Source organism: Myotis myotis, unplaced genomic scaffold, assembly GCF_014108235.1.
Source record: "Myotis myotis isolate mMyoMyo1 unplaced genomic scaffold, mMyoMyo1.p scaffold_m19_p_13, whole genome shotgun sequence".
Classification (NCBI taxonomy): Eukaryota; Metazoa; Chordata; class Mammalia; order Chiroptera; family Vespertilionidae; genus Myotis; species Myotis myotis.
Window position 1 is genome coordinate 52,264,844 of NW_023416317.1, and position 552,832 is coordinate 52,817,675.

Sequence of the window (552,832 nt, forward strand, 5' to 3'; positions counted from 1 at the left end):
TGCAAATGCAGTGTCCCTTCTGGGTAGAGCTGCAACAGTGTTCTGTTTGAATAATTTTATACCTTCTCCTAGAACTAAAATTTTTGCAAAGTTAAATCAAAATCCCTGCATTGCACAAGAAACATCCAATTTACTGTAAGATTTAGAATGAAAACTTAAGATCACACATACAATCAATTTTAATAACGAATAACCTTGAAAATGATGCAATTTCTATTTCCTAGCTGTTTAACAAACAACCGATTAAGGCTGCAATGAACACAAAACTGTCATATCCTTCAGTGGCATTCCTGGGAGAAAAAAATCAGAAATGATGATGTCCTTACTCTAAGAGAATTTTGAGTCAAGTAGTTTTTTAAAAAAAATTCAATCTGTAAGTTCCTCCACTTTTCTGGACCCAAAGTTACTTTTTGCTGAGTGGAGCAAAACAGAAAATGGACATTTGCTTCTGGCACTGTGACCTTCTCCAGGCCCTTGTCCGAGCTGCCCTGGTGCACACCCCTGGTGATACAGCCAGTAACATTCTCCATCAACACTCAGCGCAACAGCACGAGAGAGTGAAAATCTCTCTCTTTCGCACCAATGAAGACTGCCACACTACAGACACATCTCCCTCTTCTGTGAGATGGACGATTTAAAAAAATAATATATATATTAATTCAGATGGGCAACTGCTCAACACTTATTTTTCTTCCAGCGATACACATAAATACATCTAATTTTTGTTTTAAAACCAACAGAGCTTGCAAATATGATAAACCACCTCTCTATTTTCTAAAAGAAATCTATAGCGGGTCCATCTGTTTTCCAAGACTTAGCACGAAACCTCCATTTGTTTCAAAATGTCACACCCGCCACCTCTGTGCATACACACCCATACACATACGCACCCGCTCCAAGTCCACACGCATCCACTGGTGTCTACGCCATTTGAGATGCGTTGGTGGGGATTGGGGCGAAGGGGCTGGGAGGATTTATTTTGTTTCAATAGGCATGCATACTATTTACTGAACAAGACATTTTGCTCTGGATTTTGCTTTTGTATGTGGGGGGGGGGGGGTCCTAATTGTATTTATACTTTCATGGCATGGGTGACTCAGTTCACAGCAGAGGCACCTGCAGCAAATTAATCTGTTGTAGCACATTAATTATCTCATAGCCTCTATTTAGGCTGCAGCTGTTGCTATTATGTTAATGATATTTTTTATCACCACTGTATACAACAGGTTATGGCAATAATAGAAATATCTCCCTTTTTGGCTGCTCCCCTCCCCAACCCCCCACGTTCCCATTTGTCTATGTGAGAAGGGAAGACGGAAAGAAATTTAGGCAAATGAAGCACCAAAGCGCACTGTAATTTTCTATCTCTGAACCGATTTGTAAGAGAATGGGTGAGTGAAATTAGCAAAGAATCGCCCCACACAAAGATGGCGCGTGCAGAATTTGTGAAAGCGGAAAAAAGGCGACCAAGGAGAAGCATGAGGGACGAGACACCGCATTGCTGGGGTGGTGAGTGTTCGGATGGGGGCGGGGGGGATGCTGCAGTTGCCATGAAATAATAAGGTGGGGGAAAAAGGCATACAAAGAGTAGGTTTTTCATTGTTTGTAAAATATAAACACAGATGAATTCTGTCTTTGGTTTGTTCATGCTTTTCACTCTGCACAGCAGGGATGTTCTTAAGAAGTTGCCCTCTGCGAAATTTCACTAAATGGGAACCGTGGACCCTGCATGATGGGATTATAATCACACCAGCCACTCCTTTTACATAATTTTTTGTTTAAGATCCAGTAAGGCTCCCTGTTTTTAATATATAGAGAGCAATAGACATGCCTATGTTGATAAACTGAGGGTGTGCGTCCCTAGAGCCTAGTGCCAGCAAAGACAAAAAACAAAAAAAACAAAAAACAACAAAACAAAACCACCACCGGTGATATCACATCTACAAATCTCAATGGATTCAAAAACAATATGAAAATTTTGAGCTGACAAGAACATGTCTGCTGCCCGCGGTCCCTGCACTGGCTCACCATGTTGCCTATTAACCGAAAGATCAAAAATTATCGATTTCATGGCGCTTCGTGCTCTGGAAAGAAAGGCTACTTTAAAATTTGCATTGTGTAAGAAATGAGTTAAAAGAAAAGAACCTTTTTTTTTTCTTTCCTGAACACTTTGGAATGTGAAAATGGCTTGTTTTAATCTTATTCACGATTTACTATAATTCCATTATTTTTAGCAGCTGGAGTCCAGAAATGATTTTTTTTTTCGATGAATTTTAGGATTTTGCCGCAGTATACATCTGCAGTCCCAGAATCCTCGGGTAAGTTAATCCTTCTTGTGATGGGAAACGCCTTTAACCTTCTGGTGAATGAAATATCTGCAACCATTTTGAAATTTTTAATAGAGAGGGTGTGTGTGTGTGTGTGTGTGTGTGTGTGTGTGTGTGTGTGTTGGAGGGGTATGTCTCCATGGCATCATTTCTTAGCAATGCAGCGGTATCTGTTTCAGTTCTTAGAGACACTGAGAAACATACACCTTTGTGCTCTTTGAATATCACGGATGATGTCCCCATTCTTCTCCTTCACACTTTCTGTGGTAGCCATTAACGTGTACTGTAGTATGGCAAACTGTTGTGGCAAATCAGTGAAGGCCTGGAGAACACGCAACCCCGATGAGGAAGACTGACGCTGCTGCAACTGAAGCGGCCATGAGTGTCCCTACCACGGCTGCTGCCACGGCCACCACCATGGCCATCGCCTCCCACCACCTTCGCCGCCCCTCCCTCGCCCTGCAGCCCACACCAGATGCGAGCCCACCGCGGTGGCTCTCCGCCGCCGAATTTGCCCAGTGGGTTCCTAGATTGCTTGTGTGTGCGAGAATAGCCAACCATGTAGACGGGCGAGAGGTATTTACAACTCCTTAGCCTGTTCGGCTGGAGAGAAATCAAAAGATAACACCGAAGCCTGAAATGATGTATTGCAGATCAAAAGTTCCAACCCATAAATAGCCCACTTGGTGAACTGCTAAATGCAAAGCGGATCCTGATTATTGTCCAGTGTTTGCAGGCTGTCAAAAGAAGTATATTTAACTGGCGTTCTGAGAGAGTCGGGGTTTATTGTTTATAAATGCATGGAGTAATTACTTCGTCTTACCTTTCTGCTGGAGGAGGAGTCTTCCCAAGGAGATTCCACTATAGCGTCCAGAGGAGACCACACCCTCCTTGCCCTGTCCTCTATTTGTTTACTTTCAAGTAGGGCTGAATAACAGTTACAATTATACAGTAATTTAAGGGACCTAATTAAAAGGGGCCAGTCAGCCCTGGCCTGGGGGCTCAGTTGGTTGGAGCGTCATCCAGCACACCACAAAGGTTGTGGGTTCGACTCCTGGTCAGGGCTCATGCCTAGGTTTTGGGTTTGATCCCTGGTCCCGGTGCAACCGATCAGATGTTTCTCTCCGTCTCTCTCTCACTCTTCCTCACATCTCTCTCTCTCTCCCTTTCCCTCCCTCTCTCTAAACCTATCCTCCAGGGAGGATTAAAGAAAAACAAAAAAGGAGCCAGTCATCCATTTTCTTCTCTCTATAGGAAGCTCACTGTCTTAGTGTTCAATAAATGTTTCATGAATAGATTTAAGAGTTAACTATGCAAAAAAAAAAGTGAATGGGCCTTCTTTAAAGTGCTGCTGGCTGGATTAGCGTTTCTGTCTAAAATGCAAAAACCATCTGGGCATTTCTTTGCCTAAAGGTCATTTGAACACGTGTGTTTTGGAGAAGGGACACTTTTCCCTCAGTTCTGTGTAGACGCTGCTTGATGTGCCAGTGGTCTGATAGCACGATAGTAATACTTCCCCTGCTCAACTAGCTGGAGACACTTTTGGTTTCTAGGAATAAAGCCTGAAATTAAGAACCATTTGTCCTTTGCATTTTCACAAAATGGATTAACTTATATCAAACCTAAGTTTGATATAAGGAAAAGGCGTAGAAGGATAACCAAATATTTTTTATGAAATGTATTGCCCAAGGCCAATTTTTAAGAATAATTTTTACAAAATCTCTTATTTCACAAACTCATCAGGTATTTTGATGTTCGTATTTTTCATTAGTTTAATGACAGTAATTGCCTTCATTTCACAGAAGTTATTCATCTCATATTTTTGGTAAGACAATTAGAACAATTTCTCTTTTTTGAGAGAAAGAAATAAAAATTCTGAACAATTTAATTCAACTAATTTATTTTAATGCTAGTCACTCAGTAATTCTTCAGTACAGTTAAGTTTGATGGGAAATCAGCTTGCTGCATTGTTGCAAATTTTACATTTCCCTTAGTGTGTGTTTGCTTAAAGCATTACTAAGGATTTAAAATTCTTCATTCTAAATCTAGATTAAGATATCTAAATCACAGAGAAATGTTTCAATTATTTTGGCACCTAATGAGAAATACAAATATGGAAATTTTCATTCTGTAGATGTTCTAACAATGTAAATATTTCTTAACCAGCCTTAACAGTGTTTCTTATTTAGCCAAGAGAAAAAACAAAAAGCAAAAAACAAAAACAAAAAAAAATCCCCCAAACCAAGAAAACCCTAACAGACACAAAAACTGAACACAGAAAAAGGGAACCTCCGTACCAAACAATCTTCGAATATTGATTAATCAAACATCTGATTTTAAACATATGACTTTAATAAAATCAGCGGTATATTCCTTAATTCTGTGTACAAGAATTAAAATGAAGGGTCTGGACCTGGGAATATTACTTACACTTTTGAAAACATTTATATTAGAAATACTCCTTTGATGAAATGGCTTTTCTGCTCGATCTGTCTGAATTATGACTAGCTGAGTTAACCACAACCATCGGCCACACTTCCAAAGAATCACTAGCGAAGATACAAAAGCGAAAGCCACTCTAGACAATGGACCTCATGGAACATCATCTTAGTATGTGGACTTCCTTCCACCGCAGAGACTCACGTGTGCTGTGGTGATAGGCAGCAGTAGACATTGCCATTGTATATAATAAAATATCTTTAAGATGAGAAAAAAAGAACTATTTAAATTATTTAATAATTTTAAAATAATTAAACAATTATTTAATTATTTAAAGAGCATTAGCTAAGCCTAAACCTAGGTATCTACTCCATGAATGAATGAGTAGGTTTCCTGCCTGTCCCTATGTATAAAGACCTATTGTTTGCATGCATTAATGACAGGGGTAAAAGCCTCAAGGCAACTTTCACCCTTGCTTTTTGTACTCTCTCCCTTGTTTTGGAGGAAAAAAAAAAAAAAAAACCAAGCAAAAAAACAACAGACTAGAGAAAGTGAATCAATAATAGTTTCAGCTTTGACAAATGCCAATCTTGCTGGATTACAATGAAGACATTTCCAAGGGACATGAAGACCCAACCTCGGCCTATTAAAACGAATTAGAAAATGTTTTTGAAGAATAGAAAATTAGTTTTTTAAAAAATTAGAAGCTGCCTAATCGCTAGCTCCTTCCACAAACAACATACTTGGATTTCTCAAAAAAATGCACCTCCTCCAAAGAAAAATCCCCCTCCCCCCCACCAAAAAAATCTGTTGATTCTTAGCACAGTGGCACCTGATAAAAATGGAATCTACAAGAATTAACCCAACTGGCAGGGCTCTAGAGCTCATCGGCTTCCACCACTCATTCAGTCGCAGGAGGTCTGTCCTGCTAAGGACTTGTTGAATTGCGGGCTGAGCGCCCATTCTGAGCAGAGTTCACAGCCGTGGGGAGTGGGGACCGCGGGCGGTGCGACCGCGGGTGCACTTCCAGGTGCAGGCTGAGCACCCAGCTGGGATGCGGGACCCACGATCCGGACCGTGGGGGGTGGGGTTGGGGGGTGAGGGGTGGGTGCAGCTCGGCAGAGCCACGTCCTGCAGCGAGTGTGTGGCCCAGACCGCAGCGGCCACGGAAGCCCTAACCCGCCCGAGTCCCCGCGACCCGCAGCGCTAGGAGCCGGGCGGGCCGCGCATTTCCGCGTCCTCCCAGGACTTGGGGCGCCCCCCCGCGCGGGCCCCCCGACGATCCGGGCCGAGATGTGGCCTCCCGCGGGCTGCGGCCAGCGCGCAGCGAGCCCCGCGTCCGCTCTCACGGTCGGGGCACGCGCAGGGCCGGGGCGTCGGGGTCGGGGCAGTGGCGGATCTCGGAGGCCCCCTCCCCGCCCACCGCCGGGCCCCACCAGCTGCCCCGGGGTCCCAGGGCCGGGCAGCCGCGGGGCTCCGTGCGGAGGCGCGCCCCGGGAGTGCGCTGGCGCCCCGCCCGGGCCCGGAGCGCTGGGACGGCGGCGGCGGCTCGGCGGCGCGGGGACTACTTTCCGGTGCCCGCGCCCCGCCCCTGTCCTCGCGCGGCGGATCGCTCCGCGCGGCCGGCGGCGGCAGGATACAGCGGCGCCTGCGCGACTTATAAGAGGTCCTTGTGCGGCGCCATTTTAAGCCTCTCGGTCCGTGGCAGTCGCGCTAGACCGGCTCCGGCAGCGGAGAGCGAGGGGAGGCGGAGACGGAGGAGCGTCCGAGGAGCAGCGCCAGTCCCCGCCGAGCCGCCACCGCAGGCCGAGGACGGCCGGACGCCCGCGGCGGGAGGAGCCTGTTCCCCTGAGGTGCTCGGCGCTCCCTTCCTTACCCGCCGGGGCTGCTCCCGCTCCCTCTTCGGAGCCAAACTTCGTCGCGGGCGCGCGGTCCCGGCGGCGGCTGGGGAGCCGGGCCCGGCGCAGTTCGGAGGCCCGGAGCGGGGAGCGGGCTGGGGGCGCCGGGAGGGGCCGCGCCCGGGGGCGGAGGGCGGAGGGCGGCGACCGGGCCCGGGTTCCGGTCGCGCGGCTCCTCGGGGGCCCTGGGGGGCGCCGCTGGCGGGGAGGGGGCGCCGCGCGCGCGCGAGGGCGCGTCCGGGAGCTGGGCTGGCCGGCGCGGGGGGCTGGGGCGGGGGCCGGTGGTTTCCGTCCGGGGCTCCGGCCGCGGCCGAGTTTGGGGGAGGGACCCTGCGCCTCGGGATGCGCCGGGGCCGGGGTGGGGGGCGGGGTGGGGCCGGGGGGCTCCGCCTTCCCAGCGGGGAGTTGGGGTGCGGGCGCGGGGCCTGGGACGCCACCCCAGGTCCCCGCTGCCGTGGGGATGGGGCCGGCCGGTGGACTTTTCTCCGGATTCGGTGTTTCGGGCTTCGGGACGAATGGTCAGGAGTGTTAGAATTTCGTGTTTTCGTTCGTGCCCTGCCTGTGTGAGTTTATTGAAGCCGCAGCAACTTTAAACCTTGGGCTCCGAGGGGGAGCCACACTGAGTGCAGCGGGGCGATGCGCCGGGAGGGTGTGCACCCCGGGGTCCGGGCCGTGCAGGTGGCGACCGCGGCGAGCCCTGCACCGGGGGTCCTCGGGGCCGGGGGGCCTGGGGGCCGGGGGTGGGGGTGAGACCCGCTGCCAAGCAGGACGGGGGCGACTGGCGTGCTGTTCCCCGCCCGGTGCCCCACGGGGTTCGGCCTCGCGCGGCTCCGAGCATTTGTTCGTGGAGATGACTTACTCGCGGGGTCTGGGAGCCGCGCAGCCGGGCGTTGAGAGCCCGTTTGCTTGGCGGCGGAGTGAATTTTCTTCCCCCTCGCGCCGCAGTTGGCGAAGTGAAATCCCGGCGCCGCAACTTCTTCTTCCCGTGTGTTGTCTGGTGGCGGCGAGGACGTGGGACGGACACTTTCCAGGTCCCGTCCTCGCCGCCCGCGGCTGAATGCGCTCGGCCTGAACGCGTCGGCGGTGGCGTGTCCGATGGCGTGTCGCCGTCCCTCGGTTCTCCGCTCCCCGTCGCAGGGAGCATTGTCTCCGACTTTGTGTCTCCCCGACGCCCGCGGCCGCCCCTCCCCCCGCCGGGCGCTGAATGGAGGGGCCCGGCCGCTGGTATGCAGAGGTCGGCGGGAGGAAATCGAGGAGTGGCTGCAGGGAAACGCGAGCTTGGCGTCGCCCGTAGCAGGGGCTGAGGCTAGACTTCAACTTGGAGACGGCTCTCCTTGGAGAAAGTCGAGGCCGGGTGTCGGGTCGCTCAGTTACGGAGTGTTTGGTCTGGAGTTTAGAAAGCGCTGCGTTATTGGCACTTGCGCGCACGCAGCACCTTCCCGTGTCGGCGTGTTGACCAGCCTTCGTTCGAGGAAATGTTCAGCGTGGCTGCAAGTGTTCCTCGCGCGATGCTGCTGTTCAGTATCTGCTTCCCTTAGGGACACACTTACGCTTTGGAGGCTGCTACTACATTGATTTTACTTTTACACTAAAGTCCATAAAATCTGGACTTGGAAAAGTACCATCGAGGTTTATTTGATCATATTCTTTCGAACAATGTGATTAACTTGCACCCCGTATTCATTATTTTGACCGAGGCTTTGTTTTGAAGGCCTCATGCAAGGACAAGGCCCTGAAGTGATTGCAAAAGTAACTTGAAAAACTTGCAGATCATTCTGTAGGATTAAACTTAGGAATGCTGAGACTGTTTGAGTCTGAAGTCCTTGAGGGGAGAATAAAAAACTGCATTAGAAAGTTTAGTGTAGCATGTAATTTAAAGTCCTTGTCGAGTCCCAGGCCTGAGATTTTCCCAGAGGTCAGAACAGCATGTTAAATAGCTTTCAGGAAAAACCAAGTTTGTAAAAATAAGGTGGCTAATTTAAAAAATGAAGCTTTAAACAACAGTGTTGATGTGTCAAGAAGCATTCAACAAGCTTTCTTTTGAACTCATTATCTGACTACTTCCTTTACCAAGATTATAATGTAGAAAAATGTATATTCCAATATTAAACTGTGAATAGAGCTTCCTATTGTTAATAGTGGTCATTGGAATAAAAATTGTCCATGTAAACGAAGTTCTGTTTTCATAGGTAGTTCCTCTCCCTCAGCACATTTCTCAAAGGTATTTTGAGGTGTGGTTTGTAGGAGGGACTCTCTGCAGATACTCTTGTTGTTGGGGGAGGTGGGAAGAGGAGTGTAAGTATGTTTAGACTGTGGACATGGAAAATCCAAAAGTTTGAATCTCTCTCTTTTATAAGTAGCTGTGAAAATAAACCCCCAGAAATGGACCGTATAAGTATAATCAGCCAATTGAAACTTTAGTTATTGGAGAAACAAAACATCCGTTCGGTCATAACATGAATTTGTTTCTCTTTCGTGGTTTACTAATTACTGATAATCAATAATTGTAGATGATTAGGAAGGTAAATGTTATTAAGCTTGTACTTCGAGCTTGGTTGGAAGCATGTGTGATTGCTCACCCAGGGCAGAAAGGATGAGTGCGCAGGGCGAGCTTCTAATAAAAGTATCGGCAACTCTTTTGTCATGCTACATGTTGATTTGTAATAATTGTTTTTGAAAAAATTAGTTGTATTAATCTGGGGGGGATTGGTATCCTTTTTGTTGGGAATACAATATTTTTGTTGAAACAGCTTTACTAAGAACATTTTTATACCATTGAAGTACTAGTATGTAGTAAGCACACACTAGGAGCTGCTTCTTAGCCAGAGCATGTAGCTATTGCCTCCTGTTACCCTCATTGAAGGGATCCTAATTTGCAGAATCCGGGCTCATTCTTTAACAGACTATTGTTTACATAATACTGTTTTAATTATGAGTGTGATAGATTAATTAGGATATTGGGCTAAAATAAATATATACTTAATTTCCACAAAAGGAAAATAGGTGATTTGTGTTAATTGAAAATTAGTAGGACTAAACGCATATAGTTTTTCATCATGTAAACTCAGGAGAAAGTTCTTTATTTCCTTTGTTAACTTAAGAATGCTGCTTTTGTGTTTCATGCAAGACTGAGCTTGACTTAGTTTGAAACTTAGATCCGGCTGTTGAGACCTGAACCCTGCTATCCTTGAAGTATGTTTATAATCTGCTTTCTCCTGAAGGAAAAAGCCGCTTTTAAAAGAGAAAATCAATCACATTAGGAATCCTTTTTTTTTTAGAATCCAACTACCTTTCTTTGAATTTTTAAATTGTGGGCATCTGTTCTCTTAAGCGACATTTCCCAACTCCCAAAGTCTCTCTCCAACCTGATGGCAGCAGAGTGAGCAGTGTTAGGGCATGTTTTTATTGCATGCTTTGGTCATGTTGAGTGCCCTCCAGTGGATACAATGTAATGCTTGTGATTTTTTCCCCCTAGTAAGTTTGTGTGGAATATATTTATGAGTAGTTATGAAGAGAAAGCATCAGTAAGGAACCTTTTGAATTCTAGAATAGTAATTTATTCATGTCAATGCTCATTAAAAGGTTGGCTTGAGAAAATGTCATCTAAACCAATATTTGCAGCAGAAAGGTCAAAGCAAAATTAGGGATTTAAAATTTTATTTGTCACTTTAAATAGGCAGTTCAGCCTAAATATATAACAAACAAAAAAACTCAATAATTTGGGAGTAAAACTTAATGTTTAACCATGTTAATGAATTATAGAAACAAATTATCAGAAAAAGTTAATGAAGTGAATTACTACTAATTTGTGTAAAATGAGTTACACAGTAAAACATGAGTCAGTGCTCAGCTCATTTGTATTATTGATGAATATATGTCTGTATTAGACTCTACGAGAGCAGCGGTTCTCAACCTGTGGGTCGCGACCCCTTTGGGGGTCAAACGACCCTTTCACAGGAGTCGCCTAAATACATCCTGCATATCAGATATTTACGTTATGATTCATAACAGTAGCAAAATTACAGTTATGAAGTAGCAACGAAAATAATTTTATGGTTGGGGGGTCACCACAACATGAGGAACTGTATTAAAGGGTTGCGGCATTAGGAAGGTGGAGAACCACTGGTCTAGATAGAAACAGCTAGTTGAATCAGCTAGAAGAAAATGCCCTAGTGCAGGGGTGGGCAACCCCTGGCACGCATGCCAAACATGGCATGCCAATAACTTTTGCTGGCACGCGAAACCCTCTCATAATCTTCCATTTACAGTTGTGAATCTTTGTTGTCAGTGATGAATTTTGTTAAGTCTCGTAATAGGAGTACCCTGACGGATGAAAGTAGTAGCTCGTGCATATCTCTGAAGGTCACGAAATAGAAACCTGATGTAGAATCTCTGTCATCAGTGATGCAGCAGCAAAAGTCCCACTGATAATATCAGACGGAGTCATAAAGTTTTCTGTCGGACTATCAGTGTACATGTATACATTAAAAAATAAATGTATTTTTCATTATATACTGTGTTTTTGTTGCTCGAATGAATTTTATAATTTCTTCAAGGTTCTTTACATACGTACACCGTAAGAGATCTCAAGTAGGTGTAACATGTTCCTAAAAAATTAGGGTTGGCACGCAGAAGAATTTTGAGTCAGATTTTGCTGGTTTTGGCATGCACTCACAAAAAGGTTGCCCACCCCTGACTATATGGTCTCTCTTGTATGTAATTGTGGGCTATGGTGCACCAATTGTTTTGTTTTAAATAATAGTTTATTCATTTTTAGAGAGAGGAAGGGGGAGGGGGAGAGAGAGAGAGAGAGAGAAACATCAGTGTGAGAGCACAACATTGATAGGCTGTTTCTGCATACCCCCTACTGGGGATGGAACCTGAAACCTAGGCTTGTGCCCTTGACCCGGAATAGAATGGGCAACCTCCTTGTGCATGGGACAGTGCCCAACCCACTGAGCCACCAGCCTGCCCTTTCAAGTTTTCAATAAAAACCTCTCCCTATGGTTCTGTGTGAAAGCTCTTGCTAGTTCTGTTGGTAACATTATTTTTTTGAAAATAGTTATCTCTAATTGGGTTCTGATTAGTAATAAGCATTAAACCTATTCTAAATTAAGCCTTTGGAAGTCAAATGGTCATTTTATGAAAAATTCTCAGTTTAGATTTATTTTTCTTTGTTATATGGGCAGTTCAAATGAAATTTAAAAGTTGAGAGAGTAGGGAAGGAAAATGAAGTCTTACTGCTCCATTTTGCTCTTGGAATTGAATATAATTTTGTGGGAACATTGATAATGATCTTTGACTAAGAAACGTATCATATATATTTTTTAACAAGAAGGCAAGAATGTCTCAATTGTGTTATGTAAGTGGTTATCTCAGAGTGGATTGTGGTCCTTCATAAAGGATCATATTTGAGTAATGTCCAAGATGATGCAGCATTTATTGTCTCTGAGTCGAATAGCTTCTGTTTTAGTTTTCCAAGATTTTATGAGATAGGAAAATGGATTTGAAAGTTCTTTAAAAATTATGTACATAAAGCTTACTTATAAGGCATGTGTTTTATTTATTTTGAAGTTGACTTCATTAATATAGCATACAACAATTTGACATTTATAAGTGACTAAAGTAAGATTCACAAACTATAGGTTTGACCTTATATTACAGTGGAATGGCTACTCAGTGTCTCCTGGGCCAGGCAGGAAGGGGTAACTAGGACTCTGTTGATTACAACAAATTGGAGAGCACATGTTCCATCTAAGCAGCCAATCTTTGGCAGCTCCCAGCCATTGTGTGGAAATATAGATGGAAATATAGTTCATGTTGCTACATCATCTGGTTTTTTTCCCCTAAGAGAAGCAGGAAATCCAGATTAATGTGCATTGCTTGATTTGCACATGTTGGTGAATGAAATTCATGTTTTAGGATGTTATTCAGCATAAATTAAATACACTATTGGCAGGAAGATACTGCCAGTTTGTAACATTTGGAGTTCATTTTTTAATAATGTTTCTAATAAACGACAGGATAATATGATTCTGTGGATTTATATAACTTAGGAAATAACATTTTTAATAATTCATGTTTAGGCATTTGGAAAATGCCTTGTATCAATCAATTATAGATTGGGAACTTAAAAGTAGGTTCATATTAACTTGTTTGTGAAATCTGGAAAACCTGCACTTTCAAGTTTAGGAATTAAGGTGATTTGGGTTATGAAAAAGGAGAAAGGAATAACAATTTGCTCATTACTTGATCATCTTAAGGATCGTTTTTATAGTCTTTTTTTAAAAAGTGGTCTCAAACTTAATCTGTGAAGACGCTTAAAATGCTAAACAGATATTTGCTGTGTATATACTATCATGTCAGCCTGAAATTTTATTGACATCTTTAAATCATATTCTGGTTTTCAGCCAAAGTCTGTATTTCTAAGACAAACTATTATCAGACTAGACCCAAAATTTAAAAACCAAGTTTAGATAATGAAAAACTAATTGAATATAAATTTTACTTAAATTAATGACATATTGCTATTTGGTCAGAATAAATTTATGCAGTCAATTAAATAGATTTTGGTTAAGTCTTTAGCTGCTAGAGCAAAGTTTTTCATTTCCAGAGTTAGAAGAGTTGGGTGTTTAAGTGGACTGGAAATGCAAACTGTAGGCCAACACTGGTTTTATTAAGAAGCATCATCTGGAACTAGTGTTACAGGCTGCAGTTTTTATATGATACTAGAGGCCCGATGCACAAAATTTGTGCAAGGGGCTCAGCCCTCACAGCCCTGCCTGCCTTGGCGGGCCCTGTCAGCCCCAGCTTCATCCTGAAGGTCGTCTGGAAGGTCATCTGGATGGTCATTCTGCTGTTCTGTCTAATTAGCATATTAGTTCTTTATTATTTAGGATGGTGTAGAATGCAAGCAAAACCAATCAGTGGACTCTCCACAAAACATTTATCCCAGAGGCGCTCACCCCGTCGTCTGTCACACAATTCTCGTGTAACTTGATGGAGGTACTGAAAAGTTTCTTGTAATATTACAGAAATTTCCTGCCTCTGGTTTCTTTTGAACTTGTTGAAAAGTCCTCCTCCCTGTCCCCCATAACAGTTTGAAAAGTGTGAACAGATGGATGATGCTGGGGTGAAACTGCTTCATAGCTCATCCCCTTTGCTCCCCTCTTTATTTCCAATTTATCAGTTCTCATGTAGACAAACCGTATCTATAATTTATAAATCTTAACTAATATTCTCATGGTTTTAGTTGTAATTTCGTAATTTACATGTTGCTGGACTGATATTTTCCTTTTAACTGATTCGTGACAGGTGTGTTAAAGCAAGTACAGTAAAACCTCAATAAAACAATGCACATGGCTGGGGCGTGGCTTAGCACACGGGACATGGGCCAGCAGGTGTTAACAGCTGCTGCAGAAAGCCACTCCCTGAGACAATAGAGCCAGTTACTGCTCTTAATGCATTGTGACCCCGTGCTACCTAATCAGAGAACATTATTTATGAGCGGTGACTGGGATTTAAATATGTAGACTGTAGTTGTAGATACATAATATTTGTTTATGTAGGCAAAATTACTATAGTGTTTTTTCCAACATATGGCCTATTTGCTAAAATTTGTTAAAAATAACAGTGAATTAATAAAAACCTGCTAATTTAGTTATAAGCAAATCTTGTTTACAAACATTTTAAAATTAACAGGGTGTTAATTTTCACATATAACATACCAACCTGAAATTTTGTTCATTAGATCTGAGGTCTGTTAAACGAGGTCCGAAAAATCAAGGGTTTACTGTAGTTTAAAAAATTTGGAGTGGGAAAGATGATATTTTTAACCTCTTTGAGTTCTTTCATATCTATCAGCCCTCATGGTAGACAAGTCTCATCTATAATTAATCTTATCTTAAATGCTGGTAGTTGATCTGGCTAGGAAGTCAAAGATATGCAAAAGCTGAAGGGTTAGTTTAAGAAACTTCTTTTAACAGGGTTTTATGGTAGCTGAAATAATTGTGACATGTACAATGTATACACACGTAATTGTATGTTATCCATATAAAAATGTGAGAAGTTAGATTTACTGCAAAAATTTCTTGGGAATTTAATTTGAAGATGATCTTAAATAATTGTAGTAATTAACTGCTTAGAGGGGTGTGGTTATAAACTGCCTCCCCTTCCAATTTAACTATAATTAAGTGGTTTGGGGGTAAGGTTGTAGGGAGTGAGTCTGTCTTTGAAGTTTTGCGTATACTCAATGAATGCCACATGTATAAGGGAGGAACAAGGGTTTCTTGAAAATATTTTTTAATCCAACTAACTATAGAGGTTTCTAAGTAGAGTTCCACTCCCGTGTAGAAAGTGCTAACATGGAAACCTGAATTCTTTTCTGAGTTACTGCAAGAATGTAGCGATGTCAAAAATTATATCTAGTAGTTCATTTAGATGCAAAAGCAGACAGTGTTATGTAGGAAACATAGTATGTGGACATAACACTCTACAGATAGATACGTGAATTTAGTTTTCTGGCATTTGGCTTAATTTTAAGGTTCATTTCATGTGTGTTTTTTAATATATTTTTATTGATTTCAGAGAGGAAGAGAGAGATAGAAACATCAATGATGAGAGAGAATCATTGATTGGCTGCCTCCCGCACACCCCCTCCTGGAGATCGTGCCCACAACCCAGGGAATGGAACCTGGGACTCTTCAGTCCACAGGCCAACGCTCTATCGCTGAACCAAACCAGCTGGGCCATTTCGTCTTTTTAAGTCCAAAGATTTTTATCTGCTAGTTGTCCTCTGTTGGTCACTATTTCTTGCCTTAATTCTGCTGTTATTTTTCCTGGATCCTGTGTCAGCCATTCTTTTCCCACAGAAATAGAAATAACAGGCTAGAAGTTCAAAGGGTTAGAAGTCCGAAATACCAAAAGCCCATGGGTCACTCATGACATAGCATAATGATAGTTAAAATAGTATTGCTGATAAGTTGGAGCTGGGAACTAGTAAAGTTGGATTTTTTTGGTAAGAATACTTACTAATAATGCTTAAAAAAATGCTCTGACTATATAGTAAAGGGCCTCCAGTTTCTCCTACTGGTGTAATGCACTTCAGATCATATTAGATTTCTCTAGAAAGGTCTAAGAAAGACTTTCTCTCTGCTCCTCAAGCTAGTTCCCTTTCCCCAATCAGACGCTAGGCAGTAACTCCTTTACTTTCTTATTCTCAATCTGCACTGAAAGGCCATCTTTATAAATGGAGGAAGTATATTCTGGTCAGAGGCCAGTCCTGATGTATGTGTTTTAGGGACTTTGTTCCTTTAGTTGTACCTTGCTCTTCTGTATTCTCCTCACCTCTAGATTCTATTCTCCATTTGCTATTTTGGTCTCCATCTCCCACCTTTTATCATCTCCTGAAATCCATTTGTGTGTTTTTTCTAGAACTCATAGTTGTCAGCAAATCCCTTTTATTTTCAATCTACTTCCCTTGCAGTTCTCAAGTGGTAAATGTGTTCTCTTCATGCATACCTTTTTCTGCAGAATCAAGAGGTAAAGTGTCTTCTTTGTTCCTCATTGTCACTTCTTGACCATACTTTTCCAGATATTCAAGCTCTGACTCTTACACCTTCAAATTATATCACCCGCTCCCCTGGATATTCCCTTCCTTCCTTGAATACTTACTAGCTCCTAGCTTCATTGTCACCTTTATTTCTGTCATAATTCTTGGTTCTTGGTGATTTCAGGGTCCATGCAGAGTACCACTACTCAAAATGTCATCTGGCCTGTGAACTGTTTGTTACCAGTCTGAATTGCTATAAGGGATCTGTGCCAGAATTTAAAATACCAGTGTCACTAAGTTCATTGTTTAGTTCATTAGTTCACCTGATTCTTCCTTTTCCTTCCCTCCCTCCCTCCCCTCCTCTCCCTCCCTTCTCTCCCTCTCCCTCCCTTCTCTCCTCCCCCTCCCTTCTCTCCTCCCCCTCCCCATCCCCCTCCCCCTCCCCCTTTCTCTGTTGCAAGACTTTTTTTGATGAAGGAGGCAGTCAGTGTATCAATTTATAATATGGTGCAAGCTCATTAGGTTGTTATGGTCTGGCACTTTGAGTAACAGTGATACAGAAGGTGCTTCCAATATTGTGGCCTCTTTTCCTTGATTTCTTTCCACCACTGGTCTTACTCTTCACTCTGATTCAACCACACATTCCCATTGTCATATCCTAAAATACTTTGACTTTTACCAATAATTCCTCCCCTCTCCAATCCCATTTCAAGTGCCCCACTCTTTTATTTTTCCAGTAAATACTTCAATTCCAGCAGTCCATCAACCCCGCTGGAACCTATAGTCTGTCTGTCTATCCACCTTTCTAATCTTTTCAGTATCCCTCACTTCAACCCAGCTGAAATTTCACCTTGAGTTATAATCACTTTCTTATACACACTCTCAACAACCTGTCTCTCCCTGGCTTCATGCCCAGAGGTACCTGGGCTATATTAGTTTACCCTCCTTTATGACTATACTTTTTTCTCTCTTCTCAAACCTTCCAACACCTCCTCCATCATTCTCACTCTCATCTTACACCACTGCTTTCTACTTCACTAAACATATTGAATAGGAAGAATTCCTGCACGCTTCCCTATCTGTGACTGTGTTCTTAACCTTCTCCTCTGTCACTGTGGATGAAATGCAGTGTTCCAAGATAAGAAGAACCAGAATGTAAGCTCAAAAAAGACAGGGATTTTTTGTCTGTTTCCTTCACTGTTTTATTGGTAATACTGAGAATCATGGCACATAGTAGTCGGTAAAGTAAATGTGTTGAGTAAATGACTTTTAAGTCTTATCACCTCAATGTGGATCATTCCCAATAGCAACAAGTATATTCTATGACTTCCACACTGAGGTCCTCCTGTTCACCCATTTTACTCTATCAGATTACTCTCGTATTTGGTTTGTGGCACTTAGTCATAGTTGCAAGTAGTAATGTTTGTTTACTTGTTTTTCCTACCCTCCTCTCAGAGACTTCTCCTGATTTTGTATTCCTGGTACCCAAAACAGTGTCTAGAAGTGATAGGTGCTCAATAAAAGTTTGTTGAACAGGAAAATATTCTAGAACTGGGTAGTCTTTGTTTCCCTCTATCTAATGCCCATTTTTTTCTCTGTGCCCTTTACAGCTTGAAAAGGATATCCTATGGATGGTCTCTCTGCTTTCTGCTTTTGTCCCCTTTCAGTTTTTTCCATTATAGCAAAAAAACCCAGCTATTTAAAAACTCAAATGGGATCTTGTGATTCACCTGTTAGAGCCTTTCCTGGACTTTCAGTGGCACTGAGAATAAATAAATGCATTTCTTGCCAAAGGCTAAAGAGCCTGTGTGACCTGCCTGTTTTCAGCCTTACCTCGTTGCACTCACCCTTCCCACTATCGTTGAATCCCTTTGTCTCAAGGTTTAGTTGTTAAAAGATGATCAGGTCTTTCATGACGCTGAGCTTTTTGCACATGCTATTTCTTGTTTCTGAAATATTCCTGCTCATTACATACTGTCTCTTTTGCATCCTTCTTCAGGTCTCAGTTTGAAGGTTACCAACCTCAAGAAACCTGTGGGGGCTCAAAGTTAAGACCTTTCACTTGTTCTTATGTCATTCCATTCCCTTCTTCCACTTGTTATGCACTTACCGCTTTTTTGTAATTGTTTATTCAGTTGTCTGTCTCCTTATCAAGAACACAAGTACCATCTCTGTTTTAATCACCACTGTATACCCAGAATCTATTATACCTCCTCCTGGCATGTGGCAGTTGCATAAACATTTGTTGAATAAATTAATGAAATCTGTACATACATTACATTTATGCTATTGGAATTGCTGTGTCCTGGAACTATGGAGTAAATAAAGGAATTGTGGGAAAGCTTTTTGTGGAACAGAAAAATCTCTCTTGATTAATATCAGAATTTGGTAAATTGAGAAAACAATATCACCACAAGGGTCATGCATATATAGCGCCAGGTTATGACTCATTTATTGGTGTGTTTTTGGAATCACAGTAGAAGAGAGATTTAGAGTTGCCTCTTGAAGTTCTTTGTATTGAGATAATGAAAGCAGGCACATTTGAAAATAAAAGCTTCCTAGCCAGCTAGGTCTACTTTTTGAAATACTCTATTACTCTTCCTAAATAAAAGAAAGCCTCATAATTGTGAGGTCTGTTACTATGGTAAGGCTGTCAAAGACAGTAAAATGTCTGTCTCTTTGTGAGAGTAACATAAACTTGATATGCCTAGCCCAGTGATGGCGAACCTTTTGAGCTCGGCGTGTCAGCATTTTGAAAAACCCTAACAACTCTGGTGCCGTGTCACATATAGAAATGTTTTGATATTTGCAACCATAGTAAAAGATTTATATTTTTGATATTTATTTTATATATTTAAATGCCATTTAACAAAGAAAAATCAACCAAAAAAATGAGTTCACGTGTCACCTCTGACACGCGTGTCATAGGTTTGCCATCACTGGCCTAGCCCATGGGGACAGAGGTTGTTGAAGATTAAGTAAGGCTCTGTGCTGTCTTAATGAATAGCTGCTTCTAAAGGAGCTGGTGCTCGGGTTACTCTGTGGTACCAGGTTTTTGGTTGTTTTTTGTTTTGTTTTGTTTAAACTTGGGTTACTGTTGTTGTATATAGAGTGGATCATATAATTTGTCTAGAGCTTTGCCGGGGTAGCCATGTCAGCAACATGTATGACGCTTAAAAAAAAACAACAATGCCAGCCCTCACCAGTTTGGCTAAGTGGATAGAGTGTCAGCCCTTGGACTGAAGGGTCCCCAGGTTTGATTCCGGTATTAAGCATGTATCTCATTTGCATGCTGGATTCCCCGACCCTGGTTGGGGCACATGCGGGAGGTGACCAGTCGATGTCTCTCTCACACCAATGTTTCTCTCTCTTTCTCCCTCCCTTCCACTCTCTAAAAATCAATGGAAAAATATCGTAGGGTGAGGATTATCAAACAAACAAAATAAAATACAATGCCAGGGGTCCTATCCCAGCTTTACTGGTATAATTACCATGAGGATGGAGCCTAGTCATGGCTATTTTTAAAAGTTACATTAGATATATTGGAAGGATCTGATTGCCAGTTTAAAGGGTTCTTCAAGCAAGCTTGGAAATCTTTACAGTAAAGAGTAGTCCTCCTTACATGCAGTTTTGCTTTCTGTGGTCTTGGTTACATGGTCCAAAAATATTAAACGGGGAAATTCCAGAAGTAAGAAATTTGTGAGTTTTAAGTTATGCACCCTTCTGAAGTAGTGATGCAACCTTGCATTGTCCTGCTCCATCCTGTCTGAGACATGAGCCACCCTTTGTCCAGCGTATCCGTTCTGTATACTCTATCCGCTTATTAGTAACTTAGTGGCCATCTCAGTTATCAGATTGATTGTCACAGTATGGAGTGCTTGTGCTCAAGTCACCCTAATTTTATTTAATAGCTAGAAGCCCGATGCATGAAATTCATGCAAGAGTAGGCCTTCTCAGACCCTGCTTCGTCTGGAAGGTCATTTGGATGGTCGTCCAGTCGATTTACATTTTACGCTTTTATTATTATAGATGGCCCTAAAGCTCAAGATTAATGATATTGATAATTTGTACATGACAAAGAGAAGCCATAAAGCGTTTCCTTTAAGTGTAAAAATGTGAAAGTTCTCAGCTTAATTAGGAAAGAAAAAAATTGTATTCTGAGGTTGCCAAGATATATGGTAAGAACAAATCTTATATGTGTGAAGTGAAGGAACAAGAAATTCGTGTTGGTTTTGCTGCATCTCAAATTGAAAAAGTTGCAGCCACTGTGAGTGATAAGTGCCTAGCTAAGGTGGAAAAGGCATTAAATTTGCAGGTGGAAGACATGGAAAATGTGTTCCGATTGATGGCTACTCCTTGGGCCAGAAAGCATTGAGCCTATACGAAAACTTCAGCAAGGGATCCCCTGAAACAAATGACACCAAGTGATGAATAGGTTTGGACTGAGAAATATAAAAATTACTGGAAAGACCGCCTGCTGATGAAGAAGCTGCTGCTACATTTCTGGCAGAGTTGAAGTTTAGTAACTCTATGGTTTCAGGCATCTACTGGGGGTCTTGGAACTTAGCCCCTGCTGATAAGGAGGGATTAAATACTGTATTGAGGCCATATTCTGGTTTAGTATTTTCCTGGTTTTAATGGCCTGGTATTTTTCTGCAAATACATGATCTTGATGTGGCTTTGGTATGCCATTTGTTCTCATTTATCTTTTACACAAACCAGTTTTTAAAAATACTGTAGAAAAAAGGTGTTTGACCTCTCTTGGTAATATATCAACCCACTTAAAAACCCTTTTGCTTACTGTTGGTCACATTTAGGTTTAATGTACTTAATTAAAATATAAATTAACTTGCCTTTAGTTTGTTTTCAATAAAAGTATGTGTTAAATAGATGAGGGGGTTGGCCAACTATTGGCCATCAACTGTTTTTGTATGGTCTGCGAACTAAGAATGGTTTTTATGGGGGGTTTTTTAATGGCTGATAAAATATCAAAGGAAGGATAATATCTCATGACACATGAAATTTCAAGGAATTATATTTGCAATTTCAATGAATAAAATTTTATTGGTGTGCATAATTGTGGCTGCTTTGTACTACAATAGCAGAGTTGAGTAGTTGCAACAGAGCTTATGCTCTACAAAGCTTAAAATATTTACCCTCTGGCTCTATACAGAAGGTTTGCGCTGACCTCTCTTCTAGATGAGATACTTTCTTCCTCCACGAGTCTTTCATTGTTCCTAAAGGCACTTACGAAGTATCTTAGGTTGTATGTAATTGTTGGCTCTCTAACTCATATTACATTTTATTTGCTCTACTTTTTGAACATTTTTCTTACTGGTACATTCAGTCCCTCAAATATTTAAAAGCTTTATATGTGCTCAGTACTTTGGAAACAATGAGGAACTAAAGGTATAGTCCCAGTCATCCCAGAGTTCATTCATTGAGCTTAAATTTTTTTTTTTTTAAATGTCAGCGTTCTTGGTAACAAGTGGAGAAGAGGAATGTCATTGTTATGGTATATAAAGCAATGCATTACTGCTAGGAGTCATTTGAGTCCCTGCCATTAATTATGCCTATATCCTAAACGTAGAGATTGACAGCTAGAAACTTTCTTGAAATAAAATCTTAACATTTTCTTGGCATAATATACTCATGTTGGAAAATTCTACATTTCTTGTCAGCAGTAGTACTATAACTAGGCACAAAGTAAAAGTATGGAGTTGGTAGTCATTCAGATCCTAGCAATATACATATATGTTTATTTTTGTGTGTGTTTTTGCTGTGGTCACTGTTCAGAGAAAGTAGTTCTTTAGTAGTACATATGATACTTTTATCTAAAAATTGCTAACCCTTCTCTTGGATTTATCTGCAATATTGACTGTTAAATACTATTTGCCTATAACTTTTGGGGGCATGACTGAACTACACAGACCTGGGTTTGAATTTCAACTGAGCAGTTTATTAGCCATACTCGTATATTATATACTCTTACATTAACTGCTGCTAGTCAGTTTTTTCATCTGATAATTTGGGAAATTATCAGCAGGGGAAGATTCAATAAGACAACATTAGGCTTAGAACTGAAGTTGCTAGGCATTTAATTGTGCCACCTTGTTAGATATGTCAAGGGTGAAATTAGATGGTTACCTGATATTACAAGGCAACGTCCTAAAATTATGCTGTAAAAGGTACTATTTAAAACAATATAAGTAATTTGATGAGAAGGCTGGCATTACTTTGTAATGCAGTTGATTCTTAGAATACTGCCACTTTAATAGACTAAGAACTGAATGAAAATCTATGTAAATAACTAAAAAGTAGGGAATCTATCAAAGCATAATATGCAAATCGACCAAACAGCGGAACAACTTTACTGACTAAGACAGGGCTGCGAGGGCCGAGCCCTTTGCACGAACTTCGTGCATCAGGCCTCTAGTTCATTGATATAATTAAATACAGTGGCATTTGCCTAAATATCAAAAAAATTGCAATAAGTTTTATTTCCTTATTTTTAGAAAACATTGGTTATTTTTTAAAGAATAGGTCCTTTTTTCTTTTAGCAATTTGTTTTTGCCTTGAGGTACTAATCATTGCCTGAGTAGTTTTGCAGAAAGTCCATTTTATGCGTAGGAACGTTTTCTTAATGCTGTCTCTCAGAGTTTGGCTAACATAATGGGACTAAATGATATAAAATATTTTCTTAGGTATTTCTAATATCTAATATTCTTTCCATTAGGTTCTGCAAATATATGCAAAAAACTTTTAAAGTACGCAAATCCTTTAACACATATATGTTGAATATTTTTTCAGTGTGCCCTTTTTCATTCTTTCTAATGACTACAATAGTGATCCACTATGCCCCCTCACCTGGATGATTTACAGTAGCCTCCTAACTGGTCTCCCTGTTTTGCTTTTGTTCCTCATGGTCCTTTTTCCCCCATACAGATGCTAGAGTAAACTTGAAAAAGCCCAAATCACAGGTCATGTTACTCCAGTGGCTTTCCAGCACACTTCAGATTTTATTTTACATCTTTATTGATGTGGTTCCCACCTCTCTTCATGGTTCCTTAACTTACTGCACTGGTAACCTCTTAGTACCTTTCTGAAACAGCTCATTCCTTCCTTTGTACTTGTTCTCTGCATGGAATGTTCTGCCCGGTCTTTACCTGGCTAGTTCCTCCTTCTCTGCTCAAATGTCCCTCCCTCCCTCATTACCCAGTCTACCTAGCCTAGCCCTCCTCCTCCACCAGTCACTTTATTCTCACCTTGTTTATTTTCTTCACAGTTCTCACTCTTTAAATTGTCTTGTTTTTATTGCCTAACTCTCCAACAGTAGAATGCAGACTTTACTAGATGTATGACCTTGATTCTTTCTCTCATTCACGGGTTATTGCAATGCCAGTAACAAAAGATGCTTAAATATTTTTTCAGTGGATGAATATATATTCCACTTAATGGACAAATTATTTCTTATTCATTCCCCTGTTGGTAAGTACTGTGGTAATTTCCAGCCTTTTCTCTGTAAATGCTTTACTTTGCAGATGTCTTTGCATGATTCTGTAAATATTTCTGCAGAATACATTTCTATTATAAAAATGGATTTTTTTTAAAGCCAAAGGGTATTTACACCTACATTCAATGGATAGTGCCAGCCCACCCTCCTGCCAGTTTCATATATCCTTATCAGCTATGGGCATCATTAATCTTTTCCATCTTTATCAGTCTGATAAGCAAAAACTACATGAGTTTAAACTCTTGTGTGTATATTTATTGTTTTTTTTTTATATTTGTCCTCAGATCTGTGTATACATATGAATATTAGCCTTTAATCTTATTTTATGTGTCTTATGTCCAGTGTGGCATTTAAAAAAATTTTACTGGATTTGTGACCCCCCCCCAGGACTTAAAATTTTTACATACACACACACACACCTGCCTTTTCTTTTTTGGTTTCAGAGTTTCAAGTCATGCTTATATTGGGCTTTTGACCATGGTTTTATTTATGTATATACCACCCTTGTATATATCATATTTTATCTCATTTATTTTTTATATGTAAATATTTGACTAGTAATAGGTTTAATTTTAATATAAAGTAGGATGAAAAAGTAATCCAACTTTCACTTATTGAAATATCACCTTTTGCATTTATTAAATTGTGACATTATATCTGGGTGTTTTTTGATTACTATAGTTTTTTATCCGTTCCTACCCCAATACTGCTATTCTTTAATTGCCGATGCTATTGATTTATATTGTGTCAGTATTTGATACAGAATTGGTTCCATCTTATACATGTTTGAGGCTTTTTTTTTTACTGTCATACCTCCATTCCAAATGTATTTCAAAATCATTACACCTAAGAAATCTGAGAGTATTGTTGGGAGTACATTGAATTTATAAACTAAGAGAAAACTGACATCTTTATATAGGACAAAATTTTCTACTCAAAAAGACCTTTTTATTATTGCTATTTTGAATGAAATCTTTTTGTAATTATATTTTTCTGACTATCCTGTTTGTATTTAGGAAAGTAGTTTACATATAATTTAACTGTTGTTTTTATTAAAAATATAATTAAATTAAGAACTTTTCTGTGCAGCCTTTATCACACTGTAAAATCTACATAAAATGAGGTATAATAGTGTCTTTAAAATGTTAACAAAAAGTGTTCTCAGCTTGAAAGTATTTAGCCAAGCATCATTTTGTGAACTCATTTTGAGAAACAGGATTCTCAATTCCAAGATGTGATAGCAACAAACCCTTCCACATAGCTATATTGCTTTATAAAATATATTTGTAGCCTGTTAAGCCTTCTATGACTATTCCCTTTTTAGGGAAATCAAAATATTTTATCCTCATATTTGAGACTCAAGTTTGTAAGGTTTAGATGATTTGAGAAAATGCACATAAAGTACTCATGTCTTTTTTTTTTTTTTTTTGTAACTCCATTTTGTTTTAAAAGATTGAAGTACAAAGGTTATGTTAAAATCATATTTGGAGTTTATTTTTATCTGAAATGTTCATATACAGCTATTTTCTTATTTTCATTGTTATTTTTGCTATGCAAAGTATAGAGAATAATGTCACAAACACCTGTGTACTCACCACCCATATTAACAGATGTAATTTTGCTGTATTTGTTTCATGGTTTTTTTTTTAAAAAAGCAAAAACTGAAAAGTTGAAGCCATCTCTAATACCCTTTTCAGCCTATTCCCTTTGCCCCCAATTATTAGGAAGTTAGTATGTATTTGTACTTTCATTACATATGAATTGTTTTGTTTTTTTAATCTAAATGGCATACAATTATATTTGGAAATTATAAAAATGTTCCTGTATAGAGAAAGGCTATTTGGTATGTACCTTGTAGTAGCATGTGTTTTAAAATTATACGCTGGAGAAAATCTGTCTGCTTTTTGTATAAAGTGAAAGTTTGTGTGTTTTTTTCTGAAGGATCGGGACTATTTTAGGATTGTGTCACTGATCATAAATTTATTGGTGAGACTAACAGTATATCATAAATGTAAAGGATATTACCATAATCTAATTATTTTAAAGAGTAAAATCATATTCTCAGACATACACAGTTGGCCTGAATGTGTTATATTAGTGATCATTGAAGAGAATTCTTGAGTATGCCCTAACTGGTTTAACTCAGTGGATAGAGCATCGGCCTGCGGACTGAAGGGTCCAGGTTCAATTCCAGTTAAGGGCATATACCTTGGTTGTGGGCTCGATCCCCAGTAGGGGGTGTGTAGGAGGCAGCTGATTGATATTTCTAATTATCTACCTTACCCCTCTTCCTTCCTCTCTGTAAAAAATCAATACAAATAAGTATTTTAAAAAACAATTCTTGAGTATAACATATACATACTCCATAAAATATAAAAGAAGATTCCATCAAAAATAGGGGAAGCCAAAAAGCTACATATGTGTAGCAAAAAATTTTTAAGCATTCCATTTTCTCAGAATTCAGAAAAACTTGCAGTAGGGTGGTGACATATACATTAGATGGCTGGACAGAGCTATTAAAAAGTGTCTGAAATAACAGTTGATGCTGATAAGCCCTTGGTAAGCTGGCCATGGGTACAATAATGCCTTCTGTGAAAATTGTATCAATTTATGCTCCATCAGTATTTTGGAGCTATGTATCAAAGGCCTTAAAAGTTCTTACCCTTTAATCCAGTAGTTGAAGCAATCCCTGGGTGAGAGAAATTAAGAGAATTATTTGTATTGTTCAGCATTGTTGGAATAGCAAATGAAATGGGGAAGGACAAACTAAATATTCAAGAAGGACACATCATATGCTTTACTACAGATGATAAGGATTTTATAAGGGTCTACAACACATGGACTTGATTTTTATATTAAAAGGATGCCTAACAGTAAGTTTAAATACCAAATATATCAAAATGTCATTGACTGCATATCATTATGGTAATGGCAAAGGAACATTTAATACTAAAAATATATATTACTTTATGGATAAGATAGAGAAGAGAATAAAATGAAGAAAGATCATTTGGGGAGCATTCTGATCCTTTCTAGCTATAGACAGTTCATGATTCTAATAGTCATTTTGCACCTACATAGTGAAAGATAATGCCAAAGGCATTAATGTTAGGTGTTTTGGAGGAACAAAAGTATGATTAGATACTAGAAGCCCGGTGCACAAATTCGTGCATGGGTGAGGTCTGGCTGGCCCACCCCGAATGGGCAATCGAGGCTGGGCGGGCGGGCAGGGGGAGGAGGGGGACTGCCGGAGGTTGGTCGCCGCCCCCGCCCCCGATCTGGCCAGTTGGCTGGCCACAGTGCGTGTCATAGTGAATGGTCGTTCTGGTCACTTAGGCTTTTATATATATATAGATGTATTTTTTATTGGCCAATCTAGGAAGACTCCTCTCAGAACACATGCAGAGCTGAGGAGAAAAAGTAAAAGCAGAAAGGAAACTAGAGTGAGTTATGACTTAAAAATTAAGAACTTTATTTAATCCCTGAGGATATATCAAAAATTTTATGCTCCTGAGCTAGAGTTGCATATTCTTCCTTTAAAGCAGAATAAACAATTGGTTTTGGGTCTTCTAGTGCAGATTATTGGAAAAGTGAATTTTTGGCATGAACTGCCAGTATAAAACTGGTTTTTATAATAGAGCTGCTTTGTTTTTATATAGCAAAGTTATTCCCAGTGAGTAATCCTCAAACTTCTTGAAATCTTAGTTAATTCAGGTAATTTTGTCATGATGGGAACTGCAGAAGTAACTTTAGTTTGAAATCTGTATCATGTCAAGAATTATCATGTGGACTTTGACAGAAGCCCACTTAAAGCCGATGGTGAAGTAGAAGCTCCAGCCCTCATCGTAAAATTGAGGATCAGTTAGTCATGCTAATCTTGTATAATAATGTGGAATGAAAGAAAATGTCCCTAATTTTTATAGCTGCATGAGGTACTACTGTATGTAATTTACTTTAAAGTCATTCTATAGGAAGGCACAAATATGGCATGATATTAATAGTTAAGTATAGGTGATGTGGGTGTTCATTAGACAGTTGTAGCTACTCTTCTGCATATTTGAAAATTTCCATAATAACAAAAGAAAAACCTGGCTTGCTTAAGTGTTCCTATTAGAAAAGCTGAAGGAAAAATTACTCATGGTAGTACTTTGAGTAAGGTATGGTTCAGGATGAACTTACTATGTAGATAGAAATTATTACATATAAATGATATATATTTTTAAACCTTTATAGAGTTTAAATTAGAAATAGCAAGCTGAGTTTTGAGGTTTTCTTTACAAAAATATATAATTGAAAGCATATGTTTAAGTAGCAAGAATTAAAAATAAAAGGAAGAATGCCTGTGTCCATTACCTCAGACTGGATAAGTTGGCCATCCTGGCACCCTCTTCCTTTTTCTAAGCACCACTTGGTGGTGACAAAGCTGGCAGAACACAAAGTATTCTTCAGTGGTCTGTAGTTAGTGGTCACTTACATCAGGGAACATTTAATAAGTCATAATTTTTAAGCATTTCCCCCCTTTATCGTGATTGGTACTTAATAGACATTTCTCATTTTGTTTCATAATTCTTTCTGGAATACCTATTAGATGAAGCTTTGATTCCCTGGATCAATCTCCTTATTTCTTTTTCATATTTTGTGTCTCTTTCTCCTGTATACTCTAGGAGTTTGTTTGTTTGTTCAGCTTCAGTTATCTATTTAACTTTTTGAATTTTGAATTTGTTCTCTTCAAACTTTGTGAGAGTAGTAAATTGAAACATTCTGGTTTTTTCTCTATTTTTCAGTTGTCAAAAAAAAAAGAAAAAAAAAAGCTTTTCTTTGTTGAAGGTTTTCCTAAGTGTTTGGCAAGCCTTGCTTAAGTAGGAGCTTGTTAGGCCCTTAATGATTGGCAGGGTGTAGTGGAAGGTAGCTTGGCTGAAAGCTCTGGAGGGGGAACCATGAGGAAGGCTTTCTGTTGGGGCAAGATTCTGCCTTGGTTCTCTCTGGACAGTATATTTAATTTCCTTAGTAGATAATTCTCAGGTTTTTTGTAAATTTGAATTTATCTGTGGGGCAGTGTAGGGAATGACGTGGTATATACTGTTGCTTCGGTAGAGCTTCATTTTCACGCCTACTGTGTACTTCCCCTCTGATTGACACCCTCCCTCACTTCCTAAAGTTGCAGTGAAGAGCAAAAGTAATTTTCATGTATTTTGCATAAATTTTGAAATGCTATAAAAATAATAGTATTGAGAAGACCCTACCATACAAATGGATATTGTAAGTTTTGAACAAGAACTTGCTTTTTTCCATAAAATCATTGTAAATCATGGTCAGGTTACTAGATCAGCTCACATAAATATGGCTAAAATATGCTGCCTTTGCAACACTAACAAGGAAACAATACTATGAATATTTTTTCCTTGAAGCCAGATATACCAGAGGGCTTCTTAAATAGCTGCACAGCCTATACATGTGACTAGTTGGTTTCTGAGCCCTGTGGCATTGGCTAAGGAGCAGCTCAGTATAGAACATGTTTTAAATCCCCTTTCCCAGAAATATACTGGGAGCTGCAGGAGGGACCCATTTTCCTGAGAGTTGGAAAAATGATTAAATAGCCAGTCACAAAGATACCAGTGAAATACAGCATCAGTGGACAGAGAACCTGGGTTCTTTCCAGCATAGTATATCTCAAAGTGTAGTCCGAGGATCACTTGCTGCATCCTAGAGTGTTAATTTCAAATGCTGGTTTCTGTGTCGCACTCCAGCCCTAATGACCTACAACATTCAACACATAATCCTGCTGAGTAAGTTACAGTTGACCTGAGGACAACATGATCTTGAACCACATACACACTTACACACTGACTTTTCAGTTGACCTGCACAGCTCAAACCTGCATTGTCCAAGATCAGATGACAAATAGGAATCTACCTATAGATGCCGACTTAAGTTATATTCAGATTTTCAACTCTGCAGGTGGTCAGTGCTTCAACCCCCTCATTGTTCAAGGATCAACCGTATTTTATAATACAAGATTCTTACTGACTGGAATCACTGAACTTTACTCTTTTCTGTCCTTCATTTTGCCTTGTATATAAATTGTCAATTGTTTCTTCTGTGGACATTGAAACAATTGTGTCCACAATTCTTGTCAACTTTAAGTGTCAAGTGATCTCTGTGGTGGTAAAAATCTAGTTCTGGAAGAGCAATTTTAGGGATAATCAATACATGCTCCTTTACCTAAGAAAATAGGACTTTAGAGGGCAGTTTTAAATGTCCTTAAACATATTAAACTCCTTTATACATTGATACAAACCAGTTCACACTTAAATATCTTAGTCCACATCTTTACATGTTGGTAACTCCAATAATTAATATATAGTGAAGATGAACTTGTTTAGGGACAGACTTTGTAATAAAGGAAGTTTTATTGGGATTATCTGGCTATGAGCCCTTACATTGTTCTTATCTGCAAATAGTTCCCTGTGTGATTCATTGTTTTCCTAAATATTATGCAATAAAGCTAAAATACAGACATAAATCAGATGCTAAGATTGTTATACATATATATGAATGATTACATTTTTATATTGATCAAATAGCATTACAGTCAGTAGTACTTGTATTTATAATCATTGCTACAAATTTAAACTTAAAAAAACTTTACTAAAAATCATGCTTTTGGTTTGAGTTGCAAACTTTTCATTTGAAAAGTAACTTATTAAAAAATCCACTGCTCTGATTCAGTCACCAAAATTACTTTCTTGAAGGTATTTTAGATTGCATCATATTATAAAAGAAAACAATTGATCCTTCAAATGAAAATTTGATGTTTTTTAAGAATCCCATTGGACTCCTGTCCAAAGAGGGTCTATGAATTTTTCAGTGAGAGTTAAAATGGAAGAGGCCTTTTGGAACCTAAGGAGGAGTTGATTTTGAACAGTCGCCTCCTACCCTTGGCTTTCATTATTAGAGCTCTTATGCTTTCTTCGTGATCTTCAATAATTATGCTTTCTGACATCTGAATATCTGTAGTTCGTATTTCTATAAAAGGAAGTGCTTGTTAAAGAGGAGTTTTCACTGATAGGTTCAGCAGTGATGGAGCTGTGGTTGAGGTGTCTGAGGAGACCATAAGGTCTTTGTTTCACTGTGTCATGTGGCAAAAGATGATCCTAGTGACTTATAATTATTAAAATCAAATTAATTTTAAATCCTAATGACTTCCGCTTATCTCTTTTAGGGCATCTGAAGTACACCATACAACGTTTTTGAAAATTGTGCGTGGACAATGGCTACCCAAGGTTTGTATAATGAGCCTTTAGTTACTGAATTGGGGCTCTACTTCATTGCCATTAGCCCAGTCTGGCTCAGATCCCCCTTGCTTTCCTCTCTCCCTGCTTACTTATCAGGCTACCCTTTGCTTCATTTTCTGCTCACTCCTAATGGCTTAGTGAACTAGCAAACAAGCCACCAGCAGGAATCTAGTCTGGATGACTGCTCTGGAGCCTGGATGCAGTACCACTCTTCCACTGATTCAGTGAGTAACTGTTAGGTGGTCCCCTCAGAGTGTAGATATTTCGTCACCAAGTGAATCCTGGCTATCATTTTTTTATTCTTGGCTGTCTTTCAAATTTAACTTTATTTCTAAAAATATTTCAATGGATCATATCACAGATTTTTTTAAAACTAAAATTAACATTCCTGTGGTAGTAATGCTGATACTATTTGGTTTTTATAGCTGATCTGATGGAGTTGGACATGGCCATGGAGCCAGACAGAAAAGCGGCTGTTAGTCACTGGCAGCAGCAGTCTTACCTGGACTCTGGAATCCATTCTGGTGCCACTACCACAGCCCCTTCTCTGAGTGGTAAAGGCAATCCCGAGGAAGAAGATGTGGATACCACCCAACAAGTCCTGTATGAGTGGGAACAGGGATTTTCTCAGTCCTTCACTCAAGAACAGGTAGCAGGTAAGAGTATTACTGCCTTACTGGGAGTGACCGTGCAGCTTTGAGAATTAGTTACTCTACAAGCTAAGGTGTAATACTAACTTACATAAAATGGTGTGGTAAAGAAAAGGGAGTGATTGCAATGTCACCTTCACTGTTTGGAACAGCAGATACTCAGGGGATGCTGAACTGTGGGTAGTAAGTATTGAATTTACCCTTTCCAGATATTGATGGACAGTATGCGATGACGCGAGCTCAGCGGGTACGAGCTGCTATGTTCCCTGAGACATTAGATGAGGGCATGCAGATCCCATCTACACAGTTCGATGCCGCTCATCCCACCAACGTCCAGCGTTTGGCTGAACCGTCACAGATGCTGAAACACGCTGTTGTAAATTTGATTAACTACCAAGATGATGCAGAACTTGCCACACGTGCGATCCCAGAACTGACAAAACTGCTGAATGATGAGGACCAGGTTAGCCATGACACGGCGAGCTTTTTAATCTGCTTTGAAGGAAGGAGTCGCAGAATGTCTACCTAATGTTCGTGTTTGAAGATTAATGCTGTCTCTTAATTCCTGTACATTATAGGTGGTGGTTAATAAGGCTGCAGTTATGGTTCATCAGCTTTCTAAAAAGGAAGCTTCCAGACACGCCATCATGCGTTCTCCTCAGATGGTGTCTGCTATTGTACGTACCATGCAGAATACAAATGATGTGGAAACAGCTCGTTGTACTGCTGGGACCTTGCACAATCTTTCCCATCATCGGGAGGGCTTGCTGGCCATCTTTAAGTCTGGGGGCATTCCTGCCCTGGTGAAGATGCTTGGGTAAGAAAACATGGTCAGAATGTTCAAAGCTTCAAGGAGAAGAATGCAATCACACCATTTCTGATGAGGCTTTTTTCTTCTCCCCAGCTCACCAGTGGATTCTGTTTTGTTTTATGCCATTACAACTCTCCACAACCTTTTATTGCATCAAGAAGGAGCTAAAATGGCAGTGCGTTTAGCCGGTGGGCTGCAGAAAATGGTTGCCTTGCTCAACAAAACAAACGTTAAATTCTTGGCTATTACAACAGACTGCCTTCAGATTTTAGCTTACGGCAATCAAGAAAGCAAGGTAAAAGAATGTTCTAAATGTCGTTGTCATGGAGCATTGGAGACCCCCAATGTCATGTTCTCTGTGGACTCTCGGGAATTCATTGTATGCCTCATCCTTAGTATAGATCCTAGAAGTTAAACATCTCGGTTTCTTGTTTTTGTTTTTGTTTTTAAATATATTTTATTGATTTTTTTACAGAGAAGAAGGGAGAGGGATAGAGAGTTAGAAACATCAATGAGAGAAATCGATCAGCTGCCTCCTGCACGCCCCTTACGAGGGATGTGCCCGCAACCAAGGTACATGCCCTTGACCGGAATCGAACCTGGGACCCTTCAGTCCGCAGGCTGACGCTCTATCCATTGAGCCAAACCGGTTCGGCATCGGTTTCTTTAAATATTTGAGTGTCTGTGTGTAAAGGACTGAGTGAGGCAGTAGGGATATAGCAGGCAGGCTTCCCTTATGCAGTGGTTCTCAACCTTCCTAATGCCGCGGCCCTTTAATACAGTTCCTCATGTTGTGGTGATCCCCAACCATAAAATTATTTTCGTTGCTATTTCATAACTATAATTTTGCTACTGTTACGAATCATAATGTAAATATCTGATATGCTATATGTGTTTTCCGATGGTCGCAACCCACAGGTTGAGAACCGCTGCTAGAGCTTTCATTCTTGGGTGGGAGATAGACACTGAAATAATAGCCGAGTTACTATTTAATTCATGTGTTAGGAGAAAGTAAAGGCTTTGAGAAAATATAAATGAACCACACCCAGTTCTGAGGATTCAGGGAGACCTCTTGGAGGAATAATAGTTGAGTTCGGCTCTCAAGGATGAGAGAGATTGACTAAGTGAAGGCCATGGACAGGAAATGGCATCTTTGAAAGTCCTACTGAAGGAGGAACATGGCTAATTTTTGGAAATTCAAGAAAAGCAAAAAGTGACTAAAAGCAAAAAGGTCTGAGGTAGGACTACTGAGATAGAGTAGGTCCCACAGGGCCTGGTAGACATGCTAAAAGAGCAGTGTGAGGCAGTCAAGTAAGTTTCAGCAGAGGCATGAAGTGATAAGATTTGTTTTTAGGAAATTGGGGTAGCGTTGGGAGGTGGGAATATGTAGAGAAGTAAAGGGCAATAATGGATGCTTATGGTATATCATCTCTTTGTAAGGTAGATATGATTAGGAAAAGCAATGAACCAAATCATTAGGAGTTTAAGTGCCTACTCTGGTATAAATTTTCAACAAATGAGCTTTGATATAATTTTCAGAACTGGGCATTACTGTTGCATACCAACATTGTTTCTTTTTTTCTCTTTTCTTTTTCCTTTTGCTATGATTTGTGGGAAGAAGAAAATCAGGCCAGAGTTGCTATATTCTTGGGAGGACTAGGATGCCTGAATTTGAGTGGAATGCTATAAAAGGAGGGGTAAATAGGACCTCAGTATGAGAGTATGGGTTATGTGGTCCAGGAATACATATGAGTCAATGGCAAGCTAGCTGAAATTTTTGTATAGTAAGATATGTTGGTAATATAATATGGCAGATTCCACAACTAACAATATATATATATGTCCTTCTAGCTGATCATCCTGGCTAGTGGTGGACCTCAAGCTTTAGTAAATATAATGAGGACCTACACTTACGAGAAACTACTGTGGACCACAAGCAGAGTACTGAAGGTGCTGTCTGTCTGCTCTAGTAATAAACCGGCTATTGTAGAAGCTGGTAAGTATTCATGTCTATTCTAAGTTCTCATGTGCACAGCATCTGCAGTTCTAATTAGATTACTTTTCTTAGGAAAAGGTAATAGAACTTGACCTTAATGGGCTGCAAGTAGTAGATGGTCCTTACTCAGTTTGCAGCCAAGATCACATTCAGACAAAGTATGTGTTCTGCTACACACCTGCATTGGTGCTCTTTAAGCCTAGTTTAGGCAGAGTTCTTACTAATCATAGAAAATGACAGTGAATACTTGGCTTGATAAAAGTTGTTTTCAATTTTGGTTGTGGGCAAATCTGCTTTGCTTTGCTAGTAGACCTGTGAATATATAGGAGAAATTATGTTACAACACGTTCTTTCGATTACAGTTGTATGCAGCAAAGTGGTTTTCTCGATTTGCTAGTGGATGCTCATGAGCAGTGTGTGCACTGGTATTCTGTAGACAGTGAGCAAATGTTCTCATATGAAAAAGTTTTTTTCTTTTCCCTTTAAGTATTTTTAATGGAGCAGCTTGTATGTGTGCATGTTGGTGGCAGAGGAAGGGAGTAGGTGGTCTACACTAGGGCCTCTTGCTTTTCTCTATAAAGAAACAGATACTCTTCACCTACCTAGCATCCTTTTTCCTTCCCATAACCCAACTAACTACATGTATCTGGACTCAAACCAAGCTTCAAATTAAAACTGTAGGAGGAAAGATGTAAGGGCATTTAATAGAAAAAATTGGAAGCGCAGGGTTGGCAACACCCATTTTCTCACTTGCTGAGATTTTACTTGAGAATGTATGGGAGAGAAAGGTTTTGATTGTTGAGGATAGCTGCTGGCAGTGCAGCCATTGGCCTGGGGATGGACAAGTGTGGCTGGGTTCATAGAACAAGGATGTAAATTCTGCCGGCTATTCCAGAAATGCTTGGAGTGCTTGGAAAAAATACAGAGTTTTAGACTTAATTTAACCAGAATTCCTATGGTATTGAATCTAGAAATGTATGTGACTGGAGGCCTAGGAATATTCATTTTAAGAAGTTCCCCCAGTTATTCTGATGTTCTAGTTTATTCTGAAAATATTCAGTAGTACCTGTGCTTCAAGCACTATAATAAACACATGGTTTCCATTGGTTAACAAAACATACATGTCTCTGTTTATTCTTACTGTCTAGTGAGGTTGATAGAAATATGCAAAGATTACAAATTGGAATGTGTGTTATGAGAAACAAACAGCAAATAGGAATACAGAATTAATGGGGTGGGGATTAAGAGAAAAGATTGCTGCATCCAGCTACTGAAGAGTCTGTATAATGAAAACTTAGTAACTGGGATGAATTGCTAGGTTACTGAGGTTGATGATCGAGGCTGGGTCATACCGGGAAGAACTTTCTTAGCCCTTATGTTTATTCATGCTTTATTTCAGCTTTGAAACTATAGGTGTAGAATGTTGAGGCCAGTTTGGAATGCTAGGTGGGATTCAGATTCCAAAGGGTTCCTTAACATTGTGCTGAAGAATTTGGCTATTAACTTACAGATAAGCTATTGATGGTTGTTGAGCAGTGGCATAGCATCACAATGGGTTGTTTGGAATATTAATACTACATTGTATGACAGTTTGGATGACCGTAGGCAAGCAGACCAGGTCTCTGAGATGTATTATAGGCTTCTAGGAATGAAGTAGTTTGGTATAAAGGACAACAAAGGATGAATGTTGGAAACTTATGAAAGAATACATGGAATGTGACAATGTAGGGGCTAAAAGTGCAACCAGAAGTGGTATGAGGTGGGGAGATCATGAATACCAGGACGATAAATGGAACTACCAGGATGGATTGTTTAATTCGAGGAACAAAACCATTAAAGAAGGTGACATACTCAGTGACTCAAATGCCAGTAGATAGCTGGAAATATGTGGTACTAGAATATGGGGAGGCTGGGCTACAGATTGGGGAGTTGCCTTATTAGTTACGGGGGCGGGTGGGGGGGGAGGCCTCAGTGAGGAGGGAGCTACCTCAAAGTCATCTGCATGGGACTTTAACCCTAGACCTGCTGAATCAGAATGTGTGTGTAAAGTCTGGTGGGCATCTGGAGTTAAGATCCACTCTCAGAGTTAAGCGTCATAATAGAAGGAGGGAATGAAGTCTCGGAGGGAGAGAAGGTAGAAGGGAATCCAGTCACGTAACAAATACTGAGGGTCAGCCTTGCTCGGGTCACTACTTAGTAGCGGGAGCTACGAGGAAGGAGCCAGGTAGGGTGACCTCTGTCTTGTCGGGGAGGTAAGCTCAGAGTTGGGGTAAATACTATGAAGGAAAAGTGCAAGGTGCCATGAGAATTATGGCAAGTAGGTCTCACCTAATTTGAGGCAATAAAACATACCTGAAAAATTAACAAGGAAACAAGAGAAAGTATCTCATCACATTCAGAAGTGATTTTAGGAGGGAGCTGAAGTGAAGCCAGCATGTGGGGAACTGAGCTTCCATTCAGACACCTGCCAGTGTAAATGTCCGTCATTGGGGTCCTGGGTGAGGGAAGGTGTGAACCTTGGGAGTCAGTGCTTTATGCCGCCCCCGGTGGAAGTGTTCAGTGCGTTCTTTCTGATTCTTCTTACCTGGGCGTTTACACGCGCAGATGTCACCTTCCTCTCGAGGTGACCTCATTATCCTACATGAAATTGTAATCCCTTATCTTGTTTTTTCCTATAGCACTTAATATCATCTGTCCACACATATACATAGTTTAGTTTATTAATTGTATATTTGTTTATTGTTTGCCTCCAACTAGACCACAAGCTCTATGAGACGAACTGGCGACTGGACAGTATCCTAGAAAATAAAAGGAAATAAAGGATTTAGATGGAAGGGGGAATACACTTTGGCAATAAAGAGGAACACCCTCCAAGACTAGAGAAGACACGCAGTGCTGATAGAATTGTTAGCGAATGGCATTGCCTTAGATCTTTTTTTCATCTTCCAGGTGGAATGCAAGCTTTAGGACTTCACCTGACAGATCCAAGTCAGCGTCTTGTTCAGAACTGTCTTTGGACTCTTAGGAATCTTTCAGATGCTGCAACTAAACAGGTAAATTCTGGGTGAGCCGGTGCCTTAGTGACAGAGTCAGGATGAGTGTGTACTGAGCATCTGTTTCTGTTTCCATAGGAAGGGATGGAAGGTCTTCTTGGGACTCTTGTTCAGCTGCTGGGCTCAGATGATATAAATGTGGTCACCTGTGCAGCAGGAATCCTTTCTAATCTCACTTGCAATAATTACAAGAACAAGATGATGGTGTGCCAAGTGGGTGGTATTGAGGCTCTTGTGCGTACTGTCCTTCGTGCTGGTGACAGGGAAGACATCACTGAGCCTGCCATCTGTGCTCTTCGTCATCTGACCAGCCGACACCAGGAAGCAGAGATGGCCCAGAATGCTGTTCGCCTTCACTATGGACTACCAGTTGTGGTGAAACTCCTACACCCACCATCCCATTGGCCTCTGATAAAGGTAATTTGCCAAAGTAGGTCACAGAATTAAAAATGAGCCACCTCTAGCTATGGGATGGCTGCTCAACATGAGGGGTTGATGCATAGGAAGTATGGCTGGGATGGGGTTCTGAAGTGTTTGTGTAATCAGTGCCTCTTTTAAGTGATATCAGTAATTTTAGTGTGGTGGGAATATTAGGCTAGAAAATGGTTTTGTTGAGTTGTATGCCAGTTCTTTGTTGTTCTTTCTTATCTACAGGCTACTGTTGGATTGATTCGAAATCTTGCCCTTTGTCCAGCAAATCATGCACCTCTGCGTGAGCAGGGCGCCATTCCACGGCTAGTTCAGCTGCTGGTGCGTGCACATCAGGATACCCAGCGTCGTACATCTATGGGCGGAACACAGCAGCAGTTTGTGGTGGGTAAATCTTAATAGTGACACCGGACATAAATCCATCATTTGCTTCCTCCATTCTTTCCTGCCTGAAGGGCTGTTTACTAATGGCTAAAAAAAACTGACATGTTTCTGTGGCTGCTGAGAGGATAAGTGGCCCCTAGTGATGTTTCCTATGACATCTCCTTTGCATCTTTGCATTATTAGGCTTACAGAGGGAGAGTGAGTTTAGGTACTTCATGCAGTGTTTTCTCATTTCATCCATACAAAGGCTTACTTCTTAGGAAGTAACAGCCATAATTTGAATTTAAGTCTGTTTAATTTCAGAGTCTCCTCTTCTCCATTACAGCAAGAGTGTTACCTTACAAATATTTAACACACCATTTACTGTCTCTTCCAAGGGTGGTTTAAACTATTTCCACAGACGTAAGATTGCCAACAAGTTTTAAGAATAATAGCATTTCTGGAATCTTTACCCTTAAAGCAGCAGTTCTCAACCTGTGGGTCGCGACCCCTTTGGCAGTTGAACGACCCTTTCACAGGGGTTGCCTAAGACCATCCTGCATATCAGATATTTACGTTATGATTCATAGCAACATTACAGTTACGAAGTAGCAACGAAAATAACTTTATGGTTGGGTCACAACATGAGCAATTGTATTTAAAGGGCCAGAAGGTTGAAACCACTGCCTTAAAACTTTTGATGCTAAGTTTGCAGTCTTAAAACTAACTTCATTACAAGTGAAGACATTTCTGGACCCTCTGAATTTAAGACTCAGACCTTCAGAGAGTTCTCTTCTTTAATTCAGTTACTTTAGGAAGTAAGGATGGACCTTCCCATAACAGATTTTGAGAACCCCTTCTTGCTAGTGGCTTTGTGTGCGCACTCACCCAGGGGCTTTGGCTTTCTCCATTCTTTGGTATTGGCCTGTGGCTTATTAAAGTGCAAAGGTACCTTTTATTTTCAGTCTCTTTAGGAAAAAAGGTTTTGTTCTAAAAAATCAATTGTGCCCGGCTAGTGTGGCTCAGTGGTTGAGACTGCCCCCTGAACCAGGAGGTCATGGTAAAAATATATTATTTTAAAATACAGTTTCTAAAAGTAGAATTATAACCTTTTTTATTTTTTGTTATTTTTTTAATATATAGTTTTATTGATTTCAGAGAGGAGGGGAGGGAGAGAAACATCAGTGATGAGAGAGAATCATTGATTGGCTGCCTTCTGCATGCCTCCTATTGAGGATCGAGCCCCAACCTGGATGTGCCCTTGGCCCAAATTGAACCAGGGATCCTTTGGTCCGCAGGCCGATGCTCTATCCACTGAGCAAGACTGGCTAGGGCATTATAACCTTTTTTAAAATTCAGATGCAGGGAAAGCACATAGCACTTACTTTGCAAAAGCTAACGTTTTTCTCTCATACAGGCCTTCAACTGAATAGTCTGGGGAGGCGAGGCGTGGATTTTCTGCTGGCAGCTCAGTAGAATTTTAGTAGTTGGTGATAAAACTTTGCTAAGTTTTCACCAAATAAACATAGGTGTATAAAAATGGAGCATGTGAAAGAAAACATTGACAATAGTCTGAGCATTGCTTTCTCGTCTTTCAATTTCCCTTTTACTTAGAGTGGTGGGTGCCCTCACTGGAAGAAAGTTCTCTGTGGGATTCAGAGGCGTATGGAAGCACTGTGTGGGGAAGGGCTGCTGCGTGGACTTAATGCTACCATGAGGCCCCGTTCAGTGACATTCAACTTAATGGAATCCTCCTTTATTCCTGAACTAACTGCAAATTCTTGAAAGCTTTGGGTGTATGGTGTGACTAGTGATTGCTACCCAGAACAGAAAATCCTAGTTTAAAACTTTAGGAAGGAGAATGCCCTATTTATTAACCGTTTCTTTTGGTAGGAGGGCGTCCGCATGGAAGAAATAGTTGAAGGTTGTACCGGAGCCCTTCACATCCTAGCTCGGGATGTTCACAACCGAATCGTAATCAGAGGACTGAATACCATTCCACTGTTTGTGCAGGTATGTTGGTTTTAAGTGAGGTGTTCTAGATTTTGGTTGTCATAATATTTCAGGATTTTAACAATTAGCAAATTTTCAGGAAATTAGAGACCAAAGTAAGAGTACAGACATTTCATTTTTGTCTATCACCATTTATAAAACAACAATACTCTGCCCATGTCCCCCTGCCAAAGCATGAAAAGTAGAACCTCAACGTGTGAGGTCCTTTATGTGGAATACATTTAATTTTATGAAAATTACCTTCATTAAACACTTTGGAAAATAATTTAGAGAATACGGTCAAGTGCTACATAATGATATTTCTGTCATCAGTGGTGGTACCATAAGATTATAATGAACTGAAAAATTCCTGTCACCCCATGATATCGTACTGTTACAGCACAACATGTTACTCACGTGTTTGTGGTGATGCTGGTGTAAGCAAATCTATATATACCATTGTGTTACAAGTCCCCATAGTATTCAGTAGAGGAACGTGCTGTATAGGCATGTGGCCTAGGGGTGCAGTGGGCTGACCATCCAGGTTAGGGATGTGCTCTGGTGTTCACATGCACTGCTCAGACTTACCCCTTCGCCAAGCAGGGCATGATTATGCTTTAATACAAGTAGTGCGAACGCCATTTATACTCAGTTGGGAACGTTTGTACCATAATGGGGTGCTTGCTGTGCTTTAATTTAATTAGGCTTTCATGTGTGTTTTCTCCTTAGCTGCTTTATTCTCCCATTGAAAATATCCAGAGAGTAGCGGCAGGGGTCCTCTGTGAACTCGCTCAGGACAAGGAGGCTGCAGAAGCTATTGAAGCTGAGGGAGCCACGGCTCCCCTGACGGAACTGCTGCACTCGAGGAATGAAGGTGTGGGTAAGTAGAAGAGGAACCAGGACCTCCAGCTGGTGCATACAGTGATGCCTCCATTTTTCCTAAGAGCCTTTGTTTCTGTCCTCTCCTAGCAACGTATGCAGCTGCTGTTTTGTTCCGAATGTCTGAGGACAAGCCACAGGACTATAAGAAGCGGCTTTCAGTGGAGCTGACCAGTTCTCTCTTCAGAACAGAGCCAATGGCTTGGAATGAGGTAGGCAGTGTGAGTGCGTGTATTTGGTAGTTGGCCAGAGCAGTTCATGTTTCCCCTCAGAACACTAGGTATATGTGCATTGTTGCCGACTGTCCTGAGCTTGAATAGTCGTTCATCATGCTATGTGGGCAACGACTGAAGGAGAACTACAGCTTTCAAAAGCCTGCTCAGAACGAACTAACTGCTTATTAACCTTAGAATTCACAGGGAGGGAGATGACAGTTATCAGAGTAAAGAGGCAATCATTAAACACTGAATTGGGGGGTCATTTTGCCACTACATTTCTGGCTGAATTTCTATGAATTTTAGTGTATGTCCTCCATAGTTATTCATTGAAAATTAGGACTGTCAATTACGGTACATACAGTTGAAGGGAAAGAGATACTACATATTATTCGTTAAAAAGAAATGCCAAACAGTGAGTGATGTGTTACTAGGTTTTTAACAGGCAGCCTTGACATGTTCCAACTTGAGCTCTGAACTTCTCCACCCACCGCCTCCCCAAACCTGTTCTGTCCTCATTTTCTCCGTCTCAGTTCATTGCAGCTTCCGCACAGGCCCAAGTCCTCTTTCATGTCCTGTTGCGGGGAGACACTTTGCCTGTTTTGTTTTCTGTTGTATCTCTAGCACCTAGAACAGTGCCTGGCACATAGTAAGCACTTAATGTATATTTGCTAAAAGGATAACTTTGTGAATTTTTAAAATACTGTGTGCAATGGGAAAACATGCTTCTCTTGAGTATCAGTGGTTGGTCTTTGGGGAGTGGAGTTTGACGTATCCATTACACACTTCTGTATTTTGAAGTATTTCTGTAATGTTTAAGAGCGTACTTTAAGTTGAGAATCTTCATTTTGCTCCCTTGTCTTGTACCTGTTTCTCTAGACGGCCGATCTTGGACTTGACATTGGTGCCCAGGGAGAGCCCCTTGGATATCGCCAGGATGGTATGTGTCTCGTGTTTCTCGATTAACTCTAGCTCAGGCTTTATCAAAAGAGCTAGTTCGCTGACCTGGGAAGCCAGTGTTGACAGGAAAGCAAGCAGTGGCAGCAAAGTCAGTTCTTCAACAGTATCACACCACCAACACTTGTCCCTCCTGCCGGGTTTCTGCTTATTCTTTTGTGTGTGTGTCGTCAGAGAAGCTCTGTTACTGGGGTCTACAACCCACCCAGGAAATGAGAGAGCATGGGAAACTTGTGTCCCCAAGCTCAGGTCTGGGTGGGTATTTATCTAGTTGTATGATCGAGTTTTTCTGAAAAGCTAATTCAACTCTTGGTAATGGAGATGGAGCAAGGGGTAGACTACCAACAGCTGTAACTATTCATCTTAAATTTGTTTTTCATAAACAACTAAAGCCCATAGCTTCTTTCCTTGACAGACATATAACCTTTAAGATAACACATGTAGAAGTTCCATGGGAAATGATGTCTTGCATTTTCTCAGTACCTTTGTGGGCATCCCCTGGACTTCTCAACAGCTAGGTCTGCCAGGCTTCCTTGTTGCCTCCCCTCCTGCCCATGGCTTCCTGGTGCCTGGGTGGTTGTGTGCAGCGGGAGCTGCGCTTCCTCCTGAGGAACCTGTCTCTGGCTGGGGAAATGCAAAACGTTGAGGGTGAACTGAAGGCGGGACTAGCGCTGCGTGGGTGGCCTGGCCGTGGGTGGTTACTTGGCTGAAGAGGCTAGAGGAGGAAGAGGCTCGAGGAGCGCTTTCCAACAAGTGCGTAGTCCTCCGGCGTCCCCAACCTCAGTGGTAACCTCTTTCTCCTCTCACTCCCTCGCCCGTTTTGTTGCCACCCCGACTCCTGTAGATCCCAGCTATCGTTCTTTTCACTCTGGTGGATACGGCCAGGATGCCTTGGGAATGGACCCAATGATGGAGCATGAGATGGGTGGCCACCACCCTGGTGCTGACTATCCAGTTGATGGGCTGCCAGATCTGGGGCACGCCCAGGACCTCATGGATGGGCTGCCTCCAGGTGACAGCAATCAGCTGGCCTGGTTTGATACTGACCTGTAAATCATCCTTTAGGTAAGAAGTTAAAAAAGCCAGTTTGGGTAAAATACTTTTACTCTGCCTACAGAACTTCAGAAAGACTTGGTTGGTAGGGTGGGAGTGGTCTAGACCGATTTGTAAATCTGCCACAAAAAAAAACACAAAACAGCTACATACATACTTTGAAAGGAGATGTCTTAGAGCATTTGAATGTTCTCAGATTTCTGGTTGTTACGTGGTCATGTGTGGAAGTCATTAACTTTAATGTTTTTTGCCACAGCTTTTGCAATCTAATACTCAAACGAGTAATATTTGCTGTTTTAAACATTAATAGCAGCCTTTCTCTCTTTATACAGCGGTATTGTCTGAACTTGCATTGTGATTGGCCTGTAGAGTTGCTGAGAGGGCTCGAGGGGTGGGCTGGTATCTCAGAAAGTGCCTGACACACTAACCAAGCTGAGTTTCCTATGGGAACAATTGAAGTAAACTTTTTGTTCTGGTCCTTTTTGGTCGAGGAGTAACAATACAAATGGATTTTGGGAGTGACTCAAGAAGTGAAGAATGCACAAGAATGGATCACAGGATGGAATTTATCAAACTCTAGCCTTGCTTGTTAAAATTTTTTTTAATATCTGTAATGGTACTGACTTTGCTTGCTTTGAAGTAGCTCTTTAATTTTTTTTGCAGTAACTGTTAGTTTTTTAAGTCTTGTAGTCTTAAGTTATAGTGAATACTGCTACAGCAATTTCTAATTTTTAAGAATTGAGTAATGGTGTAGAACACTAATTCATAATCACTCTAATTGTAATCTGAATAAAGTGTAACATTGTGTAGCCTTTTTGTATAAAATAGACAAATAGAAATGGTCCAATTAGTTTCCTTTTTAATATGCTTAAAATAAGCAGGTGGATCTATTTCATGTTTTTGATCGAAAACTTTATTTGGGATATGTATGGGTAGGGTAAATCAGTAAGAGGTGTTATTTGGAACCTTGTTTTGGACAGTTTACCAGTTGCCTTTTATCCCAAAGTTGTTGTAACCTGCTGTGACTCAATGCTTCAAGAGAAAATGCAGTTATAAAAATGGTTCAGAATTAAACTTTTAATTCATTCGATTGTGTCACCTTTTTTCCTTGTTAGCACATGGTGTTGTGAGGGTAACCAGTATATTCGCGTACACAGTGAACTCAGTGGGCAAAGGTGGAGCCTTTACCTTGGATGGGCAGGTTGGCCAAGTTTCTCCAGCAGTGGCACCAGCAATGGTTTCAGCCGTGAACACGGATTCTGACCTTGTGTGAGAGGCGAGATTCCACCTTCTCCAACTGAAGGAATCTGGGCTTAGCCAGGGGTGGGCAAACTTTTTGACTCGAGGGCCACAATGGGTTCTTAAACTGGACCGGAGGGCCGGAACAAAAGCATGGATGGAGTGTTGTGTGAACTAATATAAATTCAAAGTAAACATCATTACATAAAAGGGTACGGTCTTTTTTTTTTTTTTTTTTAGTTTTACTCATTTCAAGCGGGCCGTAGTTTGCCCACGGCTGGCTTAGACCCTGTGGCCAAGACTTCACCTGGCTTCTGTGTAATCTTGCCCAAGTGACCAAAAGGCATCTATCTAGTCTTTGGGCTACATAGAGCAAAACTGAAGCCAATAGGAATTCCCCACCCCACACTTACTGTCTTAAGAATGAAAAATTAACTACCTGGGCTTTAGACCCCAAGCACCTTCACATAAGTTAAGTCTGACTCATTTGGAGAGGGGAATTCCTTCAGCTCCACTTTGAACTGATAATTAAGTTGGTTTAAGTGTAGATGTTTATCTGAACATAGACCCAGAATGGGCCTTTCCAGCTACCTGCCAGGTGAGCCCGTCATCCTGGCGGTAGGTCTCCCAGCTTTCCTCCCTTAGGGCAGAGTCAGTAGACCTGTTAAGACTTGTGATTTGGTCTTTTAAAGGAGTGGTTTGTGCTTAGGGAGGGCTGTTTCTGATTTTCTGTGGGTGGCCGTTTGGATAAAATTGAAGTTAATGCAGAAAAACCACGACCAACAAACTATCAATTTTAAATAAAAACAGTATCGGTATTTTTCTTTTGCCTCACGGTCCAATATGACTGTAGGGGACTGTGTGATCACGTGCCCAATAATCGCTTCCTTCACACACGGGAGTGGCCATCCTGCAGTTAAAAACGATACCTTTACACAACAGTTTGACTGTATCTCATAATATTAAACAAAAGAAAGTCATAAATGCATACTGATCCAAAAAGGGGCAGTCTATTTTAAGGAACTCATCCATGGATGGGAAAACTGAAGCAAGGAGTTCTTAGAGCAGGGGTGGGCAAACTTTTTGACTCGAGGGCCACAATGGGTTCTTAAACTGGACCGGAGCGCCGGAACAAAAGCATGGATGGAGTGTTTGTGTGAACTAATATAAATTCAAAGTAAACATCATTACATAAAAGGGTACGGTCTTTTTTTTTTTTTTAGTTTTATTCATTTCAAACGGGCTGGATCTGGCCCGGGGGCCGTAGTTTGCCCACGGCTGTCTTAGGTTCTTACACAAATCAGGCTAGTGGTTACCTGGGGATGGAGGTCACAGGACATTTGATCCCACTGCACTGAGCGGAAGAGTGACGCCTCATGTTGGAGTAGATGCTTTAGACATGAGACCTTGATCTGGTTATTTGAATCCTTGACAGTGAAAGATCTTGAGGTGAATAAGCTTTTTAATTCTTGTTTTGGTTACTGTAATAAAAACAAGATCTGACTTGGCTGTTTGGTTTAATTAGCAAAGCTGAGTAGATGGCTGTGGTGGTTTTGTTCCAGCAGGTGAGAATCGCACTGCTTTCCTTGACTTGAGTGGATCAGCCCCCCAGGGCAGTTACAGAATGGAGGGGGGAGGGTGGGGCAGAAAAGGTCGAGTCTCCTTTTCTCCTCACTCCTATGTGGTGCCCACTCAGCAGGCGAGGGCGGGGGGGGGGGGGGGGGGTGACGGGCCTCCCTGACGCCTCCGAGAGGCAGAAGTGGGCTGTGAGCCAGTCTCCCTCCAGGCCCTCAGCACTCCACCCCCTTGTTCTAGGCCAGGCCTCTCGCTTTTGTTCCCACACTCCTCTCCTCAGCTCCACCGAAGCTGGAGCCTAATGGGGCCTCCTAACCTTTGTCCAGTCTGTTTCCATCCCACTCCAGACAACCCTCCCTGGCCAAGCCCCTTCCTTTGGGCATTGGTAGCTCCTCCCCCCCTCCTTCCCTAGGCTCCTACCTCAGTTACTGCAGAGATTTATTTCTGTGTCCTGTGTGTGTGGCCAGGGGTGGGAGGGAGACGGGCAACGTGCTTCAAGCGGAGGCAGGGAGACCTCTCCTCTCCTTGGACAAGAGCCTGAGCTACGCTACAGTCACAGCGCTGACCTGGAACCTCGTCAGTAACAGAAAACCTCATGTAGTAAGGAATGCCAGGAGCTGGACGCGTCCAAAGAACCACCAGGCAGTCAATTCTGTCGCGGCACCCAGCAGACCTACCTCAGCTGCCCCCATGACTCTCGCTTCCCCTCTGACCCCCTGGAGCCAGTCACCCAGTGCTTCTTCACAGGCACCGTCCCCGGGCATCCTCTCAGGCAGGAGTTAAGGTGCAGTCGGTCGAGGGGAAGGCGGAGGTCCTGTGCAGCCACTCCCCGCCCGAGTGCTCTCGGCTGCCGACTTCAGTGACACCAGTCGTCCCAGTGGGTGCCAGTTGGCGAGCAAATAGCTGAGGCTTGGAGGCGGTGGGAAGGGGAAGCCAGCAGGCACCTGGGTCTGGGCCCCTTACCACTGTCAGAGCCTGTGCGCTCCAGTTGGGCTAGGGGCCAGCTCCTTCCTCAGCACCGCAGCCATCCTGGGGAGCCAAGACGAGGGCATGGGCCTCTCGCCTGGAGAAGGAAGGGGAGGGTTCGGCCGCCGCCCAGCCAGCCTGCTCTTGCCCTACCTCTATTCCATTATACTGCGGCTGCTGCTTCTCATTTGACACTTTGTGAGAAGAACAAAAAGGATCCCCTAGGTCAGAAGGACATGGCCTCACAGGGGACAAGGCTTGGCATGGGCAGCTTCAGTGCCGGCACCCTGGGCTGAGCGCCTTGGAGGGCAGTAGCCCTGCTGGGACCTTCATCTCGTTGCCTCCTGCCAACTGAGATGCCCTTTTCTCAAACACGTGCTGTGGGCTCAAGGCCAGGCATGGTCAACTCAAGGTTTGGGAACGCTAAATCCTACCTGTTTTACTTTAAACAGCAAAGACTCCTCCCTGCTTGATGGAAAGGGGGAAGTCGCTTTTCCATTCTCTGAAATTCCTTCTCTGAGGACTCTCGACCCAGAACTCGGTGGTTCCCCAGGAACTGAATCAAGGGAGGGAACAGGTTGTCTGGGAAAACAGGAGACTTGTGCCTGCTCCCTGGGCCCGGAGGCAAAGCAGCTGGAGCCAAGGGCCAGGCCTCTGGCTGCTCCCTGTGTTAACTCCCCTCCCCACCCCTACCCCACCCAGGAACACAGGCCATTCCAGCCAGGCCAGACCCCTGGGGACGCAGCCTCCTCACCACGGGCAGTAAGTAGGCTATGAGCAATCAAACGAAACTGCCTGCTGCTGGGGGGGTGGGGTGGGGGTGAACGGGACGGGGCAGCCTCTTACACCCCAGCTGTTTACAGCTCAAGCTCTGGACACCCACAGGGGACACAGGGCTATGGAGTCAGTCCTGAGGTCAGCCAAGCAAGTAGATGGCCTGAAAGGAAGCGGAGAAGGCTTGCTTCGCAGGTTGTGGTGGGGACTGACAGACATGCCTTTGAGAGTTGGCACAAGCTGCTTTCTTTAAAGCCCAATGAACTTGGCAAACTACCCTGATCACTGTGGCACAGTGGGCCTACGACCTCTGCCTGCCCCACCCCCTCTGCAGGGGACAGCCCCACCTAGGCAGGGGCAGTGTTTATTAGGGGCGCATCCTCTCTGAGCAGTGCAGACCCACAGCAGAGAGAAGGGTAGCAGCTGTTGGCCTGGTCTAGCCCTTTCCTTTTGCAGATTAGACACTGAGGCCCCAGAGACCAGGGGATGCATCCACTTGCTCACCTGGTCTGAGCTGTCCAGGACCCGTCCCACCTTCCAGGCCAGATGCCTTGGCCCAACACCTCTGCACTGTCCACCAAATGTTTTCATGGGCATGACGCTCACAGGAGGTTCTTGGCATGTGTGTGAGGGAACATAGGGAGAGCCTGAAGAGGTTCAATGATTTAGGAGTAACTGGTAGAAGTTGGGGGGACAATTCTACTTGGATGCCATCCACCCACCCTGATGGGCAGACCTTCCCGGAAGCCAGCATTCCTGGAGCACTGGCATTTCTGCAGGCAAACTCCTAACTGCCTGTGCCTGCAGGGGGTTCTGGGACTCAGTGTGTCCCTGAGAGGAAGGACAGCCAGGCAGGTCAAAGTGGGGGGAGACAGGCTAACCCTTCCCAAGGCTGGCTGGGCGCTGCCTTCAGTCTCCGCAGGTGGGGTGGCCCGCGCCACACCGGAAAGGACGTTCTGAGCCCAGGGGCAAACCTGGCTTCCCGGGTGCCCCCAGGACGAGGCTCTATTGGGAGGCGGTTTCCAGGGCCCACAGTGAGGGAGAGCGCCGCAGGCTCAGGCTCAGGCGTCAGCTGGCTTTATTGGGTGCGGGGACGGCTGGGGTGCCGAGCGTGTCGGGGGCTGGCCTTGCCTGTGCAGCCGAGGTTGGGCCTGTGTTCGGTGCCTTCTCGCCTAGTGTCCAACAGTTTGGAGGATTTCCAGGGCCAAGGAGGCCACCGCACTGTCGGCAGACGAACTGTGAGGAAAACAAAGTCAGGCTGAAGAGCCGCCTCATTCAAAGGGGCTGGTGTCCGATGCACCAGCTGCTTCTCCTAGGGCGGCCCCTCCGCAGTATCTAGAGGCACAAAAACCGTGTTCCCAGGCTGAGGTGCGAACCCATCAGCCACACCCCCAGTGGGGCTCAGAACTGGCCCCACCAGCACCCCTAATCGAGGCCTGAGCTCTTGGCCCACCAGCTCTCAGCATCTGAACGCCCTGGGCCAGGTGCACTGATGCTGAGCTGTCAGGCAAGTCAGACAGCAGCCAGACCCTGCTCAGCCTGGCCCGGGTCCCACGGGGTCCCGCGGGGGGGCCTGCCCAGCGCCTGCCTCCAGCTGACTTGTACCAAAGACCGAAGATCCCAGACCCGCCCAAAGGCTGACGCTCCTGCTCCGTGTTGCCACTGGCTGGCCCGTCAGCCATGAGTCTTGGGGGTCTTATTCCCATAGGTGTGGATGTGCAGTTAAGAGCTTAACGTGGAGACTGTTACCGGAGCAAACTGAGACACATTTAAGCCTGTGCGCTAACAGCTGTTAGCAAAGAAAGCGGGACACACAGCAATGTTCACCTTGAAGTATGCAGTTAGCTGCGGCACCTCCCACTGCACACAAATAGAGCTGTTCTCAATCAGGTGGGGGCTGCATAGAAGGGGGCCCCCGGGGGACAGGGCAGGAGACGGGCTGCGCAGCCAAGGTCCCGAGGGTCTGCCCTGCCCACTGAGCCGCCCCGGAAGGCTCAGTGACTGGCAAAGGGCACGTCAACCTGTGGCAGAGCCAATCAGAGCCAAGAGCACTGCCATTCCCTCCTTGGTCACCATTAGAAAAGCCTTTCTTCAGCAAAGCCCAACCTCCCACCTGCCTGGAGTGCTGGGGGCGGGGGCGGGGGAGGCCACCAGCCCCACGCAGCCCTGAGCCTCACTTGACATTTGGTCGAGATTTAGGTGCATCCTGAGGCCGCACTGGCCTGGACCCGCAGGCAGACTGAGGGCCTGCTAGGAGGGTCCCACAGGCAGCTGGGGAGGGCTCTCAGGAGCGGCCACTAAACTGTTTGCTCAAGGCTGGGGTCCCTGGGGGTGGCTGTGTGCGCAGCCCGAGTCCTTGTCTGCACCTCACACCAGGGCTGCCATGGTGAGGCGGGGAACTCCCATCACGTCGGCCTGCCCTTCCCTCACCCACAGGAACCATGGGGGGGCGGGTAGCCCAGGAGGTGGTGTCCCCCTCCCCCACCCAACCAGGATTAAGTACAAAAGGATGGAGGGAGCCCTGCCTCCACCACAGACTCGCCGCGGCAATCACATGTATTTCTTCAAATGAATACCATCCCAAAGCACCGAGAACAGGCTTCACAGAACCCTGTGGTGCTGACAGCTACCAGGAAATGCGCAGTCAAGGCCTTCGAGGTGCGGCCTTCTGCCCAGGGTGGGGACGGACAGCAGCTGGGGCTCAGTACTGTGGCCCCACACCTCTGGCTCCTCCCTCAGCACGGGGATGTGGCCTGAGGGAGGAGGGGTCACTGCATTCACTGACCACTCCTCAAACCCCCCAAGCCCCACCACTTGCCAGGCTCGGTGCCGCCACATCTGTGAGCGGTGAGCCGTGAGACAGGGCCAGCCAGTGGGAAGCATGGAGGCCTGGGGACAACTCTTTATCCCTGTGTTTCCCTTTGTCACTTGGCACTAACATTCACATAAACAGTATAAGCTCTACCCCCATCAGCTGCCACCACCTCTCAAGTTCAGGGGAGCAGGGGGTGCGTGTGATTGCAGAATGAACCCTCCCTGCAGCACTCACCCCACTGGGCATCCACATGACGGTGGGGCTGGCGCTCCTGGGTGACAGCGCTGCCTGGTCTGCCCCTCAGTTCTAGACACTGCACAGCTGGGGAGTGGAGGCAGAGCTAACCTCACACTCCGATTCTGGGAGTCACAGGCTCTGCTCTCTAGGTTCCAGGTTTTCCTTCTGGCCAAGCGGGGCAGCCTAGTGCTACTGGGCAGGCTGAGCTGTCGGTTCTGACCCCAGCCCTTCCCTGACCTCCAGTCCCTCTGCCAGGTGGCGGTAATGTCGCCTGTGGCCCGGGCTGGCATGGGGGTGCGTGTACACAGGCTGGTTACTGACCACCTTATGGGGTTCATCACATCTCCCACCTGTTGTCCCCTCCCAGCTAGTCATAGTCCACTCCCCTCCTCACCTCTATCCCCTATAGATGGGGTATTGGGGGGCTAAGATATCCTGATTTTTATCCCTCTTCCTGTTGACACCCCTCATTTGGACAGTGTGGGGGGGGGGTCCCCAGGGGATAGAGACACAGCGACCATGCTTCCCACGCTGGGTGGGACCTCAGTGGCAATGACCGAGTGGAAGATGGTGGTCCCTGGTGTGTAGAGGGAGTGGGGGGACAGGCGGAGAGAAAAGAGTGGGTCAGTGTTTGCTGAGCCCAATAGATTGCACTGGCCCTTCCTGGGCCTACTCACCCGCCAGCCGGGGCCAGCCGCTCCAGCGCCCGCAGGAGGCTGCCCGCACCCTTCAGGCTCTCCAGGTGCTTCTCGTTGGAGGTGACCTGCAAAGGCGGGAGAAGACAGTGGTTGGTGGGCCCAGCCCCGACTCAGCCCACTGGGTGGGCACCCCGAGTGTCGGGCTACCTGTGGCCTTGGGGAGCAAGCCTCAGCCCCACCCCACAGGACGCTGCTGACCATGGGGACAGAGGCAGACGGTGGGGACCCTTGGGGAGTCACGGGCGGGGGATGTGCCCGGTCACGGTGGGGTGCCTCCGGTGGCACCGGACTTTCGAAAGGCTCTGCCGTCTCCTGCGCGTCTGTCACCTCTTTCCCACAGCCTCGCCTTGCACGGTAAGCTGCGGTGTGTTTTACAGGTGAGGTCACCGGGGCTCAGGGAGACCCAGGCGTCACCACGGCAGGACCTAGGGAGCCGGAGCCTATCGTCCCCTTGGAGGCTGGCCCCAGGCTGGCCTCAGGTGACCCCCTGCTCAAGTGTCCTTTCCCCTTGACCGTAGCAGCCCAGCCTGGACTGCCATCGCCCAGTTCTAAGAAGAGGCTGAAATTTCTTAGCCACAGGGCCAGGAAGGTCACGGGGGTCATTAAACTTGCAGGTGGACTCTGCACCTGCGCCACCCCACTCCCAGCCTCGTCCAGCTGCCAGCTCAGCTGCATGGGGTGCGCTTGCTGCAAAGACCTGCATCTTCAAAGAGCTGCATGTAAATGCCCTGAAATCACACCCGACTGGGTGCGCTCCAGAGGCTGCTGTTGGGGAAAGCTGGCTGTGGTTCAGTTCTGCCTGAGGTGAGCACAGGCTGACACTGACGGCCGGGCCCTTCGGGGAGGTTCCCCAGAATGTGCCTCATGCAGGTCCGCTGAGCTGCATCCACACCCACTGCCCTGCCCAGCCCTCCCATGGGACTGTGCGCTCCAAAACAATCGCCCAACAGGTTCCAAAGAAACGGTAAGACTGCATTTACTCGCAAGGCTAGTCAGAAGGTGCAAATGGAAAATATAGTGAGAATCACACAATCAAAGGAAGGGACCAAAATAGCATCATGTGAAACGGACATAAATGTAGGCATCAACAAAGCCAAAAGAATTAATGGAAAATTATGTGATTTGGCCACTTAATGGGACTCTTATGAACACCACCAACTGTTGTCCTGCATATAAAGACGAGTTAATTAGAAAATAAAAATTGTAAATATCAGGGACTCCAGTTCTGGCTGAGAGAGAAGAGACATGCTTCCCTGCTCTCCCTCCGAATGCAACTATGAAACCTGGACAGAGTGCACAGCACAGCTACTGGAGGACAGTGAGAAGCAAACAGCGACAGGCAGGCGGGGAAGGACACTGGATCCACCTCTCCTTCCAGGAAGGCCAGCAGGACTCAACCAATCCAACCCCCGGAGTGAGCACTGTGGGCGAGGAGAGCGCTCCGGAGAAGCCAGGCTTGGGGAAGGGAGAGGAAACCCCAAAGCTCAGAGAGAAGAGATGAAACGGGTATTTTCCTTCCTTCTGCTCAGCTCTCTGTGGCCCCAGCAGTTCTGGTGGCAATAACGACGGTGGGGACGGCAACAGCGGCAGCCAAAACTCTCTTCTCTGTCATCCCAATGCTTGGCCCAGATACGACAATTGTGGAAGTCAGTGTTGTATGGCCAGACAGAGAATGGGAGACCCAGGGAACCGGGAAGAGCTCGAGAAAGCAACCCCATTAGTTTATGAATTCCTAGGCTCACCCTTAACTTGTGCTTGCGTGGAACTGGTCCAAACAGCACACTCAAACCCCAGCCTGACCCTTGGAGGAAACACGAGAGAGATCCGAACAGCATTGCAAGTGCTTTGAATCTGATATTGAACTTTTAATTCCAAGCTGCAGCCTGAACCTAACCAACATAACTGCTTACTAAAATAAAAGTATCAATAGTCTCTGTAGGGTTTCAACAAGACACAGTGCCTTATAATGTAATATTTAAAACAGGATAAAATCCAAAAGGTGGGCATCCAAACAACCACAGAAGTCTCAACTCACATGAGACAAGACAATACATAAGAAAATGACACAGATGTTGGAAGTATCTGACAAAGACTTTAAAGCATTATAAAAATGCTAAAACAATAACACTTGAAATAAGTATTAAAATAGACTATAACACCCTTGGAACAAATATTAAAATGGAACAGAACAGTATGAAAACAGAATAAAGTATTAAAATAAAATAGACTATAAAAATTAGAAAATATAAAGGAGAACCAAAAAAATATATATTAACAAAAAATAAATAAAAAGCCAGACTCATCAGCAGAATGGAAAGAGGCAGCGAACTTGAAGACAGATCAATGGAAACGATTCAATCTGAGCAACAGGGGAAAAAATGTTGAAAACGCCAAGGACAGAGCCTCAGGGACCTGTAGGACAATAACAAAAGGCTTGTGTCACTGGAGCTCTAGAATAAGAGGACAGCATAAATGGATGCCAAGGTATTTGAGGAAATCATAGCTAACACTAGTCCAAGTGTGATGAAAGACATGAACCTATAGATTCAAGGAGCTGAGAAAATGTCCAACAAGATATCCAACGAATCCACACCCAAGCAGTTCATAATCAAACTTGAAGCCAAGGAATGTTGAAAGCATGCAGGAAAAAAAATGATGCATTACTTAGAGGGGAACAATGATTTGAATTACTGTGGATTTCTCTTCACACTGAGATCAGAAGAAAGTGACAAAACATTTTTAAAGTGCTAAAAGAATTACCAAACTAGAATTCTATATCTAGCAAAATATTATGGAATTAAAGTGAAATAAAGGCATTCTCATATGAAGGAAAATGAATGGAGGCAGAACTGTTTTAAAAGAATTGCTAAAAGTTGTTTTGCAGAGAGAAAGGAAATAATACCAGGAGGAAACCTGGAACATCAGAAATGAAGGAAGAGCAACAGAAAGGGTAAATATCTGAAGAAACGTAACAGAATATTCTCTTTCTTTAAAATAATGCTTGACGATAGAAAAGCAAAACATATAAATTGTCTGATGGGGTGCTGCTGTATATAGATATTTTTAAAACCCTGAAGCATAAAGGGGGAAGGAGCCTGTAAAGTGTTATGGTTTCGATATTACAATTAATGATTATAAGAAGACTGAAAAGTAAAGCATTTTATAATCCCAATAGCAACCACTAAAAAAAAACCTTACACAGGGATAGTAAAAAAAATACATTAGGTAGTAAAAATGTAATAGATTATAAAATGTAATGCTAATAAAAATAGTTAAAGAGCTTTATAAAAAGGCAAGAAAGAAAAAGAAAAATGGGGGAAAAACAGACATCAAATAAAAAGGTAGATTATATCCTAACATATCAAGAATAGCACTAAGTGAAACAATCTAAATGCAGCAAATAAGAGTTTTTGAGTGATTAAAATATTACCCAAGTATATACTATCTATAAACAACTTAATTTGTATACAGTATGATAGATAAAAGGATGAAACAGATATACTATGCAAATATGAATCAAAAGAAAACTAGGTTACAATCAGGCAAGGTAGACTTCAGAACAAAGAAAATTAGGGATATATAACATTTTGATAAAAGGATTCTGTTAACAAGAAGTTATAATAATAAGTGTGTATGTTTCTAACAATGGAAATTAAAAATACACAGAGCAAAACCAGGAAAACAGACAAGTCCACAATTGCAGCTAGAAACTTAAAAATTACTCTCCTAGTAATAGACAGCATGAGTAGACAAGAAATCAGCAGGATGTAGAAGGGCTGAACAACACTATCAATGAGCTGGATCTCACTGACATTGTAGAGCACTAAACCCATCAATGGCAGAACATACATTTCCTCCCAAGAATCCAGGAACATATTGTACATTCACCCACATGTACAATATTCTGGGCCATAAAACAAATGTTAATTTAAGAGAACTGAAACCGTATGAATTATTTTTCTGATCATAATCAATTAAATAGCAATAACAAAGATAACAGAAATATCTCCGATCACTTGGAAATTAAACAACACACTCCTTATAATCCTAGGATCAAAGAGGACATCCCAAGGAAAATGAGAAAATATTCTTAACTGATATTAAATGACTATGTAATATACCAAAATACGTGGGATAAAGCTAAAGCAGTGCTTAAGGGAAATTCATAGTACTAAGTACTTATACTAAAAAAGAAAGGTATCAAATCAAGAATCCAAGCTTTTGTGCTAATAAACTAGAAAAAGAGCAAGACAAACGCAAAGCCAAAGAGGAAAGGAGATCAAGGGCAGAAATCAGGAGTCACATGGTAAATGCGAACCCAAGCGTGCGAATGTCTACATTCATGTACATTTGACAAATACTACAAGAAAAGACGAAGATTGTCAAACCAGATATAGAGAAAGTAAGACAGGAGATGCTGCTCACAAGAAAAACACCTTAAATAGGAGGGCACAGATAGCTTAATGTAAAAGATACGCTACACAAGCAATAGCCAAAGACATCTGGTGTAGCTACTGTCAAAGCAGACTTTAAGGCAATAATCATAATGACAGAGACATTTCATGCTTATTCAAAGATCGATCAACCAGGAAAATATACCAAGTCTAAATTCTATACCTAATACCAGCCTTAAAATCCACAAAACAAAAAAAGGACAGAACCAAAGTGAGAATTAGGCAAATCCATAATTATGGTGGGATACCTTTCAATTTCTCCAGTAGCTTGCCAACAAAAATCAACAGGGGCATAAAAGTTTTATGCAAAATACGAACAAATTTGACCTAATTTACATATATGTAGAGAAAAACACCCACCTAGTAACTGCAAAATATATATTCTTTTCAAGTGTATATGGAGCTTTTTCAAAATATACCGTATGCTGGGTCACAAAGCAAGTTCTGACAAAGTTCAAAGGTATAAACCTAAACAAGTGTACATTACTATATTCATGGATTGGAAGACCCAGTATAGTAAAGATATTTTCTCCAAATCTAGGTTTACAGGAATTCCTATCAAAATTCAAGCAGAATTTTTTTTTTGTAGCTATAGACTAGCTGATTCTAAAATTTAAATCTATAAGTCTTACGAACTAGAATAGCTAAAACAATTTTGAGAATAAAGTTGGAGGAACCAACTGATTCACTATATAGCTATGGTAACCGTCATGCTGTGGGGCTGGTAGAGAGACAGCTACAGAGATCAGTGGAATAGAGTCGAGAGCCCAGACATAGTTTTCACAAATGAGCAACGATAATCGAGTGAAGGACAGACAGGCTTTTGAACAAATGATGCTAGAACACAGAGGCACATGTGTAAAAACATGAACCTGCACACATTTCTTACAATTACATAAAACACAATCCAAAATGCATCACAGATCTGAATGTAAAACACAAAACTTCTAGAATAAAATATGGGAGAAAATCTATGTGAAATTGGGTGTGTTGATGAGTTTTTAGATACAACACAAAAAGCATGATCCCTGAAAGGAAAAAAAAAATGACAAACTGGACTTGATCAATATTAGAAACTTTGTTCTTTGTAAAATACTTACTGATAAGAGAATAAAATAAGCCACAGATTGGGAGAGAAAATATTTGAAAACCATATCCTATCTAATAAAAGAGAAACATGGTAATTAGTGTACGACCGCTACCCTTCCCATTGGCTAATCAGGGAGATATGCAATTTAACTGCCAGCCAAGATGGCGGCCGGCAGCCAGGCAGCTGGAAGCTAACATGAGGCTTGCTTGCTTCAGTGACGGAGGCCTCCAACGTTCCCCGCCTGCCTTGCCGGCCTCTGAGCTTGCAGTTTCAAACATTGTAACAAATATAGAAGCTAAACAAAACCACAGAAACCTGCTTTCAGCCTGCCAGGATCTCAGAGCTGGAGTTATACATTGTTTCGATTATAGAACCCAAACAAACCAGATACCTGCTTTCAGCAGCAGAGGCCTCAGAGCTGGAGCCAGAGCTAAAGCTGGCCCAGAATAAAAAAGAAAAAAAGAAAAAAAGGAGCAGTTGAGAGCTTCAGTCACCCGTCAGCCTGAAAACAGCCCTCAGCCCCTCACCCAGACTGGCCAGTCACCCCAGTGGGGACCCCCACCCTGAAGGGTGTGTGACCAGCTGCAAACAGCCATCATCCCCTCACCCAGGCTGGCCAGGCACCCCAGTGGGGACCCCCACCCTGATCCAGGACACCCTTCAGGGCAAACCAGCCAGCCCCCACCCATGCACCAGGCCTCTAGCCTATATAGTAAAAGGGTAATATGCCTCCCAGCACCGGGATCAGCGGAGCCGAGAGGCCTCCCGGCACTGGGATCAGCGTGATAGGGGGCAGCGCCCAAACCCCCTGATCACCCTGCGGCTCTGTGTGTGACAGGGGGCGGGGCCACAACCTCCCTATCCACCCTGCTCTGTTCGTGACAGGGGAAGGCGCCCCAACCTCCTGATCAGCCCTGCTCTGTGCCTGATACAGGGGAGCTCCCCAACCCCCTGATCGCCCTGCGGCTCTGTGTGTGACAGGGTGCGGCGCCCCAACCCCCGCCCCGCCACAGGCCCTGCTCTGTGTGTGACAGGGTAGAGCCATAACCTCCCCATCAGCCCTACCCTGAGTGTGAGAGTGGCGGCGCCCCAACCCCCTGATCGGCCCTGCTCTGTGTGTGACAGGGGGCGGTGTCCCAACTCCCCTATTGGCCCTACTCTGTGCGTGACAGGGGGGAGCTTCCCAACCCCCTGATGGGCCCTGCTCTGTGCATGACAGGGAGGAGCTCCCCAACCCCCTGATCAAGGCTGCTCTGTGCGTGACAGGGTACGGAGCCCCAACCCCCCTGATGGGCCCTGCTCTGTGCGTGACAGGGGGCAGTGCCCCAACCCCCTGATCGGCCCTGCTCTGTGCATGACAAGGGGTGGCGCCGCAACCTCCCTATCGACCCTGCCTTGAGTGTGACAGGGGGTGGTGCCCCAACCCCCCAATCGGCCCTACCCTGAGCGTGACTGAGGGTGGCATCGCAACCTCCCGATCCACCCTGCTCTGTGCATGACAGGGGGCGGTGCCCCAACTCCCCAATCGGCCCTGCTCTGAGCCCGACCAGGGGCTGCACCTAGGGATTGGGCCTGCCCTCTGCCACCTGGGAGCAGGCCTAAGCCAGCAGGGCGTAATATCCTGAGGGGTCCCAGACTGCAAGAGGGCACAGGCTGGGCTGAGGGACCCCCCTTTCCCCCCGAGTGCTCAAATTTTTGTGCACCGGGCCTCTAGTCCTATATAATAAAAGGCTAATGTGCAAATTGACCGAACGGCAGAATGGCTGGTCTCTATTATGTGCACTGACCACCAGGGGGCACATGCTCAACGTAGGAGCTGCCCCCTGGTGGTCAGTGCATTCCCACAGGGAGAGCACTGCTCAGCCAGAAGCCGGGCTCACGGCTGGCTGGCGAGCACAGCGGTGGTGGCAGGAGCCTCTCCCATCTCCACGGCAGTTGGACATCCTCCGAGGGCTCCTGGACTTCAAGAGGACGCAGGCTGGGCTGAGAGACTTACCGCTCACGCACCCCCACCCCCTAGTGCATAAATTTCGTGCACCAGGCCTCTAGTATCTGATAAAGGACTTTTATCCAGAACTTATAAAGAACTCTTAAAATTCAACAATAACCAAGAAAATTTTTAAAATAGGCAGAAAATCTGAATAGACACTTCACTAAAGAAGATATGTAGGTGGCAAATGAGCTCTTGAATAGATACTCAATATCACTGGCCATCAGGGAAACACGTTAAAACTGCAGTGCAATTCAGCCACATACCTATTCGAAAGGCTAACATTTCATAAACTGACGGTAACAGACGGTAACAGATGCCAGCAGGACCACAGCGAGTCCCCCTTCCTGCTGGTGGGAGTGCAGAACAGCACGGCGCTTTGGAGGACGGTTTGGCAAGTCCTCATGAAATTAAGCACAACCTCATCCTACAACCCAGCAATTATACTCTTGGGTACCCGCCCACGTGAACTGAGAACTGATGTCCACGTAAAAAGCTGTGTGCGGAAGTCCACCGCAGCGTACCCCCTAGTCACTAGAGAACGAAAGGACCCGCGATGTCCTTGGACAGGGAAATGGAAAGACAACGAGGAACGCACGTGCGCTACCTGGTTTATACGTCTGATTGGATCTGCAGAATGAGATGTGAATAAAGATAAATCTGGGTAATTCTGAGAAGACAAGAGTTTCCATTCGCCTTGCTAAATTGTTTTGTCCTCCGGGACCAGCTTTCTGCAATCAGTCAAGTTTGCAATATTCAGATTCCAAGTGGCTTTGAACTGAATGATCCTTAGGCGTGAATTTCTCCTTTCTCCCCGAGTTTGGGCACTGAAGCGTATACACTGAGATGGACCCCAACCTTCCTTCAGAAGCCCCCACTGTATCCACCACGCAGTGTGGCCTGCAACCTTCCATTTAAACCTTCCCGAAAGCCAAATGGCGGCTCACCTACTTCTCCTTCGAGCTACGTGAGCAGAGAGCGCTGGCCGCACACTGAGACCCACAGAGGAATCTCCTTGCCATCGGCAGGAGGCATGCTCCCCACGGGCCTGCGTTCATGGCCAAGCGACTCCTGGACAACCTCTCTCGGCTGAGGCGACTCTCAGAAGTACAGGACGCAGGGGGCTGGCGGAGGTGCCAACACAGTGCCGCCTCCTGTGGGTACTACTTTTGTTGCTAGCGGCCTGGTCGTTCCCACAAGCCACGGCAAGCAAACTCGATTTTATTTTGCAGGGAGGTGCGACTGTAGCAGAGGTTCCTGGGACGCTGAAGAGTCCACAGGGGGGTGGTTTCATTATTTTCAAACCTTCAGGTGGCAGGTGGCTGTTTCCTGCAAACAGCCCTGCCGGCCTCGCGTTTCTCTGCTTTATGCCGACACCTGTCGGCGGATGTGGAGCCCCAGCGCTGCCTGGTGCCGCTGCCGAGACGCTTGCCTGGGAGCCGCCCGGTGAAACCCATCCGAAGGGAGACATGGGTCCTACCAAAGGCGTGCGGCTCAGCTGCTGCCAGGACCGTCCACAGCCTGGTCTTCTCGGGGGAAAAGACTGGAACGTTGAAGCTGGAGCCAGCTGGAAAGCTGGGCCTCCCCTTCTGTGCACCTGACGGACGACACACAAAAAAGCTGCTCGTGTATTTGGGGTAAATATGTCGCTTCATTCGGCCTTCCACATGGTGACCTGTCAGTCGGCATTCAGGCATCACATGTGTAACCAGAACTCTGAAAGTGTCTAGAATTATCCCTCGTTTCCCACTGGCTCACGACCTACAGGTGGTGGCTTTGCGCCCGCCTGCGGGGACTTTGGCTCCCCAGGTGCACACTAACCACAGGCGTGTCCCATGTCCCGATGGTGCAGGACCCTGACGCCGCAGCCTCTTCCATGTGTAGCTGAGGCTGCAAGGACAGCGGGGACAGTGGCTTGTCCGGGACAGAACGGCCACTGAGGGACAGAGCCAGGCCTGGTGCCCTACCACCTCATCGAAGGCCTGGAAAACGTGTACGTCAGATGCGCTGCACCGTCCATCATCGCGGCCCGTGATGGATCCGCTCGCGGTGGGAGCCACAGCATCAGCTCCATCCGTGCTCTGGGCGAGCTGCTCCGTGGAGGAATGGTCTGGGGGATGCGAGCGGTGGCTGCACGCGAGTCAGGTGTGGGCAGGCCGTGGGGCCTCGTTCGTGGGCGTCGTGATGGAGGTCTAGATCGCAGTGGTCCTGAGTGCGTGTGGCTAAGGAAGCTATGTTAACCCCGGTTTTCTAATCACGAGCTCCCCCGGACAGGCCCAGGCAGCACCGAGAGACGCAGAAAGAAATCGGGGGCCCACGGGGACCACAGGAGGGCAGCCCAGAGGCCTGTTGGCACCGACACAAACTTCACGGGGGAGAATTACTTTAATTCCATGGGCTTCAGATCTCAGGAATACAAGTAAAAACAAGCAGGTAACTATGACAACTCTACTTCAGAGAGTTTAAATCCCCAAAACAAACCTCCGCACCCAGCCCCTTTATTTTGTTCTCTTAACATATACTTTGCCTTCTCTCCAGCTGAGGTTCCTCTGTTACTTCAAAGCCATTTCTACCCACTGTGAATCGAGACATGCTACCCCCTGCCACGGACGCTGGGGATGGGATCTGGCAGCCCCTCCCCTCCTCTACCTGCTGCTGCTCCTTCTGGCCCCTCCAGAAACTTCCCCAGCTGCTGCCAGGGCCCACCTTTCCCATCAGATTAGAGCGAGACTGGAAGAGCACAGCCCAGGTGCTCAGCGCGTCTTCCTGGGACGCTGAGCGACCCTCCCGCACAGCCCTCAGCTGCCTCGCGGGCCTGTGCCTTCCCTGGCGCCCTTCAGAGACGTCACGTTCCTCCACAAAACCAAGTGAGGCCTGTCCGGCCAGGGCGAGCCGCGGAGGCTGATGTGAAAGACATCGAGAGGTGTCCCCAGGGATTCCCGTCTCGGGCCTGATCCCCAGGGAGTGACGGGGCTCCCGGGGGAACTCACTCGGGGGCATATCAAGGGAAGAGGTGGGGTCTTGCCAAGACAGGCCCCGTCACAAAGCCTGGCTCCCCCAGATCTGGCCCCGATCCCCGTGAACAAGGTCATCTGGACGGGACTGAATGGTACCGGGCTAAGGAGGCGCCTTCTGCCTGTTCTGCGTGAAGCCCAGCTCGGCTGTAAGTCGCAGTGAGACCTGGCAGCACGGGGCCCTGGGAAGTCGTGGCATCGGAACATGGCGACTCCTCGGGGTGAAGAGGGCTGCGCAGGACAGGGAGACAAGGACGCGCAGAGGGAGAGCCGGGCCGTGTCTGGCTGGGGAAGGTGAGATGGCGCCTCCTGCAGGTGAGGAGGAGGCTGCCGTTCTGCCCGGAGCCCAGGCCCCCAGGGAGCGGCTCCTGGACGTGGAACGGCGAGAGCAGGGTGGGGTGACGTGAGCACCCTGAATGCCCGGAGGCAGAGGCGAGCTGCCTTCAGGGAGGACACCCGTGGGAAGGACTTTTCCTCCTTCGCGTGACCTTTCTCTCCTCCTGGGGTCTGCATGCTCCCCAACATGGCCGGATGGACACCTCCCTCCTCTGCCTGCACCTGTGGCACCTGCTGTCCCGAGGCCCTGGCGGGAGCCCCTGAGCAGCAGCATGCGTTTCTTTCCCGCGCCATGTGAGACATGGCTATTTTCTAGAAGAAAATTATCTGGACACATATGTAATACCCTTTGTAATAATTTTAGCTATTAAAATTTAAAAAAAATAAAAATAAAAAAAAAAAAAAAATACTTCTCCAAATATAAAAAAAAAAAAAAAAAGAAAATTACCCATACCTCCCTCCTTCCTTCAGGCCAGCCAACTCCCTCGCTCTCTGCGGGGCAGTAAAAATCCTCTCTTGCTTAGAAATTGTTCATAATTACACTGGTTTCTGGCCATTAAGTCCAGTAAGTTTCAAATGCTGAAGACAATACTGCTGGTTTGGGAAACCTTAGGCCTGACCCGGCCAACGACCCAGCCAGAGAGCAGCTGTAACTGGCAGAGTCAGGGTGGCAGGCCGGCGGCGATGGGACCAACCGGAGGCGTTTCCCCAGAGGACCCGCCCAGGCGCTGAGACCGCGGCCACGACACGCTTCCCGAGGCGGCGGCCCTGGGATGCCAACCCCGGACGCGGACGCGCCGAGATCACCTCCGCAAAAGGGAAACCGTTCGCGTGGCCACTAACCGCGTGCGACGGCGAGTGTGAGACGGCGGGTCCCGGGCGGGAGGGCCCGTGTGCAAACCTGAGCCACAGGCCCCTTGGCCGAGCTTGGGAACAGTCTGCGTTCACACTGAGGCGTCTGTGCCCAGGGATCACTCAATTTGGTGTGCGCACACACGCCTGTCCATGTGGACACACGAGTGTCCATGTGTGTGTGTGTGATGGCGGGGCTTTGAGATGAGTGGCTTAACGGTGCCCGTTTCCAGCCCTTTCCCTGGATTACGTATTGCGGGGGGGGGGGGGGGGGGAGGAGGAATAGAGCGATTTCAGTCAAGGAGGCTAGACAAGTCCTCATGCCACTGAATGCAGACACGCCACCCACTGGGCCACTCTGCCGGGGCCCAGTCACTATGCATAAGGACGACAGGGAACGCTCACAACACAGTCAAGTAACAAACACAAACTATAAAGACACGTGGACGTGAGGGCAGGTCCGGCCGCCTCTGGTGGGAGAAGAAAACTCACACCCGACCTGCTCCCGAGGCCCTCGGTCTAGCGAGAGGCGGGCGGAAAAGGGGTCCCACTCATTCCGGGGTGAGCGCCCCGAGCAGCCCTGTCCGCTCCGTCCAGGGGCCCACGGACACCAGCTGGTGTGACCCTGAATGTGCCAGGCCCTTAGATTCAGGGGTCAAGTCAGAGCCTCCTCAGGGACACCAGCCTCCTGGGGCTCAGGGGCAGGCACCTCGGGGCCCCCCACCAGCTCAGCAGCCCCCGCGCCTGTGACAGGACCAGCGACAGCGGAGAGCTGGGTCTGAGCTAAGAGTCTGTCACCGCCTCTGCCTGGCACGTCCTCCACGTCACCCGGCACTGCCGGGACCCAATGGAGCGCGCGGGGCGGCCACACCGGGAGGAAGTGACACGGGAAGGAAAGGAAAGCACATTTGTTCACACGACTAGAGCCGTCAGGCACCACTGAGTGGGACCCAGGCCAATGGACAGAACCCAGGCCGATGGACAGAGCCCAGGCCGATGGACGGAGCCCAGGCCGATGGACGGAACCCAGGCCGATGGACAGAGCCCAGGCCGATGGACGGAGCCCAGGCCGATGGACGGAGCCCAGGCCGATGGACGGGGCCCAGGCCGATGGACGGGGCCCAGGCCGATGGACGGAGCCCAGGCCGATGGACGGGGCCCAGGCCGATGGACGGAGCCCAGGCCGATGGACGGAGCCCAGGCCGATGGACGGGACCCAGGCCGATGGATGGAACCCAGGCCCATGCCGGACCGCTGGCTGCACTGTGGCAGTGACTTCTGTTGAGGGACTTGATCAGACACTGAGAGATGCCACGGGAACCTGTTAACAACGATCGCTGTGAGGAAGTGAGCAGCTCCTCGGAGACGCCGCCTGCGCTCCTGGGGCTGGACCACGGAGGAGGGAGGGGATCCTGAAGTCCCTGGACTTCCACCTCAGACAGACCGGTCAGTGGTCCGCTGACCCAGAGCACCCATCATGCACAGCGGGTCCTGACAGGCGCTGAGTATGTGTGTGTGTGTGTGGGGGGGGGGGGGGGGCGGGGATGGGGTTGGGAGACTCCCAGGGGAAGTCAGCGGACCCAACATCCCGCTCTGGGCCGAGTCCGATGGACCACAGCGCTGAGCAGAACTGGCTGCACGGGAAACAGCGTCCTGGCAGCGTGTCCGATTGGCCAGGGATGACACTGACGGAGGCAGGTCAGAGGCTCCCAGCACCATCAGGTTCTGGCAGGCTCAGCGGGCCAACCTCCATGGCCCTACCCGCGTCCTCGTGGGGAACCAGGGGGAGTGGGACAAGAAGGGGAAGAGCGGTCGGTGCTGGTGACAGGCTTGGGGCCCGGCCTCAAGGGAGCTGTGGCCATCACGCCAGCGGCCTCCGGGCACCCCAACAGGGATGCAGGGCTTTGGTCCCAGGGTCTCCCTCGTGGGTGAGTCTGGAGCACGGCTCAGTCCACGGTCCACGTTCACTACCCCCGAGGCAAGACCTTGCCGTGCATGACACACCCGCCTCGTGAACCAGCAGTTTCCAGCCTGGCTGGGGGGACAGGCCTCATGCTGCCCTGGGCGGGCACTGGGGGCCTCCCACGCGCACTGGTCAGGGCTCTGCCGCCCACCGTGGGGACCTCTCCACGCAGCTCAGGCCTCCCCACGCAGGGTTCTTGGGCAGCGTCTGCCTCCTGGACTCTCGGCTCGGCCTCCTCAACTCCAGGAACCTCCTGGCTCCATCGCAGCTCGCCCACCACCTGCCGTGGCCTGCAAACTCTCAAGGCCGTCAGCGCGGCCAACCGCAGCTTCAGCTCCCTCTGCGCTGCCCCGCGGGACCCCTGCCTTCCGCAGCCTGCAGGCCAGTGCCCGGGAACCACTGCCACACGCAGTATTTCTGTGTGTTCCGTGGGGAGGGCACATCGGCGCCCAGTGCTCCATCTTGCCTGCAGTGGGTCCCTGTGTGGTCACCTGTAGTGCTCACGAGTCCAAAGCTAATCTGGCCGTCCCTGGGTGGTTGGAAACCGGCGTGCTCGACGTTTCCATCTCTGTTGCCATCCTGAGGTGGCACAGCAGGCGGACGGCCAGCACCACCCCGCAGCTCAGTCACAGGGGTCACAGTTTTCTTCAAAAAGCACAGGTAATTATCTAAAAAGTAAAAATTAAAAAAGCCGGGGGACTGACTCATGGACTTAAAGATGGGTGGCAACCACGGGTCTTAAATCTTACTCACGTTTTGGCACAGATGTAGCCGAGTTAATTATAGGCCTGGGCCTAGAACACAGGACTGTGACTAGAGTGAACCAGAACGGAGTTCTGGTGGACTTGGCTCACGGCAGCCACGCAGAGTTCTGAACCTGCGACAGGCAGTGGGCACCGTCCCAGGGGGCTGGGCTCCCATTTGTTGGGAATCCTGTCTGTAGCTCTCGGCCTCCTGTGGCCAGGGCTCCTCTGTGTGGCAGCAGCGGAGGTGAGGGGGTGGGGGGAGGCCTCCACCAGAGCCTCCCAGCTCCGAGACCGGGACGCATGCTCCGTCCACGGGTGACGCGGAGACGCCGTGCTCGGCACTGCCCGCCACTCTGGCTCCGAGGCCCACGTGTCGCTGGGGCGGAGAAGAGCTAACGGGGTCGTACACACCTCGCTGGAACGTCACAGGGAAACCGCACAGCCCGGAGCTGGGAAGGAGCAGCTTCCCTACCCCTTCCTACAGGGCTCGGGGGGGGGGGGGGGGGGCAGCAGAGCTGCTGACGGGTCCTTGGCTGCGTGGGCTTCGGGTCATCAGGCCCGGGCGCCGCTGGGAAGCTCTCCGCTCACCCCCTGCCGGGTCCTGGCCAAGTTGTCGGTGGCGAAGAACAAGGCAACAGCACTTTGCTAGGGGCTGCAATTAAGCGTGGGTCTGGGCTTTGCTTTTGAAAGTATTTGTCTGATTTGACCTTATGTTTAGGTGATTTGGAAGCAAACCATTAAGTACACAGAAACAACATCAGATCAAAAGATCAAACTTAAAAAGATGCCTCCGAGATCAAAGCCTCCTGCTCATCTTGGCTCCGGGGGTGTCTCTCAGAGGGAGAAAACATCTCTTTTAAGAAATATTCTTTTCAAGGAGAGCTTAGAATCGGCTTTGAGGGAATGGCCACGGGGCGGGGAGACACAGGGCGGGGAAGAAGCGGCAGCGGCAGCGGCAGGCAGAGCAAACCTTGCGGCTACGCGTCCGGACAGGTTGGTGCCTCCATCAGATGTTTGGCGGCTCATGAGAGAACAGCCCAGCTGCTGGCAAACTTGCTCAGACTCTCTCCTACCACCTGCAGGGTCCAGGCCCAGGTGGCTCCATCCCAGGAAGGCGCCTTCCCACCAAGACAGACCCCGCGGCCGCCACCGTCGGCCCCAGGAAGAGCAGGTGGTAGTGAGCTGTCCTCACTGGACGTGGGCTTGGCCGCAGCTGCATTAGGGAAGGGATATTGATGCAGAAAACATCAGCCGGTTTCCCAGCCCCGTTTCAGGACCCCAGGACCACGGACAGAGGGGGTACACCCTCCCCCTGGCCGCGGGGAGAAGCTTCAGAGGCTCCGTCTCCGTACGGCCGCTTCCAAGGACAAAGCCCGCACCAGTCACCACCACTCCAGCCGCCTCTGCCCGGGACTCAGACCAGCTACTGCTGCCTCTGCTCGGTAGAGCCAGGAAGCCAATCTGGGATCCCGTGCTCCCTGTGGCACCAGCTCCCGTGTCAAAGTGTCCAGAGAGGAACTGAGACAGGTGGAGCTGAGGGCTCCGGTCGGTGTCGGGCAAGGGAGGCGAGAACAGAGCACAGAGTATGATACGAAGTGAAGAAAGACGCACAAGGCCACAGATTGGGTGACGCCAATTATATGAAATATCCAGGAAAGAGAAACCTACAGGAACAGGAAAATCTGTGGTTGCCAGGTGCCAGAGAGAGAGAGAGAGAGAGAGAGAGAGAGAGAGAGAGAGAGAGAGAGAGAGAGAGAGAGAGAGAGAGGAGGCGACTGCTAATGGGTATGAGGTCACTTCCTGGGGTGGTAAAAATGTTGCAAAACTGACCGTGGTGATGGCCGCACAGCTCCCTGAATATGTATTTTAAAAAACTCCACCGAGACCGGCCAGAGTGGCTCAGGGGCTGGTCGTCACCAGAAGGTCACTGGTTCAAGTCCCAGTCAGCGCACGTGCCTGGGTTTTGGGCTCGATCCCGAGTAGGAGCGTGCAGGGGGCAGCCCATCAGGGTCTCTCTCTCTCACTGGTGTTTCTATCACTCTCTCCCCGCTCCCCTCCTCTCTCTGAAATCAGTAAGAACATAAAACAACCCACTGAACTGTACATTTTAAGTGGGTGAGTGGTATGATATGTGAATTATATTTCCACAAAGGTGCTATTTACCAAACACACACGCTGGTTTGCTGCTCCCCTCCCTCCAGCTGCCGTGAAGCCCCATGAAGGCAGGAACCGCCCTGCTTGGTTCACTGCTGGGTCAGCGCCCACCAGTGTCGCGCCTGCGCCACTCGCATCTTTACGTGAATGAGTTACCATATTGGAATACCTCCCTTTAGTCTTCCGCTCTTTTCTCGTGTATTTTTCTATGCAATTTAAAAATATTGATATTATATCAGACATTTTCTAAAAACAATAAAATTCTCTTTAAACATTTTAAGGTCTGAATGATTGTGTATTTTAACATAAAATTGGCAATTACATCTATTTTTTCCAGTAATTCTAATTCATCCCTCTGATTTTGAAATACTGATATTTCACTTCTAAAGTGTTTAGGCCAGTGATGGCGAACTCATTTTTTTGGTTGATTTTTCTTTGTTAAATGGCATTTAAATATATAAAATAAATATCAAAAATATAAATCTTTGTTTTACTATGGTTTCAAAGATCAAAAAATTGACACGGCACCAGAGTGAAGTTAGGGTTTTTCAAAATGCTGGCACGCCGAGCTCAAAAGGTTCGCCATCACTGGTCTAGGCCCTGAACACTGATTCCTTATGAAGTCAATGACCCGACACGAGGATTTGTTGAACTTCTATGACGAAGGAGGAGGTGACACGATCTATTTCCAGCCTCGCGCCCCATCGTCACGCACAATTTTAACGACATACAACCACTTTTTTTCTTGGTTAAATACGCATCCCCTGAAGCACAGACCACTGGTTGTATTACAGTGGGAGTCTGGGGATGGGATAAACAGTGGGCCCTGAATGGAACTGTAATTCCGACGGCTACATGGACCACAATCCAGAAGGTGTTCCGAGTGTCCCGCAGCCAAAGGCTGTCCAGACCGCAGACTGGGGCCCGGTCACCACTAGAATGGCTTCCAGTGATTACAGACGGGAGGGTTACTCTCCGGTCCTGGGAGGAGAAGAGGGGGATGGGGGAAGATGACCTTGGCCACCAGCTCCTCTCCTGTGATATCTGCTTACTGTTAACTCATAGGCGCTGCAGGGAATTCCCACTTGACCCCATCTTCCTGCTGATGACCCTTTAACTAATGGGCATATCTGTTTCCCAGGGGCGATGGTAAATTATTAATGAGTTTAAAAGAAAAAATTGCTCTCAGCTGTTTCTTATCTCTTGAGGAAATCCTAATGGAAAAAACATAGGTGGAAAAATAAGACAAATTTTAGGTCCTAGTAAATAAGAGGTCTTTGCGTGCATTTTTTTACTAAACACATCTTGGTCGGTGGTCCAAGCAAGTGCGTATCCAGTCTGCCAAGGCAAATCCCATCAGACAGACCACCACGTTCATTTTTAACATATCTAATATTTATTAGGTTTTTTACCACGTGCCTGATACTTTTCTAAATACTTTATATGTATCTTGTCCGTGATCATCGTAGGAACCAGAGAAAAGAGGCATTGCTACTGTGCCCAATGAACAGATCTGGAAACTGAGGTCAGAGAAGTTAAACAGCTCCCCCTCAAATCACGGAACTAATAGTGGTGGAGCTGGAGTTACAATTACTGCCTGAAGAACCCAAGCTTTATCCACTGATTCTACAGTGGTTTCTTCAAGTATATAGATACAAAACTATCTCATAACCTAATAGAACTTTGTGGTAATGTAAATATGCTCTATTTTAACTGTCTAAGGCAGTGGTCGGCAAACCGCGGCTTGCGAGCCACATGCGGCTCTTTGGCCCCTTGAGTGTGGCTCTTCCACAAAATATCACGTGCAGGTGCATGCCGGAAGCCGGTCCATCCTTGCTGCTTGACACAGTCGCTGCAGGAAAGAAACATCTGCACAGCATATGTTTCAAGGGACCTGGCGTATATAGCATACTGTTCTTAATATGTTTGCTCCCCTTAGTGCTATGTGTTTTAACGAAGGTCACCTCTCCGAGAAAGGTTGTTTCCCCAGGTAGGGATTTTTCCCTGAAGTTAGGGAGGGGATAAAACTCCTTAACTAAGTGCTAGGCGGGTAGTTAATCACTTTAACTACAAACAATCACGCTTAAGCTACATAATCTTTACTCCCTGGAATGGAGATAAGAAACGCCCTAACCTTTGCAATAGAAATTGACAGGATTAAAATCAACTAGTATAAATACAGATGTAACAAGACAATAAAAACCAGAACTTCGCTGGAGATCCTGAACAGAACTTGGCTGGAGATCCTGGCTAGAGATCCTGGCTAGGCTGCTGATCAACTGAACGCTGCCTCTGTGTCGTTCCTTCTTCTCCGACTCCGTCCACACCTTTGGGGACCCCTGGACCTGCTGGGGTTGGACCCCAGCAGGCGCGCATGTACAGTGTGATTGAAACTTCGTGGCCCATGCACAGAAGTCGGTATTTTGTGGAAGAGCCACACTCAAGGGGCCAACGAGCCGCATGTGGCTCGCGAGCCGCAGTTTGCCGACCACTGGTCTAAGGAATTAAACAAAAATAAATGTGTAGTTTCTTTAAATGACCAGATAGTCTGCACAGGATTGGGGAATCTGCAAACTGATCTCCGATTCCAGCTCTGTCACTTACTGGTTATGCAACTCACGGAAATCCTCCCGGTGCTGCTGAACCTGTTTTTCCCACTATAAAGGCACAGGTTTCTCGGGAGGATTAAGGGTAACGTGCGTACAGCAACCATTTCATTGTGGGCATTCGGCTCAGGGCCATCAGTCTTCTGAAGAGATCACAATCCAGGGGAAGTCCTGTGTGAGCCCTGCGATGTGAACCCGAGGGGGGCGCGTTCATTACCCTGATGACGGTGGTGAATGTGACACCACCAGTCAATTGTCCAGGTCACAACACCTACTCTGATCACAAGAAGAGCAGCAGAGTAGTAGTAGTTAGGTCCCCGTTTCCGTGGGACCCCAGGAAGCATCCGGCCACCTTGTCCAATCCCACAACCCAAGGCTGGGCACCAAGATCCCACCACCGTGCTGGGCAGGACTCCTCTGTTGTGAATATGCCCCTGAACTCACTCCGAGAGCCCCAACCTTTACATAAGCCACGGAGGCTGCTCTGGATCTGGTTGTAAGGTTCGGTGATTTAATGCAAATATATCTTACTGTCTTTTTTTTTTTTTTTTTTTAAGGCTAGAAACTGTCCAAGGTCTTTCTGGTTCTAACTTTTACTCTTCATCATTTCCTCCCAAGATCTCGTGTTTCCATTCCTACTCCAGGGGGTCCTTTAAGAGGAGAGGTGTTGGTTAGGGTGGTAATGGGCTCTGCACAGCCTTTCCCAGGCTCCAGTGCCCTTCAGAAGCTCAGCATTCCTGTGAGAAGAGCTCAGGGCATAAAATATTCAACACGCTGGCAGGCAGCTGGCAGGCAGCCGCCTGCTCCCTCACCCCAGTGACCCCCACTCCAGCGAGGGGGCCCCAGAGGCTGGACTGGGGCTGCAGGGTCACTTCCGTTGCAGTCCCTGTCTGGATTGATGCAAACGGTGCTTCGTAAAGTGATGCACCACCGCGACTGGACCCCCTCTAGGATCGTCTCTCTCAAAGCACCAGCTACAGGCCACCTGCGTCAGAATCACCTGGACCTGCATGCAAAGCAGGTGTCAGCGCCCCGCCCCCGACTCCATGGACCAGAACCCTCGGCAGGGACCAAGAACCTGCCCGTCCACAAAGCTCCCATGAACAGGAAAGCTTGAGAACCGACAGTTAAAAAAAAACAAAACACGGATGCTTACTTCTAGCCAGATTATCCAATGTTCAGCACCACCGCTTGCTAGACAGACTACATCGCAAACACATCAGAACTACATTCAAGAGTTCTGCTTCCCTCAAGTGAGAAAGACACAGAAATAACTGTGCACCCAAGACCTACAGGATGACACTGCCAACGTGAAGGTGAGGAGGACACACCGTAGGCAGAAGTCTTTATGACTGTGCACTCGGGAGACTTCCCCAGCAAGGCTCCCAAGGTGCTAACCAAAGGCAAACAGTTGCTGGTTTCATGGTCAATAAAGGACATCATAGGCAAAGTTAACAAACATGACAGGCACGGAGGTAACATCTGCCATCGTTAGATCTACATATAAATATCTGGATATAAATCTATGCTGTTCCTGCACATCAGCCAGAAGCAGCCACGGATGGAGGAATGGGAAGAGGATATGAACAGAAAATTCACGGAAGCACTTGTGGGCAGGGAAAGGCAAACTGAACTTGCAGTGACATACTACTTTCCATGGAGCAGAATGGATATAAAGGGTGTGCTGAAGGGCTGATGCGTCAATTCCTGATCAGGGCACATGCCCAAGTTGCCGGCTCAATCCTGCTGGGGGGCATCCAGGAGGAACCTTATCAATGTCTTTCACATGTCGATGTTTCTCTCTCTCACCCCCCTCCCCCATGACTCCCTCTCCTACAGTCTCTCTAAAAAAAAAATTAGTGGAAAAAACATCCTTGAGGATTAAAAAAAAAAAGAAGTATAGTGTTAGGTGGAAAAAAAGTTTAAAAAAAGAACAAGATCAATAGCACACAATCATTGGTGTAAATTAAAACCAGACACCTACATATATAAAAGAGCTCGGTGCATGAGAAGATATTGAAGGGGAGAAGAAAAATAAATAAATCTTGACCCTCGCTGAAAAACAGCCCAAAAATCAGAGGGCCTGGGCACCTGACTAAAGAGAGAAACTTTACATTCGGCTCTAAGACAAAGAAAGGAAGACGCGGCTAATTAGCGCCCGCAGTGTGCTTTGATCAAATCCCTCGTGGCCTCGGCGCTCCTGTGCTACAGAAAGCCAGTGCTGCCCCAGCCGGCCAGGAGCGGACCCGGGAGCCTGCAGCCAGGCGCTCAGCCGTGCCCACTGCCCCTCGGGCAGGGCTGGCTGCACAGGCACCCGCACATCTGCTGAGGATGCACCCCCACCCTCGCCCTCGCTCCCAAGAGCACTAGCAGGTGGAGTAAAAGGCAGGCCCAGGGTAGGGGGTGGCAACAAGGGCTTTGTTTACCGAGTCAACACAAAGGAGCAAGCAAACTAAGCTGCCATCAAGAGCACCGAGGAATAGGGAGACTTCAAGATAAAAACAATAGAAAAACGGGAGGAAAGTGGTGTGAAATGCTCCCTCTCCTGTGGCTGTGCAGGCCAGCGACCTCCCTGGGTGCATGGAAGGGGAAGGCGGCAAAGCCTGCGCCCGGCCATCTCGCGCTGTTTCGTGATCCGCCGCATCTGGGTTTTGGTGCTGTGAGGGGTTAAGACCGCGTGTCCCTGCGGATGAGCCAGCAGAAGCCGCGCAGCCTGAGCTCCGGGTTCTGAGGCTGCGGTTACTCCCAGGGCGGCCTCCCTGTCCACTCAGCCAGAAGACTCTGAGAATCTCTGGGACGCAAGGGGGACACAAAGAAGACGCAGGCGTGGCCACCCCTGGGGAGGAGACATCCCGCCTCCTGCCCAGCAGTCAGCAATCCATGCTCTGCAATCAGAAAGCCAGACTGAGGGAGGGGGCTGAGCCATCTGCTGCATTCATGGGATCCTCGAACAAATCCAGCGCACGCCCCGAGTGCCCGCTGTGTGCACCGGGGTAGACAAAGGCATGCAACATAAGACCCTGCCTTCATCTGGCAGGGGACATTTACCAAAAACTCGAGAATCAGAGAAACAAGGCAGTCCCATGAGGGACAGAGCACCCAGGCCAGTTAGGGGAGCAACCACTCAGCGTGCGACGGCAGGGGCTGACCGCTGTGGAGAGAGCAGGCGGGCAGCGGGTCTGGAAGGAAGGCTTGGACCAGCGGGGAGAACCATGGGGAGACTGTATAAGCAAAAGCAAGGGTTTGAGGCGAAGGGCACCCTCTCTGCCTGGGCCTCCACGTGCCCGAGTTTCCTCTCCATTTCACCACCTGCCACCGGAGGGCACGGCCTCCTTCCCCTGCAGCCCTCGCCTGGGGACAGCCTCCTTTGGTTTCTTGTTTTCCAACCTGCATCTCAGGGCAACCCGTACGTTTCCCTCCTGAGCGGAGGAAGCCTTGTGCTGAAACAGGAGGTGAGAAAACCGTGAGCGCCGCGAGAGTTAAAACAGGGTCGTCCTCGCCAAGGAGTCAGTGCCAGCCCAGTGAGCTCGCCCCCACCCCCCACCCCCCCCTCCCACCCCGCCCCCCCGCCAGGGAGAAGGGGAAGGACCAGTCTGGCTGGTCATGGTGGTGAGAATGCCCCTCATCTCCTCACAGCGTAGCCTGCACGTTTCTGATGGTGCACATGCTAGGCTTGTTAGAAAAGTACAGCTTGGCACCGCATGCTTGGCCCCTATGACTACAAGCTGAGAATCATGGCAACCGTCTCCCCAAAATCCACAAGGGAAAGCTCTTTTCAAAAAGTGACAGGATCAGTCTGGTCGCTCAGAACAGTGAGCGTGTCTGAAAGCCAGGAGGGGCGGGGACCTGGGAGCCGGAAGAGTTCAGATGAGCTGCAGGTGGACTCGAGACAGAAAACACTTCCCCCCCAAAATATTTATATTTGAATTATTCATTGCTTTCTTAGAAGACTTAAACTCTAATTAAATATTAAAAAAATCAGATTTTATGTTATAAGGTAAAGCAGATACTTTCAATGCAAATACCATTCAGTAAATTCTAGATCTAGAATTTTTACTGTCTTGGTTGAAAAAAAATTTTTTTAATTAAAAAATATATTTTAATTGATTTTTATTGAGAGAGGGAGAGAGAGAGAGAGAGAGAGAAACATCAATGTGAGAGCAAAACATAGGTCAGCTGCCTCCTGCACACCCCTTGCCAGGGACTGACACCACAACCCGGGCATTAACCCGGGCCCTGACTGGGAATCAAACCAGAAACCTTTCGGTGCACGGAACGATGCCCAACCAGCTGGGCCACCCCGGCCAGGGCGGAAAATGGTTCTGAGACACTGAAATGGCATGTGAGAAGTTCCTGCCACTAAAGCAGGTATAATATTTAGTGAAAGAATGGATTTTATTTTATATATAAAATATAAATAGATATAAATATACATACACACACACACATACATATATAAAAATATATTTGAGCATATATACAGGGTGGGCAAAGTAGGTTTCCAGTTCTGAGCATGCAAAACACAGAGCTTATTCTTGTGTTATTTACTAGTTATTGCATTATTTTCCATATGAGCAACTGTAAACCTACTTTTGCCCACCTCTGCACATACATGTGTGTCTGTATATATCTATACAGATATACACAATAATGCATGTATATATGTAGTAAAATAAAACCAGGCCTTTGTCATGCCCAAGTAAAAATCCCTGTGCACAGTGGCCCCCCACCTGGCCCCACGCCTGCCCGCCCAGGCTGGGACTCCGCTCAGCACACCGGGCTCCCCCAGAGCTGACCGCTCTGCCCTCCTCCGCAGCAGCCAATCCAGCATTCTGCTCACAGAAGCACCCTCACCTCACAAATCAATACGGACAACGCTTCAAATTCGATTCTTAAATACAAGTTTGCAGCTAATTCTGGCAGGAATTTCATTATGAACGGAGGGACCATTTAGAATCTGTGATGGAAACGCCTGCCTCCTACAATTCCCAATTCTCTTCAACTAAATTATGCTACATTTGTTGGAAATGTAATCATCTTAAGTTTAAGAAAGTTACATTTACATGCTTGGACATACCCTAGGAGAACTCGAGTAGTAGGATAACAGTGTGTGCTGCCTCCTCTGTCCACAGAGTAAAAAGCACGTATGTATTAGGTCAATGGCAGACTTAAGGCAAAGGAAGCCAATAGAGGACAAGGGCGGGGCTGTGGAGCAGAAGAAAGCTCACAGGACACCTGTATTGGTGGTCAGGAGTAACGGCCGCTTCATCCAAGGGGCGAGGGTGTCCTGTCTCGGTACTTGAGGTGGCAGTCGGTATGTTTTTGTGAGCTGTTTTTAGTAAGTTTCTTCTCTCTCCGTAAGTCGCTTCACCCCGATTGGTGTGGACGGACCCGTTTTACTCTGTCAAGGTCATTTAGGAACAGTTCTCTGACAGTGTCTGATGCTCTGGGAGAACAGAGGACAGAAGCACTTGGCCAGACCAGCTGTCGGAGGGGCCACCATCCGGAAGCAGACGCCCCACGCCGCCCAGAGCAGGGCCATTAGCACACGGGCACGTGCCTGATGTGGGTTCCGGGCTGCATGCCATCCCCTCACCAGCTAGCTGAGGAATAACCACAAAGGACAGGTCAGTGCCGGACTACACGGCATCTGTAAGCCCACCCTTGGGTAAGACTTTTAGTGAGGCCCAGAACTTTTGCGTTAGGGTGATTTTATTTTTTCCTTTTTTTTTTTTTTTTGGTGAAATAAGAGAGAGAATAAAAGAAGCTTGGAAATAAAGCCCTGGCTCTGGGGAGGGGAAGGGAAAGGACAGGCTGTCCCTCCTCCGTTTACCCTCACACCCTGGGCACTCGGTGGGAGACGTGCTGGACAAAGTCCATGGGACACGCTGTTCAGGATCAAATGACACCAACTCCCTGGCCTGTTCAAGGTACTGCATTGTAATAGTGCACGTAAAAATATTTTTCATTGATTTCAGACAGGAAGGGAGAGGGAGAACAGATAGAGAGAGAGAGAATCATTGATCGGCTGCCTCCTGCACGCTCCACGCTGGGGATGGAGCCATAACCTGGGCATGAGCTCTGACCGGGAATCGAACCGTAACCTCCTGCTTCATAGGCTGACGCTCAACCACTGAGCCACGCCAGTCGGGCCAATAGTACACGTTTTAATCACACCAATGGCCACTTTTCGTTTTTTCCTTTGCGTATTTTTCCGCAGTCTCCATTCCTCTTACATCCATTTGTCCTTTCCTGCACCAGGTCCCTGGCCACCTGCCTTCCCTGTCATTCCTGGAACCCACCCAGGGGGGCTGCTTCGGGATCCCCAGCCATTAGCATAATTAACACCTTCTCACTCTCCAGCAGACCGTGGTCACCTTTCCGGTGCGGCGATTATGGAAATAAGACATCCATGTGTGTAGATGTGTGCAGTCATTTCTTAACAACCACACACCTGAGAGGTGCCAGAGGAGGCCCGGCTTTCAAACCCACTCAAGGACGCGGCGATGCTAATTAGGATGATAACTGGCACTTAAGTGGCGCCATCCTGCCCCGGCAACCTACCCTGGCACCCAGGCGTACAATTAGCAGTCACGTATAAAGAGTGACGACATCTGGAACGCGAGAGGGATCGCTTCCGAAAGGGACGCGGGCGGAGGAGGAGGAAGGCGTGTTGGCACTTCTCCTGCGGAACAGCCTAGCCCAGTGAGTCAGAGGGGACAGCGGATGGAGCCCAGCCGGCTCCCTGCCTCCGGTCCTTATACCACTGACGGGATGAAGACCGGGCACGTCTGAGCCCAAGGCTGGGGGGAATGGGGATGAGCCAGATGTCAGAACCCCGCGGGCTGCACAGGGATCGGGAAAGTTAGGGGTGGCCACCCTAGAAAGACATAATGAAGAGGATGAGTGGGGAATGAAAGACAGAGAACCCACCCCTACTGAACACACTGACGCTTCGCAGCCACGCAGGCGAAAGAAGTGTTTGCACACTCCGGTCCACAGAGCAACGAGGCTTCCAGACATGGCGATGTGGCCATCAGCGCCACTAACCAAAACCCATGTTCGGGTCAGCGAGAGGGCAGACCGGCTGCGTGCTCTGCTGTCAGACCACAGCCAGAGAAGCACGGGGACTTCTGGCGACGCATGTGCAGAGGGGCACTGACAACGAGACAGCAGGCAGAAGGCCAGGGAGGGTCTGGGAACCAGGCGGAGCTAAGCCGGGTCAGCCAAGGAGCTGTTTCAAGAGGGGGGAGCCGACAGCGCAGAGGTGAGTCTGCACACACGGATGTCCCTGGAGCTGCACTACAGACGAGGCTGGGCCTGAAGTGACACGGTGCCGGCGAGCAGCATCAGGTTCTGCTGGGAGAGTACAGCGAGGAGGTTACATGGAAGCCATACATGTGCTAGTAAACCCAATACAAGTCCTGGAAGGTGCTGAGCTTCCTGATACGGGATTTGCTCAAATAGGAACTGGACAATCCCTCGTAGTTGCTGGGTGGAGGCCCTGATGCCCGGGCAGAGGGGAGGCTGAGGCAGCTGCTGGGACTCAGCCAAGGAGAGCAAGCCGGGCACAGAGGGTGGGTCCGGGGTGCGGAGCCACAGCCATGCTCCTACGTGTGTGAGACACAATCTTCCTTGGCTCCCTATTTCTTTATTTTCTTGCTTTAAAATTTTTTAAATATTTAAATTAGTTTATAGTAAAACGAGAGGCCTGGTGCATAAAAATTCATGCACTGGAGGAGGGTCCCTCAGCCCGGCATGCCCCCTCTCACAGTCCGGGAGCCCTCAGGGACGGAAGGCGACCTGGCGATCAGGGGAAGGCGATGCCCCTATCACACCTCTGCTGCTGCCACTGCCGGCAGCGCAAGCCTCAGCCGGCCCTGGTTACCTGAGCCTTGGGTGGCCCTGGGTGGCTGGGAGGCTGAGGGGACTGGGGGACTCCAGAGGCAGGCGCGTGGCAAGGCCAGGCCCGCCTGCCACTGGCAGGGCTGAGGGGACTGGGCGCCACCATCTTGTGGCTGTGGGCACTGCCATCTTTGAGGGCGGGGCAGTCAATTAGCATATTCCCTCCTTATTGGCTGTGGGCACCGCTGTCATTTTGCGATGGTGTGAGGGTCAATTAGCATATTCCCTCTTTATTAGATAGGACTTTTCTATGTGTCATTCTATGAAATTTAGCATGTTAATAGCATGTTCACCACTACCCCAGTCAGGATACAGGCTGATTCCATCACACACACACACACACACACACACAGCCCTTCCACTTCCCCGCTTCCCCAAACCCTGGTAAGCAGTGACCTCCCCATCGCTGACATTGGTAGTTTTGACAATGTTGGATAAGTGGAATCCCACTGTAGGTAACCTTTCGACACAATGCCTTTGGGTTCCTTCCGAGCTGCTGCACGTACCAACAATTCAAGTTCTTAGAGAATTATAAGGAATTTCAATTGGCTACTTTGGCTACTTAGAAATCTCAGGTTTTTCAGGTTTTTCCAAACATCTTGGCTCAAGCTGGAGAGCAGGGAATTCAGTGTAAGGAATTTATAGAACCTCGTGCCTCTGGTGATTTTTTCTCTCTTTATGACTGTTTAACCTCAACGGACTGTGAATTCTAAAAAAATAAAATAAAATAAACACACGCTTACTATAAAACCCCAAATACTACAGCTCAATACATAAATACATAGATAAGAAAATACAATCTTCTCTCGATAACTTTCACCATTGGAGGGATACGCGGTGAATGGTTTGACGCCTTTTTGGTACACTCTTTTCTAAACTTACATCGTCATATGTATTTAATGCTTCTAAAAATGTGAACTCACTATAAATACAGTTACACAACCTGATACCATAACATCTTTTCCTATCAATAGATTTAGTTCCACCTCATTATTTCAAAGAACTAAATTGTATGCCATTATACAGATGGACCAACACTGACAAAATAGGTCACCTCCGGACGAACATTTAGACTGTTTCCAAGTTTTCGCTAACACAATGCGGCAAGAAACAAGTTTGCTTATACAGCTTAGAACAGTGATGGCGAACCTTTTGAGGTCGGCGTGTCAGCATTTTGAAAAACCCTAACTTAACTCTGGTGCCGTGTCACATACAGAAATTTTTTGATATTTGCAACCACAGTAAAACAAAGGTTTATATTTTTGATATTTATTTTATGTGTTTAAATGCCATTTAACAAAGAAAAATCAACCAAAAAAAAGAGTTCACGTGTCACCTCTGACACGCGTGTCATAGGTTCGCCATCACTGGCTTAGGATTTTAAACCGTTTGAATGAAAAAATAAAACTCTTTGGAAGAAAGAGTGTCTATTGGAAGAGCAAATTAGATTTGACAAAGAGAACTGCACTTGGGAATAAAAAAAACACAGGAACACGTGGGATTATTAAGACACAAGAACCAAAATTAAAGTTCCCTGACCTGTATGAGCACGGAGGAGTTCCAGATGGGTATCACACAAACTGGCCTCCTCGCCACAGGCCAGGGCTCCTCTCACAGTTAAATGGTTTCTCCCTGAAGCTAAGAGCTGCTTCCTGTCACGGATTTTGCAATCCTGCCGTCCAGCTTTCGGGACTCGGTGTGCTGGTCGATGCCACAGTGACCGGGACAGGCCAGCTCAAGGGCGCTCTGCCGTCTCGCATCCCCACGCGCCCACCTCCCCCTTGTTCCCTTCCATCAGCGACTCCCAGCTTCCCTCCTCCCCACGTGTCGGGAGAGGGATTTCACTTTCTCCAGGAAACTGACCCCGGCTGACTGCTTTTTATGGGTTTGACAAGTGATCTGACATCTGAGCGCCTTTGGACCTTCCCCAAGGCTGGCCACTGCTCCCACTTCCACTTCGTCGTGCGATGCTCACCTGGGCGGTTCGTACAGGCAGGACCTCCATTCGGTTAGGTCTCTCTCCCTGTCCTACCAGCTCATCCAGGAACCAGGTCAGGGCCACCTGAGCACGGACAAGGCACGATGCGGCGAGAACGTGTCCATCATCAAGGTGAGGGGTGACGGGAGTCCTGGGCTCAGTGCCGAGTCACAGACGGAGTGATGGTTCGCCCCGAAGTCATCTAAAAACTCCAAAGCCCCTTCGCCTCCAGCACTCTGTGGCTTCAGAGGCCTTCTGTGCCCCAATTTCACTTGGGCCTTCACAGTCCCGGGCAGCAGAGTGGGAGCCCACACACAGGCCGGCACACACACAGGCCGGCACACACACAGGCCGGCACACACACAGGCCGGCACAGACACAGGCCGGCCACACACAGGCCGGCCACACACAGGCCGGCACACACCCAGGCCGGCACACACCCAGGCCGGCACACACACAGCCGGGCGTCCCGGGCTTTTACTGAGCATCGCTGTGAGCACGTGGCTAGAGGTTGGTGAGAAAAGGGGTGAGGCGGCCACAGGAGGCCAGGAGGAGGCCCTCGCTGCCAGAATCCGTAGGGACTCGCAGGAGATGGGCAGGTTAGCCTGTGACATTGAGCTTCCCAAAGACTACAGGGACTGCTCACCACACCACCCCTCACAGAAACAGCCAAGAAGCCTGGGGGCCCCACTCTGGGGCTGTTATTAGACTCTTCCAGCCACCACGGGGGTACAAGTCGGGCACTGCCCCCTAGACAGAGTTAGGGACCTGTTAGCTCTGCGGGTCTGACCATCCGTTAGGGTAGGAGTTAGCCTGGACTGTGTCAGGCAGGACCGTCCACCGGGGGACGGGCAGCTCTTTGGGGCCACACTGAGGAGATGCACCACGGCGATGCGTGTTGGGGCCCATCAAGAGGAGAATCATTTGGGAGCATCGATTCCACCCGGGCCAGTACTCCCGAGTTCTTGACAGCTAATCTGCTCCAATCACCTGAAGAAAATGGAGTGTTCTTGGGATGCTAATGTGCGCAATGAGAATAAAACCAGGCTGTTTAACATTAATTCCATGCCTGCCTTCAGAGCCTTGGGGGGAAAAGTGAAAACATGGAAAAACGTTGCTCCTCTGCTCTGTCTCTGGTCCACGTCCCACCCCCAGGTACCAAAAGTGTCAAGTAGGATTCCTCAGTTCCTCCTTGTTTTATATTTACTCACACACTTTACGAAGTATTTTACAGATTCTAGGTAAAAATGAACTTTTTCTCTGCAATCCACTCTCCTCATCTCTCCCAACACCTGTGCCAAACTCGGAGAGTCTCCAAAGTTGTTTGAGACAAATTTCTTAGCACTCTGTTTTACCCATTTGGACTTGACAAAATTTCCCTAATAGCTCAATTAATCTCTGCTTGACCGACAGTAACTTCAACTCTTCCTTAGTAAACAGCAAGTGATCAATGAATATTTGTTACTAGGGAGTGAGTGGATACATGATTAGGAGGAAACATACAAAAACTATAACCAATAATTTCTCTGGGACTATGGTATAATTTTTCTTTCCCCTTAAATGTCTTTCTAAATTTTCTATAAGCTGAAATAAACAGCTTTTCTTAAAATATATTTTTATTAATTACAGAGAGGAAAGGAGGGGGGGAGAGAGAGAGAGAAAGAGAGAGAAAGAAATATCAATGATGAGAGAGAATCACAGATCGACTGCCTCCTGCACGCCCCCTATTGGGGATTGAGCCTGCAACCCGGGCATGTGTCCTGCCCAGGAATCGAACCATGACCTCCTGGTTCGTAAGGCGACGCTCAACCACTGAGCCACGCCAGTTGGGCTGAAATAGCTTTTAAAATAGAATGTGAGAATGTGTATGTTGCTGCAGTACAAGGTCATGGAAGCTCATGAGCCTGCCTTTAGGACCCACTAGACATCTGACCATGGCCACTGTTTGGCCTGAAGACAGGGCTGATTCCTCCAGGAAGAGGAATTCTCCAGCCAGTGTGTGTGTGTGGGGGGGGGGGGGGGGGGGGTGTGGAATCAAACACAGACCAACAAGCCTGCATGTCCATTTCAAAGCTGGTCCACTCCAAAAGCACCAATTAATTACAGAGCAGACCTGGGGCCACATCAACATTGGGAATTCCAAACAAACACTCAATGATTTTAGAAAAATTCTACACAACAGTCAGGTCCAAGCAAGAATCAACCGCACTTCGTCATGATTAATGGCACTTCGAGGTACAGAAGGACAGTGTTTGGGGCGTCCTGTCACCCCCAGGACAGTCTGGGTCAGAGGCCAGACATCCCGGCTGCTCAGTGGACCAACCTGCACTGCGCGGCCCTGAGTGAGTGGCCAGGTGGCACCAGGCAAGATCAGAGCAGTTTAAGATCCTTTCTCGACGAAGGTTGGTACCAATCTTTAAACCAACTTTAATCAGTCTTTAAAAACATTTTATCGTCATCTCATCTGGAATTTCTGAAACAAATCTCTTTTTCTTCTTTCTCCAAGCAAAGCACTGGGCACTGGGGCCTGAGGGCAGGGTGCTGGCACCCTCTGGGCGACTCACGCGTGGCCTTGACAGATCCAGACAACATGAGAGAGAGTCTCTCCTGAAGGTTCCATTCCAGACTGTATCGGCATCAGAATGAACTGTGAGGACACCGGGAGACGCTTCGGCTCATGTCGCCGAATCGAACCATGCAGACCAGTGGGACCTGGGCCATTTCAAACTGCACACTGATGGCCAGTGAGGTCTATGGATGCTAACATCATAACGGCAGAACCCGACCGTGCACACAACCTCAGCCGACCCGCATTCGCAGAGGGAACCTGAGTTCGTGGCTCCCCTCGTTTCTGTGACACCTGTCACATCCCTTTCGATGGAGATGCACCGGAAATCCCCAAAAACACACAACCAGAACTGGGGAGAAAGCCAAAATCACAGGTATTTCACACCCGCCTTCTCTGCATTACCCTTTCTCTGCCGTGGAGGCTGATATTTTTCCATTCCCCAATCTTTCCTAGCTTACCTATGGGTAGCTGCGAGGAGTGCCGTCCTGTGATCATCTTCATTCCTCTTTGTCTAACACAGCGGCTGTAGTTTCCTTCCGCGACCCAGGCAAGGCCTGAACTGTGCAGGACCTGTAGACGGGCACATCGGGCCCCTGGCAGCATCGGCGGGGAGCATTTAAATTCCGATTCCTGGGCACCGGGATTAGAGATTGTGATCCCGCCGGTCTGGACCGGGCCTAATCGACTCGCAGCAGCTGGGCCGTGGACTGGCTCTCGGGAACCACTGGACCGGGTGACATGCTTAGCGCCAAAGGAGTAAAGCTTCCAGGCCTGGCTTTCCTATTTTAATGCCAGGTCCTATTTATTATAAGATGCTTATTTCTTGAGAGGAGACTAAAAGTTCACAGGATAGGACAACTAAGGAAAAACCCCGCACACATGGGCATAACTGCGGGTAGGAGAAGGTCACATTTGCAGAATTGCTTCTTCCCCTCTAATCGTTTATTAGGAGAAGTGTGTTGCCATGGTGATGGGAAGAGGCCTGAACATGGAGGTTTGTGGAAGGGGCTGCAAATTGGAGAGGGCTTGACCTACGGAAATCTTGGTTAAAATTATTTCTGACTTGGGTTGAGAGGCTGCCTCGTCTACTGTCAGATGGAGGCCTGTCAAGTCTCTTACGGTTCGACTGGCCCCTCGGTTCTGTTTCTCCCTGTCATGTTGGGGGCGCCCCGAGCCGTGGCGGCAGAGAGGGGGAGTCCCACCGGAGAGCCCAGGTTCCTTCCAGCTCTAAATGTCTGGGCCTCCTTGATGACTTTGGAGGGTTTTTTTTTATGAACTAGTTTCCTGTCTGGGCCATGAAAATAGATCAATATAAATATAGAGAGACATAAATATACGTGAAGAAACAGTACGCCTGCTTTAAGCATCTTTGGAGGCTTCATGCTTGTCCATAAAGTCATGTGACAGTGACCCATGGGGGTGGGGGGACACCACGGAGGGCTCGGCACCCCCAGCTCCCCTACTTCCACATGCCCAAATGGCATGTGGCCACAGACCTTGTGCGGCCACAGACCATGCGAGTCATGAGAGAGTTCTGGGTCTTTGGAGTTTACTGCCTACAGAAAGGCATCTGAATGTGTATATTAATATGTGAGAATGGACTGAATGCTCAAGGAAAATAATTAAATACAAACAGTAAAAAAAGAAAGTTTCATATGTGACTTATGTTTTAATTTGTCCTTTGAAGGAGGAGAGATAAGGAAGATTCAAGGGGGACAGAAAACCGAACAGGACTCTGAATGTCAAGACCAGAGGGGAAAGGACAGTCAAAATGATGGCCCGTTTCCCGGGGACGGAGAATGAAGGCAGGATGGAGATGTGCGGAGGGGAGGGTGAGAGAGAGAGAGGTCCACAAGCTAAATTAATATCTATACAAACGAGAAACAAAAGTTTGATGATTCTAAATTGACATTTAAAAGGTGTGCGTAGCAGTGGTACAGGATCCCTTCTTTATAATAGTGCTCTTTGCAAGACAAGTAGAATGGGTAATTAAGTCAGGAATTGACAGTATTAAGTACTCTGAGCTAGGAACTAAGCAAGGCCATTTACCGCTGGTTAACTTCTTAGCAAAAGGGTCTGAGTGGGAGGAACCCCACCTCAGGACCTGGGACTCACAGACTGAGGACAGAGTTCATCAGTGACTCCGAGCACTCATCAATGTCTATTTCCATGCATTCAGTAAGTTCCTTGTTAGGCAAGAATAGCTTCACGTGATCAAGTTTCATGGGACTGGAAATGATTAAAATATACTTTGGTGGTTTGCTGATGTCTTGGGAACAGACTAAAAATACAGGAAATAGAGAAAATGAAAGACTTTCTCCTGTTTTTAAAACTGTCCCAACCACTAAAGACACAGATGTAAGGAAATGATGGCCAGTGACGTGCTGGTGAGCAAAGAGCGGTTTTGCGCAAGAATCCTGCACCTGGTGCGCACCTGGGCTGCGGAAACCGGTGGCTACCAAACCGCGAGTCCCGGAGGCAGGAGGAAAACGGGAAACCCGGGTGTCAGGAGCGTGGGGACAGCGAGGAAGGTGGATCTGTCTCTGAACGTCACCCACGTTCTCCTCTCAAACGACCTCTTATTTTAGGTTCTTAAAAAGTGTCCATCCCTAGGTCCTAAGCGAATATATTAAAAAAAAAAATAGAAAGAAGAAAGGAAAGGAACACCTTGACATGAGGTAACCCAGATAAAAAATGCTCTATGTTCTTGTAAAGAAATACTCCACCTGCAACAGGAAAAACGGTGACCTGTTCTAGAACAAACAAGGCTTTCAGAGAGAGAGACAGACAGACAGACAGACAGAGGGAGGGAGGAAGGAACCGGCTACGTCAACTGACCACATGGACGGTCTTGGCCTTGGAGAGCACAGTCCCTTCTCCACCTGGACTCCCCTTCCCCGCTGGAGACCAGGCCAGGGGAGGGCAAGTGGGAGAGCCAGGGCTCAGGTCACCATCCCAGCGAAAGACAAGCCGAGCCCCAGCCTCAGGCACTCCCCGCAAAAGCACCCCAGCATTCTCAGCAGGAAAGCCACCGCAGTGGTGCCCTGCGGCCTGCGGAGGAAAACCCTTCTCTACAAAGGGAGAGCGCCCAGGGCTCTAGGAAATAACATGCCGTAAAGGGCCCTCCGTACTCAGTTCAAAGCTTGTAAGGAAACGTTACAGACGCCCCTTCCGAAACCTCCTCCATGCTACCCGGGTCCGGCTTAGGAAAGGAAAATGGGCCTCCAGGTCTTGCTGCATCCTGGGAGCCCGGGAGCCCCTGCTATCCCTGCCGTCCGCCTATAGCACGTGGGTACACGTACAGGAAGCCGTGGGGTGGCCGGCCCATCGTCCTAACCTTGACAGAGGACCATGGAGGAGTGGGAACCAAGCTGGAGCGCTGCTTCCTCATCCCTAGAACATGTGTTGCGGGGGGTCACCTGCAGCTCCAAACTGCTCTATGACCGGATCTCCCCCAGTCCTGCTCAGGCCTGAGCCCCACTTCCTCGAGGGGAAGCCGAGGCCACATAATGAGGCAACAGCTAAGTCGGGTGTCAAATCCAGGTCTTACTGCTCAAAGTCCTAACGATAATTTTTTGGGGGAATTTCGTATTTCTGGGCTCTAAGGTATATACTTACTATATTTATTTAAAAACTTCATTTTGGTAAAAACTGACATTGTTTTGACAGACCCCTGTGTGGCTGGGGCTCGGGACTAGGAGTTGCTGCCCCCTCACAAGGACGGGGTGCTCCACTTCCCGGAGGGGTGGGCGGGCTGCCCTCCCGGGGCACACCAGCACCAACCACTCTTGCTCAGGCTGGCATAACGTGCAGTGCCCAGTGGACGCCACATCCACGCTCACACAGGATTCTGAGCCTGAGACCCAGCATCCCCCCCCACCAAGCACTGCCCAGCACTTCACAGCTCACAGGGCACCTCCGCATGGGGTGTCGCTGTCCTCACTTCCGAGGGTGGGATTCTCAAGGCCGGTCAGTGGCAGAACCAGCCCCCGGGATTTATGTCCAGATCTGGCTCCTCTCCCACTGCATGGGGTCCAGCTCGGCCCCCCGGCGGCTGTGCCTTCCTAAGAGAAAGCCTAGAATCTCAGGCAGCAATGGGCACGGCAGCCCTTGAAGCTCTGTGCTTAGGGGCCCGGAGAGCCGTGAGGAGAACTGGGAGCCTTTCTGCTCAGCCTTATCCCTGCAAACCAGAGGGGAGATGATGGGCTAATCCAGTTCCCAGAGCCACGCCCGCTCCTCTCAAAGGCAGAGAGGCTCTCGAATGGAACAAAGCAATTTCCTTGCCAAGAGAGCTTTTATGTTCACCTTCAAAACAGCGTTTCTGCTTTGCAGAGAGCGCCTTCAGAGGGACCCCTTTGAAAGAGAGGACGGAAATAAGGGAGAAAGTGTTTGGGCTCCCATTTTTCTCCAGGAGGATGAGTGCCTCGACATGAGGGCCCTCGGCATTCCATCTCCTTCCCCGACTGTGCGGCCTGGGGAGGCTGCTGGGGGACGCTGGAGACGCTGCTGCTTGGAGCCCAGCCCTCGCTGTCTGGCCAAGCCCAGGTCAGAATCCCTACAGCAGCCCCAGGTTCAGAAGGAAGTCCCCAGGGGCTGGAGAAGAACCGCCAAACCTTAACTTCTGGATCCTGCAGGTTCGTGATTAGCGGGACTTGCCTGGAGTAGTGGGTCTTGCCTGGAGTAGCGGGTCTTGCCTGGAGTAGCTGGCCTTGCCTAGAGTAGCTGGCCTTGCCTGGAGTAGCTGGCCTTGCCTGGAGTAGCGGGACTTGCCTGCAGTAGTGGGCCTTGCCTGCAGTAGCGGGTCTTGCCTGGAGTAGCGGGTCTTGCCTGCAGTAGCGGGCCTTGCCGGAGTAGCTGGCCTTGCCTGCAGTAGCGGGTCTTGCCTGCAGTAGCAGGTCTTGCCCGGAGCAGCGGGCCTTGCCCGGAGTAGCTGGCCTTGCCTGCAGTAGCGGGCCTTGCCCAGAGTAGCAGGCCTGCCTGGAGTAGTGGGCCTTGCCTGGAGTAGTGGGTCTTCCCTGCAGTAGCGGGCCTTACCTGGAGTAGCTGGCCTTGCCTGCAGTAGCAGGCCTTGTCCGGAGTAGCTGGCCTTGCCTGCAGTAGCGGGTCTTGCCTGCAGTAGCAGGTCTTGCCCGGAGCAGCGGGCCTTGCCCGGAGTAGCTGGCCTTGCCTGCAGTAGCGGGCCTTGCCCAGAGTAGCAGGCCTGCCTGGAGTAGTGGGCCTTGCCTGGAGTAGTGGGTCTTCCCTGCAGTAGCGGGCCTTACCTGGAGTAGCTGGCCTTGCCTGGAGTAGCTGTCTAAACACCTCCCTCACTGGCCTTGCTACAAACTCCCTCCACTGCCCACCAGCTGATTAAAACTCGGAAGACCACTGTTAAGATGCCAATATGATCTGACGAGCAAAAACCATTAGGGAAAACCTCCCAGTTGCCTGGACATATATACCAGGAAGCTCCCAGGTGCCCCAGGGGGACGGTAGGAAACAGGGGCCATGTGTGCTGGAGGCAGAGCGGCGAGGTGGGGTGCCGGCTGTGGGCAGGGCCCAGGGTGAGGTGCTGGTGGACGTGCCAGAGATCTGCCCAACACCCTGGGTCACTGTCCCCAGGTCTGGGTGCCGTCACAGGCAGGCACCAGCCCACCAGCCGTGCTGCCCAACTCCCAGAGCCTGGGGACTGACGCCCCACTAAAGCTCTTGCCAATGGCTGCCTGGGGTGCCAGGTGAGATGGCCCAGTCCTGGTCTTGAGTGGGGACAGATTTGGAGGTGTCACTTACATCAGTGTCTGCTGTGGCATTAGGGTGAAGCCAGGGACCTTCCCCAGGCCTGGGCCTGAGGTCCCACCCCTGTTTGTCTCTCTCTCCTTCCACGTCCTACTCTCCCACTCCCTCCATATGCTTCTTGTCCCCATGACCTCATCTCGGGCCCTGCTTCTGAAGGCGCCACCCCAGGACAGGGCTCCTGACTGGGATGGGCCCATGGCTCGGGGCTCCTGGGGGCAGGGGAGGGGATGTGAGATAATCTATGTCCCCTCTTCAGCTGTCTCTGTGGCCACCCTTTGGGCAAAGGTGGGAGTTGGACGCAGGCATTAGAATTCTCTGTGTGGCTGGAGGAAGGCCGTGCCCACCAGTGCATTTAATCACATTCCCAGTGAAAGACCCGTCGAGCCCCGCTGCCTAACACTCGTGGGCAGCGGGCCTGGTACGCGGCTGCTGTTTCTCTCAACAGTGATTAATATTATTTGCATAAATTTGTAGAGGCACTTATCACAAAGGAATAAAGTAGCCACCTAGGCAGTGCAGGAAAATCAGCATAATATTCACCAAAGAAGGAAATTAAAAAGGAAAATGTCACCGAAAACTTAGGCTTATCAATCTTCATTCTTCCCCTTTCAATGTTTCCCTGCTGCTTACATTACATTTGCATAATTAAATTGCTGGGAGCGTGCGTTTTAATTTGGATGGAAAGCCTATATTATTTCTACTGTGTAAAAATTATTTGATGTTTGATTGAGTTTTTAATGCTCACTCTTCAAATTATAAAGACAGAAAAAAACAGTTTTGTTTTTCTGTTCTTTTATTTTTTCTTCCAACCTATTTGACCATGAGAAGTTCGGATATTGTTAGAAAGTTCCAAGTGCAGAAGTAAGGCCAAACTAATGCTGGCAGATACAGGCCTGGGGGTGGTGTGGGGTGGGGTGGGGTGAAGTGGTGTGGGGTAGGGTGGTGTGGGGTGAAGTGGGGAGGGGTGGGGAGTGGTGAGGGTGGGCCGGGGGAGGGTCCAGGCCATCCTGTCCAGGCCCCAGGGTCCTATTTTGGCTTTCCCACGAGTTAGCTGTGTGACCTTGGGTGGGGGTCAGTTCTCTCTTTCTCGTTCATTCTCTCAAGAAATACCTACTGATGTCTACTAGGGCCAACAAGGGGCAACTAGGTCTACACTGTCTCAGACAGCAGTGAGCAGCCACATGCGGCTATTTAACTATGGGTCTAAACCAGTGGTTCTCAACCTTGGCTGCACATGAGAATCCCCTGGGAATCTTTTTAAAATCCTGATTTCTTGGCCTCATCCTCTGGAAATTCTGTTTCTTTGTTATCGGGTGAGGCCACAACATTAGTAACAAAGAAACAGAATTTCTGGAGGATGAGGCCCAGAAATCAAGATTTTAAAAGATTCCCAGGTGATTCTCATGTGCAGCCAAGGTTGGGAACCACTGGTCTAAACCAACTAAAGTGACGCTCCTCATCCCCAGACGCGTGTGCAGTGGCTCCGGGACTGGGCAGCACAGACAGAGCATCTCCAGCTGCAGGAGGCTCTGGGCAGCGCTGGCCGAGGTGACTCTGGGGTCCTTCACCCACCGGTGCCCACAGGGCAGGGCACTGCGCGGAGGAGGAGGGTTCCTAGGCTAAGGAGGGGACCAGCACCCCATGTTTCCTTTTCCCGTAAAGAAGGATGTTTGCTCCATGGAAATAGAGATGATCACAGGCAGCTAAGCAGGTGGTGAGGTGGGGCGGGCGGTGTGTCCGGCCAATGAGGAATATACAACAGTGACCCAGAGGCATCAGGCTTGGCTCCAAAGACCTTCTGCTCTAAGGGGGAGACAGATCCTTTATAAAAGCACAAAAAAATAAAAACATGGCACGTTGTAGTTGGAAAATTGAGTTATCTGATGGAGAAAAAAAAACTCATTACTCAGAGAAGATCCAAAATTAGCATCCCATATTGCTGGCTCCAACTTGTTCACTTTAGGGTTTGGACAGAAATAACTCGAGGTAAAAAAGCAACAGCAGTCTCCTCGTCAACTCGTCCTTCCTCACGGAAGTAATGGTCTAATAGAGGAAGCGGCTGCCTAGAGAATTCAGAATTTATTGACGATCTGCTCTAATAAAAGTAGGTTCACACGTTTTAATTAACCAGCGATGCTTCCCCTGAATGAGTTCACTGTTATCAACAGGAATTTAACACTTGCCAAGAGAACAAAGGAAAAAAGCACGATGCTTGGGGAGCCCACAGATAACTAAATGAACTGCAACGTGCATTAGAATTTTCCCTCATATTGTTTTAGAAATGAAATGGAACCTGAAGCATCAGTAAATAGCTTGATATCAAAATAACGTTTCCCGAACTATTTAGAAACAAATGTTGCTATATTAAAAGTCAAAGAAAGCACATGTTTTTAGCAGATGGGCTAAGTAAAGGAATTTATGCGGAGACAATGTGAGCATGGCCAGTGATGAGCGGAGGAGGTGGACTAACCCGCCAGGCTGGCTGAGGGCGCTTCCCTCCCTCCGTTTAAGTTCCCGGTCGAGGGCGCCAGGAGCACGTGGGGAGCGGACCTGAACGCACTGAGGGTTCAGAACCAAGCTCCTCTGTCTGAGTTTTCACGCGTGGAAACGGCCTATGCGCCCGTCATGTCGGAGATGCGCAGCCACAGGAAGAGACCAGAGGCTGCGGCCAGGCCAAGGTGCTCGCACTCCATCTCAGGCTCCATCTCGTTCCCATCGAGCCCCAGGGTCCTGCCAGGCTCTCCTGGTCCATGTCGCAATCAACCCTGACGCAGAGGCCCTCAATAACTAGGACGGAGCTGCCGTTATTAGAACTAAGACCGTCTAGGAAATACACACGCAGCTACTGTCTGACATGAAGTCAAATGAACAAAAAGGTGAACCATGGGCAAGCTGTGGTCTGGTGTTCACCTGCATCCTCGCGCGTTCCCACCGCACGACCTAACAATGCACGAGCCTCGGCAGAGGTGAGCTCAGCAAACCGCTGCCCGTGCGCCCGCCCGGAGTGTGCGCCCGGCGTGTGCGCCCGGAGTGTGCGGGGAGAGGGAGAGAAGCTGGGCGGGGCGCGGAGCGGAACCCGCTGTTTAACTTCTTCAGGCTTGCTTCAAGGCTTTCCAGGTTTTTAGATTGTGTTAATTTTCACTGTGAATGACTTTTCATAACTACTGCAGAATGAATGAGGAAGAAGCACCTTCTTGTGTGTGTTGTGGGAAATAAATCTGAATGAAAACAAAATAGCTGGAAAAGATGACAGCGAGCAGAGATGCTGACGCCTTGACTTCTCTTTTCCTAAAATAAGTCATTTATAAAACATCCCCAAGGACGGGTAGGGCTACAGGGCGACCGTGACAACAGAGCCCGAGTCCGACCTGAAAGGCTCACAGAACCTTCCCTGCGTGAGTCATTGCTCAGGATTTATCTTCAAAGGGCTCCAATTAAAGAAGTCAGTCTCAGAAATCCCCCCTTTTTAGACACAGGAACAAGTATTTAGGAAAAGAATCATAGGATTCACAGGAAAGATTTATACTTTTTTTCTGAATGGAACAGGCTCTAGCGGAGTTCAAAGGCACACTGTATCAGCTTTAAAGTTTATCCCAACAGCAGACGCAGCCCCCCAGTCACACCCTGCTCCGGCCTTGTCACGCACACACGGCTCTCAAGCCTTCAGCACGCACATGCCTCTCCACTTTCAGGCAAATCACAACATAAAAGACTCTTATTTTCAATGTTTCCAGTACAGAGTTCAGAGTCTAAGAAAGGGAGTCCTGCCCACGTGCAGCATTGCAGCAAACCAGACAGACGCTTCCTCGCAGCTCTCAAAACCCAGGGAGCCAGTCCTTCCCAGGGCAGGCTCTGGTTCATCTCACCAGCTTCCTTCCTCCCTCCTGTTCCCTCTCGTGCATCTTACCCTCCATCTAAAACTCCCTTTCCTTCCCTGTGCGTGGCTCTCCCCTTTCTGCCTCCACACGCTTGCTCGTGCTGTTCCCTGCATCCGGAATGCCATTCCCTCCATCTCTGCACACCCAAGTCGTACACACGTGTTTCAAACTCATCTCAGGCAGCACCTTGTCTAAGCCGCCTGCCCCAGCATCCCCGGGAAAGGGGCGTCTCCAGCCAGGGCGTCGTTCCGGCCGAGGGCCACGCACCGCCTCGCTTGCACCATCTCATTCTGGGCTCGTCCGAGGGAACCTGGTGCACGGCGTGATTTACTTGGGTACCTGTTCCCTCCAGGAACAGTGAGGTGTTAGGACCATACGAACAGGCTGATTTGCTGACAAGTTAAAAAAGGAAATGGACCACGAGGAGGCAAAAAGAATGAGGTCTCAGGTCTGAAAGAGGAATGTTCTGGACGGGTGCAGCATTCGCCGCCAGCAACACAACTCAGGCCCCCGCACAACCCGCGGGCGTCCCAGAGAGCGGGCAAAGGCACCCTTCTGCACGCCTGCGTGCCGGTGCTCACGCAGGCCCTCACTCACGCTTTTTTCTTTCTCGAAGCCGTTCTAGAACGAGTGTACTGTCCTCCCCGCTTTGGAGGAGTGGGGACCAGAGAGGCGAAGTGAGCTCGGAGAGGCCCAAGCAGCTGAAATTCCTTCTGCCTCAAAGTCTGTGTCCCACTCCTCATGCTGCCCAAGAACATCGGATTCTGAGAGAGAGACATGGAACGGAACACACACACCAAGCACAGGGCAACAGGGTCCATGTACGGGGGTGCCTGTTGTACATTTTACGGCAGGAGAAACCGAGAGAGGTCAGCAGAAGCCCCTCAGCCCGCGTCACGCATTCCACCTCCCGCAGAGCTTCCGCGCCCATGAACTCACTCCCTGCTGGTTCAGCGTCATTTGAATCCATCAGATGTAAATAAACAGGGTCTGGCGGGGCCCTGCCGGAGGGGGCCAGGGCCCTCAGTCCTCCGCGTCATGGCGCTCGGAAGGCTCGGAGACAGAGCCTACTTTTCTCCATGGCAACGGAACTATCCACCCATCCTTCCGTCCGCATCCAACGTAACTCCTAGAAGGGCCTAGCTTGACCAGGGGCAAAGTAAGTACCTGCTGCGCAATGTGTGCTCGGACACGGCAGACCCGGGTCATCCTTAGGGAAGCCTGACCTGGCGGGGGGGAGGGGAAGGGGTTCCCGAGAGCTGGCCTCGGTCCACCCCACGTGGGACGACATAAGCCAGACGCCACCCCCACCCCGGGGACCCAGGCTTCCTCGGGGCCAGCATGGAAACGCCCCGTTCACCAACCCCAGCCTCTCGGGGCAGACAGATGAGAGGGACCTTTAGTGGCAGGAGTAGCAATGGCAGTAGTATTACTAGTAGCATTACAGTAGCATTAATAAGCACTGACTTCTAAAATCCTGCCCCTCGGGTAGAAAGCGAACTCTAGGAAAGGCAAAGTCAGGGGTCAGAAGGGACAAACTGAAGTGGGATCTTTTCTACCCTCAGCTCCTTTATTACGTATAACTCACAACGGACGGACACCACCCCGCCTCCCCAGCCCCCGCCCAGGGCTCTGGGCACGCAGGCTGCTCCTTGGAGGCGGTCTCACCACAAAATGCAGGGCCCCTGCTATCAATGAAACACCATGATTTTTCTTCATGTAATTTTGTTCCTCTGTAAAGTGAAGGAAAATATCACTACGGCAGCCCTGTCAAGGCCACACATATCTCTTTGAAAAATAAGACGTAGATTACTTTATCCATCTTGCCATTATTAATATGGACATAAATTCTCTAAGCCATTCCATGGGTATATTTCCAGGCACGAGGTATATATTTTATAGTTTAATACCCCATTGTGATAAATGCGATTTGTGAACGTCATTCCTTCACAAACACAGACCTCTCCATATTTTATGCAAACCTCCCATCCATCACATTCAGCGATTCTCACACTTAACCTAAGAAGATAATAACAGCGTAAGTGGAAGGAACCTTCCTATAAAATTCCAGCCTGGCTGTCTGTCTCTGCAGAGGGGCGGCGCAGTCCTGGTCTTGTGTTTTTTGTTTTGTTTTAGGTCATCGGCCTTTTAAAGAATACAAGCGATGGATCCGGACTCCAGATCAGTGTGCAGGAACAGAAACGCACACTTCCATATAACTGATGACATGTCACTGGAAGTGTGTTTCCTTAACATAAACACAGCGGAGAAATGATCTTTATAGAAACTTATATGTCTTTCACTGTCTTTCTTATGTGCTTATTATGCATATAAACCAAAAAGTAATCCGAATTATGAATAAGCTTCCATTTGAAGGCCTGCAGTTATTTAGCTTGAGTAAGAAACTCAAATGATGGCTTGGTGTTTGCTAGCCAGAGGGGGGGAGTGTGTGTGTGTGGCTTGTGTGTCTGTGTGTGCATGCATGTGTGTGTGCGTGTGTGTGTGTGTGTGTGTGCGTGTACAGTGGGTGTTTTCAGAGCGGCCTAGGCTGGGTTTGCATCAGGCAGCTCCAGAATCAGCCAGCAGTCTTTGCGGTGAATCATGGCTCACTCTCGACTATCTTTCAAGAAGTGTCTTTGTGTTTGGCGAGGTCTGCCTCGCCGGGGCTGCCTCTGTCATCAGAGAAGATCCAGAAACTCGAATTTCCACTTTAAACTCCCTGAGCTGGAAGAGCCCTCAAAGGAGCTGGGTGGCGTTGGGAGGCGCGCAGACTTCCTTTGCAGAGAAGTCGGTGAGGCTTTGTCCTGTGGAGGCTGGGCTGCGGCCTCCTCCCCCGGCCTCCTCCCCCAGCCCGGGAGGTTCCCAGATGCTGCTCCTGCCTCTTCCAGAAGGAAAGCGCTGGCACCAGGGCCAGAATGGTGGGGCCTGTGATGAGAGATTCTTCTCGCTTGTTGCAAAAATCAAATAAAACGTAAGCGTTCACGGGATAGCGTCTCCTTTCCGATGTCTCTCAGAGGGTCTTCCTTTTCGCCCCAAACAGCAGGGCTGCGACTGCATTTGCCACCCCATCTCAGAGCTCTCTCTGCAAAGCCAGCAGGCTTCTGGGTAGCTGAGAAGAACCTGACATCCGGCGTCACCACGCCAGACCCCTTTAGAAGCTGCGGGTCCAGGCCTTGGCTCTCCTAAGAGACAACTTAGCACAGCGGGACATGCTTCTGTGGGGTGGTCGGCGAGGCCCGTGCAGGAGCCTGTGGCGGGAGAGACCGATGGCCCTTCCTCCTTCACAGACGGAGTCAAACCAGGAGCCGGTGGATGAAAGCCGCGGCCGGGCTCCCGGAAGCACACCAGGAACTTCATCCAGTGGCAGCTGAAGAAAAATGGCCCGATTGCCGACGCTGAAAGAACGAGGAGGTAGCAGCTCCAGGCTCCGGGGTGGATGGCACTGGACCGGGCACGACTCCGTCCTTTCCCCTCTCATTCAAGCTGCAGACACACCCCACCCCTGGGGCGGCTACGAGCCTCCCCCGCCCCTTACAGGTAAGGCTTCCCCTTGGGACCACTCCAAGCTCTGCCTTTACAAATGGAGCCAGCTCCCCGCAGAGAAGAGGCCACGGCCTGGGACCCTGCCACCTTTCAGGTGTCCCTTTCAGTTGCTGCGTCCAGCGTCCGCCAGTCTCGCAAGTGACTACTGATCCCAGGGGATAGAGTCCGCACTCCCCTCCTCCGGTCACCTTCCAGGACACACGTCCATCCTCAGCGGAGACTGCTCCCTGCGGTGAGAACCGCTCCGGGAGGGGAGAGGTGGGGAGCGGACCGTCAGTGCTGCAAAGGCCCCGGAGGACGCAGTGCAGAAGCCGGCGCAGGACACCGCGGCATTAACATTTTATGGGAAGAAGCAATTAGGAGGAATGTCTGGAAAGGCTGCTCTGGGTGCATAAGGAAAAGGAGAGTCACCAGCGCTGCTCCCGGGTGGGGTGGGAGTCTCCGGACGGTTCCCACGGCTCCGGAGACTCCCCAAATGCTGTGTGGTGACCTGTTTCTTGCCCAGCGGTCGCCAACCTTTCGGACCTCACGGACCACCAGGTGGCGACCGCGGCTCTTGCCCATGCCTGGGAGCCCTGAGGTCAGACAGGACAAGGAACTCTCTGTTGCACTTGCTGCTCGTGAGTCGGGATGAGACAGCCTGATAGAGGCTGCTTATGAGAGGGCCCTGGAGGCCCAGGAAATGGCTCGGCTGGGGGACAGAGCAGTCCCTCTGCTCGGCTCGGGCACGCCCACCAAAGAAGCTGTGAGCACTAACAGCACCTGCTTTCCAAATCTGTACTCATTCCAGCCACACATAACTGTACACAAGAACTACCGTGCAGTCCTCCAGCTCCACACGGGGCCTCTGCTGCCGGGAAATCCAGAATGGCTCCCTGACCCACCCCCACCTGGGGTCATCTCTTCTCTTCCACAGCACGTGTTGTTACAGAATTTACCAGGCGACTGAAAAATACGCAGGAGCACCGGAGGCACAGGAAAAGCCCATTTATTTCCAGACATTGCACATGTGCCGGGACAGTGACTCAGGGGAGTCCGTCTCTCTCTAAAATCCTGAGTAAACCAATATGGAGGAAGCTTTCCCCTTATACCCCTTTGGTTTCTTTGTCCCCCAAATAATGGATTATACTTCCGGACCTTTCGCGGGCTTTGCAAAAAGCTCCATGTGCGGGGACGGGGGCAGTGAGACCATATCTCAAGGCCTGGCCTGGCACCAGCACTGATAACTCCGTCTGGGGTTTGTATTATTTATGGCCCCTCTAAAATGGGAGTAAGCAGGTTTTGCAGGACCAGACAATTAAAGGGGCAGTGGCTAGACTATAGGCTAACAAGAATGTGCATTAGGTTAATGGCACAGATTCAGATTGCTAGCCCCCCCCCAAAATCTCATTTTCCCCATCAGTGTTAGAGCTCCGTGTATTCCTACTGTGTATATCATTCCTGGAGGAGTGCTCTCAGCCCTCTCCCCCATCGAAAACTTACATTTGCCCAAGAACCAACCAACTTTATGCTAAGGATAAAGACAGCATCTTTCCAAGCATGTATGCCTACAAATGGGGGCCTATTCCCCAAGGAAACTCTCTAGCTGGTGGGATTTCAGGGACCGTGGATGAGTTTCAGGGACCGTGGATGAATTTCAGGGAGACACTCTGAGCTGGAAAGGTATCCCTAGTTCTCGTCTGGGATCCCAGAATGGCGGCTGTTGGTCTGCCCACATCTAAGACCTGCTCTGGGAAGAGAGATCCAATCCCAGGTTGAATCCCAATCTCTGAACCCAAGAAGGCCCCTGGGCTGAGCAAGCGCCATGCAGAACCTAACTTCCACTTACAGCCAATTACTGAAGACAGAGATGTTTTATATCATCCTCTCTGGGGGTGCGTACCTCTTAGAGATGTGGGGTAGAAAGTCTTCAGGCAGCATTCATAACCAATCAGCGCTCCCTTATTGTAGGAGGGCTGATTGTCAAGATTTCTGGTTGGGAAAAATATCGAGGACGGTCTCAAATCAAACCGTACAATCAGCACTCGCGTCTTATGCAAACTGGAAGATATTTTCTTACACTCCATCATAGGGACTGATCACGCAGGCACCGCCGCACAGGAAGAGCATCTGCCACCCGAAATTTAGAACAATAATTCACCGTCCTGGCGACCGTGCGTCAGCACAGATTAGACTTGTCATAAATTTATAATGATTTCCTATAAAAACATTACATTTTAATAGTTTCACGAAATGACAGGGTAGGGCTGGTGTAAATGTTTAACTAGCACTGTCTCGTATTTCACACTTTATTTCATTACTGAGGATGCTAAAATGAAAACCGCCAGCTTAAAATGCCATCAGATTCAAAACAGGAAACTTGGGAACAAATACTGTATGCAAACCGGATTTCTAGCCCAAGGCCTTCCCACAGCCTCTGTTAGATAAACACCTGGATGTTTCATTTGACTATCAAGTGCTTTTTCATTACAGCTCATGTAACTCGTTTATCAGGTGCACCTCGGTGAGATGAAACTACAGGTCACGGCCCCCATTAGTAAGTGTTTCCACGTGGGAAGGCCGCCATGGAGGGGCCCTGTCCCGCGTGTTCTCCACGTCATCGGCCCTACTGTGACACTACGTGGTTTTTCTACAAAGGAAAGAGATTCACTCAAAAACCATCGGCCCTATCACTGTGAGACTGAGACACGACAGTCCGTGTCAGCCACACAGGGAGACGCGAAGCGGCCTGCAGGAAGACGTGTGATGTGTCATCTCGTGCCCTTCACCCTGACAGTCCCTCTTGTCTCTGAGTCCTCAGTGATTCGGACCGTTCTCTCCTGATGCAGTCACTCCTCCAGGTCTGAGGGTGTGGTGTTCCAGATCATAGTGCCAGACACTGTGTGTCCTTACAACTTGTTAGCCGCAGACGAACCAGACTTAAAACTCCGCACCAGCAAGGCAGCGGTGAGCACTGTTCTAACTGCTTCTGCAGAAGTAACTCGTCTGATCCTCACAAGGGCTCGGCGCGAGGGGCGAGCACTCTCAGCATCCCCCGTTACCAGCGAGGACCGTGGGGCACAGGCAGGTCAGGACACCCAAGGTCGCGGGGCCTGCAGGTGGAGCTATTCTGGCTCCAGAGCCGAGCTGCTCACCATGACGCCTCGCTGCCTCTTGCACCGCCCCCAGCAAACACCACGGGAGAGTGGGCTCCGCAGGGCAGCTTACGGCTTGAGTCTGTCCAGAGACGAGCAGGCGCAGTTTACAAAAACCATTCATTTATTTAAACAAAGGATATGCCCAGCGCAGTTCAAGGTGCCAGGGATGTAGTGATGCTAAGAACAAACTTCTTGTCCCTGTAGCACTTATGTCCAAGTGGGGAGGATAAACAATAGAAAATAAGCAAATAGGCAAAACGCCAGAAAATCCCGAGTGCAGCGGGGAAAGAGAGCGGGCCAGGAGGCAGAGGAGACAGGGACGGGGGCGCCCGTCATTGAAGCTGGACAGGGTGACACCTGAGCAAAGACCTGGAGAAAGCCATGTGGGCTTGGGAAGAACCTTCCAGAAGAGGGCACTGCACATACACAGGCCTGGAGGTACAGCGCGTTGGGTGTCTGAGGACCAGCCTGTGCGTCTAGATTGGCGGGGGGCGGGGGGGGGGAGGCAGGAGAGAGGTCAGATCCCAGGAGCCACGTAGATCAGGACCAGACCGGATCCTCCCCCGAGAGGAGAACTCATCTCCCTGAGCTGCTGGAAGGATCGCCGGCCGGCCGCTGTGCTGAGAGCAGGCCCTGGCTGGAGGCTGGGAGCCATGCAGGAAGCAGGAAGTTATAACGATTCACCTGGGAGGCGCTGGATGGGGCGGGGGTTGGAGGTGATCAAAGAGGATCCCTTCTTGGTCTGTGTGTAAAGCAGAGTCAAGAGAATTTGTGGGCACAGGAGGGTGGGGCGAGAGGAGGAGTGTGGGAGGACTTGGTCCCTTGCTGCCTCTGGGCTCTGCTCCAAGGTCCCCTCCTGCAGGAGCCTCCTTGCCTGCGAGGTCCGACTTGAGACACTGAAGCTGCGACTTGAGACACTGAAGCTGCCGTTGACCTGGCCACCCTCCAGCCTGCGTGCCCTGGGGCCACGGAGGAGCTTGCTTCCAGAGGCTGGGCTCTCCGTGGCCATGCAATTAAGCCTAACAAGGCACCAGGAGCTCCTTGGGGGGCACACAGAGATGCCCCCAGTAATTGGCAACAGGCCTCTGTTCCCCAGGGGCTAGGGATTACGTGCTGGCAGCAGGCAGGGCCACGAAAGGGTCGAGACCTTGAGGGAGGCCAGATGGGGTCAGCGAGCGTCATGCATAAGGCATGAGCAGCTCTGCCGGCTGCTCCCAGCAATCCCGAAGGAGCACAGCGAGGCCCCTCCCTGGTCTGGGGAAGCGACAAGAGGCCTGCCCTGTGCTGGGAGACCGCGGGCCCCGGGAGGCTCCCCCACACCTGACTGTGGCTCCATAAAGCTGACTCCAGAGCTCCGGATTCTCGCAGAGGAAGCAGTAAAGACCCGTGCTTTATGCAGGTGCGTTCCCGGTGCAGAGTGTCAGTGACAGGAAGGATGTGCATCCGCAAACAGAAACGGCCTCCACCGAGGAAATAAGAGGACGAAAGCTAGAGTCTGGTGGGGACACATGCTGGGTCCTGGAGGCTGAGGAAGCTGCCTGCCATTTCCGAGGTATGTATGTAACGGTGTGCATCCCTGCCCCCGGGTCTTGGTGACTTTCTCTGTGCTGATAAACCCCACATGGCGCTACGGTAAACCCTTCGATAACCATCTCCTGTCATCTTCAGACAAGGGCCCTAACCAGGTAAATTAGCGCTCAGCTCCGAGGTATAAGCGACTGGTCCAAGGATACACAGCAGGTAAAGGGCAGAGTCCAGGTCTGAGCCTATGTCCGTGGGTCCTCTCTGAATCCAGTGCCTGGTACCGACTGTCTAAACGGCTCACTCAATACTCCTCAGCCCCACTCCCGGCCTCTGCGCCTGGACTCATCCATCAGCAGCGGTGCTGGCCCGCCTGCCCTCCCCTGACCCCAGCAGGCCCTCTGCCCATGCCCCTGCATTATTAATGCACTGGTAGGTGGATATCACCGCTGTAACTGTTACAGTGTAACAGATAGGAAAGCGCGGTGCTTTCTGCCAGCCGGTTCACGGGTCTACCTAATCAATATCCTCTGTCTGAGGCTTCTCTTCCAGTGCCGCTTGAAGTCTCATGTGAATTCTTTACTGGGTAAGCTCGCCCTCAGAGACAGAAACCATACACACACATGTCGATTTTGAATGTCATTACCATTTTCAAATACAAGAACACTGAAGAAATAAAAAGATTTTCAACAGTGGATGTTACCGGACTTGCAGAAATAAATTGACAACACAAACTAGACTCCAGTCCTCTTCCCAGCGAACGTAACTGAAAGCCTTCGCAACTGACTAAAGACAGGCGGGACTCAGGAAAGGAAGTGTCTGGAACCCAGATCATTTGCGGCTTCAGTAACTATGCGTTCTGGGTTGTCAGAAGCAGCCTCTGGAGCAGGGGTGGGGAACGTCCGGCCCTCGGGCCAAATGAGACCCATGAAATCATTTGGTCTTGCCCTGCCAAGGCCTGAGGGGCGAGTTATTAAGTATCTGACCAAATAGAGCAGCTCATCTTTAAGCCGATAATCCTGTGCGGCCCGAGGATGATGTTGTAAATATCCAAATGGCCCCTGGCAGGAAAAGGTTCCCCACCCCTGCTCTCGAGCTTCTCGGATGTGCACCTGGGGACCACGTCCAAACACCAAGTCCATGCAGCAGGCGCAGGACGGGGCCGGAGACTCCGCACTGCCAATAAGCTACCAGGCAAGGACGCCGCAGCGGGTCTGGGACCACATTTTGAGCAGCAGGGGGCCAGAGGTCTTGCTCACTCTGTCACACCATCAAACCACCCCTGCGATGGTGCTATTTCAGCAGTTCTGCTGCATTCTAGAGTCTGGATCCAGATAACCTCGGTGTTTGCTCTGGGCAATTTAATTATCTTCCTAGGGCACGCCATGCGCGAGGGCTTCTCCACGTCACAGGAAGCAGTCACACTTCCTCATGCAAGAGGGAGGAGGAGGGAATAAACAGAAATGGACAATCTGTGACAGGCCTCATGAGCTTGACCTTCGAGGAAACAAACTCAAAATACCTTCGATAACCAGCACATTATTTCCTGTCCTAATGCTTTCACAATTATGTGGGCAGAAAGTAATATGTAACATGTAATGACTCAATTTTCTGATGAAGCCAGGAAATGAATATAACACAGGAATAAAAGTGAGGAAGAGGAGGAGGCTGATGATCATGATGATCAGCAATAGTTACACTGAGAAGTTACTGTATGTTTTTGTGTATAAGACCCTATTTTTTTTTCTAAAATCATTAGACTGAAATTGAGGGGCATCTTAGACACAGAAAAATACGGTATGTTCCAGGCACATGCTAAGCACTTTGCTTTCATTGTCGCGTGACCCCCACGACAACCTTATGGTAGAAATATTATTTCTATTTTTATATTAGGAAACCGAGACTCAGTGAAGAGAGATTACTTATCCAATTAGATTTGTGCACTGGTGGGGTCCCTCAGCCTGGCCTGCGCCCTCTCACAATCCAGGACCCTCGGGGGATGTCAGGCTGCCAATTTTGGCCTGATCGCCGCAGCCCAGCCAGGCCGAAACCGGTGGTCCGACATCCCCCAAGGGATGTAGTAGTGCGCAAAGCAGTAGGAGGGCGGGGAGGAGCCCGAGCCCAGGCCAGGCGCCGTGCTGCTCCCACTCATCCCAGCCCGCTGTGCCTGCTGCTCCCACTCATCCCAGCCCCGCTGTGCCTGTTGCCACTCGGTAAGCTCGCTGAGCGGCGCTCCCCCTTGTGGGGGCGCACTGACCACCAGGGGAAGCTCCTACGTTGAGTGTCTGCTCCCTGGTGGTCAGTGCGCATCACAGCGAATGGTCAAATGGTCAAATGATCACTTAGGGTTTTATATAGAGAGATAAAAGAGGGGAGGTTTGAACCCAAGGCTGCCCAACCCCCCACGTCTCTGCACCACGAAGCTAACTGAGGTCCTTCATCTGGAATATAGAACAAGCTCCTATCTCAATGAAAGGAAGACGGCATCCTTAGGCTATATCAAATAAAGCCTTCAAAAATAGAATCAGGACCACTGCTTCTCTTGATTAAAGACACAGATCAAGCTGGACTGAATCAAATACTCCACGCTGCAAAGGAATCAGTCAGGAACCACTTGGGTGGCTGTTTATCTCAGCAAAAGGATCCGTTGAGTACACATCTGAAAGGCTGCACAGGTTAAATATTCTAATCTAGAAGAGACGACAGGCTCTCACACGGGGCTGACAAGGGCACCATTGCAAAAAGGCCAGAGACGCTCTCAAAGCAAAGGCAAGCAGCATTCACGTATTCAGGCACCCGCCCCAGTGAGCCGTGAGGTCCAGAGAAGGAATCCCAGTCAGATGGCTCCATGACATCACTGTTGTCCTACGGAGGACGCGGGGGATGTCAGCGTAGCGCGGCCAAGCGTTCCCTCCCTCTTCCTGTGCCCAGGGTATTTCATTCGGCTCACCAGACCTTGGTGCGTACATATCCCAGGAAGGGCTGTTGGGTTTCCCGGCTCCAATGGCCACAATTCTTAACATTTCTCTGCCTGTGTTCAGGAAGGGCTTTTTAAGTTGGTTTTACAAATAACTCACTTGGTTTTGCCAGAGTTGAATCTGTTACCGAATCCCTCTACTGGGTTTTAAATTTGAAAGTCATGCCCTGTTTACGAATGTAATAATCGTTCGAGTCTCTGTGAAGATACTAATTATTCTTTTTAAAGTCTTGTTTCTCATGTTTGTTTTCCTGTGGCCACTGGTGTTTCCGGTTCACCAGCGGCCACTCCTGGACTAGACTTTCCTCAGGTGTCCGGCGATTTCTGTCTGCTCAGCATCACAGATGAAGACCGATAGGCATGAGCACCGGTAGCCTGTGAGCTGCCGGGGAAGGTTTAAGACCTCACTTTGGTTTCCTTGGGGACTCTCCTCTTGAGGGGGTGCTGCTGAGAGCTGTGGGCAGTTTTCCCCTGGGGTCAGTGAGAAATGGAGGGGAAATAAAGACTTAGATTCAGAGGACAAACAGGGACAAAAGGCTGAGCACCCACTTTGGTGGCGGGCAGTGGCTCTGGGTGGCCAGGCAGCCAGCCTGGAATTCAGTGGCTGCGCACCGTGGGGCCCTCGGGGAAGAGCCTGGCTGAGCAGGGAGGGGCCGGGCCCTTCCTCTGAGCCCCCAGTGCCGGAGCCGGATTCTTCCAGAGCCGCTCAGTGTGCCTGCCTCTGTGCCTGCGGTGGGGTCTCGTAAACTAACTGCACCTTTTGGAAATTTCCCAAGCTAGTCATCTGGGACTGAGACCTCTCCCTGTTTTCAGTGAGATTGTCACTTATTTTTATACTTATTTTGATCATTTTGATGGAATCTGGGGAGGCAATCAAGGTAAAGAAATGAACTTTTCACCATCATGATTTAAAATCTCAATTCATTTAGAAATAATTATCAATACATGTGTATGTGTTTATGTGCATGTGTGTATACATACATACATGTCATGTGTCTATCTAGAAATAAAACAAAATGTTAACTATGGTAATGTGTAGGATAATAGTTTAAGGATGACTGTCTATTCCTGGGGGGGGGGGGGGAATTAATACTGTGATTTTTTTTTTAGAACCAATTCACATACCATTTTAAAGGGTACAATTCAGTGGATTTTAGTATATTCACAAAGATGTGTAACCTTCACTACAACCAGTTTTAGAACATCTTAATCATCCCCTAAACCCTGAGTCCATTAGCCGTCACTCTCCACTCCCCTCTCTCTCTCCCAGCCCCTGACAACCACTACTCTCTCTGTCTCTATAGATTTGTCTATTTTAATAGTTCGTATCAGTGGAATCTAGTAGCGCATAGAAATGAAATCGTGCAGTATGTATGTTTTGTGTCTGGCTTTTTAAAAGAGATTTTTATTGATTTTTAGAGAGAGAAGGGGAGGGAGAAGGATAGAGAGATAGAAACATCAATAAGAGAGAAACATCATCCGATCGCAGCCTCCTGCAGGCCCCTTACTGGGGATTGAGCCTGAAACCCAGGCATGTGCCCTGACCAGGAATCAAACTGATGACCTCTCGGTTCATGGGTCGACGCTCAACCACTGAGCCACACTGCCAAGCTGGCTTCTTTTACTGAATGTAATGCTCTCAAGGTTCATCCATGCTGTAGCATGTGTATCTCACTCCTTTCTATGGCTGAATAATAGCTCATTGCATGGATATACCACATTTTATTTTTCCATTCATTAGTTGTTGAACATTTGGGTTGGTTCCACTTTTCTGGCTATTAAGAGCAATGTTGCTATGAAATTCATGTACAAATTATTATTACGTTATAATTTTTAAATATACAGCTTCAGAAAAATTACAAAAATATCTTTCCAAAAATAGTCAATAAATCAAACTTTTGGCTTGTGCAGACTGGCTCTGCTCCCATTACTCTAAAGCATATGGTTTAGTGTATGCCTACAACACCTAATAGTGCAAATACCTGGACAGAATAAATTAACTAGGAGCAAGCAGACATTCTTGCATAAACTGGTGGTCAACTAATAAATCTAGTCTCAACATGGTGGAGGAACACGGACGTATGTTAACAATTTCTACGGTTTCTATAATCATTGTTTCAGGGCAGCAGGCCTTTCTTTTAAGAATATCATCTTAGAAAATATTTCATTCGGTCACATGCAACATTCAGAAAACAGTGCTTGTGCACTGAATTAAAACAGGCCCAGACCATGAAATGAGAGGTGAGGGGCCGCGGGGGGGGGGGGGGGGGATGGACCTGTTTTGCTGCCCCCTCATAGACTGCAACCTTTAGAAAGGGATTATTTCCATTACATTTTCATCAGGGACTAGCAAAGAAAAGTATATCATGTTATTACAGAGCCTGGAAATGTAATGACTTTCAGGTTGCTAAGCAACACTCAATGTTAAAGGCCCCAGTATCTGTGATCTCTGGAGACACTCTCAAATTTCATTAAAACCTGCTCATAACCATACCACAAGGTCCAAGTGGAGTTTATAAATAGGCTTCGTTTCTTGACATAATAGTGGAGGAATGGAAAAGGAAAACAAAAAGCAAGAGGCATCAAAACTTTTGTGGTGCTTAAAACCAAACATTTTGGACACCCAATTAGCAAAATCTATACAGCTTCTAGGGTGCTTCATAGAAAGCAAGTACTATCCATTTATAGTAAATAAGTTATTTATTATCTTGGAAAAATGGTGCTGTGTAGAACTTTGAGACCTTCTTTGAAGAAAGGATAAATACGTTCGGTGTATAAATCGAGAAGGGAGCCCAGGGTAATTTGAAATGATGGTCCAATCATTATTTGCTGCAAGGAAGGTCATGATCGGGGTACGCTTTCAACTGAAATAGGAAGGAAGGATGCTGCAGGAAATAATTCTGAGGAACACTTTCAAACTATTGCCTTTAGCAATGGTGCTGGGAAAAGTCAATCCCCGGAACAGAAAAGGTTACGGCAGGTCGCAATCACAACACCCCCCCCCCGCCCCCTCCCGTGTGTCTCCCCAGGGTGCTGATCTAGATGTTGGGCTCAGCTCCCTAAGATGGCGAAGAGACCTGGCTTCTCGTACCAAGAGCACACCCTGGTGCTCTCCCCGCTGCAGCTATCTGTGGATCCCTGGTTCCCAGCTCTCGCTCCTTGTCTCAGCACCACCTGGCAATATCCCCGTCCACCGAGAGGGTCCTTCCAGCACCACCGTTCTTTGGTTTTCCCTCCAGTGACCACCACACACAGACACTCATTGCTGGGGCCATTACCATTACCCGGCTGCCCTCCAGAACCCAATTCAAGCTTCCCACACACTGATCACCACTTCCCACCGTTCCTCTCTCCCGTCCAGACCTCTCATACTTGGAATTCCAGAACTGTAGATGCAACGGCCAACTAGGATGTCTGACTGCATCTCAAACATCCCATGTCCAAAGCAGAGCTCCTCCTTCCCGTCTCCCTCCACACCAGCTCCTCCCGAGTTTTGGCCTAGATGGATCGGAACTGTCTGTGGCTGTTCTCTGTCTCACAGTCCAGATCCCGTCTGCTGGTAAATTCTACTGGGTCTACTTTCAAGATCCAAAACATGATCGCTCCAAGCCACGGCCAGGCCTCTCCCAGATCGCAGGGACCCCCTGCATCTCTCTTATCCCTCACCCACTTCAACGACTATTCCGAACGCAGCAACCGGGTCACCCCACGCCTCTACTCAGAGCCCGCACTATTCCAAAATGTTCACCACCAGACATCTGCCTCGGGCTCTCATAGGAGAGAAGGCCAGGAACTAAGACAACAACAGTTCAATTCAGACTGGAATTTGGCTTTAAAAAAGCTATAAAGTCATTTTTTGACAATTAGGGAAATTTAATATGAGCTAGATATTAGTGACATGACATTTTTACTAAGTCCCTTGGGTGTGATGTTATCTTAGTTAGGGGCCAAATGTCACAATGCCTTTACTTCCACATGATTCTTAAAACACACAGATACCCAAAACCTAAGCAATTTTATCACCCCAATAAATTCAATAAAAAATAAAATTAAACCATCTAAAAATTAAAAAAAAACAACACACAAATAGAAATAAAAATATCGCGGCGACAACACCTTGTGTGAATAAACTATATGGACACTTGAAAAAATATGGTAAAATGATAACAATTCTGATTATTCTTGATTACTCAGGTGTTCAAACTACTCTTTCAACCTGTGTTTTTGAAACTTTTCATAATAAAAAGTGGGTACAGTGTCATCAATGGCAGTGGGAACATGAACTAGAGGCTCGTTAGAGAAGACAGGGAACGGATTTTATTTGACAGAAGAATTTCAGGAAGGGGCGGGGGGGGGGGTTGAATCTCTTGAGAAAAGGAGTCAAAACAGAAGGAAAACGATGCTTCCTGGGGGCCACCCACAAGGACTGAGCGAGGAGGGGGGTGCCGGCCTGTTCACCGGGAGCTTCCGCGGGGGGCGGGGAGGAAATGGGGAGACCCCTTCACAGTGGTCGCTAAGGAAGCTTTCTCTGCCACCTGCGCATCCTATGCCAACTTGGGGCAACGCTGCACACGCTTCCTCAGCCCCTTGGGGACTGTGTTTCCCTCCCGGCCACACACAAGCCTCAGTCCTGAGGGCCGGCTCCATCCCCCTGGCCGTGTGCTTCCCGATTCCATTGCTCAAAACCACAGAAATGTTTCCTCAGGGAGTGAAGTAGGAACTACAGGCAGATACAACGAAACCATTCCGAGTTCCCAGGGAGCTTGTGACTATGGCATCGCTGGCACAGACAGCTTCCCCAGGGTAACAAACGGGGCGCGTGAGTCAGAGAACGATCCCGGGACAGGGACTCGTCAGAGCGTTCTCTCCGAGGCAGGAGCACCTGAATCGGGGCCGGTTCCCCGAGAATTGATCATGTTCACTTTTCACTCATTTGGGTACACAGGGTTTCTTTTTTAGGCCACTGGTTTCACACCAATCTCCTGCCCCGCCCCCTTTGTTGTCCTTTAAGAACATAATCAAGAACAGAAGGACTTAAAACACCAGGAAAATGAGCTGGAGAGAAAGAGGCATCGTCTTACCTAAGTGTTCTATACCTCAGGGAATGCTTCTTTACCTCTCTACTAGAAACAGTCCCTTCGGATTCTGAGTCCAGACTCGTTCTGTTTCTAACGCTGAATGGCTGCAGAACTCCTACTTACCCCATTTGGCCTCTAAAGGCTTTTCTTTTCTTTTTGTAAAATATAATTTTATTTCAGAGAGAAAGGGGGAGGAAGAGAGAGAGATAGAAACATCAATGATAAGAGAGGGAAACATTGATCGGCTGTCTCCTGCATGGTCTCTTCTGGGGATCAAGCCAGCAACCTGGGCATCTGCCCTGACGGGGAATCAAACTGTGACCTCCAGATTCATAGGTGGATGCTCAACCACTGAGCCACACTGGCCGGGCTAAAGGTTTTTCTTTACATGAAGAAATCCAGCAACGGAACATCTCCGTTCTCCCGGTGGAATGAAAAGGACCAGGGGACCTACATGAGGATCTAAATTTTAGATTCTAAAAGGAAAGGGATGTGAGCACAGTAAGACTTGCTGAAAGCCACCAGGAAAAGCGTCTCCAAGGGCTGGATGCTGGTAAGAATCTTTCATGCTATTCACCCAGATCGCACCCCTGCTGAAGGGTAGCTGGGCGGGCAGGGGGAGCCAGGACATCAGTTACCATCACCTCTGCCTTCACAGTAGCCAGGGGTACGCGCTGAAGCCAGTTCTGCAGAACAAGGCTGTGGTGGTTTCTGCGCAGTCGATACCGATACCGTGAGTGCAGGGGTAAGGCAGCTTTAATTAAAAGACAAGCAGCCAATCTGCAATCATCACTCTGGGAAAACTCCCATCGATAGGGAGTTCAAGAGAGAGGCAAGCTGGGGAGCACCTTGCAGGGTGATTTCCATCACCGTTTTAAAGCTACAGCACAGAGTATAATTATAGAATCGCCTGGCTTCCTGGCAATGACAATGGATAATTAAACTGGGTGGATGTTCTAAATACAGACTAAGTGAGGAAGAGCACCCCGGGGCAGCACCATTAGCACAGAGTAAACTTCCTCAGTCTTTCATCTGTTGGTGAGCATTGCAGTTTTAGAAAGAAAAGCACAAAACTGGGGCTTGAAACAGGTATTTCAAGAATGGTAGTTACTGGATGCTGGGGGGGGGGGGGGGGGCTGGGGAGAGGGACAGTCATTGTGAAAGGGCGGGGTTGCATTTGGGGGGAAGGGGCTCTAGAGATGGATGGTGGTGATGGTTGCACAGCCATGTGACTGCACTTAATGCTCCTGACTGTACAATTAAAAACGGTAAAATTGGTCAATCTTATATGAATTTTACCATAATTTTAAAAAAGAGGTAAGTTGTTTTCCCGTAAATGGGTAAAAAGTCACTTACATTCAATTTTTCTTCCACAAACACCATCTACCTGGTCCTTTACGCAGCAGGTCAGAAACTCTGAGGAGATCATTTCAGGCAGTAAAATAAACTAAAACGCGGCGGCGGCTGGTTACTCTGACCCACCTGGGGTCTAACTGGCTTGCGGCATGATTAATGCGACCAGTATTTCAGAAAATGGTGTAATCTGTTTCCAAGACAGGCCCACAATCGCCTCTCTGCAACTCTGAAGAGCTCTGAAACCCAAACTTGTTCCCTAAGTTTGGACCAAGAACGTATTTGGTGGCAAAACCTGACCCGAGCCCGCACCGGCCCGCACAGAGTCTGCGTTTACCCACTCGCTGGCACACGCACACATCTGGCTGCAGAAACATCCCCCTGTAGACAGCGTCACTGCCCCATCGTTCTACCTGAATGGGCGCCGTCTCACTTGCAGTACAAGCGCCATGCCAAAGCGATGGGAAAATTATGCGTTTCCTAACAAACCTGGTTCTGAACGTTTCAAAGGAGAGGCAGTGGATCTCTATGAAATTAATCACATCCGATTTAGATCAATATTTCCCAAGCACTGATCATTCTCTACCAAAATCACAATTTTGCCAGATCCAGACATCACTCGTGTGATTACATTCCCTAGTACGTGTCTTCACGGTGACTTGGCTTTGTTTATTTGAATAAAATTCCAATTTTAAATATTTCTAACTGTAAAAGCCGAGTTCCTGAGAGGTCTACCCTGTGGGACAAAGGAGTTTCTGAAGAAGCCCAGAGGTGTTAACGGCACAGGAGTGCCAGACTGAGACTTTCACCTTAAATCAGTGGTTCTCTCTTGCCATTTGCAACAGCATGGATGGAACTGGAGAGCATTATGCTAAGTGAAATAAGCCAGTCAATGAAGGAAAAATACCACATGATCTCACTCATTCATGGATAATAAAGACCATTATAAACTTATGAACAATAATAGATACAGAGGCAGAGCAGCCTCAAACAGATTGTCAAACTGCAGCGGGAAGGCGGGGAGGGTTGCGGGGCAGGAGGGAGGGGGTAAGAGATCAACCGAAGGACTTGTATGCATGCATATAAGCATAACCAATGGACATAAGACACTGGGGGGTAGGGGAGGCCAGGGGATTGTCAAGGGCGGGGGGAAAAAAAAAGGACACATATGTAAAACCCTCTGTAATACTTTAAGCAATAAAACAATTAAAAAAATTAAAAAAAAATAAATCAGTGGTTCTCAACCTTTTGGCCCTTTAAATACAGTTCCTCATGTTGTGGCCCAACCATAAAATTATTTTCGTTGCTACTTCATAACTGTAATGTTGCTACTGTTATGAATCGCAATGTAAATATCTGATATGCAGGATGGTCTTAGGCGACGCCTATGAAAGGGTCGTTCAACCGCCAAAGGGGTCGCGACCCACAGGTTGAGAACCGCTGCAAATCATGAGAGAGACAAAGAAAACGGAAAGGGAGCCCCTGCCTGCCCATGTGACTCAGTGTCCCCCGGGCCAGGCTGGTGTGCAATCTCCTGTCTCCCGTCATCACTCTGTTTCTCAGGGAATGGCTCGCTGAGACGGCAAGTCTTGTGGGGGTGGGGGACCCGTCTGTACAAAAGCATAAAGTAGCAGCGAGGTGGGGGGATAAACTCTGTGTCCCACTTCCAGGCTGTCACCATAATCCGCCAGGTAGACTGAGCTGGGCCAGGCACCGCCATCTATTTATCAAATTGGCACCAAAGTTACCCTGAGTGCAACCCCCTGGCTCATCCATAGCTGCGCTGGCCAAAGGCCTCCTCAGATGCCTGTGTCTAGAAGCGAACAGACCGACCAACCAGAACATGAGCCAGACCAGCAGGACCCTCAGCCCTTCCTACACTTCAACAGAAGCCACTGCAAAGAACAGCCTTCAGAACCAGCAGAGTCAGATTTGTTATGAAAAGAAAATCAGTCCGTCTTCAAAAGTACCTTCAGCATCAGCTCCCAGAGCACAGACAAGGGACAGCAGGGAAAGTCTTCCCGCACAGAGGACTGAGAGTTAGGAAATCTCCACTGTGCAACTACCAGGAATTTAAAAATAATAAGTGTACACTGATTGAATGCGGTGCTCAAAATGACCATCACCCGCCAGGGGCAGACAGACACCATGAGCCCCTCGAGGTGCTGGACTGAGAAAGACAATACCCGTTCAGGAGTTTTCCTGAATCGAACGGACGTCAGACAGACACAAACTGATGGTGATTCCGCAAAATACCCAACCTGCAGGCTCCCAAAGTGTGATGAAGACGAAGAAAGGTGGCAGGACTCTCCAGATTAAGGACACGTGTCTACCAAAGTACGCACTCCCAGCTGGGTCCCACTCAGAATAAAAGGCTGCAGAGGGCACTGGCACCGCTGACAGAATCGGGATATGGAGGGCAGGGGGGTAAAACAAGGGCGTCAGGTTAAATTTCCCGCTTTCGATGACAGTGGGTGAGAAAATGCCTGTTTTGTCAGGAAATGCACACTTACGAAGAGGCGAGGGGGCGCAACGCTCTCTAACTCTCCAGTTCAGAAAAGCTATGCTGACAGGCAGAATCGGACACAGGCTAACAACAGGTGACTATGGGGAGAGGCGGCTGGGACGAGGTCCAAGATGACACCTGCTCCCTGCCCACCGGCCGCCGCGGAAGCCGCCGCCCTGCCCAGCTCCCCGGCGACTCACCATCCTCCTGAGAACCCGCAGCAGCAGCTTCTGCTCCTTGGGGTCCTCCTTGGCTGTCAGTGCGTCGGCAAAGCTCTCTGCGTTCTCAGGGGACAGGCTGTCCGGGTTTTCTCCCCCATAGAGCTGAACCAGGATAGACAGACACTTGGATGCAACTTCAAAAATTTCAGGATCCTCAGCAGGAAGCTGAAAAGGAACACACAGGACTGCTTAGGCTCTGTCAAAGAGGGTGTTGGTGTCCCTCAAGAACCACAGCAAAATTTGCCTTCGCGGGGAAAACAGTCTGAGCACAATATTGGAGTAACTGAATGGTGTGGGGTTTTGTGAATGGGTCGTCTTCAAAATGCACACAGTAACTCAAAGAAAGCTCACATCACAAAATCCAAAGGAAGCCCTGCAGTACTTCCTGTGCTCCACAGCAAAGAAAGCCCGGAGCAAGCAGGGGCCAGCACAGGTTTTACATACATATATTTAATGCACATGTTCATACAGGGCTGTGTGTGTGTGTGTGTGTGTGTGTGTGTGAGTCTATGGCTGTGAAAACTGAATGAAATCTTCTGAGGCATGCCCCTTAGAGTGTTGCTTACTATTAACTAGCTTAGAAAAATTCACTTCCTAGAAGATATCATGGGACACTTTGAACTTGTCTGTGTCCAAATCATTATCAACTAAACAGGTAGGAGAGAAAGCATTGCTTTTGCATGTACTCAAAGGTTCTTTTTAAAAAATTGGGTGCTAGAACTAAATATAAAATCTAAAACTTCTCAGAAAAATCATAGGCAGAATCTTTTTGACCTTGAGCGAGGGAATCATTTCTTAGCTAGAACCGAGAAAGTACAATGTACAAAATGGAAAATGGACTTCATCTAAATTTTAAAAAAACTACTTCTCTTTGAAAGACTGTCTAGTTCATTAAATGTGGATATTACAAGGTGGATATTACACCCCCACCCCCACCAGAAAGGGTCCCTTTAATGGAGACTATGAAAGAGTGTTGCATCGGACCCCCAAACTAGACCATGCTTCTTGCCCCAAGTAAATGTCTCCCCTCTATACACCCCTTTCTGGATGATGCACATCTTGTAAGTGATTATATGTCCATTTCTGTCCAGCAACCAGGACTCAAGGCCGAGGCCATGGCTCAACTTTTGCAATTATATTAGATTTCATATTTGTACTGAAAACTCACCCTATCCTACCTTCATTGATTTACTCATGTTTTCTACTTTATAAAGGATCTCCAGACTTGAAGAAATAAAGGAACACCCAATTAAGTTTGAATTTCAGGTAAACAATGAATCTTTTTTTAGTGTAAGTATGTCCATTTGGCATCTTATATTTTATCTGTCAACCCTAACTTTATTGTAAACATTGTTATTAGCTAAATCCAATGTTTTGTGGGAGAGATGAGATCATAGACACACACATGTATACACATAAAACTTGGAAATATCTCAAAGTAAACATTTTGAAGTTTAAAACTGTATTAAAACAATTTCAAATCACATTTGTACTGCTTAGTTCCCTTTATGTAAAAGGAGAAAGATTTTGAAATGCAATCTACACAGTACAATGCATTTCAAAATCTTTCTCCTTTTACATTCCATTTTTAAAACATTGCCTGGTGCAGTGTTTTGTCAAAAATTATATAGGAATATTTAATGTCAGAGAATATATTAACCAAGAAAAAAAATAACCACTTAATAATAACAATATTTCTCACCCCTTTTTGCTATCTAAAAGCACCTGAGGAAACAGCCCCTCTGTGTTGCTGGGACATCTTTAAGGAGAATTCACAGCAGCCATCCATCCTTACTCCCCTGCATTTTAATACAGCAATCGCTCTCGCCCCAATCAGCTGAAGAGGCAGCAGAAACTATCATTACGCTGATGAATGGCAGCAATTCCAGATGACATCACCCAAGGAAAACACCGCTGCCCGCGGCCCTGACGCTGCCCGCTTTGCCTTGAAAGGATGCTCTCGTTTCACTGACCCCAGGCTCACTGTTACTAAACGTAGAAATTTAGAGGGAAGAAAACCGGCCACTGCCATCACTGATTTCGTTATTAGTCTATAAATCATTGAGAGTTTTTTTAAAAAATTCCAAAAACAAGTTGAAAGACACTGGTAGGTCATACTCAGCCTTGACCTCTGGGCTTCTGGCACTGTCCTGACTTTGCTCACGAACTTCCCACTTTCCTGGCCAGGCACTAGAGAACGGGGCAACATTCACTTCAGAATCGTCACCAGTCGATGCAGAGGGGGCTTAACCAATTCTCTCAGAGCAGCGCAGTTGCAGGAACCGGAGGGGGTGAAGCTACGCCAGCGCTGACTGTGGCTGCCAAGGTGCGGGGTTCCGTGCAGAAGCTTTGGCCTGATCACGTGTCACTTGCTGCTCTTCCTGACTTTCCACCTTGGATGTGCAGGCGGAGGCTGCTGCCACTGGCTGGGAGAAGGATGCTGGAGAAAGTCATCCAAGAAATAACCCAAGTCCCACGATGCTTGTGCCCCTCACCAGCCATCTTCCACACAGGAGCCCCAGCCGTTATTTTTAAACACTTTGATCAGATCCCGTCACCCTCCTGCTCAGAACCTCCAGTGGCTCCTCGCCATCTTGAGAAGACAGTCCAAGCACCGAACTGTGGCCCGCAGACCCTGCCGAGCAGTGGGGCCCTATGCCTGCAGGACCAGTAAGGCCAGGGGAGGGCAAGACGACAGAGTCTCCAGAAATGTACGTTGGGCCATCATTCACCGCTGGGACCACCATGGCTTAGATGTTCTTATGGCGACATTATAGTCAGTGGGCAGACCCATGCGCATGGAGCTTAGGGGACAGGTCACGGCTAAAGACACACGTTTGGAAATCCTCCAGGCACGGACATCACGGGAAGCAAGAAGCTGAAGGAGTGACTGGTGGCAGCCCAGCCCCAGGCTGGGGGTGCGGGCTTTGGAAAGCTTCCCCAGGGGGCAGCCTCTCCTCCCTTCCACCACCTCCCCTCCTCAGACAATTCAGGAATGCTTCACTCTGGGGGGTAGTTCCTGCTCAGCATCAGCTTCTTCAGGGAAAAGTCCTGGCATAATTTTGGGGCACATTCTAGGCTACTGGGTCTTCTGCATGTGGAAACTGGCGAAGAGCATAAGGAGGGCCGATGGCAGAGCTGATCATATACAGACGTCTGAGAATGGCCCTATTTTCATTTCCTCCCCAAGGCCAGAGGTGCTATGGGGCTCAGAGCTGGGAGGCCGACACCATGCCACCCTCGCACCCCTGCAGGGCGTTTGGGGCGGGGCTTCCTCTATCCTGTGGGATCCTCTCTGGGCCTCCTTCTGCCAGCCAGAGATATGCTGAACCTTCAATGTATTAACGACTCCTTCCCCTTCCTCTTCATTGTCATAAGTTGATTCCTTTTTGAGTTCCGTACTTTTCCTTTAAAGCAGGAATTCTCAACCTTCCTAATGCCACGACCCTGTAATACAGTTCCTCATGTTGTGGTGACCCCCAACCATAAAATTATTTTCGTTGCTACTTCATAGCTGTAATGTTGCTACTGTTATGAATCGTAATATAAATATCTGATATGCAAGATGTATTTAGGCGACCCCTGTGAAAGGGTCGTTCGACCCCCAAAGGGGTCGCGACCCACAGGTTGAGAACCGCTGCTTTAAAGGCATTTTGGGAGGCAGGACTGAGTGTGCGATAAAGAGCAATGAAAAGAGGCCTTCCTGCCAGGATTCTTTTGGCAAACCTCACGCTATTCCACAGTGTGAGGATCGTTTTAATGAACTAAAAGAGTGTAAATGGAATTACGATAAAAATTACTTTTAGCCCAATAGGCATGGTTCAGTGGTTGAGCATCGACTTATAAACCAGGAGGTCACTGTTGGATTCCAGACAGGGCACATGCCCATGTTGTGGGCTCGATCCCCAATAGTGGGCGCGTAGGAGGCAGTGGATCAATGCTTCTCTCTTATCATTGATGTTTCTATCTCTCCCCCCGCCCCGCTTCCTCTCTTTGGCACGTCTCTCCATCCATTTAGGTCATACTTTATGTCTTTCAAAATGTTCTACAGTTAGCCTCATGATTTGCATTTTCCTGTTATATTTATGTTTGTCCCTTTTTTATGAGATGGTTTTAGTCACATCTATAAAAGGATTTCCCCCATTTCTATTTCTATCAGACTAATACCAGTATATTAAAAAAAAAAAAAAAAGCTATTGGTTTCTGTGTATTATATGCCATGAATTACTGAAGTTTGCTTTTTAGTTTCAACAAGTTTTTTATTTTAATCTCTTATCAAGGTATGAAAATTCTCGCAACTGCGAGTAATAATCAGTTTTAGTCTTAATATTTATTTTTCTTCTCTGTAATCTACCACCACCCATCGCTGTTGACTATTAGTGGTGGCAGAAGGGACTCCTCTTTTCTCAATTTTAATGAAAATGCTTTCAGTGTTTATTAATTTCTAGGAAATAACTTTCAACATTTTGGGAAGATTCACTCTATCTTAAATAAAGTTTTAAAAAATTAAGAGTGGCCAGTTGAACTGTTTTTAGCATTGACCATGTTTTTATCCTCCTTCAATTTCTTAAAATTATTAAATTATACTTTTACAATGCTTGAACTATTCTTGAATTCATGGATCAAACCCTATTTGGTCATATTGGTCCTTTTAATACATTACTAGATTTGATTTACCTTTTTTTTAAATGTTCTTACCTATATTCATAAGTAAACGTGATTTTCCATTGTTCTGTATTATTTTAAAATAGGCTATGGCTTTAGACTTACTACAGCTTTATGACAATGAGCCAGGAAGCTTTCCATCTTCCTCTACACTCTGAATTATTTAAATAGCATAGGAGTTGTCTAGTCTTTGAAAATTTGGAACTCATATGGAAAACCACTTAGTCCTGCACTATTGCAATGACAGATCTTGGAGATGCGAAACAACACATTATGAAAATCCAGGTGTCTGGTATCGTTTTTTATATTACAAGGTGTTTTTGTTCTTTTGATAGCAACTAATGGAATTCTTGTATTTGCCATGCAAGCTGGCAGCCCTTCTCACTGGTTGTGAAAGAAATCTTAGCAGAATAAAAGAGGAAAGTGTTCCTTTTCCCCCTCAGCTGCAGAAAAGCAGGTTCCATTTCGTGTCCTAAAATCATCCTTGAAAATGTCATTTCTAATAAGGCAGTCCTGTGAGACACCTTTGAAGGCAGAGAGGGTGCCCGTGTCCTGGGTGATCAATGTTTAACTTTCAAAACAAAAACCATTCTGATTGGGTCTCTTACTAGCAATGTTTGCTTTGGTGATGATGCTTGTATTGACAGCATTGAATTTCTACAGGATATACATACTTATAAGATTTCTTTGTTGGATCAGCATATCTCTCTTTTCTACGTGCTTATGGTTAAAACAAATTAGACCTGTATCCTTTCTTGAATAAAGTGGTTGAGCGGCTTACATCACTGGATGGTTAAATTTTAACTTCTGAAGTTTGATATTTTTTGGTCATTTATAATTTTCTATAAAAGTATCCCCTCTATATTTCAAAGGTTCATGCATTAGTATTATACATACTTCACATTTGAGTGGTTATATTTCCTTTTCCCTTTCCTAATGCTGTAGCCATAGAATCCAAGTTAAAACTGTGAGTTATCTCATCTTTACCTGTCAAATGGACCCCAAAAATTTTAGGCTCAGAAGATGCAGTGCTGGTGAAGATACAGAAAAACAAATACATTTACTTACCTTTGACTTGAATGTAAACTGCTAAAAATCTTTTGGGAAGTTATATGGTAATTAATGTTTATTAAAATTTAGAAGCACCTTGTGATGGAACCATCTCATTTGTGAGTACTTATCTAACAAAAGGAAATGCAGAAGCAGCTAAAACCAATCATGACTGCTGTGTCATGCTTATAATAGCCGACCAGTGGAAACAACCTGAATGTCCATCCACCAGGAAATGCTTGAATTAAATAAACAATAGTACACCGATACCATAAGATACTATGCGGCTGTTAAAAAGAGTAAGATCAATGTATAAGTATCGACTTAGAAAGATATCCATAATATTGAGATAAGTAAAAAGAAAAGTAAGTTACAAAATACCTACACTATGGTTCTATTTTTAGAAATGAAAGCCAGAACAATAAAAAGAAACTCAATGGTACAAGTGCAGGTGCTTGTAAGCAGAGTGAAGAGAATGCAAGGACACATCAAAAGTAACCAAGGTGCCGGGCCAGCATGAATTAAGTGGTTGAGCGTCGACCTATGAACCAGGAGGTCACCAGTTCGATTCCTGGTCAGGGCACATGCCCAGGTTTCAGGCTGCATTCCCAGTGTGGGGTGTGCAGGAGGCAGCCAATCAATGATTCTCATCATTGATGTTTCTATCTCTCTTTCCTTCTCCCTTCCTCTCTGAAATCAATAAAAATATTAAATTAAAAAAAGTAACCCTGGTTACCCTGGAGTAGTGCCATGTGTAAACGGAAGGGACACTCTAGTTGTACCTTAATCACCTGCAAATTTTTTGAATTCTTATAATGTGCTTATGGCACCTTTTGTAATTCAAATATATGAAATAAATCTGCCTTCCTTACTCCTAAGATTTTTAAAGGGGACATTTCCTGGGCACCCTCTGCAGTGACCCTCATGTACTGACACACGTCAAATACAAGATCTGCTACAACCAGTGACCATGGAGACGCGTGAAGGGCCAATCTGCCTTTAACAGCACCAGTAACAGACTGTCAGGATTTCTCATGACTGTCAAATAATGAACAAAGGAAACTTGGAAATGTTACTCTTTGGTTCTAAGATTCAGAAATGTAGTACAGAGCTATATATAGCTTAGAGTTCTTAAAATTACTGTTTACTGGATCCGCGTTATTGGAAAAATACACGAAGTCCTCTCTCTGCTAAAATAATCCCTTCTGAAGAGCTCCTATCTGAGTGATATAGGCTTGAGGTAGAGAATGTACCCCAAAGGAAAAAGAACAAGAGATAATACATTTATTCCTGAAAATGGGTATTTCCATTAAAAGAATGGATATTTAAAATTGCAAGGCTATTAAACTTTTAAAACCACTTCATAACTCACCAAACTAGGCCATTTTTACAACTGGAAAGAAGAAAAGTCTGTCTAAAATTGGTTAAACATAGTTATGGCTTTATTATCTAGACATTTAGAATACATTCCATAAGGCTGTCTTAGCTTTACACATTAACGGTTCATTTATTCAAAGAAACTGATCCAGAATTAAAATTAAAAGGAGATTGTCTGTCTACGGTTTTACTCTGTAGGACGCCATGGCCCCCAAACCACCTTTACCCAGAGCTCGGCCTCGTACACCTTCGTGCCCCGTGAGGCACGTGGGAGACTCGACCACGGGAGCTGACGCGGCCGTTCCCCACCAATAGAGCCTAATATCAGGGCGACTAATTTCGGAGCCACAATGGAAATGCTGGGAATACCCCCGGGTGCACTATCTCAGCACATTAATGAGGCTGCTCACAAAGTGAGTTTATTACAGTGAGATAGATGTTTATTAGATCAGTAATATGATTACAGGACATACTGTATGGAAAGGGCCTCGGGGAGCCGTAGACAGGATAATGTTGCAAGCATTAAACGAAACAAAAAAGCCAAACATCGTTACCAAAACTGCTAACTTCACTGTATCCCAGTTACGGGTAAATATCCACACTATTAACTACACACACTCTTTTTCTGCTCCAAAATGATGCGCAGGCATGCTTTCTGAGGTTACGCGAAATTGCAGGGCTTTTTTCAAGGTGGCAAAAGTAAAACACAGCGAACTCAGGAAGTCTACTGCTCATCCCACTTCTAAAGACAACTGGGAGTTGTATTTTGAGACCAGCCAATAATGGGTTTGTCACCGCACACGTAGTACTACTGAGTAATAGAGATAAACTACTGAGTAACACATCACTAACCACCATCACTAACGATACAGCACAGCGACAACAGCAAACACTCGGGTGGGGGGCTTACAATGTGCCCAGTGCCGAGTTCCCCACGCATTCTCTCTTACTTCTCCCAACAACCCTGCGCGGTGTTCGACCTTTTCCTTTCCTGGACGTACAAACGGAGACTTACCCACGTGCCCACGGTCATTCACCTGATAACCGATGAAGCCCACTCAAACACCATTAAATGAACAGGTGTTCAGAGATGACCCCACGGAGTCATGGGAACATCACAGTGTCTCGCCAAGCAGCTTCCCATGAAATGTCAAACTAATAATCGGATGACACTGTTTGTGTTCACTTGTTAAAGGCGCAAGCATCTCTCTTTTTGTCGCTGTAACCTGTAAACGCACAGCTCCGTGTTATGAGGAGTTGCTAAGCCTAACCCCTGCCGCCAGGAGCGAAATGCAACACTCACTACAACCAAGGACAATGGCTGGGAAGACGTGAGGTCTCCGCTGCCTTTAACAGCTTTTCCAGTTTAAAAATCTGGCATAGATTTTGCGAGGCTGAGATATTAAAGAGCAGCATTGACAAAATAAAATGCAATCAGTATGACCTTGAAGGAGAGAGAAAATAATGCGGGTATAGGCGTGGCAAGTTATCTGTTAGCTATCAACAGCTCAGCTTTTTAAATATGGAGGTTTGTGGGGGGTTTTAAATTGATTTCAGAGAGAGGAAGGGAGAGGGAGACAGAATCATTGATCCGCTGCCTCCTGCAGGCTCCCTACTGAGGATCAAGCCCGCAACCCAGGCATGTGACCTGACTGGAATCAAACCGGCTGACACTCACAGGGCAAGACCTCAGCTTTAAATGGAGTGTCCATCGCCCCAAAAGAAACGACATGCCTTAAGTTTGACTGTTTCTCTCTGATGAACCAGTTGAGAAAAGGTGCCTTTTCACAGGGAAAACACAGTCCTAAAAATGCAGCTTTCTCTGGAGGGTGACACAATGGAAAAGCACAGCTCTCTGTGTAAACCGTAGGAAACAGACCAGAACAGCTCGCCTACCTAGAGACCACAACTCACCCCATGTCTGCGGCGAGAGATCACTGTCATTCCATCCCCTGTTGTTTGGTTTCATTAGGATGACATCAAATTAAGTCAAAGAGATGATATTCCATAGGGCAGTGATGGCGAACCTTTTGAGCTCGGCGTGTCAGCATTTTGAAAAACCCTAACTTAACTCTGGTGCTCTGTCACATATAGAAACTTTTTGATCTTTGCAACCATAGTAAAACAAAGATGTATATTTTTGATATTTATTTTATATATTTAAATGTCATTTAACAAAGAAAAATCAACCAAAAAATGAGTTCGCGTGTCACCTCTGACACGTGTGTCATAGGTTCGCCATCACTGCCATAGGGTATTCTTTGCTATTATCTCCTAGGACCCAAACTCCCAATTATTTAAAGATTATGGTGCCAAGAAAAAATATAACCCACTGTATTCAAAGGAATGGTATTTTTATAAATATGCAGGTGCTGCTCCTACTTATCAAATAATTACATGGCAAAGGATAAACAGAACCAATGAAATAAAACCTCAATAGTACTTGATATTGAAATCTTTTACAAATATATCAACACACAGATATCAACCTAACTCCTTATAATAATCCTGAATAAAACAAATACCTAATGTCAAAACAAAAACACACACACCTGAAAAGAAATAGAAGAAAAAGAAAAGATGGGTGAATATAATCCTAGAATGAGAAGGTGGGAAGGCTTTTAAACATGACATAAAACTCAAAAGTCATGAAGGAAAACACTAAATTTGACTACTAAATGAAAACTACCTTTATTGCTAAAGCACCAATTAAAAAAGAGAGAGAGAGAGAATGGGGGAAAAAGTCTTTCTTATGACAAAAGGATACACTTCTTAATATACAAAGACCTCTTAAAAATCATTAGAAAAGGTAAACTAAGTAGGAAAAAATAGGCAGATTACACTAAACCAATTACAGAAAAAGGACACACAAATGGCTAATTAACCCACAAAAGATGCTAAACTTCACTCACAATAACATAAACACAAAACATCAAAGACAGACCAGGCTTCATGTATCAGAAGCAAAGATGCTACAATTCCATGAAGCTGTCGGCAACACAGGGAAACCGGCTTCTCTTTCGGTGAGGACACTGGTACTCTCTGCCTTTGAGGAGGGCACTTCGGAAATATAGACCCAAACTAAACACGGACAACCCTCTATCCGGCGTATTACATGGGGTTCTCCAGAGAAATGCGCCAATGGCCATCTATGGAAAGAGAGTTACCAGGGAGGACTGGCTCACACGATTTGGAGGCTGAGAAGTCCCACAGTCCACCACTTGCACCACAGAGGCCCAGGAAAGCTGGTGGTGTAGTTCCTGCCCGACCCCAGACCCAGGGAGCCCGTGGTCTAAGTCCTAGTCTGAGACTAAAGACCCAAGAGCCAGGAGCTCCAGAAGCCGGTGTAGACGGCCCGAGTCCAGCAGAGAGCAAATCCGCCTAGCTTGGCCGTCTTGCCCTATTCAGGCCCTTGGTGGATTGGATAATGCACCCCCCACATTGGCCAGGACAAACTTTCTACACTTAGTCTGATTCCATTTCATCTCTTCCAGAAGCACCCTCACAGGCACACCCCGAAATAATGTTCTACCAGCTATCTGGGCCTCCCTCAGTGCAGTGAGGCTGACACACAAAAAGTAAGCAAACCACCTAACAATTCCGTTTCTAGGAATTTATTCTATTATCATATAACTATAAACAAGCATAACTGTATCTAACAAAGATATCTGCTGTAGCTCTGTCAGAAAAACTAACCCCCCCCCCAATAAATATCCATTAATAGGGGAGCTAACCAACTTCACTATGGGATATTCATTCATACAGTGCCACATTCATCAAAAATAGTTAGGTTTATATTTTCCTCAAACACATTGAGAAGGGGGGAACCAAATTAGAGATTTGTATGTAAAAAGGGGACATGTATACACTCATTTATACACATATATGTAGATACACACATATATACATATAATTATAACAGCATACTTTTTTCCCCTGTGGGTCTAGACGTGGAGAAAGATGTTTACTCTTTATTTTTTAACCCTTCTGAAGAGTTTGAGTTACTTTTTTTTAATTAAAAAAAACCCTTTATTGTTGAAGATATTACATAGGTCCCCTCTTCCTCCCATTACTTTTAATGTGTATATATAATTGTTATGATTTTAATAAGACACTAGCACATCGAATCTCTATGTCAAACGCAAAATATTTGGAGGAAAAAATGTAAAGTACTATATTGTGCAAAAACATTAAAAAATCAGAAGGTTACTGTTAACAATAAAAATACACTTTTTAAAAAACTCAGAAGGGAGCTATTCTGCCAACATATCAGGATGGCAGACTATTTCTTCATTTTTACCTTTTGATATTATGTATGTGAATATATATTCATGAAAGCATGAAAATATATTCCTTTATGCTATTATTGTTTCATATTTCAGTATTTTATATTTGCCTGGGTTAATGGTCCAAGTGTTTTAGTTTGAATTAATTTTTAAACAATGACCTACTGGAAAATGGATTTCAATTCTCAAATATTCCATTTATTTTTCTCCAGTGATAAATTAAGAGAAAATGATCACTGGGTTAAACAGTGAGTTTTCTGTATTTGCAGTGTTTCTGCATGACGGATTTTGTAATTATCTCAGTCTCCGCGTTCTAAACAGCTTTGAGGTGTCATTTACATGAACTGAGTGTCCTATTTTTGCCTAAAGTATATCTTTAATTATAAGCTAAACCCTAATTATACAAAAAGTTACATGTCTAAAATTTTACCCAATTCACACTGACCAAAAAAAAAAAAAAAGATAGGATTAGCTTAACCAAACAATTTACACTTAAATTTCCTTCTGTGTAAAATGAGTGGTCTCTCTTTGCTGTGTTTGAAAGCCTTTAGCCCAACATCCATGTCCCTGAAGGTAGAATGGCCCCAGGAAATGAATCCCACATGCGAGTCTGGAGTGATGCCACGCTATTGCTCCTGAAGACGGCTTAATCCAAAGACAGACAGAAACTATGGAAACGTAGCTACTAATGACCCTAGGGAACCCAATCCAAGTGGAAATAAAAATACCTAGAAGACACACACATGCTTCCAGTCCAGAAGGATGATGCACTGATGTCTAAGAAGTATGCTGATGAGTTCCCATCAAGGCTGATGATTCTTAATCTGTTGTACCAGACCATGTAGGCATGCTCCCAGGTAAGCCAAAGATTGCTAAACAAAATTGTATGTGAGGATAAGCTGTAACTTTGTACTTAATAGGAGTACAGTTACTTTTCAGCCCAACTGATACTTTAAGAGTGGGAAGACAGAACTGCATGCAACCAATATTCCTTAAGAATATTTCTGGTTGATACACTTTAAAAACACTGTCCCATGTCAAACTGATTTTTCATTGTCCCTTGAGTGAATTTTAAAATGATGGAGCTTGAAGGGGCTGGCACAGATGTTCTAATCCAACCACTGGCTTGTCGGCAGGAAACAGTCATTTTAACTCCCGGTGAAGCTTTCGAACGAAGTGGGTGAAAAGGTGCCTTACGCGCTGTGCCAACTGGCTGCACGGGGTCATGGATAAGGACATTTCAGGGGCCAACTGCCCCGGATGCTGGCTTGGGAAGGGGAGCGGGAAGCCATGCTCTCTGACTGTACTTAGAGATCAGATTCGGGGTTGCTGCTGGTGACGTGTCCTCAGCAGAGAGGGGGGCACAGGCCAGCTCCCTCAGGCAAGGCCTCGAGAATTAATTACGATCGGCAATTGTCGTAAGTAATATAGATCCAAAAACCCACATATGCTTTTTTCTACAAGGAACTGCTATTCTCATATTTCATGGATGTGGCACAGGTGCCAAGACATGGAGCTGAGTCTGAAAGCAGAAGAGCAACATTTTAGAGGTCAACATCAAGTTTTATGTTCTGCTGAGTCCTATCTACCTGCCTGTGTTGGAGGACCAGGTAACAGTTCATGATAGCCCAGCAGAGCCAACGCACTGCCGCAGGCGGGCCACCCACTCAACACAACAGTATGCTGGCCTTTCCTGGCAGGGTCACGAGTGGATTCTGTTGACAGCAGCTCCGGTGAGAAACTCGGGGTGCAGAGCTGGTGGACATGCATGACCTTTTCCCACGGTGCCAGCCGGGCAAAGAGAGTGGGAGGGACGAATCACCCGGGAAGCTCGGAGTCACCTCTCCGATTTCAATCTGGGATTTCGAATCCAAATTTAGGAAAGAAAATTTGACTGTTCACAAAACAAGGATAAGGTGTAGAAGGCATATGAAGCTAAAATGATGTTCCAGAGACTTCTTTCCACCTGAGGGCGAGAGCGTCGGGGACCTTTGGCAGGAAAAGCGCTGGCAGCCAGCCCCACGTCGCCGCCTTGCACACCGCACTCTGGGCAGAGGCCAGAAGTCCCCTTGGTCCCCCCTGACGAGGGTGACAGACACATCCGAACAAAGGTCCTCAACTCGGGAAGAGTCGGGGTCATTCATTGTTCATTTGTCTACTTTTTTCAAGATAAAAATAACTTTATTGCATATTCTGAAATCCATGTTCATTGTAACAATAACCCCCCCCCCCCCCCCCCGCCAAAAAAAGTGGGCGGAGACAGCACAGGAAGCCACTTATTTTGAAGTAAAAAACTGTTGAGAAATACAGTTCAGCCCTCGGTATAAATCACTCCACCCTCGCTTCTTTTGTATAAACATATGTGGAGCATGACATAAATCAGCTCACATTGTAATTTAGTTCTGTATATACCGGATTTACAATATCCTGGGTTTGGGGGCCTTATTCGTGCATCCCACAATTATTTATTGAGCACTTGGAAAGTGCCAGGGAGAGGGCTAGGAACTAAACAGGCATGTGAGTTCAGTCAAGACAGTGGGTGAGACTTCAAAATTCACACCACTACCTCCATAATAACCAAAATAAACATTTAAAGATACAGATTAATAACTCTGTGGACCACACAAAAGCTTGAAGTTCAAAAGCAGTCAGAAGGAGCAGCCAGGAAATGGATCTTCAATGTATCGGGGCCACCCCCCTGCCGCCCAGGGCAAGGAGAAAAGCCAGGCACAGAGTGGGGGCTGGGATTCCTGGCCGCAAGAGGAGGCTGGCAGCCGTTCCAGCCCTGGGGCTCCAGCTAATGCACAGCTCCTCTGCTGCTGAACAGCCACAGAACCCGGGCCAATCCCCTGCAGGCTCAGGCCCGGATCTGTGATGAAACCCAGCGTCACCATGCGATGGACACCTGGGCATCAGATACGCGTCTGCATTGGGGGACTCGGGAGAGAAACGAGGTGACTGTACCACCTGGATAGGAAGGAAGCCCGAAACGAAGACACAGAGCCACCAAACACAATGACTGCCAGGGCACCTGACTCAGGAAGAAAGGAAAACAACAGAGCAACGCCCAGATGACTCGTGTAAGTTTTCCTGAAGCATAGCTGACACGCCATAAGCGGCACATACGTAAGTGTACCGCCATCAAGACACTGTACATATCCGTGACCTTCAAAAGTATCTCTGCACTGACACCTCACTACTGACTACAGTAGCCTCACAGCCATTTGCTCTCCTATTTCTAGTCTCTTAAGGCAGAAGCTGAGCTCACAGAGACCCTTCTCCTTTCCGAACACAAGAGTGACCGAAAGCTAAAAGTTTCCCTCCCCCAAGTCCTGCTTTACAAGCATCCAGCAAATTCTGATATGTAGTGTTTGCATTTTTATTCAGTTCAGGAATGCTTTCTAATTTAATTCTTTTTTATTTGATCCATGATTATTTGGTACTGTGTTATTTAGTTCCAAATATTTTGGGATTTTCCAAATATCTTTTATTGATTTAAAGTTTAATTCCATTATGGTGGGAGAATATATATATATATATATATATATATATATATATGCATACTTTAGAAGACGTGAATCATGATACATTTTTAAAAAAGAAAACATTTTTTAAAGTCTCACAAATTTGTAAATAATCTATTTAATTGACGGAGCAGGAGGCTGTAGCATAATTTCTTGCAGGAACTATCTGTTACAAAATGTATCTAGGATATAGAGCCTGGCTTCCCTTTTCCTCCTCTTAAATAAAATATTTAGGTCAAACAATTACCTTGTTCTATCTTTTCTTCAGGAGACATGGTCAACTTGTTAAATCCTTCATTCACCATGTCTTATACCACAGTTCCCAACTGAGGGTTCAAAGAGCCCCCTGAAATAGTGAATTGTGTGCATAATTTGCATATAAGTGATTCTAGGCATTTTTCTGAGAAGAGAGTTTGGAATTTTCCAATTCTCAAAGCAGCTCAGAAGGGACTAAGAATCACGGTGTCATACCTACATTTCACTGTGATCCTTCTGGTGTATGGTACAAATTCAGGTCATAAATTATGGGTTGACGGGTTTCATCTCCTAAGGATAAGTATGTTTACTTTCGTTTCTGGAAAGAACCTCAAAAGCTAACAAGTTCATTCACCTGCCTTCAGGCAAAATGCTTCCAAAATTATCTGAGTCAGATGAAAAGGAAAAGTCTGTTTATTTTTCCCTCTGGGAATGAAATTCCAGCTGCGCCCTCGGTAACCTATTACATTTTTAACCACCACTGTAAAATGTATCTTTGGCCAATAGCATATTACTTTTCCCCACTTTATACACAGCTGTAAACGTGCTAATCTTTTCCAGAGGAGACATATTGCAAAGGTCTTGTTGCAGGCCACTCTCAAACCTAAGGACTCCGGGGATAAGTGTGCAGCTACATGTCCAGCTCACGCACGTCGGGCTGACATCGGCCAATACATCAGGGCCCAAGTATGAGCCAGTTACTAACAACATGAGCACAGAGTCGCAGGAAGCTGGAAAACCCTCGGATAATACACTGCAGGGAGGGGCTCTGCACTGTCGGTCACAAGTGTGGGTGCGATGGCATCTGGTAGGGATGTGACCTAACTATGGGCCTCAGCAGCCTTCACCCGCCTGGCCTGTGGTCAGCCTTGTCACCTCCCCAATGGGTACAGTGCACTCCAGGCTTCCCAAGTGCACCCCCTTACCTGTCTCTTGCACATGTCTGTGGTCCTCTCTGTGCAAACACTGCGCACTCCAAACCCCCCACTAGCAGCAGCACCTGCTTCCCTCTGAGAACCTGCCCACTGGCTGGGATCCAGCTGTACCCTGAAGGGTCACTTCCTGCATGTCCAGGGACATGGCCCGCTCTGGCCTGAGCACCCCAGCGAATGGCTCCATGGCCTGTGGGCTGGAGCAGGCCTTCTCCAGTGAGGTCTGGCCTGCACCCTGGGGAGGGGCCCCTGTCAAGTTTATCCTTCCGTGGGCACTCTCCCTGAGCTAACGGTTTCCCAGAGAGTCCCTTTAACATCTCACAGTTACTCTCCTGGCATAGCTTACTCATTCTCTGTATGAAAATCCTCCTGTTTACATCGCTGTGTGGTCTCTGTCTCCTGATGGGACCCAGGCTGACAGTCACAACGTGTTAGTCTTGGATCGTACTCACAGGGAGTATCTGCTAACAGTGCATCTTCCATTGTTTGTGACTTTCCTTCTAGTTTAATTGTATTACGGTTAAAGAATTCGTTGGAATTTATTGACATTCTTATAACATAACGTATGGCTAACTTTTTAAAAATGCTGCCAGAAACCTGAACAGAAGGTGCAGTCTCTATTTTCAGGGTGCAGAGGTGGATAAAATTCTATTAGACAGTCTTAGTCAAGTTTTATATTTCTATTAGAGGTGGATATGTTTTCTATTAGATCTTACTCACGTTTTTGTATCTTTTATAGAGGAGTCAACCCATGTTTTATTTAAAAAGCCAGACAGTAAATAGCTAGGCTTATGGGCTTTAAGGATTCTGCTGTAACTCAACTCCACCACTGAGGTGCAAAAGCAGCCATAGGCGATGTGTAAACAAATTGTCCCTGTGGCTGTATTCAATAAAACTTTATTTACAAAAGCAGGCAGTGGGCCAGAGTTGGTCCACAGGCCCTAGTCTGTCGACTCCTGATCTACATTATTTTTATCCATGTGGCTGGTCAGGCAAGGAGAAAGATGTGTCACATCTCAATACTACTGTGTTGTTGCTGCTGCTTATTTCTCCCTGTATGCATCCTGCCCTTCTGATTACGTTGATCTGTGCCTGTGGACTTTCTTCCTCACCACTGGGACATCCTTCTCTTTGTCCTGTTAAAGGTTTTCTGTGTGTGTGTGTGTATGTGTGTGTGCATTAAGTCTTATAGTTAATACAGGAATACATTTAGAAAGAAAATATAACATAAGACAATGAAATTAAGACCAAAGATAAGTTTAACAGTAAGAGCAAACAAATCTCAGAATGTGTAAACATCAAAACTTTCACAAACATGAGTGTGAAATAGAGTCCTAGAAATTTATCTATAATGAATTCTCCATCTGACTTTCTTAAACTATTTTTAATCTTATTTGCTATAAATACGATTACCATCCTACATAATATATTGTATCTATCTGTACTAGTATACGCACACATGCCGTTTTGAGTCTTTTATACAAGAGCACGTGGTTGTGTTAGTCCCTTCTCTCTGGTCCATGGAACCTCCCGTTTCCTGCCCTCACGAGAGCTGGCTGCCAGGGTCCAGCCCTCAGGCTGGAGCTGGGGCAGGTGGTTCCTGCTGCTATTTTCCCATAACTTCATGCCAAGCTCGACACCAGAGATCCTCCTGCTCTGTCTGGGGCACGGCCAGTCCCCTGGGGTTCAGGCTGTTCCCTCACGTCATTGTGAGCCCACTGCCTCTCTGAGACCCTCTATTTCACATGGGTTATTATTTAATATAAGCCAGCACTGACTGGTTCCCCCACCTTCTTCTTTCTCGGTTAAACCAAACCTTTATTTGATGAATGCAATTAAGCCCATAGAATTAGTTTTCTGAACTGCACTCGCCTTCCTTCAAGCCAGAGGGCAGAAAAGGGAAACCTTCGCAGCCTTGGAGAACTGAAGGGTGAGGCCACAAGTGATTCGTTCCCTTGGTCACCTGCACACCTAGTCCTTGGATCCCCAAATCTGGAGCGGTTTTCAGGGGGATTTGTGGAATACCATCCGCCAGCCCTCTGACTGGCTGCTCTGGCCGGTGGAGGGGCGGGGCGGGTGGCCATGTGTCTATGTGGTGGGTCCTCTAAGTTGGCCCACACTCCAACGTTCTCTGGGCTCTTTTCCTGTATTCCGTGGTCTTCTGTCGCCTCGCCTATTTTTATCTAATTCCACTTATTTCATCCTAATTCTGTGGAACGGGGTACATGCTCCCCTTCTTTGTTTCTGGGAGCCCTGCCTGCTGAGCACAACCCCAAAAACTGTTTTGAAAGAGAACTGATCCCCATAACAAATTTTTTCCCTTCCCAGAATTCATTTCCTGCGTTTTTTTTAAACCTCACATTCATTAAGAAGGATCTGAGATTCTGCTTTCCTTAAACATCTAAGCCACCTGGTTTTAAATAAAGTAGAAATGTAGTCATTCCAAGCCAAATGAGCCTCTGAAATTTCTCCTGGCTCTAGTTTTGAAAGGAATTAAAATAGCATGAAGTCTCCAGACATCATGAAATTCAAATAGCATTACTTCAGCCCCGGCAGTGTTTGGAGAGACACACGAACAGGTGAGCCCTTACCAGCGGGATGAGCAGGCTGACGAGGTCTGTCAGGGGTTTGCTGAGCAGCAGCAGGTCCTCCGCCGCCTGAGTGTCGCCTCCGGAGCCAGACTTCTGCGCCTTGAAGGAGGGAAGAGGAGGGGGTCTTGGAGATTAGTCAGCTTGGCCCTGGAGACAGCTCCCCCGAGCCGGGCACATAAACATGGCTGCGGAGGTATTCCCCCTCGGCCCCCTGAACAGAAGTGCACACATGACAAAGGGTGCACCACGGCCGCCACCACCAGCTCGGGCCACAGAGGCAGACTGGGTAGTCCACAGAGAAAGCGCCAATAAGGGCTGTCCCTGGGGAAGTGATGTCCACAGGCTGCAGGGGACACCAGCCTGAAGGAGGGGCTCCTGTCCCCATTGTTGGGGTGAGGTGACTGACGCGCAGAGAAGTACAGCAGTTCGTGTGAACTCCCACATGCCGTGGGGACAAAGCTGGAGGATGAGCGAGGCTCTACGACTCCACATCCCCCGCGCCTCTGCCCGGGCAGGTTCTGCACGTTAGACGATGCACACCTAATGCACCCTGCCGTATTTCCTTCTCCGCAGGCACACACACCCACAAGGGACACCTAGAATACGTGTCCAACAGAATACTGCATGCAAAGTCTTCAGAGAAGGTCTAGAAAGTATAGGCTTCAACTGAAATTAAAATCAGAGGTGGGAAGCGAGTGACTTTCATTCTAAGTGTGCCTCCTTTTAGGAGTTGTACAGAACTGTCTAATTCCAGGGATTTCTAACACAGACAGGCATAATTTCACCCTGGAAAAGGCACTGATTAGTAATTTTGTTTGCTAGAGAATACACATATTTCATTCAATACTTCCTCTGTGTTTTTTTACTTCACTGGGAAGGAAAAAAACTGCTTTTGGGTGATGACCTTTGCCAGACCAGGCTGCAGGCTGCCCCACCTGAGGGCATGAGCCTGGACTCCAGGACCCTTCTCCCAAATGCCAAGTTTCCTTCTGCTCCTCAGGCCGATGGACAGAACGTGAGCTGCCTGCGTTCTTTGGTTCAGAAGAATTTTAAAATCAGACGCCTGCCTTTTAACCACGTGCACCGTAAGGGGAACAATGCTAGAATTCCGTTCCAGAGAACGAGAGGCAGCACTATCCCAGGGTCGGGACCTCTCTGAATCGTGGCTGTTACTTCCACCTTCTGAAACGCTACTGGAGAGAGAACATCGGCCTCTTCACCTTAACCAGCCAAGGGTCTTGACCCACCCGGTTGTTACACTCTGGGCAAGAGAGGACGGTACACTGAGCTGGGTGGTAGCAGCAGGGTTTGAAAGAAGTGGTTGGACGGGTTAGGTATGTAAGGTGAAAGTCTCCATTTATTTTGTGACAGGTCAGATGTGGAACAAGAAAAAGAAGGCAAGGATGACGCCCAGGTCTGGAGCTGGCACAGCAGGACGAGGGTGGCGGTACTTTGCTGGCAGGAGGTTCATGTAAGGCAGGACCAATTCTGCATCACAAGGCAGGCGGGGGTAGGGGCTGAACTCCTAAGGGAGATTCTGACACCTGCCTCCCTCCACTCCCTACTTTCCTGGGACACATTCCTGCATCATGTCCCTCTCCTCCCTGAAAAAGAAAAGTGCTTCATAAGTCCAAGCGCTACTGTCATTTTAAACACTGTCAGTCCTCAATCCCCCGATTCCTCCACTTCAGAGACATTCCCGTTAGACCAGCGGTTCTCAACCTGTGGGTCACAACCCCTTCTCAACCTGTGGGTCTCAACCTGGCGGTCAAACGACCCTCTCACAGGGGTCGCCTAAGACCATCCTGCATATCAGATATTTACATGACGATTCATAACAGTAGCAACATGACAGTTATGAAGTAGCAACGAAAATAATTTTATGGTGGGGTCACAAATGAGGAACTGTATTTAAAGGGCCAGAAGGTTGAGAACCACTGCGTTAGACGTTTAGGAATGTGGGAGACTCTCCGGTGTGGAGCGTGTGTACGATGGGAGAGGTGGCTGGTGGCTCGGACAGTACAGACGGCTCCGTGTTCCAGGAGACGGTGTCTTTGGAGCACACTGTTTCTCTTCCCAACCCTCTCCCCTCACTCAGCCTCAAGGACTCCCCTCTCTCAGACTGACGCCAGGTGCCCTGCAGATCAAAGTCGGGAGTGAAGCCAAAAGCAATACATGGCAGATGATATAGCAGAGGATTTAGAAAGACGACAGCGGTCAAGTATGCAGTGGTGTTGAAGAAAATGAGAAAATTAAAAACAGTGATCTACTGGTACACTAGCAAAGAAAGAAAGAATTAGAATATAATTCTATTAAGGAGTTTTCTTTTAAACAACCTTGACTATCAACCTAATAATCACTTCTAATAAGAGATTTCTGTTGCTCTGGAATTTCTCAACTTCTGATTCCTTAAAGAAAATTTTTTAAAATATGTTTTTATTGATTTTAGAGAGAGGAAGGGAGAAGGGGAGAGAGAAACATCAACGATGAGAGAGAATCATTGACTGGCTGCCTTCTGCATGCTCTCCTACTTGGGGATCAAGCCCCACACCGGGCGTGTGCCCTGACCGGGAATTGAACCACCTCCTAGTTCATGAGTTGATGCTCAACCACTGAGCCACACTGGCTGGGCCTGATCCCTTTTATATTTACAATCCACAAAATATTTCTTTCACAGATTGATATCATCAACGTATCTGTGAACATAACTAGCAACCACATCCTGAAGATTTACATAAAACTCCTACAGACACTGAAATAAGAACAGCTATTCTCTGAAGAGACACGAGAGGAGAAACCTTAATTCAGGATTCCATAAGTACTGAACAATGCTCTACTGTTCATTCAGGAAGATTCCAGATGAGCACAGAAAACAGCTAAGCAGTTCCGAGGCCATTTTCACCTACTGGCTTTACGAGTGTGCGGTAAACACGAACGACCATGTCTGTCGAGGAGATCTTGGAATGACTTATCAACCACACTAGAGAGGCTAAACACTCGAGCAGCTTCGCTGGAGGAAAAAGTTACCAGTGATCACAATGATGAGTAACAGAGCCTAAACCGGGCTCGCGGGAGTCATTCTTGGCTCTGCTACGCTGGCTCTTGGCGAGGTATCAAAACAGTCTGGTCTCCCCGCTAGCTTCTGCATCTACTCAAGCCAACAGGCTATCACTCAACATACGCCCCTTGCCATTCTACCAGGATTCGGAGTGTAACAGTGGATTCATATCAGCTGTGTGCTTTCATGCGACCTAAGTATCAGCTGACTCAGTCAGAGAGAGAGCAGTACATGAAACAGGCATGTGGAGGCACCTAACATGGAAAGTACTTAACAAACCCACGCCCCCTTCCTTCGTAGAGCACAGTACAGTTTGGGGCACGTGGACTGAATACACTTCTAAGTCTCAAATCCACCTGCAATTCCATGTTACTGGTCAAAAGGGAGAGCAAGTACTTGTTTACATGTTGCGTTATGGATGTGTGTATATGTGTATATAAACATGTGTGTGTATGAATGGATGCATGGGCCTAAAATCTCGACCCACTGCTCCTGGCAAGCTGTTTCCCACTGGGGCGGCTGGGCCCACCCGTGGGCAGGAAAGGCTGCGCACTGCTTGGCCAGCCCCGGGTGCCCGCAGGGCTACTGGTCTCAGCCAGGAACGGTTCCCCGATTAGAGCTCGTCAAGTCTCTGCTGAGGCCCCTCCCGCTTTCCTTTCCGATTTTGTAATCACATGATCTGTTCTTGGCACTGGTCACCAAAGATGGCTTATTTGATAGTCTCTCTCTACAGGACCTAAGTTCTTTCTGAAAAGTAAAGACACTTTAGAGGCAGATTAGCAAGAAGAGACTGACAGGGGCTACCTGCAGGGCCAGCCGCACGACCCCAGACGTGTAGGTCAGCATGCCGTGCAGCACGTCCAGCAGGGAGCAGAGCAGCGCGGCTGCCGTCTCGTTGTTGTTTTTGTTGTCCACGTCCAAGCACAGTGTGGCCGTTTCGGTGAACAGGTTACAGACATGATGGACCAGTCCTGAGGGTGAAAAGGAGAAGGGCAAAACAGTCACCATAACATAAAAATAATGTGTCCCAGAAACCCAACAGAGCAGGTCTCCACGATGCATAAATGCTAAGCAGCCCTTCAACTCTGCTGTGTACCAGGTACACGTGGGACAGTTTCGTAAATTGCAGGTTCCCAGGGCTCACCCCAGAGAGGCTGCTCAGGGGCCTGGGATGGGGACTAGGAAGGTACGTGTTAAGCGAAACTACACTTTGGAAACACATCCTACAGGGTCAGGCTTCGCTAGGGCGGAGGACTCCCCACCATGGAGGGAAGCGGGCGGCGTGGGAACAGACTGTCCCAGGTTCTGCTCGAAGGTCCAGCTCTTCATGCTAAGGATCAGGAACCACCCCGGGCTCTACAAGTCACTGGGTCATTTCTAGAGGATAAAGCATGTTTTTTCTGCGGTATTCCAAAAAAATTAAAATGCGAGATTAACTGTGATTTAAAGAATTGGACATTGAAAAAACAAACAATTACCGGGAGAACCAAGATGGCGGCATAGGTTAACGCTGGAGTTTGCTGCTTTGAACAACTACTTCAAAAGTGAAGCCAAAAAACGGAAGGGACATCACCCAGAACCACAGGAACGCTGCCTGAGTGGAGGTCCTACAACTGGGAGGAAAGAGAAACGCATACGGAAACTCAGAGGAGGCGCAGTGCTGAGGTCAAATTCTGAGGTGCGGAGTGCGTGGAGTGGGCTGGCGGCGGAGGGCGCGGTTGGCGTTTTCAATCCGGAGGGAGTCGCAGACTCTGAGCTCCAGATCCGGGCGAGTCTTTAGGGACCCTGACTCAAACGGGAGAAGCGGGACTGTCTGGCTTCGGTCAGAGCGAGTGCAGCTTTCTCTCTGAGCTTTGCAGCGGGTGCTGGGACTCAGAGAGGCAGAGCCCCTGGGGACAGGACTGAGAGCCGCCATAACTGCTCTCTCCGGCCCACCCTATTGATCCTGTGCGACCCGCCCCGCCCAAGCCCTGCACACAGGCATTTGCCGGATAGCCTCAGGCAAACGCCAGATTAGCACCTCCCTAGAGGACAGAAGTTCTCTCACTGCTGACACAGCTGATTCTCATAGCCACTTGGCCTGGAGGTCAAACCCTCCCTGGAATTAGCTACAACAATCAAGATTTAACTATAAGACTGTGAACAAAGACCACTAGGGGGTGCACCAAGGAAGCATAACAAAATGCGGAGACAAAGAAACAGGACAAAATTGTCAATGGAAGATATAGAGTTCAGAACCACACTTTTAAGGTCTCTCAAGAACTGTTTAGAAGCCGCCGATAAACTTAATGAGATCTACAAGAAAACTAATAAGACCCTCGATCTTATATTGGGGAACCAACTAGAAATTAAGCATACACGGACTGAAATAACGAATATTATACAGACTCCCGACAGCAGACCAGAGGAGCGCAAGAATCAAGTCAATGATTTGAAATGCGAGGAAGCAAAAAACACCCAACCGGAAAAGCAAAATGAAAAAAGAATCCAAAAATGCGAGGATAGTGTAAGGAGCCTCTGGGACAGCTTCAAGCGTACCAACATCAGAATTATAGGGGTGCCAGAAGATGAGAGAGAGCAAGATATTGAAAATCTATTTGAAGAAATAATGACAGAAAACTTCCCCCACCTGGTGAAAGAAATGGACTTACAGGTCCAAGAAGCGCGGAGAACCCCAAACAAAAGGAATCCAAAGAGGACCACACCAAGACACATCATCATTAAAATGCCAAGAGCAAAAGATAAAGAGAGAATCTTAAAAGCAGCAAGAGAAAGAAACTCAGTTACCTACAAGGGAATACCCATACGACTGTCAGCTGATTTCTCAACAGAAACTTTGCAGGCCAGAAGGGAGTGGCAAGAAATATTCAAAGTGATGAATACCAAGAACCTACAACCAAGATTACTTTATCCAGCAAAGCTATCATTCAGAATTGAAGGTCAGATAAAGAGCTTCACAGATAAGGAAAAGCTAAAGGAGTTCATCACCACCAAACCAGGATTATATGAAATGCTGAAAGGTATCCTTTAAGAAGGGAAAGAGGAAGAAAAAGGTAAAGATACAAATTATGAACAACAAATATGCATCTATCAACAAGTGAATCTAAGAATCAAGTGAATAAATAATCTGATGAACAGAATGAACTGTTGATTATAATAGAATCAGGGACATAGAAAGGGAATGGACTGACTATTCCTGGGGGGGAAAGGGGTGTGGGAGATTCGGGAAGAGACTGGACAAAAATCGTGCACCTATGGATGAGGACAGTGGGTGGGGAGTGAGGGCGGAGGGTGGGGCGGGAACTGGGAGGAGGGGAGTTATGGGGGGAAAAAAAAGAGGAACAAATGTAATAATCTGAACAATAAAGATTTAATTAAAAAAAAAAAAAAAAAACAAACAATTACCTTATTAAAATATTTACTCTTAATCAAACAGAGCATTTTAGGAAGACCCTGCCATTTTAGTTTAGCTTACACTGTATTCTTGATGCCTACCACAGTATCTGACACATAGCAGAAATTCAGTAAGTAATCTATGAAATAATATCTGATTATTTGTAAATTTACCACTTAGTCCCAATTTGATTCTTGTAGTCTTTCAAAACAAGTCTATCCTGGTAACAATTTGATGAAGTTATAAATAAGGTGTTTTTTCTCTGTGTTATTTTAGGATTAGGTTTTTCTTTGACAGAAAACTTAAAATAACAGTACCATATAAGAGACAGAAGTGAATTTCTTTCTCATGAATAAATCTAGAAGAAGACAGCCATGTCAGATGAGCTCACTACATCCCAGATCCTTACCCTGTCATTCAGAACTATGGCTGTTTCAGATTAAACATTTTTTTAATGGCTTGTCATATTTCTGCATGAACTCTATACACTATTCAAATTTCCCCAAATATATATCCTACCATCTCTGTTTTGGTCTCTCAACACAAACTCTACTTTTATTGGACTTTTCACAGTCCACTCATTTATTGTCCTGTCATCACTCGCTCCCATTAAGGCTAAGGGTAAATGCTACGTGTTCCATGAAGATGTATCTATTCCGATCTTTTCAGCAAGAACTGATTATCCCATTCCACAAACTTATAAGGCAATATATCTACCTAAAAATTTATCTGATTTTGCTTGTCAACATAGAGGACGTGTGTGCGTGTATTTGAGTTTTAGAATTATTGTACACAATTCTAACAGAGTGCCTTACACAGAGTATGCAACTCAAATATTTTTGGACAAAAAAAAAAAAAAAAAAAAAAGAATTGGACATTGAGAAATGGCCAGCTTCTATCATTTTGTCTCTGCAAACCTCATATGAAGGGTTGGTCTTCGTTAACTTTTAGTTTGACGTAGTCTGTCACAAATTCATTTCCACATCTTGGGGTGTGTTATTGCTTATATTTAAGTATGACATTTCTATTGTTACTGTTACATAGAATTAAACTTGAAATTCACAAAACTGATTCAGATGTAAATGTGGCGAAAATACAACATGAACCATGTTATAAGCCTAAATGGTGAATAGGACTTAGGCACAGATAGTCTGAATGTTCTAGAAAAAGTGATCTTCAAATATAAATATTTTACACAAGCAGATGGGGGAGGGGGTGAGCATGGTAAGGAAGTCTGACATGTACTATAAACTGGATGCTATTGCGCCTGCAATCCACTCATCCCAGTTCTCATGAAGATCGATCAGACGGAAACTCTGCCAAGCAGAGGCATTCAAACAACGCACCCCCTCTCCTTTCCAGTAAATCGATCTGGTTTCCCCAGATGAGGGCAAAGCAGTTCTTAGACTACAAATGCAACTGAAGTTGTCACTAAAGGCAGAGAAAAACCAAACTATACAGTTTACTCCTTGTGGCAAAAACTGGTGCAAGCCACAAAGCTGAAGGTAAGTACAGCTGACGGAAAGCGAAATGAATTATTATTGCCCAGTTTATCAAGCGGCAAGGTCCGACAGCTCATACCATCAGTGGCACGCGGTACAGAAAACCAATTATTGAAACATGGGCATTACGGCCACAGGCCTTCCCCTCCGAGTGAGACCGCATCACTCATGGGCTAGGAGTCAGCCCCTGGCTTTCGAGAGCTGCAGACAGGGTAGGGGGGCTGTACAACATAGTCTTTAAGAGAGAGATGTTTTCCTTTGGGGGGGCCCACGAAGACTTGGTGACATGTTGTAGATGGTCCAAGGTACAGGGCAAGGGGCCGAGTACTGGTGAGGTCCAGCTATGGGATCAGTGGCTCTTCAGAAGGCGGAGGCAGACCCTAGGTCCCCATGTCCCTGCTGCTTGATTCAGACTGAACAGCTGGGGAGCAACAGTGAACCTGACCTTCATTCCGTCTAAGAGGAAGGAGGGCAAGGCTGGGATGGCATTCTCCCCCGCCGGCTACGGGAAAAGACGGGCACCCAACGCCACGCCCTGATTGGGCACCCTGACGTCACCGGCTGTCAGGGAAGGTGCTTGTGAGATTAGAAATGAAATAGGACCTAAAACATTCCTTCCCAACAGTGGCAGTGCCAGCAAAGCCAGCACAGCATCTGGGAGAGCGTGGTGCTGTCTCCCTGTCCTCTGCTCAAATGCCAGCAAAACAACTTCTTCATACTCCGTCCTAACACCTCTAAGGGAAGCCAACATTCGTGAAGCCAAATAACCCAGCAACTATTTGCATTCATTATAACCAACTCAAAATAATACAAGAATTACTTTGTATTAATTATATGCAAATCTCTAAAGGAGTCACCCTCCACCCCCAAGTTATTTTCAAGTGTTTAATGTTCTGAGAATATTAATGTGCATGAGCTATTCCCAGCTCCAGCTCCAGTCACTGTGTCCTTATTATTACATTTTCAAAATCTGTTGGGAGCAGCGAGATGGTATGAGTACATTTTGAAATGCCAAGCTTTTGAAAACACTTCATATTTCTGTCATTAATGATTTGGACAGAACACTCTGAATCCCAAACAGAGCTTCCTTCTAGATAAGTTGACATCTACACACACAAAAACGGGGTGGTGCCCACTAGGGCTCATTCACGTCGACTCAACAGACAGCGCGGCAGAGGAGGGGAGAAGCGATGTGGGAAGCTGTTCTGTCCCACACTGATCAGCACTTAGCCAGCAAAACCAGAATCAGCCACAGCAGCTGAGTCTCAGGTCTGCTTTTTAAATAGAAAGACATGGAGGGTGACCGAGGCCGTGCTGGTCTCGGACACACTGACCGGGGACATGGAGGCACCTGTGAACTGCGGGGTCTGAGCCCCAGCTTCCAAGCTCGCTCGACCTCTTCCGGCCGAAGGGTAATGAGCAGCCACCCACACAGAAACGGCTCCTGCAAAAACATGTCCAAACATCCCTCGGGTTTCAAGCCGATGAACCATCTCAGGGCAGGTCTTTGCCTCTGTTAGTCCAGCCCCCCATTAGAGGCCCTGGGAGTCTGCACGGGGCCAGCGCCTTTCCCTGGCCGCCTCCTCCTCCGGCACTGGCACTGCCAATTCTGCACTCCCTCTGTCCGGGAGCTCTGGCCTCTGCTCTTCATCTGCGCCTCCCCCTCATAAGGGGCCCCAAGACCGCGAGCCCCTGGAGTTTGGCTGTGCCCACAAGGAGAGCGACGCTGCACAAGTTTTGCAGATGAGTATGACGAGCCAACTCACAGTTCTGTGCTCGGATGAGATATAGGCTGGGGACTTCTCAAATATGACAGAGGCGAATGCTTTAATTAAACTTTTTCTTCCAAAAGCCGGAAGGGACTCTGTATTCAGAGCACTCGTTTTGAATTATATTCCTAAGAAAATTGTGTATATGGGAGTATCTTAAAAACAAACTCGTCCCAGCTCCCCTGAGCCCACACTGGTTCCTGGATCCTCCTATGTTTAGCACTTAGATCCACAGAGAGAGGAGACCACTGTATTGATATATTCCCACTATGTGATTTATTTAAAAGGCTTGACTCTCATGCTAGCTGGTCTGGTTCAGTGGATAGAATGTTGGCCTGCGGACTCAGGGGGACGGGGCTCGATTCTGGTCAAGGGCACATGCCCAGGTTGCAGGCCTGGTCCCCAGTGGGGGGCATGCAAGAGGCAGCCGATCGAGGACTCTCTCTCATCATTGATGTTTCTCTCTCTCTCTCCCTCTCCCTTTCTCTCTGAAATCAATAAAAATATATCTAATAAATAAATAAATAGTAAAAGACTCAACTCTCATTTTCATGGCTTTGGGGAATGTGGAAGAATGAATAATGCACCTTCCTCAAAGATGTCCACGTCCTAAATTCCTGGAAACTGTGAACATTACCTTACATGGAAAAAGGGACTTCGCGAATGTGATGACGGACCCTGAGAGGGGAGAGTACCCAAGTGGGCCAAATGCAGTCACAAGGTTCCCGTAAGAGGGAGGTGGGGGGTCAGAGTAGTAGGAGACGACAAAAACAAGAGTTTGGAACGACAGGAAGGGGCCCCACCCAAAGAAGGCAGCGGCTCCTATAAGCTGTTCGCTTGCGTTTTTAAGGCAAGGAAGCGGAAGCCTTCAGAAGGAAGACAGCCCTGCAACATCAGGACTGTACGACAATACATGGCTGTGTGTGTTAAGCAAGTAAACTTGTGGCATTGTTGCTATGACAACAAGAAACCAATACAAGGAGGGAACAAAAGACCTTCTCTTGGCTTGGTCTGCCCTCTTCACCAAGATGTCAGCCACTGTTCCTACTGATGGGATGCACTTCTAAGCTTGCAGCAGCAGGTGGACCAAGAACTCAGCAAACCCGATTGGACAGTATGTTCACTGCCTTGTTTTGTGGGAAAAGTTTGTGAATTGGCTCATTTTTGTTTAGCCAAAACCATGGAGGGCCACTACATCATTCAAATTATAATAGAGAGCGCTCATTGGCCTGGGAGTCACACCCTGGTCTTAGTGTCAGTATTAACAGAGGGCTGAGGCCCCTCATTCCATTTACAGAGCCGAATTCCCTCTTTAGAAAATGAGGAAGGAGCCTGTGTGATATCAAGGTTCCATTAGCTCTGATATTTTATAATTATGTCCAGAATGTGGCAAATGAATGTTATTTATCTCTAAACCTACTAACTCTTCATGGAAAATCATTTTTATACACTTTTAATACAATGCATAATAATAAACCGTGACTATTATTTATAAATCAATACTTGAAAGCTAAAAATTAGGTATTAGAACAAGTCAGTACAGAAAAGCAGTAATGATAACAAAAAAGCCAGTATGGCTCTTACCATGTGCCAGGTACTATTCTATGTGCTCTAACAGGTATCTAACCAAAATCCCATTAACAACTCCGTTTCACAGATGATGAAACTGAGGCTCAGAAAGGTTAGGTAACTTCACCAAGGCCATCTGGCTCTACGGTCTACGCTAGTACCCACTATGCAAGATCGTTTTTCTGTAACTGAAATGACAAAAAAAGGAAAATAAGACTATTAAGTCCAATGTGTAAATGACAAAAAACCCCAACAACAACAACAACAAAATAAACCTCCCAACAAAAAGCAAGATTTGTTTTCAAAAGATGTAATGAGAAACAGATAAGGATAAGAAAGGTAAGGGGGAGGGCTTCATATACGAAGTCGAAGCTCTCCCACCACCAGAGAGCTATGAAGGGCTAAATGACAAGGAAAGAGAAGAGATGGAACTGCCATGGCACCAAGACATCCTGCCTTGGAAATAAATCTGCTTCATTAAAACCTTATTTTGCAAAAGTGATTTCAGCATTTGTGCACAGCGGGTCTATCAAGCCATGACAACCTTTTGCTTTGGTGACATCTTTCCTCATTAGTTCCCTGGCAGGTGCCAGTCGCCGAGCAAGCCCGTCCCAGCTGCCGCTGCAGGAGACGCAGAGCAGGATCAGATATGCAACACGAATGCGGTCACGTAAATGACAACCGCCAGCAAGCGCATTTTGGTTCAGTTTTCCGGCGGAGGAAATAAATTCTAGTGGGGAGCATCTCCACATGCAGCTTTTACATATCAAATTTCTGAACAGACACAGAACCTAGCCAAAGAACACAGACACAGAACCTAGACACAGAACCTAGCGAGAGAACATGGCAAAAGATCCTGGACAGAAACTGGCCACAGAACCTAGAGACAGAACCTAGCGAGAGAACCTGGCTGAAGAACCTAGAGACAGAACCTGGCTACAGAACCTGGATAGAACATGGCAAGAGAACCTGACTAGAACCTGGTGACTGAACCTGGCTACAGAACTTGGTTGGAGAACCTAGCCAGAACCTGGCTGAAGAACCTGGCTACAGACTCTGGTGACCGAACCTGGCTGGAGAACCTAGCAAGAGAACATGGACACAGAACCTGGCTGGAGATCCAAACCAGAACTTCGCTGGAGATCCTAACCAGAACTTCGCTGGAGATCCTGAACAGAACTTGGCTAGAGATCCTGGCTAGAGATCCTGGCTAGGCTGCTGATCAACTGAACACTGTCTCAGTGTCATTCCTTCTTCACCGACTCCGTCCACACCTTTGGGGACCCCTGGACCTGCTGGGGTTGGACCTCAGCATTAGAGGAGTTAATATATGTCAGAAGAATGTCTGGCACACTGTAAGCACTCAGTAAACCTTATCTGTTATCATCATCATCACCATCATCATCATCATCACTTTTTACAAAGCTCTTTAAAATCAGTTAGCTCATTTAGTCTTCACAACAAATCTTTAAAGTAAATATTATTATCCCCATTTTATAATAAGGAAACCAAACTTAGGCATAGGTCTTCTAATTCTAAAAGGCTGTATTTCTATCTCAATTTTCCTAGTAACATTAAAACAACTCAGCTTTAAAATAAAACAAAAATTTCTGAACAACCTGAAGTCACACTGGACATCGATTCAAGCTATAAAGGGACTGGTTAAGTGCTCACTTAAATATGGATGTAAAAGATGAAGCTGGCAGAAATAACCACAGAGGAAAATAAATGAGGGAACACGGTTAAAACAGGAGCACAGACAGACATGTCCAGTTATAACCAGAGGTTCTCAACACTGGCCTCTCAGTGATAGAAACACACACACAAAAATCAATATATAGAAAATCCGATTAAAAAATCTGAACAGCACTCCCTCCCAATCACCTTGAGGCCAACGATTTTCAGAGATTATTACATCCACAACCGCAGAATATACATTCTTCCCAATACACACGAAACCTTCAAGATAGACCACATGCCAGGCCAAAATATTACGTCTCTATAGATTTCAAAAAACGGAAATTTTATAGAATGTGTTCTTTCAACACAACTGGAAAAAGGTTAGAAATCAACAAAGTATTTAGAAAATCCCCAAATGTATGTGTATTAAACAATAAACTTCTAAAACACCCATGGGTTAAAGAAGAAATCACAGGAAATTTTTAAAAATATGTCAAAATGACGATAAAAATATAGTGCTTAGATTAGAAAGAGCTCTGTAGCTATAAATGCTAGAAAAGAAGCTTTCAAATCAATTCTATAAATTCCCATCTTAAGAATCTGGGGGGGGGGGGGACACCAATTAAGCCAAAATAAATAAAAGGAATTAATAAAGAGAAAAGTAAATATCAATGGAATAGAAAATAGACAAATATTAGAATTTCTCCTAAACATTGTACTTTTAACAGACTTTTACCAGACGCAAAAGACTATGTACTATATGACCCCATTTATGTGAAATGTCCAGAAAAGACAAATCTATAGAGAGCACACGCTGAAATGGGAAATCTGGCCCAGCAAAAATCTGACCTAAATCTTACGAGTCTGTATTACTTTCTGTCTTATGAAATTTGGTGACAAATATCAGGCTCAATTAAAATGGGCTCTGTTACATGCCTTTCCCTGGGCGAGCTTCATTCATTCATTCTGTCATTTTCTTGCCACTGCTGTTATTGAGCCAGGAACTCAAGTCTCGTAGGTAGAATGTAATAGAACATTGGGTTTCAAAGTTGTTTCTATTGCGAACAGCCAACCACTCTCAAGACAGAAAATGGAGAGAAAGAATGGTTTCCTACAGACCAAGGTGTCAGACCAGGGTGCATTTTACCTCCTTACTTGTTTAACATGCACACAGGACATGGTATATGAAAAAGTGGACCAGACTTAGGAAGGAGTAAAAATTGGTGGAAGAAGTAGAACTTAAGATATGCTGATGACACCATCTTAGTGGCAGAAAGTAGCAATGATCTGAAATGACTTGTGACAAAAGTGAAAGAAGAGAGAGCCTAAGCAGAGCTGCATTTAATAGAAAAAAAATCACTATTACAGACAAAAATAGGCAATTTTAACAAAGGCGATGAAGACAACGAAATTGTTAAAGACGTTGCTTACGTAGGTTCAGTTGTCAATTTAAATGGAGCCAAGAAGCCAGGAGAAGGCTGAGACTCACAGGGCACTGATGGAAGAATTAGGAAAGGTCAAGAGCAGAGGTGCGTGGTCGGAGACCAAGGCTAAGGTCATCCACACCCTCATACTCCTAATTACTAGGCACGGATGTGAACGCTGGCCAGTGCTGAGGGCTGATGGGAAACAATGGTGTTTCATCTGAAAGACGGTGAGGGAGGAGAGCTCCACCGACACCCTGGACACCAGAAAGATGAATACGTAGGTCCTAGCGCAAATGAAACTGGGAACATTGCTGGAGGCAAAGATGACAATGTGAAGGAAAACCCCTAATCTGTAAAACTACTGTTTGGAATTCTCTGCTATTCTTTGGACGGCCTCTATCTAATTCCGGAAAAAAAGTAACTTTGCTTTCTAGCCTGCTTGAAGAGTGGGGGAGATAAACTTAGCTGTCTGACCTTGTAGGCCAGAGACTAGAGACACCCAATGCCATGCCAGGTGCATTTTTTAATTGGATAGAACTGTGGAGTTTTCAAGGCCACCGCCAGCAAGCGCACAGAGGGCTGGCTCTTCCATAAAAAGGGAAGTTCTGCTTATAGCTTTGCTTAGAATTTGGATTCATTTCCCTAAGCCCGCCGCGGTGAATAAAGTGTAACTCCAAACTCTCAGAGCGCTGTTTGGTTCTGGCCCGGTTTTTCTGTAACAACAAGACTGAAGCTGTCCTGCTTTGGGCACGTCATGAGAGGGCAGGGTTCTCGGGAAAAGACGGTGATGCTGGGACCAACAGGAGGCAGCAGGAAAAGAGGAAGAACAAGTATGCGATGGATCGGCTCCATCAAAGCAGCAGAGCCGGAGTTTACAGGAGCTGAGCAGGCTGCTGAGGCCTGGGCGTTGTGGATTCCCAGGGACACCAGGAGCGGAGCTGACTCAACAGCACGCAACACACACCTACTTATTTTAATTGCACCGAGGTCATACACCAATTAGAGCAGGGGTTCTCAACCTGTAGGTCGCGACCCCTTTGGCGGTCGAACGACCCTTTCACAGGGGTCGCCTAAGGCCATCCTGCATATCAGACATTTACATTACGATTCATAACAGTAGCAACATTACAGTTATGAAGTAACAACGAAAATAATTTTATGGTTGGGTCACAACATGAGGAGCTGAATTTAAAGGGCCAGAAGGTTGAGAACCGCTGGATTAGAGAGACTCCATCAAGTGGGTGCGCCACGCGCTGCTACAGGGAGCACGAAGGCAAATAAAGGTGAGGTCAAAACTTAGTTGTTAACAAATCAAATCTGTGTAAACCTTCCAGGGATCATTTGTAAAATAATCGTGACAGCAGCTCTTCTTCCACTACAGGCACACCCGTGACCTGAAGCTGACCCAGGAAACTGACAAGAGGGCGTTGGTTTGGGAGTCTCCACCCTCCCCCCTTCCTCCAGACCTCCTGGCTGAAGGTAAGGAATCAGATTGGAAGGAGCTCCAAAGGTCCTTTCCACTCTAAAACTCCGGAAAATGCCTGCTAAGGTCACAGGACACCTTTTTTAAAATTGTCTATTTAGGTTAGAATGTTGAAAAATATGAAAAACACCGAGTTTGACTGGCTGAATTTCACATTATATTTAACTTAAAATATAACATATGTAATTAGTATATGTGCTTTATAAATCCTGTGGTATTTTTTAAAGAAAGAAGCAGCCTGATGGTTAGGAGCTGGCATTTGAATGCTCTACATTGCCAATGCCATGAAACAGCACGCTCTTCTCCAAACATCTGAGTCTTCCTCGCGATGGAGATGCATTTCAAACATAAGCAAGGGCTCTGAAGAGGGCAGCTGGGGCGGGAATACGGACTTCCAGAACCTCCACACTCACAACGAGTCGTCTCAATCCGTGCTCTGATCTCAGACACAGGAAAGACCATGCTGGCTGAGTCCAAATAGCCGAAAACAAAGCAAACAAAACGGAACAGGACAGGTAGAGAGATGTTTTTGTAGTAGAAAGGTATTTTTAAATCTTTTCTTTTGGGCCATTTGATTTTGAATTAAACTGGGAAGTGCAATGGGGCAGGAAGAGAATGCTCGCCCCCCTTAAAACCGGTATGACTCTCCCTCTCCCTCTCCCCATCTCTGCGGAAATGTCATCTTAAAAGAGGCCTTCCATACCCAGCCTGTGCACACACCTCGTCTCCCAGGTCTGACCCTGTCACATATATGACCTGACACACATTGGACACAGATCATTTATGCTTTCTCATCCAGAGTGAATTAGTTCTCAACAAATAGTGAATGCGGCAATTACCAAGTGAATGGGAATAAGAGCCATTTCCCTTATTCTGGACTACGGCTGCCTCCGTTCCTCAGACGGGTGTATGCAAATATAGATGTGTAGGGCATAACTGTGAATTTCATTTTCCATCAATGTCTGATTACCTGCTGATTAAATCTGACAGGCTGCAAAGGGAGAAAAATCATTATTAGATCCCATCCTATCATCTCTAACAATCTAAATGCAACCAATGATCTGTTTTATTACACATAATAGCTGTTAGACAGAAAAAAATATACAGCCACAATCTCACTGTAAAAATAAAAAAAGCATTCAATGAACTCTGCTCCATAGTTATACTTTTATGTAAAACGTAAACTGAAACTATATTTAGAGATAGCATTTCATTTTATTTTTTTAAATATATTTTTATTGATTTTATACAGAGAGGAAGGGAGAGGGATAAAGAGTTAGAAACATCGATGAGAAACATCAATCAGCTGCCTCCTGCACACCTCCTACTGGGGATATGCCCGCAACCGAGGTACATGACCTTGACCGGAATCGAACCTGGGACCTTTCAGTCTGCAGGCGGACGCTCTATCTGCTGAGCCAAACTGGTTAGGGCAATAGCATTTCATTTTAAAAAGATCATTTTGAATCTTATCATGAGTTGTAATATAAAATTCACTGAGTTGTTGCATTCTATCATAGATGTGTGCATGGGTATGTATACATATAGTTTTATGTATACACACATATACATGTGTGTAATTTTTGCATGCACACACACTCATACACACACACATTGTCCATTCAAGAGAATGAAATGAGCTTTTCTCAAAGGCATCTATGTGCCATGTTAATTCTCAATGTAACTAAACAATGATGATATTATACCCATTTTACAGATGAGGAAGTAGTTCACACAGGTGCCCTGTCTGAGTGTACAAGGTCCCACAGTTACCATGCGGTAGTGGCAAGTGGCAAACCAATCTGACTTACTCAATCTAGGGTACACAGATGCCGAATGTTTACATACGATCTGCATGTATCATCGATATGAGACATTTTAGAAAAACTTCTTACTGATATGTAGTAGACACATAAAAAGGTACAAATATAAGTGCACACTTAAATGAACTTTCCCAAACTGAGCACACCCACAGAGCCAGCCTGCAGCTTGAGAGAAAGTTGCCAGCAGCCAGAGTCCTCATGCACTCCCTCACACACATCCCCTCCCCAAAGCCATTACTACTCGGACTTGGCGCATCAAGGATTAGCAGCCCGGTTCTGCAGCTTGTATAACTGGAATCACAGGTATGTTCCTGAGGCCCACCCATGCGAACAGCAGTTGTAGTTGTAGAACCACAGCAGTTCTTCTCGCGGCTCTGTAGCCTTCATTGTGTGACTGCACCACAGCACGGATTAGAAGGAATTATACATTCTGAGAGGCCGGATCACAGTGCAGCCATTCCAAAACTGACTCGACTCACGGTAATTCCAGACTCTGTTTCTATCAAGAAATAGGCGAATACTTACTTTTTCTGTGAGTCACTAAAGAAAAGATGTGCTACAGGAGATACATTCTGGACAGCAAATCATTTACTAGAAACGTTTTTATTAGAACCCACGTAAGTGAAAGCACTAATGGAATACATGCTTTGATGTGAAATTTTAAAATAATTACTCTCGGGGTAAGGTTTCAAAGATAACCCCGCAAGTACAATTCGTCCCCAGCATCACTCACCGGCAAACTACTGCAGCAGGGTCCTTCAATGGCAGAAACGTAACGTGCTAGAGCAACAATAACAGCAAAATTAAATACATACACACACACACACACACACACACACACACACACGGCTGTATGCATGTGCAGTGTTTGTGGAGCACGAACTTCGCACAAGACAACGTTGTGACCTCTTTCACGCTCTTTGCCACATCCTTGCAACAAGCCCCGGCCTGGACGTGTCAGGTGGAGCCACTGAGGCCCACAGAAGACTTGCCCGAGGTCACAGACTGTTCATTTCCGAACCAGGACTGCAACCCAGGTCACGGGGTCGGGAGTGCCCGCTCTCAAGCACTAAGCCGGCGATGTGATTATTTCTATAAAAAAAATGAAAAACCGGCAAATCTTTATAATGTTTTGTGATGAGATGTAGAGTGATCAGAAGAACCACAACTCAAGGGCTTATCTCGTGGCTGAGACCTTAAAAGAGCTGCTAACCTTGCGGCTATCTGACGCAGTTTTTGCTTTACGAAGAGATACTTGCTAAGACTTTGTGTGATGGCAAACAAGTTGTCAGTATACTATCGAACAGACATTCACACACACGCACACCCCTCTGAACATGCACATTTAACCCGTCCCTGCAAGGAGAAGGAGAAGTTTTAACATGGATGTCTTCCATGTGATTCAGCATTTCCAAATAACTGTGTACATATGTACGTGTGTGTGTCTATACGTGTTTCTGTATGTAACCAAAACAAATGAGAGGCTGTGTCCACAAAAAGACACGCAGAAGAATGTTAACAGCAGCTTTATTCATAATCGACAAGCCAATGTCCCTCAGCAGGAAAAGGGAAAAACTGCAATATATTCATAAATTGGGATACTATCAAGCAATATTTTACATTTTTTAAAATATATATTTTATTGATTTCTTACAGAGAGGAAGGGAGAGGGATAGAGAGTTAGAAACATCAATGAGAGAGAAACATCGATCAGCTGCCTCCTGCACGTCCCCGACTGGGGATGTACCCGCAATCAAGGTACATGCCCTTGACCGGAATCGAACCTGGGACCCTTCAGTCTGCAGGCCAACGCTCTACCCACTGCGCCAAACCAGCCAGGGCAATATTTTAAATATTTAAAAAAGCGTTATAAAGAACAATGTGGGTAACTCTCACAGAAATTATTTCATGAAGGTAGTTAGACAATAAGTCGATATATTTTGTTTCCTTCATATGAAGCACAAGAACAGAGAAAACGAATCAATGGTGACAGAAATCAGAATACTGATTAGCTGTGGACATGAGCAAGGGTGGGGAAGGGACTGGAAGGAGCTTCTGGTGGGTCAAGTGCTCCCTGCCTAGATCTGTGTGCTGGTTGACATGTTTAGTCATGTTAAAAACCCATCACTGTACTTTATTACTGCCTGGGAACACTCCATAAAAAGTTTACAAAATATCAAAAAGTTGGAAGCTATTTTCACCCCCATTTAAATGTGTGTTTTTTTCAAGTAAATCTCAGTAGGTCTTAAATCTATATAAGAATGCAACATGTTCCAATTAGTTTGTAAGAACAGCAATATTTTGGAAAAATGAAAATTTACTAGGCAAATTATTTAAATGCCTTTGCATAACTGGTGTGTGGTTTTGAAAACAACTATGACTTCGGAAGCAGAGTCAATGCGCATGCCCTCCACGCAACGCGCGCACGGGTACGGGGCTGGCTTTTTGGCTATCACAGCCATTAAAATTAAAACCAAGTATCAAAACTAAACCGGAGGGAAATGAAAAGGCAGGCCACAGGCCGAGAGAGCACATTTGCAAAACACATCTGAGGAAGGACTTGTATCCAAAATATACAGAGAATCCTCGGAGCTCAACAATAAGAAAACAAACCACCCAATTAAAAAACGGGCCAGGGATCTGCACACACCTCATCAAAGGAGATGCGCAGGTGGCCGACAAGCACGTGACACCCTGCTCCACAGTCTATGTCATCAGGGAGCTGCAAATCAAAACAACAACGAGATCCCACCCAAACGTACTGAGGGGCGGAAGCCCAAAACGCCGACTGACAGCGCCCATGCCAGTGAGGGTGGGAGCTGGCGGGCCTGGAAACGGTCCGGCCCCTCGGAAGGCAGCTGAGCGTTTTCTTACAAAACTCGGCACCAGAATCCTATCCATTCCGGCAATGGTGCGCCTCGGTTTTTACGCAAATGAGCTGCAAACTGCAGTCCACACAGAAACCTCACATGCATGCTCACAGCAGTTTTATTCATCAAACCTGGAAGCGACCGAGATGTTTTCCAGTCAGTGGATAAACAAACTGTGGTGATCCAATGGAATGTTCATGGAATATACACGGTCAATACAATGGAAGATCAATTAGCAATTAAAAAAGAAATGAGCTAGCAAGCCACAATTAGCCTTTCTCCTTTATTTTAAATATAGCATCTCCTGTCTCTCTAGAATATTATTTGAAACTTCCCCTTACAGGAACTGCCAGGCTTTCCGTAGCAGGTGCACACCAGGGCACAGCGTGAACACTGCGTCTGGCTGGAACGTGCATGTGGGGGGAGCCCAGCAGGAATGCAAGGCCTTGTTTCCTGGGCAGAGATGCCTGTTCTAAACATGGCCAGAGGTCTTAGAAAAACGCTACGGTAAACACGTGCCATTGGCCACCAGGACACCAAGGCAGGAGGTGCTGAGCTGTGTCGAGAGGAACCCTGAGTTACCAGCAATACTCAGTACTAGCCTCAAAGGGAGAGGGCAGCGTTCCAGTCCAAAACAAGTCGTCCACAAACAAAGCAAAAGCAGAAAGGAATACCCCGCTTGCTTTTCTGACGATGGGGGGGCGAGGGGAGCCAGCCCTTGGTGAAGACGTAAGGAAGGTGGCTCAAGTTCAAACCTCTGAACCTCATGGTCATCCAGCTGCTTTCCAGCTGGGGGCCCCCAGGACAAGTTTCTGCACCCCACGGCCCTTGTTTTCATCACCGGTGCATTGAGGGGTTTGAATAAATGAGCTTTATGCATACTCCAACTCTAAACACTCTGTAATTTTAAAAAAGGGTTATTGAATGAAGCTGAAGGAAATAAAACACAAATCACAACAACTGTCTCCAACAGGAAAAGAAGTCTGGGCGTGGCGCAGGGAAAGAGGGCAGTTCGGAGGGAGGGGAGGCTCAGTTATGGTGGAAAACGTTAGCCGAACGGGAGATAAATGGCCTGGGATTGATTCAGCTATTTATAGCCGATCTCCAAGAGACACCTGGAGAAAGAGACTGGATCGAGTCCAAAGTTTGGTGCTTAGAAAGACAGAAGCTCATTTTACCGTCTGACAATCACTCCTCGACGTACCTGTATATGGAAAGAGCTGATACCTTACTTTCTATTAAAAATGTTCTGTGAGATCATTGCTCTTGGGGGACTCTTTTTCAAGTGTGCAAAATTCTGTGGGCTCCCACAGCAAGATGCACATTAAGCACATCTGACACCTCAGTGATCTCTTGACATCTGACTGAAGGTCAAAGCACTGGCCCTCGGGACGGAGTGGACACTTCACCGGGGAAGGCGGACGATTAGCTTTGCTCCGTGGTCTGGAGATGAGTTATTAAACTCCTCTATAAAGTTTTATTACTCTTCTAATCCCATCAAGAGCTGTCCTCACTTTACACGTCCTACTGCCTGCTGAATACGGCAGCAATGTGCTACAGTAATTGCTGTTCGGCGTTAGATTTCTTTTCCTCTAAAGCTAAGGATATAAAAGAGAAGGCATCAGAGATATGATACAGCCGCTGATTGTACCATTTAAAGGAAAAAAGAGAGCCAGATGTTAGCTGTGCCTCTTTGTGAGGGAATAACCTGCATGATTCCACATTTCCACCCTGAGTTCTGAGTGTCCGCGGCCCTGACAGAAGGGAATGAAAGTAAATGTATGTTTCAGCACTTGGGGAAGGCACTTACAGAGAAAACAATTTACATCTTAATAGCTTTCTTTCATTTCATTAACTCCTCCTCTGCGTTTCATCCTGGAGGCTGCAGGAATGTTTGCAAACACGTGAGTCTAAGAAAGAACCACAGACGATCCAGAGCGGTTAAGGGGCCCCAGAGGCCACAAGCCCGGCTCCCGCCAGCACTGGAATCGCTTCTCTGTGGGGCCTCCCTTCAAGGCTCCTGTCACCCACAGTGGGGAGCACTCCCTCCTGCCTCCCTCCGTCCAGAGGTTGACCTCTCAACACTTCAAATCTTTGGGAAGATCTTATCTTGAACAGGAATCCGATGCCCTGGCACTTTCACCAGGACAAGGCCTGCATTTTGGAGCAACTCACGTCATGAACGGTCTGCCATTCTGCAGGAGAGGAGGACACACGTGTGAGGACGGTGCCGGGAGCTCCGAATGGTCTCCCTACCCTTCAGGAGGAACGTTTCCACCGGCCTCATCAGCATGGCTGCTTAAAGCTAAGCAGCCTCTAGTGTGACTGCAATGTTTCTTAACGTGTCGCCCAGAAGTAAACCCGGCAGGATCCTCATACAGAGAAGACCTCTGCCATCCCACAGCTGGGACATCAGTGTCCCCTCCTGAAACGCAGGTGGTAGGCAACTTGAATTTGAGGCTCAGCCAGGCACTCCATGGCCCAAACTCCCTGCATCCTAACGAGACCATGAGCCTCGCTCTCACCCATGGCATGTAGGCAACAGGAACGTGGGTCATTTCCAGAGTCGTGGGTAAAATATACATAAAACTGACCATTTTAACTGTCTTTAGGTATACAGTTCAGTGGCATTAACTACCTTTATAATGTTGCATAAACCACTGCCATCATCCTAAACAGAATCTCTGTGCCCATTAAACAGTATCTCCCCACTAACCACCCTCCCAGGCCTTAGTAACCATAATTCTATTTTCTGTCTCTACAAATGTGTCTATTCTAGGTACTTTAATAAGTGAAGTCATACAATAGTTGTCCTTTTGTGTCTGGCTTCTTTCATTTAGCAAAATGTTTCCAAAGTTCACCCATGTTGTTGCATAAATCAGGTTATTCCTTTTTATGGCTAATATTGCATTGTACATATATACCACATTTCACTATCCATTCATCTGCTGATGGACACATGGGTGGTTTCCACCTTTTGACAATTGCGAATAATGCTTCAATGAATTTGTAAATATCTGTTTTAGTCCCTGTTTTCAATTCTTTTGGGCATATACTGAGAAAGGGAATTGCTGAATGATATGGTAATTCTGTGTTTAACTTTTTGAAGAATCACCATATTGGATTCCATGACCACTACACCATTTTACATTCCCACCAGCAATGCATGGGAGTTCCAATTTCTCCAGATCCTCACCAGCACTTGTTATTTTCCTTTAAAAAAAAAAATCATCCTAACGTGTGAAGTGGTATCTCATTATGGTTTTAAAGTGCATTTAATGACAAATAATGTTGTGCATCTTTTCATGAGGTTAATGGCTATTCATACTTCCTTTGAATAGAAATGTCTATTTAAGTCCTTTGTCCATCCTATGTAATAAAAGCCTAATATGCTAAGTGTCTGGTCATCTGGTCGTCTGTTCAACCAACCAAAGAGGATTATGCTAATGATATGCTAAGGCCGCTCAACCGCTCGCTATGATGTGCACTGACCACCAGAGGGCAGATGCTCCGACCGGTAGGTTAGCTTGCTGCTGGGGTCAGGCCGATCAGGACTGAGTGAGATGGGCCAGACATGCCCTGGAGCCCTCCCATGATCCCTCCCTGGTTGGCCACCTCCTGTGTCCCTCCCCAGCCTTGATCGTGCACTGGTGGGGTCCCTTGGCCTGGCTTGCGCCCTCTGGCAATCCGGGACCCCCTGGGGGATGTCAGAGAGCCGGTTTCAGCCCGATCCTGCTCAACACAGGAGCTGCCCCCTGGTGGTCAGTGCGTTCCCACAGGGGGAGTGCTGCTCAGCCAGAAGCCAGGCTCATGACTGGCAAGAACAGCAGCGGTGACAGAAGCCTCTCCCGCCTCCGCAGCAGCATTAAGGATGTCCAACTGATGGCTTAGGCCTGCTCCCAGTGGGCTCCCAGACTGCGAGAGGGAACAGGCCGGGCTGAGGGACTCCCCCCGCCCCGAGTGCATGAATTTTGTGTACTGGCCCTCTAGTCTATATATATAAAAGCCAAGCAACCAGAATGACCAGAACAACCGATCGCTATGACGCACACTGCGGCCAGCCAACCGGCCCAATGCGGGTGGGGTCAGCTGGCCAACCTTCCGCAGCCCCTCCCCCCAGCTGGCTGGCCCCAATTGGGGTGGTCCAGCCAGACCCCACCTGTGCACAAATTCATGCACCGGGCCTCTAGTTTTATAATAAGGATTTTTGTTGTTGTTGACTTGTAGTTCTTTATGTATTCTGGAAATTAATCCCTAATCAGATAACTGATTTGCAAATACTTTCCCCTCTAGCTGGGGTTCTTAGGAAGCAGGTGTGCCTTCTCCACGGTGTTACCCTTCTGCCTGCTGGATAGAGAGCATTTCAATATCCAGGGAAATGATTAAGCCATGAAGTGGGAGGAGATGCAGCAAAGCTGCCCACTGGCCAGAAATGCCCCGGATTCTATTATACAACTGATAAACTTTTTTGTGTTAATCCACTGAAATTTTGACTCTTTTTTTCCCCACAAATTGAACATAGTCCTCTAACTGTTCATTTTTCTGACTGTGATCTGCAGGTTCATGACTTCCATCTCCCAGGTCTCATCCCCGTTAGTGCCTCTAAAGTAGGGCTGCAGGCCTTCCTTGACTAGACCCTCCTTTTCTTCATTACCACAAACTGGCAGCATATTCATTTTGTTAGAGAGACTTAACTTGCCTATAGTTCTAATATCCCTCCATTCCTCTTTGTGTAACTGAGATCTTTACCATCCTAAGATCTTAGGCACCCTTGTTTCTTTGTAACTTCTTAAGAACAATGGTTCTGAGTATCAACTTCCAGAAATCAGATGAATAGGTCTGAGGACCTAGTGTACAGCACAGTGATAACAGTTATTAATACTGTAATATACACTTGAAAGTTGCTAGGAGAGTAGTACTTAAATGTCCTTACCACAAAAAAGAAATCGTGCCGAAACCGGTTTGGCTCAGTGGATAGAGCGTTGGCCTGCGGACTGAAAGGTCCCAGGTTCGATTCCGGTCAAGGGCATGTACCTTGGTTGCGGGCACACCCCCAGTGGGGAGTGTGCAGGAGGCAGCTGGTCGATGTTTCTCTCTCATCGATGTTTCTAACTCTCTATCTCTCTCCTTTCCTCTCTGTAAAAACTCAATAAAATATATAAAAAAAAAAAAAAAGAAATCGTAATTATATGATGTGATATAAATTTGCAATAAATAAGTGCATCAAATCAGCACATTGTACACCACAAATTTACAAAAAGCTATGTCAATTACATCTCAATAAAATTGGGAAGAAAGAATCTACAAATAAATAATCTTTTCAAATGGCTCTGAGATCAAACCTGCAGATATTTTAGTATTCTGCATTTCTAGTATAACCTTTTTGGGGTGATACAGTTTAACTCATTTAAAGTGGCTGATACAGTTTAACTCATTTAAAGTGGCTGATACCACCCAGCTGGCGTGGCTCAGTGGTTGAGTGTCAACCAAGAGGTTGCTGGTTCAATTCCCAGTCAGGGCACATGCCTATGGGCACGATCCCCAGTATGAGGCGTGCAGGAGGCAGCTAATCAATGTTTCTATCTCTCCCTTTGTCTCTCTCTAAAAATCAATGAAAACAATTGTTTTAAGTGGCTGATACTATCGCAATAATTTATCTTCAGTTTCATTTCTCTCCCTCTAATGATCTGCTTACATGGTCCCATGGGAGGACCACTTGGCTATTTTTAGAGCTTATTTTTAAACACTTATGCTAATTTTATTAATTATACATGACAAATTTACATATATTATCATTTAATCCTCAAGACAAACATTCAAAATAGGTATCATTATCCCAGAGAGATTAAGACCCAAAAGTATCTCATCAAGTTGCAGACTGAGGATTCAGACCCAGCTATTTCAATTACATACCATGTTCCTGTTCATTCACATGCTAGCTTCTCCAATTCTCCCCTAAATAATGAACTTTTCACTTCTTCTCTGGAGCACGGCTTCAAAGTGCCTTTCGTAGCTCCTGGAAACATTTTTAGGAGGCACAGCTCATTGTGTGCTGTTCCTTGACGCTATTATAATTTCACACCTTCTGTTGCATGTCCCTCCTTGCTATTTTTAACATGTTTTTAATCTGACCTAGCCCAGAAGCTTGTTAAACGTCTCCCTCTTTTCCTTTATTGAAAAAATCCTTTCTGAAGGGTGATAATATGGCTTTGATGCTTCAGAGAATTGCAGACATTAAGAGGCCTCCCTGAGCCCTGGTGAGGAGACACGTGGGCAGGGGAGCAACGACACACGGGCCATTCCATCTCAGTGAAACATTAAAGGAAGACAAGGGGACATTTCTATCTGCCTAACACACAGTTCTCCATATTTCAAAATTAAGGTCGGACAAAATGAAAGCTTGAAGCAAAAAATAAGACCACTGCTTATAAGGTTTCAGCTCTGGAAAATCACTCCGCCACATCCAAGCTGACAATTTTGTGCCCCAGGGACAGGACTGCCCCTCTAAGACCAGCCAGCCAGGCTCCAGATGTGAGCAACAGGGTGTGAGCTGATAAAAAGTCATTCAGCGGCTCAAATGCTGCTCATTTTGGTGGCCTTAGAAGAATCCAACTCATAATGTCTTTTGTACATCTGGTTCTCGATGAATGCACCTCGAAGGAAGAAATATACGAAGCACTAGATGTGAGGTCCAAAGTCGGATGACACATTGGGGCAGGCAGCCAGGGGCTGAGGCTGGACAGGGTGCAGAGAAATGAGGCCCTCATTCTGGAAATGGAACGTGAGCTCTGCCCTGAGCGCCCCCTGCCATTCATCCGGCCAGCACCCACCTGTAGAGCAACCGCTGTGCGCCAGGAACTGGGGGGGGGGGGGGGGGGGGGGGGCAGAGAGGTCAACAGTGGACGGAACAGGGGGCTCTCCTTCCAGCAGATGACATGAATATCAATCAATCAATGACTTCTCTTTTAGACACTGGCATGTTTATTGAGCCTACAGATTAAAAGACGGCTGCTTCCAAGATCTGGGCAGCAAGATGTGGGGGTCAATGAAAATGCCTCCCCAAGAAAACAGCAATTGATGACTGAGCCCCTGGCAGGCGGAACTGAGGAGGAGGACTGTCCCCTCTCCCCCAGGGAGAGCAGTCAGCTCTGCGACCTGAAGAGCTAATTCTATACCTGCTGCTCTGGGAGAACCTGGGGGCTTGTGAGGACTTCCACAGAACACTCAGCAGGCGAGTCCATCGGGACATCATTCCTATTTTAATTACAACTGTGATAAGTGCAACGAAAGAGAATGGGGGCTTTCGAGAAGGGCTTCCTGGAGAAAACGGAGTTTGAGCCGAGCTCGGGAGGAAGCAGGAGGGTGAGCAGGATGGGGACAGGTACGTGGGAAGGTGCGGGGGAGAAGGAAGTGGGCGCGTGACAGAAACTGCGATGAGGCGAGTCTGGCCGTGCCCGGACAGCACAGGGAAAAGTGCCAGGCAGGCAGCAGGGGAAGTCAGGACTGTGTGCTGTTAATGAGTCCGGCCCTGCTCCTAAGAGCAGGATGGAGCTGGCACAGGGAGTGACAGGCGGAGACTGGCACCCGAAAATGACCGTTCTGGCAGGTGCTGTGTGAAAAGTCAGTCAGAGCTCTCTTCCCATCTCCTACGCCGATACTCTCCCGTTCCCAAGGTCATCCCCCGCAAATCACCTCTGAAATGCCTAGCAGAGAGCAATGCAATGACAATACTTGAAATCTTAAATTCAAGCAAAAGAATTTCTATCATACTAAAAGACAACCCAATCTGAATAGACAATGTGTCAAAGGAGATGTACAAACAGCCAATAAGCCCACGAAAAGCTGCTCCACATCACTGGCCACTAGGAAAATGAAAATCAAAACCCCATGAGGTACCACCTCACTCAGGATGGTCCTCATGAAAAAGCAACCCTTTCTCTGTTCTTGCTGCTTAATACTGTCACCAGAATATATTTTGTATCATCCCATCACATTCTGGTTGAAGGCCATCACGAAGCCGCCGTGGATCCCGGGTAAGAAAGAGGTTCCACCTCTTGGTGAAAGGGGCGGCGATGAGTGCGCGGCCACCTGTAAGCCAGCGCCGGTACCCAGAGATGCTGATGGGCTTTACCCAGCACCACAGCCGGTGCACGGGGGTTGCTCCGTGTGACTTCCCGAAGCCGGTCCAATCCATCCCTTCCAGGTGATGCTTTCGGTTGTGTCTAGATGGTCTTTCGCACGCCTGGATTCCCAGCGTCTGCTCTCCTGCTGCGCTGGCAGTACTGAGTAGTACGAAGACCACGTGCCTGCGAGTTTAAAGTAGTTCCTGCCTGGCCCTTTACAGGAAAGGTCTGCCAGCCCTCCTGTTCAACACGAGCTGGAATGTTCCACACGAGTGAGAAACCTAAGGTGGCTATTAAGTACACGTCAAGGCCACACAGCTCTCAGAGTGACTTTCTGGCCTCTTGAGAAAACACCGACTTAGGCAGGTTTATAATAAACCGCGTAAGGAATGAGTATGTTGATTGCTGAGACACCACACACCGGTGGAGACAAACAGTGCTTTCAATGATGCTTTGGCAGGATCTGCACGCTGCCGTCGTGGAAATCCGTTATTCTGACGGCTCTGCTGGGAACACTGAAGCTGGGACAACATCCTTCACTCAAAGGTCAGTGCATGGCGACCAGCCAGAGCCCCTTGTGAATGTTAATAACTCTAATATTTTCAAATGTAAACAAAAGGTCTTTGTTTTATCATTCTTTCCCTGAAGGGCTCCTTTAAAAATGACCACTTTAAAGCAAAAAGCCTGAATTACACAATGCAGTTGTGCGCTGGTGACGGTCAGTGACTACTTATCAGAGTCTGTGTCCTTGTGGCCGCCCTACTGAGTGGCAGGCGACACCGAGGTCCTTGTGTCTGTTCTGACTAGTCCTCTCTGATCCAGGCACCAGGACTGCACGTCCCCCTAACGAAGAAAAAGTGCTGCCAATGACACTGTCCCCGCCTCCTCAGTTAGAACTGCATCTTACACTCAAGGCAGGTGCTCTTTGAGGCTTACTTTGACACAGTTTTTCTCACATACTGCTTTTCTATATACATAAAAAATATATAAGTAGAATGAATTGGTATAGAGATAAACAACTTAGAGATACTCAAGAACTTAGAAAAAGAATGTAAAACAAACTCAACAAAAGCACAAGGAATGAATTAAGAGATAAAAGCAGAAATTGACTTTTTTTTTAAAGTAGGACTAACAACTAAATTCCAAACCAGTCTAATAAAATTAAACAACCATTATCTTAAATACTCATTAAAAACTCAAAGCCGCAAATACATAATATAAAAAACAGTAATAGGGAGATAATTTCTGAAGCCAAGAAAACAGAACAACTGTGAACACCTATTTTGTCCAAATCTATGGCAATAGATTTGAAAGTGTGAATGAAATGAAAGCTTTCTAGGAAAACTCAATTTCCTAAAACTGATTCTATAAGAGATGGAAAGATGTAAAAAGATTAATTACCTTTGTAGAACTAGAGAAAGGTGTTAAAGAGCTACCACTACTAATATACCTCCTAGAAACAGCAGAAGCCAGAGGGAATTCCACTAAACTTTTAAGGAATAGGTAATTTCATTGATTCTTGAATTGTTCCAGAACCACAGGAAGAGGAAAAATTTCTTTATTGTAAATACTAGAATTTTTGCCCAGTGCACAAAATTCGTGCAGGGGAGGAGGGACCTCAGACCGGCCTGCACCTTCTTGCAATCCGGGACTGCTGGCTCCTGCTTGCCTGTCTGTCTGTCTGATCGCCCCTAGCCACTCTGCCTACCTGCCTCATCACCCTTAACCCCTTTGCCTGCCGGATCGCCCCAAACCACTCTGCCTCCCTGCCTGATTGCCCCTAACTGCTCGCTTGACTGCCTGATCGCCCCTAACCACCTCTTCCTCGGCCCCCACCGCCACAGCTTTGTCCAGAAGGACGTCTGGAATTCAGCTGTCTGTTCTAATTAGCATAATACACTTTTATTATTACAGATGCAACTTAGTGTTAACACTAAAATCTAGCAAAGAATGTATTCTATTAAAAACAAACAAGAAACAAAACCACAGGCCAATCACACTTATGCATGACAATGGAAAAATCCTGAAAAGAAAATTAGCAAAGAACTTAAGTAGCACAATTAAAGAATAACATATCACGGTCAAGTGTGGTTACTGACTCAAGTGCTCGGATGGCTTAACCCAACATAACCTATTAAATACAACTCATTACATAAATAGATCCAAGGAAAAATCATTTGATTATTTCCATAGAAGCCAAAAGTAATTATTTATTCTTACTTTCAAAAGATAAAGCTGCCGAAACCGGTTTGGCTCAGTGGATAGAGCGTCGGCTTGCGGACTGAAGGGTCCCAGGTTCGATTCCGGTCGGGGGCATGTACCTGGGTTGCGGGCACATCCCCGGTAGGAGATGTGCGGGAGGCAGCTGATCGATGTTTCTCTCTCATCGATGTTTCTGACTCTCTCTCTCCCTTCCTCTCTGTAAAAAATCAATAAAATATATTTAAAAAAAAAGATAAAGCTAAAATAGATGAGTACTTCCTTAACCAGAAAGAAGATTGAGGCAATACCAACACATCCTCTGTCTGGGGGCAGGTAGGGATTATGTGGGAAATCTCTGTACCTCCCCCCAATTTTGTTTGAAACCTAAAACTTTCCTTAAAATATAAAGTCTTAAAAATTGTTTTCAACTGTAAAATTAAAAATATGTGTAAGATGCAAAGTAAACTCAGCCTCGACCCATTCGGTCTCATGTTATGAGGTGCTTTGGACCATATACGTTTGTATTTTGACTGACAGCAATACGTCTAAATGCCTTGCTTACACTTGCATTTGTTTGTTGTTGTTGTTGTTTTTATTATTATCTTTAAGCAATGCTACTTACAGTGTGCCATGTAGAAAATAAGTTAGTGTAGAGAAGCTATCACAATCGTACCACACTTTCCCTTTTGGCTGGTAATATTATTTATAGGACCCTATACATCTATTTTCATTGATCAACTTTATTTTTTTTTAATTATGCTTTTATTGATTTTAGAGAGGGAGGGAGAGGGATAGAGAGAAAAACACCAACTGGCCGCCTCCTGCACGCCCCCCACTAGGGATCGGGCCTGCAACCCGGGCATGTGCCCTGACCAGGAATTGAACTGGTGGCCTCTTGGTTCACCGGTGGACGTTCAACCGCTGAGCCACACCAGCTGGGCTGACTGATGAACTTTAAATAGTACTTTGTGACTCCCTACTATATAAGATGAGAAAACTTACAAACAGGCAAAACTCAACAGAATCTAAGCGAATTCTAAGAAGCGCTTACCGTGTTCATAAAGCAGCTGCATGTTCGAATCCTTGCAGGCAACCAGGTTGTGGAGCAATGCAATCACACTTTGCATGGTGTTACCCAGAATGTTCTCCTGGTGGGCCTGCAGAGACGACAGTTTTCATCATAACTACACAGAAATACAATCACATGATAGAGGCCAATGAGCAAATGACCTCCATCCCCTCATTCTCCGCACAAGGTGCCATGAGGACCTCTGCACTGCAGGGAAGCAGTGTGCCCGCACTCGAGCACTCCCACTGGCAAGTCAGTGAGCTGGGAGGCGGCCTGAACTGCGCGGAGCACCAGCTGCCACAGCCCCCTGCCCGAGCTGGACAAGCACACAGCCCTCTGTGCTTAGGCGGGGACAACGGAGTCAGAGGGACAGAAATCAAGCCCTGGGGACTGAGGAGACCACGCCTGAAAGATGTTTTGAGATCATAAAAGAAAGCTTAGACAAATTGTTCTGCACATATGATAAAATGATGCACAGCATTCTTTTATATCTTCACGAATCTCCTGTGACCTGAGCCTTCTGCATCACCTTGCACACTGTCTCCTCCCCTTTCTTGTGGCTTAGACTCACCAAGCTCAGTCTTATTTCATTGGTCTTTCAAGGAACCAGCCTTCCATTTTAATGATCGTCCACATTTTTGGCTTTGAGTTAGTCATTACAAAGGTATACAAACTGCCTGGGAGGTCACTTCCCTGTCTACTTGTGACTAGAGTTGACCAGGACACTTGCTTTGGCCAATTAAATCCTTTGGGCAGAAGCTTTAAGGGCCAGCGAGGACTTTGTCATCCCTCTTTCCCTCTGCTCTGGTGACAGGTCATGCTCTAAGTCTGTGGTCGGCAAACTGCGGCTCGCGAGCCACATGCAGCTCTTTGGCCCCTTGAGTGTGGCTCTTCCTAAGCCTTAGGAGTACCCTAATTAAGTTAATAACAATGTACCTACCTATATTGTTTAAGTTTAAAAAATTTGGCTCTCAAAAGAAATTTCAATCGTCGTACTGTTGATATTTGGCTCTGCTGACTAATGAGTTTGCCGACCACTGCTCTAGGTGGAAGAGCCTCCAATAACCCGCGTCGCAGAGTGAGGATGTGCGGCAGAGCAGCCGGAGTCCTAAGGGGACACGCGGCTCCAAGTCCGACAGAAGTACCCACACTGCACCTGGCTCCGAAGCTGCCCGTCACATCGTGCACCGCCCTGCGGACAGCCACGGGAGTCCGGGAGGCTCATCTGCTAGGTCTTTGTTGATACAAGTCAAGGAGTTTGCCTTCCAAATACCGAAGCCTAGAGATTTCTAACATTCTTTAGACACACACGATTAGAAGTGGACGCTAGTGTTTGCCTGTTTCGCTGACACCAGCTTACGAAGATTAATGTGGGGGCGACGGTCTGCCACTAATTTCATCTCATTATTCCTACAGTTAGTTGGAAGGAGAGGGTGATTAATAAGCGCCAACTTGACGCGACACGTTTTACTCATGACAAAGTAACTGATGTTACAAAGGAGACCTGCTTTTGTGATGAGAAGCTAATAAATCTTTCCTTTTTGTCCCATACAGTGAAACAACTCATCCCACTCCCTGTTCACAGACCAGTCTGTGAGTGCGTGCAGGTCAGTCTCGCTGGAGACAGAGCCATGCGCCTTCAATGCACAGCTTCCGTGGTGACAGGCGCCCCTGCTACGCTGCTCGTGGCCGTGTCTTTGGCTCGTGCGAAGCCCACGCTTCCGGTTCCCTCATGCTCTCAGGGTGAGCCCCTGACGGACACAGGCATTTCCTTTCGTACAAAAGCCCCCTTTCCAGACCTGCGTCACCCTGAACACTGAGAACCCAGGAGCATACCCCAGCCAACTGGGTCCGAGGCTCCTGGCCTGGGGGTCCCGGAGCCCTGCAGACCGAAGGCCTCTGCCAGCCCCTGCCCAGGCTGCAGGAGGGCATGGGGTAAGGGACGCCCTGGTTAAAGCCGCCCCTCCCCTCCTTGCTGGGGGCACTCAGGACCAAACACTTGGTGCGGAGAATAAAGGAGAGATCAATAAGCTTGTAGCCAGGCCGGGAGAGGTGGCTCCTTTTCTGCTGCAGCCTTCGACGTACAACCCAGGAAGCAGGATGTAAGTGTCAGGCAACTGCAGGAAAGGAGAGAATGAGCATCTGACCTCTAGAGCCGCCACGGACAGATCCGTCACTCAGACACTTAGAGTCAAGGCCGCTGTTGGTGCCGAAGGACGCTGAGTTCGTGGGACAAGGCCTCCCCGAGATCCCACCTCGCCTCTGCAGGCCGTCCCAACGCCCTGTCCGATCACGAGGAGAATATTTCACTCCTTCCATCCGTAAGCCAGCGGCGAGCACAGCTGACCTCATTTGTGTGCCTGACGCCACAGTGTATGGACATTTAACAAACGGAGCCCTTGCGGGTTCTAATAAAACATAGCATTTGCCAGCAGAGATAATTAGAATTGAAGCAGCAAAAATCTAGTGTTTGGCAACCTAGATGAAACAACTTCATTAAAATGTGCAGCGGCCTCAGCAAATGAAAGGCAGGCGAGCACTGGACCCTGAAGAATCAGCCTTCTCCAAACTAATTGCTTCCGAGCGGAGAACGGCTCCGAAACACCAAGGGCGCAGCAAGGAAACGCGGCCGGGGCGATCAGCCGCCCCAGCGGGCTCAGGGCAGACCCAGCACTGCCCTCTAACACGGGAGATGGGGACGCACTGAAGACCGACCGCAGCGATCCCGGACAGGCCGGCCGGCAGAGGTCTGAACGGTCGAGGCAGGAAGTACCTGGGCCAGAATTCAAAGGATGAGCGCCCATCGCCAGGAGGTTAGAAACTGTGCAGAGAATGAAACGCAGCAGCTTGCACAGTGCCGGGCGCACGGAATCTACACGCTCAGAAATACACACGCAGCTCACCCTGTTCCACGCGTCTAGAGTGCGTTCCGGGGAAAGACGGCTGTGCTGCTCTGCGGGACGGGCGCCCACCGCGCACAGGCTCCCTGGGCACCCGCGCCCGGGCACGGCGGGCGCCCTCCCTTCCCTCTCCTTTCCTGCGTCTCCCGTGGGGCTGGGTGCCAAGGGCTCTGAGGCCACAGGAGAGTCTGTGGAGACTCAGATGACACAAACGTACTGGAGGGGAAGGCCACTTTCCGTGTCACTGACCCTCACGCGGCTGCCCCACAGGCAGCTCCAACTCACTGGGCTCCACACTGAGTCGCTGTCTCCTTTCCCCTCCTCTCTGCTTCCTGTTTCAGTGGCGGCCCTACACGCTGCCCAGCCACCAGCCATCGCTCTCGAGTGACCCGGGCACTGCCTCGCTCTCATCTCCGCATCCAACGCCCACCAATTCCCTGGGCCCTCCTGAGCCCCTGGGGAATCTGTCCTCTAAGACCAGGCGATGTTGTCACCTTTGGATGAAGCCGCCACCACTCCTCAGGGGCTCCACATCCAGTATCACCCCCACGACGGCGGGAGGGCTCCTCGCTCCAAAGCGGCAGACTCACCTCCATTCCCGGGCTCCGATCTGGGCCTGCAGGTCTGGGGAGCACATTCGCGTCTACGGTCGGCCCCAGGCGGCCACGCTCCCCACACCCCAATGTATGCCCAGACCCGGTGGAGTCAAAGGCCTGGGGAGGGCAGGCCACAGGGCCAGGAGCGGCAGGAGCAGGGGCACCTCCAAGGCTTCCAGTCCCAGAGAAACATCACATCGTGACTGTGGACATATTCTCACGACTTACTGAGCCAAATACCGACCCCTGAGGATGAGGAACAAGGAAGGAAACGAGCTGAATTACACTGAAAGGGACAGATTAATTCAGCATGAATCTGCTCATTTACCCCACAAACATGTACACAGGATTCCCTGGGAGGGCCGCTATCTGGGCGTCCAAGGTGGGGTGTTTGGGGTGCGATGAAGTTGGGGCCGGGGTAAGTGGCACCGGACACTGGCTCTGCCAGCGGGGAGGCAGCCACAGGGCTTCTGGGCCCGGTCGCCAGGGCTCTGTGGGCGCAGTGGGCTTGGAGGCGAAGGGAGAACCGTGAGGCCCGCTGGTCTGCCACCTGCAGCCAAAAGTGCCGGCGCCCTCACCCCGAGAGCCCAGGGGAGCGGAATCAGTCCCTCCCCTCACTTGGGCCACCGCCATGTGAAGGCCTCCATCTTTCTGCTTAAATACAGGAGAGAATAAAACTCTAATTATTTTTCCATTTGACTGACAGACAGGGCAGAGGCCCTTTGGCAGCAGCGAATACAAGTTGTTAGTGACCTGTTCCAGGTGGCACTGAGGGAGGGCCTGGGCCAACTGGCGCCACGTGCCCATCAGGGTGCTGAGCCAGGAGAGGGCGGCAGCTCGTGGAGGCCCTTCCGCAGGTGAGTGTGCCGTGGCTCTCCCAGCCCGTCCTCCCTCATTATTTAGGCTGCCGGCAGGAAGCTTCCTTCTTCTTGGCTCCAACAGGGCGCTGTGCCTCAGGGCAGGTGCCGTGGGCCAGAGCCAACACGGCTCTGCCCGGGGGAGAACCCTGGCAACGGAGCCGAGCGAAGCTGCCAGCACAGTGTCCCTGGGGATGGATTGTGCCCTGTGCTGCGTCTGCCTGGAGGCTAGAGACGGGCCAGGCTGCCCTGCACTTGCTGCCCGAGCTACGTAGAGGCCCGAAGCAGGGGGACATGAGAAAACACAGGTGGGCATCCAGACACACCCCTGCCTGCTCCATGCATCCCTGCCCCTCTCCAGAAGTAAAACAATCACCGGCATCGGCGGCATCATCATCATCATCATCATCATCTCACAAAAATAAAGCCTGGCAAACTAATACTCGCTCTCAGAAATCCAGGCCAGAAGCTGAAGGCCATGGGAGGCTGCCCTTTTCATGGTGGACAGTCTCCATCACCTCCCTGTGCCCGCCTCCGTCACCTCCCTGTGCCCGCCTCCATCACAGCACCTGCCACGTGCACTGTGACTATTGGTTCTTCCATTCCTCACCGGATGCCGAGCCCTTTGAGGGAAGAATTGGGGCTTTGAGCAGTGTCCCCAGTGCCTGGTCCACAGTGGCCTCTGGGAAATTAACAGAAGGACAATCCTGCTCACAGTCATCGGGTCAACACAGCAGGGGAAGGGAGATACAGCTGCTTGGGTTCTCCTTCAGGAAGTTAGCTTGTCGGGAACAAGCAATTGCCCTCTACTGAGCCATCGATAAATATTTACTGAGCATTGAAATTTGCACATAATGGTGTGAAACAGAACCACACAAATGATTTTCCTCCAAATGTCCTTTTCCATGGGTACACATTTGTTTTTGAATAATGTTTGCAAGAGATGGTAAATTGAGGCCCTTTTACTTTAAGGACAGAAAACCTCTCACATGCTACATATTTGTCAAGGACCCGTGACGCACTCGAGTGGAAAATATGCCCTTGGGAAGTCCTGAACGAGGTTCACACGTCTCAATGGGACCCCCCAATAAAGGTAATTGCTCACAAACACAAACACCTGCTTCCCAAGGAAGGAAATACTGCACACGGTGGAAGGGAATGGGAAGATCAATACGCGCAGTTATCACAAGGCGTGTTCAATGGCCGCGTTCTCACTGCCTGCCCTGCGACCTCTTTGCAGAGGGAGTTTACCGTCTGGTGGTTCCTGCCGCAAAGAGGTTCTAGAAAATCCTGCAGACGAGGGATTTTAGTGGGAAGTGGCGCAAAGTCCTTCCAACCAGGGTTTTAAAGCGACACGGAAAGCACAGGAAGGGCAGGGAGGAGAGGAGACCTCAGGCCGCTGGAAGCACATGTCTAAAGCCAGGATGAGGACAGGAAGCCTTTCTGCCGCATGACCGAGAGGGGCCGAGTGCCAGCCGGCTGCACCCCAGCAACAGCTGCCTCGCCCAGGTGCGGGCTGGAGTCGCCCAGGCACGGGCTGGGAGTCGCCCAGGCAGGGGCTGGGAGCCTGCAGCAGCAGCAGCAGCAGCAGCAGCAGCAGCAGCAGGAGAAGGCCCTCTGGACACAGATGTGGAAACGGATGCCCAGGGAGGCGGGATCTGCCTGGAGACTCCAGCTAAGATTCTTCTCTGCTCTGCCATCCTTTCATGCTAAACCCAATGGCTACATCTTTCCAAATGCATCTCTGAATGAGAAGTTAAATCATGTCAAGCAGTTCTAAACGTTATGACTACCCTGAGACACCACAGTTCTGCACAATCTTAAATACTTATTTGTGGATCCTGGCAAAGATCACTCCAATATGAGTTTTAGCATTAGACTGGCGCTCCCCGTCCACCCTTCCCCCTCTTCTTACCCCCCCCCCGCCCCACCCACCCTTCCCAGAATGTTCACTAATCAACCGAAAAACAATATGAAGTTGTGATATAGAGAAAAGCATCCTCGGTCCTGCTTTTCCTCAGCCCCTAATAGAACCCCACAGGCCAGAACCCAGCTGTCACCAGGAAGCCCGACCACAGCACATAAATGTGGGAGCGACGGGGGGAGGTAAGTCTGTAAATTACCGTCCTCTCCATCAAGGGTTTCACAAGAGGAAACAGAACTGACGCTGATGAAGTGAAGGGATTGTAGCGAAATTCCCACATGAAAAAGAAAAACTCACAAGAGGTTTTAATGGGAAACTGCATAAATGTTAAGGCATATACACAATCACAGACATAATGAAAACCTTTACAAGGGAATATGTGAACAACTTGTTATCACTCATGGGAGGAGTCTGCCCAGCTGATAACCTTCTGTGTTACAAGGGAAAACAGTCCATCCACTATTTTCAAGAAGGTCAACGATGATAATCTCTCTGCACACAAGTGGATGTCATTCCTTCAACACTCGGCATCGAAGGCCAGCTCGCCAGGCCCACTTAGGTCTGATGAAGAGCCCCAAACCTGTGCCAAGATAGCTGCCCTCGGGGAGCTTCCGCACAGGGGATGGGCGGGGCGGACGTGGGAAGAGCTGAGGGCAGTGCAGGTGCTGATCAAGGCCAGTAGTGCTCTTAGACTCGGAGCGAGGCCTCGAGTGAGACCTGGTGGAGCTGGGAACGGGGCTGGCAGGGAGCGGCAGCAGGCGGGGAGGGGCCTGGAACCCGAGGAAGAGCCCAGGACCTGGAAGTTGAGAGGGACGGAGCGTCACCGGGGCCAGCACGCTGAGGCCGGCTGCTCTGAACACCGGCCTACGATTTTTCCGATCCACACACAGTCTTGGTTAGCAATCAATGCCTCGGATATTAATTTATCTTAGATTCAGTGGAGTTAAACACAAACTGGAAATATGCGGTCATTACAAAGCCGGACATCAGGGGTACCATCCCTGCCGCCCTCGTGGACAGGGCCACGGGCCTCACTCCCTGCAGCTCCTCTCAGCTCCGCGCTCGCCCCTGACCAGCCTCCGTCACCTGACAGCGACACCGTGCTCTCTGCCTCTGCACGCAAGTGACTGTGTGGGCCTCTGGGCATGGACTTCAGACGGAACTAAACTAACGGAACTCGACTTCTCTGGAAAGACCAGCACAGTCCCCCCCCCTCCCCCCCCGCCCCGCCCCAGTTACATCAAACAGCCCACAGTACCCTTTGGGGGTTTTAAGATATAGATTCTTACCTATCCCTACCTATAAAGTTCTACGATGGGTAAAAAGACTAATGCTGATTCTGTTTTGTTTTGTTTTTACTAATTTCAGAGAGGAAGGGACAGGGAGGGATACAAACATCAATGAGAGAAAATCATCCATCAGCTGCCTCCTGCACGCCCCCTACTGGGGATCAAGCCCACAACCCAGGCATGTGCCACTGAGCCACACCGCCCAGGCTGATGGCTTTTATGTACAAATATGACTTAGCTGTTGATATGCTTGAAGACAAAGGAACAACCAGAGAGATTTTTTAAACCCACAGTATCTGTGCACCTCAGGTGCCTTCATCAGGAAGCCTCTGTTTTCAATCCAGAATCAAACTTCTTTTGTATGAAAGCTCTCAGGTAATGATACTGATGGTTTTCAAGAGATGGGGTTAGAGAGAGAATACGTGAGACTCTGCATGTGACACACGGATATCAAATAGCAAAAATGAAAGAACAGCACATTATTAGCTATTTTTGTATTTTAACGGGACTCGCAGGCTTCTATGTGCTACCACCAACGCCTCTGAGTGGCGGTGTGGACAGAAGCCTAAATGAGGTCTCAGAAAAGATAATGGAGCTTTAATGATGGAAATAGTAAGAAAATTAAGTGTAATCATGTTCCATTACGCATACTCTTCGCTCCCATTTTCACTAAATTATTTTATTATGACTTTGCCTCTGTCTATTGAAACAACCTTTTATGGCAATTTGATCTGCAAGCATAAATAAGTCTCATTTATTTCCCTCTATGAAGCCCTATGGGATTAATAAGAAGAAATGGAGCATCTAAAGTTTTACCCATTCTGCACTCAGGGAGCAGCCACTCAGAGAGATGAATGCTTTGTTTTCTATTTATATATGTGAGGAAAGCGTTACGGTGTGAGCGGAGTCTCACTGGACATCAGCGTAGCTCCTGCTAGAAACACTGAGAGAGGAAAGGGGAGGGGGAGAAAGAGAGAGAACCATTGATCAGTAGGCTCCCACACGTGCCCCAACTGGGGATGGAACCCACAACCCAGGTATGTGCCCTGACCAGGAATCGAACCCATAACCTTTCGGTGAACCGGGTGACGCTGTAACCGAGTCCCCCGCTGGGGCTGGCGAGACCGCCCTGCACCAGGCAGCTCCTCCTCTCACCTCTGACCAGCCACAGTGAGTCCAGCAACTTCGGAAACAATTTTAACCAGAAGCATGAGAAGGGCGCCACAACCATCCCCACTCCACGTGCTGGTGGGTCCCGCACTACTGGTCACGTCACCTCCTCAGGCCTCAGCCCTCCTGCTGGCCGTCACTGACCAGAGCTGCTGGGCTGTTTGTGCCCGCAGGCCTCTCCCGTGCAGCCATGCAGGTGTGAGCCCTGAGCACCGTGGGGAATTCTGATCCATCCGGCAGGGGGCGCACACGCAGCGGGTGTGCAAACGGAGGCGGGGAGCACTCCAGCAGGGGGCACAGCAGAGGAAGGCTGAAAGGCTGCTCACTCGGCCTCCACAGGGAAGGACACACCCGCCAGGATGCGCAGGCGGGGTTTTAAATGCTCCTTCCAAGCATGCTTGCTTCTACAAAGTGTCACGAAGAAAAGGCTCTGAAGCTTAACTGCAATCACAACTCACTAATTAAATGAGCCTCTGGGCCAGATCCTGGCGGAGGCTACGAAGAAGTAAAAGCTCACATTCAGAAAGAATGATACCTATGGGAGGACGAGGGCGAACATTCTACAACGACCAGACATAAATCCACACCCAATTCCCACTATAAACTTGTATTCAGATCTAAAGAGAAAGAGACAGAAATATTATAAAGGATAAACTTACAAAATTTTAAACTAGAAGTAATAAATTTTAATAAATCTGTAATAATATATTGGCACCCAATAACACAGCAACAACTCTCATAAACCAGGAGAAGAGAGAGAAATACACAGAAACACCCTAGTAACAGGTTACTGTAGTCCCCTCCCTCAATCTAAGATAGATTAAAGGAAAAATTACTAAGGACATTTATAAAACATGCTCCATAAGATATGCCTTATAGATTCAAGTCAAACTCTGAACTCCAGAGAGACTAAGAGAATAATTTTTAATTGTACACAGAGAATTCATGAAAATTCACCACAGTATACAACAAAGAAAACATCAATAAATTCCCCCCAAATAAAACCAAAAATTAATTAAAATACCAAACAAGCTCTTCGTTTTCTTTTCCAATTACAGTTGATGGTCGATATTACTTTAGATTAGTTTTAGGTGTACGGCATAGAGGTCAGCTCTTGGCCACTTTGGCTAGAGGTCTGTTTAGAGGTACCATTACATCGAGGTAATTACCTTCATGACAGTAGGTAGACTGGGGTCCATTAAAGATGCATAACGTAGACCCTCCACCAATCACCAAAACGAAAATACCCAACTGAGTCAAAAGACAACTGGAAAAGACAGAAATAAGAAAGAAGACTAGAAGGCCCCAGAGAAAACCAGTAGTGAGATGGTAGATTTAACTACATTAATAATTACATTTCATGAAAACGCTCTCAACACCTCACATAGAAGACTAATCTTGTCAGGCTGGAAAAGGCAAGCTCTAGATGCATCTCTCTTCGAGAAAACAACTTGAAATATAAAGGTGACGAGAGTTCAAAGGTAAGAGATGGAAACATGAGCCTCACCAACACAAATCACAGACAGCCGTGGGCGATACTAGCATCAGGCATGACGCCTTCTCCCCGGAAGAAAATGAGCGAGCTCCATCAGAGAAGCCAGGGGTCCACAGAGAAAGAAATAAAGGATCCATACCTAACTACTCGCGTGTATAAAATTCTAGAAAATGCAAACTAATCCACAGGGGCCGAAAGCAAGCGCAGAGCTGCCTGGGACTGGCATGGCGGTAGAGAGGGGTGCATGACAGACAGGCACAAGGATAACCTGAGGTGGGGCGGGGTGGAGTGGCGATGGATTTGTTCATTATCTTGACTGAATGTGCGTATGTGAAAGCTCATCAAGTTATACCTAATAAATATCTGCGCCTTACTGTGCATCGATACAGATAACAGGCCACATACGGAGGTGCAGGGAAGGCATGATAAATATGGTATTTCAAGTCCCCGTAACGACCGCGCACTGTTGGAATGACTCGGGGATGGGGGAGGGAGTGTTGGGAAGAGAACAGCTGGCTCTGTACTCATTCCTGGCGACAAAGTTATTTTGGAGCAAAGATTTAGAATTTAATCATGAAATCCTAAGGGCACAGAATAAAAGATAGATTAATATTTAATAACCTTGCTGGGGAGAAGTCCTTTCCTAAGCATAGTGGAAAACACAGAAGCTATCAGCAAAAAAGTTGATAAATGTGCCTCTGATATGAAAAAGCAAACAGCTCAAAATACAAGCCATTAACAATCTGAAAGACCAGTGAGTGTGGCGAAGCTGCTGCTGTTTGATATCCGGCTGTGGGAGATTTCACATTAGCACTCGGGAGAGTAATACTAAAACACAAAAGATGCACACACTTTGGTGTAACAATTCACCTTTCAAACATTTATCCGATCGAAACTTGCACAAATGTGTAGGCATCCTATTCAGAGTTGCTCACATTAGCAGAAAACTGGGGTAGTGGGGACTTAAAATGTCCATCGATGGGGGCTGGCTAAATAAATTCTGCTAACTCAATAAAATATTGTATGGCCATTAAATAGAATAAATAATACATATGCATATATACACACACTCCCTCCCAGGGGCACTATGAAGTATGATAGGTACAAAGTAGAATAGTGTGGTCCCATTGGGGGGTGGGGGGTGCGGGGGAAGATGTGAAAAATAATGAGAATATGTTACAGCTGTAAGCTGGGTATTATGGAAGCCTTCACATTCTCAGACATTTCTGTACTGTCTGAACCCTTTACAAGTATGTATTGTTCTTGTTAGCAGAAAAAAACAAACCTAAAAATCCTATGCAATCAGCCCTACTGGCTTCTCACACCGTCTTTCTCCAATTTGGTGCCTCTAATAAATCCAAAATCCAATTTCACTCGGCAGAGCTATTTACAAAGCTCTCCTTTTCTCATACATCTGTAAGCTGCTCTAGTGCGTCCGATTTCCCGGCTCCTTCTGAAAAGCCTCCGCTGCTCTGGGGAAGCACAGACAGTCTGCTTCTCCTGGCTCATCCAAGAAAACAAACCAAAAGAGCATCCAAGGCAAACGCCGCCGATGCCGGCTGCTTTATGCGATCGAAAGTAGCAACTTCTTGCTGACATTCCCACTTCCTTAAAAAGTGGGTGTTCTCCGCTGTTTGTTCCTGAGTAAACTTTAGGGGAGCCTACATCACTGAAGCAGTCAGAAAAGTAACACCCAGAGGTTACACGCTGAGGATGAGCAATCACTGCTTCCACCCTGGGCTCTCCAGTCCTCCTGTGTCCTACCCAGAGTCCTTCTACCTGTTCCATCTATTAAAGGGCTCCAAACACACGGGGTTTTGTGAGACTGAGCGGCCCCTGATACCCACAGTAGGCATGTTAGCTTTTAACACAAGCCTGAACCTAAAGGTGGCCGACGACTGGGTGCCCCACAGAGTCCAGAGTCAGAAACTAAATAAACTCGAGTGGTGTCACCAGCCAAGGTCAAGATCAGGGGAGCTGCCACCAAACTGCCTTTGGAGCTGACACACTGGAGCACACTGGCCCTTCCCACCATTTATCCTTCCAACCCCCATCCGGGGAATGCCTTCCAGGAAGGAGGGGTCTAAATGTAACCACCATGCCTCGCCTCCCTCTAGCTCACTAAGAAACTCATAGAAACTGAAAGGCAAGAAGCGGGAGGGCGATGTGCTGGGGTGAACACACAGAATGGTTCCCTCCCTAAGGGAGACTCAGGTGTAACTGAGGATGCAGGAGGGGAAGTCACCAACTGCAGCACTAGCCAACAGCAACATAATGCACACCCTGTATCGTAAATGTTCTGAAAGCTGCAGTGAAAAAGTAAAAACAAACAGATGAAATTGACGCTGGTAATACTGCATTTAGCCCCATGCATCCAAACTATGATCATTTTAACATACAGTCAATATAAGAAAACTAGAGGCCCTATGCACGAAATTCGTGCGAGAGTAGGCTTTCACAGCCCCGGCTGCCTTGGCCCTCGCAGCCCCAGCTTCATCTGGAAGGTCATCCGGAAGGTCGTCCAGACAGTTGTACTGTTGTTCACAGTCATTTGGTTCATTTGAAAATTACGCTTTTATTACTATAGATTAAGCAGCTACTTTACACTCCTTTTGTTCTTGGAAACCCAACACATGTTTGACACAGCGAGCATCTCAGCTTGGACTAGCCATGTTTCAAGTGCTCGTTTTGCTCTGTGTGGCTCCTGGCTAACATGCTGAGATGCAGGTCTGCGGGAGAATCGAATCAACAGTGCAGGCACGGTGTGGGGTGCAGGGCAGGCTCACACAGCACCCAAGAGTCACAGCCCTTTGAACAGAAACACTGCCTTTTCTTTTAGAAACTTTTTACTTCTTCTAAACTTCATGCAGTGGTTTGGTTCCTCTTGCATCTCCCTCATGCCACCTTTCTGGACCCTGTCTCTTCACTTGTCTGTAGCTCACAGGTGCCTGCAACTCACTAGCTGGGCCCTAATTTTACCCTTCCTTCTTCACGAGTCTAATTCTACAATCAAGAACAAAAACCAAGAAGAAAAAAGCTTACACTCTTGGGAAGGACATTATTTAATGCCCTGTCACTTATCTACGTCTTTACTTTTTAACTTGGCTGTCTCCTTATCGAGAAGAAGGAATACTGCTTCCCCGAAGCAAAGCCCAGGGCCCAGAGCAGAACCAGAAACAAGAATGGTGACGATAAAACTCAGGACTCCACGTGGGAGAAGCCACATGGAGCACACGCCCACTATGTGCCCTGTGATTGGCCAACAGTATCCTATGCTCCCTTTTAGCACTTTTTTTTTAGTGGGTACAATATGTGGTTTTTCTCTTAATAAAGTCCATCTTCTTTCAAACTAGTTGGGCTGATTATGCTTTAGCCCAGGTTTACAAATATATTTATTTTACATAGCTTCAGCCCACTTATTCAGCTAACCAGGAATTAATCATGTTAATAACATGGCATTAAAATCATTTGTTCAGATGTTATATTGGGCAACTTCATTCAATCCAGTATCAATAGATTACACCCTATGACACAAACTACCAAGAATAGATCCATGCAAATCCCAAGAAAACAGCTCAAAGCACACATTTAAATGGCAGCATGTATAAGGTCATCCTATATAACAAAAGCCTAATATGCTAAGTGTCGGGTCATCCAGTAGGCCGTTCAACCAAAGTGTAATATGCTACTGATATGCTAAAGCTGCTCAACTGCCCACTAAGACCACCAGGGGGCAGACGCTCTGACTGGTAGGTTAGCTTGCCCCTGGGGTCCAGCCCATCAGGACTGGAGCCCTCCCACAGTCCCTCCCCAGCTGGCCAACCTCCCACATCCCTCCCCAGCCTCCATTGTGCACTGGTGGGGCCCCTCACCTGGCCTGTGCCCTCTCGCAATCCAGGACCCCTCGGGGGATGTCAGAGAGCCAGTTTCGACCCGATCCCGCAGGCCAGGCCGAGGGACCCCACTGGTGCACGAATTCGTGCACTGGGCCTCTAGTCTTTGTATAATTGGTTACAGGGCTCTGTTCTGCAATCTACAGAAGCCCTGAACAGGTGCACCGGAAGGTGGAAGAATGATATTTGTCTCCTGCAGACAGTAAGTACTCCTTGCACAACTTTGAAAGTATCTTCCTAAGTTAAGCATTTTAAAATTTTAACCAAAGCTTATCTTCCAGTTTAGAAACTCATGCCCCTGTGTGTTGCAGAATCTTATTAAGGGCCTATTGGACACAAACATGCCGATTCTTAAACTCATAAGGAACTTGCCATTTTAACACCCCCTACGCACCAATCCACATGAGATGCATTGCAACGAGAATGGAGCAAAGTAATTTTAAAGCCTAGACGGGTTAAAAACACTCCTTCAGTGTAACGTGACTGCCAGTCTGCACCGCGCTGGTGTCTCCGTGACTAAATCCTCAGGCTCCACGGGCCCGTAAAGAGACTCTTTCCTAAAGACACAGTTGACTTGGAAGATTTACTGCTGCTTACTTCAACAGCTATCTTCGAGAACTGTTAAAACAATATAATTGTCAAACTAGTGTATTGCAAATCTCATTTTTATTGTTAACATTTGCCACTGAAATTGCTCTTTAATTGTTTGTTTTGGAACAGACACATAAAACATCATGACAGCGATACTTTGGCACATATTGGAAAATCTGCCATGAATAAAGATTTTTCCCCAATGAAATACAGTTTGCCTCTATTACTTGGCATTAAAATGATTTACTGAAATAGGCCAAAACATAAACCGCTGAAATAAAATGAAGAGAGATTACAGTTGCAGCAAAATGCAAAGGCCGATCTATTCAGACGCATAATTGAGACACGTTTAAATGCAACTTTGACTCCTTAGAAAGTGGCCAAAAGGGAAAAAGGATGCCTTCCATCCTGCTCACCCATCAACTGGACACTCCAAAACCAAACCCTCGGGCACTTGTGAGGACTCACTTCCTCAGGAACCACATGTATTAGGCAGATCCATATACATGGCCGTAGTGTGGACCCTGAAGACTGTCGGAATCCATTCAGCTAATCCACTGTGTGCTGCCTGAGCGTCCACTCCCCGCCCAGCACGGCTGCTGTACTGCCACAAAAACCCGGTGTTCTCACCCAGGTGGCCCTGCCAGGAAAGCAGCACCGGCTGCTGTGACAGCCCCTTTTCGTAAGCGATCAGCTACCTGGCTTTCAGGGCTTGGCCCGTCCAGAGCGGGGCACAGCGCAGGATAGAAAACGCTCCACGCTGAGTGTGGTGTTAGCGCTCCCGGGCCCTGGGATCGGGCCTCGGAGACCAGCTCTGCCTTTAGGCTTCCTTCCTCTCGGCCCTTTTGGCTGATCTCCGAAGTCTCATTGAAGGAGACCTGCAGGGATCTCCCCGAGTTCAGCTGCCAACCCGTTTCGTTTCCAGTGTAACCCAGGATGCCAAGCCTGATTCTCTGCCGGCCTCACCGCGGTGGCCAAGCGGCCACCTCCTCACTGCTCATAGCTCCTGCAGCACCGCGGCTCTGAAGGCTTGTTCGAAGTAGAGGACACTGAGTTTAGAGAACATTCGCTATTTGCATGGAACCACCCAGCATAAAGCCCTGCCGGACCTGGGCCCAAATGGCCCCTTATCCTCTCTCTCTATGCTTCCCCGTTGTCTCCGGCCCAGGCACACCAAGCTGGACACCCCCTCTCCACATGACACCTCCCTCAAGGCCCCATTCAAAGGTTACTTCTTCTGTGAGACTCCTCTCCTCCCACTGAGCAGTGGGTCCCTCCCTCCCCTGGGACCCAGTGTCCTCTCCCCCCCCCTCCACGCTGCTTCTGACCAATTACGTGCCCACGCCTGGCTTTCTCCCTGCCCCACACACCCAGGGGGCCAGATATTAGGCGCCCAGACCAGAGGGCGCACTGTGTTTCCTGAGTTGGCAGTTACAATTGTAGATTACTTTCATCTTTTTAAAAAGATAATAAAGACTACTTTCAATGGGATATGTATGTAACCAGTGCGATCCATACTGGGAGCTCTTGCTTTTCGCGCACAACCCCAGGAATCTTTTCTTAAAGTTTGTCCGGGGTTATTCTGTGCCCACGGGACATGAGATTCAGAATTCTGCTCTCTTCATCTTCGCCTTCCTCCAGGCCTGCAGGAGAGACACGCACGCTGCCTGCCATCCCGGCCCATCAGAGGAGAAAGGCTGCTTTCTCAATGAAAATCACACTGGGAGGAAGCACTGCTGGTACGAGCACAGCATGTGTGGAACTCCGGAAAAGAAGAAAGAAGCTACAAAAGCCTGTAATTGGGCTCCAGGTACATCAAATAGAAGCTGGAAAACAGTTAGGAGCTAAGAGTGAAGAAAAAAAAATCCAGAGGTCACAGTGGACCACCAGCTGAATGATTCGAATGTTTTGCTTTTCGAGTGGGTGGCTAGAAGACACAAGCAGTAGACAAGCATGCAGGGCCCTGCACGATCTTTTCATTGTGTTTCCTCCTGATCAAATCATTGCTGAAAGCTGCTACATATATCCAAACCCCACATATGCTCCTGAACTTAGAAACCAAACCTAACTAAAGAATATCCTGTGTCTTCTTGAAACTAGGAATCCAACAGTTGTAAGATGCACCATTATTTTATCAAACAGTAAGAAAAACGCTGCCAATTAAACTATGATATGCTTTTTTATTACCTCAAATTTTTATTTTATTTTTATGGAAAGAGCTATTTTAGATTTATTCAGACATACAACCTTATAGCATATCTTTCTTGGGCACATAAAAAGGAAAATAAAGGTAAAATAAATTGGTTAAGGCAATGACAACCAGGTCACCTGGCTGAGAGCAACTGTAAGAAGCCACTGATTTGGAAAGTACATCCCATTTTCAGAAATGCTAAAATCTGGGGGAAAAAATTGCACACACCATAGAATCAATAAAATACTATTTTATGCCTAGTTCAGTGACAACATTTAGAAAGGACATGGTAATCGTTTACATAATAACTGCTACAAAGATATTTCATTGATTAGGAAATGTATTGATATAGAGGGGGAAAGTTGATATTTTTCTTCGACTCACGAAGGACAAAAGTAGAATAGGGGTTTAATAATGTTCTTCAAGGACATCTATGTCCTGTCCCCAAAAGCAGTCGTTTCCAAATGTGGTTTTTTTTCTTTACTTTTTTAGCAGCGGGACCTCTTTATAATACACCGTCCTAGGAGAAGCCTGAGTAGAGAGCTGCTCCAGCTGGAGGAAGAGCATCACCCTGCACGTGCCTGTGAGGTCACGGGGCTCAGGACCAGCTGAAATCCTGGCCTGGAGAGTAGAGGTCACTGTCTACCCACCCCCTCCGATGCCACAACGCAAGAACGAGGGTTTAGATCATGCATCACGCCCTAACCGGTTTGGCTCCGTGGATAGAGTGTCGGCCTGCGGACTGGAGGGTACCAGGTTCGATTCCGGTCAAGGGCATGTACCTTGGTTGCGGGCACATCCCCAGTCAGGGGCATGCAGGAGGCAGCTGATCAACGTTTCTCTCTCATCGATGTTTCTAACTCTCTATCCCTCTCCCTTCCTCTCTGTAAAAAAATCAATAAAATATATTAAAAAAAAAAAAAACAGCAGGAAGACCAGGGAGGGTTGGGGGGCAGGAGGGAGGGGGGTAAGAGATCAACCGAAGGACTTGTATGCATGCATATAAGCATAACCAATGGACATAAGACACTGGGGGGTAGGGGAGGCCAGGGGATTGTCAAGGGCGGGGGGAAAAAAGGACACATATATAATACCCTTTGTAATGCTTTAAGCAATAAAACAATTTTAAAAAAATTATGCATCACTCAACTAAACATGTACTGTGGCCTGTAAAATGCAAAGCCTTCCTAGGTGCTCATTATGCGGAGATTAATTGAGTATGGAGGGGTTTTGTTAACCTGCAAGAAGAAACTTCCTATGTTCAGACTTCAGACCTTGAAGTGACTGCCAACAGGTAAGAATTTATCATCAGTGACCCAAGGAGCTATACTGACCTTAACAGGGTAGAGGCCCTCCCGCCACAGCAAGGGTGAGTCCCACCCACCCTTAAGGCCCATGGTAGCGCTACAGTCTCTCTGTCTGCAACACGCCTCTCTCTCTTTCTTGTTTTTGTTTTGTTTTGTTTTATTGATTTGAGAGAGAGGAAAGGAGAGGGAGAGAAGAGAAATGCGATTTGTTGTTCCATTCATTTATGCATTCATTGATTGTTTCTTGTGTATGCCTTGGCCAGAGATTGAGCCCACAACCTTGGTCGACACTCTAACCACCTGGCCAGGGCTAACAACATCTCTTCTCAAATGCAAGACAGATGTGGCTGAGTTTGGACAGCACAGGACCTTGCCACTGTGCCCAAGTGTGTGGCCAAACGCAGCAGCTTACCACCCACTGCTCTCAGAAACGAATCCACCTCCACAACAAACTAGCAAGCGAAAAGCTTTAAAATCCCCACTAGAAAGCTCTTGATCTGCATGTCTTCACCCCCTTTTCCTCCGTATCTTCTCCTAATACTGCTTCTAAAATCCCCTTTTACTATTTGCTTTTATTTTGTTGTTTTGGGGTGTGTGTTTTTTTAATTTTCTCAATTACAGATGGCATTCGATATGATTTTGTGTTAGTTCAGGTGGACATCAGTTACACCCTTCTACTACTCGAAGCGATTTCAGTCCAGGCTCTAACCCACCACCACCCCTCCCCACCCAATTCAAACAGCTCAGCAGCTCCAACCAGCTCCCTGAAAGCCAAAGGATCTGGAGCTAAGAAAATTACTGTTTTCCCGCGGAGCCACAGCAACACACAAACAACTTGCAGATTAATGTCCCAGGAGGAGTAAAGAAAGCTGGTTTTCCATGTGGAGGGTTAGCAGACCATCCCGGTTATTGCTCCGCCCACGACCAAGGTAGGTTAGGCTGGTCTGTCCCCGCCTTGGCCCCTGGTGCTGTCGGCAGCTCTGGAGGGAAAGTGTTTGGCAAAGGGGGTAACCTGTCGCGCCCCCCCTACTTCCCCCCCCCCCCCCCCCCCCGTACAGGGAGGCATTTCTTTGGTCAAGGGCACTCCCTTGCTATAAGCACCAACTCTACTTTCACCCTGATTTTCCAATCCGTACTTATTATAGGTAGGGGTTTATCAGAAGTGAGAAAAGTCAATCTGCATCCCATTTTATTCCCTCCACGTAGAAACCTTAGGTGGAAGGCTTTCCTGAACAGATGGCTTCCAATTAAGTTGCATTCTGTGAAGAAACGGTGTATGGAAGCTAAGCTATTCTACATTCGAAAGAAGATTCTGCCCACAGGCCTAAAACTGTTGCTCTGACCCGTGACTACAGAGGGCTTCACATTGAACATCAGAAATTCATACTGAAGAATAGTGATCGTTATTCTTCCCTTCCCCCACAAACCAACCTCAGAAAAAGTACTTTCCACATTAGACAACATATGGTTTTCAGTCAATAGAAATAAAATCAAAGGACTTTGAAAAGAGGGCAGGGTCCCTATACAATCTCAGAGCGGGACAGAGCCCAGACAAGGAAACTGGGGCCCGATGAGGTGAAGTCAGATCATGAGGGACACACAACAGTCTTCTGGGCAGTTAGGGTTAGCACTCAACTACACGACATGGTCAAAACTTTAAACAGCTTTAAATTTCAGATGCATGTTTCCTTACCAGGATGACTTCCAAAATGAGTGGGATCAGTTTGCTTTCCTCCACAAGTCTGTTAAGAAATAAAAAGATAAACACACATTAGACGGCACGTGCGTCAACTGCCGCCCTGCCATGCAGCACTGCGACCCACGTGTTACCGCTTAAATCCTGCGACTGAGAAATCATCTGATTAAACATCACTCATTTTTAATACACTGAACTACAGCCATTTAAACACGAGAAATATGAAGCCTCTTTGCAAATGACTATTAGTTTAGCCTTACTGATCCGCAGCAAGCAAAATCTCAAGAGTAATATTTGTAAATGGAAGATTTTATTAAAATTCACAACTATTATGAAGACTATCAAACTGGTCAATGCCAGGCAAATCGCGTACCCCATCATCACTGCGCAGTTAAATGATGAGCCTGCCACACTGTAATCTTTCATATGTGCCTCATCAGGTATCTTCTCAGCATTAATGATTTAATGTAAAGTGATTTTTTAAAAATCATCTTTAACTTTAAAAAAGGTAGGCACCAATCACCCAATAGAATCTAGGCACTTCCCACCATTAAACCTCGTTTAAAAATGTCATCTACTAGAAGAATTTTTCCATGCAATTTAACACATTGTTTGCGGGTAGTTTTTATCGCGCGCTAACAGGTGGCGCGGGCCATTTTTGCTAATTTTTTGCGCAAATGGCAACGTTCAGTAAAATTACGGTAACTTTAGTTTACGTATTTATACGTTACCCGCATTCTACCGCTAGTCTATAAAAAACGTATTGATACGTGTCCCGCGCTCTACTACACTGGTAGAACGTATAAATACGTAAAACGTGTAAACACGTTTCCCGCATACAATGTGTTAAGAGAAAATAGCCTTGATTCAAAAGTCACTTCGTCTCTAAATAGTCCTTTAGTCCAAGGATCAGTAAACTTTCTTCTGCAAAGGATGAGACAGTACATATTTTACGCTTTGGAGGCCACACGGTCACTGTCATGGAAAAGCAGGCAAAAATAATACGGAAATGAGTAGGCATGGCTGTGTTCCAATGAAGTTTTATTTACAAAAACGGACGGGATGCTATGTTTGGCCCACAAGCTATAACTTGCTGATCCTGATTCAGTTTCAAAATCAGATTCCTTCATTTTATTGGAATTTACTCTGTATGATAAACTGCAGCACTAAAGCACGTTGCCCTCGTAGATACGCGCTGTTTGTCTATTTCACACACTATGCCAGGTGGGTGGAAAGGGAATTTATCACCTGGCCTCCCTCGAGCTTGTTTGTCTATGATAATACATTGATTAAAAAAAAAAAAAAGTCTGTGAGACTAGCCCAAAAAGGATCACAGTGTTTACAATATGTGTTAAGGGCAAGTGCGACACAGAGCGAGTTCCCAAGACTGAAGCTTGAGAAAGCCCCATCCTAGTGTCAAGCAAAGGGAACTGATTGTTTCTGTAGGTTCATTATAGGGGAGGGAAGAGGTTTTGACTACAAACGTTAAATTCATTTACATTCTCTCACTTTCCTGGACAACTGCAGGCTCAGATCTGAGTATAAAGCTCCTTACCCCATGGCAGGGCAGAACGGGACAAGCAGAGACTCAAGACCAAGCACAGCTTCAGGCCGGCAGCGTCCCGGTTTTCATCCTCAGCTTCCTAACTGTTGACAATCTCTTTTCCTAAATTGGTCTTTTTCATTTTTTCTAATAACACATACTCTCACTAGGCCTGGGCTGACATAGCCACGCTCCTGCATGTCAGAGTTGCCTAGCAACCAAAGAAAAGGAAGTTACAGGTCCCGCCAGCACAGTCACCCCAACATCAGATCCAAGCATCCACTCCCGACACCAGACTTCTCATAATAGTATTTTAAAATACAGCCCCGGCCAGGGTGGCTCAGGTGGTTGAACGTCGTCCCATTCACTGAGAGGTCACCTCTTTGATTCCCGGTCAGGGCACCAGCCTGGATTGCAGACTCGATCCCCAGGAGGAGGTGTGCAAGAGGCAGCCAATAGGTGTTTCTCTCTCACTGATGTTTCTCTCTCTCCCTCTTCCTTCCTCTCTCTCTAAAAATCAATTTAAAAATATTTTAAAATAAAACATATTCTATTATTAACATATTACTACCTTAATTCATTCTTAATCAACAACCTCATTTCATTCTTTAAAATTATAACGCATACTTCTTCGGATCTCCGCAGGATGAGCAAGCTGACCCGAGCCACCTCCGAAATCCCTTTTAACTAAATCCTAACACTCCAGCCCGTACATTCTTCTGAAAACAAGCAACCATAACAACTTTGCTCTTAGATTTGACTAAGGGGCAAATCACTTAGGGCCACATCTGGTAAATAAAAAGGAAACCCACGCTGAATAAAGCTACTTTTCATTAAAATTTCTATGACATTTTCTGTGATTCATGGACCAACCCCAAATGTAATTCCGAAAGAACGCTAAAGCAAGGACTGACCGAGAGCGGCTGTAAACACGGGCCATTATATAAGGCACATTTGTCCAGATGGTGAGACGTTAGCAGAGATGAGCCTACTGGGTATTGACTGGCATCTTCTTAATAAAAAATAATAAAACAGAGCATACCCAAGGGTGTTGCGTTGATATTTTTGTTTCAGTTCTGGGTACACATACAGGGTGGGGCAAAAGTAGGGTTACAGTTGTCTGTAAGGAAAATAATACAATAAGAAATAACAACACAAGGATAAACTCTGTTTTGTATATTCACAACTGTAAACCTACTTTTGCCCCACCCTCTAGGTACACTGGGTAGTGATGTAAAATGCTTTTTTTTTTAAACCACGAGTTATAGATTAAACATCTGAAATGCACACACTGCAGATTGCTGTGGAAACAAGTCATTTGCCTTCACTACGTTCTGAACATTTGATTTTTAAAACTCGGTCTCCTTACTGGAAGCCTTTCGCTCCTCCCAGCGAGTGGCTCCTGCCTGCAGCGCTCAAGCTCAGCTCTCCCCTCCCCTGACTGGACGCTGGGGCCGCTCGGGGTCAGGCCTCTGCAGACAGGGAGGACCAGGCTCGCCTCCAGAGAAAGCTGGCGTGGCCGACTCTCCAGGAGTGACCCGGGCAGCAAGTCTTCCATCGTCACCGCGGCCTGGAGAAGCACGACGCAAACGCTATCTTACTTTAGGGCTGTGTTGCGTCGGCCACCATGTGTTTAAATCAGCAGGATGAGCCTGTTACAGCCTAAGTTCGAAAAGAATGAAATGTCTGTGGTTTATGAAAAGCCTGGAGGGCGGGAAGTAGAGAGATGTACCTGAAAATTTTTTTAACCCGAAACAAACAAAATAGGGGTCTTAGAATGTTCCCTAATCTTAAAAGGACTGTGAGGGTATCACCTGCAACACAGCACACTCTTCTTCCTTTATTTAGCCACCTTCGCACTCTGTCCCAGTGGCTCCAGAAGAGGACACTGAAATACAGTCTTCTCAAACGTATTTCCTGGGACTACTTCACCACGTGGGTTATTTTGTTGTGGTTTGGTTTGGTTTGGTTCGGTGTGCATGTGGGGGGCTTTTTCTCTTCAGTACATCTCCAATAACCCTTCACAGCTGCACTAAATGATTATTGACTGGGTATCGGGGAGAAGGTGTGTGGATCTTAAAGGCCATCTTGGAATTCTGCCACCACAAGCCTGAACTTTTCCTCCACCCCAATTCCATCGTATCCCACCTCCTTTTTAAAAAATCCTCGCAGGAGGGTATGTTTATTGATTTGAGGGAGAGAGGAAGGAAGGGAGAGGGAGAGGAAAGGGAAGCGGGGGAGGGAGACAGAGAGAGAGAGACACCCTGACGGGGGATGGACCCGGCAACCTAGGCTTATGCCCTGACAGGGAATCAAACCCGCAACCTTTTGGTGCATGGGACTATACTCCAACTAACCGAGGCACCTGGCCAGGGACACCCCCTCCTTTTTAAAAAAACAACTCATATTAGCTTCTTTAAATTAGCTGCCTCTGGGCAACTATGTAGAAACCCAAAATAGATGCTGGACTTATAAAAAGATTTCCCCAAAACGCTGCTTAGGGGATTTAGAGTTTGTATTTGTCCCTAACGGAGCGCTGGGTAGAAAACAAAGCGCTTCCATTTCTTGTGACTTACATAATTTGCCAGTCTGGTAGACCAACAGTCATTTTTAAATAAAAAAATCTCTCACATCAGCTGAATTTCAAATTATTGGTTCAGTGAATCAGCTTCACACAGAAATGGTTTCATAATGCTTCGCTATAGCATGATATTACGTCTGCCCTGAAAGCAATGATATCGGTAACATTTCTCTTTGAAATGTCTGCCCTTGCCTGCAATGTTGGCTAATTGCCTTGCAGAGAAATGCAGAAGTTTCCCCAGTAAAGGTACACAGATACAAAAATTATTTTTCACACAAACAAGGAGGGAGGCAGGGTTGAGAGTTTTAGCAGCGTTAGCACATAGAATTGTTAGATCTGGTTATTTTACAAAGAACTATAGAATCCTCCCTATGGGCAGGCGTTATACTTCTTCCCTGAGGAAGTTTACACCCCAGTGAGCAAAAAACATATACAAAAATAATCCAAGTTGTAAAGATGAGGTCTTAGAATTAAGTTAGAAAATGAGGCTACTCCAGAATGCACCCCCGATGTATGAAAGCCTCCCCTTGCCTAAAGTAGCATGAACAAGATATTTCAGTAAGAGAAACTATGGTTGAGTGAAAAGCAAGTATTTTTCCCGCAGAAAGGAGATTTTAGATGGAAATAAAAGAATTGCATGTTACATTAGCAACTTTGCAAAATGCTTTTCTACCCATTTCCTCGACAGATGCCCAGCCAGGCCTGTGGTGATGCATGAACCGAGGCCACAAAACGCTCCTAACACAGAAAGTGCGGCAGGTGAGACAGAAGAGCTGGGCTGCTCATTTACACACGTCCCTGCCCTCTCCTACCTCCACAGGCTACAAGGTATCTGAAAGGCCTGGCTGTCAAGGGCTTTCGGGGAACTGTTCCTGCATGGCACCCACACTCTTGTTAGCCAGTGGGTTGTGGATTGTCACTAATGTTAATGTCTGGTAAGAACCACCAGCCTGCCCGAACGGCGTGGCTCAGTGGTTGAGCGTCGATCTATGGACAGGAAGTCACAGCTTCGATTCCCAGTCGGGGCACATGCCCAGGTTGCAGCCTTGATCCCCAGGAGGGGGCATGCAGCAGGCAGCCGATCAATGATTCTCTCATCATTGATGTGTCTGTCTGTCTCTCCCTCTCCCTTTCTCTCTGAAAGAAATAAAAATATATTAATAATAATAAAAAAAAACCCCACCAGGCTGTGTGTGTGTACTTAATGAACTGATGTCTTCCTAATTATAGAAAATAATTATTAAAAATCATAATGACTTTCTATAACTACTTACATAAAATAATTTATATAAAATGTAGAAATACCGAAGCATAAAATATATTTTATAGAGTGTTATGTTTGAAAAAATGGAAAAGCATTACAAGGGAAAATACCATAAGAAAATCATTAAGTTTTGACGTAATATTTACTTGTCTTTTTTTCCTATTCACTCTCATTATTTTTCTCTATTCATATAGGTCACTCTCATCTTTAGCCACCATTTGTGCATGTCCTCCATGTCACTCGGACAGCCTTGCCCTTCAAGGGTCATTTGCTGTCTAATGACCCTTCAAGGTGAAGTCCATTTCCCAAAGCTTACTCTGGGGAGGTTAGCACGCGGCGTCACTCACTAAACCCAGGATGGATCTGGGATTAGAACTGGAATCTGCCTAATTTCAGAGCCTGTTAAAGACACAGTGTCAGGAGAGGGGGTGGGAGGAAAAGTTCAGATCATAACACAGACGTTGGGTTTATTAAAAACCTTTCCTGTGTCATTGCATAGTCATCTCAAATATGAGCCCTTACACTGGCATATTTTTCTAGCCTACAATGTTTTTAACTAGTCCTCTTGATGGACCCTTGTTCTCCATTTTTCATTAGTTCCTTAGAAAGCAAACGAACGTAGTGGTGAAAGGATCGCACTCCTAACACGCTCAACTCGTCACTGGTCCTAGCTCCGTGCTTCCTTCAGACGCAACAGCACCGCCTGCTTCCCTCCGCGATGGTGAGGCGGGGACATCAGGCTGTGAAGGGGAAGCAGCCTGCACTCTGCGGCCACAGAAAGCCCTCCGTGAAGACACACTCTAGCTGTCTTTACTATTACTGTGTTTTCAATGTCTTAATGAACATTCTTGTACGTGAGTATTTGTGCGTATCTTTTACTATCGTCTTAGGATATATTCAAAGAAGTAGAATCAGCGAATATTTGAGGTTAACTACATACTGAGAGCCCGCGTGTCACCAAAGATGTACTAATTTATGAAAGTGCACGTTCCCCTGGGCTCTCAGCAAGTGCGATTCAAAACCTGAGCCATGTGGTGACCGGACACTAGGCTCCGGGTGGTGAGCACACAATGAGGTCTGCCGATGCGGTATTTAAAGCTGCACCCCAAAATGTATGGAATGCTGTTAACCAATGTGACCCCAATCGATTCTATTAAAACAGTGTTTTAACTTTCCTTTGATACTTGTATTATTTTAATGGAACTTTCTTGTATTACTAATAAAGGTGATGCTTTTTCGTGTTTATCGTGAGAAATGGCCTTTTCATTCCTTTGTCCCTGCTCCCTTTGGGCCTATCCTACTTCAGGATACTTGAAGAAGTCTGTCCCCCAAAGCTGACCACGGTGTGTGCTTTGCAAACAGCTGGCTTGTGCTCTATTTGTGACTCCACGCAGAAGGCAGACAAGCACGTGATGGTGCATTCTGAGGGTGCAAGGTGTCTCGGAGCATAACCTCACTGAAGAACCCTGGCTGGCCCACTTCCCTGCCTGGGTTTCTTCCCTCTGTAACACGTGATGGCAGAGACCGCTAAGTGATAACACATGTTGGAGATGGTAATGGTGTGCCCAGGAAGTCACAGAACATTTGAAACTCAGACCACTGTTTAGTCTGACAGCTCTCGTGCTCTTTAATTATTCGACAAAGGCCCTGTCTGTATAGCAAACACTGCAATATAGTCTGACCAATAGCTGTCTTCACATAAAATCAGAGGACTTGACATTGAAATGGAGGACTTGGGGAGATGTGAGAAACGAACGGGGAGTCTGTGCCTTAGGCCACATGTTACACTCCATTCTGTTGGGCTTCACTTGTTCCAGAGTTGACTGACAGTGACAGGTGTATGCAAACTGTTTACAGGCAATGCACGACTTTATCAAGAATAGATAAACAGCAGCAAACGTCTGCAGCACATTGCTGATTCTAAAATGGTGGTAAACCACCAAAAGAAAGTGCAAACATTGCAACGGAACTGTGATGCTAAAACTTGCCAAATATTATCGAGGGATTGATTCTTTCAGACTTTAGAAGGTACAGATCAAATCAAGAGACTTTAATTATTATGTCTACGGTTAGGATGCCATGAGCTGATGGCTTTGCTGGCTCTAATGCCCAATGTTTAAATGGTCAGGAATTGAAACCTTGACCTTGAATTCCCATCCTGATAGCCCAGGCTACACCTCCTGCAGTAAAATCACTATGGGACTTGAGCACTGCTGGTTTAACAACGCTATCACGCCACCTCCACAATGGCCACAGGCTTTGTAGAACAGTCTCTAGCTCTGTCTAGTGGCCTGGGAAGCTTGGGGCTCTTGACTGTGAAGCGTGAAGAGGATATGGCCAGAGACCTGTGGGTCGCATCCACGGCCCACCCCTCCAGGGCTCTGGCAAGCTTCACTGGGGAAGACACGCAGAGTCACAGGCCCAAACGATGTGTCAAAGTACAGGTCTCAGCAAGTAATGAGCAGCTGGTAAAGTATGGCAGCGGCATGGAAGACCTGAGATTCCACCACCATTCTAGGTACACAGGTAGCAAGGAACTGGATGACACCCACTTTAAGCAGGAGTCCAAACAGAACACATAGGAATGTGCCAATGATATATACAACCCTAACTCATAAAACCCCGCCCCTGAAGCCTGGAGGACCAGGCTAGAACCCACCTCGCAGAGGGTTCCAGAGAGAACTGGGGGATCCAAACAAGTGAGTCCCTCTGTCCCAAAGAGCTAAACATAAATCATAATTCTGAACATACTTAAATGATTTATTAGGGAAAATGTAACATTTTCCACAGGAGAATGTCTTAATCATTTTTTAAAAGGCAACTGTAAAAAGAGGAACTTGTTAAAACAATAACCACGATAATCACAATACTTAACAATTTTTACTATCTATTATCTTAAAATAGGAAACAAAGGACAGTAATGAATGACAAGCTCCAAATAGAAATATGGAAATAACAAAGCATTAGTATAGTGCTAGTACCTACCTATCTATATATATGAAAGGCTAATATGCTAAGTGTCCTTCCCACCATCCGACCGGCCGCTATGACATGCACTGACCACCAGGGCAGACGCTCAACACAGGAGCTGCCATAGTGACTTGGCAGCAGTGGTTCTCGGGTGACGCACCCCGAAACCAGAGAGGAGGGAGCCCGATTCCTCGCAGAGCCGCGCCATTCCACCTTTGGCCGTGGGTTATGTTGTTGCTGGCAAGTGTATCTGGTTTACCATACACTTGGGTTTGCGTTCCACACCCTGTACGATAGCAACTTTGCAGAATGCCCTCTCGCACAGCCTGATCCCCACAGGTCAGGCCACGGGACCCCACCTGCCGGAGGGACTAGGTCACTAGGCTCACTCCGCAGATGCTTTTCAAGCCATGGTGCCATCCAAGGTGCGGGAGGCAGGGGAGAGGCCGAGGGAGGTTGGCTCCAGGGCATGTCCGGCCCCTCTCACCCAGTCCCGCCCTGCTGGCCACTTTCTAATTAATTTCCTTTCAATGTGCACAAATCCATGCACCAGGTCACTATTGTTTGTATAAATATTATAAAAATAGGTAATTTCCAATTACCCAAGTAAGAATTTAATTCATTGCCTTATCACTTTCAAAGTCTTTTCTCACCCCACCCTCAGGTGCCCAGTTTGTAGATAGCTTTGTGACTAACTGCACCACCACTTCCCAAATCTCACTTTCAAGCATCCCAACTCCCCAGCTCAATGGCCCTCCCTCCGCATGGCAGTGCGCTCTTACACTTCCCCTGGGGGAATATTGCAGGAGGGAATCACCAGGGGGTGCGGACATCCCCTTTTCTCCATCAGTTACCCATCCTGCAAGGTCAAGGGTCGGGGAAGCTTTTCCAGTAGCCTGCCAGAAGTAAATACATCTGGCTTTGCAGGCCACATGGTCTCTTTCAAAACCGCTCAATCGTGTGAACACAAAAGCAGCCGCAGAAGATAAATGAACGAATCAGTGCGGCCGTGCTCCGGTAATATTTTATTTACCAAAACAGGTGGTCGAGATTTGGCCCACCAGCCTCTGTGCTAAATCATTCTCATCGACGAAACGTCACTAAAATAGCCCTCATCCCATAAACAAGCAAAAAAACACTCCTCTGACCCGTTGTCCCCCTATTTTTCAGCTGCTCTTTATAGCAAACTCTCCCTGGAATTATCGATCTTCCCCGTGTCCACCTCACCATTTCATCCCCCAATGAACTCCCAGAGGCTTCTGCCGCCACGTGGCAGGGGAAAGAACCCCTACCCAAGCTCTCCCGCCGACTGTAATGGTTCATTCTCCGTCCTCCCCTTCCCGACACCCTCAGCAGCATGTGGCACTGCCATCATCCCCTGCCTCTGAACGTCCCTGGAAGCCAGCGGCCTGGTCCTCTAATAAGGAAGCTGCACTGACACAGGCAGCCAACTCCCCCACGTCACCCTTGGGTGTGCCCTTCCCTGAGAAGCTCCGGCCAGCCTCTCCGAAGCAGCTGACCCGGCCCCTCACCCTCCGCTCGCTCACTCAGCTGCTCTGTCCTCTGGGGCGCTCCTCGCTGGCTGGAACTGCGGTTTCTCAGCGGTTTGCTGGCGCACTGTCTATCCCCCGTGCCATCATCAGCTCCTGAAAACCGGGCCCCTGTCTGTCTGCACACCAGGGTGAACGGAACGACTAGTGGAGTGACTCGCTGAGGGAGTGAATCATATTAACTTTTCTTGCAGGTAGAAAACTATCCGATCTGATGTGCTCTCAAGTTCCAGGATTCCACGGTGGAAACTGACTCTGAGAAGAGAAAAGCAGCAGACGCCTTTTCTTGTGGGCAAGAAACACGTTCGGGGGAAGGGAAGGTAGCGTCCCGTTAAAACAATGAGCTCCGAGCGCCTTTTAAACACAGAAGGGAGGAGCTGTGAGCTGCTGCTGACTGCAGCCCCCGAAATACCAGGGCCGCTCGGTGCAAAGATTCAAATAAGCGCTGGTTTCCAACACGACGTGTAGTGAGTGGCTCCACTGACAAAGGGACGTCTCTGCCAGGCCTGGCGCCACTCCCTGAGGAAAGCTGTCGCTAAGTCCACGCAGGTCACAGGAGGAAAACTAGACTGACCCGCCTCCAGCACACAGGGCCGGCGTGGGAATACGGATTCAAAAGATTAACTTCTTTCTAATGAGAGAGATGAACGGTCTCAGCAAACCCACCTGACGCCCGGAGAGTAAGGACAGGCAATGAAACGTCTACCAGGTCACCCTGACTTCAGGGGAAATGTCTATCACCGTAAACAAGATAAAGGTCAACAACAGATTCAAACAATCACAAATAAGGTTAAGAAAAATGGAATGCCTTGGATCAAACTCCTAAGGTCTTAGGTTGGTGCCCTTCCATAACTCTATCAGGGACAGAATCTGGGGGTAGGATGGGAAAGTTAATTTAACACTCGCTCCGGGAGTGCTTCTGCAAGCACGTAGCCGGATAACTGTCGGAGTCACGATGATGAGCTCTGCCCTGGTCGGCACAATGAGCAGGGATTTCTGCCCCGTGAGGGTCACTTACATCGTGAGCAGAGGAGGGTTCAAAACCTAGGAGGACGAGGGAAGGAAGAGGTTGAACTGAACCGGGAACCTGGATTGTCCTTCTGATCAGAACTGTACCAGGAGCTGCCACGTGATGACAATAAGAGGAACAGGTGTCAGACCCTAACGACGGGAGCAGAGGGAAGCCACGGAGAATTATGGCTGGCTGCTATCGGAGCCACGAGGCTGAAGATGACTGTGTGGAGGAACGGGACCACTCCCAGAAGTAGACGCAACACCATGACACTTAAAACAGTTCAGCTTCAAAGTGTACTGTGATACCAGCCGAGTTCCCTTAAAAAGGTGGCTGTGCAGGGAGGGGCAAAGCACAAGGCACCAGAAGGAGGTCTGGATCCCAAGTCTTGTTGCTTTGAACTGACCCTGGGGTTTGGAGCACAAATTCCCTTGAGGACCTTCATGTCTTCGAGTTTAAAATGGAGACAGGGTCCAGGGTACTGATCACACCCTTCCGTTCTGTATTAATAACTCCAGAAGGAATGCATCTTCCCCCGCTCCATCCCCCCCCAACCACCTGCTTTACACTCCGGGTCACTATTCCTTGCCCTGACCACCCCCAGGCTAGGGACCAGCCCATGTCCTCCAGAGCCCAGAGAAATTACTCAACCAGCTTACCACGCATCCACTCCTTCATTTGTAAACTACAATAAAGGCTCTTGCGCATTTCCTCTCACTTCCTCTGCCTCCTGCCCGCCCCTGGGGCTTCCTCCCTGGGCTCCCTGGGGCATGGTATGCCCCCTCCTCCTGGGATCTAGGAGTCTACAGTAAAATATCTCTTCAAAGGCAGGTGTTTCCTGATCTTTGACCTCCCAACCTGAATAATTCAAAAGCCTACATTTTAAAACACCCAGGATCTCCAAAGTCCCATACAGCTCAAAAATTCTAACAATTCTGTCTTCACATGAATAAAGAAAAAAGGTTCTATTCCCTTAGGTCATGGGTCAGGAAACATTTTCTGAAAAGGGCTAGAGACAGTAAACACTTCAGGCTTTGCCAGAAACAAGGCCTCTGTCTCAGATCCGTCTGTTTGTAAGTTTACGTTCCTTAAGAACATAAACACCACTCTTACTGGGCAGGCCACACAAAACCAGATTGCAAGCTAGTTGACCAAGTGGGCCAGAGTTGGCCAATCTCTGCTTCAGATGACACGGGAAAGTCTACAGACCTAAGGATGCCTTGAAAACACAAAAAGTCTTACTGAATCCCTACTCAGATTAGCATCAATCTGCAATACATAACTGGAGAACCACCATTTGTAAAGGTATACAACAAACTCTAAGTGGTTTCCTTGAAAATGTTAGGCCCAAATAGTAATCTGAAACCATCCACTCCTGACCCAGAAATGGCTGCTAAGTGGTCATGCGACCATGAACTCGCATCTGTGTTAAAAGAAAACAATGAGAAAAGATCACCTTGTTGAAATAACCATCCTGCCTAGAGTCCAGTGAACGCAAACTCAACAGGGTCACAAACCAAAAATCCTTTACAAGAAAAACACGGCACTGTTCTAATTCACTTACAGACTCTGGATTTCTAGTACCAGACAACAAGGCTAAGCGACCGAACGACCGATCGCTATGATGCACACTGACCACCAGGGGCAGACACTGAACACAGGGGCTGCCCCCTGGTGGTCAGTGCACTCCCACAGAGGGAGTGCTGCTCAGCTGACCAACAGGCACCAGATGCCTGACTCATAGCTGGCAAGCACAGCTGCAGTGGCATGAGCCTCCCCTGCCTCCGCAGCAGCGCTATGAAGCACAGGCGACAGCAGCAGGCACAGCAGGACCAGAATGAGCGGGAGTGGCAGGGCGCCGGCCACCTGCCGCTTCGTGCACTACTACATCCCTCGGGGGATGTTGGACTGCCAGTTTCGGCCCGATCCCTGCCTGGCCTGTGGGGATCAGGCTGAAACCGTCAGTCCAACACCCCCTGAAGGGTCCCAGATTGTGAGAGGGCGCAGGCTAGGCTGAGGGACCCCACCGGTGCACAAATCTGTGCACCGGTCCTCTGGTAATATATGTACAGCCAAGTCTAAACTCTTCTTTTAGGATGAAAGATGCTATTTTACTGAGTTTCAAAGACAGTTAACAATCGCTAATGGTAGAACCAAGAAAAGAAACTATTGGAAAATAAAATAAAATGCTAAACTTCCCAGAGTAAAACAAAATTTTATGCTCAATCTCAGTGGAAGTGCACAAAGACCTCAGCAAGAGTAGCAATTGGGACAATTTTAATTTAATTTCCAAATTCTGCTTAAGCAGTATTCAAGTCTCAATAATACGTGTTGAACAAGTGTGCAGCAGCACTATAATCCTAAATCAAGGCAGAGAGAAGGGAAAACAAAAAACAAAAATTAAACAAAGGAAGTTTCTGATTTGCAGGATAATGAAAGGAGCTCAAGATGTGCTCAGTATTTGAAATCTTTTACACTTGCTTTATCCCCTGAAATGACTCTACTTTAGTGAAAAGTGCAGAAATGTACCCAATTTGAACAAGTGGCCAAGACAGTAACCGTGGACGATGTCCATCCAGGAGGAAAGAGAAGGTCAGGATGGGTGCTCAGAGGCTCGGTGCTGCTGGAGAAACCCTGCATCTGATTCTGCGAGTGCGGGGAGAGGATGAATGGGGAAGCCGCATCACAGTGGCCCAGGAATAACAATGGGAGCCTCAGGGACCAGAGATTGGCTTGCTTCTCATATGAGGCTTTTTAAAATTCCACAGCCACCTGGCGAAGCAGCAACTTATTTCTGGAGAAATCAATTCATTCTAATTTTAACAAAATTTCACTTTATTAAAGCTATTTCACTCATCGAGATTCCATCAGAGGAAATACCTGTGGAAACTCAGCTCATTGAAGGACAGAGCACCGAACTGGCTGGTTTAGCAACGGAAGACAGTTCCAGTGATTTGGGCTTTTTCTTTTATCGGACTACAAAGTGTCAACCAGAACCTATCAGAATGTGGCAAAACCTAATTTTATTAAACTATGTAAACTGAAAACAAAACGCAAATGGAAGCCCCCTGTGCCCGGGGTGTTTTCTGATGGCTCCCACAACTGCCATCCAATGTCAGACAAATACCACCTTCTTTTTCTTATTGAAAATATTTTTCCCATTACTTTGTAGGGTGTGGAGTTCTGGTTTCAATCCGCATCATCAAACATTTCTATCTTCTGTCAAAGGGGTTATCTCATCTAGAATTCTTCCTTCAATATTCCTTCCTCTCCTCAGAATGAAAAGGAAGAAAAGAAGGGAGGCTGAGGGAAAGGGGGAATGGTTTTACAGGATTTTCTGTAGACCATTCTCCAGCTGAGGGAACTTGGGTACAGAGAGGTTCAGCAATGTGGCCAAGATTATACAGCTAGTTGGGTTAGGTCTTTTAGTTTCTCCCATAACCTCCGACCATGACTGTGCCTTGGAAGTCATTACATCTATATATATATATATATATAAACCCCTACTCTGCAAATAGACTGAATGATGGAACATCCGAACAACTGGTCACTATGACATGCGCCGACTACCAGGGGGCGCACGTGGAACATGATGGGCGTCGGTAGCAGAACATGGAACATGACAGGTGTCAGCCGCGGCGGGATGTTGGAGCAGGTAAGCGGGGGCGCCAGACCAAGGTGGGGTGCCAGTTGCTGTCATCGGGGCAAGCCTCTGGTGGTTATTGAAAATTCTTTGCTCCCATGCAACGTGGTCCTGCCAGGCATTTGCACCTGCTGCCAGCGTCGGCCGCGAATGCTCAGCACCATCAGCAGGTGCGAGCAGTGGATGCAGGCCCAGATTGCCCCTGAGGGCTTCTCCACCTCCCCCTGCTGCTGAAGGGCAAAAGGGGCCCGAGCCATCAGCGCATGGGAGCAGCAGCGGCAGGAGCAGGGCTGGTCAGCAGAAAAGGGACCAGGGCCGCGGCAGGAGGGGCCGGGCAGGAGCGCAGAGGATGGGCCAAGACACACCCCTGTGCCCACCGCAGCCTCGCAGCCCACAGTTCCTTTCAAGCTGCATGAATTCATGCACTGGGCCCCTAGTTGTTTCGTAAAAGTCTATAGATAAGTCTCTCTTCTCCACGAAACTATAAGTACCTTAAAGGTGAGAACTTTATCTTAATTATCACTCATCCTGGTTTGTTCCCTCCGTACTTGCTGATTAGCTAGATGTTGGTTGGTTGGACGGATGGATGAATGGATGGCCAAAAAAATGAATACAAAACCAATGAGAGAAGTCGGTTGCAGTCTGTAAGGGCAGTATTTTTCATTGAAGGTTACACCTTGGGTTCACATGGGCTCCATTTAAGAGATCCCTGAAATTTCATTCTTTTAAAAGACACTTGTGAATCTTGCCATAAAACAAACAGCGCCAACATTTTTTCAAGCCAATTAAAATGATAATTCTTAGATAAGAGCATAAACATTTTTGTTTTTTTTGCAGTTCAGGAAGAGAGGTATATTTTGCTCCAAACGAACTCAAGAAGTTAAAATTTAATTTGTTTGCTAAGGAAGATTTGCCAAAACGAATTACCTCTTAATGGAAACAAGCTACCAGGGCACTGTTCTCTCCTCAAGCAACGGTTCGGTGCAACCTACTGTAAAATTAAGCAGAGAGAAAAGGGCAGCGCTCAGGGGAGTTTAACACATTCCTTCTGACAGTAAAATTGGACCAATGTGGTAAGCAATTTACCTTTCTGCTCTAAACCCAATAATAGGCTAGAGTCACCAGGGCCATGGTGTTTTTTAAGAAAATCCCTGTAAGGTACAATGCAGATTTGATCCTCTTGTTCCTTATTTAAGGGGGACAGTAAATTCTCATCTGTACTATGACTACGCTTTTGAAGACTTCTTTATCCACTAAGAATCCTATAAGAATAAACCCGGTAAGATAGTAAATGCTGCACTTGACGTAGGATGGTTTAATGTTCCAACAGTTACTTGGCACTCTGAACTCTTAATGCTAAATTAAGATGAAAATCCTTCAAAGAACACAATGCTGAAGAATCCAATAAATGAGTTACATTTATAACAAAAGGTTCATGGTTACTTTTATAGTACTAGAAATCGATTTGCCCATAACAATAAAGGAATTCCACTCTTAATATACACTTACAATCAAGCATTTTGCCTAAAACCCCTGCCCCTAAGTCACTGGGGGAACTGTCATGGGTTACCATTGTACACACTTTCCAAAATGTGGGTGGGTGATACTCTTTTCAAGGTTAGGCCTAACTCTGGGTTAAAATAAACAATTAAACATAGGACATTCATAAAAACTGACCACAAATAATAATAAAAATTAGAAACATAACAAAAATATGATCTGATCACAATGCAGTAAAAACTACAAATTAAAAAGCAAGGGGCCATTTCCATCTATCAGAGCGGCAGTGATGGACACGAGAGACACTAATCGAATAAAGGTTTGGACCAACGGGCACTTTCCTACACGGCTGGTGGGGAGAACTAACCTCCGAGACTGAGGCAATTCACCGCCTTTCAAAATCACAGAAGCTCGGACGAGCGGTTCCCAAACTTGCTTTCACATTGCATCACCTGGGGAACTTCAACATGCCTGGTGCCTGTGTCCAGCCCTAGAGGTTGGATTTAATTGGCCTGGGCTGGGCCCTGAGTCTTACACTTTTCAGAAGATCCCCAGAAGATAACTAATGTGCAGACAAGTCTGGGGATTGTGGTTTGATCCTCCCTTTGTTGAAGCAAATCCAGTTCTCATTATTTACGAGACACATACATGTTCACACGTGGTGAATGACCTATGGCATTACTCACAGCTTTGTTTTGTAATACCAAAAGATGGGAACACATAAATGGAACACAAAGGAGGCTCGCTAAATAAATGCTGGATATTCATAAAGTGCAGTACTAAGTATCTCTTAGAAAGAGGTGCAGAAGTGTGTGAATTACATCTCACTAAAGCCGCTATGTATGTCTGAAGAGGTGCAGATGGTGTAGGCAGCATGCTCATCTATCTCTACGGGAGAATTCACACACACGGCGGTAAGAGTGGCCATCTCTCGAGGTGAAAGTTTGCTTTTCTCTGTATACCCTTCAAATACTGACATTTGTACTGTGTTATGTATTAACTCTTTAAAAATGTATTTTAAAAATTAACATGACATCGAAAATTGACCAGGTCATATCCCTATCCAGCCAAACGGAATTTATAAGCCAGCATCCCAAGGGGCAGGAGGGAACATTTGGGGATGACGGAAATACTCGTCTCTAGAGTGGCGGTGGCTGCACAACCGTATGTGGCTGTGGAAGCACAGACTTGTATTCCTAAAATGAGTGACTTTCACTCTGTGTAAACTAGACCTTGAAACCCTGACTTTAAAATAAACCACTTTTTTAAAGACAACCGGACCTCTCGCACACTGCTGTGAGGACTATCAATAAACCAGTTTGGAAACTGCTCTGCTCTTGACCTCTGGAGCTGCACTCAAACCTGAGCCGGGACCACTCCCACATTAACATCCAGCGTCAGGAGGAAAGGCCCCGGGACAGACAGGGAATCCAGAAACAGACCTGCCGTGGAGGTCGGGGAGTAATTAATTTCAGTTAACAAAATTCTTCGGGTATCTTTGTACTCAAAATTTACCTTGCCCTTTCAAACTGCTCCATGGAATTGTGTACTATGGCTGTAATATTAATTGAACATTTTTCTCATTTAAAAAATGAATTCCCCAGGTGGAAATCTGTGTGCCCGCGGCTCAGGGGTAATGAACAGGGTACTGTTGTGTGCTGCCCTTCGGAAATGAATGAGGCTGCTCACGGCAGAAGCAAATGGCCTGAGGGCTGCCTCCGCCCAGCACTGCAGACGGCCCAAGGGCCAGAGCACCCGGAAGCCCTGGGAGTCCCTGACGCTGCGCCCCGTGCATTGGCACAGCCCCGGGGAAGGCTATTTGGGTCAGACTCCCCCAGGGTGGATTCTCTCTACAAACAGCCTTTCTTGTGCACAGGTGACAGCAGCGATGGGCGCACTACTGCTCGGGACTCTCTGTGGTAGGAGAGCAGACCAGATGGCTGGGACTGTGCCCGAGTGCCTTGGCTGAAGATGGACTGGCCACTCTGCCGGTCACCGCGCCGACAGGTGGCCTAAGCCCAGCACCCTCCTGGATCACCGACGCAACCACAGCTACTTTTCTTGCTTGAAAGCAAGGAGACCTCCCTTCTCTTCTCCTCTGTGGACCGGGTGCCTTCTAACAAACTTCTCAGGAGCCTGAAAGCTGTTGCCATCACCCTAGAACTAGTTCCAAAAGCGTGGCATCATTCCACGTGGCAGGGCCTTCCATAAAGGCAAAAGCTCCCATTACTTACCACAAGCGTGTCAACTACATACAATGGTGGGAAGTAACAGTCTGCAAACACCGCAGCGAGGTAATAAACCGTTCAATGCACTATGAGGCAACCGCTGACATTTTAAAGCGGACATGTGCCAGCTTTTTCTCTTTAAGGAATTTATAATTTTAAAGCATCAAAAATGCCACAGGATGCCAACCCCGATAGGGAATAAAAAGATGACAAGACCCCAAACAGCCTAAATGACAGATATTACAAACCATAAAACGTGAAAAATGACCACTCTGGCAACTCAAATGTTGGACTTGCAGAATCTCATCATCTTTAACATCTGCAGAACATGTAAGTGCGTCTCGGAGATGCGAAGCGAGAGAAAGACCTGGGGTCCGTACCTGGTGAAGGCGGGGCTGTGCGCGGTCATCGCCACCAGCAGCTTCAGGGCATAGGCCGGGACCGGGCCAGGCTCCGTGAGGACGTGCTCGTACCTGGAATGACAGGTGACGGGAGAAGCGCTCAGTGATTGTCCTCCCTGATACCCTCCTCTTCACGACAGAAACAAGAGGCTGCAAGGTACACACACCTGACAAAGCACAGATGCTGAGACAAAGGTATGAGCTACAGAGTCTGCGCTGGCCAACAGGACGATGACACTGCCCACCTCCCAGTGTTGTGTGAAGTTCAATGAGACAATCCACTTAGGGCCATTAGGACTGAGCTGTCCACAGAGCAGGAACCTTTAGCATTAGGGATCGGTGCCAGGGGTCCCCAAGGTGACCTGCACACTCGGAGATTTGCTATGGGACTCACAAGACGCCCATACGGCCAGATTCATGACGAAGATTTAGCACATGAGCCCCCTTACCCAAGGCGGGTATGTTCCAAGACCCCCTGGGGAAGCCTGAAGCAGCAAACACTACTGAACCTATATATACTATGGTTGTTTCCTATACATACATATATACAGTCTATGGCTTCTCTCTGGCATATCCAACTGCCAGCATCACTACTCACACTCTTTGGGGCCATCATTAAGACAAGGGTGGCGTGTCACAGGCACCGCGATACAGCGACAGTCCATCTGCAGACCCAATAGTCAGTAAGTGATAGACAGGCAGTAGCGCGTAGAGGGTGGATGCGCTGGGCAAAGGGAGATTCGCATCCCCGGGGACAGTGCAAGACTTCATCACACTGCTAAGGACGGCACGCAACGTAAAACCTGTCAATTGTTTACCCCTGGAATTTTCCCTTTAATATTTTCAGACCCTGGTCGACCAAGGGCAACTGACAGTGCGGACGGGGACACCACAGATAGCAGGGGCTACTGTGTGGCAGCGCAGCAAGGACGCACAGCTGGGCTGAAGGGAAAGGCGCAGGCGGGGTCTGGAGGGGTCTGGGCACAGACCTTCTGGGGCTCTCCCGCCCCCACGAGGGGTGACACGGAGCACTCTCCCCCCAGCCACAAAAATGCAGCGCGCGCGCGTGTGTGTGTGTGTGTGTGTGTGTGTGTGTGTGTGTGTGTGTGTGTGACGTTTCTGTCCAAGGAAGCCCAGCAGAGTCTCCAGTGACCACGGTTTTCATTGGGGGCTGGTCACAGAGGGAACCTCTGTCTAACGAGTATCAAAAGCCCAGACTCGCGAAGGAAAGCAGGGTCCACCATAAGCCATGCTGCCTGCACAGTCTGGGCACCGCCGGCTGCCCCGGCAGGTGCATGGCCACTGGGAGCACCCGAGGTCACGCTCTCAGATGCCAGCCCTGGGCCGCCTGCACGCAGGCCTGGAGAAGGACAGCAGTCTCGGCTGCTGTGTTAACTCTCCCCACAGCGTTCTTCTTATTAAAACTTAAACATCTGAAATGAAAATCACTGTCAGAATCAACTCCGAAGTTCGTTACCGAGAGTTCCCACAGTGAGGATGGGACTGCGCGCCCATGTTATTCGCTGGGCGGAGGCTGGTTCACATGCGGTGTCGACCTAGTTAGGTTCAGCTGCCCCGTGTACAGCTCCATGCAGATGCTTAAGTGTTGGATGGACGGATGGAAGGATGGACGGACGGATGGATGGATGGGTGGATGGCCAGACAGACGGACAGATGAACGAACATACAGATGAACAAACTAACTAACCAATCAACCATGACTTAACTATCTGGAACCAACAACTAGAGGCAGCTAACTATCTCTAGAAAATCGAAAATGTATCTTTAAAAACCATGCCATGAAGCAGATGCTGCTCATGGGGAGAATGGGCCCCTAGCTTACTCACAGCCTGTTCACGCTCGTGTTGAAAACTGTTACATAACAAGCCTAGTTAAGCAGCCCGAGCCCACAGCCATTACAGAGGAGCCGAGTAACGGGAGGAGAGGGACCGGTACAGAAAGGCAGCCTGAGAGCTACAACCAGGACTGGAACGCCCAGGAAAACCCCGAGGGCAAACCCGGACTCCAAACAGCGAACGCATCGGGCGCAGAGGAAACCGCTGCCGGTACCTCCAGGGGCCCAGGGGCCCAGCACACGCCACGATGTCCAAAACGGGACAGTGGGCCAAGAAGTGTTCAGCTGGGGAGGCTCTGCTTAGGGGGCGGGAAGAGCCATGTTTTAGAAAGCCTTCTTGTAAATATTTTTAAATTATGGCAATGAAAAGCTATGCCCATGTAGGACCGATGAAAGACAAAACACCAGATCATTTGTAACAAAGTCATAAACAAAATATTAAGAAACCAAAGGAGATCCGTGGTTTAAATAAACAGCACAACCAAGCATGATTAATTTTAGAAATGAAAACAGTCAAATTTAGGAAAACAATACATTTTATCACATGAATAAAACAAAAATCAAAGAAACTTTTTTAGAAGTGATAAAAATGCACTTGACACCTGAATTGAACTTTTTTTTAAAAAAAGGAACAACTCAGCATACTAGAGAGAAATCATTTTTCCTTTCTGGAATAGTCTTACAAAATACAAAGCCCTGCCTGGCCAGTGTGGCTCAATGGTTGAGGCGTCAACCTATGAACAAGGTTATTGTTCGATTCCCGGTCAGGGCACATGCCTGGGTTGCGGGGCTCGATCCCCAGTGTGGGGGCGTGTAGAAGACAGCCGACCAATGATTCTCTCTCATCACTGATGTTTCTATCTCTCTCTCCCCTCTCCCTTCCGCTCTGGAATCAATAAAAATATATTTTTTTAAAAAGAAAAAACACTGAGGAAACATTATTGACTGAAATACAAATGTGTTGAGGTTGTGTGAGGTTACCTAACCTTGGAACAGGAGGGAAGAAGGAAGTCTATACTAGCCTGTTCATGAGATTTTTTGCAGAAAATATTGCTATGTTTTTCTCCCCTTGGAAAATGAGGGGTAAAATTCACATTTGTTCAGAATAGAAATATTGAGTATTTTGAATGTATTTTAATCAGAGAGAGGCTTGCAGCAAGAACTAGCTAAAACGATGCTGTGATTTATTAAGTGTGCCTTCCAAAGAAAGATAAAGCAGCTGAACTGATAATAATTGGACCTCGCACTCTTCTGAATGCCACTTGGCAGGGAAAAAACAGACACAAAACAATGATAAGCCAGGGCTCCGAAAGGGCTTCGCAGGAGGGTGACCAGTGAGAAGCTGCCCACCTGACAGACAGGCACTGGGGAGGAGGACTCCAAGGGCATGGGCCCGGCCAGAGTGAGATCACCGTCCACATCGGAGCACACTGCCCAGACAGTGGCCCAGACCCTCCTCTCCCACCTTTAGGGTCCTCCCAAACCAGGGCCCTTGCAGGTCCCAAACCGCTGGAACCCAGGCAGGACAAGCCCTGCACCCTAAATTCACAGCTGCCCCGACGGAGAGGAAACTTCCGAAAGTCACCTTCAGGGACCCAAGGGATGGACTGTTTCCTGTCTTGTCAAGTACCTGAGCAACCAGCGCCCAGGTAGGTACGCTACAGAAAACTGACACCGGCTATGTGGGTAACTGAATTACTGAGAAGCTGTTCTGGGGATTTGGCCCCAGAACTGGCCACATGGAAAGAAGAGCCTATTTTGCTGGGTGGTGGGGGGCCCAGGAGTCGGGCAGAGGCATCATGTCATAAGGATCCATTCTGTTGGGATCAAGCCACAGACTCACATTTCACATCTCCATGGAGTGGACTCTGAGAATTTGGGGGGAAAGAGTTAGTCCAGGTTATCCAAGAAACTCTAGGGGAAATACAATAAAATTCTAAATAAAAAAACTAAAGTACTTGCCAAAACCACGATAATTATTACCTGTGGGGAGAGATCAAGAATACGATATGAATGAAAAGGAAAGAAAGGTGGCAACACTGGACAAGAAAGTAATCTTAGAAAGGGAGTGGGAAAGAATGGTCAGGCCATATCTTATACAAGTGCACAATACATAAAAAACCTAAGCAAAAAACTTGTCAATCTGTAAATATTTACAATGTGTAAATATTCACCTATTCTTGGGTGAGAAGACCTCTATGACATCACAACAAATGAGAAGTGAATAAAAAAAAACCAACATTTACTGCTTTTTCAGGGCAAGTTTTTAAATACTACATATTTCTCAATGACAAACCACCATAAAGAAATCAAAAGAGGGGGGAAAAATTTTGCAGAATGTTGGTAAAATAAAGAGCTAATATTCTTAATATATAAAGAATTATTGCCGAAACCGGTTTGGTTCAGTGGATAGAGCGTCGGCCTGCGGACTGAAAGGTCCCAGGTTCGATTCCGGTCAAGGGCATGTACCTGGGTTGCGGGCACATCCCCAGTAGATGTGCAGGAGGCAGCTGATCGACGTTTCTCTCTCATCGATGTTTCTAACTCTCTATCTCTCTCCCTTCTTCTCTGTAAAAAATCAATAAAATATATTTAAAAAAAAAAAAAAAGAATTATTGCAAACCAATAAACATCCCACCAGAAAAGAGGACAAAATCCAACTAAGAAGAGTATCAGTGGCCAAAAAGCATGGGGAGCGGAAATGATCAGCTCACTAACACCTGAAGGAATGAATGCAAGTCCAGCTGACAGGAAGACTAACACGGGTCATCTCACCAAGGAATGCCGGTCGCGCAAGCTGGTCGTCATCGTTGAAAATAATTTGCCAAAACATACTCAAAAGCCCTTACTTACCATGTACATAATTTTAACACAGTGACTCTACCCCCGGACATTCAACAAAATGAGTAAGTCTGCACCCAAAGATGGAGCGCTGAAAATGGTCTTCATAGCCATTTCTTCAACAGTGGAACGCTGGGAAAGCCGAGATGATCAGGGACTGCGAGTTGTTTAAATGATTTCCAGCGCATTTATAAATGGAGGGGTAAGCAGATTACAAGACAGTCAACTTTATTGGATGATCACTTCCCACCCACCCACCCTAACAATAAAGTTGTGTTATATAAGCACATATACCTAGATAATAGATCGATGATAGATAACAGATCGATGATGATAGATGATTGATTGATAGATAGATATTGCCAGTACGATGTCTAGGAGTAGGCAGTTCTGAGGAACGTCTAAGCAGCACTCAGTAAACCTCACCAGAGATGGAGAAAATGTAGGGGAGCAGGCAGATGTTGACATGAAATGGTGGACTAGAAGCAAAACACTGAGGGTCTTGGGTGGCTGGGTAAGTATGTTAATGTTACTTTCTTCTTTTGTTTGCTTGGGTTTTTTTGTTTGTTTCTTTCTTTTAATCCTTGTTTGAGGATATTTTTTCCATTGATTTTGAGAGAGAGTGGAAGGGAGAGGGAAAGACAGAAACATTGATTGGCTGCCTTCCACATGCCTGACCAGGGCCGGGAGCCTGCAACCGAGATACATGCCCTTGACCGGAATCAATCCCAGAACCCTTCAGTCTGCAGGCCAACGCTCTATCCACTGGGCCAAACTGACTTGGGCTGCTAAAGTTACTTTCTACAACCTATACATGTAAAGGTGTCTGAGCCAGGGAATGATGAAGAAGGCAGTGTGCTCAAATGTGCATCAAGATGGACCTGAGGCCTAAAGAGCGGCTGGACACGTGTGGGTTAGAGAGAGAGAAGGCCGTCAAACGAAGTGTGGAGGTGACCCCTGCCTGTGGGGAAGGCCGAGGATTCCCCTGGACGCTGTAAGAAAGGGGGAGATAGCTTACTCTTTTAGGCATTTTCTGTAGAGTCTTCTCCAAAATTTGAAGTAGGTAATATCTTTAGTCAACTCCCAAATTTTATAAAATGACAGTGGGTATAAATCAAGTTAGTAGTCAATATTTTGATACCTTTCCTGTCTTGTGATATTATGTAACCTGAGTTCTATATAACACTGCTGTCTTGCATGAATGCATAGATATTTAAGTATATCAGTAGTTAAATGGATACATAAGTGGATGGAGAAATAGACATGTGGGTAGAAAGACTGATAGATAAGTAGACAGACAGATTTTTTTAAAGTGAGTAGATAAGACTTCAAAGTATTAAATTTTATTTCAGACATAAGCCCTCATCTCCTCTGAACTCTTCAATAAACTCAACAGCAAATTTTCATTATAAAGGTATGAAAGGCTAAGAGAAACAACTTCAAAAAATCAACACTCAAGGTTTACAAATTTGGATAATTTGGAGCTAGATAAGGATATTCTTTCATTCCCGATCAGAATAACTCTAGCATCCTAGTTCTTTGGATAATATTATAATGCTTCTTCCTGGTGCAAAAATATTTGACTTAAACTTTATATGCCCCCAAAAAAATTTCCTAAGGAAAGGCTAAAAATGAAATACTCCCAACTATTCTGATTGCCATCGAAGACGGCCAAGCTCATGCCTATGCTGACATAGAATACTTGTAGTAAGGGATGCAATGTCCCTTGACTGACTGGCATAGAAACCAAACTCATGACTTTTGCTGGACATCATTCCAGAGGCAGATGAACAACCCTACAGTGTGTCGCCATCGAAAGGACAAGACAATTCTAATCTGTAAGGAACGCGATTCTCAGATTCTGAAAAACAAAGCCGTAGCCGTTTATGGAGTCATTATGGCACTGGTAATTGTACAGGCCACCGGAGAATAATAAAAAGGAAAGACGTGCTCATTTTCCCCAGTAGGGACATGCTGAATGCCATATTGTCATAAAAAACATTATTAGCACATTTATATCAGCATGATCTCTTTTCAATACAAAACACTCAGAGCTAACAGAAAAGATGAAAACTGAAATCCTCGTTGCCAAAGTGGTTCCAGTCACCAAAGGGAAACTGCACAGCAAATGTCTCCCACAGCTGCCGCCTGGCTGGAGGCCTTCCCTGACTGTCCTACCGAACACAGCCCCTCCCCGCTCCCCTTACTGCGCTCCCTATCCCCTTACTCGGTTTTTTCTTCACGGCTCTCACAATGAACTGAAATCATCTTCTATATTTATGTGTTTACTGCTTTGTCTTACCCCTGGAATGTCAGCTCAGTGAGGCAGGAATTCAATCTTGCTCACAATAGTCCTCAATATATATTTATTGAATGAATTAACTAAGAAAGAAAGGAGGGAAGCGGGGGGGGGGGGGGTAGAACGGATTTCAAGCATCATATGCATAATCACACATGTTATTATATTCCTTACATTTGTAGGAATATTAAAATTCCCTCTTCCCCAAAATAACAACGGTATGTTTCCTGAGTGAAGAACCTAGCCCCATTCACAGTTACATATCGCAAGAGAAATACCCTCACCTTATGTAACAAATCCCCTCATCCCCCCAAAAAATGTTCAAACAGTCAGCAAAAGACTGCTTCAGTGCTAAGATTTCACTGATAATGACTTTGATATTAAACTTCCGAGAGGTGCCAATTTTAATTAATAAGGTCACTCTGGGCTTAAGTTCCATTAAAGATTGCCTGCTCTCTTCAGCATGAACCTTTAAAATTAAATCCTTCTCCCTGCTGAAGACAAAGTCATGGTAATTTTCTGAGGATGTATGGTTCTCTTTCTTCCCAGAAAAACACACTTTTCCTCACTGTTCATACGGGTAACTCAGTTACATTACTGGCACTCCAACTATCTTGAAGAGAGGAGGCAAGACTGAAAGAAGGGGAGGAGGAGGAAGTGAGGACAGGGCCAAGACATGAATACGAACATATTCGAATCACAAGACCCAGATTAATCACCAATGATCAACATCACCAACTTTAACATGCATAGTTTCATAGTTTCCTCAACCTGGTGGCAGGAGAGAGAGATTGCAAATATGAGGGGGGTTTGGCAAACTCTTGCTGACTTGAAGATGGAGAGGCCACGTGAGAAGACACGGGGCACCTAAAGGAACATAGGACAGCACAGAACAAGGACTTCCATTCCACAGCTAAGTACTGGGTAGGAAGACTGCAGAATCTCAGAAGGAAGATGGGTATGGTGTGTGGGCGGGAAGTGATCAACCAAAGAACTTGTATGCACTTATGCATATCCTATGGACAATAGGGTGGTGAAGGCCTGGGGTGGGGGGCAAAGGTGGGCTATAAAAAGTCATGGGGAAAAAAGGGAACACATGTAATACTTTCAACAATAAAAATTTTTTTTAAAAAAGTACTGGATGGGATAATGGTCAGAGAAACAAAACAAATGGCATATCTCAGGACCTGTGAGTATAACCCTATTTGGAGAAAAGGTCTTGGCATGTAGTTAAGAATCTCCAGATAAGATCACCCTGGGTTTAGGGTAGACCTCAAATATAATGACAGATATCCTTATAAGAGAAAGGCAGAGGCAAATCTGAGACAGACACACAGAGGAAAAGGTCAAGTGAGGACTGAGGCAGCGACTGGGGTCACGTCACGCTGCCATGAACCAAAGATGGCGGGCAGCACCAGAAGCCAGGAGAGAGGCGTGGATTCAAGGTCAGACTCTCCAGAAGTAGCCAACTCTGCTGACACGCTGATGTCAGCCTTCTGGCCTCCTGAGCTGGGAAAGAGTACATTTCTGTTGTTTTAAGCCAGTCCGGTGGAGTCCTTTGTTACTGCAGCCCTAAGAAACTAATACAAACTGCGAGGAACCATTCTGCCACCAACCTGAATGAATGGGGAAGCAGATTTCTCCCCGCGCTTCAGACCAGGACTCGTCCTAGTGGACAGGCACCTGGTTTAGGCAGCATGAGCTCCCAGCAGAGAGCCACGTCCCACGGGATCTGTGGGCCTCTGACCTAAGGAGCCTGACTTAACAAACAGATGTTGATGTAAGCCACGAAGCGTGTTAACATTAGCGAATACTGACAAGCCAAAGTTAAAATCTTGATGGTGAGCATCCTTTCCTTGGAAATGCCCTTGAGTAGCATTTCAAAATTGTGATCAAAGGAACCCCGAGTTCCAGGAGCTGTTAATAGCCCCCGGGAAAGAGTGTCCGAAGGTCATCTAATTTTTAGGAACGCTGAGCTGTAGAAAGTTAAATGTGTGAACTGAGAAACGCACAAGCCAGGGAACAGGAAGCACAGAAAATGTCCCAGAAGAAACGTGTCCCCAGGCAGGCTGATGAACATCGAGGAAGCCCACGGTGAATAAAGGCGGCCTCGATACTTATTCAATTTATATTTAAGTAACATTTCTATTTGCATGACTTACAAACTTCTTCGGTTAAAAAAATTATTATTAATGTCTGAAATGCTTGGCTCTTCCCGACAGTACATTCCATAAAGGCAGTGGCTGAGCCTCTCTCGGTCACTATTATATTCCAGCAACGAGAAATATGCCAATGACGTAAGACACATTCAATTAGTGTCCATGAATATCAAATGGGCTGGTGAAGAGAGAAAACATTCTCTCCCAAGCTCGGACCACGTAACTCTCACGTGCAGACTCTGCTGGAAAGAAGCTGGTCAGCTTGTTGCCAACTCCTCTGCCTCTTCCACACCCTGGCCTCCCCCATTCTTTCCTGGGGCGCCCACTCGCTTTCTACCCAATCATACCCAGGTTTCATAACTCAAATACCATCTCCCTATCAACAGCAGTATAATCCTCTACGTACAAAATGCACAAATACTTGTAACTGAAGTCCATCTCTTTAGAAAGCAAAGCATGCACACTGAGAAGAGGTGATGGGTCTTGGATATTAATTCACAGTTTATAGAGTCATTCATGGTATTTATGATAGGTATGGGGATGTCAACCTGACCCAGTTGCAGGATACCCAGAGGGTGGGTCAAACGTCATTGTGGGTGTGTCCCCGGGGTGTTGCTGGGGAGATTAGTGTGTGAGTCAGCAGACCAGTAAAGCAGTGGCTCTCCCTAACGTGGACGGTCCTCACCAATTAAAGTGAAGACCTAAACAGAGCAAAAAGGCTGGGGACGCGGGAACTCCCGCTGCTCCCACTGCCTCCAGTTGGGACCCTGGTCTTTTGCTGCCTTTGGACTTGAAACATCAGCTCTTCTTGGGTGTCCAGCCTGCCAGCCTTCAGACTGGGATTTCACCAAAGGCTTTTCTGGGTCTCAGGCCTTAGGCCTCAGATTGGGACTTGTCAGCCTTCATAAGCAAGTGAGCCAATTCCATACAGTAAATCTCCCTCTCTCTCCATATATGTATATGCATCCTATTTGTTCTGTTTCTCTGAGAACCATACCTAATATTTAGCTTAATAAGGTATTTATTCTTACCACTGAGTTTTCATTCACATCACACAACAGTTCTGATAAGCACCTTGAACACAGGTATTACATGGTCTTTAACAAGATTAAATTGTTATCCTTCCTTAGAATTTTGCCCAAGCTAATAGAAAAGACACCCGCTCTTCCCCTGGGCTCAGCGCCCAGGAGCCGTTTCCCAACAAGGAAGAAACTCTCTGAGAGCAAAGCCACGCAGGAGTGGGCAGCCGGAGCGATGAAGACGGAGAGACACACACACACACACACACACACACCTGGTTCTGTAGAAATGAACTCAAACCCCCCAAATCCAGTTTTACTTGATGCCAGTGCAAGTCCTGGACTTCCCAGTGAGTAAATAATTATTTTCCAAGTTAGAGTCCAGGGTTACTACTTGCAAATAAAATACTAATACAACGCTCTCCTGTAAAAAACTGAGGGGCCAGGAAAAGCCTGTCGCCTTGGCTTTATCCAAAGTGTTAAGGTCAAAAAAGGATCAAAATGTTAACAAAACTGAAAGTTCTGACAGGATATCTACAGTAGCCCCCCCTTAACCCCAGTTTCGCTTTCTACGTTTCTAGCATCTGCGGTCATCTGCAGCTGAAAATATTAAATGAAAAATTCCGGAAGCAATACTTCAGTGTTAATGTGTGTGCCCTTCTGAGTAGCATAACAAATTCTTGCACCGTCCTGCCCAAGATGTGAATCCCCCTTTAGGCTGTCAGATAGCAGCTATCCTATCTCTCTTTTAAAAATCACAGTTGGCACAAAAGTCACATTATTAGGCATTAGTGAGGAAGGTGCTTACGATTATGTATAACCAGTTTGTAAGTGTAAGATGGCATCAAAATTAATGAACCCCATGACACAGGCTCTAAGCTTATATTTACCCACATAAGTACATGCCATTCACACACTGTCACACACAGCCATGTGCCCCTCAGTGGCGGGGCTACACTCTGAAAAATGCGTGAGGTGATTTCGTCACTGAGCGTAGCCCACCACACACCTCGGCCACAGGGGCAGCCTGCTGCTCCCGGGCTCCAAGCCTGTGGAGAGGGCTACTGCACAAATGACGTGAGGTTAGGTCTCTGCAATCATCCTACTGTGTGCCTGCCATGTGAGTAATGGAGTAAAAAGGACAAAGATAACCTCTTTCTGATAATTACTACTTGTTCCCCCACCCCCTTTCTGTATCTAAACTTAATTTCCATTACAAGAGTTTGGGGGGAGGAAGATTTCCAGCTCTATCATTTCTGAGCAGGGCTCGGGAAAGTCCCAATTTCATCTTCCAGCAGTCTTATCATGTTGACCTTGAAGAATAAACTTCATCTCCCCCCTCCCACCCCCCCAGCCATAGACACCTTTAACTCTGCATAACCTCAGAGTCTGTAGAAAACAGAAGAACCTCTAAATGGTATTTTCAACATGGACGGAGATTCTCCGGGGTCCCAGGCAGTGTAACAGTTACTGCCTCTGGTCCTAACTGCCTCACGGTGAGCACATTAGCACGTGGACATGAATGTCAGGACAGGGAGACCCCAAGGCCAGCAGTGCCCCTCGTCTGGCCGCGGCATCCTGGGCGGCCCACACGGCTCTGGGTGAGTGCAGAGCACCGTACTTACTGGGGAAGGAGGACATCTCTAATGAGAGCCAGAAGGTTGCTGTCGGAGTCGATGGGTGCAGCCTCCTTGCCATCCCCGCCCTCCTGGTTCACCAGCAGAGATGTGGTTTCTGAGAGCAACCGCAAGCTGAAGAGCCTCCACTCCACTTGAAAAGAAAGAACGCCAAGAGCGTGACTCCATGGCGATGGAATGGAACCAAATGTGTAACCGATGGAATTCTGGGAGATGTGGTCACTTACCATTTTGGCTTTGAACCAAGGAGACCAAGGGTGGCAGGATATAATCAACAACCTACAAGAAAAGGTATTAAAGACTCGGTTCAGATCTCCATCAGCACGAACTTGATAACAACCACTATCTATGTTTTTTTGTCCACTGACAGAATCACTAATCAAAGGTGTGGGAAAAAAGGCAACAGCTAAATTTATCCTGGATCTCAAGTCTGCATGACATGTAATAAACCACCAAGCTCATGTAACTGAAAAAGTCCTCAGGTCAAAATGACATTACGGTCATCAAAACCTTCAGGGTTCATGAAAAGAACTTCAGTATTTAATGCAAAACCTGATTGGCATGGGTTGGCAGTAAACCATCAAATTAACAAATTAATATATAAGCTGGTGATCGTTTCTCAAGCTGAAGATAAACAACGATCAAAATGTTGGGGGGAGGAAAGAGATGTATAATCCTCATGTTCTGTCAAATACATCAAAGAGCTATGACAAGTTAATCCTGGTTATTTTTATAAATAGATACAGAAGATGTATATCCACTATACAAAACAACTCTACGATTTCCTAGTAATATCAGACAGAGCACAACCAAATATGGTTTGAAATCTCCAAAATAAGCTCCCCCCCCCCCAAATAAAAATGGACAATGAAGAAAGGACAAATCACTCCCATGGTCTAATTTTAAACCTCCTATCTCATTTGATGAACTGTTTTGGCAACAAAACACAGAATTCCTGCCTACGCTGATAAAAAGGCAGGAGAAACAATTCACAGCCCAACACCACCACCTGGCTGCCCAAACCAATGGAACGCTGCCCCGCACAAGCAAAGCCCACCACGCCTTGCCAACCACAGCACGGCCCCTCCTGGACAATAACGCAGGATGGTCAGTGACAGAGCTCAGGCACCAGCTGTATTTAGGAAGGAATTCTTACGGAGACCCAAAGACAGGAGCAGAGACAAGAACAAGGACCTCAGAGAGGATATTAGCCTCTGAAACTAACAGCTGCAGCGAACAGTAAACACAGCCTGGCTGAGGAGAGCCAGCCAGACACACATAAAATCTCACACTAAAGGCTCATTTATCTCAGGTCATTCCATCAGGTTTGTTTCTGTACTGGTTTAGGTGAAGCAATCCTAATATGTAAAAACCCTGGGTCCGTCACATCCACAACGACCGGAGGCTCGACCTAATGCCCAGGCTGCGTGCGCAGCAGGCTCTGGTGGGTGGGGACTTGTGGCAACGGAGATGGGGACAGGGGAGGTTGGGCTGGCACTCACACTCACTCACAACCGCACACATGCACAGACACACACAGCACCCACCAGCTCACAGCCTTTTCTCCCTTTCTTTCCCTCCCTCCCAGCTTGCTCTCAGAGCCTCTCTCAGAATAAGGAAACAAAACAGACTGGGCCTGAAGAGGCCTGGATGGAAGGGAGGGCGGGCAGAAGGTGGAGCAGCCCCCACTGGCCCCGCCCCCTCCCAGTGGGAAAGAGGAAAAGGGAGACAGGAAGGCAGAGAGGCCTGGAGGACTGCTGAGAAAAACAGAGAGAGACAGAGACTGGGCGAGATCAGGCCGGCAGGGGAGGGCAGTTGGGGGCAACCAGACATGCAGGGGAGGACAATTGGGGGCGAGATCAGGCCGGCAGGGGAGAGCAGTTGGGGGTGAGATTAGGCCAGCAGGGGAGAGCAGTTAGGGGCGATCAGGCAGGCAGGCAGAGAGGTTAGGGGCAATAAGGCAGGCAGAGGGGTTAGGGGCAATCAGGCAGGCAGGCTGGTGAGCAATTAGGAGCCAGCAGTCCCAGGGATCAGACCTAAACCGGCAGTTGGACATCCCCCAAGGGGTCCCCGATTGGAAAGGCTGCAGGCTGGGCTGAGGGAACCCTCCCCCCATGCACAAATTTCGTGCACCAGGCCACTAGTTGTGTAATAATTTTAGAAGTATTAGGATTAAGCAATTATGAAAATAGGCTAATGTTGTTAGAAATCAGAATTTTTACAAAGGAAGAAGGGACATGCAAATATGGAATGGGGGAAGGCAAGAGAGAACTATGTGGGGATGGACTAGATTTGAAGACACTGGTGTGAATACCTGACTCCAATATATATACGTGTATATACCTATGTGTATATACATACATGTATATAAGTGTGCATATGAGTGGGTTACATGTGTGTGTTCATAGATGTATATACATTTCCCAGCTATGTCTCAGAACTACAAGACAATAAATTTGAAAGGGCCTAGAGAAGCTAAGACATCTCAGGAAATAGCACCTTAGTTCCCCGAGTATGGTCTCTAATGCCATTTCCCACCAAAGGGAACCAAGGGCACCTCAGAGAAAACACTGATTCCAGGGCTAAGCCAGGGTAAGTTACAAGCTGAGCCAAAAATACCGTGTCGTGCCAGAAAGTACAGAATAGCTCAAAAAATCATGTCCTTTATCACAAGGACATGAGCCAACTAGACCAAATCTGCTATACTCTGAGCACCAAAATAATCACAGTAATGAAGCCATTAATAAAAATAGGAATCTGTGATAGACAGAATGCTGACAGACAGAAGTCCACATGCCTTAAACCTGTTGGTGTGTTACCATACACAGCAAAAGGGATTTTACAGATGTGATTAAGAGTTTTGATATGAGGTGTGCATCCTGGATTACACAGGTGGGCCCCATGTACGAGCAAGGGTCCTTATAAGAAGAGATGTGAAGATGCTGTGCTGCCAGCTTTGAAGATGGAAGAAGGGGCCATGAGCCAAGGAATGAAGGCAGCCCTAGAAGCTAGAAAAGGCAAGGAAACAGATTTTTCCCCTTAGAGCAGCGGTTCTCAACCTGTGGGTCGCAACCCCTTTGGGGGTCGAACAACCATTTCACAGGGGTCGCCTAAGACCATCGGAAAACACATATATAATTATATATTGTTTTTGTGATTAATCACTATGCTTTAATTATGTTCAATTTGTAACAATGAAAATACATCCTGCATATCAGATATTTACATTACGATTCATAACAGTAGCAAAAGTACAGTTATGAAGTAGCAACAAAAATAATTTTATGGTTGGGGGTCACCCCAACATGAGGAACTGTATTAAAGGGTCGCGGCATTAGGAAGGTTGAGAACCACTGCCTTAGAGCCTCCAAAAGGAAGACAGGGATGCTGACATCTTGATTTCACCCCCAAAGACTTAAAAATTTACAAAATGGCATGTTCTTTGTAAAAAAAAAAAAAAAAAAAAAAAAAAGATATTATGGTTAAGTTTATTGTTTTAAGTTAAATGAATTGAAATATATTATATATTTTAGGCCTTATGTATATTATTACCAGAATTTTCTAATAAAGAATCACCTTTATTTTTCCCATTGCTATCATAACATATTTTGGAAACCCCATGAGTGGAACAAATTCTCTGAACAAATCAAATCGTTATGGTATTTCTCACTGCTCTGTCGGCCACACCGGTGATTCCCAACTCTGAGACATTAAGTAGTGTAAACTCCGGGAAAACCTGAGTTAAGCACTTGCGCTCGGCGAGAACTAAATGCATGCATCCACCTCCAGATAGTAAGTATTGATCAGCGGCCTTGAACATAGTTGTGTAACATTTCAAACAGTGTTATGCTCCTTGGGAAGCCGAATCGTCAATTTCATGTATCCCAGTCATGCTCCTGAAGTGGCAGAGGATTTCCCATGAGCCACAGCATTAAAGATTCTTTTATGAAGCCCATGAGTTGCAATGACACCATTCCTATCATAATACACGCTGTAGCTTCAAGGATTATTATGATAGCATCTCATGATTAGAAAATAAACTACTGAATGTCTATTTCAATGATTTCAATGTAAGTACAGGTATTTGGAACTACTAGATCACAAAAATTCTCCATTGGGTTATTGCTCATTAAAGAAAACAATCAATAAGAAACACTTAAGCAAACACTATCTCAATGGAAGACTGAGAAATCATTACTCAGAAAGTGATCGTAACAAACAGGGTTTCTGCTAACAGTGGGTATTATTTGGATTAACGTTCTCACTGAACACAATTTAAAAATGCCAGATAAAATATAAAAGAACAAAACCTTAAAAATACGGAAGATCTGAAAAGACAATGGGGGAACTTTCAGACCAGTTTCTGAATGAAACCTTTACCCAGAGAGCTCAGCTGAACTCAACTCTCAGTGTGAGCATTTGTACCCAATTATCTTAGCACCAGGCACTTCCCAGTAGTGCAAACACAGGGCTCCAGGAGGGCCCGCTGGGGCAGAGAGGGAAGGCTGAGTCCAGGTCTTCCCACATGTAGAGTTCTGTGAGTTCCTACCCTGGGCCGGGCACTGAGGAGTGGAGATTCCGTTCAGATAAGGCAGTGGTCGGCAAACTGCGGCTCGCAAGCCACATGCGGCTCTTTGGCCCCTTGAGTGTGGCTCTTCCACAAAATACCACGTGTGGGCGCGCACATACAGTGCGATTGAAGCTTCGTGGCCCGTGCGCAGAAGTCGGTATTTTGTGGAAGAGCCACACTCAAGGGGCCAAAGAGCCGCATGTGGCTCGCGAGCCGCAGTTTGCTGACCACTGATAAGGAAAACCAGGCTGAGAAGGCTGCCCTAGGAAGTTAGGATCTCAGACTATAGTCTCAGGGATTTGCAAAAGGGGTGCAAAGGATCTGCGTCTAAGGAACCCTGACTGACAGAGCCCGGGACAAGCCTGAAGCCTCTTGGAGGAGGGAACACCCACCCACGGCTTCAGGGAGGGCCAACGAGCAGTGGATGTAAAGGCGGCCTCCAAGAACACAAGGTGATGTGGACACAAACAAGATCTGACAGACACCACAGCGCACCGCAGTCTTCTGATATTGGAATTATCACAAATAGTGTAAAACAACTACATCCAACAAATGTGAATAAATCAATCACAGACTAGGAAATATGTAGAGGGAAAAAAATATAGTAGATTGAAAAAAAACAGATAAGCAGAATTTCTAATGATAACAAAACTTCTACACATGAAAAATAACCAAAATTAAAAACTCAATGGCTATATTTAGTACCACACTGGACATGGAAGACAGAAATAGAATTAGCCAAAATATAAACAAAATTATCCAGAATATAACCCTAAAAGAGAAAAATGATGGAATATATCAAAAATATAGTGAGAAAGTTTAGTGTACACGTGATCTGAGTAGCTGAAGAAGACAGAGCAAAGAAAAGAGAGAATAAGCACAGATGATAACTGAGAATTTCCCAGAAATTATGAAAAAGGACAATCTAGATCTAAGAGGCACAGAGAATCCTGAGCAGAATAAATAAAAGCAGGTTCACATTTAGCTAAGTCATAGTGCATCTACAGAAAACCAAAGGCCTTCCCCTCCAAAAAAGTCTTAAAAGGGGATAAGGATCAAAAAAGGGGGCAAAAGGGACATTTGTAATACTTTCAACAATAAAGATTTTAAAAAGCCAGGCCAGCATGCTCAGTGGTTGAGCGTTGATCAATGAACCTGGTCAGGGCACATGCCTGGGTTGTGGGCTCAATCCCAGTAGGGAGCATGCAGGAGGTGGCCGATCAATGATTCTCATTCATGTTTCTATCTCTCTCTCTGCCTCTCCCTTCCATGCTCTGAAATTTTAAAAAAAAAAGACTTGAACAAGCACTTCATAAAAGAGTACTCCCAAATGGCCAAGAAACATTTGAAAAACTATGCAGCCTCATTAGCAGTCTTGATCATACAAACATTTAAAACTATGGCGAAATACTGCTAGATACCTACCCATTACAAAGTGTGAAGTAACAAGAGTTGGGAAGGATGAGGAGGGGGTCAGGTACCGCACTGCAGGGTCAATGTAAACTGGCCCCACCTCTTTGGAGAACACTTCAGTATTTTGTTCACCAGCTGAGTTTATGTATATCCTAGACCCACTGATCCCATTCCTAAGTATATGCCCTAAAAGTAGGGCCTTCTTATGCAGAGCAAAACACATGAACAAGAATATCATCAATATTTGTAAATGCCAAAAACTAGGTATAACTTAATGTCTATCAAAAGTAAATAAATGATGATATATGCACATACTCAGATTTCTACAATATGCAGAATTCCCAAGTAAATGAAAAAGCCTATTTTTTAAAAGCTGCAAGGACTGACCGTAGAGCAATAGTCCTTCAGTAAAACAGGATACTGTATTATTGCTTCAAAAGCTGACAACGTGATCTTGATAAATTCTTCCGATGCCATCAGTCCTAGAAATACAGGGGATTATTACAGGTGTTTGTTTACATGTTCAAAATCACAATATCAAAGTACCTCAGTCAAGGATGTAAAATGTCCCTATGGTGTCTACTCACCTATGGCTCCTTCTATGTTAGTTTCTCCTGAGTCTATCGACTTAATATGACTCTGAAAAATAAAAATACTAGTAAGTGGGGATTTCAAAATAACTCTGAAATAAAAAATAGGTAACAATTGGCCCCCACACCACCTACCATTCTTAATGAAACAACTCATGGAAGGCATTCAATACTATACACAAATTATGAACACCATAATCATTGTTTTAAAATATGATCATCTGACACTGTATATACACATTATTAACTATGATCATTTTTAAACATCCCAATCACTATCGATGAGACTTAATGTTGGAATAAATTCAATAGCAAGGTAAGTCCAGAAAGGACAACCTGCAAGAGTGAAGGTAATCCAACTGACACATAACCATTCCCAGTAACAGCCACACTCACTCACCAGGAGAGACAAGTCTTTTGACGTAAATCTACCCAAATGTCTCTGGGTCACTAAGAAAGATAAGACTGAACTGTGTTTATACTGTGATCTTTCCGGCACAATTTTAAAAAGAATCCAGAGACAAAGCACAAACATAGATGTGAACATAAAGGGAACCACTGGAGAGGTTCCCTTTGGGGAAGGGAAATGCTGAGAGAGGGCAGCGTGTTTTCACTTTTCACTTTCTGCCTGTCTGCACTGCTGGAATTCTCTAACCATGCATGTGTATTCATTTTTTCTTTCTAAATGTCAATCGGAGTACTATGACTTCTTTTAGCTTCTTTTCTTCCTTATACCTCCCCTGTTTGATTTTTTTAAGTCCCCACGTAATGTCTCATTGATTTACCAATTTTAATGTCTTGATATGTCTTCCTTCTCAGTGTGATGGGAATGACTCAGGTGAGAGTGAGGACAGAGTAGGAGGCACTGGAGATTCAAGGGAAGAGGGAACTTGTAAAGGGTGATGTAGGTGAGCGTGCAGGTACATAAAACAGGAACGTGAGCTAGATGCACCCCCAGTCTGCAGAGAGGGTGCACCTGAGACGAGCAGTCATGAGTTTAAAGTGAGGCCAGCTACTCACACGCTGTTCTTCTCTAGCTATAGGTAGCCCCTCAGAGCAGGGGTGGATACATAGAGAACTGAGTCGAACCAGGATTAGGCTCTGCCAGAGGAGGGCAATGGAGAAAACGGAGGGGAGGGAGGTACAAGTGAATCCAGGGCAGGGAAGGGGGCTGGAACTCTAAGGAACCCTAAGTTGAGTAAAGACCAAAGGCAGCTGTTGGGCCATGAGAGGGCAGGATGAAGACTGGAAAGACCAACTGAAGTCACAGAGGAATGAAAGGGCTGTTGGAGATGGGGAGCAGAAGCACTGAAAATTAGGAGGGAAGGCCAGTGTGATGCTGCAAGTAAGTTCATGGGTGTAGGCAGCTGTGGAGGGAAAGACAAGAAGGTGGCGGAGGAGCTCAGAGGCTGTGTTGGAAGGGCCCTCCGTAGGGATATCCAATTCTCCAAGAATGGTACTAGGAGCAGCATGGAGAGACTGGCAGTGGCCCAATGAAGAAAGATTCTGAGGAATGAGGGGCAATGACCAAGAAATCTGTACGTGAAGTCTGTGTCACAGCACAGGGGTAACGCAGGCTACCTTCTGATGGTGCAAGTTTCAAAGCTGGGAGTTTTAGCAGAGGAGCTAAAAGGATGAACGCCTGCCCACAGATAGGCTCCTTGGGTGAAGGAGTGCAGAGCAGAACACGGCCCCATCTAAAGGGAAAGATGGAAAGCTATGGCTCCAGGGCAGGCGGTGCTATTCAATATCATTTAGTGCTACACTGCGAAGAAGCTGAAAATAAGTTCCTGCAGCAAATTGAGAATATGAATTCAAGGTTTGTAGAAAAAGGAGAAAAAACTCATAACAAGAACATTTGCTTGGCAATGAATAATTATATATTTTTTTTCAAATATAAGATTGCACTCTCTCTGCTTTATTTACTGCAACTGAAGTAAAAAAAATCAATCAACAAAGCAACATTCGCTTAAAATAAGAATCTGCAGAAGGCAGGAAGTATGTCTTTTCTTAGAATAACTATCTCAGTGCCAGGGTATGTAAAGATTCATGAATGATGGAGTTCATAATTATATTCTTGCATGAAAATCTATCAAAATAATGTTATCATTTCTTTCTCCTCTTTTATTTGAAAATTTGAATTGTGATGCCTTTCTGTAGAAAACTATAACACCACACAACCATGACGCTTCTATCAACTAGGGAGGCCAAAACTTAAGAACAACACAGCAAAATTCTCTTCCTCAGCTCATTAATCAAGAGCATCTTCAAAAGGACAAGAGAAGCACAGTGAACATTAGGTTAATACACACCATGAGTTCCCGAACATATTTCCTCAATGTCATCACTTCCTGTTTCCCAGCCCAATTCAATGGAGGCCCAAAAAACGACAGTATTTACCATAGGATTTCCCCATCGCACCCGCCAGATACTTTACTGCTAACAGTGTCCTTAGGTTCTTTGTTTTACTGAAGAGGAAAACAAGTATGATGACACACTGCTTCTGTCAATAAGAAGTGAAAGAACAATTAGCAGCTGTACAGCCCTCTTTTGCCTGAAGCCTTTGAAAACTTAATAATGGTTTGCAAGTATCCTGCCAATTTTTCCCCCAAATACTAGCCTCTTTTAAATATAAGAAGACCAAAATTTTGTTTTACTTGGGGGCAGGTGGAGGTTAATTCCTATACTCATGCCTCTATATATAAGAAGTATCCTAAATTTTTCTACCTAAAAAATAAAAATGTCCACAGATCAAAGAGGCAAACCATGTGCTGGTACCAGTACAGAAATGGAAGCCAATGGGAAGCACAATTCCAAAGCCCCCTCCAGCCTGCTCCTTTAGGACCCTTTTAATGAGGGGAGATCACACCAACCTTGACTGCCGTCTCCACGCCCACCTGAGGCAGGGCAACAGCCTCTGCAGAGCTGCTGTAGCAGAAGCCTAGAAAGTTCTTGGCAGCAAGTTGTGCTACAGGATAGTTACTAAAGGTGGACCAAGTTTAAATACTTCAAATTAAGGCATATTTTTAAAATATGAAAAGATAATAGACCTGCCATAGTACATACAGTAGCTACTCAACCAGATAAATGTTGAAAAATACAGAAAATGGTATTTATCTACAGATAGACCAGGAAGGCTTCCCGAACATCATGCTAAGTATCTACACATGAATGGAACATGACACCAAGACAGAGACGCATTGTGCTCAGGATACTTTCACAAAGTCATTCTATGAACTGGGCTACAGACATTTATAGCTGTGCAGCCCAAACAAAACAAAAACAAAGCCTCTCAAACAAGTTGAGGAAACTTTTGTTTAAACAAAATTAAAAAGAATACCCTTAAAGCAGAAAACTCAAGAGGCAGTAGTTTGCTAACCAGCACTGTGAATTTCTAAGGGGCTCTGAGACATGGGAGTAGTAGACTGTGCCTCATGGTATCAGTAGGTCACTATTGCCTTGAATAATATCTTTGGTGTCTTCTGGATAGATTAGGAATCAACTCATAGAAACAACATCCAACCTCAATGGCTCATAATAACGTGCACAGAACTGTGTGGATAACAAAATCCAGGTCTTTAATTTGAGTTAATACTTTTCTCTCTTTTACTAGTATTTCATCAGTGCCAACACACAGCTAAGGCCAGATAACAGATGTGATAAGAACAATAACAAAAGAATTCTGGGACTGGCCCAGATTCCATCTAGGAAAATGTCCTGAAGAGAGCTCAAAGACCTTTTCCATTTAATTGGCCTAAACTCCCTCTATTTGAGTGACATTATAAGGGGAAAAAAACTGATAAAAATGTTCCAATATCACAGTTATCTTTGAACCAAGTAAGTTATTTTCTTTCTTTCTTTTAATATATTTTTATTGATTTCAGAGAGGAAGGGAGAGGGAGAGAGAGATAGAAACATCAATGATGAGAGAGAATCACTGATCAGCTGCCTCCTGCACGCCCCCTACTGGGAACTGAGCCTACAACCTGGGTATGTGCCCTTGACCAGAATCGAACCAGGGACCCTTCAGTCTGCAGACCAGTGACACTCTAGCCACTAAGCCAAACCAGGTAAGGCCCAGGCAAGTTATTTTCCATTCTTAAAAGGGCCTCCATAAAGAAGCCCCTACAAAATACCCCCACCCCTCACAGAGTACACCCACATCTGGGAGAAGGTTAGGAGACCTTTCCACATTATGCCTCCTCCCTTGTTTCTGAATTACGTGGAGCAGATGAGTTCTCCCCTAAAACCCATGTAATTCCTGAAAGTCCATAAAGACCTTTATGTTGGAGACACTTGGTAGTTCTCTTGAAAACTACAGTGTACTTAGTGAATGTAGGCAGAGAAAAGTATTACCCTTGAGAAAAAAGTAAGAGAATGAACACAGGGACAGTTACATCTGTCCCAAACAAACACTGTGCCAAAATATTCCGAGGTGGGCTCCACAAGCAAAATTACTATTTCCACGCATTGATATGGAGTGCAATGGGATTAAAAATACAGAATTATAGTCATGTTACAATGATACCCATATTGTACATAGAAGCAGATTGAAGAGCAAATTAAAGAAGGTGGTAAACAATGTTCTAATAATTTGCAAACTTATGAGCATATAACAAAAATTATGTACTTTGTAGAATTTGGATTCAAGGCGCCAGGGTGATAAAGATTTGAAACTGAGCACAAAAGGACCCCACTGCATTGCCTGCACACACTTCTTACTAAAAGTCAGTGACCTGCACTCCACATCTGTACTTCAAACCATTCTTCACCCTATGATGGACCGTCTAGCTAGACTCTAGCCTACAGCGGTTCTCAACCTGTGGGTCGCAACCCCTGAAAATACATCCTGCATATCAGATATTTACATTGCGATTCATAACAGTAGCAAAACTACAATTATGAAGTAGCAACGAAAATAATGTTATGGTTGGGGGTCACCACAACATGAGGAACTGTATTAAAGGGTTGCGGCATTAGGAAGGTTGAGAACCACTGGTAGAAAGTTCTATTCTCACTTGTGGGTGACGATCCTTTTTTTATTCAAAACAAACAAACAAACCAAAAAAACAAAAAACAACAACAACCAATAACCTTGAGATGTTTGCTTCACTTAACAGACACCTCTGTAGCATTTTTAAAATCTCAGTTCAGTGTTCATAATAAACATCAAAGCAAAAGTGGAAGAGCTGCGTGACAAACGTCTTAGCTTTCCCTCTGAAAAGCTCCCCATTTTATGGAGGATACATACGGTAACTGCCAGGCAAGGGCAAAAGATAATATAATTCATGGGCCACAATCTGAACACAAAGACTATTTTTTGTGAGCAAAAACTGGAATGAAAAAGAGCACACTGATTTGTTTTTCATTGCTACCCATCTCATCAAAATTAAAGAAAAAGTTAAATTAAGCTTAACTTAGAGAAGTGCCATAAAAAGTGACTGCACATAATTGGGCAAGGTAAGCCAATGCAAATAATAATGACAATGCATCCCCAGCATTCCCTTTCCACCAGTTTTATTATTTAAAATTTCCTCAGAATGTGTAATACCAAAGTGGATAAAAGTGTTTGCTATGGACTTACTTACCCTACTTGGGGCTGTCTGTGAACAACATACATTATCAGGAGAAAATGCATTTTTCTCCAAATGTCAAATTTTATTACAGTTAACAGATAAAAATAGAAAAAGGTCGCCTCCCTAGAGACAAATAAATGCCACGAGAATTTTAAAATTATCTCATTCTGACACCAAATTCCACCAACAGTAGAGACAGCCACATTTTTATTAGGGACATGAAAAATTCAGTGTTACTCACAAGAATGGTTCCATAACTGAAAAGGAACTCTTCCGTTACAACTCTAGGTCGAAATACCTGCGTGGTGAGAGTTTCCATAGATTAGATCCTGAAAGTCATGTACAAGGGGGAAAAATAAGCATGTTTTGTCTGAGTTGGTGTTTCTCAGCTCTAGTTTACAAAGAAGGTGAGTCACAGCCTCGCCAGAGCAGCTCAGTATTTGAAAGTCGACCCATGAACCAAGAGGTTGCTGGTTCAATTCCCCATCAGGGCACATGCCAGGGGTGTGGGCTCGATCCCCAGGAGGGGGCGTGCAGGAGGCAGCTGATCAATGATTCTCTCTCATCATTGATGTTTCTATCTCTCTCTCCCTCTCCCTTCTTCTCTCTCTAAAAAATAAAAAAAATCAATACAAACATATTTTTTTTAGAAAAAGAAGGGAGTCGCAGTCATATTATTTTTCTCTGGATAAGATCATACCTGGGAGGTGACGAGGTGAAGCACCACGGGCATCAGGGGGAGACAAAGCTTCAGCTGCTTCACCTGAACTGTTGACGGGTGTTTACGACCGGACACATTAGCCAGGGCGGTGAGAATGTCACCTGCGGAGGTGAAGGTCACGGATACTCAGCGACCACCCATCACGGCTGGAAAACTAGTAAGATTGCTGAGGGAATGAACCTCCACATAAATGGGGTGGAGAGAAGCTGAGGTATTACTTACAAATATTGAGACTCTAACAAAAAGCTGTGGCTTCTAAATCTCTCACCTAGAAATCTGAGTTTATAAATAGCACGGTAGAGTGGGGGGGGGGGGGGTCTTAGAAATAATTTTCCTTCCTTTTGTGTGTGTGTTTTCCAAATTTCAAGCATAAGTGCCTATTACTTTGGTAAACAGAAAAAAAAATATTAAAGATAAGTGAACAGATTATAGATCACAATTTCTAATAGAATAGATGGAAATAAAAAACAGGTCAATTCATAAAACTTCTCATTGGATGATAAGCCCAATAGTAAATAAAACTTGTGTTGTGGATAACTGAACCGTATCATCATCTCCTAAAAAGAATGAGTCTAGTAGTAAGAAACTCGACTCACAAAGCCTTCAGACTGAAGATTAAAGAAAGGTGACAATGCAAAATAAATTTTGAAATGCTCTATTTTCAGTCATTAACAGGCAAAAAAATCTCCCAAAGTATCAGTAAGAGGCACAGAGGCATATTGTTCAGCCATGAAGATATTTCCATTACTCTGACTTCATATCATGAATTTCAGAGTCTAAGTATATTTTACCATAATGGGTGGGATCAGTTTAGCATTTACACGTTCCTGGTTTCATGCTACATCTGCTGCAGAAGCACGGAATGGGATTTAAACTAAATGTAAGCATCCCTTAGATTTTAATTTCTGCAAATAACAACGAAATAAGGGATTAGCTGTAATGAACATCTTTTGCAAATCATTATTAGATACTTTTTAATTTTTCAAACTATAGACAGTTTTAAATTTTAATATCAAAAGCTGTTAATATTAAATGTTAATGGTTATTCATTCCTAAGTCCTTTTAACAATAAATTAATCTGTGGTTCTCATCTAAGAGAGTAAGTTTTTTAAGCAGAGAGAAATTTAAGAAAGGCTACCCAAGATAAGAGCCCAAGTCCAATTCTGAGCGAGTAAAATGCTTTTCTTTTACTTATTTTTCAAAACCACCCATTTACCATAGATGACACCCCAACATAACCTTTAGCCGGCCCCTTGCCTCCATCAGCTCACTGATGCAAAATAACTAGGAAGACAGAGAAGGCACATGGAGATCTTGAAACTACACATTCAAGACAGAGTGGCACTGCACTCGCCTCCAATCACACACCAGCGAGAATAAAAAAAGCCAAGTCCCGGCAAGGTGAGCAGCAAGGGGCCTGGAAGGGGACTGCGATTTACCCAGGAGGCGCGGCACTTCCCGCACGATGTGGCGGATGAGGAGGTCCAGGCATCTGGACAGGTACTCGCTGCCGCTCGGCTGCTCCTTGCCTGGGGAGGTCTTCCTGCTGTCCCTCTCGATGTGCATCACCAGTCTGCAAGCAGAAGAGCACGACAGGTCACCTCGCAGGAGAAGAGAGCTGATGGCATCTGTCTGGTGATGCGGCCGAGGCACCGTCTCCAGGGGGCGGGCGACCCAATCATGTTGACATTCAGATTGGTGGCAACAGGTCAGGCGCAGCCCATTTTGGTCTCAGAAAAAGTCTCTCATTTATGCAGAAAGACAGACAGACAACTGGCAGCTCCGCCAGGGTATAACAGGACTGCCCTGATGACGTCATCTGCCCTGGGCCCATGAAAAGAAATCGCATTCCCCAGGTGACAGTGAAAGGCAAACAAAGGCATCTGGACAGAAGACGGTTTTTGGAGTTTCAAAGATTCAAAGTAGAACCAACCATAGGTTGCCTGCACTTTGTCATCAGTATTCAACATATTCAACTTGCTTGGAACCTCAGGCCAATTGCATGAATTCCAGTTCCTTCAGTAAATCGTGTCCATAAATCCAAAGAAAGAGTTTCGTTCCATCACCAGGTTTTATATGTCCTTTTGTCCAGTAGTTTTATGATATCTGCCTTTTAATGCACTTATTTCTTCTTCAACATCAATTTCTGAACCAACTGTGTCCACCCCAGAACGCGGGGTCATATTGGACCATCACTCTAGATCAGTGATGGCGAACCCATGACACGCGTGTCAGAGGTGACACGCGAACTCTTTTTTTTGGTTGATTTTTCTTTGTTAAATGGCATTTCAATATATAAAATAAATATCAAAAATATAAATCTTTGTTTTACTATGGTTGCAAATATCAAAACATTTCTCTATGTGACACGGCACCAGAGTTAAGTTAGGGTTTTTCAAAATGCTGACACGCCAAGCTCAAAAGGTTCGCCATCACTGCTGTAGATACTCAGGATGCTGTTTACAAGTTTTAGGCCCATATCCATCCCCTTTGCTGGACCCACCAGTCGTCTTCCCGTTCCCCTCAGTGCTCTAAAGCAGTGGTTCTCAACCTTCCTAATGCCGCGCCCCTTTAATACAGTTTCTCATGTTGTGGTGACCCCCAATTTCATTGTTACAAATTGAACATAATGAAAGCATAGTGATGAATCACAAAAACAATATGTAATTATATATGTGTTTTCCGATGGTCTTAGGCAACCCCTGTGAAAGGGTCGTTGGACCCCAACAGGGGTCGCGACCCACAGGTTGAGAACCGCTGCTCTAAAGGCACAGAGCCCGCTGACTGCATCAGGCAGAGGCCCCTGTGCAGCGGCCCCCTTGCTGGCCTCCCTAGCCGCCATCCATCTCCCAGCTCTGTTCGCACACTCATCCCAGCCAACTGCTACTTCTCAGGGAGAACTTCCAACCAGCTCCCACTGCCAACTGCAGAGGTAGTTTACACGTAATAAGTACACGTAGAGGGTACTGAAACCTTAACCCTTAGAATCTCTGTGGCTCTCTCAGCAGATTTATTCATGGTTCTGCCTTTCTGCTTATTATTATTTGGAGCCTTATGTGTGAACACATGGGGATAAAACTAAATTAAAAGTCGTAAGTGCAGCCCTGGCCGGTTTGGCTCAGTGGATGGAGAATCGGCCTGCGGACTGAAGGGTCCCGGGTTTGATTCCGGTCAGGGGCGTGTGCCTTGGTTGCAGGCACGTCCCCAGTGAGGGGTGTGCAGGAGGCAGCTGATCGGTGTTTCTCTCTCATCGATGTTTCTAACTCTCTATCCCTCTCCCTTCCTCTCTGTAAAAAATCAATAAAATATATTTTTTTAAAAAGTCGTAAGTGCCATGTAAGCCGGTTAGCATTCTCTGTTCTAGTTGCAGATGACAGCCCACGCCACACGCTAACGAGTATATGACATTGGTCAAATGCAGAGAAAATATGCCTAAGTCAGCAGAAATATATCAGTACTGCTTAAGGAATCTGACCACAAAACCTCTTGTTTAATGAGTAAACCAAAGAAACAGGACTCCACTATTTCATAAGTGAAATCCAAAATTTGCAGAGTATAAAAAAGTAAATTCTCACTTGTCTATAAGGAGTCATATTTTTCTCTAAAATTTAAATGATCTATGACAAAATTTAATAACGTGAAGCTTAATTAGCATAGTTTAAAAGATCTTTCAGGCAAAAGCTACCCGAACAGTTTTCAAACACTAGTACAGGCTGTTAACACACACGAAAACGCTCACTGGCTCTGCTGGGAGAAATACAAGACTGATGGGCTCCATAACAATCTGAAACGAACTCTAGAATGATCCTCCGTTTCTCCCTTCTGGGATGCTCTCCCCACTGCCTCCCATTACAGAATGTGTTTACACAAGCTACAGAATAAATTCACTTTACTGACAAGGCAACATGAGTTACTAAAAGAATTCACAGTCTACGAAAGGAATAAAATATGGGAACATTTGAGTGTAGTATCCATAAACACTTTCCAATGGCTCTACGACCAAACTGCACATGATATTTCCTGGCGTCCTACAAGGGTATCAAGTTAAAAAGATCAACAATCTGAACAGTAACCCAAGTAGACCACAAATAAATAAGATCCCTTCTCTTTTTTGCCTCCAGTGCCTTTAATAGGATCATTTCTCCCCAGGACTGTGTTTCCCAATCTACTCCCACCCCCGTTTTCCCCCAGGATTCATTCCCACTAACTGGACCACACTTTCCTTACTCCCATCTCTAAAGGAATCCTTATGCTCACTCCACACACATCCACCTCTATGCTTCCCTCCCTGCCTTCTAGAATGTCCACCTACTGCATCTCCATGCTTCTGTGGCCAAACGTGCCATGTCCTGTACTTGTTTCACCCTCTAGTACCTACACCAGGGCAGCGCCTATCGTAAAATGAGCTCAGTGACAACAAGGATGACAACATCGCATCCACTCACTTCGTGGATATTTGCAGTGTCTACTGCGTGCTGAGCATTTTTCCAGTGGATGGGTATTCAGCTCATGGAATGCAAATTCAAGTGGGAAGAAAAAGGCAATTAGCAAATAAATACCTAAGAAATAGTTAAGGTGATGATAAGCCTTATAGCAAAGATTAAAGAAGAGTAAGACAGTCAGTCACAGGTCAGAGCAGGCCCTCTGGCAGGATGTCCTGCAAACAGGTCGGGAGTGTGTTGAAAGGAGGGCCACGCATTCCAGGCAGTCGGGAGGTACATACAGTATCCCAAAGGCCAGGCCACGGGTGGTGTGTTCTTCTGTGGCTGGCGCTCAGGGAAGGAGATCAGAGAGCAAACCAGGCTCTAGCCCTTGTCAGACCTTGTAGGCCGTGGTAAGAATCTTGCATTTACCCCCAGTAGGGAGGAGTGGCCTGATCTGATCTGTGGTTAAAATCAGCACTCTGGAGACTGTGAGAACAGACCATAGAAACACAGGAAGACCAGTTAAAAGCAACTGTAACAGCTCAGGTGAGAAACTGTGGTGGTAGTGTGGGAAGGATAGGAATTGATGAGATACTGGATGTCTTTGTAAGGTATAAATAATTAGATTTGCTATTGGTTGGACAAGAAAGAAAGAAAGAAAGAGAGAAAGAGAGAGAGAGAGAGAGAGAGAGAGAGAGAGAGAGAGAGAGAGAGAGAGAGAGAGAGAAAGAGAGAAAGAGAGAAAGAGAGAAAGAGAGAAAGAGAGAAAGAGAGAAAGAGAGAAAGAGAGAAAGAGAGAAAGAAACCAAGAGTAACTCCATGCAGCTAACCAACAGGAAGGACAGAGCGGCCACTGATCGAGATGGGAGAGGACCACTGGAGTAACAAGTCCACGGCAGGAAAACCACTATTAGACATAGCAATGCCGATGCCGTGCTGGCAGCTGATGTGCAAGTCTGAGTTCACAGGGACAGTCGTGATCGAGATGGGAGAGGATCGCTGGAGTAACAAGTCTGCGGCAGGAAAACCACCATTAGACATAGCAATGCCGATGCCGTGCTGGCAGCTGATGTGCAAGTCTGAGTTCACAGGGACAGTCGGGCTGGCGGCATTAATGTGAAAGTGCTCCTGGAGCAGATGCTGTTGAAGGCCACTGATCCAATGAATCACCTGGGGAGTACACGGCTCAGGACTGGGCCTTGGAGCCACTGCCACACCGGCTAACAGGTGAAAAAGCACCAGCAAGAGAAACGGAGAGTGAGTGACTGGTGAAGAATGAAGAAAACCAAGAAAAGCAGCCACGCTGCCCAGCAGAGAGACTTCAAGAAAGAAGACAGTAGACGTCTAGTTTCGGGTGAAGGTGAGTTAGGCTAGTCAGCCAAACCTTCCCACCACAACAGAGCAACAATGAAAAGTGCTGAATAAAATACATACCCACTTAATATATAATCACATCAAATTGTGTAGATTACATATAAACGAAAAAAAGTGCCTAAGACAACTGTCTACTATTAAAAAAGAACTTTCAGTGAAAGCAGCATACAGTGGTGTAGAAAGTGCTATATCAGAGACAATTTAAATGCAAAAGGAGAAGGTATACTCTGAAATACTCAGAACAAACTCAAGGAACTGATGTCAAACTCTGTGGTGACACTCCAATAAAGCAGTTTAAAAAGGGGCACGTGGACTGTTGAAATAAGTATATTTTATGAAATGTAATAACGAAAAAACCCAAAGCAATACATTGTTTTATTTTGGTTTTGCTTTTTTAAAGCAATACATTATCTTATATATGAAATTGTAAGTACATATGTGTAACAACAGTAACAAATTAGGTATCTACAGTCACAGAGGGATATTTGTACATTTCATCAAATTCCTAAAAGATGTATATATTCAACAGGGTCCCAAAAGAAACGTCTTTTTTGAAACTTCCATTGCACGAGGCTTAGCACCACTAAGTAAGTTAGTTAGTAACTAATTCATTTATTATCATGGTACTCAACATAAATAGATACCTGATCAAGGAAATTATTGATAGCAAAAGAAGTATGGTAACATGCTCCAGCCCATGAAAGTCACTCATCTCGCCAGTAGCCCATTAGAAAAGCCTAGCTTGACGGAAAGAAGAAATGGCCTCCTGACAACTCAGTCACAGCGCCAACTGGGAAACACAATGGAAAGCTGGGCTCTATCTTACAACAATGAAGCAAACGTTTTGAATCAGCAAGCAGTGCTTTTGTCTCTTCCATAGTCTGAACAGAGGTCTGGTAACCAACGGGTAGAAGTGGGAGTGACCGCCTGTCACGATTAGATCTAATGACCCGCTCACAGGATTTTTCTTCCCATTTCCATGACCCTGAGCTCCGCTGGACTGGTTCCCAGGAAGGAAAGTTCCACCAGAGGCCACAACAATTCAATTTGGGGGAATGAAGAAGGTTACTCCGCTGGATGAGTGATCACGATTACCAAGAGAAAATCGGGGTGCAGACAGGGGCAGCCAGAACCCACAGGGTCTCTAGGTCCTTCCATATCTAATAGATAAAGTTCATGAAAACCTCCCAACCAAGAAAAGGCAGGTTCAGATCTTCCAGGTATCTGACATCCTCAGCCAGTGTCCAAACCTGTAATTCAAGGTTATTTATGTCAGCAGACCGCTGGATCATAGGGATTCCTGATACACACTTGGAAATGCCCTCAAAAAGGTAGCCCCACCAATTGGCTAAAAGTAGTCCCTATATTTTGGACATAAGATAGTGATAGTTTTCTTGTCTTAATTTGATATTACGATGGGTAGAAATAATATTTGCTTATTTCAATTTGCATTTTTTATTACTAATGAGGCTGAAGATCTGTTCACATCTTTATAAATCCCTTTACAATACACAGATTGTTATATATAATGCAAAAATGTACAGATTTTGTAAGCATGAGATTTTTGATTTATGATTTAGGGGGAATATAAAAGTATCTGATCTATATATAGCCCCAGAATTTCCTTTTATGGTTTCTTTCGTTATGGTTTCTACTCAGGAAAGCTGTCCTTACCCATATTCAAACATATTTTTTTCTTCCAGCTGTTTATAGTTTCTTTGGGTACATAATTCTTTAATCCATCTGGAACTGACTTTTGTATGGTGTAAGCTGAGAAGATACTTTTTCCCCACACAGTTAACCAATCACACAGGGTAAATATTTTTTTAATTGTTCTTTTAAGATCAAAGCAGCTTTTTTTTTCACTCATAACCATATTAACAGCAATGCTATGGAGGGGGCAACAGCTCTAGGAAGACCTGATCCATCAGGAGGCACTGGCATTTCAGGCTCGCAGCAAACCCATACAATGGACATAAAAGACTATTCATCCTCTAAAAGGGTTATCATTTCTAGAGACACACAGGACCCTATTTTATCACCCGCCATATTCAGTATGAGCATGAAGCCATTTGAAGAAATAGGTGGAGATTCAGGGGCCATCATATCATTTTTATCCGATTCCGACAGCTCCATTTCACTGCTGCCACGCTAGAAAGACTTGAGATCTGACATCATAAAAAATGTGCTGAGATTTAATCCATAAAAGGCCAACGGTGATGATGGTAAGCAGGAAAAATATCTACATAATGCAGCAAAGGTTATCGTGGGCTCCTGATATGAGCTTTTGGGTCTCAGCACACAGTAGCACGTGGTGAGCTCAGAACTCCAGCGGCTGGTAGAGTTTCAGGAGACAAGGAAGGAGGGGAGAACATTTTTCCATATAAACTCATCACAGAGACTTTTAACATCTCTCTGGCCTGAGTCTGCCCCTCTTTTCCATACCTTTATATTCAACCTTGCATTTTATGTGCATACCAACTAATACGTGGGCTGCAGAGCACCAAGGAACAAATAGAAACCAACTTTGCACAGTCTGTACTCGTGCCTGTGTGTGTCTGGGAGTAATTTTATTACCGAATTTAATCTACAAAGCCTAAAAAATTTGAGCTTTGACTGTCTTAGGGGTTCCCCTTCAAAATTAACTGGTACCTACTAGTAATATTTCTTTTAGTTTTAAGGGGTTGTTGCTTCATTAAATATTTTTCTTAATTATAGGAGTGAAATGTACTTACTGTAATAAGGCTAAAAATAAAAATGAATTAAGATACATAATATCCCCATCCCACCCTCCTCAGATAACATGCATGTATATCTCTCCATGCAGATTTTTAAAAATAAAATTTTATACAAATACACACAAATAGAAGAGTTTTGCCATTTTTGTTGTTTTCTAAAAATAACTTCATAATCCTATATAATAAAAGCCCAGTGACCATAACGGCAGAACAACCAGAATGACCAGAACGACCGCTCGACCAGTCACTATGAGGAGCACTGACCACCTCTCGGTCCCTTTCCCTGGAAGGCAGGCTCCCATCACCAATGGCGAATGAGGAACTGGGGTGGGTGGCAGTGGGGGGTGGGACTAGTGAGCGGGCGGAATGGCTGACCTCTTGGTCCCTCCCCAAGGCCCACAGGCTCCAATCACCGATGGCAAACAGGAACCGGGGTGGGTGGCGGGGGATGCAGGTGATGCCAGGCCAAGGGCCCCACCCCGCCGGTTGCCCCACACACAGAGGACGATCCGCGGCAGAGGTGGGGCCAGCGAGTGGGCAGCAATAGCCAACCTCTCGGTCCTTCCCCCAGCCATCAGGCTCCCATCGCCGGATGGCAAATGGGGAACCAGGGTGGGTGGCAGCGAGATGGCCCTGATCACAGCCTAAGCCTAGGGACCGTACCTGTGCATGATTTCATGCACCAGGCCTCTAGTTAATAGTTAATCAAATGAGACATCGACTTCTAGTTTAGCTATACCATCATTTGTTAAAGTATTTCGATACCAATGGACATGAACTATATTTCTAGATATTGACCACTAGAAACAATGCTACATTAGATACCCTCATGCATATTTCCTAAACAATTCATACCTCTATTTTTAGCAGCTAAATATTAAAGGCAGACCTGTTAGAACCAAAGTGATGGGTACTGTTAATAGTCCCAAGTGTTTCTGAGTTACTTTCCAAAAAGTTAGAGCTACTCACATTTCCAAGAGCCATGTTCAAAAGTGACTTTGGATTTCTAGTTCTGCCTAGTTGGCACAAGCCCAATCCTCTCAAGTCCCCCATCTTAAAAACTAAAAATCCCTGGGCATACTATTTTTAAAAGCACAGGAATGCCCGGCCGGCATGGCTCAGTGGTTCAATGTCAACCTATGAACCAAGAAGTCATGGTTAGATTCACGGTCAGGGCACATGCCCAGGCTGTGGCCTCAATCCCCAGTGGGGGGCATGCAGGAGGCAGCCAATCAATGATTCTCTCTCATTGTTGATGTTTCTATCTCTTTCTCCCTCTCCCTTCCTATCTGAAATCATAAAACTACATTAGAGATCAGCACGATCATGAACACCTGTCATTGCTTTGATGAGGGGACATTAACTTTGACCCCTAATTAAGCAAAATGTTCTCTCTCCCCACCCACCAAAAATAATTCTATTCTTCTCATTATACCTGTATTATAAAATATATGTACTCAATTTGTTTTCTCTCTTGTTATAAGTACCTACATAATATTCACAATTTTGCCTCTTGATGCACAAATCCTAAAATATTTACTCTCTAGTTATTCACAAGAAAAAGTCTGTCAATCCCTAATCAAGATCCATCTCAACAATGCCAGGCTCTCCTCCACATTCTATAATAATTATAATGCTATATTGAGAAATAGATATTAGACCATGTCTTTAAGGTCTCTCTGTGATTCAACAGTGCATATGGACTAGACAGTTCAGAAGACGCTACTCAGGAAGCATCGAGTATGCAGAGAACCAGGTACATGCAGGACGGCTCCGGGGAGGTGAAGCCCAGAGAGCGAGAGACCTGCCCGTCCTAACACTCCCGATCCCTGCCCTGCTCCCTCCTCTACTTCACCAAGCTGTCCTGCGGGCTGGCAACTGCACATTCCAGAGTCCTACAATGATGAAAACTACCACCAAGACCCTGGTCCAGGAATACCTCCCAAAGACGCAAGCCAGAGCCACCTCAACACCTGCCCTGGATCGTCCTCAGACCAGCTAGTTCCCACCACCTGCTTCGTTTCACAGCCGTCCTGGTCTCCAGGGTTTCCAAGCTGAGGCTGCACATGAAATATTAAACCCTTGAGAAAACCGAGAAAAAAATTCAATTCCAGATACACAGAGGCTAAAAAATAATGAAATGGGCACCAATCTGAAGACATTGATGAAATCATCAGAGAAAGTCATACCTTGCTTGGCAGCTGAGCAGCAGCATCTCGTGGTTATGGATCAAAATATATAAAAGAACCAGGAAGGCTTTGGCTCGAATGGAAGTTGAGGGGCTGTCAAGCAAACGGATAATTGTAGAGACAAAATCCTGTGGAAGACATTAACATTTGCTTTAGAAAACAGGAAATAAATAGGGCAGTCAACTCTCAAGGTTAATGGATTATAAAACCAAACAGAAAGCAGGCAATAAAACAATATCAGCTACCATGTCTGCATTCTTAATTTGTGCCAGATGCTATAGTAACTTATTAGTATGTATGATCTCATTTAAACCTGAAAATCAGCCATAAAAAGTTGACAATATTCTCCCTATTTTGAAAAAGAAAAATGAATCTTGAAAGGTTATGTGATTTGCCCAAATCCACGAAGTTGGATTCAAATCCAGGCCAGTCGGACAGCAAAGCCTGCCTCTTAACCACTCAAAGACACAAGTGCAAGTGTGGCCATGATAACTAGAGCTGGCGGCCATCACTGCAGGCAGACAGGAGCCTCTAGCAAACCTGTACATGCACAGGTCCTAGAGACGTAAAATAAAAACGATACCCAACACATGACACGAGAGAAAACATATATCCTATGGAATTAAAGGTATAATGCAAAACAGAAGAATAAGTATTACAGGGTTTTTTCCCTTCTAACAAAGAGATTGTACATCATTTCAGGTGTCTATTAATATGCAAAAAGAAAACACACAGACACACACACACACAGTTAATGAATGTAAGTAGGCAAGACTTGGAACTGTGTTGTCACCAAGATGGCTGCAGAGCAGGAATACAAATTCCCGAGAGTCCTTCACAGAGGCAGCACCTGGCGGTGACAACGTGTCCAAGGCAGATGTAAGCAGCTTGGTTTTTTTGCCATGCCCCGGGCCTTTTACAGTGGGTGCTATATTCAGACAGGAAGAATGTACACAGTCAGGTGTATGTTTCTCTGAAGGATGGAGATGTATCTATGTATCTCTACCTATGCATCAGTCTCACCTCGTTTCTGGGGAAAAAAAAAAAAGCCAATTCATCACCATTCTATTCAAAACAGTATCAACACCAAGATTCCGTGAATAACAGATCTGCTTACACCTTATGTCTGTCAACTGTCCACCTTTCCAGCACAGACAGTAGAAAGCCCGGTTCCCTACAGTCACCTTCCAGTTCTGATGTAGACTCTGTGGTCCAAGGACCATGATCACAAATCTGTTTTCCACACCAACACGACCCTACACACACACACACACACACACACACACACACACACACACAATTCCAAAGCCATTCAAACATCCACTAGCCAAAGACTGAAAGACTACTCCAGATTCTAGGACACTAAAAAGACATGGTAACTGACTACAATTCAAGATCTGGAGGTTTTGTTCTGCATAACAGGACATTACAAGGACAATTGCAAAATCTGAATAAGGTCTATAGATTAGCTAATAATGATAAATTAATGTGAACTTGATTTTTAAATCCATGGCTTGTTTGGGGGGAATATTCGGTGAAATAATTGAAGGAAATACCTTCTATAATTGGTAAGAACACACATGTAAGAGAAAGAGAGAAAAACTATAAAGCAAATACAGTAAAATGTTAGTCTTTGGTGAATGTGAGTGAAGGGTATATTGCAATCATTTGTATTACACATCCAACATTAAACTTAGCACCTCATCAAAAGGAGATCTACTCCCAGGATCATCGACCCAATAGCTAAAGTTAGAATTCTAAGCATCTTTGACTTTCTCTTCCTCCTCCATCCCATGTCCAATAGATTCCCAATTCCTGCGAGAACAACACCCCACCATGGATGCCTTATTTCAATGCACCATCTTTCCTGAATTACTGCAGGAGGCTTTATCCATCCTTGCATTCTTCCATCTATTCTATAAGATGCAGCTGCAATAAGCTTCTAAGACAGCAAATACAATTGCATTAGTCACCAATAAGTTGACTATTATGTTCAACTATTCTCAACAGTTGCTGCGACCCTTGAGATTAAGTCGGTACTAAGATTCTTGCAAATTAAAATAATACACTTGGGATTTTGAATGAAACCAACGAGGTAAACTATAGCAAATACCAGACATAAAGGAAACAGATTCTGAAGAAGACTGCCATTGGGATCTAGGCCTAAAAGCATCTCGTGCCCTAAATAAATCCTCATTTGGCCGCTTCAGAAAAACTGAATGAGCAGCACTGACCACCTCCCTACCACTAGTTGCCCAGGGCCCCGTGTTTAATCTTACACAACGGCACCACACTTCTAGAACAGTTACTCTTACAACACCTGAGGAGGGAAGATTACAGACGGCAGGCAAAGGCTTAATGCCACAGATGAGTAATCAAAACGACCTCAGAGAAGCACATATGACCTCGGGCCACTTCGGCACGCAATCCACTGTGTACTCAGCTTTGACTGAAACCCACCCTGCCATCCAGCTCAGCACACCTAGAAACTGCATGTGGGGAAAAAAAGCGGAAGCCAAACCACAGCAGGACGAGTTTATGTCCAACATTCAAATGGTACTTGACAGAGATTTCAGAATGGACGTATCTATCGCACATAAAGATGATGGGACGGAATATTCAAACTGTTAGGAATGGGCCCACACAGTGGAAGCATCCACCACAAACAAAATGTTACCTTATCATCATTAAGCAAAAGGATGAGCCATCCCTTAAAAGGGGAAATGAGGTGGATCAAAATAGTGATAAGGTAGAACGCTTCAGAATTATCTCTTATAAATCTCAAGCTGTGAAACTGATCTGCTTCAATCAACTGTCCCAGGAGAAAATCAAGGAAGACAGCCTGGCCATCGCTGATAAGAGCCTCCAGGAAAAGCAGTGAGAAATCACGTGCATAACTACACTGACACAATTTTCATACTGACGGAAATGAAAACCATGCTGATTAAATCTAAGATGGCTTTTGGATTCACTTTCCTTAAAGAAGTTTAGCCAGGTATCTAAGTAAAAAATGTCTCTAGTAGAATATATTTATTAATGAGGACAAGTTAAAAATATAATACGCACTCATGATCAGATTATCATGCATAAATTACCATCTTTTAAAAGCTTGATTAGCAACCATTGAGTTTATATGCCTAGTGATTTGTGAGAAATAAAACCTTAGTAAACTTAGCATTCAGATTTTTCAAAATTCTGCAGGCACGATATTTCATAGTGATCTTCCACAGAGCTTACAAATAACAGAGGTCTGCGGCTTCTAGTTCATTATTAATCACTGTTGTGCTGCTTGGTCCAAATGCTAAACCTGAAGCAAGGCTTCAGTCAAACCAGACTGCACAGAGAGAGACAGCGGCTCCTGTCAAAATTAATAAACAAAAAATTTAAAAGGCAGAATCTTCGTCAATGGCACTCAGAAGGAAGCCGTCTGACCGGTGAGCCTGAACAAATTCACCCGTGGAACACAGTAGGGCTTTAAAAAATTCCTGTTATATCATTAAGTGACCCCCAAAGCAAACGAAGTCCAAAGGATGCATTACTGATGATCCGGCTACGAAGTCCATTCAAAGTCACAGACGCCAGGAACAAAATGAGGCAGGTGTTTGAATCTATGTAACTTAAGTTGATGTGAGTTTTTTAAGCTCAATTAATTGAAATGCAGCAGAATGGGATTCCAGAAGTTTCATATGTTTTCGATTTCCTAACATCAAGAATCTGGCACTGAGTTCATAACATAAGCTTTTCGTGTGTATTTTTAAGCCACACCAATGATTTAATTACAAAGCAGTTATCTAGTTAAGTGTAATATTCACATACTTTCCACTTCTCTCTATATGCATACACACACACACACACACACACACACACGAATGTATAGACACAGTTGTATTTATATATGAATAATCCTCTCTGTGCTTAGGTCAGTGTAGGTTTAGGACAACATACTATCTATCCATTACCCTTATTCTCATTACCTGGCTTTAATTTATTCAAACAATAGGAAAAGTATGGATCACCAAACAATATACAATTGATCCCATTTCTGTAAAAAGATTCTAATGGCATGTGTGTGTGGCAACAGGAAGGAGGGAATTCCGCGGTTCTCAACCTGTGGGTTGCGACCATCGGAAAACACATATAGCATATCAGATATTTACATTATGACTCATAACAGTAGCAAAATTACAGTTATGAAGTAGCAACGAAAATAATTTTATGGTTGGGGGTCACCACAACATGAGGAACTGTATTAAAGGGTTGCGGCTTTAGGAAGGTTGAGAACCAATGGAATAGATGAATGTATGTGTATGTGCACATATACTAGTATATTCGAAACAAGTGTGAATTTGAAAGAATTTTTTAAAGAGATTATCTTAGGGAGCTAAGTACTTTATTTTAGTCTTCTCCTACCTCCCAACCCCCATGTCCCTTCATCCCTGCTGCCTACATATAGCTTTGCTAGCCTTCTTTCTCTCCCCAGATCTCCCCAACACATCCCACACCTCAGGGAAGCCCAACTACCAAGTTCTTATTTGACCAGCTTGTGAAATATCATTTTGAAACTAAATTAATTCATGCCTGCGCTCGGGTAAAAAAAGAAAAACTGCTAAAACTCTCAGCCTCTATTATCACAATTTACACAGTCAAACTACTCGAGTGGTGCTTTTTCTAATACACTGACAACAACATTAATGACTTGGAAAATTTAGTAGCAAAAATTAGATATGCAGACCGTTGGAAAAAATACCTTCTCGGAGGCTCACATCTCTTAGCAAAGTCTAAATCAGACTAATTAAAGGCAAGAAGCGGCTTGCTCTCTGTCTGACTTTCACAGACCAAGTTTACTATGCAAACCTGACCATTATTAACAGTAACTATCGAAATTTTAACTTTTAGGATGAAAATCAAAATTGAAAGTGCTGCATGCAATGCAGCGGAACCACAGGAAACGCGTAGTGGGTCCATTCACACTCAGCAGCGCCACCCTCGCTGTTCTGCAAACCCCCAATGTGCCAGGCACTTCCCTCCGAAAAGCAACCCGTGGTCCCACGAGGTATAAAAACGCTGCACGAAGATTCATAAGACACATGAGCACATGAAACAATGGGCAAGTCTGCCCACTGAAATTCTCTCTTTAACGCACTACTTTCCAAATGTATATACAACCACGGTCCACTTTTTCACCTGTGAACACCTCACTGAATTGAACACTAATACTCTAGGACAGGGCTTCTCAAACCATAACGTTAAAACACGTCACCTATGTTTACACGACCTCAGTAAAATGCCGATTCTGATTCGGCAGGCCAGGGGTGGGGCCTGGGGTGGGGTTTGGGGGGAGCTAGGGGTGAGGCCTTGGGGGGGGGGGCCTGAGGTCTGCGTTTCCAACACCCCCCCCAGAAGACACCAATGCTGGCCCAGGGACTCTCTTCAGCAAGGACTGGAAAAGACACTTTTTTTTTTAACTTTTTATTCTTGTATGTGCCCTGACCGGGATCAAACCCGCAACCTTGGTGTATCCGGACGATGCTCTAACCAACTGAGCTACCCAGCCAGGGCCTAGAGAGGATACTTTGAGGAAGGCTACCCTACAGAGCCTTCTTCAGAGCTCTACAGTTTTGTGATGTGATTTTACAAACGACTGTCCATGGATTAACTGGAAACAAAGCATAAGGGGACTAAGTTAAAAACAGGAAGAAGGGGCTCTCAGGGTGCGTGGCACTGACAGAGAATGAGACGAGGAAAGGAATAAAAATGAGTCCGAATATAAAGGGGCCCCTCCCTAAGGCAGGCAAAAGAGATGGGGGAAAGGTGGAGGAAGAGGAGGAGGGCGATGAGGAGGAGGACGAAGAGGACGAGGTGCAGGATGAAGAGGAGGAGGGGGAGGGGGAGGCATGAGAAATACTAGTGTATAGAAAGGACATTTTCTAGCTTTTCATCACTGACATGGGACCAGCAGGCAGAGCCATTTCCATTTTAGTCACTAAAAGGCTCTCACAACATCTTCGCATGAGTGGCCTACGGTACACAGGTTTGGCAAAGTTCAGAAAGGTCCCTTGAGATGAAAATTAATCCTATGGAGATGATATTCCTCGTCCACTGAAACTGCGGAAGCAACAGTTTTAAGGTAGGGCGCTGGGCGAAGGGGATGCAAACCTTTTCCTGGATCAGCCTCTGCAGGTGGACCCCACAGGACAGCAGGGCAGTGAACAAGGTCAGCAGGTACTGCTGGACTCTGCAGATGGCGGAGGCCAGGGCGGTGACCACCGAGGTCAGGCCCACCTTCTCAATGACGTTCTGGAAGGCGGATGGGGAGTGGCGAGTGATCCTGCACAGGGCCTGCGGAGACAGGGGGACCGGGCCTGTCAGTCACTCCAAGGGCAGCAGCCAGGCCTGTGCAGCATAGAAGGCACTTACCTCGCTCCTTCGTCACTGCTTTTGGCTTGAGTGAGTTGGAAATTACCAACACATTTAAAAATAAAACAATAATCCAGCTGCTAATGAAAACTAAAGTTGTTTGAGAACATTCGCTACTCTTAAAGTAATAGTCATAGAAGTTATGGCGAGCTAACTATGATAAACTAATTCATAAGTCCGGATAGGAAAACTTCCCCTTAAGTAATGAACATCATTAAGTGCCCTCTTTTGCAGACACTAAGCTAGGGGCTGGGGAAATAGTCACAAAAGTATGTATCTAACATTTATTGTTTAGTATGTGGAGAATACCGAGAACATCTGCAGACTAGCTCATTTGATTCTCCCAACAATAGGTAAGTATTATTATTAACCCCATTTCATAGACGGTAAAACTAAGGCATAAAATATTTAAGCCATTTGCCCAAAAACATATAGCTAGTCAGTGGCAAAGCTGGAATTCAAACTGAGGTAATCAGACCCCTGGGCTTTTCCTAAACTGCTCATACACTATTAGAGATAAAGCCTGTAATTAATAAACGAACAGAATGTAGAACGTGTTGGAACAGGAGTGGGCTCAGTATTCGTGCTCAGAAAGGCAGGAAAGGCCACTCAGCCACAGCTACCTCAGCAAGGTGATGCGGAGCCAGTTCCTGCAGGGCCGGGGTCCTCAAACTTTGTAAACAGGGGCCCGTTCACTGTCCCTCAGACCGCTGGAGGGCCGGACTCTAGTTTAAAAAAAACAACTATGAACAAATTCCTATGCACACTGCACATCTCTTATTTTGAAGTGCAAAAACAAAACAGGAACAAATACAATATTTGTATTTGCATGTGGCCCGCGGGCCGTAGTTTGAGGACCCTTGCTGCAGGGGAAGGAGGAAATGGACAGCGGGAAAGGAAGGGAGGAAAATTCTAGGCAGAGAGAGAGAATGAGGATTCCCATGGCGAGGGGAGAGGAAGAGCATTTGTCTGATGCAGCAGACCCTGCTTCGGGGGAAGGAGGGCAGGCAGAGAGAAGGAAAGAGGAAAACAGGATCCGTCTGTAAAAGCAGGCCCACGCCAAAGAAGGCCTACCAAGCTAGGACCTTCTAGCTGGATGCCGTGAGCCAGCGACTTGAAACCGGTGTGTGGCAAGAATTTTTAGAACATGCATTACCTGACTATTTAGTCCTTAGACTGTCAAATATAAGGTGACAACGGCCAACACAACAAGAGCTGTCCGGTGTGAGTGAATCAAAATTATATCTATTTTTTGTCAGATCAGCAAAAATATATTTTTTGGCGTGCTGCAGAATTTTGGTAATTAGTTTATGTGTGTCATGAGATGAAAAAGGTTGAAAATCGCAGCCGTAAGCAAAGGGAAAACCTCAAAAGTTTTAAGTGAAAGAGAGGCATGGTCATATTCCGTGTGTCCATGGGAGACTTCAAAGAGAGACATAAACTTAGGCCAGAAATAGTTTTACAAAAACATTCCTTATAATTAATGTCATAACCTCCTTCCTGATGTATATTTAAAATGGATTTATAGCCTTGATTATGAAAAGATCAAGTATAAGATGAATTGCTATTATGAAAAGATCAAGTAAAAGATGAATTGTTAGAAATATTACGATGTCAAAAGAAAGGACGGCAGGCGGGAGGGAGAGAAAAGATAAAGACTTTGAAAAATATTTTCATTTTCTTGAGCATCTCAGGAAAAATTTTAATATTTGTTCCATCTCCAAGAATGAACTTCCTTTAGAAGTTATTCCTATTGATGAAATAAGGAAAACAAGTGCTGGTTGGCATAAAGTCAATCTCCCACCAGAATGACATGTTTAAAGTGGATGTATTTCTTTTATGCCAAACCACACTTCCAGTCTTTATGAAAATGCTAATGTGACCTATTACAACCAGAAAGGAACAGGTAACACACATAGCTGTCCTCAGGAGTGAGAAACGGAGGTGAGAGGCAGAAAAAGAAAAAAGGGCCAGTGTGGCTCAGTGATTGAGTGTTGACCTATGAACCAGGCGGTCACGGCTGGATTCCGGTCAGGGCACATGCCCGAGTGGCGTGCTCATCCCTAATAGTGGGGACACAAGAGGCAACTGATCAATGATTCTCTCTCATCATTGATGTTTCTCTCTCTCTCCCTCTCCCTTCCTGTCTCTGAAATCAATTAAAAACATATAAAAAAAATTTTTTTTAAAGGATAAGGAAGAGTCTTCAACCTTTTCTGTCTGCACTGTTCAAATTTTTCAAATAAATGCCTATTATTTTCTTAGGATTTTCATTACATTCCAATGCCATGACTGCATTAGAAATTTTTAAAATTACTACAAGGAAATAAGCACTTACAGGAAAAGCTTACTTTATTAGTAATGTATACATTTACTACCATTTCTGAAGTTACTAAGCAAACAAATATATTGAAAAATGAACATCTGCAAAGCACTAATGTATACTGTTCCCTAAAAAAAAAAAAGAAGTATCCCTTTCTTCATGGAACTGATTAGCAAGTGGGATCCTTATAAAAGTCCTGTCTTAATCATTCAAAAAGGACAACAGGATCTCAAACTGACATCTGCACTCCCATGGTCACTGCAGCATTACTCACAACAGCCACGGTATGGAAACAACCTAACCACCGGCAACAGATGACGAGGCGGAAAAAAAATGTGGCCCAGACATACAACAGAACCTTTATTCAGCCGTGAGAAACATGAAAACCCTGCCATTTGTGGCAACATGGATGGGCCTTGAGGACATCCTGCTGAGTAAGGTAAGTCAGGCAGAAAAAGACAAATACGGTATGAAACACTCACATGTGGAATCTCAAAACGCTGACCTCACAGAAACTCAGTGGTGGTTGTCGGGAGTAAGAGGGTGGGGAGAAGGGAAGATGTTGGTCAAACGGCACCAACGTCCAGTTTTAAGATGAGCAAGTTCTGGGAATATAATGCAGAACATAATGCTTATATAGTTAATAATATTGTGATGTATATTTGGAAGTTGCTAAGAGAATAGATCTTAAATGTAGTACCACAAAAGAGAAATGACAGTTATCTGATGTGATGGAGGTGCAAGCTACCACTATGGTAGTGATCATTTTATAATATACTAGAGGTCCGGTGCACAAAAATTCATGCAAGAGTAGGCCTTCCTTCCCCTTCCTGCCAGCACCGGCTTCCCTCTGGCACCCAGGACCCAGGCTGGCTTCCCTCTGGCCCTGGCTTGGTCAGGAAGGACGTCTGGAGGCATCCGGTCAAATTAGCATATTATCCTTTTATTATTATAGATAAGGACCAAATCAGCATGTTGTACACCTTAAACTTATACAGTGCTACATGTCACTTAACCTATATAATAAAAGGCTAATATGCAAATCGACCAAAGAGCGGAACGACTGGTCGCTGTGACATGCACTGACCACCAGGGGGCAGATGTTCAAGGCAGGAGCTGCCTCCTGGTGGTCAGTGCACTCCCACAGGGGGAGCACCGCTCAGCCAGAAGCTGGGCTCACGGCTGGCAAGCGCAGCGGCGATGGCAGGAGCCTCTCCCGCCTCCACAGCAACACTAAGGATGTCTGCTGAGGGCTCCTGGACTGCAAGAGGGCGCAGGCTGGGCTGAGAGACCCGCCCCCCAAGTGCATGAATTTCGTGCATCGGGCCTCTAGTATCTCAATAAAGCTGAAAAAATAAATCACTGACTCCATTTCAAACTTAAACCAGAAATCTGTCTTCATTTACAGGCAACCATATCAGAATGATATTCCGTGATATAAACTCTACTGTAAACACCTTTCAAGTAACTTTTCAGTCTCTCCTCTCTCTTCCGAGGGAGTCACAGGTGGCTAGGTTGGATGCCATAGTTTGGAAGCTATGAAAGTGGGGTCCTTCACGTCTACAGCCCACACTGTATCTGTTTCCATAGGAAATTAGCAGCTAGTTTCTGGAAGCGTGAGCAGGAAACATAAATCCACTAAAAACAAATCTGGTTCGGAAAGTGAATGTTTTAAAAATTCATTTATGATAATCCTAAGAAAATTGCTGTTTAGAAAATCAAAACAGAATTGTTTCATTATTTTTCTAATCCAAGGATTTAAAAAAAGAACATTTGCAATGGAGTCCTTAAAGATCATGTTACAGCCAGAACTTTTCAAGCAAATTAAGGGTCCTCCCAACAATGACTTCACTACAGAGAAAAACTGACTATTTATCGATATAAAACCCCTACCCAAACACAATGGGCACATTTCGTGATCAGAGACTTCTCAAGACTACTTCTGAGCGTATTCAAAGCAACATAAGGGCGGCTAGAATGGTCTGGTCTTCGGAATGCTGCTCAGAAGCCCAAGGCTCTCCATGAACTGGCCGCTCTGGATATTAAGCACTGGTACAGGGCTTCTTGGAGGCTTAAGAGCACATGAGTGCTTGTATTATCTGAATTTTAAAATAAAATCAGATATCAAGTGGTATGGTTTTGAAGTATTTATTTATTTTAATATAGAGTTTGAGATGACATTCTAAAACTGGGAACAATAGTTCCAGTTCAAAATTTGCTTCCAAAAGAACATTGCATTACCTTCAGAATTTCTATTCAATAAAAAGCTCTCTGAGAAATGGACTAATTCAAAAGAGAAGGCTGTGTACGTATTAGATATGTGAACAGGATCACTGTCGAAGAAATTTAAGAATCATTCCTTATTTTTGTGCCTTTTGAATGATTTTTACATGCCATATTAAAACCACCTTGGAAGTTTTTTCAAACTACACACACTCTCCTCCAACCAAGAGATTTGAAAACATAAGAATAGGGGCAGAGAGGGGATAAGAGGACAGAAAAGAAAAGAAAAAGAGACATTTTTTGTATAATTGGCAAAATGTCAGTGAAAACTTATTTAGATGAATGCTAAGAACAAAATACCAGAAGCCCAACATGAAAAATGAAGCTTCATGTGTCAGATGAAGAAAGGGCTAGAAAGTATAAGACTTTGGCGAGAACAACTGGAAAAACTTAGCCAAGAAAAGAAACCATGCAGATATAAAGATGGATGCGAGAACATAAACCCAATTAAAGCAAGACAGATTTTTTCTAAAGGCCAGGATTAAAATGGATGCCTTAAGATATAATCCCAAGACGCCCGGAGAAAGTTCACTGGCATACTCTGTGACTAACTCTCTGACGGCTCCTCCATAATTACTCACATGGTAATTAGGTTTTGTAATTTTGAACTCACATGGCTCCTGAAGCGGGGGAGGAGGAGGAGGAGGAGGATGGGTGTGTGTGGGTGTGTGTGTGTGTGTGTGTGTGATGCTATATAGCCTTTGCTTAAGATACTCTGTGAGCAGGATTGCTAGCCCTTTATTTTCAAAATTACATAGGTGAATTAAGATAAGAACTAAAAAATATCCATAAATACCCACAGGATTTAGCAACATGCAAGTCATTACAGATCTCAACGGGATCAGCTTCAGTGACATCTTTCGGACAGATAGCAGACTGGGGGAACAGGAAATGGGGCAGAAAGGAGCGATAATTTGTAATGACAACTCTGTATAAACAAGTATGGCAGTGAAGAGGGATCTGCAGCCTGGAGTCCTTTGGACCTATTTGTGTGCTTTTGTTTTGGTTTGTTTTGATTTTGTAATGGGGCAAAGAATCCCTGAATGCTGATTAGAAAGCTCTGGAAGGACAGGTTAGAGATTTAGGAAAGAGCAACAATAACCTCTGAGTGAGGTTCCCAAACAGGGCCCAACACACAGCCCTGGAGAAACCCGAGGGGCTTGTCTGACAGGAGAAGAAACGGTCAGAGGCAGCGGGAGGGGAGAGCTGAGGAAGGTGTGGATGGAAACACACCTCTGATGTGCAGGCTCAAGTGAGGGAATGCCCACGGGATGGCCTCCCTTTCCCCGGGAGTCATTTCCTGGCGGGACTGGAGATGTAAGGAAAGCGGGAAGTTAGGGAGCAGCCACAGTGGGGAGTGCAAGAATGAGCAGACAGAGAAAGGCAGTGAGGTGCCAGGCAATGCTGAGCGGTCAAGAGATTAGTGTCCAACCAGGGACAGGAACTAATGTCACGAGGAAGGGCTGTGTTTCTTCAAAAGACTAGTAAACGGATACAGCCCTGTGAACACGTCTTCAAACATAATTAATCCTTTATACCAAGTTATTATGACCTTGTGCGCGAAGTCGCAGACAACGAATCAAAATACAAAACCCGAAAAACCACAGATGCCTGGGGATGAATTCATCTGAACCACATGGTAAACCCATTTAATATAAAATCCAAGAGAGGGAGCTGACGGGAACACTAAAAATACACCAAACCAAATCCTGCTTTTCCACTATCTCCTCCGTATAGTTTTGATCATATCGTGGTTCCTCCCCTCCCCCGGGTCCCCACAGAATTTCCTGACAGTGCAATGCTGTCCAGCCCCGGCTGTGAAACGTCTACTGGAGGAGAAAATCAAGTCATTGTTCTCACCAACCATTACTCAGAGGTTTCTGTTTCCTACCTATTCAATGACTCTATTTCTCGCATAAAATTTTTGCAAGCTTGGTGTTTAAATATATGCGAACGTAGCCCCAAAAGATGCTCCATCTTACCGATATTGCTGTGATCCTGAGAGCATCGACAGTGGAATGCCTGAAGAGGTACCATAAGGCGGGTCCAATCTCTCCCGTGACGAAGCCCTGGGCCTGCGCAGAGCAGGTGGTGCAGACGTTCTCGATAATCTTCGCTGCCATGTGGTTCACCACACGTTCCTCCTGCAGGAGAGCAGAGGACGAGGGGGAGGTGGAAAGGGTGTTACTTAGTATGGGAAACAGACACGTCACTTTTTCATGAACATTGCCAATAAAGGAGGGTGTGAGCTGCCCCTGGATGGGTTAGGTCAATGGTTCTCAACCTGTGGGTCTCGACCCCTTTGGTGGTCGAACGACCCTTTCACAGGGGTCGCCTAAGACCATCCTGCATATCAGATATTTACATGACGATTCATAACAGTAGCAACATGACAGTTATGAAGTAGCAACGAAAATAATTTTATGGTTGGGCCACAACATGAGGAACTGTATTTAAAGGGCCAGAAGGTCCAGAACCACTGGGTTAGGTGTTTTAGGAGGTGTGATCATGCTTTCAGGCAATTATGAAGCTATTACCAATAACCTAGCATAATATAACATATTTTAATAAAAAAGCTGAAATGATAAGGAAAAAACCACAAAATAAAAGCATAACAAAACTGGAAGGTGACTTTAAAGACACAAGGAGCAGGCAGAGCAACCCTCAGAAGTCACTCAGGCCGGGAATAATTACCAACTGGCCAAAGACCATCCACAGATGAGGCATCGAGGAAAACCTAAGATAGGTGTAGCCTCGGTAGTGTGACCAAACAAACCCTTAAGGCAGTTCTGGGTTGTCCTAACAGCGCTTAAAATCAGCCTCCAAAAGGGTCAAACTGTTTCCAAGGAATGCAAATGAGTCCAAGAGAAAGGACAAAAGCACTTAAAGGAATTCAGAAAAACTCCAGCACCCAACAATATAAAAATCAGAGTGTCTGAAATCCAGTGAAATGTTACCACACATGCCAACAAGCAGGAAAATCTGACTCAAAAGAATCAGTAAATTCGCCCTGGCCGTGGGACTCAGTTGGTTGAGCATCAGCCCATACACCAAAAGGTTATGGGTTCAACCCCTGGTCCGGGTGCATAGGGTAGGCAACCAATCGATGTTTCTCTCTCTCCCTTCCTCTCTCTCTAAAATCAACCCAAAGCATATCCTTGGGTGAGGATTGAAAATATATAAATGTTAAAGTATTGTATGTCTGATGTAATCCCATGTTTAACAAAATGTATATATTTTTATTAATATATATACATATACATATATATATGTGTGTAAAAGAAGGGCATACAATACTCTGTTCATTGTGATTACAACCGGTGGGGGCTGTGGGGAGAGGGATGCACTAAGTTGACTTTAGACATTTGTACATCGTTTGCATTGTTACAGTATGAGTGTATTAACTTTTCAACCCAAATTTATATATTTTTCATGAAAAAGTATTTTTTAATGAGAAAACATTGAATTACATCTAGATTCAAGCCATAGTTTTACACTCTACGAGCTATATATCCCTGGGCATCTTTATCCCTGTGCCTCAGCTTCATCATCCACAAAACAGAAATAATAAAACACAAGGCAGTTTAAAAATTAAATGAGGCAACATACAGCCCTGGCCAGTTTGGCTCAATGGGTAGAGCGTCGGCATGCAGACCGAAGGGACCCGGGTTCAATTCCGGTCAAGGGCACGTATCTTGGTTGCAGGCTCCTCCCCGCCCGGGCCCTGGTCAGGGCTCGTGCAGGAGGCAACCAATCGATGTGTTTCTCTCACATCAATAATTCTGTCTTTCCTCCTTTCTTCCACTCTCTCTAAAAATCAGTGGAAAGATATCCTCAGATGAGGATAAAAATAAAAAATGAGTCAACATACATGAATACTTAATCCAGGTCATAAAAAGTAGTAAATTCTCAATGTGTTAGCTTTACTTCCTATTATTATTAATGCTATATAGTATGAATTGCAAGGCTGCTAGAGAAGAAATGTCAAAGATATTTGAACTCTCTCAAACCCTGACACATTTTGTCTCTCAAAATGAGCACTGGAGGGAATGCTTCTCCCCATTCCTGATTTTCCTTCCATGTAGCTAGGACACATCAATGTGACACTTTTAGCCTCTATTCCTTCACTCAGCTCTACCCACGGGGAAATACAAGGCTTCATCTGGTTGCTAACAGGATGTGCTAGGAGCTCAGTTCAGCTCCTCCCCTTTTCCCTGACAAAGGCCACCCACAGAGTTGTCTTCTTTTACCCTCCCCGCATCATAAGTCCCTGGATAGGGACTCTGGAGAGTGCTGCTTTTGGCGGGGGGGGGGGGGGGGGGGGGGGCTAAGGGTGGGCAGCTACTATGATTCCCTAAATATGGGAGTTCAATATAAGGAAGCCTGTTTGCCCATAGATGTAGCTATGTCTTCCGCCCTAGCTCTCATTATGTACATATTAGTATATGCTCTAGCTCTCTTTATGTACAGATATGCCTAGTTCTCATTATGTACATATATACCCTAGCGCTTTATGTACATACTAGAGGCCCAGTACACGAAAATTCGTGCACTTGGGGGGGGGGGTCCCTCAGCCCAACCTATGCCCTCTCACAGTCCAGGAGCCCTTGGGGGAGGGCTCCCCATGGGGAGTGGGCCTAAGCCGCAGTCTGGCCTCCCCCTGCAGGAGACAACTGGCGAGGTGACCCGTGGGCTGATTGGGGGATGGCGCTGGCTGGCGAGCAGCTGGCCCCACCCCCAATCGCCCCTTCGCCACTGCCAGTCACCACTGCCAGTCACCGTCACCCCCCCATCTCCCCCTCCCCCCCCCCAATCGCCATCCCCTCTCCCTGCCCGCTGGCACCTGCCTTGGCTGGCCTGGTGTCACCCACTCACCAGCCTCGCCCTCCACTGACCGGCCATTCTGACATTAAATTGATTTGCATATTAGGCTTTTATTATATAGGATATGCCCTAGTTCCATTATATATATGCCATTTTTGTCCCATATGCCTTGCTCTGTCTCATTTCTCATTAGGTTCTGAAACTTTTCCCCTGAATGTGGGGGGAGAGGAGCTATTATGTGGGACCTCTCAAATACCTTACCGTGTGCTTTAGAGCATAATTGTCAGTCAATTCCTAAAGGACTCACTCCTAGTACCAGAAGACCACACCTACTTGAGCACCCAGGATGGAAAGGGGCCATGTGTCACCCAGTGTTCTACAACTCAGGGAGACTGTCAGGCCAATTCAACTCCCTCCTGCCATCCCGGTCCCCCTGGAATCCCCTGAGGGACATCACACAAGCACCAGGATTGGCGCTATTTTCTGCTTAATTAACTCTTCAGAAGGGATAACGGAACTAAACTAATATCTGTCATTTAAATCAAAGACCTGCTTCACCATATCATGAAGATAAAAGCTACGATGATTAGAAATGATCCTATGAAATAAGCCTATGATAATTAGGCTTTTAATGAATAGTTGTACTATGTTTTAATGGTGTTAAGCAGATCTAATGTACTGCAGGTGATAGGGGAAGAAATAGAATATTGGGGATCAGCTAGAATTGTAAGAAACATTAATCATGCTCTGTTAACTATGATTAGGTTGTTCTGATTAAAGGAGGCACATTCTACCCTGGCTGGGAATTGCATGTGGGACCTGGGAGCTCACCTGGAAATGCAGCCCATCCTCCCCGTCAGGGAGCTGCCTGTGACCATGGGAAGATTAACAACCTGTTGCAGAAACCAGAGCTGTCAGCCCTTTGAAGACCCTCAGCCTTTGCATACCCACAGGCCTGTGCAAATCTCCAGCCCCCATTCCCTGTAAACTGTCCATCTGGCCTACCTTTTGCCTACTTCCCCATGGAACCTCTGTCCTTCTACCCAATATTAACATCTGGCTTATAGTGAGGTGGGGGGCAGAGGAGATTTTTTGGATGACCTGCTGCTCTCCCATGCTGGCAGCAGGACTGGGATAAACACTCATATAAGATTCAACCCTGTCTCTGCTTAATTGGCTCAGGTAGTGACAGGCAGCCCAGACACCTTGGTTGTCTAGTTACACAGGTAGTCTTGACAAAAAAAAAAAAAAAAGTTTTGGGGACAATATAATTATAATTTACATGCCTACTTTTCCAAAACAGAATAACAAAATTAACATCTAAAATAAAGGTAATGTTAGCTGTGAAGAATAGGACCAAGCTGGCAATGGTGGCTCAGTGAATTGAGCATCGTCCCCTGGACCAAGAGGTCTCAGCTGGATTCCCAGTCAAGGGCTCGATCCCCAGTGGGGGGCGTGCAGGAGGCAGCCAATCGATGATTCTCTCTCATCACTGATGTTTCTATCTCTCTATATATCTCCCTTCTCTGAAATCAATAAAAAACATATTTTTTAAAAGAATAGGACCTATATCTGAGGGTTAACTTAAGAAATAAATAAAATACATTAGCTGACTGCCATCAAGAATTCAAAATCAGCTGTCATATTATTCCAGTATTTTTTTAAAGAAACAAAGGTCTTTTTCTTATTGTTAGTCTCTTCATTTTTCTAATATTAACCAAATTGATTTACAGATGTATTCTTTTCTAAAAATATATATGTTTTTATTGATTTTGAGAGAGAGAGGAAGTGACAGGGAGAGAGTAAAACATTGGTCAGCTGCCTCCTGCACGCCCCCTACTGGGGATCCAGCCCCGCACCCGGCATGTGCCCTGACTGGGAATCAAACCAGCAATCTTTCGTTGCATGGGAGGAACTCACCCAACTCAGCTACACTGGCCAGGGCATAGATACATTCATTTTTTAAAAATATATTTGTAATGATTTCAGAGAGGAAGGGAGAGGGATACAAATATCAATGATGAGAGAATAAGTGGTCGGCTGCCTCCTGCACACCCCACACCAGGGACTGAGACTGCAACCCAGGCATGTGCCCTGCCCGGGAATGGAACCGTGACCTCCTGGTTCCTAGATCGATGCTCAACCACAGAGCCACACCGGCTGGGCCATAGACAGATCCTTAATCAACATTCCAACAGGTGAACTTGAGAAGCTGGCTCTAAAAATCAAATACAAGGGAAAAGGAATAAAAATAGTTAAGAAATTCTTGAAAAATTACATTAGAAAGGGAAAACTCTCCATATGTTAAAAAATTATTTAAAAATATTGTAAAATAGATGGCACAGAGGTAGAAAATAGGTCAAAAGAACCAAATAGAGCCCAGAAAAAGAAAAACCAATGTACACTGATATGACAGGGGGGACACCGCAGAGTGCGGGGGGGGGGGGGGGGGGTTTGGTAAATGATTTTGGGACAACTGATTATCTACATTTATTTTTAAAAATAAAACTGTAGTTTGGCGGGTGTGGCTCAGTGGTTGATGTCATCCCATGCACCAAGAGGTCACCTGTGAGATTCCTGGTCAGGGTACATGCCCAGACTGTGAAGTCCATCCCCAGCAGTGGGAGTGCAGGAGGCAGCTAATGGATGCTGCTGTTTCTCTCTCAATGTTTCTATCTCTCGCTCCCTCTTCCTTCTTCTCTCTTTAAAATCAACATTTTTTAAAATATGTTTTTATTGATTTCAGAGAGGAAAGGAGAAAGAGAGATAGGAACATCAATGATGAGAAAGAATCGTTGATCAGCTGCCTCCTGCATGTCCCATACTGGGGATCGAGCCCAAAACCCAAGCATGTGCTCTGATGGGGAATCGAACTGTGACCTGCTCATAAGTCAATGCTCAATCACTGAGCCACACTGGCTGGCAATAAAAACATACCTGTGAAATAAACTGTACCCATATATAGCACTACACACACACACACACCACAATTACTAACAGTTTACAGTTCTAAAACCTTTTGAAGAAAATGTAATAGACTATCTTGATGTTGGAGTAGAGAAAATTAAGACAAACAATCACAAATCACAAAGGAATAGACTGGTAAATTTAGCTACATTAAAAATTAGAACTTCTGCTCATCAATAGACACTGTAAAGAAAATGAAAAGCCCAACCACAAATTGCAAAGTATCTCTAACATATACACGCAACATATGAGTATCCAGAACACATGAAAATCCCTGAGGACGGAGGGCTGTGACATCTGCAATTTCTTTCCTAACAGTTCAGAAAATGAATGAAAAAGTAAATAATAAATACACATATATATGAACATATAAATATGTATTATAACAAAGCAAAAAAAGTAAAATGCTAAAAACTTGAATCTAGGTAATAGAAATAAGGGTGATCATTATAGTTTTCTTTCCTTTTCTAAAATTTGAAACATTCAAACAGATTGTCAAACTGCAGTGGAAAGGCCGGGGAGGGTTGGGGGGCAGGAGGGAGGGGCGTAAGAGATCAACTGAAGGACTTGTATGCATGCATATAAGCATAACCAATGGTCATAAGACACTGGGGGGTAGGGGAGGCCAGGGGACTGTCAAGGGTGGGGGGGGGAAAGGACACATAAGTAATACCCTTTGTAATACTTTAAGCAATAAAAAAAATAAATAAATAAAAAATTAAAAAAATAAATAAAATTTGAAACATTTTATAATAACAGGCTGGGGTAGAATGTACAGAAATCCTACAGAGCAATAGAAAATCTTGATTTTCTAAAGAGGAAACAAAAAAACACAAATGAGATAAATTGAAAAAGATGGTCATTCTCATTAGTATCAGGAAAATGCATATTAAAGCTATTATGAAAAACCATTTAGTGTCCATAAAATGGACAAAAATTTGATATTCAAATGTTCGAAAAGACGTGGGTTATGGGTCCTCCTACACCCTGCTGGTGGGGGGATAAACTGACACGCATACATACACACATGTGTGTACATTGAGCCGTATTCCAACAACACACCATACAGTGGTATAAAGAAGCTACTGTTTGCCCTAACTGGTTTGGCTCAGTGGATAGAGCGTCGGCCTGCAGACTGAAGGGTCCCAGGTTCGAGTCCGGTCAAGGGCACGTACCTTGGTTGCGGGCACATCCCCAGTGGGGGTGTGCAGGAGGCAGCTGCTTGATGTTTCTCTCTCATCGATGTTTCTAACTCTCTATCCCTCTCCCTTCCTCTCTGTAAAAAAATCAATAAAAATATATATTAAAAAAAAAAAAAAGAAGCTACTGTTTGCACAATCAGCGTGTATCAACCCCAGCCTAACTTTAAGCAAAACAATTAAGTCTCCCCCTGGCCAGTGTGTTCAGTGGTTAGAGCATCAGCCTGCACACTGAAGGGTCGCTGGTTCGATTCCAAGTCAAGGGCAGGAACCTGGGTTGTGGGTTCAATCTCTGCCCTCTAGTCAGGGCACCTGCGGGAGGCAACCAGTCCATGTGTCTCTCTCACATGGATGTTTCTCTCTCTCTCTCTTTCTCTCTCTCTCTCTCCCCCTCTCTCCCCCTCCCTCCCTCCTTCCCTCCCACCTTTCCAATCTCTCTGAAAAGCAATGGGAAAAATATCCTCATATTAGGATTAACAACAAGAAAAAAATTAAGTCTCAAAAGGATATGGTGCCATTCCATGTATATAAAGTTTAGCCTTAAACAATCAATGAAATACTTAGCAATTGTGGTTCAAAGATGGAACCACAATTTTTAAAAAATTCAGGAAATATTTATCACCAAAGTCGGAATAGCGGCTACTCCGTGAAGGGAAGAACCAGCTGGGATCCAAGAGGGACGGGATGAACCCTCTCAGCCGGGGTCCTTTTTTGCTTTTAAGAGCACGCGTGTCTGAGAGTGTGTGCTCTTACCTGCACACACACATTTCATAGACTCTTCTGTGTATGAGATAGTTCGCAAGAAAGGAACCTAGATTCAGGAAGCTCTCCACATGGAAAAATTTTGTAAATGTTGAAGATAAAAGGCTTTGAAATTATTTACCTCCAACTATGTCCTCAATACATTAGACATATATACAAAAGAACTGTTACAGTTGAATATTTTTGTAAGGATAGGAATCTTTTGTAGGGGGTACGATCACCCCCTAATTTATCTGTGCCACAGGGAAAATGTTAGTGAATATGCTGCCAAAGCACAAACGTTGCTACTTTTCAAATATATGACATAAAATTTTCATAAGTGAGAGAGTTCTGGAAGTTCCCCTCTTTATGAAAAATACACAGACCTGCCAAACCTACCAAAACAAAAAAAAATTGTGTATGTTCTAAAATACAAAACAATGTCATTATTTTACAGTTATTAACAATAATTTTAAAACAGTACACTTGGATATCAAACATTATCCTTCCTATTATATATACAGTGAAAAATATGCGAGGGAGAGGAGAGAAGATATTTAACAAAGGATACAACCTCGTGAATTAGAATGGATCATCTTTGATTAGGCATTCACCTGAGTTTTAAAAACTAAAGACACCAAGTTTCTAAAATTGCTTTTACGCTGTGAAAAGAATTCCTGGAGGACTCCTTTCTCCTTTGCGTTCCTATATTGTGTTCTTCTGCATTTATTTCCTTGACATATTCCACTTGATATCTTTATCTTCTCTCCACGACAGATGGGACCTGAGTGTGCATGGAAATGTCACCTTCTTCATCTGTGAACCCCCAAGTGTGCCTCGCTGGAGGCCTTGAATGACACCTAAAGGTACCCTCTGACTACAGGTAAACATGACTTAACTGCCCTGTTACTGATACAATATAATTTCCCAGCGTCATGCACATCCCATCAGGACAACTGACTACATATCAACCCTACAAGCTGGAAAGTCTTCAGACTGCACTTGGGGGTCACGGGGGAGGGGAAGGGGTGCAGTGAACTCAAAAGGAAGATGTTTACTGTGACATATTTTCTTCATTCCTTAAGGAATGTTCTTAGCCCATGGCTTTGCCTTGGGGGAAACAATGTCAAATGGTTTAAAGCAAACAGAAAATGCCACCCTCTGAGGTCAGTAACTAAACCCTTCACGTTCCACGTGGGCACTACTGTACAGTCGGCAGGCTGGCGAGCGGCTGGCGCACAGCCATGAAGGGCGGCGTGGGGAGGGACCTGAGTAAACGGAGAAGTCACCTCACATGATCAACACCACCTACCATGAAAGCCAGTGGACACTCGTGGAAGGCGCCCGGTTTCCAAACCGCAAAATAGCAGCCTGCCAAGCCCATCACGGGGCTCCTGAGGCTCGCAGCACATTCTCTGCACACACCTCACCTCGCTTCCCAAACTGGTGTCTCGGTGGCTTTCAAGGCGGGAAGGATTAAGAATACGTTATTACAAGCTGCTTATGTGGCTTCTATTTGCTACCACCTTTTGAAAAGGAAGGAGAACGCTGGTTCGCTTCCCGCCTGCTCCGCGGGAGGGCACCTGCTGAGGGTGGCTGGTGGCAGGATTGAAATTCAGGAGCAATCCCTGCCTGACAAGCTGCCGCACCGCTGCAGGCTACAATCCCACGCTGCTGCCGGGAGGGTTATGACAATGGAGGGCGCGGGGCAGACAACAAAGGGCCTTACCCCTTCCCGAAGGCACCTCATTAGCACCGTGTACGCAGCCAGGGGAACAGCCCAGCATTCTCCGGGGTGCTTTCTTTTTTCTTCCTAAAATGAAGGGGAAGAAAAGGCGGTGACGCTCGCAGCACAAACGAGATTAACCCATTCCAGAGAAAGGTGCCGTTTCAAATACACCAACTCTCTAAAACTTCCTAATATTCTCTTTACAGCACGATTTACCCCGTCAATTACGATCTGACTGGGGGAGGGGGAGAGCCTCTGACTGCACTGCACAGACTGGTACCGCGCCTATTGCTTGCTTTGTTACATAGGATCTTGATCGATCCCCTCATCAGAAGCTAGAGAAGAACTGAGAAATGGCAACAGGATCTGGCTGACAGAGAAACCACCCTATTGACGAGCGCTATACAGAAAACCACAGCAGGTAAGGGGTTAGAACAGCGGTTCTCAACCTGTGGGTCACGACCCCTTTGGCGGTCGAACAACCCTTTCTCAGGGGTCCCTAAGACCACCCTGCATATCAGATATTTACATGACGATTCATAACAGTAGCAACATGACAGTGATGAAGTAGCAACGAAAATAATTTTATGGTTGGGTTACAACATGAGGAACTGTATTTAAAGGGCCAGAAGGTTGAGAACCGCTGGGTTAGAGGAAGGCTAGACGGGTGGCTCCATCTCACACTGCTGACAGCCAGGTCTCTAAAGAGACCCACGAGCAGGGAGAACACGCAGACACCTGGGAACCACCGCGAGCAGGAGGAAGCGCCGGTGCGGACGGAGGTGTGCAGGCAGGAGCAGGCACAGGGGGTGCGTGCGAGGAGCTGGGGGAGGTCAGTGTGGCGGAAGGAGTGAGCGAGGCGGGGCGAGGGAGGCTGAGGTGAGGCGGGCACTGGGGCCTAGAAGCAACTGGAGGGACTGACGACCGTGAGCAACACGAGAGGACAGGGCCTCTGAGGAGCGACACCTGCAGTCTCTCGTGTGTGTAACAGGCTCGCCGTGGCTGATGTCTGGAAAACACACTTTTACCAACACAAGAGCAAAGCAAGGAGACTGGGCGTTCTGACGACAGGCCAGGTGAGAGATGATTATGGGCTGAACCAAAAAAACGCAAAAGTGAGAACACCTGGACTGGGGTGGGAGGCATCCCTGACAGAAGGACAAAGCCACACAAACTGCGACTGCGTGGCTCTGTAACGTCCTCCGCAGACTCCCTCTCCGCCTTCCGCCCTCCCGGTACCCTGGGTGCGAGCAGAGCGCCCGCAGGCGGGCTAGGTCTGTTACACAGCGGGCACCATCCCTCCGGGCCAGCCTCTCCTCGGTCAGCACGGACTTGAGATTCTGAGGTTGACATATATTCAAAGTGACAGGCCCACAAAAGCCCTCATCTCTCCTGAAAACGTACGGGTTTTCGTGGGCCCAGGGGCAGAATCCCCTCGTCAGGTTGGCTAGCATAACATGCGGTCGCCTGTCATGGCCACAGACGGGGGCTTTGTTAAAACAGCCTCGCTTCCATCCAAGTAGAGTAAGCACCAGGGAAAGCGATTCTCGACATCTACTTTTAGAAACAACGGGAATATTGCGGCACACCGGCTGAAAACTGCTGCTCGAAAGCAAAAAAGGGGAGGGAAGATGACAGCCAGACAGACAGGGAGCGACCGACAGCCTCTCTCCCCCAGAGCAGCATCTCTCCTCAGCTCCTGGGGCGAGCTCTCAGCGGCAGAGTCAGGGAACTTTCATGGGCTATTAATACTCGCCGGCCGGGATATGTCAGAACGCGTCCGTGCGCAGCGGGGCTCATCTCAATCAGACAGGCTCACCTGGGTGGCCACCAGATAGAGCAGCTCCCCGAGGGCTGGCAACAGGCACTGTTTTAATTTGCTGTTCCTGAAGTTTTCCCTAATTAATTCGGTTAGGAGAGTAATTGCCTGAAAAGAGAGAGAGAGAAAAAAGTATATTACTTGATATGTATCTCTGTTCTCACACCTGTATGTAAAAGGCAAGACTCTCTCCAGAATTCACCTTCCATTTTTAAGAAGCAGTTTCCAAATGATTTTCAAAATATGGGCCTGATTCCTGAAAGAAAAAAAAAAAATAGTAACTGTCCCCAATGACAGTAAAAACACCTCCGGGAAAACGCACTCCGGTCTGGAGGGCACTGGTCAGCTACCAAGCACTTTCGCCGCCTCACTGACCCGGCGAGGCAAGTGCTGCGCTAACTGTAGAGATGGGGACTCGGGGGGGGGGGGGGGGGGGGGGGGAGTTACAGCAAGTCTCCGCCAGCTCCCCAGACAGCCAGGGCGGGCACCAGCGCCTACCATGCCAGGTCCCTAGCACGGCCCCGTTTAAAAACTCTCACATTGCCCTAACGGGTTTGGCTCAGTGGATAGAGTGTCGGCCTGCGGACTGAAGGGTCCCAGGTTCGATTCTGGTCAAGGGCATGTACCTTGGTTGCGGGCACATTCCCAGTAGGGGTTGTGCAGGAGGCAGCTGATCGATGTTTCTCTCTCACTGATGTTTCTAACTCTCTATCCCTCTCCCTTCCTCTCTGTAAGAAATCAATAAAATAAAATAAAATTTTTTAAACAAATAAAAACTCTCACATTGCATTACACTTTTAAATGATTCCTTCAAAAACCTGAGAATAGAAATATTTTCCCAAAGCTTCAATACGATCCACGTTGACCCTCAGCAGCATGTATCGAACACAGTTAATTTCCCAGGGCGATGCTAAGACAGTCCCAGCCCCTCGTCACCGGAATGCACACATGGGACCAGGGGTGAGTGGGATCACACGGTGACCAGGAAGCGGGGGAGGAAGGTTTCCGATGGCACATGAGTCCGCCCCCTCCTGAGAGGGAGCTCGGAGCAGGGAAGACAGTGCGGAAACCTGCTCCAGGTCAACGTGGCTCCGCGTGTGGCGCACAGACAAGGCTGCTCACCGTCGGCAAAGACGGCAGCATAGACACTGAAAGGAGGCCTTTGAAAGCTTCCAGAACCACTCGACAAAGTGACACTATCCCAGCACGTGATCTCTGGCCCTTTTGTAAACAAGAACCCGGAGGAGTGGTGTCCGTGTGGGGTGAGCTCGCAGTCAGTAGTCAGGTACTGGAGGACACTGTGGGTGTGGTATTTTTTTAAACAGCTTTGTTAAGTTATGACTGACATACCGTAAACTGCAGCTATGTAAAGGTAACCATCTGTGACGTCATCACCTGCAGCCCCGATCAAAACGGCAATACCCCAAGTGTTCCCTCCGGTTCCTTTGGTAACTAATCCCTCCATCCTACTCCTTCCTCCTCCCAAGACAGCCACCAGTGTACCTTCTGTCATTAATCCGCATTTTCTAGAGTTTATGTAAATGGGATCGCACACTACATATTCCTTTTTCTGGCTCCTTTCTCTGGATGAATCTTCAGAGAAATGTGCTAAACATGAAAAAAAGCCAATCACAAAAGGTTACATACTGTATGATTCCATTTATACAACATTCTCAAAATGACAAGAGTATAGAAATGGCAAACAGGTTAGTGGCTGCCAGGGGTAGGGGTTAGGGGAGGACACGTGATAGAGGGCAGTGGGCGTGGTTAAAAAGGGGCAGTCTAAGGGGTCCTTGGGGTGTTGAAACTGTTCCCTAACTGTTTTGATGTCCATATCCTGCAGCAATATTCTACTCTAGTTCTCCAAGATGCAACCTCTGGGGAAAATGGATGAAGCATACCCAGGATCTCTCTGGATTATTTCTTACAACCTCATATGAATCTATTAATTATCTCAAAATAAAAGGTTTAATTTTTTTTTAAGTCAACCTCACGCTAAATTCAAAACCCATACCCAGCTCACTGCTTCGCAAAGCTAGGGACAGGGACTCACAGCTTTTCTCAATCTTATAGCCCATGGGCACTCTGGGTCAGTAAGCATCACTGGAAATTAAAACACCTTAATGCTGCAGATCCTGGAAGAGATGAAACTGTCTGAACTGCCTCCAGCACGACAGAACAGCGCAGACAGACACGCATCACGTAGTCCATGCTAGTAACCCCACGGCAGCCTGACACGGTGCTGCCTACGTCAGCTTTGGAGAGCGGTGAACAGTGTCTCCCTGCAGTGTTGTTTGGGTAGTTTCCCCCTTATTATTGTAAAACTTTAAAAAAATATTACTAGTAAAAAGGAAAACTATAAGAATAGTGAACAAGCATACCGTATGAATGACAAATACCATGGAGAAAAATAAGTGTTTGATGACCTAGGCAGACTGGCATTTAAAATGCCATTACTAAACAGAACAAAAAAGGTAAAATAGATTTGCTAAGCTCTTCTTCAGCTTCAGAAATCCAATATATGGATATTGGGGGAGGAGGGTTTGTTTTTTAATGTTTTTATAGGTTCAGAGAGAGGAAGGGAGTGGAAGAGAAACAGGAATATCAATGGTGAAAGAGACTCATCAATCGGGTGCCAGACATACATGCCAGTGCTTCCACACTCTCCCGACGGTCCTCCCTTCTGCACCTACAGGCAGGGATTTCATTTACATGCCAGGTGGGACAAAAGTAGGTTTACAGTTGTCCATATGCAAAATAATAATTAATCCTATATAATAAAACCCTAATATGCAAATCAACCAAATGGTGGAATGACCAGCAGAACAACCAGTTGCTATGATGCACAATGACCACCAGGGGCAGAGGTCCAACACAGAAGCTGCCCCTGGTGGTCAGTGTGCTCCCACAGGGGAAGCACTGCTCAGCCAGAAGCCAGGCTCACGGCTGCTGAGTGCAATGACAGTGGTGGGAGCCTCTCCCACCTCCACTGCAGACAGGCAGTATGGAGAGAGTGGTCCTGGACTGCAAGAGCCCTGGACTGCGAGAGGGATGTCTGACCGCTGGCTTAGGCTCGATCCCCAGAGAGATCAAGGATCAAGCTAAGCCAGCAGGCGGACATCCCCTTAGGGGTCCTGGACTGTGAGAGGATGCAGGCCGGGCTGAGGGACCCCCCCCCCCCAACCCCAGTGCATGAATTTCGTGCACGGGGCCTCTAGTAAATAATAATACAAGAATAAGCTTTCATACACTCACAACTATAAACCTACTTTTGCTCCATCCTGTATATTGAGGGTTTTTAAATGACTATATAAATATAAATATATATATATTTTTTTTTATTGGTTTCAGAGGAAGGGGGAGGGAGAGATAGAAACATCAATGATGAGAGAGAATCATTGACCAGCTGCCTCCTGCATGCCCCCTTCGGGGGATGGAGCCCACAACCTAGGCATGTGCCCTTGACTGGAATTGAACCCTGGACCCTTCAGTCCGCAGGCCGATGCTCCATCCACTGAGCCAAATCAGCTAGGGCTAAATGACATTTTAATTTGGAATCATAACACAATTATGCCCATTGCACAAAGTTTTCTTTTTTATTAAAAACATATTTTTATAGATTTCAGAGAGGGAGAGAGAGAGAGAAACATCAATGATGAGAGAGAATCATTGATTAGGTTTCTCTGGCACGACAGAGGATCGAGCCCACAAGCTGGGCATATGCCCTGACCTGGAATCAAACCGTGAACTACTGGCTCGTAAGTCGATGCTCAACCATTGAGCCACCATGGCTGGCTACATGTTTTCTTAAGAAACCAAATCACATTGTCCTTTATGAAAACTGAGTCTTTTCGATGTTGGGATATGTCAAAGTTATGACACAAAGAACATTACGCCAATACTGTTTGAGCTTTCTATTTATAACTATTACTTACTTGCTACTATATTCTTAATAGTCATCTCTTCAACACTCCTCAAATAACAGAAATACAAAGGAAGCTCATTTTAAATTGCATTTTTCTGCTTCAGGGATCAGCTCTGATTAGTTATGTTTGTGCAATTCTTTCCACCACCAAGTCTCCTTCTGTGTTTCTTTCATCTAATAGAAAATTAAATGTGGCATTTGCTGGGTTCGCAAGGATTACTAAACACATCACATTCCAATGTATAAGCCCCACAGCTGCTGCTCTGAAAATATTGCAACAAAGGTGTGTTCACAGCTCGGGTAAAACGAGCAGGCAAATTAGTCAAAGCAAAAAACACAAAAGGTAAAAACTGCTCTACAAGATGTCAGGTAAGAAATTCAATGAATTCCATCATTATAAAAACTTAGGAAGCATGCCGTTTAAGAATTCTTTGAGGTAAGATGTTTCATTTGTATGCAAAAGTGATTAAAATATGGCGATGCCCCAAATGATATCCACTCGGCATCCTGGCTGAATATTCGCTCGACACAGAGGCCTGAATGTTTTCAACTCGTTTCATCCTGTTCAACACATTTGCCTCTTGTGCTGTCCAAGAACTAACCAAAACACAAGTTTGTTTAGCAGGGAGACACAAGGGCAGATTCACCGACACTAACCGTGTGGAGGATTATAAATGACACCGGGCCCAGCCGGCGTGGCTCAGTGGTTGAGCGTTGACCTTTGAACCAGGAGGTCATGGTTCGATTCCCGGTCAGGGCACATGCCTAGATTGTGAGCTCGATTGATCTCCGGTGTGGGGCATACAGGAGGGAGCCAATCAAAGATTCTATCTCATCATTGATGTTTCTATCTCTCTCTCCCTCTCCTTTCCTCTTTGAAATTAATTTTAAAATACTGTTTTTTTTTAAATGACATCAGTCTCAGCTCAGGGCTATGAACAAGCCAGACATGGTCACAGTGTCGGCCCTGGCCCAGTAGCTCAGCTGGTTAGAGCTACACCAAGGCTATGGGTTTGATCTCCACTCAGGGCACATACAAGAAGCAACTAATGAATGCATCAATGAAGCAACTAATGAATGCAGTGCAAGTGAAATGGAAGGTGGTGAGCAAGGAGCCGTGTCCTCAGTGGACAAGGAGAGTGAGCAGGGGGTCAGTAGCGCAGGGCACTGCGAGGAAGGTAGTGTCATGTGACCTGTGAGACCCTGAATCACAGATCCTTTGGAAAGCCAGAGTGTGGGAGTGTTTGCAGGAGTGAGGACGCACCCACAGACACAGGGGCACCCACAGACACAGGGGCACCCACAGACACAGGGGCACCCAGACACAGGGGCCCTGCCAGTGCCGCCAACACCTCTCAACTTCAAACACTCACCTGCATGCACATCTTTTCAAGAGCCTTAACCAGAGCCCTTCAGCTAATAAGTTTTTAAACTCCAGACCATTGAAGCCAAGCCCACCGCCTTCTCTCCCACCCAGCCTGGGCTCAGGGAGTAAGACGCAAACCCTGGGCCGTATCGGAGAGCGTTTGGAAGTAGCCACTCCCGCCTTGCCACAGACTCAAGCCCTCCCTGGACTGGAACCCAAACATCTTCTGGAGACCACCCCACACCTGGGCAAATCGGCTTCTTCCACCTTAAATTCTTAATCACAGCCTTGGTTCCTATGAAAGCCTATGGCAGCTCTCCCATTCTCTGTGATGACAAGCTCCCTCATCTTCCCGCCACCAAGCCTTGCCCCCCACTCCATCTACCTTTACTCACCCTCTCTTCCTGTTACAGCAGGAGAAGTGCCCCTTCCCTGGTCTAAGGTCATCCCCTTCTGCCCATCATACACCTCCAGTGGCCCATGTCTCGCCTCTATCCTCGATGCCTCCCTCTGCAGTGGCTCTTTTTCGTTAGCATTTAAATGTGCCTCACACTCACAGCCAGACTTCCTGACCTAGATACATCTTCACCTGCTCAGCCCTGGTTTCCTATACAGCCTCTCCAATCTGGTTTCTACAGCACGAGTCACCAAAACTCTCTGTCCCACACTCGTCTTGCAAACCCAATCCAAATGTCCGTTTTCAACTTAACCTAACTCTCAAAAACATTTTTTTAAAATGACCATTTCCTCCTTCATAGCACAGGATCCCCTCTCCCTTCCACTAAAGCAACTCCCCTGTGTTTCTTCCCACGTCACTGGTCCCCTCAGTGTCTGGTATTTCCTCCTCTCTCTCTGTGTAATGTCCGCTGTCCGTTAGAAACTCCAGGAGGAAGAGACCACACCTGTTTCGCTCATCACTATGCCTCCAACGCCTATCCCATTACTTGGCTCAAAGAACGTGCTCTTTAAATATTTGTTGACTAGATGCAAATAAATAAAAAAAACTCTGTCTACACCTAACACCCTATGCAAAATTAACTCAAAATGAATCGTCAGCCTAATTATAAAATCTAACACCACAAGAATTTTAGAAACTTTTTGTGGCCTTAAGTGTGATAGTGGTATTGTGGTTATATTTTTTTAAATCCTTTTCTGCTAGATACATATACTGAAGTATTTATGAGTAAAATGTTTTGTTTTTGTTTTTTTTACTTTTTAAAATGTGTTTTTATTGATTTCAGAGAGGAGAGGAGAAGGAGAAATAGAAACATCAGTGATGAGAGGGAATCATCGATCAGCTGCCTCCTGCACGGCCCCTGCTAAGATTAAGCCCACAACTCGGGCATGTGCCCTGACCAGGAAGGAACTGGTGTGGTTGGCTGGGTTTTTTAAAAAAATAAATACTACAGGGAGAGGAGAAGAGGGAAGAGAGAGGAAGGAGAGGAGAGAGGGAACAAGATGGGAAAGAAGAGGGCAAGAGATGACAGACAAATAAGGTTGGCAAAGTGCTAATAATTCCTGGAAATGAGTGATGTCTCATATTCCAGTCTCTCTACTTTTATGTATGTTGAAATTTTCCATAATGAAAACATTTATTGAAGGGGTCAAACTAGTACACCTGTTAATATTCCATCCAGTTCTAAATTTTAGGGTTCTATAATCAACTTCCTAAACTACATCCACTGCATGCTTGAGACTACAAATATGTATCAAAATGCCAGGACTATTTCCTAAAAGTTATTACACACAGGAACCCCAGTGATTACTGGGTGGTCAATGCGTGATCTAGTAGGAAAAGCCTAAGAATCAGGCCATATTTTTCTATAAAAAAGATGAAGAATTGAATAAATGCTTCTAAATACATACAAGAGGTGATGCTCAGCTCTTTTCTGTAGCCAATAACGACAGAATGAGATGAAAGAGATTTAAACTACATCCCAAGGATAGGACAACAGATGTCCCCCGGTCTCTTCTCCCTCTTTGTAACAAATCACACCAGCATATGTTCCTACCATTGTTTTAATCATTTATTAAATCTTCTGACATTGACTAAGTGCCTGAAATACATGTTACCTTGCTGCTAGGGACTGTGGGAAACAAAGATGAATAATAAAATGAGGTTTTATACCGTTAAAAGGTCTATAGAATCTTCAACCACAGTTTTTAGTATCTGCTAACGGTAAACCTACTGGAGAAATCAGAATGTATCTCATACCTGAAATTTTATTAATAATTTACTGAAAAACGATCTACAAACACCCAACTGGGAGTTTCACAGAAACCTGTCCAAGGAGCCCTGCGCTAAGGCTCGCAGCCGGCTTCCCGGGGCCCTACCCCCTGGGTCACGGGCAAGGTGCTGACTGCACTTTGCTGGAGAGCTGTGCTGGCTTTCATTCATCTCCTACGGTCTTCATCACCAATGGAATGCAGCTTCATTTCACACGGTGGAAACTCAAAAGGAGAAGGAAAAAGGAGGAGGAGAAAGTAGGAGAAGGGAGGAGGGAGGAGAAGAGGAAGGAGAGAAAGGAGTGGGGGAGGGGGAGGGGAGGGGGAGGGGGAGGAGGAGGAGGAGGAGGAGGAGGAGGAGGAGGAGGAGGAGGAGGAGGAGGAGGAGGAGGAGGAGGAGGAGGAGAAAAAAAACAGGGAAAAGATGAAAACAAAAAAGCTCTATCTGCTAAGCCTGCTTCTTGCTGAAGTTGAAAGGTAAATTCTTGAACTTGCGAAACTTCGTTCCCAGTGTTTGGGTGACCTCTAGTGGCTGCTTCCATATCACAGCCCATTGAGTAAAGATGGCATCACAGGAAACACCCAGCTCCGCATGGTCCGACAGGACTTAGTTCACAATACAGTGTGCTTAATTCAAACAGGCGTCCAGACGGCCAAATACACACTATCGTGCCTTTTTAAATGACTTTTCCCGAGCGTCACTTGGGCAAATGTCCTAAAGAGGACAGTGCAGGAACGCAGGCTACAAGCGGCTCAGGAATGGATGCCCGCCCCTCCCCACCCGAGCACCATCCGGAATGCAGTGATTAATAAGGGGCAGCAACAGGAGGTGGGAGATACTGTGAGAGGTGCCAGTCGGAGGAGCAGGAAGTACTAGCCCAGGACACGAGGACAAGGGCGGTTCAAAAACTGCCGGGCCAAAGGCTCTCGGTGGCGGCGGCAGCAGCAGTTGCGGGGGATCAGGCCGCAGGCACATCACCCAGGGCGACTGACAGGCCCGGTGGCTGCAGCTGCCCTCTGCCCAGACCTGCAGGAATTCCCACGGCAGCAGCCCACACTGTCTCCAGGCACAAGGACCCCCAGTGGGAGTGGGAGGCTCCCAGCTCCAGCCTTGGCGACGGCCTGTCCTCATCGGCAGACCCCCCGGGACCTCTACCTACATAAACCTTTCCCTCGGGAAACGGGCCTCCTCCAAACGTAAGTGACAGACGATAGAGCCGCAAACCCCTTCAATTACAGAACATGTTTTCTATGTCCAGCTGGTGTTGAGCCTGAAGGTCTATGGAGGTCATCGTTTTATGGCAACGGGACAATCCCACGGAGAGACCTTCGTGAAGGGCAATGAAATCTGCGTATTCCAAGTCACAAAATGAGGGACACTCCCTTCTGTCATTCGTAACATTTCAGGACTAAGAGCAATTACCTCAATAACAGGTGTATGTTCTTGAAGTTCGGCTGTGTGTGAGGCCAGCAGACCAATCACGCGAGCGACCTTGGCCCGTCTGTAAGTGGAGAGAAAACAGTCTGTGAGCAGGAGAGTCGGGGACTGAGGAAACCGACCCCCGGGAGAGTTCCATTAAGTAAGGACGAGCACTGACAGGAGATGAGGCGGGTGAGGCGGGTGAGACACACTCCCCCGCGTGCAGGGCCCGGAGAAATGCGCGCGGGACACCGCAAAGCATGCCTGCTCACCCGTGGAAAAGCTGAACAAGTTGTGCTCCTACAGCAAGTGGAACACATTTTCCAAAGGCTTAACCAGAGAGACGGACAGAGTAATTTTTATTTCTGAGCACAGAGGTCTTTGGCTAAAGGTCTCTGTTCTACCTCTTAGCAGACGGGTGAATGTGTGTGTGTGTATAGTAAATACTACTACTTATTATTATGAGTGTTAAACATATACAGGTCACTGCAAAAGTAGGTTTACAGTTGTTCACAGGGAAAATAATACAATAATTAACAATAATACAAGAATAAACTGTTTTGTGTACTCACAACTGTAAACCTACTTTTGCCCCACCATGTATATATTCACTTTAATACAAAGTTTTACAACCACAAGTCTTACAAATATTGTTCTATTTTAACCAATACTAGTCTTAGGGTGGTGTTTCTGTTTCATGATCCAGCAGGAAATAAAGCTGATAAACATCACTTCAGGTGATGTGGAAAAGTTTATTTCATACAAAAAATTCGTTTGATGGGAATCTTTTCTGTAATGTGGAGAGAATGCTGAGTGTGAGAGCTGGTGAGAACTGCGCTCAGTTAGCGATGCCGGCATGTTCTCTGGGCTGAGACTTGTCAGGGTCTCCAAGTAGAGATACAGGCGGCCCGGAGGGAAGCCAGTCGGACTCAGAGGACAACCACAGGGAGGTGCTCGTGTCATCGGAGCTCGGGCACAGAAATGATTCTTACGGATTCCCATTCTCCAACCAGCATCCAGATTAAAGAAGCCCTGGGCAGTACATGCAAAAGAAGTGGTAGGACCTTGGACCAAAAGTGACAAGTTACAAATTTAAAACTTTTACGCATCAAAGGACACTGTCGACAGAGTGAAACGGCAGAGTGAGAGAAAACATTTGTAAATCGTGTATCTGATAAGGGGTTAATATCCAGGATATGTCAAGAACTCCTACAAATCAACGTAAGACAAGGAACCCAATTAGAAAATGGGCAAAGGACTTGGGACAGACCGTTCTCCAAAGAAGATACACAAATGGCGATGGGCACATGAAAATCTAGATGGTCACCGTTACTAGTCACAGTGAAATGCAAATCAGAACCACGAGCTAGCACTTCACACCATTAGGATAGCTACTCTCAGAGGGAAAAAAAGAAACAAAGAGAAAATCGGGAGAATGTGAACAGAAACCCTCAGGTACAGCCGGTGGAAGTGTAAACTGGTGCTGCTATGGAAAACATGGGTCCTCAAGGTGAGCATGGGATTATCATATGACCCAGCAATTCCGCTCCTTGGTGTACACCCCAAAGAACTGGAAGCAAGGACTGAACAGATACTTGTACACCAATGTTCACATGGAATATTTACATGGAATTTATTCTACCTTAAAAAGAAATGAAATTCTGGTACATGCTACAACATAAATTAACTTTGAAAATATTAAGCTGAATGAAATAAGCCGAACACAATAGGACAGATACTGTCTGATCCCACTTATACTAGGTACCCAGAAGAGGCAAAATCGGAGAGACAAAAGGTAGAAGAGAGGTTGCTGGGACCAGGAGGAGGGGAAACAGGGAGATATTGTTTAATGGACAAAAGCTTCTGTTTGAGATGATGGAAAAGTTCTGGAAATTGATAGTGGTGAGAGTTGCACAACTCTGTGAATATACTTCGAGACACTAAAAATGGCTAAAATGGTAAAATTTATATGATGTATATTTTACCAAAATTTATAAATTTAAATTTTATAATTATATGCAAATTATACTTCTGTAAAGTTGATTGACAAATCTGATAAATACCCACTGCTAAAGTTCTAACTAAAGGGCATCTTCATACACACTGACGGGGAATAATGCTGAGACGATCTTCCTAAAGAGCATCTTAGCAATTTTAACACAATATTTTATTGCCTTTTAGCCACTCGTTCTAATGGTACAAATGTGCCCTAAGAGGTCAAAGAAAATAGATTTAAACACAAAAATGTTCACTATTGCATTGTTTGTCATTTTTATTATCCCAAAACAGAGAAGAGTGTAAATGAATTGTCAGGCGTTCGTAGCATATTAAGAAAGAGGCGTATCTTTAAAAAATATCTTAGACAAATAACTAATGACATTAAAATACATGTTATAATGGGAGAGAAACTTATAAAGGTATATGATGTTATTCTATTTTGTTTTCCCATATGTGAACAAAGCCAAGAAATAAACATACCTACTTCAACAGTGATCTCTCCGCCAAATTACGGACCTTTATCAAATGCTACCAGGGTGATAGGGCCTGGGTCAGAGAAGGCCTCACTGGAGGAAGTGGTATTTGAATGGAGAGAATAAAAGAAAGCTTTAAGCAGAGGACTTGTCTACCTTTTCCTCAAAAGTGTTTAACAATTAAACTTCAATCTCAGAGGGAAGAGGGGTGAGGGGAGAGATTAACCAAAGAATTTATATGTGTATCTGCATAATCCAAGGGCACAGACAATGGTGTGGTGAAGCCTGGGGGGGGGGGGGGTGATACACAAATGGCTGGTGAGGGAGGGGGGATTGATGGAGGAGAAAAGGAGACATCTATACTACTTTCAGCAAAAAAGATATATATTTTTTTAATTTTAAATAGAAAAAAGGTTTTCTATTAAAAAAATGTTTTAAAGCATTATTTGGAAAGGATTAAGAGAGTCTATTTTAAGAAGCCAGCAGGGGGCACCCCTTTCAAGGATATAATTTAAGTTTTAGCTGAAGTGTTAGGTTTTGTTGATTTCTTTTTAATGACCTTAGCACAAATCTTCTCAACGGTTTTCATGCTCAGAAATTACCTAAAAATCCTATTTTGTAATGCCAGATTTTACCTTGGGAGAGTAACATTAGACAATGTGTAAGAATACTTATCCACAAAAGCCTCTTGAGAACACTAGTGCGGCCCCGTATTTTGCCAGCCTGGAAGAACAGCTAATATCTTCCACCCCCACACTTCACAAAGCCCCTTCCTCTGCATTTCCCATGGGACTCTGCTGACAGTAACACAGACAAGCTTGATGATAACAACTACCACGTCCACATCCGATACACTGACCCCCACTAAGAACCAGGCACGTGCAAGGTATCTCATGTGCTTGCCTCATTCCAAGTTTCATTCTTACCAAAAACCAATGAGGTCGATACATTCCCTCCGTTTTGCAGATGAGGAAACTGAGCTCAGCAGTTAAAGCAAATCTGTCCGGGAGGGCAAGTCTCTGATCCACACCCAGGTCTGTCTGCATCCGAACCCATGCGACTCCCTCGTCCCACAGGCTGCCCAGGAAACTGAGACTCGGGAAGAGGTCGTCACCTAATCAAGTCTCACTGGCAAGCAGAGCCCAGAGCCTTCTAACGCGTTAGCTGAAGTGCTTCTCACCACGGCGTGCTGTCCCCACAAGCAAGTACACATGCTCCCATCAGGAGCTGACAGATCATAATCCCACTCAACTTTAAACAACATCATAAGGGAGGTAGGTACTATGTAAAAGAAAGACAGTGGCGAGGGCAAACTCAGGAGGCGTAACTAAATTCAAGCACAGGATCAGGGTTAAGTACTAGATAAAGAATACTCAAAAGAGTACGTTAATAATGTCTCCAGACAAGCTTTATATAATCCGAGAATTACAGTCATATCAGGATAAGGACTATTTTGAGATCTTTTTACACTTACTGTTGGGAGGTCTAGAGAAACTGCCGGTGATTCAGTCATCATTACTGAGACTGTTTTATGATTAAGTATTTAGGACGACGTGCTTTTGATAAACATGTATGCTGTTTAAAGAGAGTCTATTTTAAGAAGCCAGCAGGGGGCACCCCTTTCAAGGATATAATTTAAGTTTTAGCTGAAGTGTTAGGTTTTGTTGATTTCTTTTTAATGACCTTAGCACAAATCTTCTCAACGTTTTCCATGCTCAGAAATTACCTAAAATAAAATAACTTAATAAAATAATGAAGATAAGTTATTAAAATATAAATGTTACTTACATATCCCAGTTTGGAGCCATTCGCAAATGCTGGATTAGCAAGTGGAACTAGGATAAAAATGAAAACATACATTTCATTCATGAAACTGCATAGAAAGTGACTGCACGGTTAAAAAACCAGACCTGCATACAACTGAGATGGGAATCCCGCACTAAGAAGTTAATTATTCACAAAAATGCAAAAGCACTGAGGATATGAATAAGCTAAAAATAAAAACTAAACACTACTTTCAGTTTCTCATACCCACTTATATTCCCTAAATGCGCCATAAACACACACCAAGTACCAAAAAAGTAACCTTAAAACTATCCTGAAAGCAAATGACTTAATTTTCAAGCCAGTTCCCAATGAGGCCCCACTGTGGATAAAGCCCAGACATTGTAACTTCCTCCTGGGGTGACTTCCAAAGCTCTGCCCAACTCCTAGGGCCTCCCCCATGAACCAAGCCAGCCCAAGAAACAGCATGACCAGGGGGGAAGTCTTAAGACTCAATGTCACCCTTCACTGTCGGATCAGAAACCTTGGGGTTTACCAGGTGGCCCAATAAAGGACCCTCTAGTCCACAGGGGCAGCTCATTCCACAGACTGATCCCTGTCCTATGATTTCAGATGCGAAAAATATCACACAAGTATTACAAGTCAACATAAAACGCAAGCCAGAGTATAAGCAAAACAAGTTCAAAATCACTATCTATGCAACTGCTCTTAGACTTCAGGATGAAACAGAGGATAGTTTTGACAAACCTATGATCTTGATAAATCCCTTTTGCATTATAATTGGAATTAATAATTTAGCTCTTGTTTCAATCGCTATAGATACACGAGTGGCATGCAGAAGGCATGCTGCAAAGACCGTGCGAGGGGTCTTGCTGTCACAACGTAACCACCTACCAGGGGGGAATGCAGGAGCCTGGTGGCCACCTCCCTCTGACCGGCCACCACGCACAGGTAGCACAGGAGGTTCAGCTTGACCCGGGAGGCGCCCATGGTCTTCTCGGGGCAGTCGATCTGTGAGCACACTTGTTGCAGAAAGTCGTTCCAGTCCTGGTCTTTCAGGGACACTAACCTGTCCACTGCAGAGGAAAGGAAATATTGAAAGTGGGCCTCGTGAAAAAGCACCGCGAAAATATCTCGGGAGAAATGAAATGGAACAGGACTTCAAAAGCTGAGGCGAAAAAGTCGTGACTTCACAATGTCAAAATCCAAACTACTCCCAAGCTGACACTGTTCTCATTCACTCTTTTATACTCATTTCACTTTCTTCCACTGGAGACTTTTGTAGCTATGCTGGGGGGGAAAAAATGAGATGCCTCAAGGAGAATTATCCAGCAAATGAGAATAACACAAAACGCCAAGTTAAATAACATTGTATCATGAAAAGAAACAAGTCTTTCTGTAAATAAAGCAATCTAGCCTTAGAATATTGGAAAAGCCAAAGATTTTACAGTTGTTAAGCGGTTCCAATGAAATTACTATTCAACATCACAAGGTGAATACGAAAGCTGAAGTCACCTGGGATCCTGCCTCCACGTCCGTATACAAACACAGGCTGAAACCAGGAAAGAGATGCCATCCCGTTAACATGGCTGAGCAGAGCTCCACCTTCAAACAAGATAAACTACAACAGCCATTTCCCAGAATAACTTAAAGGGCAAAGGGGAAGGAATATTATTTTATAGTAATCCTCTACGTTTCATCAATAGTGGTTCTACTTGGTATGGCTTATTTAAATTTGCCTATATTTTATGTTTTTAATTTACTTTGATTTTATTTCAAATCAGAGATTCTACTCTGATTTGAAATGATGATGAAGTTTTTCCAGATCTAGTTCAATAGCTTTATCAAATACAATACACCCAAATTTATGGTATAAAAACATTTCTGCCCTGGCCGGTGTGGCTCCGTCGGTTGGGCATTGTCCCATGCACCGAAAGGTTGCTGGTTCTAGTCCCAGTCAGGACACATGCCTGGGTTGCTGGCTCAATCCCCGGTAGGGGATGTGCAGGAGGCAATGGATTGATGACCTCTCTCTAAATTTCTTTTTATTGTTTTAATTTCTGACGTTCACCCTAAATCAGACTTTCCAGTAGGTGAAAGGAAACATAACAATCTTCTTTTAAGTATCTCCATTTGCCAGAAGCCAGTCCATCCGTGCTGCTTGACACAGTCGCCCTTCTTCGCCGACTCCATCCACACCTTTGGGAACCCCTGGACCTGCTGGGGCTGAACCCCAACATCCATTTCCACACCATCCCCACAAAAGTGAACCATCTGGTCCCATTCTCAACTGCCCTGGCTTCCTTGAGTAGACTCTCAATTCTTCATTGTGGTCTCCAACCCTCCACACCCACAATAACACCACAGATGTTGGAAATTCAATGGGCTCTACCCAGGGGAAGGGCAGGAGAAGGGCCCACCCACGTAACAGGAAAACCCACCCAGCTTTTCAGGAACTCTCCCACCCACAAGAGCACAGGGCATCCCAGACTCAGCTGAGTACTGTCAAAAGCTGGCACACATGGATTACAGGTCGTTTACAATTTGCATAGCACTGCCAAGAGGACAACCAGTTGGCAAGAAAATAGAAATTTAACTATTCATGAATAAAATATTCCATATGCTATTAAATGTCTATCTGCAAAGTGTCTAAACCTTTATGAGCCTACCTGAATACGCTGGTAGATGCAATATTTTTGGATCAAATTTAATTGGTGGTTGTTTCATGATCTGTGGTTTAAAAAAGAAAAAAAAAAACACCTTTTGAGACAGACATTGGCTCCTGATTTATCGCCTAGATCAGATTATAAATTAGTGAGGACAGAAAGGAATGCTGTAAAATTTGTCACCCATAAGAATTCAACAGTGCCCTTTAAGATTAAAATATACAAATATGGATGATAATTTATAAAAATAAGATCATTTCCATTGATATTTGCAGCAAAATTAAGCTTCATGAAAGAGATGCCCTACTGCGGCTTACGTGTAAGCTAATTTACCTCTAGGTGAGAAATTTGGTCACTGAACAAAACATGTGCTGGAGACCTGCCAGGTCCCATGCTCAGTGTTAGGGACACGGACACGGACACACACACACACACACACACACACACGTTATCCTGTTGTCAGAGAGCTGCCACTCGGGTAACAACACAGACATTTGTTAAACAACAACAAAACTGAAGTAACAGCGCAGAACAGGCAGGACATAATCAGACAAACCATCTCACGAGAGGAGTGTTTTTAAGCATTAGCGAAGGCAGCAAGCCCTTCTGGCCGATGTGGCCGGGACAGGGTTTATGAAGAGGCAGGAGGTGGACTGAGGTCGTAGGAATGGCCAGGACTTGAAGGCTGAATTCAAGGCCACATCACTCCAGAAAGCTGTGACAGCCTCAATAGGAAAGCGCATGCGTCTGGAGTCCTTCCTCTTGAAGCTTTTAAATATTCAACCATCACATTTCTATGTCTCACTTCTCCAAAATCCACAGTGCGCTTTTAAGGCCTTGGCTGGTAGTATTCTTGCCAGAAATAGACAACCTCATTCTCATCAAGAGAAAGCCTTCGACAAACCTCAGTGGAGGGACAGTCTACAAAAACCTGACCACTTCCAAGTGTCCAGGTCATGAGGAACAAGCAGAGGTCAGGAAATGACCACAGGGCCGGGAAGGACAAGGACCGCCCGTAGGAGAGCAAGGAGACATAAACTGAAATGTGGGTCCAGGAACAGAAAAGGGGCGTCAGGGTCACAGCTGGCAAAACTCGCACCGTGCTAAGGTTAACCCCTGGGTCTGCTAACCACTGCGGTCCTGTAGGATGTTCACATTAGGAGAAACTGGGGAAAAGGTATATAGGGAGGAACGCTAATATTTTCTAACGTTTTTCTAGAAGTCTAAAATCAGTTCAAAATAAAAGCCTATAGTAAGAATGTTTAAAAAACAGCTAACATTTCCCAGAAACAACCAAACGTGGCTATAAGATGAAATAAAAAAATAGAGAATATGGTTTTAAAAAATTCACAAATTGTTCTAGAAGGTCCACTGGGAAAATGTCCCATTACCCATTAAATTTGATGTAATATCCAGTTATTCTGCCAGATATCTAAACTCATAAAAAGAAGTCGCTCTGTTGTAAAAATCGCTGGGTGATCTATATGAAATGCTGTCTTTGTAGCAAATACGCACACATCCAACAACCCATTTACTCTAAACCAGAGCAATGTTCCCCAATGAGATGAGAGGAAACGGTCACAAATTTACACAGAAAAAGACAGTTTAAAAAATTCACATACAGGATAGATAGCGGAGGAATGTGTTGGAGACTGGGCGTCAACAGAAAACAAAGGGACTGAGAAATGACATTTTTTCAAGGAAGGCACTCATCCCTAGTAACAGAGCATTGCTTTTCAAAAGACAGGAAGCAATAGGAATCCCCTGGCATAGAAGTGAACCCAGAGTCCCCCAGCTCCCAGGGTCTGCCACCGCCCACCTTCGTCCTGATAACCTATGAGAGGGCGTGGTCTTTGTGATCAGCCCACCCTGGTGAGTGGTGCTCACTGCCATCTGCCTTCATAACACCATCAACTAGAACATCTGGAGCGATCCACGTTAAGCACGTGCTGAGAAAGGAAGGCCTCGAAGACTCAGGTCTGAGGTCTGATTCAGCAGCCACTCCTGGGCCCGCTGGGCTGATGGGAGGCAGGGGCGGTGCGGGGCAGGAAGAACACCGCCCAGGCAGGAAGGAGAGAGGGCTACAGACAGGGCGCGAGTTAGGCGTGTAGACATGTGTGTGGTTCGAACGAAATCCAAGCGGACGACAAGAGGAACAGAAATGAAAACATCACCCAGACTTCAGTCCTCAGTGAAATGGAAAACCCAGCCCGCGGGGGTGGGGTGTTCTCCGCACCTTGGGATTGTCAATAATGGGCGTGACAACGAGTTCTGCGTCTGTGTAGATGAGCTCCCTCATCTGGGATTCCATGTCCTGCTGGCTCAGGTGCCCACCTGTGGTCTGAAACAACAACAAAAATTAGACTGTTTCTGTGCCTAATGAAGAGCTTTGAAAGCCTGAACTAATAAGATGCTGAGCAAGGTCATCCCAATGTATCTCAACTGATACTCAAAACACTTGCACAGGGAGTCTCATTTGATCTTCATATGGGTGAATTAAATGGGTGAATTACGTGGTATATCAATGACAGCTCAATGAAGCTGTTATTTAAAAAAAAAAACAAAAACAAAAACTATATGCCCTAGTGGGTTTGGCTCAGTGGATACAGTGTTGGCCTGTGAACTGAACGGTCCCAGGTTCGATTCTGGTCAAGGGCACATGCCCATATTGTAGGCTCGTTCCCCAGTGGGGGACTTGCGGGAGGCAGCTGATCAATGATTCTCTCTCATCGTGGATGCTTCTATCTCTTTCCCCCTCTTCCTCTCTGAAATCAATTAAAAAACATATTTAAAAAAAAACTATAAAGCACCTCTCTCTTAAGTGTGCTTACTAGAAAAACCAATGATAAGGCAATGACTTAATTGTAAATTTTGTAATCACCAACATAGTTCGGAAACCAACTTGCAATTATTCTTTAGAATCTCTATATCTCGTGTAAAACACACAAAAAACAAAAAACAATCCATCGCTGTTCACCTTGGTCAAAGGAGGCGCCTTCTGTGGTGAACTCTGGGTCGCATCCACACCAGGACTTGACCCCACGGCAGTGCTGGTTCGCGGCGTAGGACGAGAACTGAAACACACACACCAGTGACCATTACCCACACGTCAGAAACTAAATAAAAACAGGTCTCCTGAAAAAGGGCAGAATACATTAATTCTATATGATCTCATCATATAAAAAAAACATTTAATCTTATCTGTGTTTACATGACTATTATTTGTATAACTTTTTAAAGTAATTCCCTGGCTAATTTATTGTGTGGTGTGTGTTTTTGTTTACAGCTTCTATGCTCCATGCAGTATTTTCTGTTTTTACTGGAAACCTTACAACAATGATTTTATTCTTTAAATGTCTGCTGGTGTGAGCAGGATTAACGTAACAAAATACATCAGATATTCCACAAAGGATGAATAATAGTCACAACTTTATTTCAGATGATGTTCAATATGGAAAGGTTTCTTGGTGCCTGCTGAGTGAGGAGTGATATAAACCCACATCTACTTGTAATGACTCCGCCCACACCTGTCAATGGCCTCCGTGCCCCTGATGGGCCACTCCATTCCCCCCTGCCCCGCCCCCGAGTCTCTGATTTTCAGTTTCTCACATTTTGAGAAATTCACTCAGATCACCAAGGTCTTCTTTAGTAAACTCCTTCAAATTCCCAAAGATCAGGATTCCCATTTCTCTTTCACTTACCTGTTTGTTCATTCATTAAACAAGTACTGACTTAGCTCACAGGAAATGCCCGGGAGTACACAAGGCTTTTTTAAAATCCAGGACAAGAGATGCTGTAATAAGAAGTACTTTCATCCCCCGGCCGGGGACCCCTCACTGCTCTGTCACTTCACCCACCTGAGAAGGAACATGGACTCGTTCAGTTGACCCCCAAGAGTATTCTTAGGCCGCAGCTCAGCTGGATCTTCTGTGGCAGGAAAGGAGAACGTTAGCCATGAAGGAACAGGTACCACGAGCGGGGCACCCGCAGACAGGGACTGAGAGAGAAAGACAGCACGAATGCGGAGGGAACTCTCCAAAACGGCATTCGAGGCAGCACACACGTGCTCGAATGAAAGCCCACCTAGCCTCCAAGAGCGACTCGGCCGCTGGCCACTCCTCTCCCCTCTGGCTTGTCCGCTCGGGGGGCTCCTCACAAGCTCCTTGGCATCTTGTGACCCGGAACATTCCATCATGTTTCTGCTGCTCAACAGGAGAAAGTCAACACAATCGAACTTACTTGTGAGCTTTCTACACAGCTTTCTGTGTCGAATAAGAGGCTGGAAATGACAACTAAATTACACGTGACATAGGGCAAAGCCATGGAGAAAAGCAGTATTTTTCATCGAGCAGTGACCATGAGCACCGCTACGAGCAGGACAGTGTGTGAAGAAGTCTCTACGCCTTCTCCCAGAATAAATAAATAGCAGCTGGCAGACTGGGGACGGAAACCAGAACTCAAAGTAGCCGTGACCCAACATGAGTCTCCCTAGAGTTTCCCCTCCCGGTGCTGCCCAGCCTGGGCTCAAAGGCAGCGAGTAGAAGAGGAAGCCCGTCAGAAGCCCTCTGTTTCTGTCCCAAGGACAAGAAAGGGACCTCTTGGGTCAGAGCAGGGAAATCCCCTAGGTGTTCCTTTTCTTTTTCCGTTCTGTCCTGCCCCGGCCCCCGGGTAGCCCTGCAGCAGCGGCTGGGAACAGCAGCAGCATCTGGCCAGTGCCTAACACTCACAGAGGGGGTCAGCCTCTTCTCTAACCAAAAAGTTACGGTCTCAAGAATGTGGGGCAAACCCCTGAGGCTCCGCTCTCTTTCTCAGCCTCTCTCACTGTCCTCCCGCCACTAGGCCACAAACACATCCAGCAAGACAAGAACTGTAACACACAATAACTTTATTGTGGGAATGCAAGGCTGGTTCAATATTTGAAAGCCAATTTAGGAAAGAGCCATAATGAGAATCTAAAGAAGAAAAATCACATGATCACATTACCCAATACATAAAAGCATTCAGTAAAATTCAGCGTTCATTCAAACTGAAAAAGGGCAGCGACAGAAACCTCCACCTCATCGTTCTTAATGGGGAAAGGCGCTTTCATCCTACAAGCAGAAACCAGGCAAGGATGTTCGTTTTCATCACTAATTCAGTATCTTACTGGAAAAAAGTCCCAGCAAGGGCAATAAGGCAGAAAAAAGGAATAAAAGGCAAGGAGGTTAAAAAGGAAGATGACAGCCCTAACCGGTTTGGCTCACTGGATAGAAAGTCGGCCTGCGGACTGAAGGGTCCCAGGTTCGATTCCGGTCAAGGGCATGTACCTTGGTTGCAGGCACATACCCAGTAGTGGGTATGCAGGAGGCAGCTGATCAATGCTTCTCTTTCATTGATGTCTCTAACTCTCTATCCCTCTCCCTTCCTCGCTGTAAAAAAAAAATAAAAATGAAAAGGAAGATGACAAACTAAGGTCAGAGGTATTCTGTGACTTGCTGACACTGCGGACCAGCGCCCAGTTCTCTGTAGCACCTAATACTATAGTGAAAGCATAACTGAAGCTCACTGGCTCAGAGAAACTCAAGTTTGGGAAAGACTTCAAATAGAACTCAGACTCCTCTATCCAAGACAATGAACTTGCCAAGATTAAAATTAAGGATCAACCATTTATCACAATGAGGTAAGGAGGGGAAAGAGTCAATTATCAGAACTTTTATTCAGCTACTTCTCACCTGTTCTTTTCCAAATACCATCAATTTTGTAAGGGTCCTGGGCTAAGAAGATTTTTATAATAAAAACAAAGTATATTAGTCAAGACGAGCTCGGTTATGCTGTGGTGACATACAACCCCTCAAATGCCAGTGGCTGAGAATCTCGTAACTGTACATCTTCCTCAGGCACAGACATGCAGGCTGGGGGGAAAGATATGCTCACCGTGGGCACTAAAGACCCAGCCTGACAGCAACTCCATTTTGACAGTTTTCTTCCCAATTAACTCACCAGGAGAAGTGCAACAGATCACACACTGGCTTTCCAAGTTTCTATCCAGAAATAACACATGTCACTTCTGCTCGCATTCCATTAGCCAGAGCAAGTCACATGACTACACCTAACTGCAAAGGGGGAAATGAGACCCTACCCCACGCTTGCAAGATGGGAAGCCACTTGTAGCTGGTAAACAGAACTGATAACTACCATACTGAATCAATGACTCGAGTTGAAACAACTGATAGGAAAATCCGCAAAATCAAGAACACAAAAATGTCATGATGATACTCTTTCAACAACCCTTAAACAAATGCTTGATTTTTCTACTAGGAAAGCACAGAAATTCTTGTCATTGATGCTGTGTCATCAGAACACTAATGCGTAGGCGTGTTTAGCAGCCATGCTCCACACACAAAGATAAGCTGATCCTACCTGACGCTGGAGTCCTCGGTGCTGGAGTCCTGATCTTTTCGAGTAAAAGCATCCTTCCAAAATGGATGCCGCAGCAGGCCTGCCCAAGTTAATCTGCATAAAACACAAATGTTAAAATTCTGTTCATGATTCCCAGGGAGAAGTCCCAGGACATGTCCCAGTTATAGGAATCAGATTTTATCATTTGTAAATGTCTCCATGTAAATGCACCTCTGAGATCGTGCGATACTTTACTCTTTCATTCCAGTATGCAATTGACCTCTCTTAAAAAGCAACCGGTAATTCAGAAATAATTCAGAAGCCTTACATGGTGCAGAATGAAAGGGTCTGACAACTAAGTATTGGAAGTCTCAGGGTTCATATCCAGGGAGCCTGATGAAAACATTTTGGGTTCTCAATGAAGAAATCTATCAATAATTTAAAAATGTAAAGCAAATAGATCACATATTACCAACCTATAATTCTGCCCCACGACAGGCTTGATTTTCTAGGGCACCCTGCCTGTTTTACACATTGCATTTGTGGGACTTCACTCCTATAACTTCATTCAGAAATAAGCAAGAACATCAACTTCATGACTATATACAGTCACATCTCTATTTAGGTGCCAAAATGTTGTCTAGCTACATTAACTGTTGTCACCCACATTAAAGTGACTTTTGGCTCTATCTCAAACCCAGACTCACTCTCAAAGCATTACGTTTTACTACTAATAGATTATTATACCTCCAGGTATACTCATCAAATTCAGAAAGGTTAAATCTGATTGAAATTTTAAAACAAAACAAGAAAATAGCTTATATTTAATTAATTTAATCATTCAACATTTCTGAATTGAAGTGAAAACTACTTTAATCAAAAAACACTAGCCCTAACCGGTTTGGCTCAGTGGATAGAGCGTCGGCCTGCGGACTGAACGGTCCCAGGTTCGATTCCGGTCAAGGGCATGTCCCTTGGCTGCAGGCACATCCCCAGTGGGGGGTGTGCAGGAGGCAGCCAATCGATGTTTCTCTCTCATCGATGTTTCTAACTCTCTATCCCTCTCCCTTTCTCTCTGTAAAAAATCAATAAAATATATTTTTTAAAAAATTAAAACACTACTGATAAAAAGAATTTACAACTATATATACAAGTAAATTTTAAGGGCTCTTAAAATTCACTCATGGAGAAATAAAATTGCCAGTAAAATGGAATTTCTTTTCCATCCATAAGATTGGCAAAAATGTGTAAGATCAGCAAAGCCCATGGCAGGTAACTGGTGGGGAAAGAGCTTCCTAGCGTTGCTGAAAGTGGAAACCATTTCGAACACGTTCCCCAAATGCAGCAAATGTATCACACTTTTAAATGTTCTTGGCGTTTGCCCAGCATTTATCCAAAAGGGATAACTTCCCAAGTGAATAACAAAACATACTCAAAGGCTATTTCCTGTAGCAGTGTGTACGGTATTCTAAATCAAAACACACTCTCAGTGTTTATTGCTATTACAGGTTATCATGTATACACTGCAGCCAAAGTGACTAAGTAGATATAGCCCGGCCGGCGTGGCTCAGTGGTTGAGCATTGACCTATGAATCAGAAGGTCATGGTTTGATTCCAGGTCAGAGCACATGCCCAGATTGCAGACTTGATCCCCAGCAGGGGGCGTGCAGGAGGCAGCCAATCAATGATTCTCTCTCATCACTGATGTTTCTCTCGCTCTCCCCCTCTCCTTTCCTCTCTGAAATCAATAAAATATATATTTACGAAAGAAAAAAATGACTAAGCAGAGACAGAAAAAAGTAACTTATGGGGTGGTCCCATTTATACAAAAAAAAAGCATACAATATAGAGATATCAATAGGTAGAAATGTAAATATATCATCCTAAATAAAGTATCCTTAAGCCTATCAAAAGATGTCTGGAAGATTACCCACCAAAATAACACTAACCCTAAAGGCATTCTATTACAAGCATGGGAGGCTTGTCCTAAAGCTTATACAAGAAGTTTTTCCTTCTGCAAGTTCTCTCTTACATTTAATGAAGATGGAGAACGGAGGGCTTTATTTGCTATGTGAAATATATTCATTATTTTACACTGAGGCAGAGACCCAAATACTTGCTTCACAATGGTGCCCCCACTCCCTTTTCCTGCAGTTACCTAGTGGCAGAACCCGAACTAGGAACCAACTGCTCTTGACCCCCAGGCCAGGGAAACCCCATCCCCACGCTGCAACACAGAAATGTCACACTGTGCAATTTTCCTGTCACTTGATGTTCCCATGATGACAGGAGTATCATAAAAATATATCACATTAAAATACCACCTAGTGTTATTACATCAGCCATCTCGACAGGACCCGCCCTAGTCCAAGAGTCAAAGGGAGCTTTAGCCTGAAGTCTACAATGGAAAGAACAAAGCTGCTTGGATTCAGGAGTTACAAGAAAATCCATCAAGGTATTAGGCAACTATTGAATACATTAAAAGAGAAAATGACTTAAAATTCCTCATCATTAAAAACACGGGCAAAGAAAAACCCTGAGTGTAAACTCAGATTTCCTTTTGTAAAAAGTAGTTTGAACCCCTCTGCGTGTATTAAGAACAGTGCTATTCCAGAAGTGCAGGAAAGAAAAAAATAGATCCCGCTCATCGTTCATATTACAATACCATCCATGCAGACCTTTTCTGAGGATCCTTTTGAAGCAAACCATCCAGCAAATTCATAAAATCTGGAGACGCTTTAGGAAGAGAAGAATCTGCACACAAATGAAGTCCCAAAAATGAAAAAAAAAAAAAAAGTGATAAGGAGATGAATACGTACCCTACATCAACATTTAAAGTCATGGTACTTTAAGCACATAAACTATTTTAAAGAGAACACTGAGTCTATTAATAACAATTAGGCTTCCATTTAAATAGAGGGGAGAGGGGCACAATTTTTTTTAATATCTTTTTCCTATACTACAGAAAACTAAGTTTCAACCAACTTCTAAAATTACTTGATTGTCTAACCCCAGTAAGGGTTACTGGCCTAACAAACTCATACCCTTGTCTTCCACTAGTAATTATGCCCCATTTTCTGAGGCATTATTATTAATTTGACCAACTTTGCTTTAATATACTATGATTAGAATACTTGTAATTCCTTTTATTTTTAGCAGGAAAAATAATAAGCATCACAACATTATGATATTGTCCAATTGTCTTAATCTCCAAACTTTGCCTTTTTAAATTACACAGATACACAGATACACACACACACACACACACACACACCATGGCCCAATTATCAGTCATGGTTAAAATAAGAAGCCATGAAGACAATGGCCAACGACATCGCCAGGCACTGTAGGCACTCTGGCCACCGTGTGATGAAGGACTGTGACATAAGCGAGCTTGGCCACCAGTCGTACCCTGACCAGACCTTTGGCACCTCATTTCCAGGTTTCTTCCCTGCATAAAAACCTTTAACTTATAGGAGAAAACAATAATCAATATTGTATTGAAAAGTCATCAGAAGAAATACGAATGACTGATTTCTACAAAAAATAAGACAAAGATAATGAAAGGGAAAAAATGTAGCATTTTGTTTTAAGAAATATAGATTATTTTCAAAGTATTAAGAGTTCTGTTTTTTTCACTTGGCGTGATTCTTGAAAATATCCTGTATTCCTATTTCTTCCATGAATGACTTCCAATTTTTTTTTTCTCTTAAAAACTCCCAATATTATTTTTTGTAAAGTTCTGTTTTCGTTTATGTGGCTTAAGATTCACTTTTCGCCGAAACCGGTTTGGCTCAGTGGATAGAGGGTTGGCCTGCGGACTGAAAGGTCCCAGGTTCGATTCCGGTCAAGGGCATGTACCTTGGTTGCGGGCATATCCCCAGTAGGAGATGTGCAGGAGGCGGCTGATCGATGTTTCTCTCTCATCGATGTTTCTAACTCTCTATCCCTCTCCCTTCCTCTCTGTAAAAAAATCAATAAAATATATTTAAAAAAAAAAAGATTCACTTTTCTTGTGGTGTAGAGCAAAGTGCTTTATTATGTTTGTATCTGCTTTTGTTTTTCTTGCCTTAAAGTTGTTAACAGTAGATGGTTATATTAACCACAATTTGTGTGATTAAAATCCCGACACTTTAAATACCACACTCTCCTTCCAAAGGTTCTAACAACTTGTCAGGGCAGCATTCTGATCATCAAGACAAGGGCTGAGAATGCCCGACTCGTTACTACGCAAACACTAACCAGGCATAACTACAAAGGACATGAGTCCAAATTAGGTAAACGACACAGAGACAAAATAATAAATAGCCCTAACCGGTTTGGCTCAGTGGATAGAGCATCGGCCTGCAGACTGAAAGGTCCCAGGTTCGATTCCGGCCAAGGGCATGTACCTGGGTTGCGGGCACATCCCCAGTAGGAGGTGTGCAGGAGGCAGCTGATCGATGTTTCTCTCTCATCGATGTTTCTAACTATCTCTCTCCCTTCCTCTCTGTAAAAAAATCAATAAAATATATTTAAAAAATAATAATAATAATAATAATAATAAATAAAAGTCTGACTTCTCAGTCTGTAAGCCAGACATCTCTTGATACAGGAGGGCAAAGTAATTCGTGATTTTAAATGAGGGAAATTACTACTTTTCCATTTAAGTATCTAAAAAAAAAAATGGCAAAGGGAACACTAACATTTCTAAAAATATCAATTAGGGAACATTTATAAAATGTAAATTGGGAAGTTATGAATCAATAGAAATAGACAACAAAAGTGCACCTGTAGTCAGTGTCAAGTGTAAATTAACTGCATTTATAACAAAAATCCTACCTTTTGGAATAGGTGGCGAAGGAGCTTTATGAATAATCTTTTCAATTACTTCTGAAACACTTTCTGAGAAGAATGGAGGTTTTCCTGAAATTACATGAAAACTTGTCAATTAAATATGTTTGTCATCACCAATAATGCTAAAAAAAAAACAAAAAAAAAACCCAACTGCAGATAGTTCAGCATTACACAATTTACAAATGCATATATAGTGATAACTAATTATTGAATGTCTAGTATATACCAGGCACACTATGTATTTTTATATTTCTATAATTCAAAATCTGTCACCCCAACCAATATACAAATTCACATATGGAACCTACCAGGACCCATGGTTTACATGGGCTACTGGACACATGGGAATAATTCAGTCGCAGGTACCTTTACAAGAATTTCTACTAATAAGCACAGCTCTTTAATAGTTAGGCACATTTCAACATTCCAGATCATCACGAAAAATAACAATCGGTCAAAAAGGTCCTAGGGACCTGAATGTGCCTAGACTCCAAGCACTCCAGCCAAAATCATACAGACAGAAATTAGAAAAACCAGCCTTTGCCGGCTGGTGTGGCTCAGTAGTTGAACAGCGACCTATGAACCAGGAGGTCATAGTTCAATTCTCAGTCAGGGCACATGCCCAGCGGGGGACGTACAGGAGGCAGCCAATCGATGATTCTCTCTCATCATTTGATGTTTTTCTCTCTCTCTCTCTCCCTTCCTCTCTGAAATCAATAAAAAATATATTTTAAAAAAATTAAGTTAAAATAATAACCAGCCTTTTCACATCTTATAGGTAAAATACAGTGGGGCCTTGACTTATGAGTTAATTTGTTCCGAGACCGAGCTTGTTAAGGAGCTCGTTAACTTAAATTACTCTGTCAACTCAATGCAAAAAATCGGCGGAGAGACAGCTGGCATCTCAAAAAACTCGTTAGTCGGGACACTTGTAAGTCAAGGCCCCACTGTATTTACAAACTACAGATTTCACCTTTGTGTTTATCCAGCTGTGACTTGAAAATGAAGCAGACAGTAATCACCTGAAAACATCTCATGCAGCAGACAGCCCAAAGACCAGAGGTCGCTGGCGACGGAGAAGTCGGTGCCCTTCACAATTTCGGGTGCTGTGTACGCAAGCGATCCTAAACACAAAGTACAAACAGCAGCTTCGTGAGGAGTTTGTATTGTTCCCACCCCAAACCCATCTGGGAGAGACCCGACGAGGTAAAAATGGGGAGAATGTGCACATGAACATAACTTCAGGTGCATTTCACACGTTTTAATGTTTCCTAATGGTAAGGTTCCATTTTACCAGGATACGTCAAAATATAAACAGAGTTATTTCAAAAACCCAGCTCAGTCAGAGGTGTGGCACCTATAGGCATGTTTATCCTCTTTGAAATTAACAATTTAAATAGTCTGAAGAAAAGCAGCTCTGGTTAGAATATCTTGGACAGGATGTGTTAAGTTTCGCAGCAGTAACACCCCACATTCCCCGAATTTACAGCAAAGCTTATTTATCATGCAAACCACAGTGCATCCCAGGTCAGCCGAGGGCTGATGCTCAGACACTCAAAGACGGGGGCTGACGGAGGCTCCGCCCCAGACACCCCCTCAGTCATCGAGGCACAGACAGCACCCACCCAGCACTGCACACTGGCTCAACTACAGCTAACACCCCAGGACGCAGCTCACTGTCAAAACCACCGCCCAGAGTGAACCCCTAAAAGTCTTCCTTAATTGCAAGTATCAGCGGCTCAACCATGTGGAACAAATAACTATGGAGCCACGAGCGTGTGCCAGGCGCCGTGCCAAGTGCGGAGGATACGGCCAGGAGTGAGGCCAAACCCCTGCCGCTGATGTTCTGACGTGTGGTCAGGGACACACGGAGGTCAGGATGAGATCCGGGCTGTCAGGGGTTCCGGTGCCTACACAGCATTTGATCCTCATGGAAAACCTTAGGCCGTCGACAAAGCCATCCCTGTATCCGGACTTCTCCTCGTCATTATTATTTTGCATCCATTATTTGACTGGCAAAATAAAAGGTCAGCATCATCCCCTAACGTGACCTGGGTGGCCCACAACGAGAGCGAGGATCTAAAAACTCTCCACCTACCTCGGATTCTACTTCTCATATTTTTCTTCAGTACATGTTCCCCACCGTCACCTCCTCCTTCTTCTGTTGCCATCAAAGCAAAGAAATCTTCCAAGTTTTCACCTTCCACTTTTGCCAGGCAGAAATTACTAAACTTCAATGTGCCGGGCCCTTCCAAGAGAATCTATACAGATTAAAAATGAACACGGTCAGCACCTGACCCGACTTACACTTCCCTCAGCACCTCGTCATCTCACTAAAGCAGTTTGAAGCATTTCTTGCTTCATCACAACTTAGGAAATTAAATGCTTACTTTTTAAAAAAGAAAAAGAAAAAGCTAAAGAGCCCTAACTGGTTTGGCTCAGTGGATAGAGCATCGTCCTGCAGACTGAAGGGTCCCGGGTTCGATTCCCATCAAGGGCACATGCCCGGGTTGTGGGCTCAATCCCCAGTAGGGGGCGGGCAAGAGGCAGCCAATCAGTGATTCTCTGTCATCATTGATGTTTCTCTCTCTCCCTCCATACTTCCCTCTCCCTTCCTCTGAAATCAATAAAAATATATTAGAAAAAAAAATTTTTTAAAGCAGCTAAAGAAATCCAACATTTTAATAATAATGGAATCAAATATTAAACTGTTCGCTCTCAGATGTATATAATGAACACATCGCATAGCCACAGAGGGAAACCTCGGGCTCTTAAGAGCAGTGTATATGGAGCAACCTGACACTGAGGGAGGACCTGAAAGCACACCTGTCAGGTGTGGTTTATATAATGTATGGCTAAGACTAAGGCTCTGAAATTAGAGACCTGAAACTCTCACAGGCAATGTGACTTGGAGAATCTACTTAACCTTCCTAAATCTCACTCTCTTCCCCTATGAAATGAACAAAGCACACTTAACTCTGCAGACTGTGGTAAGGAACAGCTGAGGTTACGCGTGCAAAGGGCTTTGAAGAGTGATCAGCATGTGCTAAATGCTCACGTCTGCTAATGTAAGTTGTGACTAGAAGTTATCTGTGGAGTTTGAAACCATGCCAGGAACCAGTGTCCTGTTACTTTTAATTTTTTCTCCAGAGCCATTAAAAATATTTATGGGAAGTTGCAATGAGTCAGCTGGCTTTTTGTTTTTAAAAGCAATTTAAAGTTTGCCCTTAACTTCTAATCAGAAATACTAGGGATGTCTGTTACAAGTCCCCAGTGACTTTAAACGTGTTTGAGCACCAGAAGCCCCTGGAAGATCTGTTAAGAAGAACTACTAGTCCCTACTCCCAGAGTTTCTGATCCCACAGGTCTCAGATGGGTCCAAGAACCCCCATTTCCAATGAGTCCCAGATAACACTAATGCTGCTGGTCCAGGGAATACACTTTGAGAACCAGTGAGAGGGTTCAGCAATTTTTTTTAAGTTAGTAAATCTTTCAGACTTTGCAAGCCATAAGGTCTTTGTCCTGATTACTCAACTCTGTAGCCACCAACAATATAGAACGGAAGGGTGTGGCTATGTTCCAATAAAACCTCGCTTACAGGAACGGGCATCCTGCCCGGACTCTGCCAACCCCAGATCTGGAATGAATGTCCCATTACTCGTATAAACAGCTGACACTAGACCTCATTAAACACCTCCCACACGGGGGTTGGCACGCCTCAGCCCCTCGGTCAAATCCCAGCCAGCACCTGTTTCTGCACAGGCATGAGCTAAGAGTGGTTTTATATTTCTAAATGGTTGAAAAAAACTGCAATAAGATAATATTTTTTGACCTGAGAATTATATAAAATTCAAATGTCAATGTCCATGAATAAAGTTTTATTGAAACAAGCCACACCTGTGCATTTATATACTGCCTATGGCTGCTTTCAGGCCTGTAACCACAATTAAATGGCTGCAGACTTCAGGCAAGTATATGAATATTTCAAACAAGGATTTTTATCTGTTACGAGGAGTTTTATGGATTTTTTTTAAGGTTTAATTATGTTCTCATACAGACGGCTTCTAATACTGTTTAACAAGGAAACATTCAACTTTCCATTTCATTGTGTACACATTAACCAAGGGACAGTAGCAACTCAGAGCCATAATCAGTACAATCCCTAAGAGTACGTACCTGTAAAGATAACTGATGCCTGACAGAGGGCACACTGTGCACCGAAGTGTCCCAGAAGCTTCTCCTAAATACAACATGTAAGCCTTACACTTGCCCTGAAATTCCCATTTTCATATTAGAGACAAGAAACTAAGGGAGAGGGGGGGGGGAGAGAGAGAGAGAGAGAGAGAGAGAGAGAGAGAGAGAGAGAGAGAGAGAGAGAGAAAGAGAGAGAGAGGGGCAGGAATTTGTCCAGGGAACAGGGCTCCTAAATGTCAGTGTCAACTGTGATCAGGAAACTAAGCAGGTTTCATGACAACTACACTGAAGCACATTTAGTTATGGATGATTAGCTTAGCCCAAAAAGAAAATATATGATCCATAATAGCCAAAAATTCCATTAGCAAACTAAAGTAATGGCTCATAATTGTGTACTATAAGAATTGAGAATTATTTCATAGAGCTATGGACCTCACCATTCACAATACAGGTCAGCAGCAATAATAATTACTCACAGAGCTCTGAAAGGAGGGGAAGCTCTGCATTCTACAAGGACTTCAATGGGTAGCTAACTAGGTAGCTAAAATACAGTTTCCTTTTATTAAAAAACTAGTGGCCCAGTGCACAAATTCATGCACATTGAAAGGAAATTAACTGGTAGGAATATTTTAATATTGCTATTTGCCCTTTCTCCATAATAGAAGTGTCAACCAAATTCATGATCAACAATGACAGATGGAAACATACGTGTGTGATTGGCACCAGTGAGTGCTTTATATGTATCACACATGCATGAGTCAACTTACCCTTTTATAGCTATAGAATAAACTTACTTAATTAGACCTGCTTTCTGATTTAGCTAAACTTTTTCCAGCCCAGTGAAGCACCCCAAGTTCTCCTTCGGGTAATTGTCAGCAACACAGCAGTAAATATCAACACGAAGCAGATTATTATTGTAGATCACACAGGGAGAACAAAGGGTAAAATATTTAACTGCAGCAGTGTTGACTATATTCTGTGCAGTGAAAACACCTGAAGTCATTTTTAAGGTCCACCATTTCCTACTTCTTTTCAGTCAGATCAAGTTTCTAAGCTTTCTAAATCTCCGTTTTCTGGCTAATGAAAAGAAAATAGTATTGTACTGAGTCTCCTATCTACCTATTCCAGGACTTCTGTGAGGATCAAATGAGATGAGGCCCGGGAAAACACTTCACAGACATTTGGTTAAGGTGTAAAATGTTCCCACCCGGCTATAAAGCAAGTCGTGTTCCTGGGCTCAAGAAACCAAGGAGGCTAGTCACTAGGTAGAGGAAGCAGGGCATTGCTAAGTGACATCATTACCCAGATGGACACTTAGCATATTAGCCTTTTATATATAGATGTTAACACAAAATTTCAAGGTGTTCTATACCTAAAATTGTATCTAAAAATAAACGTACCATTGAGAAAGCACCGTTAACTAAGGCACAAGCGATTAGGAAATCAAAATATTGATGAATTACCTTCCCAGGAGAAAGGTCACAAAAGAGAATGCCAAGTTGATGAAGATGATGCAATCCAGTAATCAGGTCAATCCCAAAGCTTCTCACAACATCTTCCGGGAGGTTTTCATCTTGAGCAATGACCATTTCTAAGGAACCACCTGTAAGTCGATTAAAATCACCCATTTTAGCCCCCCAGCATTACACGGTGCCTCCAGTGGGTTCCATGGTGGGAGACACTGAGCATGAAAAACATGATCACATCAGGACCCCTGGGCAGCCTCGCAGGGGAAGCACACCTGTGAGGGAGCACCATGGACAAGCGCCCTATCAGACTATCAGAAACCTGTGTCCCTGCTCCAGGCCAGCTCAGGGGACCGACGGCTCAGTCTGCATGCTGGTCAGTAAGGAGGTGGGTGGGATGCAGGGAGTGACAATCACCTGGTGCTGTGATGGCTCACTCCGGCTCCCTCGGGAAATGAATGGCTGCAAAGATTTGTGGGAAACACTAACACAAACTGCATTTACATCACATTAAGCAAAGTACAGTCACATTTGCTTCTGTACAAAGGTCGGTCGCATTCTGCAAAGTACTGCTTAGCAAAAAAGATGGTGCCTTTCCTTCACCGTCAGAAAATCAAACCCTGACGAATTAAATAATGGGCCTAAGGCAGTCACGTGGGGAATTCTATTTCTACGCCCTTCGGAGGTCCCGGTCACATTTCTATCATCTCAGTGCCAGAAACAAACATGGGGTTTTTTTGTTTGTTTCTTTTTTTTTTAGGGTCAAGATTAAAGCAAGAGCCAAATTCAGAGACAGTGAAGTCACAGCTGGCATCTCCAAGTTCAATCAGAATTACCGTGACAAAGCCAGCAGGTGTTTTGGGTTTTGTTTATTTTGTCTTGGTGGGTGAGGAACCGCGGCAAACACAGGCATAAATTAAAGTTGGGTTGCCGAAACCGGTTTGGCTCAGTGGATAGAGCGTCAGCCTGCGGACTGAAGGGTCCCAGGTTCGATTCCGGTCAGGGGCGTGTGCCTGGGTTGCGGGCACATCCCCAGTGGGAGGTGTGCAGGAGGCAGCTGATCGATGTTCCTCTCTCATCGATGTTTCTAACTCTCTATCTCTCTCCCTTCCTCTCTGTGAAAAATCAATAAAATATATTAAAAAAAAAAAATTAAAGTTGGGTTATTACACTGGTCATGGGGCAGAAACAGCAGCTGAAGTAAAAAAAGAAGCAAAAAAAGTAACTCGGAGGAAGTCCCCTGCTCACCTCACCCGTGGGCACGTCTGTGGAAGTAATTTAGAGCACAGTGCCCTACTGATTCAGAAAATGAAATGACAAAATTATTCTATGATTCAGTTTTATAAATTCCAAGTGCCAACAGGTAAGACTCATAAAGCTAGACATAACTACAGTGAGCCTTAATATTTAATGATTCTCTATTTTCCTCGGCGTATAAACAGGAGTACACTAACCATGGTACTTGTTACGTTTTTTCCCTGAAGACACTGGCACTAAAAGCCCAGATAACATCTACCGAGGTGGTCACCCTTCTCCCTGTACATCAGTGATGGCGAACCTTTTGAGCTCGGCGTGTCAGCATTTTGAAAAACCCTAACCTAACTCTGGTGCCGTGTCACATATAGAAATTTTTTGGTATTTGCAACCATAGTAAAACAAAGACTTATATTTTTGATATTTATTTTATATATTTAAATGCCATTTAACAAAGAAAAATCAACCAAAAAAATGAGTTCGCGTGTCACCTCTGACACGCATGTCATAGGTTCGCCATCACTGTCCTAGAGAGCTGTATCAAACAAGAACTAACATGTGATCTCTGATTACACATAGGTGATGGTAGCTGTTGATTCATCCTTGTACTTTTCCACATTGCTTAAGTTTTTATAAAGAGCAGGTATTCAGTTCATTAAAAAAAAACATTTTATAAACTAATAAGCTAATTAATAGCAAATTGACCTAAAATACTTTGTTTCTATTGAATGGAAAAAGTTATTTGATAAATTAATTACTACTCAAAAATATTTCTAAGTTTTCACATAAGTGATTTGGTAATATTTTATACCAAAGTAAAGTTAACCCCAAACTGAATATTATATAAATCTTCCTCTTATCAAATATCTTAGCCCTTCCCCTTCCCTAATATCCACTGAACAACAGATTTTCAAGTTAACATAGTCAACAGTATCAACATGTACCTGTAAAAGAAGAAAGGAAAATAACAAAACCTATATCTGACGTTTTTTTTAAAACCACATACCATGGCTTACCTGTGCAGAGTTCCACTACCAGCCAGAGATGATTGCTGGTTTCATACCATTCGTGAAGGGTTACGATATTCTGGTGTTTTATTTCTTGGGTGAGACGGACCTATAAAAACACACAACATACACACTTTTTAAGAAAAGTTCTTAAAACCCTTGCATCTATTAAAAAATACCTAAATAGCCCAGCCAGGTGTGGCTGAGCGTCGGCCCAGGAACCAAGAGGTCACCGGTTCAATTCCCTTTCAGGGCATATGCCTGGGTTGCAGACTCAATCCCCAGTACAGAACATGCAGGAGGCAGCCAATCAATGATTCTCTCTCATCACTGATGTTTCTCTCTCTCTCTCCTCACTTCCTCTATGAAATCAATAAAAATATATTCTAAAAAAATAAAAAACACCTAAATATACAATCAGGAAATGGATAAGAAAATAATAGAATTCATTGGGTGGAATTCTTTATGGACATCAAAATGATGGTTATAAAGGCTGGTCACATGGAAACATACAATCTTAAAAATGATTTTTTTCAAAACTTGTGTAATATAGTTTTGTGTATTTTGGGTAAATATAATATTGCAAAAGAAATATTATTCATAGGAAAATGGCCAAAAGGTATACATCGAAAAAGCTATTGTAGCCCTGGCTGGTGTTGTTAAGTGGTTAGAGTGGCGATCCATGCAACAAAGGGTCTCAGGTTCAATCCCTGGTCAAGGGCATGTACCTGGTTCACAGGTTTGATCCCTGACCCCAGCTGGGGCACATACGAGAAGCAACCAATTGATGTGTCTCTCTCACATTGATGTCTCTCTCTCTATCTACCTCTCCTCCCTCCCTTCCACTCTCTCTAAAAATCAATTGAATAAACATCGAGTGAGGAGGAACAAAAGCGAAAAAAAAGGTTAAGATGGTAAATGTTGTGTTATGTGTATTTTACCACAATAAACAAAAAAGTTGAGGGGGGAAAAAAGTCAGGTTTGGTGGTCCAAGGAGCCTGGGCTGTACAGTGGCACAGCTAATTCAAACCCAAGTCACCCTCACCCAAAGTCCTTTCTTTGAAAAGTTTCATAATCACATACTAAATTTACAAGTAAATGAACTAATACAGACCATATTTTCCCCCGACTCTCACCAAAACAAACAAAACTCTTACGCTGTTAATGACGTGGGCGGGTTTATCAGTCATGAGTCAGGACTGGCGGCACTAAACAGACACATAGAGGTCGCCCAGTCGATTGGAATCGTGGCACCTGCTATAGTGAATCCCATGGCTTCTGCTTACATACTACTGATTCTACCACACCAGAGCTGTCTTTTGCCGGAGGGAAGAAAACATACTTGACTTACCCAGTTCGTTATTTCAGGCCTTTTGCACTTGTCTGTGCAAAAAACAGCTACAAAATTGATTGTTCCCTTCCGTCGCCCTTTATAGACAATGGTCCTGCTTCCTCTGCCGATCTCCTCGTATAGAACGAAGTTTTGCATCTCCGGGCCAACTTTTCACATTTGATAGAAGGACAGCCTAATAGCATCTCTAGCTCCTAAAATGTAAACAAAAATGACACACATAAATGCAAGCTAGTCGTATGATTAATTAGTCCAGGATATTTAATATGTAAATAAATCTAATAATTCTATAAATTCATAAGATTCACTGGTATGTAACCCCTACAAGTAAGTGTTGCATACCAGTGTCTTTCTTTTTGTAGGATGAAAAAAGATATGGGAAAAATAAATAAAAGAGACAATTCACAAACCAATATTCAACTTCCTAAAGATCTTAACAAAAACAATGAAAATGACAGCTGTCTCCAAAACAACACAAATCATGAGGTGAATGCAATTTCAGGCAGTGTATCTTGATACCTTTGCTACAATGGAAAGCATATCTGTAGAGAAACAAATGAAACAATGTACGCAAAAATACTTCATAAACAAATATGGAAAGGACAGCATTTCCATCTACTCCACAGATACTGTACAAATCAGTATTATTCGAAGCCAGAGCTCAGCAAACTACTGGTTCCTGGGCCAATTCAGCCTGTTGCCTGTTTTTGAACATAAAGTTTAATTGGAGCACAGCTATGCCCAATTCATTAATATATTGTTTAAGGCCACTTTCACGCTACAATGTCAGAGTTGAGTAGCTGTGGCAGAGACCACATGGCCTGCTCACACACTCAAATGTTTACTATCTGGCCCTTTACAGGAAGTTTGCTAAGTCAAGATTTTTAAATATATGTTTTAATATTTTCATTGATTTCAGAGGGGAATGGAAAGAGACAAAAAAACATCAATGATGAGAGCGTCATAAATCAGCTGCCTCCTACAAGCCCCACCTGGTTCATAGGTCGACGCTCAACCGCTGAGCCACACCAGCTGGGTGATTAAATTAAACAGTGTTAAAATGAAGATATTGAACCAGATATAAAGAGACCCTACTTAAATGTTTACAAATTGGCTACATTAGGATACATCCAGATAAAGAAGCTTAAGTGTTTATGCAAAATGAATAATTGATTCCTCCGACTCAAGGTGATTCTTCTAAGTTATCTTCCAAGTTTGAAATTCCATGAATTTAAGATTCTTTTTGACTCTGTCTAAGGGCATGCCTCACAACAGACTTCCCACTATGAATTTTTAAAATTTTATTACCTCGTAAGCTGTAAAATAACACACAAATACAGAAAATCCCACAAAATAGAGTTTACTGAATTATTGTAAGAGGTACACCGCTGTCATCACCACCCGGGTCAGGAACAGCACTTGGTGGCCACCCCAGAAATCCCTCCATGAGCCTAAGGTAATCACAGCTTCTCCTGCTCCCCAAAAGTAACCGCTCTCCTTACTCACAGTTATCACTTCCTTGGGTTTCTTCATAGTTTTCCCACCCACGTGTGTTATCCCAGACAGTTTAGCCTTGCACGTTTTCTAAAAGCGTGGTGCATCTTTTCTCTCTCTTTTCATCTACAAGTTCACCTAGCTATCATCCGAAAAGCCAGAAGTCAGAGCAAATCACACCTACAAGCAAAGGAGGCATTTACGAGCCAGGGGGACGCAGGTGAAGACCGGGATCCCCCCGCCCCATCATCCCCGCCGTTTAACTCCCGCGCTAGCAGCATCAGCGACACCTGGGAACTGGGTAGAAACCAACTCTCGCGCCCCGTTCCAGACTCTGGAATCAGAAACTCTGGAATCCGGGCCTGGCCAGCAGTTTTAATTCGGCCTCGGGATGCTCGCTCACCTTTGCGAACCTCAGGCCGTGTCACCCTTGCCCCAAGTCCCAAAAGGCGGCCAGGCATTTTGCTAAGTCCTTCAACAAGTGCGCCTCCTGCAGCACTTTACAGACCGACTTCCCTGCAGGCTGAGCTCGGTCTGACTCCGGGCCGAGGGATGGCGAGAGAAGGAAAAAGAGTGAGTAGGTGGGCAGCGCCCCTCCAGACCCACAGTCTCTACCGCGTCGGCTGAGGGAGTCCCGAATCCAGACTTACGCCCCTAAAACTGCCACTCACCGGGTCTCTGGGGGAGATGCCACCGACCAGCCAGACCGCTCCCCCTTGTGCGCAGGTCTCGAATCCTAGCCCCCCTCGGGACGGGTCCACTGGCCCCAAGCCGGGGGCGAAGCAAGGGAGCAAAGCGGGACGCGCGGTAGCAGCGTAAGGCCGTGAGCGTCCGGCGCCCCTCCGCGTTTGGATCCGCCCATCCCGTCTCCAGGGCAGCACGCAGAACGCCAGAAAGAGCGCAGGGCTCTGACTGGCTGAACAGTTTCGGTTCCTATTGGCTGGAAGTGAGCGGCTAGAGCACCTCCCTCAACCCAAAGGGCCTCGCGCCCAGCCTTCGGACGAGTCCACCGACCCTGGACCGGGGCAGAAAGTGGTGGAGGGAGGAGGGGCTCTGAGCGTCAGCGTCCGGCCTCGCGAACTGAGCACCCCTCCGCATTTGGATTCGCCCATCCGGTCTCCAGGGCAGCACGCAGGACGCCGGAAGAAGTCCCTGGCGCTGAGTGGCTGAGCAGTTTGAGTTCCTATTGGCTGGAGCCCGGAAGTAGGAGTGGGTGACTGGCGGTTCGTCCCTCCTTTTATGGTGTGTGTGGTTTGGGGTGTTGGACCGATTAGGAGGACCTACCTGGGCTGTAGTGGCAGATTTGGGGGCTCTGGGGCCCAGGGCTCTCGTCATTTCTTCACTGCCCTCTCCCCGTTTCCTTTCGTCCTTTTTCTTCCAACGCCCTCCGGAGCCCAGGTGGACGTGGGTAAACAAAGGCTCCGAAGCCTGCTCCTCGGTTGCCCACCCTTTGGAAGAGAAGGCTATGGATTACTTCCTTCTTGTACCTGAGAAAACAGACCAGAGCCTCAGATCTCCAGGTGGATTGCTTATGACTTGGGAAGCTTCAGGCCCTCAAATCCAACCACCAGATACCTGAGCGCCAGCTCCCCACTTCCATTTACGTTAGCGCAGTTTTTCTCAAACTTTAGCATCAGAATCACCTCACCTAGACCCTATAGAGTGACTCTAGCGTGCTTGAAAACGCATTTCTGGGCTCCACCCACAGAACTTCTGATTCTGTAGATCTTGATGAGGCCCAAATGTTTGCAATTGTATCAAGTCACCAGGTGAAATAGATGTTGCTGATAAGGGACAAACTTGTAGACACTGTGTCTCTGATCTCAGGTGAAACGCATGTCCTGTTCTTTGACTTCTAACCCTTCCTGCCTTCTCAGTAATCTTATTATTGTCAGTTTTATGTAAAGCAGTGGTTCCCAACATGGGCCCCACCGGGGGGTGGGGGGGACAATTTGATTTTTAAGGGGGGCAGTTCGAGACTGAGTTAACAGTGAATTTTTTGCATTTCTTATGGTCCTAGGGGCCTCATATGCAGTATATAAGTACATATTGTAATTATGCATTTCAGTTCTCTATGATGTTTTGAAACTTTGCTGTTTTTTCATATCACTTTGAATTATGATTTTTTAACAATTTCTTAGTGCTTTCTTTCTCAGTACTTCAACTGCCCTTTTGTTCTTTTATTTTTCTCTTTCCTGGAAGCTTGTTTAGACCAAGTTAATGGCCTTTTAGGCTTCCTCCACGTGAATAGGAGTTCACTTTTTGAATAATAAGAATTATTTGTCACGGGGAAGAGGAGCATCAGGATTTTAGAGATGCTTAGGTGGGGCATGGCCCAAAAAAGGTTGGGAACCAGTGGTGTAGAGCAGGGGTCCTCAAACTACGACCCGTGGGCCACATGCAAATACAAATATTGTATTTGTTCCCGTTTTGTTTTTTTATTTCAAAATAAGATGTGCAGTGTGCATAGGAATTTCTTCATAGTTTGTTTTTTTAACTATAGTCTGGCCCTCCAATGGTCTGAGGGACAGTGAACTGGCCCCCTGTTTAAAAAGTTTTGAGGACCCCTGGTGTAGAGGCACACCTCATTTTATTGCATTCCACTTTATTGCATTTCACAGGTGTTGCTTTTTTTTTTTTTAACAAGGCAAGACCCTCCTCCAGCAAAATGACTGGGGCTTGCTTTATTGTGCTACTCCCTTTATTATGGTGGTCTAGAACCAAACATGCAATATCTCCAAAGTATGCCTGCACTTAAAATTTTATATGAAAAATGTTTCCTCATAGGTCACCCCCTAATTAATGGAGACATAAAATGAGATTTGGACTAGTTCATTCCAAATTTTGATAAACAGCTTAAGTGTTAATGTCAGAAACTATCAAATCCCAGTACATCTTAGCCTAGGTTCCCTGGATGCCTCCAGCCCATACATGAACCTGCTAAAATGGTTAAAATCTTGTGAGCATGTGCATTTTTCTGGCTAGAGAGGACATGGGTTTGGTCAGATTCTCCAAGGTACTAATGACACAGAACGTATTAAGTTATCCTGCTATAAACAATCTTGAATTATAAGCCCAGATTTTTTAATAACAGAATTAATTATGCTAGCATCTATCACACGTGTTGTAGCAACTCCCAGGCGGATTAGATTTTTCAGGGAAATCGTGGATTTTTGGGGGGGGCGGGGGGGAGTGGAAGGGGTCACTTCTTGCAACAAATTTCTTAAGGCTTTCATTTTTACCATCTTATCTCCAGCACATGCTCTTTGCCTCTGGCCCTGCTTCCCCTCATGTACTTGATAGCGCTTTCGTCTTCATTCCCAAAGCCCATGGTACTGTGTGATACAGACTTTTACTGACATAACAGAGGGAGGTTACAGCACAGGAAGGAAGCAACTTACTGGTGAGTGTTAGAGGTGGTGGCGGTAAGGGTGTTAGAAAGCAGGCACTTTGACATGACTGATGGGAGAGCACTTCATCAATATCTGTCAAAACGACAAATGCACATCTCCACTGACCCGAAAGTCCACGTCTAAACATTTGTCCAGTAGGCATGCTTACATTTGCAAAATAGCACAAAAGTATCCATCGCAGCCTTGTTTGTAATTTTAAAAAATTGGTAACAACTCAAATGTCCATCAGCAGGAGACAGATTAAATTAGAAATAAATGTGCTCTTTGTGTATGATAGGAAAATATCTCTAAGATTTATCATTGCAGAGAAACACCGTGGCGCATAACACGTAGTATAGTATTACTACCATTTGTGGAGATAAAAGAAAAGAGGGGCAAATATATATACGTAGGTGTTTGCATATATGCGCCAAGAACAGCTCCGACATCTCCTGAAGGAAGCTGCTGACGCTGTGGAGGGGAGGTGGGTGGGTGCAGAGCTGGGTATCAGAGATGCAATTCACACAGTTTGCATTTGGAACCACCTACCTACTACCTATTCTATCTGTACATCATAAATCTTAACTGAATATATTTCAAAATTATATATTATACACACATTTAATATGTATGTGTATGTTTATGTGTATATTTACATGTGATAAATTTTATGTGTGTGCACACATATAATATAAATGGACAAAATGGAGTGTGGCACCTTTTGTTCTGCACACCCTGAGGCCTCCTTCCCGCAAGTCGCCTTGCACCACTCTCCTCCCTAGGACTCTGCCTAGAGCTCTGTTTCCCTTCTCGCCTCTCCTGCGAAGCCCAGAGCTCTCCTTCATTATAGATCAGTTCCGTCATATGCACATTAAGATCTGTCTCTGGCTTATTGGTTTTGTTCTGTTCCGCTCTCTATTTTTGAATGAGTTGGAGACGGTTCTTAATAACTTGGGTGTTAAAATTTTATAATACAGCGGGAAGAAAAACGATCTGCAGAGAAGGGAGGGGCGGAGATGACAATGAAAACCTAAAGCGGGGAAATGGTGAGGACAAGGCAGTGCAGAGTGTGTGACCGGGAGTCAGAGTCGAAGCCCTGAAGCACTGAGCTGCACTAACAGCCAGGCCGTGGCTGCAAAACATCAATTCACGAGAGAAAATGACATCAGAGTCTGACATCATGACTCTGGAGTCCGCATCACCCTAGGGCAGTGGTTCTCAACCTTCTGGCCCTTTAAATATAGTCCCTCATGTTGTGACCCAACCATAAAATGATTTTCGTTGCTACTTCATAACTGTAATGTTGCTACTGTTATGGATCGTCATGTAAATATCTGATATGCAGGATGGTCTTAGGCGACCCCTGGGAAAGGGTCGTTCGACCGCCAAAGGGGTCGCGACCCACAGGTTGAGAACCGCTGCCCTAGGAGCAGGCGCAGAAGGAATCATACCCATTACCCATCCATTCATTCACAGATACATACTGAGGCCTCCTCTATGTCAGGAACTGCATTAGCTCTGGATTCTAAAGCAGTGAATGAAGAGATAGTATCCTTCCTCCTAGAGCCAGCTGAACAGAGAGAAATATTGTCCCTGCAGTAGAATGTGTAGTTGGAGAATACTGGACACTAATTCCAGGGGTCCCAGAATCTACTGTGGCCCACCAATCAGAATGAGACTGCGGGGTGTTAGGCGATAAATGAAGTTCTTCAATGCCCATCTCCCTGTAGGCCCAGCAGGACTCCAGACCTGCCCAGCGATTATTCAACCAGGTCCTGAATGTGGAGTTGAGATACAGTTAGCAGCGCAGAATATATACGCCTTGAGCTGTAAAATGTGGGCCATTATGGTTAAAAGGACACTCCTCTAGCTACTCCTACCCACTGAAATAGCAAACATTGCCTCCACGTGGGATCTGCTACTATCAGAGGTTGCAAGAGGCGTGAATAACACTTCCCATCACATTCCTATTTAATCATCAAGACCGACAAGGACACAAGATCCTGAAAAATGACCCGGATTACCACAGGCTTCATCAGCTGGTGATGGAAATTGCAGCTGCTCTTCCAGAGATGGTCTCCTTCCTGGAGTAATCGGCCCTCCTGGCATCTGGTATGTGACTTATTTGGCAGATGCGGTTTTCTCAATCCAGGTATGTAGCAAACACAAAAAGCAGTTTCCTTTCACCCAAAAGAGCAGGGGTCCTCAAACTACAGGCCGCGGGCCACATGCGGCCGGCTGAAAACGTTTATCCCGCCCACCCGCCAGGTGTTTTTGCCTCCACTGCCTGTTGCTTAGCAGCCAATTCCTTCCGGCCACAGTGCGCATGTGTGGAACGTGCGCTGCGCTCTCCGACTCCCCTCCTTCTCTCTGTCTCTAGACTCCTCCTCTCAGTCTCAGGTGTGATGGACGAGTCACGAGCTTGCCTGTGCAGAGCCTGCTGCTGCCTGAGGACCCAGGTAAGAGCAAGTTAGGATTTATTTTTTTTTTTTTGCAGTTAGGAGGTCTATTTCTTTTTTTATTTGGCAGTTAGTAGGCCTTTTTTTTTTTTTTTTTTTGAAGTTAGGAGAGCCTTTTTTTTGAAGTTAGGAGAGCCTTTTTCCAGAATGAAACATCTGAAATCTCCAACCAGATCTAGACTAACTGATGCACACTTGCATCACTTGTTACGACTAGAAGTGACAAATATGGAACCAAACATTGACCATCTCATTAGCCAAAAGCAGGCCCATAGTTCCCATTGAAATACTGGTAAGTTTGTTGATTTAACTTTACTTGTTCTTCATTTTAAATATTGTATTTGTTCCCATTTTGTTTTTTTTACTTCAAAATAAGATATGTGCAGTGTGCATAGGAATTTGTTCATAGTTTTTTTTAAAACTATAGTCCGGCCCTCCAACGGTCTGAGGGACAGTGAACTGGCCCCCTGTTTAAAAAGTTTGAGGACTCCTGCGATAGAGTGAGTAGTATACCTTTACATTTTCCATCATCGGTTACGTCCACTCTCCAGCTCTGTCCCCAGGTTAGCCCAGAGTGACATTGGCCATCTCACCATCCCACAGAACATCACACAGGAGCGCTGCTTATGAATTTGCCAAAGAGCATCCTCTCTTCACCAGGTAACTCCCTTTGAGAAACAGTTCTTGCCTGGTTAGGGAGCCCTAGTAGACACCAGTGGGCCTCAGGTGTCCTGGGGATATGAGCTGCTTCTCATGAATTGAGTTATATGATGCACAAAGCCATAAAGATGGGCGTGCCCAATGTCACCACGTCACTAATTGCAGGTCCTGATGGTACTAGTAAATTGCCTGTGTAGGCTGGTTACACCCCCAGCATGCCTACTCTTAATCCATGTGAGCACCACCCCATCTGACGGCTTTTTCCTCCTGGGCAGTTCCCTTTGACCGGCTGACTAAGGAAGGAAAATGCAATCCTGGCTGACAATGTTCTCTGCAAGGTTTCTTGGAACCAACAAGGAATGGACTGCTCCGGCATTCCAGACATGAATGACCAAGAGACATGGCTGTGGAAGACTACAGAAAGAAAATCCTTCCAGTGTGGGGACTTTTGAATAGCAAACCCACTTTTCTGGAAAGAGAGAAGCACTAAAGCAGAGAGCAAAAAGCTTCATAGGCAGGGACTAAAGGCCACAGAAGTGAGAATCCCTAAGTCATCGTTCCTCTCTTACATTCCTGATACACTCGATGCAACAGTCCCCCTTCCACCCTTCCACTCTGCCCTTCCCAGTCCTTCCATCATGACCTCTGGGTTTAAAGAGCCCTGGCTGTTCCCTGAAGACATTTCTTCTCCTGCAGCCCTCTCCAGGCGTGGCTCTCTTCTCACCTCAAAGGGTTTTTTCATTGTCCACCACGTCCTTCTTGCTTTCACTTTCCCAATCACTACAGCGACTCTCCTGTGTATACTCTCTGCCCCCCCCCCTCTTTTTTAAAATATATTTTTATTGATTTCAGAGAGGTAGGAAGAGGGAGAGAGAGAGAGAGAAACATCCATGATGAGAGAGAATCATGGATTGGCTGCCTCCTGCAAGTCCCCCAGGCATGTGCCCTTGACCAGAATCGAACCTGGGACCTTTCAGTTTGCAGACCGAGGCTCTATCCACGGAGCCAAACCGGCTAGAGCAGTGGTTCTCAACCTTCCAGCCCTTTAAATACAGTTCCTCATGTTGTGACCCAACCATAAAATTATTTTCATTTCTACTTCATAACTGTAATGTTGCTACTGTTATGAATCATCATGTAAATATCTGATATGCAGGATGGTCTTAGGCGACCCTGTGAAAGGGTCATTCAACCGCCAAAGGGGTTGCGACCCACAGGTTGAGAACCTCTGGGCTAGAGAGAGAAACCTCTCTTTCTTCATTAAGCTCATCTGAGGAAAAACAACCTTGGTTCAACCCACTTTCTCCTTCTCTTTTATGTCAATATGCGAGCGGTTGTGGCTGGAGAGAAACACAGTCCTGCTGATCTAGCCCTGCTCCAAATTCACAACCGCCAATCCCACATGGCCTCTCAGGCCTCCAGGAAATCCGACATTTCCTTAGACAAATCACTTTTTCCCAGGGAGCTGACTATGTCACAGCTTCTCTCTCCTCCAACCTCTGAATGTCTCATCACTTTCAGCAGAATCACTAAATCAACCCATGTACATATCTCCGAATCCATCACTCTCTTCCCTCTCATAGGATGGAGGAGCCGCCTCTTTGTGAGGGCAGCCCCTCCCACTGGTCCCCTGGACCCATCCCCTCGCCTGCACGAGACCTTTGCTCCTCCAGTCTCCTCCTCTTCTCTAGCAGTAACCTGCTGATTCCAAATGGCGTCTCTTGCTAGATGCAATTTCCTGAAAGTAAATTAGAAATTTTGATGAAACTGATACATTTTTAGCAAAATTCAAACAAATAGGATCACCTCAAACATAGAGAAGAAATAACAATAACTAAAGAAGAAGTTAAAGATTTTGTGAAAGATCGCCAGTCCTCAAAGAAGCCAAGTCACAGCTAATTTCGTCAACCCAACTTCAATAAGCATATGTATATTTTGGGTAACTTGTCATAAAAAGACTTCTTATATTTTAAAGATATACCATGAAATATAAGGGAAGTTAAATGTCTGGGATTGGGATATGCTTCAAAATAATTCAAGGGATGAGGGAATAGAGTGAGGATAGAGATGGATTGGCTCAGCCCTAATAATTGTTCAGGAAGCTGCTGATGAATGCATGGAGCTCATTATATGATTCTATTTTTATGTTTGAAATTTTTCATATATAACTTTTTTTTAAAAAAACTGCTGGATGGATGCCGAAACCGGTTTGGCTCAGTGGATAGAGCGTCGGCCTGCGGACTGAAGGGTCCCAGGTTCGATTCCGGTCAAGGGCATGTACCTGGGTTGCAGGCATATCCCCAGTAGGAGATGTGCAGGAGGCAGCTGATCGATGTTTCTCTCTCATCTATGTTTCTAACTCTCTATCTCTCTGCCTTCCTCTCTGTAAAAAATCAATAAAATATATTTAAAAAAAAAAAAACTGCTGGATGTATTAGTGATGGCTGAGAATCTTAGAATATCAAAGGATGAGACAATGCTCCTAGAGCTATATTCTCAAGATCATCATTTTTAAAAGAGGAGGAGGAACTGAGAAGAAATTAGAGAAGAATGGAACATTTAGAGAATCTTTTCAAAAGTTATTTTCTCTGGATTGTCCCAGGATTTTGCCTAAAACCCATATCACAGTGGGTACTGTATAATTAATCAAACCTTTTTACAGTTTCCTAGTAAAACTCTTTCTGTTTGATTATCCAGGACCCCCAAAGAACCTAGACTACTAAAACGAAGTGAAAACAGTATCCCGCTAGCTATAAAACTAAATTCTCATAGCTGCGTTGTCCTGTTTTTCAACTCTCAGTTCTGCACAAGTGGTGTGTTGATCTATTCCTATGACAGAAATAACCCCCAATTACTGTCACTTTATGCCATATTTTGCTTTCTGGTCAGGATTAATACCCTTTGATTACTTTATAAAGATTGTCTTGGATATTCTTATGTATTTGTTCTTCCGTATGAACTTTAGAGTACATTGTCATTTCCCTACAATTAAATTTACTTAACACTGTATTAGAATTACATAAAATTCAGCAATTAATTTGAAGATAAATGACATATCACAACATCGAGGCCTTCTGTCCGGTTAGCTTGGCTGACGTGCAATCACTAACGAGACATGACAGCCTTGTATTAACTGTGCTTGGGGAGCCAGCTGGGACGCCTCAAAGTGGCACTGACTAGAGCAGCGGTTCTCAACCTTCTGGCCCTTTAAATACAGTTCCTCATGTTGTGACCCAACCATAAAATTATTTTCGTTGCTACTTCATAACTGTAACGTTGCTACTGTTATGAATCGTCATGTAAATATCTGATATGCAGGATGGTCTTAGGCGACCCCTGTGAAAGGGTCGTTCGACTGCCAAAGGGGTCGCGACCCACAGGTTGAGAACCGCTGGACTAGAGCGTTGCACGGACACAAGAGGCCTGCAGTGAGCCATCAGAGCCCCGGCACAGAAGTGCCAGGAACAAGGGCATGGACTTTTGAAAGATGAACACGTTTTTCAGCGTCCTCAGGTTTACTGGGAAACAGGCAGCGCTCCGCTCCTACAGTGGGGCCTGCTGTGGATCCGGGTTGTGAGCTGAAAAAGGCAAGTCCAGAGATGTCCAGGACAGCGCTGCTAGATTGATGGTGCCACCTAAGCTTCCTTTCTGCTTTTCCTTTTCTTAATTTAGTGTGCATCCTTGGTTATATTTTTGCCCTTCCCATTCTTTCTGACTTTTTAAAAATCATGTCCCTTCAGTAAACACCAGAAAGACCTCGTTTTTTCACCCAGTCTGAGAGTCTTCTTTTTCTAAAGGAGGATTTAACGTGTTTTTTTAATAAATTTTTTTATTGATTTCAGAGAGGAAGGGAGAGGGAGAGAGATAGAAACATCAGTGATGAGAGGATCATTGATCCACTGCCTCCTGCACACCCCATACTAGAGATCGAACCCACAACCCCAGCATGTGCCCATGCCTGGAATCAAACCTGGGACCCTTCAGTCTGCAGGCCGATGCTCTATCCACTGAGCCAAACCAGCCAGGGCGGATTTAACTTTTTGATGGTTCCTGTAACCCTCCATTACTCACTGGCCTTCTTCTTGTCAGAGTTTACGTTCTGACTTGATTATGCTTTACCGTTGTTCCCCTCTATTGATTTGGAATCTTTTTTTAAGAGCGTGCTGTTGCTGTGTCTTCCGTGTAATTGGTCCACGTGGGCTGGGTTGGGGAGAAATGAAGGAAACTGCTTCCCCCACCCCATTCCCTGAGCTAACTCAGCTCCAGTTGGCCCTGTTCTGTACCCGCCTGGAGGCTGAGGTGGTCGGCTTATTTATTTCTAAGGCCCAGTCATAGAAACAGGAGTCTGTTCACACTGGGTGACCGCTTTATAATGCTGAATGTGATAAATTTAGCAACACCGGGAGGAAGTGTTCTACTTGCTGATGCTGAGCTGGGCAAAATTGTTACTTTTCTTTTCTTCTCCTAGTCCTTGCAGCACCGAAACCGCTGACCCTCCTGTCCTCACCTCATCTCCCAGTGTGACATAACCTCAGCCTGTCTGAAGAAATGGCCTTAGAACAGCGGTTCTCAACCTGTGGGCCGCGACCCCTTTGGCGGTTGAACGACCCTTTCACGGGGGTCGCCTAAGACCATCCTGCATATCAGGTATTTACATGACAATTCATCACAGCAGCAACATGACAGTGATGAAGTAGCAACGGAAATAATTTTATGGTTGGGTCACAGCATGAGGAACTGTATTTAAAGGGCCAGAAGGTCCTTAGAGGCTCTTGGCTTTGTTTTGAGTTTCCAACAGTCTGTGCTAAGCACCAACAGTGACCAGCATGCACAATAGTCAGGGCAGGATAGGCGGTGTCCCAGTGTGGGTTCCCCCAAAAGAAGCCCCCGAGATACGCAAGCAATTGATTCGATGATCCCAAGACACATGGCAGGATAGCAGAGAAGTGAGACGGGGAAAGAAAGCCAACAAAGGATGTTTTATCAAGCAAAAAAAGAACTTGATCATGTGGAGGAAGTCCCGGAGCCAGCATAAAACACACATCGCCCCAGGGAAAAGGGGAACAGGGACTTCTGGAACAAAGTCTTCAATTCCCTGGGACGCCCAGGCCTCTGTACCAGAGGAGGCGGTTCATAGAAGATACGCACGTGCTGACAGGGGTACTGGCTACACTAAAGGCCACAGAGGGACGGGTGGAGCCCAACAGTGTCCCTTACAATAGATTTTACTCAGTTCTTATGATCAAGAAATTATGTCAGATGTCATAGCGTGGTGTGATGGTATGATGGTTCCTGACCATGTGTGCTGGCATCTTTCCTTGGTAAACAGACCCCAATCCCTTGTCCTTACAGTCATATGTCCCCATAGGGCCAGTCATATCACCTCATGCTTCCTAGTGAAGCATAAAGTGAAGTAAAATTATAAGCTTATCGCTTGAACCAATAAAGCAATTTTTCTTATATTTTTGTAAATATGTTTGTTTATTTATCTATTTATTCATTTCAGAGAGAGGAAGGGAAAGGGAGAGAGAGATAAACATTAATGAGAGAGAAACATCCATTGGCTACCTCCTGCACTTCCCCCCTCCCCCCTCCCGTCCCCTCCCGCCCCACCCAGGATCAAGCCAGCAACGCAAGCATGTGCCCTGATCTAAATCGACCTCCTGGTGCATGAAACGATGCTCAATCAACTAAGCCATGCCAGCAAGGCTATATTTTCAAAATAACACAAAATAAATTGAATAAAAATATATATTGTGTGTGTGCACCCATTTCTCAGATCCCCTTTGGAAGAAAATTCCAGCTGAGCACCAAGGTCTGTGCTCTCCTTCTTTCTGGTTGCTCAACTAGACTACATTTCCCAGCCTCCCTTGCAGCTAAATGTGGCCATGTGACTAAAACCTCTAGCTGGTGAAATTTGAGCCCAGTGAGGTTTCACTCCTGCAGGCCTGGCTCCTGAAACCTCCCCTGCATGCTCTTCCCTGCTCTTTCCCCCAGGCCCTAATGGAGATGGTTGTGCCCAGGGTTGACCTAAGATGGCAGAGCCACAATTAGCCCAAGTCCTTTAACGGAGCAGAGCTCCTCTATCAATTTGCAATCGCGCTAGGCTGTGCCTGAGCAAGAAATAAACCGTGGTGTTGAGCCATTACGTTTTAGGTTTACTTATTATATTACTTTAACACTCTAACATTAATCTGGCACCTACCCTGGGACCTCCATGGACCCTGGGTAAAGAATCCTTGCTCAGGGGGAAGTAAGACAAAAAGGCAGCTAGGAGGACATTGCAGCACTTACAATGAGTGCGTCTACCAGGAACTCAGGAAGGCATATGAATTCGAAAAGATTTATATAGGAGCGACTAAGGGATTAAGAGAGCAAAGGTGTTTTTCCATCAAGATAAACTAAGATAGCTCTAGCTGGTTTGGCTCAGTGGCCAGAGCGCCAGCCTGTGGACTGAAAGGTTCTAAATTAGATTCCAGTCAAGGGCACGTGCCCGGGTTGTGGACCCGACCCCCAGTAGGGGGCGTGCAGGAGGCAACCGACCAATGGTTCTTTCTCATCATTGATGTTTCTATCTCTCCCTCTCTGAAATCAATAAAAAATATATTTTTAAAAAAAGATAAACTAAGATTAAGACTCTAATTTAGAAAGAGGAGTAGATGAACTCAAAGTCCATTAGTGGTTGTCAACAGTCATCTAATGTAATCTGGAATTCTAGAATTTGGAGATAAGAAGTAGTTGTATGGCCCTAGCTGGCTTGGCTCAGTGGATAGAGCATCGGCCTTCGGACTGAAGGGTCCCAGGTTTGATTCTAATCAAGGGCACATAACTGGGGCACATACAGGGGTTGCAGGCTCAATCCCCAGTGGGGGGCGTGCAGGAGGCAGCTGATCAATGATTCTCTCTCATCATTGGTATATTTTTTAAATATATTTTTATTGATGAGTCAATAAAAATATATTGATGAGTCAATAAAAATATATATATTTTAAAAAGTAGTAGTTGTATGACAAAATAATCTAATTTGAACAAATATGTCCTAATCAAGAAGTAATAAAGGACACTCATTATGCCAAGAATATGTATATCTTGGAAACAAATAGAATCTAGCAGGGTTTTGACAGTTCCTTCATAATGGGTTGTGGAAGGGAGGATAAGGATGTTCAGAGTCTCACTGGTGGCCCTGGTGGTAAAGGTGGAAGCTGTGGGAGCCAGTGTCCCTGGCTGACCCTGAAGTTGTCTGGCCTTCCTCACAACCTCCACAGCCACTTCCTGTTCCTGATTATTCAAATGAGTCCGTCTTACACACAGCGTGTGGAGGGGCTTTGAAAAAAGTGCATTTAACAATAGCTAAGATTTAGAAACAACCTAAGTGTCCATCAGCAGATGAGTGGATTAAAAACCTATGGTTCATCTACACAATGGAATACTACGCCACTATTAAAAAAAAGGAACTTTTACCATTTGCAACAGTATGGATGGAAATGGAGAGCATTATGCTAAGCAAAATAGGCCAGTCAGAGAAAGATAAATATCACACGATCTCACTCATATGTGGGATATAATGATCAACGTAATTTGATGAACAAGAATAGATCCAGAGACAAATGGCAGGGGAGAGGGGGGGTTAGAGAGCAACCAAAGGACTTGTATGCATGCATATTAGCATAGCCAATGGACACAGACACTGGGGCGGTGGGGGCTAGCCTGGGGTGGGAATGGCTGGGGTAGGGGGGGATCAATTGGGGAAGAAAGGAGACATATGTAAAACTTTAGACAATAAGCAAAAAGAAAAAAGTGCATTTAACCACATCACTCCCTTACCTAAAACTCTTCTCCTCACCAAAATGGTCACAGGCCCGTGGTCTGACTCCCCCCGTCAGCCACTGCAGGTCTTTCCTGGCTGATGCGGTCCCCTGCCTTCTGCATGGCTGGCCCCTGCTCTTCCTCTGCACCTCAACTGAAGTGTCACCTTCTTAGACAGGTCCTCCCCAACCAACCCATCTTTCAGAAATCCTCCTAGGATTCTACTTCCAGCGCCAGCATCCTTCTCTTCATGGCACTTGTCACAAGCTAATGGAGTGTGTGTGTCCTATCATCAGACTCCTCTCCTTGACTGAAAGGTCCATTTGGCCGGGACTGTACCTGTTTGTTCACTACGCCATCGCCCTAGTTCAGTGGTCAGCAAACTCATTAGTCAACAGAGCCAAATATCAACAGTACAACGATTGAAATTTCTTTTGAGAGCCAAATTTTTTAACTTAAACTATATAGGTAGGTACATTGTTATTAACTTAATGAGGGTCCTCCTAAGCTGGCCTTTGCTAAAAACGTCCTCAATCTGATTGAGGTACGTTCGCTGAGGTCGACCCCTTCCAACTCTCCCATCCACACTCGTCTTGTATACTTGTTTCGTCTATCTCTTTTCCGAAAAACGACTTCTGCGCATGGGCCACGAAGTTTCAATCGCACTGTACGTGCACGCCCGCACGTGGTATTTTGTGGAAGAGCCACACTCAAGGGGCCAAAGAGCCGCATGTGGCTCGCGAGCTGCGGTCAGTACCTGGCACAAACAGACATATACACACAAATTGTTAAAAAATGACATGTGCACACACTTTCTTTAAAAATTTTTTCCAGCTTTGTTGAGAACAGGCTTAATTCTTTTATATATATATATATATATATATATATATATATATATATATATGTTGTTGTTGATTTCAGAGAGGAAGGGAGAGGGAGATAAAAACATTAATGATGAGAATCATTGATTGGTTACTTCCTGCACGTCCCCTTCTGGGGATCAAGCCTATAGTCTGGGCATGTGCCCTTAACCAGAATCGAACCTGGAACCCTTCAGTCCACAGGCCGACACGCTATCCACTGAGCCAAACCAGCCATGGCTGTGCACATACTTTTTAATAATGTGTTCTATTGTTGACCAGATATTTCATCGCTTTTGTCTCTATTGTCTGGGCAAGTACTGTGAGTCAGGCACTGTTCCTGGTGCTCAGAGTGCAGCAGTGACTGAAGCAGACAAAAGTCCCTGCCCACAGGCTGCCTTTGGGCTGGTGAGTCAGGCATGGTTTTATGGAGGCGTGTCCCTGTCACACCCTCTCACTTCACTCTTTTGCTCAGCCTCCACCTGACCAATGGGAGCTAGGGGCTGGTGGGTAAATGCTCCCTCCTTCCGTCTTGCGTCCCACACAGTGTCTCAGAGGCCCCCGGGGGACTGGCCCAGTTGCTCATGGATTGACCACCTGGATCATGCACGCTTGGGTGGGCTTTCTCCCCTTCCGGCTTCATTCTTTCTGGTTCTGATTCCTTCCCTGCCCCTTTCCCACAGGATCACTTCCCAGAAGAAGCTACCTGCCCTCAGATCCCTCCCCATCACTGCTTTGGAGGAGAACCCAAGCCAACAAAGCCAGCATTTTCGTATTTCATTTGGGTTATTTTCTACATTTCCGTCTTAGGTCCCCAGCTGTACTTTGGGTTCCTAAAGAGCAGGGATCAGCTATTCCTTTTTTATATATATTTTCCCACAGTTACTAATTCAAGGCCTGGCAAAGAAGAATAACACATGTTGATGTGATTAGACAAAAAAGAAAGAAGACAGTGAATATCTGTGGCCCAAGGGAGGCCAGAGCCACTTCTGGCACAGAGACCTCTGCCTGATATTGGGTAAGACTGGGACCCGCCAGGGCAATTACTGTTTTCTCTTCTGTGTACCCATCCTGCTCTCCTCGTCCCCGCCCCTGCCCCTCCCCCCCCAAGCAGGTCCCTTCACCCTTGACTTCCAGCAGCAGCAGGGGGCCAGCTGCTGAAGTAGCGTAGGGCCCATAGCTGGGGGCTCACTCCGGGAGCTCTGCCTGCCGCCTGCTCCCTCCTCCACGTTGGGAGTGGGTGAGGGAGCCCAGGCCCTACTTCCCAGGGGTGGGATCCACATGTCTGTCATGTGGTGCTGAAAATGACAGGATCCTGCTCCCACAAGGCCTCAGTCAGGGACTCAAAATGAATAAATGAACGACTTCAAAATTCAGTACCAACCCTGACTGGTTCTCATGGAAACAGAGAGTGACAGGCCCCAGGGAAAGGTGAAAAGAGCATTGGACAAGAGTTGTAGTTACGGGTCTACCACTAATTTGATGCTCCTGTGGTCATGTACCACTTTTCTGCCCACAGTTTCCTGAAAATGAGACGGCTGGACCAGATGATCTCAAAGATCCCCCAGCTCTAGGATTCTTAAATTACAGACCTGGAAGGAAGCTGATCTGTCAGTTCAAATAAACTTTTCTCCCACTTATATGACTCTCACTGTTGGTAACAGCCCCATGCCTCCTCTAAACCCACTAGGTTCGGCTCTAGCACATTTGTTCTTGCAGACTCCCACGCTCCTTTAATACAAGCCTGGCATATGCTTGAACATATTTTTGTAATTGACATATTTACTGAGATTATCGTGGTTTCATATTCAATCATAAGAAATAGTGCCCTTTGCACAGTTTCCCCCAATGATAGCATTTTGCAAAACCTTAATATGCTCTCACAACTAGGTTTTGATTCAATCCATCTATCTTAGATTTCCCGTTTCACCTGTACTTGTGTGTGTGTGTAAGTTCTATATAAATTTTATCATCTCTTCTAAAACCACAAGAATCCCTTATGTTGCCCTTTTATAACTACACCTTGCCTTCCTTCCATCCCACCTCATCCTCCGTTTGATGGTTTTTCAACAATCTTCTTGTTTGGAAATAATTTCAAACTTGCAGAAACGTTTCAGTATATCTTGAACCCAGATTCGCTGATGGTTAATATTTTGTCCGTTTACTTTATCGTTTTTTCCTATTGACATTCCCCGCCCCCCCAATCATTTGAAGGTACTAGTAAGTTGCATACACCACGCCCCTTTATTCCTTCACGATACTTCAGTGTGTATTTCCAAGAATTGGGATATTCTTCTACATGCCCATAGCGCACGTTACCAACTTCAGCACATGTAACATTGATCTCGCAGGATCCCAAATTGTCCCCATGTCCTTTATTAGCACTACCACCCCTCCAGTCCAGGACCTTTCGTTGCCATAACTTTCTGGCACTCTTTAATCGGGAACATTTCCCAAGCCTTCTTTTGCCTTTTATGACATTGATGGGCTTGAAGAATATAGCCCCTGCCCCTTTTTAATAGACGTTCCTCATTGTGGGCTTGTCTGAGGTTTCATCATCAGTGGATTCAGGTTGTGCATTCTACCTGGGAACACTGCATAGGTGATGTGTTCTGAGGATGTGAAATCCTTCTCCTAATGGTGATACTGATTTTGATCAAGGTGCTGTCTGCCTGCCCCTCTGTCAGTGTTTCCGTCGTGCTATTCATAAGCCTAAACCACCTCTGGGAGACAGGGTAACCCATGCAAATATCTTCTCCCCAATAAACCCTACCCCTAGTGTGAGGATCCATTGAGGAGTCTTGCCTGAGCCCATCTTGGTCTCTTCAAGTCCCTCTTCCAGGTTTTCCACTGTTTCCTTTCCTTGCGTCTTCGGTTCTGGTCCGAGTCTTCTCCCTGTCCTTTCCGTGTCCTCCTATGGCCTTTGGGCAGAGACTAGGCCGGAGCAGTAAACTCAGCACCCTGGACTGGAAATGAGCTAATGTGGGCTGTTCCCCTTCAAACCGTCCACCAGGGATTTGCATAACAGAGTCGCCTGTGAGCGCTCACTTCCTGGATCGGTTCCTGCCGCCTCTCACCAAGTCCCCTCCCTCTCCCTGGGGTCCCCTTCCCCCGCTCCGGCTCTGGGCCCCCCTGGCTAAGCCCAAGGGGTACTTTCTAAGGGCGGCCGAGCCCGCACAACCCGACGCCTGGACGTCCACTGGCGCTCGCGGCGAACGGGCCCGGCGCGAGTCCCACCCCCGCCTTAGACCGACCGGCCGGGAGCCGAACAGAAGCGCTAGAATAAATCATCGCGCGGGGGAGGGAGGGGTCCCGGTTGGGTATTTTGTCGGTACTTTTCCGTGCCCAGCAGCGCGGGGAACAGCGCAGGGGCGGGGGCCAGCGGCAGCCCCGCGAGGCCGCGATGCGCTCAGCCCCGCTGGCATCCTGGAGGGCGGCGCGCAGGTGGCGGCGCGGGGGCCGGGCCGGGCCGGGCGCGGGAGGGGGAGGGCTCGGCGCGCGTCGGGCGGTGACGGCAGCGCGGAGGGGAGGTGCGAGCCGCCCGCCCGCCCGCCCGCCGGGAGCCATGGCGAGAGGCCGCGCCGCGGCGCCCGCACCCGTGTCCGCGCCCGCAGCAGCGCCCCCGCCCGCCGCCCCTGGGCCCAGCCGGCCGCCGCCCGCGCGCGCCCCGACCCAGTAACTCCCGCGCCCCGCGAGCCAGGCGCCCCCCAAAGAGGGGCTGCGCGCGGGAGGGAGCGGCGGAGCCCCACGACCCCCGCGTCCCGGAGCCCGAGCCCGAGCCGGGAGCGCCGAGCCGGCGGGCGGGCGGCAGCAGGAGGAGGCGCCGAAGCCGAGCCCGCCGCGTGCACCCCGCGCCCCCGGCCGGCTGCTGCTGCTGCACCGGGACGCCGAGCCGCCGGGCGGCCGGGCCGGGCCGAGGACAGCCAGGCGGCGGCCGGCAGAACCCAGCGCCGGGCAGTCGGGCGCCCGAGGCCCCCGGGACCTCGCCTGCTCTCGGCCGCGCCCCGTGCGCCTCTCGCGGGTAAGTCTGGGGTCCGCTCGCCCGGGCCTCGGGTGCACGGGCCGGGGGCTGCTGGGGGCAGGACCCGGTGTCCTGGGAGCGCGCGCGCGATGTGGTGGCGGCGGGAGAGGCCGGGCGCGGGGACCCGGGAGGGGTTAGGGTGGAGGGAGTCCCCATCCTGCACCCGCCGTACCTGCGGGAGCCTCTCGGGGCCCAGAAAGGTGCCCATAGAGAGGGTGCCCTGTCGGTCGCGCCGTGGGGCCTGGATCCCGAGCGCTGGTCCTCCGAGGTGACAGTGAGGCGACCTTCAAAGAACCCCGAGCTGAGCCAGCCCACAGCGCGAGCAGCACCCCATTCCCCCTCGCCCGCAGAACGAATGGAAATGGGATCTGAATGTATTGGGGGCCGGACAGATGGCGTTTGGGACCCTCCGCCCTGATTTCTGAGAGTTAGCAAGTTCACTTGGCCACTTTTTCGACGTGTGAGTTTTAGGATTCTCTGCGAATCTCCAAGGTCAGCCTCTAGCGGGTTAAAGCAGACACACTGAGATGTATGGCCGCTCTTCTGTAAGGTTGTGCTTCGGGAGGGACAAGTCGGAAGCCCAGCTGCTCCGGGGCTGGGGCGGGATGCCCCTGCCTGCCCGTTAGGCCTCCGTGTTTGAGGCCCCTTCGCTGCACTTGTGCAGACACTGAAATCCATGTCCGCTCTCAGCGCCCCCTCGGTCTGGGTGTTTAAGTCTCTGATTTTTTTTCTTTAAGTTTTTTTTTTCTGATACGCTCCTCTACCAGAACTTAATTGCTTCTAACCAACGTGTAAACGTTGTCAATGTTGTCTGTGCGTTTGGAGGCAGGACGGGTACTTTTTTCCTGGAGCTCTTTTGGTGGCAGGGGTGGCAGACTAGGGAAACAAGCTAGGAACAGGGTTTTTCCTGGTTTCCAGCTACAGGATCAGCAGAGAGGGAGGTGGTCAGGCAGGGCAATGCCCGCCCCCAGGCAGTCTGCCCTGGGGAGGGTCACCCCACTTCCCCAGCGGAGGATGACAGAGAGGGAGCTTGGCTGGCAGGGTCAGAGGGGAAGCTGGAGTGACAGATGGCACGTCTCTCTTTCTCTTTTCGTTTGGAAAGGTCACACTTGCGTGGACTTTGATCCCTGACCCCTCTGTTATCACAGAGGTGTCCAGATGAGTGTAGACGGGCTACCTGGACAGCTGAGCTAGTCTCTGGGATGCTGAGCTGGCTTAGAAAGCCATGGCCCCAGGCAGCGGTCTTGGCAAGAGTTGTGTTACTGCTTGACCCGGGCCTAGCCATTTCCTGTTCCATGCCCCAGGGACCTGTGAGGTTTGGTTTCCCATCCCCAGTGCTCCCTGAAGAGTGTCTCCACCCTGGCTGTGTGCTCCTTCTGAAAAGACACTGGCCTTGCAGTGGGAAACCTGGATTCAAATCCCAGCTCCTCTTTTTCTCTGCTGGCTGTGACCTTGGGCCCTTATTTAACCTCCCCGACCTGGCTTTCCCTTCTCTGGGATTGCCCTCCCACCCAAAGCAAAACACAAAACAAAACAAAACAAACCTCATCAGACTATTGTAAGGCTTAAAGAGTTTTTTAATTAAAAACATTTTTTAATTGATTTGAGAGAGAGAGAGAGAGAGAAAATACATCAATTTGTTGTTCCACTTACATATGCATTCATTGGTTGATTCTTGTCTGTGCCCTCATGGGGGATTGAATCTATAACCTTGACATATCAGGGCAATGCTGTGACCAACTGAGCTACCCTGCCAGGACAAAGAGTTTCTTGTTTGTTTGTTTGTTTTATTCTCACCCGAGGATATTTTTCCATTGATTTTTAGAGAGAGGGAAAGAGAGAAATATCGATGTGAGAGAAACACTTTGATTGGTTGCCTCCTGCACAACCGATTGGTTGCCCCGGGCTGGTGAGGAGCCTGCAACCACGGTACATGCCCTTGACTGGAATCGGACCTGGGACCCTTCAGTCTGCAGGCCAAAGCTCTATCTACTGAGCCAAACCGGGTAGGGCAGGGCAGAGAGTTTGACTAAATGACCTGTGAGAGTTTCCAGGTCTCATTCCAACACGACTAGGTTTGTGAGTTGGCTTTGAGTCCCAAAAGGGATGATAAAGAGATATCACAGTGGTAATTATTGTCGTTCTTATATTGTGAGGGTCGAATCAGGCCATGTAAAATAAAAGAGCATTATTTGAATGGAAAGGAGTTCTTAAACTTTTTTCCCCCGTTTCCCAACTAGCAGCATCTTAGTGTTTGCCATCCGATGGGGATTTGCTTCCTGTCGTTGCATTCTGAGCCCCTGCCTCTGACCTTGCACATAGTAGGTCTCTAATCGTTAGATGAATCTGGGCTCCGCATCTTGACCGCGTGCTCCCACGATGGACAGCAGACCTTGGGCCTTCCCTGTGCCAGCAGCTGTCGGGGGTTTTTCATAGACACGATTGTTCTGTGGCTCCGTGCAGCTCATAAACAGCCCAGGAGGGCGGGCAGGCAGGTGGCCATCTTTCCTACAAGGGGCGGTTTTTTTTCCCCCTTTAGGCCTCAGTTGCAAAAGGCATTGGAGGATGTGTTCATTGAAACTCGGTGGTTTGCAGATGTTAAATCCAGCCTTCCACCTGGGGTGCAGGTTAACACTATGCTGGGAAGTTTAATAAGCTCAGGGATGATGCTACAACAACCAGCCTCTTCAAACATATGATTACTTGAGCCTTGGTTTTGAAAACGTATTCTGATCTCTTTAACTCATCCGTACTTGGTATGCGCCCTGACGTTTGTGGGGGAGGACAAAGGGATGCGCCTTTTAGGAGATCAAGGTGTTAGGGGAAGAACCGTTTCCACTAACCCCAGGGGTCTCAGATTTAATTTTATAGTCTTGGGTGAGTGAGTCTGTTGTGAGAGACAGACTGTTGAATGGGTCTTCTGGCTCCTCCCTTCCTTCTTCTTCTTCTTGAACAAATGTTTCCTATTCTCATCTGTCTTATTAGGTGTACCCAAGTGGAGGCCACCAGCAGTGCTGAAAAGCTCCAAGTTGTAGCCAGGGGACAGTAAGCAGTAGCATATGTGTAGCTCTGCGTGCCGCTGAACTGCATAGAACCCCAGATGATGCGCAGCTGCTTAAAGCAAGGCTTCGGCGTGTGTCTTCTGAAGGGCCGTGTGGCATTATTATTCATGGAGAAGCTCACGCAATGACGTGTTTGTTAATAGGGCACCTGATGTGGGAGAGGGTGGAATGGGGTGGGAGGTGAGCTCTTGTTTGGGCTTCCGGTCCAGCATTCTGGGAAGGGCTGCTCCCAGCCTCACCCGGTGAGCGGTGCGCTTTTCTGAGAAGCTGTGGATCCTTTGGTGAAGACTGGTAAATGGTGATTCCTCAGGCTTCCACGCACAGCATTGGGCGTCTTTGTGTCTCGAGCTGTGAAATGGGTTCTATGGATGGTTCTTAAACTCGCCCCGTAGGACCCCTGGGAAGGGGGTTGGGGAGCTCAGCCTGAGGCTTCCAGCACTTTTCAGTATTAGTCCAGTGGTTCCTTTGGTGAAGGCCAGAACACAGGGTTCTTCTTGTCTGTTTTCAAAAGAAAGTCATGTAAACGGCTGCCTTGCATAAAACTCACTCAAGGAAGATGTACCTTATTTCCCTGGGGCCCTGGGGCTCCCCCCAGCATAAGGGTGTGTACTCCCAGTTTGAGCATCTTGGAGCTGGATTATTGCAGGGGTCGCGTCTAGTTCCAACTTTATGAAATGCCGGGACATTTAAAGGCTGAAGGTGACCTCCTTCCTCGAGGAAACGGATTGTGTACTAACATCTGCAAAGGATGCCCCGGAACTGAAGGCAGATAGGTAGATCAGTAAATGAAAGAACCCCCAGAGTATCCATTATCTGGATCTCAATGGTAAGGAAGACCATACTCTGAGTATTCAGGGGAGTTTGAAATGCCCCCCCTCCCCGGCAAGAATGAGTTGAAAGGAACCATGAAATGTGAGTGAAGTGGTTTGACTTTTTCTAAACCAGAACAGTGACAAGACAGTTCTCCCCACATTCTAGCTGAGTAGCTGAAGCATCCACCCGCCCACTCACCTACTCTTTGTTGAGTAAATCTAAAGTGCAGGTCAAGTGCACTGTGCATAGGGAGAGCACAAGATAGAGTGACAGATGGAAGCTAGATAGAGGGGAGCGGACCTGGCCCGGGGGTGTGTAACCTCTTCCTCGCCCTCCTCTCTTCCCTCCTGCTTTCCCGCAGGTGCAGGGCTCTCACCCTGCTGTGCTCCTCCCACAGCCTCCTGTGGGGGAGGGAGCCCGTAACCTGTCTTTGCCAAATTCGTCTTTTTTATGTTATTTTGCCCCAGAGGTGCCCAAGCCTCCCTGTCTGAGAGAAGAAAGGTCAATTCCTGAATATAATGACCATCTTTTATTAAAAAAAAAAAAAAAAAAAAAAATGGTGGTAGCCCAGCCAGCGTGGCTCAGTGGTTGAGCATTGACCCTATGAACCAAGAGGTCAAGGTTGGATTCCCTGGAGGAGCACATGCCCAGGCTGTGGGCTCGATCCCCCGTGTGGAGTCTGCAGGAGGCAGCCAATTGATGATTCTCTCTCATCGTTGATGTTCCTCTCTCTCTCTCCCTCTCCCTTCCTCTCTGAAATCAATAAAAAGTATTTTTAAAATAGTGGTAAAATATACGTAGCATAAAGCCGACCATTTTAAAGTGTACAGTCTTGTGGCATTAAGGACCTTCGCCTTGTGCAGATCTCAGCACCACCCATCCCCAGAACCTGTTCCTCTTCCCCGACTGAAGCTCTGAACTGATTAAACGCTGTCTCCGTCCCGCTGCCAGCCTGTGTGACAGTCCGAGGAACCTCCCTCCCAAGAGGAGTGATACCATATTTGTCTCTTAGTGACTGGCTTATTTCACATAGCACAGTGTCCTCAAGGTTCATTCATGTAGTAGCGCGGAACAGAATTCCATTTCTTCTTGAGGCTGAATAGTATGGCACTGCGTGTGTATCTTCCAGTGTATCCGTTCATCCTTCGACGGACGCTTGGGTTGCGACAACCTTTTGGCTGTTGTGAATAGCGCTGCTCTGGACGTGGGTGGACAAAGATCTGGGACCTGCTTTCACTCCTTTTGGGGCCACAGGCTCCTCTGGCAATTCTTTTTTTTTTTTTTTTAATATATTTTATTGATATTTTTACAGAGAGGAAAGGAGAGGGAGAGAGAGTTAGAAACATCAATGAGAGAGAAACATCGATCAGCTGCCTCCTGCACACCCGCTACTGGGGATGTGCCCGCAACCAAGGTACATGCCCTTGACCGGAATCGAACCTGGAACTCTTGAGTCCGCAGGCCGACGCTCTATCCACTGAGCCAAACCGGTTAGGGCTCCTCTGGCAATTCTGTGTTTGATTTTTGAGGACTCGCCATGCTCTTTCCTCAGTGGCTGCACCATTTTTTATTCCTACTAGCAACGCACAAGGGGTCCAGTTTCTCCATATCCTCGCCACCACTAGTTATTTTCTGTATTTTGGACAATAGGCATCCTGATTGGTGTGACATGTTATTTCTCTTGACTCACTTTCTCCCTCTTCGTTCTGTTATCCTTTCAACACCGGCCGTGGTCTTTGCCTTCCTTTGAGCTGCGGGGAGGCCCTGACATGTTAGGAGTACGTCCTTCCGCCCTGGCTCCTGGCTGCCAGGGGGTTCTGGGGGCATCATGTTTCATTTCTTTTTTTTTTTTTTTTTTTTTTTTTTAAATATATTTTATTGATTTTTTACAAAGAGGAAGGGAGAGAGATAGAGAGCTAGAAACATCAATGAGAGAGAAACATCGATCAGCCGCCTCCTGCACATCTCCCACTGGGGACGTGCCCGCAACCCAGGTACATGCCCCTGACCGGAATCGAACCTGGGACCTCTCAGTCCACAGGCCGACGCTCTATCCACTGAGCCAAACCGGTTTTAGCATGTTTCATTTCTTTAGTGAGTGCGGCGGGATGCAGATTCCGGAGGTTTCCAGAGGCCGCTCTGCCCCTGCGTTAGGGTCAGTGTGTCTGTGGCTCTCCTCCCATCCTCCCCTCGTCTTTTTAATTTTGAATGTGAGTTGGGGGACTCAAGAGGGTAACAGCGGACCAGCAACTCAGTCAGACAGTGCTTGGCCCTTTGTGACTCTGAATGCAGGGTTCTAGGAGTAAACTTGCTTTGCCTGTGGACCTTGACTGTGAGTGGGGTGTTCGGTGACCTGACATCTGCTGAGATCTGGTGGCAGAATTATAACGTCAGGGGCTATATATATTATGCATACATACATATACATACACCAACACACACATGCAGGGGTCCAAAGATACCGGCCTTGCCCGCATTGATGAGTCCCAAACCTGGGGAGGAAATTGGAGGTTTATTTAAACTAAGGGCAGAGGCAGAGTCTTATCAGGTTGCAGAGTTGGAATGGGCAAGCCTTGTGCCGAGGGATTAAAACCACCAACAAATAGACAACAAACCAAAGCTGTGACTCAGGAATAGCAGTGTAATGATGGAGAGACATGGGGTGGGCAGGAAAATGAGCAATTTGTGGCGGGTGTGATTCAGTGGGGCTGTGTCCCCGAATGTTTCACGTGGGTGAGGAATTTCTGAGACAGTTTCCTGGCGCTCTCAGTAGAGAGGAAAAGAGTGTCATCCAGATGGTGGGTATTTCATCTCGACCTTTGCACCTAGAAAATGTTTTCGATAAAATGCTGAATTCTGTGGGAAGTGTACAGTTCCGATCAGTGTAACTGAGTAGGGTGCACCCTTGTTCATATTCATTTCTTAAAACATAAAAATCTCCGTGACAGTCTGTCTAAACTGGAACACACTATTGATGTGTTTAAAGCCTCGGAGATGGATGCTTTGTCAGTTTTGAACCATGGAAAGAATTCCCGTTTATGTTATCATAACCTCATGTGGTTTTTAAGAGGATTACGTGAATTCATATATATGCTTGGCTCAGCGTAAGCATTTGTGTTAGCCATTATTGTTGTTGTTATTGAGCTCCTTATGATCCATCCACTCATGCACAGATAATTTTGGAGCACATATTCTGTGCCATGCTTTCATTTTTAAAAAATATGTTTTTATTGATTTTATAGAGAGAAGGGAGAGGGAGAGAGAGAGAGAAACATTGATGAGACAGAAACATTGATCAGCTGCCTCCCGCCCACCTTCTGCTGGGGATCCAGCCCGCAATCCTGGCATGTGCCATGACAGGGAATCGAACTAGTGACCTCTTGATGAATGGGAGGATGCTCCATCCACTGAGCCACACCAGCAGGGCAACCATGCCTTTGTTTTTATGATGCTAACAGGACTACTTCCCATGGCCTAAGGCAGTGCTGTGGCCATGGTTTTGGCCCAGCTGACAACTAACTTTCCTCCTTTGGCTTTGAGGAGAAAGGCCTTAGAGAAATCCCTTTAGACTTGGTGTTTGGACGCAAATATCAAGACATCTGCAAGGTCTGTTGTGGAAGAAGTGTTTGCTGTTAAATATTAGAGAAAAGTCTTCCTTTTTGAGAAAACAAGCAGAATAGTCGTACGATCACAGCAGTGGATAAGAAGGTGTGACAATATATATAATCATTGGGAAAATAGACTCACATGTTGACTGATGCTGTAGATGTGTTTATATTGTACTTGGAAGGTAGGAAAGGGTTTCTGTTATTACAAGAGAAATTACAAGTACAAGAGGAATGTTAGAGTAGTTGTTGAATGTTCCCCGAAAAAATGTTTAGCTGGGCTGCCTCTTGGGACTGGAAGAGAAATGATACTCATATGGAAGGGGATAAAGGACATAAATATTCTTGGGAGATTGGTGATCTTATAATCAGACTTTTATCCTGCATGGTATACTGACCAGCATAATCAAACCCGAGAAGTTCCCCCACAGACCGGAAGTTACATCAACATTTGGTCCCTAGGGCGGGAAGACGATGCAGGTTGTAGAGTTTCCAAAGGGAAGGCCCATGGCAGGCAGGGTGTCATCAGCACAGGCGATGGCTTTCCCTTGTGGCCCAGGCCTGTTGGTCCCAGGCCTCCTCCACGTCCAGGATGCCTGAGGCCTGCCGTGGAAGCTCTGACTTTCCTAAAGGTGAGAGAGGGCAGCGACCTCAACTGGGGAAGTGAGTGATTGTGGAGAATGGAAAGAAGTGGAGTCCTTTGAGTGATGTCGAGGAGATAAAGCTTGCTTTTGGAAGAGATAGTGGTAGGGTGAGGGAGGGGCGGAGTCAGGGATGAGGTTGAGCTTTCCAGATTGGACTCACATCACTCAGTTGTGCAGGGGTGAGGACCTGGAGGATCCTGTTCCGAGTGGGCTCGTGAAATTTCCAAGTGGAAATTTAGGACTTCATTAAGGGCAGTGGGCCACCTGGGCCTGGGGCTTGCAAGAGAGACTTGAGTGTGAGGTGAGGGTTTGGGGTGTATACCTGTAGACAGTAGAGGTACCAGGTATAGAAGAATTCACAGAGGACTGACCAGAGGTTGACCAGAAGGAGATCAGAAGTGCTGGGGGAAGAGAATGTTCCTTCAATGAAGGGTGGGGCTCATGGGGTCACCGTGCTGAGAGGCCAAGTAAGATAAGGGCTCAAATGTTCTGTGGGTTTGTTTACACATGGTAGGTGTGCAAATATTTGTAGAGTTGACTGCTCAGTTTTCCATGGTTCGGAGGAGACACTGGCTTAGCTTTGTAAACATCTTATGGTAACATCTTGACCACGAGGGTCTCACCGTGTTCATGAAAGTTTGCACATGTCCTTGCCAAGTATCCTGTGTCCATATTCTACGAGTTCCTGGAACGAGTGAGCTCAGCATTAGAGACTTTACTATACTTGTGATTCTTACACATCTTACTCAAGGGTTTATCTTTCGTACCGTCAGAATTACAGACTCATGGTAAAGTTGGGAGGAAATTAGCAATTGCTTGTTTTAGCAAAGATACTTCTGCAGCCCCATTAGAATGGATAAAATGAGAAGTTAACAATAGCAGCTTTTGGTGAGGATGTGGAACAAAAGGAAGCCTCATGCACCACACACAAAAAAGACCAACCACCTGGAAAATCAGCATTATCTACTAAAGCTGAACCTGTATTTTGTGACCCAGTGGTTCACACTTGGGCTTCTATTCAACAGAAACAAGGGCTGTGTACTTAGTTCACACAGCTTTACTCGTGATAGCCCCAGACTGGAGAAAACCCCCCCAAATGTCCATTAACTGGTGACTGTATGAACCAATGAGCGTATATCCACACGATGGAATGCTACTCAGCAACGAAAAAGGAATGAAACACTAATACATGCAACAAATGGATGAAATTTACAGACAAGATGTTGAGCAAAAGAGGCCAGACATCCCCTGGCCGGTGTGGCTCAATTGGTTGGAGCATCAGCTTGTACCCTGAAAGGTTACTGGTTTGATTCCCGGTCAGGGCACATACCCAGGGTGTGGGTTCCATCTCTGGAGGGAACACATACGGGAGGCTACTGATCGATGTTTCTCTCTCTCTCAAATTAATAAAAAAAACAAACATATCCTTGGATGAGGATTACAAACAAAAGAGGCCAGACATAAACGCATATATATATATATAATGTATGATTTTATTTTCAGGAAGCTCAAAACAGACCAAACTATCCTGTACTATGTATCAGAATGCGGATGGTTACCAAGGAGGGAGTAATGGGGATACAAGGTGCATATGTAAGTAAAAATGAACAGAGCTGAATGCGTGAGATAATGAAAGGTCCAGTTAATTTGGTAACTGTTAGATTTTAATGCAACATGGTATGAAATATTTGTTCTGCAGCATTTCCCTGTGCTCCAACTTCTGTGTTCATCCCATCCTCTCCTTTGGAGTCATTTTAATGAAGCCTGGGTGTTTATTCTTTCTTCCCTGGTTCACCAGGATGTATGGTGTGCCAGAGCTGGGACGAGGGTGACGTGACTGAGGTGCTTGGTTAAGGCACAAAATTTAAGGGGTCAGGCAGAACTGTTTCCCCCAAATTTAAGTAATCGAGATACAGATTTTAGTGCAATATTTCAAAAAATCCAAGGCCAAAAAAGTGAACCAAATATCAACATTTTTCATGAAGACGGATTGGTGTTACTGAATTTCCCTTTTGCATCAGGTTCTACGTGTGCCCTGGTGAGGCCCTGTTGTGGGCGTGGAGATGGAGCCAGGAGGACTCCCGAGGACTTGAGAGCCACAGACTCGGCCTGGGTGGGTGACCTCACGAGTGAAAGTGAAAGAACAAAGCCGATAGATAAAGACTGAAATAGAAATTGACCATGTTCACACGTTTAGCGTTTCGTGAATGGAAGCAACTCTGTTGTGGCTTGGGGGAGGATTCTTCTCCGTATATTAAGCACCCCAACAAAAGGGAATAATACTGTGTGAAAGGACTCAGAGTCCTTAAAATCCATAAATTGCTCTCGAAGTTTTTGTGAATTTTGCAGTGGCATCGTAACTTACGGCCAGCGGGGCCTCGGTGTTACAACAGGAAGTTGTCAAGGCTTAGGAACTTACTCGCGGCGTTAACATGGCATAAAAACACTGTCTTTAGTGTGTAACGGTGTTCAGCAGTAAAAAGGAGTTAATGATTGCCCACCTTCCAGGAATCAGGCGATTGCTGGTGACATAATTACCTGGTAGGCAGGCATGGAACCCCGCAATTTCCTAGCCTTGGTCCTGCACGCTGGCCAGCACACCCATGCCTCCAAGTGTGGCTCCTGAAATGCGGCCTTCGTGGTCTTTTTCTGGTGAATAAGCAAGGCCGTGTGTCATGTCCCATTGGCTCTTCCTTGAGGTCAGGATGTGTCACCTGGACTGAGAGAGAGAGAGAGAGAGATCCCAGATTTTTCAGCTCCTCTTCCAATGGATACGGTATTGGTGCGAACCGGAGTCTCTTCTCCATCACTTTCTGCTCGGCTTCCCCTTAACGCTGAAATCCTCCCCCTTCTTGATGTAAGGTGCAGTGCCTGTAAGTGCCGGAGGGCTTTAAAAAGTGTGCAGCTTCGGGAATAAGTTTCAGAAAACCACACCAGAAGGGGTTAAAACTTTTCCGCTTTGTAAACCCCAGTTCTTTGTTCACATCCCCGCCCCTTTCCCCTTTCCAGCCTCACTGTGCATGGTTTCCTCCTAGCAACAGGCGCTGGTCGGTGGGGAAGTCAAGCCAGGCTGACAGCCTGCTGGTCAGAGGCTGTCCTCCCCTCACTGTGAGTCACCAGGGCTCCCGGAGGGGCCTGTGCCCGGCACCCTGTCTGCAGGGCACCCTGGCTGGCTTAGCGGCCTTTCGTTGCATGTGGGTTTTCATTAGCAGTTCCATTTCTGTAATAGATAGTGGACGGCTCAGATCTTCTGTGTGTGTTAGCTTTGCTAAGTTGTACATTTCAAGGAGTTGGTCCATTTCCTCGAAGCTGTTGAATTTATTGGCGTAACTGTGATCCTCGTACTGAAGGTCTGTAGTGATGCCCCCATATTTTATTTCTGATGTTTGCCTTCCGAGTTAAGAACGCATCTGTTCATAGCATCTGTTCACAGCATCTGTTCACAGCGGCTGGGTCCAGTGACTTCGCTCAGGAAGATGGTGGGGGTGGTTTAAGGAAAGGGAGCCTGGAGGTGTGGGGGGTGAGGGGTGGGGAGAGGGGAGAAGCTGGCCTGTGGAGGAGGGCAGAGGGCAGGACAGGCCCTGCCTTGGCGCCTCCTCTCTCTGGAGAAGGAGTGGTCACGTGGGTGGTGAGCTCATTAGGCTGGGGACACCAGCTGTGCTATTATTAGGGCTGTTAAAGTCCTCAGCAGATGTTCTGAGGCCGGGTTCCAGCCTTGTTCGCTTCCCACATATGGCCTCATACAGTGTGCATGGGAGAAGAGCCGCGCGGGGACATATAGCTTTTCCGTGAAGCACATCACGCTTTCTTCCCATGAGCGTTTTCCTTTTCTTTCTCTTTGCCAGTTTTCTCTTTCTCTGGCTCTGTTTTCTCTGTGTTTCCTCTCTCTGTGCCTTTCCCCTTCTGTCTCTGTCGCTCTGTCTTTTTCTGTCTTTCTCTCTGCTCTGTCTCTCTTTCCTCTTTCTATTTCTGTGTTCTCCCCCTCTGCCCCCCTCCCTCCCATTCTTCCCTTTTTCCTCCTTCACGGGCCTCTGTATTTACCGTAACCCTGTGTGGACATCCTGGGGCATGAAGAAAGCTTGCCCATTCTGAGTTCACAGTGAACCACGACCTGTTGTAGAAAATAAAAGGAGTGCAGGTAAGTCCGAGGGTGACCACACTCTGGAGATAGTTTTAAATGGCACAGTTGGCTTCTGTGGCTTTAGGGCCCAACAGCCTGATGAGCCAGCGCTGGGGGGCACACGGGTTATTTTTGTTTATCCTCACACGTGGTTTGTGCGTTGTTGGTTTGGCTGACGACCTCTCTTGCCACTGCTTCCTGGATCTCATCGATCAGCTTTTATCAGGGAGCTGTCATGTGGCCCTTCCCTGCCCCTGCATTTTCATAGGAACCCTCGTCTCCACCTACAGCACAAGGTGCAGTCAGTGTCAGATGGACTTCATTGTTCTGGGACTGAATTTCACCGCAAGTATGCTGTGAGGTGGCATGGCCTCAGTGCTAGTTTTCAAAGCTCAGGGTCACGCAAGCTTCATTATAGAAGTTTCCTCCTGTTTATTCCAAAGGGCTGATCTTTTTATATATTTACATTATGTTTGTGGCTGTGATGCCAACATCTCATATTGTTATCCTATATAATAAAAGGCTAATATGCAAATAGACCAAACGGCAGAACGACTGGTCACTATGACATGCACTGACCAGCCAGGGGCAGATGCTCAACATAGGAGCTGCCTCCTGGTGGTCAGTGCGCTCCCACAGGGAGAGCGCCACTAAGCCAGAAGCCTGGCTGATGACTGGCGAGCGCAGTGGTGGTGGCGGGAGCCTCTCCCACCTCCACAGCAGCACTAAGGATGTCCAACTGTTGGCTTTGGACATACCCCAAGGGCTCCTGGACTGCGAGAGGGTGCAGGCGGGACTGAGCGACCTCCCCCGCCCCCGAGTGCACGAATTTCATGCACTGGGCCTCTAGTTAAAATATAATGAAGCAATGCATGTATGCATTAGTGTCATTTCTTACTCCAATAATGGCTACAGCTATCAGAAGTAGTTTTAAGAAAAGCTTCTATAACCTGGGCACTTTTCTTTAAAAGAGAAAAAATTCTCTTTTGGATTTTAAACATGATTGAGTTGTAAAAAAGGATTTTTAAAAAAAGCCCAAAAGCCAAACTTGCATGAGATCAGCCTGAGCAGAGAAATACTGAACTGGGCAACTAAATCTTCACAGCGATGACTCTGCTAATTCAAAGCTTGGGGACGGACAGCAGGAACGGCCTTTCTTCATTTCCCCAATTAACTTAATCTGAGGGAGGGGGTGATGAAGCAGGAAGCCCGTTCTCACAGCCGCAGCCCCCGCCGGTGGGTGCAGGGATCGGAGCTCCAGGCCACACGGGTCAACATGTGTCCGTGCGCATCCCAGTGTGTTTGCCGAGTGGTTTCTGCTTATTCCAGAACGATGGCTGGTTCTGCTTTCGTAGGTTTTCTACAGGTAAGAGGCACCTGTGGCGGGAGGCAGGGCGTTCTTGGCCGAAGGAGGAGCTGGAGATCGATTTAGGACAATTGCTGAGTATGTGTTGAGTTTCTTTTTTGGGCCAGGCATCGAGGCAGGACAGTAAACGGGACCATCCAGGTCTGGGGACAGGAGGACACAAAAGGGTAACAGATGTAGATACGGACGAGGAGAGACAGATGTGGGTAGGGGGGTGGCCGCAAAGGCGTGTGTAGGGAGGCTGTGGCTGAGCAGGCACCTAATAATGGTGGTGCACCTTGGGAAATAGGGAGGCGGAGGCCTCTGCCAGAAGGCCAGTGTGGCTGGAGTGCAGGGAGCCCCTGGAGAAATGGACACAGATGGGGGGTGTCGGGGCAGGCCTGCCTCCCGCTGGCCTGCTGGGCAGTGGTCGGGAGTTGAGGTTTTAATCTGAGTGTGATTGGAAGGAAGGTGCCAGAAGGTTCTGAGCAGGGGAGGGACATGAATTGACTCACCTCCGTCACGGGTCCCCCTGCTGCTGTGCGGAGAGCCAGGGCATGGGAGCCGGAGCAGAAGCTGGGAGAGCCGAGAGGGTCTGGTGTGGGTGCAGGCCCAGCGGAGTGCTGGCAGCCAGTGGAAGGGGGTGCTGTGCGCCGGGTCGCGGCTCAGCACACCTGGCTGTGGTTGAAGAGCCGGGCAAAGAAGAATCTAAATGGTTTCAGGATCTGGGGTTCCCTCTCTCCCTGCAAGGCCATAGCCGGGGAGCAAGTCTGAGGTGCGGAGGGAGTGAGGGGTTCGGCTCCCCCAGCCGCTGGCCAGGAGGGTCGGAGCTTGGAGTGGAGCAGGTTCCCTGGCACAGCTGTGCTGTTGCGGGAGTGAGTCAGCCGCCGAGGTTTCCAGTGAGGAGCCTGGAGGGTGCGTCCCCTCGGAATTCGAAGTGTTTGAGGACAGATCACGCCGTTCCTGGTGGAGCGTGGTCAGAACAATCGACACAAGAGCCGGGCTTATTCTGGGGCTGCAGGAAGTGAGGCGGACGGGGCACGTCGGTGATTCCAGAACGTGCGTTGCTTTCCAGGCAGTGGCCTCGGGCCCGTGTTTCCTGTGCGCAGCCCAGAGGGGCTGCCGTGGCCCGTGCTGTGTACGGCCAGGCCAGTCTCGCCCAGGATGGCGTGAAGTTCTAGGATTACGGCTCCAGTTCCCCTCGAGTGTGTCACCTGGCAGAAAGTGACACTTCTTCCCAACCTCTGAACTCTTCTAGGCCTTTCCACTCTGTCTTATTGGCATCTGAACCAATAAATACCAAATTACTGCGAACCAGATGACTGCTGACGACTGTTTCGCTTGTTAATATTGGCCACCGGCCTATCGTACTATTTTATTTTCTCTCTTTTTTTTTTATCGCCCCAGGACTGTGGCACCAATTTTTTAAAAATTTATTATATATTTTTTATTGATTGCAGAGAGAAAGAAAAGGCGAGGGAGAGACAGATGGAAACATCCATGATGAGAGAGAATCATTGATCAGCTGTGCCCTGCACACCCCCTTACTGGGGATCAAGCCTGCAACCTGGGCATGTGCCCTGACCAGGAATTGAACCGTGACCTCCTGGTTCATCGGTTGATGCTCAACCTCGGAGCCGCACCGGCCGTGTGACACCGATATGTTGTAATTCCGATAAACCAGTGTGCTGGGTCCCTATCCTTCACGTGAAGCTCCGTTGTCATTGCCCTGCAAACACTGGCTGCTTTGTTTGGAAATGTGGGAAGGAAGGGATTTTTCCTGCTGAGTGTGACCAAGTCAGCTCTTTTAGAAATCTGAATTCCGGGCGCCCGTTTCCTTAAAAACTGCCGTGCCCACGTGTTTGTTCTGGAACTATTAGCGCGTCGCACTCCAGGCTCTTTTTAAAGGGCTCCGGGTAATTACTTGGCCCCGTCTCAGCCAGCGAGGACAGTAAGCCATTCAGGAGGAGGGCTCAGCTCGGTAGCCAGCAGCGGGTGGCCTCTGACCAGACCCCTCCTCCTGGGAGATGGAGCGAGGGGCAATTAGAGAGCCCTCGCAGGGGGACAAGTGGTTGCTGGGGCGTAAATAATGCAATCTATGCTGTCTGTGCACGCCACGGGGCCGGCGACTCGGTGTTGGGAAGCCTGAACCTCAGCTTTGGGGTCCGGCTTATTTGGGCCGCGTGGCTCTGGGGAAATTCTTAGGCGCAGTCTTCCCAACTATAGAGTAAGACTGTGTAGTGTGACTGGGGGCTCAGGAGGTGGTTGATGCACGGGAAGGCGTGTCTGGTTCTGGTTTGTCGGCGGCTGCGTGAAGGGGGCCGGGGACGTTTCGTTACATCATCGTCTTCTTCCTCTTCCTCCCAGGCTCTCTGCCTGGGGAAACGGAGCCCCGGGCATTCTGGTCAAGGTCATCTTCCCTTGTCCTGCTTCGGTGGCGTTCAGGATTCTGATGACTTACCTCGCGACTTCACCATCTCCTTTTTTTTTTTTAAATATATTTTATTGATTTTTTTTACAGAGAGGAAGGGAGAGGGATAGAGAGTGAGAAACATTGATGAGAGAGAAACATCGATGAGAGAGAAACATCGATCAGCTGCCTCCTGCACACCCCCCACTGGGGATGTGCCCGCAACCAAGGTACATGCCCTTGACCGGAATCGAACCTGGGACCCTTGAGTCCGCAGGCCGATGCTGTATCTGCTGAGCCAAACTGGTCAGGGCTCACCATGTCCTCTTCAGGAGTGGCTCCTCTGCCCTGCTTCGCCCAGCGCCCCGATGACAGCCCGGGCTGTGCCGTCTCCTGGAGTTACCCGTCCCCCCTCTGAAACCCTGAGCATAACCAGCCTGCCCCCCGAGCTCCGGGCCTCCCAGCCCTTTGCACACATCCCCTGTCCGTCCAGGCTTCCCCCCTCCACACCGTCTCGTCGCCGCCGAGCACCGTTGTCCTCCCGTGGCCCCGGCTGGCAGAGCGCTGCCCCTGCCTGGAGGGCAGCTGGGGAGACGGCACAGTCACCTGTCGCCCAGCAGGAGGCCCCTGTGACACAGCGGCTGGGCCGTGGGCTCTCCCAGGGGTTGCTTTGTTTCCTTAGGCTTCTCTCTCTGCCCGTTGCCACAGGGACTGTTCCAGACGTTTCATGTCTTTCTCCAACACCTCCCTCTTCCTTCCCAGCCTCCTGTCCAGCACCCTTTCTTTCGTCCCTCTTCCTGCCTGCGGCTGATGGGCTCCCGGTGGGTCCCATCCTCTGCCACCCTCTCAGGAGTGGCGCTCGCTCAGCCCTTTTCTCTGTCTTTCAGCCGCCTCCTGTCTGTGGACGCCACGCCACCGTCTGTAACTGGCTCACTTCTCCCTGGTCTTTCTAGACCCCATGTCTCTCCAGCCATAGCTCCCTCGCCCCTGCCATGCCAGCCGCTCGGAAGCGTCCCCCGCCTGCCTCCCTCGCCCTATTGCCATCAGGCACCTGTGCCCGTCCCTCCACCCCCACCCGCCCGGTGAACCGGGTGCTAAGTCCAGGGCACACCTGCTGGTCCTGGCATTGACCTTTGCCAGCACAGTCTAGATTACTCGCGTCCTTCCCATCCTGCAATGCTCTTTCCCTGGGCTTCTGGGAAGCTACGCTCTCCGGGCTTTCCTGCTGCTTCCCCCGAGGCCTCATCTCACGGGCTGAAGGCGCCCTGCCCCCAGTTAGCCTTCGCATGCTGGTGTCCGCGGGATGTGGCACCTCAGTGGGCCCCTTGCCTTGCACCCGTTTGCCCGCTGCCTGCGCAGGGCACCCCTCCAGGTTCAGGTGCACAAACGCTGCTCAGCTCCTCACCACCACCACCATCGTTGCTTCCCCTCTCCCACCCCCTCCACCAAATAAAGGGCCCCTGAGCGCAGTCCCATGGAGGGCACCACGGCGCTCAGCTGCCCGGGCAGGAACCTGGGCCTTTTCCCGACTCTCCATTTCTCACTCCCGCTCCTTCCCAGCCCTGGCCTCCCAGATCTCCCAGAATGCCCTGCTCTGCTTGGCTGCTCTGATATTTATTCTACTGCGAAGTGACCTTTCCAAAGTGCAGATCAGATCCCACCACTTCCCTGCCTAAAGCCTGCTCAGGAGCTCCCCAGGGGGCCCAAGCGGCTGCTGCCCCTCCCTGCCTTGCTGAAGCCCTCCGCAGCCTCTCCTGCTCCCTAACCTGCGTCCTCTGCCTCCTCTGAGCCTTTGTCTCTGCTGCTACCCCTGCCTGAGGATCCTGCACCCCCACCCTGCCACCCCCTTCTCTGCGTGGCCTGTCCTGGCAGCCTGGCTGATTCCTGCTCAGCTTTTAGGTCTGGTCTGAGGTTGGCCCGGGAAGCTTTTCCTGACCCCAGGTTACCCGTCTGTGTCAGCAGTTTTCCCCCGTGGCTTATCACTGCTGATATTTTTGCCTCTGGCCCTAGAAGGTAAAGAGCATCCGTGAGAGGCTTCAGTTGGACAGAGCAGGGCATGCAGGCGTCTGAGCCAGCACTGGGCACCTGACCCAAGGGCCCGTTCTTGTCTGTGTTTTGCAGGGAGCAGCTTGTGGAGACCAGTTCCTCCCCACAGGCTGCGAGTCCCACCAGGGCAGGGATGTTTGTTGGATTCGTTTTCTGCTGTGTTCCCAGTATTTCTATACACACACACACACACTTCAACAGCTGATAGCGCAACCTTGAAAATGAAACGTATTTTAATAAACACTGCTTGACAACTATTCAAAGTGTATGTATACATTTTTTGGGATACCATAAATATATATTTATTGTATATTATATATATTATCGATGTTAGAGGAAGGAAAAGAGAGAGTGAGAGAGAGAGAAAGAGGAACATCTATGTGAGAGAGAAACATCGATCAGTTGCCTCCAGAATGTACCCAACTGGGGATCGAACCTGAAACTTGGGTGTGTGTCCTGACCAGGAATTGTACCGCCACCTTTTGGTGTACAGGACTGCGTTCCAACCAACTGAGCCACACCGGCCAGGGCTGTTCCCAGCATTAATAGAGGCACACAGTAGTGCCTGGCACATAGTGGGTGCTCAATAAATAGTGATCGAGTGAGACTGAAGAGCTGAGGTGAACTTTTCCCTCTAAACTCTGGCAATTTTCATGATGCCAGCTTCAGCTGCTGTGCCTCGGCCAGGCAGACAGAAGGGCACAGATGTGGAAATGGGCCGGTCCCCTGGGGCTGACATCCTCTGTGCTTTTCTCCCGCTTCCTGGACCTTTTAAAATCACAAGTTGTAATCACCAGAGCTGTGTAACAAATTCCTGGGGCATGAGATAGCCGTGGCAGCTCTGACTCATGTGGCAGCGGGGGGAAATTGACATGTTTCTGGTCCTGAGAGTGAGAGGCAGTGCCTCCTAGCTTCCCGACAGGCCTGCCTCTGTACATCCACGTGTCTCCTAACCGTCCGGGGCGGTGATGATCCTTTGAGATGCACCTGGCAGACAGCGCAATAGGTAGCGCTGTGGAACCGCAGAGCGGAGGTGCTGTCGTGTGACACACACGGAGCTGCTTTTACAGTTTTAGGATCCCAGTTACCAGTCAGGGGAGGCTCTTCGTCATTCACTCATTGGACGTATATTCACGGCGCGCCCGCTTTATACCCATTTTCTTTAACGAGCTCCTTCCCAGGTTTATGGGCTTCGTTCTCAGCCTTTTCTCCAAGTTGACCCGAGGCTGCCGAAGGCCAGGGCTTCATCTCTGATGTTCCCTGGGGAGGCCGAGCCCCTGGCCCAGCGTTTTTGTTGGGTGAGTGGCAAGCAGAGTGCTGAGCAGGGTGGGCAGATGGGCAGCCCCTCCCCTGGGGGGATGGGCAGGCCATGAGGACGTCCATGTATGCGATTTCACAAGCACATGCAAAGGTGTGACTGTGAGCGAGAGGCCACTGTGCTCCGAGTTTGGGAAGGCTGCCCTAGAGGAAAGGTGCCAGCCCAAGGGAGGGGCAAGGCCATTCAGACGGAGGAGCGGCACGGTCCATGTCGGGGGAGCTGTTAGAGGCACCGGCCAGAGCGAGTTCTGCAGAATCTCCGTCTGCCTCTCCCACCGGCCTCTCCTGTCTTCATGGCAAGGACAGGTAGCATTTACTGTTGACATGGACTGTAGCATTTTTATCCTCCCAGTTATCCCCTCAAGCCCCCCGAGGTGGGTCTTGAGAAACCAGTTAGAGGTTGAGTCCAGGTTTGCCGAGCTGGCTGGGTGAGGGGTTCGAGTCCTGGTGGCCTCACTACAGAGCCCAGGCCACTCCTTCCCGAGATGAGATGCGTTGTGTGTGGTGGGACGGACTGAAGATGCCAGGGGTCCTGGGTTCCCGAGAGGTGATTCGAAGGGAGGCTGCAGAGAGAGCTCTGGGACCATGCGCAGCGAAAGACAAGGTTATATTACCCTCAGCAACGTGCCTGGCCAACGCGTGGATGCATTGCCTCATCTAAGGGGGGACCTCCAATGGGCGGGAGACAGCAGGTGAGAGCTTCACAAAGGTTTACAACCCGCAGGTTTACACAGAAGCTTAAAATATTTCAAATAGGCCCCTTCTAGGTGTTGGGGTTGCGTTAGGATTGCTGAACTGGATTTCCCTGGACCATAAGACCAAGGGTACATGGATTAAAAAGTAAAATAGGCCCTAACTGGTTTGACTCAGTGGATAGAGCGTCGGCCTGCAGACTGAAGGGTCCCAGGTTCAATTCCGGTCAAGGGCATGTACTTTGGTTGCGGGCACATCCCCGGTGAGGGGTGTGCAGGAGGCAGCTTATTGATGTTTCTCTCTCATCGATGTTTCTAACTCTCTATCCCTCTCCCTTCCTCTCTGTAAAAAAATCAATAAAATATATATATATATTTTTAAAAGTAAAATAGCCTTAAGATTTCATTCACATACCTTACAACTCGTCCAGGTTAGTGATTTTAGTATATCATGAGTGTGACCTTTTATCGTTCACTTCTACTTTGTCCAAGTATAAGCAGCCACTGTCTAACTTAAGGTCATGAAGATCTATTCCTGTGTCTCCTTCTCAGCATTTTATAGGTTTAGCTCTTACAGCGAGGACTCTCATCCATTTTGAGTTAGTTTTTCTGTGTGGTGTGAGGTTGTTTTGCAGGTGGATATCCGGTTGTCCTGGCACCATTTGTTGAAAGGACTTTTCTTTTGAAAATCAGTTGACCATAAATGTAAGGGTTTATTTCTGAGTCCTCATTTCTCTGTCATTGATCTGTATATCCTGATACCAGTACCACACCTGTTGAATGCTGTAGCTTTGCCATGAGTTTTGAAATCAAACAGTGTGAGCCCTCCAACTTTTTCTTTTTCAAGATTATTTTGGCTATTCTGGATCCCTTAGAACTTCCATTTGAATTTTAAGATTAACTTGTTAATTTTAGCAGAAAAAGGCAGCTGGGATTTTTGAGCAGGGTTGCATGGAATCTGTAGATAAATTATGGGAGTGTTACCATCTTAACAATAATAAGTCTCCTCATTTATTTAGATATTCTTTCACATCTTTTTACAGTGTTTGTAGTTTTCAGTGTACAAGTCTTGCACTGCTTTTGTTAAATTTATACCGAAGTATTTGATTCTTTTTGATGGTACTGTGTAAATGAGATAGTTTTCTTAATTTCATCTTTGAAATGTTTATCGCTCGTGTATAAAGAATACAACTGACTTTTTCTTACTGATCGTGTATCCTGCAACCTTGCTGACCTTGTTTATTCTCATAGTTTTTTAGTGGGTTCCTTAGGATTTTCTGTATGCAAGATCGTCATATGCAAATATAAATAGATTTACTTCTTTCTTTCCATCCTGAGAGTTGTTTATTTCTTTTTCTTGCCTACTTGCTCTGTCTGCAACCACTAGTGCAGTGCTGAGTAGAAGTGGCAAGAGTGGACAGCCCTGTGTTGTTCCTGATCATAAGGGAAAACGGTCGTTCAGTCTTTCACTATGAAGTTTGATGTTAGCCGTAGATTTTTCATAGATGCTTTTTATCAGGTTGAGGAAATTCCCTTTTAATTCCTACCTAGTTTGATGAATGTTTTAGCATGAAAGGTTGTTACAATACGTCATTTTCGGATCATTACCTTACTACTTTTTTATATTATTTTCCAGGACTTCCATTAAGTGAAAATATTTCTCACTGAAATAGAGACTTCTGAGAAGAAATCGCCTCTGCTTACAAATTGTGTTTTCTTGAACGAAAGTTCTTTGTGTTTTCTCTTTTGGGAAACAAACCAGTGAAAGTGAGTGCTCCACCAAGTTCATGTCCCAGAGCAGGAACTCAGTTCTTCGTGTTGATGGTCAATGGGCTGTTCCGCTGTCTAGGGCTGAGCATCTGTTGTTGCCACTGCTCTGATGATTGTCTCTAATATTTAAGTGGACCCTAACCTGTCTGGTCTGGAAGTGTTGCAAATTCTACCTGTCTCCTTGTCTCATCTGTTAAAAAGAATGAAGGTGCACTGGCTGGTTTGGATCAGTAGATAGAGCGTTGGCCTGAGGCCTGAGTGGTCTGGGATTCGATTCTGGTCAAGGGCACATGCCCGGGTTGCAGGCTCGATCCCCAGTAGGGGGTGTGCAGGAGGCAGCTGATCCATGATTCTCTCTCATCATTGATGTTTCTATCTCTCTCTCCCTCATCTTTTCTCTCGATGAAATCAATCATATGGATATGATTATGATGGTCCTGGGTTCTTTTCACCACAGGATGTTGGCCTCCTTTGCTAAGGAAGCACTAGGAAGGATGCTTATGTGGAATTTGATCCCAGGAAGGCTGCTTTAGAGTTCTTGCTGATCTTTCCTCCCGCTTTGGCGTGAGGATTAGTGTATCTGCTGCCTTTCTTGTGGATTTATGGGCCGCAGCCTAGCAACCATGTCATGGCACTCAGCTGTCTGTCTCTGCTTTGCTCCCCCCCACCCCCGCCTCCTGTCCTTCCCCCTCTCCCTGTCCTCCGCCTACCCCTCTTCTTCAGTCCTTTACCCATTGTCTCTTCTTTTGCTCCCTCCCTGCTCCCCCCTCCCTCCCATCTCCCCTTTCTCCCCTGGCCCCTTCTTTTTCTCTTCATAGTCCCCACCTCCTGACCCCTGCCCTCCTCCTTCCCTCTCTATCTTGGGAATCCTTTGTCCTTGCTCTGACTCCAGCCCCCTCCACCTGCCAACCCCCCAGCCCTGTGAGCAAACCTCTCCAGCTTCTGATGGATGTTGTCTTTGGCTTTTTGCCTGTGGGTTTCTCCAATGCAAGCCTGTGTGGCCCGTTTTCTCCATGGAGGTGGGGAGTAAAGGGGACCCCAGGTTTCATGGCCTCAGACAGGCTCTGTCTGCAGGGTTTGGCCATTTCTGAGCCAGGCCCTGGCTTTGCTCCTTGCTGTCCCCGGTTCTCACAGTGGCCAGTGAGGAAGGCAGGAGCTCCCCTCTGTCCTCCCCCAGGGCACTCGGATTTGGAAGAGGACCATGCGAAGGCCTCTAAGGAGCTCTTGATAACTTGATGGACAGGTGCCTTTGTGGCCCTTTAAAATGCCTTTGGTTGGCAGCATGCTGTATATTTATATATATAAAAGCCTAAGCAACCAAATGACCAAACGACCGGTTGCTATGACCCTCACTGACCACTGGGGGCAGACACTCAATGCAGGAGCTGACCCTGGTGGTGAGTGTGCTCCCATAGTGGGAGTGCCTCTCAGCTGGCCAACGGGCGCCAGATGCAGGGCTCACAGCTGGCCGCTGCAGCCTGGAGACCACAGCAGAGCGGCAGCGAGCCTACTGAGCCACGACGGCAGCAGGTGCAGCAGGGCCAGGGTGAGCAGGAGCGGCAGGCAGTGTTGGACTGCAGGTTTCAGCCCGATCCCCGCAGGCTATGCTGAGGGACCCCACCAGTGCACGAATCTGTGCTCCAGGCCTCTAGTTTTGAATAAAACAAAATGTTTGTTTTGACCATAATTTAATGTTTTGCAAATGGAAACTCAAGTGTTCACCATCTGGTTGTGACTTTTCGTCCTGATCTCCCGAAGTGGGTTGATTTGGGATGAAAAGGGTGGCCGCTCACCAGCTAGTTCTCTTGGCTCGCTGGAGCCCAGATGCTCCCAGGCTCTGGCCTAGGGAGAAACCCCACCATTCAGGTGGCTCCAGGCACTGGGCTGTCTTAGATTTTTGAACCTTAAAACTGATGTTGGATTTTTTTTTTTTTTGTAATTTAGTTTCTTATTAAATTTATTGGGGTAATATATATATTTTTTACTAGTTTAATTTAAAAAATGTTTTTATTGATTTTTAGAGAGACAGGGAGGTAGAGGGAGAGAGAGTTCGAAACATCAATGATGAAAGAGAATCATTGATCAGCTGCCTCCTGCACACCCCCTACTGGGATCTAGCCCGAAACCCCAGCATGTGCCCTGACCAGGAATTGAACCATGACCTCTTGTTTATGTGTCAATACTCAACCACTGAGTCACACCGGCTGGGCTATTGGGGTGATATTAATTGATAAATCATGTAGATTTCAAGGGTACAGTTCTACAGTACATCATCTGTATATGGTATTATGTGCCCGCCACCCAAAGTCAAATCTTCTTCTGCTGTTGGGATTTTAAAATAATGTTTTATCAGTTCTCCTTCAGTGTCTTACTCCTCTCCCCCATCTACTTTTCAGGCTTTCTTTTTTTCTTTTAAGGCCATTCAAATACTGTGTTATGCGGAAGGCGTTTTCTCCGTACAAGAGAGCAACTTTCCTAGAAAGTAGAGTCCATAAATCGGATTCGGCAGCACAAGTTTCGACTTGCTGTGCCAGGAGGTTGGACTGTGGAGTCAGGCCGCCCCGGTCCAAGCCCCCCTGTGCCCCTTGCCAGCTGTGTGGCTGGTCCCTAAGCCTGTGAAGTCTCCTCCTGGGTAGGACCCTATGGGTGCCATCTTCCGCGGGTGCTGAGGGTGAAGTGCTTACTAACAAATGCTCTCTCCTAGTTAGTAAGAGACTATTAGGAACGGAGGCCCAGCCATTGAAACAACCACACGTTTGCTGCCAATTATTTTTCATTTTCTTTCCCGTGCTCTGTTTTTTCACTTGAATTACATGATTTTCTGGATTTTCAAGTTAGCCAAGTTTAAGAAATTAGAGCCGTGAAACCAGTTTACCGGGAGAACATAAAATCTTTACCAGCGGATGCCAGCACGTTTCTTATGTAGTTTTTAAGAGGTGGCAATTTTGAAATGTGATGATTAAAATTTCTGCACGCAGCGGCCTATCGCTGCCGTCAGCCTCAGGCGAGGACGCGTTGTATAGCGCATCGCGTCTCTGTAAATGTTTACCTTTCCGTTTATATCCTTGATCAGAAGTCGGACCCGTACCTTCATTTAAGGAAACCTGCCGTGGAAACTGTTCCAGAACAGAAGTTTCAAAGGTGGAACTACAATGCCACTCGATTCTTTTAAGCGGGATCTGAATGTCCTCCGTGAGGGTGGGGTAGCCATGCGAATAATCCAAGGAGGGGAACAGCCCTAGCTCAATGCTGATGCTTCAGGTGAAGGTCCGGAGGCTGAGTCTCCTGGATTCTGGATTCACTGCCCTGGTTGGGCCCCAGATCTCACCCCCCCCCCCGCCCCCCTGCAGTAGTCCTGGGAGCCCGAGGCCTTTCCTTCTGGCTTCCACTCTTAGCCAAGACTCCTTCACCTGGGAGGGTTAGAAATCAGGCCATTGGCAGTCAAAGGAAATACTGCATTATGTGTTTTTAATTCAGTGGTTCTTTATTTTATTTTTTTAACTCTCATCTGAGGACTTTTTTTTTTTTCAATGAATTCTAGAGAGAGTAGAAGGGAGGGAAGAGGCGGGAGAGAGAAACATTGATGTGAGAGAGATCTTTTGCGTGGGTAGCAGATACCAAATTTGAAACTGGAAGCTGCGTTTTGACTGAGCAACTTTTACAACTTTCTTCCTTTTTATTGATTCCAATGTGCCATCGAGCACAGTTGAAGAAAAAAGATCAGACATAAGTTTTGCACTGTTCAGGAGTTCCTGAGACCCTCCGGTAGCTTGACAAGGTAGGTGGAGTGAGCCGGCGAGGGCAGATGGGGGTTCTGGTCTATGGCCCTCGGCCGTTCTGTGCTGCTCAGCGGGGCCTTTCCCCTCCGGAGGCATTTGCCGGCTCCAGAACCCGCCTGCAGGATAAGCCTGCAGTTCCTCTGTCTCTAGACCCCACTCCTAGGAAGATGGACTTGGTTCCGTTGGATTTGGGCGAAGGCACAGTGTCCGCTAGAATTTACAGGACTCATTTTGGGAGGAAGAAATAGAAATGTTTTCCCCTAAGACTAACCAAACTCCCATCATAGACCCATAAGCACGAATGGGCCATATTTCTGGTGCTAATTGAGTCATTTTCTCCTTCTTTTCAGTAAGCATCTGCTTTTTGATGATCGATTCTGAACATCATGAGTTTTGCTATTTCCCGAGGACCCTGAAATCACTTGATTTTTTGGTTCGTTAGGATTGCTTTAATTTCATTTAGTTTTTAAGGGTTGATGGAAACTTTGACTGAAATTGGAGATACTTGTATGTGTACTTTACCTAATTCTGAATAGTATTTCAGTGCATAATGTTTACATTTATTCTGTATGTTAATCAGGGTCAAGGTATTAGGTTGCTTTTAAAAAAACTAAAGCAGTTTTAAGAGTGCATGTTTATTATATTTCTGAATTTTCTTTATATAGTTACTAGAGACAAGGGGACATATAAATAGTTCCATATGAGCCAATCTTTTGGCAGATCTGGAAAGTAGAAAAATGGGCTCATTAAAAATGTACCTTTTCCCATTTTATCCTTCAGATCTGGGTTTGACATTAATCGTGTAAAATAGAGAAGAAAAAAGGAAGAAAGCTCCAGCACCTGAAACTTTGAAACATTAGCTCATAGCTACTGAGGGTTGACTTTTAAAATTTAAAATAGTAACTCTCTGTGTGTGTGTGTGTGTGTGTGTGTGTGTGTGTGAGAGAGAGAGAGAGAGAGAGAGAGAGAGAGGGAAAGAGAGAGACTGCTTTTAAAGTTCTAGGTTTTAGGAAAAAACAGAGATGAAAGCAGGAAACCATCCCAAATCATACCACTCAGAAATACCCAGTGTCTCGATGAACAGAGAACGTCTTGCCAGAAAATCTTCTCTGTGTGTGATGTCTATTAGACTTTATTTTTAAGTAAATCGTTTTTATCAAGACAGTATCGTGCACATAACTTTTTAAAACACTTTTTAAAATTATGAAATGAAACACAGATGCAGACAACCACACAAAACACTGAATAGCACAGTGAACGATCATCAGGTTAAAACCTTCTATGCCGAAGCGTTCGGTGTGTTGCTCCTTCGGGATGCGTTTGGCTTGAAATCACTTGTTAGTTTGGAGCAGTGGCCCTCATTGTGGTCCCCCGGCAGCAGCAGCAGCAGCCTCACGAGAGCTTGTCTGAAATGCAGATACTTTCACTTACCTAACCCACCCACACAAACGCAGGCCGGGGGCCGCAGTCCTCAGGTTAGCAAGCCCCCCGGAAGGTTCTGGTGCACACTAGCTGGTTTCCATGCTCCTGTAGGCACACACAGAAGACAGGTGTATGGGTTAAGGGTCCGTCCCACAGAGCCCGAGGGAGCCGTCCCCTGCCCTGAGGCTTTGGGGGAAGGCGTCCCTCCAGCATCACTGCCTAAGGCCCCTTAGGCCATGGCTGAGGGTTCCAGCCTCTGACTTGGAAAAGTGGCCAACTGGACCAAAAGCATGGTTAGATCTTTTTTTATATATATATATATATGTTTTATTGATTTTTTACAGAGAGGAAGGGAGAGAGATACAGAGCTAGAAACATCGATCAGCTGCCTCCTGCACACTCCCCACTGGGGATGTGCCCGCAACCCAGGTACATGCCCTTGACCAGAATCGAACCTGGGACCTTTCAGTCCACAGGCCGACGCTCTATCCACTGAGCCAAACCGGTTTCGGCAGCATGGTTAGATCTTGAAGGAAGAAAGTAACTGGTCTTATTCCGCATCATGTGGAGACCTGAGGAGGTCTGTGCGTGTGGACGTGAGTGATAAGAGCAGTTGGATTCTGGGGTTTGTTTCCAGCCTTTTACTTTATTATTTTTATTGATTTCAGAGAGAGAGAGAGGGGGAGAGAGAGATAGAAACATCAATGATGAGAATCATTGATCGGCTGCCTCCTGCACGCCCCCTACTGGGGACCAAGCCCGCAACCCGGGCATGTGCCCTTGACCGGAATCGAACCCGGGACCCTTCAGTCCGCAGGCTGACGCTCTATCCACTGAGCCAAACCAGCTAGGGCTCCAGTCTTTTTAAAAAATATATATTTTTATTGATTGCAGAGAGGATAGCTGAGGGAGAGAGATATAAACATCAACGATGAGAGAGAATCATTGATTAGCTGCCTCCTGCACACCCCCCACTGGGATTGAGCCCACCACCCGGGCATGTGCCCTGACTTAGAATTGAACCATGACCTCCTGGTTCATAGGTCAATGCTCTACCACTGAACCACACTGGCCGGGCTGTTTCCAGTCCTTGTTCTGTGTACATATGGGTAGGGAATGTATCTTTAACCTATTTGACAGCACACTGTGCATCCTTCCCCCTTCATGCGAGATTCCCTAGGGCCAAGGACCAAGGTGGTGAGGGGCTCCAGGATTTGAGTTCCAGTTGTCAGAGATCCCTGTGCCCTGAGGAAATGGGGGCAGGGTGCACTGGGACCCCAAGGAGTCGTTTTTCCATGGCATTTGGCATTGTTGGGGCTTCTGGCTTGAGCCTCCGCGATGGGGGACAGGCAGGGGAGCTCACAGGCCCGACCACTCCACTGACATTTAGAGTCTCTGACGCTGCAGGCTGCTGAATGTTGCTTTTTCATGTGCTGCCTGGAATGGGGCCGTCTGAGCCTCTCCTCCGAACAATGGCTGTTTTGATGAGTTCTTGCTGCTCGCAGGCAATGCCCCACACAATGAAATCCTTTCTCTGCCGTTCGTTTAAGCTGGTGGGCCTTATGGACACTGTCTGGTTGACTTTTATCTGATGTTTACAGTTAGTGTAGTGTGATAGCTCAGCTCATTCTTTGCATGAAGAAAAAGAGAAGGTAGATGATGCCTCCCCTCCCCCCACCCCCATTCCCAGAAAAATAAAAAAGAGAAAATCCTATTGTTCCGTTGAGAGGGATCACATTCGTAGCAAAGAAAGAGGGTAAAAGAGGACCGTTGGGGCAGGTGGCTGCTTTGGGGTAGGGGGCATCTCCCCCCAGTGAGGGAGCCGGGTACACTCTGCTGGGGCTCCCCGCCCTGGTGTGTGGTCTCCTCTCCTCCTGGACCCAGGTGACGACTGGAGAAACCCTTGTCAAAGGAGCCAGCGCCCTGAGATCCAGGCCCAGAGGAGTCAGCAGAGGCCAGGTTGGCACCTGTGCCAAAGGCCTGCTCTGAGCCAAGTTCACACTGACCCTGCTTGGCCCGCTGGCCAGGCAGTGGCGGCCTGAACCGGCCCAGCAGAGGGGTATCCTGAGTCTGGGACACGGCCTGTCCTCCCTTCCTGATTCGTCTTTCCTGCGAGCCCAGGCCTCAGTCTGCTTTTGCAGGACCGGTGATGGACTTACTGCTTAACACGCAGCTGGGAACAGAACTCTCGGTCCCTGCAGACAGCCCAGCCCACCCTGACCCTTACTTAAGCTGTGACGGGAGATGCACAAAGCTCTACTTTCAATTTTTTTATTTTATTTTTAAGCTTATACACAGAAGTGTATTTCTTACAGTTCTAGAGGCTGGAAGTCCAAGATCAAGGTGCCAGCAGACTTGATGCCTGGTGAGGGTTCGCTTTCTGGTGCTTAGATGACACCTTCTCATGGGGCCCTCATTTGGTGGAAGGGGACCTGCCTCCCCTTTTGGTAGAACTTTTTCTAAATACTCTGGCTCTTCCCGCAGCATCTTCCCTCTGTTCTCTGAGACCAGCTTCACACAATCGGCGTGTTTATTGAGCATCTGCTGTCGTTGCCGTTTGGGTGTTGACGATGCAATGTACGCAGGGAACTGTCCTTACCAAGGATGTGTATATGTTCATGTGTGTAGGATTGTGTACGTCTGTGACAGTAAAAATAGCTTCCATTACTATTTACTGAGGGCTCATGTGTGCCAAGTACTGTGCTAAGTGCGGAATCAACACGATCCACAAATACTTATGGCGTGATGGTCTCCCTCAGTCCTCCCTTTGGCTGGAGAGCTGAGCCTGGCTGGCGTCCTGGCCCAGCCTGCTGTCCTGCTTTGCCCTGGCCCCTGGCCCTGGACAGGGAGGCCGATCCATGTAGCATAGCGAGAGCCGGCAGGCCAGGATCAGGAACGTGGCCTTTGTTTTCTCAATGAGTGGGTTTTAAGCAGGAGAATCAGAAGCAACTCGGCCCAGTTCGCCTGCTCACCAGCTAACCAGTCGAATAGTCAGACCAAGGACTTCCCACTCCTGGCCTGGTGCCTGGGAGAAGCAGCAATATCTGGGAGATTCCGTTATTTCTTCTAAAAATGGCCTGCTGTTTCACCACCATCGTACTTGTGCCCAGCGCGGCTAACGCGTTCGAAGGTGTGGTCCCATGTACGTATGGTGGAAAGTGCAGGTGACTTGGTTGTTTCATTCACTGACACAGATACAGCCATGTCTGCAGGAGGTGAGTCATTCTCCGTTTTCCAGACGAATCATTGGCATGATGATCTCTGAACACTCGTTCGTAACATATCAGCTGTGGGTTGTGGGTGTCCAAAGCCATGGACTTGTGAACATGTTTATTTTTCATATCGTCGTCAGTGAAATCAACTTTTGGCAACTATCACTTTGATCAATTTTGAACACTCTCATCACCCCAGAAAGAAACCCCATGTCCGTCAGCAATTACCCCACAGTAACCCCAATCTTCCAGCCCCAGGCAACCCCTAATCTACTTTCTCTTTCTTTGGATTTCCCTGTTCTGGACATTTCACGTAAGTGGGATTATACAACATTTGATCCTCTGTGTCTGGCTTCTCTCACTTAGCTTGATGCTTTCGAGGTTCCACTGTGTGGATTTACCACGTTTTGTTTATCCGCTGATCCTATTGAGGAACGTTTGGATTGTTCCCACTTCGGGGCTGTTATGAATAATGCTGCTCCGAACACCCACTGACAAGGTTCTGTATGGCCATACGTTTTCATTTCTCTTGGGTAGATTCCTGTGAGTGGAATTGCTAGATCACATGGTAACCTTTGATTGTAGCCATCCTCTGGGTGTGGCGTGGTGTCTCCTTGGGGTTTTGATTTGCATTTCCTTGCGGGGCCACTGATGTTGAGCATCTTTTCGTGTGCTAATTGGCCATTTGTCACACAAACTTTGGAAATTGTTTTATTTAATTGAAATATATATTGGAATTAGTATCCTTGAATAAATGCTTAAAATATTTCAACATAAGCAGAAATACACTCTTTTCTTCTTATATCATTGATTTATTTTTTTTAAAGATCTAATTGCCTTTATTAAGCGATTCATGAATTGGGCAGCATGCCATCCAACACTAGAAGGACATCCCCTCATTGATTTTTAAATGACATTTAGTGTACTTATTAACTTGATTAAATAGATCATTCCACCCAGGTGAATATTAGAAATTGTAAGATTAAAAATCATTATTTTTTAAAATTTTGTTCACTAAGAAATCTTGTAGAAATAAGGTAAGGGTTTTTAATGTCCCAAATGCAGTGTGTTTTTCTTATCTTAACCTCTCAGTGTGTACCATGTGAGGATACAATATTGAGTACTTGGGATTTAAAAAAAAAATTCTTGTAAAGCCTTCCTTTTTTCCTGGCCCTAATTGTAATAATAATAAATAGGCTGCATCCTTTCTAATACCTTGAACGTTGACGTTTCTATTTCCAATACCAGAGTTTTAAAAATAAAAATCTCACATGAGAGACAGAGCACCCACATGGCCCCAGTCCGAGGAGCCAGTGTCATACCGACTGGAACCAGCCTGTAACCCGAGTCGCACACAGCTGCTGTTCCCGGAACAGGGGCCTGGTGAAGGGCACCTTCTGCGGCCACAGCTGGTTCAGACCCAGCACCTTCCCGCCCGGCTGTGATCGAGAAGATGGGGAGCAGGGCACCGGTGCGTTCTAAGTCCAGTCATTACAGTCACTCCTGAAGCCGGTGAATTACTCTTTGGTACTTAGGCCACCTGGGATAGCCCGTGCTCCTTTGCGTGTACAGGAAACGGAACATTCTTAGGTAGCTCTTCTTGTGCACTATGAGCTCTTGGAGGGCTAGAATTTTGGGCAAGTGTTTTCTCCATGTAGAAAACCGGCTCCCAGTAGTACTTCTTGAATGAATGAATGAATGAATGAATGAATGAGCAAATGAACGAACGAATGAATGAATGGTGGCGGTAGCAGAAACTGATGGCCAACCCAAATAGCCACATTTTGCCACGCTTTCCTCTTTCTTAACAGAATGAGATTTTGTTCTACTCTTTGCAGCATGTGAGGGTGGGTGAGGGCGGGAGGCAGCAAGCGGGTGTTGTTGATTGGTCCAGGCCCAGCACAGTGGCCCCACTCCCCCTGACATGGTTGTGACATGGGCCATTGCGATGAGGACACGTCTGTTTCCGTGTCCTGAGGAAGCTTCTCCTCCTGGGTCGGCGGGAGGCATGTGAAGAGACTGCCCTCCTCTTTCCTTGGACACTGTCGTGTCTGCAGGTGACGCTGTGTCTGCTGCCTGAACATGTCACTGAAGGCTGAGCTCAGACTTTGCTTCCTCCTTGACTCCTCCCCACACCTGCCCGTTGCCCAGGTTGGGGGTAGTGTGGCCCCTTTGAGCTCTCCTGGTAACAACATGGGAGGAACCCTTAACGTGACCCTCTGGTCCTCTGTCCTACCTGATGCCAGGATGTCCCCGAACATCCAGTGTGTCCTTGCCCCTCATTTTTTTTTGGGGGTGGGGGCCACTTTTGTTGAGCTTCACCTCCAACCTTCACCTCCAACATCTGGTGAAGTGACGTATGTGCATTGAAATGAGTCCATTTGACTCAGCATTTTATATCTAGTGGCCTATTCTCTGCTTTCAAAACATACACACGCCCCCGCTACCTGTGGTCCAGGGATAGTCACTGCAGGACATGCAAAAGATAGAAACCGGTCTAAATCCCCAGTGCCAGGCTGCCGGGTCAGTTATGGTTTGTCCGTTCCTTGGATTACTGGGCTCCGCAGAAGTCAGAGAGGCATCTGTGTAGCCATTGATAAGGAATCATCCAAGATACACTGCTGAACAGGAAAGGCAAAGTGCAGGACTGTGTGTATAGTGTGCTAATCAAAGACATGTGGATCTGCCATATGTCACCAGAAGTCAAGATCGTAAGACACACCACCTCCTTGTGTATCTCTAAGAAAGAAAAAAAATGCTACAGAGTAGTTGTAAGGTACCAGTGGCTGTAAGACACACCTCAATTTCAGAGATTTTAAAAATGTGAAAAATGTGCATCTTAGGGGAGTTATTCTAACAACTGCCCTTTTGTGTTGTGATTTAAAAAAAAAAAGTGAATCCAGGTGTGTGTATACATATTCATACACATGCACACATACGCATATACATATACACATACATGTATATATGAAATGTAAGTTAGGTTTTAGGCTTCAGGAACTTTCACACGTGCTTCTGTTTATGTATAGATTTTGAGATCCCTACCCTCTCTTCCCACCCCAGGATAGGAACTGAAATGACTCTATCTGAAAAAGATTTTTACTTGTCTTGATTGGCAGGCTCTCTGGTGGTCTTGATGAATTCTAATAAAATTTTGAATATAGTGTCTTGGTGACAATCGTGTACCTCTCAGCAGGGCTAGCTCTTAAGTTGGTTTTTCATCTTTTGTGGGCATTTTCCTACAGGAATATATGTGATAGGTCATGTATAATTTTCTTTAATATTTATGTTTCATTTAAGAATGATCCAACTCAGAAATATTATCTTATGGGAAAATTTTTAAAGTGAATGATAATAACTGCTCCTCCTCCTTCACAGCTTGGTGAGGAGTGAATGAGATATAATTTACATAAAAGTGACATATACTTTTAGTATGGATAATATAGATAATGTAATATCTAAAAGCATGAAGGGACAGTATCACATGCCCATAGCAGTGAATGAGGAAGCCCTCGATTGGTGTTAATCACTTTTTTTCTGCATAAGAAATGCCCATTCCTAATTTAAAATATTCTGTTCTGATTGCGTTGATGCCAGAGAACCATGTCATTAAGACTGACATCTTGACAATAGTGAGTCCTCCTGTCCATGAACATGGAATGTCTCTCCATAAAGGGTTTTAAAGAAATCCCATTAGCAGTGGGCAGATCATAGACAACCACACCCGCATGGAGCTTACTAGCAATTTCTACTTGGGGAAGATGGACGCTAAGCAAACGGGGAAATTACGGAATATAAGAGGGATAATTTCTAAGATGCCGAGTGTTGGGAAAGGCACGCAGTTTTAAACAGGGTGGTCAGGAAAGGGCTCGCTGAGGGGTTGATGTGTCTGTAACATCTGCGGGGCGGGGGGGGGGGGGGTGGAAAATGAGAGGAAAGGTCATGAGGGTCCCTGGGGAGGGGATTCCCAGGAGAGGGAACAAATACAGAGACCCAGAGTTTTAAAAAACCGAGGAGGCCAGTATTTAATCACTTCTTTGGAAATATTTGCATAAATATTGAATAGGCAACTCCATGGAAATGAAGTGAATATTGCTTTAGGTGCAGGAACAACAATAAAGGGCAGCCGGAGGCGCATGCTTCAGTGTTTGCTGTCCCCCTGCTTTGGCCGCATTGAGAAATGGGGTGGCATGGTAACCCGGTGAGTGGTGACTGCCTGTCCCCAGGCGTGGCCGCTCTCAGCCGTCTCATGGTTTCAAGTTACAGCCCGTCACGGGGAAAACAGCCCCAGTCTTCGCATTGAACGCTCAGACCGTGTTTGTCAGGTGCATGTTGCAGACCCGAGGGGATCTTATCAGCTTTGTTTCAGGGCTACACAAAGCGACTTTCCGGGGGATTTAATGACTTATGCAAACAGAGTCTGTGAAAACGAGGGTCACAGGCTTCAGGCCTGTAAGTTGACCGAAAGTTTATTTTTAAAGGACAAAACAGAAACTCTTTATGATGGTATAATTTTAGATTTACAGAAAAGTTGCAAAGAGGATACAGAGTTCCCATATACCCTTGACCCAGCTTCCCCTCGTGTTAACATCATACGTGACCATTGACCTTAAGTGATGGGTTTGTGTGTGCTTACCCCCGCAGATGACACACGCACTCATGAACACACACGCACGCACACGGCACACCGCGTGAGAGAGGCAGGTCTGTTATCTGTTGGTCCTTTGGTAGCTCATCACACGCATCGACGCCGGCCACAGAATGGACGCTGGCCATGGAAAAAGCGGGCAGGGAGCTACTTTGAAGCTCAAGTTCTAAAGCCGGAGACATGGGGAGGACAATCAGCTGCCTGGAAGGCTCCAGTGTCATGTGAACTCAGTGCCACTTGAACTTTATTTAGTAGAAAATTGGCCTGCGATACTTAATATAGACTCCCAGCCATCATGTGAGAATTCCATTCTGCTCAAGTACAGATACGAGGGAGGTGGGGAGCGTTCGCTTCTGCTTCTCTGGATGCTAAGTCACCTGACTTCCTTCCCAGCTAATTTCTGAAGCAGGCGACCGAGAGTGCATACCAATGTATTAACTGATGAATTGAGAGCAACAGGACCACCCCGCCATGCGTGGGCCTGGGTGCTGCCTTTCTGCAGCAGTGCTTTCTCTGGAGGCGGTCCAGGCTGTTTTGGAAGGGGACATTCGAGCCAAACAAACGGTGACAGCCGTCGGCACGCACTCTGGGGCTTAGGAGGGAACCCACACCCTTCTAGAATGCTGCTGGCGCCATGGCTCCAGGACACCAGCTGTCTCTCGGGAGGCTGGGGCCAGCTGCTCCGGCCGGGGCTGCCCAGCTGTGGGAGACAGGGATGTTGAAGTTGCAAGTGGGTGTCATTGGCCGAGAGGCGGCTCAGGTGTCTGCAGCAGGAAAAGCCTACAGTGGACAGGTTTTGTCCTTGGGCAAAGTCACTCAGCTTCTGATCTATCCACTTTGCTGTGGATGGAGTGGGATTTTCCAAAAGCAGGAGTACAACTCCAGCTATTTATGGGGAATACTCTCGGAGGACTGTTGGTACACGGAAGGGCTTCCCTCTTCGTGGGGATGCAAACACAGGACTTTAATTCCTTTTGATTAAGGATAGATTAAATTTTTTTTCAATATTTTTTTCTGCAAAGGCCAATTTCAGAAAAATCAAGCTTGTACAAAAATTCCCGCTATGCTTTTAGTATTTAAAAATATATACACTTGTCCCAGAGACTGATTTTTTACCCTTTCAGAGGCTACAAAGCCGGCTTCAGTTCAGTAGATTGTACCATACCTCTGAAGGAACTCTGTGTTTGAGTAATAACCCTTCTGAGGCTTGCTTGTTGGGTCTCTTTCTGTTCAGACGTCCACATACGCTACTTGTTTGTGAAATACCGGTTATGTCAATGCCATCTGTACGCCTTAAAACAAGATATTTTGTTATCGAGAAAGAACACAACAGTGCCAGGTCTTTAACAAAGACTGGTCAGTCCTCTGCAAAATGTAATTTTCATGAGTGAAGGTTCCATTTCATCGGGAAACAGAGCCGGACAGTCCCTCTCTCCGCCCAGCTGGGTTTTTCTGTGACCTTCCTTCTGGGGAGCCAGTTTGTGTGACCGAGGGGTGGGCTGTGCCCTTTCACGTGTCACTCTCTCCAACCACCTTGGCACGTGGATGACATCACCTGTGTTTTAGATGTGGAAGACAAACCGCGAAGTGCAAGAAACCCAACCCGAGTCACATGAGCAGTGAAGTCAGAATCCCAGGCCCGACTTTCCATTCTCAAATCCAGCGCCCCTCCTCCTGGACCAGGGCTCAGCACGTGACTCTGCCCTTGCACCTGTTGTTGTAAATAAAGTTTTATTGAGACCAGCCACATCCATTTGCTCACACATTGTCTATTGGGGCTTTCCCCTTAGGGAGCCCAGGCTGAATGGTTGCCATAGAGACCGCATGGCCCTCAGAGCCTGACCGGTTCCCCGTCCCGCCCTGTGCAGAAAGGGGGCCGCAGCTGAAGAAGGACAGGGTTTGTGTTCCCAGCTCTTCCTGGCAGGCCAGCCTCTGTGATGGAGTCCTTACTCCTTTGAAACGGCGTGACCCACGCAGGGCAGGGGTGCAGGGCTGTGCCTTTTTGTCTGAGACGCCCGAGACCTGCTGGCCACGCCCCGGGCCACACATTCTTGCCACACGCCCATGGAGAGCTGGGATCTCTATCCGTTCCCCTGTGAATCAGGGATGACCTTGTGACTTATTTTTACCAAGAGATTGTAGCAGAGGTGACACTGCAAGTCTCAAGACCGAGTCTGAGGTGGGGTGGGGTTGGGGAGAGTAGAGGGATTGAGCAAAAAAGAGAGAGAGAGAACTCATGGTGATTGCAGGGGTGGAGGGGGTGGGTGGAGGTGGGAGAAGGCATAGCGGGAATAAATGATGGGAAAAATAAAATTTAAAATTAAAAAAAAATTGCGTATAAAGAGCTTTCCCCTTCCTGCCTCATACTGTGAATGCCACCCCTTGGGGTCTAGCTGTCACCTGAGAAGCCTGAGGACCCCATGGAAATAGTATGTTTCCACTGGAGAGAGAGGGTCCCGTCTTCCAGCCACCGCTGCCGGGGGCTAGAGGTGTGAGGGAACCCGTGTGAGATGCGCCAGCCCTTGCTACCCTTCATGGGAGACCCCGAGTGGGAACAGCAGGACCGCCCAGCTGAGCCTCTGCCACCCCCGCAGAATCGTGGCAAACAGTTGTTTTTGGCAACTGTGTCTCCGATTGGTTTGATATGTAACAATAGATGCCTCCCAGACCCAGGTGAGATGGAGCCAGTGCCCCTCACGCCTTCTGGAGTGCCCAGGGCTGACACATCCCCAAAACGTGACTTCGCCCACAGTCAGTCCCACGGCAGGGCCGGGCGGACTTGGATATGTGAAGCAGATATTTGAACTTGACGAGTTCCCCAAAGGTCATCCCTAAGAACTCTGAGAAGTATTCTCAGCTGGGACCCGGGAAGCTACCTTGCGATTCTAGACCAGAAAGAATAGAACGCACGTTGCTTTATCATGAACTTTTCATGGAAAAGCCAGCGGATGGTAAACATTGAAAGCAGCTTACGGAACGTTTCCTAAAATAGTGACGTGAAAATATTGGTGCTGACTTCTTCTGGGAAACGAGGAGCTTTTCTGAAGATGATTTATGAACGGTTCTGCCTTAGAATACAAAGCACATATTTTCAGTGAGTTAAGTAGCTATGCCTCTGCCTGCCCCCTTCCAGCGCCCCCCCCCCCCCCAATAGTCAGGGCGGGTAAAGGCTGTCCAATTGCATGTCGCCTGATTCCCGTCAGGGGTCAGAGAATGTGGAGGTGCTGGCACGGGTTCTAAAACACGTGCCTTTCTGCAGGCCTGAGCTGGGGTGCTGTTTGTACTGCACATTCCTGACCACCCGGCCGTGCAGCTCTCCCCTGTGCACGCCCAGGGTTTCGCTTAACGCATTGAGTGTCTCGTGATGAGCTCTGCGTCCCAGGGACCGTCGGCCACGGGGGATTCTTTGCGTCCTGGATAGAGGCCAAGCCCTCCTGAGCCTGGGGTGCGAGGCCAGGGCCAGCGTGGTGTACAGTTACGTAGGCTCCAGCGTGAGAGGTACCCTGGAACGTGGGAGGAAGAGGGCCCCCTGCCTCTCCAGCTTCCTCCCTTGAATCTTAAGTTTCACCCACATGGAGCCTTTTTAGGGTTTCCTTGCTCCTCCTGCCAAAAATGCCCTCCCTGCCCTTCCAGCTGAGCACGCAAACAAACCCAAACCCGTTATAGAAACACCTGCCTGTGAACAGCAGCAATATATTTACACATTGCAGCCCAGATAATTTTAAAATTGGCTGTACCCCTACCACTGCCATGAACAAGCCTACTAAGTAAAATTCGAGATTTACTGTTGGCAGTTCTTTTTTTTTTTTTTCTCTTTAGAACAAGTCCCCTTGTGCAGAGCATGGTATGCAGGAGTGACTTTGGTGCTTTTTTCCCCTCTTCCCAGTGTAAGGTTACTAGTCTGCCCTGTGATGACGCTCATTTCTTTCTGTTTACATGCAGTGTTAGAGTCCCAATCTTCGTTGATGCAATTTAATTTAAGAATTAGGTGAAACACTAACTAGGATTCAAAGTCCAAAGTGTAGAAGAAGGTGTACCCAGAGTTGGCTTATTACCATCTTAATTCTCTCAGCCTTTTTCTACCTCCCTGCAAAGGTAATGAATTTCCAGTTGTTTGTTCATCCCATGTTTTTTATAAAACTATGCAGCTACTTATGTGTGAATATTTTATTCCTCCTTCTTTCTTGTACAAAAAGCAGTAATTTTTTTATGCCTTTCTTTTTCATTTAGTAGTATATTATGGAGACTGTTCTATAATCAGTTTAGGGAGATCTTCATATATATATTAATTGCTCTGTAATATTCCACTGTTTGGTTGAACAAACTCCTATATGTAAATACTTCAGCTGCTTCTAATAATTTACAAGTCATGTCACGTTGAAGAACTTTGTGAGATTTTTTTCCCCCAGTGTTTTCCATGTTTCTTGTTCAGTGTATTTATGAGTATTTTGTTCTCACATATGGAATTTTACCTCCTGACTGGCTATTGTTCATGGTTTTGAAAGCCGTTGGTTGTTGTGTTAATAAATCCTGCTACTTTACTGAGTTCTTGGTTGTTTGAGTTAGTTTTTGAGATAATTTCTTGTGGTTTTCCAGGCATATGACCATATCAGCGGAGATCTTTTGCTTCTTTTCCCATTCTTACGCTGCTCATTGCTTTCTTTTCTCTAATCGTATCCACGGACCCACCAACACATTGTGACACAGTAGTGGAGAGAGTGGGGGCCTGACCTCATGGAGGGTGCTGCTAAGATGGTAGGCTTTAGGATTCTGTGGTCTGCGTGTTTCGCTGAGGCAGCATCCATCCATTCCTATTTCATGGAGTGTTTTTATTAGAAGTAGGCTGTTTAATTTTATTGAAGGTTTTTTAGTATTTCTTTGGCAATGATTACGATTTTCTCCTGAGATCTAGTAATAGGCTGGATTATTATATTCATGGATTCTAAAATGTTTTTACATTTCTGGAATAGGTCCCATGATGTGGGTTTTCTTCTTTAATGTGGCAGTTGACCTGTTTTGCTCATGTTATATTAAGATTTTTGTTGTTGATATTCATGAGTGAGATTAGTCCTTATGTTTTTTGTGTGCTATACTTACCTAGTTTAGGTGTCAGTGTTATATTTGCTTCATAAAAAGAAATGGATTTTTTTTTTTTAATTTTCTGTGCTCTGGAATCATTTAGTGTCATTGGGATTATCAGGTCTTTGAAGGTCTAAGAGAAGTCCTCTGTGAAATTCTAATAAAATTGAATAGTGGAATTTGATGGAGAAAACTGATTATGTGAAACTTTAAGGATTAAAAAAAATTTTTTCACCATGGGTTATATGTTCACAATTATAAGTATAAAACAATACGCTAACCAGAAATTTATCTAACACCAGTGTCATTTCCAGAGATTCTTTTTAACTGGAATCTTGCAAAATGACATCGATATAAAAAAGGTGGGGCCTGCCAAGACTGGAATCATTCTGCATTAGTGGAAGCAAAGCTACTCTAGAGCTTTGCCTTTTTTCCTACAAAACTTGCTAATAGAGGCCAGGCAGGTAGCACAAAGGGGTGAGACCAGCTACCTGGGTGTCAGGTACTAGGGAGCAGTGGGGACTGTGGCAAATTGGAGGGCAGCTGCCTTCTCGTTGCCGACCGAGTGTCACGTCTCAGCAACGTCTTAGGAGTGTGATCCTGACGTTGCCAGATCTCCAAAGTTAGAGCTCCACATTTTTTTATGTGAAAACTTTTGGCTTTTAAGATTTGTCAGTTAATTCAGAAATTAAAAACATGCTGGAGGCCAAACATAACAGAGTCTGGAAAACATGACCCCGTCCGCTCTCCTGAGGCCGTGCAGGTGGTGCAGTTGGGAAGCTGTGAGCAAGCGGTCTTCGTTGGGTCTGCCGTCCCACTTTCTGTCCTGAAGAGGAAGCTCTGAGATGTGTTAGACCTCCACCCCCCCCCCCCCCCCCCCCGCACCGACGCCGTGGAGAGAGACCCCGCGTGCTCTGTGCTGGAAAGGGGAGGGGCAGAGAAGGACACAGCCCAGCGTGGGAAAGCCGCCTGTGTGTACGGATCCCCCCCCAGCAAGGTCCCGGCCTTGCAGAAGTGGTGCCCTGGGGTGACTCAGTCCTCTGCCCTCCGCCGTCCAATCCCCAGTTGGCATGTTCCCCCGTCTCTTGTCCAGTCTTGTTATCGTCTCTGTGCCTTGTGCTCCTCACGGCCCGCTCATCCCAAGGAGATCTTGCCATCTGCGAAACTATGTGGCCGCAGGCCCAGCTGTCAATATTTATTCGGTGTGTACACGGCTGTTTTGACCAGTGCCCTAGTAACGGAGCGAGGAAGACTCTCTGAGTGCCTTTCTCTGGGGGGGAAAAGTGCTCCCTTCCGCCCCGCAGTGGCCCTGGTCTCTGACCTCATGGCTTCCTAAGATATTTGGAGGCTTTTGGCTTCTCCCCTCAATACCACACATTCCTAATTATTTGTGTTCTTCTTAAGCCACCCCGCGAGCTGCTTCGGATTATTGAGTTAACTCGGGTGATAGAAACCGAGCGCTGGTTTCCCAGGCCCTTCGTCCCTCCCCCAGAGGCCTGCCTTGGCGCTTTGTAGAGCCTGTTTTTGCCCTCAGGCTGGTTTAAGCCAGAGTCTGATTTGAACGTGGATCTAGTGAAACCGACTTTCCTCCGGGGGGCTTATTCCCAGTGAAGAAAATCAGGAATCGGACACTTTATTCCTGCACGTGCCGGCAGTGTGTCGTTAGCCGAAGGAACTTCTATGTGGTGCAGTTTGTCTAGAGCAGCGGTTCTCAACCCGTGGGTCGCCAACCTGTGGGTCGCAACCCCTTTGAGGGTCGAACGACCCTTTCACAGGGGTCGCCTAAGACCATCAGAAAACACATATATAATTACATATTGTTTTTGTGATGAATCACTATGCTTTAATTATGTTCAATGTGTAACAATGAAAATACATCCTGCACATCAGATATTTACATGACGATTCATAACAGTAGCAAAATGACAGTGATGAAGTAGCAACGAAAATAATTTTATGGTTGGGGGCCACCACAACATGAGGAACTGTATGAAAGGGCCGCGGCATTAGGAAGGTTGAGAACCACGGGTCTCGAGAATTAAAATTGCAGGGGCTTGCTTTACGGATCGCGCTGAAGCACATTTTATGGGAAGGAGCAATCTATGAGGCTACGTAGCTCTGCCCGAGCTGAGTGAGGATGTCCCCTCTCGCTCGATGCCGCGGAGAAGTCAGGATACCGTGACCACTCCTGTGGCCATCGCTGTGGCATCTGTTTCCAACAACACGGCCCCGACTTCCCCGTGGTGTCGTGCCCGTCGAGACGCCGACATGGACGCCGACATGAAGCTTTGTTCAGGACTTCCATCACAGACACGAAGTCCTGCCCTCCCTCCTCTGATGGGTACGTGAGACTCATTCCTCTCTGAAGAGCTCTCCGGTTTTGCAGGCTGATTTCAGAGGGTGACCCTGATTCTGTCACTCCGGAGGCCCCTCAAACCCTTCCTTCTCATTTTCCTAAACGACCGATGACGCGGTGCAAGTCCGTTGTTCTTGCGGTCCCACAGCTGTGACTGAGTGATCGTGTAGTCGTCATTCCGACCGAGTTGGCCTGGTGACACCAGGTAGGCTAGGGCATCAAGGGGGACTCATTTAATTCATTCGACCCGGAGGACAGAACAGTGACAAAAGCTGCAGAAATGATGAGTATTTTAGTCAGCGGCTGCCCGTGCAGTCTGAAGCAGGGATATAAACCGAGTGTGCTTGAACTCTCTCCACAGCCCGATTATAGGAAAATGCCTGTTAAAATAGGGTTCCCGTTTCCCCAGCAGATTGAGTCCCACTGATGGGGCGTTTTCTCAGAGGCCGGAGCGAAGCCATTGTTCGCTGAGCATTTACTCAGTGCTCAGAGTGCGTTTTACTTCCCGCACATGATCTCGTGCCAGCCTTGTGTCAGGCAGCCCTGCACTCTTAGGCGCGGTTATGACCTCCCATTTTAGAGATGAGAACATCGAGGCTTGCAGAGGCGGTTAACTAACTCGCCCAACATCACATAGTGACGAGTGGTGACTGTGTCTTTCTGCCCCCGGAGGGTTGCGCTTGGAGTGGCAGCGCTTTCTCTAGGAAGTGCATGCGTGCCTCTGGGCCGTGTTGAGGACGTGTGCTCAGATCCAGGCTGTTGGACAGCGTGGGCGGGTAGGATGGCGCAGTGGTCCTGCACTCACCCGGCCATCCAGAGGGAGGTCGGCCAGGGACCTGATACAGAGGGTAACAGCACTGTTAGCTGTCGTTCTTTTTATTTTCTTTTAAAACATGTTTTGTTGTTAATCCTCACCCAAGGATATTTTTTCCATTGACTTCTAGAGAGAGTGAAAGGGAGGGAGGGAGGGAAAGAAGAGCGGGAGAGAGAGAGGACACGACATTGATTGCTTGCCTCCTGCACGTGCCCCCCTGGAGCCGGGGATGGAATTGCAACCCAGATATATACCCTTGATCAGCAATCGAACCCACTACCCTCCAGTGTGCAGGCTGATGCTCTAACCATCGAGCAACACTGGCCAGGCTGGAGTCATGATTTTCAAGAGGCTGACTCCTCAGTGCAGTAAAAGCCAGGCCCTACCAAGGGGTCACGGACAGAGAGCTCCCCTTCCTCCCCCCGCTCTTCCATCCTCCCCTCACATTCCCGGGCCTCTTTCTCTCTCCGGTAATTATATTACCTTTATCCTAGTGTGACAGCTCAGCAGCCACTGTCCCGGGAGTGGCTGCTGATCCACTCAGGCCTGCGCATGGGGAGGGTGGGCGGGCCAGGCCAGGCCTCACTGCCTCCCCCCGGATCTCAGCTGCCTTGCTCCCCAGAGACCCCGTGGGCTCTCCGAAGCGATGACACATGCAGCGAGGGCCCAGGGCTTCCTAACTGAGGACATCTGGCTTTTCTCAGGGAAGCTATTCTCTCCCAGCTGCAGCCTTCCAGCCGGCATCTCAGATTTCCAACAGGCCGCCCTCAGGGACGAGGCGTGAGGTCACCGCTCTGGCCAGCGTCTCTGGCTCTGGCCAGCCCCCCCGATTTCCTCCCGGGGTCCTGGGAATGTGAAGAGAGCTCCGCCGCAGGTTCTGGTTGGGGTGTGAGGTGGGGCAGGGGACGCACAGGTCCAGCTGGGATGCAGCTGAGATCCGCCTCCATCCTGCCTGCCCCTGCCAGGCCGGCCTCCCCGTCCCGGGCTGATGAAGTGTCCAAAGGCTTCGTCCTGAGTTGCTGTGGGCGCACAGAGCAAGCCCGCAACCTGGCACGGGAACGCCGGGGCTCAGGACCCACGGCCTGGCTTTCAATGTCTGGCCCAGCTTTTGGGGTCTCTCAGGTGCCACATGTCTGTGCTGGGCCAGCTGGTTGCACTGAACTCGCTGTGTGCTGGAAGGTTCCACTGGGGACGAAGGAGGAGAGGCAGGCTGTACGGGAGAGGGAGCTCTTCATGGCGGTGCCAAACCTGCCGCCGCCAGCCGGGGACGGTTACGTAAGGCTGTGGGAGCTGCTGCCTCTTCATTCTCTCTCCTTCCTTCGGAGAGGCAGGGATGGGCTTGCGGAAGGTAGCGCGCCTGTGGCAGCAGGATTATTTTTGGAAACGGGGGAATTTGGTCACATGACTTCGGTGTTCATTCATGAGATCTGATGGATGGAGTGGACTTGGCATTCCCTGGGGCCAGTGTGGGGGTGGGCTTGCTTCTGCCTCAGCAGGTTTAGGAAAGAGAAGGCTGAGCCATGGGAGTACCCTGGGTTGGAGTCATTTTTCTCTCATTGCCTTAAGTCAGCGGTTCTCAACCAGTGGGTCGTGACCCCTTTGGGGGTCGAATGACCCTTTCACAGGAGTCGCCTAAGACCATCGGAAAACACATATATAATTACATACTGTTTTTTTTTGTTTTGTTTTTATTTTAATATTTTTTTTTTATTGATTTTTTACAGAGAGGAAGGGAGAGAGATAGACAGTTAGAAACATCGATCAGCCGCCTCCTGCACATCTCCCACTGGGGATGTGCCCGCAACCCAGGTACATGCCCTTGACTGGAATCGAACCTGGGACCCCTCAGTCCGCAGGCCGACGCTCTATCCACTGAGCCAAACCGGTTTCGGCACATACTGTTTTTGTGATTAATCACTAGGCTTTAATGATGTTCAATTTGTAACAATGAAAATACATCCTGCCTATCAGATATTTACATTATGATTCATAACAGTAGCAAAATTACAGTTATGAAGTAGCAACGAAAATAATTTTATGGTTGGGGGTCACCACAACATGAGGAACTGTATTAAAGGGTCGTGGCATTAGGAAGGTTGAGAACCACTGCCTTAAGTTATGGATATTTTCTTTGAGTGATTCTTGATTTAAAAAACACACAAAAAAAACAAACCTGTTTAGGAGGATTCACTTTCCTCAGAGCCAGAGAATGATATCACCTTAAAAATGTCATTTATTGCCCGGCCAGTGTGGCTCAGTGGTTGAGCGTCATCCCATGCACCATGAGGTTGCTAGTTCTTGGTCAGGACACATGCCTGCGTTGTGGGCTCGACCCCTGCAGGGGGCCGTGCGGGAGGCAGCTGATCGATGTTGATATATTGATGTTTCTATCTCTCTCTCCTTCTCCCTTCCTCTCTCTCAAATCAATAAAAACATATTTTAAATAAAAAAATGGCATTTATTGCCTTAGCCGGTTGTTCAGTGGTTAGAGCAGTAGTTCTCAACCTGTGGGTCACGACCCCTTTGGCGGTCGAACGACCCTTTCACAGAGGTCGCCTAAGACCATCCTGCATATCAGATATTTACATTATGATTCATAATAGTAGCAACATTACAGTTATGAAGTAGCAACGAAAATAATGTTATGGTTGGGTCACAACATGAGGAGCTGTATTTAAAGGGCCAGAAGGTTGAGAACCACTGGGTTAGAGCATCGGCCTGTGGACTGAAGGGTCCCAGGTTTGATTGTGGTCAAGGGCACATACCTCAGTTGCAGGCTTGATCCCCAGCTCTGAGGCGCGTGCGGAAGGCAACCAAATTGATGTGTGTCTCTCTCACATCCGTGTTTCTCTCTGCCTCTTCCCCTCCCTCCCACTCTCTAAAAATTCAAGGAAAAATATCCTCAGATGAGGATTAACAGAAAAAAAGGTCCCTTTTTTTTGGGTGTGTGCATATGTGCACATGTGTGCATGTCTGTGTGCACATGCATGTGTGTGTGGGCATGTGTGTGGGAAGGCATGAGGGTGTGGAAAGGGATAGCAAGGCAGGGAAGGCATGCATGACCGGCCCATGAGTGCAGTCCCCATTCCATACCTTAAGTCATTCTAGTGGGAACCGTGACCGCATCTGCCTGCAGGGTCCTGGCCTCTCCCTTCTGAGGGGCCCTCCAAGCTCTCATAGGAGTTCACAGAGGCATGACCGTCGTCCTGGAGACCATGTGGCATCTCCTTCCCTGGGCCTCGGTTACCCCAGTGTGGCTCTCCCTTTCCGGCCGTGGCAGCTGGAACTGGCTCCCCCACATCCTCTTTCTGTTCTGCGTGCCCTCTCCCAAGATGCGCCTTCCCCGTGCAGCAGGAGTGAACATCGAGTGAATGAGAGAGGCGTCCCAGTCCCGCCTCCGTCATGATCTGAGATAAAATTTGGAGCCAGTCACCTAACCTTGGCTCACCCTGCCTCCTCCCCAGGCCAGGGGGGTTCTGCCCAGCTCTGGCGTGGACTTGCTTTCCCGGGACACGTGGCGTGAGGCGTGAGAAAGCGCAGGGAGCAGGGCAGCAGGGCAGCGGCCGCTCCTGGGCGGCCTTGCTCTCCCTCCCACCTGGCGCCTCCCGCAGACCTGCAGCCCATCTGCCGCTCACCCGCCGCCGTCTGTCCGCCTCTGCCGCGCTATTTCCACTATTAGCCTCTTGCACGGTTATTTCAGGTGCTGGCCTGGACTGCTGGGACTGCGGGAAGGTCAGATGAGGTAGGAGAGGTAGGAGAGCGATCAGACGGAAGGGGAGGAACAGACCTGCAGGGCCGCCCCTCAGGTGTCCGCCAGCCCCGCAGGGCCCTGGAGCTCGGGCCCCAGCTTTAGGCCGGCCGGCTGGGTGTGCGTGTTCTCCCCCGGGCCGGAGTGGAGGCAGTGGGGTCTTTGCATTGAGTCCCTTTGCCCCTGTTATGGCAAGATGGCTGTTTTGAGAGACAGTGGACGGATGTAGGAGAATGGCCAGTGGTCAAGGACTCCATGGAATGTCCGATTCGCCACTAGACTGTGAGTATCTTTTTTTATCCTCACCTGAGGATATTTTTGTATTTATTTGAGAGAGAGAGAGAGAGAGAGAGAGAGAGAGAGAGAGAGAGATGAGAAACATCCTTTAAAAATATTTTTTAATTGATTTTTAGAGAGAGAGGAAGGGAGAGGGACAGAGAGATCAGTTGCTTCCCGTATGCTCCCTGACTGGGGATTAAACCTGCAACCTTAGGTATGTGCTCTGACCAGGAATCGGACCCACAACCTTTAGGTGTGTGCGGCCACGCTCCAACCAACTGAGCCACCGCGGCCAGGACTAGACTGTGTGAGCACCTGTAAGTAGAACGTGACTCACAGAGAGAGCAGCATCCATTCAGACCCCGGTTCACGTCCTGGGCCAGTTCTTTCATCTCCCCGAGCCCCTTTGCTCTCCTGTGAGAAGCAGACAGTGGTCGTATTTATAGGTGGTGAATGCTAAACGAGGCCACGCATGCACCTGGCTGAGCCCAGCGCCAGGCCTGTTGCACATTTCACAGCTACGGGAGTGCTGGGCGGCCTGCACTTGGATATGGCACATGTCTCAGCACCGTCCACGCAGGCAGCAGTGGTGTCAGGCACGCAGCTGGAGGAGGCAAGGAAAAGAAGCTCCCGGCTGGAGAGCGGGAATCCCCAGCACCCGTCTTACCTGAGTCGGGGTCCTTGGTGAGCAGTGCCTCAAGCAGGCATCGAGGTCCCGGAGTGTTTCCCATGATTCCAAGGGGCTCCTTTCCCTTGGGGCCCACCCACAACCTGCCGTGGCCTGGGGTTGTTCCTAAGATCATGTGTATGTTCTGGTGCTGAATGCTCATGGTCCTTAGAGCAAGTCTCAGTAGTTTAACCCTTATCGGTCGTATTCAATTTGGACATGGGTGTCGTACTGGTCGGAATTAATTTCCATTGAAAGAGCAGTGATACATACCATGCAAGATGATGAAGGAGAAACAAGATTTATTAATTCTTTTCTGGAACTACGTCACTACTAGTAGAATCACTACAAACGTTATCACTTTCTACGTCAGAGTCAGTATTCCAGGTGCCAAAATAAAACTCTTCATCGTTACTTTCAGATTCGCAGTACACTTCTTTCGGTAACTTTCTTTTTGCCATTTTGGAGGATTATTTTGAAATATCTTAACAAGCGAGAATGCCTAATTACAGTTAAACGTAATTTGTAAAGCTTTATTTGAAATTCTGCGAAGTATCTCCGAAGCTTGTCGATTTCTTCACTCTCAAAAGGCGACGGACTCGCCACGGTGTTTTGCATGGCGAGTGTGGAACGACCGCGTTTGTTTATATTGAGTTTCGATATCTCCGATTTGTCGGGGCAATGTTTTGGTTCGTGACAAGGTCGCTTAGACACTTAAGAGCTTTCAGAGAAATTATGAACTGATACATGAATGAATAGAGTTAAGATTCGTACGGTTCCTTGCTGTGGTGGCTGAGAGCAGACATACGACCTGAACGGTAAAAAAGCTTTGGTGGCTGAGAGTAGACAAATGACCTCAAAGGGTTAAATATATATAATTTTATTGATTTCAGAGAGGAAGGGAGAAGGAGAGAGAATTAGAAACATCAATGATGAGAGAGAATCATTGATTGGCTGCCTCCTGCACGTTCCCTTTTGGGGATCGAGCCCGCAACCCGGGCATGTGCCCTTGACCGGAATTGAATCTGGAACCCTTCAGTCCGCAGGCAGACGCTCTAGCCACTGAGCCAAACCAGCTAGGGCGAGTCTCAATAGTTTTGATTAGTCTCAGGCCTGCTTCCTAGGCCTGACAGGCCATCTGCGTTCATCATGTCTGCTTCAGCGAGCAACTAGACAACCAGGTGGCGGGACCCGCATTTTATAGAAGAGAGACATCTTGGAACCTGACCGAGAGGCTGCAGTCAGTAGGTGGTGGCTGAGCTGGGACTCAACCCAGGCCTGCCTGGTCCCCAGCATTGGATCGAAATCATTTCTGCTGAGGCAGAAAGGGGGGCTGGGTGGGCACTGGGCTGCCCTGGGCTGCCCTCTCCCGGGGTTTGGGGTGACACGGGGGCTCCTGAAGCATCCTGTGTCTGCAGAACCAAAGGCCACGGTGGGAGGCAAACTTCTGAGGTCCTTCCCTCCCGATTCCTGTCCCCTGGTTAATCAGTCAAGCACTGCTCTAGGGACGGCTACAAGGGACTTAAGATGGAATCAAGGTTATTGATTACGAGACTTGAAGATGGGGGATTATCTGGGATTATCTGAGTGTAAGCAGATGAGCCCTTAAAAGCCGAAAAGGAAGGCAGAAGAGGCGGCTGGAAAGCTGTGGCAGGAGGGAGGGTAGGCTCCAAGTGTGAGAAGGATTCGAGGCTCTGGTGCTCTAAGATGTGGGGGCACAAGCAGGGACTGGAGAGAGGCCCCAGGAGCTCATGGAAAGTGTGGGAAGGAACGTGGGCAGCCTCGGGGAACAAAGACCAGCTCTCCCCCCCCCTACTGCCCCCCACCCCCACCCCAAGGGAGATCTCAGTCCCGCAACCACAAGAAACCGATTGTTTGCAAACCAAACCGATTGTTTGTGGACATCCTGAATAAGCTTGCATACAGCCTGCTCACCTATAGGGCTGTGAATTGACAAGTGGGTATGATTTCAAGCCACATGTGTGGCAATTTGTCACAGTAGCAATAGAGGGCTGATAGGATCTGGGTGAACAATATGTCCTGTTTTGGAAACTTTTGCTGTAGTGGGACCTGTTTGTCCAGAATTGCTGAACTGTGGCAGGAGGTCACAGTCCGTAGGTTTCTTGGATGCCTCTGTCCAGAGAAAGGAACCCTTGAGCTCAGGCACCTCGCTGGCCAGGGAGGGCCACTCCGGCTTCCCCTTGTCCCCTGTGGGGCCTGCAGCCTGGAGCTCAGGTCTGGTTTTCTCCTCACGACCTCTGCGCTGGTCCCAGGGGAAGCTCCTTTTGTAGCCCGTGGGAAGGAGGTGATCTGTGTTCGGCTCTGTCTACGCAGTACCACTTGGCTCTCCTTCCTGCCGGGAGTCGGTCGCCTGTGGGTGGGTGGGAGAGGGTTCATGCTAACAGCAGCCGGGACATGGGGGAAGGGCTGACGCAGAAGGCCCCTCGCAGCTCTGCCTTCCCCGATTTTGGGGTGCCTGGCGTGGCTTCGCTGCAAGGCGGCTGGCTTGTTGATGAGGCATCGGAGGCCCAGAGGAGTGGCACCACCTCCCGTGTCACACGGTTCTTTGGGTGTGAGCTTAGTTTCCCAAGCCCCAAAAATCCCATCCGGAGGGGTGGGGGGCTTGCACACGTGTGCTCTCAGCACAGTTGAATTCGGCCACGAACTAGAATCAGCCTGAGCAGCCTGCCCCGTCCTCTGACCACCGGGGGCTGGGAGTCATTGGCCAGGGGCTGGGAGAGTGAGGCCGGGATCCCAGACACCCGCCCCCCCCCACCCCCCACCCCCCAGCACCAGGCAGGATTCTCAGCTGAATGCAGAGCTGCCCCTGTGTGTACTTTCTCCCACCACTTTCCCGGCCCCTCTCTTTGCTGCGACATGGACCAGGTTGCAGAATCTCTCACTCCTCTGCTAGGAAACAGTCCTCCTGCCTGCGGGCTCCCCGGCAGAATTCAGCTTGTGGAACAGAGGCGCTTTCATTGCTCCAGCCGGCCACCCTCACTTTGCTGGAGCCTCCTTTGTGTCATGCCTGGAAGGAGCATGGGCTTGGAGCGCCAGGGTTTGCTGGCGCCAGAGCGCACCGGGCCGCACACGGCGGCTTTGTTCCTGAGCCCCGCGTGGAGCCTCGGAAATGCCTGCGTGGGTGAGAGTGAGGGGAGGCTGGAAGCACGGCAGGCGGCCAGGTGCCCAGATTCCTTTTCCCATTGGGGTGTCATCACTTGGCTCAATCCAGGCCTGGATTCCCCCTTTTGCTGGCTGTGTGACCTTCAGAAAGTTACTCACCCTCTCTGAGCATTCTTGTCCTCAGCTGTAACCGTACCCAGCTGAGAGGGGGTGGTGGCATCAGTTACAGCTCCCAAAGCACTGGACGGCTTTCTAGCCTCAGGGAGAGCCTCATTGTCTTCGTACCAAACCCCTTGTTGCCTTCACGATGCTTATTCTGCAGATTCACTCGGTGCCTGCCAGGTGCCAGGACCAGCCCATGCTCCCAGGAACTCATACACCCGTGACAGTTGAGTGCCGCACAGATGCTGAAGGAGGCGTGTGTGTGTGTGGGGAGGGGGTGTCAGATACCGAGGGGCTCTTCCAAGTTGCACCCCGGGAAATAAATGCCACTGGCTAGGTGTCTGCAGAGCAAGGTTTCCCGGCGAAGGAGGCTGGGAAATGCTGGCATAGGGATGTTACGTTGGAACCAAGAGAGGGGCCAGACTCTGAGAATCTGGACTTGCTCACGTCGATGGCAGTGGTTGTTCTGAGGAGTTAATATGTACCTGGCACGGAGGTGAGTGCCTTCCGTGGATTCTCTCACTTTGCAGAATCCGGTCATTGGGGTATGCCGTTCTTTGTAACTGTTGCTGTCGATGGACATTTAGGTTGTTTCTTGATTTGGGGGCGCTGAAGGCTGGTCCTTTCACTTCAAGGGGGGCTTCGCAGGACAGTGGACTATTACTCAGCCGTAAAAAGGAGTGGCGCTCTGACTCGTGCTGCCAGATGAAGGAACCCTGAGGACCTTCTGCCACGTGAAGTAAGCCAGGCAGAGAAGGACAGATGCCATACGATTCCATTCACATGAGGCGCTGAGAGTGGTGGATTCAGAGATAGGAAGTAGGCTGGCCCTCGCCGTTTTGGTTTAGTGGATAGAGTGTCGGCCCACAGACCGAAGGGTCCCAGGTTCGATTCCGGTCAAGGGCACGTACCTCGGTTGCAGGTTCGATCCCCGGCCCTGGTTGGGGTGTGTGCAGGAGGCAAGCAATCGATGTGTCTCTTTCACATCAATGTTTCTCTCTCTGTCTCTCCCCTCTCCCCCCTCCCTCTTCCTCCCTTCCACTCTCTCTAAAAATCAATGGAAAAATATCCTTGAGTGAGGATTAAAGAAAAAAAAAAAAAGTCAGCTGGTTGGTTGCGTGGGGCTGGCGGAGGGGAGGAGGGGGAGTTGTTGAAAGGGGACCGAGTTTCAGTTCTGCAAGATGCAACGCCTTCTGGAGGTTGGTTGCACAACGGTGTGAATGTACTTAACACTACCGAGCCGTACCCTTAATGATGCTTAAGACGGCACTTTTTAATGTTACGTTTCAAAAATCATAATAAAACAAAAATGCTACTTTGACAGAAGAAAGTCGTGTGAGAATTAAAACGCACCAATCATGCAGAATAAGGTCCGGAGTTGTCATCATATTCTTAAGGGAGGCCCCCAATTTCTCGCCGTCGCTTAAGGTGGGGGCATCCTTAAAGTTCCTGGAGCGTGGAGCAGGCACCGAGGTGGAGAGGGTTTAAGAGAAGCGTGGCGTTACACATCCGTCAGTCCTTGAATAACACGTTTGTGCACCCTGTCGCGGTAGATCGATGCGTGTCTTCCACAGACCGGGCACGCCAGCCCAGGGGTCCCAGGTATCTTCCTTCCGGGGGAGGTGTCATCCCGTGAGCTGTGGTCGTGTGTTTATTTGCTCAGCGCCGCTTCCAGGCGGGTTTCAAGGCAGGTAGCGAATGAGACCGGGCGCTGCATCGACCCCTGGTCGTTCGGATGGAGCTTCGCCGCAGTCCTGTTGCCGAAACCGAAACCGAGGCATTTGGTTGGCAGGACCCCGGCTCAGCTCGCAGGACGCAGTTGTCAGAATTTGTAACCTGAATGCACATCATCTCGGGGCCCTTATTTCCTGAGGGTTTTGCCCCTTGTTTCAGACTCTGAGTAACCGTGCTCCTCTCTGCACTGTCCGTAGACGCCCCGTGAGGAAGCCCCGCTGGTGTGCCGGACCCACCGGGGGCCGTCCGCCCGACGGCGCCAGTCTCCGGCAGCGGGACCCCCGATGGCAGTGGGCACCTCCCCGTGAAACCTGCCAAGCTGGACGCCACAGCTCTGCACGCCGACACTTTGGCCAACCCTGTGCCCTCTCCGGAGGCGTGCCAGCATGCAGTCCTAGCCTGCAGCCCGGGCCTCCCCGAGGAGCACTATGTGAGTGAGGCTGCGGAAGATGCTCCCAGCTACAGAGGGTACCGGGATGCCTGCACCATCACAGGTAGGGCCCTTTTCCTGCCAGGAGGCAGGGAGGGAGGGGGGGAGGACTGGGAAGGGGGCGGCCACGGGACTGGGAGAGGAGAGTGGGGGGTGGGGAGGGAACCACTAGACTCTGAGCTTCGGGATGGTGAGACGGGCCATCGGGAACTGGCCTGCCTGAGGTGGAGACAGCCCTTCAAAGACTTGTCCACAGTGATGCTCGGTGCAGTGTGGCCCGTGCCCCTCTCTTTGAGGCTCAGTGTCTCAGGCACACGGTGGGTGTCATGGGAAGGAGACACGGTGGCGCTGTCGGGTGCAGGCATGGGGACTGCACGCAGGGCCCTGTGTACACTGGCCAGATTTGCCCCCATCGGTCCTTCCGGGGGCCTGTCAGTCACGCCTTCCAGTGTCCCGGGAACAGGGTAACCCCTCCCCGTGCAGGCGGCGTCGTGCTTGGAGCCCGCGCCAGTGGACCCCGGTGGCCGTGGTGCAGGCTGGTGTGTGGAGCGGCAGCCAGGAGTGTAGTTAAGGTAAACCAGTCGCATGCGCACTGCAGTTTGCTTTGTTCCTCAGTTTTGTCTGCAGGGTTTGCTGTCACCCTCCTGTTTGAAATAAAGCCCAATGACAGTTTCACACCTGCAGGTCTGCCGCATTCTGACCGTGGCCTGGCAGGGTCTCAGTGACGGGTGCCCCCGGCCCTGTGACCCGGCCCCTCTGCGCCCGCCCCACTCCGGGCGCACTGGCCTCCTCGCTAGTCCCGGACCCACGGAGCCTCCCTCCTCAGGGCGTCTGTTCTGGCAGCCCCCCGGCATCTGGGTCGCCCTACCCCCACCCCCCCCATGTCCCCATGATTCCCTCTTCACTTTCTCCGAACGGCATTTCACTAGAAATGTGAGCACCCTGTAGAAAAAGCGGTCCCCCGACCTCTTCCCACCTCCCTTTCCACTTTGTCTTTCTCCCTAGACTTAGCCGTGAGCTGCACTCGCAGAATGTAAATAGACTGTAAACTAACCTCAGGGCAAGGACCTGTGTGCTGCTGCAACAGTGCCTGCATGTGGCCGGTGCTCAAGAGACATTTGTTGGGTAGATAAATTGTCATTTAATTATTACTGCATCCCCGTGAAGGGGTGGGCGGGGGCGTTGCCCCCTTTTTACAGGTAAAGACTAAATCATGAATGGTTCAGCATCCTGCCCAAGATCCCTGAGGGGGTGGGACACGCATCCAGGTCACAACCCTGGGGCACGTGTCCTCTGTCATCCAGGAGTTTAGTCTAGTTGGAGTGGAAACTGGGTGTGCACTGTGGTTAGTACAGTGATGGGCACGGGCACACGGGAGGACACCAAGGAGGGTGCCTGGCCAAGCCTCAGAGGGGAAAAGTTAGAGGAAGACCAGGAGGGCTTCCCGGAGGAGGCGGTGTCCCAGCTGCATCTTCGTTTGCCCAAACATGTGAACTAATCCCTGGGATTCGTGCGGCGTCTGTGCCAGTGAAATCCAGGAAACGCCCAGCCTATTGGGCAGGTTCGCTTTCTCTGAACGTGACAAGCGAGGGCGAAGACATGGCCGAACGCAGAGCTGAAACCTCAAACCGTGCAGGGCATGGGGACTGGTGTGCCTCACGGGACACCTGTGGCCAGCTCTGCTGTCACGTTTGGCGGCGGCTCGGTAAACAGGAGGGCAGACACGGGCAGTGTTACCTGTTGGAGGTGCCGGCAGCCAGACCCTGCAGATCACGCTCAGGTTCAAGTCTCAGTAGATGCTCGTTGAGAGAAAGACACGAAACGAAAGACATTCCGGGAGCCACGGGAGGGAGTGGCCCCGAGGATGCATGGGTGGAAGCCGAGGGCCTGGCCACGGCCGGGCCGGGGAGACCACTTGGCATCTGGCCTCCGCTAAGGACACTCCGCCCCCTGTTCCCAGGGAGCGCTGAGCTGGACAGGAGACTTTTTGTTCCTCTTTGATTTTTCGGCAAAGCCCAGTGCCCATCACCCTTTTAACCCCTACCCGGGGATATCACATTTTCGGGTGCGTCATCTTCTGTGTGGGGCGGTTTTACAAGATGAGCCGATAAGGTGCCCGGGCCGCCGGGAGTTACGTAACCCATTGTGCGTCCGGGGCAGGTCCCGGGCTCAGGATTCGCCCCGACAGGCAGGCTGGGAACCGCGCGGGGGAAGCGTGGGAGTGGCGGTGCCGAGGCTGCCCGGCTGGGCTCCCGCGGAGAAGAACCCTTCCCTCTCGGCATCGCCTGTGGAGCGTCTTTCTGCACATGGCCTTGGTGTTTCCGGACAGGCAGCCCGTGGGGGCCCGGCCTCGGCCAGGCCTGTGCCAGGGCGAGCCCGTGCGGACAGACTCTGGTGGTAAGTGTGTGTGTGTGTGTGTGTGTGTGTGTGTGTGTGTGTGTGTGTGTGTTTGCCTGTTGGGCCGCTGTTTTCGCTGTGATGTGGCCGGAAAGGAGAAAGGACCACAGGGGCCATCGTTTCTCTCCTGCTGTGTGCTGGCCAGGTTGTCCTCGAACATGAGACGGGGAAATGGCCAGGTTGAATCATGGACGTGCAGAGCAGAGGGACCTCAGTGGCTGCTCACCCTCGTCCTCTCATCCAGGCTTGGGAGGCAAGGGATGCGGGGCCAGGGGACCAGGTCTGAATTGGGACCAGGCCTGCCGGACTCCCACTCCGTTCCCTTGACAGTCTTTGCAATGGCTGAACGGGGTCTCCGAGGTCCCCGCGATTTTCCTAAATCCTGTGTCTTTATCCTGGTTTCTTAGAGCCCTGGTTGGTGTCTGGGGCACCAAGGAAGTTTCCAAAAGGTGAAGAATAGCATTAGACTATGCCTCCCTCCTTCCCTCTTTTCCGCCCTCACCTTTAAAACAAAAAAACACTACCTGTGCTTGGCCCTGGCCCTCTGACCCACCCACCCCCGGTGATGGAGAGCTTGCTAAGCAGTTCTGCTCTGGCTCGTCTCCCGGGGGTGGTGGTGGGGCTGGTGTTCCTCCTCGCCTCCTCGGAGCTGAGCAGAGTCTGCTGCTGAGCCATCTGGCTTCTGTCCTGTCTAGATGCTGTCCCCCCAGGCTGTCTGGGCCGCAGAGCAGTGAATCCCTAGGAGGGTGAGCTCTTCTTGTCCCGTGTAGTAGTTTTCGGTGTCAAGACCTACGAGACATTGCATGAAAGAAGCTATGGAGATTCTCTGAGTGTGTGTGTGTGTGTGTGTGTACCCATGGCTTCGGGTGTTTTCTGTGATTCTGTTCAGCCAGCGTCTCTTCAAGGCCAGCTTTTTTTGGGGGCCACGGAGAACTGGTCGGGGTCCCGGAGCCCTGGAGGTGGGCACAGGTGTGAATGACCAGCTGTGACCCGTTGAGAATGGCTCCGAGTGCCTCTGGGGCCAGCCCTGCCTGGGCGTCCTCTTGTTCATGGGGCCACCGTTTAGGATTTGTTCCCTGTCTCTCGTACGTTAAACTGTCAAACTCGAGGATTTGTTGTCTGCCAACATGCGCAAATAAAATATCATGGACTTCTTTTAAGAGTTAAATTTAAGGTCTTGCTCATCAGTTCCTGTCTAGAACAAAATTCTTAACGTGTTTTCCATTGAAAATTTACCATCTAATTCAGTGGTTCTCAACCTTCTGGCCCTTTAAATACAGTTCCTCATGTTGTGACCCAACCATAAAATTACTTTCGTTGCTACTTCATAACTGTAATGTTGCTACTGTTATGAATCGTCATGTAAATATCTGATATGCAGGATGGTCTTGGGCGACCCCTGTGAAAGGGCCATTCGACTGCCAAAGGGGTCGCGACCCACAGGTTGAGAACCACTGACCTAATTGCTACTTACTTGACTAAATCGAAACAGGAAAGAGTGGACCGCTGAAATGTCCCTTTTTTCACGGAGGGAGAAGATATGAATTAGAGTTTTGGGCGGAAAAACGTCATTCTACATTTGTAACTTAGAAATGTTGCAGATGTGACTGAGAAGTGTGTTTTGGCTGCTTCTCTCCATGGAATGACCCCTGTTTAACAGTTGATTCCTTTCTGCAGTGGCCATGCTGGAGAGGGGGCCCTATTATGTGGGTTTCTAGAGCTCATATGCTTTAGCAAAAACACAAAACACGTCTCTTTAAACGTGCTCTAACTGATTTTGGCATCTACCAGCTTTTTGCCTCCCCTCAGTTCCTCTTCATGAGGTAAGGGAGTGGGACTTTGCCACACTGGGTTTTTGACATAAAATGGAACATTTGGTGAAAATGTATTAGTGAGATCCTTGACATTTGATGTGGGCGGGGGGGGGGGGGAGGTACAGGGGGGGCTACATTTCCAGGTGTTTGATGCATTATCTTCTTCCTAATTGGTTTTTGTTCTGGGTCTGCAACAAGTCTGGAATGTATCTAATATGTTGGTGTTAACCTTTGCTCCCTTCAAACCACTTTGGGAAGCTGACAACTAATACATTCTAATAAGAACATCGAAGAGTAATCTTATTAAAGAACGAATCAGGAGTGCTCTGCAGGCCTTCAGAACATGGACCCCAGCCACACATACTGGTGGCATTCCCGATGGTGTTCCTTAAGACGCCAAGTTTCATAATGGATTGACGTTCATTTGATTTGCAAGTACAGGCGTGAGGGTCACCCCGGAAACACAACCGCTGTGTCAAGGGCTCTGTCTCTTCTCAATGTGACCAGATCGGGGTCCAGAGGCCGTTGCTGGGCAAGGGGCCAGGCACAGACCTGGGCCTTTATTTAGCCCCCCTGTACTTCCCACAACCGAGTTCTGCTGCGGGGCTTCCCGGGGATTCACCGAGGAGGGTGCAGGGGCGCCCCTGCCAGGATCAGGCCTCCCGGGTGGGTCTGGGTGGGCCCCTGGCCACACGGTTCACTGGTGACTCGGACTCATGGCCCCGTGAGGAACTTGGAGTCAGAAACTTGTCGGTGTTCCCTGAACTCTGCTCTCTCGTGTGAACACTGGCAAGTGGGCACGCCAAGCTGAAACGGTCATGAACTGAAACTTTATAGCTGTAATTAGACCTGGAATGAATCAGATTTCATAAATCCTTTATTAGGGTTGTCCAGAGAAACAGAACCAACAAGATACACACACACACACACACACACACACACACACACACACTTTTATTATAAGGAATCGGCTCACCTGGTTATGGAGGCTGGTGTTTTGTAACTTCTCCTTCATTAATCTGAAATTAATAGGTCCCGAGCCCCGCTAAACACACGCTTTCACAAGAACCAGTGCAGTGCCTCACTGTGATGTAAAGGAGACGCTAGAGAAGGAGGCTGGAGCCTGGGCTTCCGTTGTAATTGCGAGGGCCTGCCCAGGGCCTCACGGGACGCATGCGGAGCAGCCCCTGCAGGCACAGTTGCTGTGAAGGTGGCAGCCATAAAGGCAACTAGTTGTACTTGGCCGTTCAGGGTCCAAGAAGCGGCCACTGTTTCCGGCAGTCCCCGCTTGAAGGATGCTTTTAGTGTCTGCTGTTTGCTTGTTGGCAGTGCTCTAAGGCGGCGGTCGCCAACGGTGGTCCGTGGACCACTGGTGCTCCGTGCGGTCCAAAAGGTTGGCGACCGCTGCTCTAAGGGACATGCTTGCGCGTGTATCTCTTTTTTTTTTTTTTTTTTTTAAATATATTTTATTGAAATTTTACAGAGAGGAAGGGAGAGGGATAGAGAGTTAGAAACATCGATCAGATCAGCTGCCTCCTGCACACCCCCTACTGGGGATGTGCCCACAACCAAGGTACATGCCCTTGACCGGAATCGAACCTGGGACCCTTGAATCCGCAGGCCGACACTCTATCCAGTGAGCCAAACCAGCTAGGGCGTGCGTGTATCTCTTGGGTCATGTCTCCTGCGCGTCTGTAAGCTGACAGAGGGGTGGATGTGCATTTAGGATCTGGTGCACATACATCACAACACGGCCCCGAGGGAGCCTGCCCGGGCGAGTGCCGAGCCCCCGCTGCGAGGCAATGGCAGTTTCTGGCAATTTCTTGCCAAATCTGGGTATTATCAATCCTTTTCCTCTTGGTTAATCAGATAGTCACGAGAAATGGTATTTCATCTTATTTCCTGCTTTTACATGACGAAGGCGCCTGTGCCCCCATTCTGTTGTGTTCCATTTTCTGCCAACAGCCTGTTTTTGTCTTTGCTCATTTTTTTTTTCTAGTGGGTTGTTGGCCTTTAAGAGGTAGAATTGCATTTCTGTTGTGTGTACAGAGGGTGGGGCGTTGTGCCAGCTTGAGATTCTTTTCTTTGTCGGAAGAGGGAACTGTCTTAAAAATAGTTACACAAATTTCTATTTAACCATGACTCCCTTTGATATTCATAGGAGAAGTGCAGGGTGCGAAGAGATTGTGTAAAGGGGATTTCTGACTTGGCATTTCCGAGGAGGCTTCTCTGGAAAAGCAGCATTTAAGCAGAAGTCCGAAGGACATGTAAGAGTTAGTGGGGTAGGGAGGGAGGGAAAGAGCGTTCGAAGCAGTGGAAGCAGCATGAGCAAAGGCCCTGTGGTAGAGAGATACTACCATGATGATAATAGCTGACATTGATAGAGCACTTACTAGATATTGTCCTAAGTGCCTTTTATATATCTCACTTTGTTTAATTCTCTTATCTTAGTCATCTATGGCTGTGCAACACATTTCCCCCAAATTTGGCAGCTTTTAAAACAACACTCGCCTTTGTGGAAAACAGTCTGGCAATTCCGCAAAGGTTACACATAGTTACTGTGTGACCTACCGATTCTACTCCTTGTTATAGACGCAAGAAATGAAAACATAGGTTCACACCAAACCTTATACGCAAGTGTTCCAAGCAGACTAATTCCCAAGAATTGCCAAAAGGTAGAAGCAGCCCGGGTCCCCATCAGTTGAGGAGTTGCTAAACGAAATGTGGAATACGCATACCGTGGAACACTGACCTACCGTGGAACACTGACCTACCGTGGAATACTGACCTATTGTGGAACACTGACCGGCAGTTTGCAAAGACGGAGGGCTGCAGGGGATGTCTGTTCCCACACAGTTGAGCAAATATGCGAATTCCTCGCATCAGGACTTGAGTGGTGATGGATGTTGCCAGAGAAGTCGTGCTTTCTGTTTTGTTCAGAAATTGTGGGAGAGCGTCTGGGCCTGCACCCCGGGCACCCTGGGCATTAGCAAACGCCTTGCTCTTCGCTGGCCGAGATGCAGAAAACAGCCTCGCGCCTGGTCTCTGGTTGGTAGTCCTCCCAGGGTGTGGACGTTGAGCATCTTGTGGTGTTTCCTCGAGGAATTTTTTTTTGCTGTGACTTGAGATAAATGCCTCTTAATCGTTTCTATTTTTAGTTCATGGACTACTTACCTCCGTAACCTTAAGTAAGATGATTACTATTTATACTTCAGTTACCAGCTGTAGAGCGGGCTCCTGATGGTGCCTCACTGGATGGCTGCGAAGATTACATGAGTTCCTACTCGCAGAGTCCTCAGCATGCTGTGGGCATGTAGTAAGTGCTCACTTATCAGTTTTCTTTGTCACTATTGTCTGTCTCTCTCATCAGTCTATCATCAGTCTATCTGTCTGTCTACCTTCCTCCCTGTCATCTCTCTGCCTGCCTCTTTGTCTGTCATCATCCGTCTGGATGGCCTGCAGGGAAATCCTGGTATTCCTGCTGCTGGGCTGTGGGTGGAGGGGGTGGGGAGGGCTGGCAGCGGGCAGAGATATAACGTCGCCCTTCAGTCTCCCTCCTCCCCACACTCCCCTGCTTCCCGGCCCTTCCCCATCGGCTGTCTTTCTAGTCTCTGAGCCTGGACCCAGGGCCCGCCTGCATGTTCTGGGCCCAGGCGCGTTCTGTTCTTTCTTCCATCAACACTCCCCACCCGTGTCTCAGAAATGTGCTCACTTTTACTCACCGGTGACTCTTCTCTCCTTCCGCCTTCCCTGCCCATGGGGTTCGTTGCCGTCCTCTTCATCCTCTTCCTCAGAGGCTGGCTCACCGTTGTGAGATGCTGCAGCTCGCACTGGGCGTGGCGGGGCTGAGGCCACGGGGTGTGGCCTCAAGGAGCACAGGCTGGCCAGCTGCTGAACCTGCTGGGGAGGCACAGTTCGCTTCTCTGTTCGTCTAATGCAGTGGTTCTCAACCTTCCTAATGCCGCGGCCCTTTAATGCAGTTCCTCATGTTGTGGTGGCCCCCAACCATACAGTTATTTCCGTTGCTACTTCGTAACTGTAATGTTGCTACTGTGATGACTCGTAATGTAAATATCTGATAGGCAGGATGTATTTTCATTGTTACAAATTGAACATGATTAAAGCATAGTGATTAATCACAAAAACAATATGTAATTATATATGTGTTTTCCGATGGTCTTAGGCGACCCCTGTGAAAGGGTCGTTTGACCCCCAAAGGGGTCGTGACCCACAGGTTGAGGAACGCTGGTCTAATGGAAATCATGGGTTTATAGGAGGGAGCAAGGGACCCATTGCCGTGAAAATACTTAGAAAAGCCTGAAGCGCTGTCAGAAGCCCCGCAGACCCTTCTGCGAGGGTGCAGCTCCTCTCGGGTAACACGCCGTCACAGCCCTGGAGCGCTTGTCTCAGAAGTTCCCTGATGAACTCTGGCGGTTTGTGCTGGAACTGTTCTCTTTTCTCTTATGTACGCTTTTCGTTAGATGATGAGGCGTGTCGTGTGTGTGTGTGTGTGTGTGTGTGTGTCTCTGTGTGTGTGTCTCTGTGTGTGTATGTGTGTGTCTCTGTGTGCGTGTCTATGTGTATGTCTCTGTGTGTGTGTCTGTGTGTGTGTGTGTCTGTGTGTGTGTGTGTATCTCTGTGTCTCTGTGTGTGTGTGTGTGTGTGTGTCTGTGTCTGTGTGTGTATCTCTGTGTCTCTGTGTGTGTGTGTGTGTCTCTGTGTGTGTGTCTGTGTGTGTGTATGTGTGTGTCTCTGTGTGTGTATGTGTGCGTGTCTGTGTGTGTGTATGTGTGTGTCTCTGTGTGTGTGTCTCTGTGTGTGTATGTGTGTGTCTCTGTGTGTGTGTGTGTGTGTGTCTCTGTGTGTGTATGTGTGTGTCTCTGTGTGTGTGTGTGTGTGTCTCTGTGTGTGTGTGTGTCTCTGTGTGTGTGTCTCTGTGTGTATGTGTGTGTCTCTGTGTGTGTGTCTCTGTGTGTGTATGTGTGTGTCTCTGTGTGTGTATGTGTGTGTCTCTGTGTGTGTCTCTGTGTGCGTGTCTGTGTGTGCGTGTCTGTGTGTATGTCTGTGTGTGTGTGTGTGTGTGTCTGTGTCTGTGTGTGTGTCTCTGTGTCTCTGTGTGTGTGAGTGTCTGTGTGTGTCTCTGTGTGTGTCTCTGTGTGCGTGTCTATGTGTATGTCTGTGTGTGTGTGTGTGTGTATGTCTCTGTGTGTGTGTCTCTGTGTGTATGTGTGTGTCTCTGTGTGTGTGTCTCTGTGTGTGTATGTGTGTGTCTCTCTGTGTGTGTGTGTGTGTGTCTCTGTGTGTGTATGTGTGTGTCTCTGTGTGCGTGTCTGTGTGCGTGTCTGTGTGTGTGTGTGTGTGTATGTCTCTGTGTGTGTGTCTCTGTGTGTGTATGTGTGTGTCTCTGTGTGTGTGTCTCTGTGTGTGTATGTGTGTGTCTCTGTGTGTGTGTGTGTGTGTGTCTCTGTGTGTGTATGTGTGTGTCTCTGTGTGTGTGTCTCTGTGTGTGTATGTGTGTGTCTCTGTGTGTGTGTGTGTGTGTCTCTGTGTGTGTGTGTGTGTGTGTGTGTGTGTGTGTGTGTGTGTCTCTGTGTGTGTATGTGTGTGTCTCTGTGTGCGTGTCTATGTGTATGTCTGTGTGTGTGTGTGTGTGTCTCTGTGTGTGTATGTGTGTGTCTCTGTGTGTGTATGTGTGTGTCTGTGTGTGTGTGTGTGTGTGTCTCTGTGTGTGTATGTGTGTGTCTCTGTGTGTGTGTCTCTGTGTGTGTATGTGTGTGTCTCTGTGTGTGTGTGTGTGTGTGTGTCTGTGTGTGTATGTGTGTGTCTCTGTGTGTGTGTCTCTGTGTGTGTATGTGTGTGTCTCTGTGTGTGTGTGTGTGTGTCTCTGTGTGTGTATGTGTGTGTCTCTGTGTGTGTGTCTGTGTGTGTGTCTCTGTGTGCGTGTCTATGTGTATGCCTCTCTGTGTGTGTGTATGTGTGTGTGTCTGTGTGTGTGTGTGTGTGTGTATGTCTCTGTGTGTGTGTCTCTGTGTGTGTGTGTGTGTGAGTGTGTGTGTGTGTGTGTGTCTCTGTGTGCGTGTCTGTGTGTATGTCTGTGTGTATGTCTCTGTGTGTGTGTGTGTGTGTGTCTCTGTGTGTGTATGTGTGTGTCTCTGTGTGCGTGTCTGTGTGTATGTCTCTGTGTGTGTGTGAGTGTGTGTGTGTGTCTTCTTTGCTTTGGCTTCTAGGAAGCTGGATTGCCTGAGGTTTTCATTGAGGAGCAGTTCTGGTAAAACTGTCCTTTGCCAGCTCCCTCCTCCCTCTCTTTCATAAACATACAGCTTGCTCTTTTGTGCTTGTTCTAAAGCAGTGATGGCGAACCTTTTGAGCTCGGCGTGTCAGCATTTTGAAAAACCCTAACTTAACTCTAGTGCCATGTCACATAGAGAAATTTCTTTGATATTTGCAACCATAGTAAAACAAAGACATATTTTTGATATTTATTTTATAGATTTAAAGGCCATTTAACAAAGAAAAATCAACAACAAAAATGAGTTCGCGTGTCACCTCTGACACGTGTGTCATAGGTTCGCCATCACTGTTCTAAAGGCTCTGTTGAAATCCTGTCGGGCACGCGTGGGTTTAAGAGGAAATGAATGAATGGCGGCCCACTGCGGTTTCTCAAGGCGCCGTGGGCTTGCTCTTGTGGGCGGCTACCCTACCCCCATAGTTCAGCCCACACGGTCCTGGGCCCCCACGGTTGGGGCCTAGAATGTTGGCTTTGGGGCAGAGAGGTCAGGGCGTGACTCCGGCTGTGGCACTTACGGTGTGGCCTCAGGCAAGCCTCCAAGTCCCAGAACCTGTTTCTACATCTCTAACATGGGGTGACAGCGGGGACCTGGGGCTGTCCTGGGTCCTCAGTGTTCATTCCTGCCGAGGGCCTGGTGCAGTGGGGTGTGGAGGGCGTTCCATCCTCTTAATAACCTTTCTTACTTAGTCTCAGCTTCCCTCGAAGCTTCTGCCGCGCTGCCTGCAGCAGCCAGTGTGTCTTCTTCCTCCCCTCACCGTTTCCTTTCACTTCTCTTCTCTCCTCCTTGGTGCCTATTCCCCCTCTTCATTCTCCCCCTCCTCTCCTCCCCTCTCCTCTCCCTCCGCCTCCCCTCCCCCGCCTAATAAGAGAAATAATTTTTTTTATCCTTTAAAATATATATATATATATATATATATATATATATATATATATATATATAAATAATTTTTATTGATTTCAGGGAGAGGGAGAGAGAGAAACATCAATGATGAGAGAAAATCGTTGATCGGCTACCCCCTGCACACACACACACACACACACACACACCCCACTGGGGATCGAGCCTGCAACCCGGGCATGTGCCCTTGACCGGAATCGAGCCCCAATGTCCTGGTTCATGGGTCGATGCTCAAAATCGGAACTTCAGATGCCTCCCCCCCCCCCCCCCACCGCGACTCCCACCCCCTGATCTCTCCAGTTTGCCTCCCACAGAATTCAGCCGTCAGACCTCCCCTGGGCTTCCTTCCCCATTCACTCACCTGCGAGCTCCCCCTCGCTGTCTGCTGACCCCTTTCTTGTCTTCCCGCCTCTGGCTCAACCCCAGTGTGTCCCGAATGGCATGCAGCCCCTCTGTCATCACAGGACGTGTGTCAGCGTGAGAGGGCCTGTCACCCACATACACGGGGAGGGGAGAGGCCCGTTCGCAAGGCCAGCTCCTACCGGCCCAGCTGAACATCCGCCCAGCGCGGCCTGACCCCTCCCGTCTTCACCTGGGGGTTCTGCTTGAATGTGGCAACGCTTCCGAGGTCTGTGCCAGCCTAGATCTACCTTGGCGCCGACATTTTATTAAAAAGGAAGGAGAGCCCAGCCAGTGCTGCTCAGTGTCACTTTGCCTCTGTCCCTAGAGTCGTGGGGGTTTGTGGTGAATAGAAATGGGGAGGGGCCAGCCTGAGTTGAAAGAAGGGCCTGCAAATCTGGTGCCAGCTCTTGCTTTGCCGGGACCAGGAGGGAGGGAGTGGGCTGCCCAGGTGCGGGTGCAGCAGCACCACCTAGTGGGCCCGGGAAGCACTAGCAGCGGGAATGGCAGCCTTAACCTTGAGACTCCCATACCTGCAGTGTCCTGGCTTTGCCACTTTTGAAAGTGACTGAGAGATTGTCCAGAGAGCCCAACAGGTAAGGCAGGCAACTTGAGTTGTGTGGACGGAACAAAAGAAACCCTCCCTCCCCACCCAACCCCTTCTCCTGTTTGGATCCATCTACCTTTATTTTATTGGACCCTCACCTGCCTTTTGCTGGAGCTAATCCTGGTTGTTTCTAAGAGAGCATGTGACGAGAGCCGAGTGTGGCCATGTCTGTCTTGTGTAGACTTCTCTGGCGATCCTGATGGTGGTGTAATTTCAGTCCCGTGTGGTGAGCTCTATTCTTCTGGTTCTCAGTGATTGTGCCTCACTGACGTGATTTTAAGTTGGGTGTGTATCAGTCAGGTTTGCTGTAGAAATGCTGGGTAACAAACAGTCCCCAGATCCACCGCGGCAACATTTATTCCCTGATCCTGGTTGTAGGTCACCTGAGGAGGATGGCCTGGCCTTCGCTTCAGGTCTGCCCCACTTGTCACTCATTGGAGGCTTTGGGCTAAAGGGGCAGCAGCTGTGTGAGGCCACACTCTCCCGGCAGAGGACAGGAGCTCAAGGGGACGCGCTCAACCACACAGGCACAGTCAGAGCCTCTGGTTAGACATGCAGTCATTCTGTCCACTCACATGTCACTGGCCTGAGCAAGGTCTGTGGCCTGGCTCACAGTCACAGAGCTGCGAAATGGTATTCCATTCTCGGCGAACCATAGCAAGGCTGGGAGTGAAGGAAGGAAGGGTTGTGAGCAACGTGAACAGCTGGACTTTAGAAGATCCTCGGGTAACTACGGAGCCGCCTTGAATGGCGGAGGTGCACAGGCGGTCTTGAGGGAAGTCCCATGGCGCCAGCGACCTCCAGGCCCTTTGCTGATTCTTAGCTCTGCTGGGCCAGAGGACTGCGGTGGGCGTTGGGAGGGGAGGAGGGGCGTGGGCTCCTGTGGCCTGGAGCAGGGGTTGGCAGACTTTTCCGTGAAGGGCCAGAGTGTCATTATTTTACTAGTAAGTCTGTGGGTCCCGTGATCTTGGTCACAGCCATTCATCTCTGCTGTTGTAGCGGAAAGCAGCCGTAGGCAGCACCTTTCAGGGCAGGTGTAACTGTGTTCCAGGGACATTTCATTTCTAAAAACAGGCAGGGGCTGGGGTCACGGTGGGCCATGGTGTGTGGACTCCTGGCCGAGACCTTCTCCGCTTGACCTGTATGGGGTCATCAGCTTAACAATAGGAGAGAAATAGCCCTTTGTGGTTGGGAAGCCAAAAAAAAACCCCAAGACAAAGGACCTCAAAGGATGGTGGGTGAGTCCAATAGCGCCCCACCCACTCCGCACTGTTAAGCTGTAAATGGTGGCTCTGTAGCAGCGGTTCTCAACCTTCCTAATGCCGCGGCCCTTTAATACAGTTCCTCATGCTGTGGTGACCCCCAACCATCAAGTTATTTTCGTTGCTGCTTCATAACTGTAATTTTGCTACTGTTATGAATCGTCATGTAAACATCTGATAGGCAGGATGTATTTTCATTGTTACAAATTGAACATGATTAAAGCCTAGTGATTCATCACAAAAACAACATGTAATTATATATGTGTTTTCCCATGGTCTTAGGCGACCCCTGTGAAAGGGTCGTTCGACCCCCAAAGGGGTCGCGACCCACAGTTTGAGAACCGCCACTCTATAGCATTGAATTCCCTCCACAGCCAACGCTATTGTTCCTGAGCATGAAATCTCATTTCGCTTAACCCATTTTCAGTAGAAATGCCCGCAAAAGGCATTACGAGCTCCGTGGGCTCTCCGAGCAGTTGCTGTGGGAGGCAGTTTGCCTTCCATGAGCAGTGTTTCTGTTTTTGGAGGAGTGGCCCTGGTATTCAGTGAAGTGGGTGCGCTCCGGGACCCTGCCTTCCATTCCTCTGGTTGCGTGCGTGCGTGCATGCGCCTGCTTCCTGGAGATGTAATTCACACACCGTAGAATTCTCCCCATAAAGTTTATCACTCGATGGTTTTTAGTATGTTCCTAGGGTTGTACAGTCATCACCACAGTCAATTTTGGAACATGTTCATCATCCCAAAAAGAAACGCTAGATTCTTTAGCTGTCTCTTCCCCCCGCCCATCTGCTTCAGGTCCCCCAGTGTGGCTGCATTTTGAATACGTTTTCAAAACGTCAGCTCTTGGTTTCTGCTATCCTTGTTTTCTTTTTTAAAATATATTTTATTGATTTTTTTTTTACAGAGAGGAAGGGAGAGGAATAGAGAGCTAGAAACATCGATGAGAGAGAAACATTGATCAGCTGCCTCCTGCACATCTCCTACTGGGGATGTGCCTGCGACCAAGGTACATGCCCTTGACTGGAATCGAACCTGGGACCCTTGAGTCCGCAGGCCGATGCTCTGTCCACTGAGCCAAACGATTAGGGCTGCCCTTGTTTTCTTAACTCAAGGCTCAGCCGTGCCTTGCAAACTGACCGAGGGACCTCCTCGAGTGACGGCTGTGCTATTCAGGCGCACACCTACAAGACACTCACATTGCTTGTATATTGTAACTGCGTCACCTGCTAACTCCAACACGTCCCCTATATTATGGCTTTATGCTTTTCATTTGTATTCTTTGTTTGTTTGTTTTTGTTAGTCCTCACTCCAGGATATTTTTCCATTGATTTTTAGAGAGAGTGGAAGGCAAAGGGAGAGACACAGAGAGAGAAACATCCATGTGAGAGACACACATCATTTGGTTGCCTCCCACACTCGCCGGACCAGGGCCAGGTTTGAGCCTGCAACCGAGGTACGTGCCCTTGACCAGAAATGAGCTTGGGACCCTTCAGTCCACAGGCCGATGGGCACTCGGTCCACTGAGCCAATCCGCTAGGGCTCAGTTGTATTCTTTGTAGGAGGTTGTCCTCTGTAACTTTCCACGTTTTGAATTTAAGTCTGTGTGGCTTTGAAACCTGGCTCAAGTAACACGGAACCGTTTCCCTGTCAGGTTTTCCTCGTCCCTGTTGTTTAACTGTTTATTGTCATCTCTCTGTAGTCATCTGGGGAGGATGAGTTTGAAGCCTTTTAATATCCAGATGATCTCACTGGATGTTTTGAAAAAGTAACCATTGTTCACATATAAGCAGAATTTCCTGTTCAGGAAATCATTTCGATTAACAATAAGACAGCTGACTGCATTGAATGGTGGCGGCACAGTAGGTACTATGGTTGCACAAAATTTTGTTCTATTAATACAATTAAGTTCTCCTGATTGGGCACTTAACTCTTTGTCTCGAAGTTTACCCTTTGATGCTAACTGCCTTCCATTGTCCCCCAGTAAGGACTAACTTTGGGGAGAAGAGAACAGATCGAAGGATGGATGTGTGTCCTGAACCCGGCCAGGCAGCTGCTGAGGCCTTAGAGTAGCGGTTCTCAACCTGTGGGTCCTGCCCCTTTGGGGGTCAAACGACCCTTTCACCAAAGACCAAAGGGGTCGCCAAAGACCATCGGAAAACACATATATAATTACATATTGTTTTTGTGATTGATCACAATGCTTTAATGATGTTCAATTTGTAACAATGAAATTGGGGGTCACCACAACATGAGGAACCGTATTAAAGGGTCGCGGCATTAGGAAGGTGGAGAACCGCTGCTCTAGAGGTCAACTCTGGATTTAGACACACGGACAGGAAAGAGGTGTCGGTGCAGTTCCAGCTGCATGTCTTACGCTTAAGGTCCATCTGACCTGGATGGGAGCATCGGAGATTCCCACACAAGCCCCCGGGAGCCACCATTTCCGAAAGCCGCTGAACCTGGGGTTGACCGGTGGGGGCCTCCCTGGCAGGGCCCTCCTCCTGGCGCGGCCCCGCCTCTCCTCGCCCCTCGTTGCACAACACACTGGCCTGCCCAGCGGACGGACGCGGCCTCGCCCCGTTGCATAAGCTTGCACTTTAGCCTCTCGCCGAGACCCTGTCGGGAAGGGGCCGCCGGCGGAGTGGCTCCGGGCTCCTGTCCGCTCCTTTCGGGGTGAGTATCCTTGGAGCTGGTGTCACGTGCGATGAGGCGATCGCCCAGAACCTGACACCCAGCCTCGTGGCATCGAGCCGGTGTCATTGTTGATCCGTTTTCTTAGAAAGAGTCGCTTCTGGTGGCAGGTAAGGCCACCGCGATCCCAGGTCCCAGAGAGCACCCCGTGTCGGCCTCTGTGTCCGCCTCGGGGGCACAGTGGGCCTTTGCTTCCCTGTTCGCGCCCTGCAGGTTTCTCTGCTTGGCCTCCCCTCTCCTGGGGGCACCCCCACCCCTTTGCTGCTCACAGCAAGTGACTGTGCCTGGCCCCTCGGGGCTGGGATGTGAGCTGGGAGGTGGCACCGAGGATCAGAGGGTGGACGCGGGACAGGAGAGTCAGGGGCCCTAGGTCTGTTCCTGCCGCTGTTTAGCCGCATGGCCGCGCCCACGTCCCTGACCGCTCAGGCCTCAGTTTCCCCTTCTGTAAGGGGTGGAAGAGGACTGGCTGGGCTGTGGGCTCTGTGGGGAGTCCGAGAAGCCTTGTGTGGAAGTCGGGAGAGGGCGGGTGTGGGGGGGCCGCTGGCCGGGAGACCACCTCACCCTTTCGAACTGTTTAATGTTGAGCCATGTGCTTTACTTACTGATTTTTAAAAATTAAGCCAATTTAGTTCATTAAAACCTCAAAGGGCAAACTGGCAACTCTCGTGTCAGTGTGCAAGTGCCCTCAGAGGCCGAATAGGAAAGCCGGTTCCGGTCCCGCCGCATAGACCTGGGTCAGGGGTCAGGTGGAGCCGCAGGAGCCATTGAAAGAGTGGAGAAGCCGGGTTTCCACTGCGACGCCCGATGTCACCGTCACCCAGCCCCAATCCCAGCCCCGGAGGGTCCTCAGTTCTGCTGAAATCCCTACAGATTAACGGAGGGCGGAGAAATGCCTCCTGGCAGGTCCCTTCCCTACGGGGTCCCCCAAGGGGGCCAGGGATGGTGGGAGTGAGTCTGCAAGTTAGGGTTGAGAGGATGCGGCAGGTGTGGGGTCCGGCCCAGCCTCAGGTAATCTTCGGGGCCTTGGTTTCCTCCTTTGTGAAATGTGTCCCCAGTCCTCACCCTGCTCTGCTGGCCGGTTCGAGAGATGATGAAACGCAGGAACGGATCCCAGTGCTTTGCGTCGTTTAGCGAGTGTTTGTTGAGCGCTGACTGGGTACCGGGCAGGTGCGGGCTGAGCAGCGAGGAACCCGTGTCGGGTGGCCCTGCTGCTTCCCGAGGCCCCTCAGTGGCGGGCTGAGCGGTGGGCTGAGCAGCGGGCCGCGCACCGGTCCTGGGTCTGCTGCTGGCTGCTCCGGGACCTGTGGCCGCCTCCCAGCCTCCCCGAGAGCAGTGTCCTCTTCCATCAGATGAGGTGGTTGGGCCAGAATTCTTAGCTCTAATGGTCCCTTTGTGGATTGTGAAACCACAGCTCTTCTAGGGGAGAGAGCATTTACACAGAGTTCCCTGGAGATGCTTAGGTAAGACTCTAAACATGGGACTTTACGGTAGGGAGGAATTTTCCAGAAGGACCCCTGTCGGACAACAGTTACAAAGGACTAGAGGCCCGATGCACGAAATGTGTGCAAGGGGCTCGGCCCTCCCAGCTGTGGCTTTGTCCGGAAGGACATCTGGAAGGACGCCCAGAAGGTCGTTCGGCTGTCCGGTCTAATTAGCATATTACGCTTTTATTATTATAGATCACTCGTGGCCCTGGCCAGGTGGCTCAGCTGGTTGGAGTGTCGTCCCGTACACCAAAAGGTTGCGGGTTCAGTCCCAGTCGGGGAGCTTGCAGGAGGCAACTGATCTATGTTTCTCTCTCTCTCCCTCCTTCTCTCTCTCTCTCTCTCTCTCTCTCTCTCTCTCTCTCTCTCTCTCCTGCTCCCTCTGAAATCAATAAAAACATATCCTTGGTGAGGATTAAACAACAACAACAACACAAAAACACAAAGTATCACGTGTGTTCCCAGCACCAGCGTGGTCTCTGCGTGAGTCTTTGTGCCCTTTCATCTTAATAATTTAATAAAAAAGGAATTGCTTCCAGGTCTGTACAGGGTGGTTGGTGTGTGGCCGAGTAGGAGAAGGGTCTTGTCTTGTGAGATCTTGTCTTTAAACCCTTGGGTTCGTGGTCACTGCCAAGTAAAGAAATGGGATTGGGTTGGGATGGGGAGGAAGAAAGAGGAGACGGTGGGCTTTGGGAATATGGCCAGTTTCGATGAGTTAAGGTTTCTTGTGTTGTCCTTTGACTGTCACCTGTAACGGGGTCTAGAACATTCTCCTGAGGCCCAGAGTGAGACCCCAAGATGGGGGAGATCCCAGCATGCACACTGGAGCCCCGCCTGTTTACTTCGGGCCTCAGATGTTTACAAAGTCCAGAACTCGTGTCCAACATTTAAAAACCAGAGAATCTCGTGTAAGAATACAGACCCCTGGCCTCTCGGGAAAAGGCACCCACCTAGGGCCACGGGGCTTCTCGGTGGAGCAGGCGTCCCGAGTGGCGGCTGCCCCCAGACACAGCCCTGGTCTAGCCGCTCACAGACATTTGGGGTAGAAAGAGAGCTTTCCTGCAACCTGACCTTTTGTTCTACGATGAGGAAACTGAGTCCCAGGCAGATCAAGATGTGGCTTGCTGGGGTGACAGGGTGAAGTTGGGTCCCATTCTCCCAAGTCTTGGAGCAGTGCTCTTGCTACACACAGGCCTGGCACCTGCCAGCAGGCGGCAGTGTGGTGCTGCCTGGCCTCACACTGTCTCCTCCCTGACTTTCCTGTCTCCTCCCTGACTTTCCTGTCTCCTTCTTTCCTGAGCCCTTCTGTTCTCTGTCTTCCTCTGATTTTGCCAGTTTTCTCTCACTAAGTTTTCCTCTTAGCATGGCTCTCTCTCTCTCTTTTTAAAAAATATATTTTATTGATTTTTTACAGAGAGGAAGGGCACAGAGGAGGGCTCCTTTCCTCCAGGTTGGTCCTTCCACCTGGGACTTGAGGAAGCTCCCGGCGGGGACGGGGGTCGGCGGGAGGGGGGGGGAGGGGGGATTGGGGGGGAGTGGGGCTGTGCTGCTCAGGCCCCATCCTTCGTGGTCCTGCAGACACGGCACCTCAGTTCTTGGCTCTGGAAGGGAAATTGTCACGACACCCCCTCCGTCGTCCGTGTGTGTAACTGAACATCCTTACCGTATCCATGGAACTCGCATGTCTAGCAGAGAAACGTCCAGCTCAGAATACCCTGGGGATCCCCCGGCATTTCGGGTCGGCCCGCCCAGGAGATGGGCAGCGGGTGGCAGAGGAGAGGACACAGCTTTTCGTCTGACAGCTGAGGGTTCTCATACAGGACCTGTCCCCTGTTCAGCTATGTGATCTTGACCAGCAAGGTCCTCCACAGTGCCTATGAATCCCAGCTTCCTCATCTATGGAGCAGCACAGACACCTGTGTCTCAAGCTGCAGGGAGGGAGGGAAACACTCTGTAGGCCCCTGGCCCTGTGTTTGATGGGGAAAGCAGGATTCTGGAAGGCTTTCATCCCATGTTTACCCAACCTCAGGCTTCGGATGTGTCTTCTCCATGAGCCAATTGTGGCGTCCCCTCTGCAGGACGTCCTGGTGTTGGTCCTGTGGCCAAGGCCAAGGGCAGCTCCAAGAGGGTCTCTATAACCCTCTCCTATGCCCTAGTTCTCTGGACCTTCCAGGCAGCTGCAAACTTGATGGTGTTTATGTGGCTGGTCACGTTATAGAAAAATAAAATATTCAGGGTTTTTTAAAAAATATATACATATATATATTATTGATTTTTTTTTTTATAGAGAGGAAGGGAGGGGGGTAGAGAGTTAGAAACATCGATGAGAGAGAAGCATCGATCAGCTGCCTCCTGCACACCCCCTACTAGGGATGTACCTGCAACCAAGGTACATGCCCTTGACCGGAATCGAACCTGTGACCCTTTAATCCGCAGGCTGACGCTCTATCCACTGAGCCAAACCGGTCAGGGCTATTCAGGGTTTTTTTAAGGCATTTTGGCACAGCCTCACCTTTTGACACTTTATCTCACTGGTCATTACATGCTTTCAGGAAAGCGATATCCCATGGGCACGGGGACCCACACTGTAAATAGGTTGACCTTCAGCCCTGGAGACATGGAAGGGAAGGTCAAGTCTCGGCGTTTGAGCAGCTGCCAGCGTGCTCACAAGTGACACGTTATTCTTAGAAGGGATTTTATTTATTTATTTATTTTGGACACCATTGCCTTCCCCACCAGCAAGTTGCAGTGACAGCAGAAGGTTCCAGTCTGGTCTGTGGGTGCGTCGTGCAGGAATGAGTGGGCCCGCTCCCCGTTCTAGGACGGGCTGGCACTGCCTGCCGGGGAGCAGGTCCGTGTTTATTCAGAGGTGCCGCCAGTTGGGCATCAGCCTCCCGTGCCCCCGAGTCCCCTCCATCAGCTGGCAGCCGCCGTCTAGCCCCGAGGCCTCGCCCCGAGATGAGCTTCCTGGGAGCTTTCCCAGGATTGTGAGAGGAAGAAACTTAACTACGGGTCCATCTGGAACCTTGCAGATGGTGCTTGACGTTAGTGGGAGATGAGAAGTAGGAGATACCTTCTGTCTTGAGGTGGGGCTGTTGGCTGGGGCCGGGGGAGGACGTGAACCTCGCCCAGGGGCAGAGTTGGCCAGGTGCCGGGTGTGCCCGCTGTGACATTTCCCACGGGAGGCAGAGGATCCCAAGCGTCCAGCTGTTGTCTTCCTTCCAGGGGTGAAGAGCTTCCCGGAAGCTCCAACTAAACCTCTGAATGTCTTCACTCTCTACGTCAAGCCCTTCTCCTGGGCTCTTGACAAACCACGGGCTTCCTTGGCTGAGTGTTCTGCAGTGAAGCGTTGCATGTGAATTGAGTGAGATGGTCGTGGGGCGGGGATGGTGGGGCAGGAGCCAAAGGGAGACCATTGGTCTCTCCACCTGTGATCCCATATATTTTTTGCCTGCTCTGTGGCTGTCTTTTTTTTTTTAATTTAATATGTCTTTATTGATTTTTATTTGAGAGAGAGAGGAAGGGAGAGGGGGAGAGAGAGATAGAAACACCAATGATGAGAGAGAATCATTGATCGGCTGCCTCCTGCACCCCCCCTACTGAGGATCGAGCCCTCAATCCCGGCATGCGCCTTTACCGGGAATCGAACCACGACCTCCTGGTTCATAGGTTGATGCTCAACCACTGACCCACACCGGCCAGCTGTGCGGCTGTCTTATTGAACAGGAAAGAGATGGGGACTTGGGGAAGCCTTTGGATAGCTGTTCTTCTGGGCACAGGTGTCTCCAGAGTCAAGTGAGTGTGAGCGGCCCTGTGGTCACTGCCCTACTGCCTTCGTTGCCTGGGTTCGAGCCAGGAGAGGAGCACAGGGACTGGGCCTCCCTGCTGTGCTGCTGTGGCGCCCAGGCCCTTCCTGCTCCCTCTCTGGGCTCCCCTGGCCTGGAGCTCCCAGGACTTACCCAGCCTTTGCGTGTCATTTCCTCCGTGCGTTTCCTTAGAGCTGGTCCTTTCTCCTTTAGTTTGATGCCAACGTCCATCTTTTAGCAATTCCCCATAATTTTGACCTCTTGTCAGCACCCCCTCTTTATTTTCCCCTGCTGTTGGGTTTTATTTCTCTCGAGAGTGTTTTTGTTTGTGTATTTGTTTTTGTTTTTCCCATCCTCTCATACAAGTTCAAGAGGAAAGGGAGACTGACCTGGTCTCCACCCGGATCCACCACCTTTGTTTTCTGCTTCAAGGCAGGAACTTGGCGCAACCACCTTCTTAAGAATTGACTCCGTTGTATTCTTCTCTTGTGAGTAGTTTTTCTCACTGAAGGCTCGTTTCTAGCCCAGTTAGCTCTTCTCTCTGGTCCAGCTGCGTGCACCGCGGGCGCCTTCATTTTTATGGGTTGACAGAACCACCGCTGCGCACATGAGTCATTTACCGTCATGGCTCCCAAATACTTCCTGTGAAATGGGCCGACACAGTGATTGATGCCAGAATCACTTGATAGCTACCCATTAGCATTTATTTAATTCATTCCTCCTGGGGGTAGGAAGTCGTGTAGGGCTGGTTCTGGGAACATCTGGAGGTTCTTGCCCCATTTATGATTTATTTAAAGGCCTGCATTCGTATGCTTTGTATGGATTGAACCACTGTCACAGGCAGTACCTCAGCCACTGAGCGCAGGCTGGGCCAGGAAAGTGGGGTGGATTGAGGACAACCCTGTATGGAGTGTGATGATGTGAGACGCTGAGTGTGATGGTGGTGCGATGAACGTGAGATGTTTGCCATCTCACAGGGAGATGAGTCAGATACTAAAATCCCTAGAAGGAGGCAGAACCTCCTAAGTGCAGTGATGGACATTCTGACAAAACGCTGTGAATGCAGTGGTCCCTTGGTAGCCGTGGGAGATTGATTCCAGAACCCCCTCAAATACCAAAGCCCAGAGATGCTCACGTCCCTTACAGGAAATGGCGTAGTACTTGCAGATGACCTACGCACATCCTCCCTTATACTTTAAATCATCCCTAGATGACGTATAATACCTAATACAGTATAAATGCCATGAGATGTTTGTTATGCTCTGCTGTTTAGGGAATAATGACAAGGGGGAAAAGTCCATGCCTGTTCGGTACAGATGCAACCTTTGTAGGCCTAACCACAGAGTACACATCAGCAATGGTGTAACTACCCCCTCCCCAAATAGTTTCCATTGTGGTTGGCGAATCCGCGATGCAGAACCTGTGGCTGTGGAGGGCTGATTGTACAGAAGCGGGAAGACAGATGGATTCTGCCCCGAGTGCTCAGAGCACCGGTGTGTCGGAGGAGAGGTGGCATTCGAGCTGTGCCTTGATGGAGAGCCACCTGGTGCTCTTCTGGTGGGAAGGCCGTGAGCACCCAAGCTTTGCAAGGCCAGGCCCATGGCTGTTGCATGTACCATTGTGTCTCCTGTGTCTCGTACCCAGGACATGTTTGGATGGATGCATGGAAGGAAATGTAGGTGAGTGAACAGATGAATGAATGAATGAAATGAAAGCAAGACCCTATGTGGAAGGGACAGCTTGAATGGTAAGAGAGCGGCAGATAGAAGGTAGGCATCTTGGTGAAATTATAACTGGTTTGGCTTAAGCTAGGAGTGATGGAGAGAGAGTGGCCAGAGGAAGGCTTGGAAAGAAAGACTTGGGCCAGACGCTGAAGGCACAGGATTTTGCCTTTTCTTTGCAGGAAGTGGGCAGCTAAGGGGCAGGAACTGTTGCAGGCAGTGCTTGGCACTAAGGGTGCATAATTCTAATGGTGAGAGTGGAATTGATTGTTGATAAAGACCCTTGTCTGGCCCCTCCGTGCTGGGGGGAAACAGCCAGAGACACCTGCTCTCAGCCACAAGCTTAGTTAAGTAGCAGCAGCGAGGACATCACCGGGTCTGGGCTCATTTCTCCGTCTTCCCTCCAGACGTGTGCAACAGCACCGACCTTCCGGAAGTCGAGATCATCAGCCTGCTGGAGGAGCAGCTGCCCCATTACAAGCTGAGAGCTGACACCATCTACGGCTATGACCACGACGACTGGCTCCACACCCCCCTCCTCTCACCAGATGCCAACATTGACCTCACCACCGAGCAAATCGAGGAGACGCTGAAGTACTTCCGTAAGTCCGTCCGCTCGCGGGGCACCGTGGCGACCAGTTCTTCTTAGCCAGCCTCACCCGAGGTCGTCCTGGTTACAAGGCCCGTGCCGGCCGGCAAGGAAAGGTGCTCAGGAAGCATGGCTGTGAGGTTTAGTCCCTTAAAAGGCCTGGGGTTTGAGTGTTCTGATGAGAAATTTTAGTCGTGGGGAACAAGTACCAATTTCCTTTTTTTTTTTTTTTTTTTTTTTAGTTAATCCTCACCCAAGGATATTTTTCCATTGATTTTTAGAGAGACTGGTAGGGTGGGGGAGAGACAGAGAGAGAAAAACATGGATGTGAGAGAGACACATCAACTGGTTGCCTTCCGCATGTACCCTGACCTGGGTTGGGGAATGAGTGTGACCAAGGTACGTGCCCTTGACCTGAATCAAACCCAGGACCCTTCAGTCTGTGGGCCCATGCTCTATCCACTGAGCCAAACCGGCCAGGGCCAAATTTCCATTTGAACTGACTTTCTCTTAACTGTACAGAAGAATTTGAAAATGCTCCCTTATCCCTCCAAACCAAAAGTACCCCGTGAGTTCTTACTGGGAAGGAGTGTGTCAGCATTTAAACCCAAGATATGGGGAACATCCTGGCCACTGAGTACTTATATGACATAGCAAGACCAAGGCTGATGGTTTCTGTGTCAAAAGCTAGTCCTTCAGGAGAGACCCACAATGGCCCTGGGGCAGCGAGCCAGGCCTGCGGGGCCCCCAGAGCCCCGCCTGGGAGGGTGGGCAGTACACTAGGTGGGTTTTCAGTGTGTTTGTGATAACAAGGGCGTGGAGCCTGACTTTGCAGGCTTGAAGAAAACGTAATGATTTAGAAACGCCTACCAGTGCTCTTTCCGACGTTCATTCACGAGGTGCCTTTGTAGAAACATGTCACTCTGGAGAGAGTCGCGGCAGCCCTCTGACATTGCTAGCACAGACCAGTCTCCTTTCAAAGTGACATCATTACCGACCCGTGTGTCATTGTGTCACCTTAAAGAAGGAGCACGGCGATCCTGCGTCTACTTGGAGATGACTTGGTTCAGAACAGGCTTACCCGGCACCTGTAAAGTCTCCTGTCGTTTTCTCCATGGACGGGGCTTCCGTTTTCGTGAATCCGCGAAATCATTTATCATCAAGTCAGAACGACCAGTTTCTCCATTAGTGTCTCCCGGGCCGTTTTCACATTCTCTCTGTCAGAGGCTAATAGGACAGGAGTTGTGCTTAAGCTGCCCTGTGTTTTCATATCAGCACACGCCCCCCGGTCTGTCTGTGGGCACCGCGGATCGTCAGTTTCAACGGGAATAAAAAGAGACCCGTCCACAGCAAGGCAGCCGGGAAGCGCGCTGGGCTTGTGCTCAGGTTCAGGTTGGCGCGGTGGGCCTTCTGGTGTGTCTCGTAGATGCCGGCGTCTCTTTGCGAGTTACTCCCAGTGTTTGTGCTGACAGGGACCTGGGGGACGAGAGCAGCCTCCGCGGTAGGCTCCGGGTTTGGTTCCTTCCGACTGCCTCACAGGAGAATTCACAGCAGGATTGTTTTTCTGGAGATTTCTGCGTGTTACTTTCTCTACCGTGAGATTCTGCCGGAGCCTCATGGCTGTGTCTGCCTCAGGAGGCTCCCGAGTCCCTCCTCACACGTGCTGATCGGCCATCGGGTTCATGGTGTCATTGGAGCACCGTCGTGCGCGCTATCTCACTGTTTCCGGAGAACTTTCCCCCGAATGGCCTGATGTCATCCTGTAAAGTGTCGACCATTTGGGCGGGGCTGGTTTTATTCTGGGGGGGGGGGGGGGGGGTGCAAGCGTAGGGGACTGGCGGTGTCTATCCACGCAGCTTCTAAAATCCATGAGCAGCAGACTTGACCAGACCCTGCGGCTTATTTTCGGTTGGTTGGCTTTGCTTTTAGTTATCTATCTTTAAGAGAGAACAATAAAAGAAATCTTAATAGATTTGGAAGTGGGACAACACAGATTCTGGTAAAACCGGAGGAACCAGGATAAGCATTGGGCAGAGACTCTGAAAGTTCTTGGAGTATGGTTACACCCAAGCCTCACCTTCATCCTGCATTCTCCTCTGTGGTGCCCGTGCTTAGAGCAAAGGAGGGATATTCTAGATGCCGATGACATGAGTGATCAGGTGTTCCCTTAACCACAGCGCTCCCGAGAGTGAGGCTTTCGAAGCAAGCTCTGGGACCCTCAGAGGATCTGGAGAGACAGAGGAGGGGTTCTGCCAACTTGTAAAGGGAAAAGGTACATCTTTAGTCCCATTAGCTTCTAGTTGAAAGGCAGTGTTTCCTTTCATTATGAACATAGAAAACGGCACCAGGGTATGAGCAGAATCCGTGACTTTGCCGCCGATAGAAATCACGGGTATTTTCACGTCATGCTACAGGAGAAGCTGATACATTGAACCGTCACCTTGCTCCTCATTGCTTCGACAGTATATCTGTTGTTAGATGTTGGTATTTCTTGGGCTGACAGGGAAGCATTGCATTCACAGGCTTTCTTCCGGCCTCAGTGCCTGTCCACAGCGCAGCTGGTTTCCTTGCGGTCCTCGGCATTTCATCTGCACACCTTTCTCCTGAGGAGTGGCCTGGGAGCCCTGCCAACCTGGCCGAGGGTCACTGGAAGGCACAGGCTAGCCATGCTCTGTCTGTGGCGGCTGGGGTTTGTTTATTTACACGTGTGTCACCCAGGAGATGCCGTGGCCCACAGCCCTGTGACTCATAGGTGTGTTAAATCATTGGTGGGGTGTGTGAGAAGATAGCAGCACCCTTCCTTCAATTTAAATGTTTCTGCACTGATTGGGGCAGGGGTTCTGTGCGGTGGGTGTGAGTGGGGATGAGGGGGCTCCGGTAGCTTCCCCAGGTCCGGACCACTGATGAACGAGTCACCTGTGCTGTTTCTACACAGATCAGAGCAGGGAGAAAACTCAACTCCCTTCCCTACCTGTCCTCCCCTAGAGAGGAGAAACGACGCTTTGCCTTTGAAATCTGGCCCTCACCTGGAGAAGAGAGAGGCAAGAAGCTTCGGGTGTCCACCTGACCACATGGTAGAGTGGCCTTTTTAGAAAAATTTCAACACTTCCACAGTCAGGAGGATTTTTTGGCTCCTGATGAGTCTGAGACACACAGAAGGTGAACCATGACCCACAGCACCGTGTGCCCATAGAGATGGGGCGGTTAGGGCGAGATGGGCCAACAGGAAGTAAAAACAGTCAATGTTTAATCTTACTTGGGCTGGGCGCGGTTTTTAATGCTGTACGTGCCGCTCGTGTTACCCTCACGGCGACCTGGATGTTAATAGTCTCGCTGTCCCCATGCGACATATGGGGACACTGGGGCTCCTGCTCAGTCACACAGCAAGGTGGGTGCTGAGCATCACACCTAGGCTGACCGGTTTGACTCCGTATCTTAACCACTCTCAAAGCAGCTAAAGGAGAAAAAATTCTAGTTTAAGCATAGAGCTCATTTGGAAAAATTGGAAAAAAAAACACCCTCAGTTTCTGAATATGTCAGTAGCTTCTTAATTTATGAAATATATATCCAACGTAGTCAACATTTATTTGTTAAGTATGTTTTTATTGATTTTTGAGATAGAGGGAGGGAGAGAGACAGAGAGAAACATCAATCGGCCCCTGCAGGCGATCGAGGGCATGTGCCCTGGCCGGGAATCAAACCCGTGACCTCTTGGTTCGTAGGTCAACGCTCAACCACTGAGCGACACAGGCCGGGCCAAAAATTCTTTATTTATTTATTTTTTAAAAATATATTTTATTGATTTTTTACAGAGAGGAAGGGAGGGGGATAGAGAGTTAGAAACATCCATGAGAGGGAAACATCGATCAGCTGCCTCCTGCACACCCCCTACTGGGGATGTGCCCGCAACCAAGGTACATGCCCTTGACCGGACTCGAACCTGGGACTCTTCAGTCCACAGGCCGACACTCTAGCCACTGAGCCAAACTGGTCAGGGCCAAAATTTATTTTTTATTCAAGGTCACTGTTCCAAGGGGAGCTCGGCCTGATGTAGCTGGCATTCACGGGGAGGTTTCCTTCTTCCCTGTGAATTTTGCCACCTTCCTGTGGTCTGCAGGTCACGCCCCCCTGACACTGTGCTGTAGATCTTCGGACACGTAACATTCAGCAGACAGCAGACATGAAGGTCGCCGTGTTGATGTATAGGTGGCTGCGGCTCCTTCTGGTTCCTCTTTCCATGGGCCGTGCTATGTAACTTTTGTTTGAGGAACATTGATCAAGAAAAGAAATTTATGTCTCAGGTGTGTATGATCCGCTGGCCACTCACCTCTGAGGGCACCCAGACAGTTTCTTTCCTAAGGAGAAGAGAAGGTTATGAAGCAAAGAAGGGTTTTGAGACATCATGGTGTTGTTTGCTTTTGCTGGAATGAATCAGCCAAGTATTTATCGAGTGCCTGGTATGCACCCGGAATCTTTTGTGAACTTGATTTGTTTGAGTTCCAGCTGAGGTTTTCTGGCGGAGGAAGCGAAATTGTCTCCTGGACTATTGACTTTCTTTTCTTTCCTAACCAGGGACTTTGCACTGGGTTGGGCCAATGCAGGAAGGTCTCCAGGCCTTTGGCTAGAAGTTTGTACCTTAGAACCACCTTCCTCCAATTCGCCCTCTCTGCCCTCTGCCTCTGATAACCATGGGCCTTATTTCTTTTTCTATGAGTTTGGATTTGGGTTTTAATTCCCCCCCCCCCCAATATAAATGAGATCATAGCAGTATTTGTCTTTCTGTCTCTGACTTATTTCACTTAGCGCAGTGGTCGGCAAACTGCGGGCCCCTTGAGTGTGGCTCTTCCACAAAATACCACATGCGGGCGCGCACGTACAGTGCGATTGAAACTTCATGGCCACACTCAAGGAGCCAAAGAGCCACGTGTGGCTCGCAACCACTGACTTAGTGTAATGCCCTCAAGGTCCAGCCATGTTGTTGGAAATGGTGGGACTGCATAATTTTTTATGGCTGAATAATATTCCATTACACACCACACACACAAAACACACACACACACACACACACACACACACACACACACACCTTCACCCATTCATCTGTCCGTGCCTGTTTCTGATTTTCAGAGTCAGAAACCGGGGTGCTTGGTACTACTTTATGGATTTCTGGGGCCTACCCCATATCTCAGCCTTGGTGCTTGGCCTGTTAACGAACATGGTTTTTAAAAGAGTTAGGTTTTAAGAGGGCACCCCAAAGCCAGCACACACGGCTCAGAGTGCAGGCCTGGCCCAAGACCAGGTGGAAGGAGTGTTGTTGTTTTTTTAAATGAACTTTTCAGAGTTTCAAAGATTTCTACTGGATCCCTTGTCAAGATGCACCCTCTCCGAGGAGAAGGGGACATGAGCAGATTCCCTCATGGTCATGTCTTGAAGAAACACGGCTGCTTCGTGGGGGCCCCAGCCCGTCCCTGTGTGGGTGGGGGCGCTCGGATTTTCCTGACTTAAACATTCAACTCCTGGGTGTAACAGGGCATGGAAAACTAAGTCAACACTGTGTAGCATTGGGGGGAAAAAAGAGTTAGGTTTTAAAAATAGCGTATCTTCTGGTCATAACAGCACAGTAATTGTAGATAACTTGGGAAACAAAGACAAAAAGATGACTAATTTAGCAACCACAACTTACATTTTTTTGAGATTTTTTTATTGCTTTTTCCTCTCTAACAAACATGTTACATATTTGGGAACATAAGGCTTTTTTACTTAACGGTGTATTTTGACCATTTTCCCATGGCATTTAAATTCTTGAAAATCCGTATTGCTTACTGTTCCATCATGTATATCTAACTGTTAGGTTAGGTGGCTCAGGAGGCGGCGCAAGAAATAGAGTCCAGTGAATCAGAAAAGAAGGGAAAGGAAAAGGTTTATTCTGCGTCCCCGGGAGACCCACGTACCCCAAGGACAGGGCACGTGGATTCACGCCAACAGGGAGGGGGGCTCTTTTTTTATACTGCGGTTGAGTGAGGGGCGGGGACATGAGCTGAGGAATTCTCTGCTGCAGGGAATGGGCGGAATATTCAGGACGAAGTTCTTATCTGTGTGGGGGTATGTGAATTCAGGGAGAAGAAGCTGGTATCTGTGTCTGGCACCTTGATCTGTGAGAAATTCCAGGGGAAGTCCATTATCTTGTCATGTCTGCATGTATCCGATCCTGGGCTCTCTCCGACCTAACACTAACCATTTGGTCTATTATAAGGAACCTCAGTTGCTTCTCATTTTTTATCAGTAACACATAAGTGAACATCCTCCTCCATATGCATTTGTCCACCCAACTCATGATTTCTTTAAGGCGTATTTCTAGAATTGGTTTACTGGGATTGAAGAGGCAACGATTTCTAAGTCTCTTTGATCTGTATTATTAATAAATAACTTATGCAGTGATCACCCCTGACAAGTCTAGTACCCACCTGGTACCACACATAGTAATTACAATATTATTGACTGTGTCCCTAACGCTGTACTTGACATCCCCATGACATGAAATTAAATACAAATTGTCGCCATGGCTATGACCTTGAAGAACAAGAACAAAGGGAGGGGAGTTGTCGAAGGGCCTGCTTCACTGAGGGCAACGAGACTAACAGAAATTTGAGAAGAGGCCACATCAGACATCAAGAAACTGCTGGTGAGCTGGACTGAAGACCAGTCATAGAAGTGCATCCCTCTCAGCACCAGCACGATCACAGCCAAAGCATAATGTCTGTGCGATGCTAGGGGAAGGGCTGGCCTGACTGCAGTGTTGAATTGACTGCTTTTAGCTGCACAGATGTCTGCAGAGCCGAAGGCGGGAGCAAAGAAGCCCTGGCTGCACAGTCATTTCCCACATGGGAGCCACACGTGGTCACAGTGCCACATGTGGTCACGGTGCCTCATGAGGTCATGGTGCCACATGTGGCCCTGGTGCCTCACGTGGTCACGGTGCCACATGTAGTCACGGTGCCACATGAGGTCATGGAGCCACATATAGTCATGATGCCACATGTGGTCATGATGCCTCATGAGGTCATGGTGCCTCATGTAGTCATGGTACCACCTATGGTCCTAGTGTCTCACGTGGTCATGGTGCCAGATTTATCCACCCACGTGGTCCCTAGGCTTACTTCATCACCTGCCACCTGGCAGCTTTCATTCTTTCTCATCAAACCCGATTCCAACATTATTTTTTTCTCTTTCTTTTAAAAACAAAAATGCTTGGCAAGTGATTCCGTACAGATTGACCGTTTTCCTTTTCATGTTCATCCAGCATCTTTAAGACAAAGCTGGAACGGGTCCAGCTGGGAAATTGACATGACAGCTCAGCTTGCACCCCGTCCACTACTCCCGGGCACTGGGCTCAGGCCACAGCCGTTTTAGAGTCACAGCAGGTGCACGATCGGGGACCCTTGGAGTTGGTGTTTGGAAGCCTGTGACATCTGCTCCGTGACCTGCGGATCCCAGGAGTGAGGTGCCCAAGTGGCCCTCCCAGGCTGCAGGCGGCACACTTGGGTGCGCGGCACGTCCGAACCCTGTTCCTTCTCTGCCCCTTCCCCGACACACAGCGATTTTAGCAATCACCCTGAGGCCAGGGGCGCTTGGCTGTGCGGTGCTCCACCGAATGCTGTGTCCCTGCTTTGGGGTGTCTTCTCTGAAAGCCAGGCTTTGTCCTCCCCAGCACCCCCTCCCCCCCGAGGTGGGACAAGTGCCTGAAATGAGGTGGAGACCGTCTGGGAGGGTGGTTGACAGCAAGCTGTTCGTTAGCAGCCTGCCTTCTGCCGCGGGAGCTCCGTGACTGGCAGCCCCAATGTTTTTAAAAATCAGGACGCTGCAGAAGCATCCTGTTAGGGAATCTTCTGTAGCGAGTGGAGGGAGGCCTGCCTGGAAGGCCGTGTTTCATGAGGGCCCCGCCGCCCCCCCCTGGAACGGAGGGTCAGGGCCCTTTGGGGCTTCCCCTCTGCCTTAGGCTCCTGGCTGTCTGTCCTCTGCTGCGGACGGAAGACCAGCAGTACTGTTTCCTGGAGGGGGAAAGCTCTGGAGACTGGGAGCATGTTCCAGAGGGGGTTGCGGCCTGAGAGGCTCAGCTTCAAGCAGGAGGGAGAGGCCCAGGGAGCCGGCCTTGCACCACCCGCTGTTCACTGGGCAGCCAGGGCCTCGGCGTGGCCTGTGCTGATCACCAGGGGGCACGGAGGAAGTGGCCTGCGGCAAGATCTGTCGCGCCTGGGACCCTTTGGGGCAAACTCATAATTCATAACTTTGATCCTCAATTGTACGTGTCTGCTCACCTTTCCACTGTATTGAATAACAAACTATTGGAAATTGTCCCATGCATACAACGAGTATATGTATAACATTGGACATACTTATATGACTTCAATGCAGATGCTCACACAACTAATCATTAGAAACTTGAAAATTTTATTGAAGTCTTTTAAACATTTAAATTTGATGACAAACGTATTTATTTAGTTAGATTCCCCTTACGATGGCAGACAGGCTCTATCAGAGTCTCTGACAAAAGGGAACATAGACTTTACCAGGCTGCACGGCGGGGCCAGGCCCTCCTCCTACCTGGTGGTGTGGTTTGTGACCACAGCGTCCGGCTCTCTGTTCTCTTACCTGCCTCCTCGTTCCCTACCCGGCAGCCTCCCCGGGCACAGAAATGCCAGACGGTGCCGTGTCAAACAGACACACGCCCACCCTCCCCTGCTTCTTAAAGTGGATTTAAAAATATCTTCTCTTCTATTCCCTATCCCTCTCTATGTCCCTTGCCCTTTCCGTTTTGATGTTCACTGATATTCACGGCCTTTACAGACTCGGCTGGTTTCCTTTAACGATGATTAACTATTTTCTTTTCGATGTTCAGATTGTCACCACCTGGCCCTTGGCTGGCCTTTGAAGCTGGCTTCTGTGCTTCTCTCTTCTCCCCCAGGCCCGTGGGGAGCAAGCGGTCTTTGCCTCCTTGCCAGGCGGTGTTGCAGGCCCGCCTTGATTTTTCCCGCCGTGAGCATGGAATCAACAGTAAGGTTTAACTCAAAGCCCGGGCACTACAGTGTTGAGTGCAGTGAAGGGGGAGTGGCTTCCTTGTTGGGCTACTTTCTTGACGGAGCTGGAAGTCACATTTCTTTTTAAAACCACAGAGACACATTGATATTTTCTTTTTTAATGTGTTTTTATTTATTCAGAGAGAGAAGGGAGAGGAAGAGAGACAGAAACATGTCTGAGAGAGAAACATCGTCAGCTGCCCCCTGCACGCTCCCTACTGGGGCGTGTGCCCAACCGGGAATCAACCAGTGACCTCCTGTCCCCTCTGTACTTATTCATACTCTCTCTGCTTTCTCTCTTTCTCTTTTTCTTAAAAACTCAATGGGATCTGTGTAGCCGCTGGACTCGATGTAAGTTTTGTTCCGTAGCGCATCACTGTGGAGAAATGTCACCCCTCCCCACCCCACGGTCACTCCTGCTCGTCACTGTGAACTCAGTGCCTTTGAATTCATTATGCTGGGAAAATCTAATAAATGAGGTTTCTACTTCATTTCCCTAATTATAGCTTAGAAAATGGTACTCTCTTTTTAATAACTCGCACTGGCTTGTTTCCTATTTGAAATAATTAGTGATGAAGATGATCGCAAACTGGCTTTGCCCCGGGCACTGTGCTAAACGCTGTGCCGCGCCTTCATTCATGGAAGCCTCGCCCGTGTGCTGCGGGCACTGTGGCCACCCCATTCAGCAGATAAGACTCGGGGGTCTAAGAAGGTCACAGGGAAGGTGAACGAGGAGCCTGGACCAAACAGGTCATCTTGACTCCAAAAGCCCACTCTCTTAACTATGACGTTAAATCTCCTGCCATTAGTCTGTCCATCTGTCCTTCAGTCAGTCCTTCCATCTGTCCATCTATCCATTATTTTTTGTTTTTATGGTGATACAGTATGACTAGAACATTTCCTTTAACACACTTAACACACACACACACACACACACACACACAATCACTATCACTATATCACTATATCCCTCCCTCTCCCTCTCCCCCTTCCCCTCCCTCCCCCTCCCCCTCCCTCCCCCTCTCCCTCTCCCCCTCCCTCCCCGCTTCCCCTCTCCATTCATTCAGCCCACCAGCCTTTGAAGAGCCTTGCCATTCACAGCAGGGTCTGGAGACCAGCAGCAGTGCCTTCCCTTGGGGCCTAGTTGGAATCCTCTAGCAGCGGTTCTCAACCTTCTGGCCCTTTAAATACAGTTCCCCATGCTGTGACCCAACCATAAAATTATTTTCGTTGCTACTTCATAACTGTAATGTTGCTACTGTTATGAATCGTCATGTAAATATCTGATATGCAGGATGTATTTTCATTGTTACAAATTGAACATAATTAAAGCATAGTGATTCATCACAAAAACAATATGTAATTATATATGTGTTTTCCGATGGTCTTAGGCGACCCCTGTGAAAGGGTCATTCGACCCCCAAAGGGGTCGCGACCCACAGGTTGAGAACCGCTGCCCTAGAGGGCTGTCTCTCCCTAGAAGTTTATTCCTCGAGGCGCTCAGTGCCTTGGGAAGAGCAGGGGGAGGTGGCCCATGGGTCGCTGTGGGAGAAAAGCACCCCTCCCGGGCATGGTGTCGGGACCTGTCCTACGGCTCCTCTGCACATTACACAGTCCGTAGCGGGGAGTTAAGAGGGAACCGGCACCAGGGCCACACCGCTGTCATGGGCCCCGGTACTCGGCCAACAGGCCACGGGGTCTATGGCAGTTTTGTTTTTAGAGCAACAGCTTTCAACCCGGACGCTTTCGCCCCGGGGGACGTTTGGCAGCATCTGGAGACGTTTTGGGTGTCACATCTTGGAGGAACGAGGATGGTGCTCCTTGGCATCAAAGTGGGTACAGCGGGGCTGCTGTTAAACACCCTACGATGCCCAGGACAGCGTCCTCGCACGCACATGCGCGCGCGCGCACACACACACACACACACACACACACACACACACACACGCCCAGGCACAGAACGATCCGACCCTAAACGTGAGTGGTGCTGAGCTTCAGAGATCCTGCTTCCGGGGGGATTTGACCTGCAGTGGCTCTGAAGTCTGCATCAGCAGCTCATTTTAATGAGATATTTCAAATATGCCAAACACCAAGAACTAATAACTGCTAACTCCATTTTTTTTAAAGGAAGTAAAACATTACAGGTGTGTTTATAGGACAGTTTCAAAGCCCCATTCCCTCTCTCCCTCCCTCCCTGGGGGCAACCACCTTTCTGAAGGCGGGCAGTCCCCTCCGGTGTGTGTTTCTGTATGAGGGCCTGTGACATCGGTACGACGAGGCACGGGCAGGCTGGGTTTCCCGAAGTTTGAGCAAAGGCGTGAGCAGAGAGCAGGACTGTGTCCAGATGAAAAGGCCTCCCTTTTCCAAGCGATTGACGTTTCCTCAGTGGCAGGCCAACATCTGGAGAGATGCTTCCCCTTTGAGTTCAGATCGAGGAAAGAAAGCGCGAAGGAACGGCCGCAGATTTTCGAAGGTGGCCTTTTGCAAACGCAGCCTCTGTGGTCCCCAGAATCGAGCACCTAAACTTGTCCTTGGCGTTGATGGCGGTGAAGCCCCGGCCCCCCCACCCCCCACCCCCCGCCTGCACCCTCCCTTCTCCCCGAGTGGCACCTCTCGGCATCCTTGGGAGACATTGCCTCCATCTCGACACCATTTTTCAGAGCCGGCCAGTTTCTATGGCAACGGAGAGATGGAAAGATGAGCGGTGAGTGGGCGCGAGCTGGAGTGAGCTCTCCGGGTGGTGGTGTGTGTCCCTGACGTCACCCTCCATGCGCCTGGATAGGATGACTCGGGCTGCTCCCATTCAAGGCTGCCGGCCGGGCTGCCAGGGTCTCGGCCAGCTCGGCACAGCTCCTCCGCCCCCCCTCCCCGGAGTTCCCTTCTCCTCGCCCCTCTTCTGGTTCGGCTGCAGGCCGGCACTGAGCATGCACAGATTTCCCGGGGCGCGTTCCCGGGCGCTCTCCCGCCCCGGGCTCTGGGAGGGCAGGGCGGCCGGGCAGCGCTCTCCTTGACGTGGATGGCGCGGTGAAGCCCACCCTTTTCTGGGCAAGAACCCCGACTATGCAGAAATTCATCGAAGCGGATTATTATGAGCTAGACTGGTACTATGAAGAATGCTCGGACGGTAATGCCGGCCCCTGCACAGCACAGCGCAGCAGGGATGTGGAGGGCATTGTCTCCAGGGAGGGGGGAGGGAGTCGGGCAGAGGGAGGGGGCCCTGGGAGCAGCGCCGCCAGCAGACATGCGTGGCTCTGCCCGGTTCCCAGGCGCCGTGGGGGATGGCAGGTGGGCAGGGCTCACGCCCCCGGGAGGCTTCTCTGCGGCGGCCGGCGGCTGGTCTTGGCTTGGAAGGGGAGATGGTGTTGGGGAGCTGGGCTCGCGAGCATTGTAAGTTGCATTGGATCCTCTCCGGGGTGAGGTGTGAGTGTGGTGTTGGTGCGTGTGTGTGCAAGTGGAGCTGTGTTTGCTGTGCTCGCGCTGTCGGAGGGGCGAGGGGACCGTGTGTTTGAGAGGTGGCTCTCTGGACCGGCAGCAGCAGGCCCGGAGGGACCGCCCTTTCCTGAGCTCAGACCTGCTGCCCGGGGAGACCCGAGGGGATGCGGCAGCAGCTCCCAGGTAGCAGGTGGTTCAGAGGGATTTGCTTATGGGATCCACAGAGATGGGTGGGTGGGGGGGTGGTGTTGGGAGGGGCAGGGAGAGATCACATCCTTCCCCCAGGTCTTAGTTTGTGCCCAGAGGGCGTGGCACATTCCAGAGGATGCTGGGTGGAGCTTGTGTGGCCCCACCGGCCTCTGCAGGGTTCAGGCCACAGGGGAGGGGTCCCCGTGGTGCCGGGGAATGAAATCGTGTCTGTCAAAACTCATCCTTCGTCTTTAAAATGACCCTCAAACCACACGCCTTCACATGCACACACAGCACACAGAAAGGACACAGTGCATATGCTCACGGTGAGGGTCTGTCTCCCAGGGAGGACCTGTTCCCAGCCCCACGTGAGTCCTGCATAGGTAAGGCCACGGCTGTTGAATGGAAGAGGGAGGTGCAGGTGGCTCGCACGGTGGTACCTTCGGTTAACCTGAATGATGTAAGAGGCTGGGAGCTGGCCTCATTAGGAAGCTGAGCAGTTGCATAATTATCTCTGATCTGCGGATGTCTGCCCCGACCATGAGCTCAGAAGAGGGGCTCTCCTGGGTTGCTGGGGGGGATTGAAAGGTGCCGAGCAGCCTCCCCAGTTGAGCCCCACCGGCCCCCAGCGTTAGACGAAGACAGTGTCGTGTCGAGTCTGTGTCTGTCTTTAAGTATCTTGAGTCATGATGGTGGTGGGCAGCTCTCGAGGTCTTGGGGGACAAGTTGCTGGCTTCTTGTTTTCTTTTGCCTCTGTTTATTCTGGAAGCCAGTTCCCATCCCGCGACCTATAGGGTGCTTCTTTCCGGAAAGCATCACTGAGCTCTTTGTTGTTTCCTTGGTGATTTGTGACTCAGTGAACCCTCCATAACTTTTAAAAAAAATATATTTTTATTCATTTCAGAGAGGAAGGGAGAGGGAAAGGGAGGGAGAGAAGCATCAATGATGAGAGCGAATCATTGATTGGCTGCCTCCTGCACGCCCCCTACTAGGGATCGAGCCCACAACCTGGGTATGTGCCCTGACCGGGAATTGAACCGTGACCTGGTTCATAGGTCGAGGCTCAATCGCTGAACCACACTGGCGGGGCTCCATAACTCTTTGAAGTGTGGGCCATTGGCTACAGCAGAGCACCTGTCCCTGGGCCTGTGGGTGAGCTGGGTGTGGCCATGGCTCATACCGATCCATCCTAGAAGCAGGGGAGGAAGGCTTCTTACAGTCTTGACCCAGTTGCTATGCTGTCCGGCTCTCTTTACACCCTCGTTTGTGGAGATAAGGCCGGTCCCCGGTGCCGGTCAATCTGGAGGGTGAGAGGAGGCTGCTTTATCTGCACGGCTGTCAGAAGGATTTTCTTACCCAGTAGTTTCTCCATTGAGTCTTTTGGCCCCGAGGCAGCCGGGTCTCTCTTCTTGCAACAGGAAAGGAAAATGGAAGAAGAGGTGGCTCATCTGTTGACAGGTAAATACATGTTGCTTGTAATGACGGTGTGGATATGTGTTGAGCAAAATGCATGGCCTTTATCCTCACCCTCCGTTTGGATGAAGGGAGAGAGCCATTGGGACGGGATTTCCTGGGACAACTGGCATTTTCACAGTCCCATTGTACAGAGAGCGAATCACACCACGGTTTATTGGGCACCGAAGGGTTGCTGGTTTGATTCTCGGTCAGGACACACGCCAGGGCTGTGGGCTTGATCTCTGGTAGGGGGTTTGCAGGAAGCAGGCGATTGACGTTTCTCTCTCTCCCTCTCCCTTCGTCTCTCTCTAAGAATCAATTTTAAAAAAAGATAGCAAATGGGGATGGAAGGAGAACAAAAGCCCAGAAATACATAGTTCAGGAAACCCACCAAAAATGGGGTGGCTTTCAAGGACACACTAACGTCGTCGTTCCCATGGCTCTAACCCAGCGGTTCCCAACCTGTGGGTCGCAACCCCTTGACGGTCAAATGACCCTTTCACAGGGGTCGCCTAAGACCATCCTGCATATCAGATATTTACATGACGATTCATAACAGTAGCAACATTACAGTTATGAAGTAGCAACGAAAATAATTATTCTATGGTTGGGTCACACCATGAGGAGCTGTATTTAAAGGGCCAGAAGGTTGAGAACCGCTGCTCTAACCAGTTGGACTCTGTCCCGGCAGGTTAGTCTGGAAATGCCGTTTGCCTCTGTATCTGTCGCTTCTTTGAAATTGCAGACCAGCCTTCACCTCCCAATCCCGACCTTCCCGGGGAGGAGGCCGGGGGTGGGAGCAGACACACAGCTTGGCGGAGCCTCCCGTGTCCTTTGGCATTGGAGTCCTTAATGAGGAAGACTTCTAGGGAACTTCCCATACGAATACCAAAAGCTGAGTCAGATATGTAGAAAGAGATGCGAAATCATCGTCTGTGTCCCAGTTACTGACGGGTACTTACCTTGCAGGGTCAGCCCTGAAAAAGGTGGTGGGACAAAGAACCGCAGGGCAGTTAGGGCCCCCCCTTGAACGGTGAAATGAGAAGTGGCCGCCGCCGTTTTTTACCGCTGAGCTTTCGGGGAGATTTGCTCCGTGTGGGATGGCTGCAGGCTCCTCCCTGCCCAGTGTTGGCTGTGGCATCTTACACCCCATCCCCCACCCGTCAAACACACAGGAAGACCCCAGAGGGACACGAAAGGCCGGGACCCAGGATTTTAAGAAATCGGAGGGGTTGGCTGCCCGGCACCTTAGGCGATTTTTAGAGATTTGAATTAGCCAGCCATCACAGAATGTCCTCCGTGTACAGTTTAAACTCTGGTGCCAAACAGAGTCATGGTTCTGGACACTGCACGTGCCCCATCTCTATTGGCAGGACCTGGAAAGCCTGGCAGATCATGAAAAGCACCGCGCATTAATACAGCAGGAGACCCACGCCAGAGCAGGAGAGGCTCTGAGAATTCTGAATTTTTAACACCTGCTTTCAGGGATGCTGACATCAGGCGTGGAGGAAACTTGGGGCCATTGTCAGTGGCGACCAGCCCCAGGCACGGGGGTCTGGAAATAATGCCTCAGGTCTGCTGCAGAATCTTATGTTGTTTCTTGGCTATGCTGGCCACTTAAAAAAAAAATGTATTCTTATAAAGAGAAGGAGGGCTTTTTAATTTTCAAAAAGGCTTGGGTTTAAGCATGTGCTCTTCTTAAAGGAACAAGGCATACTTCTGTCGCTATTTGAGAAAGAGATGGGATAGCAGAGCACTGGCCTGGCGTTTCATTTGAGGTCTGTTTTGTGCTCTCCGTGGCTGCAGGGTGGGCACTTCCCAGGGCCTCAGGGAGCCTCTGTCAACCCGGATTCTCTGTCTGGAAAACGGGGATAAGAATTCTGTAGTTGTCGCGAAGAGGGTAAAGCCTGTCCATGAAGCAAGAGCCCTTCTAAGCAGTGTACTAGCTATTAAGTTCCTTTAAAAAATCCCTTTGAAAAGGTAAAGGGTCGATGGAACAAGGTATAGGATTTTGACTACCCGTTCCTTGCTGCAGTTATTTTAACCTTTTAAATGGATTTTTAGAGGAAGAGGAAGGGAGAGAGAGAGAAGCATTGATGTGAGAGAGAAAATGTGGTGGGCCGCCTCCTGCATGCCCCCCACCAGGGATCGAGCCTGCAGCCCGGGCACGTGCCCTGACCGGGACTCGAACAGCAACCTTTCGGGGCGCAGGATGATGTCCCACCCACTGAGCCACGCGGGCCAGGGGGCAGTTATTTTTGCCATCATCCAGCCTCCTTTCCTCCTTTTACATGCTATAGCTTTGAAGGTCGGGGCAGGGGATGGTGTAGCTAATAGCGATTTTCTTAATGGGGAGACTCAGATAGGTGGCTGGAGCTGGTCCTGTGACCTCTGGCTTTACGGTGAAACTCCACGGCAGTGCGCCAGGGCAGCCAGGCGTGCCGTTGCTCACTGGATGGCAGTGACCTCTAACACGCCACCCCAAGGTCAGGGTGGCTGGTGTGTGAGGGAAGCTTCGTCAGAGGTTTCGTCAGCGTGAATTGAGAAGCTGTTACGGGGTCTTTGAGATGATGTTTCTAATTTCCCTGCGCTCTGTGACCAACAGTGTCAGCAGGCCTCACCCCCTTTTTCCATCTCGTGTGCCGTGCAGGTACCTTTGGAGGTAGGGGCTTACGTCTCCCTTCCCAGACAGCACTCTTCTGATGGCTGTTAAGGTAATTTTCTTTTTTTAAAAAAAGGGAATGAAATGTAACTGTAAAATGTAACTGAGTTTTTCATCACTAGCTCTGCTAAAAGGGAAGAGTTGTTTTCCCACAGATGTAGAAGCAGAGGGCTAGAGCAGGGGTGGGCAACCCTTGGCACGTGTGCCAAACATGGCACGCCAGTAACTTTTGCTGGCACGCGAAACCCTCTCTTATAATCTTACATTTACAGTTTTTTTCTTAATATCGACTTTTTTATTTTTCAGATAAATTCAGTGTAGGTGCATCTGAGATAAATAAATAATTTTACATAACAAGTTATCATAAAGACCAAAGACATGGATTGACGAGAGAGGGGAAGAGCAATTTCTATGCCTCCGCCTTAACTCTCCCTGCCTTCCTAGAGCCGACCAGTGTTTTGGTTTCATCCACATATGCTTGGGAATCTTTGTTCTCAGTGATGAATTTTGTTAAGTCTCGTAATAGGAGTAGCCTGACGGATGAAAGTAGTAGCTCGTGCATATCTCTGAAGGTCACGAAATAGAAACCTGATGTAGAATCTCTGTCATCAGTGATGCAGCAGCAAAAGTCCCACTGATAATATCAGACGGAGTCATAAAGTTTTCTGTCGGACTATCAGTGTACATGTATACATTAAAAAATAAATGTATTTTTCATCATATACTGTGTTTTTGTCGCTCGAATGAATTTTATTATTTCTTCAAGGTCCTTCACATACGTACAGCTTAAGAGATCTCAAGTAGGCGTAACATGATCTCAAAAAATTAGGGTTGGCACGCAGAAGAATTTTGAGTCAGAGATTTTGCTGGTTTTGGCACGCACTCACAAAAAGGTTGCCCACCCCCGGTCTAGAGTGAAGCCACGGTTTTAGAGCTGTGTTTCTGTAGAGGACAGGTGTGTGTGGGGGGGTGTCCGGTGGGAGCAGAGGCCGAGGGGAGACCCAGGCAGGGAGGCCAAGGAGCGTAGACCTCACCTCCCGAGAGGAAGGGACCCCTTTGTGATGATAGACGTGTTCTCCCCTGTGCTGTTCAGAGTGGCTGTGGAGCGCTTGGAATGTAGCTGGTGTGGCTGCATTTTGGATTTTATTTACATTGAAACACGAATGACCCCAGTGGCTTGTGGCCCCTTTTTGGTCAGTGCAGGGTGGAGGGGATCTGGAGAGGGACACGCACGGAGGGACATCCCTCTGCCCTGCAGGAGGCGGGTGGCACCTTCCTCCTGGGCCCTTCCCATGGGAGCCGGTCAGGAACTCACTCCCCGCCTCCCTGCTCTGGGCCCCAGGGCTGGTCCTCGCCTCTGGGGCAACAGTCACACCGGCTGCTGGACTCTCCCAGGGCTGGGCCAGGCCGGGCCCCCGGGCTCCCACGTCCTGTCCTGGTCTCTCCCTGGCACGGAGCCCCAGGCTTTCTCACTGGTCCTCAGGGGTCATGTTTGCCTTTGGCTTTCGGACAAACTGCTCCATCAGAGAGGACGCTCTCTGGCCCCTCCCTGCCTCTAACCGTGGAGTGAATGCAGTTAGAGATGAGGTTTGAGAATTCCCTCACACCCCACAGGGAGCGGGGGAGGGAAGGAGGGGAGATTTGGGTGGTGGGGGGGATGGATAGCCTGAAAAATGATGAAACCTAGAGAAATGGGGTGACGTGGAGAGTCTTGTGTTCAAAGTGCCACATCCCAAATGTTGTTTTTTCTAAATGTGATATATTTAATCTATATTATGTAATAATAGATGGAGGCTTGGACACCATTTGTTCAGGGTAGCCTGGATTTCAGTTAAAAGGTGAATAGAACCAACTTGGTTATGGCTAAAATCAGTTAACACTGATAGGAAACCAGCCCTTGTTTTCATTAACCCACAGGAGGCCCAGCCCAGTATCCTGCGCGTCTTACCGCCAGCCTGCTCCTCGCGGAATGAGTAATGCGCGCAGCGAAACCCTCCCTCTCCCCCCCCCACCCCCCCAGGGCTCCAGCCCCACCGCCGTTGGAATTGATTGAATGAACAAGTCCAATCTGATAGCATTTACTGAGATGAAGGAGAGATCATTTTTCCTGAACGTGTATCTTTATAAACATTGTGCCTAAAACGTACGCAGGTGTTTCCTAATGTGATGGCTGAATTTCTACTAACCCTTTCTTTTCCCCACAAAGAATGTGTCTTCAATGTGATAAAACGTAGCAGTTGTGTTCAGGTTCCAAAATATTAAGCGGGCGTGCCGCCGTCTCCGGGTTTTCATTTTTAAATAAAACCCGTCTTACGTTCTGGCTCTCCATGTAGAGGCCTCGTCTGTGGTCTCCCGTTCATTCGTATGGAGGCAGCAAGGCGATTTAGCAGGCGTGTTCAGCTGCCTGGGCAGGCTCCTGGGCCGCAAGGACTCGTGGGTGAGAGACCTAGTTGCTGAACTGGCACAGAGAATTCCTCAGGGTGAGGGAGGTGAGTGGGCAGAGAGCCGGATAGGTGTCTCCGTGTGGCTGTCAGGAGCAGGGAGACCTGCCACCGTGCAGCCGGGAGGTGGCAGAAAGGCCCCAAATTGCAGACTGTGCAGTGATGCTCTGAGACAGGAGCGCCCTTGGGCCGCGTTTTAGCGGGTTTGATGGAGGAACCTGCCATCTTCGCTGCCACAGACAAAGCCGAACGGTGCTGAGGAATCGGCAATGAGATGCGCGCTTAAACTGCGGCTTCCTCTTCCAGGCAACGTTGCAAGCCGACAGGCTATAGATTTTTGTTTTTTTTTTCCTTATCCCAGCAATTAAAGCGCTGTGAATACACCAGTTGAGGGTGAGATTTATAGAAGGCACTTTAAAAAAGAGCACATGCAATGTATTATTACCAAAGAAAGACGGGGATGAATTACGCTTAGCACGGGCAGTGGTTAAGTGCCGTTTCTTTTTCCTTCTGCCGGAATTCAGAATGATCACTTCCTTCTCTGTTCTGCACTGAGCCAGGTTTATGTCTGCTTCTGAAAACAGCCCACGGGGAAGCCCTCATCTGAGGGCGTGGGGCAGTCCCCCACTGGCACCTCCTCGCCAGAGCCCCACTTGGTGCGCGTGTACCTGGCGTGTACCTGCCTGCGGCCGGCGTGGTGTTGGCCTGCGCAGTTGCTCTGAGACTTCCTGGAGGCTGCTGTTCGTCCCTGTGTCTGGCTGGGGAGGAGGGGGGAAGACAAGCCTCAAGGCGGAGAGATTGCTCTGAGATCCTCACCTGCCTGCCCGCCTCCCCTCTGAAAACACAGCACCTTGCAGGGTCGCCCCAGGGCTGGGCAGGGCATTTCCATTCCAGGCAGGTGCTCTGCCCCACCCTGCCTCGCCCCTCCTCCCAGCGCAGGGGAGCCACCCCCTTCCGGGTCTGTCTGGGCCAAGGGCCCTGTGCACACCCTCCCCTCCAGCCGAGCCGGGGCACATCCCAGGCCCCGGCCAGGGCCCAGCGAGAGCCCCGGGGACCTGCCCCGGGGACCCGGATGGCCCAGCTGGGTGGGCAGCCAGGAACTCCCTCAACGACAGCCCCTTAGGGCGATGTGTTGGCTTTGGGGCGACTTTGGCAATGTCCCTGAGAGACGAGGGAGGGGAAGAAGAATGTTTTGAGTACGACGGCCAAGATGAAGAGAGGGAGCTGGCCCCGGCGCAGCAGGACACCCTGGATCTGGTGGAAGAGGGTAAATTCTTGCTTTGCACCCATCGGGTGCTTTTGCTGTCAGTGTCGAGGTGGGCTGGCTGCTTCGCTGAGCTCACAGCGCTCTTTCCTTTTCTTATTGAGCTGTAACGTCAAGCACAGGGAGCTCCCGTGGAAAGTGGCTCAGTGACGCTCATGTGAAGCCACCATGGGAGACGCACATGCCTGGCCCCCGGGGAAGTCCCCGGGCTCACACCTGCCTCCTGGGAGACCACTCGCACTGGGTCACCTGAGATTTGTTCTGCCTGTTTGGGGATCCATGTAAATAGAATCAGACCGTGTGGGTTACTTTATCAGGCTGCTGTGGCTTAACCAAGGTCTTTGAAATTCATACGTGTTGTTGCAAATCTCAGTGGTTGCCTCCCCCCCCCCCCCCCCCCCCGCCCTTTGTGGCATTCCAATACTCCATTTTAAGAGTTTTAATTGTTTTCTTGGGACTGAACGAGTTTTCATAAATTAATGGGCAAGAGACTGAGTCATTATAAATAAAGCATGTTTTTGTGCTGGCGTTATTTTAAAAAATTATTAATGACTGATTTGAAATAGGGATTAAAAAAAATTTAGAAATATTTCAGATAGAAAAGTCCAAGGGCTGACACTGATGTCACCTGGGAGCCCACCACCAGGCTGTATTGGGGTGCTGTTCTGTATTGGGGTGCTGTGCTGTGCTATATTGGGGTGCTGCTTTTGGCGAAGAGGGAGGGTGTTAGTTAAATAAAGGCATGCCCACGTGCTGGGTGTCAGTTTCCTAATTGGGTTTGTGGGGCTTTAACCCACAGCCGGGAGAAAGGGATTTGGGGGGTAAAACAGGACATTGTAACAGTGACTGCATGGATGTTCTTTAGGTCTTGAGCAGAAACAGTTGAAATACCCTTTCAGAATTCTGCACCGTGGTGCCCTATTTTCATGTCTCAGCACAACTTTTACTTTTGAGATTATTTGTAATTGGCCACATACAAAAAGTATATATTTTGAAAATATTACTAATGCTTCAGGACAGTTAAACGGATTGAATTGGTAAAAGGGGGGAAGTGGGGACAACAGCCAGAGGCGAGCAAGGGGGCTCTGTGCTGAGGGCTGGCACCCCGCCTGGCCTCTTCACGAAAGAGATGGAGACGGGGAAGGAGGGAGGAGTGACAGACTGAGGGGGACTGTGCATTTGCTGGCTTCCTGGAAGCGCTCAAGGGAAAGGCACCCATCTGCTCCTGCGGAACCAGGGCCAGCCGTGGCCCGGATCAGCTTCTGCCCCTCAAAGCCAGGCTGCCTCGCATGCCGCCCGTGTACCCGCATCACCCGAAAGCTTGCTAGAAATGCAGACTCCCAGGCCCCACCTGGCCCCCTGCATGTTAACAGGACCTTGAGCGGGTCCTTGTGTACGTGAAAGCATGAGATGATGCGCAGTTGCCTTAAAAGATACTGAGATGATTTGTAAAACACCAATCATTGGACCTGACGGTCCTACACTGAAGGCTGTGGTTCTGAAGTGTTAATAATATTTTCAGCACAGTCACCTTTAAAAAAAAAGACTCTTTGGTGCCAACCTGCTTAGCTTTCTTTGTAAATGGAATTTGCCAGGCTCGCTCCTGGCCGGAGGGACGTGTGTGGCGTGGGCCGGGAAGGTGGAGTTTGGTGTGGAAGGATCCGTTTCTGTGGCCAGTGTTCCTGGGGACCTGAGCAACCCGTTTTTCTCTGACACCGTCACACCTCCCTTTGTTGAGTTCACGGGAAGCAAGTCCCATGTGTGGGAGAGAAGTGCTCTGTGAACAGTGAAAACGTGTGTGGGGCGTGGACATGCCGTGTTTTCTACCCTAACTGGTTGAAAAGAGGTGCTTTTGGTTGAACACCAAAGAGCAAAATGAGTGTTTGGGTTGCTCTGATAGCTACGGGTTCAGGAGACACCCGTCCTCTCCCGATCACCTTGTGGGGTGATAGGCACTATTTTTTAAAATATATTTTATTGATTTTTTTACAGAGAGGAAGGGAGAAGGATAGAGAATTAGAAACATCGATGAGAGAGAAACATCGATCAGCTGCCTCCTATACACCTCCTACTGGGGATGTGCCCACGACCAAGGTACATGCCCTTGACCGGAATCGAACCTGGGACCTTTCAGTCCGCAGGCCAACGCTCTACCCACTGAGCCAAACCGGTTAGGGCGATAGGCACTTTTTAATGTCAAAGCAACGGAGGTTTGGTAGGTCGTCCCTGTCCCGAGTCCCAGAGCTGCAGGCACAGAGCAGGCCCTCACCCTGCCTCCTGCCACCCCAGGCCCTACGCGAATGGAGTCCCTTTCCTGCCCACATCTCAGTCTTCAGGGAGAGAGAACATCCCGGCTCGTGTCTTCTCCGGAGACTAGCAGGTGCAGAACCGGAATTGACCTCAGGCGGGTTCCTGCGGAGTGGCGCCCAGGAGGGCGGCCTTTGCTTCGCTTCCCCAGGCCCCGGGCTCAGGGGAGCTCCAGCCGGTCCAGCCTGGCCGCTGGGAGTGAAACTAGAGGTCACACCCCTGGGTCCCAGCCCCACCCCTGGCGCCAGCAAAACACTGGCGGAGAGTGAATGTTGCCCTCAGTGCCTGTGGTTTGCGCGTGGCAGATTCCCAGGGCTTCCTTAAGGAAGTGCTTAAAGAAGCAGCTTGGTGATCTTTCCTCACCTGGACGCGTCTGAGGCTGCTACCCAGTGGCAAGAGCAGTCACTCCGTCCCTGGCAGGACTGGGGCAGAGCCCGCGGATGGTCTGCGTTTCCCAAGTGCCCTGATCGCAGGTTTAGGTTTTCTGAGCCGAGTGGGCCCGGCCCTTAGAGGTGACGGAGAACGGGGGTGGGGGGTGGGGGTGGGGGTGGTGTCAGCCCTTTGCACAAAGGGTAGCTCTCAGGTGTTGAGTACTAGCCAGTCATTGTCAAGAGAAGCAGAGATGAAAATATGCCAGTTGGCACCTAGAGCCCGAGGGTGTGCCTCAGTCCAGGCCCACCAGCCTCTGTCCGCAGCTGCCGCTGGGCCATCCACGTTCTCCAGTGGGTTCCAAGGCCAAGCCTGAGAATCGGCACACACAGAGCCCACCCTTCTGTTTGGAGGGCAGCCCTGGCCTCACTGATGGGGCTGCATGCGGGTGTGCTGAGCCCCAGAGGTGACGCCTCCGGGCCTGTGGAGTGGGAATCCAGCCCAGAGAAAGGCCATCGGCCGCCCTGGTGGCTGTGTTGACAGTGTGGCCAGCGGCACATGCGGGTGCCCTGCAGGACTCTCTCCCCTGGGGTCACAGATGAGGAGAGAGCTGACCCTGCTTATCAGTTCTGCCCTCAGCACTGTTCCAAAGGTCTCTCTGCTGATGGTGTTTATCACCTGGCTCCAGCCTGGGGTTTCGTTGTTAGTATCCATGGCAACGCCACGCAGGGCATGGAAAATTGGAAAATGATGTCAGTTGCTCAGGGCGGTCCTCTTCCTGGGGTGCGGGTACCAGCGTTACCCCACGGCTGGCCATGAGCAAAGCTCACCCATGGTCTGTGTATGCTGGGCCTCTTGCTGCTCTGCCCACGTCTGGCACCTGCCCCTGCCCCCCTGCCATTCCCAGCCTTCTCTGAAACTGCCCTCACCATGCACTTCCTGCTAGTGCCTCTGAATTATGCTAATTTATGCATGTTTACCTTCTCAAGGAGGCCAAGAACTCCTTGAGGGTAGGATTCATTTATTTACTCAGCAGTTTAGAGCGTCAGCTTGGGGGTCAAACAGACCAGGGCCCTTCCCTAACAGCTCTGTGACCTTGGGCACTTTCCTCAAGTCTCAAATGTGGACAATAGTAACACTTTCCTCCCAGGATGAGTGTAAACAAGAGCCCTTTGTTATCATAGGCAGGCCCAGGCCGGCCCTCGTTAACTACCCTGGTGGTGAATGGCCACCTTAGATCAACACTGAGTGTTCCAGCCTGGGCGGGGAGGAAGGATTGGGGCATCTAATAGACCAGGTTCAAGTCCATGGCTATATCCTGCCTGACCTTGGACAAGCCATTTGGCCTCCCTCTCTGTCTGGTGTGTTCAGTGGGGATCATATTTGTATAATGGGGTTGTCCTGGGTTTTAAGTAAAATGATATTTGTAAAATGCCCAGGGTGGCAGTTGGCATGTTGTAGATATGCAATAGTCAATTCGTTTCTTCTCCCTGCTTCTTCAATGACTTGCCTCGGGGCCCTGGCACGAAGGCTGCCGTGGCCTCTGCTAGTGCCTGTGAATCATGCTAATTCTTGCATGTGTCTTACCTTCTCAATGAAATCCTCACGCTGAGATTTCAGCCAATGCTGCTCATGACCAGGAAAATGTAGCCAGGGGTATATTGTCAGGTCGCTTCCTCTGGCATGTGAGGCCTCTCTCCTGCCTCCCAGGGCACAGACCAGGCCCCGTGAGGGCCCAGCAGACTGCTGTTGGTAGTGGGCCGGCCTCGGGGCTGGCTCTGCCACCTGGGCATCCCAGAGGCTGCCGTGATAAACCAGCACCTTCCCTCGGCCTGTGGACTTCTGGCTTCAGACCACAGGTGCTCATCCGTTGATGCCTTTTTCGTTGATGCAGCTTCTTTCTCTCTTTCTTTTTTTATTGATTAAATTATTACATATGTGTCCTTATCCCCACATTACCCCCTATCCCCCCCACTCATGCCCTCACCCCCCTGTTGTCTGTGACCATTGGTTGCAGCGTCTTTCTTAGCAACTGTCTCCCCGTCTCTCCGTGTCACCTTGGACCTGAGGTTGCCCCTGTGTTTTTTTCTCAGGACTGTCCTGGACACGTGCTTATCTCGGGGTGATAAGAAACACACCCCTCTCGGGGGGTTGGTTGGAAGTGAGCCTTTCCTTGCAAAAACTGGTCTGAGAGCAAAACAAAATCTTCCCCCCTTTTTTAAAGTATCAGGTGGGAAGGGACATGGGACACTAGTTATATTTTGTTTGTTTTCTAAACCAAATAACGTAGTTTTTATGGGTCTTAGTAGGTTACTTGGGCTATTGGGTCAAGTCTACATTATTTTGATATGAGAGGACAACAGCTAAGCGAGGGATCGGCTGAACCTCCCGGAGGTGGCCCTGACTTGGGAGAAGGCAGGAGAGTGTTGTGCCTGAGAAGAGAGTCCAAAGTCAGACTCTCCCCAAAAACCTGAGAGAGTCGGCCCTTGGTTTTCTTCTGGATCATGAAATTGTTCTGCCATCTGAGCACATTTTGATGACAGTTGTCTAATTAACAATAGCCTGGTGCCTGTGGGGCAGACTAGTAACTTATGTGTGTTTCATTGGGTGATTGGCTCTTCCTAACAGTTACCTGCGAACACAGCTGAGGAGGGCTCGGTGGGGCTTGAGATAATAAAGAACGCTTTCACACTGTTGTGTAATAGGGAAGGGGTTGGGATATGGCATATGCAGCTCAGGGTGGCTTGTTTGCGTATTATTTGATAACTTAAAATATCGAGGCACATGCCCTAACTGGTTTGGCTCAGTGGATAGAGCATTGGCCTGCGGACTCAAGGGTCCCAGGTTCGATTCCGGTCAAGGGCATGTACCTGGTTGCAGGCACATCCCCATTAGGGAGTGTGCAGGAGGCAGCTGACCGATGTTTCTCTCTCATTGATGTTTCTAACTCTCTATCCCTCTCCCTTCCTCTCTGTAAAAAATCAATAAAATATATTTTTTAAAAAATCGAGGCACAATGTACATACCATAAAAGTCACCCATTTTAAAGTGGACAGGTTGATGATTTTTAATAAATTCACTGAGTTGTGCCACCATCACCACTTTATTCCGTTTTAGGGCATTTGTATCCCCCTCCTTATAGGACAGTGATGGCGAACCTTTTGAGCTCGGCGTGTCAGCATTTTGAAAAACCCTAACTTAACTCTGGTACCGTGTCACATAGAGAAATTTCTTTGATATTTGCAACCATAGTAAAACAAAGACTTATATTTTTGATATTTATTTTATATATTTAAATGCCATTTAACAAAGAAAAATCAACCAAAAAAATGAGTTCGCGTGTCACCTCTGACACGCGTGTCATAGGTTCACCATCACTGTCCTATGAGATCCCTCATGCCTGTTTATAGTCCATCCCGTTCCCACCCCCAATCTAGGCAACCATGGATCCTCCTTCTGTCCCTCTAATTTGCCTGGACTGGCTACCTTATACAACGTACAGTCCTTTGTGTCTGGCTTACGAGCAGGAGGTGTCTGAGGTTCCCCCATACTGTCGCATGTATGGGTACCTCATCCTTTTTGTGGCCGAGTACTATTCCACTGTGTGGATATACCGGATTTGTTTATTCACTCAGCGCTTGGGGGTCATGTGGGTGGGTTCCGCTTTCTGGCTATAATGAGTCATGCTGCTGTGACATTCGTGTGTGGGTTTTTGTGTGGACATGTTTTTGTTTCTCTAGGGTAGGCGCCCAGGAGACTTCTAAAATTTTTGGAACCTTAGACTAGTCATCTGACCTCTCTGAGCCCGAGTTTCCCTGCCATCAAGGGTGGGAAACACGTGTCCCACCCACCAGCACGGGTCTGACCGGGATACGCGGGCGGTTGGGTGATGGCCCCTCCAAAGCACTTTGCTAGTTCGGCCCCGCCCAGATGTCTGCAGATGGCTCCCAAGGGCCCAAGGGGCCTGTAAATGGCACGGGTTTTACCATAGTGGACCCCAGAGGTGAGACTAGGATAGGGGTCGGCTACCCTCTTCCTGCTGGGCCGTGGGGAAGGGCAGGAGGTCCCCGGGTGGAGACGTGGGAGAAGGTCCCCACAGAAGGAAATAGCAGTGCCAGGCCAGACACCTGAGTGGCATCACAGGGGGTAGATGAGCTGGGGTGGAAAATGGGCACAGGTGGCCAGTGAGGAGGCGAGAAGGCTAGACCGGGGCCAGGGAAGGGTGGTCCCCGTGTTTTAGGCGTTGAGGCTGCCGCTTGTAGGCGGCGGCAGAGCCGGAGAAGGTCTGTAAGCGGAGCATTGACACATTCGGTTCAAGAGCGTGGAGGCAGCTTTGAAGGACAGCTCGTAACGCCTGGAAACTTGGCATCAGGGCGGCTCATGGAGAATTTATGGGCAGCTCTCTAGCTGTGGCTCTCGGGCTGGGAGCCTTCCACCCCTTGTTCCTTTGAACAGGGCAGACGGGTTTTACGAGGTGTGTTTCCTGTGGGATCAGGGGCCAGATTTAGGGGAGCTTTTTCTCCTGACACCTGCTGCTGCTGGTCAGAGTGAGAAGGGATAGGTCACTGATCTGTGGACCCTGCTTTGCTCTGACACCCAGGTCCTAGCTCCTGTCTTGAGCAGACTCGTCAGAATTTCTAGGGCAGTGGTTCTCCACCTTCCTAATGCCGCGACCCTTTAATACAGTTCCTCATGTTGTGGTGACCCCCAATTTCATTGTTACAAATTGAACATAATTAAAGCATAGTGATTCATCACAAAAACAATATGTAATTATATATGTGTTTTCCGGTGGTCTTAGGCGACCCCTGTGAAAGGGTCATTCGACCCCCAAAGGGGTCGCGACCCACAGGTTGAGAACCGCTGTTCTAGGGGGTACACGACTATTTTGAAAGTTATTCAACATGCCTATACTTATTTTTACAACAAAGAGTATAGAAAATAAAATGTACTTTAAAAACAAAACAAAACACGGATGCTGAGGCACAGAAGGTAGGCCGAGAAATAACTGGGGAGGGGAAACTGAAAGTTGGGTTCTAAAAAGTGGAAAAACAATGTTCTAATCAATATGAAATGACCTATCCGTAAAGTAGGGGCTGCTGAGTTGCGGGGATCAGTCGAGAAAGCACATTAAATTCCAGGGCCGTCAGGGACTTCATAAATGATGTCTGCTGCCCCTGCTAGGAGGCCCTTCTTATGTTGAAATTCACCATTTGCTAGCTGTGTGGCTTTGGATGCGTTGTTTAACCTCTCTAGGCCTTTGGTGACTGCTGTGGTCCGCTCGCATGCTGCTGCCCACCGCCAGCTGGCTGGAGGGCTCCGTGTACCTTATCTGCTCCGGGCAGAGCATGGCAGCCCTACATCTTGAAAATTAACTATTGTCGGCAGCCTAGGAGTCTTCACTTGAAGATTTCTTAGGACCTCAAACTGATGAACTTTTTACAGCAGTTTGAGCTGGACTCCACCTCCATCAAGTTCAGTTCTGGTTTAAACCAACCCTCACGCATTCTCCTTGCCTTTTCCAACCTGGCAGCTCCAAGGGAGGTGAGGGGCTGGGGAGAGGCTGCGTGGGGGACAGGCGGGGAAGGGGAGCCCCCGCCCCTGGCTGCCAGGGCTCTGTGTTGCTTGGGTTTCAGATTTGGAACCAGATTTTAGGTCACCTTCTGAAAGCTGCAAAATCATGCCAGCGGGTCAGATTTCTCTGAGCGCCTTCCCTGAGATGATCTCTACTTGGGTTTAATAAAATATTTAGAGGCAGATTGCATTTCCCTTGCAGCTGCTCCTGAGGTTGGCAGGTAGTACAGTCCCCAGATGCCTCGCGTGGGCTGTCACAAAACCGAACTCTCTAGCATCTTAGTTGAGAAGAGTTAACGAAGAAGTTATTATTTAGCCCGAAAGAGGCAGGTTTCAAAAGAGTTCATACTTTGGCCCTAAATCCGTTGTCATTCACTCCTTCCTCCACCGAATAAAACCCACGCTACCTTCTTGGTGTTTGTCGAACTGCAAATCAGTTCCTTGCCATGGACTTAAAATAGAACAACCCTAAGATTTTTCATCAGAATAAAGTCTACTTTCATTGCATGAGCCTTTTTCTCCAGTGGAAGGGAGAACAAAGCCACACCGTCCCAAAGTGGCCTGCACGGAGCCTCCTATGAGCCCAGTAAATTATACATATTATGAAACATTGCTGTGTGTGTGTGTGTGTGTGTGTGGTTCCGATTCAAGGATCCTGTGCCTGGCCTTTCATAAAGGCCAATATTCACAACATCAGAGTTTGGAGTTAGGAAAAGTTTGTTGATCAAGAAGGCTCCAGCTTGAGAAGATGGGAGGGAGTTGCCTTAAAGTGTCTGCAAATCCATCTTTTTTTTTTTTACTTTTTTTAAAAATTATTATTATTAGTTAAGGTATTACAAATGTGTCTGCAAATCCATCTTAAGAGAGCCCAGGATTCAGGCTTCTTTTATGTCAAGGGAAGGGAGCATGGGCAGGGCAAGAGTGTGTGACACCTTAGCACCAACAGGGATCCAGGGAAGAGTGTGAAATTTGTAAATCTCCTAGTTCCTTGGTCCCTTGACCCCTGCTGATCTGTGTCTGGTCTTGAGGCTCCTGCAAATCTTTGCAGAAAGCTCAGCCTCAAGCAGAATTCCTCTGTAATTAGCACATCGATAGCCATAGCCGGAGCTTCTTCCCTGAAGGCCCTGGGAGAAATGCAGGCTGGAATTAAGATGGAGGCAGCGAGAGGGAGCGTTTCACTCGGTTACAGGTGCCGCAGTAATAGTAGGGGTCTTTGGGGCGTGGATTAAAAACCTCTGTCACCCTAGTTTTCATGGTATGGAAACTGGTTGCAAAGCCTTAGAATTTAGGCCATTTGGGGAGGGGGAGGGCTGTGCCATCATGAAATGACCAGCTAAGACTGTTGTTTAATGATTGTACCAATAGCTGCTTTCTGAAGAGTCCCTCTCTGTCCCCGGGGTTGGGTCTTTATGGTTTGTGAGGTCTAGATTCCTGTTGGTCTTTGTGATAATTTTGGTGGCTGTGCCGCTGACCCATTTAATTTGCTCCGTTTGTAGGAGGCCAGATCCCTGTCCACCTAGTGCCGCACCCCCAGCACCACCTCTCAGTATATCACACACCAGTCAAGGCCTTGCAGAAATTTGAGGCCACCCCCACTCCCTCACCCCCTTAGAGCTTCGGGCTCTTCCCTGGAACTGGGAAATGAAACCGGGTGGTACTGAGTGCTGAGTGGGTTGAACTTGGCAAAACCAACATCCCTTTGTGCCTGATATACAGGCACAGTTTGAAACTGCTTTTTTTAGATGGGTCATTGGTAGTTTCATGGTCATTTGCTTTCCTTTTTAAAAATTAAATGTAGCCGTAACCAGTTTGGCTCAGTGGATAGAGCATCAGCCTGCGGACTGAAAGGTCCCAGGTTCGATTCCGGTCAAGGGCATGTACCTTGGTTGCGGGCACATCCCCAGTAGGGGGTGTGCAGGAGGCAGCTGATCGATGTTTCTCTCTCATCGATGTTTCTAACTCTCTATTCCTCTCCCTTCCTCTCTGTAAAAAATCAATAAAATATATTTTAAAAAACATTAAATGTATTGGGGTAACTTTGGTCAATAACATTATATAAATTTCAGGTGAACAGCTTTATAACACAATATCTGTATATTCCATTATGTGCTCATCACCTGAAGTCCAGTTTCCTGTCACTATGTATTTGACCCCCTTCACGCTGTTCACCCTCCCCTCACTCCCTTTCCCCTCTGGTAGCCACCATTCTGTTGTCTGTATCTGTGAGTTTGTTTTATTTGTTCATTTGTTGCTTTTTGTTTTATATTTCACATGAGAGTGAAATCATATGGTTCTTGTCCTCTTCTGTCTGACTTAATCCACTTCGAGTGATACTCCGAAGATCCACCCATCTTGTCACCAATGGCGGCATTTCATCTTTTTCCTGGCTGAGTCGTATTCCATTGTGTATCTGTACCACAGCTTCTTTATCCACTCATCTGCCAAAGGACATTTAGTTTTTTTTGCCATGTCTTGGCTACTGTAAATAATGAACAGAGGGTACATATATCTTTACAAAGCAGTGTTACCAGATATTTCAGGTAGATGATACTCAGAAGAGGGATTGCTAAGTCATATGGTAACTGGAGTCTTAATTCTTTAAGGAACCTGCATTTCTGTAGTGGCTGCACCAATTTACATTCCCACCCGGGTTCCCTTTTCTCGACACCCTCACGAACACTTGTTATTTCTTGTCTGATCGTTGTCCTTTTTTTTTCTTGCAGTTTTATGTGCTGAAAGAGTTGGCCAGATGACTAAGACGTATAATGACATTGATGCTGTCACTCGGCTTCTTGAGGAGGTAAGTGTTTCGGGGGAAGGGAAAGGGTCGCTCAGAATTGACCGATTGTAATTGGTATTGACTAAAGCATGCATTACCGTGAGTCTCAGGGAAGAATCTCAGAAATGGGGCCTTCTCAGGGGATCACTTAGAGCAGTGGTTCTCAACCTGTGGGTCGCGACCCCTTTGGCGGTCAAACGACCCTTTCACAGGGGTCGCCTAAGACCCTCCTGCATATCAGATATTTACATGACGATTCATAACAGTAGCAACATTACAGTGATGAAGTAGCAACGAAAATAATTTTATGGTTGGGTCACAACATGAGGAACTGTATTTAAAGGGCCGGAAGGTTGAGAACCACTGACTTAGTGGCTTTATTTTTTGTATTGATAGCTTTGTAGTTCTTTGTAGCGGTAAGTTTGTTTATGGTATTTTAGGTTTTACAATGAATGTATGAATGATACAGAATTGGGTAAGCACGGAAAGAATTGCTAGAATACCCAGTTTCAAGATTTTTAAAAACCCTTAAAATACATTCCCACAATATATTTTCAGTGCATCCAAAAAATATCAGAAAAAAAAAATATAATTACCCATATCTTTGCAATGTATTCTGTTTTACTTACAGCAGGTTAAGGGGATTTTATTATGGACGTGTGTATCGGGGTGTTTGGTCTCCGCCACTCCTCCCCTTGTCCTGATAGGAATCACTGCTGAGTCGCTGCCTTTCTTTGGAAGAGGCGGGTTTCCTGGTGAACGCCTCACTGCCCCAGGCGTGTGACCTTGTACTGCGCGTGCTTGTCTTGGCTTTGGTTCCGTTCCCTCCCACCGTGACCGTTTGCTTTGGTTTGCACGCCTGCCACATGCAGATGGGGTGCTGGGAGGTCGGGGGAGGGGGGCAGGGGGGGTTGCACAGGGCCCCAAAGCACGGCCAGTGTGGAGCGTTTGCATCTGGGTGTGCGGGGACAGGATTCGCAGTTTGCCCTAGCTCGGTGCTGCTTGGAATTTACCTCTGGGCAAGGCTTGCCTCCTCCCCGGTTACCGAGAGGGTTATTCCGAGGGCTCGCTAGTCATGCTTTTTATCCTAAAATTGGTGAATGGGATGAGTTAGCTGCCTGTGTGGGCGGCAGGGTGCTCTCCAGCTCCAGGGTTGTGTTCATTGGTTAAAGGGGCTGAGCCGCAAGTCACCCTGTTTTCAAACAAAGCCTGTCTGGGAAGAGGGAGTGAGCAGTGAGAATGAGTCCACCCAGCTACCTTTCCCGGGCACTAAAAGAACCCATTCTGTAATAGCCTATCTCCAAGGGCCTAAGTTATTTAGTTGTAGTCTTGTCTTCTCGCCATATTTGAATCCAGTGGTCCTTTCCTAGCTGCTTCCCTGCATTCAGAAGTAAACGCTGTTGGCTGGTGGTAAGAAATGGGAGTTTTTTCGTTCTTATAATTCTCCAAGAGACACTCGGCCAGCCTGCCACCTTAGAAAAGAGAAGCCAGAGACACTACCTACAGGAACTTTTTTGTTGTTGTTTTCATTTCATCCGTAACTATTTTTACTAGAATGTCTTGCCCTTTTATTATCCCCCCCTCCCAGCAGAGTTTTCTTTATGTTCCTATAAGGATTAGGTTTTTGGTGCAGAGGCGGTGAGAGCTCGGATCAGTGGGGCAGGGCCGGGTGGGGACGGGGTGCAATGAGGAGGGCGAGGGGCGTGGTTGTTGAGCTCCCGCCCACTCGCTCTTCTTCCCCTTCCTGTTTCCTGGTCCTCCTGGGCTCTGGCCTCCCCCTGCTCTCGCACTGCCTCTCCCAGCCGGTCTTCCTTGTTATCGTTTCTGCTTGACTTGTTTGCAGTGGGATGTGTGTACAGAATGTGGCTGAGGCTTAGCCAGTGTGGCCGAGGCTGTGCTTGTTGGAACTGCAGCTCAGAGGTGTGGAGAAGGCACAAAGTTTCCTCCACCCTCAGGGTTCTTCTGGCTGGCCTAGTAACCACGTAGACGTGAGACCGATCAGCAAGAGAAAATAACCCAAGCGAATACCGACATATGCATGGGAACCCCACATACACGAGAGAGTCCAGGACCCCACCTGCAGGAGAGGATGGGAGACAGAAAGGGACCATGGTCATATAAGACATCCTGAGCTAGGACGAGCCTGGGTGCTTCAAAGGGTCATTGTCGGATGAGAAGAAGAGCAGATGCTTGGTAAATACAAGTTTGTCCTGCACTTAGTTATGTCAAAAGAGGTTACCTCTCATAACCTTTTACTGTGGGCAATGCCCCGAATGTAAGTTCTCGATAGTTAAGGGAGGGGCAGGAGTTGCCTTTAGCTCAAAACAATCTGCATACTGCAAAGGCACGTCTTGGGGTGACTCGTTCTGAACCCCTACGGTTGCATGCTGGAGATGCAGAACAGTGAGGCAACGAGCCAATGGGCATTAAGCCCCTGTTGGGTACAAGTCTGAGGACTTGCTCTAGTGAAATCGAGTAGACTTGAGTGAACTTGGTGGAGACCACACTTCTAAGGGACATGGACTTGGTGTCGCAGTTTTAGCTGAGTGTCCTCCGGCGGAAACCACTTGGACTACAGCCTCTAGACAGGTAGGCATGCAAGTTCCCTCACACAATCCCTTTGGGTCCTTTCCTCCAGGTGCCAAACAGGCACCACTGTTGAGTCTGAGAAGTGATCCAGGGCCATTGAGCGAGGACCCTCCTTGATAGACACTGTAGCTGGCGTGGATGCCTGCACAGAGATGAGCATCTTGGCTGAGTGGGCAGACTCACTGGCCACCTTTGTTCCATGGGAGGGAGTGCTGGGGAGACACAAATTGTGGGAATGAGCTGGGGTATTTACGGCTCACTTCACGTGACACCCGGCTGGCTTCTGGGACAGTGGAGACAGCAGTTACGGGCCTTAGCACCGTCGAGGACCTGGGGCGGGGGTGCAAATCCCTATCAATCCAGAGTCTTCCAAAATTACACTCTGACCTCCAGTCATTCAGTGGAATGCCTGTGATAAGCCAAGGGAAGGCGTGCTGCTGTTGCACGGAGGAGTTCGGTGGATGTGTAAGAAGTTAGAAATAAAAGCTACTGATTTTTATTTATTTACTAGAGGCCTGGTGCACGGATTCGTGTACCAGTGGGTCCCTTGGCCTGGCCTGTGGGGATCGGGCTGAAACCGGCAGTCCAACATCCCCCAAGGGGTCCCGGATTGTGAGAGGGCGCAGGCCAGGCTGAGGGACCCCACTGGTACATGAATCCGTGCACCGGGCCTCTAGTATTCATATAAGATCTTTGGTTACTCTCTTCCCACCCTCCTCTCTACCCTCTTCCCCCCTTTCCTCTGAGATTCATCAGTCTGTTCCATGTTTCCATGCCTGTGGTTTCCGCTCCTGCGTTGAGCGTCTGCCCCCTGGTGGTCAGTGCAGCAATAGCTACCGGCCAGTCAGCCAGTTGCTTAGGCTTTTACATATATAGATTTTTTTAATGATACAAGTCAGTGAATCATTAAGCTGGAAGATTTTTTTCAAGGGTATCTCAGCTAGTCTGCCCCTCTGCCCTCCTCCATCTGACAGACAAGCAGGCCCAGGGATGTTCCATCAGAACCCAAACTCTCACAGTTTCAGAGTTGAACAGTTCACCTGCAGCAGGTAAACTGTGGACCTGAACCCGCTGTGAGAAATGCACCTTAGGTTGTGGCCCAGGACTCACATAAGTAAATACATGACAAGCAAAAGCTTGTGTGTGAAATCGTACCCTTATTACGTGGAAGGCACTTTGGTATTTCATTTCTGCGCTGTTGAATTTCTTTAAACCGAATCGTCAGCTGCCACTACTACGGTGATTCTCAACCTGCTCAAGGGTTATTGCCTGTCTTTGGAGAAAGCTAATCTGGAGTGTTCCTGATCCTCGCAGAGCGGGGACCTTGACCTGAGGCCGCGTAGTTAGTTAATAGCCGATCAGAAGCTACAACTGACTCCTGCCCAGCTTTTTTTCTTTTTTTCCTGATCTTAACTACATGAACCTAAAAATAAAAGGCTTTTCAAAGTGAGAGGCAACAAGCATTTATTTGAGAGTTAACAGACAAAGAAGAATAGCTGTTCAGGAAGCACTGATTTAGGCAGAAACCGAAATTATGTTCCAGTTTAGGGGTAGTTATGAGAAATGGGGACAGTTCCATCAGTAGAAGGAAGACACTCTTATTGGTGCAGAAAAGCTCACATGGGGATGTTTATTCTAAAGAAGGGTTTGAGTTTCCAGTCCAGTCGTCCGTCAGTCCTGTTGTCATAATATCTGCTTGCTTGTTATCCTGAAAACAGTTCTTTGGGACACGAGGTTACCCAGGCTCGTTCTAAAGGGGATTGTGCCCTGTTTTAACGTCTCAGAGGTGTGAGGCATGAGACGTGCAAGGCAGTGCCCCTGGGGTGGCAGCTCCGGCTCCATTTTAGCGTGGCTCTGTTTACGTTGTATTTCTTAACAACTACCCACTCCCATTCCTCTGCCCTTCACGCCAGGTGAGCAGAATAATTAGCACAGGCTTCTGAAATCATTTCGTTCCCAGAGGTCTCCTCCCCTTGCCAACCGCCACCTAAACGTGAGCAAGTTGAGTCTGACCCCGTGGCCAACAGCCCCTCCGGCGGACTCAGGGAGTCTGCTTCTGGCGATGGCGGCCGCCCACTGTCTCCACTGTCGGGACCCTTGACAGGCCCCGCAAGGCTTTCCTCGGCGTCCTGCTCTGAGAGATGTCACCAGCTGAACCAACAGACACTTCTGTGTCAGGGACACACCTCTGATTCTGAAGTAGGGCAACTTTTATGCCTTGTTGCTCCAATTGGAAAGTATTTTAGAAAAATAAAGCCTCGCCCGGCCAGCATGGCTCAGTGGTGGTTGAGCATCGACCTGTGATTCAGGAAGTCATGGTTCAATACTCGGGTTTCCGGCTCCATCCCCAGTTGATGTGCAGGAGGCAGCCGATCAGTGATTGTCTCTCATCGTCGATGTTTCTCTCTCTCTCTCCCTCTCCCTTCCTCTCTGAAATTATATATATTTAAAAATAAATAAGTAAAACAAAGCCTAAGTAGATTCCCATTAAGTAAAAGAAACGTGTTGCTGCATTTCAGAGTATCCAGAAACATTTTTGTTTCATAGGAGGCAAGTACAAGGAACCGGGTCAATTCCAGCTTAACGTGTGCCGAAGAGGCTGCCTCCCTGCTTCTTGCTATACTTGGCTCTCTCACAGAAACAGTCTGGAATTTCTGGGTCCATTCATTCATTCAGCAGCTGGCCACTGGGTGTTTCCATGTGCTGGTACCTGGCAGTACAGGTAGCCCAGCCGCAGGCCTCCCGGAGAGATGGCTATCAGATGACTACACGAATACCAAAAGCAGCTGCAGAGAAACGTTCTGGAAGCAGGTTTTTCCTGCTGGAACAGAGACTTGTTTTCATCAGATGTCAAGGTTTCCTTCCAGGGCCAGGGCCTGCGTAGCTCCTGCAGGTTACGTGGGCAGAGTGGACACCTCTTTGAACGGGTGTCTGGTGCTGGTGAATGGATGGTGAATTATTAATCCCTCTGTCATTTCTAAATGCCCTTGTTTTCCTCCGTGGGCTCCTTCAGGACGTCTGAGTTTTTTTAAAAAAATCTCTGCTCTCCCTCTGCCTTTCACAGAAAGAGCGGGATTTAGAGTTGGCTGCTCGGATTGGCCAGTCGTTGTTGAAGAAGAACAAGATGCTCACCGAGAGGAACGAGCTGCTGGAGGAGCAGGTGGAGCACATCCGGGAGGAGGTGAGGAGCCGGTGCCGGGGCCACAGGAGCCGTCCAGGGTGAGGGAAAGGGTCCCATTCGGAGAGGCCCCCGAGGGCTCGCCCAAGCCCTGAGCCCAGAGCCGCCTGCTCTCGCCTGGCCACCTGGACACAGCACGCTGCCTGCAGCTCCTGTTCACTGTGTCTCCTGCCCACAGTGGGGCCTCATCTCCCATCTGGTGAGATGACCCATGACTCTGGGCATTTGCCCAGCTACTGACTGGCTAAGCTATCTGCCCCCAGACATCATTCTAGAAACTTCTAGTCCCCTCTCACCTCTTCTCCATACCAAAGTAAAAATTGTAAATTGAGGCAGAGGGATTTTTTGGGCGAAGAGTAATTCATTGTATTTTTCTCAAAGAGGATGAAATGTAACTGTTTTCTCTGAATAGAACAAAAATCATTTAAAGGCCTTCACTTTTAAGGAGGATCAATGTATTTTTTTTTATTATTATTGATTTCAGAGAGGAAAGAAGAGGGAGAAGGAGATAGAAACATCAATAATGAGGGAGAATCATTGATAGGCTGCCTCCGGCATGCCCCCTACTGGGGATCGAGCGCGCAACCCGGGCATGTGCCCTGACCAGGAATCAAACCGTGACCTCCTGGTTCAGGTCGACGCTCAACCACTGAGCCACGCCCGCCGGGCTAAGGAGGAATTTTTAAAACGCTGTCACTGAGCAGCAGGTGTTTGAGCACGAGTGGGGATGTGGTCCTGTGAGGGGCGTGAACGACGGCCTGGCTGTTTGTGCAGGTGTCTCAACTCCGGCATGAGCTGTCCATGAAGGATGAGCTACTCCAGTTCTACACCAGCGCCGCGGAGGAGAGCGAGCCCGAGTCCGTGTGCTCAACCCCGTAAGTCCCTGGAGTCCGGGGTCACAGCACAGGCTGGCTGCCGCCCATGTCCTTGGAGCTGCCTGGGCAGGGTCGGTCACCTTCTCCAGCAACACAGGTCAGCCGCTCCGGCCTCCTCCAACCAGGCACCTCCCAGTGCCTGGCACAGACCGTGTCACCATTTCAGTGGGACGTGGAAGGACAGGTTTTTTGTTTTCCTCTGACTGGGGCTTCTTGTTCATTTGTCAGTTCAGACTGACATGGCCTGGCATGTTGGTAGGTGACAGGGTGGGCTCTGCTATTAGGGTTCTGAAGCCTGAGGTGCTGTGAGGGGACCTGGGGAACAGGAGGTGTGGGGGCTTCTCTGAGAGTCTGCAGAGCCTCATGTTAGTGGCATGGACTCAAAAGCCGGATGGTCTAAGTTCAGTTCTTGACGCTGTGGCTTCTTAGCTGTGTGTTCTTGGCTAAGTTACTTAACCTCTCTGTGCTTGTTTCCTTATTTGTAAAATGGGGATAATAAGACTAGCACTTAGTTCATAGGGTTATGCGCATTAAGTGACTTAATACCTGTATTTGAAACAGCAGTTGGCACCCAGAAGTGCATTATACATATTAAACTCCCAGGCATTCAGAATTGTGTGGGCTTCAGATAGAGCCAGTTTCCCTGAATTCTGAGGCAACGTGACAACTGCGAATTGTGGACAAGGGTTGGGTTGTAAGTCTGAAGTGGGAGCGAGCCTGTGTGTCCTGGGGGTGCGGGAGCAGCCGGATGGGCCATTGTCACGCCTGCACGTGTCCTGACGCCCCTGGAGACGGGCTGTGTGCCTCCCCGTGGTGCACCGGGCGGCAGGGGGAGTGTGTCTCTCCCTAGAACGCGATCTTACCTTCTCCCCAGGTTGAAGAGGAATGAGTCATCGTCCTCAGTCCAGAATTACTTTCATCTGGATTCTCTTCAGAAGAAGCTGAAGGACCTGGAAGAGGAGAACGTTGTACTTCGATCCGAGGTGGCGTCCGCACCCTGCTCTTGTCCGCTCTGGGGGGTGGCGGCCCTGTTCCCCTTATCTGCCCTTCGCAAAGGTTCTCTGTCAGAACCACCTGAACCTTGGCTCATTCCTGTGCTGGGTGTTGCCTCCCAGGGCTGGGGCGGACCCGCTGGTGAATTATGCAGCGTGTGGAGGGGCAAGGGTGGGTGGCAACCTGTCCCCCTTTGCAGGGTAGAAGGGGATCTTTCCAGGGTGTTCTCCAGCTCTACGGGCATGACGTGGAGGCCCAGTGTGAAGGCCTCGTTTTCCTGTCCCCCCAGGTGACACCAAACAGTACCCGGGGAAATAGTGCCTGAGAACTCGGGGACACATTTCTTAGTTGAGACTGAGCAAAGACACACTGGGAGCTCCTGCTTCTGAGGGTCCCTAATTGGCTGGGTTTTGTGCTCGGTACTTTGCCTGCATTATTTTTTACTTTATTTATTTCTAAAAATATTTTTAATTGATTTTTTTTAGACAGAGAGGAAGGGAGAGAGAGAAACATCGATGTGAGAGCAAAACATTGATTGGCTGCCTCCTGCACACCCCCTCCCAGGGATCGAGCCCGGAACCCCCTGGGCATGTGCCGTGTTTGGGAATGGGACTGGCAACCGTTCCGGGCACGAGACAGTGCCCAGCCAGCTGAACCACACTGGCCAGAGCTGCCTTGCTTTTTAAAATCTCCACAGCAAGGCTGGGAGCTGGTGACTTGCGTCTCATTTCCGTTGGGAAGACAGGACCCCGGCTGCCGGGAGTTTTGATTTCCCAAGGCCGTGCAAGTCAGTGGATGACAGACCCCGGATTTGCAAGTCTCCGTGACGCCAGACCCCACACTGCTTCCCCTCACCCCCCGTCTCTATCTAGAAACGCTGCAAATTCAGTACTTTTTGTCTTAAGCATCAGTGCGTCTTTGCTCTCTAGCCAGAGGGGTGGTGCAGCCTGTCCATCAGGCCCTTGTTTGTCAAGTCGGGGCTGATTCCCACCTGAGCTGGCTCAGCCCTCTCCCCACCCCACCCCCAAAGCTCATCCCATAGGGCAGACCACCCGTCACCTTGAACTTGCCCACACGTTGGAAACAATCTCATGTCTGGGCTGAACAGGACACTGAGGCATGAGGAAGGGGTCACGCTGTCTCAGAAGTCACCTCTTCCAGCCCCTCGTTTACTGAGCAGTTGTCTTAACTCTCTGCCAGCCAGTGGCCGAGCCAAGACTCGCCCAGTGCTCCCCATTCTGAGTCTGGTGCTGCCCCTCCCAGTGTCGTCTGCCCCAGGTAGACACTAGTCCTGGGCACACAGCAATGGCCCCTTCGTCAGAGTCTTCACCTAAAGCAGTGGTTCTCAACCTTCTGGCCCTTTAAATACAGTTCCTCATGTTGTGACCCAACCATAAAATTATTTTCGTTGCTACTTCGTAACTGTCATGTTGCTACTGTTATGAATCGTCATGTAAATATCTGATATGCAAGATGGCCTTAGGTGGCCCCTGTGAAAGGTTTGTTCGACCGCCAAAGGGGTCGCGACCCATAGGTTGAGAACTGCTGACCTAAATCAACCAGGGAGCCTGATCCCAGCCAGAGTCCGCTGCCCCTCCTTGGCTTTCAGGAGTGTGGTGTCTCTGTGGGGCCAGGACCTTCTGTCTAACTGGGGTGTCCAGATCTCTAGCCTCCCACCTTGTTAGCCGGGAGCAAGCTACACAGAGTGCTGGGATAGCTCCTGGGCCTCTGAATTTTACTGCTTTCATCTCGTACCTTGTTTTTGCTCAGCAGAATGCAAGAGATTTAACTCCAACTTAGTAGAACCTCATAGGACAGTGCCCAGCACATAGTAGGTGAATGTGTTAGCCATTCTCCTTGTGGCTAGCCTTAGAACGCCCATGGTAGGCAGAGCTGTGTCCTAGGCACTTTTTGAGTCACAAAGGGGTTCAGGCTGTGAACCAGGACAGACACAAATGAATAGACAGACAGACTGGACTCAAGGATGGCTCGTAGAGTTTTGGTGAAGCAGGGTGTACAGCTCCTGTGCGCATAGCTTTGGAGGGCGCCCTCTCGTGGTACGTTTTCCAGCTTTGAGAATCTGAGATGCACTCACTAAAGAGGGGAATCAGATGGACTTTCTGTATTTGAGGGTGCAGCAGGTGACAGGTGGGGAAATGCCGAAGGGTGACTTCCCAGACCCAGGTGAGCCCTTGCTCCAGGGCCCAACCTCGCCTGCCCCAGCCGTGCAGGTGTGAATATGGGGCCTCTCACCTGGGCCTTGTCCACACACAGGCCTGCCAGCTGAAGACGGAAACCATCACCTACGAAGAGAAGGAGCAGCAGCTGGTCAACGACTGCGTGAAGGAGCTGAGTATGTCCCTGTTCCCTCTTTTTTCTTTCTGCACCTGCCCTCGTTATGAGCACACAGGTTCACATCCCCTGACCAAGTCCAGTCTCCCTGCCAGCTGGGGCTCAGTGGCGTTTTCCTTAAAGCTAGAGGTCCCCCAGATCTTCTGTGGCACCCTCAGGAGTCACCCTACTTGTGAGAAATTGGGGGCTAGGTTGTCAGTCATACGTTGTCTTAATGTCTCGCTGGTATTCAATTTTGTTTTCTACTGGAATTATTTTATTGGTCAGTTAGGTATAGCTTCAGAGTCCTATGTTGGAGATATGGAAAAACTGCTTTCTAGTCATCTGATTTGTGAAAGTTGAGGCGAGAGTTCTTTTCACCCTCCCCGTTGTGAGTTAAAATTAGACAGAGCGGTAAAGAGAATATTTTGAGTTTCGGCAGCATACTAAGTAAATGAAACACACCCTCTGTTTAAACCGAGTGAAATGAGTCCTGGCTCTGACTGTGGGTGGAAAACACACGAGGGGTTGCGTTGGGCACGTATTTCCTTTCCAGAGCAGGGTTGACGGGAGTTCCCGGGAATATAGGGACTTGTTCACAGGTGGAGAGTGAGTTTTGGCCAGACACACCTTGGTATGGGTGTGGCACCTCCTGGCTGGCTCCAGGAGCCACCTGATTTCCTCTGGGGAGGCAGCCTTGGTCAGCGGGTTAGGCTCTCACGGTGAGCCCGGGAGCCACAGCTGGGAGCCAGGCTCCCCCTCATGGCGGAAGGAGCCAGGGGGAGCGGCTCTGCTATGCTTCACCATCGAGCAAATCGGGCACTGCCAGTCCCTTCGTCATATGCCCTCTTTGCTCCCACCTCCCCCGCCCCACCCCCTTCTCACAATAGAGGGGCTTTCCCTTGTACAAGCCACAAAGCAACAATTCTCTCTCGGTCTGCTCGGGGCGGGGGGGGGGGGGGCGGTTCTGACTTCGCCTTGCGCTGGTTGTTTCTGGGTCGAAGGGGACGCCAACGTGCAGATCGCCAGCATCTCGGAGGAATTGGCCAAGAAGACGGAAGACGCTGCCCGCCAGCAGGAGGAGATCACGCACCTGCTGTCTCAGATCGTGGACCTGCAGAAGAAGGCCAAAGCGGTAAGCCGCCATTCCTCTGGCCGACACCGGGAGGCCGCTCTGAGGTCGAGAGGGGCCGCTGACCTGGGAGGCAGTGCCCTTCCTTTCATCTCTTAGGAGTGGCTGCCTTTTGGAGAAAGAGCTTACTTAGCGCATCGGTTCTCACCCTGTGGGTCGTGACCCCTTTGGGGGTCGAACGACCCTTTCACAGGGGTCGCTGAAGACCATCGGGAAACACATATATAATTACATATTGTTTACAGTAGCAAAATTACAGTTATGCAGTAGCAACGATACTTTTATGGTTGGGGGCCACCACAACATGAGGAACTGTATTAAAGGGTCGCGGCATGAGGAAGGTTGAGAACCGCTGGCTTAGTGGCCTCAGTAGCGTACTCCTCATCACCACTTTCCTCCTCGGAATATCTTCAAATTGATAGGATCCACCACGACAGCTGCTGTAGATACGGCGTTTGGGAATCGAATCATCTAGTCTCGTAGTTGTTGTTACACCCGCACCTGTGCGCTCTGCAGCAGCCGGTGTCCCCTTTAACTTGGAGATGAAGCAGCCAGAAGGCAGTCTGGTTTCCCGTGTTTGGCCTTTGCTGGACGCGTGGGGTGAAGCGCTTCCGGAGAACAGCTGTCTGTGGGGGAGGGGTGGGGAGGGGCAGGAGTGGGGTGGGCCACAGGGAATGAGCGTGAATGTAGGAAAGACGGCCTTCAAAGTGATCACAGACGGCATGTCCTCGGTGTAAGATGAGGGTCCCTGTGGGAGGGCCCAGGTCCTAACGGAGCGGGTTGCTGGGGGAGTGGGACGTTTCGGAGCCGCCGCGGGAGCAGCCTGCGGGACAGGAGCAGCTGACTGCCTGTGCGTTTCAGTGCGCAGTGGAAAATGAAGAGCTCGTGCAGCACCTGGGGGCCGCCAAGGATGCCCAGCGGCAGCTCACGGCCGAGGTAAGCCGCTCCCCCTCATTTCATCGGGGCCCCCGGTGCCAGGTCGGGGGCACCAGCCTCTCCCGCTGACGGGCCGGGGGTTGTGTTCCCCTCAACAACCATTTTTATATTGAATGGAAGGTTGTTTTGACTCCTGAGCTGATTCCCGCTGAGGCACTTACCGGTTGCGAGTGTCTGCGAGGCCGGGCTCTATACCTGCTCGCTAAACAGTCCAGTAAGAGACGGCACAGAGCACACCCGTGAAGGGAGCCCATTCAAAGGCACCCTTGAGACCGGGGTGTCTTGATGAGCGCTCCCGTTCGGATATGGATGTTGCTAATCTCAGTTCTCCCTGGTTAGAGGTTTAGGAGATTTCGGAGCCGGAAAGCGTGCTCCCCGTGAGGACTCAGGCGTTTGGCTTCAGAGGCCTCCCCGAGTGCACGTGTCTAGCTGGCTGTGCGTGTCTTGCTGGCTGTGCGGGTGGGCGGGCAGGTGCCCGGTGCTCACGAGCTGCCTCCCTGGTCCCCCGCAGCTGCGCGAACTGGAGGACAAGTACGCCGAGTGCATGGAGATGCTCCACGAGGCGCAAGAGGAGCTCAAGAACCTCCGGAACAAGACGGTGCCCAACACCACGTCCCGGCGCTACCACTCGCTGGGCCTGTTCCCCATGGTACGTGCCTCCGTGCCTCCGCTGCTGCTGCGCGGGACACCCCGGGCTCACCCAGAGGCGGGCTGGGGTGGAGCCTGGGGGGGCGGCCTCTCGTTTTGCAGCGTGGATCGGGTTCGAGCTGCGGGCTCCTGAGCCCAGCTGGCAGCCTCTTAGCCACGTGAGACAGACGGGTTCTTCACTTTCCATCCCTCTCACACTCACCTTTTCTCCGCCTGCTTTGATGAGAGAGGAACTAGATGGAGTAGTAACCTCGGGTGTTGGGAAGGTGTTACTTATCCATGATTTTTTCTGATCTGATGAGGGTATGGGCTACTTCGGCTGCGCCAGTGCATCCCAGAATTCCTGAGTGGCCCGCGTGGTGCTGCTGGCTCTCTGTCGGCCGGTTAATCGTTATGCCGGTGGCATCAGTATCTGTGATCTAAAAAGATCTTTCTCTCTGTTCCGGGGGGGAAGGGGGGGTTATGTTGTCCATATTTCCCCGCCGTCTCATTGTTCAGCCCTGGCCTGACTTGTTCACTGTTGGGCTGTAGAGAGCAGGGCTGAGAAGGGGCTTGGCAGGAGGTCAGCTCTCCCTCTGGTGCTTGGGCAGTCGCCCTGGCTGGTCACGTCCCTGTGAGACGTGGTGAGCTCCCTCACTCTGTCCTCTCTTCGCCGCGGCCCTGGGAGGCGAGCACCTTGTCTCTTTGCCGTTTCCCTAGAGCTGCAGGTGCTTAATAGATTCGGGTGGTGGGCGGACAGACTGGAGAACAGCGGCCCAGAATGTTTGTATCTGGGCTCCGTTTCCATGGTTTGATGAAATACCGGGTTCCAAGGAGAGAACGTCTGAGAGAAGCTCCCCTGAACGTGGTGGGAGTGGACGGCCGTGGAAGTGTTTGTGGAACTCAGAAGGTACTGAGTTCAGCCCCTTCTGAATTATCCTTGGGGCTCTTTCCCTTCACCCACCCCTTGTTGTCTGGTCCACTCTTCCTAAATCAGGGGCGGGGAACCTTTTTCCTGCCAAGGGCCACTTGGATATTTATAACTCATTTGCTTAATATCATTCACTTAATATAAACTTATGTTGCTATGGAAAAAAAAGCTCCTAAATTTATTGAATTTCAAGTCCTGCTTGCAGTTGCCTGGGCAGGGCCAGACCAAATGATTTCGAGGGCCTTCTACGGCCCGCAGGCTGGACGTTCCCCACCCCTGTCCGAGATCATGACCTCTTTTTCCTTGTTGCTCTCATACATCCAAGTCAGGCTAGAGCTCTCTCTCTTCTTCTCTCGACCTGATTGAAATCTACTGCGACCAAAAAGGCACACAACGTGGTCAGTTCCCCAAGGAGCAGGCCGGCTGGCGATCCAGGATTCCAGGGATCCCCGGGAAGAGTGTTCTGTCCCCCAGTTCCTCGACTAGAGCTGACCACACCGGCTCCCAGACTCGCCTGTGTAGCTTTACACACTTCTCGCCTCGGTTTCCCTCCTTCCTGGCTTCTCACCGGGGCGCAGTGGTCTCCAGACCCTAGGACTCTCCCCATTGCATTCCCCACCCTCCAGGACAGACCTGTGTTTTTTCAGATCGAAACCATTGCCTGAGGAAAGTGGGGTTGGAAATCTGCGGCCGGGTTTCCTCTGCAGAGAGCCTCAGCGTTCCTGTTCGCTGAGATGAAGCTTTTGTTTGTCTCTCTCTGTAGCTGATGGCACAGCTCTGTGTTTGAAGATGTCTATCTTTAAAGTGCATGATGCATTAAAGGTACTTAAATCAAACTAACGTCAATCCATTGGAGTTAAATGCAATCAAGAATTCAGTTCCTCAGGCACAGGGGCCCCATTTCCAGGGCTCAGCAGCCCCGGGTGGCTGGTGGCCCCTCGCTGGACAGAAAGGGAGCATTCCCGGCATCGCGGGGATGCTGGTGGTCAGCGCGGCTTTAGCCCTTACGTTGACCTCCTCTGAGGCCTTCGCAGGTGCTTTTCTGCCTGCACCTGGTTCTGTGGGCGTCTCCCTATATCCGTGTGTGGGATTGTCCGTAGGGCTCTACCTCACACAGTGAGAAGTGGTGGGCGGCTCAGAACCTGTGTGAGCTGAGCAGTTACCAGCCCCCAGACGGGGAGGACAATAGCTTAGTGCAGCCCCTGTGGGCATGACCTCACCTGGCTGCTCAGAAGCGGGGCGGTCCATGGGAACTTGCCCATCAGTGTCATTCGGAACAGGCCTCTCTTCCTCCCTAAGTTCCCCGCCTCTCCTGTGGCCACAGTTGGGGTTCCGTGGTTTGGCCAAGGGAGCGTAGGATTTGCTTTCAGACCCTCAGCCGCATGGAAGCAAAGGGGCTTTCGGACACTCGGTGCCGTTCTGTGCCTGCCGTGTTCAGAACCTGCCTGGGGATGGCTCAGCCAGGGCCTCTGACCATGGCAAATGCTCTCAGCCTTGCATTGTGGGACGTTTGTGGTCTCTGAGGCCTCAGTTTACCCTTCTGTGGCCAGCCCGAGCACGAGCCTCTTTTAGAGATAGAGTTGCAGCTCACACGGGTGTCTTCTGGCTTTTCCCAGGACTCCCTGGCAGCCGAGATCGAGGGGACGATGCGGAAGGAGCTGCAGTTGGAAGAGCCCGAGTCACCAGACATCGCGTAAGGCCTTACCTCTGAGCTTCCCTAAGGGACCACCTGGCGCCCAGCGGTGGTCAAAACGAGCCATGTTTGGGCCTCAGGCACCAACAGTGATCACTGCGGTCCCTCCACAGACTAAGGGAAATGAGAGGACACAGCTGACATCCCCCCCAGCTGTTAAAGATAGATTATGATCTTCCAGGAGGTTGGGACGGAGAGATGTATTTAACATCTCCACACAAGTGCCGTCTTGACACCTCCACTCATTTTCATCTTCCCTCTCAGTGAAAACCATTATTTTTAAAACGTTAACATCTGTTAGGAAGAGGAAAAGCAGGGTGCGAGATACACCTTCAGGGGTGTGAGCAAGGCGTCCACTCCCTTCTGGATCCGTTTAGGGGTGTGGGCCTCCGCCATCTCTCTCCCTAACTCGCGACCTCGTGCTGAGGTGCGAGGAGGAACCCGTGGGTCCGATTTCATCGTGTTTTCTCTGTACCGAAACCCCAGAGGCAGAACCGAAGAGGGATGATGGGTCCTGCGCGTGGCTCGTATCCAGAGCTTCGGCCCCATCCCAGAAAGATGCGTCCGTTATGGAAACGTGCCCTTTTCTCCTTAAAAGGAAACAAATGGGCATCAAAATGTGTGGCTCTGCTCTTAGAAATAGTTTCTAAAAACAGACTGATCTGATGTTCATCATCTCAGAAGTTTGACTGACTTGAAGTCTTGCTTTTTTTATACAGTCATGTGCCACCTAATAATGACTTTCAGTCCGTGACGGACCACACATACGACGGGGGCCCCCATACGGTTAAAAAGGAGCTGAAAACTCCTGCCACCTAGTGACACCAAAGCTGTCACAACGTCACAACACAAAGCGTCACGATCGTGGCGGTGCTGGTGTAAACAGACTGACGGTGCTGCCACGCGTATAAAAGCATCGCATACAGTTATGCACAGTATTGAATGCTGGACAATGACAATAGAGGACTCGGTTACGGGTTTATGGATTTATTATACTTTTTATCATTTTTAGAGGGTACCCTCTCTACTTAAAAAAGTAAGTTTGCTGTTAGTGTGCCGTGTGACGCCGGCAGCAGCCTCACATACCCCCGTTTCACCGCGTCTCTTGATCGCATTGTTCGCTTGTGTTTGCTTTAATCTCCGGTGGTTTTGCACAGCAGCAGGCGGGACAGGTTTGCGGCCTCGGGGCCCTGGGCTCCGCCACCGAGGCGTGTGTCAGTGCCCGCCGCAGCGTTCGCGCAGCGACCAAACTGCGTAACGAAGTATTTCTCAAACTGTGGCCCTGTCATCGAGCGGCACGTGACCGTGTGGGAATGGTCAGGACGTGCTCCTTCTACAGATACTTGCTGAGCCCTGTTAGGTGCAGAGCAGTAAACACTGCCTCCTGGGGTTTGCCTTCGGGCGATGCTCATGAAGAAGGAGAACTAGCCGGGAGACAGCACGACTTGAGTATTTTTATTTGGAGGCCAAGCTGGAGGGGGGCGGGAAGCAGGATCGCTCCTGCTAGCATCCCCGTTAGGACACAAGCATGTGTGAGAGCCCCGACGTCAGTGGGTGGTGAGTCTCCTGCACTCCAGCCAGCACCCTGAGAAACACGTGCAAGGCCCAGGAGGGCAGGTTGTTGGGCGCTCACGTGGGCCGGCTACCTTCCTGGCTTCCCCGTGGATCCTTTCGGGAGGGTTTAACGCCAGGGTCGTTCCTACACTTGCTCACTCACGGGTGGTGGTGTGCATCCTCCCCAGTCACCAGAAGCGAGTCTTCGAGACCGTGAGGAACATCAACCAGGTGGTCAAGCAGAGGTCCCTGACGCCCTCCCCCATGAACATCCCCGGCTCCAACCAGTCCTCGGCCATGAACTCCCTCCTGTCCAGCTGCGTCAGCACCCCCCGGTCCAGCTTCTACGGCAGCGACGTCGGCAACGTCGTCCTGGACAACAAGACCAACAGCATCATCCTGGAGGCAGAGGCGGCCAACCTGGGGTGAGCGGCGGGCGCTGGTGCTTTTGTGTGCGGGAGACGGATGGGTGTGGAGTGAACGCAGGGTCAGTCCTCAGAGGGGGGAGACCGATAGGAATCGCCTGGAAGATACAGACCCTTCAGTTCTCAGATGTGTTTCACCGATCCGCTGAGCCCAGGCTTAGCCCTGACGCCGATCTTGTCACCAGTCGAAAGGGTGTGGCAGGACGCGGCGGGGAGTCTGCCGCTCTGTAAAGTGCCGAAGGGCGGGATACGTGAACGTGTGTCTGTTCATCTTCATGGTGAAGGCTACAGTGTAGACATTTGTTTCACGGACCCTTTGGTGACTGGGATGTTCGAAAGGTTGAGGAGCACCCAGGCTCTATCTCATGAATCTGGTTTGCTTCGGAAGGTGGGGTGCGGGGCGCCCCGCAAGTGCCCGCCACACCGAGTGTCCCCGGGTGGCCCTTCCTCCGCAGGGGTCGCCCCTCTCCATCCTGAAGCCCTGCAGAACCCCGCCCCCTGCACACTGTCTACTGCGTGCACACGAATCCTGTGACTGCATAACATTGTTTTTTCTGACCAGTTGGGAAACTGCTTGGTCAGAACAGCTTGGAGCTTTCAGCTCCTTAAATTTAAGAAGAAAGAGGGGAGTCCCTTGAGCCTGCGGCCCTTCCTCTAACTAGGAGCCGCAGCTGAAGAAGGCTTCTTCCCCAGGGAGGTGTTGAGAGGACTGGATTTTACATCGTGTATGCAAGTTTTCATTCTGCCTGAGTGCCTTCTTCCTCTGTTCTCCCTTACCCCCAGTCCCACCCCCCCACCCCAAAAAACCAATAGAGCAGTGGTTCTCAACCTTCCTAATACTGCGACCCTTTAATACAGTTCCTCATGTTGTGGTGACCCCAAATTTCATTGTTACAAATTGAACATAATTAAAGCATAGTGATTAATCACAAAAACAATATGTAATTATATATGTGTTTTCCGATGGTCTTAGGCGACCCCTTGTGAAAGGGTCGTTCGACCCCCAAAGGGGTTGCGACCCACAGGTTGAGAACCACTGCAACAGAGGGAATTAGTTCTTCAGGTTAAGCATTGTTTCTCTTTTTTTGGGTTAATCCTCACCAGAGAATCTTTTTTCCGTTGCCAGAGAGTAGAAGGGGGGGGGGGGGGGAGAGAAACATCTGTATGAGAGAGAGACACTGATTGGTTGCCTCCTGCACGTGCCCGGTAGGGGCTGGGGAACGAACCCGCAATCCAGGTACGTGCCCTTGACTGGGAATCGAACCCAAGATCCTTCCGTTCCCAGGCCGACGCTCTAACCACTGAGCCCACCGGCCAGGGCCATTTCCCCATTTTTGCCTACATCTCAACAGCCTGCTGTGGCTTCCTTAGAATACCCACAGTCACCCTTGCGCATTCAGCAGGAAGGCCTCATTGTGTGTGGTGCAGCGCCCCCTGCTGGGCGTGCCACGCTCACCCGTCTCCCCCTCCTTCCAGAAACAACGAGCAGAGCAAGAAGCCGGGGACACCGGGCACCCCAGGCTCCCACGACCTGGAGACGGCGCTGAGGCGGCTGTCCCTCCGCCGGGAGAACTACCTGTCGGAGAGGAGGTTCTTCGAGGAGGAGCAGGAGAGGAAGCTCCGGGAGCTGGCGGAGAAGGGCGAGCTGCTCAGCGGCTCCCTCACGCCCACCGAGAGCATCATGTCCCTGGGCACGCACTCCCGCTTCTCCGAGTTCACCGGCTTCTCGGGCATGTCCTTCGGCAGCCGCTCCTACCTGCCCGAGAAACTCCAGATCGTCAAGCCCCTGGAAGGTGATCACCGGGGCCCCCGGCCCCTCTCTGTCCTGCTCGGGGACTCCCTGTGGTCCCTGATCCACCACCGGCCCGTGGGGAGCGTCTGTCACGCCTACTCTTTCTTCTTCCGGGACAGCCACCCGCGCTGCTGGTTTGAGTTCCTCTGAGGGACTCTGGCCCAGGCCCCCAGCTCTGTCAGTCCCGTGCAGGTTGGGGTAAACACACACAGGCGCCCGCCTCTAACCTCGGCCAGGAAGCCAGCGAAAAGGACGTGCCCGTGTTGGCTCTCTAGTTCTCTTCGCTTTTGCATTTAGATCCTTAGCAGTACAGATATTTTGCATTTAGATCCTTAGCAATACAGATATTTTGCATTTAGATCCTTAGCAGTACAGATATTTTGCATTTAGATCCTTAGCAGTACAGATATTTTGCATTTAGATCCTTAGCAATACAGATATTTTGCATTTAGATCCTTAGCAATACAGATATTTTGCATTTAGATCCTTAGCAGTACAGATATTTTGCATTTAGATCCTTAGCAGTACAGATATTTTGCATTTAGATCCTTAGCAATACAGATACTGTTGAGAGCCAGAGGCACTGCTCACGGGCCTGCCCGCCAGGTCTGAGCAGCGTAGAGAATTCACGCTTTGGCTTCTCAGAAGTGTTGCTGTCAGGGAGCGGGTGCAAAGCTAACGCCCTAAGTTTTCTCAGTAACCACAGGAAAGCGATTTGCAGTTTGTCTTTGCACTTTGTCGGCTCATGTTCCGCTTTGACCTTCAAATAGGGTGGCTTTCTTCCTGTGCCCTGTTCTGAGCAAGGCCCCCAGACCACCGCTGTCTGGGTGCCAGGACGGGGTGGCTGTGGAGGCCTGTGAGTTCTGTGCCTTCTTGATCCTGCCTTTTCCTGGGGCAATTCCCTTTTTTGCTACCAGGGACACCCCAGGTGATTAAACTCCTGGAAAAACGCACCGGTTTTTCTCTCTTTTTCCTCTAAGCATTATAAAACGTCTGCCCTTTCCCCACCACTACCCGGCCACATCTTTGTATTTCTCATTTTTTACCCCTGTAGTTTGGGAACCCCGGTGAGTTTGAGAAGGTGTCTTAGAATTCTGAATTACATTTCTGGTGAAAAGCCAAATCAGAATTTCTGTGAGGCAGTATTTCTCAACTTTTAAGAAAAATTCCCCCCTTTAAGGAGCTGATTTAGATATCTATTCCCCCTGAAAATGTAATACCACAGGTATACCGTTCATGTACTATATGTATATCTGGGCTCTGTGCCTAAGAAGAGTAGATTCTTTTCACCCCACAAGAACCCATCTTCAGCCCCTTGAGGGTAGTATCTTCCCTGTTGGGAATTCCTGCCATAAGATGAAGTTCTGCTTATTAAAGACCCAAGACAACTGGGGTTCCATATTCTCCGAAGGAAGGAGGGTGGGTTATGTTCTTCTTTTCATGATTATTTTTTAATTGTATAAGTGAGGTCCTTCTTAGATTTCAAAAAAGGGACGGCTTTTTTCTTTTTCTTTTCATGTTTATTCAGTTGTAAGCTTGGTGATTGTTTTCTGATCCACGATTATGTCTGTTTTTCTTTCAATAAAATCTTCCATTTCTGCAATTTTGCTTTCTGCCTATCTTTTATTTATTTTTTTTCTCTTTTGTCTCTCAAAGATCATTGGTGTTTATCATCTCTATCTTGTCTGCTTTCTATATTTGACTTTGTGTTTCATTAGTTCATCGAAGAATATGTTTTTGGATCCATTTTCCAAGCATTATTGCAGGAAGAGATTTTTTAAAAAAATGCATTTTGACCAATGCACCTTTTTTTTTCTCTTTTAGTCTTGTGACTTAGGCAGCAGTATTTTTGTGATAAGTTAATGGAATAAGAGGAAATCCCTTTAGACTTACAAGATAAGTTTCATCTATAGTACCCTGCTTACCCGAACGCTAAAACCACTACCATTAAGAAGTCATCTCTTATTGCTATGGCCGGTAACACATCCGCACGATAGAAGTCCCTCTGGCTCCATTTGGTAGTTCTCGGTCTTTTTTTTGTTGTTTAAAATACAACCAATATTTTATTTCTTCCTTCCCTCCACAATTATTTTTTGTGTTACTAAGCTTACTTTGCTCAGGTGTACGGCTGGCATGGGAATCTGCCCGACCCTGAGTTCAGCGCAGCTGTAACCGTGACCTTGGATAAGCCACCTCACCTTTCTTGTCTGTGAAGTAGGGCTCCCGTCTCCCACACGATATTGTAATGAAGAGTAAACGTGATGTGCTTTGTATTACGCTCAGCACCCTAATTGGTGCTAATGAAAACTTAGGCTCCCCAAACTTAGCCCTGTTCGAGCAGCTCAGGTCTAACGGTGGCCTCACCGGTGTTGAGACCTGGACCTGCGTCGTGTTGGGTCCGTGCTCTTACATCACCTCTTTCCACTGGTCCACTAAGAAGCTGGTAGGATTCCCGTCCCCTCCAGTGACCCTGGTAACTGTACCTGCGGTGAGGCCCCTGGAGACGGGTGGCTGGGATCACAGCAGATAGCCAATCTGCGTCTTCCATCGGCATCTCCCTGCCTGCTTCATCAATCTTGCCGTCTGCTTGTTGGAGTCGGCCAAGATCGCCGGCTCGGTGTTGAAGCCCGCGGGCGCTCTTGTTTCCTCCGCTGACCTTATGTGTGTTAAGCAGGTGACAGACAAAACAATCAGACTAGGAGAGATCTGTGTTACAAAGGTGAATCAGGCAGTGTATTTCCCTCCCTGGATTTTGCTCTTCCTTTCGGATTAGTTATAACCAAGATAGCATTTCCAAATAAACAAGATCATATGTAATTAGGGGAAAGCGCACACTTGTAAGCTGTAGGTTACCCAGCAGGTTTAGTTCTAACTTTTAGGCCCCGGGTGCTCCTCTGACATAAATGGATTTGCTTTTTTTTCTTCTTCGATGACGTGAATACTTTTTAGTTTTAACAGTGGGGTGTGAAAGGAAGGCAAACGGGGGAAGGGGCGGTGACCATAACTGTGTTCTCTGTACTGCCCATGCCCGTGTTTCGTAGAATTTCATCTTGGTGCCAACTAGAAGCACGACGGTTCCTCTCTCCACCTGCCCCGTTGTCTGACCGCAGCCTCATTCTCATGGGGCGGGAGGAGGGGGTAGTGGTGGGAAGTAGCTGATAGTGCAGTCAGCCCTCACTTCACGTCGTCCATAGTTTCTTGGAATTGCCGTGCCGGTGTGTCGTTGACCTGACTCCCGAGACTTGCCTCTGGGAGGCCGAGAGGCAGGCTGTGTGGTTCAGAGGGTGGGCCCTGGAGCCAGCCTGGGTTTGAATCCCAGATTGGCCATTGGCCAGCTGTGCAGCCTCTGGCAAGTTACTTTACCTCCCTGTGCGCGGTTTCCTCCTCTGTAAAGTGGGGACAACAGGGTTATCGTGACGATGAAGTGAGCTCATAAATGTAGACCTCTAAGGAGAGCGCCTGGCACTTCGTACAAGTTAGCTGCTTGATGAGTAAGGGAGGCCTGAGTCTTGGGGTAAAAATCCAAGGCCATGCATCATCTTGCAGCATAATCTTTCATTTGTCATCTCACTACCTTTCCTTGGCTGTGCGTTGTCGGGGAATGCAGATAACCCCCCGCACTTCCGTAGCCTCTTTAACGCCCAAAGCAGACCCGTTGCAGCCTTATTTCTCTCGGTAGCCCTTACAGAGCGGGGAGATGGGGGCAGTCCTTTGAACAGGAAGATCGAGGTGCATGGACTCTGGGCCCATCCTCCAGCCTCACCGAGTTCTTCCCCAGAACATTGCAAACGTCTCGAGCCCCTTTCCTGACACAGTGTCGACTTTCCCGTTTTTCCCCTTCCAGAAGTAGAGGTGACACGGCCACGCTGCTCCTGGGGGCTTCTCATCATCCTTGTAAGACCCATACGTGCAGTCCGAGCTGGAGGCCATATTCCCCATGTGCTTTAGCTGCAGGAAAGTGTCTGTGCCTCCAGCAAACACATAAGCAGGGACCATTGTGGGTGATGAATGGGGGTCCTGTGGGGGGTGAGGCATGAGAAATCCCATCAGCAGAAGTGTGTGTGTGTCTCCTGGCGGGCACTGGGCACCCACCTGGCAGTTTTACTGCCCACCATGTATGCTTCTCGCTGGCTGGAGCACTGATGTCCTTGCTTGTTTGCAGACCTGTGGATTGGGGTATTGAGGGAGAGGGCAGAGATTGCTGAACGAACCTGGCCTTGAGCACTGAACCCTGGCTGTGCCACCCCTGGTTCAGTGACTTGGCAAAGTCATGTCACTTCCTTGAGCCTCAGTGGGTAATAATACTCACCTCGTAGGGCAGGGCAGCTTTGAGGAGTGAGTTGATGTAACACCTCTAAAGCTAGCTGTCACGCAGGCGTGCCTCAGGACAGGGGAGCTCTTTGTAAACGTGCTGCTGCGGCCCCTGGGACTCAGGATCCCACCAACGGGTCTCAGCGGGTGTGCAAAGCCCTGGCCGTGTGCACACAGCGGCGCTTCTAGGTGAGATGCCTTTGGGGAGAGGGTCCATGGCTGCCTCCAGGGTCCCAAAGGATCTGAGAATAAGGGCCACGGGCCGAGGCCAGGGTTCCCCATCGGCACTGCTGGCGTTGGGGGCCAGGTCATCCTTTGTCGGGGGGGCTGTCCTGCGTGTGTGGGATGGACATCAGCGTCCCCGGCTTTGCCCACTGGATGCCATGAGCATGTTCCTCCGCGGTTGTGGCAACAACAGTGCCTCTGGGCAGTTCCAGATGTCCCCGTGGAGAACCACTGCTCTAAGGGAGAGAACAGCTGTGTGGTGCCCTGGGTCACGATAGGCATCTCTTTTTTACGATACTACTTCTCTTTTTTGCATTTGGAATATTTTCTACTTATGGCCAATAGATGCCGGGTAAGTAGGCTGCTGCTATTCTTATGCAAATGAGACAGACCTCAAAGCGGGGTCCAGGGAGTCTCCTAAACATGTGCAGGCAGTGCGGGCCAGTTTTTCCCTCTCTTATTTACGTGGATCCGAAATGGCCCATTGACGAAATTCTTTCACTGCTCCTTGGCTGAGATTGCCCCCCGGGAAGTTACTTTCCAGCTGTGATGAGAGATGGGGCCCTCACTGAGCACCCCCCCCCCCCCCGGCCCGCCCCCAGATCTGGAGCTCCTGATCGATGAGCTAGGGTTCTCTGCTTCTTGGTCACATTCCTGGTTGGCTTCCTGACCTCACCCCCCGCCTGTCCCTTCTGTTCCATCCTGACTTCCTGAGCTGCTGGCTCCTGCGTCCGCTGCTCTCCTTCCTGACGGGGCAGCCTGGTGGCCTGGAGGGGTTCTTGCCCACCCAACAGAGGACACCATTGGTGACCCAGCAGTGACCATCTCAGGCCATGTGCGCGGAAGGCTCTTGCTTGCCCGGGCCCGAGACCCTCTCACAGTCTGCCTGGCGTGTAGAACATGTATTTGTGTGGTTAACTTCATCTGGAGAACAGGGCTGGACCGCCCAGCCTCCCGGGCCGTGCACCCGGCGTACCAGGGCCACACCAGGTGTAGCAAGTGTTCTCAGGGGGCAGATTCAGCCCAGAGCAACGTACGAAAGATTCTGGGATGAGCCTCCGTAGATGCACGCCTGAACCCAGGCGTCCCAAGCACACCTGGTCTTGGCACGCTTCTCCCTGTGAGCACCTGTGACACCGCCAGGTCCTTAGGGACACGCGCTGGTGTCATTACAGACCATGCACAGTGTCATCTGAGTCCCAGGCTCCGGTGTCACTGAGGAGATCGGCTCCTCGGCCTCAGGCCCCGGTGAGGACTGGCCAAGGGCTTCCATCACAACCCTTTAGGCCGGACCCCATCCCTAAACCAGAGGTCGCTGGCAGACACAGAACAACTAAGTAAAGGAGGCCATGGCGGTGTCCTCCCCTCCCCCATCGTGTGCCGCTTCCGTTTCTTTCTGCCTCCCTCTCCTTGTGGCGCCTGGGCTTGGCGTGGCATTGCCCCAGCCTGCTCTGCTGTGTCCCCCTGGCCCCCGCAGCGTGTGATCCACGGTCAGGCAGGCTGTCCCCGCCCCCGACACCTTTTGTGTCAGCTTTGCTTATTTTCTACCGCTTCCGTTTCTAAAGTGATCCTGTGTTGGATCTGGAGGTTGACATCAGTTGACTTAAAATAAAGGGTTTGTCCCAAACACAGTATGGCATGAATTTCACTTAAAAAAAATTTTTTTAATTCCTTAAATCGGTGCCCCTTCCGGGCGCGGTGGGTCTTAGCTACTGTTACAGAGGGAGGGGGAGGCAGCACCCCCGTGTCCCTCCCAGGGCCCACCTGCTGCGGGGCTCGCGTCCTGCTGGGGCCCCGAGGGTGGCGAGCGGCCGTCGGCTTAGACGTGCATCCTAACCCTCTCTTCTCCCTGCCCCCGTTGTCCGCCTTCTCTCCTGCAAGGTTCTGCCACCCTTCACCACTGGCAGCAGTTGGCCCAGCCTCACCTCGGGGGCATCCTGGACCCCCGGCCGGGTGTGGTCACCAAGGGCTTCCGGACGCTGGACGTAGACGTGGACGAAGTGTACTGCCTTAACGACTTTGAAGAAGATGACACAGGTGACCACATTTCCCCCCGGGGCCTAGCTACCTCCACGCCAGTGCAGCACCCAGAGACCTCAGGTGAGAGGTCCCGAGCGCACGTGACTGTCGCAGGCGGCAGAAGCTCCCCGAGCCGGCCTCAGGCTTTCCCAGAAGAGATGCAGGAGCCAGCGGCCGCAGAGGAGCAGGAGGAGGAGGAGGGGTCTGGTGAGGGCACCGAGATAAGTCCTGTACACCCGGCACCTTCACCGGAGGCAGAGTTCTGGGCCATTCTCACCTCTGTTCCGAGCTCCATCCGTAGTGGCTCTCTGTCTGTAGCTTCCGCGCGTCCGTGTGGGTGATGATGGAAGCATTCCCATTGCGCACACAGTCTGTTTCTGACACACAGTCTGATGCCTCCTTTCGTAACACGTGGGCACAGCTCCCTGCCCATCTTGGAGGCACACGCCCAGCGGGGCTCTGGACATCGGAGCAGGAGAGGCTGCTAAAAAGAAGTGGATTCTTGTCCCCACCCACCCTCCCCAGAACACCACCCCTCTCCCCCTGTGTCTGAGGGACAGATCCTTGAGTCTCCTGGCCATTTCCACACTGAGCTGAGCTGAGCTGAGCTGAGCTGGGCAGTTCAGGGAAATGAGTTCCGGATCGTTCCGAAGGTGAATGAGACCCCGTTACCTGCATGCTGCATCAGAGCAGGAGAGAGCCCAGAAAGTGCGGGATTTTAGTCGCCCGTCGGTCAGCCTTGGTCCTTTTCTAACTTGGATGCAGGTATCTGTGCCCCTGCCCAGCATGTTTGTTCGGAGTGGGTTTTTAAGAAGTGTTGTAGCCATGCTCCCGAACCACACCAAGCCGATGACGGCAGGAAGCTGTCCCAGAGAGAGGCGCAGGATGAATCTGGAAAGCTCATGGCTCGCCTCCCCTCTAAACCGCCCCCACACTGTCCCAACAAGCATGAAAGCCATGGCCGAGAGTTGATAGAACTGCCCACGTCCCAGGTGCACGGGCTTGAAAAGCTTCGTGCTCGGGGCCTGGGACCCAGGGGCCATGGGGTTAGGATTTGCCAGACCTCCAGGACCGCCTGGCTGCTTGGCTAGGAAGGCAGGGAAGCTTGTATGGGATAAGGGGAGAGACCCAGAAAAGGAAGGATCAGCCAATGTCTTCCTCCTCGTGACAGTCCCGGGAGACCAAGCCTGAAAAGAGGATGTTCGCTCATCTTGGTGGGTCTTGACTTTCATTCGTGAAGGCCGCCACATCCCCTGTGCAGTGCAGGCGGACAGGGCCGGGGCTCCTGGCGGCATCTGCCAGCCCCTGGCTGAGTTCATACGGCCAAGGGACGTTAGGGGGGACCAACGTGTTTTTTTTCTCTAACATAAACTTTAGAGGCCTCATCGAGTTCAAAGGATTTGCTTAGCAAACAGGTTTATTTGTGGTTTGTTCTCTTTTCCGTAGCAATTAAGTTACCAGATTAAGCTTGGAGGGGATGCCCACGCTTGTGTAGTATCTTCACACCTAAGAGGGGGAACCCAGCGCTGTTGGTGCCTCCCTTTGTTAGGGGCACCAGGAAGGCAGACAACAGTTCAGGAAACAGCGCCGGCTGATCCTTGTGGCTGACGTGGGAGGGGATCCTGTCGCGTGTGAGGGCCGCTCCCTGCAGCCCTACACCTGGAACGGGTGTATCTGGAAGTGGGAAGAAGCACCTTTAAGTTGTACAGAAGGAGTACAGCTCAGCAAGTCAGCTGAGAGAGAACTCCTCTCGGAAGGTGGAGGGAGAGAGGGGCCGAGGAGGAGGGCCTGAGTCCTGACTGCTTTTCTTACTGAAACGGAGGCGTAGTTCTTGCTTCCTCCCTCCAAACTCAAACCCGGCAGCAGATCCATCCCAGCGCCTCGGGGCGGTTGGAAGTGAGCGGTCCAACAGAAGTGTGTGGATTGCTGAAGGGGATTTAGGAAAGGTCTGATTGTTTAGACCAGAGTTTTCAGGGCTTGTTTTCTGGGTGAGACCCATGAAAAGCTCAGTGCAGAAAGGAAAGGCAGGACAAGACCCTTTCAATTCCTGGAATGAAAGAAGTACTTCACTCTGAATACTGACCCCAGAGGCCCCGAGGGGCACTAGGCACACAATCTTGGAGTCAAGGGTGGGCACTGAGCGTCAGCAGGAAGGCCTGGGCATCTTCCATCTTGGCGTTTGTATCCAGACTGTTTTGGTCCCCACCCTAGTCCACCCTCCATGCTCCGGCCCTTGTGTCCCAGGAGCTGCCACCTGCCTGGGAAGACTGAGTAGGGAGAAACTTAGAAGTGATTCACCTTTTTTTCTTGCAACTGATGATGTAAGGAAATTGGGAAGTCTTTACACCAGGCACTTTTGTCTAGAGTCTGCTGTCTCATGGAGAAAAAGTTTTGAGTGCATATTGAAAAAAAAATTTATTAACATATTTTCGTGTATTATTTTTGTATCATTATTTGCTGTTTTTTTTATAATCCCATGTCTTGAAAACAATGAGTCCTTGTTTTCATATTTGTAAACAATTTAGATAATTAAAGTGGATTGTTTAAAACAATTTTAGATTATAGTTTTACTTTATTTCAGTGACATTTTATGATTTAATTCATCTAGAAAGGGCACTTTATCAGAAGAAGGAGTTTACTTGCCTTGCTTGTGCTCTGAATTTTATGTAGTCATGAGCAGGAAAGAGCCTGTGTGTGGTAAAGGATTAGATTAGAGTTTTTTTAAAGTATGCAGCTATGATGGTAGATGTTTGGACAGACAATTTAGTTGAATTTTCTTGGATGCCTTGATCTTTAAAGGGGAGAAGGAGGTGAGATAGAAGAAAGCGAAGATCAGTTTATTTTAATACTCAGACATGTGGAGCCTATTTAAAGGGAAGGGGGTATCCTAAAAAAGGCTCCTACAGGTATACAGATCACGGCAGCCTTCGCACAGCGGCCGTAGGGGGCTGTGCCTCATCTCTGGTTGCATTTTCTATCTGGCAGCTGTGTGGGCTCACGTGAGGGGTCCTTTAAGGACCAGATGCCACAGTGGACTTTAGAGAGGAAAGTTTCTGCTCTCCCAGCACCTTACTAGCCTGTCCTCCCTGTGGATGAGGGAGGACGGGCACCATTCAAAAGGACTGACGTGCATGAGCTGGTGTGTACACATCTGCCTCGCGGCTGGCCAGACAGAAGAGTTCCAGGCGTCCTCAGTTCCCCACCAGAGTGTACTTGGCTTGTTCCATCTTCCTCTTCTCACCATTAGTGCCATGGGCCGTGGGGAGAAGGTGGGCTTTCCTGCCCATCCCCCCCTGGAAGCCCGAGTTCCATCAGCAGCAATCACCAGGTCTCTGCGTTAGTCACCAGGTCTACGTAGCAATCATCGAGTCCATAGCAATCACCAGGTCTACGTAGCAATCACCGAGTCTATAGCAATTACCAGGTCTAGTAGCAGTTACCAGGTCTAGTAGAAACCACCAGGTCTACTAGCAATCACCAGGTTTACTAGAAACCACCAGGTCTACTAGCAATCACCAGGTTTACTAGAAACCACCAGGTCTACTAGAAACCACCAGGTCTACTAGCAATCACCAGGTTTACTAGAAACCACCAGGTCTAGTAGAAACCACCAGGTCTACTAGCAATCACCAGGTTTACTAGAAACCACCAGGTCTAGTAGAAACCACCAGGTCTACTAGCAATCACCAGGTTTACTAGAAACCACCAGGTCTAGTAGAAACCACCAGGTCTACTAGAAACCACCAGGTCTAGCAGCAATCACCAGGTCTACGTAGTGTACTTGCAGATAACCTCCAGCACAGTCTGCAGGGGCCTCTGGGCCATCGCTGGAAATGGGATGGGGTAGGGTGCCAGGCCCCCCCATGACTGGTGCAGCAGCAGGATCCCAAGCACCCAGTTTTCCAGTTGGTACCAGGTTTCACGGGCCCCCAGAGGAGCCTAGCACTCCGAACCCTTTCCCTAGTGCACCTCTCCAGGCAGAAAGAGACACGTTGGACGGATCAGAGAGTGGTGAGCAGGGTGCCTGTCGCCCGTACAAGCCCTCCAGCGCCCACTGCAGCTGCCTGAAGGGCATGTGCTTGCGCGTGCCAGGCTTTCAGAACAGAAATCCGCACACGCACCACCGGTATGTAGTTCACCAGCGGAGGCCTCGAATGATCCAGGACTCATTAAGTGTAAAGGTGATCTCCGACCCATGAGGATGTTGTGCCAGTGTCAGGACCTGGGGAAGGAGGAACACACCAAACTGATGGAGGGCTAGGGGGTTTACTGGGCAGTGTCCCTTCCTTCCTGAATAAAATCCCGATGAAGCCGGTTACTCTCTCCGCACAGCTCTGAGGAAAAGTCAGGCTGAGAAGAAGAAGAAGGGCTTAAGTAGGAAGTCCGAGCACTGAGTCCAAGAACCCGTGTCCTCGGAGCCCCGAGTGAGCAGCACCGCGGGCAGGGCCCCGTGCGGTGGGGACAGGGGACTTCAGCAGTGAGCCGCCCGCCCCTGCCCTGTCTCTTTCCTATGAGGACAGCTCTGTCCTGCTCGCAGGGTGGTAGGAATCGACCTGGAGCTGCTCTGTGGCCGCACAAGGAGCCCCGGGCGACTCACTCACTGTCCCTGTGTTGTGTCCCAAGGAAGGGAGGTGCTGCAGCGGCCGGGCAGGCGGTGGTGACACATGCGGAGAGAGCTGACGGGCCCCGGTGTCCCAGCGGTATTTCCAAGGGGTCGAACCTCTGGCTTTGGCACTTTTGATGCGGGTTGATCTTCCTTGGTCTTCTCAACCCATCTCTTACTTCTGGGGGACAATGACTTCCGAATTTTAGCAGCCTTTTCCTCTCCGCAAAATCCATTTGCATTCGATGGGTTTTGCTTCTGCTGATGCAACTGTGTCTCTGAAATGTCCATCTTATACCCCCTGTTGCAATCGAAGGTCCAGATGTGATGGGGGAGGAGGAAGTGGGCATCGAGTCCCTTTGATTTGATGTTCTGGCCATGCGTTTAAATGGGGCGCGCTTCTGGTTTCAAATCCAGCCTTGCTTTTGTTTGCCATCTTTTTCAAATGTTATCTGTCTCTCACTTCTTTCGTCTTAATAACTTCCATGTACTGCCTTTTCCTCCCCTCCCTCCCGCCTGAATAACTCCCTGCGTTATTTGGGTGCCTTTCTCAGCTGTTCTGTTGCTTTTGTTTCTAGACCTTGTGGCAGGCAAAGACTCGTGATTGTTCGGTTGCCTTTTTCCGTAGCTTATTCCATTTTTGTTTTGCTCGCAGCAGTTTCTCGGTTATCCGAGTCCCTAAGCCATTCCATCTATTGGTTGAGCAGCACAGATTCACAAAGGCTATTTTTATGTGCCTCCCCCCTCACCCCCCACCTTGGCCTGGAGCTCCCTGTGGTTGAGAGTTTGCTTCCGTGGCCGTGGCGCTGGCTGCCACGCCAGGGGCCACGGAAGCCTCCCTTGACCCAGAGAGGTGGGTCGGACCATAATAATCAGGACGAACCAGTCCCGTGTTGCTCCTTGAGTCACCGCTGCCATTTTTGTGCTCTGGCTCTGTCCTGCCTGCCTTCAATTTGCGTGTCTCCAACATTTTTTGTTTATTTGTTTCATCGGGTTTCCAGTTGGGGTTTTTTGTTTTTGTTTTCGTGTTTGTGTTTTTAAAGACACAATCACTCGTGTGGATCTGGGTCTGGAGCACCAATTTCTTCTGTTTTGGACAAATCCAAGAGAAAACTTGCCATCAAGAGCTGGAAGATTCTCATTCGCTGCCTTTTGAATCTTCAGGGTGCTCATGGCCTCTGATACTTGAATCCGTTTTCTCCCAGGAGGTCTCTGGGGGCTGAGCTGCTGCAGGGGGTGGGGGGCGGGGCGGGCAGGGGTACCTCGGTCCTTCATCATGCATGCTAGTTGGAGCAGCATTTTTTCCTTTTTTATTTTATTATTTTTAATGTTTGAGTTATGAACGAGGATGACCTCTACAATCATGATGTCTCCTGTAGACCTCACTACCCATCACTCACCAGCCTGCTGCTGCATGGTCCCTACGCTTCTGTGATCCACTCTGCTCCAGCTCACAGCCTCCAGCCGCCTTAGCAATAACTCTGGAGACCTGCAAAAGGAAGTCAGTGGGAGGAAACTTGTGGCCGTCTCATTTTCGTTAAAATCAGGCATCCTGGAGACGCAGGAAAGCGGCCCGGGGTGGGGCTGGTGCTGCCGGCATCGCCATGTCAGGCAGCACCGCACGCGGCCCCGGGGCTGGTCTCAGCCACGTTGTTGCTGAGGCAGCTGAGCTCTCACATCCCCGCTGCAGACCGCACACAGGCAGTAGTGGAACCAGCCTGCCCAGGCCGCGCCCCTTTTGTGTCAGCAGAAAAGGGAGCCCCGTGAGCCTTGCCCTATTTCCAGGGGGCAAGCGCCTCTCCCCACCCACCCCGTGCCCCTCCCCTCCGTTTGGCAGAGCTTGGCAGCCGTTTGCCAGTGGAAAGCAAAGCAAAGCCACAAAGACAAGCCGATTCTGACCTCTGAAGAGGGAAACCAAACTGACCCCCGCGGGCCTCTTAGCCCCTCACACTGGATCCACTACTGACCCGAGAACGCGATGCGCGGCCCTGTCCGGACTGGGTCGGAAGCTGGGGTTCGGTGCCCCGCACGCCAGTGCTCAGAAGTGTGGCTGCTTTTGAGGGACCACCTTCGAGCCAGAACATTTGCGTTGCACCTTCCTGGCCCAGATCCGGTTCCCAAGGTAGCGCATCGCTTCTTGCACCTGTTGAGGGCCGAGCTTGCGCTCTCCTTTTCTCCTGGGTGTACTTGGATGCGAGAAATATGTTTTGTCCCTTCCCCCTCCTCCAATCTAGCACACCACCCTGGGAAGTGCATGTCGCAGACCAACTCCACCTTCACCTTCACCACCTGTCGCATCCTGCATCCTTCAGACGAGCTCACGCGAGTCACGCCAAGGTAAGGGACCCCAGGCCTGGGGGGGAGCGGGGGTGGGGTGAGGTGGGGGCTCTCCCTGCGAGACGTAATGCCGAGGAAAGCCCAAGTAGAGAGGCTCATTCAACACTGCCTTGTCCAGCTGGCGCCATCTCATAAGTTCCTGCAGGCTCCTGTTCAGGGTCCCGTGTTTCCGTTTGTCCTGAGGTCCCTGTTAATTCAGATCCAGGCAGATAGAGGCTGGACCACCTTCTGTTGCCCTTTTCGTTGGTCATGGAGGATTCCCAGGCCCGAAGCCCACATCTACTGGCATTTTACCCCAAAGTTTGCCAGTAGAACCCGCAGTTTCTTCCCTGAGCCCCCCAAACCCTTCTGCCCCTGCAGTAGACCACAGGAACCATGCCCACAGCTCCACTGATGGAAATGATCACATTTAAAGACCGGACCACGTGCCCAGCATGGTCCATTTCCCTCTGGTGCCTCCGAGAAGCAATAGAAATTGGCACCTTCTGGCAAGGGGACTTGTATGGCACGGGGTGGTCTGTGTGGCTTGATTTCAGGCCTTCCACAGCTTCCAGTGAAAGGGAGTGACCATTTTCTCTGTGGTGCAAGATGCCAGGGGGGTGAAGGTAAAGCCGAGAAGGAGGGAGGCGAGCAGGGCCAGCGTGGAGGGAGCCGCCACCCCGAGGCGCACCCTCAACTCTGAATAACTCTCCGCAGGTCATGTGAGGAGGACGGCGAAGCAGCCCCATGCCCCGTTGAGCTGAGAGGAGATGTAGGGCAGACAGTGAGCCCACGGGCGAGGCAGGGGGTGAGCACACGCCAGCCGTGCCTGCCCCGGCAGGGCCACGTGGAAAGGGCTGTGTGTGCACGCGTGGCCGCCACTAACCCGGGACTTAGGCGTGGGTGTGCCTCTGTGGTTGCGCCTGGCTAACTCGGCTTTGACGGTGGATACCCCTAACCATCTAAACCCCCCAGTCGAGCCAAGCGCCAGGCTCGAAGTTCTAACCGAGGCCTAACCGAAGCTCTCACCGGAAGGGATCTCCACATGGTAGCTTATCTTACCCATCTCCCTTCCTGCCTCCGGACAACCTGGCTTTCCCCATCCTCTTAGGATGGGATTGTGTTTCTAACCGTGGGACAGGCCTTCCTCCGGGGGGAGGCTGGCACCTGGCCTGCACGCCGGCCTGCATCCCCAGGGCCTGGGGAGTCAGGAGCAAGAGAAGGCTCCTGCCTGGGTTTGAAAGAATGGCAGCTCAGCACAGAAGGAGACGCCCCCTAGGAATGGCCCTGGAAACAAGATGTCCGGTCCAGAGCCTCTTCGCCCTCCGTTGCTTGTAGATCAGTATTTTGTAGGATCCCACCTGCACCCTTTGAAGAGGCCACCGTTTAACCTTAGGAATCGCTGTGGTTTCTAATCTCATGTCCCCGAGTGCTCCCTGACCACCAGCATCCTTACCTGAGCTTGGGGAGGGCGGGGGGCAGCTCGGTGTGCCTCTCCCTGTGCTGACCAGTCAGCAGCGAGGTCACCTGAGTGAGGAGCCGGATGATGCTGCAGCTTGGACCTGCCTGTGATGGTGCTGCCCGAGGGGGCGGCCCCCCCCCCCCCCCCCCGCTGTGGTCATTCCGGGAACCGGCTCCGGAGCGTGTCCCCTTCCTTCCCTTTCCCTACGTTGGTGCTTTGCCCAAGGTATCTGGTCCTTCCCCATAGTGCTGAGGAGATAGGGCCCTGCCCCCAGCTCCCAGGCCACCCAGCTGGCCTGCTCCCCGGGGGCACCTGCAGTCACAGCCACATGCGTGAGCAGCACCAGGAAGGTCTCGTGAGACTGTTGGGGTGCTGCTTGGCCCCTTGGCTGTTCCTGTAGCAGCCGCACACGGCTCCCGTGCCCGAGTGGCCTCACCCCTCCGTCGCAGATGCTAGAGGAGGCCCCTCCTGTCCTGGAAGCAGACAGCTAGGCCTCCCCCTGCTGGGCCTCTATACTGTCTGTCCTCATTCCTGGCCCCAGCTTCTGGAACATGGTGGGTCCTTAGTCAGCATGACACGAGTGGACGTAGGAACCTTTGCTGTCCTTCAGTAATAGGTCTAGACACCCACTGGGCCTTTGTCTATGTGGCTCCATAGATGCAGATCTGCTAACACAGCATGGCTTCCCCGACCCCGTAACTTCTCTCGTCGAGTTATGGATTTGGGCGACCGCGGGGAGGACTAGGTGCCGCTCCGTGCAGAGGAAAGAGCACTGTCCTGGGAGTCAGGGGGCGGGGTCTGCCGCTGACTTGATATGCACCTTTGGCCTCTGTCTCCCGTCGCCCAGGGGCCCCCTACCTGGGTGTCCCGCCTGCTCTGGCCATTCCGAGATAAACTCATAGCCCGTAGTCTTGGGTAACTTCTGCCCTCAGGGAAGTGGGTAGTGGGAAGGAACTCTGGAGTTTGAGTCAATTTGGGGGGAAAGAAAACCTCTCTGTCAAAGGGCTTCCTCCCCCATTTGGGGGTCACGATACTTGGGTTCCATCCAGGGTCTTCCCCTTCCTAGCTGAGTGACCTCGAGTGAGCCACCTGACCTTGAGCCTGTTTCCTCACCGGCAAAGGGGACAGTTACGTGCACCCTGTGCAGCTTCCTGTGAACTGAAACCGTGTCCCCCCCAACACACACAAGGGAATCCGAGCCCTCTGGGTGAGCGGGGCGCAGACATGGAAGGAAAGGGCCACCCAGGAGCCTGGACTGGGGGGGGGGGGGGATCCTCTCATCATGTCCTAGGCCCGCCCTGCGCCCCTGCAGGAAACTGCCCCTTTCCCTGGAGCTCGGGGCATTTTCTGATGGATGACCGCTTGGCTCTTCCTATCAGCCTTAACTCAGCCCCGACTCCAGCTTCTGGCAGCGCCAGCCACTTAAAGTCCACGCCGGTGGCCACGCCCTGCACACCCCGGAGACTGAGCCTGGCCGAGTCCTTCACCAACGCCCGCGAGTCCACGACCACCATGAGCACGTCGCTGGGGCTGGCGTGGCTGCTGAAGGAGCGGGGCATCTCGGCGGCCGTGTACGACCCCCAGAGCTGGGACCGGGCCGGGCGGGGCTCCCTCCTGCACGCCTACACCCCCAGGATGGCCGTGATCCCCTCCACCCCGCCCAACTCGCCCATGCAGACGCCCACGTCTTCCCCACCCTCTTTTGAGTTCAAGTGCACGAGCCCGCCCTACGACAACTTCCTGGCTTCCAAGCCGGCCAGCTCCATCCTGCGGGAGGTGAGGGAGAAGAAGCCGGTCCGGAGCAGCGAGAGTCAGACGGACGTGTCTGTCTCCAACCTCAACCTCGTGGACAAAGTCAGGAGGTTTGGCGTGGCCAAGGTGGTGAACTCGGGGCGAGCCCACATCCCCATCTTGACTGAGGACCAGGGGCCTCTCCTCTGTGGGCCTCCGGGCCCCGCACAGGCCCTTGTCCCTGGAGGCCTGGGACCCGAGGGCCTGCCTCTCGGATGCTCCACCGTCACGAGTGCCATCGGCGGGCTGCAGCTCAGCGGTGGCATCCGGCGGAACCGCAGCTTCCCCGCCATGGTGGGTTCCAGCATGCAGATGAAGGCCCCTGGGACCCTCACTTCGGGCATCTTGATGGGTGCTAAGCTCCCCAAACAAACCAGCTTGCGGTGAGGGTGGCAGCGGGGCCCTTCCTCGGAGGAGACCAATCTTGTCCTTCCTCCCTTGCTTCCCCCCCTGCACTGCGCTCTCTCCCTCTTCCCTCCTTGCCCATCCCCTCCTGAGCTTGACAAATCAACCTCGTGCCTAATGGGGGAAGAGTGGAGACTTTGTAAAATGTGTACATAGGACTTGGAGACCAGTATCCGACCTGCCCTTCCTTCAGATCCCGCGGGCAGTGCCCCTGCACTGTCATTGCTCTCGTGAGGACTTCACCTGTGCTGGCCTGGGGGCTGGGCAGGCCCGTGTCTTTTCCTCCTTCTGTCCTTGAGAAGCACTGAAACTCCCTAGGGCATTCTTATCCCATGGATAGGAAACCAGGGAACTCGGGGCTGGCTGCCAGTGTGCCCGTCATGAGCTGTCACACGGCACAGGGCACAGTGGGCCTGCCACCCCCCACCCCCCCACCCCGTGTCGTTGGGCGCCTGCCTCGCTCACCCTGTAAGAGCGTAAGGAACCTCCGTCCACAGCCACATGCAGCTGGCGTGGCTTTCAGGACCGGAGGGAGAGCTGTTCTTTCTTTTCTGGGTGATCCAGCTCCTTCGAGACCTTCATACTCTGCCTCAGTGGACGGTCGCTTCCTTTTTGAGGTGTGACTTTTGCTTTCCACGCCTTCAACCTGAAGTCATCCTTCAATGTCTTGTGATCAGCTGTCAGGCCAGACACCTGGCCCGAAAGAGAATGTGTTTACACTCCGCTGTGCGTGTCCGGTTCCATTTTTCTACGTTTTATAGGCAGGGAAGGCGTGGTCCCAGGTGGGAAGTCCCAGGGTACGTTCTCTCTGTGGTTCTGTGACACCGAAACACAAGTGGCGGACACACCAAGCCGCTCAGGAGATAGCTTCTTTCTGGGACCCAAGTGCACAACCCAATTGAGTAAGACCAGACCCAAGACAACCTCAACAATAGCATTACAGGGAAAGGGGACGGGGAAAAGGTTATGAATGAAATACATCAACAAAGGGAAAAGAACCAGAAGCAAATGTCATACCAGACTGGTTCACGGGAGAAATGAGGCTTCGGCCTGGGGCTCGGTCCGCTCCTTACTCTGAAACCTGAGTCTGGTCCAGGCGCATACCCTTCCGTGGTCTTTTGTGGCAGCCATTTGAGGCCCACACATTCTGCCCCCCGAAAGCCCTCTGTCTCCCGGTGCCACTTTTTATCCTTAGGAAAAGATAAAGGTGCTTGTGACACAAACATAAGTGAGCAAGGGGGCCCCGTCCCGTTGCTGTCGCCGACTGGGTCTTGAACTCGTATTTATTATTTATGTGTGCTGTATTTTAGACAAGCACCCTCTCTCCTGCTCCAGTCACAGAGTGTCTGGCACTCTCGTCTAAGCAGGTCATTTATTTATTCTGATCTGAAGACTACAGTGTACCTCATGTTGTCCCGTGGCCATTTGTCCCCGACATTTATGCAAGGGTAACATCACATGCAAATGAAATTGCCATTTTGCACCCCCCCCACACACTCCTCTCCCACTTGGCAAAGGATGTGTTGTTCAATTGAAGGCGTGTAACCTTATGTCCACCAGAGATACTGTAAGGAAGTCCCCAGGAGCAAACCCCAGTCCCACGATTTCAGACTATTTATTCTGTGAACACGAAGGTGTTGGTCAGTTGTTTTCAACACTCCTCGTGGCTGTATGCGTGCACTCAATGCAAGAAACGTATATCTTTTTATCTGAATGTATTTTAAAGCAGTAGGTAGATTAACAAAGGAACATGAAAACCATGGATTGAATGGACCACTTTATGTATTCAGAGAGAGGAACCACCCATCATCACAAAGGAAAAATCAGCAATTCAGAGGTTGCAGTATTTAGTGTAGTAAATAAAGGATCAACATCGGGCAACCACTCTCAGAAAGTGTGTTGTAATGCATCAAAAAATCAATAATAAAATTTTATTTGCTAAATGAATATCAATAAAATAAGTTCAAATGATGGAAACCACAATGGTATTCTGATTTGCATTTTTTGATCTTTCTCATTGGTAGGTGATGACCTCTTTATGTAAGACTTGAAGTTTTTCAGCTGTTTGGGGAAATTAAAAGCCATGCAGTTCTTTACATACTGTTATACCTGCCCTTTATCTATATATATAAAAGCCCAGCGACCAAATGGCAGAATGACCAGTCAACCAGTTGCTACACAGGAGCTGCCCCCTGGTGGTCAGTGTGCTCCCACAGCGGGAGTGCCGCTTGGCTGACTGGGATGAGCCGTGCTCCCACAGCAGGCTGGTCCCTGCAGGCCACACCCCCCCACCAGGGCATGAATCCATGCACCGGGCCTCTAGTTTTAACATAATACAATATCTTAGACAACTTTCCAATCAGAACCTGAAGCTCTTCCCTACTTTTCAGGGCTGCATACTACACCATGTGCACATACCCAATATGACCAGTATAGACCAGTATTCTATGTCTGGGCATTGAGTTAACTTTGCTACCACAGCACTATCATGAAAAAAACCTTGCATATATGTAATTTTACACATACGTGAGCACATCTGCAAGATAAATTCCTTGATATTACCAAATTGCTGTAGAGTTGTGTTAAGAGACTTTTAAAAACCGAACACCATGGAGGATCACCAAATGGAGAATTGTGAGAAAAGGATAAAGTAGAACTTATTCTGCCACCTCCAAGTTGGCAAGCAGTGAAATTATGCCGGCAGACAGTGGGTGGCGGCAGTGTGGATTTTATGCCAGGTGCACCCATTTAGTAGTGTGGCCTTGGACAAGCCACTTCTTTGGGCCCTCCATTTGTTAACCTGGAAAATGGGCACAGGAATCCTTAGGATGAATTGGCCGAGTAAGAACATTTTGAACATCTACCATGTGCCAGGTTGTTGGTCGGGGGGATCTGGTGATAAACCAGCGAGCGGCTTCTCTCGTGGAATGTGCCTGCCATCAGGTCACGGGAGAGAGGCAGCACTAGACACGGAAGCATGGCATGATGAGGGCGAGCAGGGAATTACAATAGGGTGGTGTGAGGGAGTGGGTGGCTACCTTGGGATATCAGGGAAGGCCTCTTCGGGAGGTGGCATTTGGGCCAACCCTGTGAGATGCAGCACAAGAGCATTGGCGCAGAGAGCAGTTGGTGCCAAGGCGCAAAGGTAGGAAAGCCCTTGGTGTGTTTGGAAAGCAGAGAGAAGGGCGTCAGTAGAGAAATGAATCACGGTTGTGGCTGGGAAACCATGGTGTTCACCCAACGGGCCATCTGGTCTACATGTTTCCCAGCCATGCAGTGGGCAAGGGCACATGACTGTTCTGGCCAGTGGGCTGTGAGCAGAGAAGAATCCATGCCGCTTCCTGTCCCTGAAGCCACGTGTTGAAATGGTGGTGACACAAGTTGGCGGAGACCCGTCATCCTGGGTCCAGACTCCCTGCCAAGCCGCATTTGATGTGATCTGAAGGAGAAACAAGTGAGTGCAGGCCCTGGGACGTAGACGCCACCTGGGGAGAAGTTGGTGGCAGTGGGAAGTTATTCTGAATTATCTGAATGGACTGGCTGCTCATAAGAGGGATTCAGTCAAGATTTAGAAAAATATAAAATTCATGTTTTGCACATTTGGGCTCATGGCTGGAAAACATCGTATCCTGGGAGAATGTATTTTCTGTGGCCAGTAGAGGGCGCTTGGAGACAGCAGAAAACTGGAAGGAACGGCCCTGAGCATCCAAGCCTGGCAGTCAGGTGTGTTGGCTTTTCCCTGGGAAGCAATTCAGGCAGGTGGCTGTGCCTAACCGAGACGCTGAGGGAAGTCATGAGGCCTGAGCCAAGTTTGCCTTGATGAAGGCACTCCAGGCCAAGGGGCAGCATACGCACAGGCTTGGGGTATAAGTGAAGAAATTGAGCACAAAATGGGGAGGAAACAGAGGAAAGCAAAGCATAGTTTACAAAACATATTCTATACAAGGGTGTCCTCCCCTTTGGAAATCAATCCACCCCATCTTAATGTCTCTTCCCTGAAAAAATAACTTTCCTCTTTGCTTTTCCCAGAGACATTTCAAAGTGGGTTGTAGACAGCATGGCGCCTCACTCTTTAATGCTTTAGCCCGTACTCCCAAACTCCACACGGCCACAGCACACTGAGGGAGCCCAGGGTCATGGGTACTTAGCCAGTCACCCTAAGAAATACCCAAGGTTTTGGCTAACCCTGCTCTGAAGTCTCAGGGGAAATTAGCGAGGCAATATTTTTTCTCTCTTTTGGCTTGACTTCTGGTTTACTTATCTTCAGGACTAGCAATAATTTGAAGATGCTGATAAAAAGCACCAATATGCTAATGTGGCTCAATCTGGAAATCTAGCTAAGAGGTCAAGATTCTTTCCTTTATCGCTTAAACCCCGAGACAAGAAAAAAAATGGTGTTTCTGTGTTGCTGTTTGTTAAAAGGATAAACACAGATTTCTCCCACCCTCCCTTCCCTTTTACCTGTGACTGACAACCTGAGCACAAAGGTTCCGTTGGGGGCCAGATGTTGGGGTGCATTGTGTAAAGATCCCCTCGCTTTAGTGTTACAGTCGGGTTAGGAAAAAGCAAGTCTTGGGAAAGAGTTCTGTCCTCCCTCTGGCTGCTGACCACGTTGAGACGTGCCTGGCCACCGGTCAGGGCAGGCTGGGCCTCTCAGAGCTGAGGTTCAGAGCCATCCACAGGTGCAGGGACCACCGGCAACTGTATGCCTCAGCCAGGCAGGAGCTGACTCCCCAGAGGGCTGCAGGCTCCATCCTCAATGCATTGCGTGGTCTTAGGCAAGTTTGTTCCCTATAACACGGGAGTGGGGGTAGGGAAAGGGTGTGTGTTGGGCTAGAATGATAGCTGTTGTTTTTTTCAACTTGTACATCTCAGTGGGTCAGCAAAAAGGAGCCCGCAGAGCTGCCCTAATGGGCAGAGCTGGGGGTGCAAAGGGCCAGAACAGCTGGAGGAGGAGTGGCCTGGGGTGGAGGCCCTGCCAGCTGGAGGGATTCAAGCGGGGCAGCTGGCAGAGGGGGGTGGGGGGAGAGGAGTGAGCCGGTAAGGGTGGGAGAGAGGAGGAAGAGGGGGAGGCAGGGGAATCGTGGGGGTCCCCAGGCTCCCTGAAAGCAGAGCTCACGAGCTGCTGTGAGACTCACTAGCTTAGCTGCAGAAGTGCGACCAGAATCTTGAGACAGGGCTGAGGGAGAGACAGGCTACATGCCCCAGTTCCTGGCAGAGACCAGAGCAAGGCGGGGCAGTTAGGAGAGGCCGTCCTGAATTCCGGGGTGGCGTTGAGTGAGGGTTAGGGGACCAGGGATTCAGGCTCCCTTCCCCCCCTGCCCAGTAAACTCCACCAGGTCCCCTCAAAGCCACCTCAAATTCCACATACGCTACTGTGGCTCTGCTTCCAGCTGCCACTCTGGGCTCTACCCAGACATGTGGGGGCAGGATCCAAGAAGGGAGGGTTGTCTGTCTGCAGTGGTGCCCAGTTGGGGCCCGGGAACCAGGGTGCAGCTGTCACACATGTCCTTACACACACACACACACACACACACACACACACACACACGTCCTCCCACCCCCCACCTGCAGCATTGAAGTCAGCTCCCTGCCCTCCCCCCAACCGCCTCATTTCTCTCGCCCTGCCTGGGACCGTCTGCAGCAGGACTTCATCCCTGGGCACGGGAATCAGGCTTCTCTTTTCCCACCTTCTGGGGGGCCCTCTGCCCTCGGGAGACACAGGGTGCAAGGGCACAGAATGAAATCACTTTAATAGCATAGCGACACTGGGGGGCCAGGGGTCATGGGGAGGGAGACATTCGCCTTCCCGTTTGTACAATTCTGCTGAGGTGCGTGGCTGTGCCAGACAATCTCTACAGGGTTTTCACATTGAGAACTTAATAACAGGCATTTAAAATGCCAGACTTCAGAGACAATGAGCTGTGAGTGTGAGTGTTTTGTTATTCTGCCTCCTGGGGGCCAGGAGGGAGCTCCCGGTGGCCCTGGCGAGGGCTGGGCCCTAGGAGGGGTACTCGTACTCCTCGGCGCTGCGCCGGCCGAAGTCCATCCAGCCCATGTAGTCCCGGTCGCTGATCCGGTGGCTGGGGTCCCGGCTCTGCAGGTTCTTGATCATGGACATGCGGCCAGAGGGAGCTATAGGGGCAGGGGGGGAGGAAACAGGACCGTTACACCTAGAACATCGCTAGTTCCGTTTGCAAAGGAGAGCAATGGAGTGAGCCCAGCAACAGGTGTGTGCACCCTCTTAAAGGTATCAAAGAGCTGTGTGTGTGTGTGGTGGTGGCGGGGGGTGATCGCTGGGCCAGAATCTACGAGAAGAGAAGGACCCAGGTCTGTGTAACTGGACGGAGGGCAGAATGTACTAGTCGTGGGCGAGGTTCGCGATCTGCAAGGATCAGGTGGATTCTCGGCTCCAGCCTCTCACAGCTGGGACCTGCCTCGGGGTGTTTCTCCTCACGCAGCTGGCCCTCAGCAGACGCCCACCGAGCCCCCCCCAGTCCTCCCCCATGTCTGTCCTTCACTCCTTTCTATCCCTCAGCACCCCTGGCTCTTGTCAAGGTAAAGCGTTGACAATATTTTGTTGTTGGAATGGTGAAAAAGAAGGGAGTCAGGTCCTGTTGCTAGATAAAGACTGTTTAAAAATCATTCATTTGAAAGCTTCCTTCTTTTTTTTAAAAAAAAAGTGCTATTAAGAAAAAGGCACCGTCAGACCTCAGAACTCAGCACATCAGTAGCATCGGAGGAGGGTGGGCAGAGAAAGAGGCAATAAAGAGGTGATTTAATTCAGCCATTTTGACCAAAATGCAATCACTGAGCCTGAAATGGGCCCTTTGGGATGGCAGTTAAGTCCTTAGGAACAGAACGAGTCTCTCTGTGTCTCAGCACAGCGAGGGAGCGGGGACGTGAAGAGGTGGTTTCTTCGGGTGCATGTGACACAGTCCCAGCCCAGAGATCACACACAGTGGCCTCCTGGGAGGAAATCAGCACAAAGCTTCCTCTTGTGCAAACTCAGGGGCCTCCATGGGCAAAGCCAAGGTGGCTTCAAGAGTAGAGGGACAAAGGCCCACTCAGTGGTCCCACTGTACTGGGAACACTGTCCCCACTCTTTGTGGCACCGGGCGGGGCCTTGCTGGGCTTGGGGCAGGTGTGCGTTACACCCCTCATTCCCCAAGGGACCCACTTCTCCTCAGGACTTTGAAACCTCCGCAGACAAGTCCTAATGCCAAACTTCTCAGTGCTGCCCAAAGAGTACATTACCTCTTTAGACTCTTTAAGCATAATATATCCCACAGTTGAGTAAAAAATCTGATTCCATCTCAAAATATGTCAAATCATCCAAGAAACAGTATAGTATTTATGTTAGTAAATATTTGTTCTTTGTTCATATTCTTCAGGTAGAAGAGCATGACTCCAGGCTAAGATGTGTGGGGGAAAGTCAAGGTCAGTTCTAGGGAAGTGGTTTGGTGACTAACTTCCTTCCCAGAACTGTTTCTTGGGCATCTTTCCTGCAAGTGGGGAGGAGAGTCCAGATTATGGCTCAGTGAAAAGCCAAGGACATACCAGACTGGCCCGGCTGAAATGCAACCCACATCTAAGGACAGATACTTTAATAACTTTCAGACAGACAATCACTAGGCGCTTCAAATGTTTTCAGGCTTTCTGACTGCTGATTGGCAGTCCACCTCCTTCAATTTAATTAGCAGGGAAGTAAAACAGAAGATGGTAGTTGGGCCCAGCCGGTGTGGCTCAGTGGTTGAGTGTCAACCCACGAACCAAGAGGTCCCTGGTTCAATTCCCAGTCGGGGCACATGCCCCGTCTGTAGGCTCCATCCTCAGTAGGGGGCGTGCAGGAGGCAGCCAATCAGTGACGCTTCTCTAGCCTTGAGGTTTCTATCACTCTCTCTCTCTCTCTCTCTAAAAATCATAAAAACATATATTTTTTAAAAAAAGAAGATGGTAGTTGAGACAATTTCCCAAAGAGAGGAAGAAATATAACAAATCATCTGTTCCTTCTGAAATCGCCTGCTCTCAAAGGCCCTGGTCTCACCTTGGCAGGAAACCATAGGAGACGCTGGAGAGAGAAGCCCTCCATTTCCCCACCCCAGTCTAATGGAGACGGGAGTGAGGGTTCAAATCGAGGCCCCGGCACACCAGTAGGGTAAGTGAGCCTCCTGAGAAGGAGCCACCCTGTCCCTCCCAGCAGTGTCTGCCGTGGTTTTATTGTCCAGACCGCCCCACCCATCGCTGTGTTCACCATCCGCGTGGATAAAGTTGATAGAAAAAACCTGCCTCAATCGCAGTCACGATCCCTTTAGGACCCTAGATGTGGACAAGCTTCCCTCTGAAACACACCCAAAGTGGCTCTCTCACCTCCTCCCTCTTTAAAGATGAGACGGGTACAGGAAACGGAAGGGTTGCAGGTTTCGGGTGGGTTGGTGGGGAGGGAGGAGGGTCCTGTAAGCCACTCAGCTGGGGAGCCCCTGGGTCACCTTATTCCTGGAGAAGAACTTTGCTGAGGCTGCACTTGGGGACATCGCTCCAAAGCAAAATCACAAGCGGGGCTCTTGTTGGGTAATGATGCTAAATCACTGCCAAGAGCTCAAACCTGCTACTGGCCCTCTCCCCGGTTACAGACGTTGGCGGAAACGGACACATTGTCACTCCTTTCTGCAGTGGGCACTCAAGTGTGCGTAGCAGGGGCCACTTCCTGCTAGAGGGTTTCGGAGTGCCAGGAGCTGGGCGCCCGGTCCCTCTGAATTTACAGAAGAGGCTATTGGATGGATCTGCGAGCCCTTTGGGGGCAGCCGTTTGCTCAGGAATTCTCTTTGCATGTCTCCAGAATAGGGTGCAGCACTTTATCAGCAACACCACGCCAAACATTAGTTTAAAGAAAGCTCTGTAAAAAAAGTTCCCCTTACTAATAACTCTCCGTTTGCTGCAAAGGGCATCCAGGAAACTGCACTGCCGGGCACAGTTTAACGAGAGAGAGAGAGAGAGAGAGAGAGAGAGAGAGAGAGAGAGAGAGAGAGAGAGAGAGAGAGAGAGAGACCTTTCCTCTGGAAGGTTTGCCCGCCTCGATCAGGCAGCCGCTAGAGAAGAGGGTCCGCATGGGGAGTCCCGCAGGAGCGCAGGTGAGGAGGGCAGGGGAGGCAGCCTACCTTTCCGGGCGTGTTGGATGTATCTGGCCAGCAGCGCGCCCAGGTGCGCTGGGGGCTCGCCGTCCACCCTCTGCACCGCCCTCAGCTGTCTCCGGGGCGCCTCCTCGTCCCGCTGCGCCCCAGGGCCCTCGGGGTCCGGGGGAGGCACGGGCTGCGCCAGGGTGCCCGCCGCCAGCGCCGCCACCAGCACGCACAGGCACACGCCGCTTTTCATGGTTGCAGAGCAAAGGGGAGCTGTGAACGAAGAGAGGAGGCGGCTTGTGCTTTCGCGGAGGGTCGGGGCACCCCGGGAACGGAGAAGAGGGCTCAGTCCACAGACTCGCGGGCGGGTGCCAGCACCAGGGCTCCCCGAGCGCACGGAGCCCAGCGGCCCCGGGACGCGCGTCGGGGCGCATGCGGCTTATCTTTTGGGTGAACGACACCGCCGTCTGGGGGCGGACAGAGACCCTGCCGTCTGCCCTGTTTAGCAGAAGGAATCTCCTGTTGTCTTTAACTTTGGGGACGTGTTTGCAGCGGTCTCTCTTCTAACGGCCAAAGCAAAAGATGAAAGACAGTGGGGGGACCTCCTACAGGGAAGCCGGGATGGGAGATCCCGGACCCCGGAAGAAGGTAGCACCTCCCCAGGCAGCTAAGAAGCCGTAGGGGTGGGGGTGGGGGGGCGGCGGAGAGAAGCACCGTTTAAAATGTGGGAGTGATAAGTAAAAGCCATCTTTACAAAGTTTCTTCAAGGTGGACTAGGGGACGGGCACAGGCAGGGTTTGAACAAGAGTCAGGACCGTGGGCTCGGTTCCGGGTGGCTGGCGAGGCTCCGCTGTGTTAGATCCGCGGGCAAATAGAACACACGCCTCCCCCAAGGAACCGCGCCGCAGTGTTCAGCGAGATGAACTTCGGTCTTAGGCTCTCGGCGATGTGTCCGAAAAAGACTGTAACCACTGCTCCATCCAGCAAACCAGCCCCAAGGCGCCCGCTAATCCCAGCAGACAGACGTCCCCGCGCCTCACCCGCATAAGGACGCAGCGGCTCAAACCCCCACCCCCACCCCCGCTCCCCCGACCCCCCTACAGCCCTCACTGTCAGACCCGTCTTTCCAGATGCAGGAGAGACGGCACAGAAAAAGGAACATAGAACGGAAGGGGCTCTTCGGGGGCTCGCCACTCGGCTCCCCTGGGAGAGGGGAGCGGGGACCTACCTGCAGAGCAGGAGTCGCCGGCTTCGAGGTTCTGCGCGGGAGCGGCGGGCAGCGGCCAAGTTCAGGGGCCGAGCGCGGCGGCCGCTTAAATAGCCCCGCCCGGCGCCGCCGGCCAGTCATCTCTGCGCCCAGCGCTGACGCAGCCCCGCGGCGGCACGTGCTCGGGGGCGGCTGCTGGGGCGACAGCCCGGGGAAGTGGCTCCTGCCAGAGAGGGGGCCGTGGCTCCGTGAAATCGGGTGAATCCCTCCCCGCGGGTGTCCGGTGCCCAGCCCCCGCGCTGCCTCCCCTGGCTGGGTCCTGCTCCCTCTCCCCTGCCCCGTCCAGCAACCGGGCGCTCCAGGGTGGGGAGCCAAAGTCTCGGATCTCCTCCCGGATGAGAAGCTGCCCGCGTTTAGACGCGAGGGGCCGGACAGGAAAGGGGGGGGGGGGCGGGGGGGAACACTGGCCAGGACTGGGTGTCAGCAAAGTGCAATGCTGAGCGCGAGGGGGTGTTGGCCCCTCTGAGCACCCCAGGCTGCGGCTGGTCTCTGGACTAAGGAGCTGCCTCCTGGGGGCAGGGAGGAAGGTCTTCACTTTCTTCTCAGCCCCAGGAAAGGCCCTCGCAGGCCTCCAGAGCCCTGAGAGTGCATACGCTGGGTCAGTGGGCCGGGCCATCTGGTCGACCCCGCTCCGCCGCCACCGGGGCCTCTGTTCCCGCAGCTGTAGAAGGAGGGCGCGCCTTCGGGCTTTGCTCAGAGTTGGGGAAAGGGCTGGGTTCTATTTGGGACCCAGGTACCTTCTGGCCTGGGGCGCCCGCAGCGCTCGCGGCTTCTGGTCGCCAAGCGGCGCCAGCGAGCGTCCCGGAGAGCCCCCCTCTCCCGGTCTCCCGCTGCCCTCCGCATCTACCCTGCCCTCCTTCCCCAGGACCCGAGCACTCGCACCAGCCCAGGCTCGCCAGCCTCAGGTTGCTCCGCTTTGAGATGAGCCCGGCCTCACTGGCCCGCCGCGAATGGGAAGGGGGGACCCCCCAGGCACTGGTGTGACCTTCCCTGCGCATCACGCCCTGGCTCGGAAGCGGGCGATCCGAGCCAGCCAGCCGCGGGGGGGGGGGGGGGGGGGGGGGGCGGGGGGGGGTCCACACCCATCTCCCCTTTGACATCTGCTACCTGGTGCCAGAGTTCAGCGACCCTGCAAGGGCTCTGCCAACCCCATTTCTCCAATGGCACGCAGTCTCAGCCTGGGACCTGAGGGTCGCTACCCATCCGCAATCCATCCGATCCATCAGGGGCCCTCAGCTCCTTCCTGCCCTTCCTTTGCCTCCTGGAGAAAGATTTGGAGAATTTCTTTCAAAATGGGAATCTGTATTCAGCCTCGGGTCGGTCCGGCATGGAGGGACTGTGTGGATGCTCTCCTGGGGTCTTGGGGTGGGGGTGGGGGGCAGAAGCTTGGTGGGAGAAGGTGGAGCAGGGAAAGGGTCTGGGAGCCCGGGCATGGGGTTGGCATGAACCCATGCCAGCCCCTGCCAGAGGCCTCCGTGAGGCTGTTTGCTATGTAGACCTCACTACTAAGAAAAATGAGTTTGCTTTTCAGTGCAAATGAAGACAAGGGGCGTTACCATGGGTTTTTACCTGGTTTAGAGGTTTTGTATGTCACCAAGTGTGAGATGGTAATTCAGTTTTACCCTACGCCATCCTCTTGTCTCAGAAAAAGGACTAGTGAGTCATGCTGGCTGGGGCCCTGATGTGGAGGGTCCCTGCCTTCACCCAGGGGGCTGACAACATGGGAACCATATCCACATGCGGCATTTGAGAGAGAGTAGCAGTGAGAGGAAACTTGTGACTGTTGACTGGCTTTGGAATCTAGAAATTTCCATCTGATTGTGGGTGAAAATAATTCCCCATTTGTTGAAAACTGAGTGGAATTTCCAGAGTCTCCTAATTTATTATTCATAGGATTTAAACTTGTTACAAGTGATCCCCATTTAAAGGAGGTCAGGAGACTGTTTGCTGTCATTAGACACGTGTTCGTTTGAGAACTTCTATTTTGGGTCTGGAGTATTTTTCTCTTGAACACGTATTAGAAATGCCATTATTTGTCTTAGAAGTTTTCGAAGGCCCACGTAGCCAGTGCCATCTGCCAATATAGGGAACGATCGACGGAAAGAAAGCAGTCACTGTGGTTGTCGTGAACAGCATTTCCTTTTCGCAAGGATGAGTTCCTTTAGCGTCTCTTGTCTTAGTTTGTGTGCTCACAAAAGCAGGGCTGAGATGGGCATGTGGCTGCAGGAACTGCCTTTGGGAGTGATGTCATGGAGCAGGGGCGAGGGTGCAGGGGAGAGAGGAGACAACCAAGTGCATGTTGGTGGCAGGTCACTGCTGTGGCCTCAATCCCATGGGGACTCTGTGAGTACCTCTTGGAACTTGCCCCATAGCAAGCCCACCTGAGGCCGGTAGAGAGCCTGGGGCATCTACCCACCACTTCCCATGCACGTTGACTGGCTTACTGGCTGCTGCAAAAGGGGTGTTAGCTCTCCCTTCACTTCCAGATATGCCACGAAAAGCCCCGACCAAGATGGGAGGAGGGGTGCACAGTCAGGTCCTGGTGAGATCTCTCTTCCTGGCTTACAGATGCCTGTCTTCTCGCTGTGTCCTCACATGGTGGAGAGAGAAAGCAAGCTCCTTGCTTTTCTTCTTACAAGAGCTCTGGTTCCATCACTAGGACCCCACCCTCCTGGATCTTAGCCAACCCTAGTTACCAGCCGAAGGTCACACCTCCTTTGGGGTTAGGGCTTCAACATATGAATTTTGGGAGGTCATGAACATTTAGTCCATGACAGACTGCACCCTGCCTGGGTTTGGAAGAGCGCCTCATTCTTTCACTGGCGTTTCTATAAGGTGGGTGGACTCAAGGAATCTTAAATCTGGGGAGGACCTTGGAGACTATCATTCCAGGGTCACAAATCCCAACGCCACCAGGAGGAGTGAAGCAGGCTGGCTTAAGAAAGGCAATAGCAACATCACAATGACAAATGTCCAGTGACACGGGTAGGCGGTACTTAATCCCACTGGGGAACACACGGGGCCAGTGTGGAACATATTCGTCAGAGTTATGTCACCTTTGGGGCCAAGGGAGCTGAGGCATGTGTACATCAGCTCTGGTCCATGGCTGATTGAGGGCAGTTCCAGGGAGGGGTCATTAATTCCCTAGCACCTCAGGCCTACTGCTAATGCTTTGTAGGTACTCAGTGTTAGAACTACCATATTTTACCTTCATTTCCTTGGTACATAGCAGTTGCCCAATAAATATTTGTTGACTGAACCCTTCAGTTATATGAACATATCTGCCAATGTGGCAGATGACAGGCACTGTGACTTATTCACTCAGGGCAAGGATTATGCTGGACACATGTTTGAAAAATAGTAGTATTAATAATATAAACCATCATAATGATAAACAACTCTTGGTTCAGTTGACTGCATTGACAAGGCATCCAGTGGTGAATAAAAAGCCATTTGCTGGCCTTCCTCTGGGTCACTGACTCCCAAAGAGCCACCCAGTAAATTGTTTTTAGCACCGTTTCTTACAGCCAGGGGTGTAAGAGCCATCAGAAATGAGAAGGGGTTAGGAATAGGTGACAGGAGTGAGAAGAGGTCAGCTCCCAGCCAATCGATCTCTATGCAGAACGAGCCTTCGCTTTTCAAACTAATGCTGGAAAGCCCTCCAACGATGGTTGCCGGGGTAACGGGCAGCCAGAGTCCGCAGGCCCGTTTTCTGGCTCACTTTCCTAGGTAGAAGTTTTAGGGGAAGCTCCCTGGTCGTACTTGTGGAAAGTGAATTGAAAGGGTGCAATTCCTTGAGGGGCAGTCTGGGTCTTTGTGGTCCTGCAGTCGCAGCTTCCCTTGGGAGCCGACTCCTTGCAGCAGGGGACAGGGGTGTGTTGCTGACCTGCGCCAGCTGCCAGCAGAGACACGTCCCACCTACCCGCCCACCAGGTGCTGGATGGCCGCCATTTCCTCTCCTTTGCATTAAGGCTTGAGGACACAGCTGTTCCAAGACAGCCTTATCAGGAAGACTCTTTGTCTTCACAATGAACTTAAAATGGCTTGAATTGGTAGTAAATGCAAATAATTCAAAATTTAAAGGGTAGGAATGGTATAGAGTGAAAACTAAGTCTCCCTCTCATCCCTGTCCTTCCACCATCCAGTTTCTCCTCCCTCGAGGCCAGGAGTGCCTCTAGTTTCTGGTAAATTCTTCCAAAGAGAGTCCATGCACATACAAGCAAATCAAAGAAGTCTATCTCTCTCTCTCTCTCTCTCTCTCTCTCTCTCTCTCTCTCTCACACACACACACACACACACACACACACCATATATAATCTCCACATGGAAGCACAGAACATGTGGTCTCTGCTTTGCTTTTTTCACTTAAAATATGCAATTGAGGTCATCCTGCATTATTGGCATCACTCTGCCTCAATATCTGTAGAATACTCCGTTGACTGGATGTGCCTTCATTCATCTAGCCATTTGCCTGTTGATAAAAATTGAAATCGTTTCCAATACTTTTCAATAATAACAGAGGCTCTTTGACTATCCATCATTCTGCACATGCACAGTTTACCTATGGGATGAATTCCTAGAAGTGGACTTGCTTGGTTGAAGGGTGGGAACATTTAGAATGTTGGTAACTATTGCCATGCTGACCCCGGAGGCAGCTGTTCCCAGCTGTCAAGGTCAGCATGTTTATCCTTTCTTGCTTTTAATGCTTCAGCTCCAGCACCTTGGCCAGCTCCTCGGCCAAGCTCATGGCTGGAGAGCATTTGCTCTGGGGTTGGAGAGCTGGCCCCACTGAGCCGCTGGGGTTTCACCTTTGAGCCACAGTTCTGTTTTCCAAGACTTACCCATGGTATTTTAGGCCAGTAAAGTAAGAATGCGAAACATCTCTCATCCAAAGCAGGCGTTGAATCAGATGGTCTTGGGGATCCAGCCTTAAGAGCATGGACATTTTAGGCCTCATCCTTCTCTACCTGTTTCTTGCTATCCTGGCTCAATCCAGGAGAGCAGGAGGGCAAAAGCGGGGAGCAGGGCTTGAAGGCAGGGGCTCCAGAATGCGGTGGAGTGTGTGCGCGCGGAGGGAAGGGGGGCAGCATGTGGGGCCCAAAGAAAGAGGTGGTGCAGAGCATCAGGGAGCTGCCATGCCTTCTTCACCACACTGCTGACCGCCCGCCTGACCACACCATCGGGGCCGCACTGGCTTCCCCTGGACAAGCCTGAGACCCGAGCGAGCGGGGACAGGGAGCTCCCAGCGATGCCCGGAACCTACTGAGCTTCTCCGGAGGTTGGGGTTTTCGGAGCAGCCAGTTTGGGGCTCCCTCGCATGGGGATAATGCTGAGCAACGCCCAAAGGGCATGCTGGTGGGAAGGTAGCCAGAAGAAAAGAGAAAGCCATTGCCTGCAGAAAGGCAGTAGTATCTGGATGGCAGAGATTTCACCGTGAAAGTAAAAGTTCTGTTTAGATTTCCATGACTTCCGTTCCTTCAGGAATAGCACAAACCTGCAGCAAGCGCAATGAAGTGCTAAAAACCGGCGGCCTGGAAACGAGGGATCTGGGCACATATTTTCCCAGCACCCGGGATGATGAGCAAGGGAAGGCGCTTGTTTACCAGCTGCCCAGACTTCCCCGGAGATGGCCAGGGAGCTGCCAGCTGGGCCCAGGGGCTGCGGGGACTTGCAGAGGAGTGAGGATATGGTCATATCCGCCAGCTTGCGTTGCTTATGTAAGTTTCTGGAGTGTGGAGAGGGGAGGAACAAGAGACTCAGTCTTGAAGCAAGAATATTGCTTCTAGTTGTCTTAGCTATTTGTCCCCGTCTTAGCTTGGGTCCCCCCAAAAACAGACCCTGAGACAAAAACCTGGATGCAGGAGGTGCTTGGGGAAGGGCCTCTCAGAGAGCTGAACTGAGAAGGTAGGAAGTAGGGGAGAGAAACGCTGATGCCGTGTGTGCAGGTCCATAAACAGGCCACTGCAGCCAGGGGGCACCTGGGGCTCGGTCTTGCTGGGGCCTGTCTGGGAAGCTGGACAGAAAACACCTCGAATTGTCCCACTGGAGTGTTTACCCATGACTCCTCCGTGTTACTGTGGGAGGGCCCCTGTGGCAGGTGGAGAAGGGGGGCAGGTGCTTGGTGCGGGCAGCCCTGGGCATGGACAGGAACCGCCCCCGGCAGCTGCAGGTGGATTCAGGTGGGCTGAGGGGACATGGTGAAGGAGCCACAGTGACTCACCCACTCGACGTGGGAACCTCAGGAAAGCTCCCATTACGTCACGAACTGCCAGAATATGCATCACCCTAATTTGTTCTTGTTCTGGGGGCGGACATGTAAACCAGGGAGTGCACATACTTTGACGTGGAGAAATGTTCAAGACACACGTCCTTTTCTCAAGTGGGGCACGTTTCTCTTTCTCCTCTGGCCCTGGGAAGCCCATCGTGAAAACGGTGCTTGCTTTAAGTCCTAGGCTTCCTCCCACCCACGGGATGAGCAGGCCGCTCTGGTTTCCTGGCCGTGCCTGGCTGCCAAACGAAGGGGTAGGTGGGGGGTGTGCATGTCCTGGAATGCGGTCAGCTGTCAGAGGGGAAACCTTCCCCGTGTGCGGTGATGCCTGGGGAAAAGGACACCTGCATTGTCAGCGCCTTCCCACATTCAGCTCCTCTCGGAACAGAAAGACTGAGCTCAGGATGAGAGGCTGAGGAGAGAGGCACCTTGGGATGGTCATTACTCGGCTCTGTGCCAGGGCTCCCCAGGCCCACCCCTCCCTCCCTCCTCTGGGAACAGTGGCTCCATTGAAGTCAAGGTGGAGGAAGAAAAGCCCTAAAAGTTCAAGTCTACGAAAACCGTCCAGTTTTAGGAGGTCTCTCCTCGGCTCCCCGTGGACGACCCCTTGTATAACAAGAAGCTAATTTTAAAGTGAAATCCTGGGTGCAGGAGCGGGCGTGAAAGTGAGGCAACCCTAATCCCCGCAGGCGTTGCCAGGCTGCTAAAGGCCTGCGTCTGTGCTGTACACACAGCTGGGAAGATGAGAAGCGAGGAGCTGGGTTTGTTTCCAGCCAGGATCCTGGCGCTCACAACGCAATCTGCTTCCCTTGGGAGATCCAGATGGACTCGTCTAGGGAAATGCTGCTGGTTTCGGGGCTGTGGTTGTGGTTTTCTTTTCCTCCACCCATAGCGGTTTTCTTTCTAGCTGTAAAGAGGATCAGGCAGTGGGCCTGGGGTGGGAAGGAACTTGCCTTCCCGGAGCAGGCCCTCGCAGAGCCGAGATGCTCCATCAGGGGCCAGGGGGGCCTCGCCTGCGTCTATTCAGCACCCACCTTCCTGACGTGCAGCTCCCAGCCCCTGAGACTCTTGGTGGAGTGTCCTTTCTGGGAGGGGGAGCCTGCTGCCAGTTCTGTGAGTGAATGCCCGGCCCTGGGAGCAGCCCTCCACCAATGACTAGGGGGCAGTGGTCAGCACAGCCCCGCTCTCTCACCCTGAGCTGTGTCCCACGCTGGCTTCCATGGCTCCCCGGCAGGGGTCTGCCCCCATGGCCCTTGGTGACACCATGCTCAGGAAGACTACCAGTTCAAGAGCAGGGTCCTTTCCCTTCATTCTTGGGACGGAGACATCACAGGAATCACCAACCCTGAGAAGGCAACCCGCAGCTGAAGTCAGCGGCAGTCCCTGCAGCAGAGAGTTGCTTTGGGATGATTTATACTCTCCCAGTGGGGGTGGGGGGCGGGTGAGAGCGAGGGGTGTCCTTCAGCGTGCTCACACTGTAATCACTTTCAAATCCTGCGCAGTGTCCTTAAATTGTAGTCCAGTTTGAAAAACTAGGCCAGCGAACAGGTCAATGGCAATGCAACTCTGAAGTGCACTTGATGTTGTCAACATGGGAACAGCATTTAGGAGGCCTTTTGTGAGCAAAGCATTTCCGGTACGGTTTTGTCATCCAGGTGTGTGTATGTGCATGTGTACGTGTAATTTATGGCACCATATTTTATCAGTTCTAAGATGTGGCTATTTTTCACATTGGGAAACAGGCCATGTGTTACACTCGATGGCATCTGACCCTCACGGCAGGGCTGTGGTTATCACTGCACACCGATGCATGCATTTGGCCTTGGTTATGCACACGGATGTCACTTCAACTAAGTAATGAGAATCGTTGCTCGTTGACTTTAAACGCTATTTAAAATGTCTTTGGGGTGGTTACACCACAATTCGGCATCGTGTGCATAAAAGGACCCAGAAACTTCGGTGACACCTAGAGATACTGTCAGTAGAGCATATACTCATTGTTGGAGAAATAATTGCAATTCTATATTTTCTCGGCAAACAACAGTCAAGAACTTGATATGAGTCACAAAAGGGAAGACGAAGCTGGAGTGCATTTTGCATCAAGATACTTGCAAAGGATTGCTCAGTGCCCCCAGGCCATACAACCGAAGGCAGGAGGGATGGCCAAGCTTCTTAGAACAGATGAAAGAAACGCAAAGCAACAAGAGGCAGGTGTGACTGGTACACGCATCATGCAGGATGATTATGAAGGAATGGTGTTTAATCAACAGCATGTTTTTGCTTCGGTGTTTTTAAAATAGCAGCGCATCTTCCAATCAAAGAGTCTTAGAGTCCCTGAGAAATGGTATCTTGGAAACGACCTACCCAGTTCATTAGCAGCAAATGTTGATGCTACCCAGAAAATATGTTCAGTATATTACAACGCTTAGCAAATAATAGGCACTCCCCCCCCCAACCCCTAAGAAAAACCCCACAACATACATCCTTTGTTTGAACCCTCCTGTAAGTAATTCTAAAACTATGAGGCAGCTGGTATTAGCACAAGATAGCAAGCAGTGCAAGATTTTGATTCTTGAGAGAAGAAAAACTGACATTCGAGTTTGGGATTCTGTTTGTGGACCGTCACCTCTCACTCATGGGCTTAGACTATAATCTGACAAACAGTAGATTCAGGTACCTTACTGTTGTATGGATTGAACCAGGAAAAGTAAAAACAATGACCAAATGCCCATGGAAAATTTGTCCAAAGGGTTTAAATTTGTTCCACTTCTCATTTTCCTCCATGGGGAGAGACGAGGGTAGGGATTAGTGGGAAGTGGTCGTGATAAAGGAATAAGTAAGAGAGAAAAGAAGGAAAAACCCACTAACAAAATCTGAGTCTACCCCTTTGGTTAGTTTTAAATTAAAAAACACTTAAAATCAGCTTCCATGTGTGTGGACTTATTAAACTATCGATCCAAATGCTTCTCTCTCTTTCCAGCTGTCCGGGTCGTGGTTATTATTTTTTCCAGGTGAACGTTTCAATTTCACTGACATCCTTATCTCCTGACCTTGGGTGACAGGGAAGTTCCTTGAAATTAAAGTTGGTCCCATTGTTTATGCTATTCATCACTTGAAGATGTAACCTGAGACTGTGCTCTGGCTTTAGGCTGAATAAAAACAATATTAGGCCACCTTATCACACCTTAATAAAATTACTGACCGTTGAGGCAGGCAGAAATATTAGTTTACTGGAGCAACAGTGGTGATGTAGTATTTCTCAACCGAGGGGGAGGTTTGCCAATGGGAATAATGAAATAAACTGTGCAGGTAGGTGTGGAGGTGCCATTGTCCTAAAACGTCTGCTTAACTTCCACCAACTCTGTGCAGCTTTCCTAATCACCCCAGCCTATCATGCGCTTATCCTGGTTTTCTCTTTAGCGATCTTTTCATGTATGGCTATTATATGTCTTTTAAAATGAAGGTGCTGTCTGTCCAGTTCCTGAGAGTAGGGACCATGTTTTATGTCCTTTTCTATTCCAGCATCTAAGTGCCTGACATACAAACATTAGTGCTACCGATGAGCTTAATCTCTTTATGAATATTATCATTATTAAGTCTAATTACTGTTATTTATTCAAGATATGAATGTGAGAGATCACCTGCAAAGAGACTTATTATGGCAATTTAGATGTTCAACTGAGTAATTTTATAAATAATTAAGAAGTTCATTTTTGTTTAGGTGATTATAGAAGAACAACCATATTTTTTCAAAGCAAGAAAGGAGCGATTGTGATGACGTGGCTCCAGCATCCACTTTGGAGTCAGATAGATGGGAGGTCAACACTTGGTTTTGCTTCTTAGGTTTGTGATCTTGGAGGAATTTGTTCCCTCTTTTGCAGATGTGTACTTCCTCTCCAAAGAGTAATAGATAAAATGTGAAGAGTGCACACTAAAAATAGCTTCAATTAAAAACAAAATCTACATATCCATGGACTGGGGCTAATGTCAGCACCTGATGTCCCTAGGTGCTGACGCGAACAACAGCAAAAGGGACTGGAGGTTCAAAGTGTGTCATACAAGAGGCAAGGTACCTTATCCAGGTTCCCCAATGGGAGCCACAGGCTGGGCTGGGGTTCCCTTACCCCCAAAAAGGTAAAGAAAAAAAATTCACATCCTACCACTTCCTGGAGCCAAGGCTTGCTCAATCTGCAGAGCTTCCTAGGCAGGAGTGGCCAAGCCTACGTAAACCAATATGTGACATCTCATAGCATCAGCGAGCTGGGTGTCCTGGGAGGCTGAGTGGGGCTACAGAAAAGCAGTTACTAGGCAGTCAAGCACTTAAGGGGTGGAGAGAGAAGGAGAAAGGAGAAAGGACCGAGCAATTCAAGCTAAGCTGACAGATAAATTTGAAAACACATGAGGAAAAGCGAATTCTAAGAAAGGCAGCCGGTGAAATTAACAATCAAGAGATGAGTTCATACCAGATAAAATGAAAATAATAGAGAAATCTTAAAAAACACTTTATGCTAAGAATTCTTAGGAGATGAAGAAATAGTCATAAAAATGAGAACTATCTGAATAAAAACAAACCAAAACAAAACAAGGCCAGGTAGATAGGCTAAGGAGCCAATTAGAAATCTTAGACATAAAAAATAATGTATGATCATTGAAGTAAAAGCTCAATAGACAAGACAAACTCTAGTATTAATATATCGGAAGTGTGTCATAAAGGACGAACCCAGAAGGTGGCCCAGAAAGAGGGAAGAATAAAACTCAAGGAGAGGCCAGGCCGGTGTGGCTCAATGGTTGAGCATCAACCTATGAACCAGGAGGTCACCATTTAATTCCTGGTCAGGTCACATGGCTGGGTTGTGGGCTCAATCCCCAGTATGGGACATGCAGGAGGCAGCCTATCAATGATTCTCTTATTATTGATGTTTCTCTCTCTCTCTCTCTGAAATCAATAAAAATATATTAAAAACACCCACCCACAAGAAGAGAGGTTAGATTGAGGGTCTTTAATGAACACCTGAAAGGACTCCTAGAAGAAGTGAACTAGGAAGGGGAAGAAAAGTAATATTCTAAGAAAATGCTGAGGATTTTCTAGAATTAAAGAAAATCTTAAGCCATTGGACTGACAGTAGGTGCCAAAAACCACGCAGGATAAAGATAAAGTCACATGTAGACACAGTTGAGGAGAACTTCAGAATATTAAGGGTAAGGAGAGGATCCTTATTAATGAATTCCAGGAAACAATGGGTTACTCTCTTCAAGGTGCTGAGGAAGAATAAGTGTCAGCATAGAATTCTATCTATAGCTGAGTCCCTGATCCTAACAAAGTTCTCCAGGGAAGGGTCAAGCCACACACCCACTCCCCAGTCCACACCAAGCAAACGTCCAAAGATACAGCTGTGGGTCTAGGGACCCCCTCATCCCAGTCCAAGAAAAGATATCTGCCTCTGCCTAAGCCCAGGGTGGTAGAGCCCCCTCCCCAACCTTGTCGAGAGAGAGCGAGAGAGAGAGAGAGAAAGAGAGAGAGAGAGAGAGATGATCCTGGTGCTAGCACCACGGAGGGGAGAGAGGGCTTCTCGAGTTCAGTGCTCACCCTGCCCTCAAACACCAAAGCTTGGGATCCACCAGTAAAACCAGTTCATGGCCATCTTTCCAGAACTCTTTCCACTTTAAGTTCTTCTCACGTGTGATTTCTTCCAGCGTTGGCCCCTGTGACTGCTGACCTGTAGAAATACAAGTAGGATAACCAACTTGCCCCATTAAACCTTTTGAGACTATGGTCTGTTTCCTGCTGGGACCTGATGGATCTTCTCCAAGCCAAGGAGAAGGTGGGAATGGGCCTCGACTGAAGCAGGAGCCTGAATACCACCAGGCCTTGGTCTTGGCCGGCGCCTGTTTCCACCTCATACATCTCATTCAAATGGATCGTTTAAACTGGCTTCCTTTGGCCGGCACCCCAACCAGAAAGGCTGTTGTCTGAACGAAAAAGCCCCCTTCCACTTGCTGCCACCTGGAGGGTCACAGAGCTTGCCTTCTCTCAGGTGAACCTCTGTGGTCCTCCTACGTCTGGGGTGACAGAGTCTGCAGTTCTGGTGGGAAGGCGAACGCCCTGCCTCTCTGCCTGTGCTATCTCACCGCTGCAGCCGGAGGAGAGGCCATTGGACTGCCCACCCCATTCGCAGGAAAATAGCGATGCCAGCTTCTAATTTATTCAGAGCAGAGAGAAACTCGACCTTCACAGAGAAGAAAATAACTCTGAGGGGAAAAGTGTTGATGAATGAAATGTCATCATTATTGGCCTTGACCTGTAAGACTTAGCCATTCATAGACGAAAGGGGCACCTATAATCACCTTCTGTTATATGCCTAAGGTTTAAATTCTCAGAAAGTCCACAAGTGCGGATTCCTTCTCCCCCTCCCTTATTCAGTGCTAGTCTACCAAAGGGAAAGGAAATTTTAGCTGATATTTTTGTTGATGCAAAAGCAAGTTTGGCTGGTGCTAACACATCTGCTTTTACCATGGAGCCCCGTTTGCCTGCTCCCTGCTCTGCCATTTATTGGGTACGTGGCCATGGGCAAGAATTTTAATCTCTCTGACTCTTCTCTCAGGGGCAGGTGGTAATAATGATCACTTTGTAGAAAAACACACCCTAAAATGTTCCCAGGAAGAAGTAGTTTTCTCTTAGGGTGAAAAGAATGTTTGTGACTAGAATCAAAGACCCACACGCCTCCTCGGAAAAAGCATGTTGGGTACCTGTGTTCATCATCTCTCTTCTGTCTCACCTGGGAGACAATGCAATTGGTGCATTTACTCTGGAAGGTTCTGGAGTTGTTCTCCACGCTCAGCGTTCTCACCATCTCCCTTCACTGCTCCCCCGTGAAGGGGATGGGGAGAAAGGGCTGATGGGGACTGATTTGGAATAAAGAATCTTAGATTCCCTTTCCTTCAAAACAGCTGGGATGCTGCTGAGGACACACGGGGTGAATCCCAATGCTCCCCAACAATCCCATTCAGAATGGAAAGGGCTTAGTCATGGCCTGGAGGAGGTCCTGGTGGGGGTGGGGGTCCACATCCACAAAGTGGAATGTCCTCTTCTGAGTACTCATCCGTGAAATGGCCATTGTGCTGAGCTGGGCCCCCCTCTGCAGTGTCACAGAGCGACCCACGCCTGGCTGAACTGCAAGCACCGCGCTCTTGGCAGGAACAAGTTGCAATCGAGCTAATTTCTGAGTCTCATTGACAATGAAGTGGTTACATGATTACAGGGAACTAAGGCCAACTTACAAAGCAGGGCTTATGTTAGGATGTTCTGCTCTGGATTCCAGCTCTGGGCCTAGGAGATAAGAGACTGGCTTTGCAAATTTTAAACCAAGGCTTCTGAGATTAGCCTGGATCTGAAAGAAGTTGACCTGACAGCTAATAAGAATTTATTAAATAACTTTATTGAGGTATCAAGTACAATAAACAACACTTAGCATGTACAATCTGATTCCTTTTGACCAATGTGTACACCCTTGTAGCCATCACCACAGTCAAGATAACAAACATTTCCTTCTCCCCCAAACTTTCCTGGTGCCCCTCCCCAATCTCCTCTCCATTCCCACGTCACCACTGATCTGGTCTGGTCCCCACAGATTTGTTCCTATTTTCTAAAATTGTTAATAAGAGTTTTAAAGTGACCTGAAAACCATGTCCAGATAAGACAGAGCTGCCTTCTTAAAACAGGTGGGGTAGCTTCCTGAACCAGCCCAGTTGGGAGCGGAGGCCCCGGGCCCAGCAATACATTCCTGGAAGTTGCTTCTCACTGTCCTTTGAGAAACGAGCCATATGCTAGCCCAGGCGGTGGCGTGTGCCTTTGAAACTTTGCAGTAAGAGTTTGCCAAGTGAAGCCAAGGGTTTCAGGTGGACAGAGTCGAGGATGAGGGCGGCAAGATGGCCAAGGCACTGATCCTGATGGCCAAGGGCATTCATCTCTGCCAAGATTAGAACCAAAAGGCACGAAGTTTCAACTGAAGCACAAGGAATGTAGGAGGAGGCCCTTACATGCCAATGTCTCTAAACAATGGAGCAGATTGTAGCAGAAAGAGTGAAATAGCTCCTTGGGGCACTTATTATGATCACTGATTTTTAAAATAATATTCTTATCTTTATGAATTGAAATAGCCATGGACCAGCCTAAAGGCAGAGGAATCAACTAAAGAGATTCTAAATTCTCATCCAGGTTGGTTCAGTCATAAAGAAAGTTTTCAATAATCCCATGTTTCAATAGAAACACGCTTTGAAGAGTAGCCTACCACATGGGCATTTAAAAGGGTTTGAGCCTAACTTGACAAGCTCCACTTTGAGACTATGGGGAGGAAGTCTTTTGTCAAGAAGGGTCGGCGCTGCGCAGGTCCTCTGACATAGGTTGTGAATCTGCTACCCCGGGGACATAAGAAGGCATAATTAAAAACTGATGTGATTTACATCAACAAATAAATCAAATCATGCCCATTTCCCCCACCCCCACTCCCACCCCAAACATCCTCGCTCAAGCCATTAATACTTAATGGATACAATTCTATCGTTGAACAAATATCATCTCCCATATCCTCGGACCTTTCAATGATCCAGGGCTACAGGTGATCAATATGTGCTACCGGAAAAATCATTTTGTTTCTCTTTTATAAAACCACATTACAATTACATTGGGAATGAATGTCAAATGAATGGGAAATCAATGCTCAGACATAAGGGCATCCTTTGTGGCCATCTCTATTGGGGCCAATAGAAAGCCAAGGGACCCGTATAAAGACCCTGGGACTCTGTAGTCCTGCCTAGCCAAGCCTTGCCCTGTTGGCCTCTTGTCACCTTCCTGGCCTCTCTTCCCACTGTGTTAGGCCACCTCATAGCCTGTCGCCTCTTGCTGAGTGAGCTTTGCCAGCTTCTCCTCTGTTACTCAAGCCATCTCTTCATTTCTCCAGCGTGCTCCCCAGGGCTGGCGTTCATTCAGGCCAGTTGGTAGGTCCCTCTGCTGACATTTCTAGCCCTCAGGTCTCCCTTTCTTCTACCAGCCCTCCCCCCTTCCTCTCTTCCTGGGCGTTCTCCTTCAAGGGTGTGGTGGTTCCACATGGAAAATCCCAGGTTGCCCTCTGGCGGAGGTCTACCTTAGCCTGGCCTTTGTTTCCTGAGATGCTGGAAAGGTAGCCATGGAGACACAGCTGTGGGAAGCCCAGGCCGGGGACCTGCTCCCTCTCCCCTAGGCCATAGAGGCCTTCCATCTGCTGGAAGGGGAGGCACTACCTCCTTTTCCAAAACAGTCTCCACTTCCATTTGAGTAGCATGTCTTCTGGGAGCAGAGGACAGTCTTTGGATTCCCTCAAGCTCAGTCTGTTGGTTCCTGGCTATTTCACGGGTGAGAAAACTTAACCCCAAGCTCCCTGGGCGAGGGGCATGGAGAGGATGATGACTGGTCTCCTTCCTCTCTGGCCAAAGGTGTGAGCAGGGCCCCGTTCGCACACAAGGCAATATTTTAAAAGGCGCCCCTTCTGGGCAGACTTATTGCTAAAAGCTCTCCCTTTGACAGTGGAATGACACAAAGGAGCCCCTCTGGAGACAGCACGGTGGGATTTCCGCCCACTCACCCCTCAGGGTCTGGTACACAGTGCAGAAACCGAGGGGTGAAGGTGGGTGGATGTGGACAGGGTCCCGGATTCCTGCAAGCACACTTTTAAAGGGAAAGATGGCTTCAGCATTGCTCCACTGCAGGGGGAGGCTGGAGGGAAGCAGAGGAATGTCTCTGGAGATGCAGAGAAGGCTGCCAGGAGGGGATGGTACTTACGCTGAATTTTTTTTTTTTATTGTCTAAAGTTTTACATATGTCTCCTTTCCCCCCAACTGACCCCCCCCCCCAACCATTCCCACCCCTGGCAAGCCCCCACCGCCCCAGTGTCTGTGTCCACTTGTGTCCACTGGTTATGCTAATACGCGTGCATACAAGTCCTTTGGTTGTTCTCTAACTTAAGCTGAATTTTAAAGCACATTTGGATGCATCTATAAAGGCAGGAAAAGAGAAAGTCGTGGGCCTTTTAGACAGAAAGAATACCACCTGTTAATAACACAAGGAGGATGAGGCAGCCTGGCTTTCCTGAGGTCTGAAGGCAAGTTTGGTATCACTCACTAAAGCCAACGATGCTTATGAAAAGTGGCAGGAGGTGAGGTAGGGAAGTCTAGATCCTGGATGAGTGTGGGGCCAACCCCAAGAGTTCCTGAGGCAGCAAGAGGGCATGGGAGATGTGTGGGGAGGAGAGTGACGCGGTGAGCTGTAGAAAAATCACCCCGGATGCAGAGGTGGGGAGCTAGACGGAAGTGAAGGAGATCACTTGGGAAGCAAGTATAGCCATCCAGCCACAAGGGGATGGGGACCCGAACGGAGGCAAGGACAAGGAAATGGCCAAGATGGGACAGGCCAGAGGTGCCAAGCAGGTCGAGTCTACAAATGTCAGTGACCAATTGATGTTTCAAGTGATGAAAACAGAAGGGTTTAAAACATTCCTGGAATGATTGACTGGGTTGAAGGGTAATTTGTGGTCATTCGCTACCACACCCCTGTGAAACTAGCACAAAGGTGAATTAAAACTTGGACTTCTTGTTCCTGGGGTGTGAGTTATTTATGGCTGTATAACAAATGACCCTTCTTCTCCATGCTAGTCTTCAGCAGCATGTCACTAAGTTCACCCATGCTCAGAGAGGAGAGGATTAAGACTCTACCCTTTACAAGAACAAGTTTTGAAGAATTTGGGAACATACTGTAAACATTATTGCGCTGAGGTAATGGAGCTCCTCGCAGAGGTGCCCAGGACTTGGGCTCTACGGGCTGAAGTCTACAAACTGGCTGGGCTGCAGAATCGACTGGTGACCCGAGTGAGGACAGGAGAGGTTTGGAAGGACAGGAGGCTGCAGTCTGATATTTTAAGGTTTTAAGGCTTTGGAGCTCAAGCACAGGCTATGCCAAGTTCTAGGGTGCAGACAGGATGCTGTTTCTAAAGCGGGAGGTTGAACCATATGAAACAACGGACTGTCGGGAGCAGTAGAATATCAGGAGTTTCGTATGGTTCAACCTCCATAATCATGAATGACAGTCACTAACGTCTGAGTTTCTGAACTGGACTTCAGGCTAAAGAATCTTGCTTATATGGTCTCTGTCCTCCTAACAGAAGGACTAGCTGGTTTTCTCTTTGCATCTTTCGTGTCCCCTCGGCTGCATGCTCACTGCCTTCAGAAAACCGCTGTCACACGGGGAAACGTGGATCCGCGCCTTAGTCGCTGAAAACCTGCTTCGAGCTTTCCTCGTCTGGGCTGCGTCAAACGGTCCCATGTGATATGGCATTATTACTCCTAAACGGAGTCAGAAATAACATTTTAAAACCATTTCCTTAACAAGCCTTTAAATGGCAGCCAATGCATCCCAAGTTAATGCCTGTACTCCTGTGAGCTCCCGCTAAGCTCCTGGTCCCTTTGCCACAATATCGCCCTAACAGGAAGAGAAGCTTCTCATAGACCAGACACAAAATGAAAATCACCCGAAACGATTACCATAATATCCTTTAGGTCGCATAACGTTATGGACTGACGCAAGCCGCTTCGTCCGTGTCCATCAAAGGCTTTCTAAACGGCACGCGACAGAAGCACCCTGTGGCCGGCATCTATTAACAGGATGAGCAGCCTGGGCATGCTGCCTCATCACTCCCACTGGCTCCCCGAGGCATAATTAGGGTTGAATTTTTCATGAACATAAACATCTTCTTCTTTGTCCACGGAGCTGTGCTTTGTGCTCGACTATTTCCAGCACGCAACTCAGGAAAACAGGAAAGGGGAGAAGCGAGGCACAGGCTCTGTGAATGCAAGCGATTCTGGGGCTGCTGTAAGCGCCCCCTAAGCACCGACCATGTGTGGGTAAACCTCCTTCAACCAGGCCCCCTGAGCAGGTTGGGTGAGGTCTCGGCACTGTCCCCGGAACTGAATCTTTCCTCTCAGGTTTGGAAGTAGAAACAAATAGAGAAAGTCCTCCATGTTTAATGCTAAATAGATCTGCTTACTACTCCCTAAGTCTAAGTGACAAGGCAGCAATATTTTTTCTGCGCCCAACTTGTTCTTCCTCCTGGCGTATCCAGTTGCGTGGTGTCTGGTTTGATCGGCAGTCATGCTTGAAATGCTTTGTCCATGGGATTCATCAGCCATGTCCCCGGATGAGTCTGACTAAAATATTCGTCTAACCAGGCCATCCCCCTTCTTAAAACCGTTCAGTGGTTTCCTGCACCTACAGAAGGAAGTCCAAGCTCCCTGGCCCAGCCTCCAGGGTCTTTGTGATCTGCCCTGAATAGCCTCCATCTGCATTTCCTGTCTTTCCCATAACACGCAACCTACACTCCTGACACAATCCTTTTCAATTGCTGACTGTTCTCTAAATCTACCCTTCTTTTACATAATCCCCCAACACAATTTCCCCCATTCTCCAGCTGGCTGAAAGAATACTTCAGAAGTTAGGTCAAGCACTCACTACTCTGGTCTGAATAATGAGCCTGCTGTCAGCTGTTGCCGGCATGATTGATGGACAGTAGAGGACCTGAGCCCCCTGGCTGCTCCTCCTGCGTATCCCAGCCAGAACCCTTCAGGTCTCTTTACCCGCTGCCCCCACTGGAGCTCCCTCTATGATAGTCCTTCCTTTTTCAGAGTTCTCTCCTTCGCATGTTGTGGGGTTGGGTGTCCTCCTTCCTTCCTGACCATTTTTCACCAATGGCACCCTCTCTTACTTTCCAATTGTTAGGAAATTTTTAAAATACATTTTTCTTAAATGTATAGGGATTTGTATGGGGAGACTACAGTGGATGCATATGGTCCTCCTGATCCAGGAGATGTCGTTTTTAAAAAGTGTAACCAGACAATTAGGCAGCGTTGACAAAGACGTCCTTGGGTTCCCCGAGCAGAGCTATGGAAACTACAAAATTCGCATCTAGCCTATTTCCCATGAACATCTTAGGACTCCAGAGAAGGCCTCTAGGGAAGGGTTGTGTTCTTGAATCCTATTCCTGTCAAGGGTTCACCATTGTGGTGACAATGACTTGATCATTTGGTGATGCTACCATTGGCTGGAACGCATTCAGATTCATAGCACTGAGAAGCTAAATCAATATCATTGATTGTAAGATGATAAATGATCCTGCGGCACAAGCCCTGTACCTGATAATTGCCACTTTATCAAAGGAAGATATCTTTAAACAAGCTTTAATAAGGCTGTTAAATGTTTTGCAGGTAAGAGCTTGAAGTAGTCACCATTATGGAAAGAGGTTGAATTTATTTGCAAACTGATAGGGAGTTGTGTGATACAAGAGAAATTGCCCATGAAAAACAGTACAGATAACAAGAGTACCCACACTGTTCTTACTCTGCCTTCCCTGGTTCCTCTCAGAGGGAGCAATGGACAGCATCTCCCACCATCTACGGGCTCCACCTGTCTGGTTCCTGACCCTATCGAAGGTCACAGTGGCAAGGGTTCCTATGTTTTTCAGAGCTAAGGTACCCATTTGAAGCTATCTGAAAGTAAGGACCAAGGTGGTCTACTTGATCTCCCATTATCTTTGATATCTAAGATGGTGTCTCGGTGTCCCCTTGGCTAAGGACCTTACATCCTCCTGCAAAGACAGTGGAAACAGCATGGATGAAGACCCAGTTCCCATCATGGCACCAAAAGCCATCTGTGATCTGGCCCTTGCCTATATGCCTGAGATTGTCTGCCCGCTTGTCATTCAAGGAAATACCCTACATCCATTCACTTGGAAGTCTACAGGCTGTGAGTCTGTTGTCAGGATTCAGGAGAGAGACGATGAAGGTCTTAACCATCAGTGGTCATCAGATTGAAGAATCAATAGATTCTAGAGGTGTTCAGGAGTCAGAATCAACTGAGCATGGGGACAACAATGGTATTCATTGTTTTATTTTCACTACGTACTCATCAGGGCCAGAGTGATGACACCAGCTCTGAGCTGGCCAGTTCCCAAGTCAGGTAGCAATTTTGAAGGAAAATAAATTGGACATTAGAAATGTTTGAGAACCCAAGAGTAGAGATGTCTAGCAGACCAATGAAATACAGACCTAGAACGTGGGGAAGCTATTTGGTCCTGGGAAGTGGATTGAGAAGTATAAGCATATGCAAATTGAAATGACAGGTCCCCTCATGGATAAGGAATGACCTGGTGGGCCTTTAGATGTGCATTTTCCATATTTTTAAGTGACGAGTGCTCACTTTTTATCTTCAGGATCTTGAGCTGAGTTAACTTCTCAATTGTGTATAATTTTTTTTTTAAGGAAAAATACATGGTTGCAGAGTTTAAGTTTTTCTCCAAAACGACTCTTAAAATTTAAGCTGCCAAAGAAGTTCAAAGTCCAGAACCTGAACAGAGCAAAGCAAGGAAATGGAAATGAGGAAAATTCTGTTTCTAGGCACTGCTCTCTGCAGTTTTGATATTCACAAGTGGCAAACGATGTGCAGCGTCAGAGGGAGGGAGTGATGGTTTATCCAGTGTGCCTGGCCTTAGGCCAGGTGTGTGCTATCAAGCAGTCTTCCCAGTAACATGGCTCTACATGGACCATCAACTGATCTGTCAATCAAGCAATCAATCAACAAAAACTTTTTGAACTCTGAGGTCCAGTGCTTGGCCGTATAGAGCAAGACCATCCAAGACTACAGGAGTAGACCAAGTCCCACTAGAACTGGAGGAAGCAGCAACCATGGTTGGCTGCTTCTGTTTCTCTTCTAAGCCCTGAAATTTGCAAGAGCAGGTCAATTATTCCAGAAGTTTCCTGACCCCCAAGAAAAACTCACAGGAGGTTCCCAGAATTACACAGCCTCTGGGAATTTTACCATCCCCTCTCCCATCTCACCCATAACTGCCATGATCCCATCACCAAGCCATTCCAGATAAATCATCTAAGTAAAAAGAGTGCCCTTTTTATGCAAACGTATTTCCACGGGTCCCTGAGTGACCCTTTCTCCAGGCCAATCCAACTGCTGCCCTCTTCCCCACCCACCCCCAGTCAGCTCAGGGAGGAATCCTGCAGCCAGAACAGTGAACCATAAATAATCAGCAAGTTGGGATCATTTAATGCTGATTTTATTGTTCATTTTTACTTTTTACTATGGAGATTTTTGAACACATACAAAAGTAGAGAAACCTGTATAACAATTATAACAAATTCTCATTTTTACCCTTTACTTGCATCCATGCTTTGCCTTTTTTTAAAAGAATTTTTAAAAATTGATTCTTTTTAGAGAGAGAGAGAAGAAGGAAGAGGGAGAGAGAGAGAAACAACATCGCTGTGAGAGGAAAACATCAATCAGCTGACGCTGCACGTCTCCTACCGGGGATAGAGCCCGCAACCCAGGTGTGTGCCCAGACCAGGAATCAAACCTGCAAGCTTTCGGTGCACTGGACGATGCCCAGCCAACTGAGCCATAGGCCATCCTTTACTTTTAAGCAAATTTCAGAGCAGTTATCACTTTACTAGTAAATCATTCAATATATGTGTCTAAAATACAATGGTTCCTTTATTTGAAGCTTAACCATAATGCTATTATCAACACCAAAAAATTCTCAATAATGATCTAATATCCTCAAGTTTTATTTTTTTCTTTTAGCAAGTGGCACTTTTCTACAAAAACAAGCATTGCATTTCCATCTACTTTCTCTTCCCTCTCCTGGCCCAGAAGCAGCCCCTTAGGCTCAGGTAAACCACCTCCGCCCCAGCTGGGGGCCGTGTCCTCATTTACATCCTTCCCTCCCAGGGACAGTCCTCTGTTCCCTTACTTGAGGCTGTTTAGTACATTTAAGGGAAATTCTGAGCTGCTTCCATAGCTCTCCAGCTGGACAGAAAGTAATTATAACAAATCTGACATTCCAGCTCTGGCTTCAAGATCCCTCCAGGGTATTCATTAGTTTATTTTCACTGTGGACTCTAAACATTGGGTCCTTTACTTAAAAGACATCCTTGGGTTTTGTTTTTACCAACAGCCCAGCAAGCAAGCCCAAATACTGCAATGCAAATGATTCAGAAGAGCTTGTTAGCAAAAGCCTCCTGTGATCAGGCTGGGAAGCCACTTAAAAAGCAAACTCTACCCAGAGGCCTCATCCGCTCAGCAGAGACATTAATGGGGCACCACGGACATGCATAGCAGCCATTGCAGAAGGGTTGCAAGCACAGTGCTCCCAGAGACGGGCCATTCTGGTGGAGAGGTAAGGTGTTTGCACAAATCGGATGACTAGCACTCGCCAGTCCTCAGCGGCTAACGGGACAGCTCCCAATCAGGCCTGAGCTTGTTCCTGAAGTCGGTGGGTGCGACTCATGCCTGGAAGTCTGGGGCCAGCTCTGAAGGGAGAAGTGGTGGGTTTCAGACTCTAAGCTGTGGGTGGGTTATAATGGAGGGCAGAGCTGTCAGGCAGGGAAGCTGTTCTGAAGGTCAGATGCTATCTTCTGAATGTGGGGCCAGGTCAAGGAGGGAAGAGAGCCCTCAGGAGAGCCAGGTCGGGGTGCAAGACAAGCTGGCCTCCCCCTTCCCCAGACAGAAACGCCTGCCTGTGACAGGTGTTCCTGTCATTGAATCCACACTGTTGCAAAATCAGCCTCGTGTTATAGGGCAACGTGTGACTACAAGTCCCGGATGTGGGTGCCTAGCCCTGCTCCACCCTGGGTGAGGAGTGGGCTCCATAGAGATTTTCTCATGACCCAGCACACCTGTGTGCGGAGTTGGGCATCTCTTACCCACACAGGTTTATGTAGCTGAGAAAGTTCTGGAAGACACGTTCCAAAGTAGAGTTGGATTGAAAACCAAGCAAACCCTATGAAACCAGGCTGCCCATCTTGCTAGAGAAATCGGGATATTTTTAGTTGTGAGAGAAGCTCAAATTAAAATGTATTAAACAAAACAAAGGCATTCATTGGTTCACATAACCAGGAAGTCCAGAGAGAATATGGCTCCGGGCCTGGCTGAATCAGGGGCTCGAATAACATCTGCAGGAAATTTTCTCTTTCTTTCCTCTTGGTGTTGGCTTCATTCAGAAAGAGGCAAATTTGACCATGAGCAATTTCAAGTTTTTGTTCTGCCAACTTAACATCAGAGGAGAGAGAGAAACTCTACTATTTTCTAGTTTTTGTTTTTGGTAAGAACTTTCTTGATATACAATTCACATCTTAAACAGTTCACCACCGTAAAGTTCATCCACTTGTGTAGGCCAGTGGTTTTTTATGCAACCATCATCCCAGTCAATCTGAAACATTTTCATCATCCAAAACCCTGCATCCTTTAGCAGTCAGTCCCCATTTCCCCCCAACTCTCACCCGCAGCCTTAGACAATCACCAATCTACTTCCTGTTTCTACTGATTTGCTTATTTGGGACATTTCATATAAATGAAATCATACAGTATATGGTCTTTTGTGACTGTCTTCTTCCACTTAACATAAGGTTTTCCAGAATCATCCATACAGTGGCATCTATCAGTATTTTATGTCTCTTGATTGACTAATCATATTTGCTATTATTTAGGATATTTCCAATATATTTTTTTAAATATATTTTATTGATTTTTTACAGAGAGGAAGGGAGAGAAATAGAGAGTTAGAAACATCGATGAGAGAGAAACATCGATCAGCTGCCTCCTGCACATTTCCCACTGGGGAAGTGCCCGTAACCCAGGTACATGCCCTTGACCGGAATCGAACCTGGGACCTTTCAGTCCGCAGGCCGACGCTCTATCCACTGAGCCAAACCGGTTTCGGCATGGATATTTCCAATATTTTAAACATGGATATATGACATGTTATTTGTCCATTCATTAGTCAGGGGACATTTGAGTTGTTTCTGGTTTGGGCTGTTGAGAATACTGTTGCTGTAAACATTTGCATACGAGTTTTTGTGTGGACCTGTGTTTTCATTTCCCTTGGGTAGGTCCCTAGGAGTGAAGTTTCTGGGTCAGATGGTGATTCTATGTTTAACCTTCTGAGGAAATGCTGGACTGTTTTCCATCATGGGCGCATCAATTTACATTCCCATCAGCACTGCATGAGCGTTTCCGTTTTTCCACATCCTCACCCACACTTGTTATTATCTGTCATTTTGATTCCTGTCACCCTAGGGGGCGTTCAGTGGTAGCCCCGTGTGGTTTTCATATGTATTCCCTTGGGAAGGAAAAGGGGTAGGAATAATCCTTTGAGAGGTGAGCATCATTTCAGAGAGGAAGTTCGAACTCAGCATTAGCTGAATATTTATGCAAAAGGGACATTCAAACTAGAAGAGATAGAATTGTCTTTTGATTAGTGAATGTAAAAGTTTTCTGCCCTCAGAGGGACATGACTTTAAAATAAGAGGTGGTCGTATATTTTCCCATATGCATATCATGCGTACACACACATTCACACACACATGCACACACACATGCATAAACACACACACATACATATATGCATGCTCAGAAAATTGCAGACAGGCCTGGATCTTCCCATTGCTTCACCAGGACTCTCCCCACCACACCACACGCCCATCCTCTGAATCCCTGGGTGGACGCTGGCTGGTATGATGAGCTGGATTTGATTCATTTCTAACTGTGAAGCTCTGAAAGGTAGAAAATTGCATAGGAATAAAAGCCTTGGACGATGACAAAGAGCGAGTGATGATAAATGCTAACTCTTACAGGAGAGAATGTTCCTTGTTTTTCCTGTACGGATCATCGGCTCCCACCGGCCACCGCATGAGTGTGCACTTCGGGTGTCCAGCCTCGGGCATTATGGATGAAGATGTCATGTGCACACTGCGGGGACTGTGGCTCCTCCAAAGCAAAATCAATGCTCAGCTCAACCACCACCTACTAACAGCTGCTGTCCAGTGCCTGCAAGACAGTAAAAACGAAGCTGTGATAAGAGGCAGGCTTATCTTCAGGTCCAAGGGCGAGGCTGAAGGCAGGAACTCCACCTGGGTTATCACCTGATATTCTATAGTCCCCTGGGTTTCTTAGCAAAAATGAAAAGCACCTGTGGAAGCAGCCATCCCCCAGGAGGCGAGGAGCCCCACTCAACCCTGCCTGGTGTTGACCCGGTACAAGTGCGCACTCAACTCTTGCCTAGAACTGCCCCTCCCTTCCCTGCACACTTTCCTGCCGCACTGTGGAGAGGATGACTTGAGGATCCCAAGGACTCTTCACGGATAAGCCATCTCTGAAGCCTTCCCAAGTGAAGGGAAGACTGGGAATTCCTGGCTGAGACCCTCAGACTAGGACTGAGGGAGCTCATGGGGTCCCAGACGTGCAAGATATGGGCAGATCCAGGCTGAGAGGGTGAGGATCTATAGCCAGGACAGCGCCTCAGGGTTGTTCCAAGCAGAAAAATCCCAGGACTCCAATTAGCTTTTTTGCTGCTTCTACTGGATGTTTAGCATTAAGATCTTAACTTGAGCATGTCACTAATTATTCTCATGTTTGTGTTTCAAGAGTTTATTCCCTTTTCCCCTTTGTTTTTAGAAAAACTCTTTAAAATGTCAGTCTGCCACAGTTGTGCTAAAGGGAAAACCTGTTTCTATTGACTGCAGTGTCTGGAGGCCAAGGAGCAAGCCTGGAGCCTGGGGCTGTGGGAGCTGGGGAGACAGTTGACCATTTCCTGTCATTTCCTGAGACGGGGATGATGCTGGGGGCAGAGGCCGGAACCAGTGACGTTCCACGGCACCAAGTGGTTGAGCGTCAACCCATGAACCTGGAGCATAATCTTGAGAAGAAATCTGAGAAGTAGCCGATTAGGAAGCCAGGGTAGTCACACCTGTCAGCCATTGCGTAATTCCCTGGCTCCTCCACTCCCTCCCGCATGCAGGTCCGGGGACTCTGTAACAGAGATGGCTGATGGAAGTCAGGCCGACATCGTGCCCAGAAGTGGTAAGGGTCTTCCACTCCACAGCACCGTGGAGACATGGTCTTGTCAATGGGTGTGGGGACAGCTGAGGTGTCCGTTCTGCCTAGTTCTCCATCCCCACCCACTAGCAGGCCTCTCGCCAAAGGTCCTGGGGCACTCAGGCCCCCTCTGCTCTGTCGGGCTCAGATGAACACTGTAGGGGACAAGGGTGTCTAGCCCTGGTGGCCCCCACTCTGGCACCACGTTTATCCACCACAATTTGACTTCTCCCCCGTTGTGCAGGGAGGGCCCTTTCCCAAGTCTCTGTCCCGTGTGTTCTGAAATGTCCGTCTCCTGATCTAAAGGCACCGAGTGCATCTGCCCACAGAGGGAAGAGAGGCATCCCCGACTCCAGCTCCTGAGAGGCCCGGGCGGCTTCCCGCAGAGCAGGGACCTGAACTCCCCGTCCTCTGGGGAGCCAGCTTCACAAGAGCCTGTAATTACAGCCACCGGGCGGGGAGACTTGAAGTGATGATTAAGACATGAATGAAAAAGCAAAAGGTCTCATTGTCTTTGTGCTCATTCCGCCTCTTTTTGATGACTATACCAAAAAGCTCTGTTCAGACAATTAGCTTAATTAGCAGATTAGAGAAATTAATGGTTTTCTAGTTTCATTCCAGGCCCCACGCCGTGTGCCCAGCGGTTGGTCATAGCTCAGCAAGGGTACACTTATCCGGCCTGCTTCCTCCTCCCACGGCCCCCTCTTCCGGGAACACTGGCACCCAAGACTGGTCGCGGCAGACAGAGATGGCTGTTCTTTCACCGTTTCTGGGTACGTTAATTTTTTTTAATAACGAAAAGTTGGAAATGCAGTTGTAAAAAGCAAGCACTAACCCCGCACGCTCAGTAGGAGAAACCAGAGAGCCCCAGGTGCTGAGGGAAAGCTTGCTTCATGGACGAAGGCCAGCTAACGGGTCTAGACGGACTGCAGGCAGAACGCGCCGTTTCGCCAGCACCATGAAAGCAGTCGACTCGGGCAGAGATTATTCATCGTCGCTGCTGCGTCAGATGAACGGTTGATGGGGAACTCAAGGTTCATGCAGTGCCGTAGGGCCATCCCACAGATCATTTCCGGTGGCACATTCAGACCGCCATCACCTTCCCTCCACAGTCCAGCTCCACCGTGGGTCATGGTGGCCTTGGATGTGCCCACAGCGGCGAAGGCTTGAGCCATGGCCAATCTGGTCTTGACAGAACGTCCTGTGACCCTGTCAGCACACAGGATGGGAGGTTGTGAGAAGTTGCCGCGAGGCCATCTCCCACTCGCCTCCTATCTCCCCTGGGAGGTGGTCACAGAAAAGTTTCTCGCACCTTCCAGGCTCTGATAAGGGGCTGGGCCTTCTGCTCCACCCCCGTGGCCCCTGGACTCAGACCACGGCTGCGGAATATACGAGTGCTCAGCTGCAGCCGGCACAGGCTCCTCAGCCGGGAGCCCACAGTTTGCCTGGCAGGCATCCGGCCCCTTCTGTGTCACTGTGGTCTTTTCTGGCATGTGAGATGGGGTCATGGGAGCTGGCACCTTCAGCACACTTCCTTCTCCTGTCTGCGCAAGGGACATTGTCAGGATCTAAAGTGGCTTGTATCTTTACTGACCAAACCAGGCAGATCTTAGCCTTGGCCTTGCCCTCTCTGAATTATATTCACTAGACCACCAGGGAGCCTTGGCCTGGCCTTATCTGGTAGGTGAGACCTTGAACGGAAGGGTCAATTGGACAATACGGTCTCCCAAAGTGGTGTCCTACGGAGCACACAGCATCACCTATGGCAGTGGTTCTCAACCTTGGCTGCAATTTAGAATCACCTGGGAATCTTTTTAAAATCCTGATTTCTGGGCCTCGTCCTCCAGAAATTCTGTTTCTTTGTTAGGGGGTGGGGCCAGAAATCAGGATTTTAAAAAGATCCCCAGGTGATTCTAATGTGCAGCCAAGGTTGAGAACCACTGACCTATGGTGTATGCTAGTCAAAAGCTGTTCAACGTCAACAAGCCATTGTCGTCCAGAAAACCTCCCGGGACTGGGGAGGAGGGCCGAGTCTGGAGCAGGGTGGGAGCACAGCCAGGCGAAGGAGGGGCAGGGAGCAGCTGAGCCGTCCAGTATGAATAGTGAGTAAGGTGCCCGCAGGGAGCCCTTCCGTCCAGGCAGGGTATGGAGGGCATTCTTGATGCAGAATTACTAAGGCTCGGCTGGCCTCCAGGATGGGAACCGGTGAATGTCCTGGGACGTGTGCGCCTGTTCTGTCCTGGGTCCTGCCAGGCACAGCGCTCAGGACAGGGTGAGCTTACAGCGCTCCTGTCTCTAATCTAAAAAGGAGCAATGTCTTTATTACAGAAGTCACAGATATAAAAGGCCCCTGCAGTCCCCGGTGAGGGCTAATGGGAGCTGATACTTACTGATTCTCACCACCACCAGGCTCACCGCATTCACAGCCTCACAAGCGTCAAGAGGTAGGCACTGTTCTCATCTCCACTTAACAGACAAGGAAACGGAGGCCCAGAAAAGGCGCCCCATCTGCACAGAGTCACTCATTAGCCAAGGAGAGAGCCCGTGTTCCAACCGGGCAGCCTGGCGTCCAGAGCTGAACCACGAGGAACCTTTCGGTTTGTAGGGGCTGCAGTTTCCGCGTCTGTGCTGGGAGCCCCAGGGCGCTGCATTGAACTCACAGGGGTGCTTAACAAATAGCCCATGATTAGGTAGATATTTTTTCAAATTTCTCCCTTTTTATAAATAATGCTGGATAAATATCTTTGCAAATAAAGACACCATAATGCTTGGCCAAGAGATGCGTATGTGTTTATACATGTCTGTGGCACAATTGCTCTCCGGTAAGGTCTTCTCTAACCTCGTTCCATGCCCTAGCTGGTTTGGCTCAGTGGATAGAGCATCGGTCTGCGGACCCAAGGGTCCCTCCCGGGTTCAATTCTGGTCAAAGGCAGGTACCTCGGTTGCAGGCTCCTCCCCGGCCAGGCTCAGGTCAGGGCATGTGCAGGAGGCAACCGATCGATGTGTTTCTCTCCCATCGCTATTTCTGTCTTTCCCTCTCTTTCTAAAAATCAAGGGAAAAAATATCCTGGGGTGAGGATTAGCAAAAATAATAATAACTTTATTCCAACTAACAGTGTATAAAAATAGCATTTACTGCACATTTGTTCATCTTATATATTGTCCTTTAAAAATACTCACCCTTAGATTTAAAAAATGCGTTCTCATTATGGTTTTTATGTATTTCCTCAGTTGCTAATAAGTTTGGGAATTTTTTTTTTCATTTGTTTATTGGCCATTTGTGGTTCTTTTGTGAATTGCCTATTCATGATCTTTGCTCATTTTTCTCTTGGAATGTTCTCCTATTCCTTATTGATTTGCAAGAGCCTCCCTTCAATTTTAATGAGAAGTTTAAATCCCCGGCACAGCTGTCGCCATGCTGATGGCTGCAGTTCTTGCAGATCTAATTGTTTCAATAAGTCCCACTGGTGACTCAGAGGCTAATGAAGGTGTAGGTCTGATTGATGCAGCTCAGAAAAACGACGTAATTAGAAGTTTCCTCTCCCAATCAGAAGAGCCAACTATATTTATCAGTTCAACTTCCTACTTTCCCCCCTATTTTGAAAAATACATTTAAATATATCCCGCTGGTCTTGGCAGGGTGGTGGGGAGGACGTGAGAACCGTGTCTGGCTGTTATATAAGCCTCCAATTAATGTAGGGTCTCATTTCCTCTTTTAGGCTTCATATTTTTGTCTTTAAAGGGGAAGCGTCAGATCTCTTCGGCTCATCTCTGCCTCTGCTGCTTCCAGAACCAGGCGGGAGGACATCACCTAGCAACCAGGGCTCTGCTTATAGACACAGAGGCTTCAGGAGAGAAAAATCAGGAGTTGGAATGAAAAGTGCTGGCTTTGAACTAGAGAGCTGTCCCCCAGTGAGGCGCAATAGCCAAGAGGTCCTCCCAGAGGAAGCCCAGGGGCCGGAGCCGGATGCAGAGTTAGGGGTGGGGGGTGCTTCAGGTACAGCCTCATCTGGAAGCTTCACTCCCCACCCTGAAGAGTGAGAAGAAGCGGAATGCTTTCAACTTGGGTGTAGAAACGTTTCAACCCCTCTTCCCCTCAACCCCAGAGTGAGCTGAGACGGACAGCTTAGGCTCTTGGAATCCCTGCTGCTCCCCAGTTGTCAACAGTGGGGGGCGGGGGGCCCACAGGGCCCAAGCTATCACTTCGAACTTTGGGCACGAAGGCTGCAACCTGGGGCTTCAGTTTGATGTTTGGATCTGAGCAGGAATGTGCAAGACCACTCGTTGTGAGGCGAGGGGCAATACTGACATCTCCAGGGTGCTCTACATCCATCCTTAGGAGATTCGTGGCCAGAGGTGGGGAAAGCCCGAGTCACTGAGGTTCTGAGGAGGGTGGGGGCTCTGGCTGGCTGCCTCCGGTGCTGAATCCTACTGGCAAACTGTCCCCCTTTAGTAGTTACAGTATGTTTTCTTGAAACAATCCCCGCTGCCCCCCCACACACACACACACACATTCCTCATGAATTCCCACCCTCTTATTTTTCCTTTTGTTTCTCCATGGGACTTGCTCTGGCCAATGGAATATTACTGAACAGGACAGGAGCAGAGGCCTTAAAAGTTCTTCTGTGGTTTGGCTTGCTCTTCTGCCTTCTGTTACGAAACAATAAGCCCCAGGGAGCCACTGGTCCGAGGAGAATTGAGGAGACATGTATCATACACCTGAACTTGGTGTAGCTTAAACTAGGGCCATCCCAGCCAACCCCCAGCCCCACAAACAAGGACAAAGTAAAGGTTGTTGTCACCAAGAGTCGAGGACTATTTGTTAAGCAGCTTTATGGTAGCAATAGCTGCATAATGCACCGTTCATGACTCCCTACCACTCTTTCCTTCTAGATGTCTTGTAGTTTCTGAAGTCTGGTTGGGCAGCCCCTCCTTCAATTCTGTGAGCTTTATCATATCCTAACAGATTCTTCTCTTGGTTACCGTTATTTGGAATTGATTTCTGAGGTTTGTAACCCAGGACCCTGATTGGTAGAGCTCATCCACCAAGTCTCCTCCACAGAACCGCCTGCTCCTCGGTCTGATTTCAGAAGCTTTCTCATATGATCGGAGTGGTCACCCCCGCCCCCCCCCCTTCCTTTTATTCTCACACAGCCTCTGCTGCATCCAGCTGAAACAGGTTTGCCCTGGACAATGTCTGATGGACTGCAGACATTTGCTCTGCCTGGAACATCCTCTTCCCATCTCCAACTGCTGAGGTCCTGTGTACCTTTCAAGGCTCCACTCAATGTCTCCTCCTCTATGAAGCCTTCCCTGATTTTTCTGGGAGTCCCCTCTCCCCTCTGCAATGTGGAGCAGTTGGCCCTTGTCCAGATGGAGCAGACCTTTCTCGATAAGCTGCTACGGTTTATTCCCTACAGGGACTCATTGAGGCCACCACTCGGGGGAAGCAGAGACAGCCCAAGCTCTTTTCTGTCTTACTCATTCCTGTTCATCGCTTTCCAGTGGCATTTCCTGACACTCAAGGCCAAGGGCCTCATATTACCTATTTCTGTATCCGTGATGCCACGCTCAGGGTCTAGACCAAAGGTATTCTCTAAAGAGTAGTTGGTTATGTGAATGCAGGCATAAACAAATGTCCATCTTTTCTAGGATCTTGGGTTAGAACAAGCACACAATAAAAATATAGTACAGGGTGTCCCAGCTGATAGCTCAATTTTGAAAATAAAATGTTTTGTTTTTTTTAATAAACACTGCCTTTACAATTATTCAAAGTTTGTGTATACATGTTTTGTTTTGGGGGGAACACCCTATATTTTTAGCCAATGAATGTTTCCCTTGATTCTGAGATAGGACCTGGAGATTATCTTATCTGCCCTGTTCAAGGATGAAGCTGGGTCTGGGGTCAGCCCCTTCCTGCTGCACTTGATAGGACCCCTTGTGCTCATAGGTCCAATACTTGTAACCCATGAAACCAAGGTCCAGTGTGGGGGAGCGAGGAGCCAAGTTCACGCAGACAATAAAGGAATGGGTGAGAATTAGAAGCCAGATCTCCAGACTGTCAGTCCTCTATTTCTCACGAGGAGTAGCAGACCAGAGAGGGTCCACACTAGGTTTTCCCACTGCTTCTTCCTACACAGCCCACGGATGGGGAGGGCAGCACCATCCCTGTGCCAAACTCCACAGACATGAAGGCTGCTGTTCTGTGCCCAGGAGGATTCTTAAAATAATAGTGCTGCCCGCCTCTGTGGGCTGGAGCCAGCTGTCTCCGTACACTCGGTTCCCGGATGACAATTTCATGCTCTTTACTTGGGGCAGTGACTGATGTCACAGTAACTGGTCAGTCATGAGCACTTCTGTCCTGATAGTCAAGGCTTGATCAGGGAGGGGAGATGCACCATGCAAGGAACCAGGAGCATATCATGGGATGGAACAGGCAGGACTTTTGGAGCCGGGAAGATCTGAGTTCCAGTCTTGGCTCTGCCACTTCTTGGCCCTGTGGCTTCTGGTCTCTTATTTGTTCAGTAGGAGTAATGACAGCGCCCACCTCAGGGACGGGCTGTGCGGTGAGTACTGGGTCTGACCCACCACGGTGGTTAGTGAGCAGTACTTCACTCTATAGGATCTTTTGATGTTACACTTACATCTTGAGAGATTGGATATCAAAGTACAACTTTTCCTTTTTAAAAAAATATATATATTTTATTGATTTTTTACAGAGAGGAAGGGAGAGGGATAGAGAGTTAGAAACATCAATGAGAGAGAAACATTGATCAGCTGCCTCCTGCACAGGCCATACTGGGTATATGCCCGCAACCAAGGTACATGCCCTTGACCAGAATCGAACCCCGGACCTTTCAGTCCGCAGGCCGACGCTCTATCCACTGAGCCAAACCGGTTAGGGCCAAAGTACAACTTTTCTTGAAAAATCAGGTCTCCAACCCTGATGGTGACTCCATCAGTGCACCACAGTCCTCGCCTGTCCCTATTGCCTCCCTGTCATTCGTGCCAAGTGACCCTTTACGTTGTGTTTTTTCTTAGAGTAAATTAGATTTTTCTAATTCCTTTACAGCCCCTCAATTGTGTTCTCACCTTCCTGACTTCTGTCAGCATTTGCGCTTTTGTTACTTGCACATCAGCTTACCCCGATTCAGTTCTTCAGAGACACCAGGAAACCGTCCTGCGTCATGTCCTGGCCTCTCTCCTGCGCTCTAACCCTGCTGGAGGGCTGAAGACACCGGCTGTCCTTCAGACAAGCCTTGTAAAACTGTGGCTCTAACACTTCGTGTTGTGACCTCAGACAACTGCCTCGACTTCTCCGGCCTCTGCTTCCTCATCTGGCACAGGACTCCGGGTCATGCAGGCACCTAGACACTTAGCCAAAGCCAAGTCAATGGCCAGTTCACCCAGCGTGCTGAGAGCCCGGCTGCCAAATGAACAATCCACCAAATCACTTGAGGCTTTGAAGTATTCTGTTCTCATCAACCAGCTTTCATCTTGTCTCCATAACAGGATTTTACTGAATATTCGACTATTGTCTCCCCCAGCTCCCAGCTGCTGCAGCTGAAGATCAAGGGGGGTGGGGGGGCCGCATAGGAGAATACATTCATGAGACTGTGCTCTTGGTTATGGAGACTCGTAAAAATTTGTTATCCTTATGACCAAGAAAACATGAATGAAGGATATGTTCATAAGAATCCTCCTTATTAAAGAATATATTACACTTCCTTCTTCCCCGCTCTCCCCTCTCTCCACCCTTTGGCTCCCGTGGAGGTAGCAGGAAATGGAACAAGACTCACTGGGCTTCCGCTTGCTGTTTTAAAGGCAAAATGAAAACTGGTAAACGAGAACTAAATACTTACACAAAACAAGGAAATTTTTCAAAGTTGCCATTCAGCCAATTGGGAAATACACTAGGACTTTACTCATAGGAGCTTTGGGAGCACTAAATGAGCTAATGATTCAAAGGTGCCTGGACAGCACTCGTAAACAGCAACTATTGCTGCGCTTGGAAGGACACCCTCCCCCAGCTTGTCACCAAACCACAACCTGAGTCACCTAACTCCTCCTCCGCCCCGCCCTCAAGTCCAGTCAAATCCAAGACCTGCCCGCATCAAGGTGCCTGAAAGAGACCCCCAAGAGTCTGCGGAGGAGGGAATGAGTAGTCTCCTGAGAGTTAAGCCAGGAATCAGCTCATGACCAATAGAGCAGAAGCCAGAGGACAAGCCCCAGGCCTTCACTGGAGATGGGGGTCCCCGGATGGACGCTCACGAACCAGGGAAGCCTGAAGGAGGTCTGCGGTTGCACCTGAGTGGGGCCTGCCCTCCCCCTGCCCAGGAGGAGCTGCAACCATTCCAAGTACCCATGACACAGTGATAGCCCTGCATGCCAAGTTCATGTTCACCATGCCACCTTCGGATACTTTGGCTTCCAGGACAGCGGTGCCTCTGGGAAGAAAATGTGCTCACCCCACTGGTGTGACACTCCAGACTGCTTGGAATTAGTAAATTTTCCTTCTGGCTTGTTCTCGGGTCCCTGGGTGGTTATGTTTATTCAAGCATCCAATAAGTCGGGGCATGAAAAGATTGAATTTCTGCGCTTATGTGCCTGAAGAGTGACTCATTCTCTAAGGTCAGCATCCCCTGGTGGGGGCCTCTCTGCATGGCCAGTACCAAGACTCTATTGAGACTTGGGTTCTTCCCGCTGGCAGCCTCAGGTGCCAAAACAGGACATCAGAAGGTCGGATGCTGTCCTGCTGCCGAAGACAATCGGGTTTGAAGTTCCCCGAGAGGCACCAGCAAATTCTGCTCTTGATCAGGACTTATGGCCTTTCCTCATATTGTTGGCAAGGAAGGGGGAAAGTTCCTCCCCATATTAGCCTTAAAATCTAATTGAGGAAAATTCTGTTGCCTAGACAATGGCATATTAAATTGTTCAGCAAATGCAAGAACTTATAAAAAAATGGTCTCTGATCTACAGAACTAGGGGACAATAATAAATCTCCCAGGATTTGTAGCCACGCTGACAATATATCATGCTCAGAAATTGCATTAGCATGTAGATGCGCTGGGCGGAGGGCTGCCGGCCCCTGAGGCAATAGGACGATGCTGCAGAGCAGTCTGGCTTCTTGTGGTCCTGGGTGCGTCTCTGAGCACAGGGCCAAGAGCAGGAGCAGGGAAGGGAGACAACGTAGGTGTCAAGCCTACTCATGACCTACGTGGTGCAGCACAGGCTGGTCACCTTGACTCCTTAACATCTCTTTGAACCCTCAGCATATGCCCATGGTAAACCTTTTGCTGTTCTGTTTTTGTTTTAATCTCCTTTATATTAAGTTTCTTAGGGTGGCCAACAAGAGGAGCCCGTTCTGGCTAGCTCAGACAAAAAGCAGCACTTGTGGTGTCACACTGCTGGAGGTCACAGAGTGAAAAGGAAAGCCAGCCCACCCAAGGCTGGAGAAGGGCAGGGGCCAAGGGCAGGTCTGTGGACTTGGCAGCAGGTTTGCTGACCTCCTCTTGGGTGTACTGGCGTGACCATGACTCAGCAACCCAAGGTCTAGGTCCTTCAGTTCAAGGTCAGAGAATGTGATGGATTCAGCCTCGACTGGGTTCTCCCCTAGAGCTATCAGGAATGGTCACAGGGGTGGAAACATGCAGTGCAGACAAAACCCATGAGGGCTCATCCATGCGGGATTTGTGAGCTGGTCCCAGGGGGGCAGGATAGGTGCAAAGTCAGCAGCCTGTCTCCTTGGGTTTCTCCCAGGCATCTCTGTCCCAGGGACCTAGTGTGTTCAACGGGGCATTTATTCAAGGGCAGCAGAGACTGTGGCCTCTGAAACTAATCAAGGTATGATTATTTGACCCAGTGGCCTTAGGGCACCAGCAGCAAGTAATATATCTGTTGCCAAGCTTGTGTATCTGTTCTGTCGTTGTCAGTCAGTATTCAGGTGGCCGAGCCAGCTTACCTGGAGCTTGTCCCTTTCTGGAGACTGTACTAAGGTCTCTAGATGATCTTCAACCCCTGAAGTACTCTGGCAATTTGCTGAGCTGCCCCAAGTGCTTCATCATGGGCCACATGGGCTGACTTCAAGTTGACAACAAGAGGTAGATTAATGGACTGTGTTTGTCCCTCCATGTAAAAGGCTCACCAGCATCCCATACTGGGGTCAGGGGACTCTCGCTTCATCCCACCCCAGCTCAACTCGGCTGGTTCCACATGTCCAGCTCTGGTACCTTACAGCCCGTTCCTAACGCTCATTTGTGCATTAATGAAAGTGGCTAGCAAACTTGGTGCTCACTGTGCTAGACTACGCTAGATACTTTGCATGAACAATCTCACTCAATTCTCACAGCAACCAGATGAAAATGACTGTTTTTCTTTATCTCGCCTCATTTCACAAGTGAGAAAATTGAAGTGCAGAGAGATGTCACAACTTGCCCAAAAATCACACCTAGCAAGTGACGAAACCGGATTTGGACCAGGACAACCTGAATCCAGATCTAAATGTTTAATCTCTGTGCTACTGCTCTTCTGGTTGTAAGCAACAGAAAAAAACAACAAAAACACCTCTAGCTGGCTGCCCCATTCATCTACTGTTGCATATCCAGCCACTCCACATTGAGCAGCTTATGCCAACAGTAAGCATCTGTTTTGCTCACAAATCTGCAACCGGGGCCAGGCTCAGTAGAGACAGGTTGTCTCTGCTCCACATGGCATCACCTGGGACAACTGGATTGAGGCGGGAGGATCCACTTGCCAAGGGCTCAGACATGTTGCTGAGATGGTGCTGCTTGTGGGTTCCTCTCTACATGAACCTCTCCATGGGCAGCTTGGGTTTCCCCTCAACATGGCGGCTGGGTCCCAAAGCAAGCACTCCATGGAAAAGAAAGTGTGAGTTGCCAATTTCTTAAGGCCGAGGCCTGGAAAGTGCCACAATGTACCCTCCGCTCACTGTAGGATTTACCTTTCCTGGAGCTTCCAGAGTGCGTTGGTCAAAGATGAATGTTTAGCAAGTATTCACTTCCACCTCACATCTCCATAGGAGGTGTGTACTGCCCTGACCCACTGATGTTGGCCTAGGTCATGTGACTTAATTTTGACCTAATGGTTGGTGTGTTCTCTGCTCTTCAGCTTTGTATTTGGCCGTGTTATTGGCTATGACCAATGGGATGCTAGCAGATGTGACATGAGCAGAGGCTTGAAATATGCTTGTGAGGTTGTGCTTTTTAAAGAAGAGCACCCAAGGGTAGCTCAGTGGTTCCAGAAAAATGGAAAATTTAATGGAGCAGTATTAAACCTAACTGTGAACTCTAGCCAAGTCCTGGTGAGCCCAGCTTAGATCCAGTGACCTGCAGACATAAGAGAGAAAAATAAATGCTTACTGTTGGAGCCCACTGAGGTCTGGATAGTTTGTTATGCAGCATTATTGTGGCAAGAGCTAACTGATACAGTAACCAATGTTGGAACTTTCCTGTCCTTCACCCTCTTTGTAAGTGCCTACTCCAAAACCTGGATAAAATCTTAAATTTGTCTTTGTCAGATTTCAGTATTTCAATCTCTCTTAATTCATTTAAAGAAAGTTTTTTAACAAATTGACTAAACCAAGAGATTATTTAAGAATTTCATTTGAAAACAATGAGGAAGGGAGGGGTTGGCCGTATTCTTTGTTGGTGGTGTAGAGTGATCAAAATGATTAAAAATGATCCTGAACTTTGAAAGAGGCCAGAAAAAAATGAAAACCAACATTGAAATGACAGTGCATCTGAAAGGAGCCAGAACTTATTGCTGGGATAATAAATTGGAGCTTTCTGGAAGGAAAATCTAGCCAAAAATGACCAAAAAAAAAGTGACCCAAAACAACAAGTATTTTAAAGACCAAGCTTCAGGGGAAAGCTTACGCGATTGATTTACAGACTTCTTTGTCAAGTCCCCTTTCACTGGGTGCAGATCCCTGTAGAATACAAAATTCTACAGAAATAAATCCGCCTTTGCCCAAACAAGTAGACACAGGAACCGTTATTTACATTTGCCTTTCAGAACAGCCGGTGGGAGAAGCTTCGGAAGGCTGATTTCTGGTCACTGGCTTCTGCTAGAATCCACAAGGATTACGCTCAGCTTTGCGCTTATTCTAGGGCATGTATAGCTGAACGCCGCCACAGCTCTCCGGGAGGGAAAAGGAACGCCTCTGGGATTACACTGTGTCCTAACAAGCACTTGGAAGCTTTCAAAAGTGTCAGTGGTAGCAAAACAGAACTAGCCAACTGCATTCTGGAAGGAATAAGAAAACAGATCCAAATTCAGAGGGCACGTATGGATCACCTACTGTGTGCCGGGGAATGGCGCCCCAGGTAGCTTATACCCCGTCTTTTACCAACAGCAAAGCAAATATTTAGAGACTGCTTGTCTGATGTCCCAGGGGCTCATACATTTCTCTCTTCCTTGTTCAACAAAGTGTTAGAAAGATACTATTAATCACTGAATGCACTGAATTAGCCCACAGCCAACAGACAATGTAGACATTGTGTGTGTGTGTGTGTGTGTGTGTGTGTGAGATCTTTTGGTCCAGGGAAGAGAGAGTCTTGGACAAATCATCCTTCACCAGGCTTTTACTTTATTCAAGTTTTTGTGTCGTAATGATGTTTAATTATCAAGGAAATTATTTTTGCTATCAGGGAGATAGTACTAGCTAGAACTCGACTGTTTAGGATAATAATGCACTATGTACATCTCACTTAATCCTCATATATCCCCAATCATTACTTTCCCAGTTTTCCTGCCAATTTCCTTGTTTTTATAGATCAGGAAACTGAGGCTAGACCAACTTCAGGGGCTTCCACCACTAGTGAGTCATGGGCTGAAACTGGAACCCAGGTCTACTGAATGGCAAGGTCCCTGCTCTAAACCTCCTCCCTAAAATGACCCTAACGCAGCCCAAATGAATTTGTTTATTCGACAATCGCATGTTCTCTCCTGATAGATACAGCCCGTTGCTTTATGCAAGTGTGTGTGCGTTCTGGTTAGGTAGGGGGTAGGGAGGAATGCACAATGAAAGGTACTCATCTATTGGAGGGAAATGGACTATAAACTGTTTATCTTTTCTGGTTAAAAAAAACACACAACTTCATAATCAATATCACATCTGTAAGCAAGAGTGAGACACAAAACCTGATTGTTGTGGGTCTGCACTTATGTCTATCTTATGCACAGTGTAGGGCAAGGATGTCAAACTCAAAGGCTAACACGGGCCAAATAAACAAGGGCCACAAGTTCAACATGCTTGGCCTAGGAGGATGGCAGCAGCTCTCACAGTGAAAACACGGGTGAGGAAGGAATAGGAATTAACAGGAGGAAGAGCAAGAAGGAGGCTTCAGGCCCGGCCAGCGTGGCTCAGTGGTTGAGCATCAACCTACGAACCAGGAGCTCACGGTTCAATTCCCAGTCAGGGCACGTGCCTGGGTTGCAGGCTAGATCCCCAGTAGGGGGCGTGCAAGAGGCAGCCAATCAATGTTTCCCATTGATGTTTCTCTCTCTCCCTCTCCCTTCCTCTCTCTCTAAAATCAGTAAAAACATACTTTAAAAAGAAAAAGCTGGAGACCCAACTTTCTACCTAATGGGTAGAATGGAGAATTAGCACCGATCTAGTCCCAGGGTTCAGAGGGAGCTGTGTGGAGGAACGATAGGTTTTGTGTAGATACCAATCCATTTCCCTCACTCACCAGACTGGAGTAAAGCCAGGTGAATTAGTCCCTCCAAACCTCAGTTTCTCCACCTGAGTCATGGTTATGATTCATACCGATCTTGTAAGGTTTACTCAAGGTTTGAAAATGTTGTATGTTAAGGCCTACCAGTGTAATATGTGTACAATTGGAGTTCATGTGGTAGCTGCTGGTGATAGAAGTAATAGTGACAGGAGATTTCTTAATCTGGCTTTGATCTTTTTGTAAACCAGACGGGGAGATCTGGGCCCAGAATGAGTACTAGCAGGAACGCCCGTTATCAGCGGGTTTGAGGGCGCCTCGTCAGGAGAAGATGTGGGGAAACCCCAGAGAGGCCGTTCCAATCAATACACTAACATTTGCTCTGTCCTTGAGCCTCACCCCCATGTTGACACAAGTGGCCATTAGAGGACACGATGAGCTGCCGCCGAAGTAATGGGCTGGAAGGAGGCGGCAGCACGCTGGGTGGCCCCTGAGGGGCCGGGGCGCACGTCAATTGCAGGCTGCATTAATGTCTGGGGTATGGCCGGGCGGAGGGCAGGGGCATTATCACTTCGGGACCCACCCAGCTCAATAAGGAAGTTGCCTCACGGTCTCAAGCGCTTCTCGTTGGCCTCAACAGCAAGTGCCACGCCAGCAGCATTTCACTGTCCAGTTCATACTGTGACGGCCCTTTATCTAGAGAGCGGGGAGGGCCACGAAACCAACCAAGCAGACTGCTCAGTCGTTAGCGAACTCGAGCAGAAGTTCAGCCCCTGCCATTCTAACTCACAGTTCTTTCTTCTTTCTGAAAGTGGCCAAAAGGTAACTAAAAGAGGGGTCCTGCCTGCCTTCTGGGTGGCCACGACTCGCTTGTGCGGCTGACTTTTGGTCTAGATTGAAGAGACTAACAGAGGGTTATGTACATTATAGTTTGTCCACATAAACGGATACTGCGCAGTCATTAAAAACAGCGCTGGAATCCGCCATAGACTATTAAGACCACAAAATATTAACTGACACAAGCTACAAAACCGTATGCCCGGGAGCAGTCCATGTGTGTAAGGACGAGAACGTGCACACGCTCACCCTGAAGTGGGGAGGGTGCGCCCACAGTGATCGACACCCCATCCCTGTGCCCAGGTCCTCTCCACGTGGCTGCACAACAATGAGAACGACTTGTTTCTGGTAAGGGGGAGGTGGGAGTCTTTACTCCCCTTCTTTATGACTATCTGTACTCTCCGCGTTCTCTTCACCCAATATAGGCTGTTTGTGTTGTTTTAAGAGTGCTACAAGCACGCACTCCAGCATCTACTGGTTTCTAAAACGCTGACAGTGTGGGGGGAAGTTCATAGAATGTGGTGCGTTCACACCATGGAATGTTCACCGGCACTGAGATGTCATTCTGAGGAGTCTCTAACAGCACTGAGATGAGCCCTTCCGACGCCCTGCAGTCCTGCCCCTCCAGTCCTTCCCTCCTATACTGGGCTGAACCCCATCAGAATTCGGGTTCCCGCAGGTGCCCTGGCTCCTGGGGAGCCGATGATGCTGCTCCCACTTGCCTGTCTCCGGCTGCTGAGCTGACACCTGCTGCTCCCTCCTCTGTAAGACCCTGTGGGCCTCTGAGCTTCGGAAATAAACCCCTTTCTGCTTAAAATCGAAACGCGTGTAGGGGAACAATGTGTTACCATGATTTTCTTTCTAAAAAGAGGAAGTTTACCCGTAGCCTTACGTGGCGCTATTGAAAAGAAAGCCCGGCCACAGAGAAAGGCTGAAACGGAGGGCCACTGAAGTGTGGCACTGCTGTCTTTGGGTGCCAGGATCATGGCGGGCGCTCCTTTCTCATGTTTCTGTATCTTTCACGGCTCCTCTAGTGCGGGTATGTGTTACTTTTAAAAACGTAACTCTTGCCCGGCCAGTGTGGCTCAGTGGTTGAGCATCAATTGACCTATGAACCAGGAGGCCATGGTTCGATTCCCAGTCAGGGCACGTGCCCAGGTTGGGGGCTCAATCCCCAGTATGGGGTGTGCAGGAGGCAGCCAATCAATGATTCTCTCTCCCCATTGATGTTTGTATCTCTCTCTCTCTCTCCCTTCCTCTTTGAAATCAATAAAAATATATTTAAAAACTTAACTCTTTATAAGAAAGGGCAACTGTCACTGGATTCTCTCCACAGAAGTGCAAAGGGGACTCTGTGGTCTCCTCCATCCACCTGTGCGTCTCTACGCGCTGGACGGAGGCCTCTCCTCCGCTCTTCTTTGACTCCCCTTTTCTCCCACTGCCTCTTTTCTTCCTTTTTCTACTTAATATTCATAGACACATCTCTTTTTCCAGATCCTTTCCTTCCTCCAAACCCTCCATCTGAGATTAATAAGTCATAATCACGGTAAATGATGCTTAGCATAGTAACAATCACAGTACAATCACACAGTGGAGACCTCTGGCCCAGGTTGAGGAAGTGGCTGGTTTACTCTGCATCCTGCATCCCTGGAAGGAAGCAAGCTTTTGTCCTTTTCCACCTGGAGCGGTCAAGCGGGACTGAGTGAAGGCCGCACATAGGAAGGCGTCTTCATTCAGAACATTCAGCTGGAAGTGTGGCGAGGGCCGCCCGGGCAGCTACAGCTTGCATCCGTCCAACCACCGCGCCAGGGTGTCGGAGTACTGGCAGTTCAGGGTCCAAGAGGGCCTGCGGAGAGGACCGCCAGGGAATCAGAGCTCACGTTCTCCAGGGATCCAGCCCCCACGGGTCCCTTTACACCGCGCCCTGGCCCCTGGGGCACTGGAGAGGCTACTCCTGCTGTGGGCATATTTCTCAAGGCTCTTGTGCATCTCAAGTGTGTCTCTGGCTGCCGCCCCCACACCCTAACATGCTGGTGCTCCCTATGCTCGCATGCTCACCCCCCTGGCCCCCAAACCCTGCAACAAACACACCTCTTTCCATAAAGGAACTGTGAACTGAAAGACTCCTCCCAATCCTGCAAGGTCGGTATTTTTAACTTCTCTGAAGTGAGCATAGTAGTTCTGGGACTGGCGCAGGGTCATGGAGCACTTGGCAGACTGACATGGGAACCCTTGTGCCCTGGGTCAGGGCCTCCTTCACCTTTCCATGCGCCTGCCTTACCTCACCTTCCAAACTCCTAGCAGCCCCTCCACCTGCCCAGGTCCGCTGCACTGCGCTTCTCTAACCTCTCTCCTGGTGCCCCTGGAAGTGATCCCCCTATTCCCAGCTCCTGCGGAGAGGACAGTCAGGGAGTCAGAGCTCAGGCTCTCCAGGTCCTCCGTTTCCAACCCAGAAGCTGTGGGTGTCCCCAGGCCAGCTGCAGGCCATTAGAAATTCTGTCAGGCAGGCCTCCATGAGTCCTCCGGGGTCCTTGGTCCCAGAATCGAAGGGGAGGCTCTGGCTCCTGCCCCTCGTGGATATAATAAAGCAGCAGGGAAACACACAGGCTCTCCCCGGGCCAGGCAGGCATTGCAGAAGAGACTCCTGCGGCACGCGGGGTCTTGGTCTCCTCCCTTCCTGTCTGCCCCAGCTCGGCAGAGCTGCTGACCTGAGCTTTGGGAACGACATGGCTGCTGATTAGCTCAATAAGAGCTCACGTCCCTGGGAATTCTGAGCAAGCGAGAAAGCCTTGATCAGCCTGACCCGGCATCTCTCTACTTAGCGCGCTATACCGTACAGATGGTTTCAGCTCGTTAGTGCTCGCCCCGGAGGGTCAGCCAAGCTTCCAAGTTCATTGGAAAGTCAAGGCGAGGTATGCAAGCTATGTTAAACACTCAGAAGACAGCTCCCATTAGTAAGGGGACTCCCACCTAAAACACAATCAAATCACGGATTTGTGGTGTCGAGACCCCTCCCCGCCACTAGCCATTTGAAAAATATAAAAATATTTTTATATTTTTATACCCAAATAAATTCCAAGAAGGCCGAAATTTAAGAATGAAAACATGACAATTCTATTTTGTAACTGAATTAACAAAAACTCAATGTGAGATTCAGTTTGTGCCAGCCACTGTTTTACTACAGAAGAAAATATGGCTCCATTTCTCTACGGTCTTGGAGCATGGAAAACTTTCTAACAAGGACATCCCACAAAAACTCAAGCCACACACACAAGGAAAGATGGAGGGATTTGATTCTGCGAAAATATTAAACTCCTGGATGATGAAAATACCATAAGTCAAGTCAAAAAAAAAGAACAAACTTGAAAAAAACAAAACAAAAAAAAACCAGTTCACAAAGATATGATGGACAAAGGTGTCATGACCCTAATTTATGAAGGATATGTGTAAAAGCAATAAAAAGAAAACATTGTTATCCCAATAGAAAAACTGGCTAAGAACATGGATCAGCAGCTCAGAGGAAATGGCTAAGAAAGACTGAGAAGATGCCCAATTTATTTTACGTTTTAAAGATGCAAAGCAAAACAGAACCCTATTTTACAGGCCCCAACTGCCGAGAACCACACAAGTCGAAATGCTGCAGGCTAATGAGCCGGGGGAACACGGCCCCCTCACGCAGTGTAGCTGGAGGCACGCCCTCTCTGGAGCCAATTTAACAATTTGTCTCCAACGTTTCAATGCACCAAGCAGTCCCAGTGGGTCTTCTGCAAGGGATTTCCATAGAACACGCTTGAAAGAACATAAAAATTCCGAGAGCAAGATGCTCGTGTAGACTTGTTGGAAACAGCAGCAGGAACCAAATGGAACCACCTCCCTGGCAGACGCGCCCCGAGCAGTGGTCACCGGGCTGGCAGAAGCTGCTAGGCAGCGATGGAGGACCTTTTGAGCTCGGCGTGTCAGCATTTTGAAAAACCCTAACTTAACTCTGGTGCCGTGTCACATATAGAAATTTTTTGATATTTGCAACCATACTAAAACAAAGACATATTTTTGATATTTATTTTATATATTTAAATGCCATTTAACAAAGAAAAATCAACCAAAAAAATGAGTTCGCGTGTCACCTCTGACACGTGTGTCATAGGTTCGCCATCACTGTGCTAGGGAGAGGTTCGCCAGGATGGGCAAGCTCTGTGACACGTGAAAAAAGCTGGGTGCCGTCCGCGCACGCCCTGGGATGCCACGTGGATTTGGAAATACCTTTGCGATTGTTTTTATCTGGTTCACGGGACATGGTAACTGGGTGGCCTTCGGGAGGCTGCTGATACGTTTATTTTTCAGTTTAAAATATGTCTGTGTTATTTTATTTTTATAAATTAACAATAAAGCTGCTTCTGGATGATGGCTTCAAATGCAGCTTTGGTCTTTCAAGAGGCACGAGGGGGTACCTAGGACGTGCCAGGCATAGAGCTAGATGCTGGAGATACGGAGACACGAAGGAGGCAAAAATGTCTGGCTGAACTCAGCTCCCAAAGAGACAGCAAACAGCTAAAAACAAAAGCCCTGACCTTTGAGATGGACAAGAGACTGGACAAGATCTTCAGAGCGTAGAGGGCCTGTGGGCTATGGGAAGGAACACCACGCAGGCTCCTACAAGTGCAACATGTCCCCCTGCGGATCTGCCCCCGCTCCACTGCTGCCCCTGCTCAGGAGACCCGGGTAGGCCCCACAGGAGAACAGCACAGACCCTCCGGCTGCTTTGTACTTGACGAGAGCATGGGTCCTCTCTGCAGACCATCCCCAGCGCTTTAGAAGCTGAAGCTTGGAAAAGCACAGAGTTGGCATCCATTCTAGCACCGTGGCCAGAATTTCAATCCCTCCTGACAAATGTATAAGGAAAAGCCAGATAACCTAATAGAAAACACCCTAAGGGGATATCATAAAACGCCAAAGAAGATAAGACAAATTTGCTATTCACCTTTCAAATGGCAAGGGTTTTATAATTGGTGAGAGTGTAGTCAATGGGTATTTCACTCAACTATTAATATTCGTGTAAATTGGTACGGGCTTGCTGGACAGTCACTTCACAACATGCATCAAAGATCTTTGAAAGTATTCAAAAACCCTTGTGGGAATACAATAATGCGAAAGAAATAATCAGGGATACACAGAGATTTATTACAAGGGTGCTCATCCTGTATAACCCTACACAAGATTTGAGTGGCGGCTGGGGCGGGAGGATGTTCAACTTAAGACAATTTGGCTGATAATGATCTCCTTCCTTCTGTGGCCTTGGGGTCATAGGACGCAATGGTGTTATTCTGCTTAACTTGGCGAGGAGGGTCCCACTAGTTTGGGACTGCAGATGTGCAGCCAAAACTAGACTGAGATTAAGATGAAATCTTAATTAAGGTAAAAGTCTTTAATACAGAATAGGTAGAGATGGGCCACTTACCATGCTCCCATTCCTTGCTTTCCTTTTACAATTCTCTTGGCACACTCAATTGTCTTATTTAAATTTGGATTCAGTAAAGCTGTGGAGAAAATGAAGTGCAATGATACCCAACCGCCACATGGCTACATCAGAGCATGTCAGAGAGGCTTCCATGTGGTTCCAAGAATACATCGATACCTAGATTTTTCCCAGACAGCACTGGGGGGCGGGGGGAGGGGAGGCAGGGAGGGATAGCAGCATGTGGTCATCTTTGACTAAATCTATTCACTTCTTCTTGTAATTCTTACCATATCCTCATTAAAAATATATGGGTATAGTGAATATTCTATGTTAGGCAACATAAGAAGTAGTGGGAAAAGAATGACCCACGTGATAAATCCCTGTCCGTGGCGCCTGCCGTCTGGAAGTGGGTAAAGAGTGTAGTCAATTACAATACAAGGAGTACCTGGAATGGTGGGGGATGCACCTTGAATGGAGGCACCTAAGTTAGACTTGAAGGATCAGAGAAAAGGGTATTTGGGCCAAGTGTTATCTAAAGGCGTAGGCAAGGAAAGCGGGTTGAGGGAGTCACAGAAGGAAAATTGTTCCAGGCAGAAGGAACAGCGTATGAGAGGGCCTCTGAGGAACCAACATGGCTGTCAACCATCCTTCCATTCCCTCCTTGGAATGTGGAAACCAAGACCTCCCTCCTGGGACCACAGCGATGTCCTCCTTCTGGCCTGCACTACAGCCCCCTCTTCCCTAACCTAGTCTGCCTTTCTTTAAAACTTTCCCTGGAGGGAGGGGACCTACCTGAGCAGGACACGTGTTGCCTGTAAAGCAGAACCCCAAGCCCTTGGCTTAGTCTCACTTTGCCCCACATGCCTGCCTATTGCTCCAACCTTACCTCCCATTGCTCTCCTCTGGGACCCCACCATTCAGGACCTGGCAGGGGGCCCTCCCTGGTGGTGGGTGCTCCACCCCCGCCACCCACCGTTGGGACCTCATGCAGTTCCTCTGGCACTTAGTGCTCAGTAAATGCTCACGGGACGAGTCAATCTTGAGGAACCGCCTCCTCTTGACCACAGGGGCTTGGACCCTCCTAAGCAGGCCCAGCTCACTGTGGGTTGGCCCACTCCTGCCTCCTCCCAGGGGCTACTTCTGCCTGTCACAGTGGCAGCTTCTGTTCCCTCGAAAGAGCGTGCGGTGCCAAGTGTGGGTCATACCAGGCCCAGCCGGAGCCTCTACGCTCACCCGTGAGGCTCAGTGGGCTCTCATGCCTGCAGCTTCCTCCCTGCCTCTTCTCAACACCAGACACCTCCTCTGCCTATCTGGATGCGGGTGTCCATCGCTCTGCCCCAGGCCTCCCATGTGCCTGGCTCACAGCCCTCCTTTCTGCCTGTGCCCCAGGGGCCCCACCCGCCAAGCCCTCCTCCTCCCTGCTCCAAACTTGTAAACTCTGGCCACTAGGAAGGCAGACCTCTGAACTCAAAGCTGTGCCCCGGAGGGCCCCAGTGAGGAATGGAGGGAGGGGACCTACCCGAGCAGGACACGTGGCAGCGGTTCCTCCCCCGGTCGCACCAGTCAGGGTTGCGAATCTGAAAGAGTCCGTAGCCCGTGTACAACCCATCTATGTCCTCGTAGACAGCCACGGGGTTGAACTTGCTCTCAAAGTAAGCCAGGCACACCCCTAAGGTGGAACAGGAGGGGTGTGTGTGTGGTTCGGAGGAGGGCTGGAGTTCGGGGTGCTTGGGTGAGGGGCGGAGAGAGAAGGGGTGAGGAGGACGGGGGCTGAGAGGGGCCTACTCACAGTTTTCAAGGCTGTAGCCCTCAAAACCACTCAGGCCTCCATCGTGGAGCCTCTTGGCCACCACACAGCGTCCCAAGACAGCAGCGCCACTAGGGACCACCAGGTAGCCAATGAGGGAGAGAACTGCTGACGCCTTCATCTTCCCCAGGCTCCTGCAATTCTGGGCAACAGCGGCCAGGTGAGCGGGCAGAGTCACAGATAGTTTCTACCAAAGTCCCAGGGGCACGGGGGCTCCTCTGAAGGGACAGAAGAGCACTGTGGGGTGGGGGTGCGACTCAGTGTGTTCAGAGAAATGGGAGTCCCTCCTGGCTTAACCACGACACGGCTTCCCATCTCAATTCTCCACTGCAAGTTCCTGTAAACTCAGGTACCTGCAGCCCCACCCTCTTCTTAACCTCTTGTTTTCTAAGGAAATTGCTCTTTTGAAGCTCTCTCTCTCTCTCTCTCTCTCTCTCTCTCTCTCTTCCTCCCCCCCACCCCCAGCACACACACACACACACAACACACACACACAAACACACACAAACACAAACACACACACACACACACACACAAACACACACACACACACACAAACACACACACACAAACACACACACTTTCTCTTCAGCAAAACCCAATGGCTTCCTCTTGGTTCATTCTCACTCATCTCTCTCTCACACTAGTTACAGGTGCTGAAACCCTTTCTTCTCCTTTATTGCGGAGGTGGAACTTGGTCATTAAGTGCATTTTGGAAAACAGAAAAGGAAAGACATGACCAATGCACCAAATACGCTGTGGAGGAGCGCCTAGCATCCAAGTGCTCAGGTGGCCTGGGTCCACATCCCAGCTTTCCACCCGCAGTGGCTGGGGTCTTCTTGATCCCAGGGGAGAGCTAAGGGAGGTACTCGGCCTCTCTGCCTGTTTCCTCACCTGTAATCGAGGTGAAAGTAACCCTCACCTAATTGCACTGATTTAAAGAGTAAATGAGTTAAATATGTGAAGCACTCAATCTCCCGTGGACACTTGTTTTTCTGGGGCCTGGGGCACTCCATGCCCTTAGCTTAATAACTGAATTCCAATGCATCTGAGAGAAGTTCGTTGACATTTCCCAACAGAGCAAGCAATATTTCCGGGCAATGTCTGGCTCCCAGAGTTCAGACCCTTCTCAGCTGATGAAAGTCACGCTCAGTCCTCTCTCCCTGCCTCTTCCCCAGCAGACAATTCATCCAGAGCCCTGTCCCCGGTTCTTCCAAAACCTACCCACCTCTCGCCATCTCCACACCATCCTCGTCCAGATCATCACCGTCTCAACTTCTGTCGAGGTTTCCTAATTGTATTCCTCTTTTGCTCCCTTCTCCCCATTCTCCACACAGCCCTAGAAAGACCTTCCTAAAACCATGTATCCCGTCACATCACTCGCCTCCAATGGACTCCCCTTGTACTTTAAACAAGATCCCAACTCCTCAACCTGGCCAACAAGACCCTTCCTGACCGAGTCCCTGAGACCTTCTCTAGCCAAGTTTCACACCTCTCCCCTCCTTGTTCACGCTCACACCACCACGTTCACCTGGCATGTTTTTCTTTGAACATCCCAATCATGCTGTTTCTTCTGCCTACAACAGTGACGGCGAACCTTTTAAGCTCGGAGTGTCAGCATTTTGAAAAAGCCTAACTTAACTCTGGTGCCGTGTCACATATAGAAATTTTTTGATATTTGCAACCATAGTAAAACAACAATTTATATTTTTGATATTTATTTTATATATTTAAATGCCATTTAACAAAGAAAAATCAACCCCCCAAAAATGAGTTTGCGTGTCACCTCTGACACACATGTCATAGGTTCGCCATCACTGGCCTACAACATGACTCCACCCAACCACCGCATAGCTTGCTCTTTCTGGTCATGGTCTCAACTCAAATAAAGTCACCACCTCAAATAGGACTCCCTAACCACTGCCCATCACAGACAATCGTTCTTATCTCTATATATAAAAGACTAATATGCAAAGTGTCCCCTCAGGAGTTCGATTAGGAGGCTGGGAGTTTGCTTGCTCACTATGACGTGTGCTGACCACCAGGGGGTGGCACGGAACGAAGGGAGGCCCCAGCCAGCAGCCAGAAAGCCCCAATTGGTCCTGATTGCCAGCCAGGCCTAGGGACCCTGTATATGCACAAATTTTGTGCACTGGGCCTCTAGTTTTCTTCATAATATAAGTCAATTTCAGAAATTACCTTATTTATTTATTTGTTCCCTTGTCTATCTCCCATTACCAGAGTGTAATCACCAGAGATGCAGAAACCTGGTCTATTTTGTTCTTCACTTTATCCCCAGAACATAGAACAGATCCTGGTGCATAGTAGGTACTCAATAAATCTCTCTGGAATGAATGAATGAATGAATGAATGAATGAATGAACGAATGAACTAAAACCTACTCTTCCCAACAGAACTGTCATCGGATGAGCAGTAAGTGAATTTGTTGATAAGTGTCACCTGCAACTGGGTATTGTCACACCTGTCCTGGTTCCTGCCCACCATATACCTGCTTACCAGTCTACCAGTCCTTCTGCAGGTCTTGGTGCCCTCTCGAGGGAGGGGAGGAACAGCCCCTGTGGCAGCTTCAGTCTTTGCTACGGAAAGTTGCTCTCCCTCCACTCAGTTCCCTGGATTTTTCAGATGCCACTTCTTAATACCCCTTTGCCTTCACCCAAGAGCTTCTAAACCATATGTCCTTCTCCATTACCTGTTCTTCTAGAATCTTTTCTATGACATCAGTTGCTATGCACCAGAAAATTCTGAAGCAGGGAGGGGTCTGTCACTATAGCATTTGTATTCTTTTTCTATTGCTGCTGTAACAAGTGATCTCAAACATAGCAGCTTAAACAACACAAATGTGTTGTTTTGAAGTTCTGTAGGTCTGAAGTCAGACATGAGTTTCATGGGCTAACATCAGGTGTTAGCAGGCTCCTGAGGGCTCTTGAGGAAGATCTGTTCCCTTGGTCATTCGTGCTATCGGCAGAACAAAGTTCCTTGTGGCTGTAGGACTGCGATCCCATTTCCTCGCTGGCTGGCAGCTGAGGACCATCCCAGCTGCGAGGGCCACCCACAGTTCTTGACCGGACCTCCCTTCTTCTAGCTTCAAGTTCAGCAAGAATGGGTCAAATTTCCCCTCCCACTTTGACTCTCTCCTGCCTCTTTTTCCATTGTCTCTCTCTCTGACTCACCTTCTGCCTCCTCTCACATTTTTTAAGGGCTCATGTGATTGGATTGGCTCACCCAGACAATCCAGGATAATTTTCCCATCTCAAGATCCTCAACCTTAATCACATCTGCCATGTCAATCACATTCTGAAGTTCTGGGGGTAAGGGCGTGGACATCTGTGGGGAGCATTATTCTGCCTGTCACAGCATTCTCTGGGCCCCCACAGAAATTCCTTCTAGTGTGGAGCAGTGGGAGAAGCCCTTATTTTGCTTCTCAACTCCCAGTGGGGCCATAATCAAAGACGTCCTCTCTTGGAGCCTAGGCAACCTCATTTGTGACATGAGGGCATCGGAGCAGGTTATCTTTAAGATCCAAAAAGGTTAAGAGATGTTGAGATGATTGAGGATTAATGTTGGCCTTTTGAAAACCCAGAAAGTCCTTCTAGCTTGACTCAGTTATGACTGGTAATTAATTGATTAATTAAAAGTGATAAAGTGGAGGGGGGGAATGCCAGGCCATAAAAACAAACTTAAGCCCATAAATGCACAATTGCTCAACAATCATTAGAGATTACCTTTTCTTAGATATGAGTTACTGGCTGGGGCACAACGTTTTTTATAAAGCAATGAGGCAGCTCTCTACATACTAAGAGGGAAAGATATTTATGAAATATTGTTAAATGAGAAGGAGACTCAAATCAGTAGCTCAGTATGCTATCATTTTGCAAAACGGTAATAATGCATGTTTGCTTGTTACATACATAAAAAAGTAGGCAAGAAATGTACGGCAACGCTTGACCATTATTTTAAAACAAGTAAATAAATTAAACAATTAAGCAAAATATTTTTAATTATTTTTATTTTTAACATATATACTTTTATTGATTTCAGAGAGGAAGGGAGAGGGAGAGAGAAGATAGAAACATCAATGATGAGAAAGAATCATTGATTGGCTGCCTCCTGCACGCCCCCCACTGGGGATGGAGCCTGCAACCCGGGCATGTGCCCTTGACCAGAATCGAACCTGGGACCCTTCAGTCCACAGGCTGACGGCTCTACCCACTGAGCTAAACCGGCTAGGGCTTAAGCAAAATATTTTAAAAGGTTTTAATGGTAGAGCAGAAAGTAGACTTTGAATCATTGCTCTTATCTTGGAAGTTTTGTGCGTGCGCGCACACACACACACGCATGCACTTACCCGCAACCACTTCTGACTCCGAGATGGGGAGCCAGCCCTGAACACCTGAGTCTCATTTGCCTTCAGCTGCCCTCAGTTTGCCCCAGCCCTTCCTCTAGCTCTTCCCCAACAGATGGATCTCCATCTGCTCTGCAGACACGACCAGATAACACAATCTATAATTACCTTTGTATCTGTGTCCATATCTGCATCTATATCCATACAGTGTCTGGGGGGGAAAAACGCCTGAAGATCAGACAAGATGCTGGCCAGCCAATCCTGACACTCAGAAACACCTGAGGTAGAAGTTCCCTTTGACATGAGCTAGTTCACCTGCATTCAAAGTTGTTTCTGGCCTTGGAGCCCCTGATGAAAGGGAAACTCATGCAGAAGTCCTTGCTGCTAGTTCTCCTTCCTTCCTTCCTTCCTTCCTTCCTTCCTTCCTTCCTTCCTTCCTTCCTTCCTCCCTCCCTCCTTCCTTCCTTCCTTCCTTCCTTCCTTCCTTCCTTCCTTCCTTCCTTCCTTCCCTCCCTCCCTTGTGAGTGGACCATAGGGGTCATATCGGGACTTGAGGATGATGTGGCCAGTTCATCGAGTTATTCACACCTGAGCAAGACAGAAACAGGACCAGGACGAGAAGTCAGGGCTTCTGACACCCAGAGAAAGAGGGCTGAGCACACATTTTTGGTGGTCCAGTCAAAGCCCCCCCTCCTTCTAAAAGAACCCTGATAGTATTTTGGGCAGAGACCCAGAGATTGCAAAGAAGGTGGGACCTGCGTCTGGCCTATGGGTGGGTGTGTGACCCAGTTCTGGCCAGTAAGATGTACGGGGAAGTGCACTGGGAGAGGGGGTCCTGGGGATGAATTTCCCTGGGTCAGAGACCACCCGCTTCCCCTCTGAGCTCAGCTGCACGAGCGTGATATTTGGAGTTGCTGCTGTCATTTTTCGACATGAAGGGACCTAGAGAATGGCATTGATGTCAACTCAGAGCCCCGCACCTCTGATCCCTGAGTCAGTATCACAGCTGCCCACCCGCAGACCTCTTATGCAAGAAGCGCAAGGCTCGGTGGCCTGGCCCCGCTTCAGTCACGTATTGTGCTGAAAACACCTCCCACTGGTTCTAGGGATGTGTGTAAATCCGCCACACGCTTATCTTCAAGTGCAAGCATGTTTAGCTGTGCTGTTGCTTGTCTAGTTTAAAAATATTCGGCTTCCTCTGAACTGGCATCAGGGGAGAAAGCGCCCCGCTTTTGTGAAGCCATTGGGGGCTGGCTGAGGAGAGGGGGCTCCCCGCCTTGAGACAGGCAGGGGCGGGCGGTGCTCTTTTATGGACACTCTTCTTGTTCCCCGGGTCCAGACAAAGGCTCCCCGGGCCACCCACAGGGCACCGAGAGGGAAGGAGAAAGACGTCAGGCTGTGCTGAGCGGGGAGCAGGCAGGGGACCCATCACGACCAGACTGCAAGGCCAGGCGTGGAGGGAGGGAGGGAGGCGCAGCATCGTCCCAGTGTGAGGGTGGGGTGCGGGGCTTGCGAGCCCAAATCACAAAGGGGATGAGAGAAAACAGCAGGTGAGGTGACGCGCTGTCCCCATTTGCCTGGGACTGGGGGGCTTTAAGGGATGCGGGACTTTCATTGTTAAAATTGGGAAAGTTTGGGTTGTAGAGGCTCTAAACATAATTACTTGAATACATGAGTTCCACGGGAGATGGAGCCACACCTGCTCAACCCCCTCACACACCCCTCCCCGCAGAGGGACAGAAGCAGCTGAGCCAGCCTGGCCTGGAGTCTGGCGGGTTCAGGACGAGGTGTCTTCAGTCACTCCATGGGGTCTGCGGAACAGAAGGCAATAAAAGGATGGATGGATGGGTGGATGGATGGATGGGTGGATGGATGGGTGGATGGATGGATGGGTGGGTGGGTGGATGGATGGGTGGATGGATGGATGGATGGATGGATGGGTGGATGGGTGGATGGGTGGATGGGTGGATGGGTGGGTAGATGGATCGATGATTCCAATAGCATAACTACTTATACGACAGTTCTGTTTCTGACACAACTACTAGTATTTTCCATTGACTAACATAAATTCCATCGTTTGACAAGTGCTGGTGAATCCACCACCTTTCCCTGCTGGGCCTGAGGGGTAAAAGCAACCCATCTGAGGCAAGAAATCAAAAATAATACATTGCACACGATTTCCTACTCGTACCTTTCTGCCTTGAAGAGAGTTGCTTTCCATTAGAAGAGTTGTGAGCACAGAAAAGACGAGTTACCATCTACAAGCCTGTGCCTAGTGCCAGTGAAGAGGGGCCATGGGAAGTGGCATGGAGGTGGCACTGACCTCTCCTGAGACCAGGCTCTGGGGCTTGGCGTCTATGGGTCATCTCATTTCATGCTCCTCAGACCCCTGAGAGTGGGTACTCTTATCACCCCTATCCCAGGGGGTGGGGCTAATGCTCATGGGATCTAGGTGGCCAGCCACGGTCGCACACAGAGGAAGCGGCGGTTCTCACGTCAGTCTAACTGCAGAGACCACCCTCTGAAGGCCACACTCTGCTGGTTTCGGTCCAGGGACAGAGGCCTGGCCAGCCACGGTCACACACAGAGGAAGTGGTGGTTCTCACGTCAGTCTAACTGCAGAGACCACCCTCTGAAGGCCACGCTCTGCTGGTTTCGGTCCAGGGACAGAGGCCTGGCTGGGTCCTGACGCTGTGGCTGACCAGCTGTGTGACCAAGGACAGCATCCTTCTCTGCCTTCAGAATGGGCATAGATAGTGCTGACCTCCTTGGGCAGTGTGGGAAGTTCCAGTCCATGGTTGCCTCTGTGAATGACAAGGGAGAGGGGTGTCCAGGAGTGCAGTGTGGAGGATGCCTGAGCGGCCAGGTGTGATGAGAAGGAGCAAGCAAGTGGAGGCTGAGAGCCAGGGTTCGCCCTGGCTGCCCATCAGAATCACCTGGGGAATCACCCCCCAACCAGGGAGCGTGAAGATCTGAGAGGGGACCCAGGCCTCTGTATTTCTGCAGCGGCCAGGTGACTCCATAGATGGTGCAATCAGGGTTGAAAGCCATTGGCCCCTTGCTTTTATTTATTTATTTTTTGGTCGGTTGGTAAATTTTTAAATTGAATTTATTGAGAGAACATTGATTAATAGCATCATACAAATTTCAGAAGTGTAACATAATTCAATATCTGTGTCCCCTATTGTATGCTCACCACTGAAAGTCTACCCCATTCACTCTCCCCACAACCCCTTCCCCTCTGGTAACCACCATTCTGTTATCTGTCTCTATGACTGGTTTTCGTTGTGCTTGGTTAGTTCCTTTTGTCTTGTTGTTTTATATTCCACATGTGAGTGAAATCCTATGGTATTTGTGCTTTTCCGTCTGACTTGCTTCACTTAACATGATAGCGTCATGGATGGGTCTTGAGGGTGGTAGCCCCTTGGAGGAACATCGGGGTCCCTGGGGGCTTGTTAGAAATGCAGGCTTTCAGGCCCCACCCAGACCTGCCGAATGCAATTCTGCATTTGAAGGTGATCCCTGAGTGATGCGTGTGTGTGTGTTTGTGTTTGTGTGTGTGTGTGTGTGTGCGCGGCGCACTAACATGCAAGCACCCCTGGGCTGGCCCGAGGGTCCTGCAGGTGGGAAAAGAGGCCACACACCAGGCAGGCTTTGAACCTGATTAAAATCTAAAGTGCGAGCTGCTGGCGGGGGAAGTGAGGGCTGGCTGTTTACACCAATAATCTCATCTCCTGGCAAACGCAAAGGGCAAGGGTGGCGAGGCTGTGTGTGTTTAAACTTCAATGAGTCTGCGATGGTGGCCACTCAGGAAGTCAGGGATTCTGCCAGCAGCCCAATGTTTGCTCATCCGCCGCGATGTCAGCCCGTGGACTAGCATTATCCGGTGTCAACAGCGCGCAGGCTGGGAATTAGCAGGAAAATAGCAGCCCGCGCGAGGCCTCGGATCATTACAGGGAAACAATTCCCAGATGAGCAGCTCTCCACCCCTGGCAAACGGGCTGTGGAGAGCGGGTGGGGGCTGGGTCCCCAGAGGGGCGTGAGCTTGCCCTCTGTGTCAGAGCTTGGGGCAACCTCTGCTGTGGACTTTCTTAGGAGAAAAAAGGGCTCTATAGCTTCTAGAACAGTGGTTCTCAACCTTGGCTGCACATTAGAATCACCTGGAAATCTTTTAAAATCCTGATTTCTGGGATTTTACAGAATGGGCATAGATAGTGCTGGGACTGGGGGGCTTTAAGGGATGCAGGACTCAACTCAAATGAGATACTCCCACAGCGGCCTTCAGAGTCCTACTTGGACCTCCCCTGCTGGGCAATTTGCCCCTTTCCCGCATCCATTTCCCATCACCTGATTCCTTTATTCCTTTCCCCAACCTCTTCCCTCCCCCATTCCCCTCTACCAGGCCTTCCTACAAAAATATTTGGTTCTCCTGATCCCATCCCCTAGCCGGGAGCCCCAGACCACAAGCATCTCCCCAGCCAATGGCTTCTTCTCAATCCTTAGATTGGGGGCGGGGGCAGCGTTCACTCCACTCTTCCTCTCTTCCTGTGAGAACAGCAGTAGCCCACCCCAGCCATGGGGCTTCCCACAGCTTGGTTGACACCTCTGTTTGGCACCCCCCCTTCACCCTCCCCCTCTTCCCCCGGGAGATACTGTGATTGTTTGTGAGCTTCTGGGACCCAGACTGTGGCTCAGCCCTCTTTGTGGCCCCTGGTGGAAGCTCAAGGGCTGCGTGGTGAATAGAGGGATGGATAGTCACTAAACAGAGGGGACGGCATTTGATGTCATATCCAAACCGCTGTGCTGGACACTTTGGGGAGCTCAGCAGGCGCCATCAGCCATTTCTCCTGTTCCCAGCCCCCCGCTTGAGCAACATGAAGCCTTGCTCTGCTGGAGAGAGATCCTGGAGAAATAAGACGCGTTCATGAACTTCCCTTAAAAATACACGACAGCCTCAAGAAGAACAGAGCGCAGCGGTACCGGTCCCTCCCGTTGTGGGCAAGTATCGTTAGATCGGACTTAATGGCTCTTATGGATAAATAACAAGAACGTGGGCAACGTGAAAACGAGAAAAACAGCCAGGAAGCCCCAAGGGAAAGAGCGCAGCGAGAAACTCTTGTTGGAAAAGGCAGACGTGGGGGTGGGGAGGTGGGGGAGGGAGGGAGGGTGGAAATCACAGTCATTTTCAGTTCCCCATTCTCCTCCAAAAGAAAAAATGCACATAGCAATTGAAACAAGTAGGAATGGGTTGAACTAACAGCCTTGACAGCTAGAACTAGAGTAGAAATAAGGAGGGGGAGTGGGAGAAAGTAAAGAAACCATTTGAGTCCCAAAGGATGAAATAAAATGTATTTTATTCAAAAGAAGAACACAGAAGATATTTTCCAAGCAGTTGGGAGGATCCTGAGTTTGGCAGATGGGAAGGTGGGATTTTTCAGGCTGTGCCCAGCCATCTGAAGAGCCTGCTCTCCTGACACAAGTGAGCGGGTCTGCTGGTAGAGTCTCAGCTGCCCTGGAAGCCGCCCCCCACCCCCCCAGGGGGCTGTTCTCATCCCAGCCCCTTCACCACCCGCTGCGGGAAAGTGTCTAAATCAGCGCCTGCAGGCCGAAGCCCAGCGTCTTGCTGTGCTTTCCCAATGCTCGCTTCGCTCTCCTCCATGCTGAATCGCGGGGTGAGGAAGGGGAGGTTTGGGGGGTCACGAACGCCCCGGGGAAGCTTGCCAACATGCAGATTCTGGGTCACGGGCCTGGAGTAGGACCCGAAAGCCTGCCTTCTTTCTCCAGCTCCCAGTCCTACAACCTGTTTCGGGTTCCTATGTCCTCACTGGGGTTTGGCCTGGGGCAGGGAGCGAGGCACAGAGCAGATTACAGATGGCTACAAATGCTTTGACATGCCTCCCTTAAAAGATAAGTCCCGTTCCCTGCTCCGGCAGGTGGGCAGGCTCTGTGCCTGCTGTCAGCCAGCTATCACAGCGGGTAACAGTGTGACCTTCTACCGGCTGCCGGGCCCAGGCCCAATCTAAGCTTTGTCTGTCCACCACACCGGCTTCGTCTGTCCAGGGGGTTTTAATGGCAGGTCTCTTTGTTTTTTATCCTAACAGGGGACTCAGGGTGGATGGGCTTCTTACATGATGGCCCCAGGCCCAGGTGCCCGCCTCTTGAAACATTGGTTTTGAAAGCCCTGCTTGGTCCTCGCCACGTCCGGTACCTGGTTCCACGGCCTCCGTGACGTCATCCTTCCCGCTGACCTCTGTGTGTGTTCGTCTGTGTGAGTTTCTCCAGCTCGCGCCCAGGGATGTGCCTGCAAAGGTTTAGCAACCCTTCCCCAGCAGCGGGGTGCGGCTTGTTAGCAGAATGACCCCCAAATGGATGGTTCTCGCCGTAGGTTCGGTGTCAGCGCAGCTGCTTTGCAGGGTTTTCATAAATTAAATATCTCCGGCGCCGTCAATATTAATCTAGAGGCCGATCAGATGGAGGGTTCGTAAAAATAAAAGTGCTGGGAGTGCAACTGCATGGACGGAAAGCCTCTCCATTCTGAGGAAACTAATTGCTCCCCAAGGGCTGACGGCAAATAATGAGCAATGAAGGAGGCCGGGATTGTGTACAAAGACTGGGCTCCTGTGGCTTTGATGCATTTATCATGAAATGCCTTACAGGACCTCAACCCAGTGGGAGCCCATTGCCACTGAGATCATAGCTCGAGATGTGTTTAGGATTCTGCCTTGGGTTGGGTTTCAAAAATCAAATCCTTGAGAGGGGTGAGAGCAGGAAAAGAGAGGGGGGGGTGGAGAGGCCATAAAAGCTTTGGAAAAGTAGAGAACTGACTATTTGAATCTACTCTTACCAAGTCTTTGAAACATGTATTCCAAATCCCCCCTCTTTTTCCCTCCTACGACTCTTGACTAGAAAGCCACGGGGAGATCCGCTTTTGTGACTGTAAATACAGGCTTCCAACCTAGAACCCAATGACACCCGTGATTCTTGGGGGTACGTAGATAAAATCTTAGAGTAAAAACTTCCGTTCTACCCAGGACTCATGATCCCAGAGATCTCTCCAACCCACCTGCCCTCCACCTGGCCACCACCTCAGCCCTCTGGAGCTTTCATTAAGCACAGGAAGTGTTTCTAGTAAAGAAGTTGAGGGCAGAGGGAGAAGGAAGGCAGGTGGAGGTGCTCATCACCCGAGCAGCTCTGGGACCTCTCCAGGTAGCTCTGGGCAGACAAAAGTGTTCACAGGACCGCCCTAACTGGTTTGGCTCAGTGGATAGAACGTCGGCCTGTGGACTGAAGGGTCCCAGGTTCGATTCCTGTCAAGGGCATGTACCTTGGTTGCGGGCTCGATCCCCAATAGGGGGTGTGCAGGAGGCAGCTGATCGATGTTTCTCTCTCATCGATGTTTCTAACTCTCTATCCCTCTCCCTTCCTCTCTGTAAAAAATCAATAAAATATATTTTTTAAAAAAGTATTCACAGGACCTGAGAGTAATGTCTCCGGACATTCATGAAGATCCTCAGCTCGCCGCTTGGGACCCTATTCTACTCTCAGGAGGTGGAGCTCCGCTCTACAAATCACAAAGCTCCCGGCATCCAGGCAGTAAGAGGAGAGGAAGGTGCAGGATCCCAATGCCCTTTTAGAAGGATGTGACGTCAGGACTCCTGGCCTCCGGTTCAGAGGACGCTTCCCTACGCTACCCACTGGGTAGCCAAGAGAATCCGAGACACAGGCTCCTCATTCACAGACTTATCAGGAAGTGGGACCCCTCGGCTGGATCAAGGATAAGAAACAAGATCGGAACGGAAAGGGTAGGATTTGAGGAGGGATTCTTTGGGGGAGACTGTGCAGGGGCCTTGGGGGAGGGGGTGTTGGATGGGGTACTGCCTCCATTGCTTCAGGTCTGGAGTGAGTGGGCTTCGATGGGCGCATGCAGGCGGCATCTTTGTGTTCTCTGAGGTTGGCCGTCAGACTGTCTGGTACCCAAGTCTGAGTAGGACCCACGTTGTCCGTGTTTCTGCTCAGAGGCTGGAGAAAGTTTGCAAATGTTTAAAGGGACTCTCTGGGGCAAAAACTAAAGTTGTATTCCGATGATATGAGTTATACTTATTCAACATACTAACTTCAACTGCAGTTCCGACCTGCATATGATTCGCAGCGTGGGATGTTACTGCACATTGAAGGAGAGCAGCGCTACAGGTTCAAACCTCCGTGGGCTTCGGAGTCAGGGACTTCGCAAACCATGGTCACACGTGTAACATTCCCACTGTCCTGCGCTCCCTTCGCTCATGCATTGAGTGAATACATACCCAGCGCTGCCTCTGACAATGTTCAAGACCCAGGGGAGACAGCCGTGAACAAGCCGGAAAGAGGTCCTGCCCACGTGGACTCAGGTTCTCGCGAGGGGAGAAATGAACGTGATGTGTTGGGTCTCAGGGCGCACAGCGGCCTCCTGGCCTCCTCCTCAGGGCAGCTCACCTCCAGGTTTTGCATATTGGCCTTTACTTTTTTTAAATATATTTTTGTTGATCTCAGAGAGGAAGGGAGAGGGAGAGAGAGAGAGAAACATCAGTGATGAGAGAGAATCATGGATCGGCTGCCTCCTGCACGCCCCACCCTGGGGATCGAGCCTGCAACCCAGGCCTGTGCCGTCACCGGGAACCGAACCGTGACCTCCTGGTTCATAGGTCCATGCTCCACCGCTGAGCCACGCAGGCTGGGCTTGCATAGTGGCCTTTAAATGAGGTTTTGTTTGAACCACGATCTCAAAGCTAAAAACCCCATGATCCTCAAGTGGGCAAAACGTTGACCCACTTTCTCAAGACACCCCAGGCTCTGTCTTGGGGCAAATGGGGCATCTCAGGTGTGCGTGTTCTTTCCAAATGGGTCCTAATGACACGGATAAAACAGGCCCCCTTCCTCGATTCTTGCAGAACTGGATTGCCCATCATTTTCAGTGAAAGCTGTGCTTCGTGACCAATCCAGTCCCAACTAGTCATCAAGATGCATGCCGCCAGTGGGGCCTCATGTCTTTCTGATTCAGTTTAGACCTCTCCAAAACGCCTCGATTAAATTTGGCTCTTCCCAAAACGTCAGTGGCTTTGATTCAGGAAGTGTGAATGCTCGGCGAGCTTGCCAAGTATGAGACACTTCTCTCTGTCACACTTTCCCCGGTGACTAAGGCCTGTGTCTAACACAAACAGGTACATTTTTAGCCTCGTGGCTGGGGGACAACGCTTGTCAGACTTCACTGCCCGTTCCCCTCTGGCTTGCAGGTTCACGGTGCCGTGTAGGTGGCGGCCTGCGCACACCTGCAGGGACCTGGCCAAGCCCGTCCCAAGCTTACTCCGCAGCGATGCTCGGCTCCGAGGACTCGGGGACTCGGGGACATTGCGGCTGCATCTTCCAGAAGGTTCCGTAAAGCACTTTGCAGTTTTCACGTCTCTGCAGCCCCCTCTGTCTTCTAAGCTTGGGCCCGAGCACACGGCAGAGATGCGCTGGGATTCCCTGATGCGAGGCATTTGCCATCGGCTGACAGATCAGACACAGTGACAGTCCCCTCTGGGAAGTGGCACGAAAAGCTGACAGCTGCATTTTCTGACGGATGACAGGGAGGGGCTGTGAGCGGACCAGGTACACCTGTCCCTTAATGGCTTGGCACTTGGAACAGCGGCACCCCTCCCCCGACAGTGGCCACGGTAATGAAGAACAGGGTTGGGAGGGAACGGTGACCGGACGGTGGAGAGATTCGGTGAGACCCGCATGTGCACAGGGGGACGCGTGGATGTATCTGTGGCGCCTCCTCGGTGCCCTGCTCCCTCTCAGCCCGCAGCTACCACCTCCCGCAGGGACAGAACAAGAGCATCAAAGCCTTGGCTGGGCTTTTAAGTGTCAGAAATCTACGAGGCGTAGGAAACTGAAGGACTCAGGCATGAAGTTTACAGATAATCTAGAAACTTCGAAGACCTGTGCCAGGTCAGAGCCAGATTCCCAGCTCCGGAGGAGATGTTCCCAGGACAGAGGAGGGAAGTCACAAGGGACATGGACCCTGGGGTTCCCCCCCGCCCCCCCCCCCCCCCCCCCCCCGCAAAAGGCCCTGCTCCTCGACCCGCCTGCAGGGAGCTTGGCAGAAACCTCAGGCAGGCCTGGGAGCCCCGGATAAAATCTAATACTTGGGACATTGTTTACACTAAAACACAACAACAGCGCACTCATTACTGACCAGAAGTTCAAAGTGAACTAGGTGCCTTGGATTTGGATTTGCTAAATCTGGCAGCTCTACGTGCATCCTGGGGAAACACCAAAAGGTCCCCTCGCCGGAGCATGACAGGAAGACAAAGGCGAGGAAGGCGGCAGGGCCGCGTCTGCTCTGCCTGCATCCGAGGGACGAGCCTCTGGTGGAAGTTTCATACGTCGGATGAGGAGGACACGGCTGCCATCTGCAGGGAGCTTTCTCCTCAGCACAAGTGTGGACTCCGGGTGTCACCAGACCAGGTTTGTAGATGATAGAAAGATAGATAGATGATAGATAGACAATAGATATAGATAATAGATAGATAGATAGATGATAGATAGATAGATAACACACACACACACACACACACACACACACACACAACAATAAAAGCACTTGCTATGGAGCAGGGACCAGCCTGGCCGGTGTGGCTCAGTGATTGAGCATTGACTATGAACCAGGAGGTCGCGGTTCAATTCCTGGTCAGGGCACAGGTCCGGGTTGCAGGCTCGACCCCCAGTGTGGGGTGTACAGGAGGCAACTGATCCATGATTCTCTCTCATCATTGATGTTTCTGTCTCTCTCTCCTTCTCCCTTCCTCTCTAAAATCAATAAAAATATATTTAATTTTTTTAAAAAGAAAATAGCCCTAGCTGGTTTGGCTCAGGGGATAGAGCTTCAGACTGTAGACTGAAGGGTCCCTGGTTCGATTCCAGTCAAGGGCACATGCCCAGGTTGTAGGCTCTATCCCCAGCTGCTGGAGGCAGCTGATCAATGATTTTCTCTCATCCTTGATGTTTCTATCTCTCTCTCCCTCACCCTTCCTCTCTAAATCAATAAAAATATATTTTAACAAAAGAGAGAAAGAAAAAGAAAATACCAGAAGTTGCTTGTCCATTCACCTGACCAAGGACATCTGATCTGTCTGTAATGTTGAGCTGTTATGAGTAAAGGTCTCATGAATATTCATGCACAGGCTTTTTTGTGGACCTTGCTGAACATTGCTTTTGGTTAAATACCTAGGAGTTGAGCTACAGGACAGATCGACCTGAGTTCAAGACAGATAGACATGTAACTTTTTACGTAACTGCCGAACAGCTAGCCACGTGGCCACGGCATTTTTTTAAAATATATTTTATTGATTTTTTACAGAGAGGAAGGGAGAGGGATAGAGAATCAGAAACATTGATGAGAGAGAAACATCGATCAGCTGCCTCCTGCACACTCCCCACTGGGGATGTGCCCGCAACCAAGGTACATGCCCTTGACCGGAATTAAATCCAGGACCCTTCAGTCCGCAGGCCGACGCTCTATCCACTGAGCCAAACCAGTTAGGGCTGGCCACGGCATTTTAAGCTCCCTCCCCCAGCATGTGTGAGTGTGGAGTTCCTGGGAGGAGCCTCAAAGAGGCCGCTGTCCTCACCTGGACCTCGAGGGCCCGGGGTCACCCGTGGATCTCCAGCCTGGGAAGCCGGGCCGGGCTTCTTGAGCAGGATCAGGCCAGGAGGTTGGGGCGGAGGGATTCTGGAGCAGGAGGCCACCTTGCCCACCTTGTGACATGAGGGTGGCGTGGGCCAGGACTGTGGAGATGGCGAGCCCCACACAGAAGATGCCTGGGGGTCTCCTGCCATCCTCCGTGTCAGCACTGGCCCACCAGGAGTGCAGGGGGCCATCAGGATATATAAACGGGGTTTAGTAGATGAGTCTTAGGTACTTGGGATGGGGCACCAAACAAGTAATGGACCCGGAAGAGAACCAGCAATGCCTCGCTCACATAATCCCCACATATTCTGAGAAGCCAGGAGGCAGGGCCCCTCTGATCTAGAGTGTAAGGAATTTGCAGGGATGATGGGGCCGTCCCTCCCAGATGCAAAAGACATTGGTGTCTGTGGAAGGCTCTCCCAACAGAGTCTTAGGTCCCCAGGTCATGACCTCTGGAAAACAGGCAAGGAATTTGAGTGACCGATCTAGAAGCATCTCTGCATTTCTTCCGATTTTGCTGTCTTCCCAACATGTAGTCTCTGCCACACGCTGTGGCTCAGGGCAGCAACACGGGAGCTGACTGTCACACACCCTGGTGCTGAGAGGGCATAGCACAGCAGTCAGGCAGGACGGGCTCTGAAGCCAGCCTGCCTGGGTTCAAAGCCCAGCACTGCTGTGTGATGAGACAAGTTACTGAACCTCTCTGTGGCTGTTTCCTCATCCAAAAAAAAAAAAAAAATGAGGGCCCTGACTGGTTTGGCTCAGTGGATAGAGTGTCAGCCTGCGGACTGAAGGGTCCCAGGTTCGATTCCACTCAAGGCCATGTACCTTGGTTGCAGGCACATCCCCAGTAGGGGGTGTACAGGAGGCAGCTGATCGATGTTTCTCTCTCATCGATGCTTCTAACTCTCTATCTCCTTCCCTTCCTCTCTGTGAAAAATCAATAAAATTTATTTTTTTTAAAAATGAGGACAACCATAGCATGTGCTTCTCAGCCTCTTCTGGACATAGTTAATTTAGGTCAAGATATTAGCGCACACCAGAGACATGACAAGCCCTTCATAAACGATGATTCTGGAAGATGGGGGTTTTGTTTAGAAGCTGTTGCAGTGACACAATTAGCTCTGGCTCTCAGGGAGGAAATGGAAGCACAAATCCAGTCCCTTCCCCCAGCCTGGAGCTGCTCAGGGTCAGAGCAGAAACCCCATTTATCTGGGTGGCTCCAAAGCCCAGGCTCCATTCCTTACACCCCCTCCCCACCCACTTTTATTTCCCGCAAGTCAACCAACTGGGCTGAGGGTGTCCTAAGACCTGAGGAACATGGCGCTACTGCCACCTGGCGGTGCTGCTGTCACATGGCCCATGGCTGGGGCTCCCACTGAAGACAATGACAGAGATGAAGGAGCCATCCTCAGAACAGAGGACACAGCCTGGCCAATCCCATGCAACAGGTTCCCACAGCCTCTCTGGAAGCCTTGTCCCCAGAGGGCTCAGGACTCATGATTAGAATCTCTCCTTCTAGAAAGGCACTCTGAGACACATGCTTGCCAAATTTTCTACGTTATTAACACACTTGTGACCTGGTGCACAGATTTGTGTACATTGAAAGGAAATCAATTAGAAAGTGGCCGGCGGGAGAGGCAGCCAGACATGCCCTGGAGCCAACCTTCCTCAGTCCCTCCCCGGCCGGCAGCACCTGGGGTGGCGCTATGGCTCCAAGGGCATCTGCAGAGTGAGCAGGTCCCTCTGGCAGGTGGGGTCCCTCGGCCTGGCCTGCGGGGATCAGGCCGAAACTGGCTCTCCGACATCCTCCGAGGGGTCGCGGAGTACGAGAAGGCACTCTGAAAGGTTGCTGTGGTACAGGGTATGGAATGCAAACGCAAGTGTGCAGTAAACCAGACTCGGGGCCAATAGTGTCCCAGCAACAACATAACCCTCAGCCGAAGGTGGAATCGCGTGGCCCCACGAGGTATCGGGCTCCCTCCTCTCTGGTTTCAGGGTGCATCACCCAAGAACCACTGCTTCTCTGCAGCTCCTTATTGAGCGTCTGCCCCCTGGTGGTCAGTGTGCATCATAGCAACTGGTCAGACAGTGGGAGGGACACTTAGCATATTAGCCTTTTATATAGAGAGATCACTGTTAGTCGTTTGCCAATTAGCTAGCCGTTGTGCAAGAGACAGAAGGGTCAAGGGAATGAGTCATAGGATGGGTACGTTTTTGGGGAGAAGATAACAATTCAGAAGGACTTGAAGCCTGGGCCTCACCCCAGAAGGGCAGATGTGGTGGGAGCCCTGAAGTGAGAGCCCCCTTTGTAATTCTGCCCCCATTTGGCCTTTCTTTGCCTACTCCCCCACTTGGGTGGCAGCAGGTGGGTGAAAATCCTTAATGAGAAACACAAAGTCCTCTGTGCTATGGATCCTGTGCCCTGTCCAGCCTCGTGTCTCCTACCCCACTTCACACCCTTGGACAGTTCCACCATTTTGATGGGTAGTTATCCTTGGGCTGCTCCTCAAAATCCCACTTTTTGGGAAATATTCTTCATCCCTGTAGGGGATTGTTAAAATATCTTTTTCCCTCCACCCTTCTAGGTCCTTGATTGGGGCTCTGTAAAAAATGGCAGATTAACAGAAGAAAAAATGAACATATGTTTATTAGTATGTGTATCACACATGTAACACATGAGAGCAAACAGAGATAAGTAACTCAAAGGGGAGTTTAGAACTCAGGCTTATAAACCATCATAGGCTAAAGGGGACTTCTGGGGGCGGGGGGGGGGGGGCAGGTTCAGGACTGAGACCAGGAAAAGTGTGGTGACAAGGGTTGTGTTGCAGATTTAAGTGTTGCAATTTCTCTATTGATAAGAGTAGGAGACAGAGACTCCCCTACAAATGGAAATTTCCTTGATAATAAATGTAAATTTCCTTCACAAAAGGAAAATGTGTGCCTTGTTTCTAGAGCTGTTTCTGCATCTTCAGGTTCTCCACGGCCTTTAACTCAAAACAGCCTGTATGCCAAAGAGGCATATGTTGGGGTGGCACATTCTGGAACCCCTCAACTCCCTAGCACTAAAGCCCACGCAGTACATACTCCATGCATAGCTTATGCATTGTGTTCTGTGTGAGTGGCATCTCTGGGACACAGCTCCATCCTTTACCTGAATGGTGCCTCTGGGAGCTTGAGCAACTGGGCAGAATGCCCGCCACTATCACTACTACCCACACAAGTTTAATGGGCATAGTCATCTTCATGACCATCACCTGGCCTCCAAGCCATCATTGATTGGTCTGGTGGTGTGGGCCCCAAAATCAAATGGCACTAATCAGAGAGCTCCCGTTCTCAAAATATGAAATTGACATGAGATTCCATCCTCAGGTTGGCTGGGACATCAACAAAGGAAGTGTAGGTGGCAGCCCTGAATGGTATGCTATGCCCCAGGACAGATCCCCTTTCCCAGAGTGGGTGCACCGCCCCCTTTCCCCCTGCTGTGTTGGCTGTTAGCATTCCAAAGCTATCCCTTCTCTGGACAATCACCTGCTGCCTCAGAGAGCCCACACCTCCTCCCGCCAACAGCCACAGAGGGTCAAAGAGCCAGTCTCAAGGTGTAGGAACTCTCCAGTGGCTTTCCATCCCAAAGGGCCCTCCCCTAGTCCTGGGTCAGGTCACATCCTTGCTCATGTCCTTCTCCTTCCTATCATGTACTTTTTGGTTTACAGTTAGAGCATTCCTTTGAGTTTATATGGGAAAACCACTTGGCCAATAAAACTGAGAAATTTGAGTTTCATTGGAAAACTATGCATTGTTTATAGCACACTGGGGTCCAGTTTATCTAATCCTGGTTTTATGGGAGCTAATTTGCAACTCAAATTGTAGCTGATAGCAATGCAAACTCATTCTGGCCTAGAGGCATGTAAATAAATTCTGGGCAGGGGAAGGATGCTCCTCTCCTCTATTGGAAAAGCCAATTTGCATCCATTTCTACCTTCATTTCAATGGTTCTAATCTAACTATACATGGATCCGTTTTCTGGATTCTTCTTTGATTGAGCTGTGAAATTTTTAAGCTTTCTTATTAATGAGCAAAATAAAAGTCTTTAACAAGTGTTCATTTTTATATCTGTATAAGTCATAATTTTACCAGTTTGGGAAAATTATCCTTTAGCAGAATATTGGGGTCTCTGGTTTTAATTCTCATAATAATGGTGATGGGTTTTCCTTTCATTGTCTCATGTATAGGGGAGATGCCATCAGTTCTGCTTACTACTGTGTTACCCAGCCCCCAGAATGGACCCTGGCATATAGCAAGTGCTCAATATTCAAAAACCAATCAATCAGCTAACTTTTAAAAATCATATGATTATAACAATAGACACAAAAAGGTTTTTGACAAAATCTAACACCCATTTATGATTTTAAGAAAACCTCTCAGCGGGCCAGCCTGCAGACTGAACAGTCCCGTGTTCGATTCCGGTCAAGGGCACATGCCCCAGTTGCAGGCTCGATGCCCAGTAGGGGGCGTGCGGGAGGCAGTCGATCAATGATTCTCTCTCATCACTGATATTTCTCTCTCTCTCTCCCTCTCCCTTCCTCTCTGAAATCAATGAAAATAAAAAAATTTAAAAGAAAACCTCTCAGAAAACTAGAATTCAAAGAGAACTTACTCAACTTGGTGAAGAAACCTACAAAAAGCCTATAGCTGGCATCACATTTAATGCGCAAAGACTGCTTTCCCCCTGGATCAGGAACTAGATCGGGATGTCTGTTTTCACCACTGCTGTTTCATATAGCACCAACTAGAACGTCTAGCCCTGCGGTGAGACAAGAAAAAGAAATAAAAGCATATTGATGGGAAAGGAAGAACGAAAACTGTCCCTGTGACTAGCCGTTGTGCAAGAGACATCGTCTACATTATCTATGTAGAAAATCCCAAGCCATCTACCAAATAAGTGAGTTAAGCAGGATCACAGGAATGAGATAAATAAACAAAAATCAATTGTATTTCTATACCCTAACAATGACAATGTAGAAACTGAAATTAAAATTACAATGCTACTTACAGTCATTCCAAAGAAAACAAAATAAGCTAAAGAAGACCCAAATAAATGGAGAGACATACTATATTCAGAAATGTAAACTTCAACATAGTAAAGAAAGGTTTAATGTAATTCCTATGAGAATTCCCAGCAAGCGTTTTGTAGACATAAACAAGTGTTTTCTAAAATTTATATGGACAGGCACAGGACCGAGAATAACTAAAAATAATTTTGAAAAATAGGAATGTAGTGGGAGGAATCACTCTACTCCAAATCAAGGCTTAGTACAGTAATCAAGGCAATGTGATATTAGAGTCAGATGAACACATGGATCAAAGGCACAGAATAGAAGAGTCCAGAAATAGACCCACACACTTACGTCCAACTGATTTTTGACACAGGTGCAAAAGCAATTTTGAAGAAAAGGAACAAACAAATCATTTCAACAAATAGATGCTGTAGCAATTGAATAGCCACAGGCAAGAAAGTGACTAAAAGAAAAAATAGCCACAACCCCATATGCAGAGAAACTGGATCACTCCGACTGTGGTGGGGGTGTAAAGTGGTACGGCCACACTGGAAAGCAGCCTGGCAGCTCCTAACCCTTCCACCACGGAAAGACCCAGCAGTTGCAGGATTGGGCATTTATCCCAGAGGAATGAAATGTTATGTTCACAGGAAAACCTGTGCACAAATGTTCAGACAGCTTTATTCATAATTGCCCCTAACGGGAAGTAACCCTAATGTTCTTCAACAAGTTAATAAATAAAAAAACAGTGATGCATACATACTTTCAAACTAGAGGCCTGGTGCATGAATTCATGCATGGGTGGGGTCCAGTCAGCCCGCCTGGATGGGGGCCAATCAAGGCCAGCCATGCCAGTGGAGGGGGGAAGGGGAGAGACATGGGAGGGGCAGATTGGGGGCAGGGCTGGCCAGGGGGAGGGGCTGCGGGCAGTTGGGGGGGGGGGAGCCGATCGTGGCCTGGAGTGGGCCGGTTGGCCACTGCAGTGCATGTCATAGAGACTGTTTTTTCGGTCGTTCTGGTCATTCCTCCCATTCCAGTCGCTCTGCCATTTGGTCGCTGGGCTTTTATATATATAGACACTCCACAGCAATTTAAAAAAGAATGAATCTTTGATTGACTCAACGATTTGGATGAATCTCCAAGGAATTACTCTGTGTGGGGGAGAAAAAAAATTCCCAAAGGTTACATACTTTGGATTCCATTTATATAGCATTTCTGAAATGGCAAAATTATAGAAACAGAGAACAGATTTGTGGTTGCCATGGATGCTGATGAGGAATGGGATGGGGAGGGGGTGGAGAGTGGGCTTAGCTATAAAAGGACCAGAGAAGAGATTCTCACGGAGATGGAACTGCTCTGTATCTTGATTGTACCAATGTCAATACCCTGATTGGGATGTTGCTCTACATAGTGTGGTAAGATGTAGCATCGGAGGAAACTGGGTAAAGGGTATACAGGATCTCTCCCTATAATTTCTTACCCCTGCGTGTGAATCTGTAATTATCTAAAAATAAAACATTCAATTAAAAGATTTTTCAAATATAAAAAATGCTATGTAAATATATCTTAATTTGCTCTAACTTACATTAAAAAATATCAGTTAACAATGTGTGTTTCTTAGATTTTTTTTTCCAGATAAAGCTCACATTCCTACCTGTATTCTAACAAACAATAAGTAGGCACTTTGGGGAAGAATTTCTGAGACTGAGCTTGCTTCCACTTACTCTGCCATTTCCTCAAAGGCACGTTGTTTATGTCACAGGAAGGTAGTGTTAAGAAAATAATGTGTGTCTGTGTCTTTGTTCACATTTGTCTCTAGTTATTCTAAAAAGCAATAATATGTTACTTTAGAGGAGAGCAGCTGAGATGGAGCTTTTTCTTTAATAGTGTTCCTTTCCACAAATGCTGCTTACATTCAACTTTCTCTAAAAAGCAATAAATGGCCGAAACTGGTTTGGTTCAGTGGATAGAGCGTTGGCCTGCGGACTGAGGGGTCCCAGGTTTGATTCCAGTCAAGGGCATGTACCTGGGTTGTGGGCACATCCCCAGTGGGAGATGTGCAGGAGGCGGCTGATCGATGTTTCTCTCCCATCGATGTTTCTAACTCTCTATCTCTCTCCCTTCCTCTCTGTAAAAAATCAATAAAATATATTTTAAAAAAAATAAAAATAAAAAGCAATAAATGACCTCGCCAGTGTGGCTCAGTGGTTGAGCATCAACCTATGAACCAGGAGGTCACAGTTTGATATCGGGTCAGGCGCACATGCCAGGGTTGCAGGCTCCATCCCCAGTCGGGAGTGTGCAGGAGGCAGCTATCAACAATTCTCTTACAACATTGATGTGTGTGTGTGTGTGTCTCTCTCTCTCTCCTCTCCCTTCCTTTCTGAAATACATAAAAATATTTTTTTCCCCAAAATGTCCATTTCCATCTTTTAGAGCAATTTCTTCCCCAACTCTAAGATCCAATTCTGAATCATATCTTACTTTTATTTGGCTGCCAGGTCCATTTAATCTCATTTAATTTGGAACAGTCATTTCTTTTAGTTGTTTTGTGTGTGTTTTTGTGACACTGATGTTTTTGAAGAGTACAGGCCCACCTTTTTGTAGAATGTTCCTTAGTTTAGATTTATCTGATGACTTCCTCGTGATTGAGGTAATGCACTTACTGGCAGGCACACTACATAAATTATATGTCTCTGAATATCACATCAGGAGGCAAATGATGCCATTTGTCCCATTTGTCCCAAAGTGATGTTAACTTTGATCACTTGCTTGGCGAAGGTGGTATCTGCTGGATTTTTCCTCTCTAAATTTACCTTTTTTCTCTTTGTAATCTGTGGGGGGTTTTGTGTGTTTTTTTTTAAGTGTGTTTGATAATCATGTCTCTTAATATCGGGAATATCCATGCTGTCAGTAGAAGGGCAAATATCCTCATGTTTTCGTCTGTAAAAATGTCAGTTTCAACAAAGTGAACTTCGGTGGGACCCCTCTCTAGGGTTGGAAGTTAACACCTGCACTATTTGGCATGGCCGTCCTTTGGGCACCAGGAAGCTGTTTTCACACAGGGCCGAACTCTGTGTGGGGTAAGTGCTAGAGGCACTCCGGTTCTGAAATCCGTTTCACCCACCGCGGTGGGCGGTGGGCGCATGATGAGGAGATGGTTGCTTCTCCAAGGGAACTTCCAGGAGGGAACAGCTCCCACCTCCCACCTGGGCGCTCACTCCAGCGTCCCATGGCTGCAGCAGAGGTAGGACAGCCCCAGGTGTTCTTGGGTATGCTGTTTTTAATGTTCAAATAATCACTATACAATGTTTGTTTTGATGCACATGGACATATGTTACTTGTGTTTTAGAAAGAACTTTATATTTGAAATTAATTAGTGAATGAAAATATTTCATAGGCTCACTAATAAAACAATTAGTTTGTTGGGCAATGTATAAATAAAATTTAAGTATATCATTATTTAAAGCATTTTCTTCCACTCTCAGAAGTGTTCCAGTTTACTTACTTGTAAGACCTAAAACCGTAAAACTCTTAGAAGAAAAATATCGGTGCAAAAGCTGCACGCTGCTAGATTTGGCATTGAGTTCTCGGATATGACACCAAAGGTGCAGGCAACAAAGGAAAAAATAAACCAATTAGACTGCATAAAGAGTTTTGAAATTTTGTACATCAAAAAACACTCTCCACAAAGGGAAAAGACAGCCCCAAGTATTGTAAAAAATATTTATAAATCATGTATCTGATAAGGGATTAATATCCAGAATATGTAGAGAAATACTAAAAATCAACAGCAGTAACAGCACCCAACACAAAAATGGGCGAAGAACTTGAACAGACATTTCTCTAAAGAGATCTACAAATAGCCACTAAGCACATGAAAGGTTGTTCCCCATCACTAATCATTAGGGGAATGCAAATCAAAACCACAATGAGATATCACCTCACCCATGAGGATGACTGCTATGAAAAAAACACAACAACACAGATAATAATAAATGTTGGCAAGGATGCGAAGCCATTGGAACCTTTGTGCACTGTTAGTGGGAATGTAAAATGGGAGAGCCACTAGGGAAAACAATATGGTGGTTTCTCAAAAATTAAAAATAGAATTACCATAGGATCCAGCATTTCCACGTCTGGGTATAGACCTAACAGAATTGACAGCAGGGCCTGGAAGAGATATCCGTACATCCATGTTCATAGTGGCATAACTCACAATAGCTGAAATAGGAAAGCAACCCAAGTGTCCCTCGGTGGGTAATTGGATAAACAAAATGTGGGCTAGCCACACAATGGAATATTATGTTCAGCCTTAAAAGGAAAGGGAACTGACTTATGCTGCGAAGTAGATAAACCTTGAGGACGTTATGCTACATGAAAGGCGGCGCTCCCTCCCAGGCAGCCTCGCTGGGGAATACAATGAGACTGTAGATGCCTCCCTGGCAGGAGGAGCACTCAGGCCTAGGAAGGAGGCCCCTGGGAGGTGGGTTCAGCTGCCCCCTTCCCGTTGGGTCTTTGGCAGCAAGAAACAACACTCCACCCTGGGACACACCTAAATCGCTCCCGCATCCCCCAGCTCCCTCTGGCTCCCAGGAGAAGCCGGTAGGCAACCTCGGGCTCTGTGTGGGTGTGGAGAGGGTGGTGCTGGCCGGGCACCCGCGCTTTGAGGTGCTTTGTTCGGTATGGATACTCCAGGTCTCAGCCCTGAGAGGAGGACAGGTGCCGGTTACTCTCCCACACGCCACCCTGCCACACACCAGGGCGGAGGAGGGTAGAGTTCGGGTGCTGAGGGGCCTATCACCTCCACAGAAAGGGTGTAGCCATCCTCCAGGGGCAGCAAGATTTTGTGGGCTCTAAGTCCACCCATAGTTGAAGCAATAGCTCTCCACTAGCTGGGACATCCGATTGCCCAGAAGGTCAGCAGCCGGCAGGGAGAGCCTTCCTGTGGGGGTCCAGGGCTCATGACTGTGTCCTTGGCCCCTGTGCCTCCAGAAGTGAGAAAAGAAGCCCAAGTTCCAGCTCAGGCCTGTTCCGTGTACTGTGTGGCTTGGGATCTTCCGTGTCCTCTCTGGGTTTCAGCTTTCTCAGAGGTGGGAAGACTATTTCTTGGGCTGTCTCAGCCCTGACCTTGTAGAGGCCGGGACTTCAAAAGAAATGTGAACCCAGCAAGACAGTGTTTACATGAATAATGTGTAATCTACGACAGTACACATGGCAATGGAACAGGTGTCAAACATATGAACTGAGTTAGCACAGATGCGGGGAACTTCTCGGAAGGGAAAAGGAGTTGGTGGCTCCAGAGCCCAGCCCGGGCTGCTCTGGAGAAGGTTTTCAGAAAACATTGGGACGAAGGAGCAAGTTAGACCTTGAAGCGAGCCTCCCATTCAGAAGGAGCAGAGTTATGGGAGCCCGTGAAGGTGGGGGCAGGGGAGTGGCACATCCATGTGTGTATGGTGGGGAGTCAGGCCGTGGGGAGACTTGGAGGCAGGAGGGGGGTCTTGAGGAGAGAGGATGGAGGAGTCAGGGTCCTGGGGATGGCTGGGGGGTGGAGAACCCAGGGGCAGAGCTGAGATGCTAAGTAGCCTCCTAGGCCAGTGAGCCTCTTGGGCTCAGGGCTAGTTGAACTGACCCAGTCCAGCCTCTGGGCCTGGCTACTGCCCAGCTTTACTCTGCAGTCCTGTAGCCTGTCCTGCCTCCTCCCGGGGCGCGATGAGGTCCACAGGGAGGCATCCGGGCCATTGAGCCTCAAAGCAGCTGATCCCATGCCAGCTAATGAGGGCAGTGGCTTCTGGCTTGAGTGCCTGGCAGCTGGCACTATGGGTCGAGCTGTCCCAAAGGCAAGATGTGCAGTGGCAGCTGCACCGGCTCTGCTGGGGGCCTGCACAGGAGGAAGTGCCTGAGGGCTTAGGGTTGTAGAGCTGGGGCCCAGCTGCCTGCCTGCTTAGGTCTCTGCTCCGGCCCCCGCTGTGACCACCTCCTTCCAGGCCAGGCCTGCCTGACCTCAGCCACAGCCCCATCACGCTGTCAGGGCCTCCTGCTGGGGATGCCCTGCTGTCCTCCGCCATCCTGCACATCCCACTGGACTCTCACAGGCCAGCGTCGACATGACGTCTTCCTGCATCCCATCAGAGACACTGTCTCCCTTCCCTAAGGGTCCCTGGCCTCTGGTGGCCCTGGCAAAGTTTTGTCTCAGATGCCGGGAATATCCTTTCCTCCTTGACTGAGCCACGCACGGCTGGGGCCGAGTCTGCTTAAGCTTCCCCCGACCCTGGACCCCAGGGTCTGAATGCACATGCCACCGCCGGCATTTCCCCCAAACCTCCCTGGCTCAACGGCAACCAGCCCAGGCCAGGAGAGGATCTCCAACTGGGGCCATGTGGCCTGAGATGCCCACAGATCTCGGTTAAGGCTCCCGGTAGAATGGGGCATCTCAGCCCTGGTCCACTGACCCCTGAGGAATACAGGAATGGAAATCAGGGTCATGGATTTGGGTGGGAGAGAAGGACAACTTTATTCCCATTAACTTTTCACTGAAGTTGAGCACGTTCTCCCACAGTGGCCTCAGCAGAAGCTGTGACTTTGTCACCAACAGAAACCCTAGCGATGTGCACCTCACGGTCCGATTAGTGGAGATGGCTCACAATGTCCTTTATTCTCATCGCTGCTTTAAAGCCATGTCGTTACTCAGCCTGCCACGAGATCTTAATTGAACGAAGACACAGGCATCACGATGACGCAAAGCTGTGTGTAATATTTTGATAGCCGTGTTTTAATTGGTTGCCTTTGTAATCCTTTACATGTTCTACGCACTTCAAAACCTCATTCTAACCAGAGTCCACGGGCTTCACCAGAAGGTCCATGAAAGTAAAAAGGTCCAACCTGCTGCCATGGAGAGACCCCCAGGGAAGAGGGAAGGGGTGACCTCCAGTCAGGAGGGGTCCTCATTCAACCCTGCAGAGGTGGGCCAGGAAGCCCTAGAGATGCGTGTTCTGAGGCAGGGACGGGGCAGCCATCCTTCTTTGTTGTTTTTTAGACTCGTATTCATGGCTTCGACTTCTGAACATTTCCATTTGGTGTGGAGCTTGGCAGAGAGGGCTCCTGGCAGGCTGGAGTGGCCAGCGCGGGCCTGAGGGGCACCAGTCGGTGGCCTCCTGGATTGAGGTTTTAGAGGGTGGCCAGCAGCCCACAGAATGGCCCTCAGTTTCCCAGCTGAGGTCTGGGAGTGACAGAGCCCAGTGCCAGGGTTTCCTGGAGATGGCCTGTGTTGGTTATCAGACAGGGCTGGGACGTGAGCTCCAGGACAGGCCCTAGAGCAGCGGTTCTCAACCTTCCTAATGCCGCGACCCTTTCATACAGCTCCTCATGTGGTGGTGACCCCCAACCATAAAATCATTTTCGTTGCGACTTCATAACTGTAATTTTGCTACTGATATGAATCGTCATGTAAATATCTGATAGGCAGGATGTGTTTTCATGGTTACAAATTGAACATAATGAAAACATAGTGATTAATCACAAAAACAATATGTAATTATATATGTGTTTTCCGATGGTCTTAGGCGACCCCTGTGAAAGGGTCGTTCGACCCCCAAAGGGGTCACAACCCACAGGTTGAGAACCGCTGCCCTAGAGTGAGCCCACTCCATCTGCCCTGAGAGCCAGGGAGAGTGGGGGCGGGGGGAGCCAGAAAGTGCAGGAGGGTTCCTTCCCAGGGTGGGACTGTAGATAAACGCCCCAGCTTCCCACCAGCGTGGACCGCTCTGGGAGGCTTCCAAAGCCCTGGCTGAGCTGAGCCTCTTCCCCGAAAGGAGAGACCTCAACAGCACACGCCCTGCCCCCTTCCTCCAACCAGCCAGGATCAGCGCCCAAATAAGCTATCTGCACCCAAGTTCCGGCTCTGCTCAGGGGCACCCACACGAAGACACATAGTAATGGAAATATGAAGCTGGGCATAGGATTGCCCCGATACGGCTACCTTTCCCAGCCGCACGCTTTAGCTGTGTGTGGCCATGTGGCTAAGTCCGAGCAAATGGGATATGAAAAGAGGTGACTGTGCAGTTTCCATGTCACTTAGTTGCTGGGGAGGAGGGTGCCTTTTCCTTCCCCTTTCCCCTTCCCGCTCCCTGGGGAGCAGAAACGGTAGCAAGACAACTTGGGCCACGTGGACAAGGACCTTCACCTCCTGGCATTCACGCCCTTGAATCGGGAGTGGCCTGTCTGTCCAACAGCCTGTGGCAGAGGTGACTGTGTGTGACTTCCAAGACCAGTCGTAAGAGGCACTGTGGTTTCTGTTAAAGAGAAAACCACAGGCCCCAAATGGCGTCACTTGTGCTAAAGCCTACACCAGTGGTTCTCCACCTTCTGGCCCTTTAAATACAGTTCCTCATATCGTGACCCAACCATAAAATTATTTTCGTTGCTACTTCATCACTGTAATGTTGCTACTGTTAGGAATTGTCATGTAAATATCTGATATGCAGGATGGCCTTAGGCGACCCCTGTGAGAGGGTCGTTCGACCGCCAAAGGGGTCGCAACCCACAGGTTGAGAACCTCTGGCCTACACCAACCCTACATTGAATACCTGCCTAACTGCTGTTTCAATCTGCCCTAGAAACGGAATCTTAATCAACCAGTCCGGAATTTTCTGGTCAAGGGCCCTTTCCATCCCCCACAGAAAGAAAAAGCAATCTACATTTCTGGACCCGATTTCCTATGTCCTGGCTCCAATCTCAGACAGGTACATATGGCCACAATAGCAGCAGGCTTAGGTTTCCCCTGAAGTTCCAGGCCTGATGCTCATTGGCTCTGCTTGAATCATGTGACCATCAGCATGCCTCTTACTGGCCAGGCCTGGGGCGAGTACCCACGACTAGAGCCAGAGTGAGGATGAGCCCCACCCAACCCCTGAACCACATAGGCCAAGAGTGGGAGAGTTGTGGTTTCCGCCCCATCACTCACGGCAGTG

The 552,832-nt window shown here is 48.0% G+C and overlaps 6 protein-coding genes across 23 annotated transcripts; 3 read left to right on the top strand and 3 right to left on the bottom strand.

Moving 5' to 3' along the window:
• Positions 1-6,442: 6,442 nt before the first annotated feature.
• On the top strand, positions 6,443-44,508 carry CTNNB1 (catenin beta 1). Of its 5 annotated transcripts, none has more exons than XM_036333251.1 (16): positions 6,443-6,619; positions 30,950-31,010; positions 31,448-31,678; positions 31,882-32,135; positions 32,251-32,489; positions 32,577-32,778; positions 34,335-34,479; positions 37,429-37,532; positions 37,611-37,949; positions 38,187-38,345; positions 40,218-40,337; positions 41,046-41,196; positions 41,286-41,407; positions 42,290-42,350; positions 43,212-43,432; positions 43,753-44,508. In XM_036333251.1, exons 2-15 carry the CDS (start codon positions 30,998-31,000, stop codon positions 43,418-43,420), a joined length of 2,349 nt encoding a protein of 782 aa, XP_036189144.1. In that variant the 5' UTR covers positions 6,443-6,619; positions 30,950-30,997; the 3' UTR covers positions 43,421-43,432; positions 43,753-44,508. The 5 variants fall into 5 exon arrangements, with proteins under 5 accessions (XP_036189144.1, XP_036189145.1, XP_036189143.1 ...); XM_036333252.1 differs by having other exon boundaries at positions 43,912-44,508; XM_036333250.1 differs by having other exon boundaries at positions 43,212-44,508.
• A 4,527-nt stretch (positions 44,509-49,035) lies between these two features.
• On the bottom strand, positions 49,036-301,011 carry ULK4 (unc-51 like kinase 4). 3 transcript variants are annotated; one of them, XM_036333255.1, is made up of 37 exons: positions 300,838-301,011; positions 298,673-298,866; positions 297,331-297,430; positions 295,058-295,197; positions 291,499-291,661; positions 290,423-290,524; positions 289,386-289,469; positions 287,243-287,318; positions 284,586-284,678; positions 282,270-282,388; positions 282,044-282,113; positions 281,164-281,260; positions 280,423-280,527; positions 278,190-278,250; positions 276,415-276,596; positions 275,524-275,570; positions 271,268-271,346; positions 262,328-262,435; positions 260,509-260,592; positions 251,031-251,192; positions 244,182-244,364; positions 238,026-238,153; positions 228,740-228,873; positions 227,280-227,401; positions 226,821-226,877; positions 221,001-221,052; positions 220,801-220,895; positions 214,658-214,709; positions 214,419-214,563; positions 202,600-202,692; positions 183,926-183,974; positions 164,002-164,107; positions 135,904-136,079; positions 132,051-132,149; positions 113,350-113,535; positions 51,704-51,789; positions 49,036-49,210 (listed from the first exon to the last, which is right to left on the bottom strand). In XM_036333255.1, the coding sequence occupies exons 2-37, from the start codon at positions 298,808-298,810 to the stop codon at positions 49,147-49,149; spliced, it is 3,837 nt and encodes a 1,278-aa protein (XP_036189148.1). In that variant the 5' UTR covers positions 298,811-298,866; positions 300,838-301,011; the 3' UTR covers positions 49,036-49,146. The 3 variants fall into 3 exon arrangements, with proteins under 3 accessions (XP_036189148.1, XP_036189149.1, XP_036189150.1); XM_036333256.1 differs by lacking the exon at positions 300,838-301,011 and adding an exon at positions 300,179-300,327; XM_036333257.1 differs by lacking the exon at positions 300,838-301,011 and having other exon boundaries at positions 49,147-49,210; positions 135,913-136,079; positions 298,673-298,810.
• A 17,735-nt stretch (positions 301,012-318,746) lies between these two features.
• Positions 318,747-372,539, top strand: LOC118668625 (translation initiation factor IF-2-like). The gene is made up of 4 exons (XM_036333818.1): positions 318,747-318,787; positions 318,907-319,364; positions 328,992-329,081; positions 372,409-372,539. Exons 1-4 carry the CDS (start codon positions 318,747-318,749, stop codon positions 372,417-372,419), a joined length of 600 nt encoding a protein of 199 aa, XP_036189711.1. The 3' UTR covers positions 372,420-372,539.
• On the top strand, positions 372,470-466,315 carry TRAK1 (trafficking kinesin protein 1). 12 transcript variants are annotated; one of them, XM_036333267.1, is made up of 17 exons: positions 374,887-375,038; positions 396,417-396,611; positions 428,089-428,165; positions 433,798-433,914; positions 434,686-434,786; positions 435,661-435,769; positions 438,054-438,132; positions 439,115-439,245; positions 440,104-440,178; positions 440,690-440,827; positions 443,353-443,429; positions 445,172-445,408; positions 446,885-447,201; positions 453,618-453,962; positions 460,593-460,695; positions 461,392-461,482; positions 463,516-463,657. In XM_036333267.1, the coding sequence occupies exons 1-17, from the start codon at positions 374,948-374,950 to the stop codon at positions 463,519-463,521; spliced, it is 2,289 nt and encodes a 762-aa protein (XP_036189160.1). In that variant the 5' UTR covers positions 374,887-374,947; the 3' UTR covers positions 463,522-463,657. The 12 variants fall into 12 exon arrangements, with proteins under 12 accessions (XP_036189158.1, XP_036189157.1, XP_036189152.1 ...); XM_036333270.1 differs by having other exon boundaries at positions 374,888-375,038; positions 453,618-453,773; XM_036333265.1 differs by lacking the exons at positions 374,887-375,038; positions 461,392-461,482 and adding an exon at positions 372,470-372,705 and having other exon boundaries at positions 463,516-466,315.
• A 3,752-nt stretch (positions 466,316-470,067) lies between these two features.
• CCK (cholecystokinin) lies at positions 470,068-474,793 on the bottom strand. Its single transcript, XM_036333272.1, has 3 exons — positions 474,680-474,793; positions 473,491-473,724; positions 470,068-470,467 (listed from the first exon to the last, which is right to left on the bottom strand). The coding sequence occupies exons 2-3, from the start codon at positions 473,702-473,704 to the stop codon at positions 470,334-470,336; spliced, it is 348 nt and encodes a 115-aa protein (XP_036189165.1). The 5' UTR covers positions 473,705-473,724; positions 474,680-474,793; the 3' UTR covers positions 470,068-470,333.
• A 42,457-nt stretch (positions 474,794-517,250) lies between these two features.
• LYZL4 (lysozyme like 4) lies at positions 517,251-522,857 on the bottom strand. Its single transcript, XM_036331540.1, has 4 exons — positions 522,719-522,857; positions 522,449-522,598; positions 520,930-521,008; positions 517,251-517,320 (listed from the first exon to the last, which is right to left on the bottom strand). The coding sequence occupies exons 1-4, from the start codon at positions 522,855-522,857 to the stop codon at positions 517,251-517,253; spliced, it is 438 nt and encodes a 145-aa protein (XP_036187433.1).
• Positions 522,858-552,832: the final 29,975 nt, after the last annotated feature.

Bases quoted from the DNA above. Each gene is read 5' to 3' on its own strand.
- CTNNB1 (XM_036333250.1), top strand. The intron at 31,679-31,881 runs GTAAGAGTATTA...TACCCTTTCCAG, and splicing joins CACTCAAGAACAGGTAGCAG to ATATTGATGGACAGTATGCG. The intron at 38,346-40,217 runs GTGGGTAAATCT...TTCTTTTGGTAG, and splicing joins GAACACAGCAGCAGTTTGTG to GAGGGCGTCCGCATGGAAGA.
- ULK4 (XM_036333255.1), bottom strand. From the start codon at position 298,810: ATGCAAAACTTCGTTCTATACGAGGAGATCGGCAGAGGAAGCAGGACC. The intron at 282,114-282,269 runs GTGGGCTTTCAT...TTCCTGCCACAG, and splicing joins GAGTCGCTCTTGGAGGCTAG to AAGATCCAGCTGAGCTGCGG. The intron at 220,896-221,000 runs GTGAGTAGACAC...CTGTATTTCTAG, and splicing joins TAACATAGAAGGAGCCATAG to GACTGATGGCATCGGAAGAA.
- LOC118668625 (XM_036333818.1), top strand. From the start codon at position 318,747: ATGCGCTCAGCCCCGCTGGCATCCTGGAGGGCGGCGCGCAG. The intron at 318,788-318,906 runs GTGGCGGCGCGG...GCCCGCCGGGAG, and splicing joins TCCTGGAGGGCGGCGCGCAG to CCATGGCGAGAGGCCGCGCC. The intron at 319,365-328,991 runs GTAAGTCTGGGG...TTTTATTTTCAG, and splicing joins GCCCCGTGCGCCTCTCGCGG to GAAGCTCAAAACAGACCAAA.
- TRAK1 (XM_036333259.1), top strand. From the start codon at position 374,948: ATGGCCTTGGTGTTTCCGGACAGGCAGCCCGTGGGGGCCCGGCCTCGG. The intron at 434,787-435,660 runs GTAAGTCCCTGG...CCTTCTCCCCAG, and splicing joins GAGTCCGTGTGCTCAACCCC to GTTGAAGAGGAATGAGTCAT. The intron at 453,963-460,592 runs GTGAGGGCACCG...CCTCCAATCTAG, and splicing joins GGAGGAGGAGGAGGGGTCTG to CACACCACCCTGGGAAGTGC.
- CCK (XM_036333272.1), bottom strand. From the start codon at position 473,704: ATGAAAAGCGGCGTGTGCCTGTGCGTGCTGGTGGCGGCGCTGGCGGCG. The intron at 470,468-473,490 runs GTAGGCTGCCTC...CTGCCCCTATAG, and splicing joins CATCCAACACGCCCGGAAAG to CTCCCTCTGGCCGCATGTCC.
- LYZL4 (XM_036331540.1), bottom strand. From the start codon at position 522,857: ATGAAGGCGTCAGCAGTTCTCTCCCTCATTGGCTACCTGGTGGTCCCT. The intron at 521,009-522,448 runs GTAGGTCCCCTC...TTTTCTCCACAG, and splicing joins CTGCCACGTGTCCTGCTCGG to CTTTACTGAATCCAAATTTA. The intron at 517,321-520,929 runs GTAAGTGGCCCA...TCCTCTCCGCAG, and splicing joins AAGCAAGGAATGGGAGCATG to GCCCTCTTGGACCCTGAACT.